Below are 576,716 nucleotides of genomic sequence, written 5' to 3' on the forward strand. Positions count from 1 at the left end.
TCTGCTCTGGGCTTCGGCAAGTCTGGCTGCTCCGATCTCGTCACCACCGCGTGTGTTTGCTTAAGGCAATACCGGTAATATTTATACCTGTAAGGTGCCGAGATTGACGTAAGGATGGACATAGATACGTCAATAAGGATGTCATACGAGCTGGTCGTTAGCACATTCTTTTGCTGAAGTTCTCGGTGAAATCAAAACAATGGCCGCAGGGTTTTTCCCAGGTTGTCATAGGTTTGATTTGTTTTGAGAACTCCGTATGCCTTATCAGGGGCTGGAGGAATATTGCTTGTCTAATTAGATGGCAAGCGTTATGACCTAATCAGATAACACGTTCCTGTGCCGTGGTGTGGCTTAATCAGATAACAGTTTCTGCATCATGGGATGGCTGCTAGTTAACTTGTTAACCAGAACAGGTTCAGGAATAGGGGGATCGATACAGAACCTATAGGAATACATCATACCCACTCCACGCTAACTATGGCCATATTTACGAATCTAGGCATAGTAAAACATACTGTAGAGCATCGTGTATACCTTACCACCCCAAAATACATATAATGCATTTCGAAATAATCTAATATACGGAAAAAGCAGTCACATGTATAATATGCACTCACGCTGTAGAATAATGCTAAAGTAATCACGCATATGTATACACTATTGCTAAGTTGTATATGAGAATTTACACATGAAATGGCTCTTAATACAGAAAAGAAATTCGAGACCACTTCATCACAGAATAAAAATAATTATGAACATACCAGCGGGCAGCTAATGTCTATAAAGTTTCTGAAAATAGAAATTTTAGTTCTCTAAGAATAGTTCTTACTTTAAGCAGATGATTAGTGTCCCGAAAAAAATCGTAAAAATATTTTGGGGCTGCTGAAAAATTGCTGTCCGTGAACTGGAGGGGAAATTGTTCATGTAATTTTATCATTAAAGTTGAAGGCCAAATTCAGGGTGTTGGGAACGCCGTGTGCTAGCTTGCTCAAAAGTCTCTATTTCTGCTCTGGTGAGAACATCATATCATTTAGACTGTCGAAAAAGCTGTCAACAGCTTCCTGGGAGAGTTCCACTAACTCGGAAAAAGGTGTAACCATGCATTCGTGCGCATGATTGTCTCCATTGACGTTTTGATTAGTATTGCTGACAGAAGGTCGTACCTGATCGATGCTGCTTTCATCTTGAACTTCACTACCCCTTAATCGTAGTGGTGAAGTTTCCACGAATGCCGTCATCAGGATTGGTAGCCGTTGAGGGCAGCACAAAGCATGAGCCGTTATTGGACTCAACAATGTTTCTGCATCCATTGGCGCATCTGATTGTAGCGTCAGACATGTGTCCAACACGCATTCTTCTCCGCACAGCAAGCACCTTAATACAGGTAAAACACATCGATGCCACATTGGTCGAAATGTAAGAAACCAAGTCATGTTCAGGTCTCTAAGCCGGGAAAGTCCCAGGATTTTTGATATCCGGTCCCGGTATCCAATGGCTCGGATTGTTTCTTCCCTTGTCGCAGGTGTTTTGTCTGTGACATGGTTTGCCATAACGAAATATAAGGACTAAGAATAGGATTCCTGCAATTAGTCCCAAAATGAGGGGAAGTCCGCCAAAAATCGAATGGACGAAATCTGGAAAAATACCCAGTATGGCTTTGAATGGTGTTAATGCCATTGAAAATACTGTCTTAAATACTTTTGAGACTCCACTGGTATCAGAAATATTTAAGATTTCATTCAGGATTTCTGCGAAATGTATGGGGGAATTAGTTGATAACAATGAGTGAATCTCTGCAGTCGTCCTTGCGACTAGGAGATCATACGTTTCTTTTGATGACGTGAGCCTGGTCGGCGTCTGAAGAAGCACTGTTTTCATTCTGCTTAAAGTATCTATTCGAATAGAAGTAATTTTCAAGTTATGCCATTCCGTTGCCTCCCTGTCTGGAAAGGAGCTGGGGAACAATAAGCGTCCACAGCACTTGACCTTCGCAGTCGTAGTTACGAGATAAGGAGTCCCGGGCATAAGACTACAACATCTGCGGTCCACAATTAGAATGTAACTCCCATTATAGAGTCTTTGAAAAAATGGTTCTATCTCTGTTGCAGGTGTGCCTAGCTGGTGACATGAAAGGTTATTTGAGTTCCCTTCACAGGCTCCATGCAAACTAATTCCATTACACAGAAGTGTACCGCTTAGTGACATCGCACAATTATTGCCACTAAGAAACACTTTCTGTCCTTTATTACTGACACATGCATGTGAATAGGGCAAATTCCATGTTGTCTTAATGTACCCTTTTCCCAATTTTTCATACATGCCAACCTGTATATATTTTTGGCAGTATTGAAACCTGAAGGTTGATATTGGAATATTAATTATCCCATGTATTATCCATTCACTGACAGGTCGTTCTGACATTGTCACTGGTAATCTCTCGAGTTTCTCAATGCTCAGGATTGTATAATCAGCACCCTTCTGTGCCATACTGACTTGTTTATCAGTAAGGTTAAAGATATTGAATAGTGACGTTGTGTTGATTAAACGCCAAGGCACATAGCCTGAACGCAGATTTTGTAACGTCCAGCCAAGCTGTACAATAGAACGCAATTGAGACTGACCGTGTTGTAACAACAGTAAGTCTTGCGATATTATGTCGATTGCTGAAGACACAATGCTGTCCAAAGAAAAAATTCTGGAGGACAGAGTCATTAACCCATTGTCCACTACAGAAAGTGATTTTTCCAAATTAATACGGTCAATTTCCCGTATACTTTCTGCTGTCTCAATTTGAGTTACCTTCCAGGCCTCGTTGTAAGCTGCATATACAGAGGCTGCTATGAAGCGTTTTTGACGCTGTTTGCGCGGTCCCATAATGAAATCACGCAAGTCAGCACCATCAGTAAGTAAAGTTAGGTGTTGCTTAATTTCTGCCAGTGTGGAAGTTTGTAGCCACTGAAGGCAGAGTTTGCCCACACTGTAGGTGGTGATTATCCCTGGGTGTTGTCTTTGGGAATATCTAGGGTCTGGCCTGGTCAATGTGAACCCCTGTGTTTTGTTCAGGAATCTATCTTGACAGTTATTAGTATCTGTGGGCCAGATCAACCATTGTTTCCAATCAGGATGTGTTCTGTTTTGGTTTAGTACATAGTTTACGTCTATCTCTTCATCTGTAGAGCTATTGCTGTTCATTGTTGGCTTTGGAATAGACGGTTTATTTAAGTCTTTGATTTTGGCTAAGCCAAGACAGATGGTTTGTTGAACGGTGTCATTCAAAAATATAATTTGTTCTGGGATCATGCAGGCTCTAAACAATGATTCTATACCTTGTACTTGCCATTCTTTTGTACCCCAAACACTTTTTACTTCAACATTTTTGTCCCAATAATCAAAACCAAAAGTATTCATTTGATCAAAAAATGAGTCTGAATATATCAATTTCGTGTTTGTTAGCATGGTCTTTGTCCCTGTCTTATTTGACAATTTGAAATAAAATGTTTCAGCATTACTTGTGTTGAACCCTGAAAAGTATGAATATTTGTCATAAAAGGTTCTAGAGCTTCCTTTTGGAGGGGTTGCACAATGTTCCCATTGATTATAATTCAAAATATTTCTAGGTTGTGCCGATTTATGTAAAAAATGGTTACCATAGTGGTTGTAACAGTACATACTATCATAATTAGTCGAACCCTGCAAATAATCATGTTTGGTAAATTTAGCAGACATCACTAGGTCAGACATCATATTATTTATACTTTCAAAGTCCCAATCATCAGCAAATGAGCTTGGTTTTACAAAGTCACTCAATGAGATCTTGATTTGGTGTGGATATTTCAGGATTTCGACCGGACCATAAATTTCGTAGTCAGTATTGTCCCATGCTACCCCACCCGGTATAGGATTGGCTGTGAAGTTGACTGAAGAAAGTTCTCTTTTCTCGACGTGTGAAGATGTGTGTGGTTTGAGGATCAAGTTGATTTTCTGACTTGCTGTGTCCATTTTAGCATATCTTCCCTCAATGAAGCGTCCCAAAGTTAGTACCATGATGAGCCAAAGTATGAGGATAAATGCACCAAAGCCCACCCAAAATTCAATCCATGGAGAAATCAGATAGGTTTCTTTCAGTTGTTTCAAAAGTTCTTTAGCTTTATCTTTAAAGGTTTTTGTTGATGGCTGTGTCTTTGATTCACTGAGGTCTTCAGAGGAATCATCGAGAAGTAGCCGGATGCAGTTCTGTCAATTGTTCCAATTGCTTCAGGATTACTGTTTCTTGCATATTCGTTTGTTACTTCATTGTAGGTTGGTGTGTCTTTACTAAATGTTTTTATTTGGGTTGTCAGAGGTTTAAGTTCCATTGCATTGTTGCACAGTCCTTGTTGTTCTTCTGTAGGCGTTTCGAATGTGATTAGCCTCTTAGTTAGGACCTCTGTATTGGTAGCAAACCTTGGTGTTCTACTACTTATCGGGAGTCCACTTGGCCTACTGTTTGTTATCGGCCACATGATTGTGGTTTTACCAGGTCGATGGATACAACTCGGTTCTCCTTTTTACCAGCAAGCGGCGGTAGTACAACTGATCTTGTCCCGTTGATAGACAAGACAGGAACTGCTTTTCTGTAAGAAGGCCCAAATTCCTTCTTTACCGCGATCTTTTCTCTGACTAGATCCCCGACTTTTGGAATCCAGACAGGTCTTGCTGGGACAGGTGGTGGTTCTTCAGTGGTTGTTGGCTGCTGTTTCAACTTTATGTTGCTCAGGTCTTTTCTTGTTTTGTTTAAGTCCTGCAAAATAGCCAAACGATCTTTGATATCAAAGCATTTTTCCTTCACCACTGAAGTCTGACTGTCAAGATCTAAGACTAACATCCTAGTTCCAAACAATAATTCGTACGGACTGAATCCCTTCAGAGAATTTCTTGGCAGGTTGTTTAGACTACGTTGGACACTTATTAGATGTTTGACCCACCCAGCTCCCGAACCTAATATCCTTTCCGTTATAGATAGCTTTATGCCTTGGTTTTTTCTTTACACCATCCCGTATCCCTCAGGAAGGAAGTGAGAAGAATCCCGCTGTGCTATGCTCATTTAGCCATGTTTCCCCACAGGATTGAGGACTAAAGTGAAAACATTGGTCAAACGTAGCATGCTCCTAGCATATATGCCATTTAGACTCGCAAATCTTTGTATAACAGTCCAGACGTCAGCCGAGTGCTGGGGATCTACATTATAAGTGGAAACTAGCCTGTATATGTTAATCGGACGCTTTGCTTTTTACTGTTGATCCTTTCTGGAGTGAAACGCCATGGTAGTATACCGTTTCTCTCGCCACTGCGATCTCTGTTGCAGTTCGGGCAATTTTTTACAAAAATGTGATGCTGCAGGCTCATGCCTGGCCACCAGTACACTGATTGTAATTCTTCCAGAGAATCTTTTAGTTTGAGGTGTCTGAGACCCTCGCCCATATGTGCGTCTGATATTAACAACGTTCTCCTGTCCTTGTTTGGAATTACCCTATCCCCCACTCCAGGGATTCGAGCAAAAGGGACGGAGTTTGCATCGATTATGTATGTATAATTGAGTGGATAGTTGTTCGTTAGCGCTGAGGAGTCGCCTTTTGATGACGTTTTCACCACCAGCACTGTTTCACCGTCAATGTATTTCACTGTACGCGTTTTTCTAGCTACGGAAGCCGATTTAGTTGCTACCGCTGTGGCTGTCTCAGCCAATGAATTCCCTGCAACGTGAACGACATCACGTTGATGACTCAGTGTATGTATCACGTGAGTCTTTGGTAGTTCTTTTTGTAACAGAACTATTTGTTCCCAAAGCAGTTTTTGCTTTATTGTTGCACCTGTGTCATCTTTGTAACCGTTTTGAATCCATGTCTGCAAATCGTTGTTATATGATTTGACGCAGTAATATGAATCGGACACTATAAGTGTCGGGAATTCGCGATCTGCATTATCTAGCGCCATTTTCAATGCTATTATTTCAGTCTGTTGTTCTGAATTAGTTTCTACTGAGTGTGTTTTTGTTAATAGAGGTCTTAGTTTACCTCCGCGCCACACTTCTTTTGTAATCTCACATGTGGGGTTGTATGCTTGTTCTCCCCAAACGGAGGGTTGAGCATGTCCGTCTGTATAGATTACACAGGCATATTGTCGTAAGGGCAGAATGTCGATTGGCAGAGGGTATGTTTTTTCATATTCTAGATTTTTCAATTCTTTTAATTCTGGATCAAAGTAGTATTTTACTTTGTCCGTTGTAATTGAATTCACCCATTGTATCCATTTCGGATTCAATGCTGTTGTTGGTAAATTACACGGTGTTGTTAATGCCTCAAAGGCTGATTCTGCTGTTCTGACTGTAATACGTCTACCGTCAGCTTTATCTTTTTCTCTAGCTATTGCGGTTTGAACTGCATGAACAATGTTTTCTTTAATGTTGAACTTCTTTTCAGCTTCTGTGTAGAATTGTGAGTTGAATGCAATTGGTACCTTTTCTCCCTCATTAGAGGTCAGGTATGTGAATCCGCATCTTCCTGGGATGACTCGAATCACAAGATTGCGTGTGTTATCACGTGTTTCTAATTTTGTTTTTATTAACATGTCTGTTTGTAAGGAACTCAGAATTTCTGTGTGTATTTGAGTCCAATTGGTTCTTTTAAAATCTGGTTTTATTAGATCATAAAGGGGCTTCACCCTTTCTGCGTAATTTGCAATGTATGTTCTTCCGAAATTTAGGAAGCCTAGAATTGACTGTAAGTTTTTTAGTGTTCTAGGTGCTTGGAGTACGGCACATTTCTCTAGGAAATTGTCAGCCAGGCTTTTGCCTTCACTTGATAATTCATATCCTAAGAACAGGACTGTTAGATGGGCAATTCTAGATTTTTTAAAGTTGAATTTGTAACCCTCTGCTGCGAACCCAAGTATTATGGTGTTCACTCTCTTCAAGTGAGTATCCAAGTCATCATCTGTTAGGTATATGTCGTCGACATAAGATAATGCTTCGTCATCATATGTTTGTAGTAACTCTGTTACTCTCGCTGAGAATAATCCTGGGCTGTTCTTAAACCCCTGGGGTAACCGACAGAATTGTTTTTGAGCGCCATTTATTGAGAACGCGGACAAATATCTGCTCTCTGGTGCTATTTTTTGACAAAAGAATCCATTAGAGATGTCTAATGTTGTTTTGTATTTTTTGCGTACTATGTTATTCATTAGTGCCGCACTATGCGAGTTTTGCACTGCAAAAGTTTTGCAACATGAGTTAAGGTGTCTGTAATCCAAAACTAGACGATATGTATTGTCTGGTTTGGAAACCGGAAACAAAGGGTTGTTCATTTGTGAGGTGCAAGTTTCAATCACCCCCTGGTATTCTAGTTGATCTAGGATTTCTTTTACCTGTTTTTTAGCTTCTTGCTTAATTGGGTACTGTCTTTGTGCAGTAGGTTGTGTTTTTAACTGGATTTTGTGAGGAGGAGAGTCCTCATCCCATCCTACGTGATTTTTATATAAAGCAGGAGCTTGAGCTACTGCCCACTTTCTGGCAAGTGTGTATTTTTTATGAATTGGGATATGATTTGAGAAGGCAGGCATAATTATTTCTTCGCCATGAGGGCAGTCCCTGACAAACTCTGGTGGCCAGTCTTTTTCAGCTAGAAGGATGTCATAGCCCTTGGAGAGATTATCCCAAAATAGTCCCCTTATTTTTCTAGTCTTATCCCCTTCTATACGTAAAGTTATTTCATATATTTTGTGAGGTTTGCTAACTCTGGTGTCTGCAGTTTCCACTTGAAGATATTCATTCGTGTCCACTGTCTCCAGATGATTCATAAGGACTTTGCCAGCTATGCTCACTTCTGCTGCGCTGTCTAGCACTGTCTGAGCCCATTCTCCGTTTTTCAGTTGTGTCCTCAGTATTCTCGGCATTGTTAACTACTTTAATACTGGCTACCTTCTTTTTTGGAAATTGTAATTTCTTTTTTAGATGAGCAGGTTCCTTGTCTTTGGACTTGGCGTGCTCTTCTCTTTGTTCTGATCGTCCTCTTCTTTCCGATTTCTGCGAGGAAGTCTGAAAAGATTGAGAGGGGCGTGTATCAATTTCTTGATATCTATCAGGCTTCTTAATATTATCCCTATTTCTAAGGTTATATCTTTTCCCAGAGGGCTCACTTTGGGGAGACCTGTGTCCTTGGTTTGGAGATCTTTCTCTCCGCCGAGGAGACCTTCCTCTGGACTGGAATTTCTTTTCTTTAGGATTGGATTGTTTGTTTCCATCCCAGCTCTTTTTTTGTGATGTTAAATTATTATTAAAAAATACTTTTTCAGGACTTTCAATCAGTCGGGGTTTTACTGGTATTCCACCTAAACTATCTCTACCTAGTTCCTCATAGGATTTTTCTATAATTCTGGCAATTTCAGCTGGTTGGTCTGCTATATCTGTTTCTTTTAACCTTTGGCGGATCGCCACGTTTGCTGCTTCTCCCTTTATGTTGGCTAATAGTATTGCCGAGACCTGCTTGAAGTCTTTTAGTAATTTCATACCAAGAGTTAAAGCGGGTTCTGGACCGTATTCATCTTGAATTTGTTTTAGCACATCTGGTATTACCGAGATGGATGGAACACCATGCGTTTTTGTGTATATGGAAGCAAAGACTGTACCCCAAGTGTCACAGTCCTCCACGTGTGGTGCGATTCCCATTGGAAGAAGATAGTCAGAATCCTGTGTTTTTCCAATGGGGTGGTGTCTGGAAACACCGCCTCTATTTGGGTGATTTTTTGTGCTAACCAGAATGGTATTTGTTCCCGTTTAGCTGGTACTTTACCTAGGCAGGACTGTATGTTCTGTGGTGTAATTTTATTTGTGTTCCCCTGATGAGGGGTCAGCTGTGGAATTTTAATTGCTGGTTGAATTGTTGAAGTCCGCATTACATATTGGACTAATTGTCTATGTACTTTTATTAATTGTTTTAGTTGTATTAAAAGATCTGCTGCAGACATTCTTTCGATGTCTGGATGTGGTGTGTATCCGGCTAGGACCGGCCACGTTGCTCCTGGTCTACCTAGTGGACCGAGCCTGGTGATGTGATTATTATGTTTTAGGGCGCCATTAAACAAGAGCAGGTGCTCTTGAAATTTGAGTGGTACTTCCACCTCCTCGAAAGGAGTGTACTCATTAGGAGGTTCCTCTGTTTTGTAATAGTGGAAGTGCTTTGTTACAGCGTTTGCTGCTGGAAAGTGTATCCATGAATAGAATACCTCTGTCTGCCGATATTCGTGTGCCTCTATTACGAATATGACTGTGCCACCTCTAGGTGTCAGTCCATTTTCTATAAGTTTTAAAGTTATAGATTTTCTTATGTTGACCGGGATGAGTATTATATCCGGGTCTGCTTCTTGCATAGTAGTTTCAGCTGCTGCGAGTTCAGCTGCTATTCTAACTGTTTCTCTTTCTTCATCACTGTCTACCATTTTACCGTCAGGAAGGTTATTCCGTTTGTTTGCAGATCAGGTTTCTTATGGAAACAAAGATTAGATGCACAATATTGTGGAACAGTGTATCCTTCAACGTTGACTAAACCAAGAACCATACATAGGAGTTTCCTCCTGCGAGGTTTGGCGGATATGACCTTTCACCCACTCCAGACGTCTTTGGAGTATTATGGGAAAAAAGGGGTCTGAGTGAAAAAGCACGACTGAGTTACTCTAATGTCTTGCGTTAGTTTTATCGCCTTTCCAAACGTTTGGGCGCCATGTAGTGTAGTTCCTATTATCCCAATAGGCTCTGCGCATTGGAATAATACCTTCAATAGTATAGGCCTAGACCAGACGTTAACTAGGTCTTCTATTGTCGATATTAGACTTAAAGTTTTGGGTTTGCCAGCTAGCTCAGAGTTCACTAGAAACTTTCTCGAATAGGCAAGGAGGAGTTGAACCTCCCTGGATAGACAAGAAGGGATTTAGTTTCTGACAACCATAGAACATGACAACTTTGCTCTCCCCTAATCAAGAGTGTATCTCTAGAGTAGTGTGAAAACAAAAGACAACTTATTTTACTCAGTCAGTACGTGCATTCTTAGTTTCATCAGATTGTAGAGAAAAGGAAGAGACGGGCGTGTTCAATAAAAGATGGTATTTATTGATCAGTCTCTTTTCTCATACAAGAGAAATGGATCGATATTATCGCAATACTTATGGTTAAGTAAAGTGCATACAATAAAAGCAGAAGTATAAAATAATACTGTAAAAACATTTATATGGTTTCTAAGCCATAAGGTGGTTAAAAATGGATAAAATAGATACAAACACATATATATTTGACTAATCGTACTCAACTGGTGTTTCTAACTACGCCTACCCCAGTGTACCTGACCTAAGCCTAATACGTGGGCGGGAATAGAAAGTAGCAGTTTAAGTTAAGTTTGTTTTGCCAAGTGACTGACTCAAGAATTCTCTGCAAGGGGTTATTCAGTTCTGTACCTGGAATTTAGGATGAATGAGGGATGGTATCTCTCGTCTCTGGTCTCGATATTCCAAGCTGCCTGCGAGGGCTGCTCGGAAGCGCCGGAGCTGGATTTCTCGGCAGGAGAAAGCAGCGTCTCGTTCTCAGCGCGTCAGGAAGGCAGGGCTGCGGCAGCGGGGTCTGCTCTGCTCTGGGCTTCGGCAAGTCTGGCTGCTCCGATCTCGTCACCACCGCGTGTGTTTGCTTAAGGCAATACCGGTAATATTTATACCTGTAAGGTGCCGGGATTGACGTAAGGATGGACATAGATACGTCAATAAGGATGTCATACGAGCTGGTCGTTAGCACATTCTTTTGCTGAAGTTCTCGGTGAAATCAAAACAATGGCCGCAGGGTTTTTCCCAGGTTGTCATAGGTTTGATTTGTTTTGAGAACTCCGTATGCCTTATCAGGGGCTGGAGGAATATTGCTTGTCTAATTAGATGGCAAGCGTTATGATCTAATCAGATAACACGTTCCTGTGCCGTGGTGTGGCTTAATCAGATAACGGTTTCTGCATCATGGGATGGCTGCTAGTTAACTTGTTAACCAGAACAGGGTCAGGAATAGGGGGATCGATACAGAACCTATAGGAATACATCACAGGCTGATCAGGTGGGACTTCAATCCCCAGCTCCCTCAGCGGCCGGAAGCCGCGCACCGCAAGTTCGCGCCAGGTGGCGCATAAAGCCCAGCGCTACTCCCGGCAGAGCGGGGGAGTTTGCCAGAGTCTACGGGGGTGTTGCCGCGCACTTACCAGTTGACCCAGACTGCTAAGGGACCACGCAGGACCGACGCTGCAGCCAGCCTCCCGCCGCCGCATTTCCTGTCACCGGAGTGCCGCCGCGGTAGAGTGGAGGGCTGATCAGGTGGGACTTCAATCCCCAGCACCCTCAGCGGCCGGAAGCCGCGCACCGCAAGTTCGCGCCAGGTGGCGAATAAAGCCCAGCGCTACTCCCGGCAGAGCGGGGGAGTTTGCCAGAGTCTACGGGGGTGTTGCCGCGCACTTACCAGTTGACCCAGACTGCTAAGGGACCACGCAGGACTGACGCTGCAGCCAGCCTCCCGCCGCTGCATTTCCTGTCACCGGAGTGCCGCCGCGGTAGAGTGGAGGGCTGATCAGGTGGGACTTCAATCCCTAGCACCCTCAGCGGCCGGAAGCCGCGCACCGCAAGTTCGCGCCAGGTGGCGCATAAAGCCCAGCGCTACTCCCGGCAGAGCGGGGGAGTTTGCCAGAGTCTACGGGGGTATAGCCGTGCACTTACCAGTTGACCCAGACTGCTAAGGGACCATGCAGGACCGACGCTGCAGCCAGCCTCCCGCCGCCGCATTTCCTGTCACCGGAGTGCCGCCGCGGTAGAGTGGAGGGCTGATCAGGTGGGACTTCAATCCCCAGCACCCTCAGCGGCCGGAAGCCGCGCACCGCAAGTTCGCGCCAGGTGGTGCATAAAGCCCAGCACTACTCCTGGCAGAGCGGGGGAGTTTGCCAGAGTCTACGGGGGTGTTGCCGCGCACTTACCAGTTGACCCAGACTGCTAAGGGACCACGCAGGACCGACGCTGCAGCCAGCCTCCCGCCGCCGCATTTCCTGTCACCGGAGTGCCGCCGCGGTAGAGTGGAGGGCTGATCAGGTGGGACTTCAATCCCCAGCACCCTCAGCGGCCGGAAGCGGCTCACCGCAAGTTCGTGCCAGGTGGCGCATAAAGCCCAGCGCTACTCCCTGCGTAGCAGGAGCAGCGCGGGAGAAGCCCGGGACAAGGGCGGGGCCGTCTGCGGCCGTCAGAGGCCATAGGAGGCCGGGCTGGGCCACGGACCTTGGTTCTTCCTTCCAGAGACTGTATAGAATCGTGAGTGCTAACTGTTGAGTGGGATTACTGACTGCTATATTGAGCTATAATAAGCCGGTCAGCCATGGCTAAATTGCTCTCTTGCAAAACTCCATCTTTGTCCGGACCAATAGATAGTTACATGGAAAAAGTGGTGAATAAGATTAACACAGCACGCCGTATGTCACTGGGCCGAGTCAGCCCGCCAGTTTCACCCACTAATGGTTCTGTGCCTGTAGAGTTTTGTGAGGCAGCTACAGGAGGCTCCCCTAGTCTTCAAATAGATGCAGATACGGATATTCTTGTTAGTCCCGTTCATGAAGTGTCTCTATTAGATAGTTCTCTGACTTCCTCTATTCAACCGTTGTCTTTAGTGTCTCTGGAGTCTCCCCCAGCTCCACCGTTGGCACAGAGGAAAGTGAGATCTTGTAGAGGTGCACAAAGCAAACGCGGAGGGCACAAGAGAGGTAAGAAGGTGGCTACTATTCCGGATGACGATGGGGGAGTTTTGCCGGATAGCCTAAATGAGGAGGGTACGCTAAAATTGAATAGTGAACAAATGAACTCCTTGATTAACATGCTCGCAGAGAAAATGGAGACTATGCTTAGACCCCTGGTAGACAAAGTTGAAAAAGTCACAAAAGAGGTGTCCAAATTGGGCAATCTTTTATCTTCCCACCTAGCCACTATAGAGTTAAACCCCCCAAAACCTAATGCTAGTCTGAAAGAAACTAAGGGCCCTGCAGTTTCTAGTAAAGGGCTTGGGGATAAAATGGATCAGGTGTCAAAGGAGGTTTCGGGGTTGGGTGTCCTGCTGTCTACACACTTGTCTTCATCTAAAGCAGACAGGAATACTAACATGGGCACCGCTGTAAATGCTGCTATTGTAAATGAGGGGGCTTCAAGTTCTTCTAGTGGGAGTAATAATGTCACAAATATCGCCCCAGTCGTAGCACCTGCGCAGCCCTCGAGTAACCAATCTATTTCTCCTCCTGTCCCGAAAGCCAACCCTGTTCCTATTGCTGCAGTGAATAACCCAGTTAATACCACAGGGTCGAGGGAGTACAGGCAAAGACAACTAGTCAACTTACCACCAGAATGTGCTCCTTACATAGTAGTGCTAACAAATGTTCCTGGCATAGATTCACGGGTGAACGATGTAAGGGGGGAAACGGTGGACTCTTTGAATCATAAAGTACTGGGCATGGCTGGGTAAATACTGTGGCTTTCCTCTTATGTTTCGAAATGACATTTTATCAACACGCAGAGTGGGCTGGATTGGCAACTCTAGGAAAACAACCAAGGGAGACTGTTTCATTATACATTTTAGGCACCCTCAGCATGTAGCTACTGTTCTCCTGAGGGCTGCCTCTTTATCAACTACAGAAGATTTTATTGCTGCACGCCCCCTTGGGTTTTTCTATAACCACCTCAGTAACATCTCTAAATCTCATGTTACTCACCAGAACCCACCACCATCCCCTTTTATACAATGTGCCGGATTGGGTGCTTATCCTCGTCATCAAACTCCAATGGCAATGGACCCCTATTGTTATGCTCTGTGTAGGCCAAACTTCCAAGCCGAACAAATTCTCCCACTTTGTAATCGGTTTGCGCCTTTGGCATCCTTGGAGGAAAATGATTGACTGGCTGACAACCCAAGGCCTAACCCACAGTTCTGCAGAATCATGACCTGGAACATTGCGGGGATCAGGGCCAAATGTGAAAACGAATTATGGATTGACTTTTTGAAAACTTTTGACATTTTGGCATTTCAGGAGACTTGGGACACAATTAATAGCTTCTCCTTGGATGGTTATAGTCATTTTTCTATTCCGGCAACAAGTGGTGTGGTAGGTCGAGCAAAAGGAGGATTACTGAGTTTGTTTAAACTCGACTTAAAAGGTGTTTTAACCCAGCTTGATTCAGGCTGTGAAAACTGCTTAATCGTTGAATTGAACTCCCCTGACTCATCAATCATTTTGTTCATTAATTTTTATAATGCTAATGCTACGGAAAGTACCAGACATAATCTGGATTACATTGATAATTTTCTGTCAGTCTATAGAACTAAGGTAAACTGTTTCGAGATAATTCTTTTAGGAGACTTCAATATCCACCCCTGTAACCAGCCGTGCGTTAACTCAGTGGAAGAGGGCCCCCCCTGTTCTACTGTTACGGACTTTGAACACTCAAAAAGAGGGGAGGCACTTGAGGATTTCTTGGCGGTATGGAATCTTTATGAATCTGGATGCGGTGAGAGTGAAGTTAGAGTCCCTACTTTTAAAGGATTCGGTGATGGCACAATTATTGATTTTATTTTCATGTCCTGTTTTATATTAGGTAAAGTGTTAAGATATAATACAGTGGTCTCAGCCTTCAGTGATCATAATCCAGTTGTGATGGAGGTATCGTCCAGGGATTTTTTAACCATGAAATTATTGTCTAAAAAGGGTGGCCGAAATGTGACTCCTATAGATCAAGGGCCTTAGGTTAAAGTGGACGAATATAAATCTCGGAAATATAGTCGAGGAAGTTCTGGTTAGGGCGGAGGGCGATGTAGCTATCTGCCTTGACTCAGGGGCATTAGACACTCAAGTAATTGTGGCGTTTGACAATATATGTAAACAAATCAATCAACGTTTAACTGGGGCAAAAGGGCCTTCCAAACCTCATGTGAAGAGATGGTTCGATCATGCATGTACTAAGGCTCATGCCGATTTACTTGGGGCTTTAAAGACCAGTCCTAAAGATCGCGCCTTAATAGCTAAGTCAAGAGTATACTATAAGAACACAATTTTAACTAGGAAGAACGAGTTAAAAGAAATTGCCTGGTCTAAACTACTTGATCCCATGACATTAAAAAATAGCAGCCAGTTCTGGGAAGTTGTTAACCAGCCACTTTTCTCCAATGAGGATACCCGTCCTCTTGAGTCTAACATACCCAACGAGGCATGGATCAAACACTTTGGAAGCATATATGCTAAGACTGCACAACATGACTGTTTAAATTAGTTTATTTACTTAAAGGAGGGTTCTTGTGTTACATTTGATGTGAAAGAAGTTTAAAGGGCGATAGAACAAACATCGATAAATAAGGCTCCTGGCCCCGATGGTGTCCCCGCCGATATTTTTAAACATGCCCCAAAATTATGGTCGAAGATCTTATGCAAGGTTTTTAATGCGTTAAAGCATGACAATATCCCAGCATCCTGGAAAGAATCCATTATTGTTCCAGTCTTCAAAAAAGGTAACAGGGCAGATCCTGCTTGTTACCGACCAATATCCTTGATAGATTCTTCTGTTAAGGTCTTGGGTCGGGTCATCCTGTATAAATTACAGGAGTGGCTGGACGATAAAGGTATACTGTCAAATGCCCAATATGGATTCAGATCCAAAAGAGGTACTTTAGATCAGTGCCTTAATTTACAATTGCTGGTCGATAAATATACCACGGCTAAGAATGGGTCCCTATACTTAGGATTCATGGACCTGTCCTCAGCATTCGATCTTGTAAATCGCACAAAACTTTGGTTGATTTTAATTGACCTAGGTCTTGACCCTGTTTTGGTTAATTTCCTAGCCGATTTGCATTCTGATCTTTTAACTTCAGTTAGGGTGACTACAGAGGGGCGTTGTTCTAGTCATTTCAAATCCGAAAGGGGGGTCAGGCAGGGATGCATTATGGCCCCACTTTTGTTTACAGTTTATATAAATGCCCTTGAGCTGGTTCTTAGGGAGGCAGCGTCTGATATTCCGCATATAGGGGAACTTGGTATTCCTGTTCTCCTGTATGCGGATGACGCTGTCCTTCTGGCACGGACCGGTGTTGGCTTGCAACGTTTGCTGGATGCCTTCGACCTTTTCATGAAGTCCCTGGATCTTAAAATTAACGTTAAGAAATCCCAAATTATGATTAAGGGAAGAGGTAAAAGAAAGACAAACTTGAAAACGTTTTTTTGTGGCCAGGAGGAAATCTGTAGAGTCCCCACATTCCCATATCTGGGGATTACTTTTGAGGAGAACGGGAACTGGGGACCACAGATTAAAAATAGAAATGTGGCTTTTGCTGGAACCTCCACAGCAATTATGGGTTTCAGCAAAAAACTGGGGGCTAGGCCCATAAAGGCTTTGTTGAACATCTACAAAGCTAAATGCCTGACTGTAGCCACATATGGATCTTCAATTTGCGGATACAGTGCAATAGACTGTCTACAGGTCACTGAAAATAAATTCTTGAGAACAATTTTATCAGTGCCACAGTGCACCTCATCTTATACGATCCACTCAGAACTAGGGGTCGGTTTTATTACAGATGCGATTAGAGTGGCCCCCTTAATATCCTGGCTGAAGACGTGGCTGAATGAAGAACTCTCTTTGAACCACGTTATCATCAAAGATTGCCTCTTATTAGACAATGTAAATAAAATTAAGTGGTTATCTTATGTTAAACATTGGTTTCATAAATTAGGGAGACCTGAGCTCTTTCTCTCTCCCGACAAAATAACTCGTAAAGACATAGCATTAATAAAGGGGGCTATGCTACAAATACTGATGTTAGATAGAGAAGAAATTGAGCTCACAAAACCCACGGTAAGGAGTAACCACATTGTTGGTAATCCCCCTGGACCTGAACTTTACCTTATTTTAGTTAACCGTCCTTTCCATAGGTTTCTTTTGACACGTTTTCATTTTAATATGATTCATTTGAACTTAGGTCACTTTCCCGAATGGTGTAAACCTGAAAAGGCACCACCATGTTCCTGCGATAATTTTCCAATGCAAGATACAATGCATTTTTTGATGTTTTGTGGTAACTATACAGCACTAAGGACCAAGTTCCTTGTTCCTATCCTTAAGGATAAGAGGAAGGGGTTCCAGCTTAATAGGACAGTGTATAAACGATTTTCAATTATTAAATTGCACAGAGACTGAATCCGTCCGCATTGTTTTAATCACAATGAGGAAAAAATGATACATATCATCTGGTAAACATTCAATAATTATATTGAACAGTGCCCCGGTTAGGGAAGGGGAGTGAGTGATAGCAAGTGAGGAAAAGGTGATGGGGAGTGAATATCGTGACAGAATAATCAATCAATTGAGAATGAGCCATTGAACAGTCCACCGTCATTTGCGCCAGATTGAGTCGGCACCGGTACTTGACAGACATTGCAGTACGTCCTCCTACCAATTAAATTACCTCCGAGGTAGGCGTCTTGAACGCATTATCCTGAAACAGCGTAAAGAGTTTCCTTACCAAGATACCGTATCCACCCATGATACAGGTTACCTGCCCCACCACCCGTCCTGATGAAGACCCTACCGCAAGGATAATAAGAATTACCTGCATCTCTTTGAGGGTCGAAACGTCGACAACTTTTTCGTTTTCTATGACAACTCCATGCCCTAACTTTTCATTTATTGGAACTCATGTGGAGTATGTTATTTGTATATACAGCAGTTTTGAACTTTTAAGTCTTCTTTGTACAGAATATGTAACTGTTCAATGGCTCATTCTCAATTGATTGATTATTCTGTCACGATATTCACTCGTGACAGACGTCCAGGGAGATACTAATAAACACATTTTTTCTACCTTGACCGCCATTTTAATCACATACTTTTTCTTGAGCACTGCACCCTATCAGTACCACTCGCAGTGAGGACTCATCTTCTTTCAGCATGGGAACTGTTGGCACCAAGCTAATACATTGGAGCTTGGCTACATAAGCACCTGCTGATAAGGTCCTAGATGACGAGGTTCCGCCAAATGGGTGGGCTGATAGGATTCTTTCATCATTGATGGACCCTCACCGTCAGTCGTGATAGAGGTGTGAGTTAGTTTCTCGTGGTCACTTCTTCTTCATTCATAGACCTCCTAGTTTTTCTCTGTTGTTATTACTGTTTCAGGTGGGGGTGTGGACTTGAGAGGTCGGTAAATATTATCCCCTTGACCCTTATACTATAGTTGTTTTTCTAGTGATTTGAGCAGCCTCGGCTGCGGGTCTTTTAGTATCTTCAGCTTCTGTAGATCGAGTCAAGCTGAATTTGTCGCTCACCTGGTTTATTTGTTTTCAATTGACTCCTCTTGTCCTTAAGCTGTGATGGCCGACTTTGGTGGGTTAGCATTCGATGATGAGGATCTCAATAACATCATCAATGACAATCCTAGCATTCTTGATGACTTACCCACGACATCCACTACCACCGAGGATGACTGGGTTACCATGCTCAATCTGAAAAAGAATCACTCCCGTATCTCCCTACACAGAGTGATAATGAACGAATACTTGCAGGGCAAGTGTGCCCCGTCAGGTTTGATTGTGACAAACACACCGAGACTTTTTCTCACTGACAAAGAATTCCTACGGAATTGGTCACTAATAGCCTGGCGGTGCACGCGAGACTGGTTGATCTTGATAATTAAGACGGCCAAAAAAGCAGCCGATGCAGTACTGATTGAAATCCAAGTTCTTGAAGGACAGATCAATGCCGCAATTAGACCTGTGATTTTCAAGAAGCATATGGATGAGACTAATAAAACTAATAAGGATTACAGAGATAACATCTTAATGAGCAAAATTGATAAATTCAAAAAGGATTTGGCTCGTTTTTCTATGGAGGCAGCCTATCCTTACACTAGTGACTCTTATGTGGCTCCAGATTTCAACCCAAGAGGCAAAAGATATGGCTCTAATTATTCCTCCTCTGGTACAGACTCAGATTCGAGTGATGCAAATAACACTAATAGAGGGGCTACTGGTAGAGGGAGAGGGAGAAGTAACCAACGGAGATCCAACAGAGGAAGAGGGATGAACTCGTTTGTCCCCAATGCCGGCCAATGGTGGCCACCTGCCCCCTGGGGATACCAGCAACCCCCTATGGGTCCACCCCCAATGGGTTACCCCATGCTCAATTTCCCCCAATTTTATCCAGATCAATCTTTTTTGTGGCAGGGCCGTGGCAGGACCCGAGGAAAGAGGCGAGGACAACAGGGAGTACATTGGGCACCAGAACCAAACCCAGCACACACAGGGCAACCACAGACCAACACATTATGAACAGGGACAGCAATTTAGTGGTCAACCTAAGCACTCGCATCCTAACAACAGATGAGACATCTGTCCTCAACAAAGGGTTAGGTTTTGTTGCTACTAATAAGTGTGATCCGTTTACATTGAGACAAGAATTGGAATACTTCTATCGGAAGATTCGTCTCCACTTCTTTTTCAACACCGGTCAAGAGGTGGAGACCATAGAACCCGTGGATCGTAATACTGGCCTTAGGCCTAAATCTACATACACACCGATGAGTCATCAGGTTCCAGCACGAGTGATTGCTTTTGAGCAAGCAGTAACTCACAACATCAACAACCTCAATCAACAAAAGCGGAATAGCTATCAGAATGTTACGACAGCTGAAAAAATAGCCTTGACGGATTTGGCCAAAGATGCATCCTTGACAGTAAAACCTGCCGACAAGGGTGGGGCGATTGTACTGATGGACACTGATGCCTATCGAACTGAGTGTCGCAGACAGCTTAACAACACCAGATCTTACCGCCGACTCACAGAGGATCCCACACCAAGGTTATCCAACGAGATCAAATGTCTCATTGAAGAAGCATTGAGTGAAGGTTGGGTCACACCCTTAGAGGCGAGATTCTTGAATACTCTACATCCTGTAACTCCTTATTTTTATTGTCTGCCGAAAATACATAAAGACAAGCGGCCACCCCCAGGACGACCAATTATATCAGGAATAGGCTCCCTTTTAGAGCCTTTATCCACCTTTGTGGATTTCTTTTTGAAACCGATCGTCGCAGAGACTCCAACCTATTTGAAGGACACAAGTGACGTTCTGAGATTACTGTCAGAAGTGGAATTCGACATGGAGACTGACCTCTTGGTCAGTTTCGATGTCGAATCTCTATACACATGCATCCCGCAGCAGGAGACACTGGACTGCGTAAGGGCACTTCTTGAATCGAGAGAACTGGACACAATTACACCAGTAGGTTTTATTATGGAATGTGCCAGGCTGGCAATGACGGAATTTTTTTTCCAATTTGAGGAAGAACTTTTTTTACAGGTCTCTGGGACCTCGATGGGGAGTGTATTTGCCCCCAGTTTAGCCAACCTCTATATGCACCAGTTCGAGCAAGATCATGTTCTCCACCAGAGCAACCCTTTTCGACATCATGTATTGCTCTGGAGGAGATACATTGATGACGTTTTAGTCATCTGGAGAGGCTCAACCGAAGAAGCAGTACAGTTCCATACGTGGCTCAACTCACGGAATCAATTTCTAAAATTCACAATGGATTCAAGCAGTACTAAACTCCCCTTTTTGGATATTCTGATCCAGACAGGACCAGGAGGCCTGCACAGTGAACTGTACCGTAAACCCATGTCACGGAACTCGTTGTTGTCCTACCAAAGTTTCCATCCTCAGGCACTCAGAGACAACCTCCCAGTAGGTCAGTTTCTGAGAGTAAGGAGGAATTGTTCCTCAAAGACCCTGTATGAACAACATGCTAAAGACCTGACGGCACAGCTTAGAGAACGACACTATCCCAACCATCTTGTCCGACGTGCCTGTAAAAGAGCTGCCAATAATAACCGAGAAGCGCTGTTAGAACCGAAGACCATACAGGCACCTACTGATCGTATAACCATGGTACATACGTTCAACACCTGTTCCAATGATGTAAAGAAAATTATTCTTAAACATTGGAAGATACTGAATACAGCAACGGGGAATATCCCGCGCCCTCTCTTTGCCTTTAAACGAGGCTCTAACATTCGGGACAAACTCGTACATACAAGGCCCAGGTATTACCAGAAAAAAGATACTAATACCCTGTGGAATGTCGAACCTGTACGAGGTCACTACCCATGTGGAGGATGCGCAGTCTGTCCCCAAACCTGTAAAACCTTGACAGTAGACATAGGGACAGGAAGACCGTGGCGACTGAATACCCACACAAACTGTAATTCAGACAAACTGATCTACATGATAACCTGCCCCTGCAAATTGACCTACATCGGACATACTACCAGGAAGATAAAGCTCCGTATAAGCGAGCACAAGAGCACCATCAGGTGCAATAAACAATCTACCCGCCTAACGAATCATTTCCTGGCTCAAAAACATAAGGCTGATGAAATGAAGTGGGTTGTCCTGGAGCGACCATTTATTCCACCACATGTGACGGATGTGTCGCGTTTCCTATTCTTCAGAGAGCAACGTTGGATTTACAAGCTCAAGACAGATGCCCTAGGTCTGAACGATAACATACCTTGGATCTCACTTTGAAATACACTGATCCAACTACATTAGATGATGATGCCGATACTCCATATTGAACCAGTATGAGTCCAATGAGAGATGAACCATAATTACCAGCTGGGTGTTCCCCATACACTTTGTCTATGCTTTTATAAACTCATACATATAAACAGTGAGCCCCCGGGCATTGTTTATGACTCAGACAATTATATGTCAACACTAAAGTTTTGAATTAACTAAATATAGGTACACACTCAAGTCACTTGCACTGACATCACTTCAGAACATACTATCTCGGACAGTCGTTCTGAGGCGCATTATGCCCATCAACATCACTGGTGGCTATAATATAATACCCACAGACGAATGAAGTCGATATACCCCTGATTGGTATTCATAGTAGGCAGCTCGTATGCTTGGGTAAAGTATTCACCAATACCTATGGCCATATTAGCCATTTTCCTTTGCACATACTTGATCAGTTACATTTGTACATAGGAATACATTAGAGCTATTGCCATTACGCCTCATTTTCCCTTTGAGCAGCCACATCAGACTCTTTATGTAAAGGGGATTATCGTATTTGCATTTATTTTCCGGGACACACAGCTCGTGCTGTAGTGTCTCTATGTCTGCACAGGCGCGGCTTCCTCCATCTCAGCAGAGATCCGGAGTTTTGGAATACATTTCCTTCGCGCATGCGTCGAGATGTGTACACTTCCCGAAACACTGACGCATGCGCGTGGCAACGCTCGCAAAGTGTCTCGGTCATGCGTGCTCGGAGTCCCGTTGCCATCACGCGTGCGTGAGTCAGGAGCACTATTCCCACGTCATGCGAGGTGACGGTAGAAGCGCACTTTGCAGACGCCCCCATGGCTTTGCAGGTGAGGTTGATCATCGACTAATTACCCAGTTAACGCGGGTATTTAAGCTTCCGGCTTCCTGTCCGTCGGCGCCTCCCCTTCGGTTTCGGTCACACTTGGAGGTACCGACGGACAGGTAAGGTCATCCAACTGGAGCTCTGGCCCTTGTTTATTTGCTTTCCTATATGTGGGCAAATTTTCTTTAAACACATTGGGTCGCTAGTTATAGCTGACTGAGAGCAGGATACTCCCTATATCATCTAACTAGCACTGAATGTAGGGAGATGCTGGGCACTGCATGTCCCTCCCCTTGACTAATATCAAAACCTAGCCAGTGGCATCTTCTTGCTCAAAAACGAGCTTGACAAGTTTATCTTAAATTGTTATTCAGCAGTATTGTAGATGCAAGGTAATGATCTTCATATACCATAGTTGAGGGCGATCCCACCGTCTTCACGCTGTCGCTGAGTGGGGACTAGGAGCCAGTAGAATTAGAAAACCAGGTTTTATGATTGTCTTTTGACAACATTACATACACAGGGTCTGACATTTATCAATGGTGAAATTGTCTTTCTTCGTATGTTTCTTAGAGCGGGGCCTCTCTATCCGAGCCGTTGCCGGGTGAGGTGAGGCTTGACTCCCACACAATGCTGGGTGAGTTGTTTTCCCCTTTTTTCCATAATATTACAGCATTTCTCAGATTATCTGACTTTGACTTTGCCTAAGTCATGTGTTTGACCGGCTCCCATTGAGCTGTCATTAGAAGTGTATTAATACCACGAGAATTGATCTCCACACCTGTTTGCTACAGAAGTTTTCTCAATGTATGCAACATTAGTCATTTTTTGTCTTTCTCTTTTCAATTTTGCACAGGAAAGGATTGAATTCTACATGGTTGTTGTACCAGATACGGTAGGGTGGCCGATCTAGCCACATAATTCAACTTACCTTAACAACCATGCCATAAAGTTCGTTTTTGATTTTTCTAATTTCTTAATATAGTGAACTCATAGATGTTGCAGTAGCCGTTTTCACAGCTTGGCCCTGACGAATGCCTGTAAATCATACACCATAGGCAGAAACATGTTGGCCTAATTCCTAGATGCTTACCTGACAGTGATATTGTCACACTGTTGCCACATCTGTTTTAATCTGACGTCCAGGGAGATACTAATAAACACATTTTTTCTACCTTGACCGCCATTTTAATCACATACTTTTTCTTGAGCACTACACCCTATCAGTACCACTCGCAGTGAGGACTCATCTTCTTTCAGCAGGGGAACTGTTGGCACCAAGCTAATACATTGGAGCTTGGCTACATAAGCACCTGCTGATAAGGTCCTAGATGACGAGGTTCCGCCAAATGGGTGGGCTGATAGGATTCTTTCATCATTGATGGACCCTCACCGTCAGTCGTGATAGAGGTGTGAGTTAGTTTCTCGTGGTCACTTCTTCATTCATAGACCTCCTAGTTTTTCTCTGTTGTTATTACTGTTTCAGGTGGGGGTGTGGACTTGAGAGGTCGGTAAATATTATCCCCTTGACCCTTATACTATAGTTGTTTTTCTAACGATATTCACTCCCCATCACCTTTTCCTCACTTGCTATCACTCACTCCCCTTCCCTAACCGGGGCACTGTTCAATATAATTATTGAATGTTTACCAGATGATATGTATCATTTTTTCCTCATTGTGATTAAAACAATGCGGACGGATTCAGTCTCTGTGCAATTTAATAATTGAAAATCGTTTATACACTGTCCTATTAAGCTGGAACCCCTTCCTCTTATCACTTAGCTTACCCAGGTTCCAGGAACTATTGTTGGGTACAACCCGTACATTCATACACCTATCCTTAAGGAGGCAGGGTTCCTACAAGTCAAACCCGCTCTCCTATATTTGCAATTACTTAACAGCCCCCAAATTATTTTTCACGTTGCCAGTTATCTGACAGGTGCTGTTAGGGTTAGGAACAAGAAAATGAGAAAATGATAAATTGAAAAATGATAAATTGTAACTGATTAAGTTTTTAGTACTGTATATATAGGTTTTTTATCTTTTTAGAGAGCAATGTAATATGGTAGTCATATTTATGGTAAATGACTTTTTAGTGATTTTATGAATTCTGTGGGATATTTTTAAAATATGAATTGTAACTGTTTTTAATGTGTATTTTGAATATTTTGGATGTATTGTATGATTTCACCTTCTTTTTATGATATTGAATTATCGAAATAAAGTACTTTGACTGACTGACAACGGAACACTGCATTCTGGGACTTGTAGTTTAATGCGTTGTAATTGAGTGCTCAAAAACCCCAGAAGACCAAATAAAATAAGTTTTTAAAAACTTAGGACATCCTGACACCATCACAGGGACACTAGGCAGCTATGGAGCTGTGTTTGTGATAGTCGGCCACATAAACCAACAGGTCCATCTGCATATTTTCCTATAGCTAAATTTAAGAATATTTCTGAGCTGTCATACAAACTTTTTTTAACTTGTTGCCTAAATAGCTCTTGAGTTTTCGCACCAGTGTCTCTTTTCCCCCAGCATGTTGCACGACGTACTACTTTCTGCCCTACTACCTCATCTATAATGTAAATACCTTCAGAAATTCACTGACATTTGAGATAATTTCCTGCCATTTAATGTGTAACACCTGCTACTGCTTGTTTGTCCTTTGTTAGTCCTAGCAGGACCTTTGCTAGTCTTGGTCTCCTGCATTAAGAAGGCATTGGCATGAACATAATGTAGCAGCTACATTCTAGCCAGGGTTCTAAAAGGCATGTTTTAATTCTTTAGTTTTGACTCCTGGTCCCTCAGTAGGACATGCAAGGCAGTTGAAGGCTAAGGGTGGCAAAAGGGGTCTAACTTGTGAAATCATCAGTGTCATAGGAAGTACCCCTGATAAATCAATATTCATGCCCGGAGGCAAAGTGACATTTTATTGTATTGTAATTGCATTTATATAGCGCTTACTACCCCTGACGGGGCCTGCAGACAAGTTATGCTTGATCACTTGTCACTACTCTAGAGCCACGACTCCCCAAAACACAGAGCAATGCACCCTGGCACGTACCTTGCCCACGAGGAGCTACGCCCTTGAGTTACAGAGAATAAATCCCCTGAGATGTTATTTGCGATTTCTAAATCCACTTTGAGTAGTTAGTGGCTATCACTGTAAGCTTCGAAAGCACAGGCCTAGACTGGGAACCAAATCCGGCCCTGGCAAAGTGCTCAACCCACCCCCCGCCCGGGGGGATTGTGGGGATGGCGGTGCTGTTTGCCAGGACCGGTTTTGGCTGATTTTGTTACAGGGGCCAATATTGCAGCTATGCTGCAAAACTGGCTGTGTAACAAAACCCAAACCGCCCCCCACCCTTGCAGCCCACTGGGGAAATGTGCGGTGCCTGCTATGGCCACTCCGAGACCTAATTAACCAGAGTTAAACATTCCTCGTCCTGCTGAACGTCGGAGGTAACTTTTCTTCTATGAGTAAGTGTCGTACTCCTACGATGCAGTCTTTGTCGATTCACTGGCTCTCTTTGAGTGCTTCATGAATGTAGCACTTATGTTACTGTAAAACTGATGAACACCAAAAACTGAAACCCTAAACAGTGCTCGATTATAGATCGGCACAAGGAGGCAGAGAAAGAGTGCTGACACTGCTAAAACACCTAATATGCTGTGTGCATGACATGACTGTACAAGGAAAGAACTAATGTCCAGGAAGTGCCTGCAGCATTCCAAACACGTTGTGCCTCTAATAGATGTGATACATATAGTTTTCGCAGCCACTAGCATCGCACTGAATGTGTATTTAGTGATTATTAAGCTGGACAGAGCGCTAAGGCTTCCATTAGCATCCAGAGGCTAAATGTCCCTCATCACTAGATTATGAGTCTGTGTCCAGCAATGTAGGGCTGCATCCCAAACCCAAGCAGTCAGTGAACGTGCCCATGTCAGAGGTCAATGCTTCCCTCATGACTATATATAAAAAAAGTTAAGGAGTTCCTAAAATGTAACGACTATCGAGAGGTCTAGGTTGAGCGTTTAACGCCAATGAGAAGCATAAGAACAAAAATAATGTGATACAAAAATGTTTATATCTTAGGTTTTTAAATTGAAATTGTGTGTTTTAGAACATTTTTAAATGCTAGTTTTAATGTTTTCTTCCTTCTGAGGATGTGAGGATTGTCGGTTTTAAGAAGTGTATAGATGATTTTTAGAAGCTGTACATACTGGATTTTACTATGCGGTGTGTTGTTTATTTGTATACTTTGATGGTTGTAATAGACCGAATAAAGTCTTACTGAATAAAAACCAAAAATAAAAAACCACCCTCATGACTAGGCCTCGAGTCAGGCTCCAAGGCAGCTGCAACTGGAATTAAAGTCACAATTGATGAACACGAACCAAGCACCCTATAGCGGAGAGTTCCTAGATGCAAACACATGAGGGCGAAGAGTTAGAAAACTATTATTATTATTAATATTGTTTTGCAACAGACTGAGTTTGTGTAACTGAGACCTTAACTGCCACCTGTGCATTTTACGTAACAGCGTGGATGCTCGCAGATGATATTAGAGGGTTAGATGCATCACGCGGGCCCTCCCAGTGTCTGGTTCAGTCAAGGGATGCAGCCACGCAGGCAAATCTAATGACCAAAGTCCATTCGGCAGCAGGTCTTAAGGCCAAAACGCAATTAGCTTAATCAAAAGCGGTGTCAACCGCGGCTAGAGTGGAGTACAACTTAAAAAAGCAAGCTGGTATAAACTCTAGCTTTGAGAGTTTGAAAGAAAAGCCACCAGAATTCCATCAGGCAGTGGTAATAAGAGATCCTGGGGTAGAGAAGGAAATAGAAGGACTACCAGAAGAGGGGAAAAGATCTGAGGAAGAGCAGGCAGTCAACTTAACTGCTGGGGGAAGCAAGGAGGGAATGAAAAACTATAAGGACTTCCCGCTATTTCTAAAAGGAAAGGCATCGCAGGCTGCTCAGTCTACACTGGTAAAACCGCCAGCAAAACCACAAATACCTGTTGAGGGGTCCTCTGAGGAGATGCTAGTTAGCCCTTCACCAAATGTGCAATTATGTTCACGACAAGTAGCCATCTTAGGGGAAAAAGCTCTAAACAAATTCCCTTCAAAAGATCAATACTACCTCAATGGATCTCCTACCTCATGGTCGGGTATTGCCACTATTCCCAGAGGCTCAGGCCCAGGCCCAGGCTCAGTCGAAGGCACTGCCACAAGTTTCAATATTATCGCTGCAGCCAACGCAACATCAGTTTCACCCTCAGCCTCCGTCACCTAGCAATGGAGGATCTGGAATATATGACAAAATATCGAAACAAATAATATCGACATACAAAATTATCGTGTAGTAAATATCGATGACAAATAAATTGACTCTCAATATTTATCTAGGAAACAACATAAATATTGAGTAAACAATATCGTAAAACAAAAACATCGACCACACAAAAATCGTAAGCACACATATCGAAATCAAAAATATCGACAATCTTAAATAAACATAGCACATATCAAAAATATCGTAAACAAAAATATAGACATCAATATTATCGACAATACCTGTATATCGACAGCTAAAAAAATATATATATTAGTTTACACACTATAATTTAAATATTTAAAATATACACTCATAAAACACATAGGGACCGATTCTGATCCTGGATTTTTATTTTCCATACAAATAGGATTTGTATTTTTTTCCATACAAATTGTGAAAGTCCCTTCCACCCCATGTAGTACGATTCGTACGGGAAAAATACATACAGATCGGCCCGATCCTTACAAATCGGATCGGGAAAAGCTGTACGACACGGACTTGTAAAAAAGACCATACAATTTGTAAAAAGGCTGTCCAACCCGTCAAGTACGATTCGTACCGGGTTGTCAGCATACGATTTGTATGGAAAATGGCCTGTATACCGGGAATGACTCGTACTGGGAAACAAAGTGAACCCCTATACGCCTCGTACCCTGGTATGACTCGTTCCGGGGGTTACGGGTCGTATAGGGTTATGAAGCATACAGGGGTCCCCCCACATGCGAGGCGTGTGTATGGTGCATACCCCAACATCGCGCATGTACCCACCGTACGTACGTGATTTTGGGGTACGGTGCGTATGTACGTGATTTTGGGGTTCGGTGCATACGTACGCGATTTTGGGGTACAGTGCGTACACACGCGATTTTGGGGTATGATGCGTACATATGCGATTTTGGGGTATGGTGCGTACACAGGCGATTTTGGGGTACGGTACGTACATACGCGATTTTGAGGTATGGTGCGTACACAGGCGATTTTGGGGTACGGTGCGTACATACGCGATTTTGGGGTACGGTGTGTACACAGGCGATTTTGGGGTACGGTGCTTGTACGGTGCCTACACGACCAGTACCCCTTCATCGCGTATGTACGCACCGTACCCCACTTTCCGTGTCATCCGTACGCACCGTACATACGCACCGTACCCCTGTATTCATGGGGTGTACGAGGCGTCCATGGGGGGTCTGTCTCGTACTGTTTTCGGGGCGTACAAGGTTTTTCTGGCACTTTTTGGCTCTTGTAAAAAAAGAGCCGTACGGAGTGCCGTTTGTACGAATCGTAGTTGCCGGGTTGTAAACTGCTGCCGGGAATACATGGGAACGTCGCGTACAGAGCAATCCGAATCGGAATCGCTTGTATATACAAGTTGTATGGTCTTTTTTACAATTTGTATGGAGTGCGTCTATTTGTACGGATCGTACTTCCTAGGTTGTAGGGGCCTCCTTCCAAGTAGGAGTTGTATGGGGAAAATGCTCCATACCACGATTTGTACAGCGTTTTTCCAGGATCAGAATCGGCCCCTTAATATACATAACAAACACAACTAAAACGATACATTCTAAATGAAATTAATTAACCACACTAAATAAACAAAAACATTTTAAACAAACACACTTAATATATAAAAAATAAATAAAAACAATATTATACCTTTTAGAAAACAATATACCTTCAAAATACCCTTCATAAAAAGAGAAAAATACAGCAAAGGTCGACATTAGAATTTCACATACAGGTGCCATAATTAACTAACTTAAAAAAATTCTAACTAACCAATAGAAACACATTTAAATATATCTGACCAATAACAAACAACAACTAATTAAATACTCACTATATAAAGTACTAAACTGAAAACTCTCACACCTTCAAGGAAAAATCAGCAACTAGAAACTCTGCCAAATTCACTACAACATTAAAGACTAATCTGAAAAAAAGACAACTACAAATAACAAAAAATAAGTAAATAAAACTTTTTACTGTCAAATTAAATGTAACCTGCATTTTATCATCAAAACATAAATACAAATGATATTTCTATCTCCTTTTATAGCCACAACAGATCAAACTATAAGAAAAAGAAGAACATTTTCTACCTACAAAAATAACAAACCAAAAAAGTAAGTATACTATTCAATTTTTTTAACACTAATAAAAAGACAACAAAACCAATAAAATGTCCTAACAATCAAAAAAACTCCATTATGACTTGTAATATTTTCTAAAATTGTTAACACATTTTTAAAACACAGATAATATAAACCTAGTCTTAAAAAAAGGCCAACTTCACATATAAATAAAATTCATAGCATAAAATATACTTTACTTTCTTTCCACAGACAACTGAAAAAAGAAAAGCAGCAAAATGTAGAAAGAACATCAACATTGAACTGCAAATAAACAACACTTGTATAAAATAAAAAAAATAAGTACTATTATTAATGCTTACTATTTAAAAATGTCAAAAGTTAACTTCTTTAAATAACTTTTCTATTTTTTAAATACTTGTATTAAATGCTTATAAAATAAATGTAATATGTTATTCATAAAACATTGTATCCTATAAAATGCTAACACCAAATATACATTTAAACATGCACTAAAATGTAATTAACTTAATTTCCACAGACCACTAAAATACAAAACAGCATCAACCAAACAAGACCAAAGCTACATCCAAAATCTACTAAATTATAATTGGTAATTATATATTAAAAATGCATATATTATTACTAATGCCTAAATTATAAAAACATTTTCTTATAATGTTTTATATATTTTTTCTAGAATTAAGAAATCCACAATGACTAAAGATGCAAAATGTATTATATCTCAAAAAGGGAAATTTCTGTTGTGCTATATGGGGTATATTTATACTCAAGAGAAACAAAAAGACCTTAAAGTAAACTGGAAATGTTCAAAGTATTACTCTAACAAATGCTCTCTGCACCGCCCGCCACAATGCTAAAAATGCATGTATGCATTTGCATACACTAAGCGGCAGGCACTGCGTAGTGCCTGCTGCTTCGTGTATGCAAATGCTGGGGGGTACCATAGGTACCCCCCATGTGCACCCCTTCACCTCTCCTTCACACTGGGGGCCCGCAGGGGCCCCCCAGAGTGAAGACCGCATGCCTTTCCGTGGCGACATCGATGCCACAGAAAGGCATCTGAAACAGCCCATTATAATATGGCTGGCGGTGTCTAATAGACACCACCACCATATTAATTATTTTCCGCCCCGGCCGCAAGGCGACCGGGGTGGAATAGCGGCGGACGGTCTTTCCATCCGCCTCGGTCCCCCGGCCATACTAATATGGCGGGGGGGAATTTAGGTGCGGATGGCGGGTGGATTGCCCCCGCAGGCCGGCGGTGGCTACCGCCAGCCTGGCGGGGGCAATCCGCCGTCCATCCTAATGGGCCCCTAAGTGTTGATTATGCAACCAGCATCACATTTGCATACCAAATAAAACACCTAATAGCCCTAGCATACGTGCCAGTCACAGACGTAGCGGAACACTACAACATTTTAATAGAAAGTCCATTCTACACCATAAATGAATAAAAACTAGCTCCCCTTTTAGATTATTTCGAGGACACTTGGGTGGGGAGACTACACAGATCAGGCCGAAGACGACAACCAAAATTCCAAATCCCTTGGTGGAATGTATATCTATCAACCCTAAACCAAGAAGCAAAAACAAACAACGTAGTTGAGGGTTGGCATAATGCCTTCCTATCTTCAACTGGACGATTCAAAAGAACAAAGTTTTCAAAAATTAAGAATGGACCAATCTATCTTACAATTAAAACCTAAACTATAATGACAAACTGCCCAAATGTACCAATATTTACAACAACAAGTACAACTGTATCCAACAAAAAAAGGACTAGAATACTTAAAAATGATTGCCAAAACCCTAATCTAAAACTAAAAACTATATAAACTAAAAACAAGCAAAAATATCTCTAAAATATAAACATACACTTTTCCTTTAAAAAAATAATTAATTATTTTGTCTAATATATATAATATTTTTTTTAAATATATAGACAAAATAATTATATAACAAAACAACAACAATCTAAAAATAACACATTTCCCCACCCACAATTAAAAAAAATTAAAATCACTTACCTTTCGCAGAGGTGTAAATCAACAATCCAACTTCTCCAAAATAATCCAGGTAGTTATAAATCCATATTAAATAAAATTTAAGCCCAACAAAATGCAAAAATACAACTGTGCCAAATTCATCGAAAATCCAGAAAAATCGATAATCCACAATCCATCCAAAACCCGAAAACGTAAAAAAAGAATAAAAACCGCTCCAGGAAACCCGAAAAATATAAGAAGTGTACAAAAAACATTAGTTGAAACAACTAAAATACACTTGCTTTTAGAAAAAAAACGCAAAACTTCCAGAAACAAAAACGCTTTCTCAAAAAACCTAGAATAGAAAAACAAACATTACCACCCACATAAAACTTAAAACTACACATTTTCAAACACCATTACATACATCATTAACACAAAAATTAACTAAATACATACAAACACAATGATTCTAACTTGGCCGTGAATCCCCAAAACGCCGATAAAAATGTACACCTAAATAAACGACTACAAACATCACAACTTTTAATACATAACACCACACACCCTAAATATAAAACTACTACCTTCCAAACACACTTAATAGTTAAAATATAAAGAAAATAACTCTTACCTTCTCAGACGCGAAGCAGCTTCCAACCGCGAGCTTGAATCTTCCCAAATGACCCAAAAAGACAAAGAGCGGTTACAAAATAAAAGACCCAAATAATAATATCAACCCAAAAATAGTTAAATAAATGACTAAAAAATGTATTTAACATAAAGTAATAATTTTAAAATTATAAAAACATTTTTCCAATTTTTTTCAAATTGTACATGATGTATTAAAACATTTATTATTATCTTCATATATTGTAAAATTATAAAATTAAATATTATTACATTATATTTACTATTATAATTGTAAAACAAAATATGTATGTAAAAAAATGAGAAAAACAATGAATTAATTTGATTTATTTAAAAAAAATGAATGTGCAAACATTTAAAAATTATTAATATTAATAAAGCAATATTAATATTAATAATATTTAAACATGTAATTCATATTAAAATACTAAAATGTTACTATATAAAAACTGTATAGTATAATATTAACAGTATATGATGTAATTCATTTTCTTTAAATGCATATTAACACGTATACCATAATTTCAAGAAAAAAGTAATATGTAAAACATATCAAAAAATATATACTAATAACAATTTTGAAAATAAAAAATAAAAATGCATCCAACTATATGTACAAAATATATTCAAATGTAAAATGTATTTGCATTGACTATACTGTTTCTATGTTCCTATAATGTACTTGTCTCAACAACTATACAAATGAAAAATAATTTGTATAAAATAAAAAAATACAAATACTTATACATTTGTTAAACATTTATACTATTATTTATAATAAATATTTACTTTGATTTATGTACTCTCTGAATTATATAATAAAAATGTTTCCCAAAAAATGTATAATTTATTTCGACTACCTTAAAATAACTATTACTACCATTGTACAAAAATGTGTATCTTTTTACAATGTATATATATATATACATTACAACATTTTAAATAAAAAAAATAAAAAAATTGAATAAACATAAAAGTATGTTTACAATAATAATTATTTTAACACATATAATATAACATTTTAAAATTATTTTATTAAATATGATTTTGAAAATATTTTAAATTAAACATTAAACACTGTACACACTTAAATATAACAATTTGTTTTAAAAAACATAACTAAAACACGACTCCCACTATAATATAAATGTATTTTACAGTAAAATCTACACAATAAAAATAATAAATTTAGTATTCCCACTCCAATCTACATTTAATTGAGGTACATACTAGACACTGAACCTAATTAATTTACTATTCCCACTCCAATCTACTTTTCATTGGGGTAGATGCTGGACACTGAACCTAATTAATTTACTATTCCAACTCCAATCTACTTTTAATTGGGGTAGGTGCTGAACACTGAACCTAATTATTTACTATTCCCACTCCAACCTACAATAAATTGAGGTAGGTGCTGGACACTGAACTTAATTAATTTACTATTCTCACTCCAGTCTACATTTAATTGGGGTAGGTGCTGGACACTGAACCTAATTAATTTACTATTCCCACTCCAGTCTACATTTAATTGGGGTAGGTGCTGGACAGTAGGGCCTCGCTTCCGATCCGGTAAAATATTCCGCCGTACGATTCGCATCCGTAACCGAATCCGTACGAATGGGAACTTTACGTCCGACCTGCGAATTCCGATCCGTTCCCGTCTATTTCCGTACGATTATCACCGAACCGTCCGAATCACAGTCGATGATCCATATGAACATGCATCAGGAATCCTACCGTACGATTCGTGACCATCCCGTACAAACACACAAGTACGATCCTGTACGAGAAGCCTGACAGCGAATCGTACGGAACTAAGTTATCGCACTTGAATAATGATTCGTACGGCAATATGCGTCTCGCATCTAGCAGCGTCAACACATACCACACAAGTACGACACGCACACCCCCCACGCAAACACCCCCACCCGCCAACGGCCCGTACCAGTCAATCGCACGCACAAGTACGACACGCACACACCCCCACGCGAACACCCCCACCCGCCAACGGCCCGTACCAGTCACTCGCACGCCCAAGTACGACACGCACACCCCCCCACGCGAACACCCCCACCCGCCAACGGCCCGTACCAGTCACTCGCACGCCCAAGTACGACACGCACACCCCCCCACGCGAACACCCCCACCCGCCAACGGCCCGTACTAGTCAATCGCACATACAAGTACGACACGCACACACCCTCAACAAGCCTACACGAACACCCCCACCCGCCAACGGCCCGTACCAGTCAATCGCACGCACAAGTAAGACACGCACACCCCCCCAACAAGCCCACGCGAACACCCCCACCCGCCAATGGCCCGTACCAGTCAATCGCACGCACAAGTACGACACGCACACACCCCCACGCGAACACCCCCACCCGCCAACGCCCCATACCAGTCACTCGCACGCCCAAGTACGACACGCACACACCCCCACGTGAACACCCCCACCCGCCAACGGCCCGCACCAGTCACTCGCACACCCAAGTACGACACGCACACATCCCCACGCGAACAACCCCACCCGCCAACGGCCCGTACCAGTCAATCGCACGCACAAGTACGACACGCACACACCCCAACAAGCCTACGCGAACACCCCCACCCGCCAACGGCCCGTACCAGTCACTCGCACGCACAAGTACGACACGCACACCCCCCCACGCGAACACCCCCACTCGCCAACAGCCAGTACCAGTCACTCGCACGCACAAGTACGACACGCACACACCCCCAACAAGCCTATGCGAACACCCCCACCCGCCAACGGCCAGTACCAGTCACTCGCACGCACAAGTACGACACGCACACCCCCCCAACAAGCCCACGCGAACACCCCCACCCGCCAACGGCCCGTACCAGTCAATCGCACGCACAAGTACGACACGCACACACCCCCACGCGAACACCCCCACCCACCAACGGCCTGTACCAGTCACTCGCACGCCCAAGTACGACACGCACACACCCCCACGCGAACACCCCCACCCGCCAACGGCCCGTACCAGTCACTCGCACGCCCAAGTACGACACGCACACCCCCCACGCGAACACCCCCACCCGCCAACGGCCCGTACCAGTCAATCGCACGCACAAGTACGACACGCACACACCCTCAACAAGCCTACGCGAACACCCCCACCCGCCAACGGCCCGTACCAGTCAATCGCACGCACAAGTAAGACACGCACACCCCCCCAACAAGCCCACGTGAACAACCCCACCCGCCAATGGCCCGTACCAGTCAATCGCACGCACAAGTACGACACGCACACACCCCCACGCGAACACCCCCACCCGCCAACGCCCCATACCAGTCACTCGCACGCCCAAGTACGACACGCACACACCCCCACGGGAACACCCCCACCCGCCAACGGCCCGTACCAGTCACTCGCACGCCCAAGTACGACACGCACACACCCCCACGCGAACACCCCCACCCGCCAACGGCCCGTACCAGTCAATCGCATGCACAAGTACGACACGCACACACCCCCAACAAGCCTAAGAGAACACCCCCACCCGCCAACGGCCCGTACCAGTCAATCGCACGCACAAGTATGACACGCACACACCCCCACGCGAACAACCCCACCCGCCAAAGGCCCGTACCAGTCACTCGCACGCACAAGTATGACACGCACACACCCCCAACAAGCCTACGCGAACACCCCCACTCGCCAACTGCCCGTACCAGTCAATCGCACGCACAAGTACGACACGCACACACCCCCACGCGAACACCCCCACCCGCCAACGGCCCGTACCAGTCACTCGCACGCACAAGTACGACACGCACACACCCCCAACAAGCCTACGCGAACACCCCCCCCGCCAACGGCCCGTACCAGTCACTCGCACGCACAAGTACGACACGCACCCCCCCAACAAGCCTACGCGAACACCCCCACCCGCCAACGGCCCGTACCAGTCACTCGCACGCCCAAGTACGACACGCACACATAACGCCAACACCCAAACCAGCACAAGGACTTTGCAAACAAGTGGCACAACAACACTGAACATGTCTCCTGTGTACAGACCATAGAGAATCAATGTCCTGGTCACAGCCAAACAGAGGTCAACACTAACACCCACCCCATATAACACACACACAACCAATTCAAATTAAGCCACACCCACTATTTGACCAATAAAAGGCTCCAAACATACAACCCATCATCCTTTGCAACATACCCATTCTTGCAACGAAACAGAGAGCACACCAACTATAGCAGCCACATACCTTCACACATACACCCTATCACATCTACACCCACACCACCCCCTTCACAATCACAACCACACACCCTCATCCATACACACCATCACCCCCTCAATCACATACACCCCACACCATGACCACACCCAAGAATCCAAAGTTCACTAACCCGGAGATGGAGATACTTACAGATCAAGTCATCAGAGCCGAGCCACAGCTGTTTGGTGCATTGGTCAGACAGACCAGCATGGCAGAAAAAACACGCCTGTGGGAGAGGATCGTAGACCGGGTCAATGCTGTTGCACCCATCCGGCGCACCAAGGGGGAATGCCAGGCCAGGTGGTATGATCTGCGGAGGATGGTCAAGAAGAAAATGGACCAGGAATACGCCTCTGCACACCACACTGGAGGAGGTGGTCCCCGCAGACCTCCTGTATACCAGCCCTGGGAGGAGAAAGTCATGGCCCTGCTGCCACCGGCGGGAGTACATGGAATATTAGGAGCCGTTGAGTCTGGTGAGTGTACAAAAAATACATGTTACATTGGTGGACTTACAACAGTGCCCAGCAGCATGGGGTGGGTGGCCATGAGTCCTAGCAGGACACAACTAAAAGTGGTTTGTTGCAAGTGGGACCCACAAAGGGTGGAAGGTGGAGGGTAGGAGGCTGCTCTCATCCCATATGCCCCATGGCCTCACCCAGGCACCATGCCCAATGTACAGGGATAGGGAAATATCACACAAGATAGTAGACCACAGCTCCTAAACAATATCATGTTGTGGACACACCTTCCGGAGATACAATATTTTGTGACACAGTAAGGCAGTGTAGCAAGTGAACAAGCACAAACAACCTGCCTCCAACCCTGTCTCCCCCTCCCACTGTCGCCCTCTCCCTCTGTCGCCCTCTCCCTCTGTCGCCCTCTCCCACTGTCGCCCTCCCTCCCACTGTCACACTCTCCCACTGTCACACTCTCCCACTGTCACACTCTCCCACTGTCGCCCTCTCCCTCTGTCGCCCTCTCCCTCTGTCGCCCTCTCCCTCTGTCGCCCTCTCCCTCTGTCGCCCTCTCCCACTGTCGCCCTCCCTCCTACTGTCACACTCTCCCACTGTCACACTCTCCCACTGTCACACTCTCCCACTGTCGCCCTCTCCCTCTGTCGCCCTCTCCCTCTGTCGCCCTCTCCCACTGTCGCCCTGTCCCTCTGTCACACTCTCCCACTGTCGCCCTCCCTCCCACTGTCACCTCACCGCATCTCCCTGGGCACACACACAGTTGCACCCAAGCACTGCACAGGCCTTACAAATACCATAGAGCAGAATGTGTAGGGATGTCTCCTAATTACCAGCAGTCATCCACTAAGTGCCTGCAACACACACACCATTTCCAGCCAACACTGTACTGTGTCAGGACACACATATCGTAAACCTCTGTAGTACACAATGGCCACAGGTGTAGGCAGCACAAGTCCCTCCTGTGATCACTGCAAACACAAACACCAGGACAAGGTCACACACCCTGTGCATGAAGACAAAACCACCAATATGCCAGCATGCAACGTCAGGGGGCAGCCAAATCATGAACGATGGAAGCTTGCAAATCACACACAAACTACTACCTTGGCCTATCCTACACCCGCCTTACAGAAACTCATCCCCTGGGGACAGGCTTTGGAGTGCAACACTGTCCCAATTGTCATGTACCACAACAAAACACTCACTCATATGAAAACGCATACTACTCATACATGCACATTGCAGATGCTCAAGTCCATTGTGGCGCTCAAACAATGCACGTGCCCCATCTCATGAACGTTGTGGATGCACTGAAGTACCAACATGGACATGGGTATTGAAAAGGTAATGCGTCTTACAGAAGTGCCAAGTTCTAAATCCATGATCTATAAGTGTGTGTACAGGTCCAGGGGTGTTGGCATTGTTTGGCCATCACGGTACAGCAAAAGACATCCAAAGTAGTAGATGTCATGCAAATTAATGATGCTCTGTCTCTAACATCAACATGCTGTATCTAAACTCTGTGCATGCTTGACGCAGACATAAGGATTTACACCGTATCCTGGATGTTGCCTGAACATGACCAATGCCTTACATGTGTTGTGCCGCCAATACAAGACACAGCAATGGCTGTGTCAGTTATTGTCAAGATAATGGAATAATGAAAATACCCCAGAGTACATGTCAAATTACTACCACTACATACACAACAGAACAATGTCAACAATGTGAAGCTTGTGGAACTGTGATGCTCATAATGGATAACTAAACAAGATGTCACTTGATAGTGCCTTAACAGTGTCTGTCTTTCCCACACACAGGGGAACGTGTGCCCCCCCCCAACCAGGCGGGAGAAGGATCCCAGTCCCAGGCTCAGCAGGACCCAGACCACACCAACAGCGACGCCACTCAACGCACTGTGGATGACCCCAACCAACCTGGCTCCTCTGGATCCCAAACGCCTGCAGCAACTGTACCAGCTACATCTCAGCCAACCACCGGACCCATTCCCACCACATCCCAGCAGACAGGTCACAGCCCTGCCCATGATCCACAATCGAGCCAGTCTGAAAATGAGGGACACCCTTTGTCGGGCGCCCCTGAGGTTGCAGACGACCTCCACCCTGCCAGCACTTGGGGGGCCCGTCGATTGGATGTGCCCACAAGCGCAGGCCGTGTTCGTGTGGGTCAGGGTGGTGGGAGTGGCGGAAGGCGGAGGCGAGATTCTGGCCAGTCAGCTGCAGCATCCGGTATGCCTGAACTCGCTAACATCTTGGAGGCATACCGGCGGGACACCAGGGAGATAGGCCAGCTTGCGGAGACCCTCAACCAGGTGAAAGAACAGCAGGCAGAGCAAATAGCCAGGCAAGACCTACATTATGGACGGGCGGAGGCAAGTCTGGCTCAGCTCTTGACGGTGCATCGGGAAATGAGGCAATCGCTACGTCAGATAGCTGCCAACATGCAGCACCCTCCCTGTGTCACAAGGCCAGCAACATCACGGCAAAGTGTGACACCAGCCGCAGGGAGGGAGGAGGAGGAGGAGGAGGTACTCTCTGACGTAGCATCCCATGCATCGTCCAGGCCTGCACCTGAGGGTCCCCCAAGGAAGGTGGGTCGTCCACGGCTAAGACGTTGAGGGGCAGTGGGCCATGCACATCTCCCAGGACACTGGACCTGGCATATTGCCCCTGAGTGCAACAGCATCCCCTATGAGACTCTCCCACATGGACAGGCTAGTCACAGTCTGCCCAATGATGCCAAGCACTGTGGCCTGGACTCTGCTGACTGAAACTGTAAGGCATCTCATCTCCGGCAGTGAACTTTGGATTCCACCCCTTTCTGTACAGCACTTATTCACGTTCCCTGCACAAGATCTCCCAATAAATATACTAATCCTCATACGCATGTGGTGAGTTATCTTTGAACCACAGCATAAATTGATATGTGTGTGCAAATGTATGAAATGCAAGGGTATCCGACAAACAGCAGCCAACCACACACTTGGATCAGAATCTGAGTGTGGACACACATTGGGGGGAAAATCCTAACAACTAGATACATGGATGGAAAGACACACCTGTGTGGGATAGTAAATGCTGGAGGGGGGTTTGGAGCCCAAAACTGCTATCACAGGCAGGCCCAGGAAAGTCACTTTGAGGTGTACACATCGGTGTGACAAAAGTAGTTGGCCACGTAGGGAGTACCTACAACTGTGTCCCCAGGTATGTGAACTATCGTCTGCATGATGCAGTACTGTGGATGTGATGAATGGCGCACAGGACAAGGTTGGCAGGACAGACTGTGGGCAATGGGCTGTAGCACTCTACACAAGCACACCTGAATTGGTGACCTACCCCTATGTAGCTACAAGTACTATACTACTGTAATGGGAGCAACGCATACAGAACAACTACCCACATCTGACAAATACCTACACCAGAATGGGGAAATCACACCACACCCAAGAGACGTGGTCATGGTTTGTCTCCCCTGTGGCTACTTGACTGACAGTGACAGCTATGTTTTTGCTGCTGTGGCGTTGACAAGGTAACACTGTACAATATTGTGCCTGTGGAAGGTGTGTGTGTGCTGTATTTCAAAAAAGAGAGGGTACCCCACTTTCACCAGGGAACAGGGTAGGAAGACAGTTAGTCAAAGGGGAAATCCCTGGAGTCAACTAGTCTACTAATCACTATAGGCCTTTCTTGTTGTGAAAAGAAAGGTCACAATATGCCATGGGTATTCTGACAAACATAAAAATAGGTTTCCACAAAGAAATAGTCTTGTTTACAATCTAGATTTATTAAAATTACATTTTAAATGAACAATAAAAACAAGCAGGAGGGTGAATGTCTGGGGTAGTCTGTGTGTAGGGTGGCAGGAGCATGCTCTATAAATGGATGGAAGGAGGGTCATCCTGTAGGTCTCTGTGTCCCTGGATAATGTGTGCGGCATGGTGGCTGTATATGCAGCAGCAGCAATGAGTGAAGATATGCTGGCAGGAGGGGTGATACAACTTGCAAAACAAGCACATACCACAAGGGCATTTGCAAGCCACAAAGTGACATGTGTATGTGAAGGCAGGAATGGCACAGTAATCACCAAAGATCACAGCCACTGGATCAGGGCCCTTACGGACAAGTGGGGCACAAGACACACAGCGTCAGCAGGTGTACACTACAGCTAGTGTGTTCAAAGCCAAAGAGCAACTACAAAGCCATCTACCTCACACACAACATAGTATTCTAGCCTCCCCCACACCATGCGTGTGGTCACTTTACAGGTAAACACATAACAAGCATAAGCTAACTTCATGCTAAATAGTATACATGCAAATTAGAAGGACATGTGCGTTGACATCAAGGCGGCACATTTATCTGTAGAAGTCAGACGTCATGCACAACATGAATATTTACATTGGGAGCCCATAGAGCATTATCAAACATACATGAGCATTGGCAAGAACTCCAATTAACACTATTAATGATGTCACCTGTAATGCAGCAGTACTATTGGCTACAAGCCTGTCAAGGACTGGCCGTACCTTACTTCATCAGTGTGGTGTGATGCTCAAAGGGTTCCACCTCCAAATAGCCCCTTGGTCTGAGTACAAACGACAGACACAAAAGGGTGATCAGGCGAGGGAAGGAGAGGATGGGAACTGCTGGGAGGGAGACCTGAAACAGAGGTAAATAACCATTAGGAGTACATTCTCATGTCACTGACACTACAAAAACATCATTAGCTACACTGTACCAGTCACACCTGTGAAGTTTACTGACTGTAGACAATTTTAGTTGAGTAATCATGGTATCACATGAGATCCGATGCTATGACTCAGACACATAAAACCTAGGACAGTCTGTCATACATTCGAGTCATGTGTTACGCTCTCAAGTGAGCTACCATGCAATGAGATCTATGTTGTTACAAATCATTCACTGGCTCAGATGAGGTTGACCGTACAAACTCATGGAAACATATGGCAATGCTACTTACGCTAACTGTAATGTCTGCATGTGATTATGGGTACCCATAAGGGCCATGTACCCCAACTTGACTTGACCCACACAGCTGTAAGTATCACATATGATGACGAAGCTAATGATCTACATGCAATGAAGGCACTCAATAGCCAGTCTTTTGATCTGTCAAGTGTGCATTACTATGCTAAACATGATATGCAGGTTTAAAAGATTTAAAGTGCAAGTGATGTTGATCCAAGCCACGTAATGAGACCCTAGCATTGCCCAGTAATGCTGCACGGGACTAGAGATTCATGGGAATGACCGCACTCCACTGGTGCTACACAATAAGTCACATATGCATCACCCAAACATTGTCATTTCCCATGCTAAACATTAATGGCATCATGTGAATCAAAACAGAACTGCTACTCACTGTGAAGGCTGGTGTAGCTGTATTTTCGAGCTGCACTGCGGTAACGACATGACAGTGACATGATATACTGCAACAAGGGGCAATGCATCCATGTAAACAGAATGACAGGACAGTTATCTCAACATGTGGAACATAGACTGTGCCACACCTACACCACATGGTTTGATGGTAAACAAACGGAACTGGCCAACAAGCTGGAGGAGAGGATCCAGTCACATTCTAATGCACACAGTGAGGCTGCAATCCCCCACAGAGTCCGTGGTTGTGACCTCTGACACAATGTAAAGCCATGGTATATGCAATGTAGCAGTGTCAATGTCTACACACATGGATGATTTCACCAGAGTCTCTAACTACAACAGATGACAGTCAGATGGGGTGACTATCCTGCATTGGAAGTGGGCATACATGTAATAAGTAACATTTTGTAGTTGCATGTATCCATGGTCTCACTACATGCACATGAACATGTACCACACGTTTCAAAATATACCAACGCTAAACAGCCTCATATGAGTCCTTACCCAAATTGACTTCTCCACATGTTCATGCATGCTCCGTTGATTTGGCAGACGTTGCAATCATGATGAGCAATAGCAGGGTGACCACGATGACCCCAACGGACAACAGGCAGGGCGAGCTGTGGGTGAGAGTGGCACACAAGGGGTCAAGTTCTGTTTCATGTCATTTTGACGATGTCCTGTTTATTATCCAGATGTTGTAGTACACCTGTACATTCAAAATGCACACATAGCACGTATGTGTGTTGTATGACATCTGCACCTGTGTGACACTGCACACCAAACATCCAAGTGAGCTTGCATACAGTCTGTTGCATACGCAGCATGCTACCCATGCAACTCTATTGTAGATGTTTCAGATTACAGCTGCTATGACTCACCATCATGAAAAGAAGTTGCGGATGAGGTGACTCCGGATATCATCTTCACCCTCCTCGTCGCTGGCATCCTGAGCAAGGCCTTCATCCTCAACGGGCGGATGTTCCAGCTCATAAGGATCAAGGTAGAGTGGCACGGCCTTCTCCACTGCCATGTTGTGTAGCATGCAGCACACGGTGAAGATGTCACACACCTTGCGTGGGCTGTATTGGAGGACTCCGCCTGTCTTGTCCAGGCACCTGAACCGGCTCTTCAGGAGTCCAAAAGTTCGCTCAATCACCCGCCTGGTCTTCCCATGAGCATTGTTGTACCGCTGGTCTGCAGCTGTCCTGGGGTTGCGTAGTGGAGTCATTAACCACGGCATGTTTGGATATCCAGCGTCTCCTGCAAATTGACATCATGGAAATGAGTGTGTAATATGATGCAGATCATGAAGTTGTGACATACTGACATACAGAGCTGACAGGGTATACTCACCAACAAGACATGCCCGGTGGTTGTGCAGCTGCAGCATCATCTGTGGTACCCTGCTACGCCTCATGATGAAAGCATCGTGGCACGATACTGGAAAACGTGCACAAACATGTGAGATAATCATGTTGGCAAGACACACCACCAGGGCATTTATCGAGTGGTAGTGTTTCCTGTTGCGATACGCTTGCTCCTGAGCCTGTGGTGGCACTAGAGTAACATGTGTACCATCAATTGCACCAATTACATGTGGCATGCGGCCCAGGGCATAGAATTCCCCCTTGACATCTGTCAACTCTTCTGGAGTAGGGAATGTAATGAATTCATCCAGGTGCAGCAACATAGCTGCCAATACATCACCCAATACCCGGCTAAACATAGTCTGAGACATCCCTCCCACATCAGCTATGGTGAATTGGAACGTACCTGTGGCAAAGAAATGGAGGGCTGCCATCACCTTTACCTTGGGTGTCAGCGCAGTTGGATACCTGTGGCGTGGTTGTAGGTGAGCCTCCAGCCTGTCCGTCAGGTCCTTAATCATCTGTCGGTTGAAGCGATACCGACGGATGCAATTGCGCTCCCTCATGGCTTCCAAGTCAGGCAACGGCCTTTCCAGAGGGGGTGCCCTGCAATACACAATTTATAGAAAATGTCTTCAACGGTCTGACTAAGACAATAAAAATGTACATGGCACAAGCAACACTGCTTCAAATAATCTAGACAATTTGGAGTGTGGCGTGGGATACACACTAATGTAACATGTGCAAGCTCCCAGCCACTCCTCCGTGAAAAGTTAAAGACCTGTGGTGTGTGGAATGGATATGACATGCATACAAACGATCTGATGGAAAGGTCTTAGTGGGCATGACAATGTATCATGTCAGTGACACACGTCATGTGAATGTGAGTAGCAGCTTGTCTGCACATCCAGACAGCTGACAGCAATACACACACACACCACATGTGCCATCATTTGCACAGTTCTGACTTAGTAATGTTACAGTGTTTACATTCCTAAAGTATTACATGACCATCATCATACATCATAAATCTTTGATTTGTGACAAATGGTATGTGCTGCCATCACACATATGAGTGGGTAATTAACACACGGGGCATGGTGTGTGTACATTACAAACCAGGTCATCACGCCAAGGACACAACATAGATGCTCCTACAGCACATGTACTGAACTGTATGGACGAGTTACTTACGTTTTGTAACAAGATATCAGTAAGGAACAGTAGTTATTCGCATAATCCCGACTTTGAATACATGACAAGCTTTTGACAAATATGCCTCCCTGGATGCCATCAATCTGCCCAGTGAGTCGGGGCTATCCAGGCAAATTGGAAAAAACACAGTGTGGGTGATTGGCATCCTACAAGGGCGTGGCCAAGTATTGCCCATACCTACAACGCACACTCTGCCAGCAGTTACACAACCATGTCCCACAGAGAGTGTGGGTACCAGACAAACAGGCATGTGATGTAGGAAGAGCCCACTCCCAGACTCAGGGAGGATGAAGACATGTTTCCGTAGTCCTCATACCTCTTGGATGCCCTCTACAGCGGAGCTAACGGGAATGTGGTCTGTGATTTGGGGGCCTGGATGCCCATGCTCTCTGGGGTGGGGTGGGAGGACAGGGAACATGGTCAGTCCGGGGAGGGGAGTGGGCGTCTGACAACGTGCCTATCTACAGCCAAACATGCAGCGTGCCTGTACATGCTGGCCAATATAGATACAGTACATTCCTGAAGATAGGCCTGCAGAGGCACAGCGGAGCGTGGGTGGAGTTGAAGGACCAAAGTGAGGAGGTTGGTCCTCATGGCGGCAACGGGGAGATGAAGGGGCAAGGCTCCGGCCACCCACGTAAACACTACACTGTACGTTGCCCACTCATCCACAAACACGTTTGGAGTAGAGACATCACCAGTGTCAGGCTAGGTGTCCAGACCACTCGCATCCCCCAGTCCACCTGTCCTGTCGTCTTGGGACTGACACTCACGTGCCACTGGGTCTTCATGACCCTACAAATACCCATTCACACCCATTGTAATGAGATGTGGCAGGCTCATTGAAGTTTTACTCCCCATGCAGCAATTATAGCGGTGTTCAGCCGCACAGTCTCCACGCTGGAGCCGTACAGTGTGTGGTATTGGGGACAGCACCACCCAAGAACGGCACCAAGGCTGACACCTGGGGGACTGTTGCCAGTGAGGTTGTGAGGTGAACCAGCGAGGACCAGGGTGACCATTCACATCCTGTCTGTCCCAGCGGTTCCGGGACGTATGCGCCGCCTGCGTCAGGGCCAAAGCAAGTGATGGCGTCAGGGGCAATTCACAAGACGCGCTCGTGCCCCCAGACGGGTCCGCTGGGCCAGGAGCCGACGCGGAGGCCGTTGTTGGGTTGAGGGACATCATGGACATGAGGAAGTGCACTGACTCGCCGGTGTCACCCGGATCACATGCAGCATTGCACGTGCATTGTGGGGATTTGGAAGTGCAATGACATATCTTTGACTCATTGGGGATACGTGACGACTCCGCCCTGGAGGACTGATGTGTAATTCAGGGGCTCTGATGTCTCAACACCCACGCCCAGGCACTCGTCCTACGTCCAGACCATGAGCTATATTGGTGCAGGGCCAACTGCTGGAGTCTGAGCGGCTTGTGGGTCCAATCACACCTGGATTCATAGGTGTGTTCCCAGCAGTTTGAGCAGCTCTTGTTGTTGTGCTTGACGTGAAAACAGTGGAGACACCAACGGTGAGGGTCAGTCACCAATATGAGTCGTTGGCATTCCTAACAGGCTTAGAAACGGACATCCACACTGGCACCATCCGGAGTCAGACAATCCAAGTGAAATGGTCTGAAGTGAACGTACTATGATTTTACTTGAAAAATGACTAAGCTTACACTCATACAGGACCAGCGCTTGTGTGGTGAAATAAAGTTCCTGACGTGTGCACACAGAGGTGACGTCTGAGTACTCAGACAACGTCATCACGGCACACACAACCCCAACATCACATGCTGGGCCGCAGGCCATGGCTACCGACACACAAGTGTAGTGCTGAGCGGTAATTGCCATATCCAGGATGACTCTTGTTCTCAGGGCGGGAAACAAAGTCTATTGCACTATTTCTTCTTCTGTGGCTTTTATAAACTGTATACCTGTCAATATCTAAGGCTGACCCTTTGTAAATATAACCTCAGAGATTTTAATTTTGCTTTAAAATTTCTCCAAATGCTGCATACCGATGAAATTATATATACTGTAAGCTGCTTTATAAAAAGATGTGTGAAATCGAGGTCATGTATGGAGTTTGGATAATTGCTAACAGCACTATGGCATTGTTGCACTTTTTGCATTTAATTATTTTATCCTAATTGCCCATTGATTTAGTTGTATATCTATTTTGATATAAATGATTATTTTGGGAGTACATAACCTGAATCTTATGTCTAAGTTGCTTATAGAATAATGTTTCTCCCTTTACTATCTTTTTTGTACTTTATACTATGCTCTCCGCACTTTATGATATATGCTGCTTAAATACTATCTTGATAAATTAGCTTATTTATATATGTTTTTAAATTGTCTTAATGCATTTTTACCTGTATGTACTTTTATGGATGTATTGATAATCCGAATAAAGATCATTTGACTTGACTTGACTTGACTCTTGGGGATATTGAAAGGTGAGTAATATGATACTGACCTGTAAATGTCATATGCTAACATCATGCACAATGTCGCACATGCTCACCAGTTACGGACCGTACGTACCCGCACACTGACCATTGTCAGGAGATCACGTGTCAGTTGTACCCGACTACACGATATTTTTCTACTTGTTTGAGTCACTTTCCTTGAGTTCGTAGTCCCCGACAAAATACCTGGGACCACGTCATTTATCCTCTCTACACCGCCCAGTCACTCAAGCGCCCTTTGCAGCCCTGATGAGTCACAGACATTGTTCTAGTGACGAAACACGTGTCGGCTGGCGTTAAGATTTACATGCAAAAAGAAAAAGAAGACTTATATGACGTGAAAATATATTGTTCTCAAAACAAAACATTGGTGTCTCTTTTCTGTTGGATTTATTGACTATTTATACTTACTTAAGTTGTTTTACACAGTACATGTGCACAGTACCTGCTATAATTTTATGTGGCGTTCTGGTGTTCCCCACCAGGCCGCTTTTGAGGGGCTTCAGGGTTTCCTCTCTACTGTTAGCACCGTTCTACTCTCTGGACCTCTCATTTATCAATATTCACGTTACGCACTGTTCTAGCGCCAATACTGTACAACCCAAACCCTCAGTAGATTTCCCTAGAATGTCGCACATGGCACCCACATGACGTGGTCACACAGGGTCATGCTGAGCGGCTATTACACCTCTGTGACAGTGGGCATGTTGCTGTCATCATGTGCCAGTTCCCTGTACTGAATGGTGTGGCATTCCAGTGTTGATGTGCATCACAATATGTTGCAGACTTTACTCCGGTGTGAAGTGTTGAATGCATGTGATGCACATGTGAAATATGGTTGATGACATGTCTCGCCAGCTCTTCACACATCAACTGAGTCACAAAGTCACAGTCCCTGTGCTTCTTCTATGTCTGCCACACCTTGGGCATGCTGATGTATGGATGCCATGCTGATGTATGCATCCACATCCTAGACATGAGTGTAGACTACATCCCTGCTATGTGATTTCCTGGACTCACTCTCCCAATGGTGACATGGGGTAGGACAGGGATGCAGCCTACACAATCGTACACTCGAGCATGTCTGACGCACTGTATCCCAATGGTACGTGCGTGTGTACGCCTGGTTTCCCTATTGCATTTCACCCATACACGAGCCAAGCGTAGCCCAATGGTACGTGCGTGTGTACGCCTCGTTTCCCTATTGCATTTCAGCCATACGCGAGCCAAGCGTACTCCAATGGTACGTGCGTGTGTACGCCTCGTTTCCCTATTGCATTTCAGCCATACGCGAGCCAAGCGTACCCCAATGGTACGTGCGTGTGTACGCCTGGTTTCCCTATTGCATTTCAGCCATACGTGAGCCAAGCGTAGCCCAATGGTACGTGCGTGTGCACGCCTGGTTACCCTATTGCATTTCAGCCATACGCGAGCCAAGCGTAGCCCAATGGTACGTGCGTGTGTACGCCTGGTTTCCCTATTGCATTTCAGCCATACGCGAGCCAAGCGTAGCCCAATGGTACGTGCGTGTGTACGCCTCATTTCCCTATTGCATTTCAGCCATACGCGAGCCAAGCGTACCCCAATGGTACATGCGTGTGTACGCCTCGTAACACCATTGGATGGGTTGCATACGCAACGGCAATGTCACCGTACTTGTGTGGGAATTTGAATAAATACATAGCCAACATCTAGGGGAACAGTGTACTGACCAAAATGCAACCAGGTTGTCATGGATACAGAGTTTTTTGAGGCTCCTACAGGTGTTGTAGGAAATTCAGTTGGGCAAAAGTATACAATGTTGCAAATGTTGTTGTTCAGCTCAGGCTCAGTTTTCAAACCATGCATATGTGTGTCATGGCCTTACGTGTGATGTGATTGGATGGAACATAGGATGCTAACTATGGAGGCCTATCACACACTACTCCTTGGACTCACAGACCCTCTGCAGCACAGATATAAGGCAGCATGTGGCTGTGTGAGGGCACTTGCCTGCACAAGATTGGTGTGGTAACCACAGCTGCTGTCTCTGAATCCTCTGGACCCTGATTTGCTGAGCATGGAGAGGGCACCTGCATTCACTGATGCTGAGAACAAGGCCCTGCTGGATGCCCTCCTGCCAAACTACAGCAAGCTGTATGGGAGACCAGGGGATCAGGTGAGTGTTGTGTGCAATACCTTGGAGTGTGCACCTGTTGTGTGTGTGACATAATGGCCACTGTGTATGTATGGTGTTTAGATGCAATGTTGTTGGGAGTGAATGCCATGGTGTACAGTGTTGTGTTAAGAGGGTTATTTCTTGTAGTGGGGTGTGTGACAGCGTGTCAGGGGCTGCAGTGCATCCAGATGTAGCATACATTGCTCTGTGAGTGCCATGCTCTAAGAGCGTTTAGCGCACGTCATGTCATCTGTAGCCTTTCAATGGCATATACTGCAGCAGTGTTTGCTCACAGGCCACATACTCCTGGACAATGATGCAAATGTGTGGAGGCTACGATGCCCTGTCGTCATTAAGTATTTTGTGCACATATGTGTGTCTTTTGGACATGGACCAGGTGTACTGATGCTCTTTTACTTTACATTTGTGACAGGTATCTACCTATGAGAAGGGTGAAATCTGGCTGGACATCGCCAGGGCTGTCAGGAGTGAGGGGGGGGCCTCGCAGGAGGCTCAGAAACATCACGAAGAGGTGGCAGGACATCCGGTGCTGGACCCGCCGCATCGCCAGAGTCCAGCTGCATCTGGAAGCTCCACGCCGGCATGGCGGCACCCGCCACCTCACCCCCCACATGCTCCGGGTCCTGGAAGTGGTGTTCCCAGACCTCCACAGGCAGTTGCAGGAGGGACAGCAGCAAGTAGGGGGTAGGTACATGTCTGTTTGTTGTCATGTGTGTCACATGCTCCCTGCAGTGCTCCAAGGCATGGTAACACTCCCATAGTTTGAGTGATGTGGTCAGACAGGCACTCCATGCATTGGCATTAGAATGTCCCATTTTCTGCAGCAGCTTCTTTAAACTTTTTGCCGTACTCCACATTTGCTCGGCGCTTTGGCTGATGTTTGTTTTTCACATGTACTCCTATGGTGCAATGTCTCCGTATGCATCTTCCTTTGCACATCATCATGTTGGAGGTGGGTCTGTGACACCTGTTGGTACATTACATGTAGCACCACATGTGCACTGTGTCTGCCATTCTTAATACTTTGGCACGTATCCTGAGTGTCAACATGTGTTTTCTGCACGAGTCAGCCTCAGTGGCCTTTGTCCATGGTACTCTTTCGATTTGTCATGTGTGGATACAGGTGCACAATGTACATGTGCAATATTTTGGGCTCATGCATAGTCACACTGGGCAGTGCGTGTGTGCATATTCGCCAAATACTTAGATTGTTGTTTCTAACTAATAATGATGGTCAGCCACACAATGTGGCTTTGGGTGTCAACAGCTGTGATGCCAGTGTGAGGTGATGTAACACTTGATTCATGTCCCAGGATGGCATCAGATTTCAGTTCAGGCAGGACTTTTCCCATGTGGCACAAGGTGTAAGCAATTCAAAAATGTCCAGGTCTGGGTTTGGGTGGCATGGTGGGAAAATGAGCTGGGATGCATGATCAGCTATCCTGTTGTCAGGCTGTGGATCATCATTGTGTCTCTCATACTAGTGTTTTCCTTGCCTGTTGCTTGTATCCTACTATACATTGAGCGTTGTGTCTCTCACAATTGGCCACAACTAGACTTAGCATTGTGCAGAGTTCTGTGTCATGTGACTCATAATGCATGCCATGTTTAGAAATGAGGCAAAATGTATTGTAGCTTATATGTCTGATGTGTACAGGTGACTGATATGTTTTTGTTGTTCTCCTTGCCCACAGCAGCAGCATCTGAATCTGAAGGAGACACAGGCGCGGACCAGGCAGAGGGACCCAGCGACAGTGCCACATGCTATGAGGAGTCAGAGGGAGGCAGTGGCACGGAGGGTGAGGAGAGTCTGCAGGCCGGACAACATGTGACTGACACATCTTACCATGCCGACAACTCCGAGTCAGACTCTCAGGAGGAGGGGGAATATGCAGCAATGGTCACATCTTTTTCTTTGTCTGCCCTCCCCTCCTCCAGTACCATCTCCACCCTCCCAGTCGTTAGTGTCCCTAGGGTCCGTGCTAGACCCCGTGTCTCCTTTGTTCCTGGCACCGCAGCCCCTGCCCCTGTGTCCCCTGCTGCCCTCAGTGCTGAGACTGTGGACCTACTCCGGCAGACTGCAGTAGGTCAGACATCCATGCTGACTGTCCTCCATGGACATACACAACTGCTTACACAGGTGGTGTCGTTCATGGAGGGCATGTCATCGGCCATGTCTGATCTACGTCGGAGTGTGGCTGCCATGGAGTCAACACTGACGGCAGCTCTGTACACCCAGCAGCATCTGTCCCCCCCATCCTTCAGACCCATCCACCTCTGCCTCTCACATACCTACACAGCATACTCGCACACGCCACAGGTCAGACACACCCAGCTCACACACACAGCATAAGAAGCTCAAAGCTCCACGCACCCATTCTCAAGGGGAAGTAGGCACACACCCAGGGAGAGGGGAGACACCTCACACAAGCATCCACACACCCAGTAGAACTGACTCACAGCCCTGTACCTCCACCCCCAATGTGTCCCCGGGTTCAGGTTGGAGTTTTTCTGCACTGGCTGCGGTGTGCAGCCAGGTTTTTGAATCTACTTTCGGCGATGCCCCAACCAGTGTGGAAGAATCCACTACACCTGCACCCACTCCACCTGTCTTTCCCTCTCCTGTCCATGCGGTGCCGGAGGATTCCACAGATGGTGCCCCCATAGTTACCACAGCGGATTAAACGCCATGTGCAGGCAAGTTTGGGTGTGTGCACACCCATGGAGGCACAGACTGTTGCAGAGACATCTTTGGACTGGCCATTGGCCTTTAATGAGCGAGGACTCTTATTTGCTTTTATATTTGGAACCAGCTGAATAAAGCTATTATTTTCCTTTTCTGAACTTGAGTTTGTGTGAAAAAGTCTGTGACTGCTGTGTGCCTGGGAGGTGGTATGATGTTAAAATATAGTTATGTTGACATGTGTCAATCTCCTGGTGGTAATGTGGTTAAGAATGTTAGGTTTTTGTTGTAATGGCTGGCCACTGTTGGGCAGTGGGGGGGTGTTATACACACACACTCTGATGCTGGGCACTGGTGGGCACTGGTGGGCACTGGTGGGGGTCTTAGCCACACACACACTCTGATGCTGGGCACTGGTGGGCACTGGTGGGCACTTGTGGGGGTCTTAGCCACACACACACTGATGCTGGGCACTGGTGGGCACTGGTGGGCACTGGTGGGGGTCTCAGCCACACACACACTCTGATGCTGGGCACTGGTGGGCACTGGTGGGGGTCTTAGCCACACACACACTCTGATGCTGGGCACTGGTGGGCAGTGGTGGGGGTCTTAGCCACACACACACTCTGATGCTGGGCACTGGTGGGCACTGGTGGGGGTCTTAGCCACACACACACTCTGATGCTGGGCACTGGTGGGCAGTGGTGGGGGTCTTAGCCACACACACACTCTGATGCTGGGCACTGGTGGGCACTGGTGGGCACTGGTGGGGGTCTTAGCCACACACACACTCTGATGCTGGGCACTGGTGGGCACTGGTGGGGGTCTTAGCCACACACACACTCTGATGCTGGGCACTGGTCGGCACTGGTGGGGGTCTCAGCCTCCGTATTGCACTGATGTTGTGCGGTGACGTACCGTACCCCGAGGTCGTTGACGTACCGTACCCCAGCTGGATGGCGTACATGCTGCACGTATGACACTGGTGAAGTGCGGTGATGTACTTCGATGACGTAGGTGCGGCACGCCTCTGTATTGCACTGGTGTTGTGCGGTGACGTACCGTACCCCGAGGTCGTTGACGTACCGTACCCCAGCTGGATGGCGTACATGCTGCACATATGACACTGGTGAAGTGCGATGACATACTTCGATGACGTAGGTGCGGCACGCCTCCGTATTGCACTGATGTTGTGCGATGACGTACCGTACCCCGAGGTCGTTGACGTACCGTACCCCAGCTGGATGGCGTACATGCTGCACGTATGACACTGGTGAAGTGCGGTGACGTACTTCGATGACGTAGGTGCGGCACGCCTCCGTATTGCACTGATGTTGTGCGGTGACGTACCGTACCCCGAGGTCGTTGACGTACCGTACCCCAGCTGGATGGCGTACATGCTGCACGTATGACACTGGTGAAGTGCGGTGACGTACTTCGATGACGTAGGTGCGGCATGCCTCCGTATTGCACTGGTGTTGTGCGGTGATGTACCGTACCCCGAGGTCGTTGACGTACCGTACCCCAGCTGGATGGCGTACATGCTGCACGTATGACACTGGTGAAGTGCGGTGACGTACTTCGATGACGTAGGTGCGGCATGCCTCCGTATTGCACTGATGTTGTGCGGTGACGTACCGTCCCCCTGGTCGTTGATGTACCGTACCCCAGCTGGATGGCGTACAAGCTGCACGTATGACACTGGTGAAGTGCGGTGACGTACTTCGATGACGTAGGTGCGGCACGCCTCAGTATTGCACTGATGTTGTGCGGTGACGTACCGTACCCCGAGGTCGTTGACGTACCGTACCCCAGCTGGATAGCGTACATGCTGCACGTATTACACTGATGAAGTGCGGGAGTGTGTGGACCAACGTACCCAGAGATGACAGTCGTGCAATGGAGTTGTGCGCGTGTGGCAACACGTACAGGTATGTTGGATTTTGTTGTACTCACCTTCTGCGCCGTCGTCGGTTTCTAAGTACGAGGTGGTGGCCGTACATGATAGGGATGAGACGGACGATGGCGTTCATGTCCTGCTTGTCGCGTACCGGGGTGCGGTTCGTGCCGGAGTGTGGTTTTATGGTAGTTTAGAGCTCTCGTAGACAAAGAGCCGTACGGAGTGTGTTCTACACGGATCGTACTTCCTGGTTCGGGAGACGCGCTCTTTTTACGTTCGGACGTTGCGTCGAGCGTCAGCCGAATGCAATTCGTATGGACTTTCAATTCGTACGGCGTTTTTTATGAGTCGTACGGAGTGACGCTTTAGTTTGTGATCGTACTTGCTGATTCGTTCGGGGACGCCTACGGGTACGACTCGTACGGGGAAAAACGCTCCGAACCGCTATTCGGAGCGCTTTTTCCCAGATCGGAATCGACCCCTTGGGGACCGATTCCGATCCTGGAAAAAAAACGTCTGTATGATTTTCATCCGGAACCATCGCCGTACGATTCGTACCCGTCCGTCTGAGTCACGCAGGACGATCCGTATTCCGTCAATCCGTCCAAATCGTCACGATCTGTACGTATTGCAAGGCTGAAACAGTGAACCGTACGACTCGTACACATGCCGTACGACCCGACGAGTACGATCCGGACCGGGGTATCAGGACGTGATTCGTACGGTCCACGTCAGGTAAGTGCGATTCGTACGGAAAAGCACACATTCACATACACACCGTACGGTGAGTACCCCCCATGATCGCAGGGGTAGGTACCGTACCCCTGCGATCATGGGGGGTACGCACCGTACACCGCGATCATGGGGTGTACGCACCGTACACACAGCGAACATGGGGTATGGTGCGTACACCCCATGATCGCGGGGTACGGTGCGTACCCCCCATGATCACAGGGGTAAGGTGCATACTCCTGCGATCATGGGGGGTACGCACTGTACCGGGGGGGCCGTTGCGTACCAGTTTCAGCTCGAACTCTGCTTTTACGGCTGTTTTCAGCTGCATAGAAAAAGGGTCGTACGGTGCGTACCCGACACGTAGCTTACTTGCTGGGTCGTAAAAACCAGCCGCGAACCGTACAGATGTCGCGTACAGCGGGTTCCGAGGGAGAATCATACAGAGATTAGAGTTGTACGGTCTCTGTACAATTCGTACGGAGTCCGGCTCCTGGTACGAATCGTACTTCGTCGTACGTACGTTGCAGGGTACGATTCGTATGGGAAAAAACGCTCCGAACGGCTGTTCGGAGTGGTTTTTCCCAAATCGGAATCGACCCCTAAACCTAATTAATTTACTATTCCCACTCCAATATACATTTTATTGGGGTAGGTGCTGGCCATTGAACCTAATTAATTTACTATTCCCACTCCAATCTACATTTAATTGGGGTAGGTGCTGGACATTAAATCTAATTAATTTACTATTCCCACTCCAATATACATTTAATTGGGGTAGGTTCTGGACACTGAACCTAATTAATTTACTATTCCCACTCCAATCTACTTTTAATTTGGGCATATGCTGGACACTGAACCTAATTAATTTACTATTTCCACTCCAACATACAATAAATTGAAGTAGGTGCTGGACACTGAAATTAATTAATTTACTATTCCCATTCCAGTCTACATTTAACTGGGGTAGTTGGACACTAAACCTAATTAATTTACTATTCCCACTCCAATATACATTTTATTGGGGTAGGTGCTGGACACTGAACCTAATTAATTTACAGACTTAAGTTAGGATTTTGTCTTAAGTCTGTCTTAAGTCTGTCTTAAGACAAACTTAAGACAAAATCCTAACTTCTGTGAATACCAAAAGGAGTAAGTTTAGGATTTTGTCTTAAGTTAGTTCTGTGAATCGGCCCCTTAGTCCGCCCGCCATCCTATTGGAATTCGGGACCGCCCGCCATAAGGGCGGGGGTCCCGTGGGGGGTATTAGGATGCGCCCGCCACAGTGGCAGGCGCATCCTGCATTTATAACATTGTGGCGGGTGGTGCTCTCAGCACCGCCCGCCACAATGCTATAAATGCATATATGCATTTGCATACACAAAGGGGCAGGCACCACGCGGTGTCTACCGAATTGTATATGCAAATGCTGGGGGGTACCACAGGTACCCCGCATGTGCACCACCCACCTTGCCTTCACTTCGGGGACCCTCAGGGAGCCCCCCAAATTGAAGACCGCATGCCGCCGCCACCACGGAAAGGCATCTGTTCCGGCCCATTGTATTATGGCTGGCGGTGTCTGATAGACACCGCCACCATATTAAATCTTTTCTGCCCCGGTGGCAATGCAACCGGAGGGGAAAAATGGCGGACGGTCTTTCCATCTGCCGCGGTCCCCCGCCATACTAATATGGTGGGGGGGCATTTAGCTGGGGATGGTGGGTGGACTGCCCCTGCCGCTGCCGCCAGCCATCCGCCCGCCATCCTAATGACCCCCTATATATCAGAAAGTGAATGAAGCAACAAAGAAAAAAGTTACCTTACAGAGTAAACTTGAGGAACTCCAGAACTGCTCATGCCGTGCAAATTTACGAATAGTCGGGGTTCCAGAGGGGAGTGAGGGGCCCCAAACACTCAATGGGTTAGGGCTTTTACTAAGAAGAATCTTTTGCCTGAATTTACTGGAGAATTCACCATAACAAGGGCACATTGGGTTCCCTCCCATCCATTGTCAAATTCAAAATTTGCACATACAATTTTGATTAATTTTGTGGATTACCGTATTAAAGATTTTTTTTTAGATAAGGCAATCCAGCAGAGGCCATTTGCGATGAATGAAGTTTTTAGCTGTAGGATGTTTGCGGACATGTCAGCAGCAGCCGTACGTAGGCGTAAAGAGTTTGTTAAATTGCTATATCTGTTTAAGGCCCAAGGCGCGCAGGCTTCAATAGCTCAGCAATTGAAATTAAGAGTACTTGTGAGAGGCAAGTTCCATATGTTTACAAACATAGAGGAAGCACAGAATTTGCTGAGAGAAATTTCCTTTAGGAAATAGAACAGAATCTATAGATTGTGATGATTGGTCAGTAAGGAAGGGGGTGAGGGGTCACTCAGGGTGCAGCACCAGGGCACCCCATAAGAGAACTAGGGGAGGATGAGATGTGGCTTGTGAGCTTCTGCACATCTCTTGGGGGAGGGGAGGGTTTGAGATAAGGGAGGTAGTGGGGGGTGCATGGCATTAAAAATAAAAAAGAGCAGAAGCATAGTGGAGAGAGGGGAGACAAACAGGGTTTTGAGCTAAGTATTATCATTTTTTTTAAATAAACCATAGGGATGGGTAATAAATGTCGAGTTATTTTGGTTAATCTCAATGGAATTTTAAACAAACAAAAGTATGGAGGTCTAGTAAGATGGCTGGCTTCCTTTGCGGCACAAGTCCTTTTTCTCCAGGAAACTCAATTGAAAACAAAATCACCCAACATCTTTATCCCAAGAGCATTCTCAAAAGCTTTTTTATCTTCAGCTGGGCTGGCAATGAGAGGAGTAGCTATATATTTTGGTAAGGGCCTGGATTGGGAATTCATTCAAGTGCAGAGGGATCCTCATGGACGATGGCCGCCGATAACGGTGAATTTAAATGTGGCCATTAAAGATTTTGTTAACTATTATGGTCCAATTACGGGCGATCCCACATTCATGATAAAGATTAATGAATTACTTAGAGGAGCTCTGGGACAGATTATTTTTGGAGGATTTTAATTACATTCAAGATTTGTTAAAGGATACTTCAAACAAAAATAAAATACAAATAAAGCCAAAGACTAAAAAGTTTTTAGATACAATAATACAAGATCATCAGTTAATTGACCCATGGCACAAAGTACACCTGGAAGCGCTCGAGTATACCTGCTTTCCCCTCATTTCGAAACTGTGTCCTGTATTGATTTTTTTTATAATATCCCGCTCCCTGAAACGTACTGGCTCAGAAATAGGAGTCAACTCATTTTCTGACCATCCTTTGGTTAAGTTAGATCTAGTAATTGAGGAGGGAAGGAGGACAAGAACCAGGTGGCAGATGGATCGACTCGTCTTTCAAATCAACAATGTTTAGTAGGTATAAGGGAACCGATCCAAGATTTTCTTAGGATCAATGAGGGAACAGCTGAACTTTTTTCAGTATGGGGGCTTTTAAGTTGGCAGTGCGCGGGCAAATGATTGCTTTTATGGCCGCTCATTCTAAAAATCGAAGCATGCATATAGTTAAACTCCAGCGGGCCGTCAATGCTGCTTTGATGCAGAAGAACGCCTCCTTACGGGGGGTCGGGTTAGCTGGAAGTCAGCTTGAAAAAGCAACAAAGGAATTAAGTGAATTTTTTCTGTTAGAAGAAATTAATAGACATTCCATCAGCGAACTTATGAAGAAAGTCAAATGATAAACCAAAAAGAATCCACCCTAGTAAACAGAATAATAGTATCTTTCCTAGGTCAGATCAACACTTGCAAGAACTGTGTTTCCCCTTAAGATGTATAGGGAAACAGAATGTTTTGTTAAAATAACCTTCACCCACCAAAAGGTCCCTTGGTGGCATGCTTCATCATCAGGTTCTCCCCGTCCCGCTGCGGAATGGGGCGTGCTACAAGCGATGGAGACGTGGGAGGACTTAGACGTGAAATTACCAAAGTTATAGATCCTAGGGCCAGGGATACGGTGACGGACAAGGATAGGATTGTTCAAGTCAAGCAAGAGTCAATCCAGCATATTTTCGAGGGCGAAAATTCCCGCATGCATTAATTACCCTGGCTGAGAAAATGCTACTTGATATATCAGGAGCAGAAATGTTGGCAGCCGTGGATACAATGGTAGCTGCTAAGGCTTGTGGAAATGGTGGGTTGCCAATAGAATGTCATAAGGTTTTTGTTAAGGAATTAACACCTTTCCTGACAAAGCTTTTTAATTATGTTAAGGCGGGTGACTTTGTTCCCCCAACTTTCAAAGAATCCATCATTGTTAGTTTTGTTAAAAAAGGGAAAAATCCTACCGATAAAAATGCCTATAGACCAATTAGTCTACTTAATTCAGACTACACAATTTTAAGGAAAATCTGGGCACAGCATTTTACCCCTTTGGCACAAGAAGTGATCCACAGAGACCAGACATGGTTTGTCGCAGGGAGGTTAATGTCTGCAAACACAGGGTTTCTAGTGCAGGCACTCAACTTTTTTTAATACTAATCAAATTCCAGCGCTCGACATGATGGTAGGCGCAGAAAAGGCTTTTTCGATTTGGTCAATTGGGATGCTCTTTTTTATAGTCTGGGCAGGTATGGGGTTCCTCCCCAGGTTATGAAAAATGCTATAGAATACTTATCAGGGGGCACAGGCTCAGGTAGTTATCAATGCAAATTTAGTAGGGCTAGTTGATGTGAATCGGGGGACTAGACAGGGGTGTCTGCTTTCACCCGTTCTATTTACCTTCTTTATCGAGCCCTTGGCCACTAAAATTAGTAATAATATGTTAATTAGAGCCCCAGTATTAGGTATGGCAAAATTAAAGTTGTTTGCGAATGATATCATTCTCTATCTGAGTCCAGAGATTCAGAATATGGAGCGAGTATTAGCAGAATTTGTACAGTTTGAATTAATTGGGGGTTATAAAATGAATCAGAAAAAGACTGTGGGACAGATTTACAAGCCCCATGCGCCACATTTACGCTGCTGTTGCGTCACTTCAGTGACGCAGCGGCGGCATAAACCATGTGCCACGTTGTGCCTTATTTACAATGTGACGCATCTAGGGAGATGCATCACGTTGTAAAGCCCTGCGCCACATGAAACCTGTGTTAGGTTTCATGTGGGCGTTCCAGCGCAGGGTGGGTGTTCCGTTGCAGGAACGCCTCATACAAGTGATGCAGTGAAATCTACAAGATTTCACTGAGTCACTTTTATGTCCATGCTACGTCAAAACCCTGCGCCTGCTTGAAGCAGGCGTAAGGAGTGATGCAGCATGTTAGGTATATGGCACCCCTGAGCATTGCTGGAGCCGTGTCACGTTTGTGACACAACTCCAGGAATGCGCTGCCCATACGCCACAGGATGCGACACGCATCACCCTATCCTTGCGCCATGGTGTGCCGCATTGTAAATGCGACGCATTCGTGGTGGCGCATGGAGGTAATTGTGTGTCGCATCTTTTCTGGCGCATCCCTGCTGATTTTACAGAGCTGTGCCAGAACTCGTAAATCTGCCCCTGAGATTTTAAACATCAACACTGAGGGGTCGATTCCGATCCGGTAAAATCCCCGTCCGTACGAATCGTATCCGGAGCCGTTTCCGTACGACTCGTACGGACGCCGTACGACCGGACGATTCCGATCCCGATCGGCCGACCCGGGCGTGATTCGTACGGTACACGTCGATTCGTACGGAAAAGCGCACGATCACCTACACACCGTACGGCGCGTACCCCCCATGATCGCAGGGGTACGCGCCGTACCCCTGCGATCATGCGGGGTACGCGCCGTACACCCAGCGTACATGGGGTACGTGCCGTACACCCACCGTACATGGGGTACGGTGCGTACCCCATGTACGCTGGGTGTACGGCGCGTACCCCGCATGATCGCAGGGGTACGGCACGTACCCCTGCGATCATGGGGGGTACGTCCCGTACCTGGGGGGGGGCCGTTCCGTACCTGTTTTGGCGCGAACTCTGCGTTTACGACTGTTTTCAGCTCCCGTAGGAAAAGGGTCGTACGGTGCGTACCCGACACGAATCGTACTTGCTGGGTCGTAAAAACCAGCCGCGAACCGTAGTGATGTCACGTACAGCAGGTTCCGAGTGAGACTCGTACGGAGATTTGAGTCGTACGGAGTCCTGTACGACTCGTACGGAGTTCGGCTCCTGGTACGAATCATACTTCGTCGTACGTACGGGACGCTTACGGGTACGATTCGTACGGGGGAAAAACGCTCCGTACGACGATTCGGAGCGCATTTTACCGGATCGGAATCGACCCCCGAAAGTTATTTTCTCTCTGAAAATCTTAAGCTACAAGCCCTTAATTCCGATCCAGTACTAATCAATATGGGGAACTTTAAAAATTAAATTATGAAGTTATGCGAAATAAAATTAAATAGATTACTGGCCATTATTACCCCTGACATTGATAGGCGGTGTGGCCCTTATTAAAATGACCATTTTGCCTTTACCTGTGTTTCTTTTTACAAACATCCCTATAAAAATGAATACTATCTCTTTTAAGGAGCATGAAACAATGTTTAGGATTGTTTATCTGGAGTAAGAAGGCACGTAGGGTTAAGCTCTTGGTGCTCCAATTAGATATTAACCATAGGGGGCTTGCACTTCTTCAAATTTGTATATAATATGAAGCCACCACTCTCGATCGGACAGCCCGCTTAGTGGACTGCCTTTCGGGAATGCTACTAGGAAATGCATGGTCAGTAAATGGAATCTTGTTAAATAAAATTGTGTCTGGATATTTGTAGTCAATCAATCAATCAATCAGAGTATTTGTAAAGCGCGCTACGTAGCGAGGGTGTTCCAGGTCATTTGTTGGATGCGGGGGACAGAGGCGAGGAGAGGCTTGCGGATCGGAGCGGAGCTGGCGGGTGGGGGTGTAGAAGCTGAGTTTGCTGTTCAGGTAGGCTCGTCTGGCATTGTGGATTGCTTTGTGTGCGTGGGTGAGGAGCTTGAAAGTGATCCTCTTGTCGACGGGGAGCCAGTGTAGGTCTCTCAGGTGGGGGTGATGTGGCTGCGGTGGGTGACGTTGACGATCAGTCGGGCGGTTGAACGTTAAGTAAAATTGTTGTTGAGCGGGGAATAAGCAAAGAGGGCATGCTACCTGAGGTTGAGAGCGGCAAGTGTTTGCACCTGTGGAATGCACCTCTTTTATGATCTGTTTCACATTCTCATGAATACTGGCTGGACAATCAAAATAATGTCCCAGGTCTAACTTATAAAGGCTATACCTGACAAATCAACGCCAGGGAATAGTTAGTGCGCCATCGAGGTTTAGACAATCTTTTATAATCTTTCTGGAGAATGCCAGCTCTTCTGACAGCCACATTTTGGCCCATAAAAGTAAGGGGACAATGTTTATAAAATCTTCTACAAAGTAAAGCCTCAACTCATAATGACATAATCTTGTGGGGGCACTATTTGGAATCATCAGTAGCCCTTTAAAAAATGTATTTTCCATCATTTGCAACTGGTAAACTGTTATGATACCCCATACGCCTGCACCATGTGTTACCACAGGTACGCATTTGCCTTTTTAGAGTGTAACTAGCTCGGTCAACGGTTTATGTCTCAGTTTGGAGGCAAAACGGAAAAGTTCCTCAACAACCCTACCTTTGGCCTATAGCAGGAAGGGTCACGTCTGTTACCTTTCATAAACATAGGGACCACTATCGCCGCCTTCAAGGATGCCAGGATAGGGCCGGTCACCACTTCTTTAAACACGTTGGTCAATAATGGGGCCCATATATTAGGATTGCTTTTAAAAAGATCTAGTGACACTCCATCAGGGCCGGGGGCTTTCATGCTAATTCCTTTGGCTATGGCTTGCTCAACCTCAACTACTGAGACTGACGCCCTTAGGTGAAGGGCCGAGGTTGGATCTTGGAGCAAATCCTCTGAGAGGGCCTCATGTTGGCAGCCTTTGGGATTAAATATGGCTGGATAGTGGACTTCACAAACACCCCCTAAAATAAGGGAACCCATCCTGCCCATCTCCCCATTGAATAATGCGTGATTTCTAATTTCCCAGAAGCTTTTCGAGTTCTTAAGGGTACTCGCTCATTCAAAATCATCCAAGGCCAAACGCCTCAGCTTCCCTATACTTTTATATGCCTTCCGAGCATGCTTAATTTGAGCCCTATCTCGGGTGTGTGCATGCAATGCCAGCGTAAAGGTTTTGTGTGTTCTTGTGCATTCCACATTAAACCACCTTATCTCCAGGGGGTCCATCACCATAATTGACTTAGTCAAGTTTTTGGCTACATCCGAACAGATCCGTTGAAATTCCTGAATAATCTCACCTGTGGGCACGCCATAGGCTAAGCACTTCAAAATCGAGTCATAATTAGTTCTAACAGTTTTTGCTTCAAGCTCAATAGGATTTCTTTATTCCATTTAAGTCTTACTCCTTTGTTAGGATTAAAAGAAACTTTGTAACCAACAACATTCCCCGGCTGAGCTATTATATTAAGGGATGCTGTAAGGGGATTACGATCGCTCGCATTATTTGTATCCACCTCAAAGTCATCAATGAGTGGCACGAACTTTCGTGAAATGAGCATAAAATCCATTAAACTCTCCCTACCTCCACCAACATAGGTAGGGCACTGTATTGAGGAGTTGCTGGCTAAGTCGTTAATGAGGCCCAGATCATTCTCCACAATAATGGGATTTAGAGCCTCTCCCTGGGGTGTATAGTTAAAATGCGCCAGGGGCTGCCTTTCTATGCTTAACATCCCACAGGCATGACCAGAGCTATGAGGGCAGATTGAATAATTAAAGTCTCCTACCCAAAGAATACATACAGGTTTGCCATTTTTCAGAGATTTTGTTAATTTCTGTCTGTAAAGCCTTGATGACTTGGCAAGTGTTGTGATTAAAAATATTGTAATACCAATTCAACACTAGTAACTTGACTTGTAGCATATTGGAATTCAAGATCAATTGAAACCAGGGGGATGTACCAACAACAGTAACTTTCATGGCCTCGTATTTTACTGAGATTAGCATTGCCAACACTCCTTTAGCCCTACCTGAATATGAGGGGGATATGTTAACTGTGTAAGAGCAGTAGCCATTCAGTGCAATGTCCTTCATGTACCATGTCTCCTGAAGATAGATAATGTCAAAACCTTTAATATAAGTTAACCAAGACTCGTCAGTCAGTTTAGAACAAATACCTGCTATATTCCATAAAATAAGTTTAAGTAAAGACTTTTGATGGCCATACTTTTCCATCCCTATGACTTCATTATTTTTATCTTGGTCAACTATAATCGTGAGACGCCTAGAGCCTCCCTAGTCATAATATCTCTTAAAATGAAATTGTGGGGAGGGGGGACAGTTTTCGCTATTATCCCAGTTCAACTCATTAATGTTGGTGTTTATTTTAGGGGCGGAGATTAAAAGGAGATCAACAGTATCCCTATTAGTGCGCACATCTGTGTAAACTCGTATCCCCTGAGCTCTAAAAGGCAATCCGACTATTGTTGATGCTGCTGGAGGACTAGGACACTCAGTTAATCAATCAATTTCTGACAGCCCAGAAAGGACTATTGTAGTGGCTGAAAGAAGGAGGCTGTTTAAACGTATTTGTACTAGGGACCCACCCATGAAAAATCTTTTCTCAAAAGATGTTCAGATTGCGGAGGGTAGAAAAAACCAAACGAGTAAGCCTCTATAGGGTCGACATGTGAGCTTTGAAAATGCATTAGAACAAAGTGTACACACATAGTATTATTAAAATTGAGCACAATGCAGTCCCTGCCCCCGCGTTTAGTCGTATGACCCAATCAGCTCACTCGCCTGGCCATGATAATGTTATCAGACAAGTTTAGCTGCAATGAGATTTTCTTAGAGCACCAGTGGGCCGATTTATTAATAAGACTTTGACAGGTTTCTTCCCGACCAACTGCCAGACAGGGAACCCACTTCAAGATTAGAGTGTACGGTGTGCATTCTGGGTCAAATTCAGCACACTTTTGGCACCCCTATTTTCTCGACCTGTCCCATTTATATTTGCGGAATTTTGAGGCAATCTTGTCTGTCATGCATAACTTTGGATGGTTATTGTCCCCCTGCCCCAGTCTCATATTCTTCCTAACAATGTTCCTAGCCATGATGGAATCTTTGGTTACTGAGACTGCAGAATTGTTGCCAACATTATTAGGCTGTGGGTCTATGGAAGGAACCTGCTCATTTGCAGTAGATGTTATACTTGTGGAGATCAATCCTCTTGACGGGATGCTAGAAGTAATGGTGATTACGTCAGGGCTTCTTGGGCAAGCAATGTTTTCCATCTGGTTTTTACATTCCGAGTTATTACCTAAACCCATAAGGACTCAGGCAAGCTGTTTTTTAATGCTGGCTGGTCTAACCAAAATGGGTTTCAAGGCCTCTTGTACAATTCGACAGAGTTTGTCTACGTTGTTATCAACATTATTATCTGAATCGGCGGGCGAATGGAAAACATGGCGTCCGGCTAGCTAGCGGGTGGCGGATGTCTGGAGAGGTAGCGGTGCCGAGTCGGGGTGGCTGTTAGCTACTGACCGTATCACGTTGATTCAAGGAGGTGTTTACCTGTCCGAGGTACGGGCTTTGCCCGTGGGAGATCTGCAATGAGTTTCCGGGTAATTTTGGAGGCCGTTTGCCGGCCGACTGTTGGCGTCTCACGGCACATGGCGGAGACCCCAGTCCAGCTGAGAACGGAGAGTGAGGAGGCGGAGTCACGTCTTTCTGCGGGTCCGCTGACCGGGAGCTGGGGAAGGGCGGCTCAGGAAATCGGCAGAGGATGCCGAACAATAGCCAGGATCGGAAGGCTAACGAGCGGAGGTCGGGGGAGAGGTGAAGAAAACCTGACAAAGTCTGCCTCTGTTTTTTCGGAGGTGAAAGGTGCTGAGGGCTCGTTGGAGTCCATACAGACAGTAAATTCGGCGACTATCGATTCGGAGCAAGTAAGGAGTGGGGTGGACACTAAGAAACTGGTGTTGGGGCGTCCCAGGTACCTATTATGGAGTACCAAACCTGACAATAACAAATTTGTTCTGGGTAAACCCAAAGTAGTACAAAAGAACGTCAAAAGGTGTTCTGTAAAAGAGGCCAAGACCAATAAATCAGGAGAGTGCTCTTTAAGAAAAGATGAAAAAAAAGGGAAGTTAAAGGGGTCTGAACATAAGCTAGCAGCGGCCCCATCGCTAAACTCATACTTTAAACCAGTTCCTAAGGTTTTGGTCTTGAAACCACACCCCGCACCTCCAGTTCAAGACCCTATCCTCGCTTCAGCTAAGGGTGGTGAGTTAGTGCAGCCTTTGCTTGAATCTATAGAAGAGCAGGACTGGTCTGTACATTTAACTCCAAACCCCTTTCAGGCATTGGCAACTGAGATGGAAGTAGAGGAGGGAGAAAGCACGCCAATGACCACAGAAATGACTAATGAGGAGGGATCTCAGCAGTTGAATATATTACAAGCCACTGACGGAGTAGCAGGAGCAATATGTGGAGAAAGTGAGGGAGAGACGGAGGAAGAGGCAGAAAAAAAAAACGGGTGATGTTCCACCCCTGGAGATAACAGATAGTACAAGCATTGAGAGTGCGCTGACATCTCAGGAAGGATTGGAGAAGGGGCAGATAGCTCTTCAGCAAAATAACTCTGACACATTAGATATGTCGGTATTGGCGCTGCTAAGGAAACTGGAAAAATATATCCATATGGGTTTTGAAGCCTCTAAAAGAAATCAGGAGCGTATAAGTGCCACATGTAGTTTACTAGAGGACAAACTTGACAAACTAAGTACTCGCACAGAAGTTATTGAGACAGAGGTGAAAGTGAAACAGGGGAGAATTTTGGAGAATCGTAAGGAAATTGAGAATATAAAATGTAAGGATAGAGAGTCTGATGAGAGAGTTAAGAGATTGGAGAATATGCAAAGGCGAAATAATTTAAAGATCCTAAAATTACCAGAAGGAAAGGAGGGGTCAGATATAAAAAGCTACGTAGTTCAATTGTTAAAAAAGGAGCTACAGTTAGTAGAGACAGAAGAAATGCTGCTACGCGACATTCAGAGAGTACATCGGGACCCCTTCCGGTTTAATCCAAATCGCTCTAAACCCAGGAAAATACTGATTAACTTTTTAACGTATAATCTAAAAGAGAAGATTCTGACAGCTGCCCTCAAGAAAAAGAATATAATGGTGGATAGAATTGCAGTGGATATTAGGTCAGATTTATCGCCGGCTACAGCAAATAGACAGTGGGAACTAGGAAAGCGATTGGCACCACTTAGAGCAATGGGGGCAACTGCTCAGTTGAAATTCCCTGCTTCTCTAAAATTAATGTGGAAAAATAAAATGTACACGTTTCGTACAGTTGAAGAGGCGGATGCCTTTCTGGATCAATCCCAAGAAGAATAGTACTAAAGGGTCCGATAGCTGATTTCACCCATAAAAGAAATGAATAAATCACATAGAAAAATAGAGGCACCGCTACTACGACATCCACTGGCCTAGGCCATGGGAGTTTTGGTTGGGTTTTCCAGGGAGGGAAGAGGGGGGGGGATGGTGTAGGAAGGTTTTGGGGTAGGGGTAGGGGTAGGGGTAGGGGTATGGAGGGGGTGGAGAGGGAAGTGGGAGTAAAAAAGAAAACAAATCCTCAGGAGCTCTTTCGCCATCAAATGAAAAGATGGGAGCTATGGGCCAGCTTTTATGAGTGGGACTAGGACTAGGGAGCTAAGGTTCCTTACATGGAATGTTAATGGTCTTCGGGTTAAAGCTAGGAGATTATCGATATTGAAATATTTAGAAGACTCCCTTGCTCAGGTAATTATTTTACAAGAGACCCACCTAACTGAGAAAGAAAGTAAGGGGATTTTTTGTGCTCAAAAATGGATTGCTAATGCTTTCTTTACACCTCAAGAGATAGTCACGAAAGGGGTGGCAATTTTGATCAGGAAAGGGGTTGATATTGGTATTGAAGATAAGTCAGCAGATAAAAGAGGTAGATGGGCGATTGTTAAGCTAAGAACGGCAGGGGAAGTCTTTGTAATAGTGGGGTATTATGGACCGAATGTCGATGATCCAACAATATTAGACAACATAGAGATAGAATTATTGGAATTTTCAGGAAAAATAATTATGGCCGGAGACTTTAACACAGTTTTAGATTGCAAGTTAGACAGGACTGGAAATAGCAGGGCGGTAGTAAACGGCAAAATGGCGGCAAGGTTAAGGTTGATCATGGCTCAGCAAGGCTTATGTGACATTTGGAGATTGAAAGCAGGTCAGCAGTCAGAATTCACCTTTCACAATAAATAATATAATCACAGTTCACGAATAGATTTCTTTTTAGTAGACATTAGGCTGAAAGATTGGGTTACGAAAGTGACACACCTAGGAGCGCATTTGTCAGACCATTCAGCCGTGGGTTTAAATCTAGAATTAAGAACTGATGTTTTGAGCCCTATCTGGAGGCTGGACCGCCATATCCTAGCTGATGAAGATTATTTAGAATCCTTAAAGGTTGAGTTACAAGTCTTTTTGGATGTAAACGAAGGATCAGCCAAAGAAGATATAGTTTGGGATACATGTAAGGCATTCTTGAGAGGGAGATTGGGAGCACAGGGTGCAAAAAAGAGGAGGTTATATTATAGTAAGATTTCAAAATTGGAGAAAGAAATACGAGTCTAGGAAACTAGTCGAACCAGACAAGGGGAAAATGTATCTGAAGAGGAAGTTAAAAATAAGCTTTTGGATTTAAAAATAGAACTCACAGTAGTACTCTCACAAAGAGTTAAAGAAAGATGGGAAGCCAGTCAGTTGGCCCACTTCTCATATGGAGAAGGGTGTGGCAAATTACTAGCGTGGAAAGCAAAGAAAGATCTTGTACGTAACCAAATAAAAGAAATTAAAAAGGTTGATTCAGGAGAAGTTATTACAGAAAGTAAAAGAATTGCAGAAGCTTTTCACGATTATTTTGTAAATGTCTATACAGAAGACCTCTGTCCAAGAAAAACTGAAATGGACATATACTCTGATTGGAATAATAGATATGGCTTCTAGATATGAGTATCCCTTGGTGGTCATCGCTTTAGATGCCACCAAGGCTTTTGATCGAGTTAACTTCACATATTTGAAAACATTATTGCAATATCTCAATTTAGGAGAGAACTTTACACAATCGCTTTTTTCGTTGTATTGTTCACCAATATCGCGTGTTCTAGTTAATGGAATTCTCACCCATCCTATTAAAGTAATGCGTGGCACTAGACAAGGGTGTCCCTTATCACCCGTGCTCTTCAACTTATATATAGAGCCATTGGCTTGTAGAATTAGAGCCTCAGAAGAGATACCCCCTTTTATAGTTGATGACTGGTCAAAAAACCTGGGTTTATATGCAGATGATATTATTATTTATTCTTCTAATCTGCTTCATTCCTTGGAGAATTTGGTTAAAATAGCAAACAAATTTGGAAAGATTTCAGGTTATCAGATAAATCAGGATAAGACTGAGATAATGGCCTGGAATCTAAATACGGAGGGGGTAAACAATAAATCAGAAATTAGATATTTGGGAGTTAGGATAACTCAAAATATTGAAGATCTTGCTAAAACTAACTTTGTTAGGATTAAAAAAGAAGTGGTGGCCACCTTAAAAGGATGGATGAATCTCCCCCTGTCATTATATGGTCGGACTAACCTTGTGAAGATGGTGATTGTGCCAAAAATCACGTTTTTGTTTGAGACTATCCCACTTGGATTTAGAAAGGAATGGCTGGTTAAACTACAGAGCGAGATAATATCATTTATTTAGGCATCAAAGGGCTCACGGATATCGTGGAAAAAGCTAAGGAGGAGAATCAAAAAAGGCGGTCTGGCTGCTCCAGACTTACAAACTTATGCATGGGCTTTTTGTTTAAAAAATTGCAGGATGTTGTTGGGTACCCTATTTAAATCCACGATTGGAGAAATATTTGGTGTGCTGTTGAAAAGTTCTGGATATGATGATTTTGGTTTTCTATATAAGTTTGCAGATCCTAAATTTTTTAAAAAGGTGAGACTTAAGATTTTACGGGACTTGGCGGAGGTATGGTACAAAATAAGAAGACTACTAAAATTGCCTTATTTTAGTTATATGGCCCCAATATGGAACTCTCCGGGTGCTCCACTCTGGACAAAAGATGCGTTGGCTCTGCATTTGAAAAAAGAAGATGCTCTGCAGAGATGGAAAGACTTGTTTCAGGATGGTAAACTCTTGCCTTGGGGCTCTTGCCAACAACTGTGGGGTCAAGTCTTCTCGAGATATAAGTATTTACAGATTCAGAGTTGGGCAAACGATTCGGAAAATTTAATTGGGACTCAGAATGATTTTGAGTTGAAGCTTGGAATAGGGATCTTTAAGAAGGAAGTGGCCACATGGTATTGGATGATACTGGAAATGGAAGATGGACCATTTGTTCTTAAGGAGGCCATGTGGATGGATAGCTTGCCAAAGATCGCGACAGAGAACCAATGGCAAGTAACAATGTCTATGCTTTACAGTATTGTTAAACCTGCAAATTTAAGGCGAAATCTTTTGTTTACTATCCATAGGGCATATTGGTCCCCTCGCAGATTATCCAAATTTAAAGCCGGCGGAGTCCTGGGGTGTCCGAAATGTAAGGCCCCAAATGTGGATGATCTTCATATGTTCGTTTCTTGTCCAAATATAAGACAATTCTGGCTGGATGTAAGTAACTGCCTATCCAAAGCTCTGAATCTGCGTATTGAGGTAAACCCTGAATTAATCATAACAGGAAGATATGATTTAGAAAATAAAAGCATGAATAACAATGTTAGACTTACCTTTTACGCTATGTTGCTAGCTCGTAGAGAGATATGCAAGCTATGGGTCTCACCATGTACTCCTAATTTAATGGAGTCGATTTTAGCCATGAGGTATATGGCTAAGCTTGACACTTCAGACCATACTAAGAGAAATCGAGGATTTTGGGTACCCTTCCTTACTTGTTTTGGTTGAATAATATTGACTATGATTTCCGATAATTAAGCCCGCGCCTATCTCGCTGGTATCTGTCAATTGGGATTCTAGGACGAAAAAAAAAATAACAGAGTAAGAGGAAGACACACTTGATGAGTCAGATGGCCAAGAAGGATCACTTAAAGAATGGCCAGATTCAAAATAGGTGGAGTTTACGCCTCACAACTCTAACCAGCTTATGAGATAAAAAAGCCCAGTGGTGGATTAAGTTAGAAGGTATGGGTGGCGAGACGGCAAATGAGGAAAAAAAAAAAACATTATTATCTGAATCATTTATTACATGAGCCCCTCCTCCCAACTGAGTCCTTGAGGTATTGCCAGCTGAAACGGGTTTCTTAGTTCTTTTGCCCCTTGGCAAATGACCCCTTAATTTACAATTAGCCCCTGCTTCATCCATTCATTTTCATTTCCCTCCTTTTGCGGCTTGAGTTACAGAAGGTTTCTCCACAGGACCGGTGGATGGGTCAGTTCCTTCATTGGGGGCATGTAAAACACCCTCACTTGAAATAATTACGATCAGTGTTAAAGGAGGTTGTGGCCTCTGCTCAACTGCAGTTTCTGAGGTAGAAATTTGAAAGTCAGTTGTGGCAGGTGGGATAGAGCTGAGAGCAAAGGAAAGTCTGTGTTCAGCTACATCAATCTCCTTCAATAAAACCCTCCCACTTTTTGCAAAAGCCATCTAATGTTGTGTCTGTTGTTTTTACTGTGGGGGTAGGCTTCCGTTTCCCCACTGAACAAACTGCGATTAAAATGTAACAAAAAATAATAATAATATATAAAATAATTTACTTATGCATGACCTTCCCACAATTATGTCCTAAACAAGTTGGAGGTCCCAAGGGCAGATAGGAGGGCTAATAATAATGAAGGACCAAGAGGGGTGGACCAGCCCAGCCTCCTCTGGGCTCTGATAGGCCCAGATGGACTCGCCCTTCGCCCGGGCTACGTCCAGGCACGCCCGCGTGTCCCGTGCCGCTGGAGCCCGGAGCAGCTTTAAGCACCTCCTGGCACAAGCCAAACATGTGGGCGGCTCATGCCGCAAATCCCACTGGGGAATGGAGTCCCCACAAAGTGCTGGCTTGCAGTGAAGGGCTCCTGCGCCGTGGGAGCCCAGAGCAGCTTTAAGCACCTCCTGCCACGAACGAAACACGTGGGCAGCTCCTAACGCAAATCTGGGTGGGCAATGAAGTCCCGACAAAGTGCCGGGTGCAGTGAAGGGCTCCCATGCAACGGGAGCCTGGAGCAGCTTTAAGCGCCTCCTGGCGCGAACCAAACGTGTGGGCGGTTCATGCCGCAAATCCTACTGGGGAATGGAGTCCCCACTAAGTGCTGGCTTGCAGTGAAGGGCTCCTGCGCCGTGGGAGCCCATAGCAGCTTTAAGCGCCTCCTGGCGTGAACCAAATGCGTGTGCGGCTCCTGCCGCAATTCCCATTGGGGAATGGAGTTCCCACAGAGTGCTGGGTGCAGTGAAGGGCTCCCATGCAACGGGAGCCCGGAGCAGCTTTAAGCGCCTCCTGGCGGGAACCAAATGTGTGGGCGGCTCCTGCCGCAAGTCCCGCTGGGGAATGGAGTCCCCACAAATTGCTGGCGTGCAGTGAAGCTCTCCAGTGCCGCGGGAGCCCATAGCAGCTTTAAGCACCTCCTGGCGTGAACCAAATGCGTGTGCGGCTCCTGCCGCAATTCCCATTGGGGAATGGAGTTCCCACAAAGTGCTGGGTGCAGTGAAGGGCTCCCATGCAACGGGAGCACCGGAGCAGCTTTAAGCGCTTCCTGGCGCGAACCAACTGTGTGGGTGGCTCCTGCTGCAAGTCCCGCTGGGGAATGGAGTGCCCACAAAGTGCTGGCATGCAATAAAGGGCTCATTATCTACCTACCTCTTCCTCTTTCTATAGCTATAGCCACCTGATATTTCTGTCTTTACCATATGTCTCTCCCCATCACAACTATCTCTACCTGATTTCTAGCTCTACTTCAACTCTCTCATTGTACTGTCTCTTTACCTCTCTTTTCACCTCCTCTTTCCCCCCAGCCCCCAGTTGGTACTACCCAGCGGGACTGAGGATCACTGTCCAATCAGAGTAGTGAACACAAAGAAAGAGGGGAGGTAGGACTGGGTGGCAAAAGGTACTTATTTTTAGGGAAAAGTGCTTAATTTGTGAGGGAGCTTCTTTTCAGTGTTTTGCAAAATGTGTTTATGGTTGATTTGCAAAATGTATGCCTTTATTGTTTGTCATTAGAGGTTCTATTCTCCAATGCGGAGGTTCATAGCTGCTCTTCCTCTTACTTTTGTTATTGAATGTTCTATTCCCAGAGATTCCAGTTTACCTCTTTCCGCTTGACTTTGTATTAGATTTCTGATTTATGTGATGTTAAGTGTCAAGGACATAGCTGGTTGGGAAAGAGCATCTAACTACATTGTGCAGGGTGTTAAGATTGCAAGTAAGTAATCAGTTTTCAGAAGTGCAGCGCTCCTAGTCTTTACCAATGACACTGGCTCTATAATCTTTAAAATGGTTAATTTACCAAACATTTCACTACAAATAAGACATCTGAGAGTAACCAAATGGTGTTCATGAAAGGGCACGCCCTGCCAATGTGGGCCACTTGTTTTGACAGTGTCTTGCCCAAATTGTGATCCCAATCCGACCCTGGTAATACCTGTGTGTAATGAAGTCCAAACCATTCATTACATGTCAGCAAGTCAACACTTTTGGATTTTAACAGGTAAAAAGAATATGGTCATTGCCGTGATGTGGATTTTGGTGTGGTAAGCACTGTGGACACAAGTAATTGAGACCTACGTGTAAATGTAATTTAGCTTGTAAATAGAGAAAGGAAAGCCAGGGACATAAGTAGTCCAATGTGCCCACTTTAAAATGCTGTCTTTTTACTCTTATGACTAAATCTTGAGAAATCAAACAGTTTAATTTCCCATAAAGTTTGTGGTATTGCTAAATCTGTGAAGTGCTTGTAGTAATTTGTGGAAATTCTAGGTCACAATTACTGTGCCAGGTTCAGAAAAATAGGAACCAGGCTTTTGATTCTTGCTTTATTTTCAATTGAATCAGTCTTCCCCATTGCTCTAGAAATAACACATTTGGAGGTAGAATATGCCTTACTAGCCAGTAAAGGTGGAAAGGTGCCTGGTCCTGATGGGGTCCTAGTGGATCTTTTTAAGCATAACTTAGAACTGTGGACCCCCATACTGACCAGAGTCCTTGAGGCATAATGTGCCGTGGGCCTCCTAGATTCCTGGTCGGATTCCATCCTGGTCCCAATCTTTAAAAAAGGGGACCGCCACTGCCCATCTTGCTACCGACCCATATCCCTGTTAGATTCTATTGGGAAAGTAGCGGGTCGTATTATTCTTAACCGCCTTCAACTTTGTGCAGGAGATAACAAGAAACTCTCAGACATCCAATTTGGTTTCAGAGAAGGACTAGGAAACACAGAGCAAGTGCTTAACTTGTCCCTCCTTATCGGCAAGTATGTAAATGCAAGGGGTGGAAATCTTTATATGGCGTATGTTGACTTGACAGCAGCCTTCGACTGCGTAAGTCACTCTAAATTATGGCTCATTTTAACAGATATGGGGGTAGACCCTTTATTGGTAAACTTTCTCCGGGAGTTATACTCTAACGCTACAGCAAGGGTGAGGTTTGGGAACAAGGGGGAGCTCACGGCCCCATTTGATGTCGAGAGGGGCGTCAGGCAGGGATGCGTCCTAGCTCCCTTCCTTTTCACTTTTTAATTAGGCAGTTTACCTTTGGAATAAAATACCTGATTAGGACTAACTGACCTATTTTAATTCACTTCTTTTTTTTTTTCTCATCTACACGCACACTTGGCCTTTCACCCCCACTGCACCCACCGGTAGGAACAAAAGATCCCCGACAAAGAGCCCCGTTTCTGGGTGCCCGCCAGGTATTGCAGCACCGACCTGGCGAGTGACAGGCTCAAATGATGAAGCATGACACCTAGCTTGCTAGGTGTGTGAGAGCCCTAGTTCCAACAAGGAGAATCCCCTCTCCTTACTTCACACACCCCTAGCCTTTCTTGACCACACCTCCCCTACATGCTCTTTCTCTTTGAACACATTATCACTGAGGAACTTTGTACTCCTTTTTGTACCACATCCCTTCCTTTTCACCCTTACACCAATGGGTTGGAACTTGCTATGATGGAAGGGTGCCAGGACCTACCCCTTATTAAAGGTCGTCCTATACGGGCCTTGTTATACGCCAATGATGCCGTGATCCTGGCCCGAACGTGGCCTGAAGAGGTATCATAGCTACATGGCCGACCTTGCTCTTAAAATAAACATTAAAAAAACATTTGTCATGTCCGTAGGTAAAAGAAGTAAGAGAAACAAGGCTATCTTTGTTAAAAATACTAAACATGAGACCTATCCCTATTTAGGCATCCTCATGGACGATAAATGTTCATGGAGGCAGGCAATCGAGGCAAGAAAATAGCTTTTTATGCGGGCAACAATAGCACTGACTAGCTTTGCACAAAGGCTAGGGAGAAGACCACCGGCGGAACTGATACAAATCTATCGGTCAAAGTGTATCAGCGTGGCGATAAATGGGGCAGGGGTGTGGGGTCACGAAAAAGTGGAAACCCTACAAAAAGTTGAGAATAGCTTCCTTCGATTCTTACTCGCTGTCCCTCGGTGTTCCTTCACTTACAACTGCCATTTGGAGCTTGGCCTTTCATATATTACTGACATAGTCAAGCTCCAACCAATACTCTTATGGTACCGCCTCTGGTCTTTTACCACTGCTACTTTTAGCCAAAGGCTTTTAGAGGATTGTCTGTCCCTTGACAACGAGCATAAGATCAAATGGCTCATGTACATCAAAACAATTTTCTATGACCTGGGCCTGGCAAAGTATTATCATTCCCCACAACAATTTCTGAAATACCTAGAAAGGAATTAAAAAAAATATGCCTGACCCATCTAGATCAACTTAGGTTGTCAAACGAGGCAAGTAAACCTTCTGTCCAACACGCATTAACAACACAAACAACTTTGGCGATTCAACCATATCTTACTTTTGACATAAGCGGTTTCGAAAGATTCCTGCTGATACGATTTAGGTGGAATATATTCCACCACCTGGTATCCTTTCCGGAAACAAATGACTGGTCCGTGCATCTAATGACTTGTCCATGTGACAAAGCTTCAATTCAATCCACAGTGCATACGGACTTATTCTGTAAATTTTATGAAGAGCCGAGAACCCGTTGGTTGATTCCGTAACTAAAACAATTGGGGTTAAGGTGATGTTGTCCAGCTTTTCTCGTATTGCAATTTTTTTAGGTCCCTTTTCTGGCAAAAAATATCGTACAATTTTTTAAAGTTTTGTGTCAAGCACAGGGCGAATTTAGGATAGCCATGATTTGTATAGAATTAGTAATAATTAGAATATTGGCCATCCCCGTGTGTATATGAAAAACAGAGCTTTGGCATATACCATTTCCCGCTGAAAGGCAATATTTCTCTCCATGTGTTCCCATACCTGGTGCGTCACGCACTTGGGTGCTTACTTTCCCTCCATGTTAAAGAACAGTAGATGTTTTAGCACCCAGGCTAATGTGCTGCATCGTTAAATACATATATGGTCACAAAGGCGAGACCGATTGCACTGCAAATGCTTGTTCTTTTAGGTTACACTGATTTGGTTCATTTAGTATGGGATTTGACATATACAAAAAATAAAATCTTAAATCGAAATGAAACGGTTGCATTAAAAATTGAAAACGCTTTCAAAAGGGCTGCAAGGTTAAACTATTTAAAATAACCGATGTAGTCCACAGCAGCATAAATCTTCCTATGCCCTGCGCATTGAAGATATTTTTTCAAGGGAAGAAAGAGAGGTCACATCAAATGAATGCGCATGGTCCTTGGCTAAGAGGATGAACGTGTGAAAAAAACCACAGCTGAAACCGTGAGTAATCAATTTGCAGCTGCCAGAGGAAAAAAAGGAAAAAGCACTCAAGAGTTTCAAAACTGGATATATAATGCTATTTTGCACGTCTTGAATGAAGCAGAAGACTATAAAAAAAAACATCTACGGGCAGTCATCTAAAAAGCCAGCAAACAGCAGTCAAGTGCCTTGGGTGTCTGTCTGTTGTGACCGGTATAGCATTAATCTTATTTTAGATACTCTTTTTCTCTTCTGGACAGAGCAGAAATGAACATCCTCTAATTCGACATACACTACTCTTTTACTGTCTTTAGTTCTTGGAAAATCCTGATCCAAGAAGCTTTAGGAAACAGTAATTAGTACAGCACTAAATAAGCACTGGAAAAGTCAATAGGCTTGGCTTTAAAGTAAGAGAAGTAATACGATTTTATGGTAGGTTAATAAAAAAAGTTAGAACTTTAAAATAATATCGAGTTTAAATCATTAAATGTGTGTTTGTATGACCCTTATAGTCAGTCTTTCTGCAGCCAGAAAATAACAACTTTTTGGTGTTCCATAGCAGCAAGGCAAAACATGTTCAACTAAAAGATTCAAAAATAAAACAATGCAAATAATTATGAGAATAGTTTTTAATTTCCACACAATATTTAGCACTTCGAGCATCATAACGTGCTCCACTGTATCTAACGTAGTCTCAAAGAAGATAATACAGGTTCTACATTGTGCTCTCAGTAGGCCATATGAAATTCATGGAAAGTCTCACAGAAAAGCTTATGGGCAAGTCAATCGGATGACAAAAGTGTGTTGGAGTTGTGTGCTGAATGGAAAAATGAAAACCTTAATTCTCACTGTACCACTTCTTACAATTAAAACTGCAAATTTATTGAGGGTGTTAATATAAAGTTCATCAACAAATGTAAAAGTGAACTTAGGGCCAGATGCACTAAGCCATTTAGCTGTCAGTATGTTTGTGATTCACTAAATCAGGGGTTTTTATGACTGCTAAATGGCTTTTACAAATGTACTAGCCCCATTTTGCGATTCGGTCACTGAATTCCAAATAGCATAATGGATTTGGAGATGCGTTACTAATCGCATACACACACTCTCACACATACACACACTCTGCCTACACATACACACACACTCTCTTACATAAACACACTCAAAACTGCAAGCACGCACACAACATGCATACTTTAAAAGTATTTATTTTTACTTACCTCAGCTTCCAGTGAAAGTCATATTCCAGCTATTTGTACTCCATTTTTTAAATTAAACTAATACAGAATAATTTAATATTATTCACTAGTTGTATAATGAAAAATTGACAAAAAGCAAGGAGAGTGAAGCCCCCACCGACGTCTATGAGGGAGCGCTGCTTCTGCTCCTGGCACTGATTTTGCCACTGCGGATGCTAGGGGTCGCATAGGCGGTGCCAGGGGACACACGTGGCATGCTAAAGGTTGCAGCGGCGATCCCTAGTGACCCCTAAATGACATCCATGGCTTCTTGGTCCCCTGGGATGGAGGGACTGAGGCCTGGAATATGCCATTCTGCATGGCAGACATCCTTTGCTTTAAAGGGAGACTTGGTGACAGCTTCCTATAGAGCAGTGTTTCCCAAACTGGGGTCTGCAGACCCCCAGGGGTCCGTGACACATTCCCAGGGGGTCCATAGGCAGAAGATTTAGAAGCACAGCAACATTTCTTGTATAATTAGCAGCTTTCAAGCAACAATAAAAGTGTCAAGATGATGCTACTGGAGAGAGATGAGAGTTTTGTTCAGTGGCATGTTTGACTTGACTATTATAGCACAGAGGGTTAATATGCCTACTGCAAAGAACGTGTAACATGCATTTTAAAAAGCAGTATTTTATGTGCATAGGTCTGTGGTTACTGCTTTTGTCACAGAGATTCTTTTGTTAGTGTGCACTTCATAAGTGACAATCGTACTCTAGCAGAGGGACCTCTAAACTGTCATCAAAGAGCTGCTTGCAAACTGCATGGTACCAGTTATTAACTTATGTTTTTTACCAGTCATTCATTATCCTGATGCTGCTAAAAAATTATTTGGGTGGAAATACATTTTTAATGTTAAAGTCACTGCTAGCCACTGTGTTATGTTCTGAATCCTGAGTTTGTGCTTTTCCAGACCAAGCACTCTTTAAAAATACCTACCAGTATGAATGAAATGTGAATACTACACTTTGTAGTCCCCTTTACCTTATGTAACATTTTCCATACACTGATTTGCATGTATGATTCATTGTCTCTATATGTGTGTGATGTAAAGTGCTGACATCCTACAATGGTATGAGAGATGCTGTACAACAAATGAAATACATGTGACAGAGGGGCTATTCCTTCAATATAACATACTAAGGGCCAGATGTACGACCCGTTTTTATTTGCGCAAAGAGGTTCGCAAACCGGTTTATGCATGCAAAAGTCTATTGGGCCATGTACATAGCGTATTTCTCAAGTCGCAGTTTTTTTGTGACTCGCTAAATAGGTTTTGCAACTTGCTAGTTGGAAGAGGCATTCCCTTCCAAATAGCGAGTCTCCAAACAATGTACAAGTGTTTTGCTACTGCAATTGCGGTCGCATAACACTCGCAATTACAACCTACTTCAAGTAGATGGTAATGCATTTGCAAATGGGAAGGGTTCCCCTGTGCAAATGCATGCAAAATTATTTTTCAAGGGCAGGCAGTGGTCCCAGGGACCACTGCCTGCCCTTAGAAAATGATACAAAAACATTTAATTTTCTTTTTTTTTAAATGCATGGATAACGGTCTGCATTTTTTTTTAAAACTGCTTTCTTTAAAAGCAATTCCAGACATGGTGGTCTGTTGAGCCCAGCAGGCCACCGTCCCTGGGAGGGCTGGCATTCCCAATGGGTTCGCAAATTGCGAGTGGCTCATTATTATTAATGAGCCTCGCAATCCCAAACAGTGTTAAACACACTGTTGTACATTTCATTTAGCGACTTGGAATTTGCCACTCGCAATGTGTCGCCATTTGCGAGCCGCTAAATGAAATGGTCGTACATCTGGCCCCAAAATCCTTTGTACTTTGAGTATTTGTTTTGTGTGCACACGTTTTTTTTCGAATTACTGTTTTAATATTTGAAATTTTAATCATACAACTTGCTTGGGGTTCCAGCAGTGACTCAATGGGGGTCCTCAGGAGCCAAAGGTTTGGGAACCACTGCTTTAGAGCATTACAAGTTTGCTGAGTGTGAGCCATGTTTAAAGTGTCTGCTCAGCAAACGTTTTTGTACAGAAAAAAACAAACTTCCAAAGCAATAATTTCTCTTCCCCTGCACAAATAAAATTGCCTAATGCCAGGGAATTGTTCTCCCTGAGCATGGGGCTGTTCAGCATTTTCCCTTCTTGTGTTGGCCTTGCCTTGTATAGTTGGCAAAAGCAGGGCGAATCAGTAACAATTGTCCTGGTCTCAACTGGGCCGGACAACTCTCACTGTGATCTAGCAGCCCTTTGATGGACAGACTGCCAGCTTAGAGGCTTACACTTGCAGAGCCAACAGAGTTTTTGCCAGTGTAAACCTGGGGGCTTATTTACAAGCCCCTTGTGCCACCCATACGTCACTTTTCCCTTGTTAAAAATGACGCAAAAGTGGCGCAAGGGGCTTGTAAATAAGCCCCCTGGTGCTTCCACAAATTCTAAATATAGCTGGTGAACTACGAGTTTGGTGGGCAAAATCACAGCTGATTTATGGTGGCGCTTTTTCTCCTCCAAACTCTAAACGAGACGTTAAGTTACATCATTTCACCTTTTCTTCTATATTTGACAACAGAACCCATCATACACATTTGTTTCTATGTCTATTAGCGCAGTTAAATGATTATGGCTAGGAAAAATGCCACTACCTTTTTTGTAACTACTACATGATATATTGCATCAAGATGTTGATGATGGTGGATCTCTTCAAAATAGATGATAACAGGATGCAGAGAAATAAAGTTGAATATGAGGGTTCATTTTTTAAAAGCTTAGCAGGCAGGCCGTTTGGCCAGGTGGCCCAGAGCAGAGGCATTCTTGCAACAGATAGGCCAACTGTTTAAAAAGGACATCTAACCTTACTACCTTGTCATTTGGAATAGGGAGTTTACAGAATTATCAACATACTAGCAGCCCGTCCCGACGTTGTCCGGGAACAATTAGGCTTCAGGGCCCCCGCCCGGCCCGACGTTGTCCGTGGTTCCCCCAGAGCCTTCCTCCATATCTGCAGTATTATACCTCTATGTTTACTTTGTACGCTTTTGTAACCTGCACACGTCACTTTTTCCTCCTGTAATGCAGTATTATACCTCTGTTTACTTTGTACGCTTTTGTAATCTGCACACGTCACTTTTTCCTCCTGTAATGCACCGTTTGGCTCACTTTTGTAATGCACCGTTTGCTTCCTCTTGTATTTTGTTGGCTCACAATTGTCATTTTTGCTTGATTTAAAGTAACGTTTGCTTACTTTGTACGCTTTTGTAACCTGCACACGTCACTTTTTCCTCCTGTAATGCACCGTTTGGCTCACTTTTGTAATGCACCGTTTGCTTCCTCTTTTATTTTGTTGGCTCACGATTGTCATTTTTGCTTCATTTAATGTATTGTTTGCTTTCGTATTTTGCCACCGCTCACCGCTCCTAAATAAATAATAAATAAATAAATAACCTACCTCATCCGCCACTCACCGCTCCTTCCCGCCTGTCCGCCGCTCCTCACCGCCTGTCCGACGCTCCTCACCGCCTGTCCGCCGCTACTCACCGCTCCTCCCCGCCTGTGCGCTGCTCCTCCCCGCGCTCATGTTCACCGGTCCTCTTCGCGCTCCTGTACGCCGCTCCTCCCCGCGCTCCTAACGTCAGCACGCACGCGGCCGGCGCTTCTTCCAAGGGACTACTTTTTTTTGGGGTACATTTTTGAAATTACGTATATTTATTAAGTTTATATAGCCTATGTCCATCTGCACACCCTGCCGATTACAACGATGTATCGGGTGTGTGGATTGGCGCTGTGGTTCCCGGGTTTACCCGCCTCAAAGGTTCAAAGTTCTTCCTTTATAATAGTAGTATAGATTGAGCCTATTCACAAAGATAAATGTTCACATGAGCAATTCTACATGTATACATTTACTCTTTCACTTTGGAGTAAATGTACCGCTTTTGGCTATTCTCTATTTCTGAGTGTAAATGTACTCCAAAGTGTAGACTTACGTGACTCCCCCTCTCTCATCCCCCGAAACCAGAGAGTGGATTAAAATTCATAAGTGTATAGTTACTAATTGTAACTTTTCACATGAAGGCGAAGAGTTCCCCCATTGTCGTCGAGATCACCGCATGGGAAAGAATAAAGAAAGTGATTAAAGTGTATTAATTTGTTTAGAAATACTTTATTTCTTTTATTGTAAAACATAAATGTAAAATACATTAATAGAATCTTTTTTAACCTAGAAATAATAACGTTCGAGCCTATTGCCTCTTGAAAAAACATGTCTATTAATTAATTATTTAAGTAATTGACATATGTTAATTTACTCCTTTAATATAAATTCATAAACACCTTAAAATAAAAACACCCTACCAAGAAATTTTATTTTAGGTTAATATGTATTAAATCTAATTAAAGCCAAGTTTAATTAATGTAAACTATATTTTAATTGTATTAAGTGTTTAAATAAAGAATTTATTTTTAATACATTTAATATTAATTTTCAAACCAATAACATTTGTAAATATTAATTTTATGTCATTTTTGAGAAGACAAAAATCTGTGTATGCACATAATTTAAAAGCCTTGATAATTTAATGATTTTAACTTTATTTCATGGGTGTTGTTATAGGAAGTCCGTGCCTCTAAGGTTTTCTGTGGGATTGTGGGTATTTGAGAGTGGCTTTGTATGGTGCTATGCTTACTCCAGAGCTGGGCTGGAGTATATTAACTTCTATGTTATCACTTTTAAGGCACTAATAATGTGCTGCTCCCTAAACTCTTCATTACACTTCCCTAACCCGCTCCTCATCCATTCCTAAACCCCTCTCATTTGGTAGCATATATTCCCCATTGTCCCACCACTCTTCTAAGTCCATCCCCATTTACTATAAAGGGGCTAATTACAATGTTGTCAGGAAAGCGTTTCCATCAGATTGGGTTAGGAATACATTCTGAACCATTCGTATTCGGGAAATCACAGATTACGATGTGTCCCGATGCTTATGGACTCGGTTCAGTCGGACTCCCATTGACTTAAATGGGAGCTTGTGTCCCGAACGAGAAAACAGGCTCCAGTTGAAAAAATGGGTGGGTGGGGAAAACCGTGCACCCAGTGGCAGGCACACCATGGTGCCTGCCACACTCTGCATGGTTGGGAAGGGTGGTACCTTGGGTACCCCATGGGCCCCCTCCGAAGGCCTACAGGCGATGTGCCCCCAAAGTCTGATCCTCATCGCTGTTTTGTCTCGGCCAAACCGATTCGGAAAGGCTGTCCGATTTGGTCATAGTACTCACTTGTTCAGAAACCATCTCCATTGGGCTGTACGATTTTGCTCCGGACGACTCGGGTGCCTGAGTCCTGTTCAGGACCAATTCAGGCTACCCGGACGGCTACTTTGCATCATACTTGGTCGTGAACATAGTTCCCAAATCGGATTTGCAGAATCCGAATCACATTTGGAGCCTTTCCTGACGACATCGTAATCGGGTCCTAATTATTAAACCTACATGTACACAGATCTATCTCAAAAAAAAGATATGAGATTTGGAAGTGGCGATTTCTACCTATAGGTTTCTGAATTGCATTTTTTAGTAAGTAAATACTACTAATAGTGCACTACTACACGTTCAGACATGGCCATATGCAAATCAGTCTGACCCTGTGACTCATGGGAACAGTCCAGCCCGAACTGCCAAGCCATGCCTTCCCTGGACCCGATTCAAGCTTCCTAGGACCGGTTTCTGGCATTACAGCTGTCTTCAGCCAGGTAGGCATTGCTGAGTTGTTCTGTAGTGATGTTATATTATAACTTCAATCAGATACTTGTCTATGGCTGTCACACAGATGTCACTGTTCTCATATGTCATTGCTTCTAGTCCATTGTAGAATGTTATCATTCAATGCTGGGAGTCAACGGATTGTGGGCAGATGTGACCTGCAGGTGATGAGCTGTGTAGTACCATTTCAATGAACCACAAGTCTTATTATTAATCCTGTTTCCCTGGATTACTACAAGTATCTCAACGGATAGCCCTGCCTTCATGATGGAGTGGAATGTGGCCCGACTACTTTCCAGTAACTGGGATTAATTCAAGTGTTCCATCGATCACTTTTAAAAAAACTTTAGTGTGTCACTCTAAGTGGGATCTGTATGCCCAGATGTGGGTCCTAGACACTGTATGACTGGAACCAAGCTATACCCGGCTGATGAGCCCAAAACTAGTGTGAAACTGGTCCTGGATTGCTTGTGACCTGGTTTGGCAGTTCAGACTGGACTGTCCCGATTGGTACAGAATCAAGACAGATTTACATATGGCTTGGGTCCAAACTAAGATAGCATACTGTTCAAAATTATGATGGATTGGGATGCAGCCCATGTAATTACCTGTGGCTAAGACTAATTCAAGCATTCCATTGATCACTTTTTTGCAGACTTTAGTGTGTCACCCTAAGTCAGATGGGTACGCCCAGATGTGGGTCCTTTGCACACTGTGTCACTGGAACCAAGGTGAACCAGGCTGACGAGCCAATAATTAGGGCTCTAGTTCAGGGAGGACGTGGCCTGGCGGTTTTGCTTGGATCTGTCTTAATGTAACTGGGGCAAGGCTGATTTGCATGTGGTCCAAACTGAGGTGACATGGTGTGCAAACAAGCAAGGGATAAGGCTTCGGCCTTGAGTAACTACCATTGGCTGAGATTAATTTAAGCATTCCATCCATCACATGTTTGTATACTTCTTTTAACCCTCTCCATTCAGGACTGACTTCAGGGTTTACCTATAGATCACGTGTGTGTATGCTGGCACAGGAAATGTATTTGTTATTCCTCTGAATGTCAGTGTATTGAGGGCTAATTAGCAGGGCAATCAACACCTGTTGATTACTAGAGCATCATGTTTCCATTGTAATCAAAAGGTTATTCTGAGATGCATATGTATCGGTAATATATCTTAAAAGATAAATAATTAAAAAAAAAAAAATGGATGAGTGCCTTCATTACTGGCAATTTAATTTGTCATCAATTAATGAGTTCACAACACCGAGAATGGTGTGTGACATGATGTGATTTCATTGGTACCCAGTAATCTTTTCCAGCTTTACTATTGTTTTAGAATCAGTGGGCTGACATATGATTGGCTAACATCAGACTGATTCTTCCTTTGCTCAGCTATCCTTACAGAGGCAAGAGCTTATTCTGATATTTTACTGTGTATTTGATGCTAATGATCGTTACTTCATTCTTGTCATAAAATAGAATACAATTTAGGTGCGAGTATTAGGTTCATTTGAAGGACTTTTAGGATAATTTCATATAGATATTAACCTGTAAACTGGACCCTTTGACTCAAAATATTTTCAAATGCATTCGGCAGCCAGAATAAAATTGGGCCTGTTGACTTGGCGCTCGCAGGTCAAATAGGTTGGGCCTCTATTGTAGGCTTGCATAATGTCTCTGTTACCCTTGGTCAACAAATTATGAAAAACTCAGATTTTCACCTTGTCCATGAGATGACCCAACTCTCCACACTCGCTTCTCTTCAGCATGCATCATTCTCTTTGTAGCCCTCTCAGCGCTTAATTTGTAAAACAATGAGGGACGGTGCCCAAAGCTTGCTAAGAAGTTGGTGGAACACCAAAGCTGCATAGTACAGAATCCACGTCATGACCCTTTAATCCACTGGCAGACACTTCCTGTCCCTTTATCTCTCTCTTGAATGTTCCTGTTTTCTACATTTATGATGGTTTTTATGTCATTCTCTTCCTCTTTCTTTCCACTTTCTGTGATTTTCCCTCTCGTGCTCTCTGAACATTTCTGATGAGGAGAAATAAGCCCCGGTCCGTCAAACATGATTGCTGGTGGCTCCTACCGGCAACCAGTGGCTCAAATTATGCGCTGGCCCTCCTTGCTTATACAAATTGTCAAGAAAATCCCTGCATGCGCTTATCAAGAAGGTTTTTTCATATTTCAAGAAGTGATCTTTATTATGCAAAAACTGTGGATTTGGTAGGAACGCAAGAAAGCGACGTAAATTTGATTCAGAATATTGTATTTTTTTGGCATTTAACAATACCATTGCCCAGCACCATGTCATTCATTTTATCATCACAAGAAGAAATACCCTTGAAGGGGCTCAAATTTATGCCACACTCATAGTATGTGGGTGTTTGCAGCATGCGCATAATCCACAAAACTATTTCTCAGACTAGGGATTGGTGATCTGCAGATGACACAAGCAGGGCCTGCTTTAGTGCTGGTAGCACACATTACAACAGTCTTGTTGACTCCCCACCAAAAGCCTTCTTCTCTGTGAATTTCATCACTACCACCCTCCGACAGTGCCACTCATGTCTCCATAGCCCCTCTCTCACAGGTATTTCATTTGTTTTGTAGCACTGTCCATACCAGTATAGAGTGTCAGAGCACTTTTCATCACACAGATATTATACAGTGATAATGAATCATATGGGTGTAAATCAGTGTATAGGAAATGTTACATAAGGCAATGAGGACTACAGGGTCACGTCATTGATACTGGTAGGCAGTATATTTTAAGAGTGCTTGGCAGTCGCGCTTGGTCCATTGGGCTGAGGGGCCACACCCCTCCACTTTTTGCCCCTCGTGAACAGTGTCTGCCAGGCTGAACAAAAGTCAGCCTGACAGACACTGTTCATTTCAGGTCAGGCAGCCAAGGGCCAGACATGCGCTAAATGTGCAGGCTCCTGGCTGCCTGAGCAGAACCTTGCTGGGCTGAGTAAGTCACAGCTCCTGACGGCACAACGTCCTCAGCTCAGCAAAGGTCCCTGAGGCCGTCTCCTCAGTGATGAGGGCTAGAGTCACTGATTGGCTCACACCTGGCCACTTCAGTTTTAAGCCCAGAAGCGCCCAGGGTCGAGTGTCAATCAGTGACACTTCATCACAGGGTGGAGTGGGGTCAGCAGTCTCTCTTAACCCATCCCACTCTGTGATGACATCGGAACTGCTGCCTTCCCTCATTGGCTGACCTTAGGTCAGTCAATGAGGGTCTTTCATTGGCTGACCTTAGGTCAGTCAATGAGGGAAGGCAGCAGTCCCAAGTCTCCTGGAGCCTCCAAGGCAGAGCTGGCTGCAGGTAAGTGTATGTTTCTTTTAAATTAATGTTTGGTGCATGAGTGCTTGTATGTATGAATGTTTGGTAAAGAGTGTTGTGAATGGATGTGTTTATGTGTGTGTGTGCGTGTGTGAATGTATGGTGCGAGTGTTATGTGTATGAGTGGTTGTGTGTGTCCCGCCCTCCCCCCTCCCTCCAAAAATTACCGGCAGTCAATGGTGCTTGGTCTGGAGCAGAAAAAAATTCAGGATTTAAAATGTAACACATTGGTCGGGGTTTGGCTGCATTAATATGAATGTATTTCGACCCAAACCAACCCCTTTTAGCAACATTAGGATAATGAAAGACGGGGAAAAGCATAATGTTCCAACCTAGACCATGCAATCCGTATGCAGTTCTCTGATGACAGTTCATAGCTCAATGTGCTATATTAGGATTGTAATTTATGAACCGCAAGTCACGAAACATTCTCGCTCATAATAGCAGTGACCCACTGAGCAATGTCCATAAAATACAATTTTGTGCTCTGAATGGTAACCCGTTGCACGATTTCATTTGGAGTCAAAACTACCACTGGAAAAAACCCTGACCTTTCTCAAGCAGGTACATTAATACCCAGAGGTATTATGTTAACAATTACATATTTATTGTTGTCTGAATACTGTTGGTGATACAAGGTACTCTCTGCAGGTAATTTTAATCCCAGATGATATTCCAAAACATAGCATCCCCCTTGCTTGGTCCCCCGGTACCACCACCCTAAAGCTTGCCCTGGACACATGGATCTCAATAACAGTTGAGCTATATCATCAGAATCTTAACGTGTGACATGTATGATTACAGGCATTGCTGTGCTTGAGATCAGGGCCGGACTGGAAACCACAACCGGCCCTGGCAAAGTGCTCGGCCGGCCCCCCTCCCCACTCGGGGAGGGGGGAGGGGAAGAGGGGGGGTGGAGGTGCCGCCGACCTCTTTGCCGGGGCTGGTTTTCGGCCGATTTTGGTACAGGGTCGATTTTGCAGCTATGCTGCAAAAACGGCCCTGTAACAAAAACGGCCCCCAGGGGCCCAAAACCGGCCCCCACCCATGCGGCGCACCGGGGGATTGCCCAGTGCCCGCTATAGCCAGTCCGGCCCTGCTTGAGATACATTAATATTGCTACTAAATTGAAAGAATATGGTAACATGTTGAATCTAAAAAACAGATGATGCATTAAAAAACCACAAGCCGTTCCTTTAAAGCCAGACCTAATGGCATTGCCAATGCTTGTAAACGTATTTAGTGCACGCAGCCACTGAATTCATATGCTGGGCTCCAGCTTCCTCGACAGTTAAAAAAGAAACCATTAGAGAGTTGTGCAAAATAGTGGCTCATGACAAGAATCCATGGTTACCTTATTCAACACCTTTTATTTTTATAAACCTTTCCAACATTTAGGTTTCTATGCTTGTTTCGACTTTAGGTTTCAAGCACCATCGTTCTAATGATAGGGGTGCCCACGTCACAATTCCACAATAGACCAACACAGAGTTATCTAACCAGTAAAAAATATATTGACAAATCAATTTACCTCTTCGACTCCACACGAGAATGTTCCCTCTGTACTATCAGTCAGTTTTTAATTATCTCAATATATACATACATTTACTGATGTTCAATGTTATAGAAATGGACGCAAAAATATTATATTTACAAGATCTACAGTCCACTGCCACTTATGATATTCTTACAACCTTTTGAAGACTGCCTTCAATGTATTTCTGTCAGTTTCTCTCAATAATTAAGATAACTATTGATTTCGATGTGCTGTTTTCTTTGCTAAGATTCTGGTCTCTTTTAAAATTTTAATACGTTGATCTTGTATATATATCAATACAACAATTGCAGTTCACAGCTTAACATCACTACTTGTTGAAATGTTTTCACGGCCATCATTATCCTTTATTGCAGGAGTGTTGAGCCTTCCAAAAACACTTCCATTAAAATATCAATATTTTCTTCACTTACCAAAAACTCAGCTGTGAATATATATTCATCGGTTCAATATATTCAGATGCGAGTGAAAACCGGCATTCTTCCCACAATCCAAGCAATCTTAGCACAGACTGAACTGTGGGACACAAACCTCATACAGAAATCTGGGCCATAGCATTATTACTATGGTTCTCTCACCAGTTTGTCGCGCTAGAAGATGACAAACTAAATACACAACGGGCATCAGCTAATATAGGAGCACATTTACACAGTGGCGGCTCCTCCCCTAAGGCAGAGGACTGTCGCCTCACTGCTCATAAGGAAAACATAACATGATAATAACGTATCGTTATTAGCATTTTTGTTTTCCTATTGCAGTCAGTGGCTCTCGGGCAGGGGGCATGGGGGGGACTGGCCAGAGCAGGGGGAGGAGTGGTTTGCAATCCCTAAGTGCGCACAACTGCTTGGCCGATCCTCTTGGGCCGGCCAAACAGGCATGCACACTTTGCATCTTCCCTAAAAGGCTGTACTGCCCAGCCTGAGAGGAACATGCCCTGCATCCCATTCCTCATCTGAGTGCCGCTCCACAGCACTCAGACCAAACACAACACTGCATTGAAATATTCTGATTGGCTCAGGGGAGTCTGGGAGCCCGGGTGCTTCCTGATGCTTCCTGCTGCCGGACCGGAGACAGGAAGAAGAGGACGAAGGAGAGGTGGCGGCCGGACGTTTTCAGGTAAGTGGCTTTTTTTCATCCCCCCACCCGGGTCTGGCAGCTGCCGCTACTATGAATTCAGAAAACTGAGCACAGCAATCAAAGTTGCTGAACTGCGTTACGTCAAAAGGAGAGAGAAATGTGCTAATTTTTCAAAGAAATGGCACAGCTTTGCTCTATTGGTGCATCTTGTGCTGCTTAGTTCCAATGCAGGTGCCCTTGCACCATGGTGCAAGGGTGCCTGTGTTATGGTCAGGATAGTTTTTGTGCAGGAAGGAGTATCCTATTGCACAACATCTATCTTTTGAAACTATGTACGAACAGGAAATAGCCAGGAGAAATTAAGATATTTCTCTTCATTGCACAAACTTTCTGCAGCACACATTGAAAGAGTAAAACACCTCTCAGGATTTTTTTGTCCTGCACAAAAACAAACCTGCCTGCAATGGGGCACCCTTGCACCATGGTGCAAGGGTGGCTACGATGGCACTAGGCAGCAAATTGTGAGCCTGTACAGGGATAAAGGACAGGAATGCACTCTATTTCATAAATACTGTGCTTACCTGCCTATTCACATAGGGGTAGGGCAGCGCGGCAAGTAGACTTGCGGCACTGCCCTACGCCATTTCCTCATAAATGAGGCCCCATGTCTCCATATCTATGTCAATATGGGTTTGCGTCAAAATCCAAGGCTGGATGCACAGGAATGCCTATACACCACTCATGGAATGACTGCCTGACACAACGTATGCTCTACCTTACAATAGATCTTACAAAGCTACGCAAATCAAGATTTGAGTTGGTTTGTAAATACATAAAAGGGGTTTGCTGCTGGCTGTGTCAAAAAAGTGATGCAAACATGTATTTATGTATATATCTATTTATACATTTGATATAATACTGATCGCATTCAAGAGGATGTTATTGCACCTTAAATTTAAGTGTTTAGCATTGGGTATTTGATGCTAATATAATGGTGGGTATGTTTGGGGTTCGGGAGTTACGTGAGAATTGCATCTCAACAGCTAAGTGAAAATATATTTTGTAGAAGATTGCTATGCATCCCCCAGTGTGAGGCCTCATACATAGTCCATCAAGACTTAGCGCTCCATTATTTGTCAGAAGATTGTGGGCCTACGTCCGCTTATGAGGTGGCTTACAATCTGGACCAGACCTGAATGTAAACTAAATGTGTTAGTCCTGAAGATTTTTGCCTCTCTGAATAGACGACAATCGCATCCCATGGCTGAGTTATATTAGCAACTGTTTTTGTAATACCAGGAGGTGGGAACTTTTTGACAATTCTGACCAGATTGTGAAGGCTGCTCTCCTGTAGGGTTTCACGCATTATTTCTTGTGGAGAAAATGTTTACCGGAAGATGAGTTTTTCAAACTAGCAGTGTGTGGCTAAGTCCTTTTCAAGACCACATTTTCTATAGAACCTAATCTTTGATTTGTTTCAAATGCCTATAACCATTTTTTGTTCATACAATTCAGGTTCAGAATGGTGAACCAGCTACTGTTGATTCCCATTCCTAGTATAAATGACTTGTGGGTGCAATCACAAGTCCCCTCAAAGCACACTGCACTTTAATATGTTTTGTAGATTTTATAATAAGCCCCATCAGGATGTTATTGTCCCGCCATAAAGGAGTAAGAATTCTAACCAGGTTTGTCCAGTTTTTATGTAGCGGCAATTATTGTCTGCTGCTTACACTTCCTACTCAGTAGCTAGCTTTTTAGTCATCGCTGTCAACCAAAGAACACTGATGCTAATGTACATTTGAATCAAATGTAATCGTCTTTGTATCTACATCAGACCACGAATTTCAATTATTGTGTGATTTTATGAAATGCTGTTGTCTCATTTTTATCAGTTGTTTTATGTACTTTTTTTGGTTATGCATTTTTTCATCTGAATAAAGAAATTGAAATTGAATTTAATATGTTTTCCCAAATATTATGTATTAAAATCATGTTGAAATGTTGAGAAATATTACCCCATAAATAAAACCGAGGGACAAAATATTGCAGGTAATAATGTTTTTTTACTTAATTGTAGATAGTTTTGTAGGTAATGTTGATTATTTAAATACTGTTGTATATAACATTAAGTTTATCTTTATTCAATATGAATTTGTATTATTTTAGTTTACTTTTTAAATTGTTTTTATTATGTTTGATATTTGTTTCAATTCTTTAGTTTATTTTTCGCATTGGGTTGTAGGATTTTTTAGCGTTGTTTGATGGGTCGTTTTTTTAATAGGTACAACTTTTTAAATTATAAATGGTTAGATTCTGTATTTGATAAATTGTTTTTAAGGTTAAGCTTTTATAAAACTTTGCTTTTTTAATTAAAATGTTACTAGTTACAAATAATATTTCTTTGTATTAAATGATACACATTTGTGTATTATATTTTAAGTGGCATGTTGGGTTTGTAGGAAATGTGGGTGAGATGCTTCTCAGATGACACATAAAATAACTTGACCTGGCAGTTCAAGCTGGACTGTTCCCACTGGAGCATGGTCAAGACCAATGTGCATATTGATGGGTCCAAACTGATGTAGCATGGTGTGCAGAATAATGATGGACTAGGGTGTGGACCAAGTAATTACCAGTGGCTGAGATTAATTCAAGCATTCCATCCATCACTTTTTCGTATATTTTAGTTATTACAAATAGGGGACACTACCCCTGTTTGTGCTACAGTGCACCTTTAAACAGGTGCGCCTGAGGCAAACACCAACAGTGTACCCTATTACAATAAATGAGCTGCCTCGCTGGTTGTGGCAAACTTGTGCTGCCCTGGGGGAAGCACATTCAGTAAAACATGGAGTGACTACTTCAAAGCACTGCTTGTTTTACAGTGCAATCAGCATGCCACCTACACGTTGAAGGGGGGAGAGAGATCTCCTCTAGGTAGGATCAGTGAGTGACTGCACCCACCTGCATGGGGATGTAGGGTGTTCATGAGACCCCCATTACCCCACCAGAGGGCTCCCTTCAGGAGTCACACTGATAGTCTGCCATCTTTTTGTGGCTCAGTGTGAGTGTGCCTCCTAAATGCATGTATGTGTCCATATTATGGCACAGGCACAGAGGCAACAAGATCCCCTCATTTTTATGGGGCTACATTTCACCACATCACCTCAGATTAGACTCAGCTATATGCAAATCGGTCTTTACCCTGCTCCAATACATGCAGTCCAGCCTTCACTGCCAAACCAGGACCTCACCAAACTAAAAAACAATCAACCCAAGATCAGTTTCACTCTGGTTGTGGCTCTTCAGTCATGTGAAACTTGGTTCCAGTGATAAGTGAGCAAGGGACCCACGTCTGGCAAGCTATGACTGTTGATGAACCCTAACTAGTGCAAAACGGGTCCTGGGTACTACGCCGGCCACACGCTTGATCCCGTCTTCTCTTCCAGCAAGTACATCACCTTCAGCCACGCCACCGGACTCCACTGGACCGACCACAGCTGCGTCCACTTCAGCTTCAAAAGATCCACGACCCACCACCACCCGCAACAGGTACCTCACAGGAATTGGAGCAAGAGCACCGCAGACCAGCTCACCACCTCCCTCAGCCAGAGCCCACCCGCCAACACAACGGACCCCAACGAAGCAGCCCGCAACTTCACACAGTGGCTGACCGCCTGCGCCGACGACCTCGCGCCACTAAAGAACCCTCCCAGCAGACCCAGAAGCAAGAAGGCATCCTGGTTCACCGACGACCTCAAGGACTCCAAGAAGACCTGCCGCACCCTCGAGAAAGCCTGGCTCCTCGACCGCACCACCGACAACATGACCGCCCTCAAACACGCTACCGGCAAGCACCACCAGCTCATCCGCACCACCAAGAAGAAATCCCTGAAGGAACGACTGGACAACAACGCCCACGACAGCAAAGAGCTCTTCACTATCGTCAAGGAGTTCTCCAACCCCAGCACCGGCACCAACGACATCACTCCGTCACAAGACCTCTGCGAATCCCTCGCCTCGTTCTTCCACCGCAAGATCGCCGACATCCACAACAGCTTCGGCGCCCCACCCACGTACCCAACTGTCGAACCAACGCCCCCCACCGCCACCCTTCGCACCTGGACCACGGTGACCACCGAAGACACAGCCCGCACGATGAACACCATCTACTCCGGATCACCGACCGACCCCTGCCCACACCACGTCTTCAACAAGGCCGACTCCACCATCGCACCCCAACTCCAGAACATCATCAACGCCTCCTTCAACACCGCCACCTTCCCGGAGAGCTGGAAGCACGCCGAGATCAGCGCCCTCCTGAAGAAACCTACAGCGGACCCCACCGATCTCAAAAACTTCCGCCCCATCTCGCTCCTCCCTTTTCCTGCTAAAGTCATCGAGAAGATCGTCAACAGACAGCTGACCGCCTTCCTCGAGACGAACGGATCCCTCGACCCCTCGCAGTCCGGCTTCAGAGCCAACCACAGCACCGAGACCGCCCTCATCGCAGCCACCGACGACATCCGGACCCTGCTGGACAAGGGGGAAACAGTGGCCCTCATCCTCCTGGACCTCTCCGCTGCGTTCGACACAGTCTGCCACCGCACCCTAGTCCAGCGCCTCAGCAACATCGGTATCCAAGAGAAGGCACTGGAGTGGATCATCTCGTTCCTCGCCGGAAGAACACAAAGAGTCCGCCTCCCCCCGTTTCGCTCCGAGGCCACCGAAGTCATCTGCGGCGTCCCACAAGGATCTTCACTCAGCCCCACCCTCTTCAACATCTACATGAAACCTCTCGCAGCCATCGCACGCCAGCACAACCTCAACATCATCTCTTACGCCGACGACACCCAGCTGATCCTCTCCCTCACCAGAGACCCCGACACCGCCAGAACCTGCCTACACGAAGGGATGAAAGACGTTGCCGAGTGGATGAAGGACAGCCGCCTGAAACTGAACTCGGACAAGACGGAAGTCCTCATCCTGGGATCTTCGCCCTCCGCCTGGGACGACTCCTGGTGGCCCCCAGCCCTGGGCACCGCACCCAAGCCAACCGACCACGCACGCAACCTGGGCTTCATCCTGGACCCCTCCCTCTCGATGACCAGACAAGTCAACGCCGTCTCCTCATCGTGCTTCAACACCCTGCGTAGGCTTCGCAAGATCTTCCGCTGGATCCCGACCGAGACCAGGAAGACTGTCACCCAGGCACTCGTCACCAGCCGACTGGACTACGGAAACGCCCTCTACGCCGGAACCACAGCCAAGCTACAGAAAAGACTCCAGCGCATCCAGAACGCCTCCGCCCGACTCATCCTGGATGTGCCTCGACGCAGCCACATCTCCGGCCACCTGAGGAACCTGCACTGGCTCCCCGTCGACAAGAGGATCACGTTCCGGCTCCTCACCCACGCACACAAGTCTCTCCACGACCTGGGCCCCAAGTACCTCAACGACCGCCTGACCTTCTACACGCCCACCCGCCAGCTACGGTCCACCAGCCTCGCCCTCGCAGCCTTACCACGCATCCGAAGAGCCACCGCTGGAGGAAGATCCTTCTCTTACCTGGCTGCCAAGACTTGGAACTCCCTCCCCATCCACCTTCGGCTGACCCAGGACCATCTCGCCTTCAGGAAACAACTCAAGACCTGGCTGTTCGAGCAGTAGCATACCCCTCCCCCCAAGCGCCTTGAGACCCTCCCGGGTGAGTAGTGCGCTATACAAATGGCATGATTGATTGATTGACTGGGTTGCTTGTGTTCCGGTATCCGGAGGATCTGGCCTGGCAGTTTAGGGTGGACTCTTCCCATTGGAGAAGGATCAAGATTGATTTGCATATCATATGGCTGGGTCCAAAAAGAAGTGGCATGGTGTCAGGGATAACGATGAACTGGGATGTGGCCCAAGCAAATATCATTGGCTTAAATTAATTCAAGAATTCATCCATCACTCTTTTTTGCAATTGGTTTGTATAATTGAGTGTGCTGCTCTAAGAGCGACCGGTATGCCGAGCATGGGTCCCGTGAACACTGCGTCACTGGAACCAAGCTATTCCTGGCTGCTTAGCCCTAACTAGGGCAAGGCTGGTCCAGGGTTTCTTGTGTTCTGGTTCATGGCGGACCTGTCCTGGCAGTTTGGGTTTGGCTGTTCTCATTGGAGCAGGATCAAGACGCATATGCATATGGCTGGATCCAAACTGAGTGGCATGCTGTTAAAAATAACAGGAATGGGATGCAACCTTAAATAATTACCAGTGGTTGAGATTAATTCAAGCATTCCATCCATTACTTTTTAATATACTTTAGTGTGCTGCCCTAAGTGGAACCTGAATGCTCAGATATAGGTATCATGCACACATTGTCACTGGAACCAACCTATGCCTTGCTGATTAGCCCTTACTGTGGGAAAACCGGTCCTGTGTTCCAGTTCAGGGAAAATCTGGCCTGGCAGTTTGGGTTGCTGTGTTCCCATTGGAGCAGAGTCAAGACTAATTTGCATATGGCTAGTTCTAAACTGAGGTGGCATGGTGTGCATAATAACAATGGATTAGAATGCATCTGAGTGATTACCACTGGCTGGGATTAAGTCAAGCATTCCATACGTCACTATTTTGTATATTTTAGTGTGTTGCCCTAAGTGTGACGGGTGTGTACCATGGATACATTTCCCTGAAACCAAGCTATACCTGGCTGTTGAGCCCTAGGTAGGGTGAAACCGGTCTTAGGTTTCTTGTGTTCCGGTTCAAGGAGGACCTGGCCTAGCAGTTTGGGTTGGGCTGTTCCCATTGGAGCAGGGTCAAGACTGATTTGAATATGGCTGGGACAAAACTGAGGTGGCATGGAAGCAAGGCATAGCTAATGTTGGATCATTGACACTCTGTCCATCAGCTGCCATGTTGTGGGAGCAGTCCCAGGTTTCTCCTCCTTCCCTGTGGGTGAGGAAGGTATCAACCTAATGTACCTTCCTGGAAGAAACATGTGCCTACTCATCAGCTATCTCCATGGGGATTGCAATGAAGTCAACATTCAGGAGATGGAAGAATAGCTCCTGGATTATAACCATAGCAGAGTTGCCATGTGTAGCAGTGTCAGGATCATCAGACAGAGGAGAACCAGGACAGCAACAGAAGGGGCAATAGAGGTCTTTGTACCAGCATGGTTAGTGCAGGTGGCAACAGCACCAATGGTGGCTGTTATGGCTGATGTAGGAGCTCAACAAGTGCCAGCAGGAGAGGCTAGATCAGTGGCTGAGAAAGTCATATGAGTGGTGATTGGTGGCCTTCTGTTGGCAACTCTGGTTGGTATTGTGCATGGGTGGTGAATGATCCCTCCTAAATATCTGTATCCTCTGGCACCATATCATCTGCAAAGGAATGTGTTGTTCAGTCTTATGTTATTGTACTTTATTAGTTCAATACAAGACTGATATTTAACATTATGGGTTTGGATACGCACAGATACTAGTGTGACAAGGTGCATTTATATGTTTCACCTTGTGTGTTACTCATGTTCAACACAGAATTTCTCCCACCGCAATGTGGCCTCCAGTTTCTTGAGGGCTGTACCACCTCCATCCCAATGCTGATGCACAACTTTGGGCTGACAATGTGTACACTATTAATGTAACACCATTTCACCTTAAACTGTGTCCCCAGCTATTTCGGGCCCTTGTGACAGATCACATCACTCACCATGACTCCACCTGGCAGTTGCAGATACGGTATGGACCCCCCATTCTGGCTGTGTACAAATTGGGCTTGATTTAATAGATGAAGACAACAGTGGAACCTCTACACTGAACATGGTATTTCCTCTGTGTGACAAATGGCCCTGGTGCAAGACACGTGCACTTTCCATGTCTTACTCCTCTCTAATCCTTTGCAGCAGACACTATATTGTATTATATCATTTGTAAGATGTTTCATACCATGGTTGAGTCTTGGAGGCTTTGTCTTGGGTTATTGGGTAAGAGGCTATATAATTAATGTACACAGTTGGTACAGTACAGCTTTAAAGTGCTACCCATGGTAAAACTATAAGGTGTCATGTGTGAAGCTTGGAAGGGTGCTTCAGTTCTTGCATTCTGTACTCATAGCTGTGTGCTGGCATGGAGTGAGGCAGTAGTTGTGAAACAGGTAAAGTCATGTTTGGGTATAAAAATATAAGTACCATCTAACTGTTGCATGTTATATGCCAGATTGACTGAGGTCTTTACCTGTCTCTATTACTTAAAAGTATTCTTGAGGTTCCCCATTCTTAGTAAAAGTGGGTTGCAGAGCTTGGGCATCTATACAGAGAATAAATTACCACGGATGCAAGGCTTTCTAAATGAAAGGATGGTCAGGATTTGTGGCAGTATAACTCCGAGGATCCCTCTTTGGTGGTACACATGAAGTTTGAATTGCAGGATTGTTTGTCCAGCCCTCTGATTGTCCCGATGGGCAGTGTACTTGACTGTGAACGAGATACAGCCTGAACCAGACAGCTTGTGTAGTGCTTGAAGGACAGGGGTGATGAAATCATGCTTTCAGATGTGCAAGATTGTCTGGCAGATGTATTATGGAGTTGCCAAGAACCTTTGAAAAGGAACAGAGAGTCTGATCCAGTCCATTTGGATGTAATCACATTACAACTGGAACACATTGATTGTGGTCTTCACCCTGTGTAGGAAACTGTGAAGTGGAAAGATATAGCACAAGTTGACAGGGTGTAGAAGGATCATTTGGGCATTTTATATACTTTTGGTAGGAGGGTGAGACCGGAGAGCATATTCCCTTCTAAGTTCCTTATTTCAGACAAGGGGATCAATAATGGTTTGAGTTTCTGAGGCGAGAGAGAAGTGGGATGGTAATTGGTCCTGGTGAGAACCTCAGCTTCAGAAGGGTGGAGCTTAGGCTGAATGTAAGTAATTCACACACAGCCCTGCTTAATGAATATTCATTAGATGGGTCACAATTTGGAGGCCAATTTATAGGACACATCTCCAAACCATAAATTTAAATCTCCCCAGATAATCAATTTACACTTGGGTTAAATCAAAGATAGAAAAGGTCGACAAAGCTCACGTTCAAGATTTACACCAGATCTATGGGGCCAGTGCACCAATAACAGAGTTTATTCTGTATAATTAGATATCCATATATTGTCTTGATGCTATCATTAGCATTATCTATGTGCAATTGTTTATTATACTACCACCAAACTTCCACCAAGGCCCTCCTAACGATCAATCTTCTTAACTGACTGCGAGTCAGGGATAGCCAGAGGCCTGTCCCAATCATGTTTCTGTGATCAGTAGGATATATAAATTATTCTTACATATAGTTGTTTGCATTAATTTTATGAGCAGGCAATAATTATGCATTAATCATGGTATGTTTCTGCCCAGACACACCTAAGCTTTTCTTGAAAGGAAGCGTATTACTTTGAGTAACTTGCATATTCGAGTGACTAAAGCTCCAGGAAGCATTACCCTTTGGGGTGGATGGATTACATAGGTAGCAGCAGCAAAGGCTCTCAAAGGAATATCTGTAGATGAGACCAGTGGGTTTTGATAAACTGGAAACCCACGGAGCTGAGATCTGTCCTGGCTTAAGCCATTCAAGACTATGCTGCATATCATTCTTCATTTTAGCAGCAGTAAACGGTCTATGTAACACATTCTCATCCTCTTTGGCAGCAATAAATGAGGGAGGATGCTTAGGCTTTTAGGGCCATATTCATGGCCACATCACGCAGTGCAGCAATTCACCTTGCTGCACAGCACTGCACAGCGTGACATGGAAATGGTAGGAATGTGGGTATTTAAGTCAATATGGCACACATGCCTTTTCCCCTACACTGGTGCTCTTTTGGCTGCCTAGCCCCAACACAGGCACCCTTTCACCATGGTGCAAGGATGCTTGTGCTTTAAGGAGGATTCTTTTTGTGGAGGAAGAGACACCTTCCAGCACAAAAACAATCCGCTGAGATGATTTCCTCTTACTATGTGTGCTGCATAATGTAGCAAATATAAAATGTGGAACAAACGCTGAGAAATAAAGATATTTTTCCCTGCTCCACCTCACCTGGAGTGGTGTAGGTCTGTGGCGTATTCCTAGGTCTACCATTTCCGGTAAATTTGGGATGCGCCACAATTCAGTGATGTTGTGTGCGAACACCCATGCAACACCCATGGAAATGGCTCCATGGCACAAAGTGATGCAATGCAGCTATTTGCACTGTGTTGAATTACTCAAGATTTATGAAGCCAATCAAGGTGGCCTTGTGTGGCTTTATAAATATCATTTTTAGGTTGTGTCACTCCTGCATCACATTGTGCTATGCAAGAGCGATGCAAAGGAGCTCATAAATAGGCCCCTTAGTGTGTAATGTCCTCAACTTTAGCAGAGGTAGGTGTGTGGAAAACAGAATCTGGCTGTGTTTGCAGCTTTGAGCTTAAGAGCTGTCTTGCTACAGAAAGCAACAGCTTTTGAAGTGAGATGTTCTTTGTTCTAAACAGTACTTCTCCAGATACATTACAAGGAGTGACGGCATCTGAAAGATAACTGTAGGTAGTGTTAAAGTAGAAACTGTGCATAAAAATGATTTAAAGACAATGATAACTTGCATTCGGTATTAACATAAAAAATGCATTTTGAAATGCCACGTAGTCGAAACTTGCAAAATGCATCAGGCATTCATTTTCCTTGTTAGGCTTCAATTATACGTCTCTTTTCATTTAGAAGCCTTTAGGAAATACTTATTCATGCACAAATGTATTTGATAGCTTGACCTTAATGTGACTTGCATTTTGTCATAACTGCAGTGCTTGAACTTCCTATCTATCTCATAATCATTTAATACAGAATAGAGATTCACATTTTTAACAATAAACATATACATATAAAAAATATGAAAAGCCATTACTTAATTAGAGTCTGGTAAGCAAATGTTTCTCCCCCAGATTCATCAATGTCCCGATTTGCGAGTCCTTAATAGCGATTATTAAGGAATCGCTATTAAAGACTCGCAAAACGGGATTCATGTAGAAATCGCACAATTAAATGCGATTTCTACTGCTTCCTTATTTGCGAATCGCTAATTGCTAATCGCAAATAAGGAATGACTCCCCATTCCTTTGGCCCATAGGAATGAATGGGGAGTCATTCCTTATTTGCGATTAGCAATTAGCGAATCACAAATAAGGAAGCGATTTCAAGGGTGCCAGGGTGTCCAAAGGACACCCTGTAGCACCCCTGAAATGCAAATGTACACAGGTGTTGCGCACACACATGTCCAAAGGACATGTGTGTGTGCAACATACAACTAAGAAAAATGCACTAAAGTTCATTTTTCTAAGTTTTCGCTATTTACCACGAAGTTACACTTCGCGGTAAATAGCGGCCCCATATTGCGAATTCGCAATTTTAAAAAGGTTCATGAATAGCATTTAAGGAATCTCTAATTGAGATTCGTTAAATGCAATTCTTCGCAATTAGGCGATTTCTGTAATTGCGAATTTTGCATTTGGGATGATGAATCCCAAATGCAAAAATAGCGCTCGCAAAGGGCCGGATTCTCAGAATCTGGCCCTTTGCGAGCCGATTTTACAATGATGAATCTGGCCGTCTGTCTTTAGTGTAGTTCATTGTTCCTCAGTGAAACATTGAATAAAGTATAGAATAGACACTGTCATAGACTTTCCTGGGAACCAAGGTTAGACATTCTCAGTTATATAAATGTTAGTAATGACTGATACATATTTGATAGTGGACGTGAACTCCATGTATTTGCTGTGGGAAAGGAAGACTGAAGCTGCTCACCGGAGCAACATTGTTATTAACATGTTGCCATGTCTTTCATATTAGTGCATGTTTCTAGTTAGTCAGCACAGCATTGCATTGCATTTGCCACTTCTTCATTGAGATCCTCACTTTCTCTGGAGCCCAGAGCTATTTTCTGCAAACTACTGCTGCCTGCGATTGCTGTTGCATGACATTTTTGTAGGTAACATTTCTTACCCTTATATCCTGACGGGTGTAGCTACTGCTGGTTCTGTTTCCCTATTTTTCTGATTGAGACACATTTTTGTACAGTTTGCTACTGCAGCTGTAGGCTGAATTGAGAGTAAGGGGCAGATTTATGAGTTCTGGCGCATCTCTGCAAATCAGCAGGGATGCGCCAGAACTGATGCGTCACGCAATTCCCTCCTTGCGGCACCACAGATGCGCCGCATTTACAATGCGGCGCACCATGGTGCAAGGAAGGGCAGATGCGTGACGCATCTTGTGGTTTACGGGCGGCGCATTGCTGGAGAAGCGTCGCAAGTGCGACGCAACTCCTGCAATGTACAGAGGCCACCCATACATAACCTGGTGCGTCACTCCTTACACCTGCTTCAAGCAGGCGTAAGGATTTGACCCAGCAGCGTCGTAAAACTGACTCAGTGAATCTTGTAGATTTCACTGCGTCAGTTTTACGGGGCTTTCCTACGGGGGAACGCCCACCCTGCGACAGAACGCCCACATGAAACCTGACGCAGGTTTCATGTGGCGCAGGGCTTTACAACGTGATGCATCTGCCTAGATGAGTCACGTTGTAAATAGGTCACAGGGATGCGCCTCGTTTCCGCGCCGTTTCGTGACGCAACGGCAGCATAAACGTGGCGCAAGTCCGACATAATTCTGCCCCTAAATCTCAATGGGGAGTTCAACTATTTAATTTGAATTTCACATTGATGCTCCGTTAATCTCACTGTTTTCCTGAACTCATTATGGGTTCTATAAGGCTAGCTTCCTTTTTAGGTAGAATACCGATTATTTTCCTTCATGGGACAAGCGTATTAATTTGCATTATTTATGTCACTAACCATAATTTCTTGATAATTTCTGTATACAAATTATTTGACTTACTAATTAAACAAAAAGTAATACAAATAACTTACTAATCTCTTAAAGAGAATAAAGTTGTGAAAATCTACCTAAAACTCTCATCACTGACTGAACTGTAAATTGCGATGATGATTGACGTGATTTGATTTAGCTTCCATTTAAAAAAGGTGGCAAAGATCTGTCACCAAGCAGATGATTTCATGGGGAGTTAGAACCCATTCTTGTAAGTTACAGGTTGAACGTAGTGGAGAGTACAATTTGGACTCTTCCAATGTTATCAGTAGTGTGGATTCACCACCTAGCTTGCTGGTGTTCCTTATACCAAAGTCCTGCTCTGCTAATGCCATACATTTGTTTAATATACATCTGGATGCATATGACCCCTCCATAATTAAAAAGTCTCTTTATACTTGTCAGAGGAGATAAGCTTAATTTTGGGAGGCACTCTTTAAGATGACAGACAGAGCATTCTTCAAATATACATACCTCCAAAGTCGGGCAATAGTGCATAAAACGTCATAAAACTATACGTTTTCCAACAGCCCTCTATTGCCATAGAGTGAAGGATGTCAGTGAACCGCTTTGTAGTGACTTCTCCAAAAATGGCACCACGCAACACGCCATAGGGCACGGCTTCTTGAGTTCATTATTGTTGATTCTCGAGTAGATTTTCTACTCAAGCACAAGCTTTCTGATGCGCTGGAGAATTCTCACTGGGTGCCCTCCTAGCAATGGAAAATTGCATGAGGGAATGCCAAATCTCACTCACGCACACTAACTTACCATTATCATGCTGCATGTGGCAGTTGGCGGAAATTGGCTGGAACTCACATTACAAGCGTAAACCCGGAGTGGCCACAGCTCCACCAACTCTACCGGGGGAGATGACTATATCGCTACCCCTACTTGTGACCCATGGCTCCTCCAGCACTTGAAGATGCTCAAACAGGGCTGAACAGTTTCTTTATTGATAGCGTCCCATTTAGATGATACATACAGCATCCTCGCATCAGGTGCTATGCATTGCAGAATGAGAAATGAACTCCCCAACCACATGCAAGGACCAAGCCAGGCTCATTGTATTTCTCTTTGCTGGATTTTCCCATATCAACTCTTGACTCTCCCTACCTGAAGTGTTAATACAAATTGTGGTAAATTAAACAGAAAATATGTAATCCAGCAAATACATCCCAAGAATAAAAAAATCTTTAACAGATCTGAGACTGTTGACAATTTGAAGTGCTTTAAAATGCAAACCTTTGGTCGCTTTTTTGTGCTGAAAGTCCAAAGAGGCCAAAGGTATAATTAGTCTGGTCTTAGTTAACGTACGACTAAAAAATGCCCTCATTATCTTTGCCACCTCTATTGACACTATGCACCCCCAAGGTGGGCCTCCCGGAGAAATGTTGTCTGTCTTTAGGAGTTTGGGGTGGCAGAGGTAAGCAGTGGGATAACGTGGACAGCAGCTTAGATGCCACAGCTCATCATTATGCTATGCCTCCCAGATAAAGCAGTTTCCCTTCTTTGCTGCAGAAAGAAAAGTGAGGAGTTGTGGTAACATCCAGGTGACTGAGAATAAGACCAGGCAATTTAATTAAATAAGGCAGCAACATATGTGCGTGTCGGCACCCTCCAACACTGAGGTTGATAGGGACTATGGCAGTACTCTGGGAGGTGGGCCACTTGCTACCCCCCCATATCCCACATGCCCGGCCCCCTTGCTGAGGCAGAGGGGAGGATGCACCTGTGTAGAGTGGCGTCTGCAGAGGCTTTGATGCTCATAATAGCCTGCAGCTACCCCACCAGATGGATGGGGAGCACAGAGGACAAGACCAACAGCCAGCTACCTCTGGACCATGGGGGGCTGCTAGTACTTCAATTGGAATGAAGGAGTTTCCAAGAGACAGCAGCACACACCCCAGGAGGGGGTCAGAGGAGACAGAATAGAACATTTCTCCATTAACGCTGGCTCAGTACAGGCACAAGCCACGCTATGGGAAGCATTTAAAGCCATGATTTGGGGGAAATGCATCTCGAGGCAGGCAGACAAACATTAAAGCTGGAGACAAATATTAAAGATCTGGAGACACAATACTATAGCACTGGGGATATACAAAGGTTGGGAGACATAAGAACCAACATTTCAGAATATGACGATGAAGCTGCTAGAAAAGTTAAATTCCTGGGGTAATATGCTAAAGCACGCAGATACGGCGAGGTCAGTAGACCGTGTAGAATGCTGGCCAATACCCTATGCACACACAACTCTGATAATTTTGAGTTGGTTATAGGACCACAGGGTATACTGGAACGATTTACTAAACATTACGCCGCACTCTACAAATTCTCCTCTCAGACAACTCCTGAGGAATTTCAGTCATGTTTAGATTCCCTTGAACTGCTGTGGTTGGGCAGAGGCCACAGACCCTACTTGGACGAGCCCTTCACGGTGGAGGTTATTACCCAGGTAATAAATAGCCTTCCCTCATTCAAGGCGCAGGACTCAGACAGGCTAACAGCGGCATTCTATAAGACATTCGCTAACTTGCTAGCACCTCAGCACTTGACATTATATGAGGAGGTACAGGAGCTGGGGATTTTGCCGCCCACAATGAGAGAAGCTATAATATTATCACTGCTAAAACTTGTGAAACCTCCCAATGACAGAGATTCATATCATCCTCATTCATTGTTAAATATTGACACAAAAATGTTTGCTAAACTGTTGGATAACAGGTTACAACCATTGTTGCCCTTGATTGCTAGGCCAGACCAATATGGCTTTATTCCGGGCAGGGCTACATCACATAATCTATGCACATTTTTCGCGATACTCCATTATTTAAATCCTCAATTCCCAGCATTAGCGGCACTCCTTGACGTCACAAAGGCCTTCAATTCACTCGAATGGGAGTATCTTTTCACTATACTTAGAAGACTGGGATTCAGCCCAACTTTCATAAGTCAGATAAAACTACTCTATTCCTCACCTATGGCAAGATTTAGGTTAAACAGTCTAATGTCACCCCCATTGCCCATCACCCAAGGCACGAGACAGGACTGTTCCCTGTCCTCTTTACTTTTCGCAATTGCCATGGAACCGCTAGCTGCGGCACTCTGACAACATCATGCGGCAAGAGGTCTAGGATTTACCACTTGCGCCATCATTGTCTTGCTATATGCGGATAACAGTACCCTATATATTAACAACCAGTGGAAAAACTCAATCCAGTAATGCGCGAGATCCTAAAGTTTGGGGGGCTGTCTGGCATTCAGATCAATTGGACTAAGTCTGTTCCCATTAACTGCAAGCACCTTTCCCTATCCATTAGATTATCCTCTCTAATCGGCTACCGGTCTGGTCCACTATTTAGGGATTCGGCTTTGCCAGACTACACAGGAACTCTGGAATGAAACTATGGCAGGGCAGTGACTTGGCTAGAAAACAAAATTAAGATCTGGTCCTGTCTCCTGCTTTCTCTGGCTGGGTGTATAGCTATCGCAAAAATGATTGTCCTCCCAAGGTTCTATATTTATTCATAAATCTCCCCCTCCCGCTCACGAAAGCTTTCTTTAGAACTATGCAATCTTTGATGGTATCCCTGGTGTGGGCAGGCAAGCAAGCCAGAGTATCATGGGAACTTCTGACCCTCCCTGTGGCTCAAGGCGGACTGGGCATGCCAGACATCCCGCTTTATGCATATTGTGCACAAGCCCAAGTCTTACATCATTGGATACACCCCACACTCTTTCAACGGCACATGCGGTCAAGACAGATAGAACAGCTTCAATTCCACTCGAGGTTGCACTATTTGAGCCATACAAGTGTCCCCGGGATTAAATTGACCGCGTCGAGACACTAAGGTGGAGTTGGGAAGGGCTACGAAAAAGAGCAAATTTGGAGGTCCTATATGCCCCTTCGATTTTGCTGGCGCAGAGTCCCCAGATGCAAGATAAAGGGAATGTAATGTTGGTCACTACGTTGGGTATGAACAAATTCGCAGCGCTCTACTCAGAGGGCACATTCCGACATCGCCTCGATGCAAAACACGGTGTGGCATTCACTTTCTTTGGGTTGTTTTTGTATTACCGAATAAGGGCAACCCACCACCAACTGCACGCTTCTTTTCCCAATCAGCCACCTACACTGCATGCCTTAGAGCAAATGTTGACTAACCTGCTACCCCGCAGGCTGATCATGAGCCTGTATAGTAATATGCAAACTATGGCTGCAGTGGTTGAGTCCAAAGCACTACTGCTCTGGAATACTGAATTAAATCCCCAAATCTCAGTAGAGCACTGGAAATATTGCTATCCTGTAAGTGGCATATTTTTTGAAAATGAAAATAAATAAAATATCCACAAAAAAAGAATGAATATGTGTTGTGCCCACTGAGAAAGCTAGTAATGATGTATTTGAAATCCAACATTTTGTTCAGAACCAGGCATTACATCTCATTTGCAGTGGATGAAATTTTGTGGTTTAGCCCTGGAGAAGATGTGAGAGCCTGAGAGATCCAGAGGATTTGTGGAATATTGGAATGTGAGAGTGATGCATCCAATGAAACACTTTTTGGCTGATTTGACGAGGAAAACATACAGGATGGGATGGATGGAGTGTTTACAGTTAGAAACTTTGTGATGGCAGAAGGGGTAGGAGGCTTGGGAAACAGAAAGAACAACATGATCAATGTTCCAGTGGGGGTTGGGGGAAGATGGCGGGCATTCCATTCTGCAGAAAGTTGTTGTGGGTTTATGATCCTTGTGGGGGAGAGCTGGAAAGGAATATTCTGGAGGGATGGTCTAGATAAGAGGTTAGGGTAGTGTGGTTGAGCTCACTGTTGATGACTGAGGTGCTTAAAAGTCTGCTGGTCAGGTGAGTCGCATGCTTATCCATGTGGGAGGGACTGCTGTATGAGGAGTATTTCACTAACATGGGTTTGGAGGGGGAATGTTGTGAGGAAAAGAAAAGGATTGAGCCTTCAGTTAAGAGGAGCAAGACGGACCAGAAGTTTAGGGATAGTGTGGTATGGCTGGGGAGGTCAAGGAAGGGAAGGGTGTGACAGTCTCCTCTTTTTGCCCAGTGTTTGGGGGTTTGGAGTTTGGTAGAAGGACCAGTAATACGAATCAGAAATGAAGACAGGTCAAGAGCTAGAAGCAGACACATGCTGGGGTATTGAGACGCTGTCTTAGGCAGGCTGTGAATAAAGAAGAGCAATTTGGAATGTATTCCTTATGCATAGAACCAGTAATAGAAGGTTGTTAATTGGGGATAAGCAGTGGCATCTTAAGGAATATTGTTACCAGAGGCAAGACATATTTTGGAGCCCTCTGTTCAGAACAATGTTCAATTTTATTACCTATTTTCTGATAAATTAGTGTAGCACAACACCAAACAATGTTCCAGATGTGCAAAGATTTTTGTTTGCGATTTAAGAATTGTGTGTAACTGAAAAACATTTCTGTTGCAGATTACACTGTGTCAATATACAGTTTTTTAATTGACTCCAGTCCTGAAGATGGTCTCAATAAGCACCCTCTAAAGAGACAGAAACGTCGACCTCCACCTCATCCTTCTGTATTATTTATTGTACTTTTTGGATAGGTGTCTCTAGGTTCTGTTGAGTTGTATATTTATATATTATTTATAGACCTGCAGACCTATTGTTTTCACTGTATATATTGAATGAATCATTTTTCGATAAATTCTTTTTTCTATACACCTTGTTTGTGTTTGTGTTTATCGTTTGTGTAGATATTCATGGTTCTGTGATGTTTTGTGAGTTCGATTCATTTACAGAGTGGGATTAAATTCACATAGGGATTATTAATTTATCCCTCCAATTCGAATTTGAAATTAATTCAAGTTTTTTTAAGCGAATTCCCTTGAAGGCACCTTTACCCTTCTATCTAAATTACCCAAGCCCTCAAGGGTATCCTGGGTTGCTCACTGTTTGAATTTCTGTATTCTACAGCACACATAGAAAAACCAAAACACCATTAATAATTTTTTTTGTGCAGGAAGACGTCCCTTCCTGCGCATAAACAATCATTAAATAATGTTGATTTGCTACTTCGATGTGTGCTGTAGAATCGTCATTATTGATTGTTTATGTGCAGAAAGGGACGCCTTCCTGCACATAAGCAATATTACACTGCAATGCAGGCACCCTTGAACTGTGGTGCAAGGGTGCTTGCATTGGTGCTAGGCAGCTGATTTTGGCACCAGTGCTTGGGAAAACACAGGGGTGCACCATTTTGCTGTAAATACAGCTCATCCCTGCATTTTGGACATTTCAGATCGTGGAGCTGATACATTTGAGCAGCTCTACGCTCTGACATTTCCTTGTAAATATTCTCCATAGTGAGGATTTAGGGGGCAAAAATAGCAGGGTTTTTTATGTTGGCGGTTTAAGGGGACAAAGACAGAAAGATGGTTAAATGGGAGAAAAGGGGGTTGAGAAAATAGGGGAAGAGAGAAGAGGAAAGAGGTGGGCCCTGATCCTTAGGCAGGCAGGTGACACAAAGAATGAAATGGATGGGCAGAAAGAAGAACACTATATGACTGTAAGTCTGTAAGTGGGTGCATGAGTATCTGAGTGGGCCTGTGGGTGGGCGCATGTGTTACAGACTCACTTGGAAAGTCACATACTCATGTACAGACTCACTCAGAGACTCACACCCCCACATACAGATATACTCACACACTCACATGTGTATGCGCAGGCCCACTGACACCCCCACACCAACTGACAACTCCAATAAGATACTCAAATGCCCACTCACCAATCCACTCAGACACTCATACACCCACACACACTCAGTCACAGACCCTCTTAGAGACTTATGCACTCAGTTATACACACACCCACTCACTCACCCACTCAAAGGCTCACGTATACACTCACAGACCCACCCAGACACTCCTTTCCCCATCACAGACACACTCAGACACTCATCCATGGACCCATTCACTCACCCACTCAGAGACTTATGCTCTCATTCATAGACCCATTCACACACTCATATACCCACTCACAGACCCAATCAGATACTCACACACCCAAAAGAGTCACTTACGCACCCACTCACAGTCCCACTCAGAGACCAACTTACCCACTTACAGAACCACACAGAAACTCACACTTCCATTCATAAGCCCTCTCAGAGACACACTTATACACTTATGTATCCACTCACAGATCCAGTCAGACAGTCATATACTTACTTGCAAATGCACAAAGGCACTCATGCACCTACTCACAGATTGACTGACAGGCTCGTGCAACTAATCACAGACTCATTGAGACACTGATACACCCAAACTTAGATGCACTGAGATAGGCACACAGTTCGTCACAGAACCATTGACTGATTCACCGTATCATAGATCTACTGAAATGCTTATACAGTGAATGAGATACTTACTGATACAGTGATGCATGCAGTCACAGATTCCACTGAAAGAGTTATGTACTAAGTTATAGAGATATGAAGGGAGTTCTACATGCTATTATAGAGTAACTTAGATAGTAATGTGTTTAGTGTGCTGGTTATAATCCATTTTGCAGTTGTAAGTTTTGAATGTGGTACTCATGCACACATTTCCACTCCCACTCGCTTACCTACACACAAACTCACACAGCCACTATCTTATGTATGTAGTCTCTTATATACTCAGTTACTCTTATATACACCACTTACACATCCACTCAGTTATCCATATAGACACTTCCATAGCACGTTACTTTAGTATATGTGTTTAACACTCACTAACCTTTAGAAAACACTCAAAATTACTGATTGATGTTTTCAGCGATGGCATTTCAGATGTCACCAGTGATGTCATTGTAGGTGTCAGCAGTGATGTTATTTCAGATGTCACCAGTGATGCCATCAGTGATATCACTGACCATGTCATGAGTGATGTAATATATGAGGTTAGAAGCAAAGCATTGGGGGGGTGTAAGTTATAGTTAGCTAAGCTAACTATAACTGCTAAATTTCTCTGGTTTTGTACGAGTAAAATGTCATCCTAACTATAACGTCTCTGTAACCACTGGATTGTCAGTGAATATATAAACATAATCAGGCCCTGGCCAAAACATAGTCCTATATCTATTTCTGCATCCTGACTTTTCATTCTGACAATCCGGTCAACCCACTCACACTGTACACTCAAGGGCACTTTGCCCTGCATTCAAACATACACACTGCTCACCTGGCACTCATACAAGCACTGTGCTCACTGTACACTCATACTAGCATGATTTTAAGACTATTCTAAAGGAACACCCTCCTTCAATTGCACTTGCACTACACACTGCTTACCCAGCACTCACCCAGACAGACTGCTGATCCTGCACTCACACAAGAACTCCTGTCACCCTCCATTTACAAAAGCACACCCCGTATCCTGTACTAACACAGGCACTCACAGGTAGGCCGCTCACCTTGCACGCACACAGGCACACCGCTTATCCACTACTAACTCAGAGACTCTGCTCTTACTGCACTCACATGGGCACCCTTCTCACCGTGTAGTCACTAATTGTCCAGATGAATGGTCATGAAATATTCTTGATTTGCATAAAAATGGACTACGACCATTTCTTGAACTAGGGAAGGATGAAAGTGATTGACACATAGATGCATCCATACAATTAATGCTTATAAAAGGAATAATTTTGGTTTTATATCATTGAAGCCTTCAGTATTTGCTGTTTCACAGCTCTCTAATAACAGGTGATAATGTCACTCAATTTGGCAGTACTCAGTAAATTAAAGATGGAAGGCTAGTTCTGCAGGTTCAAGTTCCAAAACTGTGACCTATTGGTCACGTACATACCTCAGAAGGATTTAACTCACTGAACACTTGCTGAGATTTGTCACACAGTAGCAGGACAATTAACCAAATTACTATAAAGTGGATGGAATTTATGACAATACACGTCACAAAGATCTCAGGAGCATTAACACACTGAGTGATCACAGTGTGCTTAGAGCTTGGGATCTGTGCGCTTCGCATACACTGATCCCTTCAGCAGGCCTAAGAAGCCACTAAAGTGTGACTGGAAATCGTGACCTGCATAATACACATGCATATCTCTTCGTCAGGATAACTGAAAGCAAATCAATGACAAAATATGGAATAAAAAAAATACCGAGGGAAAAATATAGAATAGAAAAATATCGAATAGCTATACTTAAAAAAGTAAGTTAAAAAATGTCGAGAAAAAAATAGTTTACAATTACATAGTTCTATTAAATATAAATTTTTAAATATATATAATTTAAAATATTCAAATAAACATAAGTTAAGTACTAACTTTAATTTATACAAATAAAATATATTTCAATGTATATTTTAACAAATATAACAAATAAACCTACTTTTAAAATTGTAAAAACACACACACATATATAAATATAAATGAACATACATATATAGATAAACTAATATTTTAAATAATAGAATAATTTAAAAAGTCATAAATAATAGAATATTATCAAAAATATATGTATGCATATTTAAATATACTCAAAAAATAAAATCCATACTAATATTATAAAGAGAAAGCCCAAACCTTTGAGGCGCGTAATCTCAGTAACCACAGCACCAATCACAACACCCAATACAGCGTTGGAAAGGGCAGTTGCAGCAGAAGGACATAGGCTATGCAGACGGCCACCATATATGTATATTTTTTTCTTTTGCAGAGTTTTATATAGCGCGAACTTGACCCGAACTGAATCAGGTATCAGAGTGCGTTACATAGCACCAGTTAGGTTACATGAGGACACACATTCATTTTTGTTAGGCACAGGGAGATTAAGTGATTTGCCCAGAATCACAGGATGTTTGGTGTCGTTACCAAGACTCGAACCCAGATCCCCAGGTCCGAGGTCGAGCGCCTTAGCCATTAGGCCAACTCCTCTATACATTTAAAAAGTAAAAGAACCGTGACAGCAAAGTAGTCCCTTGTGGGCGTGTCTGCGTTGTGCTGTGGGCGTGGGCTGGGGGCGTGAGTAACGCTGGCGGCGTGTGGTACGGCCATCACATCGTGGGCTGTGGGTGAGTGCTGGGGGCGTGACAAACGCTGGGGGCGTGTGTCCGCCCTTCATGCCATGTGAGTCGTACATACAAGCGCCAATTATGTTGCTGCGCAGCATCAAGGGGCACGCTGGGGGTGTGAGAAACGCTGGGGCGTGTGTCTGGCCTTCATGCCATGTGAACGCAATTGCGCCGCATCAAGGGGCACGCTGGGGGCGTGAGAAACGCTGGGGGCGTGTGCTACGTTCCTCCCTTCATGCCATGTGGGTCGTACATTAATCAGAAGATCGTCTGCTGTGGCCGTGAGCTGGGGGCGTGACAAACGCGTTCACCTGGAGGCCTGGTAAGTAACGTTACTGCAGCCTCTCATGCGCGCTGGTACAGAACTCTCGAAATTACACGCTCCTGCTACCATCAACCAGGGCTCTTGCCAGGCTCAGGCGGTGGATCAGTACACTAATTACATGTGCCTGATAACATCAACCAGGGCTGCAGCTGGGCCTCAAGTGGGGGAACACGCTCCTGCTAACATCAAACAGGCCTGCATCTGGGCCTCAAGCGGGGGAACATGCAAATGAGCGTGTCTGCAGGGACAATTACTGCAGCCTCTCCTACTCGCTGTCACTCAACTCTCTCATTAAACGGATTTACCCGCGGCTGATAACTCTATCATTCAACGACATTACACGCGCCTGCTAACATCAACCAGGGCTGTAGCCGGGCTCAGGCGGCGGATCACTACACCAATTACACGCACCTGCTAACATCAACCAGGGCTGCAGCTGCGCCTTCTCCGTCCCTATTCTAATGAAACAAAAAATGTTGTCTACCGCGAGATTTTAAAATAAATTGCCCTTGCCAAATACACACATTACACACATTCTATTTCATTCCGGGATGGGCTGCTAGTATTGAGTAAAATATAAAAAAAGAATATCAATTAAATTTAAAATAGAATGTAAACACATATTTTTTATTCAATTATAAATAGTTTACAAACAAAAATATTATCATTTTTAAATATAATAATAAATCAAACACATAATTATCTAAATTACAACATAAAATAAATGATTAAATATTAAAATAAATACATAATAATTTCCCACTGCAATAAATAAAAAAATATTGATACTAAATAAATATAAAAACAAGTACTCCCACCTAAAGCAACACCACAATACCAAAGGGCCTCATTAGGATAGAGGACTGACTTACGTCCATCTGCCATCCTTTCGGAATGGGGACCACCCGCCTACATCGCATAATTACGATGTGACCACCAACACGGTGGCCGCAATGTCTATTCTTTGTATTGTAGCGGGTGCAGCGGTCTGCAGCACCCGCCGCAGTACAAAGAATAGACATGTAACATATCCCTGCACTATGTGGCAGGCACCATGGGTTATGTAGGGGGCAACATGGGTTCCCCCCAGGGCCCATGTCTGAGCCTGCCTGGTCACAGCGGGTTAACCGCCGCTGATAGACAGGCGGAAAGGGATATAATTATCCCTACGGCAGTGCCTTCCAGGCACCGTCGCCATTCTACACATTGCTGGAGGTCCGATGGGCAGTCGGAATGATTCCGACTGTCGGACCCCTGGTGGTCGGTCTTTACGACTGCCACACATACGCCCGCCATCCAAATGTGGCAGGCAGAAAACATGATTGCGATGGAGGTGGAACCGCAACCGACGTCATCTTAATCGGGCCTAAAATTCTTTACATTACACAAAAATAAGATTTACTGCTCCAACTACTGAGGGGAAATATTTTATATTCCCACTTCAGTCAGTGCAACTTTAGAAAAGTGTTGGATTACGGATGGGTAAAATTACTATTCCCACCCCAGTCAGTGCAACAGTAGGGAAAGTGTTGGATTGCGGAGGGGAAATTTTAAAATAGTCCCACTCCAATCAGTGCAACTGTAGGGAAAGTGTTGGATTGCCAAGGGGCACATTTTTATATTCCCACTCCAGTCAGTGCAACAGTCGGAGAAGTGTTGGATTGCAGAGGGCTGGAATTTACTAATCCTACTCTAGTCAGTGCAACAGTAGGGAAAGTGTTGGATTGTGGAGGGGTACCATTTACTATTCCCACACTAGTCAATACAACAGTAGGGGAAGTGTTGAATTGCAGATGGTTAAAATGTACTATTCCCTCTCCAGCCACTGCAACAGTGGGAAAAGTGTTCAATTGCGGAGGGGTAAAATGTATTATTCCCACTCCAGTCAGTGCAACAGTAGGGAAAGTGGAGGATTGCGGAGGGATAACATTTTCTATTCCCATTCCAGTCAGTGCAACAGTAGGGAAAGTGTTGGGTTGTGGAGGGGTAAAATGTACTACTCCCACTCCAGCCAGTGCAACATTAAAAACAAGTCAAATATCTTAAACAAAGTTAAAATAATTTAAAAACAGTAAATGAATTAAAAAAATAAGTTGAATACAAAATAGAATATATATTTAATATAAAAAAATTAAAAGGAATTAACTTCCCACCCCATAACCCTACAAAACCCACAACCCACATCTAAATTTTAAAACATTTACTTGCACAAGTAACATCATTATTTATCAATTAAACAAATATTATTTATGAAAATCTTATTCTCAATTACATTAAAAGAAATTACTTCCCACCCTTTACCCCTATAGCCCCACAACCCACACCTAAACAAAATAATTAAACAAAAAACATGATTAATTATCAATTAATTAATTATTATTAATTAACAACTAATGATAAATTAATTAAACATAAATTACTTTCCACCCTTTACCCCTATAACCCACACCTAAAACAATTATTTACACAATTAACAGAATTAATTATGAAGTGAATAATTGTTATTAATTAACAACAAAACCCTCAAAAAGTATTTATGTAAAAAAATCACAATGAACAAAATTAATTAATATTCAAATAGATAATAATAATTAAAAAAGAATCATTATTTATAATGAAATTACTTCCTACCCTATACTCCTATAAACCCACAACCTGCTACAGAACTAAAAAACTGAAAATAAAATGAATAACAAAATAATCATTAATTTATTATAACTAATTTACATCCCAACCTATACCCTATAAATTCACACCCTATTGCTATATACATTTAAAATATATGCTAAAAACATAACAATAAATTAAAAACGATATTTTAAACAACTATATTTTTACAAATTATATGAATGACTTCTATATTTTAAAATCTAACAGCCAGATTCATCAAGCCAAAATCGGCTCACAAAGGGCCAGATTCTGAGAATCTGGCCCTTTGCGAGCGCTATTTTTGCATTTGGGATTCATCATCCCAAATGCAAAAATCGCAATTCTAGAAATCGCTAAATTGCGAATATTTGCATTTAAGGAATTTGAGATTCCTTAAATGCAATTCATGAACCATTTTAAAATTGCGAATTCGCAATCTGGGGCCGCTATTTACCGCGAAGTCTAACTACGTGGTAAATAGCGAAAACTTAGAAAAATGCACTTTAATGCATTTTTCTAAGTTGTATGTTACACGCACACATGTCCTTTGGACATGTGTGTGCGCAACACCAGTGTACATTACCATTTCAGGGGTGCTACAGGGTGTCCTTTGGACACCCTGGCACCCTTGAAATCGCTTCCTTATTTGCGATTCGCTAATTGCTAATCGCAAATAAGGAATGAATGGGAAAGCCATTCCTTATTTGCGATTCGCAATTAGCGATTCGCAAATAAGGAAGCAGTAGAAATCGCAAAAAATATTGCGATTTCTACATGCATACCGTTTTGCGAGTCCTTAAAAGGGATTCCTTAAAAATCGCTATTAAGGACTCGCAAAACAGGACTTTGATGAATCTGGGGGTATATTTCCTACCTTCAAATCGATATTCTTCACAACAATATTCTTGAACCCAATATTTTCACTCCACGATATTTGTCACTCAATATTATTGTAGTTCAAAATGATTTCCTTGGTATTCTGTCTTATTACCTCTTTATCAGGCTGATATATCTTATTGTGATTAGAATGCATCAAGCTCTAATTTATAAGATTTTGTAATCCCTGTATAAACAGCAGTATCTAATTTCTTTATAATCTGTGACTTGTGATGCACCCACTTATTACAGTTAAGTTCCAACATCACAATGCCTGCTAACCGAGCCAGCAGTCAGGGTGAAAGGCAGGTCAGTTCACAAGGCATAAATGAAGGTTGCTTTTCTCTCTTCTGCCATATTTTAATATCTTACAATGACAAGCAGAGAGAATATGTTTTTTGCATCTTTAGATATTGAAAAGCTACAATCTTTCTGCATATTTCTAAAATTCAAAGCTACTGCAGCATTTTTTAAATTTGAAACTGACTTGTATTGAGCTGTTTCTAATATCTGTTTACAACAAATGCGCAACAGGTTGTTAATGTGTTTAATTTTGCATTAGAGATTTTATTTTATTCTTCATTTTTGCAATCATGCTCGCTGTTTCATATGAAAGAGCTACGCATCAAAGTTTTAAGCGGTTTGTAGGTAAGGTGATGGAATGACCATCTATTATATGGGATAAAGTGCCCCCTGGCGTACACCATAATGATATTTCATGTCACCTTGGTGTGCCAAATCTTATAAAGGAACTCGGCCTTTGGTCTTGTTTGTCTGTTTAGTTATGGAACTCCTCAGTGACCTGCGATATCCTTATAATGTACTGCAAAAGGTACTTAATCCCTTGTGTAGAAAAGTAGGATCTGCTTTTATGGTTACCCCAATTTTCGCCTGGTGCTATTCTGTTTCTGGGATCCTGCTAATCAGGACTTCAGTCACTCTGCTTTCTCCCCTAAATTGGTATGGTAAGTACTTAGGTACAGATTGGACACTGGTGTACCCTTATCATTCCCTAGTATATGGTACTTAAGGTACCCAGGGCATAGGTATACCGGGGTCCCCCTTGGGCTGAAGAATGCATTATGCCACCCATGATGGACCACTAAAACTGTAACTACAGACCTGCCTTTGCAGTCTGTGTAAGCTGGTGCTAGCACCACTTACGAAAGATATATGTTTTCCTATATCTAAGGTCACTGCACTTAAAACCCCCTAAAACAGGCCTTTCAATCCTGAAGGCAGGTTGCTCTGTTCTAAGTGCGAGGGTGCCCCTGCATGAGCAGGACACCCGAACAGCCTTCAGAGTCCATTCTCCCTGGTTGTAAGTACAACAGCCATATAACATATAGAGGGACACCGCGTCATTACACGATGACCATCTCGATACTGGCTGTAATGAAACCTATTATGTTTGGTATCAAACATGTTGAAATCATACCTCCACACCATAAACAGTGTGGAAGGTATGATTCCATGCACTGTAAAGCTCCTCCAGGAGGCCTTCAGTGCTCCTGATACCAGTCTTCTAGACCTGGACAGCACAACATGCCTGCTATCGACCAGAGACACAATTCTGCCCTCCTGCTGCTGAGTCAAGCTTGAGCAGGGGAAGGCAGACAATAGGTATTCTGTCACAGGGAGGTGTGACCACCTCCCAGACAGGATATAGTGTATTCGTCTATGTGGGAGCACTTGCCAGCGCCACTCAGTCTGCTTGATGGGCACATTTGGTGTCCTCCTCGCATAGACCAGTTCAAATCAACTCAGGGAGCCGTTGGCGCCCGCTCTGCCAGAAAACTGGACAAAGGACATGTGAATAGCCTCCTCACTGTTTGATCCATCCACTGGGAGGAAACCATGATTCATCCCAAACCTTTCCTCAGGGTACTTAAGTGCTTACCTGAGGGTAGGTCTCTAGATTCGTTGTGGGACAAGTTTAATTTCGAGACACCACTTCTACTTCAACCGTCTGGGCACTCTGGACTTCGCTGGACTTCACTCTGGGGATCAAGGGCGCAACCGGGAAGACTCTTGCTGCTCCTGTTCTCATCTCCCTGCTCGTCTGCTGCAACGTCCATGCCTGTGCTCCATACAGGACCCGTCCAATCCTGTGGGCATCCAAGACACCTAAAGGAATCTCCCTTGAAGTGAAGGAGTCACTTCCATGCATCTGCAGGCATTGCAACTAAGCTGACCAGTCTGCTGATCCTGGGCTCCCATGGACTCCAAAGTCTCTTCAAGACAGGTGGTGGTACTTCACATCCTTCGAGGCTTGACCTGTCCTCTTACCAAGTTTGAGGCCAGTATCCTTTGTTGGAGCTGCAGGAACCCAATCCGTGCACGGCGTCAACTTGCCCTTGCAAAGGCTTGTTGGCTTCCTTCCATAAAGAACTTCAGGCTCCCAATAGCCCTTTGTTGTCACTGCATCACTTGTACCATGGGCCTGCATATTTAATGTGCTGTTCGAGGTCCTCTTGTGACTCCAGTGTCTTCGGCCTGTGGGTCCTGTTGAGAATCCCCTTTGATTTCTGTGGGCTCCCCTGATTGCTTGGGGCCAGCCCTGACTCCCCTGCTTGCTGGTCCCAATACTGCAGCTTCTTCGCTTGCCACATTGTTTGCAGTTGCCAAGGTTTGTTGGTGCTCCGGACACCGACCTCTCAACTCTCGACATCCGACGTGGGACAGCTCATGAACGGCTTCTGGTCTTCCCTGGTCCTCACAGATGCAGCTCCAAGGTCACTGTCATCTCTCCTGCAGCACGGACATCGGTGGGCACTCGTCTTCCATGCCCCCTGCTCGCTATTGAGTGGCTTAGACTGTCCCCTCTGCTTGCAGATACTCTTCACCTCTAATCCACCTTGGGATTCAACCGGAAACTTTCACCTTCTCCAGCAGCGCCATCTTCCTGAAGTCTTCCATTCGGTTCGACAACGGTTTCCGATGCCGCTTAACACGTATGCACTTGGCTTCCTTGGTGTAGGTATCCTTGTTCCTAGGGTATCCATGGGTGGAGTGGCTGTCCAACCTCTTGTTTTCCATGGGGTTTCATCAGGGTCCACTGGGAAGGGTTGTTCTTCTTTAAAATTGCAACCATGACTTACCCGTGGTTTTGTACTGATAATGCAGTCTTTTTCCCAAACTGCAAAAGACATCCGCGGGGCTCCTAGATACTCTCCTTGGGTCGTTCCTTGGGTCCCCAGCACTTCTATGTCCTCTGGTATTGTCTTGACTTGAGTCGTGGTTCGCATACCACTATTTTAGTATATGGTTTGGTCCCCCCGTTGTGCATTGTGTATATCTCTGGCTATGGGATATCTGTATGCGTTAGTGAGTGTCCTATAGTAAATACATATATTTATAAATACACTGTGAGGCTCTTTTTCTCTTAATCTATACCAAAAAGATTATGTTCTGGCAAAACAAGCTGCTTTACACTCCTTCTGGACTTAGCCTGAAGGCTGCTCTCCACCACTACCACTTAGAGGGCATTCTAAGGTTGTCTAAGACCACTAAAATCACCATAAGGGTTGTCTGGATTTGTGCAGGGTGCCCACTTACATATGGTTGCATCATATACTAAGCCAATTTCTCACACCTTATATATATACATGCACCTCTCAATAGCTGTAACATTGACCCATTGACTCATCTTTGCATCTCTCCAAATGCACATTCACCCATTGAGCACACACAGATGAGGTTGGTATTTACAGGTAATTACAGCAAGCATGGCAGCATGGCAACAGGGCGTGGCATAGCTCGTCACGTAGGACATTCTTCCAGCAGCCTTGACATATGTGAAGGCATTACGTAAGTTTCAAAGCTCAAAGTCATCAAGTGAACACATGAACATTCCTATCAAACTTAGCTACAATGTAAGTTGCACTCTGAGTCACTGTATTACTCAACAGAGTAGAAAATGCTCAATATAGATAAACCACAAGGCATGGGTGTATTCAGAGTGTGAATAGATATTTATAAAGGGGCGTGATTGAGAACTCTTTAGTTGAGGTCTACAGCAGTGGGATTTCTGACAGTCTCTGTCACAGTGTTGTAAAGATGATCAAACTACATGCTCATATAATATTCACAGCACCACGGTAAATAAAATGCTGTGTGTGTGTGTGTGGGCACAGCTGTGTGTGTGTGTCTGTGTTTTAAAAGAGAGTCCTAAAGTGAACACTTAGCTGTAGAGAGGAAGAAGGAGGAAGAGTAACATCCTGTTTAATTGAGATATGTATGGTAACTCCAATTACAACGCACAGCACATATCACAATAACTACATATGTGATAAGCATTGCACAGTTTGGTTTTCCTCCAAGCACATTTCAGCATTTAAAACTCACTGAAATTCACCAGAGAGAAAATACCTAGTAGAAAATGTGATGTGCAGATTTTGGTACAGTACACATCAAAATCCAAGTCCTGTGCTATGTTTGGGCAAAGTTAGTAATTAGGTGGCATTTATTGTACTCATTGAAACGCGGTATCGAAATATACCCCCTTTTGCAAGCCAGTGGTAATTAGGGTCTCAGGTGCCTATTTCGTTCTCGGTCAGAAAGCCTCTGACCTTTGGTCGGAGGGTTTCCAACCGAGATCATCGATTTCAATTCTAACTGGCTGATTACAATACAGCCGGTCCTAATTGAAACTGGCTGGTCAAATCAAATCAACAAACTTTATTCTGTTTTTCAGTTAAAACGATAACATTCATTCGAACATTGCTAAAACTCTGCATGTGTGTAAAGTAGCAATACAGTACGCACATTGTAATCTAATTACAGGATAGAAAAATTGAATCCCACTATCGAGGGTAATCACAATTTGACCTAAGCCTGATGGTGGCCCTTAAAAAGCTAAGCATGTACAGTACAGTGTCATTTGAGAGGAGTTGTAAAAGATAAAAGCAAGAGTCACCCTCCTAAAAGAAGCCTTTTATAAGAACAGGAGCAATAAAAGACTTTCTAGGGGCCTCATAAAAACTGCAAAACATTAAAAAGTGCATCATGACCTGAGGAGACTGGTCGTCACAGCCACTGCCCTCTATAAACACCACGTGGTTGGGCCAAGAGGTAGTGGAAAAGGTCAAGCTGAAATCAAGTCAAAAGTAAGCGATCATGATTACTTTTAATTCCTAAGAGGTATGGTTCAATAGTTGGTACAGTTTTTGATTTGATATACCTATGCACACTGGGCTTACTTAGCTCTGTTTCCTCTCTATTACAACGGTGCCTTCTGAAAAACACTCTTTTACCCAGGTAAAATCCCTCATACATATGCCTTCTGGGAATCAAATGTCTGCCCTTCCCAGGCTACAAAGGCCTTCTCTTACATACTTTAGCCAGCAGAGGCAATTAACATGGTTAAGGAAGAGACGGTTCTTTAAAATATCCTTGCTGAGGGCATTTTCTTTCTTTGCTCAAATCTTTAGCCACAAAGCTAATGGGCGAAAAGCCAATTCATCAAAAAGAAAAGCCATCCTAACACTTCATGCACAACATAAGATGGGATACTCCGTGGTGGAGAGAGTACCCATCTCAAGAATGTGTTTTCAGCGATTTGCAAGTCCTCCAACCCAGTGTGACCACATATATCACTCCCATAACTGGCCTTCGCAATATATTTGGCTCTATAGATCTTCAGAAGGGCCTCTATTAGCCCCCCCCCCTCTGGAGGCAAAGTTAAAGACAGCTGCAGTCCCTCTTACCAGGTCCCTTTTCATATGTGTAATCAAGGGGCACCAGCTCAGGGCGTCGTCAAACACCACTCCCAAATAAGAAAAGACGGTTGGAGATTGATGAGTTTCCTAGCTTAAAAGTGAACTGCTTAGCTGTACGAGGTCCCACCTGCATAATAAATGATTTGCTTTGATTGACCAACAGGTCCAAGTCCTCCATGAAGTGAACAAAGGAGTTCAACAATAGTTGTAATCCCCTAGCTATCCTCGCCATGAGGAACGGATCAGCTGCATGTAGGAGAACTGGCAGGCTGTGCTTATCCACTTGTGGTCAATCAGCTTTTGCATCCAGGAGGACCTTCTCTAGAGAGTTAATATATAGGTTAAAAAGGAAGGGGGCCAGGATACACCCCTGACGCATCCATCTCCTAATGTCAAACTTGGGGGTCACTTTAAGATCTTTTGAATAACAACCGCTTCTGAGTCTCTATGGAGGTCCCTTAAAAACAAAATAATGTCCCTGTCAATGCCAATGGAGAGTATCATCTGCCAAAGCTTCGATCTATTTACTCAATCGAACGTTGAGGACAGATCCATAAAGGCTAGGTGCATAGGGCCGGTAGGGGCCACAGTATACATGTTCAAAACCATATACAGGTTTGAACATTGTTGCACTGTGGATCTGACTGGGCGGAAAGCATATTGTACCTCAGCTAAGATTCTATTGTCATCTGCCCATGTTACATGTCTACCTAAAACCATACGACCCACCACCTTCACCACAGAGTCCAGAAGGGAAATAGGCCTATAGCAGAGAGTCATATCCCGATCACCTTTTTTGAAGACTGGGACTATGGTTGATAGGGCCCAGGAATCTTGGCGGCCGTCCTGAACTGATGCATTAATAACTGCTGTAAGTGCAGGCACCCATGTTTCTACATTCACAATATAAAGGTCTGGCAGAATTCCATCAGGGCCTGGGGCCTTGTTTTAATCAGACACAAAATGCTGGCTCTTACCTCTTGTGCTGAGAAAATGCCCCCTGGAGGCACGAGATCACTCTGAGTCAAACCATCTTGCTCCTAAGTTCAGTGAACACCTACCCTGGACCCGTAGTAGCTTCAATATAGCACTGGACATATTTTCAAAGGCCTCATTAATGTCCGATGGGGTAGCCTCACTATCTAAACAGGTGGCAAACTCCCCATTACACTGGGTTAGAAGGGACTCATGGAGCTGTTTCGGGACAATTTGACCCTACTTCTATCTACTCCCCCCTTCCACTGCTTTAAGAGTGGCCCGACGCCTCCGTATTGTGCTTATTTACTCAAAGCCATCCTGTTAAAACGCACACATGATTATGTTCAGTGTGTGCGCATGCCTGAACTGAAAAATCCTTGATCAAAAAATGTATTGGTGTGGAGGCGAAGATAAAATCAATAATGGTCTCACACCCTCTCCCGATGTAGGTAGGGACAATGTCAGTTTCCTCCAGAGGCAACTTATTCATGGCAGATGTTAAGTCAAATTCTGGAACGATAGCACTTAATGTAGTTCCCTGAGTGGTGCGTTCCATGAGCAAACCAACTTGTCACACGCAACCCATACCTTTCACCCCCTTGCCCAATATCTCCACACATGTGAATGTTAAAATCCCCTTCTATAAGGATGTTGTGGCAACTTTGCCCTCTCAGGGTAATGCTTCGTAATACGGACCCCAGCTGTGTAATGTTACTTTCTTCCATATGAGCAACTCCCGCATTATTGAAGTTTAGGAGCAGGAGCTTGCTCTTTCCTCTGGATAATATAATTGCGTGTAGAGTAGGGGCAATATGGGGCAATGCGATTAGGCTACCTCGGACTGCTACTGAGACATAAGATACAAGGCTCCCCTTTTCTTGTCCCAGCATAGAGGGGGTAGCTGGCACAAAATAATTTCTTTAACCCTCCAGATGAAATCTATTCTCTACAGCTCATGTTTCCTGGGGACAGATCAGATCTAAGCATTTACCAAAGAGTAACCAGTCATGGTCCTCGATCTTGCTCGTGAGCCCTGCGATATTCCAGGAGATGAACTTACACCCTTTGCACTCATGGGGTCCCAGACCCAGAGGCCGTGCCTTCCCCTGTGGTAGAAGAACGTCTGAATCCTGGAAGCCAACACACCATCAATTACATCCATCTAGTGAGCTCAGGGGCCTGAACCTATTTGCCAAACTTACTCCCATTATAGCCTCATGTTGATTACTGTAGCCCGTATCTTTGGGCCATCACTATGGGTTATCAAGCAAGGGAAAAAGGTGACTCCGGAGCCTATAAATTTGCCCAACTAGAGTGCCACAATTGCCGGGTTCCAACTCCTGTACTTAGATTGCGCAACTGAACATAAAAGTCTAATTACTATAAAACTATTTTTAAAATTAATAATACCACAGTCCCCGGCCCAAACTTCCTTTGCTCTGCCCACCCAGGATACCCCACGTGCCATGAAAATCTGATCTTCCACCCTCGGCCCGGGAGCAATGTTCAAATTTAACCAATGCACCACTTCATTCTTCTATTGATCAAAGTCTTCCTTGATCCCCGGGTCAAGGTGGGGGATATTGGCTAAGACCACAACAAGCGGGGTAGACTCTGCCTGCAGGTGGAGATGCAAACTCTGAGAAGGGTTGCTAGGCTCCCCTAGGATCAACCCTTCCCTGCCTTCCAACTGGAAAGCTGTTAGACCCACCAGCTCCAGGACCATGAGGCTGATGATACTCTGGGTTCAAAATGCACCCCCGTTATGGTTGACTTGACCAGCTGGATGTACTTTACTATTCACAGATGGTACTGTCATAGCGAGGCAAGCTTCAGGCACTAAGTGACTTGTTAGTTTTGTAACAACCTCTGCCACAGACCTGGGAGAGAGCCAGGGACCAGGCTCCATACCGTTACCACAGGGATTATTGTCCATGGCCCTTGGATATGGGGGGCTCAGGTGTGGTGGAACACAGTCCCTTTGTAGTGAGGCGGTTAGTTTGGTTATGTTGTTTTCCAGCACAGATAGATGGAGTAAAATTGGATCTAGTTTAATGTTCAGCACTGATAACAAAGCTGCTTTAAATGTGTTGAACAAGGGAGTACTATTCGTGTTAGGTCCTATGTTGGGCCCTGTTGTTTTCGACTGTGAACAAAGATTCTTCCTACCTTTTGCAGTTTCCTCATCGAGGGTCATTTCCCCTACGACCTCCCCCACTCCAGGGGTCACACCAAGGCATGCCCTAGGTGCTATTAACTGAGTGCTGTCCTGTATGGGAGTGAGTGGTGTGACAGGTAGGAAACCCCAGCATGAGCTTGTGCCATATCTGTCTGCCCTACCCTTGGGTCCTGTGCCAGTACAAGTGGCCCTTCTTGTAAGGGGGCTAAGGATCTCTATGTGGAGGGGGATATGTGATCAGGACATTCGCCGGGTAGCCAATTCAATTTCCTTATCCAAGATCCCAACGGCTCGCTACAGGAAAACTTTCATGGTGCTCACTATATTCAAGGGATCTGTTGGAGTAGATCCCACCACCAAGCGCCCAGCAAGTTGGCCACCAACGCCCAAATTGTCTTAATAAAGTATATGAGTCTTAGAAGAGTCTCTTCCAGTATGAGCAGTGTTGCAATGGAGAAATGGCCAACAGGTTAACATAGGCCCACACATCAGTTAGATAGAGTTCTGTGGAAAGTGGGGGCTTTTGGCTCTTATCTGCTTATCCCACCAAATGCATATCCAAATCCATGTACAATCCGATATCCTGGCTAGCTTCTATTGTGGCAGGATCCACAGTCCAAATCCAAGGCTCCAGAGGCTCCAAAGGCAATGAAAAAAGAGACTGTCAAAAGGGCCCAGCCTCCTCTCGGTTCGGACGAGCACCGACGGGTCTGCCCTTTGCCGAGACTTCACCCGGGCGCAGCCCGTGTGCGTCCCCCGCTGCAGAGATATCCAGCACCTTTACGGTGTCCTCTCAGGTAGGCAGGCGTTCAGACAAGCAGAAAGGCTGGTTATTCTGGCTGGATTCCAAAGTGCTCAAGGAGCCCGTTGGCCTGTCGAATCCGGATCGTAATCCATATGGATGGCATTTTACGCCATCTGGATTATGAACCACGGTTTCCGACAGGCTTTCTATGCTGGGCTTTCCAACATGGAAAGCCTGTCATAAAGCGTGTTTGGGAGCCCCAAGCAGGGCCTCCTTCTGTTTGTGGCCTCAGGGTCAGGTTGAGGTAGGTACCCCCTTGTTGATCCCAGCATCTTGTGGCAGGCATTTTGAGGTCCCTTCCAGGGGGGGAAGGGATTAACTCCATCTCCCATTTCTCTGGGAGCTTGTGTTACTACTGGTTTACGGTTGTAACACAAATTCACACAGAGAAATAGGATTATTTTTTTCCAATAGGATTATGTGACTGCATCATGGGCCTCATCACGATGTCAGTCGTAAAGCATTCTGACCGACTCCTTGGAGTCGTTTATGACCGACTCGGGTTCGGCGGGTCCGACTGACCGATTACGATGTTTCTGAACACCATTCAGTCGGACTCCCATTGACTTCAATTGAAACCTGTGTTCCGACTGACAACACAGGCTCCTACTCGGAAAGGGGTGGTTTGTGAAAATCTTGTACACTGTGGCAGGCACCCGGTGGTGCCTTCCACATTGTGCGTGGTTGTAAAGAGGGGTCCTATGGGTACCCCCACAGGCCTCAACTGGAGGCCTCCGGGTGAAGGGGGGCCTGCTACGGGTCCCAAAGTCAGTTTCCAACAGTTATCCATGTCCGACAAACTGATTTGGAAAGGTTGTTTGAATCCTACATCGTAATGCGTCAGTCGGAAACAAGGACCATAGACCTGTATGATTCGGCTCCGATCGACTCAGAGTCTCTGAATGCCGTTAGGAACAGAGTTGGAAAGACCGAATGGTTACCTTCCATCGTAATGGGTCAGTCGGAAATGTTTCAGAGTCAGTACGAAACAAGGCTTCTGAAACGGGTTAGGTGAATCCAAATGCCGTTCGGAGCCTTTCCGGCCGACATCGTAATGAGGGCCCAACTGCGGTTGCATCGTAATAGCAGTGTCGGGGCCACTGACCCGAGGTCCGTCGGTCCCAAGTCTGTGACAGTGTTGGGCGGGCATCCTAATTTAGCACTAAGTGTCACACATGCAGTTGAAGGAATTTCAGAAAGCAAGGTGGTTGGAGAAATCGGTAGAGGTGGGCAAGCCAACAAATTAACAGTGAGAGCTGAGAGAGAGCCAAGCATGGTAATGAGTTGGACTTATTAAAAGTGATAGTTTTGTACAACTGGTAGATGGACTCACATACTGGAAAGTGCTTTCATATGAGATAATGGAGAAAAAAGAGTTTATATTAAATAAAATATTTGCCTAGGATCACACAATTTAGGCAGGGAAGAAGCAATTTATCCAGGTGATCTGGTTTCACTCAAAACAAATCAGTAAGTACATGGGTATCCATTTTGCAGTGTTTAAAATATAGCACAAACTTGACCCAAAGGTTTTGGAGCACTTTATATGAGCACCAGTTACATTACAAAAGGTCACATGCATTGTTTATAAGCATGGGGGCATTAAGTGGTTTGCTCAGAATCACATGATATTGAGCAGACACCAAGACTCCAACCTGGTTTCCGAGTTCTATAGTCACAAGCCCTGGCCATAATACCCAATCCTGGGTAGAGGGAGGAAGGCAGATGCCATTTGAAAGCTCCGCTCGTTATGGCCTTGAGATTTCAACAGGACTTTGAGCTGAGCCAGGATTCAGCCTCGAGTCTGGCTTGAGCTATCAGTGGCTCACCCACCTCTAGAAAAGAGGCATATGTGATTAATATTAGATTAACATTAGGAGAGAGGAGTTGGCCTAACTGCTAGGGCGGTCGACCTCAAATCTGGGGAACTGGGTTCGAGTCTCAGCAATGACACTGAACATCCTGTGATTCTGGGCAAATCACTTTGGGCCATATGTATAAACAAACTATTTTGCATTTCCTAAATAGCGATTTTTAAGGAATCGCTATTTAGGAATATCAAAATGGTATGTATGATTAAAATCGCTATTTTTTAGCGATTCCTTAATCTTCGAATTCGCAATTAAGGAATAATTTCCAATGCATTCCTATGGGCCAGGAGGCCCATAGGAATGATTGCGAATTCGCAATTTGCTAATCGCAATTTGAGAATTATTTCAAGGGGGCAGGGGTGTCTCAAAGACACCCTGCTGCACCCCTGAAATGTACATGTGTGTGCATATGGCGCACATACATGCCCTATGCATTTTTTGAAGAATTCGCAAGTTACCATCAACTTAATGTTGGTGGTAATTTGCCAATTCTTAACCATAATTCGCTAGCCATAAATGCTACATACATAGCATTTAAGGAAACGCAAAATTGCGATTCCCTTAATGCTATGGCAAAATAAGGAATCGCACAACTTTGCAATTCCTTATTTTGGGAATGTTTCATACATCCCAAAACATGCTAAACGGCCGTTTGCGAGTCGCAAAGGCCGAAATTCTGCGAATTTCGGCCTTTGCGATTCAAAAACGGCTTGATACATATGGCCCCAAATCTCCTCGTGCCAAACAAAAATGAATGTGTCCTCATGTAACACAACTGGTGTTATGTAAAGCGCTCTGATACCCAATACCTTATGGTCAAGTTTGCGCTATATACAACTCTGTAAAAAAACACTGAGAAAAAAAGATTTCTAAAGAAAGTGTTATGAAGGGACGATTAGGAAATATTACTCATTTTTCTGCTATTGAATAAAAATCAGTGCTAAGAAGCACTGATAAAGCCAACAGTTCTTGTGTGCTTTATATGTATGTGTTCCCTGTCGTGATATATTTGGTTGCACTAACAAAAATCAAAGTTAGAGGCATCCACATACTGGTGTGAAGCACAGTAGCCTAGCTATAGGCCACTGGTCTAATTACAGTAGCCACTTGTAGTTATGCTTCTTTGGCCATGCCCCTTTTAAAGCACCCCAACTTTTGTATCCCACGTGATAAACTGTCAAATGATACTGCTGTTTAATTTGCCTCTCCTGCTGTGAGAATGAAACCTTCTGTGCTCTTCTAGAGAGAAGTTTGTGTCAGCGACCACAAGACACTTCTCGGTAGGCAGGTATTTAAGAAGGGTAACGTGGGTTGGAACGACAGGGTAATGAAGCGCTTACCGCCAATTTGCACAAGGTAATGTTGAAGGCAAAAAAAAAATGGTAATTTACTCAAATGGAAAGTAAATGAAAATAGTGATTGTACGAAGAGTAGATTAACAGCAAATCACCGGAGATAATTTACATCAATTGGAAAAATCATTAGCTTGAATGATTTTTAGCTTACCTAAAGCACAACATTTACATAGCTTTCAATCCCAGAATAGATTAAACCAGTGCTCTCCATGCATTTCTTGAAACTGAAATTGAATTTGAATATGATGAAACCCGGGCTGCTTTGCCAGCCTGCTTACATTACCCTGGACCACATTCATAGCAGATAGAACCCTCCTTCCAGTTGGTTGCCTTATCATGGCAATGCAGGTGAGTTGAAATTAGCAACTTCATTTCTTCCCGTAGTGCGCCCAGGAGGATTTCTGCTGGATGCAGATAGCACTTTACTAATTAAGATTTTTTCCTTATCCCCTCAGCTTTGACAACAGCTTTCTTGGGTCACCCATGCCCTCGCTCAGGTGACAATACGTCACTCAAGTGTGAATTACCGACAGCATGAAAAAGCCATCACAGTAAAATGTCCCTTGGCCTGTCAGAAGGATTCCATATTGGAGACTCACTGTAGAACTGTTTAACCAGCGAAAGGCTTGCATACTAATGATTGTGGTTTCCATTCACAAAACGTTCGGGGCCTCTTTTATGAAAAGCTGGTTGAAAACAGCGATGCAACACTTGTCATTGCTCTTTCCTTGCAACACCTTCGATGCACCGTATTGACAGCATGGCACTCTGTGCCTCAAGGATAGACCAGATACGAGATTAACTACATGAGCTTTCGTAAAGCTTTAAAAACTTGGCTATTTAACATCTAGATACTCCTCCTGACTTAGCCCTACTTATACAACTCCATAAATTCGCCCCGGGAAACCCTTTGTGGGTAGCTGTTGCGCGCTAGAAATGCAATAATAATAATAATACGTCAAGAACCCTGACACATCTGGTGGTGCAGTAATGACTCATTGCTGGAGTGTGTCGCAAAACAGACTCAACTCCAGCAATGTGCCATTACACATGGGCGAGTCCCATGAAAAAGGGCCTGTGTCATTCCTTATGCCTGCTGTGAAGCTGGTGTAAGAATTTGACACAGCAAACTTATACAAGTGGCGCAGTGAAATCTCATAGATGTTACTGCAACACTCCTAAGAGCATTTTTTTTTTACGGTGGAACACACACCCTGCATACATTATACCTAACACAGGTATAATGTGGCGCAGAGGTCTACAAAGTGACACATTTGCCTAGATATGTCACTTTAAATATATGGCGCAGTGTGGAGCATTTTGTACGCCGCCGCAGTGTCACAGAAAGTGACACAACGGCAGCGTAAGCCCTTCATAAATAAGGGCCTTGAGCATTTAAGGTCCACTGGTTATTGCAAAACCTGCCATCTATGAGTGTCAATGGGCTTCTGAGGATATCTATGATCTCATATGAAATATACTATTATGGGCCAATCTGCATGTTGGGTTTTTCACTACAGCGAAGTGGGCAGGAGAGGGGTATAACCATTAATTTAAACAGTGATTTATTGATGTAGTAGCAAGAACACTACTATTGATAACACTGCTGTTGGTCCTTAGACACAGTACAGCACTTTATCAAGCAAGCAGGACTTATTGTGAAGCAAATGATGAAAAAAACTAGATTTGATAGTGATTTCATTCGATTTTTTATGGAAGAACTAAAGCAACGTCACTGACAAATTGGTTAGGAGCAATATTATTCTACATGAGAAGAGGCACAGAGCAGAAGTGTCCCTTGTCGTTCAACATATTTACTATTAAAAGAAATCCATGGCCTTGGTGTTAATGCAGAATAGTAATGTAAAGAGCACTGGACCTTCTAAATCAATATTAATGATTATTATGGAGTTCGCATTTTGTGCATTGCTAGAAAATCGATCATCTTCTTCAACTTTAGTCAGTACGAATATAGAGTAAAAAGTCCAAGAGCTTCTCATCACATCACAAGCCATCTAATTTGTATGACCACACCCTCCTGAGAAAAGCTAACTCAGGCATTGACCAATCAAAGTAGTAATTGAAAAGACACTGTCACATGAATGCCATAACCACGCACATACACAAACACTTGCAAAATATAAAAAGCACTAAAGCATGCCTCACACACCCTTCTGCTAAAAACCAAGTACCCACTGAGATAAATCCGAATTCCTTATTTTTTTACTATACGAGGCTGGCTGAAAAGGCTTCTGTCATTGTATGTTCTGTATCAAATGACATTACCTTCACATCTTCAGTGCATCCCAGCTACTCTAGGACTGTCCTGTCCCGAATCAGAACACTAGCAGGGTGCTGGAATGTGCATCAATGTAATTACTACGTTAATGTAAGTTAAGAGTAGTAGGTCATGTGGCATATGGAATCAAAAAATAGAATTAAAATGCTTACTCATGATAATGTCAGATAGAATGCATTATCTCCATAGTTCTGAAATATGACTCTAGCTAAGACAGTCCATTGAAAGGACATACTCTGCAGCCCTGTGTCTCTAAAAATGTGAACATTTTGTGTTATTTGTGAAGTTAAATCTGGAGGAATTGACCAATAAGGATACTTATCCCTGAAATGCAAATTCAGATTTTGGTTTGTTCCTTATATTGAACATCAAGCAAATATGAGAGATTGATGTTTAACAGTAATCACAGTTATGATATAATGATTGTTCGGTGCATGACTTGACTGCCACCAAAGTTGGCCACCTAGTGTGCGAGCTCTGTGCGGTATCGCACATGCAGTAACACCAGCGTTGCCACAAAAGCTCTAGGAGGACTAAAACAAAATAGTTGTGTCTTTCTGAACCTGCTGCAGTGAGTGCTGAAGACTCCATAACACGATGCCGCCCCCTCTTGGGGGCATTGTCACAATGAAATGGCGCAGCATGGCACTGTAATCAATTTAGTAGCCCTGCACTGCATCAAAAAGCGCAGGGATGCTCTACATTCACATAAAGTAGCTTAATTCAGCTTTGTAAATATGGAGCTGGGCATTGTGCCACTGGAACATCCGAAAAAGTGACGTTCCAGTTGCACAATGCCCTTGTAAGTATGCCCCTTGGTTCTTAATGTGACTTTGGCTCTTGCTCCTGACTCAGGAACGGGGCGCACTGGCACTGTTGTCTCCTGTGAGTGTGACGCAGCTACTTCCTATTCACTTGTTGTGCTCCAAAGCTGCCTATCCCTTTCCCTTTCTTTGTAAGGTTTTTTTTTTTTTGCTTGATTTACCTGCTGAGGAAGCACAACATATTCTTCCTATGACAAAAAATGGTGAGGATCATCATTTTCTTTCATCATTGGTGCAGACCTTTTCATTACTCTCTTGTTGCCCAATATGTACATTATGGCTCTGGTCTCATTCCCTATTCACTCTGATTCTGTGTACACTGGCACATTCCCTGAATTTTACATGCAACAAAACCATGTGACATTTTCAATTGGAACTACCTCTGTTTGAAATTTAATTTAAATAACCTTGCATATGTAAGAGAAGGAAGCTGAAGACTAATTCTTCTTATGATATCACAACTTCATGGAATTTTACACCCTGTCTGACTGCAATAAAGGCTAGTTAAGCTTCTAGTGAGTTGCTACTCTCTGCCTTTCCAAAACCTGTCCCATCTTCTTACTCAGAATCACATACAGTCTCTTCTGCTACCAAGAGGCTTAAACCTGGCCCTCCTTTGCCACTTATTGTAGGAGATTACAGCGTACAGAGCCTGGATGATGAATGGTCACTCACTGTAAGGAGGGCCTTTGAAGTGGAACAGAAAGTTAGTGATATTTAGGATAATTTGCACATGGTTACTTTCTTGGGAAAGGAAATAGGGTTATTGACAAGACAATCGGAAGATTTTGAAAATAGGAACAGATGGAACAAGCAAGGAATTTATGGTCTTCCAGAAAACATAAAGGGATTAGAACCTGTCTAATTCTAGAATTTCTTTATGCCTCAACTTGTTGATTTGCCTCCTTTGACGATCTTATATATGAGTTCTACTCCTTCTTGCTCTAAGTCCAGAGGTGTTATTCTCCTATTTTTAGAATGTATGGGTCTTCTCAAAGTACCTAATGTTAAAAAAGCCAAGAAGCAATCACTCCGGTGTGGAAAAAAGATTTTCCTCAGTCAGGACGTTGTCAGGATCACAGCTATTCGATAAAAATATTCTACACCCATCTCTTCAATCTCTAGCAGTTTGCTATGGTTTATTCCATCCATGTATATTTAAGGTCACCTAAAATGACAAGACTTCAACCTATGAAGATTACCTACAAAGCTTCGGAAGTTTATCTTAGATCACATGAGTGTAGTTAAGGACACATCAATATATTCTATGTATTAATGGTATTTTTATAGTTCTTCTCTTTGGCAGATAAATCTTTGTATTTCTTGTTATTTTCTTGTACTTCTAATTTATCTGTATTGTGCAAGGTGTACTCTTTTGGTGTCTTAACCTCTTCTTTTTGTTCCCTTTACAAATGTTTTTCATTATGTGCCCTCCTTGTCCATACCTATCTCTTCACCCATCTCATCAGCGTGTGTTGCTCCCAAGTTGTGCCACCTTCACTTGGTGTTGTCTCCACTCGACCCCCTTTTTCTCATTCCAGTCAGGTACGTTCTTTTCAGTATTACTGTTTCCTGCTACTTATTGTGTTTGTTCGCTCTTTCTTATGACGTTTTTCCTTTGCTGTCAGTGAAGACCAAGTACCTCTCATTGTTTTACAATTCATATAGTTCAGAATTATTTCATGGAATATGAAAGATTTTAATAATACCATTAAGAGGAAGATAGCTCTTTCTCATCTAATTAACCTTATTCCAGATATGGTTCTTATATAGGAGTCTCCCCTTCCTGAACTTTAACACTCAGCACAAACTTGATTAGGAACGGTTCTTATATCCACAGCCCTCAATAAGAAAAAATGAGTTATTATTCTTTGTAGCAAAAAATTACGTTTTACTATTGTATCCCATGAGATTGATGTTGATAGTAGGGAGATAATTGTAAATCTTTTGGTTAATAACATTCCTTTATCAATATTTACTGTAAATCGTCCCACACAGATTGATTATAATTTCTGGACTGATGTGGAGAAAAAGCGCTTTCTACATGCAGATGATTTTTTCCGATTGTGGTACGATTGTAATCAAATAATTGACCCTTTTCTAGACCTTCAATCCTCAGTCAGATTTCTACCAACCACATAAGATGCATAAACAATTTCATGGTACTGTTTTGCATACACAGACTGGTAGAGACATTGGGCCAGGTGTAGGTCACCAAATACCGGTCGGTAATGGCCGATTTCGGCCGTTACCGACCGGTATTTGGTTTTTGACATGTAGGGGGCTCACAATTTACCGATTCGGTAAATTTACCGATTCGGTACAATACCGAATCGGTAAATTTACCGAATCGGTAAATCTAGATGTAGGTGGCACTGAATTCAGTGCCACAGGCCCTTAATAATTTATTATTTACCATGAAATACTATTTCATGGTAAATACCGAATTCCTGTCTACATGCACATCTGTGCATGTACACCTGTGCCATGTGACACACATACATGCCCTTAGGCCACACAAGCCAGAATCAGGGGTGCAACAGGGTGTCAAAGTGACACCCTGTCCACCTTGACAATTTGGTAATTTTACTGAATCGGAAATACCGATTCGGTAATTACTGAATCATACCGATTCGGTAAAAATTACCGAATTTTTTCCTACATCTGATTTACCGAATCTAGAATACCGAATCGGTAAAATTCGGTATTCTAGAGTCGGTAAATCAGATTTACCTACATCGGGATCTATGGATCACTGAATGGATTAGATCATATCTTTTTAAGAAAACATCTATCTCAAAACATTATATCCGCTGAAATTCGGTTCATTCTGATTCAGATTATGCCCCAATCATTACTGATCTGGACATAATCCTGGCTCCAAGCCATAGGGGTAGATAAAGGTTTAATAACTCTTTATTGGAGGACACTGCATTTTTTCATCCTTTACCTTATTTGCTCTGGACTTTTTTGTATTCATAAAGATCCTACTCTATAGTCTCAATTGTTATTGGGCTGGCTACTGATGTGGGTTAACCATTGATGATGTAGCTAGGAAAAATAAGCAATTTGATAAAGAGCATTAAGCATTGCTAGTATCTACCAAACACCTTGAACACCAGCCTAGTCTCATCTAAACCCACTGTCATTTTAAGTGATTTAATTCAAACCAAAATGAGATGTATTGAAATAACTATGAGTGCTGCTTCCACCATGCTGCTCACAAGTAGTGCTCACTACTATGGTGGTTGTAATAATGTTGGAAAGTTATTGGGTAATTATCTGAAGGCTAAGAAACAACTTACCAGGATAGATCATTTGCTGAATTCTCAAGGCTCTCAGATTTTCAAAAGATAATTAAATTCTTGTTGAATTTGAACATTACTATAAATATTTATTTTCTCTGGATGTTGATCCCCAGCAAGCTGCAATTGATAATTACTTGAGAGACATTGAGCACCCTGTAACTACAGACCTAGATTCCTCCCCTCTGGAAACAGATACCTCTTTACAGGAAATTATTCAGGTCATCTCCTCACTTAAAAAAAGGAAAGTCACCTAGCTCTGATATTCTTTCTGTGGATTTTGTACTTCATTTCTCTGATCTTTTAACCTCAAAATGGTCACAGTTATTCAATTTCTTTGCCTTTGACAGATTCAGCTACAGGAACCTTTCAAGAAGCCACTACCTAGCCTATACATAAGGATGGTAAAGATAGTGCCTACTGTAAAAATTATTGCCCCATCTCTCTTCGGTAGACTGGGACATTATACTTCAGCTTTAAATTGTCATGGTTTTGTACTGAAAATTAAATCAATTATCTTTTTTTTATATAAATCTCCTAGTGCTTCAGTGGTAGTGAATGGCATGTCATCTCACTGCTTCCCACTGCAGAGAGGTGTCCATCAAGGCTATCTCTTTTCTCCACTTGTATTTCTTCTTGCGTTGGAACCTTTCCTTTCTTGGATCAGGAATAATTGGATGAACTCAGGTTTTTACTATGGTGGTAATCACTTGAAGTTAGCATCTTGTGCAGGTGATATTCTCCTTTTTGTCTGTAATCCTTATACCTCACTGCCCGCTTTACTGAATGAATTTTCATTGTTCTCATCCATCTCTGGGTATAAAATTAACCCTGATAAAACTAAAATGCTCCCAGTAAATACATTCTGTACTAATCCCTCTTTCGATTCTTCAGGCTATATTTGGACTTCTACCAAAATCAATGACTTGCATCGTCAGTTCACTAACTCCAGCTCTCAGACAGTACATATTAATGTCAACAACGTTCTGTCCAGATCTTACTCCTTACTTTGAGTTGGAATTTTTTATTCTTATCCTGGTCGGTCCGCTTAGACGCAATTCATTTAATGATCCCACCTATTTCCATTTTAGACCATCGCAATGTTACCAGTTAGGATCCCCCTCTTTCACTTTAAAGAAATTGATTCAGTTCTCTCGACTTTTTTATGGAAGAAGAATTGTCCTCAAAAACCTTTGACCTTGCAAAACAGAAAACAACAAGAGGGAGGGGTTGATCTTCCAGATTTTCATCAATATCATAGGGCATTTCACCTTTTTCAAGCTACAAAAGAAAACCTCTCCTTTTCCCCTACTAATGCTCAAAGTTGAGGAATCCCTACTTACCCGTTTTAAGATATTATTTTCCTTTTCCTCAATCCCCTTGTTGGCAATCATCAGTATTTAAACAGAAGTACTTGTTATCCCCACCAAAAGCACCCCCTGGAATTACCTTTTTTGGTCCCAAGAGCTAGGTGCCACCCCCCTACCTGTGCCAGTCGTGAAAAGCCTTGGCATAAAAGTAGACTCGGAGCTCTCCAGGGCCAAACAGGTCACCTCAGTGGTTGGTATCTGTACTGGCCTGATGCAGCAGTTGCGGAAACTCGTCCCCCTTCTTTCCTCTACCTCACTACAGATGATAGTGTCAGCTACTATCATCTCAAGGCTAGACTATGGTAATGCCTTTTATATGGGCCTTCCGCAGAAACTCACTAACAGACTACAGGTGGTATTGAATGACGTGGCCAGGTTGATCTTCAGGCTTCCAAGAAGGTCTCATGCCACCCCTCTGCTGTGCAAGCTGCACTGGCTCCCATCAGGCCTGAGAGCACAATTTAAGGGCCTTTGCATTGCCCATAAAGCAATCTATGGCCAAGTTCCAACCTAAATTAAAGAACGCCTCGAGACCTATGTCCCAGGCTGCATGCTGCGGTCCTCTGAGGCCTGTTGTCTGTCCCTCCCACGGTACAATACCAAATCTAAAGGGGGCAGAGCCTTCTCAGTCCTGGTCCCACAGCTATGGAACCAGTTACCTGAACATCTCTGAAAGGAACCAACTCTCCTTTTGTTCAGGAAGCAGCTCAAAATGCTTCATTTCAGAGAGGCCCTGAATACGGTCTAGACCGTTGATGTCACCTAAATCAAGTTTCGGCCCACTCTCCGCTAAGCGCTAAGAGACCTGCCGGTGAGTAGGCGCTATATAAATACCAGTTAACATTAACATTAACATTAAACATACATGTTCACCGTTGTACTTATATTTTCCTGTGGAACCTCTTCTAGCAAGGTTGTCTTTAAGGTGCCCTCATGATATAATACATTAATTAAACCTCATAATAGACCTCTTTCTGGAGATCATGGAGAGAATGTGGTATTATATGGGTTTGGATCTCTTTCAGGACAAAGATCCTATTTCCTTCCCTCAATTTCAGTCTTTTTTTCCAATGCCCCACCTCATTTCAAAGAAAGTTCTCCCTTCTATCGAATTTAGTGTTGGAAGTTCTTTATTCTTTAAATGATACTCACAATTCATCTATTCCTAAAATGGGGTTGCCCCAGATTTTAAATTCTCTCTATGAAGTATATTTTACATAAAAACTTCTTTCCTCCTCTACTATTTTAAAACCAAAATCTGAACGCTGATGGAAGAATGATTTGGATCTTATTTAGCCAACCGCTCTTTGGGACAAACTATAGTCATAACACTTCTAGGATAGCCAGCACTATATCAACACTGTTCCTCCAGTAAAGTGGGCTGTATATTACTTCCTTAGTAGCTGCCAAATTCTCTCAAGATAAGTCTAGCAATTATGGGTCATGTGCTCAGTCCAATGGTGATTTATTCCACATGTTATTTTTGTCTCTGCATACATTGTCATTCTGGCATAGGGTATGGAAAAAACTTTAGTTGATTTACCACACCCTATCCTGCTTCAATATCACTACCATATTTCTTGGTAGTTTAGCAGATCCCAATAATAAGATATCTTACTCTTACTAGAGATTGCTTTCTAACAAATAGCGATTAATTGGACGTGTTCCTCAAATATTTCTTTTAAGCATGGTGGTAGGCAGTTTGTTATCGCAATAGATTAGACAGAGCATTTGTGAGATCCTCTGTTGCTGCTATTAACAGAGAAATATTGTGGCTTCCACTAACATCTTATTTGAATGCAGTTTTAAGGTTTTTTTTTTTGATCCACTGTTATACCAGACAATTTTCAACCTGATTGAATATCTCTTGCCTCTTTCTTTCAATATTAATTGAATTATTATGCACTTACCTTACTATAATTTCTTGTGAATCCTTCATACTGTGTATACTTCTTTATTCTTTGTCTTCACGCTCTTACTCATGCTCTATTAATATTCTCTTAATATTCTTTTCCTTCTCTTTTTCCCTATGCCACTTTATCCTTATGAAAGTTACAAAAAGCTTTAGTTTCAGTTGGACAATAATATGAATATTATTATTTCTGAATTACATTGCTTTTTGTCTTTTGATATATTCTCATATGTCACACGTTATATCACTTCCTCTGTATCTTGTTGTATTTTTCTTGCATTCATTCTGGATGCTCTGATGGTATAAGCTCCTAAACAAGGGTTGCTGTTAATGTTATTTCCGAGTCATTTTTTGTTTGTGGCTACTTTTTGTGGCTAGATGTGGTTGTGCCTAGGTTCCTGTAGAATTGAGTGATGACCACTGTACAAAATCAGGACCCCCCTATGTCTGAATAATGGGTCCACGGGCAGGGAAAAGACAATCAATGCAAAAACAACTCTTTGGCAACCAATTAAAAAATAAGAGTATAATATAAAGATTTAGGCCAAAAGAACATGTGAAAGAATATATATATATGCTCTATTTAATCTTTAAAAAAAATAAATCAAAAACCTTTATTGAAGCTTAGCACATAGTATTTGTGTTTGTTACAATTCGTTAATCACATTTTGCAATCTTTCAACATTAATTCTGATCAAAGCCGCTACAAGTAACAACCCAAACTCCCTCCTCCCTCCTCCCCTCCCTGCAAAGTTGTAAAGTTTGCGACAAAGCAAGCACTATACATTCTGGAACGCTGTAGTTTCATGGACATGTACCTTCCCCACCCATTCCGGGGTGAGATCTATAATGCAATGCCATAAGGAAACGTGCATGACCCATACCTGCATCATGATATCAGACAAGTGCTGTTCATCTTAGTATCCTCTCTCTCCATGCTGCCCCGCAGCCGATCAGTTAGAGCATCTGATGGTTGTGGCTTCTTTCTTAGTTCCCCGTTCTGTCCAATCCCTCCTCTTCTGCCCTTTGTTGCTCTTCGTTGTCTATATTCTGTGCCAGGAGAAATGTCACCAAGGGTCACCAGATATCTCTGGGATGGATTTTAATAGGAAGTAAATCTGCATAGTTATGTAATTGTTCCTGCCAAGTGGATAAATCTTGTATCCACTCCTTAAATTTAGGTGACCGTCCTCGCCCCCAACTGCATGCCACCCTCCGTTTTGCTATCATAACTCCCATTGCGATGAATTTCTTATGTACTGTCTGTACCGTGTTTGTTAGACCTAGAAGGCCTATAAGTGGGGACATTGTAATCTGCACACCCAACATCTCGGACATACCTTCAAAGACCTCTGTCCAGTAAGCTTCCACTCTAGGACATCGCCATGCCAAGTGCATGGAATCTGCACCTTCCCTACCACACCGTTTGCATATATCATCCTCCCTTAGTTGGAATCGATGCAGTTTAACAGGGGTATGATACAGGCGTTGTAGAAACTTGAAGTGTATGAGTGACAACCGACTGCTGCCAGTGACCGCTTCAGTCTGTATACCGCTCTGTTCCCACTGGTCATCAGTTAGTGGCTCTTCCAAATCTTTGTCCCACTCTGCCCTAGCTCGCAAGGGCCCCAGAGGGGGGCCACTCCTGACCTGTCTGTATAGTAGGGAGATAACGTGTGTGGGGGCATCAGCCTGCAGTAGTGCATGCAGTGGCGCAAATGTATCAGGTTCTGTTAGGAATGCTTGGGTAACTGCTCCAATATTCTGCCTAAGTCGGGTGTACAGGAACATGTCCATACTAGTGGGCGTGTGGTTTCCAAAGAACTGCTCTACAGTGCGGAATTGACCCCCCGTGTATAGGTCGCCCCAAATGTTGTACTTCAGTGCTCGCAACATTCTGCAGCCCAACCCCTCACATGTGACTTGCAACAGTGGATTGCGCAGCAGTGCTAATCGGGGGGAATACATTAGGGGGGCCTCCATCTTGAGCGCCATCCATCTCCAAGCCATCACAGTACAGTCCACCGTGGATGGGTCCCGACCCCGTTCCTTCACCTGTGTGAACAAGTACCCCTCAGGGGGGGTGGGAGCCATATAACCGTCCTCCACAGCCATGAACGGAGGCAGATGCAGCGAATACACAGCAAAATGTGCCTGTGCGCAGTAATAATATTGCTCAAAATTGGGGACATCATATCAGCCCTGATGGTATGGCAACATTAGAGTTGCTAAATTCAGCCTTGCCTGCTTCCCTCCCCATATGAGCCAAAGCAACTGCGTTTTGAGGGTGCGGAAAAAGAAACTGCCCGGATAGTATGGTATGTTGATAAATAAACATAAAAATGTTGGTAAAATCGTCATTTTAATAAGGGATATCCGTCCTGCCATAGAGAGGAGCAGCTTTATCCATTTGGAAATGCTGTCCGTAACCTTGTCAATAGCCTTGCCATAGTTTGTGCGCATTAGCTCGTCTTTGTTTCTGGTGACATGTATACCTAAGTATTTAAAATCCTCCATCTCCCACTGCAACGGGTAGTCTAGCTGATGTTGCTCTGTCCTACTGGTCAATGGGAATACTGCTGATTTGGCCCAATTAATCTGAACCCCCAATATAGCTCCAAAGTTCGTGACTTCCCTCAGTACCTGGTTTAAGTTTTCTTGGGGTTTGTGTATATATAGCATTATATCGTCCGCGTAGAGGGAAATTAACAATTGCCTAGCAGGGTATATCAGGGCCCTGTGCTTATGGTGTTGCCTTGGTTTCGCCACTAGGGGTTCAATTGCCAGTACGTAGAGGACTGGGGACAGTGGGCACCCCTGTCTCGTGCCCCTTGAAATGGGGAATCGGTCTGATCTAGTTCCGTTCAGTAACACCGAGGCCAGCGGAGTGCAATATAGCAGTTTCACCCAATTAAGGAAGGTATGCGGCAATCCCATATGACTTAGTGTTCCAATTAGGTAATCCCACTCTACAGAGTCGAAGGCTTTGGTGGCATCTAGAAAGACTGCCACCGCAGCACTGGTAGGTTCAATATCTTGCATCACTGCCAGCAAGGTTCTGAGGTTATCACCCACATGCATCAAACTGAATTGCATTCGCAAACGGTGCGAATCGCAAAATTCGGCCGTTTGCAATGCAATTTCCATTTTTGAGATGCAACATGTTAAAATCAGTTTTTCGCAAAATTAGAAATCGCAAATGGTTTTGCGATTACTTAAAAAACCGCAAATTTAAGGAATCACAATTTTTTTTCATAAAAAAGTGCATGCATCAAAAATCGCAAATTGCGAATCTCTAAAAAATCGCAATTAAGAATTCTTAAAGTTAGAAGTACTGAGAGCAGGTGATATATATTTTTTTTTGGAAAACATGTGAAATCAATTGGGAGTGTATTTAAGGGGTTCCACAGTTGATCTTGCACTCTTTGAGGATGGCAGCAGTCATTGTCCTGGCACGTAGGTGGAGGTTGAGAGCAGCAGGAAGGAGGTGAAGGATGCTCAATGAAAGAATATTCAGATTGCTCATCACTTTGTTTGGTCAGACACAGGCTGAAATTTATGATAAGTATAGGCTTAATGCAGACTCCATTTTAGATCTCATAGCTGAACTAGACCCCATTTTGCACATACAAACCCGTAGGACCCTAGCCATACCCACCCATGTGCAGGTGTTATGTTCTCTTCACCTTCTAGCCTCGGGGTCTTCCAGGGAGTCATAGCTGTTGCTGGGGGAGTTTCACAGAGTGCACTATCTAGATTTTGTAATGATTTTCTCAATGCAATGCTGTAAAGGATAAGGCATCACATTTTTTTCCAAAAACACAGCAGGAATTGTTAGAAACAGAGTTAGACTTCTACAACATGGCTAATTTTCCCCATGTAATAGGCTGTGTAGATGGCACACATGTTCCCATTTGTCCCCCATCTGTGAATGAGTCCATTATTCGCAACAGAAAAAGTTACCATTCCTTAAACATTCAAGTAATTTGTAATTCAAAAACAATCATCACAGATTTAGTTGCGAGTTACCCTGAGAGTGCCCATGACTCCTACATATTTAAACATAGTGCCATCCATGCTCGACTGCTGTCTGGAAAATTTGGAGATGGTTATTTGCTTGGTAAATACAGTCAATTTTGCATTTAATTTTTTTTTTACCATGCAGTGGCATGATATTTTAACTTTATGTCTACCATTTCCCCATCCCATAGGTGACAGTGCATATGCTGTGAGGTCGTATATACTCACACCATATCTTACTCCAGCAACCCGCAAAGAACAGCACTACAACCATGCCCACATATCCACTCGCAATGTGATAGAGAGGACTTTTGGTGTCATGAAGTCTAGGTTTCGCATACTGCATAAGACTGGTGGTGCTTTGCAGTATCGTCCTGAGGCGTGTTGTAAAATAGTCGCAACATGTGCCATGCTGCACAACATAGCCACTGGGAGAGGTTTAGAACTTGATTTTGAGGATATACTACCAAACATTGACAACCGGCCACAACAACCCCTGCAAGACTTCATGGACCAGATGCAGCAGAAGGAAGGAGAAGAAGGGCAGAAATTACTGAACATTACTTTTAAAAGAGGTAAGAAGCATGACAGTTTTTTTCATATGTAACTAAAATGTATTTTCAATCATAAAATGAAGTATGAAGCAACTTAGGACACATTCATGCATGTAAAAATGTAAAAAATAAATATATTTTGTTTTGACTTTCTCAAGTCACTGCACAGTATTTTAATGTTGTCAATCCTTCAGAGGGCAGTCAATCATTTTGAAAAAATCTTTATTTTCTTCCTCGCACACCTAAAGCTTTACTTTTTAAATTTCCAACACCCATAGATGTGCTTGTTTTCTGTTCAAGATGTCTTGAGCTGCGGCGTTCGCCAACTTGAGTAGGTTTTGCATTACTACTAGATTTTGCACAGTCATCACTATGGCCCCCTTGTACTGATTGTAGATTACTTATGTCAGGTTGCATGACATCCTCAGCACTTTGTAGGGAAATCAATCCATTGGAAAGCTTTATACAACATTTACTTAACTCCTTTTGCATGCACACTGTATGTTTTATTATTTGAGCATTGCTACTGGTCAAACGATTTAATGCCCTGGTGTAATTGTGCATGCTTGACATTAATCTCAAATGCCTATTGCAATTGGCAATGTTCTGTGCCTGTATTGTTTGACACATGGCTTCCATGGCTGTTGCCATGCGGTCCAGTTTATTACATGACGCCATATGTGCAGTTTCAATCACCTTTGTCAATTGAGTTAGACTGTTACTCATGGCACTGATGTCTTGACTGATATGATTGAGTTTGCCCTTCATTACCCTTATATCTTTCCCTTGCAGCCTTTGAATTTTGAGCAGCTTCATTTACACAACACTAGCATGGCTGTCATCTTGTGAGGATGATCTCTGGTTTGCAGAACGTGGCCTTCATCTATAAAACTGTTGTATTCGAGAACCGCGACTTCTCTGTGTCTTTTAAGTAGCAGTGATTTCAACTGTCTGTTGCTCTTGTACATGTGCATTGGGCTCTTCTTCAGTATCCGAGTCCTGTATTTGCTGCACTCTTTTCCTTGTTTTTTTGGTTTGAACAGTGGGTGAGGATGTCATATAATTTTGTTCTGCAATTCAATATTTAAAGTGTTGTCCAAATCAATTGGTTCAGTTTCCTTTTCATGTTCTATGAATAAAAAAATGTATGTAATGTTTAATTTTCTATAATTAAAGAATTTGGGTGTAATGACACATTGTACATTTGAATTCAAATAAACATGTATCATGCTTGCAGACTACCACTGACAATTGTGATGTTTACATTTGCTTTAGAAAGTTTTATTTTTCAGAATTTCCCTTTTATTATGGTGAAAAAACTACATCGCCCATGATACATTGCTTCATTGCATTACAATGACTATTTGACCACCCTATTTATATGTAGTTAAGGTAACATGTTGGGGATTGTTTAAGTTCTTCTTTGAAGTTTGAAAAGGGCAGCTACACTATAACAAAAATTTAATGGAGACAATGAAAAATCAAACACACTTACCTTGCGAGGTGCCAGCATGCTCAGAGGTGTCTATTTGAATCACTCCAATGACTGCTTCAGTAACAAGGGTCCCCTCAACCATGTCCTCCAGGGGGGTATTTGGTCTATCCATTGGTGTGCCACCACCAGTTTTATTTGCGCTTTTAATCCTGTTTGCAATTTTTTCTTTGGCACGACTGCGTAAATAATACCAGCGTTTCTGGAGATTGGTGATGTCACGGTGGGCAACCCCCACAGCATTAACTTTTGCTTGTATTGCCAGCCACAGTCTTCTCTTCACTCCTTCAGGGACCTTAAGAGAATCTTTTCCAAAAAGCTCGTCATGCCTCAAAGTGACCTCTTCTATTAAAATCTCTAACTCCTGGTCACTGGTCACTAAACTTAATTTTCCTTTTTCCGGCATGCAGGTCTTCAACAGCACTTACAGTAGCCATTTCTCCTTCAAGAGCACACCAAAAACCCTCCACCTCTTGCTGCAAGCAGAGCTCCAACTGCCAAAAGCCACTCCTGCAGTTTGAACTAGGCTTCAGGTGTGTGTTATCAGTCTCCTGGCTTCCTGGGTGTGTCCTCATTGAAATGCATGAATTTGCGAATTTGCAAATTGCGATTTCGCAATTTGCGAATTAGCAAATAAAAAATCGCATATTTCTTGCGATTCGGTAAAAATTGCGATTTTTACCGAATCGCTAAAAAAATGCAAAAAAAATGATGCATTGCATTTTGCGATTCTTTATTTGCGATTCGCAATTTTTCGCAAATAAAGAATCGCAAAAAATAACAATGATGCATGTGGGTGTATATGCCGTTGCTCTGTTGGGAACAAAGCCCGCCTGATCAGGCAACACAAGTCTCTCCATCAGGAGATTGAGACGCGTTGCCAGCACCTTAGCCAAGATTTTAGTATCGCAGTTAAGAAGCGACAGTGGACGGTAGGAGTCACAAGAGATCTAAGGTTTTCCTGGCTTTCGCAATGTTACAATCTGGGCTTCCTTCATTGTCATTGGTAACATCCCCTCCTCCATCGCCTCATAGTAAACTGCCTTCCAAATGGGGGCCAAAATCGTCACATATGTCTTGGAAAATTCCACTAGCAATCCGTCGGACCCCGGCGCCCGCCTGGACTTCATATGCATTATTGCCTAAGTGATCTCGTCAACCTCCAGGTCCAAGCTGAGGAACTTTTGCTGGGTATCGCCCAACCACCCCAGGGCCGTGTCCTAAAAATAGTGCTGCAGGTCTAAAGGTGGGCCCTTCTGGGATGTGTAAAGTGCCGTGTAATAATTCACGAACGTGTGCAGTTGTTCCGGCAGGTTTCTGTGTGTCTGACCTTTCTCATCTCGTATTTCTACAATGTAGTTCACAAATTTGGGGGGGCGCACTGCATTCGCTAATGCCTTCCCTGGTTGGTCACCTTCTCCAAACATCCGCGCCATATGAACCTTCCCTCTAAACCTGCATTCCCTATCGGCTGCTTCTTCATATTCAGACATTTTAGTGCGTAGTGCAGCTCTAGTGGCTCCCACCTCACCCCCCTCCGACAATTCTCTCTCGAGGGTTTTAAGTTCCCCTTCCAGTGTATTTAAGCTTCTGCGCAGGTCTTTCCGGATACCTCCCCCCTTGGAAATGCACCAGCCTTGTACCGTTACTTTGAAGGCCTCCCACACTGTAGTCAAGCTGAACACCGAGTTCACATTGCGTTCAAAGAATTCCTGTATTTTTTGTTCTATTTCGGCCCTAAACACTGAGCCTTGGAGGTGTTGGGGATTGAGTCGCCAGTGAATAAATGGGGATTGGTCGACCGGGGATTGCAATGTAATCATGACTGGTGAGTGGTCTGAATATGTACAGGCTAGATGGGATGCCTTCTCTATCCAATGCGCCATGCCCACCGACACCAGCACATAGTCAAGCTTGGTCCAGGACCCATGCACCGCGGAGTAGTGTGTCCCCTCTTTCAGTGCGGGGTGTTTGTACCTCCATGTGTCTAGCAGACAATTAGTAGATACAATATCTTGAAGTGTCCTTTGCTTGTTGGTGTAGTGTATGGGGCCGGGGTGGGATCTGTCGGTCATAGGTCTATTACAGTATTAAAGTGACCTTCCCAGATCACTTACGTAGTGCCTATCGTCTGAATCCTGCTCCACATTTCAAGTAGGGTATGTGAGTCATCCGTGTTGGGCAATAGTAGTTGGCGAACATTACGCCATGAGAAATCAGCCTCCCCCAGAGCAGACAGTATCATCCATTCACATCCACTTCCATTCCTCCCTGCACAAAATGTACCCCACGTTTAACCAGAACAGCCACCCCTCTTGAATAGCTCGAGTATGAGGCAAAACATCGATGGGAAGCCCACCGGGCCACAAATTGGGGCTGGCTTCTCGGGTCTACGTGGGTTTCTTGTATCATGGCCACCTGAACATGGTGTCTATCCATGTACCCCAGCACTTGCCTCCTTTTCTTTGGGTCATTCAGCCCACGCACATTCCACGATAAAACAGTAGTTCCTCTTACAGCCATTGCTCCTTCAACCATTATCCCAATTTGTGCTCACCTCCAGTATATGCCTGTCGTGTCCATTGTCCATCCCTGTAACTAAGAACATCCCCATACCCCAACCCCCCTCCTCCACCCACACCGGCTTCCCCAACTCGCCGGGCATGTGACCCTCCCCCAACACAAACTCGGTTGTCTGATAAGTTCCCCCTCTCTCTAGAGGGAAGTCCGGGGGTATGCCCTCATATAGGGGACACTAGTGGCCCACGGTGTGCCCTCTCTCCTCTTTTATTTCACCCACCCGCAGCCCCGCTCAGTAAAGCAGGCTGCATTTCTGGGATGGAGGTGAGTGTCCGGGCGGAACATGAAAGTTAATAATAACACTGTTAATACATCACCAACATGGAGATATTCGCATGGCTCTTATCTGACTTGTCAGCCTGCTGTACATTGTCCAAGTCCCAACTCTCAGTCCGGGTTCGACGTGGGCGAATGGGATCTGGAGCGTCTGCGTTCCTCTGCCTCCCGGGATGCTGCTCTACGGTTCCTCCTGTGGTAGTCTTCTGCTTGTTGGGGGGTGGTGAAGAAATGTTGTTTCCCTAAATGCGTGATTCTGAGTTTCGCCGAGTATAGCATTGCATACTGGATGTTTTGTGCCAGTAGTTTTTTCTTTACTGCTGCGTACTTGCGCCTCGCTTCTTGGACAGCCTGCGTGAAATCCAGGAAAAATGCCAAGGTAGTGTTCTCATAGCGCACTTGTTTAATTTCCCTGGGCAGCCTCAGTACAGTGTCCCGATCTTAATAATTTAAGAAGCGGACAATTACTGGTCGGGGTGGTGCTCCCGGTGGTGGATGCATGGCTAACGATCGGTGCACCCTTTCCACCGTTAGGTGGGCCGAAAAGGCTTCCCTGCCGAACAGGTCGACAACCAGTTTTTCCATGAAGTCCTCCATCCGGCCGAGTTGGTGGACTCCGCCAGGCCCAGGACTCAAATATTATTACGGTGGAAGCGCACCTCTAAATCTTCATTCTTATCTGCTATCACTTTCAGCAGTTTATCCAGTTGAAGCACATGAGCACTTGTCGCCGCGGCGCCATCCTCAAGTTCCGACACCCTGGTTTCAGCTTCCTTGAGTCTGTGATCATGCTGCTCGAGTTTGTTGACCACAGAGTCCGTTCTAAAATTTATGGTATCTATCTTGAGGTCAATAGATGTGAGGCTTTGCTTCATACCCATCAGGATCGCTTTCCAGTCGTCATCTTGCTGTTCTGCTGGGCCCGTGTCTCTGTGCTCAGCCGAGCTCGATCTCTGCCCTCGCCGGGGATAGAACAAGAGCTTGGCCTGTTTAGCTTCTGTGCGACCCATACTGATTGTGCTTTGCCCCACTATACTCCGGGGGGGGGGCTGTAGGCGGTCTCACTCACTGCCCAGGTCACTGTATTTTCGGTCACTTTGCAGGTTATGGCGTTGTTGAATCTCCCCGCTCCGTCTGGGGTTGTACGGGCTTACTGCTTATCCAGGCCTGGAGTCTTCCCTGCGCAGTGCTCTCCCAGCCGACCGGTTTGTGCAGCTTAGGTCTGGGGGCGACTGCCAAACGTTGGAGGGCCTTCCTACACCAACCCCCTCTCGTCGCACAAGTCTCTGTCTGTGGGCTCCCAGTGGGTGGGTGGGTGCTCTTTCACAAAATGGCAGCGTCGCTGTTGAGATAGCGGCTCCTGGTTATGGCGTCCGTATCTGGGTACTGTTATCTCTGTCCCGTAGTTTATAGCAGACAGGCCATGTCAGGGTCCCTCATGGATAGCCTCCGTGTGTAATTGCTGCCTGTTTCCCCATCGGGTGTGCGTGAACATAAAATGGCGGCTGCTGCTCCCTTTAGCCTTGCCGGTATCAGCGCTCATGGGTAGGGATTGTCTTGAATTGAGTGTGGTCGTCTATTCAGCAGCGGATCCAGTCAGTCTTAAGGACGCTCGTGGCTCCACATCCACAGATATTGTGCCCCCCACTGCATCTATCACATTAATGACTCACTGACAACCGGGGCTCCGCACTGTGCTCCGCTCACTCTTCACCCGGTTCCCCCCTTTGCCGGGTAGTTTGGGACTCGGGCGCGGGTCTCGCAGTGTCAACTCACTCACTCCGCAGCATCTTTCGACAGGCTTTCCATGTCGGACTTTCCGATATGGAAAGCCTGTCAGAAAGCGACATTGGGGGCCCCTAGCAGGGCCACATTCTCCCTGCTGCCTCTGGTTGGGGACCGAGGGGGCACCTATGGTGACCCCTTGTAGATCCCTGACAGTGTGGCAGGCACCCTGAGGTGCCTGCCACATGGCGCTGGGATGGACAGATTCTCCCATTTGTCTATGGGAGCTTGTGCTACGGCTGGTTTACGGCCGCAGCACAAGCTTCCATAGACAAATGGGAGCATATGCGACAGCACTATGTGCGGTCGAATTGTAATCGCGGTCTCTAGACCGCCTACCGACATCATAATGAGGCTCTCTAAATATGCAATATAAAAACAGGAGCAGCTTGATTCATCATTTGAGAAGTTAATCATGATATTTTAACACAAGTGACTAGAAGTTATTTCCTCAATGTTGTAATAAATGCATTTTCTATGCCCGTTTCCGTGAACTGACACGCCTTTTTCAGGAAAAACCCCTCATGAAGTGAAATGAGTACTTGCAATATTTCACATGTTCAGTTAGGCCAATGCAAAAAATTACTTGTTGATATTTGTTAAGTGAGTGCTAGCTCAGCAAATTAGATCAAAACAGAGAAGAGTGTAATCAGAAAAGCTCAATCAAAGATAGAACCATAGAGAACCCATGCTCAATAAAAATGTGCAGAAGTCTTAGACGTGATGAATAAATATGTTTTAAAATGAAATAACTCTAGAACTACAGAATCAAAGCTAGATGATAAAGGAGGTTCTCATCAATTTGGACAAATAGGAAACCGCTATCCTTTCAATTCAAATTAAACAGGAGCACAGCCTTTTTTATATGCCTAATATGTTTCGTATGTCGTTGCTATATGGTATTTGTACACTGTTATTGTTAATATCGTTTTCAATTTTTGTGCATTAGCTTGATGTTATACTCTTATTTTTGAATTGGTTGACAAGGGGTTGTTTTATTGTATGAATTGAGTGATGACAACATACTGGTGAAATGTAATGTTTTTGTTCCCCCAGAATACTCTGAGGCTTCATTTCGAAAAAAAATTCAAGACATGGCTGTTTAGATAATCTTAACCAGGTCTCTGTTTCTGGGCTACTATGGTTTTGAAATTCGAGCACTGGGGCACTCCGAATGAAGTAACCAGGCACTTTAGAAAATTCCTAATTCTTATTATTCTTATCTTTAATATTTATATATTTAAGATCACAGTGGAACTGACTGATGCTGGTATTATCACATTTCTGTGCGGATGATACCAACTACTGTAATACTATGAGCCCACAAGGCCTTCAGTAATGGGGTAAAGGCTGGCAGTAGAATCAGAGCATTAACGCAGCTTTGTGAAAGTCATCACCTCTGTGGAGTGTGCACTGCACATATGCAACTGAACGCAAATATAGAAAACTGACGGACATATTTACAAGTAATTGGCATAGGGCAGCAGCGCAAATCATGTTGCATTGCTGCTCTATGGCAATTTGAAAAGACAGGAATGCACCGTTTTTCGAAGATTCAGTGCATTCCTTTTTTTATGTTTCAAAAGATTTATTTGAAATAAATATAGTTACAGAGATCAGCCATACAAATTATCTTAAAATTAATATAACCAGAAATGAGAAGGCAAATATTAAACAAAGTAGAAAGCATTTTACATTTTGACAATTTCATACGGAGGGAAGGGAAATAGGATAGAATACATTTCTACAACTGAAGATCGTGTATCATTAATAATAATAAAGAACAAAATTGTTGATCTACCTAAAAAAATATTGTATTAAGAAATACCATAATGTAAATAAGCAGAAAACAATTACAACTTATGGCGGTTTGAAATTTTCAGAACATTTAGAAGACACATGCTGTTTTGCAACATTATTTAAATAATTAGATAACAGTAGCCAAAATAAGCTTCTATTGGTAAGTAGATTGTAGGAGGAGGCAAAAGCAATATCCCATCTAATATAATAACAAACATTATTCCACCAAGCTTTAACCATAAGATTAGTTGAGCATTTCCAATTTAGTGTGATTTGTTGAAAAGCTAAAGCCATCATAAGGTCAAATAAACCTCGTTCATGGACAGGTAAACCCAAGGATTCTATCAAACTTCCTGCAAAAAGGATGTCATTGGATAGAGGGATATTTAACTTAAACGTTTTGGATATAGTAGACCATATGTTCACCCAGAAGGAAGTTATATTGGGGCAGGAGAATAAAAGATGGTACAAATCAGCTAGAGGGCATTTACAGGACCGACAGGAGTTGTCGTTAGTGTGTGAAAATGTTGCTATTGATAGGGGTGTAAAATACAACCTATGATAGAGAAAAAAACATAGATTGAGTAGTAGAAGCAGACCTAGAAATTTTGAATGATCTTGCCTAGATTTTGTTCCAGAAAACAACGTTCCACATCCAACCCAGATCTCTCTCCCAAGCCAATTCCAAAGTATAGATAGAACAGGGTCTGGGGTAAATACATTTTTATAGACCAAGGAAGCTTTTGGAGATGAATATAAGATTTTTTAAATTGGATCATCTGTGGACCTAGAAATATCAGAAGGGAGGGAATAGAAAATATCCAAGATGAACTCCATAAGTGTTGAAAATCTCTGTCAAAATGAGCGTAGACACTTAAAAGTAGCATGAAATTGAGGGAAAGAACAAGGAGTCGTGCAGTCAAACATATCACAAACCCAAATTATTCCTCGGAGTCTCCAAGATTTTCAGTATATAGGTTTATTTTTAATGGTAATTAAGTGATCATACTAGAGAGGAGATTGTTGAAAAGATTCTCTAGTAGAAATCTTTGGTTGACAATGATATTTCAATAGAGAGCAAGTGTGACGAAACAGTGGTAGAGATGTGATATTTACTTTTGCAGTAAATGCTAGAACTTAATTTACAGAAAAAGGTTCAAACAGAGAGCTTTCCACCTTAACCCATAAGGGTGTAAAATGGGTGATGTCTGTTATAGGCCACTTAGATGCTTGCTTTAGGCAAAAAGCTTCATGATAAAGTCTGAAATCAGGAAATTTTACTCCACCAATAGGTTTCAGTTTCTTGAGATGATTCAAGTTTCATCTAGGTTTCCTGTCATGCCATAAAAACTTACAAAGAAGGGAGTCAAATTCTTTTAAATACATGGAAGGAATGCAAATAGGAAGCATTGGAAAAATGTATAGCAAGATTGGGGTAATCATCATCCTAATGGAATCAAGACAACCCCACCAAGAAAGAAAAAGAGGGTTCCAAGTGGAAAGGAGTTTAGATATGCAATCAAAAGCTTCCTTCATATTGATTTTAACAGAATCCGATATGGAATTATTGAACCAAATTTCTAAGTATTTAATTTTAGATTTATTCCATCGGAAGCCAGTCAAATTGAAATGTTGTTTAAAACAAAATTTGGTAATGGACACCGAATTTCTGTCTTATCAGGATTCATTTTGTAGCCAGAAACCAAAGAGAAATCTGAGAATTCTTGTAATAAAGAGGGAATAGAGGTTTAAGGATTGGAAATGAAAAGCAAAATGTCATCTGCATAGGCTGAAATTTTTCAGTGAGAGTCCACATAAAGAAACCCAGATATAGAAGCATTCTGACAGATACAAGATAAAAAGGATTCATTGGATAGAACAAATAAGAGAGGAGTTAAGAGACAACCCTGACATACACCTCGTTGCAATGGAAAGAATTGCGAAATAAGGCCGTTAACTAAGACAGAAGCAGAGGGATTTGTATAAAGTAAGGAAATGAAAAAAATTAATTTGGGACTAAAACGTGCCATTGAAGAGATTTAAGTAAAAAGAACCAGTCCACTCTATCAAATGCATTCTCCGCATTGATAGAGACTGTAGCTAAGGAATAGGAAAGAGTGGAAGCTTTATTATGAACATGAAGTTACAACCGAGAATTATCAGATGTTAGTCTTCCTTTAATGAAGCCGCATTATTCTGGTCCTATTAGAGTAGGCAGAAGAGGCTCAAGATGCAAAGCAAGTAGTTTGGTAAAAATGCTGTAGTCAACATTAACCAGGGATATAGGATGGTAATTTTTACAAATTTTGAGGTCATGGCCTTCTTTATGAATTAAGCATATTGTGGCTTCCAAAAATGTATCCTCTTTGGGAGTAGTAAATTTGAAAAATGTAAATAAAATTCTACCGTAAAACCATCTGGACCTGAAGTTTTCTCTTTTTAAAAAAAATTCAAAGATTTAGATATTTCTGTAACTGATATGCCTCACTCAAGAGCATCGAAGTTCAAGTTTTCACGTGAGGATGGAGTAGATTGAACAAGATAACTATTGAATAAAGAAGTAGAAATAGGAGATTCCGGTGTATATAAAGTTTTATAAAATGTCACAAATGCTTCTAGAATATCTTGTTCCTTAAATAGATGTTTCCCTTCCGTCGACTAAATGGAATCTATTGATACCCATTCTTTTCGAGCCTTAAGATAATTAGCCAAAAGTTTACCGACTTTATTATGTCCAACATAATAACGTGCACTACTACGTAACAGAATAGAAGAAGCATTGTCTGTGGTTAACTTATTGAAATCTAGCTTTGCACGGATAAGTTCCTCTGGGGTGAACTACAGGAGGAAAAAAACAATTGATGCTCGAGACGTTTATTGTTTGTTAATAAACTATTATATTGACTGAGTGTTTTTTTCTTTTTCCTGGATACAAAATGTATGATGAAGCCATGAGCAGCAGCTTTAAATATATCCCAAATCAATGAGGGGGAGGAATTTGGATCAGTATTCAGGGAGAAAAATTAATCAGCAAAAGAAATAAAAGAAGAAGAAAAATGGGGATCTTGTGAAAGGAAATTATTAAATCTCCATATAGAAGATCTTGGCTGTGGTGGGAATAAGTCAAAATCAACAACAACCGTGGCATGATCAGAAATGACAATAGGTTCATTTGAGGAGGAAAGAAGATTTTGGGATAGAGGTTTGGAAAGGAAAATGTCATAAGAGAGCCATGAGGAGGAGAGCAAAAGGAAAAATCTGTTACCTCTGGGTTACATAAATTCCAAGCATCAACAAGGTGTGCATGAGTAATTTTATTACGAAATTTGTTTTGGCTTTATGAGGGATGAAATGAACATGGGACTGGGGATCAATCAAAGGGTCTATAATCTGAATAAAAAGTCATCCTTATACTGAATACAATATTTTTGTAATATTGGGCCAGAATGAGTGATCTGGTTGGGTAGGACCATGAACATTAAATACTGTCAAAGATATATTGTTAACATGTAATTTAACTACTATCCATCTACCTTCCAAATCTGTTTCTTGTTGAATAATAGAGCATTTAAAATTTTTGTGAACTAGAAAGTTAACACCAGTTTTTATTATTAGAGGTAGGAGAAACAAGGACCGAGCCATCCCAACCTCGTTTGAGCTTCAGAGCCTCTGTTTCCGTCAAATGGGTTTCTTGTAAAAGAACTTAAGTCTGGATTATAGGAGGCTAAGTGAGATAATATTCTTTGCCTTTTTATAGGGTTAATAAAACCTTTCACATTCCAAGTTATGTCTCCGGACATATATACATTGAAAAATATATGATGTAACACAATCAACCATAATAACCATCAGAAGATTACACAATGAAAAAAGGGAGAGAGCTGTAGAAAGAAACGAGATATAGAAAAAGAGAGGAAAATAGATAAGGCAGTAAGAAATGACACTACATGTCATTAATTGATACAAATAAGAGTGTAAATGGAGAAAATAAGAATTGACGACTGTAATACATGCCTTTTGGGGAAAAGCAAGAAGGAATATGTGAGGAGTAGCAACACACAGAAGAATATGACACAACCAACCAGGGAGGAAGCACCACAATGGGAAATTGTACAAGATGAGTAGGAAACAAATAGAAAGCTATCTCAAAAGAATACCTGCAGATGTTTGAAGGGAAATAAAAGAAAAGTAAAAATAAGATTAACATGTTATAAAACAAATGTTAACTATTACCTGCAAAGAAAAACAATATGTGAGTCAAAGCAAGTCCAACATTTCTATGATGAGAAAGGAGAAAGTCACGGTATGGATGACAAAGAAGAAGAAGGACCAGAAGTTTCCATAGATGTCGTGGAGTGCACTGAATACATTTCCTCAAGTCTGCCGGTTTGTCAAAGGTAGAAGTTTTGTTTTGGAAAGTAACCTTGAATATGCATGGGTGAGATAGTCAATAACGAGCACCAAGCGCATGTAAAGTGGGCGGAGATCCAGGAATTCTTTACGACGTTTAGCTGTTGCTGAAGAAACATTCTGAGAAATAAATAACTTAAAGCCCAACCAAACAAGCAATGTTTTATGTTTAGCTGCATTTAAAACTTGTAGAAGGTCTGTGAACTTCAAAAATAAAAGAATCACACCCCTTTCTTTCGAAGCAGCAGATGAAGAGAACAAACAAGGACCCAGCTTTTGAGCCAGCTGAAGATTCAAATTTGTAGTTGAAGGAAGGTCAAGAAGCTTTATGAGAAACGTGCTGAAGAAATGGACAGGATCACTTTCCTCCTTTTCCCCAGAAAGACCATATAAATGGAGATTTTTGCATCTATTTCTATTTTCAAGATCTGCTGCTGATTTCTTCAGCAAGAGGACCTCCCTGTCCAAGGTAATCAATTTAGTGGATACATTTTGTAGGTCATCAACATGTTGCTCCACTGTGGTAATACGAGATTCCATAGATGACCATTTAGTATCCAAAACTTGTACGTGGAAATTAGTTTCCTCAATTAATGGAAGCAGAGTGCCAATTTCCTTGAGAACCATGTCCAAAGATATCGGAGAAACAGACTTTTGTGGAGAGGGAGAGTCTTGTTTAAGACTTTTTTGGCAGAGGCATGAGTCTGCAATTTGAGTGGAGAAGTGGCGAAACTGACAATTTTGAAGAGCCAAATTGCGTATTTTGTCATTTTTGTGAAACGTAGATTCAGTATGAGAGGAATCAGACGCAGGGGCGTGAGCGGTAGATCTCTTATTAATTTTTAGCAAATTCTTACTGTTACCAATATAGCAAAGGAAGGAGAAACTCAGTTGAAGCAAAAAAGATCAGCAACAAACCGCCCACAGTCTATGAAAAAGGATCCAGAAAGTTTTTGCGCAAGAGACTCTATTAAAATTAGGCCTGGGCGGTAAATTCCGTTCCGCTCGCGGAATTTGGGAAATTTTGGGTTCCCTGGAGAACGCGGGATTGCGGAATTGTTTGCCTGCTTGCGCTTTCAAAATGCGTGTTCGCGAGATATTCCTCCCTGAACCCGCAAACACCATTAGCGAACAGGAAAAAAGCATCGCGAATGGGCGGATCAAGCAATTCCACGTGTACGCTGAACTTTTGCATGATCGCGGAGATTTATTACCATTTCGCGGAGCTTTGCGTAGCGCGACTACCCAAATTCCACCCACCAGTAATTAAAATAGTAATCCTCTCCTGGTCCGGAGAAATACTAGTAATGCAGGAAAGAGCAGGAACTGCATAAATTATAATGTACGTTAGTTTATGCGCATTATACCTGAAGAGAAAGGAAACTTCATCACTGAAGGATTCAAAATGGCGGCCGTAGAAGAGCAACAGAGGTTTTGGAATAATTTTCACTGAAGAAAATGAGGGAAAACTAGAATAATGGAAGAGAACCACTCATGGGGATTACCGAAATGTGAAACGCTCCATTTCTAAAAGAAAATATTGCTGGAGCCACGAAAAATTACCCCAGCACTTCCCGCCATGATGCGGAGCTCCGGGTAAGCGGTCATCTTGTTTGGCGCTCCCCCGGTACGGTGCATTCCTGTTCTTTCAGCCAGAGCCGGCACCAATTTTGCATCTTCCTACACCTTCCTGCACAACAACAATCACAAGAGACATTTTCCTCTATCTATGTGTGCTGTAGAATGCAGCATACGTGGAAAGTGGAAAAAATAAAGAGAAATATAACCTTGTTACACCTTCTCTAGGGAGGCGCAAGGTTTTAGCGCTGTGCCAGGTTTACCTGATGTTGTAAATCAGGGGCAGTGCCAAATTCCCTGGGTGTTGAGTGGGACACCCACGACGACACCCATGGAACACCTCTTTCACTCAGAGTAAGGCAAGGCAGCGACTTGCGCTGTTTCCCCTTACTTCATATCTACAAGACCATCGCAGGGTGGATTTACGTGGCCTTGTAGATATGGCTAAGCCTTGTGCACCACCGGAACATCACAAAAAGTGACATTTCGGCAGTGCACAGGGCTTGTAAATGTACTCCTATATTTCCATTAAAGTCATTTGAAGTCACAAAAGTCTCATGATGTTAGGAAATGGCAGGAGCTATCTTGAGTGCATTGAGTATGAATTTCCACATGGTCTAGAGTGCATTTGCCTGGCAATTGAGATACTTGATGCTGCAGACAGAACCTCATTACCAGAATGTGTGAAAACCTTGGTGATTGCTTTCTTTTGGAACCATGATTAGAAGTCATATGTGAATACAGAGAAGTGATCTAAAACATTTAATCGGAAACAAACTGTTTCAAAATAAACCCTGAAGGAGTATTGAACTCACATTTTTCTCGTATCTTTAGATTTTGAATATGCATAAGGACATGGAACAGATAGACATCACCTTTAAAGGCTGTTGATATTTCATGATGTACATATTGTGCTTAAGTTTATGTTATGCGCACACTTACAGAATAAAAGGTAGACGTCTTAATCAAAAAAGGGAATGAGGTTTATGTAAAGCTTCTGTAATACCAATGACCTAAACATTGTTTATGCCTCAGTTCCAGAAATGTGGGAATGCCAGCAATACCCAAGGCAGTGGAGCCTTAGGAATAATTTGGAGGTATACCCTTTGCCCTAGTAAGTGTTTAATGTTCTTTACAGAGATAAGGTAATAGAGATGTGAATCTTGTTGTTAGATATCCACCAAGATCCACTAGATGTCAGTGCCCAACAGAGTGACAATCAGAGTTGTGATATCCAGAGTCCCTATTTTCATTCTTATCCTATTCCCCTTAACTTGGATCTACTGCATACCATTACAATTATTATTGTTCATGATTGGCTGTGGATACAGAGAAATGTTGGAGAGTTTGTTGGTCCCCTTGGAAACAGCAATCGGGTTACTGCATTCTGACCGATGTTTGTGGTAAGCAACTACACTTTGCTCACACCTGGAGGTATTTCATTGGACCAATTTGGACCTCTGAAAGAGATAGGAGAAACATGATCAGAGTAATATACTGTTTTTTTTATTTATCAATACCAGATAGTTAGCAGTGCTGAACCTTGCAACGGAAGACAGGGATGAGAAGCACTTTAACCACACCCTAAATGGATGCTGCCTCTGAACTGAGTTATGAGTAATCTTGATTAGTGCTTGCAGTTGCATGGTGATTACTATTTCAATTACCATTCTGTGGGACAGTAGGTGTAATGGACTGAGGGTTAGCAACTTTGTCAAGGTCAAGGTTTGTTTTATTCAATAAACTCTAGTAACAAATGAGGCATTGACTGCTGAGGATGGGCATGAGGATTTCATGATTGAGGATGGGAGGATAATATCTTTATTAATTGTGCCTTTATTTGCATAAGGGTATCAAGAAGATCAGAGAGTGTACGTAGATTAAAAACTGTCCATTCATGAATGTTCAGGGAGGTATGGGGGATATAGGGGCAGTACCATAGTATTGTCATTGCGATATTTGATTTTCCCAATTTTCTAGTTAAAGAAATGATTCATGGTATTGCATGTAGTGGTTGAGTATGGTATGGATGAGTTTGAGTTGGACTGAAGCAACATTTGTCAGCCTTGAAGATGGCACTGCTGTTTGTAGCTTCATGGAAAATCACTAAATTTAGTGATGATAAATTATGCATAGTTATGGATTCATTTTTTGGGGGAGGGGTATTTATAATAGGCATATAAATAATTAAACACAATTTTAAAAATATCTAAACATAATTAAACTAATTAAATGGATTCCTTTAAATCAATGCTGTTACATGTTAACCACAAATAAAACTGTTTGTGAGGGTGAATAGTTTTATGTTTAATATATTGTTAAAAATGTATATTCATGCATTCCATTAATATACTGAAATGATTTTATAATTTAAAAATATATATATTTTGTGAAGTTAATGTGATGTGACTTATGTTATAAACTTTTATTAATATTGGGCTAATAATAATATTTTAAAATTATGTTACATTTATATTTTATGTTAAAATATATTGAAAAATTGTGATTACAACATAGTAGACATTTGGCTGATTTGCAGCAGTGAGTGATTTATGAATCAAAGGATTGAAAAAGATTGAAAATCTGAAAAATTACTGCCAGTGGAGGCACTACGTAAGAAATAAAGGATGCTTCCTGTATGGTGCTCAGATAACTCAAGAATATAGTCAGATGGCTTTCCTACTCACTGAAAATGACACTGTCAAGAAAAAATACCAGGTCCTGTCTCTTTTGATGTAAGTTTCTCATTGTGCAGTGGCATGGAGCATGCACAATGAGTGTAGCTGGGAATACACACTTGTAATTCAGGGATGAAAATAATTGCTGCAGTATTAGTTCAAAGAGTTTTTGATCCAGTGGGACTGGCAGACTGTGCTCAAGAGGGGGGGGCAGAATTCAGGGAAAACAGGGGCTACTACTGGGTCCCAACCATTGGGGTTGATGTAAAGTCATTGTCACTGCTATTCTTGGGTACATCCTATTATGGATTACCAAACAGGGACAGGTATAAAGTTTACACAATTGACTCAGAGTAGTGACGGAGAGCAGTCAAAGGTTTCTCAGGGAGCCAACAGCTAAAGAAGGACAAAATAAGGTAGGCCCACCATATTCCTTAACCTTTAGTTAATATAGTTTAATCACACAGAAGAATAAAATACTACATAACGCCATTAAGGTTCCCAGCTACAGGGTTCTAAAATCCTGTTTGCAGTCTTCCTTTGGCCACCACACAACTTCAGTACTTTCTCCCCTCTATCAAACTCTATTAGTGTCTATAAACCCAGGTGTATTGCATTGATTTAGGCATGGATTAGTCGGAGTTGCAACTCACTTGAAAGCATCCAAATGTTAGATGTGCACAACAGTTCAGTTTGCTTTCACTAATTGAAGATCACTTGGTAAAGGTGTTAAGTACATTCAGCAGAATTTATGTGTCTCCTCACTCTATCATTCCATTCAGAATTAGGCCATGTGGTAAGCTACGTTACTGTAGGTGCAACTATATTGGCTCAGGCAGGCTCGATCAGTGGCCCTGCTCCAAGTGATCTGTGTACTTTGGGGGGCCACAAGAGCAACCTAATTTGGAATTTGACTACTGCACAGATCAGTGGGGCAGGCTCACGCAGTGACCCTCATATTTAGCATTAGCTAGTTGGGCACCTATAGGGTGATTGGATGGACAGGTGTGGCCTCGGGCCGGTTGTCAGCTGATTGGTTTCTTAGGTGTTTGCAAGCTCAGGGCCAATGAGGATTCAGAAGTCGAAAGTGAGTAATGGTGATATCCTAGATAGAATCTTTTAAACATGGCAGTAAATCCTGTACCTTTTAGTCAATTTGCTGCCACCTTGTGCATGCAAATATCAGGAGGTTCCATGGGTACCCCCCAAGTGCAGCCACCCACCCCAACCCCCTGGGGGCCCGCAACGGGGCCCCCAAAGAAAAGACTGCATGCCTTTCCATGGCAGAGTCTCCGCCATGGAAAGGCAAGATACCGCCATCGTCATAATATGGATGGCTGTGCCTGCAAGGTACCGCCACCATATTGCAGGCATTTTCTGCCTGGTAGACAAGCGGGCGGATTGCCTACTGGCAGAAAACTGCAGGACATCTAACCTGGGCTTCTATAGGAATTCTATAACGCATATTAGCAAGCCCATTATCGCCGTTTTAGCTGCAGTTTCCTGCTGCTAAAACGGTGATAATTTTAATGAGGTTCCTTGCTAATATGCCCCTATGTTTTAATGGCCACAAATATTGCTACAGTGTTTTCTAATTGCCATAGTCCCCAGTATCAAAACTATTGGCCAGTGTGGCGAAGAGCCATCATTTCTCGACAGTGACCTTTGTTCTGGGTTAAAGAATTTCCAGAAACTTTACCACCCTGATAGTAAGACATGTGAATTCTGGGTTAAGTGCAGCGGTAAGGGCTTGCCTTCATGTTCGAATGGCTGCCTGGTTGTAGGTGCCTTACAGCTTTATTCTGTGGTCTATTAACATAGCAGGACAGATGCAAAGGAAAAATATTAAGGTCTCTTTTTTCTCCTCATATGCTTTGCAATTTGTCTTGAATGGTTTTAGCCAGTGGGGTAATTATCCCAAAGTTGTCTGGATTCCTAGGCAAAGATCTATGAACTTGAGTTTAATATGGTGTGGAAACCCAAGGTTGGAATATTGCTGTGGTTTTGGTGACTCATAAGAGTCGATGAATTGCCAGGCATGAGCATGCTTTGCCAAGGTCACTCTATCTTCTTGAATGGAAAGAAGTCTAGTTGATTTGTTGAGGGTTTTTACAACTCAGCAGATAAAACCCTGGTAATGCTTAGGGCAAAAAGGCTTGCAGCAACTGCAGGGCATCGCAAAAACAGCATCTGAATATTGATTTTGAATTTGGCTTATGTATTTCAAGCCAGTCATTTGCAGCTAATGTGTTGTCCTCTGCAATCTGAATATATGGCACATTTGTGGCAAGTGATTGTTTTCTCAAGCCTAGCTGGAGGCACATTTGGGACTGCGATGAGTGGTTTGGGAGCCTATAACATGTCCAGTAAGAATTTGCAATTAGCAAATCCAACAGCCTTACCACCTTCTTGCTTGGCATTATTTCACAACCATATGAGATGGATCTATGCAGCTTCACTGCATGGCCTTTTGAAGAGGCCCTAAAATTGGGCTTGCAGTGATTTGAAAGGGTCTGAAAGCCTGTACTTAGAGAGCCGGCTTTAGATTGCATAGTATCCATGTGTGTGACAAAAGTGCCTCTTTAGTTGAATATTGTCCCAAGATATTTGTATTTTGGTTTGACTGATAATTTGATCCCTTCTATAAACCATGATCCAGGTGTGTTTATTTTCTTGCTGAATTTCACCACTTTTGTTTTTCTATAATTAATTTGAAGTTTGCGTCGCATAGTGAATCTTGAAAGGGCATCCAGATGCTGTTGTCTATTAATCGGGGTCATACTCATCAGGAGCAGGTCATCAACATATAATATTTGGGGGATGTGCATAAGATCCAGTTCTGTGGACAGGCTTGAAAGTGAGACATTAAAAAGTAAGGGGGCCAAGTAACACCAGTGATGATATACATTTTCTGAGAAAACTTGGTGCCGTCACCCAATTTGACATGTTTTTGGTATAAAGAAGTTGGAGGGCTTCCATAATTTCCATTTCTATTCCAATTCTGTTACGTTTTTCTCACAGAGGATCTTGGGGAACCCCATAAATTAATCTTGAGGAAACAGGTGTATAGAGTTGATCTTGCAATGAAAGCCTTTGCAAAACAGAGTGTCAGAGCAGCTAGATTGGGTTAAGCTCCCTGGCCAGCATGGAATCCTGTTTTGTTCACTGGGAGAAGTGCCAAGTTATCCATTCATTCTTGCAAATCTCGCAGCACTAGAGTTGCATAGTCCTTGAAGTCGATGTCAAGCAGGGCTATTAATCAGTAGTGTACTGGGTCACCACTGTCTCCCCCTTTACAATTTGGGAGCATTACGAATCCACGCCAAGAGTCAGGAAAAACCTGGTGGAGATTCACAGCACTAAATAGGACACAGACATTTTGCCCATGACACTGGGTTAGCTTTATTCAGGGCAGAGGGGAGTCCATTAGGACCTGGGACACCTTCGATTCTACTCTTCCTTATTATGATTTCTATTTGTTTGGGTTTCATTTGACTAGTTCTTGTTGCCTATTAGGTAGCTCGTCCCTCGTATTGCCGCGGCTGACCGAATGTCCTGGGGTAGTGACCCTCCTTGCTTAATTCCTGATGATACACTTCGTGTAAGGTTGGTTTACTAAAAGTGTCTGGACCAGAAGGCTGCCGCAACCTTGGCGAGTTCCTTCGGTTGTATTTGCCTATGGCTCTTCTAGCCTTATTGAGTAATGTTTTTGCAGGTGTTAAGTCCTGACTCCTGACCTCCTGCGTATGTTTGCACCAAAGTACGATCTTTATTTAGTTTATGGATTATTTTCCAAAAAGCTCTGGAGTATCTACAATTTCATGTCTGGGGCATTGTTGCCCAAAACTTCTTAAATGCTGTTTCTTAGTCCGCCACACACCCCTCTTGTACTCTTGATACAGTTTCCTTACTTTGTCTTGTTGTCCCTTTGTCAGATGGTTGCATTTCAACTATCGACACTCCCAATTTAGAGCTCTTCTTTGCTGAGATGAGATTTTTTTTGACAACCACGGTGTGTCTCTCCGTTGGAAGATGATTGGGGAGGGTTCTCATTGCCATGCTTTCTTATCAGGATCCTACAGTGATGCTCCCATCGCAAATTGCGCTGGATTGTGTGATAAGGGGCCATATGTATCAACAACCCGATTTGCGATTCTGTATTTTTCCATTTTTTGCGAATCGCAGATTCAGAATCGCAAATCGGTATGTTTGTAACAAATCACAAAAAAAAGAGCGATTCGGTAAAAATCGCTATTTATTTGAGAGATCCCCAAATGCAATTCCTTAACCTTAAGAAATCGCAAATTTGCGATTTCTTAATGGAAAAAATTGCAATTTTGCGAATTTCGCAAATCAGCCAACCGGAAACTCAGGTGCAGCATGATGACATCACAACCAGGAAGTGACTCACTACCCATGCTGCACCTGAGTTGCTGAGTCAGAGTCAGAGTGAAGGAGTGTTGGAGAGTGAACTGTGCTTCTGAATCAACATGGCTGAAAGTGGAGACATGCCCAGGCAGGAAACCCAGCAGCAGCAACAGGAGGGAGAAAGTGCATGGAAGAGGAAGCAGAAATTCTCTGAGGCTGAACTGGAGGCATTAAACCAGGAAATGGTGCCAAATCATGAATTAATGTTTGGCAAGAAATCTCTGAAGGTGCCAGAGACCCGTAAAAGGTGCTTTTGGGCTGACATACAGCATAAAGTTAATGCACTGGGGGTGACACACCGGAGTGTGGATGAACTACGAAAGTGCTGGTATGACCTGCGCCAGCGCTCCAAAGAGAAGTTAGCTACCAGGTTGGAGCAGTCCAGGCACACCGGTGGAGGGACCTCAACAGTGTCGGACTCAACACCTCTGGAGGAACTGGTGGAGGGGACCCTGCAACCAGAAAGCATGAGGGGCGTGGCTGATCTGGACAGCCCTGATCAACCAGCATCTGGACCAGGTAAGAAGCATGCCAGCACACCCCTAACATCCCCCAAACACCCCCCAGCAGCGGCCTAGGGGCAGGAAAAAAGATTTGTACTCCAGAGCAGGTACACAGGCAGACACAGCAATGCATTATGGGAGATGTAGTCACATGAAATTCAAAGTTGTGCATATTCTGCCAAGCAATTCAGAAATAGCATGTGCAGGTCAGGAAAGGGAAATAATTAACAAATGTAATCCCAAACTGTGAAATTAATTCATTTACACAGTGCAAGTGAGTACAGTTAATATTTGTGTGCTGTTCTGTCCACAGCACCATCAACAACACAGCCTACAGGCAGTGGAACTGTGAATGAACGTCCAAACTCAGGAGACGCAGGGCATGAGGAACACACAGATGGGGAGGACAGCCCTGTCAACCCTCAAAAGAAAAGAAGGAGACACATAGTGAGACCACTACCACCAATGGAGGACGAGGCAGAGGATAGTGATGAAAATTTGCACTCTGATAACACACAGCCACAGCAAGAGGTCCATGCACAAGACCACCAAGTCCCTCAAGGCACAGGCAGGCACAGAGATATTGCACAACCAGCAATAATGAACGTCGGGGTGAGGAATCTGTGTTTGCCGGCCTGGAACTGAATATGTTGCAGGTGCAGCGCCTGCAAGCGAAAAACATAAAAGCATTACAAAGAGAGGTGAGGACAGGCTTCAGGGGAATAACAAGTGAACTGAGGGGTGCCATGCAGGCGCTTTGTGAAGAACTGCGCGCAGACCGTGCTGCTAGGTCCCGAGAGCTGCAGCGCCTGTATCGATATACACGGGCCATTAACCGCTTGGCCTCTGCCACAAACCTCCAGTCCAGGCGCAGCATAGACATGCAGTTTGCACTTGGTAGCCAGGATATAGCTACTGCACTTGTGCAGGTAACATTTGCTGTTGACGAGCTGCGGGCAGTTCGTACTAAAGGGCCTGGAGTACTAACTCCCAGTGAAGAGGACGCACAGTCAGGGCAGAGCAGCAACACCCCACCACCCATCATGGAGAGGTGCCGTAGTGGCAGGAACAACAGGCCTACAACGTCCAATTAGAATAACGCTGTGCATCATCCAACAGAGGCCTCAGCTAGGCTGTGCCGCACATGAGGTGTTTACTTTGATAAGACTGGGAGAGGTGATCTACAGACTTGACTGTACACTCACTCCTGTTTTCTATATAGCACTGTGAGTAAAACATGTGAATGAGAAATGGAGCGTGACTAGTTGGCATTAAGGATGTGTGACATTATTTCTCCTGCAATTAAGGAATAAAAACCCAGTCACACACATAAGATATGGCATTGTGTCATTTTTTCTTACCTAGAAATAGTTGTGCGTAATCTCATCACGCCTCTGGTGCCCAGCTGCTGCACCAGCTACACCAGCTACCATACGTCCTGGTCCAGTCCCCTCCACGTCAGAGGCTTCGGATTCACTCAGCTCCACTGGTGTGCCTTTCCTGGTGGCAATGTTATGCAGCACGGCACATGCTACCACTATCTTGCAACATGTTTGTGGGCTGTATTGGATTGCACCTCCACTTTTATGGAGGCAGCGGAATCTGCTCTTCAGTATCCTGAATGTCTGTTTGATGGTGCCTCTGGTTGCTATGTGGGCCCTGTTGTATCTGCGCTCCCTAGCATTGGCAGGATTGAGGTAGGGCGTCATGATGAAATCCCGGACTGCATATGCACTGTCACCTGTGAGTTGAAATGTTAATGGCTAGTCACTGAACTGCATATGGTAGTCAGTACAAATGTGCCCTATGTTTAAATGCATTTACCTAGTAGATATCCCTCTCCAAACTCCCCTCTTGAGAGTCTACGGTATAGCCCACTGTGACGGAAGATGAATGCGTCATGTGTGCTGCCTGGATACTTTGCTACTATGTCCGTTAGGATGTGTTTGGCATCACCCACCACCTGTATGTTTGGTAAATGGTAGCATTTCCGGTTCCTGAAGACGTACTCATTGTTTGGGGGGGGGGGGGATATTACAACATGTGTCCCATCTATGCATCCTATCACGTGGGGGAATTGGGCAATTTGGTAAAAGTCCTGCTTGGTCTGGTCTAGTGCCTGTGGGGTGCTGGGGAAGTAAATGTGGTGTTGCATCCTCTGTACCATGGCATCAAGGAACGCATTGAAAAAGCGCGAAAGTGCACTTTCTGACACCCCTCCTGCTGAGGCTATCACCCCCTGAAAACTACCTGAGGCCAACAGGTGTAGTGAACACAGGACCTGGATGTGAGTGGGGATGGCTTGTGTCCTGCGTGTGGGGTGTTCTAGGAAGGTTCTGAGTTCTTCAATTAAATCATGAATACTGTCTTCATCCAGTCTGTAGTGGGTGTAGATGTCCACCTCAGTGCGCTGGTAGATGGTGATGTGCGCACGGAATATCCTCTCCTGGCGTCTCCTCCTCTGTGCAGCAGCTCTCAGTCGCATCCTCCTGGCTACCAGGTAAAGCCCCGCCATTGTGGAAAAAAGTCTGTTGAATTCTGGTACTGTTTAAATAGGTTGCACCTGGTTACCACCTGCTCCTACTTGGTGGTAATTGCGATTCTGTAAATTGCGAAATTCCGAAAATCGCTATTTGCGATTTTTTCATACATACCATTGCGATTTCTTGTTTTGCGATTTTCCGTTTGCGAATTTTGCAAACTAAGAAATCGCAAAAATAGGTAATCGCTGGAAATCCACACATTTTTCATTCTCTCAGATTAAGGAATCGCATTTTATGCGATTCCTTGTTTTGTGCAACATTTTCCTACGTACATTTTTATTTAAATTTGTTTATTGGGTTTTGTTTGCATTTTACAACCAACATAGCAGTGATTATACGGTACAGTAATACATGACCATAGGTACATTGTTCCAAAGAAAGCGCTCAGTGTTCTACTCCCTTCGGCGGTCTTGTGTCCATCAACCACACCTAACCGTGTGATCTATTAGCGTTTACCTCATGATCCCCTATAGGGTCGGTTGTTCACCCCTGAGCAGAGCGTAGACTGTCCGTGGCGAGTGTTCAACTATTCTCGGCATGGTAGTGACCTCATGGTGTAGCAACTGGTATGTGGTTGTCGCAGGGAGCGCCGACAGAGTCAACGCGATCCACAGCTGCATGTGTTGTCATGACATCGTCATCTATAGGTCTGCGAATTTGCTTGTTACATATGTTCACATAGTAAATTAATTCAATCTGTAGGATTTCTTCTTGCCGTTGTGCTTGCTAGTTCAGCTGCTTCAAGTTTTCTGAGTATGAATCAGAATTTAAAATATTGGCCCGAGCATGGAACACAGGTTGAAGATTTACCGCTGTTATCTGCGTGTCATGGTCACTATTCTCACGCTCTTCAATTTTAAAATCTGTCATATATTTAAAAATAGCCAATGAAGCTACCGTTTTTCCATTTTTGATGTATGCATCCAAGCTGGGGGTATGTCCCCTGTAAATCTTCCATTTAGAATTCGTAGCCCTGATGCTGTTAGGCATGAAGGAAGCCATGTGCCCTTAGAGTCACTTCGTCTTCATATTGACACTGTCTGTTGTAGGACATTCCATATAGCTTCTTGTACTTGGAAGTTACCATCAAATTCTTGTACATTAAATAAAAGTTAGAGCTAAATTAAAGGTCTTTTCTAGAACTGGAATCGCTGCCAGCTTTAACTGGTGTTCTGGGTTGAGACAGATATGCAGTAATATTAAAGGATGTTTTACTCTTTGTGCCCAGCTCTCAATTTTAAGTGCCTGGAGCCAGTCCTCAGGGCAGGGTATTGATTTGACCAGAAGGTTTAGTTGCAGCGAGATGAATATTGCCAAACCCCCTTTTGGGCGTCCTTTGCTATTCATGCTGGTTGCAGAATTCCATATTTCTCACCAGGGGCATCAAATATTAAGCCTATGTCCTACTCGCATGTGAAAGTATGGCTTGGGATCTGCCTAAGTTACTCAACCACTTCAGGGTTATTGTGGAATCCAGATATATATGAGCAGATGAAAAATAAAGATACAGTAGGGCCATTGTTGTCAATTGTCTGCTTCCTGGTGGTGATAGCACGCGGAGTTACCTGACCAATTACCATACTCACCTGGGCCCATAAACATACACACATTGAACAGGTAATCCGGACTTTTACCATTTGCCTATCAGGATTTTATTTATACTTTAGGACTTATACCTATACACATTGACTTACCAATCCTTGTCACCTGTATTTAAAGTCCTAAGGGATCGAAAAGGGAGTTAGCATAATAGGTAGATAATAACATGTACCTTTATAAATAACCACAGACTCAGGAAAGTTTAAACTCTTTATCTATGTAAATTCTTATATGTCAAAGTCCATACAGAAGCAATTAAAGCCTTTTCAATTAGAAAGATAATGATTAAAGCAATGATATGTAGAAATATTTAGAGACTTCTTTTAGGCATTGAAACATATGGAAGGCGGAAAAAGGAAACAGTACAATGACGTACCCACACAGAGTTATATTTACCTAGAATGGTGTGAAGGACAACCCTGGCCACGGGCTGGGACATAGAAACAGGATTCCCGTTATTCAGGTGCCAACAGGACAAGACAGGTGCAGATCGGGACAGGTGAGGACCAGGAAAGGACAGATGCAGGTCAGGACAGGTAACCTCTGCTAAGTGCAACGCTAGCGTCACACCCCTCTCTGCGGGTAACTGTCGGACCCCAATTGGGTTATCAATTCTTCTCCCTCAGCAATTTATCGATTCTTCTGACAGAGTGCTCCACCAGCACCTCTGCTACCGATTCTTCTGACAGAATGCTCCACCAGCACCTCTACTCTCGATCTCCTATAGACGGCATTGGGTCAGTGACAGGTCAGCTATTCAGACAAGTCGGACAAACTAACTAGCTAAGCCTACCTTAGTTATACCCTTTTCCAGAGCAATGTACCACCCCCAATGTTGCAAATTTGTGTATTCCCTTGATTTAATTGGTCAAAAGGAGAGGAGAGGTCATCGCATCATACCAGTATGAGATCATTTTCATTCAATAATTCATATTATCGTTCCCGCCCATAATTTTATTTTCCCATGCACTTTTATTCTACCCAGCATTATTGTAGCAAAAGATATACAATGTATTAACGTTTTATATTATTCTCTTCCTCCGGAGAGTTCATGGGGTAAGGTTCCCAGGTGCATCGCAGGCAAGACTGTCATTGGCATGGTTTCAGTGTCACTGCTTGAGAATTCTTGAACTTCCGGCACATGCGTATTCAGGGTTTCAATATGGAGTTACATTCACTCTCCAGGCCCAAACACGAGCTAGTAGCAAAGTCAAAGAGAAACAATTTTAGAACAAAGAATAAATGAATGCTCTGTATACCACTTATCTCTACACTATTCCCAATACTTTAATTTTAACTATAGCATTAATATTTAAGCAAAACAAACACTGTTTAGTTAAAGCAGTAGCAGGTGCATTAGTATGTAAAACATGAAGCAGCCATCTTTAATACTAGTGCGCAGCTGCAAAGAATTCCCACCAAGTGAAAGATACGTCACACCACGCGAGTGTGGCAGACGCATGCGCAAAAAGAGTTCTCGCGTTTTTGTCAACCATTTTAAGTCACTCGAGTTACTGTTAGTAAAAGCACATAGGTAAGGTTCCCCTAAATCCTAGAAATGCCGAATCGGGTAGGGCAATTATTAGTTTGACGAAACACGTTTATTAATAGGTTACATATTATTTCGAGAGGATTGAATCCGAGCAAGTCTCTTTACGTATGAAACCTTGCTCCACCTGTGGCATGTACTGAGCTACGTTCCTCATTCATAATTCTCTCTTTTCTGCCACTACCAAGGGGAGTCAAGACTAAACGAGTTTTACTAATCTGCTTGCATGCTTGAATACTTACGAAGTCGGATGGGTGTATTTTAAAAATGTCCAAGTTTGAACCTGTTAAGTAAAACCTGCAGTGCCAATCGGACTTCTGATAATGGAAAAAAGGATTGTTTTTTTTTTTTAAAACCTTTATTGGCATCAAAAGGATATACAAGTCTAGGCCTACAACCAAATCGGCCGGCCGCAATGTGTAAAGCAATCAGAGGTTCCAAGGCAAACATTACAGAATCAATCAGCAAGAAGCATATGCAGTACAATCGTAAAAAGGGGAGAAGAGACTTAGGAACCAGAGGGCCAAGACACAGGAACAAAAAAGGTTAATTTTATAATATGGGGATAAGGCATACGACAGGCTCACTTTCAATATAGAGACGTCCGAAGTCCCAGAACCAGCCTCAGCGTCAATAAGGGGGTAAGGGGCCGCAGTACAGGAGAGACAACACAATGCACACAGGAAGATCAGGATAATTGAGACATAATCGACACCTGAGCATTATCATCGTCACATGCCCACCACCCAAACCACAGCTAAGCCAGAACAGAGGGATTGGAGAAACCTCACATCAAAACTAGCCCGTCGTAGTGACCTCTAGGAAAAAGGAGGGGGGGGGGCGGGGACGAGGAAAAGAGCGGGAAGAGGGGGGGAAGGAGGGGGAGGGGAGGAGGACAAGGTGGAACAATGAATAAAGGAAAAAAGAAATGAAATATAAAAACGAAAGAAAGAAGACACGTCGACACAGGCGTCCCGTGGCGGGAATACAGGAGACAACAGGAGTATCAGCACCAGTGAGGGTACAGCGATCGAAAAGAAAAGCAACCGAACCGTAAAAGGAGGGTTAACGACGCCACACACCCCACCCCGAACACACCACGGGAGGCAGGGACAGACGCGGCATTACGAAAAGGAGATACAAAAGGGCCATAGAACCATAAAAACAAACAACAAATAGAACCCAACCCACCCATCCCACCCTGCACCCCTGTAGAAGGCTATGGCCTACCCTTCAGACAGCGTGCCTGTCGCCCTAAACCAGAACCCGAAATATAGCGAGAAGGAAAGAGAGAAGAACGAGACAAAAAGAAACAGAAACTGAAATAAGAAAACAGGAGGGAGGAGCATAAGAACAGAAATCAATATGGTCGGCCGCCGCCCTCCGCCCAACCAGACAATCGCAGCAAAAACAGACCAGGACGACACCCCATCAAGCGCCATAAAACGTACAGAGGAGGGGACCTCCCACCGCTCCATGCGTACAAACAACTGCGCCACTAAGTCGTATACCAAGAATCAACCAAGAGTCGTGCATATCACCCCCATCCCTTCCGAACCACAAATCCCACCCACCACATGACAGTGTAAAATGAGATACTAAATACAAGACCAGCATACAATCGAAAAAAGTGGTGACTACCATAACAACATGGGGGGTAAATCGGTCCGCAAGGGAGCAGAAGTCCAAACAGAGAGTTTAAATGCATCAGCAATCGCAGCACGGATGATGAAAAACAGGAGTTCAGTTTCGCCGCTGGGGAAGGCGAGGGGGTCTCTGTGATAGACAAAGGCAAATCCATCGGAGCAGGTGCAGGCGGCAGTCCACCAATAGTTCCAGGCATCCGTGCCGGACAGGGCCGCGGCACAATGTCCAAGTCCCCGGGGTCAGAACCTCTAAAAACAGGGAGCACCAAAGTCACCGACACACAAAACGGTCTTCGATCAGCGGCAGCAACACTTGCAGCAATCGAGGGGGGCGAGGCAATGGAGCCACTGAAACAAGAGGGCGGCAAGAAGAAACGGCTGCCCAAAATGGCGGCAGATCGCGGCGGACCCACAGGGACATCGGGGGCCAGGGATGCGCGCAGGGATCTCAGAGCTTCCAGGATATCTCTGACCATAAGCTCACGCTCACCAGACCAGACCCCCGCGCAATTAGGCAACCCAAGCCCGCCGCCACAGGGCGATTCTTGTTTCAGAGGGTCGGCCGCCATTTCGTGAAGTCAGCCCAGTCGCCGCCCTCCACGACCCCCGAAAAAACAGTTAAAAAATGTAGGACTTTACAGAGCTCCGGGGGTCCCAGCAATGGCAGCCTTGGTGCCGAAAGGATGTCCGCCCAATACGGGTCCCCGCCTACACCAGCACCGGCGCCCCCAACAAGCAGAGTCCGGGTGCAGAGGACCAGGGCCGCCGGACAAAGCAGCGGCGGGGGGAGGACCCCTTCACAGAATCAGTCCCCGGTGCATCTCACCCACCTCAGCCGCGCGGTCACCAGGGCAGGCCCGGATCAGGATCGCCGGGAGTTTCGCACAACGGCTCTCATCATTGGTTCACGCTCTCGGCCGGGGCCGAGAGCCGTCGGATCCCACAGGCTAGGTCCCGGTCTAGGTTCCACGGAGGCCCCGATCTTGCGGAGGGCACAACTTCGGAGCCGCTACACGTTGAAATCTCCGGGCCAAATGGTAAGTACAAACAAGGTGTTCCGTTTCCAATTCCCCGATAATGTGTCGTCTCCGGACAGGATATTAGACAGGATACACGATCAGGCCGGAGGGCTGCGGGAGCCGAGCTAAAAGGCGACCATTACGCTCGCTTGGCTCCTCCCCCGGAAAAAAGGATTTTTAAGCAACTGCTTCTTTCCAATCCGCATGCCATGAACAATTATTCTCCATGATAATGGGCTTCCCAAAATGGGGTTTCGTGCAGCTGGCACAGACCGGTGTGACATTGTCTCTGGGTGCATTGCTTCCAAAGGCTCTTGCATATTTACTGAAGGGCATGGAAAGCGGTTATCAAGGTAGGGGATATCTTAATGCCCAATTCCCAAAAGGTTTATTTTTCTCCTATCACTTTAAGGCTAGGTCTGATTCTGCCATGTTGTTCTATGTGGGTCTGTCACTCATGATCTTTTAGGTTTTATGATTGCTAGGAAGGAGATGTCTGGTGAATTTAGGTTTTCAAGGGATGTAATGTCCTTAATGAGTTTCATCAAGTTGCCACAGCTTAACGTTGGGGCACCTGCAGGACTTTATTGCCAATTGTTTTGGGCTATTGCCCATAAGTGCCAGTAGCCGTCTTATTGGATGCTTGATTGGGGCCGGTTTGTACCATTTTTGCTTCAAATGCTCTGCACTCCGGTGAACACTTGCCCTCTTTTACAATGAAGGTGAGTGCGCTGTTTCTGAGGGGATGCTTGCCTGAGGTGGACTGGTTCGGGCCCGACTGGGGATTAATGTGGCATCTTCACCTTCACAGAGATTGGCCTAAATTTGACTGGACCAGTAAATGGTTTCCCCATCGGCAGCTGGTTTTCCCATCTGAGCTAGATTTTTGGTGAAGATTGAAGATAGTTTCCCTTTGACCCCTTTGTTGTCTGAACAACTGTTTTGGAATTGTGTTTCATTTATTTACTTAGCCTTTTGTGCTTTCTGTTTGACAGTGGACCCTGCTGACTTGCAGTCTTTTTGACTTGACTAGATACCTCCTCTCCCTCAGCTGCATTCTTTTGATATCCCTGGGATTCACTTGCCAGAGATGTGTTAGTTCCTAGCTGCCCTGGTGCCTAAGAAATGGCACTGGGGTGGCAAATGTCATGCAAATTCACTTGTAGAGGAGCTGCTGGGGATGCCAGTTGGGTTATTGGTTTTGAAGTGACCTCCTGCACATCCTTGGCATTGTCAATCAAAGGATCTGATCACTGGTCAGATATTGCACCACGTAAAAGTGGATTTAGCAGTAGGTGTGGTGTTTTAGGAGGAAGGTTTTGGGATGCCCCTGCCCCCAATAGGATTGCTTCAGTGCAGATCAATGGGTTCACTGGCCAGTTGTCATGGGGAGGAGGATGATGAATCTGCATCCACTGAGTTCCAAGAAAAGCTGCCTTGGCTGATGGTTGGGTTCATTCTTTTTAATTGATTAATCAGTGTGCCCAGCTTGTGTTTTTCTTTAGTTCCTCAACAAGGCTGTGTAGGAAATGTGTAAGTGTGCACAACATTTCCAATATGGATGCTCAATGACACAAAGCAAATGTGACTTCTGGATCACACTGAACTCTGGAGGCTCTGCCACAATATGCATCAGGTCTAATGTAGTGGAACCCTCATCTACAGACCCCCCCGGGCCGAGAGCACAGTTCAGCGACTCGATCACCGACCTCATCAGCACACATGCCGTCGCCTCCACGGACTACATCCTCCTCGGGGGCTTGAACTTCCACCCCGAGAACAACAGCGACAACAACCCCACCACCCTCGCCAACCTCAGACTCAGACAACTCGTCACTACACCCACCCACGCCGCCGGCCACACACTTGACCCCATCGTCTCCGCAAGCTCCCATGTCTCCTTCAACCACACCACCAAGCTCCACTGGACCGATCACCGCTGCATCCACTTCACCTTCTAGAAACCAACCACGTACCACCGCACCCTACAGATGCCGCACTGCTGCTGGACCAAATTCACCGAAGACCAGCTTTCCACCACCCTCGCCTGGAACCCACCCGCAGACGTAACCGACTCCGCCACCGCTGCCCGCAACCTCAGACAGTGGATCAACAACTGTGCCAACACCCTTGCCCCGCTCAAGAAGCCCTCCAACACCCACACCAGCAAGAAAGCAAGCTGGTTCACCAAAGACCGCCAGGCCTCCAAGAGTACAGACCGAAAACTAGAAAAAAAACTGGATCCGTGAATGAACTCCGGAAAACTACACAAATCACAAGAACACCACCCGCAAACACCACCACCTCATCAGATCCGCCAAAAGGACCTCCTTCAAAGACTGCCTAGACAACAATGCACACAACAGCAAAGAGCTCTTCAACGTCGTGAAGGTACTCACCAACCCCATCTCCAACACCAACGACATCCCACCTTCACAAGACCTGTGCGACTCGCTGGCCACCTTCTTCCACCGCAAGATCACAGACATCCATGACAGCTTCAACACTGTCACAACCCCGACAACCACTGAGACCCCCGCTCCCACAACCACCACCCTCACCAACCACCACCTGCTCGCCTGGGCCAACATCAACAATGAAGAAACCACCAAGATCATAAACACCGTCCACTCCGGATCCCAGAAGACCCCTGCCTATACCACATCTTTAACAAGGCCAGCAGCACCATCGCACCCAATCTCCGTAAAACCATCAACATCTCATTCGAAACAGCGACCTTCCCAGAGAGCTGGAAGCACGCAGAGATCAACACCTTACTCAGGAAACCCAAGGCTGACCCTAAGGACCTCAAGAACTTCCGACACATCTCCCTGCTCCCGTTCCCGGCAAAGGTCATCGAAAAGCCCATCAACAAACAACTGACCAGCTTCCTCGAGGAGAAAAGCATCCTAGATCCATCCCAGTCTGGGTTATGCAGGAACCACAGCACCGAAACTGCCCTCCTCGCCGCCACCGATGACATTAGGACCCTACTAGACAACAGAGAAACCGCAGCCCACATCCTCCTGGACCTGTCAGCCGCCTTCAACACAGTCTGCCACCGCACACTACGAACACGCCTCTACAATGCTGGGATCAAAGAGAAGGCCCTGGACTGGACCTCCTCCTTCCTCTCCGGCAGAACACAGAGCGTCCGCCTCCCCCCTTCCGCTCCAAAGCCACTGGGATCATCTGTTGTGTACCCCAAGGCACTTCCCTCAGCCCAATGTTGTTCAACTTCTACATGGCACCACTCGCCTACGTCGCACGACAGCACGACCTCAACATCATCTCCTATGCCGACGACACCCAGCTGATCCTCTCCCTCACCAAGGACCCCCACACTGCCAAAACCAACCTCCACAAAGTAATGAAGGCCGTAGCCGACTGGATGAGGAACAGCCGACTGAAGCTGAACTTGGACAAGACGGAGGTCCCCATCCTCAGATCCACCCCCTCGGCCTGGGACGACTCCTGGTGACCAACTGCACTGGGAACACCCCCAACACCCACTGACCATGCACGCAACCTAGGGGTCATCTTCGACTCTACCCTCTCCATGATGAAGCAGGTCAATGCCGTCTCCTGCTCCTGCTTCAACACCCACCGCATGCTTCACAGAATCTTCAAGTGGATCTCCACCAAAACGACGGCGGTCACCCAGGCCCTCATCAGCAGTAGACTGGACTACGGGAACGCATTCTACGCAGGAGCTCTGACCAAACTCCAGAAATATCTCCAACGCCTCCAGAATGCCTCCACACGATTGATCCTCAACATCCCTCGCCACAGCCGCATAACACCCCACCTGAGAGACCTGCACTGGCTAGCTTTCAACAAGAGGATAACCTTCAAACTCCTCACCCACGCACACAAGGCACTCCACAACACCGGACCACCGTACCTCAACAGCCGAATCAGCCTCTACACTCCCATCCGCCAGCTCCGCCCTGCAGACCGCACCCTCGCCACCTTCCCCCACATCTGAACAATCATCGCTGGCGGCAGATCATTCTCCCACCTCGCCGCCAAGACATGGAACACCCTCCCCATCTGCCTACGGCAAACTGAAGACCTTCTGACCTTCAGGAAACTTCTCAAGACCTGGCTTTTCGACCAGTAGCAGCCCCCCCCCCCCCACTAGCACCTTGAGACCCTCATGGGCATGTAGTGCCCTTTACAAATGCTACGATTGATTGGAAGAGACACCAGTGCCCTGGTATAGACTACAACGTCAGAGGCCCAACATATAGCTACTACTATCAGGACCTTAACTGTAGCCACTGTTGCCATCACCTTACATGCTCCTATTACTCAAACTGCAGTAAATGTCATTATGCAGGGGAGGAGGATTTGGGAAGAAGAGGGTGTACTAATGCTAGAGAAAGGGATAACCACAGTGGCAAGATGTATTTATGGCACAAGTTCTTCATACGGACTCTCTGTGTGCTTTGGTCTAAGCTCTTCACGCTCTCTGCTTCTTTCCATATAACATAATTGGTTACATGTACCTAAGCTCCTCATACAATCAGACTATGTGCTCTAAGTTCCTGATGCTCTCTTTTAATTTGCCATCGACTTGTTGTGTAGCAGGCATTCAGGCCTCAGAACCTTCACTATCTGTTCATGTGCACCAAGATCCTCTCTATCTGTTCACACACCCTAGGTCTGCTACAATTTCACATGTTGCCAAGATATTAAAGTCCCCATTATTGGTTTTACAGTAAATGGTGTGTCAATATCATACCTGGATCTACCTTTATCTGCTGGTAATTCTATCCACAATACAGAAATTATAAGTTTTACTGGGTGTTGTAGTGTTGAAATTACATGGCTTAGTATTGCATCCAGTACTACCTGCTGCAAAATGGACTTGATAATTTCAGTCTGGAAATATCAGGCCTGGAAATATTGGGGCTGGTATTAGGTGGCCAAGTATGAGGTTGCATGCATAGAAAAGTGCAAGAAAAAGAAATCAGAAAAGTACAAGAAAAAGAAATCACATCATCAAGAAAACACACAAAGACTTCATTGAGCCTATTCATATGACAGGCATATCTCTTTACAGACTCACTCTTTCTCTTCAGAGCAGAAAACAGCATTTGTGGCAGCCACCTTGTAAAATTTGGAAATGGTTTGCACTGACAAAGTGAGAGCTCCAGATCCTTGCTGAAAAAAGGGTTAGAGAGGATTCACACGTTACGGCTACCTACGTGCCAAATTTTGGCAGGCAAATACAGACAGCAATGATGTGGTGACTTCTACCACTAAAACAGCAGATGAGTAGAAATAATGGTTCAGAGATCTGAAGTGCCAGTTCTAGGAATTAATGACAAAGCTGCCTTTAATTCCCTTGTACAGGTAGCACATCTCCCCCAGATTTGCAATTGGAAATGTGGCAGGAGAGATTCAGAAGTATTAATCCCAGCAGCATTAAGGGACTAGCAAGTGGCATGGAAGCAGGAGGGGGTACTCAATTTGAAAATTTCCTAAAAGCACTCACCACTCTTACTCTGAAGGTACACCATCAAAATTGTTGCCAATGGCATTTATTAGCTAGTTCTTACTGAAAAATTAGTAAAAATATTTTTGGTTAAATATTGATATAGAGTATTTGCATACATTTATTCAAAAAGCCAAACTAAATAAATTAAAACACAACATCACTGTTAACTTATTTTTCAATTAAATAGTAAATTAATTAAAATAAGTTCAGTGAAATTAAAACTACTTTTCAGTTTAAATGAAAAAGTAAAGTTAAAAAATGAACATTATTTCATTAACAATTACTAACTACTAAAAGTGATGTATAGAATGTATTAAACGTAATTTAATTATATTTTAATAAACATATTCTTACAACATGTTATAAATTCGAAATCAGTTGTTAAAACTGTTTAGAATTAAATAACTAATATGTATTATTTTTAGATTTTTGTAACATTAAATTATATTTAACTCTATTTTTAGCTATTTTAAATAATTTAATTTATTTTAACCTTATTTCGTCTGAGGTTTTATTTAAGTCATCATCTCCATAATTTTCCATCGGAGGGTGTTGCAGTTACAGTGGTTGGCCATGTGTGGTGTTGGACTTAAACTTGTTTTTTTTCGTTTTGTTTGTAGTAACTTACTTAAACTCTTAGGGCATGATTAAAAAAAGTAAACTTACGCTTTTGTGTACATTTACGGCCTATCGGTATTCACAAACCGTGATTTAATAGTAACTTTACGACTTCCGAGACTCCACAGTCGGGCGAAGAACTTGCATATAAAAAGAAAGCCTGCTACTCTTTTTCGGTATTCACATACTATGGTTTAATAGTAACTTTATGACTGCAGAGACTCTCCAGTCAGGGCTGAGAATTCTGCACAAAAAAGATAGAATTGTCCCCTCTTTTTACATGCGGAGCTCGACTCAAAATCTGTGCAGTTGTAAAGTTGATATTAAATCATATTTTGTGAATACCGAAAAAGAGTAAAATTATATAAAAGTGTAAGTTTACCTTTGTGAATAAGGCATCAAGTTTGTGAAAGCTGAAAAGTTGTAAACTTACTCAAAAGTGTAAATTACGTTTCTGAATCATGCCCGGTTACTCCACAATCAGTATTTTGAGATCCTTCTCGCTCAATGCTTGCATACTATTTTTCCAGTTGTTAGAATGGAAAATTATGCTTTTGCGTTGTTTTACATAAATTAGCATTCATGGCGCTATTTTGTGTAAGGGCGCCATTTTGTATCATAATCAAACCTAATCCTTTGCCATATCCGTGAAACAGCCTTCTCTAGGTCATGTTTCTTTGGAGCTGAGTTTTGCTACACTAATTAATGCACTGTTCTTATTAGCGCATACCTTTCCTGTTAGATATAGGCCTTCTTCCACTTGTCTAGTGGTGGGCACAAGCGGAGTGAACTTGAATAGTAGATAATGTGTGCCCGGTCTCAGAATTGAAACTTACTCCTTTGTAATTTACTGTCCAGCTGCATCTCCCTGGAAAATTCCATGGTGGGTATGCTTTCATTGGTTTTGAAGTGTACATAATGTATCATTATGCTTACTGATGCCAGTCCCTCTGCAGCGCTCCTAGCGACTGGGCAGACAGAGCTCCGCTCTGAGTATCCTCTGAATAAACTGTTGGGGTCTCATTTATGAAAAGTGACGCATCGCTGCGTGAAAACAGCGATGCGTCACTTTTCATTGCGCCCTCCTTGCGACACCAATGATGCGTCATATTTACACTATGACGCATCATGGCGCAAGGAGTTACAGATACGTCAGTATTTCTGACGTATCTGAAAGCGCAAAAGTCACGCATTGCTGGAGTGTGTCACAAAAGTGACGCAACTCCAGCAATGCATCCTTTCAGATGGGAAAGCCCCATGTGAAAGGGCTTGCGTCAGTCTTACGCCTGCTGTGAGGCAGGCGCAAGATTTTGACGCAACAGCGTCCTAAAAGTGACGCAGTGAAATCTCATAGATTTCACTGCGTCACTATTACGAGGCTTTTTGCGGGGGAACGCCCCCTCTGCATACATTATAACTGACGCAGGTATAATGTAGCGCAGGGGTTTACAAAGTGACGCATCTGCTTAGATGCGTCACTTTGTAAATGTGGTGCAACAAGGCACATTTTTTACTCCACTGGTGCGTCACTAAAAGTGACGCACCAGCGGCGTAAAAGTGACGCAAGGGCTCATAAATGAGGCCCTTGGTTTGTATTCTCTACTGTCTGACCAACTCTTCATTTTGTATGTAAGGCGGAGAGGTGGTCTTGAGTGACCCTGGTGACCCTAATCGGGCCACTTCCTTCACAGTTGCATAGCATGAAAATCCTAAAAGCATTTGACTCACATGCTTGCTTCATATGCTATATATTATGATTTCACTGCTGTCTGTGGGCTGCCAAATTTCTATTTAAAGTTTATTTTGTTGACCAACAAATTCCACTTCTACATATTCACTTCTTTAGTCTATGATATACCTATTCAAATATCAAATGTATTTTTAGCTACACATTTTAGTTTTTCTCTCGTTGCGCCCACTTTCACAATTTAATTTGTTTTGTCAACTGTGGAAAACGAACTTCGTATCTTCAGTAATGGAAAATTCCTTTGGGAATGAGTAGTCCTTGCTGAAGTACTGTACTGAGGCAAACAGTCTGTTTGTTGACCCTACCATGCTTGTTCTAGAGTTTTATGAATTTTTAATTGGTTTGAGGATTATGTAAATAAAGCTGACATGTAATCCCTTTTTTCCTTTGCATTCAAAGCATTTATTCCGCTGGTTTGAAGTGAACCTGGCTTGAGATGCAAACATCTGTCTGCTGAAAACATTTCATTGTATCTGCAGATTTAGTTTCTCAAACTGATTGTGGCACAAATCTTTCCATTGCTAAAAGCACTGTAGCACAGCCTTCCGTTGTCTGCTGCACGAAAATACTGGGAACATGAATAATTTCAGTAAATACAGCCTTCCTTGATATGTGTGTGCACATGGAGCCACATTTACAAAGTGTTCACGCAACACAACGCAGTGTAGAAAGTAAAGTTGCTTTCCTGTGGTGTGTGAATGGTAGAGAGCAGGACTTCGCCATATCTACTGAGACGTGGCACAGTTCTGCTCTCTCCATGAGACGGCTCAAATTTGGCAGCCATGAGCCAATGCAAGCATCCTTGTGCCATAGTGCAGAGGTGTCTGTGTTATTGGTTAGGACAGTTTTTGTGCAGGAAGATGTCCCTTCCTGTACGAAAACTATGCTTTAAGGCATTTTTCTCTTTGTGTATGTTGTTGAATGCAGCACACATGCAAAGAGGAAAAAATGAGCCAAAATGAAATGATTTCTCCTTGTTACGTCAGGGAGCGGAGGATTGTTATGCAAATCCCTGTCTACATTTCTTTGTAGATAGGGATTTGCCTCAAAACCCATAGTTTGTTGCATGAGAACACCCATTCACCACCCTCGGAAACACCCATTGCTACAAAGTAACACAAGGTAGCACATTGTACTGCAAAGTATAACTTTGGGTTGCAATCCAAGCAAATCAACATTTGATTGGTTTGTAAATCACCAGAAGACTTTGCGTTGGGTCTGTGTTAAAAAAGTAACACCTACCTGATGCAAAGGCTTTCTAAATTTGGGCCTAGATGTTTTGTGAGTTAGGGCCTGCTTTAGAGTTGTGCGGTAACATGTTATCTGCCAAACAGTGTAGACATATTTTCGGTCCTCCTCTGTGCTCCTCCACTCAATGTAATGTACAGCAGAACTCCAATAGGTTCTGCTTTTGAAAATGCGATGTGATGGTGCAGGAACATTTTTAAGAGTGGACAGGCTGGTGAGGGGTGCCCGATGAGAATTTCTCAATAAGGGGCTGATCTAAAAAGATTATTTTTAAACGTGATCATCTAATTAATGTAAGTTTCCTTCCAAGAATTGAAAAGATTTCAAACTTAAACGAGAATTAGAGATTCCCAAGAATATATAGGGAAGTCTGTTTTTTGTATATGTTTCACTAAGACATAATTCTTAACATTTTTTTAGGACTGGCCACATGGCAATATCTTAACTAGTAAATATTGTAGAAAAGTGGATATTTAACTTTTCACTTTCATGAAAAATATATTGTCACTTGGAGGAAACATTTCTGCTACAACTCAGGAAATATGAGGCGTTAGGAGGCTTTACTCTTAGCTTTAGCAATCACACCAGACTGTTTTAAAAGCACAGAGGTCGTCTAGAATTTAACAGTAATGCCACCATTTTGCAGGTGTTGTGGAGAAAACACATCCACCGAAATGACAGATAGGGGTCGGATGCGCTCAAAGAGTCCTGCTGTACAAGTGAAGCTTTTTTCTGCAAGACGGTTCATGCTGGTATGTTAGAATTGTCATCATCATTGCGGGTAATGGAAACATGGTTTCAAACTTGGAGTACATATTCAGGACTCACACTGGAAGTACTTCTTGGGTTACATCAGTGTCTGTCATAGGGCATACCATGGAAAATGATGAGAAAACCTTCATTTGGCAGTAGTTTTACCACTATCATTCTCTTGGCCAATCTGGTCTTGGTTCCCCTGAAGGTCCTGTAGCAGATGTTCCTGGTCATGCCTGTAGAACTAGTCCTCCTCTTACTACTCCTGATTCTCCACCTTCTAATGTTGTCCCTTGATCTGCTCTTCCTCTTCATACTCCTGTTCCTGCCCCTGTTCCTTCTCATATGGGTCCCCCTCCGCCTGGTCCTAATGTTTGTGCTTCTGGCTCAGCCATGGTACGTGTACTAGTATTGCCCCTCCTGGTGATCTTAGCCTAGTGTTTGTATTTCTTTTGGTGTTCCTGGTTATCCTCTTATTCTTCCTGGAACTCATATTCTTTGGTATTTTGGTTGTCGGGTCTTCTTCCTGATAATTTCCATTCTCCCTCCATGCCCCCCTTCTACTCTGGGTCCTCCTCTATATATTCCTAGACTCTGTGGTCCCTTTTGTCCTGATCCTTCAGACCTTTCTAGTGGTATTGGTATTGAAAGTCGTCCCAGTCTGTCCATAAATGGTTCTGTCATCCTGGTACTTCTAGCTTAACTGCTTTACTTCCACCTTGTCCTAGTCTTCCTGGTCAATCTCCTGGCCCTGCTTGCCCTTTTGGTCATGTTCATCATGGTCCTCCTAGCTTTTAGTCTTAGTGTGCATGGTCCAACTTGTGGCACTGTTTCCTTATTCAGCTCCTACTCCCATACCTCCTCTTCCTGCATCTGTCCCGCCTGGATGTGGTTCACTTGGTGTTGTGTTTCTCTTCGTCCACCTCATGTTGTTCCTGGTACTCATCTGCAGTCTATTTCCTATTAGTATCCACCTTGTTATCCTAGTTAAGTGGTCCTCTGTTTCATCCTCTTTTCTTTCCTTATATGGCTTCCATGCTTGCTTCCACAAAAGTGAGAGGGTATGCTGCCACAGAAAGAAGGAGCAAACCTGACCTGGCTTTCAGCTAGGGTAGTGGGAGCCTATTTGAAGAGCCATGTCTTCACCTTCTTGCAGAATTTGAGAATTTAGGATCTGACTCTGATGTGCAGCAGCAGGCTGTTCCAGGCTTCAGGGGTGATGTAAGAGAACATACAACCACCAGTTCCGGTTTTGCATATGTGTGGGATGTGCACAAGTTGGAGTCTGGCTGAGCAGAGCTGTCTGGAGGGTTTGTGGAATGTGATGTGGTTGTTAGGGTAATCTGGACTTGTGTTTTGTAGGGCTTTGAAGGTGTGCTTTAGTAGTTTGAACAAAGTTTGTTTTTGTATTTTTGTATGGGAAGCCAGTGGAGCTACTTGAGGTGTGTAATGATATGCATGTGTTGTGGTAAGTTTAGTGTGATCTTGGCTCTGGAGTTCTGTATGGCCAGGGTCATCTTGTCAGGTGTGTGCTGATATAGGTGTAGAGGGTGTTCCCAAAGTCCAGTTTGCTTGTGATGAAGGCTTGGGCGATAGTTCTGCATGTGTATGTGTGGGGAGCCACTTGAAGATCTTCCTCAACACTTTCAGGATGTGGAAGCAGGAGGTGGTGATTGAAATGACTAGGGTTGTCAAGGTGAGCTGACAGTCAATGACAACTTCAAGATTCTCTCGTCATGGGAGGTGGGTGTTGGTCTGATTTCTGATGGCCACCAGATGGAATTTCATGCTGAGGAATTGTTACTGAAGAACACAATTTTTGCCTTGTAACTGTTCAGATTGAGAAAGTTGCTGTTCATCCAGTTGGTGACTTCACTCATGCAAGTGGCAACCTTGGTGGGGGAGTAAGGTATTTTTTCTGCGTCATTGACACTGGTTAAGACATTACTTCCGTGGGTAAGGATGATGCTGCTGAGCAGGATTGGGTAGGTGTTGAAGAGGCTTGGGCGGAGGGATGTTCCTTGTGATACTTAACATATGAAGATGTAAGTGTCTGAAAAGTAGGAGGCCAAGTTCACTGCCTGGCTCCATTCAAACAAGAAGGAGGATGCCAGTTTCATGCAGTTGTTGGAAGAGGATGGGGTGGAATACGGTGTCAAAGGCCGGGGAGAGGTCCAGGAGGATGAGGGATGTGGTGTCTCCTCTGTGCATGATCATACAGAGATCATCGTTGGTAGCAAAGAGGGCTGTTTCCATGCTGTGGTTTCATCTGCAGCCGGAACGAGTTGGTGTTGTCATTTGAGATGTCATTAGTGATGTCATCAGTGATGTTACTGACCATGTCCTGAGTGATGTAATATGTGACATCATCAGCAGTGCATTGCGGGCGCGCAAGTTATAGTTAGCTCAACTAACTATAACAGGTGGTTTTATATGAGTCAAATGTTCAACTAACTATAACGTCCCTGTAACCTATGTTTTTTTTGTGAATTTCAAAGGTTTTTTAAATGCTAATTCCTAACTATAATGTCTGTAAAACCTATGGTTTTTTCAGTGAATTTCAAAGATTTTTGAAATGTTAATTTCATATTTTAATGTTTCTAAAACCTATATTTTTTCTATTACATTTTTAAATATTTTGGAACTCTATTATACTTCTTTTTTTTTATTTAAAAATTATGTAATGTTTTATATATTCCCCCAAAAATATGTATATATTTTTTCGGTGGGGGGGAAACTGCACTCCCTTACCGGTAGCGTACCAAGCTCCATCACCACATGAATCCTATCCGCCATATTGCTAAACTCGTAAATAATGTGCATTTCGTATCCGACGAGTTTGTGGCACCGCATCCCGCGTAACATCATATACGCATTAAGTCACCCCAGGTGCTACTTTGGTATCCGACGGGTATGCTGTACCAAGCCACTCATTACATCATGAACGTATGGGTTGTGCACGCTGTGCGTTGCGTATTCGACGAGTACATACTGCCAGGCCCTGTGTTACGTCACAGACATATAGTATCGTGCCGGCTACGCCATTCCCTTATTTTTTGGTCTCAAAAGTATATCTAACTAACTTAAAAACGTATATGAAAGCACGCGAAAATCTAAATTATTTTAAACATTTATATATTTCTAACTGTAATAAACATATATTATGATAAATACATTTTGTCACAATCGCGTTGGGTGCGGCCTCCATGCGCGCTCGGTGCGCGAATGCCATGTGACCTTAAAAAAATCATTTGATTGGTTCCATAACATTTCCCATTGGAACAGTTGGACGACCCCACCCATTTTACCGAGCTCATGGTTACGCACCTGCACGCCGCGAGATGTATCAAGACCTGAGAACACTTTTGGCAGCCTACGCAGCAGCCCCATACACACGCCTATTCCCTGCTGATGAGAGGTAACGACCTCGAAACACATGTCCAGGGATGGCCAGCACAACGGTGGATACACACGACATTTTTTCAGAAGCGCACACGCTGGAACGAACTGCATTTACCATAATGTACAGGGGGTGAACCCGCTGGTAGGAGGAGCAGTGTGCGACCATATGGATTTTCATTAGTATTTTAGGGTGATAGCTCAGTGAGTTGTTTTATCACAAAGATCCTTTTCGAGTTTGTAAATACCAGTCCTTCTAATAAAGCAAACTAAGGTACGAACTAGCATCAAAGTGCTGCATTCAAGTTGAAAATCATGGGTTTATAACCTTATTGCTTTTCCTCTCAAAGCTTTTGTTATTCTAAGGTTGCTAAAAAGGGTTCCTTCAGGTAGCAATGCAATTTTATTAGGATGACACCCCAATCATTGTGTTACAGTTATGGGGCAGCTTTAGTAACACTCCACCCCTAGTTTGCATCAACAAAGTAATGGAAACCTGGTGCAAAGAGTGGTTTTGGGCTTACTTTCAAGCGCAAATCCTGAATGGCATTGGACAGTTACCCAAATGTAACACAAGTAGCACTATGCTCTACTTTATGTCAATGCAGCATACCATGGGTGGTTAATGAATAGTTCCACTCTCTCACCCAAGAAGTTTGATGCTAATCCTTAACAACTAACTTTGGTAAAAATAGGATTGACAGTTAAAAAGAAAAACCTCCTCGAGGTAGGCGTAAAGTTGGAGAAAATATGTATTTTCTCTAAACCTTTTCACCTTTGCATCTGTGCTGCATCATACAATACACATACAAACGTGGTAAAGTATTAAACTTGTTCAAAGCCTAGAATGTTGTGTTAGAAGGGTACCTTTCCAGTATAAAACCTAAACTTGACATCATGCACAAACCCTTGCACTCTGGTGCACAGATGTGTGCATTGCAATGGGCAGCCCAAGTAACACAAGCAGTAGAGTAGGGATCAACAGCAACACATCTTAGTAGATATTCAGATGTTATACTCTCCTTTTCAAGCAACGCAGCACAGCAACTCTGGTTACTGCACCTCATAAAAAGTACTTAACGTGCCCTTTTTTTTCTCTAGACCGAGCACTCTTAAAATATAATGCCTACCAGTATGGTTGACATGTGACTCCTACACCTTGTAATCCACAATGTGGTAAGTAACATTTCCAATACATTTATTTAGACACTTGTATGACTCATTGTCTCTGTATAATATGTTTGTGATGTTTGACGGTCTACATTGGGATGGGTAGCTCTATAAATAAAATAAATGTGAGAGAGGGGCTAAGTAGAGATTATGGGCACCATTGGAGGGTGGTAGTGAGGGAATCGATGAAGGTAGTGATGGGGAGGGCACCAACAAAGATGGTAGCACTAGATGTGACCAACACTAAACCCTGTCGTGGTTTAGGGCTCTAAATAGGGCATGGACACTCAGTACAAGTGGAGTAATGTTTCAAATAGTGTGAGGGTTCTTCTGAACACGAGAATGAGTGCTCAGTAAAGGCAGAATTATACTTCACCCAAGGGTGTGGCACCAGAATACCACCATCAGAATATTCATTCCCATAAATGTTATGTCCTAAAATTCTGTACAAAAATATTGCCCCATTGTAATAAATAATAGAAAATCTATAGCCAGTAGGATCATGTTTGTGTAAATTATGTATAGGACACAACATTTATGTCAGATGCGATTTCTACATATAGTATTCTGGCATCCACCACATTGTGTGACATACTCCTAGAAAGCTAATGTTTTTTACTAATTCATAGGTGATCCTTGTAAACGGTGGGAGAGCCCTGCCAAGTGCCAAATGGCTGACGTTTGATTTAACCGGTATAGAGTCAAAATATCTAGTTTTTTATTTCGACTAGACAGAATATCGAGTCAAAAATATAGAATAGACTTAATATCGACCAGACAGAATATATTCTACCAAAATATCGACTAGAAAATTTTAATATCGAATAGAATAGCAAACATATAGATTCCAAAATATAGAATGGACATAATATCGACTAGACAGAATATAGACAACAAAAATATCGAAATTAAGGTAAGTTAATATTATTTTTAATTTTTCGCAGGTGCAGAGGCAAGGGGAGCGAGAGGGATTTTTCCACTGGCGGATGGAAGGTGTGTTGAAAATGAAATGCGAGGAGAACAGTTGTACTTTTTACAGGTTTAAAATTGAACTTTCATCTACACACTGTTTTCATTTTAAACAACAAAGCAGCAACTGTGTGAGTGTGAGTATCGATAAAGGTCACCATGCTGCTGTTTACTTTGGAAAAAAAAGGAACTCACCTGTGTGCAGTTGAACTCTGGGAGAAGGCTTAAATGCAGTGTAATTCACGCAGGCAGCCATATGCAGAGACTTTTCCACCCGTGATCAAGCCTCGCAGGAGGAGAAACGCGTTGGGTGCTCTTTACCTGTCATCTTCTCGCAAGGAACATAAACCATTTTCTCAACCCCCATCAGAGGTCGGTGTGCTTTTCTGGAAGTAAGGAAGGCGTCAGGTGGATGTATTTGCGGGTGGCTCCGTTCCGCTACACCGACCCACCCTGCAGGGTCTGTGGCTCATTTATCGGAGCACTTCTGTGGTATATATATATATATATATATATATTACATTTTAAAATTTTTTTTATTTTAAAATTACATTAATTATTTATTAATTTAACATTTATTCAATTATTTTAAGTATGTTTAAATTAGTTATATTTATAATTATATTAGTTTTAAATTAATTTTAAGACATTTAAAAAATTCGATATTTTGACAGTCTATATTTTTTCCAATCAATATTTTGGAGTCGATATTTTTGTAATTACCTGTTTGTATATAGGCAGTCGATATTCTGGCATTCTATATTTTTACCTCAATATTTTGGTAGGTCGAAATTTTGTCTGTCGATATTCTGTCAGGGATCCATTTAACCATTATAGACATCCCCCACTATACTTGAAGACTGTCACACAAATGGCAGGGCAGCAATCACCATAGTAAATAAACCTGGCAAGGGTTGTTGCATGATACCATGAAGACTACCTATGCCTGCACTGTGGTTGTGGTGACACAAATAGCCCCCTCTTTTTCCTTCAACTGTAGCGACTGGTGCCGCATGCAACATGTCCATAGTGGGATGCTGATCAGAAACGAAACCCGGGAGCCCACCATATACTGAAGTTAAGCCTCTGCCATGTCAAGGAGAATTGTGAGTTACCTTAGATCTTGGCTCTGGTGGCAGGAGAGCAGGAGAGGAAGAAATGGTGGTTAGACAGAGTACCCATCAATGCCTCACCGCCCTCTTATTTGTGGAACTGTTGTGTCTTACCAAAGCTCATACTGAATTTCAGTCACAATATATCAGACTTATTGTGCTAGTTAATTTTCTGCTATTACTTGGTGGAAGTCTGCATGTGTTAAATGGGAGCCATACTGTATATTCTATTAATATATCACAAAAAATTAAATCTGACCTATATTGGTTATCTTTCACCAATTTTTCATCCCTCTACACTCATAACCTTATTAATGTTTTGCTTTTTCTCTTCTTCCCTCTCTTCTGCTCTTTGTTTCCTTATCCTTTCCTTTCTATGTCCTTTGTTCCCTTTCCTCTTTCTCTTTAAATGTGTATCAGCTTAAATGGTGACAATTCTGTTTATCAATTGCCTTCTGATATTGCAAATAAAAATCATTTAACAAACAAAATAAAAGCTGTATTGCACTGGCAGAATTGTAGAAGGCATTGTTTCCAAATGTAAACTCGCCAGGCATTAGTAGTGTAGAGAGAGTCCCATGGGCACCAATGCAAAGAGAGGAATGGGCCCACCTAAGCCAAGTTTGGTTGTTATGTTATGTTATGTTATATTATGTTAAATGTACTTGCAAAGCACACTATCACCCGATAAGAGGAATTGTGGCACTGAGTAGGAATTTACACTAGCAAACACATGGAGATAATGGACGGAGCGCTGAAACTTTTCAGATACTCACCCCCTGTCACAGATCTGGGTGACACTAGCCTCACCAGGGACCGGCGGCAGGAATTAATTGAAAAGCCAGGTCTACAGCTTTTTGACACACTCAACAGGCGAGGGAGAGGCTCTGATGTGCAATGGTAGGATGCTCCATGCTTTAGAAGTGATGTGGGAGGAAGCCTGACCTCCGGATCAGGTTCTGCATCTGCAAGGGATGTGGTGCAAGAAGGAGTCCGGCCAAGCGGAGGTCTCTAGATGGTTTGTGAAAGGTCATTAAAAGAGAACCTTAACTGGAGTACGGAGGGTCCCTCATTTTGTACCCCATTGCCACTACACCATTGCCAGCTGTGCCTCTGCAGGGCACACAGATTGTTACCTCCCAGGCAGCACCAGTCCTGAGAGCATGCAGCTTCTGGATGCAAACATAGGCTCCAAAGTTCAAGGGGCAAACATATACAGTGCCTTATTTCCTAACACCCCTATCACCGATGCCACATTGTATTCTTCCAAAGGTCTTATTGTTCAACTCAACAATTAAAAGCCACAAAAGACTATCCATTCATAAACATGTACATCACTAATGATCTTCCCTTTACTTTGTCCAATTTAAAAGTCGTTCTGTGTTTCATTCACCTCAAATGTAGCTTAATTCTACAGGTATAGTGTTTTCATGAAAAGTGGTAGTTTTCTTTTGCGAGATTTTTTCCCACTGTTCGTGTGGGAACTGTAACTTGCAGACTTCTCATCCTACAAATTCATAGGCAGAGTCCAGCATTTTTAAGTGACGTGTATCAAGATTGCTTTTCCAGAGTGATTGTGACGCAATGTCTCTGTCCACCATTATCTGTCAGCACCCTTTACACTTTCCCTCATTCCACATACGTTGTGTGGAGATATCTCAGTAACTGTGGGGCATATGTATCAACCGAGTTTTTAGTCGCAAACGCTGCGAATCGCAAAAAACTGCGTTTGCGATTACACATTTGCAATTCCAGATGTATGAGGCACAATCGCATCACAAAGTAAGAAATTTGCGATTTTCTCAGTTAGCAAAAGTCGCAAAAAGGAAATCGCAATTCAAGAAATCGCAAGGAAATGTTACAAAAATTTGCAAATTGCGATTTGGTCAAAATTGCAAACTAGGAAATCTCAATTACCACCAAGTGCGTGCAGGTGGTAACCAGGTGCAAGGTATTTAAAGCAGCCCACAATGCAACTGAAACTTCCACAATGGCAGCACTATATGTGATTGCCAGGAGGCTGCATAATCGGGCTCTTGCACAGAGAAGAATGAGACAGGAACGTATCTTCAGGCTGCAAATTATTCTGTTCCAGCAGACTGAAGAGGACATCCATGACAAGTACAGGCTGCACCCACAGACCATCTTGGACCTGATTGAGGAGCTGAAACCCTTTTTGGAACACCCAACACGCAGGACCCAAACAATTCCCACCCATGTGCAGGTCTTGGGTTCACTGCACCTCCTGGCCTCAGGGAGTTTTCAAGGAGTCATAGCAGAGGTTGGCAGGGTGTCACAGAGTGCCCTTTCATGCTTTTTCCATGGCTTTCCAGGTGCAATGCTACAGAGGCTATCACATCATATATACTTCCCCAGCACCCAACCGGCATTACAGCAAACCAAACTTGACTTTTACCAGATTGAACGTTTCCCCCACGTCATTGGCTGCATTGATGGGGCCCATGTGGCCATCACACTCACAGCAGCAACTGAATATGTCTACAGAAACGGTAAATGCTACCATTCACTAGATGTACAGAGTGTTTGCAATGCTAAGTATATCATCAATGACATTGTACCAAAATGCCCTGGCAGTACACATGACTCTTTCATCTTTAGACATAGTGGGATACACAGACGTCTGAGTGCTGGAGAGTTTGGAGAGGGATACCTGCTAGGTAAATGAATGGCACACATCCATCCATCCGCTACATCTCATGGGGGGATACATTGACTTACCTATTGTTTCTATCCCTGCAGGTGACAGTGCCTATGCAGTGCGGGACTTCATCCTGACCCCGTACCTGGATCCAGCCAATGCAAGGGAGAGGAGATACAACAGGGCACACAGATCTACGTGATGTGTCATGGAGCGTACGTTTGGAATCCTAAAGAGCCGGTTCAGGTGCCTGCATAAAAGTGGAGGAGCACTGCAATACAGCCCTGAGACATGCTGTAAAATCATGGCAAGCTGCACAATGCTCCATAACATGGCTATGAGGAAAGGCACCACAATTGATGTGACCGACACAGACACATCGGATTACGATTGCCCACCTCCCCCTGGCAGGGCAGCACAGTAGTTGGGGCAGCTGCCGGACGTCAGAGACGGACTGAGATCACACAACACTATTTCTAGGTAAGAAATGATGATAATGAGCCAAAATGATGATTTAAATCTGTGATGTGTTTATTCACACTTCACAAATATTAACTGTTGCTGTACCCAGCACATGTTATGCACGCAGTGCAGGTACTACCCAAGAAAGTGTACAATCTGTATTGTTTGGTTGCATCACCCATTGCCACAAATGTATCAATGTCCAATCCGTAACCAATCCTCCAGTGACGGATTGGTGCTGGTCTGTCCCCAGCCTGAGTGCCCTCCGTTGGGTGCCTAGGTACTGCACCCTGTCTGCCATTGCGACATTGTGCTTCAGGCAATGTAGGTCTGTTGCTACTACTACTTGATGTCTCTTCACTCTCCCCAGAGACCACGAGTGTGCTGCCACCTGAGTTGGTGGTTTGCATTTGCTCCACTGCGCTGGTGACCTGTTCCAGCCCTCTTGCAATGTACTGGCAGAAGTGTGACATTTGCAGCTGCATTGTAATGCTGCGACAGGTGAAGGCAGTGGGGGAAAATGAGTGCGCTTCCTGCGCATGATGGTTGTGTGCGGGGAACATCACTTACAACGAATTTTTTACAACGCACTACCATTACATCGCAACCATTACAACGCAAACCATTACAACGCAATGCGCTGGGGGGCGCTCTAGGATAGGGAATGTATTTAATATACTATCCAACACCTTCCCTGCTATCCACGGGGACTGGAGTTGGAATAGTAAATTAAATAATTCACTATCCAGCGCCTAAAAGCATTATGCGTTGTAATGATATGCGATGTAAAAACCGCGTTGTAAAGGCATGCGATGTAAAAGCATGCGTTGTAGTGACACCAATCCGTTGTGTGCTGTGACTCTTCACTGGAGTCACCATCATCAGACTGGTCCAAAGGAATTTGTAAATCATCTTCCTCTGCACTGTCATCAAGTGCCCTGGATTGTGCTGTGGAGGTAAAGGGGGACACATGAGTTTCTGTCATTGTCTGCATTTTGGACTCAATAAAGTTTCTACGCTTTGTGTTGTCTAACTTCTAACACTGTCTTATTCCCTTACCACTAACCCACATTTTGCAAACAATTTCCTATGTGTTATGGACACACTATCCTACATCCAACTCCAACTCACATGATGCATTGCTGTGTGTGCTGTAAGAAGTGGACCGGAGTGAAATGTGTTGTTTCTATTTTACACATTCTAGACAGTGTGCATGGTATCGGGATGTGTGCAGATATATTTGCCATGCATCTTACCTTTACTGCTGGATACAGAGTTGGAGCTGTCGATGTCAGCCACACCACTTACACTCTCAGGCAGGTAAGTGGACTCCATAAGCTCTTCATGGGGTGTGGCTGCGCTGCTGTGGATTTTCCTCCCTCTGTCTTGTTTGACTCCTTTAGTCTGGCTACCACCCTCTCCTTAGACCTTTGCCGCATATCCTACCACCTCTTGTGCACTTCTTCAACAGTGCGATGAGTCACACCCACAGCATTGACTTTCTCTTGTATTTCCAACCAAATTTTCCTTTTTCTTGCTTCTGGGACTTTCAATTCCTTTTTCCCAAAGAGGAGCTCATGGCTGCAGACCCTCTCCTCTATCAGCACCTCCTGCTCTTTGTCAGAGAATTTATGCTTTCTCTTCCTCTTTTCGCCCTCCTTGACCTCATGTGGCCTCTGGGACTCCATTGGGGTTCTTTATGTGCTGTGCTGCCTCCTCACACTCTCCAAACTGCCTCTAACTGTGGCTCAGGCATCCAGGTGCAGCAACTCACTCCCAATTCCTGGTTGTGATGTCATCAAGCTGCACCTGTATTGCAGATTCCCGATTTTGCGATTTCTTAATTTGAGAATTTCGCAATTAAGGAATCGCAAATCAAGATTCTGAGAATTTTTCGCGATATTTAAGAAATCGCTAAATATTAGCGATTTTTAAAATACATCCCATTTTGCGAATTTTAAACTGCAAATCGCAAATGCTCGCAATTTGAGATTCGCAAAACGGGATATTGATACATATACCCCTGTGTGTTTTATTTTAAGAGAGTAGTGTGCGTGTGTGTATAGATTGTTAACCTAATTGTTTTACAATAAAACTGGAAACAAATCTACTTGGTTTTTTAGAATGAATACATATCACCACCCAGTAGCAAATCTGGCTAGTCAGTCATTATCACTCGTATAGCATAGTTGGGAAGTCCATGGTGTCACACTGGATATGGGGTAACGTGGGAGCTGTTCTTTAACACCAGGCCAAAAAAAGGAGACTGATTTGTTTCTACATTTCATACACTTCAAGGTTTATTGCTAATTCCACAAAGAACAAGAAATTTAATCACATGTACATCACATTTTGTATTCCTCTGTTTCACTGTCTGAGTCTCTTGGTGAATTATGCCATGTTAGACCTGGCCCTTTTGGCAGGTTCACCCCGAAACTTTTTGCTTTTTCCTAGCCTATTTCTGTAACCTGGTGTTGGTGATTTTAGGTCTCTGCACACTTTTTCACTGTGGTACAGTGTAAAGTGTGTGAACTCTCTGTGTATGTGTGGTGAGTGACCTGCCCTCCCATAGGAATGCATGGGGAATATGTGTGACCATGGTAGTTCCTGATGTGTGGGGAGTGCAGGGTCGAGTTTGGTATGTGCGAACTCGTGAGATTGAATGCTGCGCAATGATGTATGCGGCATGATTGTGTCTAGTGTGGAAGTGCCACTTCTAGAAGTTGGCATGTTTGTGTAATTTGTGTCTGGCGTGTGATTGGCTGAAGCTGGCTGGTGAGCCTGGCTCCAGGAGTCAGGATGGGTCTGCCCTGGTGGTGAATGGAGAGATTAGCATGCTGATGTGAGGGAGGGGTACACCTGGGACCTGAATAGGGCTGGGTTTTCCCTCCACAATGCTGGCTCCACCCCCTGTGGTGCGTCTGATGTCCCTAGCCTGGCCAGTGAAAGGGATATCCCCATAACCAGTTGCAGCTGGTTTTCACATTGCCTACACCCTGCTAGACAAATGATTTTCCTGTATAAATGAGGGGCTGTGACCCCATGTCAGTGTTCTTGTTTTTCTAACCTGAAACTACAAGGGGCGTGCTGCTGCTGGTGCCCAGGAGAAGGCTTGCCTCCCTGGGCCCTGCCCCGCCCCTGGATGCCTAGAGGATTTTCCTTGTGGGGGAGCTGTTTTGCCCCACCTTTGCTGCCCAGGACTCTTTTGGACCCTTTGCCTTGCTTTCATTGCCTTTGCCCAGGCTTTTTGTGGCTTAAGCGCCCTGGGAGCGCTTTTTGACGGAGAAGGCTGGTGACTTTGCTCTGGCGCTTGGAGAGGACTTCTATGTGTGCCATTGCAGATCGGGGCTGCTGTCTGGGGATTCCCCCGTCATGGCTGCCTATTTTTGGCGGTGTGGAGCTGCAGGTGCCCACCCTGCATTGTGCCCGATTCTCGCCATTTTTAATTTAAGGGTGCCACCCCATTTATTTAATTATTTAACGGGTGCCCACCCCGTTTCTATGTTTATTTCACGCACCGAGGGTGCCCACCCCTCGGTACAGCCCTGCAAAGAGAGTGCCGCCGCAGCAGGGGCGAAAACGGAAGCCAGGCCCGCGCCCACCTGACTGTGGGCGGGGCCTGGAGTGCATTCCTTCCGCTTCCCCCTGCCTAGGGGAAGCCATTGCCCATTTTTCCGGTCTCCCGTGTTGAGAGGGAGACCGGAGATGCTGCCCACCGTCGCTGCGAGACCGGGCGGCAAGAGAGAGCCCCGCCCGTCCAGTGTGGAAGCCCCAGGCCCCAGTAGGGGGCCCGGGTGAAGAGGAGGCGGCCGGAGCAGGCCGTGACCCAGGAATGTGACCTACGGGACTCCCGTATGGAAGAGGGAGTCCCGCGGGCAGCCCCACTGCAGCAAGAAGTCCCCCTGCGCCGGAGCCCGGTAAGTGAGGGCTGCGCAGGGGGCAGGGCGGCATCCTCTCCAGAGCGGCCCCCGCCTGCAAGGGGGTCGCTCTAACATCGGGGGCAGTAGTTGAGTTAGAGCGACCCCGGATAGCAGTGGGCCGCTCCCACGTTGTTCAGCCCCAGTCAGTCAGAGCCCCAGGGGGCTCCACCATTGTTGTGGGGGCATTTCTGTGCCTAGAGCCACGAAGGGACCAACGATGGGCATATTTGTTTAAAAGTCCCTGCGAGGGGCATGGGGGGGCCATGTTATTTGAAAAGCCCGGGAGGGGCCCAAGAAGCCCGTGCTGAGCCCTGTGGCTCCCACCTGTTGCACAGCCTGTGTAGTTGAGGAGCCCAAGGGCTCCTGGGGGCACATTGTTTTAGAGCCTAGAGGGCTCCACCGATGGGCAAGAGTTGGCTCAGAGCCTAGAGGGCTCCCCTGTGCGCTACATGATTTCTAGAGCCTGTGTGGCCATTGGAGAGAGAGTCCCTGAGAGGGACAGAAGTGGCACAGAGGTGCCAGGCCTTTCACAGCTGCGCAGCACTTAGTGCCAGCTGCAGCGTGTAGGCCCTTGTGATTGTCCTCAGCTGCCCAGCAAGTAGTGGGCAGCTGCAACGTTTAGGTTTGCGCCGGTGGCGCACCCCTGACTGGCGCTGCAAAAGCAGCGCGCCCTGACATTCTGGACACGGGGCATTTGAGCCCCTTCTTGAGATGGCCAGTTGGCCAGGGGGTCTGGTATGTGGATAGGGCGCAAGGCCCTAATGTGATTTTTCCACAATGTGATTTCCCACTATGTTTGTGATGATAATTGCCTAATGTGATTTTTGCACAATGTGATTTTCCACTATGTTTATGATCATAATTGCCTAATGGGATTTATGGGCTAGAGTGGTGTGGTGCTAGGAAATGTATTGTTTATAGTATGTTTGGCGCACCCTGTCTCTGATACCTCTAAAACTTTGGTTTATGATTGAGGTTGTTTTACCTATGTAGGTTTATGCTATTGAGATGTTTTCACTCTGTGAGTTACGCCCCTAAATGTGATTTATTCTTAGGAGGCAGAGTCTAGTGTGTTTAGACAAATATGAGATTGCCTACTGTAGTTTTACTGGTTAGGCCTAAATGTGATTGTTGCGTAATGCGCTTTGCCGTTATGCTTGTGGTATACTTCTAAAGATGCTCATGCTTAGAAGTTTGCTTTGCCTAGTATGTTATACTAGAGAGGTTATGTGTCCATGCGTGATCTAGGCCTATGGTTATTAGTATTGCGTAGTGTGTACCTACCTGTTGCCAGTGGTTACTGGTTGTGGTCTATAATTGTTATTTTGTGCTACACTTATTCTATGTTCTAGAAGTGCTATTTCTGCTAAGTGTTGATTCTGACAGTGGCCCACATGGACCTGTCCTGGTGTAAATAATCCATTGTGAATATTGCCCGTGCCAGTTGGCACAATGTATGTTGTGTGATTACTATCTGATGTGTTTTGACAATACAAAAGTTATTTTTATATAACCTTGGGTGGAGTTCCTTTTGTGGTGTGTCTAGGATGTTGTTGCTGTTGTGTGCGTGCGCAAATGCTTTACACATTGCCTCCGGGATAAGCCTGTCTGCTCGTGCCAAGCTACCAAGGAGGTGAGCAGGGGTTATCTTGGCGTGTGACCCCCTTGCCCTGACTAGAATGGTGGTTTCTGCCTGGCTTTGGCGCAATCCTTAGCCAACCAGAAATCCCAGTTCTAACATGCCATAATTCCTGTTATTTAAGTGACATTTTTTGGTGATGGCATTCTGTCTGAGATTGAATGCCATGACATCCATTTATTGTAAAGTAGCTCTGTATTATGAACCCATACTCCCAAAAGCATTTTATAATCGGGAGGTTAAACGTTAAATGTTCTGACAGAGGATACTCCTCCTTTCGTTCATCTAGCTGAAAAGAATTACATCTATTGATATTGGGGTCCCAAATGGTATCACTGTAAACCTCATGGACCAGGTAGTTTAAAAACACATTTAGGCTGATTCAGGACCACTTGTAAAGCATCGTATTACACAAAGTGGGTAATTTCTGTTATTTATCATATTTCTTGAACAAAACTTGAACTGCTTTGTTCATGATTAAGTGTCCTTCAGAGTGTCACAAGTAAGGCAGCTCTAGGCAGGGCCCAGTGCACACTGTCGGAAAGAAGACACACCCCTCTTTGGTGCAGGCAGAGTAAATTTGCTCTTCAAATGTGAGAGCAACGCACATGAGGTATTCACTCATGAACTTGCGAAGCATGCTTTCCTGGGTTATGAAACAATGAACTTCTCATAGCTGAAGAGGTCTGACTTTGGCTCACTCCTTGGCCTTTTATTGGAAGACACAGCAAGAACATCCTTGACGCATTTTCCAGCCAATCGGAGCACAGCTGCTCAGGTCTATTAAAGGAACTGCCAAATGGCTTACCTAATGGTGGCCTCACACCAATCAGCTTTTGGGACAGTCTTTCGTTAGTTTTACTCTGTTTATTATACTGGGGCTGCCCACGCCGGGGGGCCCATAGGAGGGTGGCCACCTTAGTGCCACATGATGGCACATAAATTATGTGACATAATCCTCTGGTCTAGTGTTTGGACCCTTTTTGGGTCCGGCGCGTTACACGTCATTTCCGGTGCGACTGTGGGCAGGGAGCCAGGTATAGTTACCTCTCCCGCCCACCTGGCGACCCTTTTTCGCCGAGTCATCACGCCGTCTGGTCCTACCGGGTCGGGTTCAAGCTGCAGGCTTTAACAGGTAAGTTCAGTCCCTTACCCCTCCCAGAGTCCCCTCCTGCCTAGCAAACATGCCCCCCCACCTCATACCAGGCTCCCCTCAAGGAAGGTTGGCCTGCAATGCCGGGGCTCTATTCATAGCCCATCTCAATGGAGTGGCCCCCGGCCGAACCTTGCGCCTGCCAAAGGTTCCTGGGGGCATTGCAGCCCTGTGCTGGGGGCGGGTATGTGGTCGTCCCACCATGTTGGCATATTGCACTGCTCCGGGGCTGTGACCACTGGTGGTGTGGTAAGTGTGCGGTCTGGGCTTCCGGGATTGACTGGAGGCCCTGGGGGCAATGTGCAGCATGATAGAGAGGGACACGGAATTCTGCTGGCTCCCGGCGCTTTTAGGCTGCCCCCACCCCAGCATTGCGTGCCTCGGCCTGAGCAGGGATTGCCACGGTCTGCCGGCACGTGAAGAGTCAGGCTACCCCCACCACAGTAAACAGACAGCCCATGAGTAGTACAGATGTATTTATTTATTTATTTATGCATTTTTATATAGCGCGGACTTTACCCGAAGGTGTCAGAGCGCTTCACAATAGGAACAGAACTGATACATGAGAACATTACAAGTGAACAAAATACAAAAGCAAACGTTACATTAAATGAAGTAAACAATGACATTTTTGAGCCAAGAAAATACAAAAGGTGGCAAACGGTGCATTACAAAAGTGACAATCGTGAACCAACAAAATAAAAGAGGTAGCAAACGGTGCACTACAGTAGGAAAAAGTGACGTGTGCAGGTTACAAAAGCGTACAACGTAAACATAGAGGTATAATACTGCAATATATGGAGGACACTCAAGCACAAGAACAAACGTTACGTAGGCACTGGTGGCACTTGTGCAGATATCGAAAATAAACAAATGTAAGAGGTAGAAAACAGTGTGTTGCTAGAGAAAGTGACGGATGCATGTTACACACGAGTACCAAACACAGGTAGAAAGATAATACTGCACTAAATGGCAGACTCTCAGACCACAAGAACACACTGGGAAGACACTTCCATAGTCATGTAAAGTAGATTATTCTATAATGGAAGGGCTTCCTTCAGATAATAGAGAGGGCATGGATTACATTTGGAAGTGTCTTTGAAGGAGGAGAACTTTGAGGTTAGTTTTGAAGGCCTGGGAGGAGGTGGTGGTCCGGAGCTGCGGCGGAAGGGAGTTCCAGGTTTCTCACCGCGTTGCCTGAAAAGGATTGTGCCATCGTTCGTTCCTTCTTGAAAGTGGGAGGTTCAAGCAGAAGATTTTCAGCATTTCGTGATGGTCTAGAGCCTCCAGAGAGTTTCAGTTTCTTCACCAGGTAGCAAGGAGAGGAGGAGTGCAAGGCTTTGTGGGTGATACAAGCAGTCTTGTAGAAAGCTCTAGCCTCAATTGGAGCCAGCGGAGGGCGGATAACATCGGTGTGATGTGGTCGCTTCTTTTGGCCCCATAAATGAAACGAGCTGCTGAATGGAGAACAGATTTAAGGGGGGACAGGTGGGATTTGGGGAGGCCAGTAAGAAGAGAATTGCAGTAGTATGTCTGGAGAGGACCAGCGATTGCACTAGGGTTATAAGGTCCTGCTCCGGGAAGAAGTGACGGATTCCCCAAACAAGGCGCTGATAGTATCAAGCCGACTTAGCAATCGAATTGATGTGGGGGTTAGATTGAGTTTTTTGTCGAGAATGACACCCAGGGATTTTGCGCTGTCGGCAATGATGGGTTTAATGTTAAGTAGATTCAACTGATCCATCCATGATTGCACCGGGGGAGGAGAAATTGAAGAGGAGAAGAGGAAGAATTCTGTTTTGGAGGGATTCAAAATCCGTTGATGAGTAAACATCCAGTTATGAATAGAGTCGAGAGTAGAGCTTAGGATAGAGAGATCGTGAGTGGAGGCAACCTTGAGGTAGATTTGAGTGTCGTCAGCATAAAGATGATAGTGGATCCCGGATTTACTTAGGAGATTTCCTAGTGGTTCTAAATAGAGATTGAACAATGTGGGTGCAAGTATAGAGCCTTGAGGAACACCTTGACCTACCGCCACAGGAGATGAAAGATTGTTCGCTATTTTGATCATTTGGGATCTATCAGAGAGGAAGGAGGCAAACCATTTAAGCACAGTGCCCTCCATGCCCATTCTCTGTTTAAGAATGTTGAGGAGGGTGTTGTGATTGACAGTGTCAAAGGCTGCAGAAAGGTGAAGGAGAATTAGAAGACAGGCCCCCCCCCGAGTCGAGGATCCTCAGCGCGTCATCAACCACTTGCAATAGGGCTGTTTCAGTGCTTCAGTTTTGAATGAAGCCAGACTGGAAATTGTCAAGGAGCTCATTGTCCTTGATATGACGAGAAAGTTGTTTCGCTACACATCTTTCTGTAACCATCGCAAGAAAGTGTAAGTTAGTGATGGGGTGGAAGTTGTTGAGGTCGGACGCATCAGCAGTTGGTTTTTTAAGAAGCGGTGTGACCTGCCCAGTTTTGAAGGAGACAGGAAGGGAGCCTTGATAGAGGGAGACGTTGCCCAAAGTGGTCCAGTAGGTGAGGGAAAGGGTATAAAAGTCAATGGCAATGGCACTGGGGATGGGGTCCAGGTGATGGTTGGAGGGCCTTTGTTTGGCGGATGCACTTGAGAAAGGCATCTTCAGATATGGGGTCAAAGTTTTGCCAAATGGATAAGGATTTGGATTCCTCTGGAGGGGTAGGATGAGCGACCTGATCCACAAGTGATTTCACTTTTTCGTCGAAGAATATAGCGAAATCCGCTGCTCTCTTTGCAGAATCTTCCAACTTGGAGGATGGGGGAGAGTAGTCAGGAATCTTGATGAGATCGAATAGTTTTTTGGGTCTGTTTTTGGCTGAGTCGAGGAGGGTTTTGAAGTGCGCCGCTTTCCCAAGGAAGATGTGTTTGTGGTACTTGGATCTTGCGGAGCGAAGCGTGGACAAGTTATCGGTGGAGGGATTTGTTGAACCAAGGTGCTGAGGGGGTGGGCCTTAACCTCTACTTAACCGGTTGCACTACAGAGGTAGTGCAACCGGTTGCATGAGGTACCATGCAATTGCTTAGGCGTGGGGAGGGTGCCACAAGAGCACACAGGCCCTCCCCAAAGAGACAAGAGTAAGGCCACCCGCCACCCCAGCAAATAGCATGCTGTGGTGGCATTTTAATCATTGCAGGCACTGAGTCTTGGACATTTTCGAGTGGGGAGGATCCTAGCTGCCCCCGTCCCAGCTGTAAGCATGCTGGGGCAGTGAATTTGACAGACGAGGTTGTGCGATACTGCGGACCCTGGTTAGCGGGACAGCAAGTGCAGGGAGGGTGTCACAAGAGCTCTCGGGCCCTCCCCGGTGGATCATGGGTCAGGTTTCTTGTGCCCCCGCTGTAGCATGCAAGGGCAGCAACGGGTGGCCATAGAGGTCGAATGGGCAGGGCATAATGAGGCACGTGTCCCCACCTGTGCAGCAGGTGACTGGGCTGCCTCCGCCCCAGGTAAGAACTGCTGGGGCGACAAGGGATAATACATTGATGCTGATATGCAAGGCATCCTCTAACCCCACGTCCCATCCCCTATTGGTCATGCAACAGGCGTGGGGGAGGGCATCACAAAGACCGAACGCCTGAGCAAGGTTCAACTGGGTAGGGCAAAGGGTCTTGAAGGAAGTTAGTAATGAGATAATTTATTACAGGAGCAGCACATATCTAGGAGCGAGCCAGGATTAGGCGGATGTCCTGCAGGAGAGACGAATCAAGAGGGCTTCTCCAGGTATGCGTACCGAGGCGCGCAAGGCTGAGGGGGGCACCGTGCGAGCACCTATACGGGAACACCTACGGGGAGGATAGTAGTGGGGCAGCGGGTGAGAGCAATCAGGAAGTTGGCAACCCTGTTAAACTAACACAGAGTGGCTGCATATGAGTAGGAATACAGTGGCTAATGTGTTGTTTTTTCCATCTTTGCATTCAGAATAATCGTCGATCTTTCCGTAGGGCGAACGCCAGCATCAGGTTATAACAAGGTCAATACACGGAATTAGTAAGCACGTGGAAACAGGGTGAGGAGTGAGGATGTGGTGGAGACATGGAGCTCATTTTGGGCCAGTCTTAAGAAGTTGTGCAGATGTGGGGTCTTGTCTTACACTTAGTTTTTTCTCCCTCAGATCGGTCGCGTGGTGGCCTTCGTCCCAAAGAGCGGCATGGATAGCCAGGGCTCCCTTACTCTGTTTTCCCAGATGTCCCTGGTGAAAAATTCTCTGCCAGGCACATCACAGGATGCACAATGGGCTGCTTTAATGCAGATGGTGAAGACCAAGGGGATGGCTTGGGCAAAGGAAATCTTGGACTTGCAGGAGCCGGAAGATTCGGGGGTCGTCTTTAACTGTCCCATCCCTGAGCAGCAGAAGAACACAGATGCGGGACATTCTAGGTCAAATTGGGCATTCAGACCGACCAACAAAGACTTCCCTGCCGAACCACCTGCACCCAGAGGTAGAGCACAGTCGAACCCTCAGGAAGACGTCAACCCTCCCATGCTCAGGGCCGGGACCAGGATATTCAGCAAATACCGATTGTATGGAAAAAATGAGTAAACTCATGGAAACGATCAGTTTCATGTCAGAATTTAAATCTGGTATTGCGGACACGTTCCCCTGCTGTCCCACAGCAGCCCTATCAGCAGGGTGAGCAGTGGGGAGGTGGGATAAGCAATTGCAAAACTGTGGGGGACACAACCAAGCAAAACTCAAACACCCAGCATGGCCCCCGCAGTGGCAACCATGAGAAAGTGAACTGAATCAAAGGTTTGCGTTACCAACACGAAGAAGGGGGGACCCAGGGAGAGCCGTGCGCGAGCCGGTCTCTCCCTGGGAAGGTTCGCGCGGACGGATTGGCCACAGGTGAGGTTAATTAGGGAGAGAGTCTATATAGAGGGCCAGGGCAGGGTTTAGAGAGGGCTTTTCGGCGGGAGGCGGACGGCGGAGTTTGTTTTGCGGAGGTGGGGTGGGCTCGCATAATCCATTCCGGGGGTGCCCCCCCCCCCCTTGTGGCCGGAGCTTCTGGTGGCACTGGTTGGACGCGCGCGTCCTTTCAGGATGGCGGCTGGAGGCGTGGCTTCGGCGGTTCTGCCTGCCTGTCTACACCGTCGACTCGACGGACGGCGCTGCTGCCATGCCCCATGAGCTGGTAAGTGGGGGGGTCGGACGCAAGTTGGTTGGTGCTGCCCCCGCGCCGCCGGGCGCTCCTCCAGGGGTCTTTTCTGCCCCTCTCTGGGGCGGGGGGCCCGCTGGGGGGCAGCTGGTGGTGGCGGGGGGCGGTCCTTTGGGCGGGCTGCTCCTTGGGTGGGTGTGGGTGGGGGCGTTTTTTTTTTTCCATGTGCTTGTGTTTGGTGCCCTTGTGTGGCTTGCATGCACCGCTTTGCCCATGTGGCACGCGGTTTGCTACCTCTCACATGTTTTTGCCTTTGATGCTGGCACGGGTGCCACCTTTGTCTGCATGGCGCTTGTTCTTGTGCCTGAGTGTCTAGCACCTTTTGCAGTGTTGTACCTCAAATGATGCTTTGTTTTCTCTTGTGGCTGCGCACTTGTCACTTTTTCCTCCTGTGCACTTTTTGCTGCCTCGTGTATTTTTGGCTGCTCACGGTTTTTACTGCCTCATGTGTTCTGTTTGCTCACAGTTGTCACTATTGCCTTTGTTGCCTCCTGTATTTTTGGTTGCTCACAATTTTTGCTGCCTCATGTATTTTGTTTGATCACGGGTGTCGCTGTTGCCTTGGGTAACGTAACGTATGCTTTTGTAATGTTTCTCATTGTGTTTAATTTCTGTTCCTTTTGTGGGGCGCTCTGACGCCTTCGGGTGGAGTCCGCGCTATATAAAAATGCATAGGTAAATACATAAAATAAAAGTGGTGGGGGGAGCGAGCCCTGTCGTGGTGAGCAGCTTTCCTTAGCTGTTTCGCACCCCCCAATGCCCCTGCTTCACGGTCTGTCTGGGTCGTGGATGGGTTTTTTGCATGGAGGGGTGGTAGGGGCTGCCTTTTTTACCGCCTGCAGTGACGTTGTCATTTTTCTTTGTGAAGACATTGCGGACTGCGCATGAGGCGGTTCGGCCTGGGGAGGTGGCTCAGGAGAGGGATCTGGAGCGGATTCCTCTTCTGGGGTGTGAGGCGCAGTGCGCCATGACGATTTTATGGCATTTTTTCGGACATTGCTGCAGTTGCCTACAGGTACGGGGGGTTGGTGGTGGGTGTGGCAATATGGGGAGAGTCTCCCCGTCAGAGCTTTTGATCTATTGATTGGGGATGGGGCTGTTGGTGAGCAAGTTGCTCTTGGGACGCTGCCGGTGCGGCAAGCTGATGGGCATGCTGAGTCTGGAGGGGACGCCACCGCCGTCCAGGAGGGGCAGACAGGTGATGCTACTACACCTATGGTTCATGACGAAGGGGACAAGACCATGTACTTCAAATTACCCTATACAGGCCTTGTTTCAGTCTGGGGGGGGGGCGCAGGAGGGGGATCTGGAGCGGATTTCCCTTCTGGGGGTGAGGCGCAGTGCGCCATGACAACATTTTTCATGGCACTTTCACGATGGTGAATGATGGCAACTGGCCCAGTGGCAGGGGTTTATGCTGGGCATGCAGATGAGCTGATTCTGGAGGTTTATGATGATGATCTGGAGGTGGGTGCATTCCGAGATGTGGAAGTTCCACTTGTGACAGTCATGACTCGGAGGGGAGTTTTTTGGGGCATTCTGGTTCACTTAGTCTTTTGCAGGAGTCTTGTGCGGACCATGCAAAAGCACATTTTTTGCAGGAGTCTCGTGCGGACCACGCAAAGGCACGTTTTTGCAGGAGTCTCGTGCGGACCACACAAAGGCACGTTTTTTGCAGGAGTCTAGTGCGGACCACGCAAACGCACGTGTTTCATCGTTTTCTCTTCGTCCAGCTAAGCCGCGACAGGGGGACCCTGTGGTGTTTCGACGGAAATTGGTTGAAAAGGGGAGAGTCTCCCAGTTACGTGTACTTGTTGGGATTGGGGATGAGCATGTTGGGGAGCAAGTTGCTATTGAACCGCTGCCTGTGCGGCACGCTGGTGTGAACGATAAGTCTCGAGGGGACGATGCCGCCATTTCACATGTGCGGACAGGGGACTCTGATCGACACAAGGCCCAGGAGGAAGAGGATACGCTCCACCGTATGACATGGCCTTATTCAGGTATTGGTATGCCACTGGTTTCTCACTTGTCAGGCAAAACAAAAATCCTGGATTTGATATAATGCCGTTGTTGCTGTGTCACCTGACAGTACGGTAGGTATAAACATGTGTTCCCAATGTGGGGGCAGGCACCCTTTCACATACTGCTTCCTGGGGCAGTTTTTTGGATTTCAGGGGGGGGGGACAAGGGGGCAGAGGCCAATTCTTTCGGTTTGTCCCACAGTGCTCCTACTCCTTTCAAGGTGACGGGCTTGGAACTGTGGTTGAGGGATTTCTCTGGACTTTGATGCAGCAGTGCGCTTGTTATGGGGCTTCGCGGTGGGTTTCACGATTGGTTACAGGGGACCCGGCAGGGTCGGGGTCGGATGACTTGCACTCCGCGAACATGAGTCCCCAGGTTGTTGGGAATGACTTGGAACTTGACCTTGTTGGCATTTGCATCTTCTGGGTGGGGCGCTGGTGCGCTGCAAGCTGGCCTGTTCACTGCAGTGTCAGGGTCGCAGTGTTGCATTTTTAGAGTTGTTCCGTTTGCTGGTGGCCCTGTACATCTGAGGCGCAGAATTCCAGTACAGGACTGGGTTCTTCCAGGTTGATAATTTGGCATTTGTGGACTTGGTTCCCGGGCGAAGAGCAAGGGATTTGTGTGTGCTGCAGCTGTAGTGTGCTTTCCGTTGCGGTGCCTGCAGCTGCATATTGTTTTCAAAGCGCGACATATTCCGGGGACCTCTCATTACACTTGGTGGACACCGGTTTTTGGCACGCCACTATCCTGGTTACATGGCTGGGATTTCTTTTTATGGGCAGCTCAGGTGGGGGAGGGATCCGGTGGGGGGTGTTTTAGGTTGAACAGGTTTTTGGACTGTTTTGGGTAGCCTACAGGCTTGTTCTGGGCGGCTGCGGCAGCCTGTCCTTTTGCCTTCCTTCGGCACATGTTGTCCTAGTTGCCTTCTTGCTGTTCTGATGATTTTGAGTGCGTTATGTTTCGGTTCTGTTTTGTGTGGTTATTTTTGGGGCGTTTTGGGGCTTCCGAACTCTTGGGTTTGCGTACCGGGTCGGGCATGTCCAGTACGGAGGTATTTGTGGAGGGATATAGATTGCGCCTTTGGCTAAGTGTCTGAGATGGATCAGTTGGGTGGGATACGCGGATTTTACTGGGGAGGAGTGGTTTGGTTTCTTGTTGCCCGGTTTAGGAATGGGAGGTTGTTCTGGATTCCTCTGTTTTAGGCCGGGAGTTCATTTTGCTGTGAGGATGCCAGCCCAATTTTTGTTGCCCAGTTGTTGACCGTTTTCAGGAAGGTACTTTTGGGTTTGGGGTTGACTCCTTTACCATTTAGCACTCATTTCTTTTAGGCTTGGGGCGGTCCTGAGGCTGCACGTTTGGGGGGGGATTGGTCTCAGATACGCAGAATTGGGAGATGGAGGTCGAGATGCTATGAGAAATTTGTCAGACGGTACTGCACCTTCTTTTGTTGATATGTGTTTTTTCTCCTAGGTCCTTTTGCGCAGGATGGTCACAGTTATACGGAGGGTTTGGTTTGTTTGTCACTCCTTCTTGCAATGGGCCGCAATCCCTGCAGCATGCCATAATTGGTGGGAGGTCTCTTGGTCTCAGCAGTTCACGCCTGACGTGTATTGGCATGGTACTTGGGGACTGTGTTGGGGGGATTTGTTTCATTTTTGTCTCCGCTCTGTGAGGGTAGGGGGGGGGTCCGCCAGTCTTGCTAGACCTTCAACTGGGTGAAAATGATCTAGTTTTCTCTATCTGGTCTGTCTTTGTTAAGAATGCTGCAGATGGGGAGGAGGAGCCAAGCCGGCAACCGCAATGGCTGCTTAGTCCCTCGGCTCCGATCACCATCTCATCCTGAGACCACATCCTGTATGCACTACCGCAGCAAGACGGTGTGCGCGGGGACATGAAAGCGTCCGCTTCCCGATGGTGAAGCCCCGAGGTCCGTGCCTGCTTCTGGAGGCGAGTTAGGGTCGGCGAAGTTTGCGGCCCGCGACGGCCCTGAGACCGGGGCCTCGGCTGGACTGAAGCGGGTCCCTGAGTGCATAACAGCGGCCGCCGGTGACCTGGAGGGACCGGTCAGCTCCGTGGTGGTGTGTAGCGGCAGTTTTTCTGGCGGGCCCATATTGGCGGACTGTGCGCAAGTGTGAGGACCGTGCATATCGTTCTGCCTCCATGTGGACGGATGGTGCGACACGGTCTTCGATAGTTCTCCGCCGAGAAGTGTTTTGTCCCGCTCATGGCGGGAGGCTCCCGAATTTCCAACGAGCCGCCGCTCAGCTGAACTAACCCCGGCGGTGCCTTTTAATTGCTCTTGGTTACACCGCTTGCCGCCTTGCTGCCTGTGCCACGGCCCCGCTCCGGCCCTGCTCGGCCCCGTGCAACTATGGAGAAGGGGTACATGATACACGGGGGGCACGGACCGGATCTACATCTTGGCGATTTGATGGCTTCCCTAGCTGCCCTCCGTGACACCTTGGTTCAGGGCGCCCGATTACTGGGGGGCAAGTTGGACGGGGTGGCCCTCGCGGTGGAACGAATGAGATCGGCTGACCCGTCAGCACATGGCGAGACGCCGTCTTCGGCACCCAGAAGCTTCAAGATGGCGCCCATTACTGCGGCTGGAGGATCAGAACCACCGTGCCTCGTAACATTCCATGATCGTGCCCTTGGATGCACTGGACAGTTCAGCGGCGCTGGACTGCATTTGACTTATGGACCCTTTTCCTGCGACCTGCTGCCGGAGATCCTGGTGCTGCTCCTGTCGTTTTCGGACATTGCCATGTTGTTCTCCTGTGTTACCTCGTTGCATGATGTGTGGGAGGTCTGTTTTCAAGCTGGGTCTTGCCCGTCGCACTTGCTGGAGTTTGGTAATGTTGCTGGATCTGGTGATATACGTAAGACTGGACAGGGATGACTAACTCTCCTTCGGGTCCTCGTCTTTTGGGCTGGGGGCTGTGAGGGTTACGAGACACGTTGCCTTCCTTATGCTGCGCTGGGTTGATTTTGTCCCTTGCGACTAGTATACTCTGATCTGACTTTTGCTGCTTTGGTTCCCATCCTGTGTGACTATAATGATTATGTGAGGAGAGGCCGAGGGTCTGCTGTAACTTTGCTTTTTATTTTTGTTTTTGGTTTATGCTGCATGGGGTACTGTTTTCATAACGTGGATGTTGCTGATATGGGGGGCGGAATGTGCTGTTTTTTAGCCAATCCTGTTCCATGCTTATTACTGCTTCCGCTCCGCTCGCAATAGTCCCGTCTGTCTACATTTTGCTCAATGATGACCCCTTGTACGTTTAGGTTTTGATTGCCGGCTGGGGGCGCTGAATGCCCAGGAGCGAGTCTGTCTCTCTCCTCCTCCACTCTTTATATTTTTCCCTACTGTGGGGCAGTTCCGGGGCGACAGGCACACTGTTAGTGGGTTTGGCCATAGCCATTACAGGGGTGCGGGGTGGAGGGTGCGGGGGGGTTGTTATTTTAGTTTGTTTTGTTCTATGGTCTCTATCGCTCTTTTCCGGCTTTGGGAGGGTTCTTTCCTCTTTACTAGGGTTGGCTGTCTCTGGGTCGCACACCTTCTTCTTTTCTGTGTCTTCACAAGCGTTTCTTTCCTGTTCTTGGGGGTGAGCTCTCTGGGTTTACACCCAGAAATGTTGATTCTGTAAAACTGCTTGTTGTCCAGTCTTACCGCAGCGGCTGCTCAAATTCTATACTTGCCGAACTCATAGCCTATCTCTGATGGTAAATGGGGTGGTTCCCCCTTGTTTCTACTGTATCCCCTTATGTATAGTGTGTAGTCCTTGTTGTTGCAGCCCCCTCTCTTCTTCTAAATTTAAAATGAAACCCTCATATCCTGTGTAGCGCACCCCGCAATCACGTCTGGTGTATTTTGTACTATCCTGAGTGTAGATTCATCTACGGTTATCCTGTTTTTATTGACTGTCTTTGTGGCCGGCCACGATGGTTGTAGGCTTACGCATGTATCTCCTACTTTTCACAATAAAGGTTTTTAAAAAAATAAAATAAAAAAAAAGAATGCTGCAGATGGTTCCGGACGTCATCGCGGACGCCTGGGAGAGCACCATGGTGATCTGGACGACATTTGTGACACGTCTCCGCTGGAATGGAGCTCTACGTCGCACAGCTATGGGCAGAGCGGGGACACTGGACAACTCTATGCAACTGTTTTGTAATGGCATGATGTTTTCATTTTGGCTCATCCTCACTTACAGGTTTCTGAGCGTCACTTGTTTCATGAGGATGGGGTTCACCTTTCTCAGATGGGTCAGTCCTTCTATCGATTGGAATTGCGTTTTCCTTTTAATCTAAAACATGGTCAGGAGGGGGGAAGTAAAAATCCAAGAGCTATTCTTATAAGTTTACAGAATTACTTACTTCGTGAGATTCTATATGACTTGGCAAGGCCATCCAAAACTAGAAAGGGTCTGGGGCATGAATTTTTTGTCCGACCAGATTTTTGTTTTGCAACAGTCCAACAACGCTGGAAACTCAAACAGTTAATGGCACCAATACAAGCTAAGGGGGGACAAGCCTTTCTATTAAATCCGGCTAAGCTTAAGGTTGTGCATAAGGGGAGAACTATTTACTTTGTATCGGAGATCAAAGCACAACAATTTCTAGAAACTATGCAATAGGGATTTACAGGATAGAGATGAAGGATAATATCTGAATGTGGCTTGAGTGGGCGACCCTTTTAGCTTTGTTTGTTTTCAAGTTTTTTTTGGGCTTTTGTGGTGCTAGAGGTATATTATTTACAGGTCGGGCTGGCCCGGGCGGAACAAACAGCCCATACTCACTTACCATCAATGAGGGCATTAGTCCTTACGCTTCTGGTGGGGGGTGTTGGGGAAAGGGTGGGTTGGGAGGGCTTAGCTGGGGGGGTTGTGGGTGGGAAAATGTTTTTTTTTTGGGTGCAAGGACATACAGCTGAAAAAATGTTTTCATTTAAATGCTATGATTTATCTATGGCAGGTGTCGAATTTTGTAATTTTCTGTTATCATATGCTCTATTGTCCTAAATTACTAAAAGAATATAATGGCTAAGCTGACGATATGCTCTATTAATGTCTGTGGGCTAAACGACAAAAGAAAAAGGGGAATAATGTCTCAGATGCTAAAAACTATGCGGCTGGACGTAGTTTGTATACAGGAGACTCACATTGCCTGGTCTAACAGAGGGTGGCTAAAAGATCTTGGATTGGAAGTTGTAGGGTGCTCTCGGCAGAGCTCTACAATAAGAGAAGTCGCAATTCTTGAAAGATTTGGATTAGGGGAAATTAAAAAAGTCAAAGAAGATTTATTAGGTCGATGGGTTATTGCCGAACTTAAATTTGGAGGATTGACTATCACTATCTGCTCACTATATGCATCAGTAATTGACGATCCCACTGCCCTCAATCATCTAAGTGTGGAGTTAGCTCAATGGTCATCCAACATTGTACTATGTGGAGATTTTAATTTACACATGGAGGAAACGTTTGACATCTATGCTAGTACCCCATATAATGGTAGGAAGAAAAAGGTATTTGGGGCACTTAAAGAGATAATTCTAGAATATAGAATGCTAGATGTAGGGTATGAGAAAAGGGGGGGAATGTTTGGTTATACTTTTTTCTCTGCCCCGCACCAAAAATCTTTCAGATTGGATTATTTTTTTGTATCTAAGTGCCTATACAATGAACTTACTCAAGTGGAATATGGGGTGTTACCAAAAATTATTTCGGATCATAATCCTATTACTTTTAAATTCAAATTAATTACCTCATTTACCCCTCGAGCATGGTCATTTGACCGCAAACTATTGTATGACTCATCCTATGTTGATCACATGAATATCTGGATCCCCGAATTTTTCTCTAATAATAAAGGTTCTGCATCTTCTGAAATAGTTTGGGATGCTTTTAAATGTGGGGTTCGGGGAGAAACATTGAGCTACTCAATAAGAAAACAAAAGGAGGTTAGAATGCGAGAAGAACTAGAAATGAAAAATTTAAGATTGCTAGAGATTCAGCTTATGCAGGCGTGCAATAGAGGATTAGTTACTGAAAGCATTATAAAGGAGTTATTGACTCTCAAAGTTAAGATTCATCAGGGGTATGCGACAAAGTTTGCTCAGCAAGTTTCTGCCTTTAGGACAGAGGTTTATGAAGTTGGTGAGAATTCTGGCAGACATTTGGCTAAGAGGGCCAGGCAGAAAGCGGCATTTGCTAGCATTGATAAAAGAAATAATTTGACAGGGATAACTGTTAATAAAATAGAGGATATCCTTAAAGTATTTAGTGACTTTTACTTTAAACTGTATACTGAGGATGTGAGGTCAGATTGTTTAGATCAAACTACTCAGTTTATTGAATCAACTTTAAATGTCACTTTATCTAGCGAAGAGAAGGAGAAGTTAGATCTACCATTTACTTGGGAGGAAATTGAACTCTCTTTAATGTCTCTAGCCTCAGGAAAAGCAGCTGGTCCTGATGCTATCCCTTTAGAGTTCTTTAAACAGTTTCGGAATGCGTTAAAATTAGAATTAGTAGATCTATGTCTGAGAGCTCAACAAGGTAGTGCCCCTCAATCATGGCATGATTCAATAATAACTGTGTTTCTTAAAAAAGGGAAGCCTCCTTTATCACCCTCATCTTTTCGTCCCATATCACTCATAAATGCCGATAGTGAAATTTTCTCTAAAATTTTAGCTCTAAGATTATCTAATATTATTTCTCCCTTAGTTTCTATCTATCAACATGGCTTTATCCCTGCTAGAGACACTGCTGACCACATTCGACGGGTGATTTCGTTCCTGGATTGGTCCCAGGCAACTCGGTCTAATGTTGGACTAATATTTTTAGATGCTGAAAAAGCTTTTGACCGGGTTGCCTGGGACTATCTGTGGGAAATTCTATCTAGGAAGGGATTAGGCCCTGGAATCATAAAAGCTTTAAAAACTATGTATATCGCTCCTAATGCGTGTATTCGAATTAATGGACAAATCTCCCCTCTTTTTTCAGTGACCAGGGGCACTCGACAAGGATGTCCCTGTTATCCCTTACTTTTTGCTTTTTATATTGACCCCTTAATTAACCGCTTTTTTTTGGAACAAAAAATCAAACCTATCTATTTAGCCAATATTAACTATCGAGTCTTAGCTTACGCTGACGATATAGTGATAACCACTACTGATGTTCAGACAGCTTTACCAGCGATAGATGACCTTGCTAAACAATTTGGGCTTTTCTCCGGTTACAAACTCAACCTGGAGAAAACACAAATTTTATGCTCAGGAGATAATCCACCTTCAAACATTTCTACTACTTTAGAGGTCACATATTTAGGAATAAAGTTTTCTCTCCCCATAGAAAAGATACCAGAACGTAATATAAACCCTATAATAACTCAAATCAATGCTTCACTGCAGCGCTTGGATCATCTACACTTATCATTATATGGCAGACTCAACATTTTAAAAATGATGATCTTACCAAAAGTACTGTATATCTACCGTACAATACCATTAGAATTTCAGCCGCTTTGCTTTAAAAATTTAGAAAGAAGTACTTTTCGTTTTTTATGGGGTTATAAACGTCACAGGAAAGCATCAAAGAAAATGATACTAAGTAATGAACAAGGTGGATGGAATGTTCCTTATTTTCTTTTTTATTATTTATCTGCTGCATTGCAATACATAAGTCCTTTAATTATGGGAGATAGGGTAGAAATTATGAAATGTCAAACTCCTTCAATTTACGAAATGATTTTGGGCGAACAAGCTAAAGGTAGTTTTTTGAGGATTGTAGAGCCCAGCTATCATAAAAAAACAAAATATAAGATACTTAAGGCAGCTTTCGGAGTTTGGCAAAAAATCCGTAAACATATAAAACTACATAAATTAAACGCCTATACTCCCCTTATATCAAAGGGCCTTTTACCTGAAATTTTTTGTGATTTAATTATGTATAGATGGCAGCAAAAAGGAATACGGTATCTGGGAGACTTATTTAGTGATGATCAATTTGTTTCATTTCAGGATTTAATGAATACATTTTCTGTTGGAAGAAATGATTTTTTTAAATTTCTCCAACTTCGAAGCTACCTACAGAACCAATTTTCAATTTCCCCAGTAAAAATGACGAAAATTATATTGTTAGAACTCTTGCAAAAAAAAACCCGTATAGGTGCTATCTATTTAAGTTTAATTCAGGAATTTGGGGATGATTTAGGACAATATCAGCGGAAATGGGCTAATAGCTTAGGTGTATCTGATGTGGATATTTTGTTATCGATTAAAATTGCTTCAGATTGCTTAATGACAGGGATGAGGAAATCCCAACATTTTATGTGCATTCATAATCTATATTACACCCCAAACAAAGTTGCTAAGTGGAGTACAACGACAGGTACGAATTGTAGCCGCTGTGGGCTATATGCAGCTGATGAACTGCATATGTTTTTTTCATGCCCCAAACTTTCTATTTTGTATCAACATGTGGAACATTTTCTAGCTATTATTCTTAAGAGTGAGATTAAGATAACGGCGGAATTAGTGTTGTTGGGTATCGACCATACTGTTGTTAGGTCAATACCAACTTCTTATTTTTTATTTTTGTGTAAGGCTGCAGTTAGATCCTGTATTACTAAGGAATGGATTAGTTCGGACCCGCCGTCTTTTTTTATGTGGCGGGAAAAATTATTGTTTATGTACAATATTGAATCTGCTATATATAAGTTGAAAGGGGTTAAAAAGAGAATATTGGGGGAGAAAATTTGGGCACCAATTGCCGAATGGATTTAAACTTTTTATGTTGATTGAATCAGATTTATGTTATAAATTGTTATGTATTTTAAGAGGATACTGACTTATTCTGGTAACTTTGTATTGCTGTATTTCCTTGCAATAAAACAATAAAATAAAAAAATAAAAAAAAAGGAATTGCAGGATTTGATCGCAAAAGTTCTGGATGTGCAGTTTGTGGTGTTCCCGGGCTTTGTTTAATTTACTGTTTTGGTGGGGCAGGAAAACTCTAAAGGTTTTCCTGGGTGGCGGTTTTTAGTGGGGGGTGGGCAGCCTGGAGCGGGTTGGTCCATCCTCAAAGGGCAGGTAAAGGACAGGAGGGGATAGTACAGGATTCAGTTGCCTGGGTTTGTTAGGTTTTATTTGGTGGGGGGTTGACTTCTTATCAGGGTTGCTCAGTGAGCTGAAGGATTTGAGTATTAATAAATAAATAATCGAAATATGTTGAGAGATGTTTTGCCTACACCTGTCTTAATAAAGTGGCCTTTCTTGCTTACCAAGAAGTTGTGGACAATAAGTTATTGCGCGATAGGTACTAGGGCGCAACGTATGTAACAGGGCGGGGCCTTACAGATTCATTCTCCGAGGGATGTGGCGTAGGCCTGTCACATTTTTATTGCCAGTCTGTTCGGCAGTTATAAGGTTAGTTACTGGCATGTTATAGCGAGGTGAGCAAATTAATTCAAACAGTTTCCAGATCTTAGCACAAAAAGATTTCTCTGCTGTTTTGTTTATGATTCAGCTCTTTAATAACGAATTATCATTTCCTCAAACATTTTTAATTCCCACCGACCCCAAATTAGCAAACAGTCCTTTCATATTTATTTCATAAGGGATTAAACTCTGCTGTCTGCGTGCCGTCATCTGAAACAGAACATTCAGTTAAAAAGATTACTTAAAAAAGGTCACTTTATATGGGCCACAGGGGAAATAATTGATTCAACTTTGAAAATGTGTTTCCAGCCTTATCGTAGATGCCACAGTTCCTTTTGGGGAAATAATTTGAACTATCGAATTATTTCATACGAGGAATGCAGCAAGGGGCAGCTGCTGCATAATTATTTTGCTCTATGTATCCTCGCAGGAAAGTGTTGTGCGCAACATTATGTTTGTGTATAATGAGCAAAAACTTTCATGCAGAACATGAAACAAAATTGAAGAATCAAGATGGAGGCTTTCAGTGCGCATTGTTAGTCAGTGGCAATGGCAGTGACTTGTATATGGCAGTAATGGTCTCTGTAATGCATTCTAGACATGTACAGTCTCTCGTATCCATTACTTGAATGTATTTGCAAGATTAGAGACAGATGTGTTCAAGATAAGCTGTGAAATGTTCTCGATACATTTATGCCTTTCAACGTATACATTTGATACATACTTCACCATGCTAACAGTAAAAAGGAGTTTCCAGAAAAACTCTGTCATCATGGAGCTGTGAGGAGGATGAGGGTAAAATGACCACAAGGGGCAGGATCAGCAATACACTTATAAGCAGACAATCACCCCAGCTTCTTCTCAAGCATTATAAGATTTGTATTTGTACAGTGTGGGTTCACCCAAGGGTATCTTGGCACTAAATATCAGATGTTCATTGTTTCCCAACTTAATGGTACTAATTTTATCGACCTCAGAAGGGTGAAAGACTGAGTGGACCCACCTGGATTTGAACCTGTGACCATGAAGTCAAACAAAGGTCCCTACAGTGGGTGCATTAGTCCACAAAGCCATTAGACAAGGCCGAAAGCATCCTATGCACTTGGCACTCATGCTCTTTGACAAATGCTTAACCCATATTTATTATTTTCCCAGGCACACCAGATTAACCAGTTCTTGACTAATCCAGGCACCCCTGTCTCTAGTCATGCTAGCCCCTCTCCCACGAGTCCTCTTCAATCCAACATGTAAAGCTGTAGGCAAATCAAACATACTCACTATTCTTATATTTTCTGAGCACAAACAAATAGAGCTCTTTCTCCAGCAACTCATTACCCATACCTTACCCTTAAATCATTCTACTGCTGCTTCAGTCTGCAATCTCCGCGGTCTACTTAATGACGAAGGAGGCGTTATCTACCTTGGCAAGGAACAATGAAAGGTCACAATATGTCTGCTCAGTCGTATCTAGCCATGTGGCTGAAGTAACTCCTTCCCTCACTAGAAACATACCTTATATAGGAGATCAATGCCTACCTCATAAAGTGAATCTTTACAGGGTTTAGGAAAGCACACAGTCTCTCTTTTGAAAAATAATGATGGACCTTGGAGATCTGGCAGTCTACCATTTGATCTTCAAATTCCTCTTTCCGTCAAGGAAAGGTCAAAAGGCAATTTCAAGAATATTTGGAACGGGCGCGGGGGGCATGGCTTGACGCTGTTAGAAGATGGCCGCTGACTGACGGAGCTCCGAAGCGGCTCGGATGGAATGACAGCCTTTTCGGCGGATCCCTGTTGTTTCTCCACATGACAATGGATGGCTTCGTGTGATGAAGGGATCTGGCTGCTTTCCTGGCCACTTTCGTTCTCTGGGTGAGCGTCTCTCCCCTTTTACAACAGCCGGAACGTCTCCGTCACGGGAGTCGCAACCACCATTTTGTTTTCCTCAGAGAGGCAGCCCGCGTTTTATTCACGTTCATTACTGAGCAATATAATTTTTTTTTCCATTGTTTATCCCACAGCCCATCATGTCGAATTAATCACAATGAATGTCTTGTTGGGCATAGACTCCTGGGGTCGCTCTATCCCTATTAGCATTTGCGGAAAGTAGACTCTGAATTTAAATTGGGTATTTATTCATCATTAATGCCTCTAGGCAGGGAATACCAACTGTGCTTCTCACCGTTTAGAGCACAAACAAAGTCCTGGTGTAAAGAACAGCGGTTATATTAACCAGAGGATTATCAAGTGAAGAAATTACCACAGTGGGGAGAGTTCTCTGAGCAAGTTGCACTGATTGGGAAATTATTTTGCCACTGCTTTTGGAGGATTATATTTGTCCCCATTCTCAAATGTCATTTGGTGTCGTTTTGACTTTGATGGACCTCATACATTTTGCTGCAGTCCTTGGTCAAATGGAGTTGGACTATAGTGGAGTTCAATTTTTATAGAGTTCACAAATTTTATTTATTTTGCTGGACTTAATTGGTCTTTTCTCCAGAAAATGTTATTGTCACTGCAACAGAGATTTTCTCCTTTGGCTGCTACAACTATATCCCCTCGTGTTTTTGCTTACGGTTCTGTTTGCTGTTCTGGTGTTTCAATATCCTTACACCCTGCTCAGTATTTTACGGGGAGAACAAAATCTACTCGTCAACTCACTGGTTCTTCCTTACTGTTCTTATCCTTGGTGGAATACAATCCTTACTCTGTTCTTTCCACAAATATGGAGAATTCAGAGTACGTCATCTCTTCTCAACAAAGAAACATTGGGATCAACATCTAATATTCCGCTCTCCACCAACAAACTGACTCCTAAAACATCCACTTCACCTATATTGACTTCTGGAAAGCGTATTAAAAAGGACCCTTCCTCTCCTACTACATCTCCTCCACCAAATAATATGGTTGTACTGCTTGAGGAGATATGAGCCCTTCTGCCTTACATGGAAGAAACAAATAAAAAGCTCCAGGCTCTAGATGAAAAATGGTCTACTATGGAGAGTAGGGTTACCCAGATTGAACATCTATCACAATCTGTTCAGGCTGTAATAAACCAAGTTCCTTCAATGAAATCTGAGATCTTACTTCTCAAAAAGCATGTGGAAAATGTGGAAAATCATAACGGGCATAATATTTTACGCATTTATGGTCTGGCAGAGGGCTTGGAAGGCTCAAACACCATTTCATTTTTCCAATCTTTTCTTCCACAATTGCCTGGTCTTCCTAATTTTCCTGCCCTAAACATCCAAAGCAAACACAAGGAGATGACGGACGGAGTGCTGAAACATTTCAAACACTCACCCCCATCCACATATCTGGGTTAAATCCATCATCATTCTTTAGCTCACTTTGCCACCACAGTTCAGACATAGCTATTTGCAAATCAGTCTTGACCCTGTGCCTCATGGGAACAGTCCAGCCCGAACTGCCAAGCCATGTCCTCCCTGGACCGGAAACAAACATCCTGGGACCGGTTTCTGTCTAACAGACCTCATCAGCCAGGCTAGCTTGAACCCAGTGGCAAAGGGGACGATTCACAGAAGTAAATTAAGACAAAATCCTAAACTTACTTCTTTTGGTATTCACAGAAGGCATTTAGTAGTAGTAAAGTTAGAATTTTGTCTTAAGGTTGACTTAAGACAGACTTAAGACAGACTTAAGACAGACTTAAGACAGACTTAAGACAAACTTAAGACAAACTTAAGACAAACTTAAGACAAACTTAAGACAGTCTTAAGTTAGTTCTGTGAATCAGGCCCTAAGTGAGCAAGGGACCCACGTCTGGGCATACCCTTCCAACTTAGGGCGAACAAAGCAAACACAAGGAGAGGATGGACAGATTGCTGAAACTTTTCAAACACTCACCCCCAGCCACAGATCTGGGGTGGCATGGTGAGCAAAAGAATGATGGATTTAACCCAGATCTCTTGACTGGGGGATGAATGTTTTGTTTTATTCTGCATTCCGTCCATCAATTATGTGTCTTTTTTTTTCTCGCCCTAAGTGTGCCAGGTATGCCCAGACATGTGTCCTGGGCTCACTGTGCCACTGGAATCATGCTATCCTGGCTGAAGAGGGGTGAAACCCCAAAACCCGTCCTAGGATGCTTGTTTCTGGTCTAGGAAGGACCTGGCTTGGCAGTTCGGCTGGACTCTTTCCATGAGGCACAGGATCAAGACTTATTTGCATATGTCCTGGTCTAAACTGGGGTGGCATGGTGACCAAAAGAATGATGGATTTAACCCAGATCTCTTGACTGGGGGTGAATGCTTTGATTTGTTCTGCATTCCATCCATCAATTGTGTGTCTTTTTCTAAACATCTAAAGAGCACACTGTTTAGGCCGCATTCCAACCATGGCGGCCTCTTCAGCCAAACCTAGAGGAGTAATCATATACTTTTTAGAGTACACCAATTTATTGAAGGTTTGGAAGAGGTGTGGCGCAGCAGAAAGGGTGCCTGACTCCGGGGTTCATGGTTTGATTCCCGGTGCCGGCAGCAGGTTAGCCCAGCACCATGTGACTCTGGGCAATGGCTCGCTTAATCTTCCCGACACCCCCCAGCGCTGGGACACCTCTTGGGAGGTAGCTGTGCGCTTTACAAATACTTGTATTATATATATTTAATTTTACAGGCAGCTAAGCTTAAAGCCCGCATTTCATGGCAAGGCTCAAATCTCTTTTTTGCTCAAGATTACGCTAAGGAAATGGAAGATCGAAGGAAGAAGTTCCTGGATATGACAACAGCACTCAGTATCTCAATGACAGATTAGGTCTCTTTCACCCATGTCTTTTTAAAGTAACATATAAGAACAAGACCACAAACTTGGAAGATCCTGCATTGCTACAATGGTTCTTGGAACAATGTGGAGACGAGGAGATGGAACTGTCCCCACAAGCTAATGTTTGATCTTATGTTGTCATTCATTTGATATGCTCTGTTGTTTCAAACAATGTTGTTATGTACTCGTCTACTGAAGTTTCTTGTTTCCCCATATGTTGTACTCACCTGTTGTGTTTTCCTCCTCTATTAGGTGTGGTATTTCCTGTTTACATATTCTTTGTTTATCCCTGGTCCTTTTCAATGATGTCCTCCCTCCCTAGTCCGCCCTAAGTTGCCCTGTTAGTTGTGCCATTTTCCTTGTGTGACTTCACCACCCTCATCTTGTTCATGTTTTCTGTCAATGGTCATTATGTTGACGGATTTTATAGTATATGTTTTTTATTTGTTGTCTTCTTTTCCTTTCTCCACTTTCCTTATTTTGTTTCAGATTATCTCTCTTTCTCAATTGTAAGCTCCTTTTCCTACTCTATACTATTTCCCTTCTTCCAGATTATGTCACTTTCTCTTATTCTCTTGATTTTCACAATTATTTATCTCTTGCTCTATATTTTCATCTTTTTACCTGGTTAGTTCTACCATTTTTCTTAAGTGACTTCTTCACCTTGCTCATTTTTTGCAATAGTTTCTTATATTTCTAAAATAAATGTATGATGTATGTTTTTTATTTATTATATTTCTTTTCTCTCTCTCTTATTATCTTACCTATACGTTATCAGTCACCTCTTCATCTTCGCCAATGTTTTTTTCTATCCTATTCTCATCTTTATATATCTCCTCCTTATCAACTACTTATATCTATTTTTCTCATTCTTTCTTTTTTCATAACCACTCATTCCCTCCTTTATGCTTCTCATTTTGGTCAGTGTGATATTGCAACTTTTATGCTGATCATTATCATATATAGCTTATTGTTAAATTGTAATAGATCTATCATTTTTGCATTTAATTTATATTCTATTGTTTATTGTCGATGACGTTAAGAGTTGTTTCATGGAATGTTAAAGGTTTGGGTTCTCCAATAAAAAGTCAACGGGTACTCTCTCATTTATCTCATTTAAAGTGTGATATAGCGTTCTTACAAGAAATTCACGTTTTTAGATAAAGAAATAGCTAAACTTAAAGGACAATGGGTTGGCCATATCTTTGCTTCTCCAGGTACAGGTAAAATGGTGTCTTTTACTCATTGTCCTCTCTCTCTTTCTCTTCCTATTTTCAATAATAGTTGCAAAATCCTTCAACCTTTATTTACTGATCACCTCTACCCTAGATATCGTTTTCTGCAATCTTCATTATGGTATAATAAGCTTCTTAAAATTAGTCATAGAATCATTTTTTGGAGATATTGGCTCATTAGAGGACTGCACTGGGTTCATCAACTTTTCCAGAATGATACATGTATATCATTTTCAGTTGCTCAAGCACGTTTTTCTTTGCCTAGTTCATGCCTAAATATTTCTCCCCGATTATGCTGATCCAGTCAACGTACAATAATTTATCACTCAATACTCCTTCCTCATGTTCCCCTCCCACCATTCTTTCAGTGTTGTCTCTTTCTCCATCTGCATCCCAAGTCTACAAACATCTCTCCTCTTCTCCAGTTATTCCAGATAAAACAGAGGTAGAAATGTTATGAGAGGCTGATCTCAAATTGTCCCTATCTATTTTACCTGGAACAAGATCTGGATTAAGATTAGGAAATCCTCTTGGGCTGCTAATACTTCCCAAACCTTTTTTTATATGTATAAAAGATTATTTCTAACTCCTATTTCTTTGCACAAAATAAATCTTACTCTCTCTCCATCTTGTTGGTCCTGTGGTCCTCTTATTCATCCTCCGCTGATTTACATCACATGCTATTCACTCTCTTGTTCATAGCTTCTGGATGCTAGTTTTGAATAAAATTAACAATATTTTTCATACACAGATACCCTCCACTTTTGTTAACATATTTTTAGGTAGTGTATCTTCTGCTTGGGAATCATATCCAAACACGTTTCATATTATTGATCTACTTCTTGCGGTTGCTTTTCAACAAATTACTAGGGCATGGAAAAACATCAATAACATCTCCTATACAGCATAGTGGTATGGGGTCTGTTACAACCATAGGTTAGATAGAGCACATGTCCATCCCATATCCCTTGCTACAAAACGAGAATGCTTATGGTCACCTATTGCTCATTTTCAAGATACTTCTGCAAATATAACACGAACCAACAATCCCCGCATTGAAGAAGTTCCTAAACCTCCATGACATGTTTTTACTGTTACTTATTTTGTCTTGCTCAATTTCTATTTTTCTTAATTATGTATTTTAACAGTTACTACTATTTATATAAGTGGTTATGCTAAGAGGAGCAATATTTTATAAGTACCATTACCCTTCCCCCCATCCCCCTTCTTCTTTTCCCATCTTTTTTCAAATTATTTAACAGATTATACAGTTAAGATTGTATCCCATATTTCTGTATCTATTGTAATATTTCATATTACTTCAATAAAAAAAAAAATTTCAACTCAAAAAAGAATATTTGGTTCTAAACCACACCCTTCATGGTCATAAACCAAGTTTATTACTTTGTGAGCACTGATTCAGTCATGACTTGCATCAAAGATGAGCTCTTGAACTTTTTGGGCAAAAACACGAACTCAGCTCTTACGCTGCAGGTCCATTCAAGACCTCATGATTCAGTGCTTCTCAAAGTATTGGGCAAGGCCATGGCAAAGTATAGGGAAAAATAAAAACGTCTATTTAACTCAAAGTCAAAGATGCAATATATTTGCTATTATATGTTTATTTTGAATGTATGGCAAAAATAACTAAAAATATTTAGCAATATTGATTTACTTTTGAAATAAATCTCTATTAAATGGAAATATATTAAATTGAATTACAATCATTTTTCTGAAGTTTAAATTAAAAAATTAATTCCCACCTGAGAAAAGAAAATGTTATGTTTTTTTAGGCATCAATAAATATTAAATGTGAATAATGAAAGTAGTCAAAATTCATATAATTATTTGAATACAAATTATTGTTTCAGTCATTTTTAAATTTAAGTATAAAAATATTTTATAATTAACTAATAAATACCACCTTTTTTATATATTTCATTTATATTTTACCTATTTGATATCATTTTATTTAATTTAACTTTTAATTCCCTACCTACATTATTTTCTATTATTGGGTGTTGCAGTACCAGTGGTTGACAGTGTTTGTTCCTTGACTTACTTCTTTTCATTAATAACACACTCGCAGATTTTGCGAAAGAGCAAAAAGTAGGAAACCTACTCAAAAGTGTAAATTATTACAAATTGTATGTTACTGTGAGAAATCAGGTAACTAGTTGTCAGATTGAGGCACAGCCCAACCCTAAATTAACCTGTGCTCAACACTCCGGTAGCTTGGCAAAGAGCAGTCAGAATGAACTTAGAGGCAATGTATAAAGTATTTGTGCAAAACCCCAAACAGTATTCAAGTGTAAACATCACACAAAAAGGATCCCAAACCAAGTAGATAAATAGAACTTTATTAATTAAATAAAACAAGACCAAAATGACAAAAATCCAATCTGTAGAACCAGAGAGATTACATTTGAACGATTTTAGAGAAAATAGCTAACAAAGTGCCAACTGTGGAGATCTGGTCGTGCCGGACCAGGACAAAACCACAAGTTTAGGCTGACTCCCAAGGTGCATGGGCCAGCTACAGGTACCAAGTTAGGCCTGCTGAACAAAGTAACTTAAATCCTGGTTTGTGGAGTGTTGCGAGGATCCGCATCAAAGATGTGTTGCGCAGCCAATGCGATGCATCAGTTCTGAGATGCGGCGAGGCTGCAATATGAGAGCCTGCATCGTCATCAAGGATCCCGTCAACAGGGCTTGTGATGCAAAGTCTGCCGACAAGGATGTGGCACCCAGTTGGGGAGAATGCTTTGGGTTTCAAAGACATGCAAAGCTGCAATGCGGAGTCCTGTGTCATTGTCCAGGCTGCCATCGAGGAGGGATGTGAAGGCATGCGCTGAGGATGGATTGCACAGTTGCAGCGATGCAGGGATTACGAAGAGTGGTAATGTGATGCAGGTCTTTCCAATGGGTCCAGTCCACACCACAGTGGTGGTGAGTAGGTTCTGCTCAGGTTTGCTCCATGTAAAAAACAACAAGTGATGGACTGAATGTGGATCAATGTCACACACTCCCCCAGTCAAAAGATCTGGGCCCAAATCCATCGTTTTTTTGCACTCCACACCACCCTGGGTCAGATAATGGCTTTATGCAAATCAGCTCTGACCCTGTTGCCCCATGGGAACAGTCCAGTCCGAACTACAACAGCCATATCTTTCCCATACCGGAATCAAGCATCCGAGGACCGGACCGGTTTCGAGGTAACACCTCTCTTCAGCCCGGCTAGCTTGACTCCAAGTGGTGTGGAGTGCCTGGGACCCACGGCTGGGCATCCCCAGCGCACTTAGGGCGGCAATTGCAAAAAACAACAAGTGATGGACTGAATGTGGATCAATGTCACACACTCCCCCAGTCAAAAGATCTGGGCCCAAATCCATCGTTTTTTTGCACTCCACACCACCCTGGGTCAGATAATGGCTTTATGCAAATCAGCTCTGACCCTGTTGCCCCATGGGAACAGTCCAGTCCGAACTACAACAGCCATATCTTTCCCAGACCGGAATCAAGCATCCGAGGACCGGACCGGTTTCGAGGTAACACCTCTCTTCAGCCCGGCTAGCTTGACTCCAAGTGGTGTGGAGTGCCTGGGACCCACGTCTGGGCATCCCCAGCGCACTTAGGGCGGCAATTGCAAAAAACAACAAGTGATGGACTGAATGTGGATCAATGTCACACACTCCCCCAGTCAAAAGATCTGGGCCCAAATCCATCGTTTTTTTGCACTCCACACCACCCTGGGTCAGATAATGGCTTTATGCAAATCAGCTCTGACCCTGTTGCCCCATGGGAACAGTCCAGTCCGAACTACAACAGCCATATCTTTCCCAGACCGGAATCAAGCATCCGAGGACCGGACCGGTTTCGAGGTAACACCTCTCTTCAGCCCGGCTAGCTTGACTCCAAGTGGTGTGGAGTGCCTGGGACCCACGTCTGGGCATCCCCAGCGCACTTAGGGCGGCAATTGCAAAAAAACAACAAGTGATGGACTGAATGTGGATCAATGTCACACACTCCCCCAGTCAAAAGATCTGGGCCCAAATCCATCGTTTTTTTGCACTCCACACCACCCTGGGTCAGATAATGGCTTTATGCAAATCAGCTCTGACCCTGTTGCCCCATGGGAACAGTCCAGTCCGAACTACAACAGCCATATCTTTCCCAGACCGGAATCAAGCATCCGAGGACCGGACCGGTTTCGAGGTAACACCTCTCTTCAGCCCGGCTAGCTTGACTCCAAGTGGTGTGGAGTGCCTGGGACCCACGTCTGGGCATCCCCAGCGCACTTAGGGCGGCAATTGCAAAAAACAACAAGTGATGGACTGAATGTGGATCAATGTCACACACTCCCCCAGTCAAAAGATCTGGGCCCAAATCCATCGTTTTTTTGCACTCCACACCACCCTGGGTCAGATAATGGCTTTATGCAAATCAGCTCTGACCCTGTTGCCCCATGGGAACAGTCCAGTCCGAACTACAACAGCCATATCTTTCCCAGACCGGAATCAAGCATCCGAGGACCGGACCGGTTTCGAGGTAACACCTCTCTTCAGCCCGGCTAGCTTGACTCCAAGTGGTGTGGAGTGCCTGGGACCCACGTCTGGGCATCCCCAGCGCACTTAGGGCGGCAATTGCAAAAAACAACAAGTGATGGACTGAATGTGGATCAATGTCACACACTCCCCCAGTCAAAAGATCTGGGCCCAAATCCATCGTTTTTTTGCACTCCACACCACCCTGGGTCAGATAATGGCTTTATGCAAATCAGCTCTGACCCTGTTGCCCCATGGGAACAGTCCAGTCCGAACTACAACAGCCATATCTTTCCCAGACCGGAATCAAGCATCCGAGGACCGGACCGGTTTCGAGGTAACACCTCTCTTCAGCCCGGCTAGCTTGACTCCAAGTGGTGTGGAGTGCCTGGGACCCACGTCTGGGCATCCCCAGCGCACTTAGGGCGGCAATTGCAAAAAACAACAAGTGATGGACTGAATGTGGATCAATGTCACACACTCCCCCAGTCAAAAGATCTGGGCCCAAATCCATCGTTTTTTTGCACTCCACACCACCCTGGGTCAGATAATGGCTTTATGCAAATCAGCTCTGACCCTGTTGCCCCATGGGAACAGTCCAGTCCGAACTACAACAGCCATATCTTTCCCAGACCGGAATCAAGCATCCGAGGACCGGACCGGTTTCGAGGTAACACCTCTCTTCAGCCCGGCTAGCTTGACTCCAAGTGGTGTGGAGTGCCTGGGACCCACGTCTGGGCATCCCCAGCGCACTTAGGGCGGCAATTGCAAAAAAACAACAAGTGATGGACTGAATGTGGATCAATGTCACACACTCCCCCAGTCAAAAGATCTGGGCCCAAATCCATCGTTTTTTTGCACTCCACACCACCCTGGGTCAGATAATGGCTTTATGCAAATCAGCTCTGACCCTGTTGCCCCATGGGAACAGTCCAGTCCGAACTACAACAGCCATATCTTTCCCAGACCGGAATCAAGCATCCGAGGACCGGACCGGTTTCGAGGTAACACCTCTCTTCAGCCCGGCTAGCTTGACTCCAAGTGGTGTGGAGTGCCTGGGACCCACGTCTGGGCATCCCCAGCGCACTTAGGGCGGCAATTGCAAAAAACAACAAGTGATGGACTGAATGTGGATCAATGTCACACACTCCCCCAGTCAAAAGATCTGGGCCCAAATCCATCGTTTTTTTGCACTCCACACCACCCTGGGTCAGATAATGGCTTTATGCAAATCAGCTCTGACCCTGTTGCCCCATGGGAACAGTCCAGTCCGAACTACAACAGCCATATCTTTCCCAGACCGGAATCAAGCATCCGAGGACCGGACCGGTTTCGAGGTAACACCTCTCTTCAGCCCGGCTAGCTTGACTCCAAGTGGTGTGGAGTGCCTGGGACCCACGTCTGGGCATCCCCAGCGCACTTAGGGCGGCAATTGCAAAAAACAACAAGTGATGGACTGAATGTGGATCAATGTCACACACTCCCCCAGTCAAAAGATCTGGGCCCAAATCCATCGTTTTTTTGCACTCCACACCACCCTGGGTCAGATAATGGCTTTATGCAAATCAGCTCTGACCCTGTTGCCCCATGGGAACAGTCCAGTCCGAACTACAACAGCCATATCTTTCCCAGACCGGAATCAAGCATCCGAGGACCGGACCGGTTTCGAGGTAACACCTCTCTTCAGCCCGGCTAGCTTGACTCCAAGTGGTGTGGAGTGCCTGGGACCCACGTCTGGGCATCCCCAGCGCACTTAGGGCGGCAATTGCAAAAAACAACAAGTGATGGACTGAATGTGGATCAATGTCACACACTCCCCCAGTCAAAAGATCTGGGCCCAAATCCATCGTTTTTTTGCACTCCACACCACCCTGGGTCAGATAATGGCTTTATGCAAATCAGCTCTGACCCTGTTGCCCCATGGGAACAGTCCAGTCCGAACTACAACAGCCATATCTTTCCCAGACCGGAAGGACTGGGGGAGTGTGTGACATTGATCCACATTCAGTCCATCACTTGTTGTTTTTTGCAATTGCCGCCCTAAGTGCGCTGGGGATGCCCAGACGTGGGTCCCAGGCACTCCACACCACTTGGAGTCAAGCTAGCCGGGCTGAAGAGAGGTGTTACCTCGAAACCGGTCCGGTCCTCGGATGCTTGATTCCGGTCTGGGAAAGATATGGCTGTTGTAGTTCGGACTGGACTGTTCCCATGGGGCAACAGGGTCAGAGCTGATTTGCATAAAGTCATTATCTGACCCAGGGTGGTGTGGAGTGCAAAAAAAACGATGGATTTGGGCCCAGATCTTTTGACTGGGGGAGTGTGTGACATTGATCCACATTCAGTCCATCACTTGTTGTTTTTTGCAATTGCCGCCCTAAGTGCGCTGGGGATGCCCAGACGTGGGTCCCAGGCACTCCACACCACTTGGAGTCAAGCTAGCCGGGCTGAAGAGAGGTGTTACCTCGAAACCGGTCCGGTCCTCGGATGCTTGATTCCGGTCTGGGAAAGATATGGCTGTTGTAGTTCGGACTGGACTGTTCCCATGGGGCAACAGGGTCAGAGCTGATTTGCATAAAGTCATTATCTGACCCAGGGTGGTGTGGAGTGCAAAAAAACGATGGATTTGGGCCCAGATCTTTTGACTGGGGGAGTGTGTGACATTGATCCACATTCAGTCCATCACTTGTTGTTTTTTGCAATTGCCGCCCTAAGTGCGCTGGGGATGCCCAGACGTGGGTCCCAGGCACTCCACACCACTTGGAGTCAAGCTAGCCGGGCTGAAGAGAGGTGTTACCTCGAAACCGGTCCGGTCCTCGGATGCTTGATTCCGGTCTGGGAAAGATATGGCTGTTGTAGTTCGGACTGGACTGTTCCCATGGGGCAACAGGGTCAGAGCTGATTTGCATAAAGTCATTATCTGACCCAGGGTGGTGTGGAGTGCAAAAAAACGATGGATTTGGGCCCAGATCTTTTGACTGGGGGAGTGTGTGACATTGATCCACATTCAGTCCATCACTTGTTGTTTTTTGCAATTGCCGCCCTAAGTGCGCTGGGGAAGCCCAGACGTGGGTCCCAGGCACTCCACACCACTTGGAGTCAAGCTAGCCGGGCTGAAGAGAGGTGTTACCTCGAAACCGGTCCGGTCCTCGGATGCTTGATTCCGGTCTGGGAAAGATATGGCTGTTGTAGTTCGGACTGGACTGTTCCCATGGGGCAACAGGGTCAGAGCTGATTTGCATAAAGTCATTATCTGACCCAGGGTGGTGTGGAGTGCAAAAAAACGATGGATTTGGGCACAGATCTTTTGACTGGGGGAGTGTGTGACATTGATCCACATTCAGTCCATCACTTGTTGTTTTTTGCAGGTTTGCTCCATGTAGCAGATGAGAGGACTCAGTTCCGCAGGATCCACAGGAGCTGGAAGAAACTTAGGCCCACTTCTAAGGGTCCGGGCTTGGGTGGCACCACTTGGCAGGTTAGACTCACAGATGATAGAATCCAGATTCACATGCACGGCTGTTCGAAGCCTGTTGTGTCCCTGAGTCTTCAGATTAGGAGGCTAGTCAACTAGTTCATGTAGTCACTCTGAGTTCTGGTTTCAAGAGATGCATGTACAATACCTCTCCCCTAGGAAAAAGGGCAGCAGGCAGCAGATCAGCACAGTACTGCAGCAGTTCCTTCAGAGCAGCAGTCCAGCAGAGTGGCAGTCCTTCCTGCAGCACAACAGTCCTTCTTCCTTGCTGAGCATCTACAGGTCCAGAAGTGTACTGAAGTGGTGGTGTCTGACGTCCAGTATTTACACACAGTTGTACCTTTGAAGTGGGAAGAAGTTTATAGAGGCTTGCCTTTAAAGTGCACAGGTGCCCGGCCTTCCTGGCTCCAGACTAACTACAGGGGATGTGCTGCCAGGTGCGGCTGGCATAGGTAAGACCAGTGGGGCAGTGAACAATGCAGAGTGCAAGGTAAGTGGTTTTATTTATGTTTTATTTAATTTTACCTATCCCGTTGTCTTTCGATTTGTGCCCACCACTCTCACCTGTGCTGGCCACGCCTGTGTGCTGCCCTTTGTGTGGCGACAGGACACAGCCTTTTCAAGTGTAAGTGGGGCAGGCCCAGCTTTTCCCTCCCATCCTGCCAGTAATGGCCCATCCAGTCACACCTATTCTTCCCATTGTGTGTGATTGTTTGAGAGGAATACAACAATCCCAACTACCACCCACACCCAGACATGTGACCCAGAGACAGGCAAGAAAATGCAAACTTTCTAAAAGTGGCATTTTTAGAATTGCAAGTTAAATTGCGACTTCACTATGTTAGAATTTTAAATTATGATTTCAGAGACACCAAACATAAGGGGTTACCTATTCCCATTTGGACATTATACCAATAACATTTAATAAGGTAATTCCAATGTTATCCCATGAAAGTGGTAGGCCTTGCAGTAGTGAAGAACAAAATTGAGTGTTTCCGGCTACTAGGACATGCATAACTTAAACATCCATGTCTGAAATGCACTTCACCCTGCCCTTGGGCTGTCTAGGGCCTACCATAGGTGTGATTTATATGAATTAAAAAATGAGGCCTTGGTCTGGCAAAGTGTTTACTTTGCCAGGTCGAAGTGGCAGTTTGAAACTGTACACACAGGCTCTGCAATGGCAGGTCTGAGACATGTTTAGAGTGCTACTTAAATAGGTGGCACAATCAGTGCTGCAGGTCCTCGGGAGCTTGTTTCCGGTCCAGGGAAGTCATGGCTTGGCAGTTCGGGCTGGACTGTTCCCATGAGGCGCAGGGTCAGACTGATTTGCATATAGCCATGTCTGAACTGGGGTGGCAGAGTGGGCTAAAGAACGGTGATGGGTCAAACCCAGATCTTTTGACTGGGTGTGAGTGTTTGATTGGTTCAGATGCTCCGTCCATCACCACCCCCTTTTGTACCGCTTTTGGCCGCCATAAGTGTGGCAGGGTATGCTCAGACGTGAGTCCCTTGCTCACTTTGCCACTGGATTCAAGCAAGCCGGGCTGAAGACGGCTGTAATGCCAGAAACCGGTCCTCGGAAGCTTGTTTCCGGTCCAGGGAAGTCATGGCTTAGCAGTTCGGGCTAGACTGTTCCCATGAGGCACAGGGTCAGACTGATTTGCATATAGCCATGTCTGAACTGGGGTGGCAGAGTGGGCTAAAGAACGGGGATGGGTCAAACCCAGATCTTTTGACTGGGTGTGAGTGTTTGATTGGTTCAGATGCTCCGTCCATCACCACCCCCTTTTGTACCGCAGGTCCACTAGTAGCATTCAATTTATAGGGCCTGGGCACAGGCAGTGCCAATTTACTAGGGACTTACAAGTAAATTAAAGATGCCAATTGGGAATAAGTCAATGTTGTCATATTCTAGAGAAGGAGAATAAGTATTTCAGCACAGGTTAGAAGTGGCACAGTGTGCAGAGGCCAAAGGTTCAGCAAGAATAAAGTCAGCAAAAATAGGAGGTCTGAAGGCAAAAAGTTAGGGGAAAACCACACAGAGGACATGAGTTTTTCAAAATTGGTAGGACTACCTGTCTTTAAAAATGAACATGTGCAGTGATGGTTGGAGATGCATGCTGCAGCTCAAATAAAGAGGTAGTATATAGCCCAATATAATACATTGCCTTAGGTACATACATTGGAATAAGCATATATTGTCTAATACCATAGGTCAGAGTAGAACCCTGAATGAAATCAGTTTTGATCCCAAAGGTTGTGAATTGAAGACCAAGCAGAGGAAACTAATGCTGACGTATTACAGTGGGAATAGCTTGTATTAGTGCAGGTAATGGCGCAAGGGTGCCTGCATTATGAGCTGGATTGCTTTTGTTCCGGAAGGGATACCTTCATGTACAAAAATAATCTTTAGAGGCATATTTATTTTTCTATGTGTGCTGCAGAATGCAGCACACATGGAAAGGGGTAGTAAAAAGGAGAAATAAGGACATTTGTCCTCCTTACACTTCAAACAGGTAGGCGCCTCATTTTGATGCAAACCCAGATTTACATGTTGCTGTAAATCTGGGTTTGCATCAAAATACATGTGTGGATACATGGGAACGCCCATGCTTCATCCATGTAATGCCGACCCCACTCACAGTAATTTAATGGAGAGGTTTTTTATTTATTTCTTTTTATTTTACAGTCTTATAAAGTGCTACAGCTACCCACAAAGGGTTTCCCAGCCCTATGCACTGCCTTGTGTTACTTTGTATTTACTAAAGTACGTAAAGCCTCAAAAGTGGCTTTGTATGGCTTAGTAAATGCCAAAAATGGTTTTGCATCTGGTCTGCACCACAAAAGTGATGCAACCCTGACGAAAAAACAGTAAATTTTCCCCCTACTACATTGTGTTTATCTTAATTATTATCACACAATTTTGTTTTGCTATTATTTGTTCACTAGTGAACTCATACTATGCAGAATCATATATCTGCATATATCCCCATAACTTTCACATAAATATTGCTGGTAGGGAAAAGGATTTCCCCGCACGTCTATGTAGAGTGCAAACACTTCCTTGAGTTCTACTCAACAAGTTATGCATGTTTTTAACTAGCCAAATTAGCATACCTGACAATCATGCATTTGAGTTGAAGTTTGTATGTGACACAGAATGTGACCCAGGGAAAGGCTGTGTGGTTAAGTGCACCGCATTATGGACACTCTCATTAACTGACCGTTACTACGACGCGCTCACAGGACTGACAGTAGTGGCAACACCACATGATATAATCAGAAAACACCTTTGAACCAGTTAGATGTCTAATAGTGTGCTCAGCCAGCCTCTTTAAATTGCTTTGTAATTCAGTGCCAACCGTATCCTTTGCAGCATCTTGGAAAGACACGGATGATACATTTGTGTTTGTATAGTATGCTGTGCAATGCGTGTGCCATGTGGCTTTTGCCACAAAGGAATCTCTTTTCCTCAAACACCTGAATGTAAATTTAGATTCAGTTTTTAAGAGTACCGCAGGCCTCAATGTCACTGCATGTCTTCTCAACAGTAATTCCACGATCCTTCAACATAGACACAACCTGAGGGTGTGCATGATAGGGGATAGAGCATTCCTTTGTAATGTAGGTAACAACATTGCCCACTTCCTGCTTCACTCTTTATCAGACATGTTACACCCAGCAGGTTAAGTGCTGGTTAGTTGTTATACTCTCTCCACCTTTTATACATTTGTATGGTGTCTACCCTTGCAGGATACTTCCATCTCCAGCCACTTATCCTGATGAAACTGCAAGAGACACTCACTATGGGTGGACCAATCTGTGAGGAATATGCTAATGACATGAACCCACTGAAACCCTTCCCAGACTTAGATGTGTGTAACAGAGGGAGTCTCTGCCTTCAAAATGATTATACGTATGGGCCATGAAGTACCGCTGATTGTAATAGGAGTTTTCAACAGGAATCATGGTGTCACATATTAGTGGCAAGTGGGAACATTGGGGCATATTATCAAGACAGGCAATAAAGTTGTCGCTGTTTTAGCGGCAGAAAACGGCCGCTAAAACGGCGATAATGGGCTTGATAATATGCTCTATGGAATTACAATTGAAGCCCATGTTAGATGTCCTTCGCATTTAACATGGGCTTCAATTGGAATTCCATAGAGCATATTATCAAGCCAATTATCGCTGACGGCGATAATTGTATCGCCTGTCTTGATAATATGCCCTATTACTTTTTGTGTCGCTATTAGGTAATATTACTCCATTCGTTCCTATGTGCAGAAATCCCCACAGGTGCAAATGGTTTTCCTTTAGCTAATTTGCGATTACAAAATGGGTACTCACAACATAGGTAATGTTAAGCCAAGGGTGTCCGGGCCTAATGCCCCCCAGAAGCACCCCCAAAAAAATAAATGTGCACTTGTAAAGGGTGTGCGCTTCATGGCTCTTCGGAAAATGCAGTTTTGTGTATCAATGTTTGCACATGGTTACTATCGAATTGAAGTAGATGGTAATTGCATTTTCCTAAATGTCAGCTTGTATTTGGAAAATTCTTCATACATGTGCTAAGGGAATCGAAAATTACGATTCCCTTTTTGTAGTCGCAATTTTAGCTATTCGCGAATAGACGATTTAACCGAATCACACCATTTGCACACCAGAACATGGGCTTCTATGGGAATTCACAAGGGCATATTATCAAGCCCATTATCGCCGCTTTAGCGTCGTTTCTGCTGCTAAAGCGGCGATAATTTTAACACCGTTTCTTGATAATATGCCCCTTAATTATCTCCACCAACAAACCTTTGTGCCGGAGGAAGTGCTGTAGAAGGTAGGAATGTGACTACCCTGTTGAAGGATTCTTTTGACATTTTGCTGTCACTGCTGATACCCCGAGTGGACTCCCACATGTGTTTGTGGTTTTTTTTTTGTGAGTGTGACTGGGAAAGCTACAATAATGATTATATCCTTTGTGCCACAGAATCACAGCCTGTTGATGCAGTTCAACGACCCATTTTGGCAATGCTGATACTCACCTAACTGTGCAAGTGCAGGAGCACTCACCAGGTACTGCACCGAATATGGCTGTGCCATTGCAGCGTCAAAACAATACACACTTGGTGGGCCTTTCACTGAAACACAAAACAATGAACGGCATTGTATGCCCTGCCCAGTAGCAAAAATAAGTCTCTAAGGGAGGAAACCCATTGAATTTAAATGGGATTTGCAAAACTCATGGACATGGATAATCTAGACCATGGATACTCACAAACTTTCTGTCGGGGGCCAAATTTACAGTGTGGTTTGTGGCCGAGGGCCGCACCGGTAGGATTGGGGTCAGTGGGGTCAGTGGAGGGCGGAGTGGGAGGGGTGGGGCCAAAGTAAAAAAGAAATACGTCAGTCTCTCTCTCTCTCTCTGTCAGTCTCTCTCTGTCAGTCAGTCTCTCTCTCTCTGTCAGTCAGTCTCTCTCAGTCAGTCTCTCCCTCTCTGTCAGTCTCTCTCTGTCAGTCTCTCTCTGTCATTCAGTCTCAGTCAGTCAGTCTCTCTTTCAGTCAGTCATTCAGTCTCTCAGTAAGTCAGCCTCTCTCTTTCTGTCAAGTCAGTCTCTCTCCCAGTCAGTCAGTCAGTCTCTCTCTCTCAGTTAGTCTCTCTCTCAGTTAGTCTCTCTCTCAGTCAGTCTCTCTCTGTCAGTTAGTATCTCTCTGTCAGTCAGTTTCTCTCTCTCTGTCAGTCAGTCTCTCTCTCTCTGTCAGTCAGTCTCTGTCTCTCAGTCGGTAAGGCAGTCAGTCTCTCTCTGTCAGTCTCTCTCTCTCTCAGCCAGTCAGTCTCTCTCTTAGTAACAGCCTCTCTCTCCTAGTCAGTCAGTCTGTCTCTCTTTGTCAGTGTCTCTCTCTCTCTCTCTGTCAGTCTCTCTCTCTGTCAATCTCTCTCTCTGTCAGTCAGTCTCTGTCATATCTCGCTCTTACAGTCAGTCTCTCTCTCTGTCAGTCAGTCTCTCTGTCCGTCAGTCTCTCTGTCCGTCAGTCTCTCTGTCCGTCTCTCTCTTGGTCAGTCTTTCGCTCTGTCAGTCAGTCTCTCTCTCTCTTTCAGCCTCTCTGTCTCTCTCTATCTCTCTGTCAGACAGTCTCTCTACCTCAGTCAGTCTCTAACTCAGTCTCTCTCTTAGTCAGTCTCTCTCCGTCAGTCAGTTTCTCTCTCAGTCAGTCAGTCTCTCTGTCAATCTCTCTCTTAGTCACAGTCTCTCGCTCTCTCTCTCCTAGTCAATCTCAGTCAGTCTCACTCTCAGTCATTCAGTATCTCTCTTAGTCAGTGAGTCAGTGAGTTAGATATATTAAATATGTACTTACCACTATATTATAAACCCCTCAATATTCTGGGAGTGTATATTTAGGGTGCACAATATTTCTTTTTAATATTCTGGTACTATATCCCTCCCTTAGCTTAATTTGCAAATAAATAAGTGCCAGGACCCAAAAGTTATTTAAGAAGCCCTCGGCCTGCACTATCAGAGGCAGGCGGGCAACTAGAGCCAAATTTCGGGGGGGGGGGGCTGAAAAAGATTTGGGGGTAGCTGTAAGAAGGGGTGAAAACACAACAAAAGCCTCATTTGCAAGAAACGGTCTTTTAAAGACCTGTGAAGTGCTCGGTGCGGCTGCAATTAGACATCGCCAGCCGCAAAGCTGTCTCAGCCCGGGCTGACACACACGACGGGGGGGGGGGGGTGGCTGAAGCCCGGTGAGCCCAATGGGTGTTGCGCGCCTGATCAGAGGTCGGGGTGCACAATGCCAAGGCTGCAAAATTCCACCTCATGTCTCTTTAATCTATCCCATATAGTCCCTGCCTATTTATCTCACTCTTGTTGGTTTTATTTCCATTGCTGCTACTATTTTTCGTCTTTTTCTTCCTCCTCTTTCTCTCCTATTGAGCCTTTGTCTCTTGTTTGCATCAAAATCAGTTAAGGTAAAAGAAGTGGGGGTCCCAAAAATGAATGCTGGTGGGCCCATCCACAACCACCGGCTCAAATTAAGCACTAAATTCCTCCCTAAGGAGCGTCTCATCAATCACCTCCAGGAGCCTCTCTGTTCTTGCCTTTCCTGGGCCAAGGTTTGCGACCCAAAGGTATTGGAGTGCTTTACATCAGCACCGGTTACGTTACACAAGGACACATAAAGAGGGTCACCTGTTTACCCATTCCACGGCATGAAGTCTAAGGATTGTTTCACATGGAACATTTTTTAAAACAAAATGGAAATTAACAAGATTTATTAAAAAATATTTATGTCCCTCCTAATTGCGAGGCGTTGCTTTTCTGAACATGTAATTTACCTAATCTATTTCAAATGCCTCTGAAAATGACAACCAGGAAGTGCCTGGGGGCTGCGGGTTAATCGCAATACAAAAAGAAACGAAGAATAGACCATCTCTGACACCAGCACTGGTGAAGTCCCTGGGTGCTGCGAAGGGTTGATGTTATTTCAGAATCCAAAAGTGCGCGAGTGTAATCCCTTGATGCTGTGTGTGGCGCGTTATCACCTTTCACAGCCCATTTGCTGGTAGGCGGCAGGCACCACAGGGCGGCCCCTCTTTGTTCTGTCACCTTCTGCACACCCCACAGGGGGGCGGGCGACCAGGGGCAGCTTCTGAAAGAGTCCAAATGGGAAGGTGGCAGGGGTCAAAAGAGGGAATTAATTAACAGCTCAGCCTGGATCTGAGTCCGCGCCGCTGCAACCGGCGGTGTTTGCGGACGCACTTTAAAAACAAAAAGAACCACAGGTATGATGTGTGCAAGGTCCGCGGGCTGCCAAGGAAGGCTTTCCCGGCCGCTGGCGGCCCGCGGGCCGTACTATGAGTACCCGTGATCTAGACCCACAAGAACACACAGAAAGATAATAGCCAAAAACTACTGTAAATGGGAATGTATGACGTTACTATGACATACATTACTATGCAGTAGGTTACAACTCAGAAGATTTGAAATCCAAAACATTCCTTGGTGTTGCGTGCTATCTAGCGCAAGTTGGAGAAACGACTTGCGATGTAATGCCATGCGTGGTAACAACGCGGACGATGTAACATCCGCGTTGTTACCTACCCGTGTGGTATTGACAGCATTATAAACGCTGTTTCCCTGTAAACTGACTAATGTCTGCTGTGCAATTAAATATGACATGATATATGTCAAAGTAACCCCATAGTTAATGATTAAGCTTTTGTTGTACCTTTGGAATTGTCCTCTGAGGAACAGAGTTTCATGCCCTTCTAAAGCAACTCTAAAGTTGGCCTCCTTCCTCTGTATTGTCACAGAATTCCTGGGTGACTTGCAATATCCGTATACAGTACGGCAGGGATAATTTTATCATATATATGATCCTCATTTTGAAAATCGGTGATGTAAAAATAACATTTTTTAGTCTCATTTTATATTTATTTTCATAGCATTGCAAATTGCATCCTACAGGTTTATAATTTAAAAGTATAGTAATAGATGATAGACAATAGTGAGAAACAAAATAATGTTAAGCTAGATATCAACACAAAATCACACCTGTTTGATATATCCATAATCTTTCACAAAAACGCACCTTTTACAGATGAAAAGGCCACTTTGTAACGTAAAATTATGTTGCCTATGACAAGGACATAGAAACTGTATGTACTTGTGAAATGTATCATTCATATTTATGACTGTGTGATTACCTTACTTACAGGCCCTCGTATTTTCGTTCCAAAGTTATGCAAAAGGCAACGTTCTGGTAGCCACATTGGCCAAATGGTGATGAACTTGCTTAGTGGTTGGTATATGTATTCTTTCTTTATTCGGGTGCAAACGCGTCCATAAAAGATACAAAAATACAATCATACCATACAACAAAATACACAGCATAATAAAAACAGACATTGCAACTTTTAAAATAGTGTAGATTGATAAAACTCTGAAAATAGAAGGCTATTGTCATAGTCACACTAAACATAGCCTCATAGATGCAGGCTAGTCAGACATCAATCAATTCTGGAGAGTCTAGACCTATAGGCTGCCTGCAAAAAGCTTATCACTGCGCAAAGGGTATTTTGATTTGGTAACAACTGTAAGTGAAAAAGTGGCACTCTAGCCTGCCTAAACTTCAAGCTCTTTAACAGGGGGCAGAGAAATCGTTTTCTTGCCCATGAGATTAACATACTTATCAATTATATCATTGTTATACAAAAATAACATATTAATAATTAATTGACAAAAAAAGTATTAATAAATAAAGATTAATATTTACTTAAATAACATAAAATTACATCCCACACTATTACCCCTTTAACATACAACACACTACACATACAAAAAAACACAATTAATGGAACTATCAATTAATCAATTAACAATGAATAATAAATTAATATAATTATAAATTAACTGATTAATAGATATTAATTATCAATTAATAATTAATCGCACATTTATAATTAATTAACCATAAATTGATTAACACTAACAATAAAAAAAGTATTAATACATTAGTTATAATTAATATAAATCACGAATTAATACAAATTAATTATCAATTAATAATTAATTAACAATTAATTAATAATAAATACCAATAAATAAAAACAATCTCATTAATTAATTTAATTTATTTACTTCCCACCCTATTCCCCTATAAACCCACAACCCACTCTGATACTAATATGCAACATTTAGTTTAACAAAATTACTAATTTCTAAACATTTTTTTTTAATTTATAAAAATACATAAAAAAAATGTTTAACATACATATACAATACATACTAAAATACATAAAACAAAAAAAACGGATCATACCCCCAGATCTAACTGCCATATAAAACTTTTGCAATGACTTTAGATTTATACAGTTTAAAATGACCTCCCTTGCCCATGAGCTCAGTCTACTAGTGAAGCTGGTAAAAGCACCCACAGATTTTTTCAGCTCACTCAGCTTCTCCTCTAAAGAGAACTCTCCACTGTAGTCAGTCGTCAAACAACACTCCTAGGGGGTGCAGATGTTACTTTGATATGCCAGGATCTACGGAACGCCGTAGCGCGGATTACCGAAGCAGAATCCAGAATCTCGGTGGTGGAGGACGATGTGGGCTCCCTAAAGAAAAGACTGGCGGTGGTAGAATCTGTGCAAAAGAACCTGGCGCTTAGGGCTGAGGATGCGGAGGGACGTGCACGTCGTAACAACCTCCGGTTCATCGGTTTTCCGGAACGATGTGAGAAGGGGAACATGGAACAGTTTCTTGCTCAGTGGCTGCTGAGCTGGCTGCCCCCGGGGGCTCTGTCCAACTGCTTCGTCGTCGAACGCGCACATCGTGCCTTGACCCAGAGGCCGCTGGAGGGTGAGCGGCCCAGGGCAGTGATAGCTAGACTGTTGAATTATCTCGACCGAGATGTCATCTTAAAGGAAGCAAGAACCAGGGATGCTATCCTGTATGAAAACCGGAAGATCATGATTTTTCCGGACTATACTAAGCTCGTGCAACAAAGGCGACAGTCCTTCATGAATGCAAAGGCGAAGCTGCGAGGTTTGAGTCTCCAATACTCTCTGCTGTACCCGGCTCGTCTGAGGGTGATCTTCCAGTCCAAAACGCTGTTTTTTGACTCTCCGGAGGAACTTTTTAAGTGGACTGATGAAACAGTGGCACTCAGGCCACATGCCCAGCCGGGACTGAATCCGGGATCTTCGAGGGGATCATCGCAGGAACGAGGGGATCGATCGACCAAGAGTAGGAGACACCGGAGGTCCAAATCACGGAAGCGGTCGGCCTCTGTCTCTGGTACACAAGATAGCGGCAGAACGGAAGACTCGGACCAATCTGGGAAGGGACACTGATGGTCTCAGGTACTCTGTGCTCCCTGTTTGGTGGTGAGGCTCCCGGTGATTGGAGAGGTGGCGGCTGTGGCCCGGCGAACTGGATGCTTAATTGATGCCTCGCCATCATTTCGAGACTGTGTTATTGAACTTGAGGGGGGTGGTGGGGAGTGGCTCGGGGACGACTAATTGGGGGCAGTCCCTCTCCTACCTTAGTGGGAGTTGTTGGGGAGGGGGGTTGTGACAACTGGGTTTCGGGGAGTTGGGATCCATTGGCATGGTTGGTCTTAGGCCCTCTGTTTTGGGCTTGGGATCGCCCATGCCGCGACAGATGCTTCATAGTTTAGTGAGGTATGGGGGGGTTGGGGGGTGTGGGTAGTAGGTGAGGGGACAGTTAAGGAGGGGGGGTTCGGGGGATGTGGGAGGGAACAGCTGTTGTTTTTCTTGAGGTGTTCGGGTCTTGGGGCGAGAGGGGGGGAATGCACGTGTTCTATACAAAGATACCGATGTTGATGCAAGGTGGGTGGTGTGGGCGCAGAGGGCCTCCGAGGTGGGTCCCACCTGACTATGGCTAATACTGTACACAGACTCCCAGCGGAGTCCCTACGCGTGATTACCTGGAATGTTAGGGGGATGCTGGACAAGGTGAAACGTGGGGCGGTCCTACGCTGGGGAAAGAGAGCAGCTGCTGATGTGCTCTTGCTCCAGGAGACCCATATGATGGGGTCGAGGGTGCTCAGTCTGCAGCGGTTTGGTTATCAACAGGTCTTCCACGCTGGCTTTTCCAGGGGTTCCAGAGGGGTGGCCATATTAATTCATCGTAGGGTGGCCTACGTGCATGAGAAGACGTGGGCGGACCCGCAGGGTCGCTATTTATTTGTCAAGGGCATAGTGGGTATAGAGCCCGTGGTCTTTGGGAGTGTATATGCCCCCCCCCCTCTACAGTGGGCCCTGGCTGAGAAATTGTTCACGATATGGGAGGACATCCCGGAGTCCCTGGCGGTGGTTGGGGGAGGCTGGAATGAGGTGATGGACGTATGTATGGACCGTCAGAGGTGTCAGGAACTGTGTGGGCCAGCCCCCCCCCCCTACTAGGCTACATGCGATGAGCGAAGGAATGGGCTGGATTGATACCTGGCGACATATGCACCCTACAGCGCGCGAATATACGTTTGTATCTGCTGTACATGGTTCCTTTTCATGATTGGATTATGTGTTTGTCCCCAAGGCGTGTATGAGCAGGGTGCGAGTGGCAGAGATCTTACCAAGAGGACTGTCTGATCATTCCCCAGTGTCGATTGGGGTGGAACTCCTTAGGAAACGTCAACCTTTCAGATGGAGGATGTCTTCGTGGCATCTCCAGCAGCCTAGTTATGTCAAGCATCTTCGGGAGGTCATAGACCACTATTGGCGGGAGAACCTAGTGGATGATATTGACGCGGTAGTGGTATGAGAGGCCTTGAAGCCCACTGTGCGAGGGGTGGACATTGCGTGGAGCACTGCGGCCCGTCGTGGGCGTCGCGAAGCAATCACGGCGGCTGCGGCACTAGTAGAAACATTAGAGCGGCAGAGTCGAGGAGGAGGGAATGAAGTTGGAATACGGCTGCTTCTCCAGGCACAGCAATCCTATGCGTCGGTCCTAATGGATGAGGCCAAACAGGCATGGTTGGCCACGCGGAGTAGGATATACCAGTGGGGTGACAAATCAAGCTCCCTGCTCCATAGACTATGTCAATATAGCATTCAACCCGTCACGCTGCCTGGCCTTATGGGCGATGATGGGGTGGTTATCACTGATCCTACCAAATTAGCGGCGAGCTTTGCCAGCTACTTTGCGATACAATATGCTCCGTGTGACCGCTTGTCGGTGGACGAGGTGGCTAAATTTATTGATGACTTGCCCCCTAAAGCAGTGTCAGATGAGACCAGGAAGTCCTTGGATGCTCCCCTTACGGCGGAGGAGCTGGGGGAGGCCCTGGGACAGCTCAATGTAGGTAAGGCCCCCGGGCCGAGCGGCTACCCATGTGAATTCTATAAGAAATTTCATGTGCAACTAGGGTCCCACTATCGTAGTGCGCTTGAGGCGGCACGTGCGCAGGGCAGGCTGCCCCCAGATTGGCGCCATGCCGAGGTAGTGGTTTTTCCGAAGCCAGGTCGGCCCCCAGATAGGCATGACTCGTATCGCCCCATCTCCTTACTCAACATAGAAGCCAAGATACTGGCCAAAGCCCTGGCAAATCGGTTGCTTCCTTATATAACGGATCTAGTACACCCGGACCAATCCGGTTTTATGCCTCGCAGGGCAATGCGTCATAATATTCGGCGTGCATGGGCTGCGGTAGATGCTATGGGGGCCACGGGAGAGCAGGCAGCTTTGTTGCTCGCCGACATCAATAAAGCGTTTGACTCAGTGAGCTGGACATACCTCTTTGCGCTTCTGCCCCGTCTCAATCTGGGCCCGATATTTCTGTCATATATTAAGCTGCTCTATACGGATATCACGGCTGCAGTACGAATCGCGGGGGCGGTGTCGGAGACCTTTCGCATTGGACGAGGAACCCGACAAGGATGTCCTTTGTCCCCGTACTTGTTCGCCCTTGCCATGGAGCCTTTGGCCACCTGGGTACGTATAGATACACAGATGCGAGGATTTGTATGGACCGGGGGCCTCTCTGATAGAATTGCGCTGTACGCAGATGATGTCCTTTTCTTCCTCACCGACCTGCGACGCTCAGGTCCGCGGGTATTGGAAATAATGCGGGTCTTTGGAGAGGTCTCGGGCCTCTACCTGAACTTGCGCAAATCCACCCTGTGGGTCCTTGGAGGTAGTGCTGTGACAGACCCCTGGACATTGGAACTGCAGGTAGCAGTCGGTGGTTTGAAATACCTAGGGGTGTTCCTATCGGAATCGGTGAACCTCACATGGGAACGCACCCTACTGCCGGTTTGGGAGCGGGTTCAAGCAGACGTGAAAACTTGGTCTCGGATGCCCCTTAATATATTTGGCCGGTCCGCAATTTTCAAGATGGTGGCGCTTCCGCGCCTCCTCTATCAGCTACAGAACTATCCCCATCCAGTCCCACCCCAATGGTTTCGGCAGGTAAACTCTGTCTTGGGATGGTTCCTGTGGGCTGGGGGGGGCTGCCAGGGTGGCGCTGCGTACGTGCTTTTTATCTACGTATTGTGGAGGACACGCCACCTCGGACCTTCTGTCCTACTATCAAGCTTCTCAATTGCTCATCCTCAATGACTGGTGGTACAGTGATAGTGGTGATCCGGCCTACGCTTTAGAGCGCGCATTGATGGGTGGAAATACGCTCCACACGCTCCTCTACTCTGCTCGGCTGCGGCGGGAGTGGCCTAGAGTTACAAAAACTGTCTTCGTTGTATGGCGTCAAGCGCTGCGACGTATGGGCTGGTGGGGTAGGCTAACTACAGAAACACCGCTGTGGCATAACGGCCGACTGCCTGATCTTGCGTCACTATCGGGCTTTGATGGATGTGACGCGATTGGGATCTCGTTGCTGGGACATGTGATGTCCGGAGTTGCTCTCAAGTCGTTCCAGGAACTCAGTACAGAGTTCCACATGCCACAGACCCAGTTCTTCCGCTATCTGCAGCTTAGACATGCACTGACACCCAGCATTGCCAATTTAGACTCGCTCCCTGAATATAGCCCCATTGAGGCGAAAGTGTTCATGGGCGATCTCGGAGATAAAAAGGTGTCCCGCATATATCAAACGATGGTCACTCACTGCTCTTCTGCCCTCCTTCCCGGCGGACGGCCTGGGAGGCAGACATTGGTCCCATGGATGAAGATGATTGGCGGGAGGCCCTGGAGTCCCCACGAGGGACCGCCATCGCAATACGGCTCAGGTTTATCCAATTCAAAATTCTCCACAGGGCTTACTACACCCGGGAGCGACTGTGGAAGGCTGGACTGATTGAGTCGCTGGAATGCCTGCGTTCAATCAATCATCAACCATGGGCATTTATATAGCGCACTACTTACCCGGAGGGTCTCAAGGCGCTTGGGGGGGGGGTGCTGCTACTGCTCGAATAGCCAGGTCTTGAGCTTCTTCCTGAAGGAGAGGTGGTCTTGGGTCAGGCGCAGGTCGGTCAGGAGGGAGTTCCAGGTCTTGGCGGCCAGGTGGGAGAAGGACCTTCCTCCTGTTGTCGATCTTCGGATGCGGGGGACGGCGGCAAGGGCGTGACTGGCTGATCGGAGGTGGCGTTTGGGAGCGTAGAAGTTGATGCGGTTGTTGAGGTAGCTCGGGCCTTGGTCGTGTAGGGCTTTGTGTGCGTGGGTGAGGAGACGGAAGGTGATTCTCTTGTTGACGGGGAGCCAGTGCAGGTCTCTCAGATGTCCGGAGATGTGGCTGCGTCGGGGGATGTCGAGGATGAGTCTGGCTGAGGCGTTCTGGATCCGCTGGAGTCTCTTCTGGAGCTTGGCGGTGGTTCCGGCGTAGAGGGCGTTGCCGTAGTCCAGTCGGCTGGTGACAAGGGCCTGGGTGACCGTCTTCCTGGTCTCGGTGGGGATCCACCGGAAGATCTTTCGTAGCATGCGCAGGATGTTGAAGCATGACGAGGAGACGGCGTTGACTTGTCTGGTCATGGAGAGGGAGGAGTCCAGGATGAAGCCCAGGTTGCGTGCGTGGTCTGTCGGTGTGGGTGCGGTGCCCAGGGCCACCAGGAGTCGTCCCAGGCGGAGGGCGAGGAGCCCAGGATGAGGACTTCCGTCTTGTCTGAGTTCAGTTTCAGGCGGCTGGTCGTCATCCATTCGGCTACATCTTTCATCCCTTCGTGAAGGTTGGCTCTGGAAGCGGCGGGGTCGTTGGTCAGTGAGAGGATCAGCTGGGTGTCATCGGCGTAGGAGATGATGTTCAGGTTGTGTTGGCGTGCGATGGCCGCGAGGGGGCTCATGTAGACGTTGAAGAGGGTGGGGCTCAGCGAGGATCCTTGAGGGACGCCGCAGATGACTTCGGTGGCCTCTGACTTGTACGGTGGTAGGCGGACTCTCTGTGTTCTTCCGTCGAGGAAGGAGACGATCCATTCCAGTGCCTTCTCCTGAATTCCGACGTTGCTGAGGCGCTGCACTAGGGTGCGGTGGCAGACAGTGTCGAATGCCGCGGAGAGGTCTAGGAGGATGAGGGCCGCTGTTTCTCCGTTGTCCATCAGGGCTCGGATGTCATCGGTGGCAGCGATCAGGGCGGTCTCGGTGCTGTGGTTGGCTCGGAAGCCAGACTGTGAGGGGTCGAGGGATCCATTCGTCTCGAGGAAGGCGGCCAGCTGTTTGTTGACGGTCTTCTTGATGACTTTGGCTGGAAACGGGAGGAGCGAGATGGGGCGGTAGTTCTTGAGTTCGGTGGGGTCTGCTGTTGGTTTCTTAAGTAGAGCGCTGAGTTCGGCGTGCTTCCAGCTCTCCGGGAAGGTGGCGGTGTCGAAGAAGGTGTTGATGATGTCCCGCAGGTGGGGTGCGATGACAGCGTCGGCCTTGTTGAAGACGTGGTGAGGGCAGGGGTCGGTCGGAGATCCGGAGTGGATGGAGTTCATCATGCGGGCGGTGTCATCGGTGCTGATCGGAGTCCAGGCGCGGAGGGTGGTGGTGGGTGGCGTTGCTGCGGTCGTTGTGTGCGATGGTTGACTACTGAAGCTGTTGTGTATGTCCGCGATCTTGTTGTGGAAGTAGGAGGCGAGGGAGTTGCAGAGGTCTTGCGATGGGGTGATGTCGTTGTTACCGGCGTTGGGGTTGGAGAGCTCTTTCACGATGTTGAAGAGTTCCTTGCAGTTGTGTGCGTTGTTGTCCAGTCGGTCCTTGAATGCAGTTTTCTTGGTGGCGCGGATCAGTTGGTAGTGCTTCCGGGTGGCAAGCTTGAGGGTGGTCATGTTGTCCGGTGTAGGTTCCCTTCTCCAGACTTTCTCGAGGGCTCGGCAGTTCTTCTTGGAGCTCTTGAGTTCGTCGGTGAACCATGGGGCTTTCTTGCTGCCGGGTCTGCTGGGCGGGGTCCTCAGAGGGGCGAGTTGTGGGGTGGAGGTGGGTTCACTGCTCCATACTGTATGGATGTGTCCAAGAATAGCTGGTTTTTGGAGGGGTGTGTGGTGCTGCCTGTCTGAAGTACTGAATTGGGAACTGCCACGCACCCATCGGCTAGGACTGCTTCACATTCTTGAGGGGGTGGGGGGGAATGTCTATAAACGCCATTTGTTGCTATTGGGGCTTGTCCTAGCCAAAAGAGATCTGGCACGTGCTTGGAAGGACGAGAGGGCCCCTCCTCTGTGTGCATGGAAAGCAGGATTGGATTTTTGTATGGGTCTGGAGCGACCAATATTTGAAGCACGAGGGTGCCCCCGCAAGGACTTCAAGATATGGAAGAGGTGGGCTGATTATAGGGAGTTGACACTAGATCCCCCAGTGGAACCCGAGGAAGAGTTCTAGGCATCCACTTTTACATGGGCCTGTGACTTACGCCATACCTGCCGCACTATGCTCGCACAATGAGGCTTCTTCTACACACGTGCACAGGGTTAGGGAGGGATAACCGGGAGGGACGGGACATGGGTGGTGGGAGTTTGGGGGTAGGGGTGGGGGGGGGAAGTTTCTATTGTACATGTTTTGCCATGATTCTTGATCGGACTCGGATCCTGCGATATACCATGTATCAAAATGCCTGGTGGTTTCTCCTGACTGTGGGGTGCCACATTGATTGCCTTGCCTGATTCATTCAATAAAAATATGTTGTGAAAAAAAAAAACAACACTCCTAGGTAGGGAAAGACCGGAACCTTAGCAAGAATATGGTGACCAGCTTTAAAGCTGTTAAAGCTTTTCAAACGGATTCCCCGGGGACCCACATCTAATACATAGCACCTAGTAAAATTAACAGACAAGTCCAGCCTGTCCATAAAGATGACAAAGCCGTCTAATAAAACCTGCAAGCCCTGGGTTGTGCGGGCCATCATGCCTGCATCATTGGCGTAAAGTAAAACTGGTAGGGCTCTCCCACCCACTCTAGGAGAATCCGATTGAAGTGCTAATAGGGCCAACTCAAGACAGATAATATAGACTGAGAATAAAAATGGAGCTAAAATACAACCTTGGTGAACCCTTGTGTACAATTAAAATGACTTGTTAGTGCCCCCTCATGTTAATATCTCACTGCCGCTGTCATCTGGGTGTGTAGTGATGTAAGTGAACAATACAAGGGACCATCAACAATACAATTGAAATACCCCATTACTTTATCCGAATAACTCGATCAACAGCAGACAAAAGGTCCATGAAGGCCAAATACAAGGTGGCCGGTTTGGTCAGTGTGTATTTAGCTGTCAAAAGATAAAGATTGAGACATCGATCGGCGGTTGACATGCCTTCACGGAAACCAAATTGGACATCCAACAAAATCTGGTTGTCTGTGGCCCACAAAGATAATCTAGATAAAAAGACTCACCCCAAGACCTTTACTACCCCATCAATGAGGAAAATCAGGCGATAAGAATGCGGATTATCCTTATCCCCTTTTTGAAAAATTGGTGCTATTGTAGCGGTAGACCAGGAGGGCAACGTCACCTTAGAGGCTGCCGCATTTAAGACTAGGGTAAAAATAGGGGCCCAGATCTCAATGTTATCGCGGAAGAGGTTCAGAGGTATTCCGTTGGGGCCTTATTTAGTGATAGCAACTCGATACTAGAGTGTACTTCTTCCAGCAAGAAGCTAATGAGGGTGGCAACCAGACTGAAGGGTGTATCTACACATGGCTCCACGGGAAAGTCTGCATTATATACCTTTTCAAAATGAGAGACCAACTGGCCAGGCATAATGTGATGGCACACGGTAAGTCGAACTTGATTAGCACAGCAAGGGCTATCAATAATCTTCCAAAATAGGGCTGAATCCCTCAATTCTCCTTCTTTAATTAGATCCTCCCATGCTTGCTTTTGTAACTGATGCATGCGCTCTTTCAAAGTCTCTTTCTAAGGCGCGGGCACAAAGTCACTCTGTCTTTCTCTGGGGGCACCTGTTTCAGGGCTACCTTTATTTAAACTTCCCAATGCCTGCGATTATGATCACTGAATGGATTGTGTTCTAAATTAAAAGAACCAGGAACCATGCCCAAGGGACTTGACACAAAAAATAAAATCTATGATAGTAGCAGAACCCCTACCTTTATAGGACAATGGCAATTGTGAGATAGGCCCAGTGTACTAGTGGTCTAAAGTGTATGCCAAATTATTCCTGTTTAAAGAAATTGTTCAACTCCTCCCCTTCTGTGGTGTGCTTCAAGTGCAGATCCTATAAATGCGGGCAAGGCTGTACAATGGATTGGTTCTTTACAAAAGATGAGCACAGGTGACAGTTAAAATCTCCCACTAAAATAAGGTTTGTTTGCCCAGAACCCTCCTCCTTCAGGGAGTTTATGGCACAACTTAGGGAATTTAAATTGGCTGGCCAACCCTTTACCCTCTTTGCGTTGTAAAAGGTAATTATAGCACTTGGGGGTGCACTCCCAGTGCACAATTTTATACCCTGAAACACCTGGGATTCCCACTTTAAAATCTGTTACTCCTTATATAATTCTAGTTCAACAAACATGATGAGGCCCCCACTAGAACTTCCCTCAATGGAATCTTTCACTGGGCAGAAAATAGTTTTGTACCCTTCCAAAAAAGTTATTCTTTATCTCCCAGGTTTCCTGTAAACATATCATTTTGTATGACCTGATGTACGATAGACATCTGTTATCGGAAAACTTGGAGGACAGACCTGCCACATTCCAGGAGACAAGGCTAAGTTCTCTACCGGGATTGTGGTTGGTCTAGTAAAATCTCATTTGTCCTTGATACTGACGGGACACTGGCTACCTCTACTCCCTGGAGTGAAGAGCCTAGTTGTTGGGGCGACGGAATATGTATCCCTTCAGTCTCATGAAGTCAATAAGGTTTATTTAGGTCTGCTAGGGGGTCATAGGATTTTTTAAGTAGCGAGGGCCGCCCCATACCTCATTCATTAAGCCTGCCCTCCTACAATGTTCCCATCCAGGTTGCTCAAAGGAGTTCTATAAAAAAAAACAGCAGGATTCATTTAATTCATGAACCTGGGGAGAATAATAAAGATGCTCCACAGAGGATTTTCGGTGCGAACTCTGGGTATCGTACTAAGAAGATGATGCAATCTCCCTCAAAGTTTTCCTTTAGGGGCCTATTCAGACCACCCTCCCAGCCATCAATATAGCATGGTAATCCCTGATAGAAAACCCTGATTACTGTGCTAGCCTGTGCAAGGCTTTATTAATCAATTGGGTGGTGGACTCCTCTTTGGAACAGCTAAGCCATGTACCCCCGAAAGGACCACAGTGTGAGGTGCACATGCGGGGGAGGTCAATCACTGGGAGCTGCAAGTACTTGAATGGTTGCACCCCATGATGGGGGGCATCTACTGTACCTATGGGCCAGGTAGAATGGATAATGATGGGCACACTGTCTTCCTCAGAGCATGATCTATTGGGATCCTGAACTGTTTCCTGGTCCTGTACACCCTTTTAGCTTTGGAGGGGCGTTAGCATGCTGAGTGCCACTGCTACTCAGGCCTTACAAAAATGTACAGTATCAACTAACTAGGGGCGCACTAACAATTGATTAGATAGAAGTTTAGCCAAGGCAGTTCAAACAATGTCCACTTTGTATCCAAAGTCCCTGGAAGCTGACTCCAATTTGTCCAGTCTGACCATGAGAGTGGAAAAAAGGTCCGTAAAAGTCGCCAGTAAATCTGGGGCCAGCTGGTTCAGCAATTCCTCCATGTTAAAATGGCTGGCTGCAGCGGTTGCCTGTTCCTGACATGTGGCCGCAGAAGCTTCTTTCATCCACTTAATTTTCCGCTGCCGTTTGGGAGGTGGAGGGCTCATCACATAAGTAGATGGCGTAGATGGGACAGGGCACAGCCCTGGAGGCTAAAGGCTCTGGAGAGGTCGACCCAACTGATGCCACAACCTGAACTTCCTGCATCGACTGAGAGCCACCATGATCTATCTCCTTATTGATAACTCCTACTGCTTTAGCCAGGAATGTGTCAATAGTAAGGCATGGCTGCCCCAAAGAAGTCACTTGCTGGGCTTTCCTTTTTCCCATTGGATTGGATAAATCCGGGCCAAAGGCCATAAATCAAAGTGCACAAGGTGACTCAAGGGCAGCAACGATAATTCGCTCAGATTACGTGAGTGCCCAAGATAACTTGCCAAACAAAAAGGTGCTCACTGATATCCTTATGTCCTAGGTCCACCCCTTAACTTGATGGCATTGATGAAGGCTGTTCAGGGATCAAGCTCTGTCACCCTGAGCCAACTAAGAGGGTAGGCCCACCTCAGCCATGTCCAAGCACGGACGGGAGCAGATGGCCCTGCTTTTGGCCTGGGCACCCACCTGGGCGTGTCCCGCTCCGTATGAGGTGAAGCAGTTTTTTTAGCGACTTTTCACTCCCCCAATTAGCAGGAGCAGCTGTGCAGCAGTCCGGTGATCCCTGGGACAGGTAGTTCCACCAGGGGCAGGAAGCTGAAAGGAGCAGGTGTGGAATACAACAAAGGATCCCGGTAGGTACAATGTACTGACCCTTACCAGTCCAGACTGCACACATTCCCACCTTGCTTTCCTTTCATGCAGGGGGTAACCATGTTCTTCTCCTGCACCAGTGTCAAGGATGCTGGAAACATGGCACCTCTTTGCACCTAAAGCTTTGTGATGCATGCCACTCTCAATTGTTGAAAACATCTTTACTCATGCAAAGAAAATGTGTACAAATATGTCAAATGAAAATGTATGAAATGGTGAAAAATGTACACATAAGACTAGGACATATGAATGAAAATTAATAGTGAATTATTGAATTAGCACAATTAGAATTAAAAGGCACATAAAGATGACCAGGAGGATATCAGACATAGGTATGTTTTGGACACAAAACACACACAAAATCTTTTCAGAAATCATAAAATACATTACCTTGACTTAACTCCAACCACAACAAATATCCTACAACATTCACAGATATAAATGGTTTGCATTCTTCATGATATCTGTATGCATTACGATGTATTACATTTTATGATGCAAAGGTCAATTTAGCATTAGATATTGACACAATGGATCTGAAAAGATCCTTTGAATATTCTAGCATGATTTTTTTATACTTTAATTTAAATTTGAAAATGAATGTTTTTACATTGTTTATTACTCCAGCTTTATTCTGATGGTCAGATACATACTCTGTGATTTCCATGCATATTATGGGGTCGATTCCAATTCGGGAAAAAAAGCATCTGTCCGAATCGTATCCGGAGCCCTCTCCGTACGAATCGTACACATTCGTCCGAATCGCGTAGTATGATCCGTATCTCGTCAATCCGTCCGAATCGTCGCCAACAGTATGAATTGCAAGGCTGAAACCGTACGACACGGACCCTCACAGTGAACCGTACGATTCGTAAACATGCCGTAAGACCCGACGAGTACGATCCGGACTGGGGTATGAGGACGCGATTCGTACGGTCCATGTCAGGTAAGGGTGATTCGGACGAACAACCACACAATCACATACACACCATACAGTGCGTACACCCCATGATCGCAGGGGTACGGTGCGTACCCCTGCGATCATGGGGTGTACGCACTGTACCCCATGATCGCAGGGTGTATGCACCGTACACCCTGCGATCATGGAGGGTGCGTACACCCCATGATCGTGGGGTACGGTGCGTACACCCCATGATCACAGGGGTACGCACCATACCCCTGCTGACATGGGGTGTACGCACTGTATCCGGGGGTGGGGCATTCCGTATGTGTTTCGAGGCATACTCTGCTTCTCTGGACGTTTTGGCAACCCGTAAAAAAAGGGACGTACGGTGCGTACCCGACACGAATCGTACTTGCTGGGTCGGGAAAACCTGCTTCGAACCGTACAGATGTCGCGTACAGCGGGTTCCGAGGGAGAATCGTACGGAGATTGGAGTTGTACTTCATCGCACGTACGGGGGAGGCTGCAGGGTACGATTTGTATGGGAAAAACGCTCCGTACGGCCATTCGGAATGGTTTTTTCCGAATCGGAATCGGCCCCTATGTGTGTGATAATTACCATCATATTAGCTTTACAAAATATAGTAATGCAAAAATATTACGTTAAAAAAATATACATGTAATAAAGAAAACAAATAAATATATTTGATTACTTAAAAATGTATATGTAAATGTAAAATACGTGTAAAAATAATAAACAAAATATATAAACAAATCAACGTATTAAATAACCATACGATTAAATAAAATATACTATCTAATAATAATTACAAACAATAAGGAACAGTGCACATTAAAACATATTAGTATTGTTATATTATTATTCTGATTATTCTGATTATTCTGATTATTATTATTATTATTATTATTATTATTATTATTAATAATATTATTATTTTGCTGTTTTTCTTATTGGTGCTGGTGGTGGCAGTGGTGGTGTTGTAATAATGTTATTATTAATGTACTGTTACTACTAATAATAATATTAAAAATATAAGTTACTATTCAAACAGTAAAATAGCACTTATAATTAACTAACAAATAATGTTACAAAAACTAAAAACTAAATTCAATAAACAAATACACAATAAAATGCATAATACTTTACAACTCTTGTTAGTAAATAAATACAACTTTAATGTAAAAAATGATTACAATTCTGACCCAATGAAGTAAAATGAACAAGCTGCATATAAAAAAATTATCATTAATACTCATTTCAAAATGTTATACTTTGAAGGAGCCAGATTTACAATTTCTACTTCTAGCTTAAATAAACCATATTTCAATAAGTGATAGCAACTCGAAACATTTCTTTTCATGGTCTTTGGCTTTAATTTTCATTAATTTCTGTGCCCAGCCAACACGTGTTTCGTCGTCAGGGGAGTACCCCACGACTTCTTCAGTGCTATAAGACTTTAAACCTTGTCCCACCTCCACCCCGGTTCTACTTCCATCCCGGCTGTGTGAGAAAGTATCCCCTGCCACTTGCAGTATTCATAAAAGTATTGAATTCACCAGGGTTGATGATCCATAAATCTTTTAAATATTGAATTTTCTGGTGATATGTGTGTCCATAAAATTATCCTGTTAGCGATAACGCTGAGAGTCTGGCTCACCCTGGCCGTGTTTCTGTGTATGTCGACCTGGAAGTACAACTTCCGGGTCTGGATCATCAACCCTGAGAATGGGTGAATTCAAAAATAATATGAATACTGCACATAGCAGGGGATACTTTTCTTCTCATTGAAATATTGTATAATCAAGCATGCGCTTAGGATTGGATTTATATCTCTCAAGGATCCCACACTCTAGGATAGCTGTGACAGCTCCTGCCAAGCGAGAGCAAACACTAACTCTGCTCCCAGCAAGCAAGAGATGTCAAACTGCTCCCCCTTGCTGGGAAAGGAGTTTTTATCTGTTTCCCTGCCCTCTGTCCACTGTCATGGGTTCAGGGTTTCAGGGAAGTTATTGTTAGGAAATAGAATAAAAAGTACCTTAGAAATTCACTGAAAAATATAAAGGTTACAGGGACTTTATAGTTAGGCTCACATTTAACACCTACAAAACCATAGAAATGTAGCAATTATAGTTACCTCAGCTATCAATAACTTATGCCCCTGCAAAGCACTGCTTATGACTTCACAGATTACATCACTCGTGACTTTGTCAGTGACATCACCTACCTTGTTAAAGTGTTGACAGCCAATTAGAGCTCTGCAGATCTCTACACAAGCTCGTCATTGTTTGCAAAGACATTGCAATCGTAGATATACAATTTTGAATTTCCTTTATCATGTGACAAACTACTGAACAGATTTACATCAAAAAACAAAAAGCACAATCTGCGGACCAAAAGCTAGCTTTCTGCCTAATTTGGTGTAATCCCATCAAGCGGTTCAGTCCGGAGGCTTGTTTAAAGAGGCTATGGGAATTAACATGGGATATACACTTTTTCTGATGCTCCCTTTCTCTCTGCCTTGATTGACGTATTGTCCTGAAACTTTACATGCACAACAAGAATCACCGGCGCACCTTGTTTTGAAAAATTACATGAAGATTCATAAAACTATGCCTAAAATATAGGCAAGGCAACCAAATGCTTTTCCTTTGGAAACATGGTACTAACTATAACTACCTACTGGTACGTATATTCACTTAAAAAAACAAATGTTACAGGGATGTTATAGTTAGGAAACAAGCAAAAACCACACAGGTAGTAGTTTTCCCTCACAGGGAAATATCCGCACATTCACTGAGTACAATGAAGTCTGTAACAATTAAGCGTGAAAAGTCAAATTATTTAGCGTTATTACAGCAACTGGGTGCTTGATCAGCTCCAAACACATACTAAAGGTGTTGTCAGCACAAACCAATATGCAACCAATTGAACAAAAAACGGAAGTTCTTTCAGCACATCATTAGAACAAATGTTAATCCAAACATAGTAATGGTCTATTCTGTAAGACCCTTAGGTATGTACCACTATACTGAGAACGAGAAAGATACAACAAAATTAATCAGAAAACGGAGATCCAGAAAGGTCATTATTCGTGCTGTTTAGCATTCTTTATTCATGTTGTGTCAAAATTAAAATTCCTAACCCACGATTAGCCAACACATGTTTCGTCTTTGCTTAGACTTTTTCAAGGCTGGAATTACAAACATAATGCAATAAATATGCTATATACAATAAAATGAAGTCATACCAGACAACATGAGACAATATACACACATAACAATGTTGTGACGCAAATACAAGAACAAACATATAATAATACTACATAAGAAGATAAACATACATAGAAATATAAATGCCATAATTATTACACTTGTATCAAAGACGTATATGAAATAGATATATACGTGGAGACAAGAACCCAAAACACCAAATAAGTAATGTCAAAAAGAACAAAAAAATAAAATACCAAGAATTAAGTGAGAGTAACAGCAAGAATTGATAATAGTATCCTCCGACACTGCCAAGATACTTGTGAGCATGCCCATAACGAGAGCAAAAAGTGTCCGTGGTTGCAGTGCATACGCCCTAATAATCATATCAATATAGTGGAGGTCAGGACAGTAGCCTGTTGTTGAAAGCATACAGTTGACACCCAAGATTATGGATGACTACCCTTATACTCTTAAACACACACTTAATCATATGCGGGTAGAGTCTATGTACATACAATCTCGTTTGTCCCTTACTACCCACAGCCCGGTTATCTTAAATATCATAACCAGCAGTGACAAGTATCTCATGCATAATATTAATACCAACCAGTCTTACCAATGTTTAATATTAGGTATCCAATGCGCCCTATGATTGTATCAGTGCGTTAACTCACAATCATTCGTATTGTTAAGCTACCCGTCTAAAATATACTACTGCTCCAACCCACTAATCTGTAGCCCATACTCTACAATGCAATTTCTTTAGCACAAGAACAGACTGTGTATCAACACTCACCAAAATTCCCAAAATGCAAGAAAAACCCTGGCACCCAGCACCGTAACTAAAAATCTGCTGTGTGTCAGAGCTGTATACATAGGCAATAATTTGGCCTGAATAAATATAATAGAATACAGATACATGGCCCTTGAATAATATGGCTTAATCGCCATATCCCAAATAACAGCCAATTGCAGTAACCCTAACATATTCACCAATACAATAGGTCACTGCAGTGCCTCTATGGATATCTAAAACCACCTTACACTCCACATCCGAGTATCACAATGGCACAGTAATAGAAAATTATTGCAGGACCGTAATTCAAGCACCTCCCAAAGTATGAGCTGCAACCTAAAACCAAAAGCCACAACTAGCCTTACTAGCATCAGTAACCTGCCCATGTGTTCCAACCCATTTTGGAAATGGCACTCACCTCATAAACAACAAAACCTTCTCCATCTGTCTTCATGTCAACCGCTACGTGAAAATGCAGTGAAAAGAACCGTAGCAGTACTCCTGGCAACATGGAAAGGGTAACACTTTATCCGCGACCCCTATGCCACAACCCTGGTAAGTTGCATCCTAGAACCGCAATGGGTAAAAACAAGCTGTAGTTATAGCGTTACCCAATACAATTTAATCCGAGCTAGCCCTTCAAAATATCTCCCATCTCAACACTCACCTCCAAAGCTTCAGTGTAACCGCCAAACTGTCTCTCTCCGTAATAACGAAAGAAATGAATCGTGCGACAAACCGCAATTTATGTGTAGGACACTCCCCAGAGCAGAGAATCACCTGACCCATGAGCATGTGATCGGAAAAAACGTCTACGGCTGATTTTCACGGCCAGTTAAATGTAAAGAATGCCGCCATCTTAGCCTTCCTGCAGCGGCATTTACTGTCACAATGAACGAACTGTAACATGTCATTACCCCATTTCGCCCCGGCATATAAGGTAAATATAGAAGCACAAATACTGAATTTCCAATTGCAAACGGCTGTGGTGACTTAATTAGCACTAACGCTAGTTAATTTTATCTTTTATTTTGGCCTCCAAATATACATTTGACAAAGTTATAAATAGCAAAAAATACAAGCTGGAGTATATACGAAGTGTTTAGTACATCTGGGGGCCCATTGCTATTACACTGTCAGAACTTGATCAATACTGTTGTGATTGTATTATGTACGTCTACAGACACCGTATCCTTGCCTCTTACGTCACCAGCTGTCATCCCTGGAATGTTGACAGATGACAGCTGGTGGCCGGCTGTGATGGCGTTTGTTGCGCTCCGTCCTCATGGAGCTTGTGTTGGTGCATTACTTAATAAAGGAACTTGTTACCATCATCGGCGTGTATGGAAAATTCTTAACAGAATTTGGCGACGAGCTCGAATATAATTATGTTGTAGAATATGTCCCTGGGGTAAAGAATGTAGATGCAGACTTTTTAAGCCACATGCCATTACCAGAATGAGACAAACGTGATGAGAGTGATGAACTGAGTGTCGCTAGTGTGAGTGAAGAGTTTGAGGGAATCTCTCTAAATGAGTGGATCTCTGAACAAAACAAAGATGAGGTATTATGTGAAGTGATTGAGATGGTAAAAAATGCTGGGAGGTGAAACATGAACTCTCGCATGAAAACGGATTGTTGTTAAGGGGGGGTAAAGTAGTTCCACCCAACACACTAAGAAGGAAAATGCTTGACATATGCCACGAGGGGCATCTGGGCATCGCAAAAACTAAAAATAGGGTAAAGAGCAGTTACTGGTGGCCCGGAGTAAGCCTAGAAGTTGAAAGAGTAGTCAGGGACTGCACCTAATGTCTTAACTCAGACAAATCGCAAGGGACTTTTAGGCCACCATTACAACCCATACCCTGCCCATCCATGCCTTGGGAGAGGGTAGGGGTGGACATTATGCGGCCAATAATGGAAAATGGAGAACATGTATATGTAATTGTCCTTCTCGACCATTTCTCCAAATGGCCCGAAATAAAGTTTGTGACTCAGCCCGATTTCGTCAGCGTGGTGAAATTTCTTGATAAAGTCTTTACACGAGAGGGAATGCCCAAAACCATAGTCAGTGATAACGGACCTCAATTCACTTCAGACACCTTCAAGAGCTACACCCAGAGAAACAAAGTCTGTCACAAAAAGACCTCAGTATACCACCCCGCGGGAAACGGGGCAGTAGAGAGGTTTAACAGAGTCATAAAGGGCATTGTACAACTGGCTAAAAGCAATAATAAGAAATGGAGACAGGAAATACGCAAAACCGTCTGGACGTATCGCATCACACCATGCGTTACCACTGGCAACAGCCCTTTTGAACAGATGTGAGGCAGGACTCCTTTATGTAAGGACAATATAGGTTGGCTCAAGACAGCAAAAACGGTCATTTGGTCAACAGAGCAAGTTAAGGAAAAGTTGAAAGCAGCACAAACTAGCTGCAAGGAAAAATATGATTTGAAACATGGGTGCAAACCAGTCAAGCTTGAGATTGGTGACATCGTAAAGGTAAAAAAAAGTGGTCACAATAGCAAGGGCAGTGACAGATACACAGAGCCACTTTCTGTACTTGAGGTGTGCTGCAATTCAGCCTTGCTCAGTGATGGCAATGTGTGGCACTTCTCAGCCCTTTCACAGTGCAAAAACACCCCAGTTGACCCTGACAGCAGCACCCAAGCACATACACATGGCTTTGGTAGAGCATTTACCGGATTGTCAGATGAGGAAATGGACTGTGAACCCTAAACATGAAACACAGCAGGGCGTTTCACTCAGGAGCTAAGCAATACCTCTTCCAACCACAGTATTCTTCAAGCGCAGGTAGAACTAGTAGAACTTCCACACCCGCTTGCAACACTGCCACAAACCTTGTCACCAGTAGGGCGGGAAGGAGGTTATTGCCACCTGTGAATTTATCAGATTATGTTTGTGAGTAACACACTGTAATGTAACCACATCAGTTATTTCCTTTGTATGCCACACTCTATCCTTGCATTCTCCCTTACTCTATCCTTCCTCTCTCTCTCTCTCTCTCTCTCTCTCTCTCTCTCTCTTCTTCTTTCTCTCCTTAAGAAGGAGGATGTGTTGTGATTGTATTATTTCCGCCTGCGGACACCGTACCCTTGCCTCTTACGTCACCAGCTGTCATCCCTGGAATGTTGACAGATGACAGCTGGTGGCCGGCTGTGAAGGCGTTTGTTGTACTCCGTCCTCACGGAGCTTGTGTTGGTACATTACTTCATAAAGGAACTTGTTACCATCATCGGCGTGTATGGAAAATTCTTAACATATAGTTGCCCCACATGACAGAGCAATGCACAAGGACCGATTACCGGAACTATCTATTCCGTATATGCCATGCCATAGGGAATCCCAGGACAGACATATGATAGGTAAATATCAAGAATGAACAAACAAGAAATGAAACCATAAGCAAGGTAAACGACAACATTATTGTTAAAATCTTGTATTGAACTCCAGTGGTTCAACTGTTACTGGTTAAACTCCACCACTTTGCTCTGCTTGCCAGTACTAGAAATGAGACAGGACAGGCATAGACATAAAAAGTTGATTAAACGAGGAGATGAACTTCACCCGAGATATAGGGGCAAGTGGGTTCCATAATACAACAAAGGATATTTGTACTTTCAGGACCAAAAAAATGTGAACAAACCCATAGCAAAGTAATTTTAGTGATACATACATGTCATCTCCTGTTGTATTGATTTAAACATAACACAGTATATAAACTTGATAGATGTCATGATAACACAAATTTCATACTAGACACTTCCTGTGAGACAATATTCCAGAACATTGGCCATTATTTTACATATTTTGGGCGACATGCATCAAATTAAAAACCAGTCGCAAATGGGCAGATTCTCAGAATCTGTCCCTTTGCGACCGGTATTTTTGCATTTGGGATGCATCATCCCAAATGCAAAAATTGCAATTTAAGTAATCTCTAAATTGCGATTACTTAAATTGCGATTGCATTTAAGGAATCGCAAATTGAGATTCCTTAAATGCAATGCATTATAGTAAAAAAATTGTGATTTCGCTAATAAGAGTCGCAAATGACCATTAATTTGTACTTCATGGTAGTTTGCAAAAACTTTTAAAAAAATGCACTAAAGTACGTTTTTCAAAGTTCCATTTTACACACACATATGCCCTTGGGGCATGTGTGTATGCAACATGTACTCATATGCCGATTTCAGGGGTGCAACAGGGTGTCCTTTTGACACCCTGGCACCATTGAAATTGCATTCTCAATTTGCGATTCTCTAATTGAGAATCGCAAATTGAGAATTTCTTCCCATTCATTCCTATGGGCCTCTAGGCCCATAGGAATGAATGGGGAGGTATTCCTTAATTATGGAATGTTTAGAAATCGCAATTATTTTTGCGATTTCTACATGCATAGGCATTTGCGATTCCTTAATTGTGATTCCTTAATAATCGCAATTAAGGAATCGCAGAAGCCTACCTTGATGCATGTGCCCCTTAATCTCTTAAAACACAAGTAGTTCACGATCAGTGTTGAGCCACTTGTCTACCGCTCGCAATTTGATCAACCATTTAGACCCAAGTTTCCTAAGTAACACAGTTCACTTCTCTCCACGCGGATTTGCTTCAACTACAGCAATCCCATGAAATTTCAAAGCAGTATTTCAGAGTTGGCATGCACAGTATTATTATGTACTTCTAGGGGATAGTTCTTGTTGTGATTGCGAATTGCTCTAATGTGCTCCTGTATTCTCTTTTAGTGGCCTTATCGTACTACCAACGTAAATTAAATTACATTGGCAAATAATACAGTAAACCGTATACTTGGTGTTGCAGTTAATAAACTGCTGTATCACATGTTTTTTGTTTGGTGTTATAACAGAAACTCATCTTTTTGTTTTCTGCAAACACTACACATGGAGCATTTATAGAAACCTTTCGGTTTCTCGGGTAACCACATATTTGTGGCAACATTAGATGGACTTCTGATAAATGAAGGGCTCAGTATATTTCTTAAAGACCTACCTATTCTGTACACAAACAACAAAAAAAACCTTGAAATTTCACTGAAAAAAAACAAAGGTTACAAAGCCAGTATTGTTAGGAAATAGAATTCTAAAAACTTAGAAATTCACTAAAAGAGTCAAAGGTTACAGTTATAGTTACCGGAGCTCACTATAACTTATGCCCCCAAAATGCACTGCTTATGATCAAATGATATCACTGATGACATAATTGATGACATCGCCAAAGAACCATTCCCACACCCCCCCACACAGCCTCTCATATACCCACTGGCCTACTCATACAACCGCTCAGATACCCACTAATTCATTCACAGAGCCACTCACACAGCCACTCACTCACACACAGCCATTCACACAGCCACTCACCTACACATACACTTACTTTCACAGCTACCTACTCACCCATACACTCACTCACAGAGCCACTCACTGACCTATACAGCTACTGCCACTCTCACATATTTACCCATACAGCCACTCACCCACCCAGTCACTCACCCATACAGCCTCCCAAAAGAGCCACTCACACACCCATACAACCACTTACATACCCATTCGCACATCCGTACAAGTACTCACCTATACAGCCACTAATACATACACTGACTGTGCAATACAGCTACTCAGACACCCACTCACATGACAAGTAAGCGCTTGTTATTTAGTATTGCATCTCTTACGATGGCTGCCACTTTGACTATGTATTTTGCAGTCCTTTATTTATGTCTATCCAGGATATGTAAGGATCGGTTTCAGTACTATCCCTGTATGATCAAGACTGGCAACAGTTGAAACGCATTACAGGATTTAATAAACTTCTCTGCACTGCAATCTGAGAGTGAGCTATTATGTGAACTTTCATATTGGGAGTTGTATGACCGCCCGCACCGCCGGTATAGTGCACCACCTTTCTATGGGCTGAATGTTTCCAGAAGGAACAAGCAGTTTATATATATATATATATATATATATATATATATATATATATATATATATATATATATATATATATATATATATATATATATATATATTCACTGAAAAAACCATAGGTTATAGACCATATATAGTTAGGAATTAGCATTTACAAAACCTTGAAAATTCACTGAAAAAACCATAGGTTATAGACCATATATAGTTAGGAATTAGCATTTACAAAACCTTATTTTACTCACACAAAACCATTGAAATTCCATATATAGTTAGTTGCACTAACTATATATCGCGCACCCGCAATCCACTGCTGATGATGTCACATATTACATCATTCATGACATGGTCAGTGACATCATTGATGACATCTCAAATGACATCACTGATGACATCACTGATGACATCTCAAATGACATCACTGATGACATCACTGAAAACAACATCCAGTAATTTTATGTTTCTGTAAAGTTTAAATATGTCTTACATATTGAAGAATGAGTGGATGTATAAGTGTCTGGATGAAGGATTTAGTAGGTGCATGACTGACTGTATGAGTGAGTGATTAAATATGTCTCACTGAGTGCATGGGTTAGTGACTAAACTGTCTTAATTTGTGCATCATTATGTCTGTTGTTCTGTAAACTGCTGCATGTGTTGATCAGTAGCTATATGAGTAACTATATGGGTTATTGATTGATTGCCCAAGTATTTGTATGGGAGACTGAGTGTGTGTGTGGCTGGCTGGGAGGTGTGTGACTCTGTGCAGATCAATGTGTACTTGTATCAGTGATTGTATAAGAGAGTAAGTATGTGTGTAGTATATGTTTGAAAATGTAAGGTGTTCTATGTTTAACTGTATAGATGAGAAAATGGAAGTGTGATTGATTCTTTACAGGACTGACTAGGTGTGTGAGTAACTCCATGGATGAGTGGCAGAGTGTGAGTGTCTGTATAGGTGTATGAGTGCATATGATAGTGTTGTAAAGATGAGTGATTGTATGTATGAATGATTGTATGGGTGAATGAGTGAATGTGTGTGTAGACGTAGGAATCAGTGAGTGCGTATGTAGTAACTAGTATTGGTGTGTCAAAGGTTTCAAAAATTATACTCTGTATTTAACACTGGGTGTAACAGAGGTTATATTAAAGTGTGAGGAGATGCATTGTATTGTCACATGAATGATATCATCAGTGATGTGACCATTGATGTCAAATGAGATGTCATCAGTGATGTCATCAGTGATGTCATTTGAGATGTCATCAGTGATGTCATCAGTTATGTCACTGACCATGTCATGAATGATGTAATATGTGACATCATCAGCAGTGGATTGCGGGTGCGCGATATATAGTTAGTGCAACTAACTATATTAGGAATTTCAATGGTTTTGTGTGAGTAAAATAAGGTTTTGTAAATGCTAATTCCTAACTATATATGGTCTATAACCTATGGTTTTTTCAGTGAATTTTCAAGGTTTTGTAAATGCTAATTCCTAACTATATATGGTCTATAACCTATGGTTTTTTTCAGTGAATTTCAATGTTTTTTTAATAGCAAATATCAAAAGCTTTAAAATGTATTCTTCTTTAAATCGAAAAATATATTTTATATGTTTTTAATACAATTTTTTTATGTATTTTTTTTAATAATTTTTTTTGATTCGCTCCCGGTCCGCGAACCAGGCAGCTTCCCGTTAGCTCACTTTGGTGCCGGGACTCGGTCCGCGAACCGGTAAACGTTCCGTTTGCGCAACTGCCGCGTTAGAAAACAACATCGTGACGTGTAGCGTAAGCGCGACGTATCGCGTTGTCGCGTAATGCGTCATATGACGCGCCGCGTTAGCGCACCCGGAAGTGCTCCGGTGCGCGAAGCGAGGCGCGAAGCGCAGCTTCCCGGAAGCGATCCAGGACGCGGCGCGGATCGCGTAACGTAAGCGTAACAAGTCATGTGACCTGTAAATAACACTTTTCATTGGTTCATTTCACTTTCAGTTTCCTAATGATGTAAGGCTAGGTCATGTGACCTAAAAATAACACTTTTCATTGGTTTAGAACTATTTTTTTCCCAAATGATGAAAACCCATCCTTGTTTCCTCACTCTGACTTTCATCTTTGTGAGAGGAAGACCTTTTTTCATCACTTAGCGATGGCAAGTGTTGTAGCTTCAGCTGGTGCACCCCCAACACCACCACCACCTCATAGGAAGAGAGGACCACCTCCTCAGGTTATGGTTGAGCAAGAGGAGGAAGAAGAGGAACAAGAGGAAGAAGAAGAAGAGGGGCATTTTTTGCCAGAAGAGCCTAGGAGGTCCCGAGTGAAAGAGAATTTTATTTGGCAATTTTTTAAATATCCCCGAGGCCAAAAAAAAGTGAATGCCCGCTGCGTAACTTGCCTTATATGTAAAAATGATCTGTCCAGAGGGACAGATAAAAAATATAGTTATGGCAATTATACGATGCATCGCCATATGGAGAGGTGGCACCCTAACAACTACAGTGCTGCGCAAGTACGTGACCTGCTCGATAACCCCCGTCCTGTGGCCAGTACATCTCATCAACAGGCACTGACGGGACCAGAGGCGAGGGAGACGGTCCCAAATATTCAGTTGAAGTTTGGGGAAGTGACATTTGTATGCATTTATTGCGAAAAATTGATTTGCTACAGAGAGAGTAGCGTAAATTTAATAAATGCTGCAATTGACAATCACAACTGTCCAAAACGCCCCAGAAAATTAATTATCTTTTTTTTTTTGCTCCTGTTGAGCCCTTTATAATGAATCATTTTTGTTCCCCCCCCAAAAAAAACAAAAAAAAATAAAATCGTTCAAAAAATACAAAAAAAGTAAAAAAATGTTGAGAAAAATAATAAAAAAAATATAAAACAACAAAAACAATAAAAAAAAAAGTTATTTGCAGAACTACCTCCCCTTTATAAAAAAATTGCTAGAATGTTTAGCACTCTGGCAACCTCTATTTCTTTTGGTTCGCTTCCCGGTTCGCTCGCCGGTACGCGAACCGGAAGCGAACCAAAAAAAAAATTTAAAAAAAAGAAGAGTAAGTATAGGGGAAGGAAACAGAGAGTAATGTTAAAAGAAAGACAGCTATAGGGAGTAAACCAGAGATACTGTTTAATAGATCTATTTACCGAAGAAAAGATGGAAGAGGGTATAATTGTGAAAAACAAAATAGATAAGGAAGTGAAAGAAAAAAAGGAGAGTAGAAGAATATTAAACAAGAGTTTCTTAGAGAATGTGAGTGAATGTTCAAAATAAGATTAAAACATGTGGAATAACAGAGAGAAAAAACAGAAAGCAGAAAAGAAGAAGTAACAGAAAAGGAATGATTGAAACAGCAAAGAAATGTAAATAACATAGGGGCATATTATCAACATAGGCGATAAAATTATCGCTGCTTTTATCGGCAGAAATCTGCCGCTAAAGCCGCTTTTGCGGCAGTTTTCTGCCGATAAAAGCAGCGATAATTTTATTGCCTGTGTTGATAATATGCCCCTTAGTGTGCTTGAACTACAGGGAGAAAGCATAATGAACAAGTAGTGAAAGAGTGATCAGTCAGAGACAGTGACAGTAATAGAGACGGAGTGAGTGAAGAAGAGTGAGGAACTATGAGAACAGAGGGACTGAGAAAAGGAGTGGAAGGAGTAGAGTAAGTAAGTAATAGAGAAAGGAATGAGGGAAGTAGCAAAGGCAGGAAACTGAGGGTTAAAGAAATGAAGCAGTGGAACTAATAGAAGTTAAATGTGATAGAAATGTAACGAAAAGAGTACAAAACACTTACCTTATAATTGTCGTTAACTTAGTCACTTGTTATTTTTATACTTTCAATCTGTGAAAGAAACAACAAAAATTTGAAAAATATTAAAACATGTATTTAAAAATTAGAAAAGACAAGGGAAAAGATTGACAATCATCCAATTTTATAAAGAAATAAAGTTAGAGATAAACATGCAGAAAAAAGAGAAAGAAACGGTGATAGACAGTCAGAGACAAAAAGAAATTTAAATAGAGTAAATTACTTAGAAAGAAAAAAAGAAGATACTTTCAGTGACAGAAAAGAAGGATAGAAGAGTAAACTAAATTGAAGTTGTGTAAGCTACTAAAAGAAAGTGAGTAAGGTAAACTATATAAGGAAAGGGTGAATAATGAAAAGAGAGTGAGAGAGAGAGGAGACATCTTAACATCTACATGGCCCCACTGGAGGCGGTGGTTTCACCCTTCGGGGTGAAAATCGCAACCTATGCAGACGACACTCAACTGATCGTCTCGCTGTCCCTCTCGGAAAGCCAGGGGGAAAAGTTCGCATCGTGTTTAGTCAACATCATGTCATGGATGTCGGACTCCCGGCTCAAACTAAATGGGACGAAAACGGAGCTGATGCTTCTTGGCAATCTATGTTCAACACTCCCCAAATCCATGTGGCCGGATAGTCTAGGTGCTCCCCCAGTTCCCAAAGAAGCAATAAAAAGTCTGGGGGTCTGGCTAGAACCCGAACTGTCAATGACCACTCAAGCTAAACGAGTGGCAGGGACTTGCTATGGTCTGCTCAGGTCAGTACGGAAGATCCTCCCGCTACTCCCTGAAAACTCCCGGAAACTACTGGTGCAAGGATTAGTCATGTCAAGGCTGGATTATAGCAACGCCTTATTCCTTGGTTCACCAGAATCCACTCTGAATGTGCTCCAAAGAGCTCAGAATGCGGCTGCACGAATGCTCACTGGTACTGCCAAAAGATCATCAGCTAAGCCTGCTCTCAAGGCCTTGCATTGGCTTCCAATTCGAGCTCGCATAAAATTTAAATCCCTTTGCATCGTGTTTAAAGCTTTGCAAGGATTAGGCCCTCCAATCCTTAGAGACCTGGTGCGCCCTTACAAACCTACGCGAGCCCTTCGCTCGGATGATGGTAATTTTGTGGTGATACCCAGAGCCAAAAAGGTGAAGTCCGGCGGTCGCCGGTTCTCTATTAATGCAGGCCAATTATGGAATGCTCTGCCGATGGCCCTGCGGAAAGAATCCAATTTAGTGCGTTTCCGCAAGGCTTTGAAAACTTATCTTTTCCCCCTTTAGGCTTTCGCTTCTGTTGTATTTGGGTGGTGGTCCTGTGTTTGGTTTCAGCGCTGGGACGCTCAAGGGCAGCCATGCGCTTTATAAATTTCTTTTCATTTCATTTCATTTCATTTCAGACAGAGGAAGTGAAGGAAAGAGTGTCAGATACAGACTGAGTGAGGCATCTACACAATGTGATTCGTAATGTTAGGAAACACAGGTAATGTATTTGAAAAACGTGCAATTTTTTTTGCTCAATCCACAATCACATCACTTGTGTTTCCTTTGCTTAGGTATCTCATTGTGCAGAAGTAGTCTAGCATATGAAAGAGTACGCAGAAGGTGAGCACTGTATGCAACAACTTTGACACTTACAGAAGCCTCAGCTTCTCCATGCCCCCTACACAGTCCTAAATATATACATTTTAAACTGACGGTATCTTGTTGCAGATGAAGTGAGGCCAATCTTGCAACATGGTGCATCTTTTGCACCGCCGCTGCGTCACAAAAGTGACGCACAGCGGCGCAAAAGAGACACACGGCTATCATAAATCTGTCCCTAACATTTTAAATGATTGATTCAGGATGACGATAAGGTGTGGACTATCCAGAGGTTTGTTTGAGGTGAGGCCTACTCAGGGTTGCAGATGAAATTTACGTTTGTTGAAGAGTACAGAGGAGATAATAAATGTGCAGGCCTACCAATGAAGTGAGTCATGTCCACTGCACTCTTGAACAAAGGCCAGACCTCTTCTGTGTCCCTGGACAGGCCTAAACCTCATCTGCACAATGTGATTCATAAAGTTAGGAAACACAGGTGATGTAATTGAAAAATGTGGAATTATTTTCCTCATTTCACAATCACATCACCTGTGTTTCCTTTGCTTAGGTATCTCATTGTGCATATGGAGTCTAGCATATCAAAGACTACGCAGAAGGTGAGCACTGTATGGAACAATTTTGACATTTACACAAGATTCAGCTTCTCCATGCCCCCTACACAGTCCTAAATGTTTACAGTTTAAACTGACAGCATCTTGTTGGAGATGAAGTGAGGCCTATCTTGCAACATGGTGCATCTTTTGCATCACTGCTGCATCGGTTTCATGTTTAACAAGAGTAACATTTCTCAAAACAGAGTATGATGTGTTATTTGGTGGCAAACACATCATTGTTTTCGGTGATCTTCTGCAGCTGACACCAGTGAAAGGACAACCTGTGTTCAAAATGCTCACGCATGAAGATACCAGGAAGTGCCTAGGGAGCATTGGCAACGTCAATATATGGTTAAACTTCAATTATGCTGAACTGCGTGAAAATATGCGTCAGGCGAAGGATGAAGATTACAAGAATATTCTACAAGATGTTAGAATCGGAAAAGTGACCGAGCATGGGAAAGAAGCTTTACATGCACGATTACTGTCAAATTTGTATCCAGAACAAGACGTTGTGCCTGAGAATATTTTTCGGAAAATTACTGAGAAGAAATCTGGAATATGCTTGATGCCAACTCTTGCAGAATGTGCCATCTTCAACAACAAAATGTTGCATTTAGAAAACCAAGAGATTGTGAAACTGGAAGCTATTGACAGAGTAGAGCATATGGGATCAACAATTATTTTGTCTGAGAATTTGAAATCAAAATTGGATTCATTAGAGAAGACTATATCTAAAACTGCAGGTTTTGAAAAGACTCTGAATGTGTGCTTAAATTGCCGTATAATTTTAAGAAGGAATTTACATGTTGAAAGAGGTCTGGTAAATGGATCAATGGGTAATGTTGTTGATTTTGTGAAATACAGAAATAGAGATGGAATTGAATTTTTAAAAATTAAATTTGATGGCATTGAGGAAGTACAGCTAATTGGTTGTTGCTCTGCTAGGTTTTTGCTTGTAAAACACTTATATGTTCGCCGTAAGCAGTTTCCTGTTTGCTTGGCATATGCGGTGACAATCCATAAATCACAAGGTTTAAGTGTAGACAGTGCATTGGTGAATATTGGCAGTTCTGTGTTCAAGGAGGGTATGGCATATGTGGCATTGTCACGAGTCAGAACTTTATCGGGATTGTACTTGATTGAGTGTGATGTCACAAACATTTGTGCAGATCTAGATTGTGTTAAGGAATACAATAGGTTAAGAAGAGAGTATGCGCCACATTTGCCTCAATATCCTTTGTTTGAGAAACGTGTGGTAGGCCGGAAACGAAGAAATGTGACCAATAGTAGGGAGGTTGAAGCAAAAAGACGAAAAGTCGATGAACCTGAAATTATAAGCAGAAAGAAAAAGGATTCTGTTGAAGATGTTGTTGGTTTTCAATTTGAAAATAGTTCTGGTGTCAACTGCTATGCTAATGTAGTGGTTAATGTTGTCTTTTCTCTAGAAACTTTAAAACAACAGATTGTGATCAATTCGGATCAAAGTTTTTGCTGCTTGCTGAATTCTGTGTTAGAGAAATGTAGCACTGATAGAACAAAAATAGAAAGTGTGTCTGAAATTCGAAATCTGTTAGACAAATGTTCAGGTCAAACGCAATTCTCTCAAAATATTCAGCAAGATTGTCAGAAGTTTTTAATGTATATTCTTGATGTATTGCAAGATGAAGGTGTAGATGTAGATCATCTGTTTGGCCTTTCTTATCAATGGCAGCATGACTGCGAGAACTGTAGGGTATCAAGTACTACTAGTGTAGACTCAGAAAGATTTATATATTTAACTTTGCCAGACAGTAAATCAGTGTCCTTTAATAAGCTAGTAAAATCAGCCGATCACAACATGGAGTGTAGCCAATGTAAGTCAGCAATGCTGTCCACATTATTTATACGAACATATGGCCAGTATGTCATTTTAATGTTCCAACGATGTAGGCCTGATGGAACAAAATTGACAACTTTAATTAAAAATTTTGTGGATTCGCAGTTGTCAATATCAGGAAGGACGTTTGTAACTGCAGCAATTATATATCATGACGGTCCTTCAACAACATCAGGACATTACACAGCTTATTTAAAGTCTAGAAACGGCTGGTCATTCTGCAATGATTCTGTTTTAACTTTAAAAAAAAAATTGCCTTTTGACCTTAAAAATTCTTACCTGGTGTTTTTAAAACCAAAATTTTAGGGAAAGAATCTCGGGATCTGCTCTGAGGAATTTCAAGAGGTTCTAATGGCTCCTACACTATTTGGCCTTGAGGATAAGTGTAGTACAGAGTAAAAAGTTAAATGTGGAAATGTGGAACATGAGTGAGCAAGAAGGATGAGATATTACTAGTACAGGATTGTGAAAGTGATCTTGAACGTTTTCTTTCTAAAAGTTGCAGAAAAAGAAAATGACGGGATTTGCTTAGAAGAATTCCAAGAGTTATAAATGGCTCTTACACGATTTGGCCTTGAGGAAATGTGCGGTAGAGAGCGAGAAGTTATTTATTGTATGTAACATATTTGTCAAAACGATGGAGCTTTTCTTTCAGAAAGTGGCGGGCTGAAAATAATAGCAGCACAACAGAGTATAAGCTGTTCATAGAAAGTAAGTTACTTTTAAGGAGTTCTGATTTCTGATTGGTTATGTTATATGAGTTTTTTAAACACAATCATTTTGATTGTGTTGTTTTTTTCCCCGCTGTTATATGATGAATGAATGATGAATACCTTCAACTCACTGTTTTTAGTGAAATTTGATACATTCTGAGAACAGCAAAAATAGCACAAAAGTGACGCACAGCGGCGCAAAAGAGGCACACGGCTATCATAAATCTGTCCCTAACATTTTAAATGATTGATTCAGGATGACGATAAGGTGTGGCCTATCCAGAGGTTTGTTTGAGGTGAGGCCTACTCAGGGTTGCAGATGAAATTTAGGCTTGTTGAAGAGTACAGAGGAGATAATACATGTGCAGGCCTACCAATGAAGTGAGTCATGTCCACTTCACTCTTGAACAAAGGCCAGACCTCTTCTGTGTCCGTGGACAGGCCTAAACCTCATCTGCACAATGTGATTCGTAAAGTTAGGAAACACAGGTGATGTAATTGAAAAATGTGGAATTTCTTTTCCTCATTTCACAATCACATCACCTGTGTTTCCTTTGCTTAGGTATCTCATAGTGCAGATGGAGTCTAGCATATCAAAGAGTACACAGAAGTTGAGCACTGTATACAACAATTTTGACATTTACAGAAGATTCAGCTTCTCCATGCCCCCTACACAGTCCTAAATGTTTACAGTTTAAACTGACGGTATCTTGTTGGAGATGAAGTGAGGCCTGTCTTGCAACATGGTGCATCTTTTGCATCACTGCTGCATCGGTTTCATGTGGCACAGGACTTTACAGCATGACACATCTGCCTAGATGCATCAAGTTGTAAATATGTCGCAACATAGCAAATCTTTTGCACCGCCGCTGCGTCACAAAAGTGACGCACAGTGGCACAAAAGAGGAACACGGCCATCATAAATCTGCCCCTAACATTTTAAATGATTGATTCAGGATGACGATCAGGTGTGGCCTATCCAGAGGTTTGTTTGAGGTGAGGCCTACTCAGGGTTGCAGATGAAATTTAGGCTTGTTGAAGAGTACAGAGGAGATAATACATGTGCAGGCCTACCAATGAAGTGAGTCATGTCCACTTCACTCTTGAACAAAGGCCAGACCTCTTCTGTGTCCGTGGACAGGCCTAAACCTCATCTGCACAATGTGATTCGTAAAGTTAGGAAACACAGGTGATGTAATTGAAAAATGTGGAATTTCTATTCCTCATTTCAGAATCACATAACCTGTGTTTCCTTTGCTTAGGTATCTCATTGTGCAGATGGAGTCTAGCATATCAAAGAGTACACAGAAGTTGAGCACTGTATACAAAATGTTTGACATTTACAGAAGATTCAGCTTCTCCATGCCCCCTACACAGTCCTAAATGTTTACAGTTTAAACTGACGGTATCTTGTTGGAGATTAAGTGAGGCCTGTCTTGCAACATGGTGCATCTTTTGCATCACTGCTGCATCGGTTTCATGTGGCACAGGACTTTACAGCATGACACATCTGCCTAGATGCATCAAGTTGTAAATATGTCGCAACATAGCAAATCTTTTGCACCGCCGCTGCGTCACAAAAGTGACGCACAGTGGCGCAAAAGAGGCACACGGCCATCATAAATCTGCCCCTAACATTTTAAATGATTGATTCAGGATGACGATAAGGTGTGGCCTATCCTGAGGTTTGTTTGAGGTGAGGCCTACTCAGGGTTGCAGATGAAATTTAGGCTTGTTGAAGAGTACAGAGGAGATAATACATGTGCAGGCCTACCAATGAAGTGAGTCATGTCCACTTCACTCTTGAACAAAGGCCAGACCTCTTCTGTGTCCGTGGACAGGCCTAAATCTCATCTGCACAATGTGATTCGTAAAGTTAGGAAACACAGGTGATGTAATTGAAAAAGGTGGAATTTCTTTTCCTCATTTCACAATCACATCACCTGTGTTTCCTTTGCTTAGGTATCTCATAGTGCAGATGGAGTCTAGCATATCAAAGAGTACACAGAAGTTGAGCACTGTATACAACAATTTTGACATTTACAGAAGATTCAGCTTCTCCATGGCCCCTACACAGTCCTAAATGTTTACAGTTTAAACTGACGGTATCTTGTTGGAGATGAAGTGAGGCCTGTCTTGCAACATGGTGCATCTTTTGCATCACTGCTGCATCGGTTTCATGTGGCACAGGACTTTACAGCATGACACATCTGCCTAGATGCATCAAGTTGTAAATATGTCGCAACATAGCAAATCTTTTGCACCGCCGCTGCGTCACAAAAGTGACGCACAGTGGCGCAAAAGAGGCACACGGCCATCATAAATCTTCCCCTAACATTTTAAATGATTGATTCAGGATGACGATAAGGTGTGGCCTATCCAGAGGTTTGTTTGAGGTGAGGCCTACTCAGGGTTGCAGATGAAATTTAGGCTTGTTGAAGAGTACAGAGGAGATAATACATGTGCAGGCCTACCAATGAAGTGAGTCATGTCCACTTCACTCTTGAACAAAGGCCAGACCTCTTCTGTGTCCGTGGACAGGCATAAACCTCATCTGCACAATGTGATTCGTAAAGTTAGGAAACACAGGTGATGTAATTGAAAAATTTGGAATTTCTTTTCCTCATTTCACAATCACATCACCTGTGTTTCCTTTGCTTATATATCTCATTGTGCAGATGGAGTCTAGCATATCAAAGAGTACACAGAAGTTGAGCACTGTATACAACAATTTTGACATTTACAGAAGATTCAGCTTCTCCATGCCCCCTACACAGTCCTAAATGTTTACAGTTTAAACTGACGGTATCTTGTTGGAGATGAAGTGAGGCCTGTCTTGCAACATGGTGGATCTTTTGCATCACTGCTGCATCGGTTTCATGTGGCACAGGACTTTACAGCATGACACATCTGCCTAGATGCATCAAGTTGTAAACATGTCGCAACATAGCAAATCTTTTGCACCGCCGCAGCGTCACAAAAGTGACGCACAGTGGCGCAAAAGAGGCACACGGCCATCATAAATCTGCCCCTAACATTTTAAATGATTGATTCAGGATGACGATAAGGTGTGGCCTATCCAGAGGTTTGTTTGAGGTGAGGCCTACTCAGGGTTGCAGATAAAAATTTAGGCTTGTTGAAGAGTACAGAGGAGATAATACATGTGCAGGCCTACCAATGAAGTGAGTCATGTCCACTTCACTCTTGAACAAGGGCCAGACCTCTTCTGTGTCCGTGGAGAGGCCTAAACCTCATCTGCACAATGTGATTCATAAAGTTAGGAAACACAGGTGATGTAATTGAAAAATGTGGAATTTCTTTTCCTCATTTCAGAATCACATAACCTGTGTTTCCTCAGCTTAGTTATCTCATTGAGCAGATTTAGTCTAGCATATCCAAGAGTACGCAGAGGATGAGGACTGTATCCAACAGAGCAATGTACATTACTCACCTCCTTTGACACTTACAGAAGCCTCAGTTTAATATTTCTCAGTTCAATATTTATTTAAAGAAGCACACAAAATATGACCGTCTCATAAATGTGAAAAGCGTTTTTTTTTTTTAAAAAAACGATTTTCTGGTCATAATTTGAAAACACAACACAGGTCCTATGTAGAAGCACATCCTATCAGTACTTAAATTAGCCAAGCACACATGGGGGCATATTTACAAGGACCTTACACCACAGGGAAATAACTTAAATTAAAATGGGGAAAATAACATCAAAGGGACTCAAAGGCCTTTTAAATATGCCCCAAGCAGCCTATGAAACTCTAGCAGTACATATCAAGAAACTTAAATGACTTCAATAAACGTTTTTAAACACATCAACTAAAGCAGTTATTCAACTACATTCAAGGGGAAGTGACTTAAAATGCCCTAACACACATGAAAGCGTATTTTGAAGGCCCTTGCACCATTTTTCCATCACTTTTAACATGGCTATGTAACTCAAAGAAACAAAATCTAAATTTGCCAAGCACACATTGGGGCGTATTTACAAGGACCTTGCACCACGGGGAAATGACTTAAATTAAAATTGGGAAAATAACATCAAAGGGACTCAAAGGCCTTGTAAATATGCCCCAAGCAGCCTATGAAACGTTAGCAGTACATATCAAGAAACTTAAATGACTTCAATAAACGTTTTTAAACACATCAACTAAAGCAGTTATTCAACTACATTCAAGGGGAAGTGACTTAAAATGCCCTAACACACATGAAAGCGTATTTTGAAGGCCCTTGCACCATTTTTCCATCACTTTTAACATGGCTATGTAACTCAAAGAAACAAAATCTAAATTTGCCAAGCACACATGGGGGCGTATTTACAAGGACCTTGCACCACGGGGAAATGAATTAAATTAAAATGGGGAAAATAACATCAAAGGGACTCAAAGGCCTTGTAAATATGCCCCAAGCAACCTATGAAACAAAGCAACATTTTAAATACACAACTTTCTTCATAATTTCCTCCTTAAAGCATACTATTCTCTATCTAAATTAAATGAATTTTTTCTCACCTTAGCAAATACTTTTTGAGTTTCAAAACAGTCTCAGACACACACCAATTTGTCTTCAGCAGAGCAAAAGGTATGCACTCCAGAGGCTGCAACCAACAATGGCACAGAAATGCTGTAATTCATCACACATATCTCTCATGTCACCCAATCAAAACTCTTCCCTCACTTTTTTCAAATCAACACCCTTCCCCCCTCTGCCCTTTCTGCCTTTTTTGCATAGCAACCACCTCCTGAAAGACCTCTCATGTTTGCAAGTTCACACAACAATGTTTCAATTGAACTCTGAACTCTCAGTACACCTGCTTATCCAGTGCAATCTTTCATAAAATGATTTTTTCTTGACCATTCAAATTACATCTTTCAAAGAACTCATCCATGCACCCTAACTTTCTGTTTTCAGCAATCAAAATCCACCAATCACTGCTACTGATTAATTACCACAGAAACTCCACAGTTTTTTTCATTACATACTCCTACTGTTTCAACTGCCATTTCATTACCACACTTCATCTGACTGCAGCAGAACCTCCTCTCACCATGTTTTCTGTCTGGATTGTTGGACATAGTTATATCCACTGGGCTCAAAGGTATGCTGATAACAGAAATTTACACAACCTCAATTTACAAAATGTGGAAATCAACTGGATTGGCCACAGAGGATTAAGATGTAACCAATTGATACCATTGGTGAAAACCATTTTGCATTTGCCAAAACCTGACCTGTTAATTGTGCACTGTGGAGGAAATGACTTAGGCACTTTGACTGGGGTAGGTCTGGAAATGCTTTTAAAGGACACCTTTGAGCAATTGATGGCACTATTTCCTCAAACTGCCTTGGTATATTCAAATATATGCCAAAGACAGAAATGGAAGTGGTCCAACCAATTTTGTCCACAAATTGAGAAATCGAGGAAGCATGTAAATAAGTCTGTTTCAGCTTACATGAGAGACCATGCAATGGGCTCCATCTACAACAATAACTTGCGTTACTACATGCAAGATATCTACAGAGCAGATGGAGTTCACTTCTCATATGAGGGGAACAGAATTTTCATCCTCAATTTAAGACTGTGCATTGGTACCTACTTGTAGGTACCTATATCAGCCACAGGACCCAAAAGCTCTTTTCAGAGCTACCCTACATCTGATCACTCACAATTATTATTTGACTCTAACTTTTTTCACTAATTTTCACCAAAGTACGCTCCCCGGAGCGCTACCCGGTACGCGCACCGGACGCTAACCGCGCGAAAATTTGAAAAAAATGGGGTTTTTTCGCACATATGGGCCTCCTCAGCCACCCTCAGAAAACCTAGGGGGTCAGGATACGTCTACCGTGCCCCCTTCTACCCATTCTGAACACTATTTGCCCTCCATCTTGTATCTCAATTCTACCGAAACACAAAATGGAGGACTCCCGTAACGCTGCCGGTTCGCGTACCGGGGCGCGCACCGGGAAGCGCTCGCTAAAAAAAGGTGGGAAAGTAATATACAGAAAAACCACTGGAGACACTTTCACCAAATATAGATTAGCTCATACTACATACCAATCCCTACCATTTTCACAAATTTGATTGGAATTCCATGTAGCCATTTAGCCTGTAGAAATCTCTAAATACCATGAGGTAAATTACTTCACAAAACACATCTGAAGTGTTGGAATTGACAACCAATTAAAATGTTACTTTCATTTTCTACTTTTTTTACCTGACATTTGATTGGTTATGTACCTGAATATATATAAAGAAAGAGAGAGAAACACAGCCATTTTGACTACTACTTCCTGAACTACATTGCAAGATCATTTTCACTGACAACTTAAACTTGTTTTTAAAAGGTAAGATGTTATTTTATAAATTTGAAAACATTTTCAGATAGTTATATACTATCCCTCTGTAAGAGTTAGACATTGAGAAAGGCTTGTTTATTATAATTATGGATTGATTTAGGCTTCTGTGGTATAATTATGAATTTACTTTTTCACAGGCACTTTTTAATAGTACTACTTCACGCCTGAAAAGTACCTGTCTGAACTTAAACCCAACAGTGCCTTATCTCTACTGATATATTTATTTTTTATGCAAATTTCTGCACAAAAATGGAAGGAGAACAGAACGTTTCCTTTGAAATTGTCCTAGAGATGAACAATGAGGAAATCATTGAACCCATTGACTTGGAATTCATGGATGAATCACGAGACCATGAATTTCTACAATGTGTAGAATCTGTGGATTTCTTACTTCAATATGAGGACGGTCAAATGTGGGAAGTTATGTTCAGTCAAAAAGAAGACATATCGGACAGTCAAATGTTAGACGTTCTATTAAATTTTGAAAAAGAATCAGAAAAATAAAATTATATTTAATAATAAAAAATTGTTTGAGTCTTTAATCATTTTTATATGTAATTCATAAACTAGTACCAAATTGATTATAATGTAAAGTCAGACTTATAGTATACTGTGCACAATCACAAAAATAAATGTATATTTAATAATCATAAATACTGCTACTTAAATAAAAAAACAAAAAAAAACAACAAAAAGAACAATCAATAAACATACAATATTTCAAAATATCATAGTCTATCATTCTTTTTTCCTTATAGTACGCTCCCTAGACCGCTTCCCGGTGCGCGTACCGGGCGCTCCCCAAGCAAAAAAAAAACAAAAACATATTTTTTTTTTTTGCCCCGCCGGGCCCTTTTAAAGCCTCCACATCAAACCTAGGGGGTCAGGGAGGATCTACTATGCCCCCTTATGGTCATTTCCCCCTTTGTTTTGGCCTCCTCTTGTCTCTCGATCCTACCGAGAGACAAGATGGCGGCCGCTCCGGACTGTTTAGAATGTTGACAGACACCGGAGAGCCAATCAGCTTCGCTTCGCGAAGTTCCGTTACGCGTCAGGTACGCGAACCGGGGCGCTGCCCGGAGCGCGCTTACAGATATATATATTTTTTTGAACGTTAATTTCTCAAAATCCACTGGAGCACATATATTGAGACCTAGCAAAGGCACATCGGGCTACCGGTCCCTACAATTTTGCCAAGTTTCGTGAAAATCCATTCAGCCGTTCGGGCTAAAAGTGAGGCCAACCGCCCTATGGAAATTAACATGGGAAAAACGCGTTTTGGGACCCCCCTTTTTTCTCGGCCCCCCCTTGACGAACCCCCCCCCCAAATTTTCAGGGGCTGCTCAGAAACAAAATGTTCCATTTTCCTGAAAATTTCAGCCAATTCCGTCCACAAACTCCAAAGTTATTAGACATAGAATTTTCAAAAATCCCATAGAAAAAAAATCCTAACTATATATATATTCACTGAAAAAAACATAGGTTATAGACCATATATAGTTAGGAATTAGCATTTAAAAAACCTTATTTTACTCACACAAAACCATTGAAATTCCATATATAGTTAGTTGTACTAACTATATATCGCGCACCCGCAATCCACTGCTGATGATGTCACATATAACATCATTCATGACATGGTCAGTGACATCACTGATGACATCACTGATGACATCTCAAATGACATCACTGATGACATCACTGATGACATCTCAAATGACATCACTGATGACATCACTGATGACTACATCCAGTGACTGTATAATTCTGTAAAGTTAAAATATGTCTTACATATTGAAGAATGAGTGGATGTATAAGTGTCTTGATGAAGGATTTAGTAGGGGCATGACTGACTGTATGAGTGACTGATTAAATGTGTCTCACTGAGTGCATGGGTTAGTGACTAAACTGTCTTAATTTGTGCATCATTATGTCTGTTGTTCTGTAAACTGCTGCATGTGTTGATCAGTAGCTATATGATTAACTGTATGGGTTATTGATTGGTTGCCCAAGCATTTGTATGGGAGACTGAGTGTGTGTGTGGGTGGCTGGGAGGTGTATGACTCTCTGCATAGATGTGTGAGCAGTTGATTGACTAGATGTATGGGTTCAAAAGTGCATGTGGAAACAGCTGTATGGGCAGTTGACTGTGTGCATGAGTGTATTGGTGAGTGAATGGATATCTCAGTGCTACATGTTAAAGTAAGTACATACGTAAAATACAGTACATGTGAGAGTTGACATATATAAATAACTGTGCATATGAGCCAGTGAATGTGTGAGTGGCTGTATGGATCATTGTGAACTTGTATCCAGGATTGTATAAGTGAGTAAATATGTTTTAGTATATGTTTGAATAAGTAAGGTGTGTATAACTGTATAGTTGAGGAAATGGAGGTGTGATTGATTCTTTGCATGACTGACTAAGTGTCTGAGTAACTCCATGGATGAGTGACAGTCTATGAGTGTCTGTTTACACTGAGTGTATCTAAGGTTATATTAGAGTCTGAAGAGGTTCATCGTATTATCACATGAATGATGTCATCAGTGATGTGATCAGTAATGTCAAATGAGATGTCATCAGTGATGTTATCAGTGATGTCATTTGAGATGTCATCAGTGATGTCATCAGTGATGTCATTTGAGATGTCATCAGTGATGTCATCAGTGATGTCACTGACCATGTCATGAATGATGTAATATGTGACATCATCAGCAGTGGATTGCGGGTGCGCGATATATAGTTAGTACAACTAACTATATATGGAATTTCAATGGTTTTGTGTGAGTAAAATAAGGTTTTTTAAATGCTAATTCCTAACTATATATGGTCTATAACCTATGGTTTTTTCAGTGAATTTTCAAGGTTTTGTAAATGCTAATTCCTAACTATATATGGTCTATAACCTATGGTTTTTTCAGTGAATTTCATTGGTTTTTTAAAAGCTAATATCTGTAGCTGTAAAATGTATTCTTCTTTAAATCCAAAAATATATTTTATATGTTTATTAATAATTTTTTTTTTAATACTTTTTTTTTGTTCGCTCCCGGTTCGCGAACCGGGAAGCTTCCCGTTAGCTCATCTTGATGCCGCGACCCAGTCCGTGAACCGGTAAACGTTCCGTTAGCGCAACTGCCGCGTTAGAAATCAACATCGTGACGCGTCGCGGAAGCGCGACGTATCACGTTGTCGCGTAATGCGTCTTATGACGCGCCGCGTTAGCGCACCCGGAAAAGCTCCGGAGCGCGACCCGAGGCGCGAAGCGCAGCGACCCGGAAGCGATCCGGGGCGCGTTCCGCAGCGCGTAACTTAAGCGTAAGAGGTCATGTGACTTGTTAATAAAACTTTTCATTGGTTCATTTCACTTTTGGTTTCATAATGATGTAAGGCTAGGTCAGGTGACCTAAATATAACAATTTTCATTGGTTTAGAACTATTGTTTTTCCCAAATGATGAAAACCCCTCCTTCTTTCCTCACTCTGACTTTCATCTTTGTGAGAGGAAGACCTTTTTGGATAGTTGAGCAATGGCTTCATTAGTTGCTTCAGCTGGTGCACCCCCACCACCACCTCCACCTCCTCATGGGAAGAGAGGACCACCTCCCCAGTTCATCAGCAACACAGAGGAGGAAGAGGATGAACTAGAGGAAGAGGAGACAGAAGGACCACAGTTCTTACAAGAGGTGCCCCGGGTTTCCCATCGGAAAGCCAGTTTCATTTGGCAGTTTTTTAAAATCCCTCGAGGGCAGAAGAAAGTAAATGCTAGGTATGTCACCTGCCTCATTTGTAAAGACCGATTATCTAGAGGCACTGACAAAAAGTATAGCTACGGTAACTATACAATGCATCGTCACATGACCAGATGGCATCCATTGAACTACAGCCAGGCGGAGATACGTGACATGCAAGATAACCCAACAACAACTCCTGTGGCCAGGTCAACATCACTGATATCGTTGACAGGAGCAGAAGCACGGGAAACCGTGCCAAACATACAGGAGAACTTTTCTCATATGAAATTTACTTGTATGTATTGCGGTGCATTGCTGTCATGTGGTAACATGAGCATTACGTTAATCAACTTAGCTTATGTAAATCACAATTGCCCTAACCGCCCCAGACAGTAATTTTTTTTTGTTGCTCCTGTTGAGCCCTTTTCAATGCCTGTTTTTTGTTGTTTCCCCTCCATCAAAAACAAAAAAAAACATAAAACTGTTCAAAAAATACAAAAAAACAAAAAATGTTCAAAAAATAAAAAAATATATAAAACAACAAAAACATTTAAAAAAAGTTCTTTTCAGAACTACCTCCCCTTTCAAAAAAAATTTGCTAGAATGTTTAGCACTCTGGCAAGCTCTATTTCTTTTAGTTCGCTTCCCCGTTCGCTTCCCGGTTCGCGAACCGGGAGCGAACCAAAAAAAAAAAAAAAAAAGAAGAGTAAGTATAAGGGAAGTAAACAGAGAGTAATGTTAAAAGAAAGACAGCTATAGGGAGTAAACCAGAGATACTGTTTAATAGATCTATTTACCGAAGAAAAGATGGAAGAGGGTATAATTGTGAAAAACAAAATAGATAAGGAAGTGAAAGAAAAAAAAGAGAGTAGAACAATAACAAAGAAGAGTTTCTTGGAGAATGTGAGTGAATGTTCAAAATCAGATTAAAACATGTGGAATAACAGAGAGAAAAAACAGAAAACAGAAAAGAAAAAATAACAGAAAAAGATTAATTGAAACAGCAAAGAAATGTAAATAACATAGAGCCATATCATCAACATAGGCAATAAAAGTTTTGCAGCTTTTATCGGCAGAAATGTGTCGCTAAAGCCGCTTTTACGGCGGAAAACTGCCGCTAAAACCACTTTTGCAACAGTTTTCTGCCAATAATAACAGCAATAATTTTATTGGCTGTGTTCATAATATGCCCCTTAGTGTGCTTCAACTACACAGAAGAAGCATAATGAACAAGTAGTGAAAGAGTGATCAGTCAAAGACACTAAGAGTAATAGAGACGGAGTGAGTGAACAAGAGTGAGGAACTATGAGAAGAGAGGGACTGAGAAAAGGAGTGGAAGGAGTAGAGTAAGTAGGTAATAGAGAAAAGAATGAGGGAAGTAGAAAAGGCAGGAAACTGAGGGTTAAAGAAATGAAGCTGTCGAACTACTAGTAGGTGAATCTGATAGAAATGTAACGAAAAGAGTACAAAACATTTACCTTATAATTGTCGTTAACTTACTCACTTTTTGTTTTTATACTTTCAATCTGTGAAAGAGATAACAAACATTTGAAAAATATTAAAACATGTATTTAAAAATTAGAAAAGACAAGGGAAAAGATTGAAGGAGAAACAGTTTTTCAACAACTTTGACACTTACAGAAGCTTCTGCTTCTCCAGGCCCCCTACACAGTCCTAAAGATATACATTTTAAACTAACAGTATCTTGATGCAGATGAAGTGAGGCCTATCTTGGAACATGGTGCATCTTTTGCACTGCTGTTGTCTCACAAAAGTGACGCAATGGCAGCGCAAAAGAGGTGCACAATCATCATAAAACTGTTCCTAACATTTTAAATGATTGTTTCAGGATGGCAATAAGGTGTGTCCTATCCAGACGTTTGTTTGAGGTGAGGCCTACTCAGGGTTCCAAATGAAATTTCGAGTTGTTGAAGAGAACAGAGGACATAATACATGTGAAGGCCTACCAATGAAGTAAGTCATGTCCACTTCACTCTTGAACAAAGGCCAGACCTCTTCTGTGTCCGTGGACAGACCTAAACTTCATCTGCACAATGTCATTCGTAAACTTAGGAAACACAGGTGATGTTATTGAAAAATGTGGAGTTTCTTTTCCTCATTTCACAATCACATCACCTGTGTTGCCTTTGGTTAGGTATCTCATAGTGCAGATGGAGTCTAGCATATCAAAGAGTACATAGAAGTTGAGCAGTATATACAACAATTTTGACATTTACAGAAGACTTAGCTTCTTATCTTGTTGGAGATGAAATGAGGCCTGTCTTGCAACATGGTGCATCTTTTGCATCACTGCTGCATCGGTTTCATGTGGCACGGGTTTTTTACAGCATGACACATCTGCCTAGATGCATCAATTTGTAATTTTCTTGCCTCATAGCAAATCTTTTGCACTGCCGCTGCATCACAAAAGTGACGCACAGTGGCGCAAAAGAGGCATACACCTATCATAAATCTGTCCCTAACATTTGAAATGATTGATTCAGGATGACGATAAGGTGTGGCCTCTCCAGAGGTTTGTTTAAGGTGAGGCCTACTCAGGATTGCATATCAAATTTATGCTTGTTGAAGAATACAGAGGAGATAATACATGTGAAGGCCTACCAATGAAGTAAGTCATGTCCACTTCACTCTTGAACAAAGGCCAGACCTCTTCTGTGTCCCTGGACAGACCTAAAATTCATCTGCACAATGTCATTCGTAAACTTAGGAAACACAGGTGATGTAATTGAAAAATGTGGAGTTTCTTTTCCTCATTTCACAATCACATCACCTGTGTTGCCTAGGCTTAGGTATCTCATAGTGCAGATGTAGTGCAGCATATTAAACAGTACCCAGAAGTGCAGCACTGCATGCAACAACTTTGACACTTACAAAAGCTTCAGCTTCTGCATGCCCCCTACACAGTGCTAATTATATACATTTTAAACTGATGGTATCTTGCTGGAGATGAACTGAAACCTATCTTGCAACATGGTGCATCTTTTACACAAAAGTGACCCACAATGGAGCAAAAGAGGCGCACGGCCACCATAAATCTGACCCTAACATTTTAAATGATTGTTTCAAGATGCCAATAAGGTGTAACCTATCCACAGATTTGTTTCAGGTAAGTCCTACTCAGGCTTGCAGATGGAATTTAGGTTTGTTGAAGAATACAGAGGAGATAATACATGTGGAGGCCTACCAACGAAGTGAGTCATGTCCACTGCACTCTTGAACAAATGTTAGACCTCCTCTGTCTCCAGGAACAGGCCTAAACCTCATCTACACAATGTGATGTGTAATGTTAGGAAACACAGGTAATATAATTGAAAAACGTGCAATTTTTTTTGCTCATTCCACAATCATATCACCTGTGTTTCCTTTGCTTAGGTATCTCATTGTGGAAATGTAGTCTATCATATGAAAGACTACGTAGAATATGAGCACTGTATGCAACAACTTTGACACTTACAGAAGCCTCTCCTTCTCCATGCCTCCTACACAGTTCTAAATGTACATCATAAATGCAAACAGTACAGAATTAATTATACATGTTAAATGGTTTATTTTTGCTGTTCTCAGAATGTATCAAATTTCACTAAAAACAGTGACTTGAAGGTATTCATCATATAACAGCGGGGAAAAAAAAACACAATCAAAATGATTGTGTTTAAAAAACCCATACAACATAACAAATCAGAATTCCGAACTCCTTAAAGTTAACTTACTTTCCATGACGTCGAAGGATGTCCTATGAACAGCTTACACTCTGTTGTGCTGTTATTACTTTCAGACCGCCACTTTCTGAAAGAAAACCTCCATCGTTTTGAAAAACATGTTACATACAATAAATGACTTCTTGCTCTCTACCACACGTTTCCACAAGGCCAAATCATGTCAGAGCCATTTATAACTCTTAGAATTCTTGTAAGCCAATCCCGTCATGTTGTATTTCCGCAACTTTCACAATTAAAATGTTGAAGATCATTTTCACAATCCTGGACTAGTAAGATCTTCCCCTTCTTGCTCAGTCATGTTCTACATTTCCTATGACACTGATACTGCTTACTATGAAGCAGACTTACACTATCTCTATGACTACTACAATTATTTAATTCTCTACATCACTTTTAATCACAAAGCAATATAAAACAGTAGACAGCATTGCAGACTTACATTCCCTCTACTCCATGTTTTGATTGGCTGCTTCAATTTGCTTATAAAAAGAAACAGTTTTTCTGAATTCATTCAAAGAGCAATTATTTCTCCATGACGTCCAGTGTTATGGTAAGAAGTTATGTCTCTGTACTACACTTATCCTCAAGGCCAAATCGTGTAGGAGCCATTAGAACTTCTTGAAATTCCTCAGAGCACATCCCAAGATTCTTTCCCTAAAATTTTGGTTTTAAAAACACCAGGTAAGAGTTTTTAAGGTCATACGGCAATTTTTTTTTGAAAATTAAAACAGAATCATTGCAGAATGACCAGCCATTTCTAGACTTTAAATAAGCTGTGTAATGTCCTGATGTTATTGAAGGACCGTCATGATATATAATTGCTGCAGTTACAAAAGTCCTTCCTGATATTGACAACTGTGAAGCCACAAAAATTTTAATTAAAGTTGTCAATTTTGTTCCATCAGGCCTACATCGTTGGAACATTAAAATAACATACTGGCCATATGTTCGTATAAATAATGTGGACATCATTTCAGATTTACATTGGCTACACTCCATGTTGTGATCAGCTGCTTTTACTAGTTTATTAAAAGAGACTGATTTACTGTCTGGCAAAGTTAAATATATAAATCTTTCTGAGTCTACACTAGTAGTACTTGATACCCTACAGTTCTCACAGTCATGCTGCCATTGATAAGAAAGCCCAAACAGGTGATCTACATCTACACCTTCAGCATGCAATACATCAAGCATATACATTAAAAACTCCTGACAATCTTGCTGAATATTTTGAGAGAATTGTGTTTGGCCTGAACATCTGTCTAACAGATTTCGAATTTCAGACACACTTTCTATTTTTGTTCTATCAGTGCTACATTTCTCTAACACAGAATTTAACAAACTGCAAAATCTTTGATCAGAATTGACCACAATCTCTTCTTTTACATTTTCTAGAGAAAACAAAACATTAACCACTACATTAGCATAGCAGTTGACACCAGAACTGTTTTCAAATTGAAAACCAACAACATCTTCAACAGAATCCTTTTTGTTTCTGCTTATAATTTCAGGTTCATCGACTTTTCGTCTTTTTGCTACAACCTCCCCAGTATTGGTCACATTTCTTCGTTTCCGGCCTACCACACGTTTCTCAAACAAAGGATATTGAGGCAAATGTGGCGCATACTCTCTTCTTAACCTATTGTATTCCTTAACACAATCTAGATCCGCACAAATATTTGTGACATCACACTCAATCAAGTACAATCCCGATAAAGTTCTAACTCGTGACAATGCCACATATGCCATACCCTCCTTGAACACAGAACTGCCAATATTCACCAATGCACTGTCTACACTTAAACCTTGCGATTTATGGATTGTCACCGCATATGCCAAGCAAACAGGAAACTGCTTACGGCGAACATATAAGTCTTTTACAAGCAAAAATCTAGCAGAACAACGACCAATTAGCTGTACTTCCTCAATGCCATCAAATTTAATTTTTAAAAATTCAATTCCATCTCTATTTCTGTATTTTACAAAATCAACAACATTACCCATTGATCCATTTACCGGACCTCTTTCAACATGTAAATTCCTTCTTAAAATTATACGGCAGTTCAAGCACACATTCAGAGTCTTTTCAAAACCTGCAGTTTTAGATATAGTCTTCTCTAATGAATCCAATTTTGTTTTCAAATTCTCAGACAAAATAATTGTTGATCCCATATGCTCTACTCTGTCAATAGCTTCCAGTTTCACAATCTCTTGCTTTTCTAAATGCAACATTTTGTTGTTGAATTTGGCACATTCTGCAAGAGTTGGCATCAAACATATTCCAGATTTCTTCTCAGTAATTTTCTGAAAAATATTCTCAGGCACAACATCTTGTTCTGGATATAAATTTGACAGTAATCGTGCATGTAAAGCTTCTTTCCCATGCTCGGTCACTTTTCCAATTCTAACATCTTGTAGAATAGTCTTGTAAACTTCATCCTTCGCCTGACGCATATTTTCATGCAGTTCAGCATAATTGAAGTTTAACCATATATTGACGTTGCCAATGCTCCCTAGGCACTTCCTGGTATCTTCATGCGTGAGCATTTTGAACACAGGTTGCCCTTTCACTGGTGTCAGCTGCAGAAGATCTCCGAAAACAATGATGTGTTTGCCACCAAATAACACATCATACTCTGTTTTGAGAACTTCTTGCATTCTCAAATGCACAAAGGCAAGCATGACATTGGAAACCATGCTTACTTCGTCAATGATAAGAAGTTTCATTTTCCTCAAGATTCTTGAAACTTCACAACAGGCATCTCCAGATAGCTTGTGATATTGTAATTTGTTGTCATGCTCCACTGGCAGCATCAGTAAACGATGTAAAGTAATCCCTTTAATGTTATGTGCTGCCAGTCCAGTTGGAGCGGTGACAACACAAGACAGCGATGACTCTGTCCTTTCCTGCAAATAACATGAAATTGCTTTAATAAGGAAACTTTTTCCAGTTCCCGCTTCTCCACTCACATACAGTCGGACAGGCTTCAACGACGTACATGAGCACTCTTTCTTCTCATGACTTAATCCATGATCAATTTGCATGGTAACTTCGTCATATATTTTCCTCTGCTCAACGTTGAGTTGTCTTTCCAACTCTTCTAAGTTAACCGCATCCTCCTGAGCATGTGCCATGGCTCTTTCCACTTCATTCATAGCAGTGGCAGCTTCGTTTTCGATAACAGGTCCTCCTAGTGGATCCTGACTCAATGAAGCAGAACTCTGACTGTCCTGAGAACTGTCTCTGGCAATCTCGGCTGCAATCGTTGCTTCCTGCTCAATTTCCGCATTCAACATTTCTACATATTTGGGAAAAGCAGGACATTCTATGGTCTCCTTGGCAGCATTGAAAGAGTCTTCGTAACAGAGGAAATCTCCAAGCAGTTCCTCTTCTGCACGCCAAGGCTTGAAAAGTTGCAAAAGTGCTAAATAGAAAAACTCCTTTTTTTCAGGAGATTCGCCACTCAATTTTCGATGGTTTACCAAATGGCATTTTCTTTGCTTGACCAGACATCCCTCACTTCCTATTACAGCATACACTCCTTTCTCAGTATCTTCTTTGATGTTCCTCTTGAATATGTAATTTTGAAGAACCTCATACAGACAAACATTCTCGAGGTGACTGCTTCGATTTGGATAATATGTATCCAACATGTTGGTCTTCAAAATGTCGGTACTGTTTGGCTCCTTTTCCGCCAAATACTCAATTTCCCGCACAGGTTTCAGAACTCGATTACGCGTTGCAGCAAGACCAAGACTCGCCCAAACGATACTCCTGGACTTGGCATAGAGACTTGCTGAAGACAACCGGTCAGAACATTCGTAAGCTCCGATTTCTCGATGCGACAACATCTTCAGACTGAAACTGTACAACTTCTTACTGAGGCTCTTTTCATGGGAAATGTCCTCCCACATATCCTTCAATTCTGTCTTCTCTTTTTTGGTGATGTAAGATGTCACATACCGAGCCACAGCCATACAGTTATCAGCCACAAACTGTATATCCATGTTAGCATTCCACATGGACAAAATCACCGGGTTGTAGTCGTTGATGTACTTGGACTCTTCGTTCCTCTTCAAATTGTATGTGTTTTTAGGTGATTTCTTCATCACATTATGTCGCAGCGAAGACATCAAACTGTTTACTCTTCCTTTAGAAATCACCGGTCGTGGAAAGCCGAAACGACATTTGGTGTAGAACTTGTCCTTGTTTCGGAATTTACGACGACAGTACTTTCCAAATCGATGGCTTTGGAAACGTAGAACTTTTTCTCTTAGGCTTTTCTTCTCCTTTGCGTTTGGAACAGCACACGTAGAATACTGTTGTATGAAACTCATCACTGAGTCTTCTGGATCCGTTCCAAATTTAGGTGCATCCTTGATCCACAGCAGCATATGTATATGAGGAGCACCTCTTGCTTGGTACTCCTTTCTCCAGAAGAAATCCAACACCTCTCCAAGAGGTGGATTCTTCTTATTCATGATGAAAGACATCATAGCTTCAAATCTATGATTGAAGTACCGGCATACATTGACTGGATCCAAAGAGCACAGTTCTCCGGGTGTCTTGAATTCGATGTTTTCGATGTTTCCATTTGCCTCTCGTAGAAATTTAAGTAAGTCTTCCCAGCCATACTCGGCACAGCTCAGAGTGAGGAACCATGTGGGAGTTCCTAAGTTCCTCAGCATACATTTTAAATCACCATGACGACGGTACCAGTACTCATTAGTACCACGCTGACACGCCATGAGATTAATCAGGTGAGAATCCAAAATACTGTCTTGGACATTGACTTTATCCATAAAGTCACTTGCCGAGATGTTTTGCATGTGTATACCACTTTTCAAGATGTGGTTCACTGCATATGACAGTCCAGACAGATCGCTTTCAAACAGGAGATGAAACAAATAGGGAATGCATTGTCGAAACCTAGCATCTCCTGCATACAATCGCAAAGTCCGGTATTCAGAAGCAGGAATTTGATGAGGTCGCTCATCATATCTTCCTCCCTGACCTGTTGGAAAAAGCTGTGGGAAACACCGAGCTTCCAAACTTTCCTCCCAAACACTAATGGGACTCCCTTTGGCTTGTTTCATTTGAAACAACTCAATAGCATTCCCCATGACTTCCTTGGAATGCAAAGGATGAACACTATAATGTTCATATATTTCTTCACTAGTACAGGGTTCTACTTTCTCAATTTGACCAGCACACAAATCGCTATCCTCTTCCTCACTTACTTCCTCTTCTGCAACATATACATTCTTATAGTATTTATTATTTTTTTTCAAATACAATGTTGCCTTTTTAACTTTCCTAACATCCACTAAATCTTGCCATATTTTCTTATTCTTTGTCGGAACCCCATTAACTAAGATAACCAGAGGTTCCTCTTCTACTTTTTCTACTCCAATTGTGTTAATGGTTTTCTTCAAATCTAGAGGCAAATAAACAACTCTTCCCTTTAATCCTCTCTGTAAATCTGACGGAGGCAATTTCCCTGTCTTTGGCTCCATTCTTACAATAGCCTGAAAGGGATGGATACTTTGAATCAAAATAGATTCATAAGTATTTAAATCCTTCAATTCAGAAGGAATCTCAACCAATTCCAGATTATTATGAACTGCTCTAGCAGGCATCTGGTTTTGATTTAATTTGTTACAACAATAAGTACACACACGTTGATCCAATCCCAAATCAAAACAATTTTCTACCATCAAGTATGTTGTGAAATCCTTCCATTCACTATTATTTTCCCTTTCACTTTTTGCATATAAATCCACTAACTTAGTCTGATTCTTATAATAAGTGTGTCGACAACACACACAAGTGAAATTTGGCCTCTCACTTGATTTCACCTCAAACGTCGCAATTTCCCTCTGGAAATTATCTGTACTGGAAACCTGTACACTATCTTCCACATTACCCGCTTCTTCTTAGTCAATTTCAACATTCTCCTCTTTACTTCCAAAGTAACAAAACTCAATTTCTTCACACATATTCTTCACATCTATTTCAGAACCATGCAAAAGAGCAGCGCATAATTGTTTAAGCATAACTGCTGGACTCTTAGCATAATACAACATTCTAACTAATTTCCTCACTTTATTATGATGCACTGCTAGCATCCTGAAATGATGAAAAACACTCTGGCATACTCTCCTGGAAAGACAAGCCAGTGAATGACCATGCAAACCTGTCACTTCTCTCACTCTGCAAGGATCTAATTCTTGCAACAACTTCATTTTCTGCTTCAAACTTTTCTTATTAAATGACCGTACAAAATCACAAAGCAAATTGATGGAATCCTGTCGCACACTGCAAATACTACTACACTTCCAGGTGTACACAGGATTCTTAGGACGTCTTCCTAAAACCTCATTACCTAACACCTCTTCTATCTCTGTTGTCACAAGTTTTTCTTTTTCAACTGGACAACCATCTTTTACTTCATAAGCCCGACCACTGGTGTCAACTGCATGCACCAAATCATTATCCTGGAAATAACTCTCCTCATTAAAAAATGCCTCACAGCTTGAACTATGCATCCATTCTCCAGAAAAAACTTCACAAAAATTACTACGATTAACTATTCTCTTCCATCTACTATTTCTTTTGAAATCATAAATTGTCTTGTGTAGCTTTCTAATTCTATTGATTATCAAAATAAATAACTTACGTTTAATTTCAAATGCCTGATCAATAACTTTCTCAACTATTTTTTTTCTCTTATAAAAAAACACTTTCTGTTGACCTTTCTTAATATTTTGTAACAAATTGCCAATTATCCTGTTGCGGAACATTCGTTTACGAATGTCCCTAAACTGTTGTTTCCTTCTACTATAATGCACAGAGTTATCTCTTGCTCTAGCAGTAACATTTTTCATTGGCCTTTCCTTTCCGTTTGAATTGCTTCTCTTTTTCTGGACTGAAACATTTTCTGTAGTAATATTTTTTTTACTACAGATATTTCTTATGAATGTTTTTGTACTCTTACCCGGTGCTTTCTTGGTGACTTGACAAATCTTTTTGTTAGAGGACTGCTGCTTTTTTTCATTGACCTGCTGTCTTTGACGTTTTGCAGCCTTTCTCAGTCTTTCTTTGGTTGGCATGCTGAAATCTTGAAATGATCTGCAGTTGAATCTGTGGTAAAATATAATAAAAAATGTTATTAACCACTATTACCCAACAGTAAATCAATAGCAGTAATCAAAAACTTAAAACACTACTTGACATGTTTACATAGAAGATTTTTTAGTGCTTGGCAAATTTAGAATACAGAAATAGCAGAAAAGAAATGGAATTTATATTCATTTTACCTGTGCTGTTTTATATGTGAATCTAATCTAATTTTATGAGCATATTTTAATATTTTATTGAAGACACTACACATAACCTGTTTTTGAAGGTGTCTTTATTTTTAAATTAAACGGTTTACATTTTTACTTTTTATTTATTATAAATTTTTAAAATAAATGTTTATAGTTCCATAGGCTCAAGCACGTCAGCTTCCCATCCTATGTCATACAATTCTGACAAATCTGCATCCTCATCACGTTCTTCTTCATCCTCAGGATTTAAATCATCCAAGGGATCAACATCCACTGATGTTTCAATTACGAGTTCAATGATGAGGTCGAAATCAACTGATTGCTGATTGTCGCTCATGTTGATGTTGTCTTTATCTTTAAAGAAAGATAACAACAATGAGATGTTGCAGAGTAAGAGACAAATCTCAGAGATTATAATAGTAAAATTGTTTAACAAGAGTAACATTTTGCAGCTATTATTTAGCCATGTCCAGCGATGCTGAGGAGGTGAAGCCTATGTCCAATTTATCAGTGAACAGGACTCATCTCTTCTTAACCTTGGATAAGCCTCACCGACTCTGTGTCCCCTGCACATACTTAAATATAAAGGGGCAGATTTATGTTAACTGGCACATCCCCAGGGATGCACCAGTTAACGTGCACCGCTGCTCTGCCACCCATGGTGTGCCGCATTTACAATCAGATAGGACAAAGCTGCGTCAAAACCCTGCACCTGCTTGAAGCAGGCATAGGTCTTGACGCAGCATTGTGGGGATAGGGCACCCCTGAGCCTTGCTGGAGCTGCATCGCACTTGCGATACAACCCCAGCAATGCGCCACCTTTACGGCACAGATGCGTCACGCATCTGTGCCGTTTTTGCCCCATGGTGCGCCGCATTGTAAATGCAGTACACCATGGGTGGCGGAACAGCGGCGCAGGATGACTGGCACATCCCTGGTGATGCGCCAGTCATCATAAATCTATCCCTAAGCTTCTTATCTTGTTAGAGATGAACTGCCATATGTATCATCAAACTATTTTGCATTTCCTAAATAGCGAATTTTAAGGAATAAATAGCGATTCTTTACCATTCCTAATTTGCGATGAGCAAATTGCTAATTGCAAATTACCCATTCATTTCCATGGGCCAGGAGGCCCATAGGAATGAAGGTGCAATTTGCGATTAGCAATTAGCTCATCGCAAATTAGGAATTTTTCCAAGGGTGCAGGGGTGTCTCAAGAACACCCTGCTGCACCCCTGAAAAAGAAATTTGGGGGCATATGGCGCACATACATGCCCTAATGGCATGTATGGGCGTCATATGGCACCTTTTGTTTTTTGGAAAAAAAGCTTTTTGAAAAGAATTCGCAAATTACCACCAACTAGAAGTTGGTGGTAATTTGCAAATCCTTAATGGCATTTTTTGCATATTTTTTGTTTGATACATTGCATTTAAGGAATCGCAAAATTTGCAAATCCTTAAGTGCAATCGCAAAATAAGGAATAGCAAATTTTGCTATTCCTTATTTTGCATCAAACTTGTTTGATACATACCATTTGTCTGATTAGCATTCGCAAAGGCCGAAATTCGCAGAATTTCGGCCTTTGCGAATGCTAATTAGCTTGATACATATGGCCCCAAGTGAGGCCTGTCTTGCAACATGGTGCATCTTTTGCATCACTGCTGCATCGGTTTCATGTGGCACGTTTTTTTTACAGCATGACACATCTGCCTAAATGCATCAATTTGTAATTTTGTCGCCTCATAGCAAATCTTTTGCACCGCCGCTGCATCACAAAAGTGACGCACAGTGGCGCAAAAGAGGCATACACCTATCATAAATCTGTCCCTAGCATTTTAAATGATTAATTCAGGATGACGATAAGGTGTGGCCTATCCAGAGGTTTGTTTAAGGTGAGGCCTACTCAGGATTGCAGATCAAAGTTACGCTTGATGAAGAATACAGAGGAGATAATACATGTAAAGGCCTACCAATGAAGTAAGTGATGTCCACTTCATTGCGCCAGTCATCATAAATCTATCCCTAAGCTTCTTATCTTGTTAGAGATGAACCGCCATATGTATCATCAAACTATTTTGCATTTCCTAAATAGCGAATTTTAAGGAATAAATAGCGATTCTTTACCATTCCTAATTTGCGATGAGCAAATTGCTAATTGCAAATTACCCATTCATTTCCATGGGCCAGGAGGCCCATAGGAATGAAGGTGCAATTTGCGATTAGCAATTAGCTCATCGCAAATTAGGAATTTTTCCAAGGGTGCAGGGGTGTCTCAAGAACACCCTGCTGCACCCCATAAAAAGAAATTTGGGGGCATATGGTGCACATAAATTTTAAAAACATTCCTTTACCTCAAAAACGATTTTCAAGTCATAATTTGAAAACACTGCCCACGGGGAAATGACTCAAAATGTCCTTAAGACACATGAAAGTGTTTTTTTAAAGCCTTTGCAACTTTTTTGGGTCACTTTTAACATGGCTATGTAACTCAAACAGTCAAAATCTAAATTTACCATGCACAGGTGGGAGCATATTTACAAGGAATTTGCTCCACGGGGAAAGGTCTTTTAATTTAATATGAGAAAAATAACATCAGAGACACTGAAATGCCTTATAAAGAAGCATACACCATTATGTCCTTGTCATAAATTTTAAAACCATTCCTTTTCCCCAAAAACGATTTTCATGTCATAATTTGAAAACACTCCACATGGGGAAATGACTTAAAATGTCCTTAAGACACATGAAAGCGTTTTTTGATTGCCTTTGCAGCATGTTTGGGTCACTTTTAACATGGCTATGTAACGCAAACATTCAAAATCTAAATTTGCCATGCACAGGTGGGAGCATATTTACAAGCAATTTGCTCCACAGGGAAAGGTCTTACATTAAAATGGAAAAATAACATCAGAGACACTCAATTGCCTTATAAAGAAGCATACACCATTATGTCCTTGTCATAAATTTTAAAACCATTCCTTTTCCTCAAAAACGATTTTCAAGTCATAAATTGAAAACACTCCACAGCTCCTATGCACAAAAAAACCCTGTCAGTACTAATACTTCACATTTTCTCCAATTACAATTTCTCAAAGAAACAAAATCTATTTGTAAAACACTTGAGACAAAGCAACATTTGAAAAACACAACTTTCTTCATAATTTTCTCCTTAAAGCACACTATTCTCTATCTAAATTAAAGAAATCTTTTCTCACCTTAGCAAATACTTTATGAGTTTCAAAACAGTCTCAGAAACACACCAATTTGTCTTCAGCAGAGCAAAAGGTATGCACTCCAGAGTCTGCAGCTATCAAAAGCACAGAAATGCTGTAATTCTTCACACATATCTCTCATGTCACCCAATCAAAACTCTTCCCTCACTTTTTTCAAATCAAAACCCTTCCCCCCTCTGCCCTCTCTGCCTTTTTTGCATAGCAACCACCTCTTGGAAGACCTCTGGTGTTTGCAAGTTCACACAACAATGTTTCAATTGAACTCTGAACTCTCAGTGCACCTGCATATCCAGTGCATTCTTTCATTTAATGATTTTTTCTTGACCACTCAAAATACATCTTTCAAAGAACTCATCCATGCACCCTAACTTTCTGTTTTCAGCAATCAAAATCCACCAATCACTGTTACTGCTTCATTAACACAGAAACTCCACAGTTTTTTTTCATTTTAAACTCTTATTTTTTCAAGTGCCATTTCATTGCCACACTTCATCTGACTGCAGCAGAACCTCCTCTCACCATGTTTTCTGTCTGGATTGTTGGACATAGTTACATCTATTGGGCTCAGAGGTAGGCTGAGAACAGAAATTTACCTAACCTCAATTTACAAGATGTGGAAATTAAGTGGTTTGGCCACAGAGGATTAAAATGTCACCAATTGATACCATTGGTGAAAACCTTTATGCATTTGCCAAAACCTGACCTGTTAATTGTGCACTGTGGAGGTAATGATTTGGGCACTTTGACTGGGGTAGGTCTGGAAATGCTTTTAAAGGACACCTTTGAGCAATTGATGGCACTTTTTCCTCAAACTGCCTTGGTATATTCAAATATATGCCAAAGACAGAAATGGAGGTGGTCAAACCAATTTTGTCCACAAATTGAGAAGTCGAGGAAGCATGTAAACAAATCTGTTTCAGCTTACATGAGAGACCATGGAATGGGCTCCATGTACAACAATAACTTGCGTTACTACATGCAAGATATCTACAGAGGAGATGGAGTTCACTTCTCAGATGAGGGCAACAGAGTTTTCATTCTGAATTTAAGACTGTGCATTGGTACCTACTTATAAGTACCTAAATGTACCATAAACCCAAAAGCTCTTCTCAGAGCTACCCTACATCTGATCACTCACAATTATTATTTTTCTCTAACTTTTTTCACTAATTTTCAACAAAGTACGCTCCCCGGGGCGCTACCCGGTACGCGAACCGGAAGCTAACCTCGCGAAATTTAAAAAAAAAAAAAAAATTTTCGCACATATAAGCCTCCTCAGCCACCCTCAGAAAACCTAGGGGGTCAAGATAAGTCTACCGTGCCCCCTTCTACCCATTCTGAACATTATTTGCCCTCCATCTTGTATCTTAAGTCGACCGAAACACAAAATGGTGGACTCCCGTAACGCTTCAGGTTCGCGTACCGGGGCGCTCGCCAGTTCGCGTACCGGGGCGCTCCCCGGGAAGCGCACCATCAAAAAAGGTGGGAAAGTAATTTACAGAAAAACGACTGGAGACACTCTCACCAAATATAGATTAGCTCATACTACATACCAATCCCTATCATTTTCACAAATTTGATTGAAATTCCATTTAGCCATTTAGCCTGTAGACCTCTCTAAATACCGTGAGGTAAATTACTTCTCAAAACACATCTGAAGTGTTGGAATTGACAACCAATGAAAATGTTACTTTCATTTTCTACTTTTATTACCTGACATTTGATTGGTTATATACCTGAATATATATAAAGGAAGAGAAGGAAACACAGCCATTTTGACTACTACTTCCTGGTGTACATTTCAATTGGATTTTCACTAATCACTTCAACTTCTTTGTAAAGGTATGTTGTTATTTTTAAAACTGAAGTATATTGTGCACCAAAAGTTAATATGGTAAACTTTTTCTGATAGTTATATACTATTCCTCTGTAGTAGTTATAGATTTAGATAGACTTCTCTGTTATAGTTATGGATGGAGTTAGGTTTCTCTTGTATAATTATGAAATTACTTACGTTAAATCACATACACTTTTTTATATTCCTACTTCCACTCTGATACTATACACTGCCCAAAGATAAATTCACTGATAAAAACTGCCTATCTAAAATTAATCCCAACACTGCCCTATCTCTACTAATATATATTTTTTTAATCCAAATTTCAGGCAACATGGAAGGCGAACAGAAAGTTTCATTTCAAATTGTCCTGCAAGAGAGCAGCCAAGAATTAATTGATCCAAATTATATAGAATTTATGGATGAAACTTGGGACCAAGAACTACTGCAATGTGTGCAAGCAGTAGATAACCTCCTTCAAAATGAGGACATTTTACACCCTCAGAGATTACAAACTATGTTCAATGAAAATGACGACATTTCAGACAGTGAAATGTTAGAAATGTTATTAAATTTTGAAACACAATCACAATAATAAATAATTGCTTAAAAAATAAAGAAATTAAAAAATAATCAACAAAACCAACAATCAATTAACATACAGTATTTGAAAAGTCTATCATTCTTTTTTCCTTATAGTACGCTCCCCAGAACGCTTCCCGGTTCGCAAACCGGGCGCTCCCCACGCAAAAAAAAAAAATATTTTTTTTTTTTGGCCCTGCGGGGCCCTTTTAAAGCCTCCACATCAAACCCAGGGGGTCAGGGAGGATCTACTATGCCCCCTTATGGTCATTTCCCCCTTTGTTTTGGCCTCCTCTTGTCTCTCGATCCTACCGAGAGACAAGATGGCGGCCGCTCCGGACTGTTTAGAATGTTGACAGACACCGGAGAGCCAATCAGCTTCGCTTCGCGAAGTTCCGTTACGCGTAAAGTACGCGAACCGGAGCGCTGCCCAGAGCGCGCTTACAGATATATATCTTTTTTTGAACGTTAATTTCTCAAAATCCACTGGAGCACATATATTGAGACCTAGCAAAGGCACATCGGGCTAACAGTCCCTACAATTTTGCCAAGTTTCGTGCAAATCCATTCAGCCGTTCGGGCTAAAAGTGAGGCCAACCGCCCTATGGAAATTAACATTGGAAAAACACGTTTTGGGACCCCCTTTTTTCTCGGCCCCCCCTTGACGAACCCCCCCCAAATTTTCAGGGGCTGCTCAGAAACAAAATGTCCAATTTTCCTGAAAATTTCAGCCAATTCCGTCCACAAACGCCAACGTTATTAGACATAGAATTTTCAAAAATCCCATAGGGAAAAAATCCTAACTATATATACCTACTGGCGACCGCCAGTAGGTAATATATATATATATATATATATATATATATATATATACATATATATATATATGGCGGAAATAAGCACTAAATAAAACATTTGCAGCACATATTGAAGCGGAGTCTTTTTTATTTCCTTTTTGAAGAATCAAAGGAAAGTTTTTTCGAAATATATATATATATGGATTCAACAAAGTGCCCTTTTCATTGAAAGAGCACACAACAATGCTCTGCCATCCGGCCTGATTATGCAGCCTGCCTTCATGCTGCGCGTTATTTTTTTCATGCCGACGTGTTTCAAGGCTATGCGGCCCCTTCTTCCTGGGCATAAACATCACATCTGAGGCCTGTATTCATCATTTCCGGCTTTATTTAATTGACATACTGCCTCCCGTGGGCATGTGGTTGTTGCACTTTCCCTCGGTGCATTATGGGGCATGTTGTCCTTTATACAGGTAAAGTATTTGCTTTAAGAAAGTTCAGGCGTGCGTTTAAAAATTAATTGTCCATTTGCAACTCTAAGTGAGTCGCGGGGTATGAATGCCTGCTTCATGAGCATCTGGAGCATTGTGCCGTTACAGTCTCGATCAGTTCAGATCTGCAGCTTCTCCCAGCCGATGACTTCAGTCTTCATCAGCTGACGATAGTGCTCTTTCCACGGCGGGGCCGCCGTGCAAAGATAAGGATTCAACAAAGTGCCCTTTGCTTTGAAAGAGCACACGACAATGCTCTGCCATCGGCCTGATTATGCAGCCTGCCTTCATGCTTCAAGTTATTTTCTTCCTGCCGACGAGTTTCAAAGCCATGCGGCCCCTTCTTCCTCAGCATAAACATCACATCTGAGGCCTGTATTCATCATTTCCGGCTTTATTTAATTGACATACCTCCTCCCGTGGGCGTGTGGTTCTTGCGCTTTCCTTCGGTGCATTATGGGGCATGTTGTCATTAAACCCTTGGGTGCTGGGGCTATTCCCCTGCTGTGCTGGGGGGCGGGGGGCACCCCCATGCTCATGACAAGCTCAGCTCGTCATGAGCCACAGTGCTCCGGTGCTCATGACGCGCTGAGCTCGTCACGACCACGCCCGTTTAATGGAACGCTCAGCACAGCAGGGGAATTAGCCCTGCGTGCGAGCGTTCCACGGGCCATGACGAGCTCAGCTCGTCATGAGCACCGGAGCACCGTGGCTCATGACGAGCTGAGCTCGTCATGGGCATGGGAGGGGTTAATACAGGTAAAGTATTTGGTTTAAGTAAGTTCAGGCGTGCGTTTGAAAATTAATTGTCCACTTACAACTCTAAGTGAGTCGCGGGGTATGAAGGCCTGCCTTATGAGCATATGGAGCATTGTGCCATTACATATATATATATATATATTTCTCACCAAAGTCATCCGAGCACGGAGGGTGCACTTTGCACAGCTGGTGCATGCGGCGGGGACGGACTTTCCCGAGCACAATCCACTACCAACAGTAATGCGCTTGCGCTCGCCCTGTTCAATAGATTAAAGGTTTATTCAGAAGGCTATTGCCATTGTCAGCACTCCCCACACCTACGCGTTTCGATCGGCAGGTCTTGGTCACAGTGTCAAACAGTTGTCCTGCTTCAGTTTCTACATTTTATACCAGAAAAGCCTGTTAGCACATTATGATGCATTTGGGGTCTGGTAGTTCAAAAAACATTTCATTAACATTTTTTCTCTCTCTCTTGCATTACGTTTCATGGCAAATCAAGGCACATTATACTTTGGTATATGAAAGTAATCACATTGTGCACATATATATACCACATCGTATATACCCAATGGTTTGCAACAAAGTTCTTTATATGTGTCCCCTCGGTCAGAGAAAATGAAAAGCAGGAATACCGGTTTTGTATAAAACTTTTCTTTATTACTATATATATATATTTTATTCACATAATTGCAGCAGCATTAGCACGTAGTATATCTGGTCCTGAAGAAAGCCGCTGATACTATGGTTTAGATCATCAGGCTGAAACATGTTGACCTTCAAGTGACAGTGGTTCTACATCCATACCACTGTGCTGTTTCATTTTAACCCTGTCAAGTTGAACACATTAATAAAGTTATTCAGTGATTCCACTTAGGCAGTTTTAATTTCACCTATCCACTCTTTCACACAGCGCTGCATACCTCACTACACCTATCATCTCACATATGGGATTATCATCCTGTCCCTTACCTGATAAAACATCTCTGAGCTCCTTCTTTAAACACCGAAGTAATAGCTCCCAGTGGTGACTAGGTTTTCCACACTGGTAAGGAGGACCCATATGATGAAGCATGTCACCCTCGGGCGAGTGAGGGTTCTTATCCTTAAGGGATGTCTCCCCCAGCCATTTTACGCTTGTAGCAGTACGTTTGAGAGAGGCACTCAACATTGGCTTACATACACATGTTCCAGACTTCAGGTGTTCCATGTGTGTAGTTAGTTTGCATGAGGGAACGGACACCTATTAGTCTATAACCTATCATCCCTCTAGACCCCCAATCTACGGTAGTGTTATATAACTTAGTACGACCTTCTGGCCGTGGGTCTCTTTACCGTTTAGTCATTTTTGACTAAATTCTTCTTACCCTTTTTCTGCTTAGTTCAGACGAGGTGACCTTTTGTCCTTTTGGGTAGCACAAGTGCTGAGCCCTGAGGCACTAAAAATGGCAGAGAGACTAGGTTTGACCTTTGATGAAGAAATGACACGTGAGATACTCAGTACCCCTAGTATTTTAGACATTACTCATAACACAGTTTCTAATCCAAATGATGACTGGGCAAAACTCACTACATTAAAGAAATCACACTCAAGAACAGAAGTACACGGACTCGTGATGACAGAATACTTTAGGGCTAACTGTGCACCATCTGGATTAATAGTTACAAATGCGCCACGCCTTTTCCTTAATGACAAAAACTTCCTACGTGACTGGTCTCTTATTGCATGGAAATGCACTAGAGATTGGTTAATACTCATCATTACAACTGCAAAAAAGGCAGCAGATCTACTCCTTGTGGAAATACAAACATTGGAGGCTAGCATCAAACTAGCCATTGTGAGCCTAGTATATAAAAAACAATCAGACAAAAAACAAGCTCAGGAATCCTTCAAAAAACAAGTTGAAGACACAAACAAAAATAACACAGAATTCAAGGATTCCATTCTATCTACAAAAATTACCAAATTTAAGAAGGACCTAGACAAGTTCGCTATGGATAAAATATATCCTTATACAAGTGATGACTATGTCCCAACCCAATTTAACCGGAGAGGTGGTAGATATGGGTCAAATTACTCAACATCATCAAGCGAAGATGAATCTAATATGGATGACAATACGAACTATGGTGGTCAGACCGGTAGACCATCTAACCGAAGAGGAAGAGGTAGAGGCCCCAGAAGAGGTTTCCCCTTTGGGCAAGGATATAATCCATGGTGGCAACCTTCACCATTTGGATTTCCGCCTGGAAATCAGCAGCAAACACAGTTTTTTCCGTACCCTCCTTACAACCAGATGATGCCACCACAGCCTTTTTTAGGGTTTGCCCCATCAATCAAAGAGGCAGAAGAAGGGGACCGAAAACAAGGGTGAACTGGAACTCACCAGTGGCGACAACAATGACGGTCCAACCCCCAGGAACAGCGACAACGAGTGGCCCCAACAAATAATAATTAATCTGAGCTCCTATGTTCCTTCTGAGTCTGAGTTACAAGTTTTGAAGAAAGGGCTCGGTTTTGTACCAACTTACAAAGGAGACGCGTTCCAAACACGTCAAGAGCTAGCGCACTTCTTTAGAAAAATTTGTCTCAATGCCTTTTTTAAGGACAAAGAACTGGGAGATACAAACACAACAAACACTGGATTACGCTCGAAATCAACTTTCAATCCACGAACATATATGGTTCCAGCACGCATTATCGCTTTCGAAGAAGCTGTGCTTCACGATTTTGAGAACATCACGAGCAGTAATCAAAGTCAATATCAAAACCTTACCAGAATGGAGAAAACCTCTTTACTAAATCTGGCTAACAATTCGGATTTAGTCATAAATCCCGCTGATAAGGGGGGAGCGGTAGTTCTTCTAAATAAAGAAACTTACGGGGGGGCGAAGCTTGCCAGCGTCGATGGTGGACGCATAAGCGTGAGGCTCCGCACCATCACCGGAGAATATCCTGTTAATTATCCTCCTTCTAACGTGGCCAAGCAGTGAAAGTAGCGGGAGTCGCCTCAGGAAGCCCCGCTGCTGCATCGGTGAAGACCGCGGGAAGCGGTAACACCCACAGCCGACAAGACAAGGTGATCCCGTCAGACGGCGGACCAGGCCGCAGTCCCCGGCCTTTCCTACGAAGAGATCCGCCGTGCGTCAGTCTGCGTGCGGACAGGGTTAGAGCCCGTGACCGGGTCACCGCGAAGGCCTGACGGAGTGGCGCCGGAACAGCGCGATTTTGCTGTGCACAGACCCGACTGAGAGGCGAAGACGCTAGCTACTGCCAGAGGGACCAAAACACTCCGAAATTGGCTGGAAACGCCCGAGAGAGGGGGCGCGGGCTCAGCAACCGGGTGTGCGCCCAAGGACCGGAGCGACGCCAGAGATCCCCCGCTGTCTCTCAAGAACGGTGTGCAGATTGGTAAGCGGGTCGGACCCTGGGTGCGGGACTTTTGCTCAAGTCTGAACTGCGCCCACGCTGCTGTGGTGGGGGGGGCAGGAGTCTCGAAGACCGACCTGCTGTGTGATGGGCCCTGTATATTAATAACGGTCACATAGCGCGCGGCGCACAGGACCGGTGAGGCAGAGAGGAACCGGTGACATCTGCCGCCAGGTGGCTGTGTGGGGAGACGTGCACCCTTAGACGGAGTGGCAGCGGCACCTGAGGGCCCCCCCTCTCCAATTGAATCTGGAGTTGTGGCCCGGACTCGCGGCCCAGCGGGAAGCAGCCTGACAGATCTGCGAGTAAGAAGCCATAGCGGGAAGAGGAGTCGGCTCCTTGCCGGAAACCCCCGGGGGAATTCAAGGCACAACGTAACCCTGTATTGGAGGTGAGGGGGAATCTTGGAGCGAGGGTACCGCAACTAGAACGCCTGAACCCTCGGGCCTGGCCCGTCGTCACGGCAGCACACCATCAAGGCCTGCTCACGCCTGGAGCTCATCGGTTGTGACTGCCAGTGTTTGGGGACACCAGCCAAAATTGTAACGCACGGGCCAACGGCGAGATCAGGTGAGCCCCGACCTACACTCGATACTAACACCCTGGCGACCCTTGTAAGAACTGAAGGAGGGAGCGCCACGTGCGGGCTGCTCCCGGAGCGCGGGGTATTGCAAGGTGGCACACTGCACTCCCTGAAGTAGGCGCTGGGTGGAGGATTGTGGTTTGCCCTCGGAGTGCGGCGGAGTGTGGGGGGGTACACTGCCTCGGGCGAGTGATTCTACAATACCGAACGCCAGACGAGCAGAGGCAACACTGAGGCTGTACCCTCCTGTGGAGATACCGGGGGACAGGGCACCCCTACTAAGACTGTGCAATCATGGGCAAGGGGGACAGAACCCAAACAAAGTTAATGTTTGACCAACGCCGACAGAAGACGCCAGAGACACCAGCGGAAGCTGCCTCGTCGCGAGGCGGTGGACTAGAGGGTTCACTGTGCTCGGAGATTAAAGACATGCTGACGACGATGGAGAAAGGGCTACAGGAAAGCATGACGGCGATTGGTTCCAAAATAGATGCACTTACATATCGCATGGACCGCATGTCTGAAAGAGTGGACAAGCAGGCCGAAAGACTGGACATGTCAGAGAGGCGATTGACCGAAGTAGAGGAAGCCCAAACAGTATGGGATAAGGATCGTAAACAATTCAGCAGGCTGCTCCAGGTTATCCAGTCTGAGGACTTGGAAGCGCGCTCGAGGCGCTCGAACATTCGAATCACAGGGGTGGCAGAAACGACTCAAACTGGGAAGATGGAGCTGTTTGTCGAGAAACTGCTAGTCGCCCTACTGGGGGAAGGCGTCTTTTCACCGATGTTCATTGTGGAACGAGCGCACCGCACGCTGGGCCCATGCCCGCGCACGGGGGCACCCCCAAGGCCGATAATTGCAAAATTGTTAAACTACAGGGACAGGGACGCGGCACTGAGAACGGCCCGGGAGAAGAGGAGGCTGCAGTACGAGGGCATGGACATCTCGCTGTACCCAGACTTCACGGTGAAAGTGCAAGAGGAGAGAAGACACTTCGCCCCGTACAAAAAACAGCTCCGGGATCTTGGTCTGGACTACGCAATGATGTACCCGGCGAGGCTGCGTATAAACAGACAGGGGCACTCGCATTTCTTCACAGACCCCAAATAACTTCAGAAATCCCTGAAGGTATGGGCCAAGGAGCAGAGGAACAGCCCAAGGAGTCAGGCCGAGGAGCCTGAGAACACCAACAACGACCTTGACGTCCAGGACTAGGAGGGAGATACGAATCAGCATGATACAGAGGGGGGGAGGCATCTCTAATGTCCGATTGTTGGCGACTAACTGGAGGATGGCCTGTGTCGCATTACTTACAAGCCAGGGATCGAGGGGCAAGCAACAGTGACTGTGCGGAGTGAGACTTTTCCGTGTTGTTGCAGCATTATTGAAGGGGCGCAACATCAGACAATTGGAGACTGCGAGGCACTTGCCGTACACTGTGTTTCTTGCAATGGAATAGAACTATTATACGCTTGTGTGCAGGGGTGGGGCAAGAGATGGTTCTGTTTTTCAAGTTACTAAGGAACATACATGGCCTACGTTAGTACGGATGGGAAAGGTGATGGTGCAGGGGTAAGAGTATAAGTTTCCTTCGGAGGGCCATACTGACGGAGCACGACTCCAGGACATGTTTGGCGACCTCTGCCCTAGCGCTATTAGCACTTGTGGTCCATTATGGGCCCTATTTGGGGATTGGTTATGGGTGCTTCATGGGGAGGAGGGGGGGGGGAGGTAGAGGTCTCGGTCTGACCAGGTTGGGGGAGGTCGGCTGTGGGAGGAGGGGGGAACTGGGTGTTCTGTTGCTGTTTGTTCTTGGTGAGGGGAAGTCAGCGGGAGGGTGGGAGACTCAGGAACTGTTGGCTGTCATTCTATTGTTGGGTGCTTTGAGACAATTGACTGCTGGAGTGCGAGTACCTACTAATCGAAAACGACTTAACATGAATGCGAGCCCGTATAGTGCTGCCCTGTTTGCAACTTTACCTATCGTGGAAATAGTCTTGTCTAACTTGTATACACAATTGCGACCTTGGATATGGCTGGTTGTTGTAGTGGAGTCGGAGGCTGATCGGGTCCGCACTGTAACACTGCAGAGCAATGGGAACTCTAAGGGGTTACTGACGAAAGGCTTGTTGAAGACTATACCTGTGGTTGTGCTCCCCACCTCTGTGGTTATGGGCCCTATAGAATTGAGTGAAATCCTGACCACACCGCAAACACCAGCACCTACTAGCAGTGATTCCGGGGGAACTGTACCTATTGAGATGTCATGGTTGCACGTTATAATGGTGGCGGATGCTCCATCGCTCCCCATTACACAGTACCACGGTGAATATGGCTGAAGAGCACCAAGGGGGCGCGGTTGATGCAGTAGAGTCCTTCACAGCTATGACATGGAATCTTAGGGGGCTCAATGATTATCGCAAGCTCCGCAAAGTGCTACAATACTTACAGAGACACCACGTAGACTTGGCTCTTCTTCAGGAGACGCATCTGCCCCCTACGAGCAAGATGCTCTCTGCCAGGGGACTGGTGGGTAATATCACACAGGCAGGCTTCACGACACACTCCAGGGGCGTTCTTACGTGGGTGAACCCTAGGTCCAAATTGCACCTCTCGCTACTTAGTGCTGACCCAGAGGGGCGGTAAGTGCTCTCCAGGTGTGTGGGTAAAGGACATGACTTCATAGTGATGAATGTGTATGGCCCCAACTACGATTCCCCTGGCTTTTACTCGGCGGTGGCCAGACACTGCAGCGCGAGTAACTATTCTAGGATGCTCTGGGGGGGGGGGGGATTTTAACCTGGTCTTCAACCCGGAACTGGACAGATCAGCGGGGGCCCCCCGACGACCGGCAGCGGCGGCCATACAAATGCAGGCAGAAATGGTAACGCTAGATCTGGTGGACATCTGGAGGGATAAACACCAAGGCAGAGGGGGATACACTCACTACTCAGCTTACCACAATATACACACGAGAATAGATTACTGGCTGGCAACGCGCTCTCTCCTGAGACACGTGCGGACCTGCAAGATATTACCACGCACCCTATCGGACCACTCCCCGATATTACTGATACTTGACTCCCCGAGAAGGAGAATTCCTCCATTCACATGGCGCTTCCCCCCTTACTCACTGCTGGATGAGGTGTTTAGAGGGGAACTGGGAGAGGAGATAGATATGTTCTTTGATGCTAATGTAGGCATGGTAGACAGTTTCCAAACTATCTGGGAAGCATTTACGGTTTGCATTAGGGGAGTGGCAATGGCAAAACACTCCAGTTTCCTGAAATCTATACGACAGAGACTGAGGCACTTAGAATGACAGATAGCCGACTTGGAGAGGCAACAACTGGAGAGCATCGTTGCAGTTGACACTTGGGAACTCCAAGAGCTGCTCAAAGAATTTAATGAAGAGGCAGACAGAGAAGTGTGCCACATGGGCAAGTACACCACTGCATGCACATATGGGAAGGGGGAGCGCCCAGGCTCTGTTTTGGCCAAGATAGTGAAAGGCAGCAGGCGACGGCACACGATTGAGGAATTAGAGTCGGAAGCAGGTTTGCGACTTACAGAGGAAGACGAGATACTAGCAGAGTTCAAAACCTTTTACTCAGGTCTATACAGAACTAAGCTCACAAGGGTGGAGGAGCAGATAGATAACTACTTGAGTTATATCAAGATGCCGTTTCTATCGAATTGGGTCCCAGACAGAGAACTGATAATTACAATTTTAAACAATTATTTCCAAAAAAGGCAAATAAATGAATGCAAAAGGATTTATTTCAAATTTGCATTGTTACCATTCATTGGTTGGATTTCATCAACATCACAATACAAAATTCTTATATATGTGCCCACATACACAACAGGGAGGGGAGTGAAGTGAGGGAGAGTGCCAAGGTTAAAGACGGAATAGGGGAATAGTCAGATTCGCTCGTGATAAGTATTCATCAAAACTCAAAAACAATAGTTCATGTGATTCCTTGATCCAAGGTCCACGATATTATGCTCTTATAGAGTCCACGATAAAATGGGTGTAGACCACCTAACTCGCCTTCAGCTGCTTAAGTCTAGCTTGGGGGTAGGAGTTGGTGGAGATATTGGCGTCTACGTTTCGACCCACAAGACGCGTAGGATGTTAGTCCTTACAACGGGGTCTTCTTCAGGACGGGATGGTTGTGGGTGGGCAACCTCCTAAAAAACAGTTGAAAGATTATTTAGTACACAGCTACCTTGTTGATACATACAAGGCAGGTGGATAATTAAAAAAGGGGAGGGGGGGAAGGACATGTTGTCTTCTATCCACTGAACATATCGAGTGTGGAACACTGCGATTGGAGGAGCCCTCCAAGGTCATTAAAGTGTATTGAGAAATCACCTATCATACACAGGAAGATGAACCACATTAGATTCTTGATCCTGATGGTTCACAGAACTTTAGGTTGTATTCCTAAACGGAGATCATAAGAGAAATCATAAACATTACCGGGTCATGCACAGATGCCCCAGAGCTATCTCAGTCACCTCTCTTAGGTTTACTTTAACGTAAAGGCTACCACTAAGGTTGTGCCAGCTAGAATTGACAACCTACCCATTAGTAAATTGGTGCCGGTGGCGAGGGAATAGGCCTAACAGGAGCGTTTCTCAAAAAGGAGTATAATTCAGCCGCGGGGGCTTCGGCGTGTTGTTCAACAACCTATTGTGAAGTATGATTCAGAGAAAATTAAAAACATCATACTGCATCTGCATACACAGTAAAGTCAATATGCCTGTATTACCGCGGTGTTGTTGTGACCATACACACCGAGATAATCATACCTTAAGTATACAATTCAAATTGTAAGCTGTCTGGGCTTTACTGGAAAGGTGGCCTATATAGCTCAGGATTAGGGTAGGATCGTGTTCGGCGGCTCACTCAGGTGCCTGCTAGTCCAAAGAAAATATATACTGGTGTTGTTATCGTAGTTACTAAAGGAAACATCTTAAATGCATTTTGCTTCAAAAAACAAAAACACATACCGCACCTTGAGTTCAAAAGATTGTGATTGTTTTATATCTCCCTCTATGTCCTTAACAGAGCCCTGCTAAAAACGGAGACATAGTCAAATATAGGCTAACTTTACTATTTGTTGACATACATTGTGATCATTAGTGATCCTGGGAAACCTAAAAGTCTCACCTGAAAAACAAGTCAAAAAATTATTTGTCGTTTAGCGCATAGGCTGCATTGTCAATGGATCCCCATGTGATATACTTCTGAAAAAATAAGGGATCGAGATAGCAGAAATGCAGGTAAACTATTGATGCAAAAAAGCAGTTTGCTAAGCATAGCGTGTTCAAAGCGCATTAGGATTGCAGCTCACCTTAAATTAATCGCCACCAGTATAGAGGGTATCGGCGGTGACCAACTGCAAAAAAACACAGATGACCCCCGTGTTATAATCAGGCTCCTACTACCCGGTGTCATAGTCATTAGCATACTTTTTTCCCGCCTCTCACCTGACACCGCCGCCGTAGGATTCAAAACGATTCTACTTCCAGACTAAGTCGCACAGTCACTAGCGTTCGCTCGGTGTAGAGGGAAACTTCCTGGTTGGAACGGGGTGGGCGGGGCCTTCTCCCGAGTTTTTTTAAAAAGAAATGGAAAAAAGATTGCTCTAAGCTCACGCGGCAATTCAAAAAGCAGTGGCTTGGTATTTGGACTCAAAACCAAAAGCATTATTTCATCGGTCAGAAATAATTGCAGGGAAACTAGAAATTAGTTTACCGAAAGGTTGCACAAATTATCACGCTTGTTATTACATTAACCAAGATTCTTATAGATATATATAGAGATGTTGGACATTGACAATCATGGCAATATATGTAAACAAAATTTATAGTAGCGCCATTGGCAAACATCATCCAAAAGCAATACAATGAATCATTTTCACAGCCGTAGATGCGAGGGGGATGCAAATCGCACAATATTCAAAATACATAGACAACATCCAAACGCAATACACTGCATTTTTTCAGCAATTGATGCACAGGGTTGACCATTGGGTATTTTAAGTATTACCAATAGTGTCCATCAGGTGTTTGTACATATTCACAAGAGCTGGACGTTTGGAAAAATAGCCCCAAATGCTTGGAATTCTCATAACCTGAAACACATGTATTCATAATGTAGAGACATCACAGTGTCAGTGTCACAACAGTTTTGACAAAGAGGCAACCATCGGGTAATGCGCACAATGCTCGCAGGTTAGTGAAAGGCACTACCCTACATGGTTGCGGAAAACCCATGCTTTAAATAGGAACAACAAAGAGCTCTTCAATTCATAGGTTCGCCAACTGCGCGAAGCTGCTTTCAGATTCATTTAGACCCTCAGATACAGAATTAAAAATATGAATCCACTTCAGTTCTCTGGCATTCAATACACTAGATATATCACCACCCCTGGGGCCTTATGTCACATGCTCAAGGACTGCCCATTTCAGTGTTTCAGGGAGATGACTTTCTTTTTGACAATGTTCTACTAGTGGTGCTCCCAGTGTCTTGCATCTTATGCGGCTGCAATGTGTAAGAAACCTAACTTTCACCCGTTGTTGGGTTTGACCTACGTATATTAAATTGCACGGGCAGATTATCCCATAAATAACATTAGTGGTGTTACAATTTGTGTGGGTCTTGTAAGTGTGATGGTGGTTCTTGAATGTGAAGTCCTTTGATTTGGTGGCTGAACCATGCCCGGAAAAGGGCATGGTTCAGCCACCGTGACACACTTCTCGAACCCTCTTCACGCATGGACCAAAAAAGAAAACGCATGATATGTGTCACCACATTCTCCACAAAAAGTCAAGAAATAAAAAAAACAATCAACAAACACTGGGGCATAGTCGGCAAGGAGTTGGAAATCCCCGAGGTACCCATGCATGCTTTCAAAAAAGCTAGATGCCTGAGGGACTATGTAGTTTCATCCTTTTTGGAATGTCCCAAAGCTCCTACCCTGGCCTCCTGTTGGAAACAATCACCTATAGTTGGACATTTTAGATGCGGTAGCTGTAAAGCCTGTCCCTCAACCATCCAATCAAAGGACTTCACATTCAAGAACCACCATCACACTTACAAGACCCACACAAATTGTAACACCACTAATGTTATTTATGGGATAATCTGCCCGTGCAATTTAATATACGTAGGTCAAACCCAACAACGGGTGAAAGTTAGGTTTCTTACACATTGCAGCCGCATAAGATGCAAGACACTGGGAGCACCACTAGTAGAACATTGTCAAAAAGAAAGTCATCTCCCTGAAACACTGAAATGGGCAGTCCTTGAGCATGTGACATTAGGCCCCAGGGGTGGTGATATATCTAGTGTATTGAATGCCAGAGAACTGAAGTGGATTCATATTTTTAATTCTGTATCTGAGGGTCTAAATGAATCTGAAAGCAGCTTCGCGCAGTTGGCGAACCTATGAATTGAAGAGCTCTTTGTTGTTCCTATTTAAAGCATGGGTTTTCCGCAACCATGTAGGGTAGTGCCTTTCACTAACCTGCGAGCATTGTGCGCATTACCCGATGGTTGCCTCTTTGTCAAAACTGTTGTGACACTGACACTGTGATGTCTCTACATTATGAATACATGTGTTTCAGGTTATGAGAATTCCAAGCATTTGGGGCTATTTTTCCAAACGTCCAGCTCTTGTGAATATGTACAAACACCTGATGGACACTATTGGTAATACTTAAAATACCCAATGGTCAACCCTGTGCATCAATTGCTGAAAAAATGCAGTGTATTGCGTTTGGATGTTGTCTATGTATTTTGAATATTGTGCGATTTGCATCCCCCTCGCATCTACGGCTGTGAAAATGATTCATTGTATTGCTTTTGGATGATGTTTGCCAATGGCGCTACTATAAATTTTGTTTACATATATTGCCATGATTGTCAATGTCCAACATCTCTATATATATCTATAAGAATCTTGGTTAATGTAATAACAAGCGTGATAATTTGTGCAACCTTTCGGTAAACTAATTTCTAGTTTCCCTGCAATTATTTCTGACCGATGAAATAATGCTTTTGGTTTTGAGTCCAAATACCAAGCCACTGCTTTTTCAATTGCCGCGTGAGCTTAGAGCAATCTTTTTTCCATTTCTTTTTAAAAAAACTCGGGAGAAGGCCCCGCCCACCCCGTTCCAACCAGGAAGTTTCCCTCTACACCGAGCGAACGCTAGTGACTGTGCGACTTAGTCTGGAAGTAGAATCGTTTTGAATCCTACGGCGGCGGTGTCAGGTGAGAGGCGGGAAAAAAGTATGCTAATGACTATGACACCGGGTAGTAGGAGCCTGATTATAACACGGGGGTCATCTGTGTTTTTTTGCAGTTGGTCACCGCCGATACCCTCTATACTGGTGGCGATTAATTTAAGGTGAGCTGCAATCCTAATGCGCTTTGAACACGCTATGCTTAGCAAACTGCTTTTTTGCATCAATAGTTTACCTGCATTTCTGCTATCTCGATCCCTTATTTTTTCAGAAGTATATCACATGGGGATCCATTGACAATGCAGCCCATGCGCTAAACGACAAATAATTTTTTGACTTGTTTTTCAGGTGAGACTTTTAGGTTTCCCAGGATCACTAATGATCACAATGTATGTCAACAAATAGTAAAGTTAGCCTATATTTGACTATGTCTCCGTTTTTAGCAGGGCTCTGTTAAGGACATAGAGGGAGATATAAAACAATCACAATCTTTTGAACTCAAGGTGCGGTATGTGTTTTTGTTTTTTGAAGCAAAATGCATTTAAGATGTTTCCTTTAGTAACTACGATAACAACACCAGTATATATTTTCTTTGGACTAGCAGGCACCTGAGTGAGCCGCCGAACACGATCCTACCCTAATCGTGAGCTATATAGGCCACCTTTCCAGTAAAGCCCAGACAGCTTACAATTTGAATTGTATACTTAAGGTACGATTATCTCGGTGTGTATGGTCACAACAACACCGCGGTAATACAGGCATATTGACTTTACTGTGTATGCAGATGCAGTATGATGTTTTTAATTTTCTCTGAATCATACTTCACAATAGGTTGTTGAACAACACGCCGAAGCCCCCGCGGCTGAATTATACTCCTTTTTGAGAAACGCTCCTGTTAGGCCTATTCCCTCGCCACCGGCACCAATTTACTAATGGGTAGGTTGTCAATTCTAGCTGGCACAACCTTAGTGGTAGCCTTTACGTTAAAGTAAACCTAAGAGAGGTGACTGAGATAGCTCTGGGGCGTCTGTGCATGACCCGGTAATGTTTATGATTTCTCTTATGATCTCCGTTTAGGAATACAACCTAAAGTTCTGTGAACCATCAGGATCAAGAATCTAATGTGGTTCATCTTCCTGTGTATGATAGGTGATTTCTCAATACACTTTAATGACCTTGGAGGACTCCTCCAATCGCAGTGTTCCACACTCGATATGTTCAGTGGATAGAAGACAACATGTCCTTCCCCCCCTCCCCTTTTTTAATTATCCACCTGCCTTGTATGTATCAACAAGGTAGCTGTGTACTAAATAATCTTTCAACTGTTTTTTAGGAGGTTGCCCACCCACAATCATCCCGTCCTGAAGAAGACCCCGTTGTAAGGACTAACATCCTACGCGTCTTGTGGGTCGAAACGTAGACGCCAATATCTCCACCAACTCCTACCCCCAAGCTAGACTTAAGCAGCTGAAGGTGAGTTAGGTGGTCTACACCCATTTTATCGTGGACTCTATAAGAGCATAATATCGTGGACCTTGGATCAAGGAATCACATGAACTATTGTTTTTGAGTTTTGATGAATACTTATCACAAGCGAATCTGACTATTCCCCTATTCCGTCTTTAACCTTGGCACTCTCCCTCACTTCACTCCCCTCCCTGTTGTGTATGTGGGCACATATATAAGAATTTTGTATTGTGATGTTGATGAAATCCAACCAATGAATGGTAACAATGCAAATTTGAAATAAATCCTTTTGCATTCATTTATTTGCCTTTTTTGGAAATAATTGTTTAAAATTGTAATTATCAGTTCTCTGTCTGGGACCCCTCTCTTATATAACACTTAATCACCCAGGTCCCTTGACTTTACTGGGTCTAACCCTTTGTGTATACCGTTTCTATCGAATTGGCAGAGGGAGTTCATGATGTCACCCATACAGAGGGAGGAGATCTCAGACGCTCTGGAGAGTATGAGACCCGGAAGTGCGCCTGGCGCGGACGGACTGACGGTGAGCTTTTACAAAGCATTCAAAGACAAGCTTCTCCCGCACCTATCCACACTATTCGATGACATATGTGAGGTGGGTTCCATGCCGCCATCCATGCGGGAGGCACTACTGGTTGCCATACTTAAACCAGGAAATCCCCTCACCCTCTGCGGTTCATACAGGCCACTGTCACTGTTGAACGTGGACGCCAAAATATACGCTAAGGTGCTGGCCACACGGTTAGCGTTGGTTGCCCTGGAACTGGTAGCCCCAGAACAAGCGGGGTTTATCCCTGCGTGCAACCTCACTTATAATATACGCACGGTAATGGGGACCATATAACATACGCACCAGGATACCAAGGCAATAGCGGTTTTCCTAGACATGGAGAAAGCTTTTGATTCCGTAGACTGGCCCTTTATGCTGAGAGTCCTCCAGAAATTGGGTCTGGGAGAACCGTATATACAAATGCTAGGAGCACTATACCACAGACCTACAGCACGGGTTCGGCTGGGAGATAGGGTCTCGGAACCGTTTGACATTAGCAGAGGCACTAGACAGGGATGCCCACTCTCGCCCCTGCTATACGCACTGATAGCTGAACCTCTGGCCTGTGCGTTCAGAGAATAACATAGATACGAAGCCATCAGCTACCCAACGTATAAGATCGGAATATCCACCTACGCCGACGACACGCTGCTTTATGTCAGGGATCAGGTTAACAACCTTTCTTCGGTACTGAGTGAAGTGGTGCACTTTGGTGCGCTATCAGGGCTGAAAGTGAACTGGTCAAAATCGGTGGCATTCCCTCTGACCCCTGTTACCGAGCGTTTTGAAATGGAGTACCCTCTGCAGTGGTCTACCGAGCCGGTGCGTTACCTAGGCATCATGCTGCACACCGACCCCGAAATTATGGTCAGAGAGAATTATGGGGTGGCTTACAGCAAACTGGCTGACGATGTAGAGACCTGGTGCAAACTACCATTGTCCCTAATGGGACGAATAGCCATAATGAAAATGGTAGTGCTTCCCCGCTTGCTATTTCTCTTCAATAACATCCCGATAGTGTTATCTAAAACCTTTTTCAACACATTGACCACACTGCTCATTCGCTTAGCCTGGGGCGGCAAACAACCCAGAGTGAAGTGGAACGTACTAAAGTTGCCGTATGAGCAGGGGGGACTGGGAGCCCCGGACATGGAGAGGTATTACAGAATAGCGCAGGCAGCTCACCTACACACCTGGATACATGGGAACCCAGATATCCCGCATGTGATAATGGAGCGGCTCTTTGCAGACCCCACTCCTCTCCCAGCCATGATATGTGGCCCCATGGATCGCAGAGTAGGGACACTTGACTCTATAATGACCACTAACCATGCCTGGCATTCCCTACTGCGGATGCAGGATAAAGAACTGCTGTACTCTCCGCACATGCCTATAAACTGGGTGACCTGGCTGCCTACCTTGGTGGAAACAGGGGTCTCCGGAGCCCTCCGCAAGCTGGGTATACACAATATGGGAGATTTGTTTGAACAAGGATGTGTTAAGACCTGGGAACAAGTCAAGCAGGGGGGGGCGCATCCCACATTGCTGCAGCAATTCCAATTCCACAGGGTACGTAGTGCATTACTGGAACTATTAGGGACGGACCTGGTGGAGCCGCCAGAGATCCCGGAACTGACGTATGTCATTAAAACAGCCACGCCCCAAAAACTTATCACGAATCTATACAAAATAGGTCATAGTCATACTGCACTACGATACACCAAGGCACGATTGGCATGGCAAAGTGACTTAAATACACACATAGACGATAGCATGTGGGCATACTGCTGTGCTAACTCTAGAAAAATATCGCTGAACGGGAGACATCGTCTGGTACACTTTAAATATCTACAGCGTGTATACTATACGCCGGTGAGACTGCACAGATATGGTCTCCATGTAAGCCCGGAGTGTGAGAGGTGCCATGCCCCAGTAGCAGACTTTATGCATATGGCCTGGGAGTGCCCAGGCATACAGAAATTCTGGCGCTTGGTATTCACAGAACTGAGCACTATAGTAGATACTGAGCTGACCGCGGACCCGGCGCTGGCCTTACTGGGATACTCGAAAAGGGTGCCAGCAGCACTGCGCAGGCTGGTGGACATGGGCCTGCGTATAGCAAAAAGGGTGGTAGCGATGTGCTGGATGAGGGGTCCCTTGCCCACTCTGAAAAGATGGTCCAGTGACATGTTATTTTGCAACACGCAATCTGAAGCATTCGGTGAGCTGCTGCCACCCCGGAGCCGACCTAAGAACTTCTGGGGTCTGTACCAAACCTACATACACACAAAGGATTCGGGGGAGGAGGCTCCAGAACAGGTACAGGAAGAGCAGTCGGACCAGGAAGACATAGATCAACATGCAGTGCAGGAGTAGTGGGGCAGGGCTGTAGTGTCTACTTGGTATGGGACATGGTGGGTGGTCATGAGGGTAGCGCTACACACACAGAGGTGCAGGATAGGGGCAGCTTCGGGGGAGGAAGCGACAGAGGGTAGGTTTGGGTTGGGGAAACACACGAATAGACATCTGGTATGCTCAGTCAAAGGTTAGGTGCAACGCGCAAGATTGATAGACAGCCACAATGAATGAACCCCAGTAGGGACAGCAGGGTGTTGGGGCAGGGAGTTGTTGTGGGGGGGAGGGGAGGGGGCGAAAAAGTTAAAATAAAATAATATATGCTTTCAACCATATGATGGTACGGTGGCTTCCGCCGGCAGAGTCTAATTGAATGTGTATCAGGGATGCTTTTCGCCTTTTTGTTGTGTACTTTACAGTCCAGTTTTGATGTAATGCCGGCCTGAGAAGGGTTGTAGGCGTGCGGCTCTGTACACATTGTATCCTGTGAATAAAATAAAAAAAAATAAAAAAAAAAAAATAAAGAAACTTACAGAGATGAGTGCTTACGCCAACTCAATGATCCAAAATCTTGCCAAAAGTTGCAACTGGATCCTACAAGACGACTGACTAATGAAATCAGCAGCAAAGTGGAAGAAGCCCAGGATAAGAAATGGATCACTGATCATGAGGCACTGTACTTGGTGGTCACGGCCGCAGTAACACCCTACTTTTATGTATTGCCCAAAATACATAAAGCCACTAGACCACCCCCAGGAAGACCAATTGTTTCGGGGATTGGTTCCCTACTCGAACCATTATCTACTTTCGTGGACTCGTTTCTTCGTCCTATGGTATCACAAATGCCCACCTTTATCCAAGATACTAAGCACCTTCTTTCTGATATCCAAGAGTTACCTTTTGATACAGATAAGGATTGGCTGGTATCCTTTGATGTGGAATCGCTTTATACTTGTATTCCACAGGAAGAGACACTAACCACCATCAAATTGATGCTTGAAAACCAGGTTTGGGAGAGTATAACACCTATTGAGTTCGTGATGTTCTGTGCTAGGAAAGTACTCAAAGAGAACTTTTTTAAGTTCGAGGATCAATTGTACCTTCAAATCTCAGGTACTTGTATGGGCAGTGTTTGTGCCCCCAGCTTGGCCAACCTTTATGTCCACAAAGTTGAACAGGAGACTATACTAACATCTAGCAACCCATTCTTCAGCCATCTATGTACTTGGAAAAGGTACATAGATGATATCTTTGTCATCTGGCGAGCTGATGAGGATACATTAACAATGTTCCATTAATGGTTAAATCAGCAAGATGATTTCTTAAGGTTCACCCTAGAATTCTCCAGAACGAGTCTACCATTTCTGGACTTACTAATAAAACCTAGCAATGGAGTTCTGGTGACAGAGCTTTATAGAAAACCCACCGCATGCAATTCCCTCTTGCCTTTTGAAAGCTACCATCCACGAGCCCTCCGTGAAAACTTGCAGTTCGGGCAGATTCTACGTATAAGACGCAATTGTAGCGAACTGGAACATTATGAGAAACATGCTAAGGCACTGTCACTAGACCTTAAAGAAAAGAAATACCCTACACGGCTCATCCGTAATTCTAAGAAAAGGGCAGGAAAAGGGCAGCCAACAATAATAGAGAAGCACTATTGGAAAAAAGTACAATTAAAGAAACCAACCAGAGAATAACGTTTGTCAACACTTTCTCAAGCTTCTCAAACTCTGTGAAAAAGAGTATTAACAAACACTGGGGGGTTCTGAACCTAGCAAACAACACTCTCCAGCGCCCTTTGTTTGCGTACAAACGAAGTGCTAATCTTCGAGACAAATTGGTCCATACCCGACCATATGGTATCAAGAACACTGCGTCACAGACCACACTATGGAACATGCCCCAGGTAGTTGGCCATTTTCCATGTGGGACGTGCACAGTCTGTCTTCAAACTGAGAAAACCCTTGAAATAGACATAGGCGCGTCACGCCCATGGAAAATTGGGAAACATACAAATTGTAACAGCGATCGGCTGATTTATTTGATCTGGTGTCCCTGTCAACTTCGCTATGTGGGAATGACCACCAGAAAAATAAAGATCCGCATCCAAGAACACAAGAGCACAATAAGATGTGGGAAACGGTCAACCAAATTGACCAATCATTTTCTTGACAAAGGCCATGCTGACACTGATTTACGTTGGGTGGTGTTGGAAAAACCCTGGATTCCACCACATTTGGCAGATCCCACGAAATTCCTTTTCCGTAAAGAACAACAGTGGATATATAAGCTCAGAACAGATAACGTAGGGTTAAACAAGGACATACCCTGGGTTGCTATCTGAAAGGCTTACTGCATTGCTGGTAATCGATACATATAAATACCATCAGGTTGCAAAATGATATTTTATTTCATTACCAACCAATTGAAATACATAAGCATACTCTGCACTACTGGTTATTTTACAATTTAGTTACTACGCAAGGTAATAGGTTTCTTATCTGGTGTGCGACTCGGGGGCTGAAGTATAAGAATAAAGCCTTTTCCCACCATACATACATGATGAATCACTAACCAGTTAGCTCACGAGTTTAGTACATCTTACCATGCCCATTAATCATTAAGTAGAACGCAAGCGCAAGCGCAGATAGTGCTATTCCTATTAAGAGTGATAGTGTTACCATCCTTATCACCATACGATTTGGGAGTAGCAGAATGAGAAGAAAGTGTACCTCCTCTCTCCGTCTTAAACCCTTGATAAGTCACCCATCTATTGATTTACAAAGATAACACAATTGATCACTGCCTAATATCAATGCCTTTCATTGTTCATTTTTTTCATTTTTTAATGACATGTAAGCGCATGCATAAAGGAAGTGCTATCTTAGCTCCGTTTTACTAACGATAATTGTGGTGTTATTACTCTCATTATTTTCTTCATTATATGAACTGTGATATAATTTAGTTCCCTTTGTTATGGCTATGTCAAGAGACCTGATGCACAATCAGCATCGGCGCATTACACGGATGGTTTTTACGCATATGCACGAGTGTAGAATCCTTTTTTCATACTAACACGCATGAGCGGTGTTGTATCACTCTTTCGGATACAGGCAACACGTACACGCATGCGTGGGGTTGAATCACTGTCCCCGAAGCATGCGCAGCGTAAACACAGGCATGCATCAAGCCAGCTACAACATCAGGCCCCCGTGTTGCGCACGGCTGGAATCAATCAGACGTCCTCTATTGAAACGCGAGTCTGCCTGCCGTTCGGTACCTCCCGGGGCGAGCTCTCCTGAGTATCGAGGTACGGACGGACAGGTAAGACAAGCAGCATTTACCTTATTCTCTTTGTTTAAAACTAAGTTGGGTGCTTTAAAACGGATCACTTTTCCCTGTGATGAATACCTTTCTCTGTGGGAACAGTTTACATTAAGCATTCTTACTTAAGTATGCCAAAGTTTATCCTCAGTTGTTTCCTGTCTAATTCCAAGGGGAAGCATTGTGTTGCACCTTTGGGCAATTTGGTCTTTCTGTTTGACAGAGCAAAAGAGTTTTTAGAAGCTAAAATGGTGTACCTATTCAGACACCTGTATTCCTTTCCTGCAGAGCGGGGCCTCCTTCCAGAGCAGCCAGCCAGGTAGAGGTGAGGCAGGACTATCCTACAGTTGAGGGTAAGTCCTTGCAACTTATGACTAGTACTAGCATTAATATATTTGCAATACAGTGACAAATGCATATATTATATAACATGTTACATGTGATAACTTAGCACATGTGTTTTTGTGTCTCTCTCTCTCCTTTTCTTGCTACTTGTGTTTATACATAGATACCTGGGTATGACCTGACAGAGAAAATGAAAAGCAGGAATACCGGTTTTGTATAAAACTTTTCTTTATTACTATATATATATATTTTCTTCACATAATTGCAGCAGCATTAGCACGTAGTATATCTGGTCCTGAAGAATGCCGCTGATACTATGGTTTAGATCATCAGCCTGAAACATGTTGACCTTCAAGTGACAGTGGTTCTACATCCATACCACTGTGCTGTTTCTTTTTAACCCTGTCAAGTTGAACACATTAATAAAGTTATTCAGTGATTCCACTTAGGCAGTTTTAATTCCACCTATCCACTCTTTCACACAGAGCTGCATACCCCACTACACCTATCATCTCACATATGGGATTATCATCCTGTCCCTTACCTGATAAAACATCTCTGAGCTCCTTCTTTAAACACCGAAGTAGTAGCTCCCAGTGGTGACTAGGTTTTCCACACTGGTAAGGAGGACCCATATGATGAAGCATGTCACCCTCGGGTGAGTGAGGGTTCTAATCCTTAAGGGATGTCTCCCCCAGCCATTTTACGCTTGTAGCAGTACGTTTGAGAGAGGCACTCAACATTGGCTTACATACGCATGTTCCAGACTTCAGGTGTTCTATGTGTTTAGTTAGTTTGCATGAGGGAACGCACACCTATTAGTCTATAAGATATCATCCCCCTAGACCCCCAATCTACGGTGGTGTTATACAGTTTGAAATGTTGACAGTCGACTGCCAGCCAATCAGAAACTTGCTCGCGCATGTAAGGGTATGCGCACGTATGCGTACGGTGCGCGTACGGTGAGCGCATATAGATATATAATTTGCTCAAATTCAATTTTCTCAACAACTACTGGAGGGACTTTCACCAAATATAGAAAAGGCACTACTGCATACCTGTCCCTACCATTTTGCCAAGTTTGGTGTAATTCCGTTCAGCCGTTCAGGCTGTAGCCGTGTCTAAAGGTCCCATAGAAAATGCCATTTGAAAAATGTCAAATTCAATTTTCTCAAGAACTACTGGAGGGATTATCGTCAAACATAGCAAAGGCACATCTGCATACCAGGCCCTACCATTTCGCCAAGTTTAGTGTAATTCCATTCAGCCGTTCGGGCTGTAGCCGTGTTTAAAGGTCCTTATGGAAATTAACATGGGGAAAACATGTTTTGGGACCCCCCTTTCGGCCCCCGCTTGACGAATCCCCCCGAAACTTTCAGGGAAGGAGCGGAGCGAAGCTGGCCTAAACTCTTGAAAATTACACACAGATTCCTCAATCGGCGCCAAAGTTATTCCCAATAGAATGTTGAGCACATATAGATATATAATTTGCTCAAATTCAAATTCTCAACAACTATTCGAGGGGTTTTCACCAAATATAGAAAAGGCACTACTGCATACCTGTCCCTACCATTTTGCCAAGTTTGGTGTAATTCCGTTCAGCCGTTTAGGCTGTAGCCGTGTCTAAAGGTCCCATAGAAAATGCCATTTGAAAAATTCAAATTCAATTTTCTCAAGAACTACTGGAGGAATTTACACCAAACATACAAAAGGCACTGCTGCATACCAGTCCCTACCATTTTGCCAAATCTGGTGTAATTCCGTTCATCAGTTCGAGCTGTAGCCTTGTCAGAATGTCCCTATAGAAATTAACATGGGGAAAACACGTTATGGGACCCCCCTTTTTTCTCAGCCCCCGCTTGACGAATCCCCCTGAAACTTTCAGGAAAGGAGCGGAGCGGAGCGAGGCAAATTTAAGGAAAATTACAGGCAGATCCCTCAATCGGCGCCAAAGTTATTCCCAATAGAATGTTTGGAATTTCCTATGGTAACTAGGTCCTCACTATATTTACCTCCTGGCGACCGCCAGTAGGTAATATATATATATATCTACCTACATGCGTCACTTTTTAAATATGGCGGAACAAGGCACATGTTTTATGCCGCCAATGCGTCACAAAAAGTGACGCATCAGTAGCGCAAAACTGACGCAGGGCTTTATAAATGAGGCTCATCTTTTTTTTGCACACTACTCCACTTTAGTCCTGTCCACTGCACTCTTGGACACAAGCCTCAACTTTTGTGCTCCCCTGGACAGGCTTCATCACATCTGCACTCCTGCTTAGGCCTCATAATCTTTTTTTAGAATAAAATTTGAAAAACAGAGAAAATGTCATATGTATAAGCTTTTCATTACACTACTGAAACATTTTTGGGGCAAATTAATGTCTTTTACATTTTTGAGAAATAATAAATTGTGTGTGCATGATTACATAAAAAAATGTGACCTTTTCACAATCATGTCACCTGTGTTACCTGAGATTAGGAAGTAGATTGTGCAGATGAGGTGAGGCATGTCCAGAGGGACAGAGGAGGTGAGGTCTATGTTCAAGACTGTAGTGGGAGAGAGGCCTTTCCTGGGAAGCATAGGTGGTAAAGCCTGTGTATAAGAGTGCAGTGGACTAGACTTCATGAAGCCTATCCCCTACTGGACTCTTAGACACAGGTCTGATCTTCTTTGTACCTGTGGACAGAGCTGTCTTCCACTACACTCTTCAATACAGGCCTCACCTCTTCTGCACCCTTGGAGAATCCTCACCTGATCTGTAACCCTGAATAGACCGTTTGCTTTTTGTCATTGCTTTGTTGTTTGGTAATAGTGGTCTATAATGTGCTATTTTTTTCTTTAACACAGATTGAGATCAAGATTTCAAGAGTAAGGAAAGATGCCCTCAAGGGAAAGGAGAAGAAAACAAGATAACCGCCAAAAAACAAAAACAGCAACGGAATTACAGCACTCTTCCACAACAAATACTTCAAAAAAAAGGAACAAAGCTCCTGGTAAGACAACTAAGTCTTTCTTACGGAACATATGTAGATAAAAAAAAACATGTTGGACAGCATGTAGAAAAAGAGAATGAGAGAGTAAATTTGAAAAGGAAGGAGAGAACCTCAAAGAATCCTACAACTGGAGCAGGAGAGAATAATATGTATAGGAATAGAAGGCAGAATCAGTTTAGAGACATTCGTAAACGAATGTTTCGCAATAGGGTGGTTTTAAATTTGCTGAAAAACATTAGGAAAGGTAAACAGAGAGCTGCTTTTTATAAGAAAAAGAAAAGTGTAGAGAAGATTGTTGATCATGCTTTTAAAGTTAAGAAAACATTATTTATTTTAATATTCAATAGAATTAGGACACTTAACAAGACAATTGATGTTTTTAAATCAAACAGTAGATGGAAAAGAGTAATTAATCGGACTAATTTTTGTAAAGTTTTTTCAGGAGAATGGATGCACAGTTCAAGTTGTGAGCCATTTTTTAATGAGGAGTGTTACTTCCAGGAGAATGATTTAGTGCATGCAGTTGACACCAGTGGTCGAGCGTATGAAGTGAAAGACGGTTGTCCGATTGAAAAAGAGAAACTTGTGCCTAGAGAACCAGAAGAGGTGTTAACTGATGAAGTTTTAGGGAGACGTACTAAGGGTCCAGTGTACACTTCGAAGTGTAGTCGTATTTGTAGTGTGCGACAGGAATCAATTGATTTGTTTTGTAATTTCTTACGTACATATAGTAAGAAAAGTCTAAAGCAGAAAGTGAAGTTGTTGCAAGACTTAGATCCTTGCAGAGTGAGAGAAAACACAGGTTTGCAAGGGCATTCACTGGCTTGTCTTTCTAGAAAAGTCTGTCAGAGTGGTTTTCATCATTTTAGGATGTTAGCAGTGCATCATACCAAAATGAGGAAATTAGTGAGAATGTTGTATTATGCAAAAAGTCCAGCACTTAAGCTTAAACAATTAAACAGTGCTCTTTTGCATGGAACTGAATTAGATGTGAAGAAGATTTGTGAAGAAATTGAGATTTGTTATTTTGGTGAAAAAGAGGACAGTGTAGAAATTGACACAGCAATTCAAGGTAATGTGGAAGACAATGTACAGATTTCAAGTACAGAAAAGTTTGAGCAGGAAATTACCAGGTTTAAGGTGAAATCAAGTGAAAGGCCGAATTTTACTTGTGTGTGTTGTCGACAAAGTCATTATAAACATCAAACTAGATTAGTTGATTTATACGTAAAAATTGAAAAGATGAATAATTATGGGTGGAAGGATTTTGCAACTTATTTGTGGGTGGAGAATTGTTTTGATTTGAGTTCTGATCAGCGTATTTGTAAATATTGTTATGATAAATTAAATCAAAACAGAATGCCTGCTAGAGCTGTTCATAATAATCTGGAGTTGGTAGACATTCCCCGTGAATTGATGGATTTAAATACATATGAGTCTATTTTGATTCAATGTGTCCATCCTTTCCAGGCAATTGTTCGCATGGAGCCTAAGATAGGGAAATTGCCTCCTACAGATTTGCAGAGAGGATTAAAGGGAAGAGTTGTTTATTTGCCTCTAGATTTAAAAAAAAATATTGATACAATTGGTATAGAAAAAGTAGAAGAGGAACCTTTAGTTATTCTAGTTAATGGGGTTCCGACAAAGAGTAAGAAAATCTGGCAAGATTTAGTGGATGTTAGGAAAGTCAAAAAGGCAACGTTGTATTTAGTCAAAAACAATGAGTATTACAAAGATGTATGTGTTGCAGCAGAGGAAACAGCTGCAGATGAAGACAGTGATTGTTCAGACGGCCAAATTGAAAAAGTTGATGTGTCTAGAAGTGAAGAAATATATGAACATTATACTGTTCATCCTTTGCATTCCAAAGAAGTAATGGGGAATGCAATTGAATTGTTTCAAATGAAAGCAGCAACAGGAAGTCCCATTAGTGTATGGGAAGAAAGTTTGGAAGCTCGTTGTTTTCCACAGCTATTTCCAACAGGTCGAGGTGGACGATATGACGATCGACCACTTCAAATTCCTGCATCTGAATATCGAACTGTAAGATTATATGCTGAAGATCCAAGGTTTCGTCAATGCATTCCCTATTTGTTTCATTTACTGTATGAAAGTGACTTGTCTGGGCTTTCTTATGCAGTAAACCATATACCGAAAAGTGGAGCACATCTGCAAAAGGTTTCGGCGAGGGACTTTATGGAGAAAGTGAATCTGCAAGATAATATTTTGGAATCTCATTTAATCAATCTCATGGCATGTCAGCGTGGTACAAACGAGTATTGGTACCGTCGTCATGGGGAATTGAAATGTATGCTAAGAAACTTAGGAACTCCTACATGGTTCCTCACTCTTAGCTGTGCCGAGTATGCATGGGACGACTTACTTCAATTTCTACGAGAGGCAAATGCAAATATACAAAATACAGAATTCAAAACACCTGGAGAACTGTGTTCCTTGGATCCTGTGAATGTATGCAGATATTTCAACCATAGATTTGAAGCTATGATGTCTTTTATTACCAACAAAAAAATCCTCCCCTTGGAGAGGTTTTGGATTTCTTTTGGAGAAAGGAGTATCAAGCGAGAGGTGCTCCTCACATACATATGTTGTTGTGGAATAAAGATGCACCCAAATTTGGAACAGATTCGGATGAGACAGTGATGAGCTTCATTGAAGAGTATTCAACATGTGCTGTTCCGAAAACTACCGAAGAAAACAGTTTAAGGCAACAAGTTTTACGCTTTCAATCCCATCGTTGTGGAAAGTACTGTCGTCGAAAATTCTGAAACAAGGACAAGTTCTACACAAAATGTCGTTTCGGCTTTCCACGACCAGTGATTTCTAAAGGAAGAGTAAATAATTTGATGTCTTCTCTGCGACATACTGTGACGAGGAAATCACCAAAAAATACATACAATTTAAAAAGAAACGAAGAGTCCAAGTACATCAACGACTACAACCCAGTGATTTTGTCCATGTGGAATGCTAACATGGATATTCAATTCGTTGCTGACAACTCTATTGCTGTGGCTCGATATGTGACGTCTTACATCACAAAAAAAGAAAAGACAGAACTGAAGGAAATGTGGGAGGACATTTTACATGAAAAGAGTCTAAGCAAGAAATTATACAGTTACAGTCTGAAGATGTTGTCGCATCGAGAAATTGGAGCATATGAATGTTCTGATCGATTGTCGTCAGCAAGTCTCTATGCCAAATCTAGAACCATCATTTGGGTGAGTCTAGGTCTTGCTGCAACACGAAATCGAGTTTTGAAATCTGTACAAGAAATAGAGTATTTGGCGGAGAAAGAACCAGAAAGTACAGATATTTTGAAGACAAACATGTTGGATACATACTATCCAAATAGAAGTAGTCATCTTGAGAACAGTTGTTTGTATGAAGTTCTGAAAAACTATATTTATAAGAGAAACATCAGAGAAGATATTAACAATGGAATATATGCTATCATTGGGTGTGAAGGATGTCTAGTGAGACAGAAAGAAGGCCATTTGATTAATCATCGAAAATTGAGTTGCGAAAATCCAGAGAAAAGGGAATTTTACTATTTAGCTCTTTTGCAACTCTTTAAGCCATGGCGTACAGAAGAGGAACTACTTGGAGATTTTCTCTGTTACGAAGATTCTTTTAATGCAACCAAGGATACCATAGAATGTCCTGTTTTTCCAAATTATCTGCAAATGTTGAACGAAGAAATAGAGCAAGAAGTCACAATTGCTGCAGAGATTGCTAGAGACAGTTCTCAAGACAGTCAGAGTTCTGCTTCATTGAGTCAGGATCCACTTGGAGGACCAATTACTCAAAATGAACTGACACTGCCATGGATGAGGTGGAAAGAGCTATGGAACAAGCTCAAGATGATGTAGTTAACTTAGAAGATTTGGTGAAACAACTAAACCTTGAGCAGAAACAGATATATGACGAAGTCACAGATCAGGTTGAACATGGATTCACTCATGAGAAAATAGAGTGCTCATGTACAGCTTTTAAACCAGTCCAACTGTACGTGAGTGGAGAAGCGGAAACTGGAAAAAGTTTTCTGATTAAAGCAATTGCAACTTATCTGCAGAAAAGGACTGAATCACCACTGTCTTGTGTTGTTACCGCTCCAACTGGGCTGGCTGCACATAACATTAAAGGGATTACTTTACATTGTTTACTGATGCTGCCAGTGGAGCATGATAACAAATTGCAATATCACAAGCTATCTGGAGATGCGTGTTCCGAAGTTTCGAGAGTCCTGAAGAAAATGAAACTTCTTATCATTGATGAAGTAAGCATGGTGTCAAATATAATGCTTGCTTTTGTGCATTTGAGAATGCAAGAAATTCTTAGAACGGACTATGATGTCTTATTTGGAGGAAAACATATTATTGTTTTTGGAGATCTTCTGCAGTTGACTCCAGTGAAAGGACAACCTGTGTTCAAAATGCTCACGCATGAAGATACCAGGAAGTGCCTAGGAAGCATTGGAAACGTTAATATATGGTTAAACTTCAAATATGCAGAACTGCTTCAAAATATGCGGCAGGCAAAGGATGAAGATTATAAAAATATTTTACAAGATGTAAGAATCGGAAAAGTAAGTCAGCAAGGGAAAGAAGCTTTACATGGACGGTTAATTTCAAATTTGTACCCAAATGAAAGCATTCTTCCAGAGAATATTTTTAAGAAAATTAACGAGAAGAAATCTGGCATATGTTTGATGCCAACTCTGAAAGAATGTTCCATGTTCAACAACAAAATGTTAAAGTTAGAAAATGAAGAGATAGTGAAACTGGAAGCTATAGATAAAATAGAGCATATGGGAGCAACAATTATTTTGTCTGAAAATTTGAAATCAAAATTGGATTCATTAGAGAAGACTATATCTAAAACTGCTGGTTTTGAAAAGACTCTGAATGTGTGTTTGAATTGTCGTATAATTTTGAGAAGGAATTTAAATGTTGAAAGAGGTCTGGTAAATGGAGCAATGGGTCATGTTGTTGGTTTTGTGAATTACAAAAATAGAGATGGAATTGAAATTTTAAAAATTTAATTTGATGGCATTGATGAAATAGAACAAATTTGTCGTTGTTCAGCTAGATTTTTGCTCGTGAAAGACTTATATGTTCGCCGAAAACAGTTTCCTATTTGTTTGGCATATGCAGTGACAATTCATAAATCTCAAGGTTTAAGTGTAGATAGCGCTTTGGTGAACATTGGAAGTTCTGTGTTTAAAGAGGGTATGGCATATGTGGCATTATCACGAGTCAGAACTTTATCAGGATTGTACTTGATTGAGTGTGATGAAACAAAGATTTGTGCAGATCTACATTGTGTTAAAGAATACAATAGGTTAAGAAGAGAGTATGCTCCACATTTGCCTCAATATCCTCTGATTGAAAAACGTGTGGTAGGCCGAAAAAGAAGAAATTAGAGTAATTGCAGTGAGGTAGTAGCAAAAAGACAAAAAGTAGATGAAACTGTAATTGTAAGCAGAAGGAAAAAGGATTCTGTTGAAGATGTTGTTGGATTTCAGTTTGAAAACAGTTCTGGTTTCAACTGCTATGCTAATGTAGTGGTTAATGTTGTTTTTTTTCTTCAAAATATACAAGAACAGATTGTTGAAAATCGGGATCAAAGATTCTGTTGTTTGTTGAATTCCGTGTTTGAGAAATGTACCAGTGATATAGCAAAAATAGAAAGTGTTTCAGAAATTCGAAATCTTCTAGACGTATGTTCTGGTGAAAATCAATTTTCACAGAATATTCAGCAGGATTGTCAGGAATTTTTAATGTATATGTTTGATGTATTGGAAGATGAAGGTGTAGATATAAAAAATCTTTTTAGCCTTTCTTATCAATGGCAGCATGACTGCGACAACTGTACTTTATCAAGTACTACTAGAATAGACACTAAAAGATTTATATATTTGACTTTACCAGACTGCAAATCAGTGCCTTTTAATAATCTAGTTAAAGCAGCGGATCACAATATGGTGTGTACCCAATGTAAGTCTACAATGCTGTCCACATTATTTCTTCAAAATTATGGTCAGTATGTAATTTTAATGTTCCAACGATGTAGACCTGATGGAACTAAATTGACAACTTCTATTAAAAATTTCGTGGCTTCTCAGTTATCGATATCAGGAAGAACCTTTGCAACTGTAGCTATTATTTTTCATGACGGTCCTTCTACAACATCAGGGCATTACACATGCTATTTAAAAAGTTGTAAAGGTTGGACCCAATGTAACGACACTCATTTGACTTTCAAACAACGTTTGCCTTTTGGCTTAAAAAATTCATACCTAGTGTTTTTACAACCAAAATTTAGGTAAAGGTAATTGGCCTATGAAGACGGGAGCAGTTAATAAATGTTATTTTGCTGTTTAAAAATATATTCTGAGTAAAAGTCATCCAGGTAATATAAAAAATTGACTTGTCATATAGGTACTTTAAGTGGATCTCATAGTAAGTGATATTAGTATTATACAAAATGATGAACATGAGTGAGTCAGAGATGGTTTTACAAATACTGAAATATTGTGAAAATGTTGTAGAGCCTTTCTTTCAGAACGTCGGAAAAAAGGTCATTTCATTGTTTCTTAGAATTAATTTGAAAATATACTCATACATCTGACACTATTTAGCCAAAAGGAAAGGTACAGGAATGAGTAAAGAGTCATGACAGAAAAAAAGGAGTATATGAAAATAATGAAAATATTTCAGATGTTCTTGGAGCTTTTCTTCTGGAAGGTCGATGAAATGGATTTTTTAGTGAACAGCAGAGTACTTTGCAACGAGAAAAGGACCTCCATGATATACTATTTGGCCTCAAGGAAAAGTAATTCAATCAAAGATTAGTGTACATTTGTCATTTATCAGTATCTAAGGTTTTATTTAAAACACAATCTTTTAGATTGTGTTTTTTTTCCCGCTGTCATATGATGAGTAATTTGAACTCACTGTTTTAAGTGAAATTCAATATATTCTGAGAACAGCAAAAATAAACTATGTAACATGTTGTACAAGTTATTCTATACTTTGGATTGTGTAAATTAAATTGTATTCCCATTCTCTGACACTCACTTTCCTTTTTCCTCTCTCTTTCAGCTCTCTTTACTCACTTACATTGCCTTTCTCTCACTCAGTTTCACACCCATTCGTTTACTCCACTTCTTTCACAACCCCTCATTCTCATTTCAACTGTCTGCATCCCCTCTCTCCCTTCCATAACTATTCAGCATTCAGTCTCTCTGCTTTACTTCCCTTTTCCGTCTTTTCCTCCTTTGCTCTTTTAGTAATTTCTCTTTACTCACTGAGCAGTATTGTCGCACTCTATCACTATAACTCACCCACTCTCCCTCGCTTATCTTTGTTTGCTCCTTTCTTTTGACCTCTTCTCTCTATTTTTCGTTCACTACCTCTATGTCCTCAGTGCCTCACTCTCCTTGTGTTATGTTCACTTGTGTTTATCTACCTTGTATCATTTATTTTACAACAACTTCGATTCTCCTCTCTCATCGTTCTTCATCCCATTTCTTTTACTCTGGTTCCATTACTAGCCCTCATTTCCTTTCTTTCAATGTCCTTCTCTCTACTTTCATCACCAAATTATTTTCTCTCAGTACCACTGTTTTAGTCGTCTTCTCCTCTCTTTCCTTTTTTTGCTCCCTTACTCATTTCCTTTTCTCACTCATTGTACTCCACCTCACTCAGTTTTTCTCTTAGTGTGTCTGTCTACTAACTTCCTCACTCCATTTCCCTCAATCGTTGTATATTATCCTCTCTCCCTTCATCCCTTCACTTTGACTGTTCTTCACTTACTCTCAGTTATCTTCTATTTCTCAATCTTCTAAATGCATCCTTATTAGACTCTTTTCCGTCTCTGTTACTTACTAATGTTTCCTGACTTAGTTTTGCTAACTCACATTGTTTTAGTATCTTTCTTACCTTCAGTTCATTTCTCTGTTCTTCTCTTTCTCTGTGTCAGTGAATCTATATGCCTTACTCTTAGTAATTTGCTCTCATTCTATTTCTTTTTTCTCTTTTTATCCTTCTACCTTACTTTATTTCCCTTTCTGTGTCCTTCACTCTTACTTTATTTCTAAATACACTGTTATGATTTTAACCTCTTCATTTGTATCTTTTAATTTAAAATACACATTTTACTATTTATAACTTATTTTTTCTTCTCTCTTTCACAGATACAAAGTGTAGTAAAAAAATGTAATTAAAGTTACATTTATTATATGGTAAGTATGACTATAAAAATGTAGTTTGTCATCACCCTTTGCTTTAAGCTTACTAATATTTTCTCAACCAACCTCACTCCTGTGTCTTTATTCTGCTTCCCTCACTTATTCTTATTCTCCATGTTTACTCCAATTTCCCTATTTCCCCTCTCATATTCAACTTCTTTCAATCCCTATTCTTTACTTCACTTACCCTCTGTTCCCTTCCTTTGCTTCTTCACTCATTTTGTTTTTCTTAATCATTTACCTTACTCCTACACACACACCTCATCCCCCTCTCAACACATACACACACCTCTAACATACACCCCACACACACACCACACACACACCTCATACACACAAAAAATCCCCCCACACACACTCTTCACATACACACACACATTCCATACACACACATACATCGCACACATATACACCCCACACCCATACACTGCTCACACATACTTCACACACCCTCACCTTCACGCACACCAAAACACCCCACACAGCCACACCCACAGACACACCTTACACACCCACACCCCGACCTACACCCACTGACTCCCTATAAGTCACACACACTGCATTACTTATCTTTCTTTGCTGTTTCACTCAAACCCATTCAGGTACTGTTTCCTTTACTCTCTTTGTCCTTTCTCTTTGTCACTCCCCATGTCTTATCCTAATTCAATTTTTCACCCTCTTTCACCCCTCTTTACTTATACTAACTGGTCTTTTCTTACCCTCCCTCACCGTTCTTCATTTATCCCAGTTACGCCACTACCCTTCATTCTCAATTTTTTTCTGTCCTTTCTTTTTCTTTCAACACCCACTCACATTCTCCCACTATCTCTACTTTAGTCTTCTTCCTCTCTCTTCCCTTCTTTCGCTCCTTTAGTCATTTTACTTTTCTCACTTTCACCCTATTACACCTTCTCTGTTTTTTACTATGTAATAAACAATCCCTCTGTGTTCATCCTGTAGCTCTCTTTATCTTAACATTACTCTCTTTGTGTTCTTCCCTCATGCTAACTCCTTCATTAATTTTTTTTTTCTATTTTTTGGGGGGGCGCGCCCCGGTATGCGTACCCTAAAAAAACAAATTGACAGAGATTCATTAAAAATATAGGTTTATTTTTATAAATTAAAGGTAGTTCTAAAAAGAACAGTTTTTTTCTTCTTTTTGTTGTTTTATATTTTTTTAATGTTTTTTTGAACATTTTGTACTTTTTTTGGCTTTTCAAAACAGTTTTATATTTGTTTGTATTTTTTATGGGGAGAAACAAAAAACAGGGAATTGTAAATGGCTCAACAGGAGCAAAAAACAAAAAACGGAAAAAATTACTGTTTTTTGGGGCATTTGTGATTGTCACCAGCAAGGACGACGAGCTTCATGCTCTTTTCACCATAGGCGATGAGCTTGCCACATTCAATACATGTGATTCTAAAATCTGCAAATCGTGATTGTTTACAAGGCATCATCTCCGTTGTTTCTGGTCCCGATGGAGTGGGTTGCTTTCTTTTGGAGGTGGTCCTTGAATACTGGGAGAGGTTACTGGCCAGTTCCCTGACCTCTGCACGAGAATAGTTATTTGGATGCTTCCGGGTCATATGTCAAATCATGGTATTATTACCAAAGGAATATTTTTTGTTTGGATTGCCCCTTGAGAGTTCCATGCCACAGATTCGACAAGTTACCTTGGCCGCATTAACTTTTTTCTTGCCCTCTGGGAGTGAAAAAAACTCCCATACAATGTGTGACCTGGGCTTGTATGGGTTATTTTGTTCAGGCAGCCATGTTCTCCCCTCCTCCTCTTCCTCTTCCTCCTCCTCGTCTTCCTGACCACCAATGTACTGTTGTGGTGGTCCTCTTGGTGGTGGTTGTGGTGGTGGCGGTGCAGATGCTCCAGCTGTTGCTGCTACAGTAGCCATTTCAAAGTACAAAATATAACACAAAGATATCCAAACAGGCCTTCCTCAGTCAAAGGACAAAGTCAGAATAAGGAAAAAAGGTGGGGTCTTTCATCATTTGGAAAAACAAAACTGTCCTGAACCAATGAGAAGTGTTATTTTCAGGTCACATGATGGCTTTACTCATTTGGAAAACAAAACTGTTCTGCACCAATAGAAAGTGTCATTTTCAGGTCACATGACCCGACACGCTTACGCTACGCGCCCCGGGGCGCTCCTGTAGTCGCGCTCCGGGGCGCGCCCGCGGGTGCGTAGCGTAAGCGCGTCAAGACGTTGCGCGATCGTATGCGCCCGCGTGCTTCCGGGTGCGCTTACGCAGTGCGTCATATGACGCATCGCGCGTCTACGCGATATGTCACGATGTTGTTTTCGTTCGCGAGAATAGCGCTAACGGGACGCTCCCCGGTACACGCCCTGGGGCGCGCTGTAACATTGCGCTTACCCGTGCGTTCACCGGTACGCGCCCCGGGAGCGCCCCGGGGTTAAAAAAAATTTTTTTTTTTTAAATTGACATAATTATACAATATAAAATTCGTTTTAAAATTTATTATTTTTTATACTTATAAAGATTTGCTATTAAAAAACCATTGAAATTCACTGAAAAAACCATAGGTTTCACACCAGTTATAGTTAGGAATTAGCATTAAAAAAACCTATTAAATTCACTGAAAAAAACATAGGTTTTACACCAGTTATAGTTAGCTGGAAGTTTTACTCGCATAAAACCATTGAAATTCCCACGTTATAGTTAGTTGGACTCACTATAACTTGCGCGTGCAATCCACTGCTGATGACGTCACATATTACATCACTCATGACATGGTCAGTGACATCACTCATGACATCACTGATGACACCATCCTTGTGACAGAGTGAGAGACCTCCTTTCACTGTAATGTAACCCTTGAAACACATATTCAAAAATAGAAACTAAAATGTTCAAAAAAATGGAGATACCCATACCACTTACAACAACCAATTCAATAATTCCACCATCTATATACACATCCACTCATTCACCAACAGATCTATATAGTCACTCATACATATACTCACTCATCATATGTAGTGATACACCTATACATCCTGTTACACACTGACAGGCATCCAAACGTTACTCACACACATACTCACACATGCAAATAAACTATTGAACATCCATTTATTTGCATATACAGCTATACACACACTACCACTTTACTTCTAAGGAAACTTACACATACTTACTCTCTTAAACAATCACTTATAGAAACACATACTAATTTAAACAGGAACTCTTACAATCCCTCACTCTCACATATACTCACTTATATACATCAATATTCACATATACTAGATTAAAACATATGTAGTTACTGATAAAGACACTAGTGAGACAGGCATTCACTCACTAACACACACATATACACACTAATCCACCCATACAGTCCTGCACATATGCTGTCTTCAAAACACATACAAAGAGAGAGTCAGTCATTCATGCATCTATGTGCTAATTAATACCCCCACCAAACCATACAAACACTTATACTGATACTAAAAAAAACATCTAATAACCCATATACATACACATGTAGCTACTCACCAACCCATGCAGTCACTTATACACAAAGTGAAACACTAATACATATATTTAAATATTTAAACATTACTCACTAATATTTAGTTTTCAGTAAGACACACATTCACTGGATGGTGTCATCAGTGATGTCATGAGTGATGTCACTGACCATGTCATGAGTGATGTAATATGTGACGTCATCAGCAGTGCATTGCACGCGCAAGTTATAGTGAGTCCAACTAACTATAACGTGGGAATTTCAATGGTTTTATGCGAGTAAAACTTCCAGCTAACTATAACTGGTGTAAAACCTATGGTTTTTTCAGTGAATTTAATAGTTTTTTTTAATGCCAATTCCTAACTATAACTGGTGTGAAACCTATGGTTTTTTCAGTGAATATATATATATATATATATATATATATATATTGCCACAGCTTCTTCTCTCCACTTCTTACGGATCAAAGGACACGGCACAGCAGCAGTAGTTTTTAGCGTTTTTATTATTTACACACCAGTGCAAACATAACGTGCAACAAAAAAGGACGGTCTACGCGTTTCGGCTCCTGCCTTCAACTGGACCATAGAGTCCCTAGGTCTAGACCTGATTTAAATAGTGTATAGTAAGTGTAAGTACCCTCTACCATTTCCATGGTCATCTTGACCAACCCACCCAGCAGTATACACATGGCTAATACATGTTCAGGGTATATACACAAAACTATGTACAATCAATGTAAAGTACTCTACTGCATGTTCATTTCTAGTCATTTTTTGGAAAATAAAGTATTTACAACATCTCTCTTTTGTACATGTTTGTGTTACACATTTATAAAATTAACGTGAAGTACCCCTGAAAATAAAAGTATTTACAATATCTCTCTTTTGTACATGTTTATATTACAAAATTAACGTAAAGTACCACTGAAAGTAAATAAAGAGTTGAACCGGTAATTTAGATGAAGTATTAGCAGTTATTTACAATATGGTCCTTCTAGTGGCATGTAGTATTTGTTCATACACTGCGCAATATCAGTTGAGAGAGTAAGGGTTATTTAACCTAATGGGTGGGGCAGAGATTGTAAGGTGGTAATATATCGGGATGATAATGTGGGGATCTAGGAGAAGATTGAGTGAAATTTTTATATTAAATAAGATCAGGTTTCTAAGTGCCTCTTTCAAATCCATTTAACCTCAAAATCATTTTTATGAACTTTAGACAGATTCCTATGGTAAAGTACCAAAGTCATTACATCTCATTCTCATAATACCCTACAATCTCAGTTTTACAAACAGCCACAATATCCTTCTCCTCAGTGGGAGCATTGTGTATTTCGGACCATCAATATTAACCGATTCAATAGATTACAACATGTACAGTTTCCAGCATCCATTAGGTGAAAGACATCATTCTTTGGAGATCAGTCTAATCAATTGACTACATTATCATTGGTTCATCAGGAAGTCACAAATGTACATGTAGTTCAGCATCCAAATTATGGCCGAACGGTGCCTCCGTTCCCATACTCAATATCATTCGGGATTCTAGACGTCTTAGAAGTTGCAATTGATCTCCACCTCGTTCTGGTGTTTTACATAGTCTGATTCCCGAATATTTCAAAAGAGAGGTGTCACTTTGATGGTGTTCAGTGAAGTGGGAGGCCATTGGGTAGCATGGGTCTTTGTTTTTGATCGATTAATATTTAGTTTTCAGTAAGACACACATTCACTGGATGGTGTCATCAGTGATGTCATGAGTGATGTCACTGACCATGTCATGAGTGATGTAATATGTGACGTCATCAGCAGTGCATTGCACGCGCAAGTTATAGTGAGTCCAACTAACTATAACGTGGGAATTTCAATGGTTTTATGCGAGTAAAACTTCCAGCTAACTATAACTGGTGTAAAACCTATGGTTTTTTCAGTGAATTTAATAGTTTTTTTTAATGCCAATTCCTAACTATAACTGGTGTGAAACCTATGGTTTTTTCAGTGAATATATATATATATATATATATATATATTCACTGAAAAAACCATAGGTTATAGACCATATATAGTTAGGAATTAGCATTTAAAAAACCTTATTTTACTCACACAAAACCATTGAAATTCCATATATAGTTAGTTGCACTAACTATATATCGCGCACCCGCAATCCACTGCTGATGATATCACATATTACATCATTCATGACATGGTCAGTGACATCACTGATGACATCACTGATGACATCTCAAATGACATCACTGATGACATCATCCAGTGACTGTGTGTTTCTGTAAAGTTTAAATATGTTTTACATATTGAAGAATGAGTAGATGTATAACTGTCTGGACGAAGGATTTAGTAGGTGCATGACTGAATGTATGAGTGAGTGATTAAATGTGTCTCACTGAGTGCATGGGTTAGTGACTAAACTGTCTTAATTTGTGCATCATTATGTCTGTTGTTCTGTAAACTGCTGCATGTGTTGATCAGTAGCTATATGATGAACTATATGGGTTATTGATTGATTGTCCAAGTATTTGTATGGGAGACTGAGTGTGTGTGTGGCTGGCTGGGAGGTGTGTGACTCTGTGCAGATCAATGTGTACTTGTATCAATGATTGTATAAGAAAGTAAGTATGTGTTAGTATATGTTTGAAAATGTAAGGTGCTCTATGTTTAACTGTATAGACAAGAAAATGGAAGTGTGATTGATTCTTTACAGGACTGACTAGGTGTGTGAGTAACTCCATGGATGAGTGGCAGAGTGTGAGTGTCTGTATAGGTGTATGAGTGCATATGATAGTGTTGTAAAGATGAGTGATTGTATGTATGAATGATTGTATGGGTGAATGAGTGAATGTGTATGTAGACGTAGGAATCAGTGAGTACGTATGTAGTAACTAGTATTGGTGTGTCAATGGTTTCAAAAATTATACTCTGTATTTAACACTGGGTGAAACAGAGGTTATATTAAAATGTGAGGAGATGCATTGTATTGTCACATGAATGATATCATCAGTGATGTAGTCATTGATGTCAAATGAGATGTCATCAGTGATGTCATCAGTGATGTCATTTGAGATGTCATCAGTGATGTCATCAGTGATGTCACTGACCATGTCATGAATGATGTAATATGTGACATCATCAGCAGTGGATTGCGGGTGCGCGATATATAGTTAGTGCAACTAACTATATATGGAATTTCAATGGTTTTGTGTGAGTAAAATAAGGTTTTTTAAATGCTAATTCCTAACTATATATGGTCTATAACCTATGGTTTTTTCAGTGAATTTTCAAGGTTTTGTAAATGCTAATTCCTAACTATATATGGTCTATAACCTATGGTTTTTTCAGTGAATTTCAATGGTTTTTTAATAGCAAATATCAAAAGCTGTCGAATGTCAAGTACGTGGTAAGTGAAAACATTTTCGTGTTTATGCACACTGATCTGCTTTGAATGGTGCCCCCCCCCTCATTTCTATTAGGAGTACTCTCTCTTTGCACATAGTGAAGGGTAGTTAACGCAGGCCTTTGCCCCCATTGTAATACGTCGTGCCTGCTTCTCTCTCCATTTGATTGATTGTTATCCAAGTATTTACTGTTTTAGAATTGGTTCTCTTTGGTTCATTCTCTATTTACAAACAAACACAGAGTCGCAATACTCTGTTTAGTCTTTGCAGATAACGAAAAATCGTGTAAAAAAAAAAGAAAAGGAATCGAGCAAAATCAGTAGGCCACTAATGGGATCTCTTTTTGACCTCGCTAAAATAGAAACATTAGGAACAACCCCTCATGACAAATACAAAACTAGTGAAATGAACTGAACTCCACACAATGATGGCTGCAAAACAGCTCGGCTCCGCCACCCACCCCGCCCAAAATAACGATAAAGAGCGGCTGCCATGATTGGTTGCGGAATGGCCACGACGGAGCTACGAAATGGTGCTGCTCTCATGCTAACCCCAGCTTCAGTCTGAAACATCCAGAAACACTGTAGACTACCAATTCGATCCGTTCCGGTAGCGCCCCAATGTAACCCGGTAGAGAAGAACTAGCCCTCCCCTCTTTGACTAATGGTTCTTGTTGCCTGTCCCTTCTGTTGTCATTTAACAGAACTATTTAGCCTGCTGAAAGGGGTTGTGTTCCGACCGCTGGTTGGTGGAGACATTTTGACTATATTCTGGACCTGCGTTGTCGCGTAATGCGTCATATGACGCGCCGCGTTAGCGCATCCGGAAGTCATCCGGGGCGCGCAGCACGTAACGTAAGCATAACAAGTCATGTGACTTGTTAATAAAACTTTTCATTGGTTCATTTTACTTTTCTTATTCTAATGATGAAAGGCTTGGTCATATGACCTAAAAATTACGCTTTTTATTACTTCCGAACATTATTTTTTCTTAAATATATGTTATAATGTTCCAGGCTAATGTACTTTCCCGGAAAATTTACAACTGTCCTGCAAGTAAAATATATTCTTTTTTCGAGAAAAAGAGCGTTTCTTCTTCCCATGACGGAGCCGTTGAGCAAAAGAGGGTCGACCTGCTGTCTTAGTCGCCGATACGCCTGAATATGAGATTCTTATCGATCACTTTATGTTGCAGGAATAGAAAACACAACAGCCCTTGACCATTTATCTTTACTGCGTTCCTTCGTATTATACCTTTTACCCTTCATGTAATTGGTCTGCTTTATTTCACTTGCCTTTTAATGATTCTAAAACAGTGACTATTATTAAAAACTTTACCAATGTATATACTACTACCATGTTTTCTTTTAAAAACCTTTATTGTGAAAATTTCATTATACAAATACGAGCCTATAACCACGTGGGCCGGCCACGGAGCAAACTGTAATCGTATATGATGAGTAGACATTTACACTGTAGAGGAACGTAACGGGCGGGCCATTAGGTTGCAAGAACTAAGGTGTCTAACAGTTACGGAATCGGTGGACGTACATTTTATAATTAAAATACGACAGGGCCAGTTACAATAAAATTATCTAGATATACATTTGCGGGCAAGTACCATGGGTGACGTTAATTCGAACTTTCAATAGTACAGTAATCAATAACACATCAGAACTTAATATCAATAGGGATGTCGAAATATTCAATCAATTCTCGTCCCCGCCCGCCATGTGCTTCAAAACTGCATACGTGTCTCGTGATTTCAAGGTTCTGCAACCAGTACACAACAAGGAGTTACGAGTCCCATTTATTCCGGCGCCATTTTGGGCGAGGACGGGCAGGTCCAGGATATAGTCAAAATGTCTCTACCAACCATCGACTATGATGATGTTCATATGCTGTATTTATTAGAGTAACACTCATCTGTCCACATGAAATTAATTTGCCACAATCTTAACATGTCATTTTAATCTTTCCAAAGTTCTTCTAAATATTTGGGACCGTTTCCCTTGCCTCTGATGCTGTCAGTGCCACTTCTTTGATGAATGTACTAGCAGGTCAGGGGTTCTCCTCCAAATCTCTCTTTTATGCAGCACTATAATTAATTGGTGCCACCTCTCCATATGACGATGCATGGTATAGTTACCATAACTATATTTTTTTTCGGTTCCTCTGGAGAGTTCATCGTGGCAGATGAAGCGTGTAACGTACCGGACATTTACCTTTTTTTGCATGTACAGGAAAGGAAAAAAAAAATCGAGCGTCCGAGTTCTAAGGTGTCCCAGGGCCATTTTAGTGGACCAGGCCCAAATCCAAAGAACAGGCCGCCATTTTGAGAGTCCTGTTGCAGCCGCCTGTCGCTGTAGCATCAAGAGCAGCCGAAACTCAGCTGAATGGCAACTGAAACGGTAAAGGGGCGCCCCACTACAGCAGACGAGCCTCCACCTGGGAAGGCCCGTTCACGCCGCCTCCCCCTCCCCCCCCTTCGGGCACCCCACGCCGTTATTCGGAGCAGTATTGTAGGATGGCCACACCAGTGCGGCAACTTGCTAGACATCACCTCGGTGGTAACCGAATCTCAGCCCCTTGTAGTGTCTCCTCTTCAGAAAATATTCTTGCGCTACCTTTGCCCCATTCACACATCGGTCCGCTACTGACGCCATCTCACAGGCTAATGGGGCGCCCCACGCCGAGTTTCAGCATTGTAGGATGACCACACCAGTACAGCAACTTGCTAGACATCACCTCGGTGCCATCCGGATCTCGGTGCCCCACTGCAGATGAAGTGCCTCTCAACTATGAAACCACCACGGTGACATCCGGATCTTGGCGCCTTGTGCTGGTTCCGGCCTATTCACACATCGGTCCGCTACTGACGCCATCTCACAGGCTAATGGGGCGCCCCACGCCGAGTTTCAGCATTGTAGGATGACCACACCAGTACAGCAACTTGCTAGACATCACCTCGGTGCCATCCGGATCTTGGCATCTCAACGCCTAGTGGTATCTTCCATACAGAAAATATTGTTGCGCTGCCTTTGGCCCCATTCGCACATCGGTCCGCAACTGACACCATCTCACAGGCCAACAGGGCGCCCCACGCCGACTTTTACCATTGTAGGATGGCCACACCAGTACAGCAACTTGCTAGACATCACCTCGGTGCCATCCGGATCTTGGCATCTCAGCGCCTTGTGGTGTCAGTCAGAAAATATTGTTGCGCTGCCTTTGGCCCCATTTGCACATCAGTCCGCTACTGACACCATCTCACAGGCCAACAGGGCGCCCCACGCCGACTTTTACCATTGTAGGATGGCCACACCAGTGCCACAACTTGCTAGACACCACCTCGGTGCCATCCGGATCTTGGCATCTCAGCGCCTTGTGGTGTCTTCTATTCCGAAAATATTGTTGCGCTGCCTTTGGCCCCATTCGCACATCGGTCCACTACTGACGCCATCTCACAGGCCAACGGGGCGCCCCACGCCGACTTTCAACATTGTAGGATGGCCACACCAGTGCGGCAACTTACTAGACACCACCTCGGTGCCATCCGGATCTTGGCGCGTTGTGCTGCCTTCGGCCTATTCGCACATCGGTCCGCTACTGACGCAAACTCACAGGCCAACGGGGCGCCCCACGCCGACTTTCAGCATTGTAGGATGGCCACACCAGTGCTGCAACTTGCTGGACACCACCTCGGTGCCATCCGGATCTTGGCGCGTTGTGTTGCCTTCGGCCTATTCGCACATCGGTCCGCTACTGACGCCGCCTCACGTGCCAACGTATTTTCTCCGCATTTTATACCCTATGCCGCATAACAGGTCATGTGACTTGTTTATAAAACTTTTCATTGGTTCATTTTACTTTTGGTTTCCTAATGATGGAAGGCTTGATCATATGACCTAAAAACAACACTTTTCATTGGATGAAAACTTTTTTTTTTTCCCAAACGATGAAAGCCCCACCTTGTTTCTGGATGTTTCAGACTGAAGCTGGCGTCAGCATGAGAGCACCACCATCTCGTAGCTCCGTCGTGGTCATTCCGCGAGCAATCATGGCAGCCGCTCCCCACCAGAAGCCTACAGGAGTCGGGGGCCCCCAAAACTTTTGATGAATCCTCAAGGCGGAGGGGACGCTTTCGAGAATGGGGTCCAAGACCTAGCAGACAAGCGTCCGATTTCCAAGGTGTCCCAGGGCCATTTCAGTGGACCAGGCCCAAAAAGGAAACAGCCTGCCGCCATTTTGAGAGTCCTGTGACAGCCGCCTATCGCTGCACCGCAAGAGTGGGCGCAACTCAGCTGAATTGCGGCTTTTGACACAGTGGACCAAAAACGGACGGAATGGCAATTGAAACGGTAAAGGGGCGCCCCACTACAACAGATGAGACTCCACCTGGAGAGGCCCGTTCACGCCGCCTCCCCCGGGGCGCCCCACGCCGTTATTCGGAGCAGCATTGTAGGATACCAAAACCAGTGCGGCAACTTACTGGACATCACCTTGGTGCCATCGTTCTGCTGCCTTGGAACTATTCGCACAACAGTTTGCTACTGATAACCCACCCCCCGCGACGCCCCACGCCAGAAATCTGGACGTTGTGCTGCGTTGGGACTATTCGCACAGCCGACCGCTACTTCGTTGTTTTTCCCTAAAAATGTTTATATGTTATTACTGTTTTTGTTTTCTTGTATATATTTATAAGTTATTAAAGTTTTATAATCTTACTACTTTGTCGGAGTGCTATATATTTTTAATGTGACACATAATTGTAAAAACTTTGATGTACAAAGAGTCATCCCTGGAATCTTCCGCTTCAGGCTCGGTCCCCTCCCCAATCACAATACAGGATGGTTTTCAGATAATAGGAACGCGTCTGCTGTGACGGATCTCATCGAGTGTGGGCCTTGATCTACTATAACTCCTTTGAAGAGGGGTGATTCTTTACAGCTGGGGCCATAAACTACATCTGCAGGGCTAGCTGATACCCTAGGACCGGCCTGGACAATCGGACACAGAGGAAAAGGAGTGTCAGAGGGTGCGGTAGTGAATAGGGCGAAAGGGAGGTGTCGGGCGGGCACAGGGTGTGATTCTCAGGGAAGAGCAGCGCAGATGGGGGGAGATTTATTACCCATGCATAAGACAGAGAGCGGGGGTGACCACTGCCTGGGGGAGATGCTTGCGAGGGTGGGGAGCCATGCTAAGGATCGACAGCGTGCACAGAGTGGGTCTGGTCAAGGCATCTAAAATGACTGCCGTGCACGACAAAAGTGTGGCATTTGAAAAAAGACAAGATGGCGCAGACAATGTTTTTCAACACTTCCTGATTTCCTTCGAATCGAACGTTAACAGACGTTGGGGCATATTACCAAAGTTAAGCGATATTTATCCCTAACGATGCTTAGCAACGATTTTTTTACCGCTAAGCATCGTCAGAAATTATCGCAGATAAACCTTGCTATTATCAAGGTTTATCGCAAATACGATAAAAAACGACCGCAATGCATTAATATCGCTGAAAACTCAGCGATATTCATGCATTACCGAGCTAATGCTCTTAGCCATGTTATCCACCTCCCATTGGATAACATGGCTAAGAACTGCTCAGGGCAGGTGCTAGCTTTTGGAGATATTCGCGCTTATCGCGAATATTTCCAAAAGTTGATAATAGGAGATAGCGATGTTAGCGACTGTTTCCAGTCGCTAACATCTTGGCATGCCCACTTTGCATGTCATTAGTGATAAATATCACTCACATGCAAAGTGGGGCCCAAGATGGTCGCTATCTCCTACTAGCCGTCGCTAACTGGTGTTAGCAACAACTAGGTAATACAGATATAATTTTATCTCCGCGAAGCGGAGCGCTGTTACAGATATATATCTTGTTTTTGAACGTTAATTTCTCAAAATCCACTGAAGCACATATATTGAGACCTAGCAAAGGCACATCGAGCTACCAGTCCCTACAATTTTGCCAAGTTTCGTGCAAATCCATTCAGCCGTTCGATTATTATTATTATTATTTTTTTTGCCCCGCGGGGCCCTTTTAAAACCTCCACATCAAGCCTAAGAGGTCAAGGAGGATCTACTATGCCCCCTTATGGTCATTTGCCCCTTCGCTTTGGCCTCCTCTTGTCTCTCGATCCTACCGAGAGACAAGATGGCGGCCGCTACGGACTGTTTGCAATGTTTACAGACGCCGGAGAACCAATCAGCTTCGCAAACCTCCGTTACGCGAAGCGGAGCGCTGTTACAGATATATATCTTTTTTTGAACGTTAATTTCTCAAAATCCACTGGAGCACATATATTGAGACCTAGCAAAGGCACATCGGGCTACCAGTCCCTAATATTTTACCAAGTTTCGTGCAAATCCATTCAGCCGTTCGATTATTATTATTATTTATTTTTTTTGCCCCGCGGGGCCCTTTTAAAACCTCCACATCAAACCTAGGGGGTCAGCGAGGATCTACTATGCCCCCTTATGGTCATTTGCCCCTTCGCTTTGGCCTCCTCTTGTCTCTCGATCCTACCGAGAGACAAGATGGCGGCCGCTACGGACTGTTTGGAATGTTCACAGATGCCGGAGAACCAATCAGCTTCGCTTCACAAAGCTCCGTACCGCGAAAAGTCCGCGAACCGGAGCGCTGCCCGGTCCGCTGTTACAGATATATATCTTTTTTTGAACGTTAATTTCTCAAAATCCACTGGAGCACATATATTGAGACCTAGCAAAGGCACATCGGGCTACCAGTCCCTACAATTTTGCCAAGTTTCGTTCAAATCCATTCAGCCGTTCGGGCTAAAAGTGAGGCCAACCGCCCTATGGAAAACTCAATGTTAAAAACACGTTTTGGGACCCCCCTTTTTTCTCGGCCCCCCCTTGACGAACCCCCCCCAAATTTTCAAGGGCTGCTCAGAAACAAAATGTGCCATTTTCCTGAAAATTTCAGCCAATTCCGTCCACAAACGCCAAAGTTATTAGACATAGAATTTTCAAAAATCCCATAGAGAAAAAATCCTAACTATATATACCTACTGGCGACCGCCAGTAGGTAATATACATGTTTATGGGAGAGGTAGTCCTGGTGTGTAAAACACATAAGGGCAGTGAATTTACAAAGTGACATTGTATTTCCAAGCATGGCGGCGGAGTGGGAAAGGGAACGGGTAGAGGCAGCACTGGACATCTTCAATGATGTGGACACAGGCACAATGGCAAACAATAAACCCACAAACCAGAATGCTGAGCTGGCAACAGATGCAGTACAAGGCCCAGATCCTTGTACTGGGGTGAATGTATGACATTGTTCTACATTCTGTCCATCAACTGTGTTTTTTGCAATTTTCACCCCGAGTGTGCTGGGTATGCTCAGACGTGAGTCCCAGGCTCTCCACACCACTGGAGTCAAGCTATCCAGGCTAATGAAGGCTGATAGCTAGAAACCGGTCCTTGGATGCTTGATTCCGGTCTGGGAAAAACATGGCTTGGTAGTTCGGACTGGACTGTTCCCATGAGGCACAGGGTCAGAGCTGATTTGCATATAGCCAGTGTCTAACCCAGGGTGGTGTGGAGTGCAAAAAAACGATGGATTTAGGCCCAGATCCTTGTACTGGGGTGAATGTATGACATTGTTCTACATTCTGTCCATCAACTGTGTTTTTTGCAATTTTCACCCCGAGTGTGCTGGGTATGCTCAGACGTGAGTCCCAGGCTCTCCACACCACTGGAGTCAAGCTATCCAGGCTGATGAAGGCTGATAGCCAGAAACCGGTCCTTGGATGCTTGATTGCGGTCTGGGAAAGACATGGCTTGGTAGTTCGGACTGGACTGTTCCCATGAGGCACAGGGTCAGAGCTGATTTGCATATAGCCAGTGTCTAACCCAGGGTGGTGTGGAGTGCAAAAAAACGATGGATTTAGGCCCAGATCCTTGTACTGGGGTGAATGTATGACATTGTTCTACATTCTGTCCATCAACTGTGTTTTTTGCAATTTTCACCCCGAGTGTGCTGGGTATGCTCAGACGTGAGTCCCAGGCTCTCCACACCACTGGAGTCAAGCTATCCAGGCTGATGAAGGCTGATAGCCAGAAACCGGTCCTTGGATGCTTGATTCCGGTCTGGGAAAGGCACGGCTTGGTAGTTCGGACTGGACTGTTCCCATGAGGCACAGGGTCAGAGCTGATTTGCATATAGCCAGTGTCTAACCCAGGGGGGTGTGGAGTGCAACAAAAACGATGGATTGAGGCCCAGATCCTTGTAGTGGGGTGAATGTATGACATTGTTCTACATTTTGTCCATCAACTGTATTTTTTGCAATTTTCGCCCACATAGCGTAGGCCACAAATGCAAATCAAAACATAAACAACAAATCAGTGTTGCAGTTTATAAAACCATTAATCCTCCCTGTTTTCCCATTAGGAAGGTTGAAAGTTTTCACATTCTGTTTTCAGTGGTTTATTATGGCAAAATATAAATTCACCTTTTTTGCCAGATAACAGTGATCCCAAAATAGAAGTCCTTGTTACACCATCTGTCTGGATTAACCACTTTGTAGGTATTTTCAATCCTTGTACAGATTGTCTTGCAGTAGCGTAGAATGGCATCAGTGGCCCACTTCTAATCCCATTAAAACAGATTACAGCCGAGGGGGAGGCTGTAGCAATAGAAATATCTGCAGCCTTAAAATCCCCTGGCCCGGAAGGGGTACCTGGTGACATCTTTAAAGCTGATATTGATCTTTGGGCACCTATTCTAGCCATTGCTTTTAACGCAGCAGGTAGTGAGAATATCACTGCACTTGGACTGAATCCATTATCGTTTCTATATTCAAAAAGGGAGATGGGGGGACCCTAGGTGCCATCGCCTAATATCCTTCCTAGTCTCCTCTGGTAAACCCCTCTGGTAAAATTGTTCTAGAACGACTAGATGATTGGATAGTCGATAATCACTAATAAACAAAACCATCCTCTGGAAAACTTTGTCGGAGATGGGTGCACCTAAGGATATTGTCTCTTATCTCTCTCAGATGTCCTCCCCTATGACCTTATGTGTTACATTTGGGCTGGAGGGAGAATGCACACCGAGATTCCCAATTAAAAGAGGGATAAGACAAGATTGCGTCATCGCTCCTGCTCTCTCTTAATGTAAATGGGATATACAAGGAGCTACAGTTGATATTTGCTGACGCTCCTAAAATTGGGTCATGTTTCACTCCTGTGCTCCTGTATGCCGATGACACGGTGTTAATGTCCAGAACCACAAATGGGCTACAAAAATTAATTTCTGGCTTCGTAGGCTATATTGAGCAAAAAGACCTCAAAATAAATCTGCCCAAGATTTACACTATGTTGTGTTGAAGAGGCAGACCTAAAAAGAAAATAATCTGTTAGAGAATACAAATAAACAGAGGTAACACCATTTTTTTATTTAGGTGTACAGGTTACAAGTACTTGGACCTTGCATTTAGAATTAGCAAAGTCCCACTATGGTAGATCGCTTGTGGCCTGGTTAGGTTTTCCAACAAAGTTGGAAACAAATGATTCAGAGAGATGTTACATTTCTTTTTATTTCTTTTTTATTAAAAAAAGGTTTTATATAGCACGAACATGACCAGTGAGGGTATCCGAGTGCTTTACAGTTTATACATCAAGAAAGGGTACAAGCAAACGAAAACATAGCCAACTAAGCAAAAGTTTGAAGTCTTATAGAGTCCGAAATTCTTGTGAACCAGGCACCTGGGCTACAAGTCCACTGTAAATTCCCCATGTCATATGGTGTAGCCTCACTGAGGCAGAAATTTCTTCATCAGGAGCCCTTTGACTTCTTTTTTGAAGAGGACAGTTGAAGGTTTCACCCTAATTTTGGGGGGAAGGGAGTCCCAGATACTCAGAGCCCTCCCTGAGAAGGCTCGATTATAGGTCTTTTGTTTCTTGAATTTTTGTGATTTGAGCAATAGAGTGCTGGCACTTCTGGAGGCCCTCAAACCACATGATTGCTCCAGTCTCTGAGCAAGGTATAGCAAGGTATTGAAGAGGATGGCTTTGTGTGCCATGCATGCGATTTTTAGCTGTATCCGAGCTTCATATGGAAGCCAGTTCAGGGCCTCCAAGTCTGGAGAATATGGTTGAATTTTTTAGTGACAGTTATGAGCCTAGCAGCAGAATTGAGGGCAACCCAAAGAGGAGCCATTTGCACTCTAGGCAAGCCACAAAGCGTTGCACTACCATAGTCCAGCTTTAAGATCACTAATGCTAGGGTTTCATTTTCCTTAGGATGCTGAGTTGGAAGTTCACTCCTTTGGTGAGGGTACTGATGTGCTTCTGCATGTTCAAACCTTTGTCTAACACAATACCCAGAGAGGTTGCTGAATCAACGAGGTGAGGTCTACAGTTGAGAGCAGTAAGCTGATTCAACCATTGTTCGATGACCGGATTCTGCTTGTGAGGTGAGATTAGGAGGAATTCCATTCTGAGAGCATTTAGCTTCAGGTGGTTACGTGTCAGCCAGCTTTGTGTTTCAAGAAGGACTGAGTTGAGGGACTGAATGTCCTTGGGGGAGGCGATCTTCAGGTATAGTTGGGTATCATCCGCATACATTTAGAAGTGAATGCTGGGTGATTTCAGCATTTCTGTCAGTGGCTCCATGAACAGGTTGAAGAGTGTGGGAAAAAGTGCTAAGTCCTGGGGATTCCCGAGTGTCCGGCGTAGGATGGGACAGGGATTGGATTACCTTGAAGCTTTGGGATCTGCTATGCAGGAATGAAGAGAACCAGCTTAGTACAGGCCCAGACAACCTCATCTTGTGTTCTAGGAGGTCAATTAGGTTATTGTGTTTAACAGCATTGAATGCTGATGAAAGGTCAAGTAGGATCAGTAGACACGACTCATTATGGTCCGACATTATTAGCGCATCATCCACAATGTGCGTTAGAGCAGACACTGTACTATGGCCCGGGCGGAAACCAGATTGGCAATGGTCCAGGAGTTGGAAATGGTCGATGTGACTACGGAGTTGGGTGAGCACATATTTCTCCAGGAGGTTTGCTAAGGTGGGGATGTTAGAGATAGGGCGAAAGTTGTGAAGGTCAGTGTGGATCAGAAGATGGTTTCTTTAGAATCGGGGTAACTTGCCCTGATTTAAGGCAATCCGTAATAGCACCTTGCAGAAGTGATGCATTGGCAATCGTTGTCCAAAGTGATAGTAAGGAGGTTCTAACTTCCAGGGAAAGGTTTGATGGCAGGGGGCCGTTGTAGTGATTGGAAGGTTTCAGAGTCAACAGTATTTTGCGTATAGTGCATTCATCCAAAGTTTGGAAAAGACCCCAGGATGCGTTGTTTTTGGGGAGGTGCTGTTGCGCAGGGACAGTGATATCAAACCCTGGGGGAAGGAGGGTGCTCACTGGACTGATCGACGGGTGATCAGGGACAGAGTGTAAATCAGTTTCAATCTTAGTAGACTTATCAGTGAAGAAATCAGCGGATTCTTCGCAGTTCAGTGATCCTTGACCCAGTGACGAAAGATTAGGATGACTGTTAGCTTGGGACATGAGTTCAACCTGTTTTTTTTTGGATGGTTTTTTGCTTGCTCTAGCTGATTTCTGAAAAAGGTGGCTTTCGAGCATCTGCTGCGTTTATTGTATATGCTACTGAGGGATCTCAGACGGTAGAGATGTTCAAGGGAGGCATAGGATCGCCACAACCTTTCTGCAAGTCTTAAATTTCTTCTTTCGGAATTAAGACTATCATTAAACCACGGTTTGGAGATTTTGGAGGATATTCTTTTAAGCTGTAGTGGTGCAACCGACTCTAGAACATTGAGCATTGAGTGGTTGTAGTGGGCCGTAAGGTCGTGGACGACCGACTTATCCAAGGGAGGGGGCAGGATGTTCTTGCAGAGCAGTCAGATCTTGTGAGTTGATGTTCCGTAGACATCTTTTCAACTGTTTTGGGTTCTTAGGCTGGGCTCTAATTGCTCTTACCGACTCCAGGATGAGGAAGGTGATGCCATAGTGGTCTGACCAATCACACGGTAGAATTGAATCCAGAAGTATGAAGTTGGGCTTGCCAATGACAAGATCTAAGGTAGCACCTTTGGTATGAGTAGGGCTGTCACAGATTTGGATTAGGTGGAGGTCTAGTAGGAAGAATTTAAGGCTATTGACCACCAGATCATTCCCATTGTTGCAGTGGAGATTGAAATCTCCCAGGAAGATCCGAGGGCCAGGGAAATCAGCAGTAGCCGAGATAATGTCCATGATCTGTTCTGTGAAGGAAAGGTTGTCGCGATGGGGGTGGTAGAACATGTAAAGTTTGCTTGACTAATTTTTGCTACTAGTCACTTCAATGCATAGGTATTCACAAAACGGCAGAAGGTCGGATTGAAGTACTTTCACGGTTAGATTGCAACGATGCAAACATGCGATGTCGCCACCTTGTCCACTTGTTCTGTCCAACCTAATGATATCGTATTTGGGAGGCACTAAAATGACCAGGATGGGAGCAGCTGAGTCATTTTGCCAGGTTTCAGTCAGCATTACGAGGTCAAGGTCCGGTGCAAGGATGAGGTTGGCAATGTCCGCAGCATGTTTAACTGCCAATCTACAGTTTAGGAGCACGCATTTGAGACTTATGTTGTTGTCTGTTGGCGTAGGTAGTGTGGGGGTGACTCTTGTGAGGTTGTTCTCATTTAATGTTCTGGTGTTTGGCCTAGGTTCCCTGAAGGGATCCGTTGGGAAAGATTCAATTTGGTGGAGGTTTCTTAAGGTGTGGGGATGTGCCGGATCATATGAAAGTAGGAGAGAATGAATGGCACTATCTGACAAGGAGGCACTACAACTGGAGGAGCAAGAAGGGTCGTTAGGGTGTGGAGTGGAGGCCCAGCTATGGGGAGTGTGGTTGACGTGGGATGGTGACCGCAGAATTGAGGGGGGAAGGGATCCAGGTACATCCGTTAGCTGGGAACACGCAGAGATGGTGATTGTTCCTAGTGGAGCACCTCCGCTTAGAGTTAGCTGGTAGTTTCTTGGAGATATGTAATAGGCTACAGACCTCTGCCTTAAGTTGTTGTAGGCAGAGTGCTATCTCGTTCAGTCTGCCTTCCACTGGAGTGTGGGGATGGGATTGGGAGGCTAGGTTCAGGGGACCCGGCAGAGGTAGAGAGCCAGTAGAAGCAGGGCGTAGTCGGGGAGGTGGTGTATGTATGTGCCCAGACGAAAGGGATTCTGGGAAATTGTGTTGCCTGCTCATAGGGATGGGTAGGATAGGGGAGGAGGGTCAGACGGATAGAGACGTCTGGAGGCCTGTGGGAGCAGGTCGGGATAGTGGGTTGGGCAGGGGGTAGGGATCCTGGATAGAGTCGAGGCAGTGCTGTGAACAGTGGAGCTGGGGAGCTAGAGCTATCTAACAGTAAGAGGGTAGAGCAGGAAGACCAGAATGATGGTTTTGCTACACTGCTCGTTCATAATGGGCAAAGAGGTGGAATTGTTAATATGAGTAAAGGCAGCTGGAAGGGGGCCCTGCGGAACAGATATAGGGTCTGAGGCAGTTGGTGGAGAGGTAAGGGATATCCTTTGCGGAGACTGGGGGACAGTTGGAGGGCTGGCCCCTCTGCAGGGGGTGAATTTGATGTTAGCCACGGTATTCATGATGGTGGGAAAAAAATTGTCAAATAACACTAGATTGCGATCTGAAGCTTGTATAAGGATGGTTCAGTTTTTGTAAGGGGAGATGGTGGCTTCAGCTCTGTAGCCCGAGGAGGGTGCAACCATCAATCTGAGGCCATGTGGAGTCTTCAGAGAAGTGGTGATCCTGAGCAGAGAGTATATAGCCTTCCGCCATTGAGCATGCCGTTTGGTGTAAAAGATGAGATCATTTATGGTATGACACTTTCTGGTGCAGAAGAAGGGGTCTGAGATAAGGGTTTCTGGATGGGTTTTTAGTAGTCTGTGTTTGAAGTTTTTTGCCACTTTTTTGATTGGTTAGGGAGGTATATGATTCGGAAAGCATTATGGCCAGCCAGCCCCAGGTTAGGAGAGATGAAGTTCGAAGATTTAGGATCCATAGCAGCTCACGTCTAGCCACCTACCATAGGAAGCATAGGTAAGCCAAGAGACTGGGCAGGGGTCGCCTCCAATGAGTCCAGGCAGGGGTCGGACCTATCATAGGAGTCGTAGATAGGCCAAGAGTCTGGGCAGAGATCGGGACGTGTCAAAGAGTTCAGTGTGACAGCAAATGGAGAGTTTCCTAGGAATAAGGTGGAGTGAGCAGATGATTCCCACTTGCTAGCAACGCACCTTCGGGGTCCTTAGGCTAGACCAAGACCCAAGTGAGCCAGACTATCTAGGGGTAAAAAGACAGGAAGCTGGACCATGATATCATGAAGGCAAATTACGGGATGGAAATAAATCCTCATCTGGTAGGCAGTTCAGGCAAGGCATTGCATGCTCGACCTTAAGGAGATAGCTACCTCTAACAGTTCAGAGGCCAAGAGTGTTTGAAATAAAGGGTGGTCCAGATAAAAGGATGTCTTTAGCCTAATAGCCGAAGGGAATATCTGACCAATAGAGCATGTATGATGTAAGAAGGAGAGCTCATAGACCAGGCGTGTGGGATATAGGTAGAATGACCACTACAAGAGGGCCACTGCATGATGCGATTGGAGCAGGCCTCTTTCATTCCCAAAGTAAATGCATATCCTTAGCCACATATGGAGCAATTCTCTGGGGATGAGGGAACAAAATACCCTGCAAACACATGAGAATTTATTTTCACTAGGCTCCTTGCAGTACCCCTCTCAACCCCTAGTTTAATCACTCACAGGGATAAGGTGTAATATACGTCGGGGATAAAATTGATATGTCTGTAATTACTGGATGGTATAATATCTGGAGCAAAACTGGTATGAAGTTCACAAGAGATGTAATAAACAACTGCTCAGCCCTCGTACACCGTAAAAAAATCCCCAGGCTAAGTATATAAACAGGCTCATAAAGGAACTTGACACAGACTTGCACATTAAAAACCCAGCAAACATTTTACAATTTGGCAAGAAAGATTTAAAAGCTATTTTTATCAGTAAATGCTCCAGTGAGAGGGAAATTAAAGAAAAGCTGAAAACCTCAGTAAACAACTGCTCGGAAGGGCCCTTACAAAGTGGATTGCAGGGCGACCTAGTTATGGTCACATATATACAGAAAAGATTTTAACTTGCTAGGTTCTATTTAGGCATTGTACAATGTTTGGTAGCAATCCCAAAAAGAGAAGCATAATCTAATAAACTTCATAGATGTCCTTGTGATGGAATCTCAGTCTTCATTGCACTTTATATTATTTTGTGGTTGTTATTGCCAAACTAGGAAATGCTTTTTTACGCCCTGAGGAATTTTAAAATGTATCAGGAAGCCTATAATTTCCTATGCAGTCTCAAGACAGGCTATATTGGTCATGCTGTCAGTCTGTTTATCAATCATGCTATTAGAATAAGGAAGACCATTTCTAAGTTGACAAACTGGTGTATGAATATGATTAGTTATGTGTTAGACCTGGCATCTTTGGCGTGGTTTCCCCCTATCTTTTTGCCTCTACCTCCTGTATTTTTGATGATGTGCTGGATTTCGTTTTTGCTGGTTTAAATGCTTTGGATACTCTGACACTGCTGATCAGTGTTAGAGTGTAAGTGCTCCCTGTGTAAATTGTTATTATGATTGGATCTACATGATTGGCATATTTGTATCACCAAGAAGTCCCTAGTAAAGTGCACTTGGTGTGCCAGGGCTGGTGATGACAAATGCTACTAGTGGGCCTGCAGCACTGATTGTGCCACCCACATGATTAGCCCTAAAATGGTGTCGCAGGCCTGCCACCACAGTGCCTGAGTGCAGTCTGTGAACTGCCATGTCCTCCTGGTCAGTGTCCCCACTGACCAGGCCTAACCCTTCCCTTTCTGTGCACATTGGTCACCCCTATGGAAGGCCCAAGGTACCCCCTTGGGCAGGGTGTAGTGTATGTGAAAGGTAGAGCACTTGTGCAGGTGACATGCTCTGGTAGTGAATTACAGCCATTTTCGTTTTTCACTGCTGCAAGGCTATCTTGCTCCATAGGCTATCATGGGGGATGCTGGCTACAGTGGCTACCAGCATATCTTCCCATACGAACAAGATAGGACACAAAAGTCTGGTATCCCTGAAATCAGAATTTAATAACACATCTTTTAGGAAAGATGGGTTTTAACTCCTGTGTTTGAGAACAGCACTTTAAGAACGTTGCTGTTCTCTTGTCTGACCCTTCTGTGTGCCTTGGCCTGTTTGTTAATTGACTTTCTGGTTTGAGAGTGACAGAGGCTGGGGATTCCCCAGGAGGCTGGCTGAGTAAGCCCTAGGCTGAATGACTGCATTTGCAACTTGAGTGGTGGGAGGGGATAGCACCTGGGCCTGAATAGGGCTGTGACTGTCTTCCACAATGCTGGCTCCACCTCCTGCTGGGTGGCTGACGACCCTGCCCCTCACTCTGAAAGGAAAGGAGAAGCCAGGAAAACAAAGTGCTAAAGGAACACCCAGAACTGGTTCAGATCAGGCTCGAAGCCCTCCTTCACAAAGGGAACAAAGACTTTTAGGGCTATAAGTACAGGACCCCTGACAACAGAAAATTAGATCATCCTGGAATCAAGAAGGAACCTCTACCAAGGAGAAAGCTGAAACTGAAGAAGGAAGACTGTCCTGCTGTTGCTCTGCTCGACTGACCTGCTGTTGCTTTGCTGCCAAGGAGAGGGGAAGGACTTTGCTTTGTGCTGTGTCCCCTTGCTTGAAGGAATCTCAAAGGACCTTAGAAGAGCTGTCTCACTGTTCTGAAGTCCCAGGAACAAAAGGACTTCACCCCCAGCTTCCCTGAACTCTACTGAGAGAGTTCTGTCCTTCCTGGAGTGTGTGGCCCATGTGTGTTGCCCCTAGAAGTTGTACCTGTGTTGGGAAGCTGGAAACCAAGCTTTTAAAGACTTTCTGCAAGTTTTGTCGCATTGCTAGCTTGCAGAGCGCATCCCCGACAGTGCAAGGAAATTCCCGCCGTTATGAAGGCCGATACCGTCGCAGCGCCTGTTGCCGCTGCCAGAGCCGTTGCATCCTTCGTTTGTGGGACGCACCAGACCGGTGTGGGAAGACTACCATCGCTGCGAGTGTCGTCGCAGAGCCTGACGTCGCTGGGTGAGATCAACACACTGCTTGCTTGCGGACCGAATCACGTCGCTGCATGTGTCATCACAGAAGCCATCACATTGAGGAGCTGCGAGAGAGAGATCACACCGCTGGTCCACGCATCGTTGCCCCGAAGATCGTCGCAACTCCAAAGATCATCGCATCGTGCCTTTGCGAGAGAAAACTTCCTACGAAACATACGCACCGGAATCCATACAAGTTCCCCTTCCTCCCCATACAGACCGGATTCGTCGCAACACGCCCGCTGCTGCAGCGGGGTTGTCGCATTGCCTCCCCATGGTCTCAGGAGCAAGGCATCGCTTGTTTTCCACCGCACCAGCTTCTGCTTTGGAACTTTGTCGCATTTAAAAGGTACTGTTGGCTAAACGTGACGCAACTGTGAACTTTTCACGCAACTGTGGATTATTTTATTGCAACCTTAAGAACTCTTTTGCAACCATATTTTTGAACTGTGTATGTTGGATTTTTGTTGTTTTGGTATTGTGTAGTTTATATTAAATACCTTTATTTTTCTAAACTGTTGTGGAGTCAGTTTGTGGTGTTTTCACTGTGTTACAGTGAGTGTTGGTACAAATACTTTACACATTGGTTTTGGATAAGCCCGACTGCTTGTGCCAAGCTACCAAGGGGGTGAGCAGGGGTTATCTAAAGAGTGTTTCCTCCTTACCCTGACTAGAAGTAAGGGTCCCTATTTGGACAACGGTACCTACCTCTGCCAACTAGAGACCCCCAGTTCTAACACAAAGCAGTTGAAGAATTAGATACTGCAGAGGTAGGATCTTGAGTGGCATTTGTAGAATTAGACATTGTAGAGGAAGGAACTTGAGTAGGATGTATAACAACACTGCTTCCCTCTAAGTAAACTAAACATTGTTTTGCCCTCCTCCTGCTTAATGCCATTGTGTGTCAGAATTGTGCACACTTGCTCAGGTGTGATCCTCACAAGGGCACTTTTGCTCCACCAACCCCTTCCATCCACCAGAACTGAACCACTTGCAACTCTGATAATCTGTACAGGATCAGAGAAAACTTAAAGCTGTTTTTTACTCTGGTAGGGCATATGATCAACACCCAATCAGAAACCTTAAAGTCAACAGTTTAACAGCATGAGTTTTATCACAGTGCCCTTTGAGAGCTGACAGGGCTGCTGCCACTCTTTCTTTAATCATTTCTGATATCCTACACTGACAATCTTTGTTTTTGGGAATAAGATCTTTAACCCAATCAGGACAAACTTGAGATCTGGGTTTCCTCTTTCTCAATAAATAAAAAGGAGAAAACCCAGTGGTAGAGTGTGGAGTAAGAGAATAAGCCCATATCTTTTTCTTTAAGAAATTCCTCCACAGGGACCCTCTTGGACAAGGCGGATTGAATACCTTCTTCAGGAAATGTGTTCATGCTCTCAACCAGACCGGTGAGTTTAGGGCCACCCTCAAATGTCTGATATGGTGACTATGAACAAACCCCTTCATCTGTGAAGAAACAAAATGTGTTCCGTTATCAGTTACCAAATCCTTTAGTGGCCCCTCTGTTTCAACACTTTTACTTAAACATTTTATAATGATGGAGGTACTGGTGTTTGAAACAAATGTAAAAAAATATTTGCAGAAATAATCAATTAGAACAATTAAAAATTGTTAGTCTGAAAGCACAATTTCAAATGGACCAGCAAAGTCCTTGGACCAAACCTCATCAGGAAGGGTGCCTGGTGAGTACTCCATTGTTTGTCGGAAAGTAAACAGGTGCTACATGCAGATACCCAATTAGCCATCTGTGAGTCTAATGAAGGTCACCAAAAGAATTGTTTCAAATTCTTACTGGTGGTTCCCACTTCAAAATGTCCTTGATGGGCAGCTTCAATGAGTTTGATTCAGATGGGGGAATTGATACATATTTGTGTAAAGGAATACCATCCACAATAGACAGTTCAATTTCTACTTGTGCAAAGAATCTGAGTGGAACTGGCAACATTTCTCATGTTTGAGAGCTATGCCTACATGTTTAAAGACTTCCAATACTTTATTAAACATGAGCTTGTGTTCTGTAACTGTACATAAACAATCATTCCCCCTAACACAGGCACCCTTGCACTATGGTGCAAGGGTGCCTGCATTGGTGCTAGACAGCTGAGATTAGCACCAGCATACGGGTAAATGTATGGATGCACCGTATTGTTGTAAATACGGTGCAGTCCTGCATTTCAGAAGCAGCAGAGCGAGGCGTTAAGCCAAGAAGGCTAATGCTGAGCTCCTTCACTTCTTTGTAAATATGCCCCTTAGTTTCTTGGAAGATGCCTAACACAAATGTGATAGGTGCCCCTGAGTCAGCTATCAAGTTGAGTTTTATAGGGCCAATATGTACGTCACATAATGGACCCTTTACCAGTTTCACATCTAGAAAATCAACATCAAGTGTGAGAACAACCCTTGACAGATCTTGTGAACATTCATACATCACTGTAGAAATATCCACAAAGCTCACTCTAGAAATGTTCCCAGCACTTCTGCATACCCCTTGAAAATGTCCTATTTAATTACATTTATTGCATTTTTTAATCTGAAGCTGGACACTAGGGGGTCCATTATGATGTAGGGCGGATGGCTCCACCACCATGCGGGCGGTGGTGATCCGCCCTACATCACACCCCTCCCGCCACCCATTTCCCCCGCCATATTAGTATGGGGGGGGACCCCGGCGGACCGAAAGACCGCCAACAGTTTTCCGACGGTCACACAGGTGACCGGGTGGAAAAGGGGCCTGATATGATGGCGGTGTCTGATAGACACCGCCATGCATAAAAGGAAGGCAGCAGGAAGTAGCCTTTCCATGGCGGCTTTGACGCCACGGAAAGGCATGCGGTTGACTGATTTGGGGGCCCGTTGCTGGCCCCTGGGATGTTGGGGGTGTGAGGGGGGCACATGGGGGTACCTATGGTTCCCCCTGCATTGTCATGGATGACCTGGCAGGCACCGTGCAGTGCCTACCACTTTGTGCATGCAAATCCACACATGCCTTTTTTGTATTGTGGCGAGTACTGCTGACAGCACCGCCCGTCGCAATACAAAAAATGCAAAATGCGCCTGCCAGTGTGGCGGGCGCATGCTAATTGTAAATGCTGGACCACCACATGCATTGCGGGCGGTCCCATTTCCCGGGGCTATGGCGGGCGGACTTTCCGCCCACCATGCTAATCAGCCCCTTGGTATCATTGCTAAGATGTGTTTTGGAACCACATCTAAAACAATATGTCCTAGGCTCTTTTAAATTGTTGTGAATCTTATCTCTATATCACAAGGCATTAACCACTTCAGAATTTTTACAGAGTTCAAAGCATGCACAACAGGTTCAGGTACAATGCATTTGCTGGAAATGACTTAGCTTTATGGCTTTAGCCATATCCAGAACTTCAATTAAGGTGGGATCATGGAAACTGAGCAAACGTTCCGGAATTGCTCTTGAATTACAACCAAACACAAATTGATCCCTGATGACTGTGTATAAAGTAGCTACAAATTGCACTTGGAAGCTATCATCCTAAGGGCAGAGACAAATTCCTCAATAGACCTTTCTTGGAATTGCTTCCTATTTTTTAAATTAAATCTTTCAAGCAGAACACTGGGTTGTTCAGTGAATTTGTTCTTTAGTCTAGTAGTCGCCTCCAAATACTCATTCTAACCATCACCATCTCCAGGTGGTATTAAAGCATGAAGATTATCAAATACCTGTTGCCCTTCAGACCCCAAATTGCTGTAAAGGATGGCTATTTTTCTTTTTGCAGAACATATTTCTGCACCAATAGCAACCAAAAAATGTTCAAACAGTTGAACCATTTCCCCCATATAGTAGCAGTTTCAGTGACATAACAAAAGCCAGAATAGCCCACTCGGTGCAGGGTCCCTGGCCTGAGAGCTCTGGACTGGGTCTGGAGCTTTGTGGGCCCCCTGCATGTACTTTGCAGGGGGGCCCTCTCAACTTTCATTACCCCACTAAGGAGGTTTCCCAAGTGTCTAAAGATAAGACTGTAAAAATATGGAGGAATCCCAGCGGTATATTAAAGCTATAGAAATTCGTTTTGCAGGTAAAAAAAGAAATACTTCGAGTAAAGCACAAATACCTTGTACATTTACCACATGTCCTGCCTCCAAGGAATCCAAGCTGTAAGGGGTTTAACCAGGTGGATACCATGGAGAAGAAATGCAGAGCGTGAGCCATTATGGGAGTAAACAAGTACAACTATAAGCAACAGAGCGTGACAAGTTGCTTAACAGAGTTGTTATGTGGACATCAAAGAGGGATAAAGTGTAACACTACACCAGTGTTTGTAAGACCTTCATGTGTTGAAATTCTATATATCTTCCAGGGGGGAGGTACCTCTAAGGTCCCATGTATGTAATCATGTTACCCAGACACATGCCCTGCCCCAAGAGTGTCTCACATATCTGTGCCCTCTCAGTCAACACAGTTTTTATTGTTTACACTAGCACTTGAAAGTGCCTTTACTGGATGTCAGAATCCACTAACCTGAATTCCCAACCCAGCGATTAACTTTGTTGTTCTTCTCCATATCCACAGCCAACCATACCACAGCACATGCACTGGCTAGTTTAACCTCTTTTATCATTAAAGATGTTTGTGATGCTAAACTGAATGCCTGGAAGAAGCTATATTATAAGTCATGAAACACTTGTTGGCATAGAATGTGAAAATATCTGTGCCAGATCAAAAGTCATGACTCTTATTTAACGAATAAGTAAAAATCAAATCAAAAAGGACAAGGATGACGAGTCTGATACAGTTCGTTTTTGAAAGAGACACAAATATGGGCAGAGGAACGCAAATCAGGACCGCACAATTGTTCCAGCCTTAAACACTTCTAGCCGGAACTGACCCTCAGGGGCAGAACAGAAGCCCCTTTAGCCCCTGCGGAACAGAGGGGGTCCAATCCTTCAGGGCACCCCAACTCTTCCCAAGACCAGTGAATATCTGTGAGATGGGGAGATTTGGAGATTCCCTCGACACATTCTTCAGTAAGGGGAATTTTTTGTGTCACACCACTGCTGATCCTTGAAATTGGTTTGCATTGTACTGTGTTTGGAATAACATGATAATGGCTACGGAATGCTGATATTGCAAATATTAAGATGTCTTTGAGGGAAAGCAATGGAAAGGCTCATTAGCACTGTCTCATCAACCAGTTTCAATGAAATAATTTTGCCATCATAAAGAAATAAAAAAATATAAAAATAAAGGAAAATCTCAAGCTGGTAGCCAAAGCATAAAAGCCCAAAGATATGATTTCTCACAATGCTTAGGATATGTTTTAAGAAATAAAAGGACAGCTGCAGAAAAGAGGGACTTTTTGCATTTCTTTTATTTGATTGATAAATTATACAAAAATACCATACGCCTGCAAATCTTCCAAATTATTCAAATGCTTAAATTTGGGCTACATGCTAATTTTTTAAACAACATTTCCTGCTTGTTGGTTCTTGTTCTGGAAGCTGTTCTGGGCTCCTACTCTCCTGGTCCCAGATCTTCAGTTTCCTGTCAGTTTTCTGTTTCTGCTTGTTACAGAGTTATTTTCAAGTTTTGGTTTCTTCTTCCAGACGTTATTACTGTACGTCTGTGATGAATTTTAGAATATATGATGGTGGGGTGGACCTCTCACATTTATCTTATGTTCAAGATCTCATGGCACCTAGGGGCATATTACCAACAAATAGCGATATTTATCGCTAAGTAGGGTTAGCAGCAATATTTTTCTCGCCGCGCATCACCGGTTTTTATCGCTGAGATAACTTGCTATTAGCAAGGTTTATCTCAAAAGCGATAAAAATCAGGCGAAATGCGTGAATATCGCTGAGAATACAGCGATATTCATGCATTAGCGACAAAATGCTCTTAGCCATGTTATCCACCTCCCATTGGATAACATGGCTAAGAACTGGTCTGAGCAGGTGTTAGTTTTTGGCGATAGCGGGAATATTTCCATCGCTACGCCTGCCTTGCTAATAGGCGATAGCGACGTTAGCGACTGCTTGCAGTCGCTAACAGGTTGGGTACGCCCACTTTGCATGTCATTAGCGATAAATATCGCTGCCATGCAAAGCGGGCCCCAAACCGCTCGCTATCGCCTAAAAACTGTCTCTAACATCAGTTAGCGACAGCTTGCTAATAGAGCGATAGAATTATCGCCGCTTAGCGGCCAAAAACAGCCGCTAAACCGGCTATAATTGCCTATCGCCACCCTTGGTAATATGCCCCGTAGTTTGCTGACCATATGGAATTCCTGCTAAGGCTTTTTGTCTCTTCACCGTGCATGGCAGACAAACGTAAATGGTGCGTCCCGGCACTATTTATTTCTATCTTTTTCACAACTTCCAGACTCATGGAGAACCCGGGCAAGTGGTAATATATGGCATGGTAATGTAGCAATCTTAGTGCTTCACATGATGCAGTGCCAAATTACTAAACCTTGCTTGAAATAATGTTCCTTGTCAGTGTATATCGCTCCATTTTTTCAGATAGCGGTGGGCATACCTTATGTAATTTGCTGTAGCATAATTATGAGAAATTGAAGTAAAATTATGCAAGATTATGGGAGGTGCATAATCCAACATTTAGCACTATTTTCTTATGTCAAAATGCACTTGTACATCCAAAATGAAAATAGCAATACATGCATCTGAACACGAACAGCATCTAGCAGCCGCTCACAGTCGCTAAATTCATTGGACATGTGCTCCTGTGGTAGACATTTTGTGACAAATTATTCATAATTATTCAAATAGGCGTAATTGCATCATTTTCTTCAAAACACTGATAGGGAATTACCAAAATTATCCTGATTGCTCAGGCATAGTTAAAATCTCACCCAGGCCTACTTTCAAACTGATATATTGCAATCTTTTGAACTGTTTAAGCAGTTATTACACCAGTTCTCCATGTCTATTTATGGTGAATATTTATGTAGTGATCAACTTTATATCTTTATATAGCGACCGCTCGAGCCTGTTCCAGGTGAGGTTGCCCCACCTCCGCTGCTCCTGCCCGCCGTGGCAAGGACCCTGCCCTGCTGAGTGCCGCGCACTGCCTTCGCACACCCCCGCTTTCACCGCTGCTTGTCTGCTGCGGCGTGCCTGATTCCCCCCTGTGTTTTCTGTGCGCCTGCTGCTTTGTACTGTCCACTAGCCCCCCCTGGTATTTTCTCCCGTTTTCCGCCCGTTTTTGCCTCCACTCGTATCTTCACCTATTCCCCCCGCTGTGTATCTTGCCTCCTCTTGTTATTTCTCCTGTCTCCCCCCGGTTCCTAACCTGTCCCCCCTCGCCTTTGCTCACTTGCCTCCCCCCTTTTTGCCTTCTGTACCCCTTGCCCCCTTACCTCCTGTCCGCTCCCTCGAGCCGCCCTCCTTCCCGCCACTGCCCCCCGGCGTCTCCACCCCCCCCCTGCCCATTGGCCGCCCCGCTCCCGCCACCCAGCTGACCCGCCCTCCCGGCTCCTCACTTATGACGCCCCAGAGCGACCGCGCAGCGGGAGCACCGATTGAGCGTCGAAGGTGCGCCAAAGGTAAGCCCGTCTGCGCCCGTTCGCACCTGGACCGCGCCCAGTGCCAGGACCCCTGCCCTCCACCGCCGGAAGCCGACCCGATGGACCTACGACGCCACCGACCTCAACGCACTCAACACCGGCCGAACCCCGGGCTGTTACCGAGTCACACCGAGACGCACCCACGAACCCTTCAGCTGCCACTCCTGCAAGTTCACCTGCAACCGGACCCACACCACACCAGCACCCACCAAACCGACCTCCAGCAGCACCCACCTGAAGTGCATCCTGCTCAACACCCGCTCCGTCCACAGACACGCCGTCGAGCTCTGGAACCTGCTCGACACCACAGACCCAGACGTCGCCTTCTTCGCGGAAACCTGGATGAACGCCTCCTCAGCGCCCGGCATCGCCATCGCCATCCCAGAGGGCTACAAGATCACCCGGAGAGACCGCGCCAACCAGACCGGAGGAGGCATTGCCATCATCCACAGGAACACCATCCGCATCACGACCAACACCGACGACACCCTCGCACCCGCCGAACACCTGCACTTCCAGATCCACGTCAACCCCAAGACCACCCTCAGAGGCACCCTCATCTACAGGCCCCCGGGACGACGCACACAATTCAGCGAGGACATCGCCGACTTCATCAGCCCGCACGCCATCCTCTCCGCCGACTACATCCTCCTCGGGGACCTCAACTTCCACCTGGAGAACAACAACGACCGCAACACCACCACCCTGCTAGACAACCTCGCCAACCTCGGACTCAAGCAACTGGTGACCACTCCCACCCACTACGCCGGACACACTCTCGACCCGATCTTCTCTTCCAGCAAGGACACCGCCTTCAGCCACGCCACGGGACTCCACTGGACGGACCACAGCTGCGTCCACTTCAGCTTCAGGAGGACCACGCTCCACCATCACCAGCAACAGGCTCCCCGCAGACGCTGGAACAAGATCACTGCAGACCAGCTCGCTACTTCCCTGAACAAGAACCCTCCCACCAGCACAACAAACCCCAGCCAAGCAGCCACCAACCTCACGAAATGGATCAGCGACTGCGCAGACGACCTCGCCCCGCTGAAGACCCCGCCGAACAGACCCGGCAGCAAGAAAGCCCCATGGTTTAACGACGAACTCAAGAGCTCCAAGAAGAACTGCAGAGCACTCGAGAAAACCTGGCGCAGAGACCCAACACCGGACAACATGACTGCCCTCAAGCTCACCACCCGAAAACACCACCAGCTGATCCACGCCACCAAGAAAACCGCATTCAAGGAACGACTGGACAACAACGCACACAACAGCAAGGAACTCTTCAACATCGTGAAAGAGCTTTCCAACCCCAACGCCGGAAACAACGACATCAGCCCTTCGCAAGACCTCTGCAACTCCCTCGCCTCCTACTTCCACAACAAGATCGCGGACATACACAACAGCTTCAGCACTCAACCGACGCACGCCACGACCGAACCACCTCCCCCCACCACCACCCTCTGCACCTGGACCCCGATCAGCACCGAAGACACCATCCGCACGATGAACTCCATCCACTCCGGATCTCCGACAGACCCCTGCCCTCACCACGTCTTCAACAAGGCCGACGCTGTCATCGCACCCCACCTGCGGGACATCATCAACACCTCCTTCGACATCGCCACCTTCCCGGAGAGCTGGAAGCACGCCAAACTCAGTGCCCTACTCAAGAAACCATCAGCAGACCCAACCGACCTCAAGAACTACCGCCCCATCTCGCTGCTCCCGTTTCCGGCCAAAGTCATCGAGAAGACCGTCAACAAGCAACTGGCCGCCTTCCTCGAGATGAACGGTTCCCTCGACCCCTCGCAGTCTGGCTTCCGGGCCAACCACAGCACCGAGACCGCCCTGATCACAGCCACCGATGACATCCGAGCCCTGTTCGACAGCGGCCCTCATCCTGCTGGACCTCTCCGCGGCCTTCGACACTGTCTGCCACCGTACCCTAGTACAGCGCCTCAGCAACGTCAGCATCCAGGAGAAGGCACTGGAGTGGATCACCTCCTTCCTCGCCGGAAGGACACAGAGAGTCCGCCTCCCCCCGTTCAGATCGGAACCCACCGAAGTCATCTGCGGCGTTCCCCAAGGCTCCTCGCTCAGCCCAACACTCTTCAACGTCTACATGAGCCCCCTCGCAGCCATCGCACGCCAGCACAACCTGAACATCATCTCCTACGCCGACGACACCCAGCTGATCCTCTCCCTCACTAACGACCCCGCCACCGCCAGAGCCAACCTGCACGAAGGGATGACAGACGTAGCCAAATGGATGTCAAACAGCCGCCTGAAACTGAACTCGGACAAGACGGAAGTCCTCATCTTGGGATCCTCACCCTCTGCCTGGGACGACTCCTGGTGGCCCCCCGCCCTGGGCAGCGCACCCAAACCAACAGACCACGCACGCAACCTGGGCTTCATCCTGGACTCCTCCCTCTCCATGACCAGACAAGTCAACGCCGTCTCCTCGTCATGCTTCAACATCCTGCGCATGCTACGTAAGATCTTCCGATGGATCCCCACCGAGACCAGGAAGACGGTCACCCAGGCCCTCGTCACCAGCCGTCTGGACTACGGCAACTCCCTCTACGCCGGAACCACCGCCAAACTCCAGAAGAGACTCCAGCGGATCCAGAACACCTCAGCACGACTCATCCTGGACCTCCCCCGCCGCAGCCACATCTCTGGACACCTGAGAGACCTGCACTGGCTCCCGGTCAACAAGTGAATCACCTTCCGGCTCCTCACCCACGCACACAAAGCCCTACACAACCAAGGACCAATATAACTCAACAGCCGCCTCAACTTCTACGCTCCCAAACGCCAGCTTCGTTCGACCAGCCACGCCCTCGCCGCCGTCCCCCGCATCCGAAGAGCCACCACAGGAGGAAGGTCCTTCTCCTACCTGGCTGCCAAGACTTGGAACTCCCTTCCGACCCACCTCCGCCTGACCCAGGACCACCTCGCCTTCAGGAAGCAGCTCAAGACCTGGCTGTTCGAGCAGTAGCGGACCCCCCCCCCCCCCCCAGCGCCTTGAGACCCTCCGGGTGAGTAGTGCGCTATATAAATGCTCTGATTGATTGATTGATTGATATATACCTCCTGGATCTCAAAGGAACTATCTACTATTAATTTTATTTTTTTTGTTTTTGTTTGTAAATAGAGGATATAGCTGTCCAATCAATTTCTTAACAAACTCTTTTATCTGTTTTCAAGGATGATATTTTATGTATCGCTTTTACTTTATTTTATATTGTATTATCATGCTCTATAGAGGTTGCATTTTATGTAATTTTGTATCCGTTATATGCTTTTATGCAGGCCTTTAATTGGGATGAAAAAACTGGAGGGTCTCTCAATGGGGCGTGGCCAATGTAATTAGGGGCGTGGCTTAAAACATGTAAGCTAAAAATCTGTGCTGGGGTTAGTGTGCTGCCTGACTTGTATTTTGCTGTTTCTGTCATTGCATCTAGACATATGTTACAACAAGTAACATCATACCTACAACAAGTCAGGACTATTGGCTTTGTCAATGATTGTTAGTTGCAGAAAATAAATAAGCAGCAACTATGGCTTGTATATAATATTGAAAAAGCTTCCACTTACAGCCCTGGTGACAACACAACAATGTTGCTGCTCCTGAGTTTCAAAAAGAGAAGAGAAATCCAGACAGAAAATGACTCTCTTTAAAGGATTTCCCTTCCTCTACAAGGCTCACCTGGCATGACGTCATGCTGTAACTTTTCCACTATGAGAAGTGAGCAGTGTGAGGAGAGCATATCGGTTTGCCTGCTGTCACTGCAGTCAGGGAAAAAACACGGATCGCCTGTGCCAGGGCACAAAACAGAGCCCGATAGAGACCTGTTTTGAGGTCCTCTTTAAATAACTGCTGGTGCTCAGACCCGGTAAGACCTGGCCCACTTAAAGCCCTGCTTTTATGACTTGTTTTGCCGAATTAAGCTGTAATTGATTGATTGATATATTGCCTGTGGAGCTGCAAATCCTTGCACTGTTCTTTTAGAACATGTACTCTACACTGTCTTGTGCACAGCCATCCTTCGGAAGTCTGAGTGTTTATTAGCCGAGTACAGTGAAATATAACATTGATACAAAGACTCCCAAAAAGATGTGCAGGGCTAAAGCAAAACTTGCATGTTTATAAATCACCGCAGTTTTTACTTCATGCGACACGCATTTGTATTTACGACTCTATCACTCAACCGCCCATATATTCAAAACCAGTCACTTTTGTCATCGCTTCAGTAATTTACACTGCACTTTTCATTTCCTTAGCCTTACCGTCGTGTTTGGAAGCCTGCTTGTTTGCCTTTGACAGCATGTCTGTAAGTAATGCTTTTAATACCTACCTACCAGATGCTTCTCTCAGCTCTGCAGGTTTCTGTGTGTCACTTGCCAGAAACAGAAGTGCTAAAAGAGCCTGTCATTGTACAGGTAAGGGCACTTTATTTCTCCTGAGGGCTGAAAACAGTAAAGGCTGTATAAACAAATCAACAGTCAGCTGTCTTGCTTTCATTTTGAGTGTCATTCATTGCAGCCTTTCATCAATGCAGTATTTAAAATATGTTATGAGCACGGTGTTTCTTCTATTAGACTTTACAGTTATTGCATCGAAAGTTAACTATACATGCAACTTATGCCAAGGAGTCAGACATGTTATAGCAAAATGTTCAAACATGTAAACAAGAGGCACCTGCTGGATCATTCCTTGCACTTGGAGCTGTTACTTAGTTGTGCAGAAATGCTCGCCTGGTATGAGGGGTGTCAGAATTTGGGTTATATGCTGCTAAGGGTGGGAACCTTTTACTAGTAATAAGTCTGTAGTTGTCTTTTTATTGTGGCACAAGTACCCCATTGTAGCAGATCATTCTCTCTAGGTAGTGAAGCAGATCAGTACAAATCGATACTCAGTGTATGTGGTGTAGGTTAGTAACATCAACTGGTTAGTATACACCAACTCTCAATACATGATTTTCACGTCAGTGCATTTTCTTTAAAAAGGAAAAGTATTTTTGATTCACACATTAGATACTATGCATCAAATTAGAAATGTATAGATTAAGGAGGGCAAAAACACCTTAGGTGATAACCGCATATCCCGTTACACCCATAGCAGGGCCTGAACCCCAAAATCACAATACCCCCCCATCTACCCCACCTACAGCTGATTCCACATCGCAATGTATGGCAGTGCCATTATCAATAAGGAAGCCCAACTTCCTTTGTCGGGATGTCCCCACATCATTAATAGTAACCACGTCATAATTCCACATTGCAGCAGCATTATAATGCATCGGGACAGTGACCATATTCAAAGGCATCCATTATAATGTCAAACATTGCATTGTTAAGACTCACATTTTAAATACAACACTTCAAGGCTAAACATGGGTCTCAGTCCCTTTCTTTCACTAGTACACTGCCGAAAGAGTCCCAGGACCGACCACAAGGGGCACCTGCATTCCAAGGTTCAAGAGCAAAAGCTCCAGCTTTGGGAGTGCTTGAAATCAATGGAAAAGTGTTAAGGGGTCAAGGATACAATTCCCCAGGACACTTAGGGTAGGTTTAAAAAACATTAATGTGGGGGATTCTGCCTATCTGCAGCCCCTAAACATGCTGAACCATTATTGGTAGTGCCAGTGCCCCTTCTTGAGGCATCACAGCAGAGGAAAGACATTTCAGTCCCTCTGTGGTTCATTATGAGGCACTCCAGGGCAGAATCATACACACGTATTGAGCTGTTTGCCCACTCTCTACTTTGAAGCAGACTCACACCATAATCTTTTTCTTCTGCTGCTTTTCTTTTTTTAATCTCAGATGCCCTACCCACTGGGCAAGTGCTATAAGAGGCGGGGTCAGCATGGAGAACCTACTCCTGTGCTTCTCCACTGGCTCCCTACACATCTTCTGCCCATGGTGTGACGGGCAATGTGGTGTTGAGCAAGCCAGAACCTCCAAGACCTGGGAACAGGGGATAATGCATGCACCCAGCAGATAGGTCCCTGTACGGGGGATGGGGTACCCGCTACAGTATCTTTTTCTGCACTTATGTCTAGGGGTTGGGAGCCACTGAGGGCATATAATGAGCATGGAGAGTGGGATCCATGCAAGCCCCCTACCCAGGAGAGTTAAATAAACCATTAATATGCTGACGTGTCCCCCCCACCCCCACCGTCCTTGACCCGTCCCAGGGGTATTTTAGATAAATTCTGGCTGTGCACACATTTGCTTGTGTTTTTCCTCCTGTGGGTTTGACCTGTCAGGCACATTTAACATGACGTTCATACTTTTTGGCTTGTTTTGCTCCTGTTGGTCATCCTTAGCCACCAGGACATTTTCATGAGGCCACTGACCTCTAAAGAGGGTGCTTCCACATGGGGGTTCTGTATTTTCTTGCTCCCTGCACCAGATCTGTCCTCTGCTTAGTTCCTGGTGCTCTTCTCCTGGTTTTGGTGGCATCTTGCACAGCAACACCACAGAAAACCAGCCAAATAACCGCCCTGCTGCACTCCCACAGTGATAGAGCCCCCTAGGGGAACCATCCAGAGAACCACCAAAGGTCCATTCCGCACACTCTTCCTCAGGGCCAAAAAGGTGCCAAAGCCACTGGCCCTGGAGAGACCCTTCCTAGTCCTGGGGTTCAGCTGGATCTTTGTAGGTCATCAGGTGGATTCTCCTTCTACCTGGTCATTCTTTCACTGTTGTTGCTCCCAGGTCAAACGGTCTTCTCAACTGTCTCTCCATTGTGCAGTGGCTTTGAAGTGGAGGTGAAATGTTCTATGAGCCTGGCACCCCTGCCCAATCCTAGGCTGCCACATCATCACGCCAACCCTGTCCCAAACCTCTTGCACAGCATTCTGGGGCAATAGAATATGGTAACTTTATGTTGTCCCCTGAGAGCGTAAGTTCCTCCTCTAGCTGACATAGCTGCCTGATCCCATCTCACCAAATCTTCAAAGACAAGGCACCCCTGTCTTGGGTCATGAAGTCTGGCCCTCCTTCTTTGTTCCAGAAGGACTTGGCTCTACCAACCCAGGTGCAGTATGACCAACTAATTATGGGATTCAGATTTCCTCCATACTCCTTCCTTTCCCAGTGACAAGGTCATCCCTGTTAATTGTTCTATTGTGTGCGAAGGCCTTTGATCCACCTCCTGGGTGGCAAAGTAATTTATTTGGCTGAGTATGTGGGACCAAATTTTGGAATCTGATTATAAGCTGAGCCGGGAAAATAGGCAGACTCTTAAAGTGCCTAAAGATGTGTACGTGGGATGTTTGGGACTGTAAATTCAAACTCAGGTGCAGGTTAGTTGCCAGATTAGTAAGTTGTTTATAGTTGTAGGTCTAAGTAGCACAAAATTGTACTTAAGGGCAGATTTCACCTATATTGTGAACACAATGTAAGACCACAGAACTTCAGTGAATACTTCAGACTTACACTATGAATGCCAACTCACATTATAAGGCTTCCTCTAGACCAGTACCAATACTTGAAGAGTATCTTCTTCGACAGGCTACCTGTGCGCTGATACAAGACTGCCACCATGATGGCAGTCCCAAGCATACAACCCACACATGGGCACACAAATATGTACACACTTATATATGTTTAGCCAGCTCAGAAGCTCTTTCCTTCAGTTCGTACGAGCAAACTTATTTGAAAGTCAGACACTGATAATTAGCACACTCAGTCTAGTTACAGTGGATTTACTGTGAGCAAAACCCATGTAGTGAGACTCGCTCACAGTAAAAATCCCCAAATGCTGGGGACTAAATGGGTGGAACCCATTTGCTAGAAGTGATCAAACCATGCAAAAATAATTTGTCTTATAAATAATTTCCAAATTCTGTGAACAAAAACAGTTCGGATTTTTCAGGTTTCCAAACCATTAATAAGCATACTGATAATATCATCAGAAAAGGCATTAAGGCCTCAATTACAAGTCTGACGTTCCATGGACCACCAGACTCGCCCTAGTTTGAGTTGAGGAGTGGAACCGCCACAACCCCGCAGCAGCCTAGTGGTGTTGCAACGGTCAGGAGACCACAATATGTTTGGATGGACTGCAGCAGTCCCGCCAAGCATATTACGACTTTCCTCTCTGCCAGCAGTGTCATGGACGTTCCTCCTCCATGAACACTGTGGAGGAGAGGAAACAAAGGGATCCCTGCAGTGCCCCCTGTGCCTTCTCCGCATGGGGATGCATGCAGGGGGGCACAACATGTGCTCCCTGTGTGTATGCACCCAAGTTCCTGCATGGCATCGGCTTTTCAGTCCATGCTGTGCAGGAACTGTTTTTGACATTCCCATTGCGGTGCCCATTTTTAGAGGCACTGCCATTGGAACACCAAAAAAAAGCCTGCAAGACAGGAGGAAGTACCTCAGCTTTGGGGTACGACGGCTAGGCAGACCTAGCACCGCGCCGCCAAAGTGGTAATCGGGCTCTTAATGATCATAGTATAGAATTGTTTTTTCAGAAAATCACATGACATGACATGCTACATATCAGAGGAAATTACAATATGTCTTCTTACCCAGATGAGGTCATGAAAAAAAATTACACAACCTCAGAGTGACCCTTGAGTACTACAGACAACCTTTAGCTTAGCAATATATCTCACATCTTTTCACCAGATAACATATCAATGCATTGCAGAGCTTCCAGTTCACAGCGGCAACTGGCGATAAATGCAAGTGGCGGGGCGTAAATTTAGACCTCAAAATAAACCAGGTGAGTGAGCCTAGCAAGTAATCCAAACATACTTGAGGGATATTTGTCTTGCTTCTACTCTGACAAAAAGTAGTTCTAATGGGGGCATTTTCCCACACATATTTTCCTAAAAAGCTCAAAAGTTCTTTTCAGGAGATGAAACTTGACATAGCCTATCATTTTCCATAGCATCTCTACTCCAATTCTGCTTTTTTCAGCATTTATATGCTATGACCAAGACTCTCCTTCGAGGGGAAGGGTAAATAAATAAATATATAGGCAATCTCAGCCCACAGACAGTAGAGTTCCAGATTCTGCAGACTCATACACACACACACACACACACACACACCCACACACACACACGCACACCCACCCACATACACACACATATAAAGTGAAGTTATAATCAGCTTTGGTTGTAACCGGTAGTAACCAGTAGTATAAACAAATATATAGGCAATGTAAGCTCACAGACAGCAGAGGTCCAGATTCAGCAGACTCATACACACACACACACAGACTTACACAAATTATACATAGAGAATAAATCATGCTCATGTGTAAATCAATATAAAGGTAATGGTATACGGTGTAGGAGTCACATATCATCTATACTAGTCTGGTATTATATGTTAAGAGTGCATGGTAAGGAGAAACACAAAGTTAGGATTTAAAATGTAGCACAGTGGTTGGGGGTTATCTGTACTAATAAGACTGGGTTGCTACCCAAAGATTGTGTTCCTACCTAAAGTTGTATTAGCAACCTGAATAATGACAGACTGAGAAAGAAACAGGTTCTGAACTCATGCCTTGCAATTTTCATACAGCTTCAGGATGCTGGTTCATAGTTAAATGTGCTATATTAGAAGAACTGTAACATATGACCTGCATGTTACAAAAGGATCTCTTTGTCCAAAGCAGTAGCCCACATACCAATCTACATAAAATACAAATCTGTGATCTGCATGTTATATGATGTGCGTTGCATCAGGTACATAACCCTCAATGCTACATTAAGTTAAGTCTATGACCAGACAGACCATTGTATACGCCGCAAAGGGCATTAACCCAAAGAGTGTATATGATTGATTATATTAACCCCTGAAAACTGCTGTGTACAGAAAGATCTCTGACGCTGATTCCTAAAAATATATTTTAATATGCAGCCTCTTTGTGACCAAATAATTAAGCCAGAACAGATTTACTGTCAAATCTATTTTTGTTACCAATTTATTTGTGGCAGAGTTTTAAAAAAAAGAAATGTGTAAGATGACTGTCAGATTCTGCTTTTTATTACTCCACTCCTCGTGACTCCACACCCTTTCACCTGACACACCTTGACCTTAGATTTAGGTGTTCCCAAAGTAAATGTTTTCCATTTCCGACTGAAAATTAAATGTATATATTTTCATAGATAAGTTTAGGGTATTTTTTTCAGTCCTAGTCATTGCTTGACATCATAGAAACTCACAAAAACTGCTGGATCATTCATGTCTGAGCTTTGAATACAGAGGTATGGAGTACAAAGATTCTGAGGCAGAGTTTCAGGAATTTGGAACGTACTTCACCTTCACCCGCACACAGCAACTCACAAAGCTTTTAAGATGTGCAAGGGATGCATTTCACTATATCTAGTGACACAATTTAATTCATGCTTTAATACTGGTTCCTACACACCACAGTATCCTAATAGTAAGCAGATATAGGTAAGTAGATATTTACTAATCTTAACTCCACCTTAAAATAAACTTATGGTTAACCATACTTATTTAGCTTCCAGATATTGTGGTAGGCAATATTTTGAATACAATATGATGTCAGGACAATATTTAAAACTTGATACTGTGGTAGAGTACTGGGTAGGTGTGAATCGAGTGTATAAAAAATTGTAAAACAGACATGTATAGTTTAACTGCAAATTTAACCTCCCAATGGTATACATTGCAGGGATGCCATCGATGTAACGGAACACAGGCCAGGTATGTGTGATTTCTCCAATTCCTCAGATATAACGGCACCTGGATGGGCAGAAAGTGTAACTGGGGTTCATAAGTCTACGAAAGTACAACGATGCTCACCACTCTAATGATGGGTTGTAGAGTGTTCCCCAATCTGATGATGGGTTGTGCGATGTAGGCAAGAAAATCTTTTCACATGCCGTATTTTCCTGGAAATGAAAAAGGAAATGAAAAGCTATTTTTAGAATTTCAACAATTTCCTAGACATATGCATGTGAGATGTTGGCAATGCAAACTATGCACATAAAGAGTAATGTGAAATATCGTGCTTGGCTGACAAGTAGCTCATGTTGCAGACCTCAGGTTCTTTTGGAGTACCCGGAAGCTTTAGGGAAGGGATAATCTGATGTAAATCTCTACAACCCATATTCTCAAAGCTCACATTCAGAGATTAATGGTTGTCTTTGTAAATAAGGTCACTGATGTAGTATGAACACAAACTTTCCTATGTTTCCCTCCTTAACACTGGTTTCCTTGTTAAGATGTATAAAGTTGGAGGTTGTGGCCAACAAGATGGCCAAGCGGCAGCACTAAACGCTCGCTTCTACCCCAGAAATGGAATCCGTCAGCATCCTGCTGCCCCGAGCCCCCAATTACATCTGTAAGGGTGCCTGCCAGACCAGACACCTGAGTGGAGAAGAGATTGCTGATCCCCCATAGCTGTGGAGCACTGTGGGCCTCACTGGGATAGAGTGGGGAGACCGGGCCCTCTCCGACCACTGGTGCTCTCGCGGAAGAGCAGAGACCTGACCCGAGTGTTGTGGCCGCTCTGGTGCATGACAAACCTGCAGGTCTGGAAGGAGTGGCGGCTGATGCGGAACCGCCCTATTGAGGTGGTGATGCGGTGTATGGACGTCTTTAGATGGCTGGAGGTCGACGTACTCTCCTCGGGTGTGGCTGGCTTCGCAGCCGTGGGAATTGAGGCCTGGAGGGCGGCTCTGCTAGCGTAGCCCATTGCAGCCTTGTGCTGTGCTGCTGGGGAGGAGCGGCTGCAACCAGGGACGGCTGGAGTGGGGATGATAGGAGGCTCCATCATCTTAGCCCCTCCCACCTAGGATGAAGCAGTGGTGTGTGCGGTCCTGCAGCCTAATGGGGCACCATGATAGATGGGTGCTGAACGCCTGATAGGCCCGCACTCCACTGTGCCTTTAATATACACTGAGGTGGTGCTGAGGGCGGCAGATTGCTGTATATGCCCCTGGGTATGGACTTTGTATTTTTAAGACCCCTTGGAAGCTTTCGTCATGAACTCTTGGTGCCAGTGCCTCTTGAGTTGAAGATCTGAGGCCTGATCTATTTATGGGTCGGGAACTGGACACACTTTCCCACCCGCCACTGCCTCTTAAAGACCCTGCCTCGGGTGCACATTGAACACCTCCTTCCCCCTCCCCGATGCTGCCACAGTGGGGCCCAACCGACCCAAAGTGTTTACTTTAACTGGCCCCCCAACGAAGTGATGTCTTGGAAGCCACCTGGCCCCAACAGCCTATAGATTCTGGGGTGGAAGTGGAGTGGTGTGAGGCTCGATGGCAGCCAGCTGTCTTTATCTTCCAGGATGGTGCACCCCTGCAGGTTCATGGGACCTTGTAACTTCACCTGGCACCATCAGAGTGTCACCTGCTGATGTGGGAGGAGCTGAGTAAATAATTTTACGATCTGCAGAGCCCCGTCCATTATATATACTTCACCTCCCCCTGTGACTTTGCTAGAACTGTGGGTTGCTGGCTGTTTCGTCACCTAGCCAGTGTTTCTGCATCCGGGGTGCCCTCTATGACAACGCAAACTGCAGCTTGCTACTTTGTTGTGCTTTGGTGCGAGAGGTGTATGCTTTAAGTACTGCCCCATAGACACTGAGAGTGGGATGATGCAGGTAACCCAAGGGCCAACGATTTCATTCACACAGAAGGGCGGAATCGTGGAACCCAGCATATGCCTATAGGTTGAACGTTGATACAGGGGTATCTATTTGCTGTAAGATTTAGCCGCTGTGCTGCTTGAAAAGTGCCTAGATGGCTCACACCATGGGTGAGGATAAGACGGCCCAGACCATGCAGCAAACAAAAATGGATCACTACACAGCCCTGAACATAAACAATGGACAACAATCAGTGAAAAGTGCTATACCCATGAATACGGCTGAACCAACTGGAACTCAGATATTGGTGGCCATTGAAGCTTCTGGACCGGCAGTGAAGGCAACAATTGAGGCAATAGCCAGCTATGTGAATTTGTTGAGAGCTGACCTGCATAAGGTGGCAGAGAGCTCTGTAGAGACGGACATCCAGGTCACCAAATTGAGGGAAGAAGTTAATGAGTTTAAGAAAACAGTAACTGTTCTCAAATCTCTCTCTAGTAAAAATGGAAGCCAGATTCGAGGATGCAGAAAGGAGCTCATGTAGATGCAACCTCTCTTTCATGAAGTTTCCGGAGGGCATCGAGAAAGGCAAACCAGAAGCCTTTCTGGAGGAATGGATTAGGTTGATGCTTCCAACTGCATAGTTATCCAACTTCTTTGCAGTGGAGAGAGTGCATAGAGTATTGGCCTCAGCCCCAAAACCTGGTGCTGCTCCAAGGACAGTTATTGCCAAATTCCTGAATTGCAGGGATCGGGATGAAATCCTTCAGGTGGTTCAAAAACAAGACCTGAAATGTGACAAATAGCGTTATCTGCATCTTTTTGGATTACACCAGAACTGTGCAACCTGCAGAGGCGTTAAGCAAAAAGTGGCCACTATGCGATTACAATATATGTTGCTGTATCCTGCTAAGCTGAAGGTGATCCACTATTTCTTTATGACACCAGATGAAGCATCAGACTGGCTGGAGGTCAGGAGCGGTGACCCCATGCAGGATGCATCATCCGGATGCAGATGTGATTCGTCCCAGAGACAGGTGGAAACAAGTGCACAGCCATGGAAAAGAAGCAGGCACAAACGAAGAACATGGTTGAGTGTGAGAGTGGTGGTGAGGATGGATGGCACCATCACTCTGGAATCACAGCAACAGGAGAGAGCAGAGACCAAGGCACTGGTGGAGACCATGACGTCAGTGGCATCCTCCAGTGTCAACTCAGAGCTACAAGATGAGTGGAGTGACTCACTGGCGAACACTGCCAAAATAAGAGAGGATTGGGGCTGTCCTGTTTGAGTCATGTGAATGAAAGTTCACATACATAGCATATGGTAAGCAATATCAGCCCACTTTGATTCAGAAGAACACTGCGGGTGACCATATGTGGCTGCTGCAGACGTAAGTCAAGGGTCTGGGAGAGGGAGGACCTCCAGAGACATGCTGTAGTTCTACTTCAATGGAGACATAGGGATGCCACCTGGACTGGGGCAGAATGGGGCAATTGGGCAGAAGAACGGGGCTGGCCTCTTACATGTGGCAAGGACACAGTTTATCTCAACATACTTCCCTTCATCCCCTCCGTCATCTTTTTAGGATTACTTTTGTTTTTTAGTGTTTGCTTTTGCTCCAACTGCTTGTTGTCTTCTCTTTTCTAAGTATCTTGATTGTGCTCTACATCAGAAGTACACACGTAGTTGTAGGTGGAAGAAGTGGGGCCCTTGGGACACACAGGTGCGAAGTGGTGGACGATCCACTAACACAGGGAATGCACTTATCCAGCAAGCCCCTTGGTGATATACGTAGGATTGACGTCCACTAAGGGTTCCCAACACACTCCAACATTCATTTTGCATTGTTCTGTTGTTTGGGGGGGTTAGTTGTGATGTATGGACAGACACAGTGAAAATTGGGATGCTTACCCGGGGTGGGTGGGACTATGATGTTCGGATGTTAAATTTCACATTCTTTTGTTTTGTACAGCAGCTACATTGCATCATACAGTGTGGGGTTTGAGGGGGGTGGAGCAAATTGGGGGGATGTTGAATAGGGACGGCAAGTCTATTCAAAGCTGGAGAGGTATGGCTGACATAATACAAATATTACCATGGAATGTGCGGGGCATCTCCTCTTTTATGAAAAGCTATAGGACACACACCTTCCTCAAACGGCTGATAGTGCATCTCCTGGAGGCTGAAGCTCAGAAACCCAGTAAAAAATGTTGAGAACATTTGTACTCTTCTACTTATTCTTCCTATGCCTGGGGGGTATGTATATGGGTGGCCCCGGGAGTTCCCGGAAGGGAGTTCCCTTCCAGGTAAGAGGGTAGCTAGCGGATTTGGAAGGACGTTGTATATTGTTGCATGGTATGTCGGATGGACGAGATTTATGTATGTTAAATGCCTATGCCGCTAATGTTGATGATGGACAATTTTTGGGACAACTAGAGACTGAGCTGATCCCTTATTCGTGCTTGCCAATTGTTTTGGTGGTATACTTTAATTGTATTCTGGATAGGCAACTAGCTAGACACCCACCCAGACTGGACATGAAGTCTTACATATGATGGCAGGGTTCTGAGAGGTTATGACTCTGCTTCAGTTTGCGGATGTGTGGCAGCAGCTTCACCCTGTGGCACAGGAATATTCATGTTACTCTCCCACACATGATACACCTAGTAGATTTGATCACTTTCTCCTCACTAACGATGGGGTCCTTGATGTTGTGAATGCATCTCATCTAGTACGATTCCTTTCTGAACAAGCCTCTCTGATTTTGGACTGTGGGGTGAGAAGTCATCCACCTTGTATCCCCTGTGGAAGTTCAGGCCCGAGACCCTAGGGGACCCGGAATACGCTATTGATATGCAGGACACACTCTATCCTTTCTTTAGCACAAACTGGACCTCTGCGGCTTCTCGAGGCGAATATTTGGAGGCATTAAAGTAGTCATTAGAGGGACGAGCATCGGTAAGACATATGGTATTAGGAAGAATTTAGAACAAGATCAGAGAGAAAAGGAGGAACAGCAAGCAAAACTGCAGCATCAGATGGAGGGGCGGGAGCGGGAAGAGATGTTGCTGACAGAGGTTTATAGGGCTGTGGCAAATGTCTGGAACAGGCTGGATTGCCACGTACGGGAAGACTGCCAGCAACATCCCCATAGAGACAGAGACAGGAATGGATGAATGTTGGCTTGGCTACTTAAGAGAGAAGGTCCCTTCTTATCTCTGCGAACGAATATGTACTTAACCGACTGCAGGTGGCCCAAAACACCGTGGCCAGACTAGTTCTCAATGCCCCCTCGAGAAAACCATCAAGGCCGCTCTTGAAAGAGCTCCACTGGCTGCCTGTACGCCGGAGGATCAAGTTCAAGATCTGTTGCATCATACACAAGAGTCTCTTCGGATCAGGCCCCCATTACCTAACTCAGAAATTTCCAATCTATGTACCAGAACGCCTTCTGCGCTCTGGCAGTCAATTCCTTTTAAAAATACCCCTCATCAAAAAGGCCAGGCAGGGTGGCCGAGCACTCTCTTATGTAGGACCCTCCCTTTGGAACAAGCTCCCTATCGACATGCAACATAATACCAACCTTCTTTCCTTTAGGAAAGCACTTAAAATGCACCTTTTTCGGGAGGTTTAGCCTCTCTCCTGCATGTCCTAAAGGCACTGTTTGACATCTACAATGAGCAAAGCGCGGAGATACCCCTTCGGGAGTTGAGTCCTGTGCTATAGAAGTAAATAAAATAAAATAAATAAATAAAATAAACCAACAATTCTTACCTTACGAGGACCCAGCGGAGCACTGGTTATGGGTCAAACAGCTATTACCCAGCTCCTGCGTAATCATCTTGCTGGGGTATATAACCCAGGGTGGAAGAGTTCCTGGAGCAGGTGGCTGTCCCTCAGCTGATGTCAGCCAAGGCGGTCGGACTAGGCGAGGCCATAATCGTAGAGGAACTGAGGGAAGCTATCTGCGTCATGGAAAGGGAAAAATATCTGGGCCCCAACGGACTTCCGGTCAATATTATAAGGCCCATTCTGCCACTTTGCTCCCAACACTGCTGGAGACTCTTTTGGAGGCACATGGACTGGGAGTCTTCCTGAGGCACATGATGGAGGCAGTTATACTTAGACTTCCAAAATCAGGTAAGAACCCCGTAGACCTGAGTTCATACAGACTGCTCTCTATGTTGAATGTAGTCAAAACTAAAAGGGGGAGTGTAGAGGTATCAAGCCGGGGACCTGTACTCCTCTGCACTTAGTTAGCACTCAAATGAGGTACCTGCAATGCAGGGAAAGATTTCATATGTTTGCAGGAAAATTAAATAGAAAAGACATGTTTTTATTCTTTTCATAATACCCTCACCCACCCGGGTATCCCCTGGGTGGTGAGAGAGCGCAAACTGATTTAAATATATGAGTACATCACACTTACCTATAGTAAGCACAAGTCATGATGAGAAATGCCATGAGTGCTAATAGTATCTGAAATTATATTCTAAATGTATAGCTAATATAGAGATTTAAGTAGAAGTGGAACTAATACAGAAATGTGTGACATTATATGATTTTATTAGATGTGATTATTTTTGAATCCATGTCGTGAAGCTGCTAAAACATAAGGTGGTATGTGGATAAGAGCAGAACGTGGTAGGCCTCAGGGCCAGAGCTGGAGGGAAAGGGAAGGTGGTTCTTTTCACGACACAGATTGTTTAACGTTTTTGGTCATTGCATTAATGGGCCATGATTTATAGTAATGTTTTCTTAATAATAGAATAAGAGTATTAACATGTTTTAATTAAATGAAGAAGTTGAATGCTATAATCATAATGAGAAATATTGTAGGCCTGAAATGTTTTAGCATTATTTTACACGTACATGTCTGGGCTGAGAAATGTTGCAAGCCTTTTTAGAAGTCTATGAGAGTTGGGTTCTTGGCGGCAGATATCTGTCTGCAACAGGAAAGGGGGGATCCAATTATAAGTGAATGAATAGAGGTCTGTTCAGTAGACGGCCCAGACATGGAGGAGGGTTTTGGAATGTTTAAGGGGTATCAGCGGGCCGGAGAAGAATCTGAGAAGCAAGGTCAACTCTAACGTCTGAGGCCCAAGACAAAGCATCATGGAAAAAGCCTGAAGTTGCACCACGTGAGAGGCGTTTCGCAAGGGGCGTCTCAAATGTTGTTGACTGTTTTGTATTAGGGACAGCACCCCTGGGTGGAGTTAGAGCAGAGACCTGAGGACCCTTTAGAGAGCGGATGGGTAGGCAGTGAGGGGTCATGACTGGAGAACTTTAGGTTTTCACCAAGAGACTTAGAGTGGGTGACTTCCCTTGGGGGTCATTCACTGCTGACACCTTTGTTAGGTTGGGATTTGGTTAAGTAGGGATACCATCTAGAACAGGGTAGGGACGCCTAACCTGTGTTTGTTTTCCTCCAACCTAAATGAAGGAGAGATATGCGTCTATGCTGATAGCTTTATTATTTTTAGAACTTGTGTTAGTGATTTCTGTTGCTCGTCTGAGGGCTTTCCGAGAGCACATGTATGTAATTGGACCTGTGTATCTCGTGAATCTCATTCTGAGATGTCTGTATTTGCAGCTCATTATATCTTTACAATAAACTTTTGAAAACTAGAAGTTGTCCGTGATCTTTGAGAGTAGAGTCCTTTCTTGGGTGAACTAGCTTGGAAATAGGTGCACTTTCTTTCCTTACAGACAGGCAATAAAGGTTCAGTCGACCAGATCGAGGTTTGGATCAATAGATATAAGGTATCGATCAAAATCTCGCCCTTTCAGTTGGTAGCTATAGAGGATGGTTGCCTTCTTGAGGACGGTGACCTAGGCCAGGTTAGCTTACCCCAAGGCCCCTAGAGATCGATGATCGGAAGAACAGCCCGCAGATGAAGATCCGGATGACGTGAGACAGAAAAAGCAGCAGTATCGGTCGAGAGTGAGTATAAAGGGTTATGCGTGTTAGATTGCGGTGTTTTGTATTGTATCTATGTTGTAATGTCTGGCGGAGTTGAATGTCTGTAGAGTGACTGTGGAACAGGTTGTGAGCGCGCGCAACCGGTGGAAATCTTAAGTTCAAGGAGAGCTTAAGTGGTTCGGGTGTATCGGACACCCAGAGTAATTGTCAACTAGAGTGAAGGGGGTCATGAGGTACCATTGATCACCCGAGAGACCGAGATAGGGGGAACGTAAGAGTGAGTGCGTGAGTAACGGACGCTGGTCGGAAGTTACTGTGTGTGTAAGCAACCTATCAGAGAGACGATAGACATCTCGTCAGTTGTGTTGACAATTACAGATAGACTGTGGACGTACAGTCGAGAGAAGTGACCGCTTGGTCGGAAGTAGTCATTTTTCAGTGTATGAATGGGACGCATGCATAACCGGGAGACGAGTTGAGAAAGGAGGGGTGCTGCTGCGAAGCGGAGAAAAGAGACGTCAGGTGGTGTCGCGCAGTGATTGGCTGACCGGAGAAAGACCGCGCTGTGATAGGCCAGCTAGCGAACACGTCACACAGGGTCGCGACGTGATTGGCCGACAGGAGAAAAACCGCGCTGTGATAGGCCAAGCTAGCAAAGCCGCGACAGGATTGGTGGAGTGTCATCAGGAAGTAAACAGAGTAGCGAGGCTGGATTTTGTGCGCATAATTATGAAGTGTTTTAAATGGTTGAAAGCGCTGTTTAAGAAAGAGAAGCGGGGATCGTATGAAGGGGAAGAAGCCCCGCCGGAGGGTACGCCAGCTCGTTACATGGCAGTAAACGTTGGGTTGCATACGATCCTTTGGATATCAGAGTGGAGTAAGATTACTGAAGGAAATGAGGAACTGACGTTCCCGAAGTACGGGACGTTCAGATTAGAGGTGTTACATCGATTGAAATCAGTCATGACCTCAAAGAGACCCTTGCCTAGACCAACCCAGTTCGAAGCCCTTGATGCCTGGCTTAGGGCAGCGCATGAAAGGAATATGAACAGACGACAAGAAAGGGTGAAACGCTCGGTAAGGGCAGTGCAGGATGCCAGGTGGGATGCGGATGCTAAAAGATGGAGAGTGCATAATTTGGAAATAAATAAACTGTACCCAGTGTTAGAGGCGCCAGTAAATAAAAGTCCCCTAGAAGAAGATGATGAGAGCGAAACAGAGGATAGCTTGATAAACAGATTACTGACAGACAGGCCACCCCCGTATAATAGAGCAGGGGGAGAGGTCGAGAATACTGAAGGAGCAAAGGGGGGCAATGCAGGAGAGCATAGACCGCTTCCCAGTTCAGAGTGGGATCCTGAGCCAAAGAAAGAGTTGCTCCAGCCTAGTCAGGTGCAACAGGTAGTCGGTAGGTTTGTGGTACAAAGAGCGCCGGAAACGGAAAGCGCCACATCCTACCCATTACCAGATGCACTACAGGTACCTGTTACCATAGGTCCTATAATATCGATATATGACCAAGAGAGAGCAAAAGGGGAAGAACGGAAACGGAAAGACAGAGAAAGAGCAGAGCAGGCAAGGAGGAACGATACCACTAATTCCCCAAGTCAGATGCCGATACCCAGAGAGTGGAGCACCCCGATGCACACAGTAGGGGACCCAGGAGGAGATCCTGGGGGCCCCAGATGGCCAATGGATCTGAGGGGATCTGGACGAAAATCCTTCCAAGAGCTAAATGAGTACATGAAGCAGTGGGACGAGGCAGTGAAGGCTCAAAAGTGCATCAATGCTGCAGAAGCAGAAAGGGAAAGTCAGGACAGCCGAGCACGGACTCACTGCGGGGCTGGGGAGAGTAGCCCGGAGTGGGACTGTAGAGGGAGTAGGGGAGTCACCCATTGGGCCCGGAATGGAGGTAGAACAGACCTGGAAAACGGGGGCCCCGGGAGTGGAGGGGTGGCGTGCCCAATACTCAGTGAAGGGGAGAGGAGGGCGCAAGAGTACAGGAATAGCTTTAAGTGTCCACACTGTGTGCCTGGCACCAGAGAACTGAATGGGAGTTGTGAGAGGTCGCACCATAGTCCCTGTGATGACAGAAATGAGCGCAGCCCAGGGAATATGGGGAACCAGGAAGGATCGTATCGGATACTGAGCGATACGAGGCAAAGGGAGTGTAGCGACCAGAGGGAAAATAACAGAGAGATGTGCGGTGAGAGGAGAGAAGAAGATGAGAGTGGGCAGAGAGAGAGTAGGGATAACAGGCCCGTGTTCCATCACCTTCCAAGATCGGATGGCCGAGCATGGGACCTGGAGAGATGGGAGCAAGGGAGGCCACCCATTAATTCTCCTGAGCCCAAACGCAGAGCTCGAAGTTGGGATGGTAGGGAGACCAGTGAGCCCCCTTCAAAAGACATATTGCGAGCTGAGATAAAAGCCAAGAGACTTGATGTCTCCAGCTTAAGGTCAGATCTGGATGACATGGTAGATGGTACCCTGCCTTTAGAAAGAATGGAAATGTATGAACAGGATGAAATACTGTATATGGCAAAGGACATCACACGAAAGGCGAGAGCAGTCCATGAGAAGTTAGTCGAACTAGCAGGCAAATATATGGTGGACTTGTCAAGAACCAAAGCATTACAGGGTAACCACAGGCTACATTACTCAGATCGAGATCTAGATGAGAGGAGAACGATTGGGCTGAAAACACACATAAGGGAACTGATTACTGGAATAAGGACATGGAGGGCACTAGATAAATGGGAAGAGAGGTGGTCCAAGAAAGGGACCGGCAGAAGAAGCATGATTGGTATAACACCAGGACAGCAGGGAATAGAAGCTTACCCTTTGCGTGAAGTTGCCAATGGGAGCTATGTACATGTCCCTTGGAGTAGGGGAGATTTAGCTGCTTTTACCACATCTTTCCCCAAGTTACGAGAGAGCCCCGTGGAGTGGTACAAGCAAGTCGAGAGGTTTGTAAAGATCTCAAAAGTCCTATGGATAGATCTGAACACGCTGTTTGACATTGTAGTACCAGGAGATCTGTGGACAGCATGCAAGGTTAGCGCTGAGTGGCCCACAACGGAGCCAGAGAGAGATGCTAGGACTAATGGGCCGTCCGAGATCGTGATGGCAAAATTCGAGAGAGTGATGACTTGGCTGAAAGAAAAAGTGCCAATGCAAGACATAGATTGGGTCAGAATAGACAGAACGAGACAGGAACCCAAAGAGACAGTTCACGAATATTACGAGAGATTGCTGAAAGCGTTTAAACAGTATAGCGGCTTGGATGTAATGGATCCAAAAGATATAGGGCAATTTGTGTCCAAGTTCGTCCTGGGACTGAGACCGGATATTAGTTTAATGATTCAGCAACACTCGATTTGTTGGCAAAGTAAACCCCTAGATGAAATACTGAGATATGCCAGGTACTGCTGTGATGAGGTAGACTCCAAGGCTAAGAAACTAAAAGAAAAGCTGATGGTGGTACAATTGCAGACAGCAGGAAAGGGGGGACAACAACAACAGCAGCAAGGGACAGGTACAGGAGGTAAGAAGCAGTACAGTCAGAACAAGGGTAATGAGGAGAGTACTACCTTTAGACCCAGAGTAGACATAGCTACCTTGAAGAAAACGACTAGGTGCCACCAGTGCAACGAGCTGGGGCATTGGAAACGCGAGTGCCCTTACAATGTAGAGATAGGAGAGCAAGAGATAGAGGAGGAAGAGGTCCAGAGCGCACCTATGAGAGGGGCGACGCCATACCAAGGAAAGGTGCTCAAAGGGGGGGGGGCTCCTCCCCGAGCCCAGTTCCCGCAACCTCCTCGAGTAGGGAGTATGGGTAAGACCTATAGACAAATGCCCCTGTTTGTGGAAGGTGAAGAGTGCTATTATGTAGACCCATTAACCGGACAGAGAGTGGAAAGAGAAGACTGCACCCTTGGGGCAGCCTTAGAGGTAGATCAGAGGGGACCCTATGTGGAAGCAGAAGTAGCAGGGTGCCCTACGACATTTCTGGTGGACACAGGAGCCACTAGATCCACGATCAGATCAGCTGCAGTTCCAGACCTGCCCATGTCTGGAGAGACCATACAGGTGGTAGGGGTCGCAAATAGGAGAATAACCAGCCAATTGACAGAACCGGTACAGGTGAAAATAGGGAAGTACAGCGATGAGCACCAATTTGTGGTTTGCGATTCAAGCCCTGTGTGTCTGCTAGGAAGAGACCTGTTGTGTAAATTGAATTGTACTATATACTGTACACCCCAGGGAGTGGAGGTATTGACTAATGATGATGATGCAGATTTCAAAGTTGCAAACTCAAGAATATGTGTGGAGCTGTACCCTACTTTGACAGTAGACGAGCTTCCCTGGGATTTGAGAGAGACAGTGGCATCAGAGGTATGGGATTTCACTGGGGAAGAGATTGGATTGGTCAAAGGGGTGGACCCAGTGAAAATTGTAGTGAAACCGCATGCTGAGTTCCCAAGAACACCCCAATATAAATTGACTCCAGAAACGATTGCGGGCATAAAACCCGTGATCGAGTCCATGATTAAACAGGGAATTCTGAAAGAAATCGTGGGTAGTCCATGCAACTCCCCGATTATGGGTCTACAGAAACCAAATGGGAAATTTCGGATAGTGCAGGACCTTCGAAAGATTAATAACATAGTCGTTTCATGTTGTCCAGTGGTACCGAATCCATCAGTGATACTGTTTCAGATTCCATTCCAAGCAGAGTGGTTCACTGTGATCGATCTTTGCCAGGCTTTCTTTTCGATCCCTTTGGACGAAGATAGCCATTTTCTTTTCGCATTTAAGCTGGAAAATCGCGTCCTAACATGGTGTCGTATCCCTCAGGGGTATACAGAGAGCCCATCGATCTTTAACCAGCTTTTGAAGAAAAATCTTGAAAGTCTAGTGCTGCCCCAGAAGTCAGTTCTGGTCCAGTACATAGACGACCTCCTTGTGGCGTCAGAAACAGAAGAAGCTTGCAGGGAAGATTCCATTGCTTTGTTAAATCACCTAGCTGCCAATGGGCATAAGGTATCCCCGGGAAAATTGCAGTACTGCCTGACAGAAGTGCAGTACTTGGGACACAGAATTGAGAAAGGCAAACGAAAAGTGTCACCAGACAGGATAGAGGCGATCATGAAAATGAATGCGCCTCAGACCCAGAGAGAGGTCAGGATGTTCCTAGGGATGGTGGGTTATTGCCGACAGTGGATCGTGAACTTTTCACTGAAAGCAAAACCTTTGCAAAAACTGACGCACAAAGAGGTGAGTGATCCGGTACCATGGGACAAAGACTGTTTGATGGCGTTCCTACAGTTGCGAGAGGACCTGTGTCGTGCTCCGGCATTGGGAATGCCTGATTACAATAAACAATTTTTTCTTTACTGTTGTGAGAGAGAAGGTTGCGCGTTGTCTGTGTTGGTCCAAATCCATGGGAATGCCCGTAGACCAGTTGCTTATTTCTCGGCTACTTTAGACCCAGTAGCCGCAGCGTTGCCCGGATGTCTCAAATCCGTTGCTGCAACGGGTGTCAGCATTGAGAGATGTGAAAATATCGTCATGGGGCACCCGTTAGAGGTGTGCGTGCCACATTCTGTTGAACTATTGATGACCAGGACCAAAACACAGCATCTGACCAATAGCAGGCTCACGCGCTATGAGCAAGTTATTCTTGCTGCAGAGAACGTGACCCTCAAGAGATGCTCTGTTTTGAACCCTGCTACCTTAATGCCACTTCCAAATGATATTGATGATGATGATGAATATACAGACCATGACTGTCTCGATGTGACTGAACTATGCACCAAACCCAGACCCGACATCGTAGATGAGCCACTGACCGACCCAGACGAAGTTTTCTTTGTCGATGGCTCATGTGTAAGAGACGAAGTTGGGCAATTGAGAGCAGCGTATGCTGTTTGTACAATTGAAGGAGTTGTGGAAGCAGGGTGCCTGGAAGGAGTAAACTCCGCTCAGGTAGCCGAGATTATTGCCCTGACACGTGCTTGCTTAGCAGGCAATCAAATTCGAGTCACCATCTACACCGACAGCCAATACGGGTTTGGGGTAGTTCATGATTACGGGCAGTTATGGTCTCAAAGAGGGTTCATGACTTCCTCAGGCTCTCCCATTCGCAATGGAGAGTTTGTGCGCCTGTTGTTAGAAGCATTGCAATGTCCAGCAAGTATCGCAGTTGTAAAGTGCATCGCACATACCAGAAATGAGGACTTTGTTTCGAAAGGCAATAGATATGCTGATGAAGTTGCGCGGTATTGCGCAGAACAAGGTTACTCTTTCACAGAGGTGGATGTGGGTGGAATAAATGTAAGAACTGAATTAGCCATGATTCTGGAAACTGTTGATACTTGGGATGAACTGTCAACCATGCAAGAAAATGCTCCTGATTCTGAGAAAGAAACATGGGAAAAGGCAGGATGTGTAATGGGTGAGACCCATTTTTGGGTCTCAGCAGACGGCAGAGCAGTGTTGCCCAATGAGATGGTGAGTCCAATGGCTAGACTCATACATGGTCCAGTACACCTAGGGAGAGATGCTATGCTGAGAGTGTTTAGACAGACTTGGTACAACCCTAAGTTTAGAATAGCAGCAGAAGCAGTGTGTCAGCGTTGTGTGACCTGCCAGCAGCTGAACGTAGGAAAAAGAACACCAGTTGCACTAAGTCACATAGGAAGGTCTGGAGGTCCATTCAACAGAATGCAGATAGATTTCATTGAAATGCCAAGATGCAACCGCCTCCGCTATGTCCTGGTGGTTGTTTGTGTGTTCTCCAGATGGGTTGAGGCATACCCTACACGTAGGTGCGACACCCTCACAGTGGCTAAGTTACTGCTTAGAGAACTTATCCCTCGTTTCGGGGTGCCGGCCTTTTTGGAATCAGATAGGGGAACACATTTTAACAGCGAGCTTGTGAAGATGATTTGTGTTGCGCTAAATATTGACCAAAAGCTCCATTGCAGTTACCGACCAGAAGCCTCAGGAATTGTGGAACAGATCAATGGAACGATCAAGTCCAGAATAGCTAAAGTCTGTTCCTCAACGACCCTGAGTTGGCCTGATGCCCTGCCATTAGTCCTCATGAGCCTTCGTAGTACCCCAGACAGAAGAACAGGGTTGTCACCACATGAGGTGTTAATGGGGAGAGCAATGAGGCTGCCATCTATTCCAGCTACTGCACTGTTAAATATCACAGATGATATGATCTTGGACTATTGTAAGGGGCTGTCTGACGCCATGCGTTCTGTGTCCCTTCAGGTGCAGGCTGCAGAGGTTCCAGCGTGCCAGGGCCCTTGCCATGACCTGTATCCTGGGGACTGGGTCCTGGTGAAGAAACATGTGAGAAGAAACTGTTTGGATATTCGTTGGCGTGGGCCCTACCAGGTCATCCTGATCACAAGTACAGCTGTAAAGGTGGGAGGCCTGCCCAATTGGATACACGCGTCACATACGAAAAGGGTTCCAGCACCTCTGGAAACAGCTCCTCTCTCGGATGGACGTCCAGCTGAAGACCAAGAAGCTATAGAGGGGGCTAGTCCAGCTGTAGAGGTGCCCGCGGAAGCAGGGAACGAGTCTGACCAAGCTGAGGACGGTCAGTACAACAGCGAAACAGAAGACGCTACAGAAGGAGAAGACAGCTGGGAGTACGAGTCTGACCCTGACAGGTCTGAAAGAGAGCGAGAACAGACCAGAAGGAGAAGGAGTAGAAGGGCACGTGGAGAAGCAATTTGGCCGCAAAGAAGAAGTTCTAGCCTGAGGTCAACTCCAGAAGCAACCCTTCCTCCGATATCAGAAGACTCAGACCCAGAAGAAGGTGCTCAGGGCGCTGAAGCACCAGACCGAAGGAGGTCAAGAAGAGTGCGTGTGCCTAACAGAAGATACTCCACACCTGAGTGGACATATCTGGCGACAAATGTCTGTGAAACCGGAGACAGGGAGGATCCGAGCGGTGGTGGTGTCCAGTTCTGAGCCCATTATCACCGTGGAAATACAACTGTTGGTACCCGGTGTCGAACAAGAAGGGTCACTAACATTCGTGCTCCCCAGACCTCCCCGCCTCAGTAAGTTAAAACACATGTTTCTTACAGAATTGCAATTCCCCGACTTTGGTACAACGATAACAGCACATGAAGAGCACACTCTTCGCTTGGAAATATTGAACTATGCTATTGAAGCTGCAACCACAAATCTGATAGTCGATTGTTAAAGGATTTTGTAAATAAAGCAAGCAGAAAAAGAAGATTACCTAGCGCCCAGGAAGCAGAGAATTTTAGGGAATCCCTTGAGTTGATGGAGAAGGGCTAGGGTTGTCTTTTTGAACTGTTAAAGGACTTTTGCGAAAAAGGCTGTCAGCCTCCAGCTGTGTGGATTCTAAAGACTGTAAAGGAACGAGAGGAAAAGAACTTTTTGCAAAGAGAAAGGGAAAGCTAGATTGTCTGACGAAATGGAGGCCGGCACCCCGAACCGCAGAGCTAAATGTATAATAGGTACACTAATAGTAGGAGTGATAATATTAATAGCTTTAGTGGTAACAATTTCTTATGTAAAGGGACATGAGGAAGAGGTGAAGGTAACTGATGTGAATTCTGTAGTAACGCTTACACCCACTGTTGCAGGTGAGAAAAGGGAAAACACTCAAGAGAAAGCGTTATTGGCTGCAGAAGCCCGCAGGTTACATGTAGACGAGTCCCAAGGAGACTTTAGGTCAAATGCTTATGCTAAACTTTTGTATGAATACGTGGATGCCATGGAGGTTAAGGATTGCTACGTCTGCATGCAGTTGCCTGCGTCTGTAGATGAAGGAATTCGCTATCATCACCTCCCTCTGACATATGGCATTACATGTAGCTTATTGCTTAGTATATTTTATGAGAGAGATAGTTTTGAATACTATTTCTCTAATTATGATTCAGTGTTGCCAGAAGTCCCGAATTATAAGCAGATGAATAAATGGGATTACTGGAAGAGTGAAGACAGGTTGGCCAAATTCTTCATTCCTTGGATTACCTTAGATACTTCACATGCCCGTAGAAATAATCTGACATGCAAGGTGTCAGAAGTCGAGAAAAAGTTCATAGGGCAGGTGGATGATCGTTACAGGAGACAAAAGATTTTGAAAAAATCAGGACAAGGGAAATTAGATTGGACCGAGGAAGAGAAGTCACATAAGAGAAAGGGTAGTAGTGGTCCAATAGCTTTAGATAAAGCGCAGAGAGGAAAGTTATGTCTTCACCGAGCCAAAACGTATTATGAAAATGTATACGTGGGTGAAGTTGACTGTGAACATGCTTTTAATTTAGAGTACTACACTAAGGATTTCCTGAAGGGAATGCAAGTGATTCCAAATGTGTATTTTGTATGTGGAAGAAATGCTTACGTGAGACTACCTGACAACTGGTATGGATCATGTTATTTGGCAATTGTCTTCCCCAAAATATATCATGCACAAGACTTATTGATCATTGAGGGCCAGACATCATCGAGGGGAAGGAGAGATTTGGGCGATGCAGAAATGGTTGGAGATGTTTTTGGAGCTATGTTCCCTCTTTTGGGAATAATCCTTAATGATGTTAAAATTAGACGATTGGCAACAGTTGTCGACAGGTTGTCTGCCAGCACTGCTCAGTCCTTAATGCTGGTAGAAGGAGAGATGCAATCGATAAGGGCTATGGTTCTTCAAAATCGTCTTGCCTTAGATGTCCTATTAGCAAAAGAGGGCGGAGTCTGTAAGGCTTTGAAGGTTCAGGAATGTTGCACTTATATTCCAGACCTTTCAAAACCCCTTGAGAAAGTTATTAAGAACATAACTAATATTCACAAGGAGATTGAAGACTTGAGTAGAGAAAATGTCTGGGAAAAGGTGGGCCACGGAATGAGTACAGTTGGAGGGTGGTTTTCCACCTTAGGCAAAAGCTTTATATGGTATATCCTAAAGCCTATCATCATAATATTGATCTGTGGGATAGTATTGTGGGGATTGGTGAGGGTATTCAAATGGTACAGAGCAAGAAGGTCAGAAAGGGCCCAAAGAGAACAGTTGCAGAGATTGGCTGCCATACAAGATAATCAGTACAGGAGTCTGAGAGCTCTGGAAGCGCAGAGAATGCCAGCAATAACTGCAGTTTAAATGTTAGTGATGACCCCGAGAGGTCATCAAAGGGGGGAACTGAGAGAGCGCAAACTGATTTAAATATATGAGTACATCACACTTACCTATAGTAAGCACAAGTCATGATGAGAAATGCCATGAGTGCTAATAGTATCTGAAATTATATTCTAAATGTATAGCTAATATAGAGATTTAAGTAGAAGTGGAACTAATACAGAAATGTGTGACATTATATGATTTTATTAGATGTGATTATTTTTGAATCCATGTCGTGAAGCTGCTAAAACATAAGGTGGTATGTGGATAAGAGCAGAACGTGGTAGGCCTCAGGGCCAGAGCTGGAGGGAAAGGGAAGGTGGTTCTTTTCACGACACAGATTGTTTAACGTTTTTGGTCATTGCATTAATGGGCCATGATTTATAGTAATGTTTTCTTAATAATAGAATAAGAGTATTACCATGTTTTAATTAAATGAAGAAGTTGAATGCTATAATCATAATGAGAAATATTGTAGGCCTGAAATGTTTTAGCATTATTTTACACGTACATGTCTGGGCTGAGAAATGTTGCAAGCCTTTTTAGAAGTCTATGAGAGTTGGGTTCTTGGCGGCAGATATCTGTCTGCAACAGGAAAGGGGGGATCCAATTATAAGTGAATGAATAGAGGTCTGTTCAGTAGACGGCCCAGACATGGAGGAGGGTTTTGGAATGTTTAAGGGGTATCAGCGGGCCGGAGAAGAATCTGAGAAGCAAGGTCAACTCTAACGTCTGAGGCCCAAGACAAAGCATCATGGAAAAAGCCTGAAGTTGCACCACGTGAGAGGCGTTTCGCAAGGGGCGTCTCAAATGTTGTTGACTGTTTTGTATTAGGGACAGCACCCCTGGGTGGAGTTAGAGCAGAGACCTGAGGACCCTTTAGAGAGCGGATGGGTAGGCAGTGAGGGGTCATGACTGGAGAACTTTAGGTTTTCACCAAGAGACTTAGAGTGGGTGACTTCCCTTGGGGGTCATTCACTGCTGACACCTTTGTTAGGTTGGGATTTGGTTAAGTAGGGATACCATCTAGAACAGGGTAGGGACGCCTAACCTGTGTTTGTTTTCCTCCAACCTAAATGAAGGAGAGATATGCGTCTATGCTGATAGCTTTATTATTTTTAGAACTTGTGTTAGTGATTTCTGTTGCTCGTCTGAGGGCTTTCCGAGAGCACATGTATGTAATTGGACCTGTGTATCTCGTGAATCTCATTCTGAGATGTCTGTATTTGCAGCTCATTATATCTTTACAATAAACTTTTGAAAACTAGAAGTTGTCCGTGATCTTTGAGAGTAGAGTCCTTTCTTGGGTGAACTAGCTTGGAAATAGGTGCACTTTCTTTCCTTACAGACAGGCAATAAAGGTTCAGTCGACCAGATCGAGGTTTGGATCAATAGATATAAGGTATCGATCAAAATCTCGCCCTTTCAGTGGCATGCTTCAATATTGTGCCCATAGTTGTCCTCTATGGACAAGGACGTGCTACTAGCTATGAATACGTGGGAGCACTCGTTAGTAAAAACATTGGGTGTCCCTATACACCTAACCACTAATGATGAATTTTATAAAGGGAGTGGGTTTTACTGCAAAGGTAAAGAAAAAATGGTTAAAAATACCTGATTGGTGGGTCTAAAAAACTATTTCTTACCCCCAAAATGGGATGCTAAAATCTGGGGATGTGTGGGGGAACCTTAGGCACCTGTTGTTTTCTTTATTTTGGTCGACTAGTTTCATGCCTTTCCCCGAGGAATTTCATCAGAATCTACAAAGGAGAAATGATGTTCCCACTCCTAGAGTCACACTGTACACATGAATAATCAAAAAAACTAAAATATACATACAGTACTAAATTGGCCTGCGTTTAAATATCAAAAAGACCTGCAATGATACAAAAAAAAACAAAGATAAAAAATACATGACAGTGAGGTTAATATTGCATCTCATGTGTCGTGTTAAATCTGTGATTAAGCGTGACAGACGTTTTTGCCCAAAGCGTGCAGTAGCCTGTGGAGAAAGAAAGACTCGCTGGACATACTAACATAAAGAACATGAACATATAAAACAGTATTACCCGTATAAAGTAGGTGTAGGGTGGTTACATACTTAGAATGCGACCATCATTCGGCCCCATGTGTCCATCCGGGAGATGGACCCTGCGTACGTTTTGTAAGTAGGGAAAATGAAAAATATGAGTGAGCAGGCTGAATTGTTACAAAAAACTTGGCTTCTGTCCTGATTATGGGCTGGGCGGCTTCACTCACTCCATCAAGGCTACTCCCTCTCTGTGCATCTGACCGCACTCTTCCGTGGCTCCGATGTTACTGGAGCCGCTGGCGGTGGCCATGTTAAGACACGTGTGGAACAAACATGTCACAGGTTTTTGTAATGTGGCACACGCTACAATTGCAACAAGGGTGGTGGCCATTGATAGGTGTTAAAAAACCTTGGTTAATGGTGTTAATTCATGGTTCGCGTTGCCGAGTGTGGACCAACATGCTCTTCAAGTTACGATTCCTCCTATGTGAGAACATGGGTTTAGGGAGTATCATTGTACTCAATATATGCCAATGTTTATTTATTATTTTGTGATGGGGTTTTATGCACTGTTGTATGTGGTGATACAGATGGAACGTGTCACATCAGGTTCCTTGATCCTGGGTTCTAGGAGGGCTTGTCTGTCATTATTTCTAGCTCTCTTTAAAGTATGGAATATTATTCTATCCGGATAGTTACGTGCTTAAAGTTTTGTACTTAGGTCATTTGCTTGTAGCTTGAAGTCCTTAACCTCCGAACATTTCCGTTGGAGCTGTAAGAACTGGCCGAACGGTAGGTTCTCCCTGAGGTGTCTTGAGTGATAGGCTGTTGAAATTCAAGAGAACGTTTTTTGCTGTTTGCCTTCAAATGGGTTGTCTCTTTAGACCTCCACCATTGGCACTGATATTTAAATAAAAAAAAACATAGTAGTTCTTGAAATCGTGTAGGTTAATTTAAGGTATTGATTCTGTTTGTTGAGCCAGAAAATAAAAGACTCAGCTGTTTTCTCATCTCCATTCCTGATGACCAGTACATCATCTATATACCTCTTCCACAACCCAATGTTGTCTCTATATGGGTTGTGTGATGGCAGCCTCTTTTGTTGTTCACTGAGGTGGACATATAGTCCCGCCACACTTGGAGCAAATGTGCTGCCCATGCTGGTCCCTTGTTTTTGTAAGAAGAGTAGATCTTCAAAGGCAAAGAAATTCTCTGTTAGTGCTAGATGGCAACATTCCATCACCAGAGTGCGGGATGTCTGGTACTTCCAACCTGTATTAAATAGGACCGCCTCCAGTATTTCGACACTTTCTGGGTGTGGGAGGCTTGTATACAAGCTCTCAATGTCAAGTACAATAAGGCACTTTGCATTACCATCAAATGGTAGCGTATTCAAGATATGTAGAATGTCCTTAGTATCTTTTAAGTATGTCTCAGTTCCTTGGATAATGGTCACAGGAAGGTGTCTGCAAACTTAGAAAGGGGTTCCAGGACAGGGCCTATACCTGAAACTATGGGGCAACCCGGAGGTTTTACAATAGCCTTATGTATTTTTGGTAAGGTGTAGAAATAGTGCGAGCGTTTTTTTGCTTGTGACGGAATCCCCCTCTCTTCTTGATAGCCAATCATGAGCTAAAGCTTCTTCCACAATACTGCCCACCTGTGTTCTAATGTTTTTAGTGGGGTCTGTAGTCAAGGGTTCGTAGTTACTTTGGTCTTGTAATAGGCGGAGACACTCAGTCCTGTAAGCCTCCCTAGTCTGGCTCACTATCAAGTTTGGGTCAAGTTGGGTCGCACTTGGTTTGCAAGGATCAATGTGGTTTTGTGCCAGGAGGGGCTCCCACATGAACCTAAGGAGTCTACCACATGTAATGCATGAAACTCAGGCATCTAAATTTGAGGCAGCTGTAGTGGCCTTTAACATAGAAAAGGCTTTCGACACCCTGTCTTGGCCATACCTCTGGGAAGTTCTGCATTGTATGGGAGTGGGAAGCGGATTTCTCTCATGGGTCCAACTATTGTATACTTCACCCATAGCGAGAGAGCGGTTGGCTACAGAGATATCCGAGACATTTACAAGTGAGAGGGGTACAGGACAGGGCTGTTTGCAATGGCAATGGAGCCACTAACAATATACCTGAGGGACCAACTGCGAGATAAGGGTTTCCTGGTAGGAATAATTACCATGTTGTGTCATTTTCGGCGGAGGACAAATTGATCAATCTTAGAGGTCCTAAACGCTCAATACCTCTTCTCATGCACCGACTGGAACATTTAGGCAGGTTGTCAGGAATCTGCGTCAACTGTAACAAGACAGTGCTCTACTCCTTGGCTGCCTTCGTGAACAGAGATGAGGCAGATCTCACAGTAGTGGGGATGTGTGGGAGAACCTTAGGCACTAATACCTGTTGTTTTCCTTATTTTGGTTGACTAGTTTCATGCCATTCCCCAAGGAATTTCATCAGGATCTAGAAAGGAGAAATGATGTTCCCACTCCTAGTGTCACACTGTACACATCAATAATCAAAAAAACAAAAATATACATACAGTACTAAATTAGCCTGCGTTTAAATATCAAAAAGACCTGCAATGATACAAAGAAAACCAAGGATAAAAAAATACATGACAGCGAGGTTAATATTGCATCTCGTGAGTCGTGATAAATCTGTGATTAAGCGTGACAGACGTTTTTGCCCAAAGCGTGCAGTAGCCTGTGGAGAAAGAAAGAGTTACTGGACATACTAACATTAAGAACATAAACATATAAAACAGTATTACCCGTATAAAGTAGGTGTAGGGTGGTTACATACTTAGAATGCGACCATCATTGGGCCCCATGAATCCATCCGGGAGATGGACCCTGTGTACGTTTTGTAAGTAGGGAAAATGAAAAATATGAGTGAGCAGGCTGAATTGTTACAAAAAATTTGGCTTCTGTCCTGATTATGGGCTGGGCGGCTTCACTCACTCCATCAAGGCTACTCCCTCTCTGTGTATCTGACCGCACTCTTTCGTGGCTCCGATGTTACTGGAGCCGCTGGCGGTGGCCATGTTAAGACATGTGTGGAACAAACATGTCACAGGAAAGAAAAAGACTAGACCTTGTAGCGTGGTTGGGAAATTGAATGTGATTCTTCTGGTTATTGCACAATAAGCCGCGTGAACATCATTCCATTAGAACTACTTATTAAAAATGATGGCCTGTCGGAAAAATTATGGATGTAACAACACTGTTCATATTAAACTCTGGCAGAGTTTGTTATGGTCCTGTTTACAGAGGCCATATGAAGAAAGACTCCCATGAATCAGATAGGGAAAATAGAAAAAAGTGTGATCTAAAATTTAGATGTTGAAGGCAAAGCCGGTGTATTTTAGAAGAGGCTTAGATGCCCCTAAATAAAACGGGTGGTTCTGTCTCTATAGAAACAGGGATGTTAACGAGGTCTAGGGGAAACTTTCCAAGTAGGAAACGTTATTGACATCAATGGGGATGAACAAAAAGCACAAAAGTGTCCTCAATCGTTTGCCCAGTAAAAGTTTGTGGTCAGGGTTTGACTCTATTTGTTAGATAGCTAAACAGATATCATAAGGGTATAGCAAAAGCTGTAGGCAGGCAAAAGTCATATGACTTGCCCCCAGGGTATATTTCAATTTAATGCATTTTCATGTGACTTAAGTCTATATACCCATCTATGTTCTTGTTCATGGAGACGAGCTTTGTTGCTGATAAGTTCAATTACAGTCCATTACAGATCTTTTAGGCTATGTTTCTTTTCCAAATAATGAGAGGACATTTTGGTTGCGGCCCTATGGCACCTCAGATTACTTTGATGTTTGAATATGTGTGTCTTTAGTTTACTTGATGTCATGACCACGTAATGAAGGTCGCACGGGCATGTAATCAGGTATACAACATTCTTGGATTCACAGTTTGTGAACTTTCATTGTTCCCATATGGTACCATCATTGAAAATGACTGCCTTGCTGGTTTTTGTAATGTGGCACACGCTACAATTGCAACAAGGGTGGTGGCCATTGATAGGTGTTAAAAAACCTTGGTTAATGGTGTTAATTCATGGTTCGCGTTGCCGAGTGTGGACCAACATGCTCTTCAAGTTACGATTCCTCCTATGTGAGAACATGGGTTTAGGGAGTATCATTGTACTCAATATGTGCCAATGTTTATTTATTATCTTCATGATGGGGTTTTATGCACTATTGTATGTGGTGATACAGATGGGACGTGTCACATCAGGTTCCTTGATCCTGGATTCTAGGAGGGCTTGTCTGTCATTATTTCTAGCTCTCTTTAAAGCACAGAATATTATTCTATCTGGATAGTTACGTGCTTAAAGTTTTGTACTTAGGTCATTTGCTTGTAGCTTGAAGTCCTTAACCTCCGAACATTTCCATTGGAGCTGTAAGAACTGGCCGAACGGTAGTTTCTCCCTGAGGTGTCTTGAGTGATGGCTGTTGAAACTCACGAGAACGTTTTTTGCTGTTGCCTTCAAATGGGTTGTCTCTTTAGACCTCCTCCATTGGCACTGATATTTAAATCCCCAAAAAAACATAGTAGTTCTTGAAATCGTGTAGGTTAATTTAAGGTATTGATTCTATTTGTTGAGCCAGAAAATAAAAGACTCGGCTGTTTTCTCATCTCCATTCCAGATGACCAGTACATCATCTATATACCTCTTCCACAACCTAATGTTGTCTCTATATGGGTTGTGTGATGACAGCCTCTTTTGTTGTTCAAGGAGGTGGACATATAGTCCCGCCACACTTGGAGCAAATGTACTGCCCATGCTGGTCCCTTGTTTTTGTAAGAAGAGTATATCTTCGAAGGCAAAGAAATTCTCTGTTAGTGCTAGATGGCAACATTCCATCACCAGAGTGCGGAATGTCTGGTACTTCCAACCTGTATTAAAGAGGACCGCCTCCAGTATTTCTACATTTTCTGGGTGTGGGAGGCTTGTATACAAGCTCTCAATGTCAAGTCCAATAAGGCACTGTGTATTACCATCAAATGGTAGCGTATTCAAGATATGTAGAATGTCCTTAGTATCTTTTAAGTATGTCTCAGTTCCTTGGATAATGGGTCACAGGAAGGCGTCTGCAAACTTAGAAAGAGGTTTCAGGACAGGGCCTATACCTGAAACTATGGGGCAACCCAGAGGTTTTACCATAGCCTTATGTATTTTCGGTAAGGTGTAGAAATTGTGCGAGCGATTTGTTGCTAGTGACGGAATCCCCCTCTCTCCTTGATAGCCAATCATGAGCTAAAGCTTCTCCCACCATTCTGCCCACCGGTGTTCTGATGTTTTTAGTGGGGTCTGTAGTCAAGGGTTCGTAGTTACGTTGGTCTTGTAATAGGCGGAGACACTCAGTCCGGTAAGCCTCCCTAGTCTGGCTCACTATCAAGTTTGGGTCAAGTTGGGTCGCACTTGTATTGTATACTTCAACCACAGTGAGAGAGCGGTTGGCTACAGAGATATGTGAGACATTTACAATTGAGAGGGGTACAGGACAGGGCTGTTTGCAATGGCAATGGAGCCACTAACAATATACCTGAGGGACCAACTGCGAGATAAGGGTTTCCTGGTAGGAATAATTACCATGTTGTGTCATTATCGGCGTAGGACAAATTGATCTATCTTAGAGACCCTAAACGCTCAATACCTCTTCTCATGCACCGACTGGAACATTTAGGAAGGTTGTCAGGAATCTGCGTCAACTGTAACAAGACAGTGCTCTACTCCTTGGCTGCCTTCGTGAACAGAGATGAGGCAGATCTCACAGTAGTGGGGATGATATTGGAAACACATAGCTTCCGATATCTTGGTTTCCAGATCACCAATGGCCGGAATCTGCAGAATCAATTAAACATTGGTAGGATTCTAGATGGTCTCACAAATTCTGCCTTCTTCTGGACCACATTACCTCTGTCAGTGATTGGCAGAGTAGTTTCGAGTAAAATGATCCTCTGACCCCATTGCCTTTATATGATGCAAAATTCATTTTGTGTCCTGCCGGCTGGAACATTCCAACAAATAGATAAGCTGTTGGTTGACCTAATATCTTTGGGCAAATGGTGTAGGGTTAAACTAGAGATCCTGAAGCTGGACCTCGATAGGGGAGGACTCAAACGCCCTGATCTACAACTATATTACTTAGCTGGTCTATTACAGTACTCTGCAATGTGGTGTGACACTGAGCCTATTCGGGAAAAGAGATTGCTTTCGGGATCCACTGAGACAATTCAGCTCCTCACTTGCTAATGCGTGGTCTAAGACTCCCACTGGGAAGCCCATTCAGTGTTGCTATAGTGCTGTGAGCGTGGCAAAAAGCAGTGAAGGAAGTAATAAAAAAGGGCACCATATGCCCCACTCCTTCCGCTACGGTGGTTTTGCCCCTTTCTGCATATCTGGGAGTCTATGAATGTTTTAAGCAGGATTGAAGGGGGATGTGAGTATACAGGAGATTTGTATTTGAATGGTAACTTCACCATGGCATGGACAACCGACAGTTTCTCCAATATGCGAGTATATTGCGCAAGGTACATGAGATCTTGCCCACTTTCCTGGAAGAATCTGAGTAGTTGCAGGACCTTTAGGAACTTCAGGAAATTCTGGATCCTGGCTCCTTTAAGGGTGTTATATACAGACTAAATGCACCCCTAAAATTTGATAGAAGGACAATTGTTGCTCTGAAACAGGCAGCTTGGCATATGGCGTAGGGCACAAGCACAGGCGCGCAAAGTAGCTAGTAATACCTGCTTTAAGCTGGTGCACTTCTTTTTTCTTTACCAAGCCTATATGACACCATCTCGTTTACACAGTGTATACTCAGCAAGATCAGTGAGATGAGCCAGATGCCAGTCGGCACCAGCAGATTTTCACCACGTAGCATGGACCTTAGTGCAACTCCACACATCCTGACAGGATGTACTCAGGGAGTTGCAGAAGGTAACCAGAGTAGCCATGGAACTCTTGGTGCGTCATTGTTTGTTGGGGCTGACACCACATCCCAAGAAGGGAAAAAAATGTGATATAAATTTGTCCAACTGGGCCTTCTACTGGCACAAAGCTGTCTAGCAATACACTGGGCCAGTCCCGTCCCCCAGCAGTCACAAAGTGGAGATTGGACCTGTTGGAGTGGGCGGTGGCTGAGGAGGGTAAGCTTAGGAGGGTGCACACAATGAACATGTGGAAAGAGACTTTTTTTTGCTTTAAAATCAATAAAAGCTTCATATAACTTTTCGCAATAAATGCCTGACCCATGAATTGAATTTTGTTACAAAATTGAACAAAACTATTTTACGCTGTTTCTGTTATGACTAATAGGAAAAGGAACAAGCTGATTTTCCTTTACTGATGATGCTTTCATAAAAAAGAAAATAATATAAATAGTAAAGCTTCGTAATAAGAAATTAAACAAACAGTTTTCATATGTGTGCCATTCGTTAAACTATTTTTTAAAACTTTTATTTATTGCCATTTTTCCAGCATTGTGGAAACATAAGATTATCAAACAGGGATATCATCAATTACACAGGAGAGCCAATGAATGAATGGAGCAAAGTGAATAATATGGAGCACTTCTCAAGTAAAAAAAACATTGCATCAAATTCCGCTTTCCATGGTACTGGCCTAGATTCAATTCAAATCTGTCACATATCACTTCTGTAACCCCGTGTTCTGACAAAGACCCGTAGTTAGTCCAACGAGGGACAAGCATAGGTGTCAAATCAGCCCCTCCCTGCAATGCCTTTCTGATGTTTTTGGCATACAGTCTGCTTGTAGAGGCACATATCTTCTTGACCAGTCAACCGTCCCACACCCGGCATAACAGATGTCACCAGCAGCTCCCCACAAAACTCCCAAGGTACATCTAAGGAGTGGCACCCGGGAGGGCATATAAGCATATACTTTAATCAACCTCTACTGGATGCGCCATCAAAAAGTCCCTTAATGCTGCCATATATTTTTTGGGCGTGAGGTGAGTGGCTGTAATGTGGAATACTTATTGCTAGTGATGTCGCAGTAGGTTAAATCACAAATCCAGGATTTCACAGTTGGGACCTGAGTTCCTCCCCAATGAAATGAAACGTGTCTTTTGACAATAATCAGGGTGATGGCAGCAAATCGCCACACTCCAGCATGCAGAGGTTTGACATAGCCCAGCAAGTCCGTCAGTGGTGAGGGTTGTATCATATGGTCTATCATCAGGGATAAATGGTGTTAAATCTCCCCCAGTATGCCAATATAGTTCCACAATTCCAGGCCAAGTCTGCCTGATCCATGGCACATCTGGCACAAGTGTGTGATTTGATTGGATCTATCTTGGCTAATAGGTACGGTGTTATATATGCTCTATGTAAGTATTTGGGGGCAGATTTATGATGACTGGCGCATCCCCAGGGATGCGTCAGTTATCATGCGCCGCTGCTCCGCCACCCATGGTGCGCCGCATTTACAATGCGGCGCACCATGGTGCAAGGCATGGAAGATGCGTCATGCATCTCTCGGCGTACGGGCGGCGCATTGCTGGAGTCATGTCGCAAGTGCGACATGACTCCTGCAATGCACAGGAGCCAGCCCTACAATGCCTGGTGCGTCACCCTTACGCCTGCTTCAAGCAGGCGTAAGGTATTGACGTAGAAAGTGACTGAGTGAAATCTCATAGATTTCACTCAGCCACTTTCAGGAGGCGTTCCTGTGCAGGAACGCCCCCCCCCCTGCGCAGGAACGCCTCCTTATGGCGCAGGGCTTTCCAACGTGACGCATCTCCTAGATGCGTCACGTTGTAAATATGGCGCATTGTTTGCGCCGCCGTTGCATCAAATTAAGTGACGCAATTGCGGCGCAAGGTCCTCATAAATCTGCCCCATGAAGTGTAACAGTTTGTGCCGTTTATTATTTTACACACAGTGTGTTTGTTCACAGCAATATAGTCATGTTTGGTCCGGCATGGAATATCCCAGATCCCTTTCCCTTTCTCGATTTGTTGTGAACTCATCAACGGTGTGCAACTGTGCGTCCTCAAAAAATAAATCACCCATGGTCTGCAGCCGATATCGGGCCAAGGTTCGCTTAGTAAGTGTTTCATTTGTAGTATGTGTGGTGAATATGAGAAATATGCATGTAGATATCTTTGTAATTTGGATCATGCCCACTACGTAGTTGGAAAAGTTTGGATTTCAGCTGGGTTTCTTGGCAATCCCCAGGGCAGAATAGCAGAGAGCGGATACTGGCGAGCCTGGGAGTACTCCAGTTTTAGGTACTGCAATCGAGCATCCGGATGGTACCAATAATATGTAAAATGCATTTGAGCTATCAAATAATATAAGTAGAAATCTGGGACCCCAAACCCCATTCACTGATCTGACATAGTTAACAGACTCGATCCAATGCATGGCTGTTTACCGGTCCGTAGAAGTCAAATAAGCAGTCCCGTAATGTGTCAGAAACCATGGTTGTAGGGGCGATGGTGATATTAAGAATTATGTATAAAAAACGGGAGAGGACCACCATTTTAATGATGGCGATCCTGCCAGCTATTGGAAGTGAGAACCTGATCCCTCATTCTACTTGCGTTGTGAGCTTATCTATCGCATGTCCATAATTGAGGCGGATCACCTCTGGCACAGTCCAATGCAGGAAAATGCCCAAATATCTGGGAGGTTCAGTGCACCAACATAGTGGGAAGTCTGTATCAAAATGAGAGGTAACTGACATAAGTGGAAAGACCTCTGACTTACTCTAGTTGATGGCTAGACTTTAGAAAATTCCAAAGCGCACCACCTCCCGCAGCAGAGGGGGCAGGTTAGTGGCAGACTCCCATAACATTACATTGTCCGCATAAAAAGATGCCAACAGTGGCCCCTGATGAAACCGCAACAATCCACGTTATCGGTGCCGCTTCTGGGAATGGCATGCCAGAGGATCCATAGCAATAATAAGCAGCAGGGGTGATAATGGACACCCCTGCCGGGTGCTGTGTGTCAGCCGGAATTGCGGTTTGTCCATTATTCTCTCTTAGGCGGGCCTCTGGGCTAGTGTAAAGAAGACAATTTAGGCCAGAGAAGCCATACGGGATTCCCAGCTTCCGAAGGGCGGCATGCAGGAAGGACCACTGCAATAAATCAAATGCTTTTTTGGCTTCCATGAAAATAGCTGCTGCTGGAAGTGTAGGATCCAGCTGATTAAGAACCACGAACACTGCACGTACATCCACCGAAATGGAACGATTGGGGAAAAATCTGGCCTCGACTGGGCATATTATCTTATCTACCAGTAAAGATAAATGGGTGGCCACAATCATTGCCAAGATCTTATAATCCTGGTTTAACAACGATATGGGTCTATAAGACGTGCAGTTCTGAGATGTTTGTAAGGCTTAAGTAAGAGTGTCATTATTGCTTCCCACATAGTGGGGGGAGCGATCCCCCTCCAAAGCCTCTGCGTATATCTCTTGCATCCGGGGAGCCTATAGGACCATATAGGCTTTATAGAACTCTCCCATCAGTCAGTACGAGCCCGGGGCTCAGCTTCCGGCTACATCATCTATCACTTGAAAGATTTCACCCACATCATTCTGTGCCGCTAAATATTGGTGCTGCCCTTCGTCTATCTAGACCATTGCTACCTCTTTAAGGTAATTCACAAGGGCCTCTCCCACAGGGGGTTCGCATGAGGTGCACAGATGGGTATAAGTGAGAAATGCAGTAGCAATCTCGTCCCCTCTCATGGGAGTTGTTCCATCCTCTTGCTCAAGTTGTGTCACATAGGAAGACTGAAACCGGGGGTGGAGTAATTGGGCCGGCGTACTTCCCGGCCACTCAGCCTCACCATATATGCGTGTTCTAGCGTGCTTGTCCATGTCATTTACCTCCTGCACTGCTACTTCCTGAAACTCCGTAAGAAGTGCAGCTCGTTCATGTAATGTTGGGGTGATCTGCTGTCCTAGCATGGCTGTCTATATCCTAGAGTTTCCCCTCTACCGTCTTGAGCTCCCTAAGTATGAACCGCAGCACCCCAGCCTGTTTAGTAATACACACCACCCTAATGTATACTTTGAACACCCCTCACTTTTCCTGTGTTGAATTGGAAATACTCAATTATGGCTTCCCTGACCTCACTACAAAAGACCTGATCCAGAAGGGCCTCTGAGGGAAATCGCCAAGACACACAGGGAAATGTAACATTGGATATGGTTAATGTCAGTAGTACAAGTGAGTGATCTGATAGTGTACACAGCTGATAATCAACTGTGGTAATAGCTAGCAGAAAGTGGGGAGAGAGATACCGATGGTCTATTTGAGCCAATAGGGATATATAGTTACCCAGCTACCAAGGGACATAATACCCCTTAAAAAAACACCATACACTTTGTTTTAATAATGACAGAGGGATCACCTTAATAAAAAGTAATCACTCTCCCTCCAGCTATTTTTTAATACAACTTCTAGGACTTCACAGCCACTTACACCCACGCACCCATACTGCTTCATCAAAAGATCTCCGAAAAAGAGACCCTTTGGGGGACCCGTAAGGCATTGCAGCTCCGGCCCGACGAGGAGCAAAAGCCCAAAGATAAAGCATGACATCCTTTGGGGTATGTGAGGGCATCAAGATGAGGACACACTGTCTCCCACAATTAGAATAGCACACGACGAGAGTGCCTCTTACTTCCCTTCTTTCTCTCACTTCTTAGGAACGGTGACTCCCTTCTGGTATAAGTATAATAAAGAGGTGTCTTCAATGCGTGGGGTTTACTGGTCTGTCCTGTGCTCATCGTGTCCAATGCAGGGTCCAGGGTAAGATTGAAGTTCCCCTTCATTAGTATATTGTCAGTATCTAATTGTGCGATGTGTGCGTCTATGCTAGGAAATAATTCTGCCGAGTCTACATTCGGGCATATACATTAACCAAAAGGAGCAGGTCATTTCCCATCATACCCACCACCAGGAAGTAGTGTCCATCTTCATCAGCCATCACTTCCTGGACTCAGAAAGTAAGTGACTTATGGGCCAAAATGCACACTGCCCTGGAATAGGTGTTATGCTTGCCAAAAAACGATTGTCCCAATGTAATTGCAAAGCAATGTGTGGGAAGTGGGGCATAATGAGTCTCTTGCAGAAAAGCCACCTGTATGGCGTGTCTGGCCAAATACGCCAGAACCTAGTACCCTTTTCAGGGTTTGGAGAGCCCTGTTATGTTCCACTTCAGGCACTTGAGTAGTAATCCCTCTTGTTTCGTGTCAGGTGGGGACATTTGTGTGATAATGCAATCCATGGATATCTGAACGGGTGTGCAACATGCTCATGTCTGTACAGCCATGCTAGCTCTGCCCTGTGCCATAAAACTTGTAAACATGCAATTTCTAAACAATCAAAAACCCTTCCCCCCACCCACAACAGATACTAATAAACCAGCACCCAGTAAATCCTTTCATTTTCCCCTAACAGAAACTTCAAATGCACAATGTAGGAAAATTCCTATGGGGTAGGCAACACTCTTGGGAGCCCGCCAATGGGAACCGTATGTCCACAGTGTTCAGTATGCCTTACAAACATGACATGAACAGGGTATGTCCACCTCAACCACACATTGTTATATCAAGCAATCAATATAAGCTTTATCTCGAAAACGCATGTCATAAAAGCTAGAAAAACACACAGATGAAGATACAGTTTAAAGACATTAAGATTAACGGTTCGTACAGCACATGACACAGTGAGCATGCAGATTTTTTTCTTGCACTAAAACATGCTGAGGTGCCCGGTACTAATACTGACTTCAGTTGGGAATGAATACAGTCCAATTTGAAAAATTAAGAAAAACTACCATGCCCATCCAGTGTGAACCAATTAAAAATAATTCATCATACAAGCTAATTTTTACAATATAAATAAAATCTGTTAAGTTTAAAATGACACCTATAAAAAAGTGGGATAATTTGAAAGGGGAATAATAAAAAGGACTATCAAGATATTTTGGTGAATAAAATATACTAAAACAATCTGCATACCCCAGAATCAAGTTATGTACATTTTGAAACTTTCTCATTTTGAAACGGATGGGATAGTTATTTTTAAATAAAGTGCGTGAGCTGTCCATCTAGGGAATCAGAGATTTTCATGAATGGGGATGTTAGAAACCCTAAAACAGCTGGGTCTAAAGGCTGGCCTACTGCTTACTGTAGACCTCTCGCTCAAGGCTTCCTCCTAATTCGCCACATGTGGCTTAAAAGATTGTGCTCTTAACAGGCAAAAAGGGTCCTAGTATCCGATTTAATGATACACAGGGCTTCCGATGGCTCTGTGTGCCCAGGTGCTGGCAAATCTGTTTTAACCATCTAGACCTGGGCTGCGCATAGGCAGGACTTGCGAACAGCACATGGGCAAGGGACTCCACTGGTGCCCTAAAAAGAAGCATGAGGCAAAATACCTGGTCGATAGTCCCCATCTTTTCCCTAAAGCCGGCTTTATATTGAGATAAAATTGCATTATCCTCCACCGATGTCTGAATCATTAACAAAAGGGCTCTACAGAAAACCTTTTGAAGGTGATCCATCAGGCTGATAGGCCTGTAGTTGGAAGGCTCTTCTCTGTCCCTTTTTTATAAATGGGGACCCCCTCTGCCCCCTTCCACAACCCTGGGACTGGGGCTCCGCTTGCTATAACGTTTGATAAAAGTATGATGTATCGAGCCCAGCTTGTGATATCAGGAAACTATAAATCCCCCGGAATGCCATCCAGCCCTGCAGCTTTTGACTGTACTATCTGACCAAGGGAGACCTTGATCTTGCCCAGGGTAAAAGATTTATCATTCATGGGCTGCCTGGTAAAAACAGCATTCTTTATTCGAAGCGTATCTGCAAGCTCTGGGTAAAGCTTCCCAAAATGATCGTACCACACTTGGCCTGTGATGTGATGGGGGGGTGGGGTGGATTGGGCCCCTGATTTATCCTTCCAAGTGAATAAGGACCAAAAGGATTTGGAGTCTTTCTCAGCACATGCTTCGTTTAGTTGCTGCCAGCGGGATTTATCACATGCTCTTTGCATGTGGTGCAAAATTGCCTGATAGCGCTTCCTAGAGGCTTTAATTAGACGACTGTCTTTTGCTTTGATGGCTGAGGCTAAAATAGGGTGCTCAGATGTACAGTCCCTTGTGTACCAAGAGGATGTTCCCCCTTTGGAATTGTTGGGTCTCGTCTGTCCTCGGGACAGAAAAATAAGAACTTAATCGGTCAAAGATACGAGAGTGGCCGATAACTATTTCAGCCGCTCCACCAGTACTTGTAGCCAGGGACTGAAACTCAAGAATGCCTGCCACCAGATTGTGCTGCATGCCTTGATCTTGTCTTCATGCAACACTATCTTCCACAATTTTAACATTCGCCTGTCATTAGATGGAAAGGCCTCCTTAGTACTGGGCAGATGTAAGCTTCCCGTGGTATTAGGAAAAACATCCCATAGCGACTTCATGGTTAGGCAGAGAGGATTATGGTCACTATCAGTTGTGGCACCCAAATTCATATCAACTACTCCTCTCCAGAGCCTCCCGCCGAGTAGGATGTAGTCAATGTGGGATGGGCCACTATTCCTATTAAACTTGTGGGACACCCCCGCGCCGCACGGCCACCAGCTGCTGCGTGTGCCCCCTCGCTCTGCCTAGCTGCCTGCCTCGCCGACGGCCTCGCGGCCGCTCTGCTTCTCCCCGTGTGCTAGTTCGTCAGTTTCCTTTTGTTTTGACCGTCACTTGTGCTTGTCTGGAATTGTCAGGATTTCTGTTTTGCTGTTTTTTCCGCCATTTGTGCTTGCTTTTTGTCTAGGTTTCTGTCTCTCCGCCTCCTGTGATCGTTTATGACCCTCGTTCCCTGCCTCCTTTCCCGCCTTCCTCGCCGCGCTCCCTCCCCGCTTCCCGCCACCGCCATCAGCCCCGCCCCTTTCTCTTCTGTACCCTCCCCGCTCCCGCCTCCCAGCTGCTCCGCCCACCCGCGCACTTCGCCTTAAATGGCGACCGTGCGAACGCGCAGCGGTCACGCGCAGCGGGCGCGCCGATTGTGCGCCGGTCCGCGACCGGATCGCGACCAGCGCCAGGACCCCTGGCCCACGAAGACCCCGACCGTCCCGCCGGACGTACTCCGTCGCCACCCTCACCGCTCTCAACACCGGCCGACTCCCAGAATGCCACCAAGCAACTCCACGACGCACCCACGGACCTTTCAGCTGCCACGCCTGCAAGTTCGCCTGCATCCGGACCTGCCTCACACCAGCACCCGCCAAGTCGAACACCAGCAGCACCCACCTCAAGTGCACCTTGCTCAACACCCGCTCCGTCCACAGACACGCCGTAGAACTCTGGAACCTCCTAGACGCCACAGCCCCTGACGTTGCCTTCCTCACGGAGACCTGGATGAACGCCTCTTCAGCTCCCGACATCGCCATCGCCATCCCAGAGGGCTACAAGATCGTCCGCAGGGACCGCAACGCCAACCAGATGGGAGGAGGCATCGCCATCATCCACAGGAACACCATCCGTCTCACGACCAGCACCGACAACACCCTGACCAGCGCCGAACACCTGCATTTCCAGATCCACACCAACCCGAACACCACCCTCAGAGGCACCCTGATCTACCGACCCCCTGGACCACGCACACATTTCAGCGAGGACATCGCCGACTTCGTCAGCCCGCATTCCCTCCCCTCCGCTGACTACATCCTCCTGGGAGACCTCAACTTCCATCTGGAAAACAACAACGACCGCAACTCCAGCACCCTGCTCGACAACCTCGCCAACCTGGGACTCAAGCAACTGGTGTCCACCCCCACCCACCGCGCCGGACACACACTCGACGCAGTCTTCTCCTCCAGCAAAGACGTCAGCTTCAGCCACGCCACAGAGCTTCAATGGACGGACAACAGCTGCGTCCACTTCACCTTCAAGAGAACGACGACCCACCACCACCAGCAACAGACCGCCCGCAGAAGCTGGAACAAGATCACAGCAGACCAGCTCGCCACGTCCCTGAGCCAGCACCCTCCTGCCAGCTCAGCAGACCCCAGCCAGGCCGCCGACAACCTCACGAAGTGGATCAGCATCTGCGCGGACGAGCTCGCCCCTCTGAGGACCCCGCCTAGCAGACCCGGCAGCAAGAAGGCCCCATGGTTCACCGACGAACTCAAGAGCTCCAAGAAGAACTGCCGAGCCCTCGAGAAAGTCTGGAAAAGGGAACCGACACCGGACAACAGGACCTCCTTCAAACTCGCCACCCGGAAACACCACCAGCTGATCCGCGCCGCCAAGAAAACAGCATTCAAGGACCGGCTGGACAACAACGCACACAACTGCAAGGAACTCTTCAACATCGTGGAAGAGCTTTCCAACCCCAGCGCAGGAAACAACGACATCACCCCATCGCAAGACCTCTGCAACTCCCTCGCTTCATACTTCCACAACAAGATCGCGGACATACACAACAGCTTCAACAACCAACCAACGCACACCATGACAGAACAACCACCCCCCACCACCACCCTCCACGCCTGGACCCCGATCAGCACCGAAGACACCATCCGCACGATGAACTCCATCCACTCCGGATCACCAACCGACCCCTGCACTCACCACGTCTTCAACAAGGCCGACGCTGTCATCGCACCCCACCTGCGAGACATCATCAACACATCCTTCGACACCGCCACCTTCCCTGAGAGCTGGAAGCACGCCGAACTCAGCGCTCTACTCAAGAAACCAACAGCGGACCCCACCGACCTCAAGAATTACCGCCCCATCTCGCTCCTCCCGTTTCCAGCCAAAGTCATTGAGAAGAACATCAACACGCAGATGGCCGCCTTCCTCGAGACGAACGGATCCCTCGACCCCTCACAGTCCGGCTTCCGAGCCAATCACAGCACCGAGACCGCCCTCATCGCCGCCACCGACGACATCCGAACCCTGATGGACAATGGAGAAACAGCGGCCCTCATCCTCCTAGACCTCTCCGCGGCCTTCGACACGGTCTGCCACCGCACCCTAGTGCAGCGCCTCGACAACGCCGGAATCCAGGGGAAGGCACTGGAATGGATCATCTCCTTCCTCGACGGAAGAACACAGAGAGTCCGCCTACCACCGTACAAGTCAGAGGCCACCGAAGTCATCTGCGGCGTCCCCCAAGGATCCTCTCTGAGCCCCACCCTCTTCAACGTCTACATGAGCCCCCTCGCGGCCATCGTACGCAAACACAACCTCAGCATAATCTCCTACGCCGACGACACCCAGCTGATCCTCTCCCTGACCAACAACCCCGCCGCCGCCAGAGCCAACCTGCACGAAGGGATGAAAGAGGTAGCCGAGTGGATGACGACCAGCCGCCTGAAACTGAACTCGGACAAGACGGAGGTCCTCATCCTGGGCTCCTCGCCCTCCGCCTGGGACGACTCCTGGTGGCCCCCCGCCCTGGGCACCGCACCCAAACCGACGGACCACGCACGCAACCTGGGCTTCATCCTGGACTCCTCCCTCTCCATGACCAGGCAAGTCAACAACGTCTCCTCGACGTGCTTCAACATCCTACGCATGCTACGGAAGATCTTCTGGTGGATCCCCACCGAGACCAGGAAGACCGTCACCCAGGCCCTCGTCACCAGCCGGCTGGACTACGGCAACGCCCTCTACGCCGGGACCACCGCCAAGCTCCAGAAGAGACTCCAGCGGATCCAGAACGCCTCAGCCAGACTCATCCTCGACCTCCCACGAACCAGCCACATCTCCGGACATCTGAGAGACCTTCACTGGCTCCCCGTCAACAAAAGAATCACGTTCCGCCTCCTCACCCACGCACACAAAGCCCTACACGACCAAGGCCCGAGCTACCTCAACAGCCGAGTCAACTTCTACGCTCCCAAACGCCACCTCCGATCAGCCAACCACGCCCTCGCCGCCGTCCCCCGCATCCGAAGAGCGACATCAGGAGGAAGGTCCTTCTCCTACCTGGCCGCCAAGACCTGGAACTCCCTCCCGACCGACCTGCGCCTGACCCAAGACCACCTCTCCTTCAGGAAGAAGCTGAAGACCTGGCTGTTCGAGCAGTAGCGGCACCCCCCCCCCCCCAGCGCCTTGAGACCCTTCGGGTAGGTAGCGCGCTTTATAAGTGTCACTGATTGATTGATTGATTAAAGGTATTCGCACCCAGTCTATCAGTGGTAGTTCTTCCATTTGCAGCCTTTAACCCATATTCAATATTTAAGGCGTTCACTTGGAGCACCAGCCGCTTCCATTTTTTAACTGGGGTGAGAACTGAAGAAGGGAGAGCCCACTTGAGGTTGCCTTCATTCATGCCCGTTATATCTTCTTTGTCGAGAGGCTCGAAGGTAGTATTCAAATCGCCTGCTACTATTAGCCTCGATTTGTGTTGGACACCTGGCCAGAATCTCCTCCAATTGCATGAGTACTGGCGAAGGTCGCCCCACTTTGGTCCCCCTCACATATTTATTAAACAAGTCAATTTAGTCTCTGCCCGAGGGGCCCTTGATGCGGATCCCCAGAATATCTGGGTTAGCGCTTGGGAGAAGGGTGATCTGGCATCCCAGTACGATCCCAACCCAGATTATCAATCCCCCTGCCAGGCACCCTCTACCCTTAGTGGCTGCAGGTGACCATTAACACGCATACCCAGATTTGAATAAGAGAACCAAGCTCCAGGCCTCTTGAAAATTGCGAATGTCATATCCTTCTATCAAGTTATTGCAGTGGGGAGTGGCATTTTGCTGTTTAGCCTTGCCACATTCCAAGATAATATTCTGAGCTGGTGGTTGGATTCTTGGCTAGAGTGCAGTACGATGCTTGGACTGGCAATGGGTAATTGGAACCTGGATCGATGCTTGGGGCCTGATGTTTGTACTAAAGTCAGACCCTCTGGGTTTGGTCCATGGACTGCCCCAGCCACTTCTTGCTGCTTACCATCCTCCCTCGTGAGAATCAGTCTCTGTGATCCCGCTGAGCTGGCACTGGCAGTTGTGTTCATAAAATGTGTAAAGAAAAGCCTAATGTGCTGATAAACCTCAAAAGTCAATCATTGATCTCTAGTTGAGAGCCTCTGGGTGGCCCACTGAGGAGGGTGGGATTAGAATGTATCTGTATTTGGGGAATGTAGCATTTGAATTGAACTAAAGAACTATCAGGGGAGCAAGTTCGATATTCTAGGGCAAGGAGTTTTCAGCCAGCTGTTCTCCTATGAGCGATAGTTAGATACGATCAAAGGGATGGTCAAGTAATAGGCATCTTCTTGCCCTTACGATGTCATCGTGAATCACAGAATTGCATCCCCTAACATGACGAATCCAGTGGATCGCTTTGTTAATCAATGCAACTTCCCCGGATAGCCCTCCAAGTTTAGAGACATTAACCATATAAATATTCTGGACAGACAACAAACGGGGGTGCTTTGCTCTGCCATTTTGTAGAGAGGTGGTTTATTTGAATGACGTTAGGATCGAAGAGTGCTTGAGTACATGGAGTGACGGTGGATTGAGATTGAGGGCATCTGTGGGAGGAGAGATCCCTTTTTGGATTACTGGGCGGATATGTAGTAGATCTGGCATAAATGAGTTGGAAAACTGTGCCCAGGGCAGACTCTAGGGGCAAAAGGGGGCATAGTCCATTCAGCAAAAGTTGGCTGACTAACATTGTAAGGCCAACGGTCATAGATCTCATAGTCCCAACTTCTGTCCTCAAATCGTTAATAAGCTGGTAAGTGCACTGGTTCTGACAATGGTGATTAGGTGCAGGTGTTAATTCGCCTGACACATCAGGAGACTGATACGTGGTATCGCCCTTCTGGTCTTCAGTTAAGTCTGAAAGGGGTGTAAACCGGTTGGTGGTGCTTTGGAGAACAGGATCTGGCTAGCTTGGGGGGCAGCTATTGGTGTTTGTGGGGGGGTGAATGAATCCTCACAATGTGAGGTACCACCCCCCGGATCTCTCAAAAGAGCCCACTTGTTTAGCGGTCTTCTAAACATATCCAGAATAACTGGTGGGCCGCTGGGGCTAGTGATGCTAGTGGGATGTTGTCTAGCAGCAGGGCATGAGGTGGTTACAAACTCTGTATCTAAAATGCCTTCACATTCATGTAGCAGGCAATCAATGTGATCTAAAGCGCAATTGTTGCCTGAATGTTTTGACATTTTTTTTGCTTTTTTTTCCCTTCTTTGCTGCCCCACCTCCAGTACCCTCCACAGCCTTCCTTTTGCCCATCCCTTGATGGGGCTCAAACCCCATCAGAAAATAATCAGGGGTCAAAGCCTAATCTACACATTACCATGTGATTACAAAACCAGACTGATTATAGGCTTTTTAAACTAGCTGGAAATGTGCCATCAAAATACCTTGACCCTCCCAATAAGGCAAGTCGAGTGCAATAAACAGTATTCCCTTCAATAGTCACAAAATATAATGGACCAAGGTTAAATCTCTCCCAGTAAACGATTGCGGTGCTTGGAAGAATAATTAGTGGCAATAACCTGAAGTGGCCGGAGGAAAATCGGCAAACCGGGCACAGCGTCAAATAGTCAGTGCTGAACACGGCCAGAAAAAATAGTTGGGCTGGGAGGAAAACGGACCCAAAACGTATTTGTAACCCAGCAAAGCAAACAAAAGAGTTGCAGTGCCTCATGAAGCAGCAATTGATCCTCAAAAACTGTCAGGAGACCAGACGCAAGAGGGGTTGCCCTGCCCTGCCTCTTCCTGGCACTGACAGGCATCAGACTCTTGGTATCCCATAATTTCAAGAAGGGCAGGTAGCACCAGCTAGATCGGGCACAGGCCAGTAGCCCGGGGAATATCTATGTACAAACCAGTTCCAATTGGGATCCCATCACCTCTTCACCACATGCTCTGGAATTCCGCTTGACTTGGTGTTGTTTCCAGAATTTGGTGGCTTCCTCCGGAGATTCAAAAATGTGCAACTTGCCATTGACCTGAATTTGTAGCTGTGCTGGGTAGAGCATGGCATAGCATACATTTTCCTTCTGTAATATAGCTTGATGTCCCCAAATTTGCAGCGCACCTCTTGCAGCATTGGTGTGAAGTCCGGGAAGAACGCCAGGTCTGAGCCCTGTTATATAACTGTTCCACGTTCTCGATCAAGCCGGAGCGCCACATTCCTATCATGGTAATTGAGGAGTTTCGCATTCATTAATTTCCAATGTCCCATGTGCTGGGCGCGGCCCAAGTGACCTGTGTACACTCTCCAAATCAAATGTCATGGAAAAGACTTCTCTGCCAAAAATATCAACCAGGACCTTCTCGACAACACTGGCCATAGGGTCAGTGTTTGTGGATTGAGCCGTACTGCTATGCACATGTTGTTATAGCGTGATCATGCCTCCAAGACTTCATCCTTAGAGGGCATCATTTTAAGAAGTCGTTCTGCTCTCTCCAATATTTTACTAGTAGAGGGCTGCAAATCCTCTAGGTCCGACACACACTGTTCCACTTCATCTATACCGGTCCCCTGCTGCTCGATTCAGCCATGCAAATCTTCCAGCTGGGATGAAAGTGTGTCCAGTCTTGCATCAATGGACTTAAATCCTGCCCCCAGCTCCACAATGACAGCTGCTGCCATAGCTAGCGATGTTTTGGATCCGTGCATCCCATCGCTGGGAAACGCAGTGTGTAGCAGTATCAGGCACAGGAACATCCCGCTGTGTTGCAGTGCCCTCAGAAAACCTCATGTTCAAGAATTCAATTTCACTCACGGGGGGGGCTGATTAGGTCTGATCAGCTAGTTTGGCTCATGGTTTTTCAGTAGTGCCCACCAGTGTTAGACTATGTGGGCACAGTTCCCTGGTCTCATTTCACACCTGGGGGGCATGACAGGCCAGCAGCCCCCCAAAGCACCACATGCAGGATATGTGTGTTAGCAGTATTTTTTTTTTCGGGGGCTTTATATACCGCTAACTTGACCCAGAGGTATCGGAATGCTTTACATGAGCACCAGTTATGGTACATATGGACACACATTAATTTTTTTTGTTAGGCACAGGGAGATGAAGTGATTTGCCCAGAATCACAGAATGTTGAGCGTCACTGCCGAGACTCGAACCCTCGGACTCGGTTCCCCAGCTCCGAGGTCTCACACACCCAACCCCCACACAAACTGGGGAGACGTAGGAGTGCCCCCTTTCAGCCAGCTTCCAGGGATTGGCATGGGTTTAGTGCGATGCAACGCCTCCCAGCGATTATTATGCCAGAGATATCATTGCTCTGCCAGACTCACAGGCCTCCACTGCCACGGCCCGTCGATGAGCACATTCGGTCTCTTCTTTGTAGTAGGTGGCCCTAGCAGTGGTGGAATGACCGCACTCAGGCTCAGCAGCTCGCAGCCACCACGGAGTCAGAGGCCTGTGCCACTGCAGCTCCTCATGCCTTAGTCTCCGCCCTCAGGCTCACCCGAGACCCCGATCATCTTGGGGTCGCTGAGGGCCACGGCAGAGCAAGTCACGGCGGCACCACTCTTAGGTCGATCGTACTTGTTTGCAGCTCAATCCGCTCCCCCATCAATGCGGCTTCCCCGCTGCTAGTGATCCTGGAGACCAGTGGATAGGTTAGTAGTTGCAGCTATCTGTGGTAGCTCCTGAGCATCAGAGTCAGTTGGCCATCATGGTCGTTGGCTCGGCCACGCCCCCATGTGGAAAGAGATCTTAAAAGCTGGAAGCTCTGGGAGAGTACAGTGAGATGCAGAGCGATGAAGGGGACCCGGACGGGGGAGAGAGAAGACAACAGATGACAACCGTCCACCGCTGGAGCCTGCTCCCGATCGGCGGAGTCACATTTAAAGAGCGGTGAGGCAGCGGAGCTACTGTCGGAACCTGTGTAGCACGCCGTAATGCCCGCGGGATGCGCAGGACCAGAGACTGCCCAGGGCCGGACTGGGATCTAAAAGCAGCCCTGGCAAATTTTGCCAGGCCCACCCGCGCCTAGCGCGCGAGAGCAGCGTGCGCGCCCAACCGCTACTAAGGGGGTTGGGGTGGGTTCTTCCTCCAAGAATATTTTGGAAAACAACAGACCAAAATTGTGAATTTTACAGCACATTTTTCATTACATATTTAATTGTATCAACTTTCAAAGCACAGTAAATAGCAGATGGTGACCTTAAAGAACACCAGGTTATCCACCCAGTAATGTGTACCCATAGAAATTCTTTCACAGAGCACCAAAAATAAACAGAAGTAGTGAATCGGAGAGAACAAAGTAAAAGTGAGACCAGCCCCCACATGGTGTGTAGCGCTGCTCTCCCTGCTGGTGGAGGGCGCCCTGGTGCTCTTCCTGATTCTGGCCTGGAAGAAGAGGGACCCCAACCTACCCCCGTGCCACCGCCCTGGCCCTTCATTGGCAACCTGCACCAGCTGGACAAGAACGAGCCACATGCCACACTGATGTAGGTGGATGAGCGCCAGACGGCTTATAAGGCTGTAATAGGGATATTCAGACCAGACGCTGCTTTTAACAGGTCAGAGGAGCCGGGGTCGAGTCGGTGACATGTCACCTGCGCCTATTGCAGTTACCCTCCTCCAGTGCTTAATATGTGCCAGTGCTTTCCTGTGCTCAGCACCTGCACTTATTTTAGAGGACCGGGACTATAAATCTCTTCTCCTGCACTCAGAATTCCTTATAACTTTTCGAAATGACTATGCCTGCTGAATGACTGCCTGATATGTCTTTACAGCCTGGCCCTCGATGATTCAGGCAAGATGCATGTGAATTGTGCAGGCATGATGCATGTGTTACTTTTCAGGACTGTGGTCCTTTCTTAACGCACACAGTCCCTTAAAGTGTCTGCCTCTACTGAGCATAAGCATCTGTGCAAGTTCTGCATCATGCAGTCTCAAAGAGCGCAGAATGGGATGGATCGGTCTGTGTGATGCTGAAGAGATCGAACTATGGAAAATGTTACGTTTGACATTTCCACTTTACCGATTAGGGATAAAGCAACCTATGACCTCCAACCATCCTAGTCCACTAAATCAAGGGAGAGCCCGCTAAAGGGGTGCAGCCTTCCTCCTTGTCAAAGATGGGTTTGTGTGCTGCCTCAGTCAGAATTCTGTTCGTGTCTGTCTTCCGCCCTCGTCACATAAAGAAGTTTAAAGTTCCAGGGTTGTCAAGTTTGTAGTGAGTGCACAGTGCTTCGTTTTGGTCATTAACGGTTTTCTAAGCACTCCTTTAGCACTTGAGAGGCTAGCTCATGGTTATGATCACACCATAAAGGCAAGTTAGGGAACTGGAATTAAAACTCAGGTGAAAATTTCAGCTTCGCTTCTGCTTCCGGCCTGTGCCCAGAGGCATTAAAGTCTGTGGCTGGTGCTGGACGCACTCACTTTAAAGTGGACTACTCTTGCAAACTAATACATCTAAAGAATTTAAAGCTCTTGCACCAAAAGGTGTATGCCTACCAAGTGGCATTGCACCATGCCCACCTTGTGTGTGTGTTGTCCTCGCTGTATCAGGGCATTTTAGTGCTCGGAAGCAACCTTGCTGGAAAATTGCTCTTTATTAAACACACAAACTTTTAAGAGGATTACCTAAATTTGTCAACAACACGGCAATGTGTGCATATGTAGGGCTTCTGTGGATTGCAGAACGAAAAAGGAAGGCAGACAAAACGTACGTCCTGGGAGCAAAATAATAGTGTCCATGTGCTACACAAACTCTCATAAATTCACTACAAAATAAACAAAAAAGTCGTTAGGTGGACTGTTTAATCTCCACTGGACAGTCCAGTGCCTGGATATCTTGAATGTTTGAAAGCCATACGTTCACACAAAAACATTATAAAGTAAAATGCTTCTATGCACTGAACTGAATGGTCTGCTTTTGTTACATATAGCACTTAACAGTCTACCCATCTTTGTTTCTAAAAACACCTCTTCATTGTAGCAGATCATAAAGCTACGCACATGAAAACAATTTGCCCAGGAACACACATTTTTGTTAACAGAGAAAGCCGGGATTGGAAGTTGAGTTTGCTTGATAACCTGCTTACACAATTATTGTTTTACTGCTTTACAATTATTGTCAGCATGACATGAACCATTTTTTGTCAATAACAACATAAGTAGAATGGAAAAAGTAATTTGTGTGAGCCCGCAAATGAGAGATCAGAGGTTTATTCCTGAGTTAGAAAGAGGCCATACACATAGTTTTAAAACGCACTTCTACCTCATTTTAGTGAAATGTGGGTGTTCTACGCCCTCCACATCGAGCCAGCACCTCCATAAAACATTGCACACTTTCACACTTACTTGATTCTATCCAGAAAAAGTTTGTTGAACTCAGAGGTGTTCTTTCATCTGTTTCCTCGTACCACCCCCTAACTCAATGTTTATGTATTAATGGATACCTCTCTCCATAGCGCTCCCTGCAGAACTTAAGCGCCTGTAGGCGCTTCACAGAGATTACCATACAGATTTGATGCATAGTGAAGTTGATAGAACACAACACTTCAATTCATAGTAAAGGCACTGAGTTTCTGCTCTGGCATTGTCATTTTTGATAGATATAATAATTTCCCTCATTCAAATGCATTTTGTTTAAATTAATGCTATGGTGAAATAAGTGGACTGTTATAATCATTGTCGTAATTCTCAGGGAGTATTTTATTTTTGATTTTGGCTGCTCTCGAGTTGTCAATGTAGGCAGTGTGCATAACAATGGTACATTTGGGTGGCGCAAGTAATGCAGCCGGGGAAATAACTGGAGTAGACATTTAAACTACTTCAGTGCGCCTCCTTTCCCTAATAATTGCGTTTGAAAGCGCCTACAAAACTCAGTTCTGGATGCGCGCCCTACATAAACCTTTCTTGGATATGCCTAAATAAGACTAGAATGTTGCTCCGTTTACAAATACTCGGTGGAGCCTGATCAGGAAGTAAGGAAGGGAATCTGAGTCCCATGTGCAGAGTGACCCGATGGGAGAGAGAAAGGGGGGTCAGGTTAGCGCCATAAGTGGAAGCGAGAGGGAGCTTTGTTCAGTCTGGGCGCTGCTGCTGCTCCATGTTGTGTTTGTGCTTTAATGGTGGCTCAATATATGATAAAGCAATCACGTCCCTCACTACCACAGTGCCTTCTCCAGAACCGAAGGCGTAGCTACAACGCAATCACAATGATTCTCTAAATCAAAGTGGGTGACTAGGGCCCAAAACCTTCATTTTGCCCTCATTGCATGAACATCAGAAGGGGCCCAACACCGTCGCTCGTGTTCATTATGTCGGTATGTTGTGGTCCTAACGTGCAGGGACACTGTCTTCCAAGTATTGGGTAACGTAGTGTGAAGGAGAGGTCCCACTGAGAGTAGCTTTGATGAGGAAATTCTCCTTAGTTATTAACAAAGTAGATTCATTTTCTAGCTAATTGTTTGGCTTTTCATGTGAGGATGGTCTTCTAGTTGAGACACACCCATTTCAAGTATGTCCAGAAACGAATTTTGGAATAGAGGGAGTGGTAAGAGTAGGAGGGAGACAACACCTACCTGGCATTTCATCAAAGCAATTCAATCAGCCAATGATTGCGCTCAACAGAACAGTTTTCTTTGGACAAGCTATTGAAGAAAAAACACACACAAACACTCTCCGCTTCTCTTTACTGGACCCAAAAATCTTCCCCAACACAGTGACAACAAACCACCTGGCTCCAGTCAATAAGAATCCGAGAACCTTGGACGATGCTTATACATACTCCGAAAGCACTACAGGTTCACACAGCTGGTTGAAATGCGCTATCCTGGTGCCGGTGTGATGATACAGCATACCATTACGGACTAGAGTCGGCATGTAGGTTGCATTCTGGTAGGTCTATAAAACGGATTATTCGGGTAACTCTCCCTGAAGTAAACAAGGGTCTTGGGCAGTGTTGCTAATGAGTTGTCGTGAGGAGAGAGGGTGCTTTGGTTTGTGCATTAAGTGTGGTGCTCCAAAACGTAGAGTGGTCTCTGGGTCTAGTTGTAGAAACTACCTTCTAATGTGACAGTCACGTATATTGCCTTTTTTGAGGTCTCGTAACGCGCACAGTTTATAAATAGTTATTACTGTACTCAATCAGGTGACGGGAAGGAGGGGTGATTGCCTTTCTAGTTGGTGCTGAATCTGCTGACACTGTGCTTCTTCTGTGGATGACATTTAAATACACAACTCTCTGTGCTATACCCAGTCTGGGGGGGGGGGTCAAGGAGTAGTGCACCAGTACACGAGGTGGGAGCACTGCATGGCTCTGCAGCTATCGAACCAATGCAGTGTCCCATGCTCGAAGTCACCTGGGGATTGTTTGGGTCCTGTTTTTCAAAGGCATGCTGTGTGACCTTGAGCGCAGGTGTCTTCCCGTTGTGCCTAAATATATATAGAGAGAGACCAGACGTTACAGTAAAAATCCCGTCCAATGACGTTGATGAGAGGGTTCTTTCTTTTTTAAGATGTTATATATACTCGACCTGAGAACAGAAGAGACCGAGAAGGGGGCAGAGAGGCCTCTGCGATTCATTAGGAAGCTGCTTGTCCATCCAAAAGTAAAGCGCCCCAGCATTTTTGAAAGACTGGGATCTGGACTGGTACTGAGTTCACAGATCGGATCTTCATTATTTACAATCACACCCTGCTCCTTTACCCAGTGCTGTTCATATTGCCGATCATCATGGGTAGGCCCGGGCCTAATGGCTTTTGCATTAAATTGCAACCCGGGCCCTGGCCCGGTCGCAATTATCACGCTCAGCCTAACTAACCCCCCCCCCTGGCCAGGAAACTCATGCATGATGCAGGGGACGCCGACGGCCTCTCGCTCACTTTCGGCTGCGGGCGCGCCGCACCGGGCGGCAGACACGGGGACAGGCTCCGCTCCATGCCAGCCTGTCTGTATTGTGCAGCGCTACCCCCAATGAGCTTGCGCTGTCTATCTTCAGACTCCACCCTAAAGGTGATTGACTGTAGCGTGGCGCGCAGACTTAGAGTAGACGTCACTGCGCGCCGCGCATCACGGTGCACCCACCCAACCCAGGTCAGAGGTCACAGGTGCATTTTTTATTAATAAAATAAAATCGGGGGAGTGACATGTCGGAAACGGTCCCGGACGGTGTGTGCAACTCCAGCAGCTGCATGTTGTTTGCTCGGTGACGTCTCAGGCTCCAAATCGGCCCCAGCAACACAAAACCGCCCCCCTGTCACCAAACCGGCCCCCACCCCGTCCAGCCGACCGGGGGATTGCCCAGTGCCCGGCATTGCCAATTCGGGCCTGAGACTGCCCCCTTCTCCTGCCTAAGCGACGTTGATGCCGTTAAGGATCCGTACACGCACTGGCCGAAGACGCAGAAGTGAGGAGTGACCCGCCACCTCCCACCTGAGGTCAGCGGGCGAGAGGCTCTCGTACTATGGCCCCAACCTGAATCCCGGTAACACTAGTCCTTCGGGGATGCCTGGTTCTAAAATGGAGCCTGTCCGACTTAGCGGCTGACTCTGGTAGAGAGAAGAGTTGTGGCCCAACACCGGAGCACTCTGTCCACTGTGGAGAGGTAGGCTGCCGTCCCCCGAGACGACCGCTGTCCCTGTGGGGGGTGGGGGGCATCGCACCCCTACATGTGCCAAGTTGCTGCATTAACTCTGGTACATGCCTGGCCATAAAATGGCAGCCGCACGCCTGAGTTGGATTTGTGAACTTGAAGCCTCCCCCTCCCAGAAGCAAATGGCCCGGATATTATCTAAAACAGCAGGGATCGGAGGGGGAGAGTATCGGCTGCCCCCTTGTTCACCTTTGCGGAATCTGCCTACTTGGTGTGGCCCAGCACAACCTGTATCCAGCATGCTGCTTCCCTCCGCACCATCCGTCCTTCGGCCCCTATGGACATCTCCAACTCGGTGGATCCCTCCAGACCCAAGACCACCACCCTTGAGTGCAACACCACCTGAACACCTGGCTGAACGATGGCAAGAACTTCCTGCTCTGTAAATATGTAAAATATAATTGTCCAAGCCTAATCACTGTTAAAATGTAATCCTGAATGAATTTGCAATTTGTATATATTTATATCTCTAACCACTAGTATATGTAGTAGACCTTTGTACTTACTACCATTCCTATGTGATTTTAGAGTTTATCAGTTTTTATCTCTTCCTTGAGTGAATTTACAACTTGTACATTTGCAATTTTTCCCTCCTTTCACTCCACTTGTATATATAACTCTAACCACTAGTATATGTAGTAGACCTTTGTACCTACTAATCCTGGGCAAAGCACTACGCTACGCTTGCGTAGTTTGCGAAGTTTGCGCAACTTTGCACTACGCAAACTGCACGTACCACAGTGCAAACATGCGTAGCGTAGAGTAGCGTAGTGCAGCGATCATTTTTGCTTGCTCGCGGTCCTCAACGTCAAGTTGGCGAACGCGAGCAAGCAAAATGACATCCTCGCGAGACTTTTTTCTTGTTCGCGATCAGCAACATCAAGTTACTGATCGCCAGCATGGAAAATAAACCTCCCGTCGAGATTCTCAACGTGGGGAGATCAGGTTTCTCATTGCGAGTGGTCGTGCATGCTCCCGACCGCTCGCGATGAGAAACTACCAGTCCGCGTTGAGAAAGCTGCAGCTCGAGTAAAAATCTAATCGAGCGGCAGAAAAGTACAGCTCGCACTGTGCAAGATGCCGTTTTCAATGAGTGCACAGTGCCGGATCCATGTCCGCACTGTGCAATCATTGAAAACGACATCTTGCACAGTGCGAACATGCTACTACGCAGTTCGCGTAGTGGTACGCGTAGCTCGCGTAGTGCGAAGTGCACTTTGCGGAGCTACGCGTAGCGATACTTCCCCCACCCCTAGTACTTACTACCATTCCTATGTGATTTTAGAGTTTATCTGTTTCTATCTCCTCCTTGAGTGACTCTAGAACTTGTACATTTGCAATTTTGCCACCTTTCCCTCCACTTGTACATTTGCAATTTTTTTTTTTCCTGTGTATATCTCTTATGTAACTCATGTAACCCAAAGTCCTTATGTAACGCAACTGGTTCTTTTGTAAAGCGCTCTGACACCTTCGGGTAATGTACACGCACTATATAAAATCACTTTAAATAAATAAATAAAACAGGGAGGCGCTGGGGGCGCACAGCGGAATGGCTGCTTAAGCGAGCAGCTCCGCCGGGAAGGTCAAGTACCGCGATTTACGGTTGTGTACACGGCAGATACACGTCTTCGAGGCTCATGGAAGGGAGTAAGAACACCAAGTGAACCCCCGACGCAGCTCCTGGAGTAGTGGCGAGCCCCCATCTGGATAATATCGGCACCGGTAGGAGAAGGGTGCCCAGCACTGACATGGCGCCAGCCCACCTCTGCGAGAACTGACGGCGGAGCCGAGCACCGATCACAGACCTCTCCCCGCGCCCAGCGTTTCAAACTTTGCTCGACACCGGGAGAACGCGCAGTGTGCTCTGCAGGAAACCCGACCGGCGCTGACTGGTGTCAAAATCGAGGGAACCTCATATCTATTAGAGGGCACCTCCATCACTGTTCCAACACGCAAAATGGCGGCGCCGGAGGACTCATTGCGGTGATTGCGGGGAGATACCGCCGAAGACCCAGAGCCCCGCAGGTGCAGGTACAGCCTTTAAACTTAGCGAATTTTAACAGCGCGGGAGGGCACGACCTAATCCCACAATTACGACGTGACTGCAGCATACTGAAGAATACTGGCAGAATGTCGTTATGGGATCTCAAAATGGCGGCGCCCGTTGCACAATCACAAACGGGCGGCCAGAAATGACTTCACGCGCCATCTCTCTCATGCTGCCCATATAGGTCCTGCACAATCTGCGCGCTTACACGCATGGGCTTAAGACACTCAACGCTTGGAACTGCCCGACCTGCTGACAACGCACATCGTAACCTCCCCGCGTGACAACTTTGGGAGTTAACCACCGCAAGCTCCATTGGATGAATAGCGACAACGCCAACGCCAGCATGCGACCTCAACCGCCTGCCCAGCTTCCTTGACCGCATGAACACCCAGACACCGCACTACTGTTCGTAGGTACCCACGGGGGTCCCGGTAAGCCCGAACCAAATCTGTGGCTGCTCACGCCTGAAAGCACGACGTGCGAGGGTGCAAGACAATCAGCACTGACCAACTGCGCGTGAGAAACGCCGGGGGATCCTATACACACCACAGCGCATGAAACACTGCTGTACGTGTGATAGACCCGGCACCACCAGCATAGCGGAGAGGGATCGACCTGGCCATCCGACCTGAGCCCCACCCAAACGCCAGCACGCCATCGAGTGGAATATCGCATCGCACCGTCCACAGACAGACTAGAGTGGAGGAAGCTCGACCACCGCTCGCGCTGACTGAGCCTACATACCACACGCAATACCATAAGCGACCCTTTGTACCGCCATCACTGCTACCCGCGTAGGTGGCATCTCCAACAAAACCAATCATGGGCAAACCCGACAGACAGCAACCAAAAATCACATTTGAGGCACGCAAGGCCCCAAAAGGCCCAGCGGAGACGGTGGAAGACGACGCTGCGGGTAGCGCCTCGGAAGAAAGGAACATGGTGGACATTCTAAAGGCCATTCAAACCAACCTCCAAGATATAAACAGCAAACTTGACAGCCTCACAGGTCGCATGGACAAAATGAATGCTATGATGGAGCAACATGGGGAGAGACTGGACGACGCGGAGAAGCGAATATCCACGGTGGAAGATGATACACACACTGCCAACACCAAATGCACGGGCATGGAGAAAGTCCTGGAAGTGATCAAAGCAAAGGCGGAGGAATTGGAAGCGCGTTCGCGTCGAAACAACGTACGCATCGCAGGCCTTCCCGAGACGACCAACACAGGACGCATGGAACCCTATATCGAACAGTTATGCAAAGACATCTTTGGTAAGAGTTCTTTATCCTCTGTATTTATCGTAGAAAGGGCGCACAGATCGCTAGCGCCGAAACCACCAACTGGCGCGAATCCCAGGCCCATAATCGCCAGGGTACTAAATTACAGAGATAGAGATACCATCCTACGTCTAGCAAGGAAGAAGGGCTCCATCACCCATCAAGATAACAAATTGGACTTCTACCCGGATCACACCTACACAGTTCAACAGGCGAGAAAGGAGTTCAACACCGCCAAGGCCAAACTACGGGAATTGCAGATACCGTATGCCATGCTATATCCAGCACGCCTTAAAGTAACTTGGGAGGAGAAGCCACTTTTCCTAACTACCCCCAGGGCAGCCATGGACTTCATTAAAAAGGTGACGTCTAAGAACAAAAAGGTGAACCGCAGAGAGACCCTGCCAGAATCAGAGTACGGTAAGGTATCGAACTGCTACAGTAGATAATATGAACTATGCTATACCTGTCGCCAGGTACCTTACAACACAGCCCCTCGGATCAGGTTCACCGGACCTACAGACCATGGCATATTCAGAAACTGTGTCCGTATGGGCAATACTGAGCAGGTTACACCTGGGGGACACATCATCGTACTGCCCTGCACTAAGAGCCTAATTCATGTCGACAGACTCACATTTGAATTGACACGAGAGCTACGACCAAGGTGCCTAAGCGCAATGTGTATAAAGTGGTACAGGGAGCATGGGCCAAGACACTCTGCATGTGCCTACTGTTGTATGCCATATAAGCGGCATGCTACAGACAACACCCTATCCATCTGTTGGTGAAAGCTATGCTGCCTTTACAACCTAAACTCTACATTTCTAGATTATGACCTGACCCCGTCCTTTTGATAGGATGGTGTAAGTGTACCCCCGGCGGACCTCCTAATGGGAGATCCCCAAGAAGTTATGGTTATCAATGATGTTACACAGGGGATATGGCTTCTGCAAAATTGGGTTGCTGATGTGGGTGGGTGTGGGACCAGTTGGGGTTTAGTTACATTGACAATACCAGTATGTTTGAGATGCATTGCTGACTCCCGGAGTACCTTTAAACCATGTGACGTCAATACCCATCAATATCTGGTAACGAATTGTGCACTTTCTGTTTTACATTTAAACTGTACATGGTTATGTGTCATTTCACTGTTGGATAATGGCTAAGAATAATGAGTTGAACCTGTTAACATGGAACGTGCGGGGCATTGTCAACCCGAAAAAGACTAGACAAATATTTGCGAGTCTGGATAGACATCACATAGACATTGTATTATTGCAAGAAACACATATAGCTCCGACCATGTGCAGAAAGATTGGGTCCAGATGGGCTGAGTCATGCCACTCGTCCTCATACTCATCATACTCAAGGGGAGTGATGACGCTGGTCAGAAAGGGTGTTAACTATAGAATAAACAAATCCATTTCAGACCCCAATGGTAGATATGTAATAGTGTCAGGGCTTTTACGTGGTCAACTCCTAACGCTTGTAAATGTGTACGGACCAAATGTAGACTCCCCCGACTTTTTTCAGGAACTATGGAATAGGTTGATAGAATTCACTAACACGACCATACTCTGGGGCGGGGATCTCAATGTCGCACTGAATGACATCCTGGACCGTTCAGGAGCTACTACAGAGCCACATAAGCAAGCCAGAGGCAAGATACACGACATGATGTGCACTTTCCCATTACATGATATCTGGAGAGCTAGGAATCCTGATATGACTGCTGCCACACACATTAACGCAATGTATAGTAGCTGGTCCAGAATAGACTACTGGTTGGGATCTGATAAGGCACTGCTATGGACAGACAACATTTCTGTACTCCCCAGGACCGTTTCGGATCACAATCCGATCAGGTTACAGGTCAGAATTCCATACTACACGCCCCCGCCGTTCAGCTGGCGCTTTAATGCCAAAGCACTTCTGGATCCCCTCTACGCGGACAAAATAGCGACGGCAGTCACAGAATTCTTCCAATTCAATGTAGCGTCAGTCGAAGATCCAGGCATTCTTTGGGAGGCTTTTAAAGTGACACTGAGAGGGGTTTGTATTAGCACCAAAGTGGGAATACTGCGTGACATTAGAGATCAAATAAAGAAATGTGAAGAAACGATAAGAACGTTGGAAATGGAATATGATAGGACGCAAGATGTTACTGTACTTGGGGAATTGAGGAAGGCATTTACCGAACACCAAACATATGCAACTGATGAACTAAAATATATTACTAAACAACCACTGGCCAAACGGTATGGCGAGGGTGGGAGACCTGGCAGAATACTTGCTTCTAAAATATGTGAAGGGAAATCTCCGCAATACATAACACAAATTAGAGATTCCACTGGCGTCCCTCTGACACGACCCGACAACATACTACACAGCTTTGTAGATAATTACAGAGAACTGTACGAATCCAAATCCACACCACCCCGGGTAGAAACGTTGGAATATCTGAATGATATCGCCATTGCCTGGTTATCAGACAGGCAACGTGAATACCTAGCAATGCCGATCACAATAGACGAGGTAAAGGACGTAATTCGCTCCTTACCCAACGGCAAAGCACCAGGCTCAGACGGATTCACCTGCGAATTTTATAAAACCTACGCTGACGCCTTAGCACCACACCTAGTTGCGATGTACGGAAATGCATTTGATCAGGCCACACTCCCACCATCACTACGGGAAGCGGTACTAATAACACTACTAAAGCCCAACAAAAGCCCTGACTGCTGTGACTCCTATCGTCCCCTATCGCTACTAAACGTAGACTCGAAGATACTGGCAAAATTACTAGCAGTCAGATTACAGCCCCTGATGACTAATTTGATATTACCGGACCAAGCGGGGTTTATACCCACTAGAGCAACCTCCCACAACACAAGGACGTTGTTCGCACTGTCCCACTACTTAACCCCTGACACTAAAGCAATTGCGGTCATGCTTGATGCGGCCAAGGCATTCGATTCCATTGAATGGCCGTACCTACTCACGATACTCCAGCGAATGGGCTTTCCACCACGGTTTCTAACATGGGTACAACTCCTATATACCAAACCAGTAACCAGGGTCCGGGTAAACGGTTATATTTCAAACCCCTTTCACATTGGCCGAGGCACAAGGCAGGGTTGCCCTCTGTCACCACTGTTGTTTGCGCTCGCGCTGGAGCCGCTAGCATGCATTATAAGACAATCATATAATCACTCGGCCCTACATTTCCCAGGCCGGCCGCTGCATATTTCCATGTATGCGGATGACATGCTGTTATACATTAGAGACCCAGAACAACATTTAAACCCGATCTTACGCGAATATATCAAATTTGGCAGACACTCCGGACTGCAGATTAATTGGGACAAATCGGTAATAATCCCCCTAACAGACTCCACCGCACGACACACCATAGATTTCCCGCTAGATTGGCAAACGGACCCGGTCAGATATTTAGGGATCTGGTACAGCAGAAACCCTGAAGAAGTTATCCGCACAAACTATGGCAGAGTACTGGACAAACTGAAGGGACAGGTTGACCGATGGATACAGATGCCATTGTCACTAGCTGACCGGATTGCCATAGTCAAAATGAATGTCCTCCCCAAACTTCTATACCTATTCAACAATATCCCAATCACACCCCCGAAGGCGGTGTTCAAAAATATAACCACGATGATTCTAAGACTCATCTGGGCGGGCAAACAGGCACGCGTAGACCTGCGCACATTAACTTTGCCCTACGAAAGGGGTGGCTTCTGTGTCCCTGACTTTTATTTATACTACCTCTGTGCCCAGGCGCAATTTATCACATATTGGTATCACACAGTTCCTTACCTAACACACACAGCGGTGGAGGAAAGGGACGCCTTTCCGACACCCCTCACTGCAGTGATTACGCATAAACGCCCACCGTTACACGCGGCGGATATTAATATAGTGGACGCTACAGTGGCCGCTTGGAACTCCATTAGCCGCCTAACGCACAAAACGCCTCTCTATGCTCCCGCGATGCCGTTACACCATCACCCCCGGATATCTGTCACTAATGAACAAGTAGGTATGGGTCTTCTTGCACAGGCGGGTATTGACAAGTTTGGAGATCTCTATCACGATGGCACATTCAGGAACATAGATGAATTATCTTATATCAGCAATCAAACGGTCATGTTCCGCTTCACGTATTATAGGCTGCAAAGGGCAATTTGCGTCGTATACCCAAACTACCCGACTGAACCCCCCTGTTTGGACGCACTGCAATGCGTCATCACCTCTTCCAATTCAACGCACCTAGTCTCCCGACTATACAAACAGACCCAAAGCGAAATCCCATTCACATCCACTAAAGCATGGACGCGTTGGAATGAGTCCTTAACTGACCCACTGACTGAAAAAGAATGGTACACTGCATGCGCACTGATCAAACTACTCACTTCTAATGGAAATTTACGCATTCTGCACCTGAAGTACCTCCACCAATCATATCACACCCCATCACGACTACACAGGTTTGGGTTGCGGGAAGATGCCAAATGTAAAAGATGTGGGGCACAGGGCGCAGACTTTATTCACTTAGCCTGGTCATGCCCGAAGATACAAGACTATTGGGGGCAAGTGATCACAATTCTCCGGAAAATGGTGGGAGTGGAGATTGAATGCTCCATAAAGTTGTGCCTCCTGGGCTTGCTGCAAGGGGTGAAAGCGGGGAAGCGTAAATATTGTGCAATCTCCCTGTTGTTAGCCAAACGACAAATATCGCAATGTTGGGGCGGCACAAGAGTACCGAACACGAAACAGTGGCTAAAAGACATAGCGCACTGTAAGTCCCAATTGCAAACTTATGAAGAAGAGCTGCCGGCAAGGTCCAGACCAAAAGACTATTGGGTTTATTTAACGGACTATTTGCACAATGTGGAAAACCCGGACTCTCCGTGAATCTTAATGTCCTTTGCACAAGTTATCTCAGGTTTAAGATGTGACAATTGTGCACTACTTCAATATTGCCAGGTATACTAAACAGTTGATTATGATGTCTCATTGTAAACATGCATGTTGGGATGACGGATGCGGGAATGTACTGGTAGTTGTCGTATTGCCATTTCTGATGGTTGTACTTTATTGTTTTGAAAATCAATAAAACAGATTTAAAAAATAAAAATAAAAAAATAAAACAGAGCTTCACCTGAGATACACACATTAAGGACTACGGGGCATATTACCAACCTACAGCGATATTTATCGCTAAATAGGGTTAGCGGTAATATTTTTATCGCCGCCCTTCACCTGTTTTTATCGCTGAGATAACTTGCTATTAGCAAGGTTTATCTCAAAAGCGATAAAAATCAGGCGAAATGCGTGAATATCGCTGTCAATACAGCGATATTCACGCATTAGCGTGACAATGCTCTTAGCCATGTTATCCACCTCCCATTGGATAACATGGCTAAGAACTGGTCAGAGCAGGCGTAGGCTTTTGGAGATATTCACGCTTAGCGTGAATATTTCCAAAACTACGCCTGTGTTGATCATAGGCGATAGCGATGTTAGCGACTGTTTTCAGTCGCTAACATTTTGGCACGACCACTTTGCATGTCATTAGCGATAAATATCGCAGACATGCAAAGTGGGCCCCAAAATGCTCGCTATCGCCTACAAGCTGTCGCTAACTGGTGTTAGCGACAGCTTGGTAATTGGGCGAGAACATTATCGCCGCTTTAGCTGGAAAAAGTCCCACTAAAGCGGCGATAAGGGCCCTTGGTAATATGCCCCTACATTAGCTGCGCATGACTCGTTAGATAGTGAACACTCATTGAACGTGTACGAATGGAGATTAGGCTATCGAGTAGATATTGTGCCGACTTTTGTACACTTTGTGGAGAGCCTTCCCTGTTGGTGACTTCCAAGACTCCGCATGTATGGTGGCATGAATGTCTGATGGATCTGTTTCTCTGTTCCTTGGTGCCTGTTTGGCGCTCCTGCTGTATCCTGACACCTATCACACACTGGAAAATGTATATGTATGTACTTAATGTGCTCTCCTGCAATTTTGGCTGTATTTGTTCTAAAAGAAAACTGAATAAACAAATTTGAAGATCCAGGAAAGGCAGATGCTTAGTAAAGAATGAATGGAACTGTAATGAACGGATGTTTTGATGAGAAGAAAACGGAAGTAGTTTGGCCCCATGCTTCATTTCTAAAGAGCAGAAATGAATTGAAGTGCCATTGAAAATTAGCTGCGCCGAAGCTTTTGCTTTAGCCGAAAGAAAATTCATTCTGGAAATTAAAAGCACTTGAAGAAAATAAAACAAACATAATTCCATACAAAGATTAAGAATGCACCTGCGTTTTCTGAATGGTGCTAAATGTTGCTGTGGTAAGTAAACCACATATCTAACAAACTCAAGGGATTTCATATTGTCGTGCAATTTGCTTAAAACCATTCCAGGCGACACGCGAAAAGTCCCTGACAATTAAATAAAATAGTACTAACTAAAAGCATGCTCTCCAATTAAATATGAACATGATAATGAAATTAAAAGCCATTCAAACCTGTTGGGAACTTGATGTGCTATTGTGGTTCCCTCTGTGCGCATTGTTAGTTTGGTTACATTAAAAGAAGCTTTCATGTGGATCAGATCCCAGCTTTCTGGAAGTTTTTCCTGATACCGTATATACAAGGTACAATATGATGTAGATTTTCAAAACGTAATTTTGTTGAAAAGACCTGATTTGTGTTATTTTTATTAAGGATATTCTGCTCTCTTATTATCTATTTAGGTCTGGCTTGAGACAGCATCAGCTGTAGCTCGGGGCTTATACAATCAATTCACAAAATGCTAAGAGAGAGGCAATTGGTCAACTCCCTTCAGCCGTGGCTTGTTGGAAGTGCCATTTACAATTTGGATCAGCCAGACTACATCGATTGGGAGTTCTAACTATTAGTCATGGCATATGAAGTTGTACCTCTTTATGACACCCAATTCCATTAGTATTGCAGATAAGTGCTTACACGCAGAGGAGTTCTGCAAAGGCAGAGGAGACTGTTTCTTACACCTCCATAGCATCCTTAGGTCAGTGCTCCTTGGAGAAGTGAGGCCCATGCCATCAGGCTGGGCCTCCAATGAACACATCCCTTTCCGGCAGCACCATTGCTAAGGCCTCCAAACATGCTGTTATCACATTAGCAGTTCAGAATCCCACTGCTGACTAAAATGACACAGAAAACAACAGTCCTGCCTAATTCCTTCCCTGTGTTGCCTAGGGGCACAAAACTATTGTCACACGCCAACTGTCCTCCCACCTGAAATGTAATGACTTGCTGCATATGACCACAGTTATCCTTACACAGTTATTCTGATAGACCACCCAGATTTTGAAACCTTGACTTTGTAGTGCTAATTGAAGTACTGTTGATATTGCGTGCCATCACAAGAACAACACTATCAGGGGCAGATTTACAAGCAACTGACGCATCTGCATAGATGCGTCAGTTTCCTTGCATCACCTCCAAATGTCCTTGCGCCACCATGGATGCGCTGTATTTACAATACAGTGCACAGTGGCGCAAGTAATTACAGATGTGTCAGAAATTCTGACTCATCTGTTGGAGGAAAAGTGACGCATTGTTTGAGTTTGTCACAAAAGTGCCAGAAAACATAGATAGGTCCCATGTCAAATGCCCTGCGTCAATCCTTACGCCTGTCTAAGCAGGCGTAGGGATTTTGACGCAGTGAAGGCGTAGAGTGATGCAGTAAAATCTTGTAAATTTCACTGCGTCAGTTCTACGTGGCTTTTTGCATGGGAACGCCTACCCTGCATACATTATACCTGGCGCAGGTATAATGTGATACAGGGCTTTACAACGTGACGCATCTCCCTATATGCTTCACGTTGTAAATGGGCCTCAACTTTTACGCTGCCTCTGCATCCCAAAAGGGATGCAATGGCAGCGCAAAAGTGACGCAAGTGCCCCTCAGTGTTCATCTCTTTAATGCAAGACTTGAGTCATCAGGTCATGAAAGGAAATATAGACCCTTTTCACTTTAATACAGTCAACATGAAATGCAGTATGCCACAGATTCTGCTCCAGCTCCATTGCTGTTCAATGTTTACAGGCCCGCTTTAAACTCCCACAAATTACATTATCAGATGTTCACATATGACACACAGTTCAACCTTAAGCTTGCTGAAAATGTGGTATGACAACATTTCAAATCTGTCTCCTTTTTTCAGGTTCAAAGGTAGGTGAAGTTCAATTAGCTCTGTCTAAATGGTGACACATCTGAATTCCAGCAAGTGGGCTAGAACAGTTGATCCTCCGAAGCGGAGTGCTTCACAGTCCCTGTAGAAAAGCACACAGTTTTAGTGTGCTATCATTTACCCAACCACTCAGACAAATATGCTGTTTTATATATATACAACAAAAGCAAATATGGGGAAGCTCCATTTTTCACAGAAAAAACACGTAATTCACTCTGTGGTCATTTCACACATAAATTCAAACAAAGTTCAAAACCAAGCAGCATGCTTACCAGGTACTGTAATTCCAAAGGGTTTATAGTCAGGGAAAAAGGGAGAAGGGTGCACTGTCAAATGTGAACGCAAATAAGTCTGTAAATCTCAGGTAGGATTGTGGTGCAAAAAAGGGTGAGGGGATAAGCCCTATAACCCCCCAATGTTGTGTCAGCCGAGGCCAGCACACTTAGAAATTCGCAACAGGATACCCTTGCACACAACAGTTACATATAACAAGATTTGTCTGTGTAGACACTAGCAAAATTAGGAACAAAGCCTGTGGATAAACAAAAAATAAATCATTTGGTTCATCAGAAATACAATGTTTTAATGTTCTTCAAAGCAATCCAGCCGACACGTGTTTCGTCGCATGTGGGATTGTGCTCCCGCAACTCCTCAAGGCTAATGTGACTGATCAGTCTCTAGGGAAGTCGCTCCGCGGGTGATAATTCCAACCCGGCAGGGCCCAGTACTCAATAGCGAATCGTGCGTGCTGTATGAAAAAGGACCAGATCAGGGGTTGATTCAATAAGTATTCCTGGGTTTTGCCAAAGTGGGAGCCGGTGAAACCGTGTTCACCCTCAGTAGGTAATGTCGAAGTATAGTAAGGTTGCCAAAACGTAACATCAGGTCAAACCATATTAGTTCACCTTCAGAAGGTATTGTAATCGGAATCTGTTGAAATAAACGTCCAAGGGAGTTGTCAAGAACGTCTGTGAAAACAGCATATATCAGAGCGGGGTACCCCTCATGTTCAAGGCGCCGTTTGATAGTCGAAGACAAGCTCAATTTCAAGCTGCAGTCTTTCCGTGTTCCGGTTGTCCACAACACCGGCTCCCACATAGCAAATTTTGCTAGTGTCTACACAGACAAATCTTGTTATATGTAACTATTGTGTGCAAGGGTATCCTGTTGCCAAGCAGCATTCTTACTTTTCAGACTGAAAAGCTGTGACCATATTATTGCAGCCCTGAAATCCCTCCACTGGCTATCTGTAAAAGAAACAGTTAACTTCAAAGCACTTTCCCGTGGACACAAGTCACCCAGCTGTCTTGCAAAAGTCTTTGTCCTCGAACAACTAACCATGAGCCCTAGGTCTGCCAAACAATGTCTATTGTTGACTTGACCATACGAATGTAAGAGATACGGCGGGCATTCTTCCACTCAACGGCCTTCTCCTCGTGAGCTTGTTTACCTCTTCATTATAGATTGGAAAGAGGTGATATAACATTTAGGAGATCTTTAAAGGCACCTCTCCAACCACACTTTTACTTAATCACTCCATAACCATGTCAGCCATCCAATGAAGAAACCTATGCTCTGCCTTGTCTTCCAAGCCATGATAAGTCGTTAAAGATTTGTAATCTTATTGGAACTCATTCAGTGATAGGTGATGTAATCTCTGCTCCGACTGCTGATGATCTACTGGGGCCCTCTTCATCTCATGACTTACATAACCATTTGCAAACAGCTGGATACAAAGTTCCCCAGGGGAAGTGTGACAGAGTGGAGAAAGGAGTAGATATCACTAGTAAGGTGACTGGAAGGGATCCCTTGTCGGAATTTAGAGAGCCTCACACACCCAGAGTATTAGGTGTGAAACACACCCTGACTGGAGGGTGTCCAGTGTCATCATCGACTCACTGCCCCTCGACAGACCGGCGCTGCAATGTCTGACGGAGCAACCAAAGGCACTCTTTTGGCGGGGTTCTTTTGTTCCTTGCCGATGGTGGGTGTGAGTGAGGATGAAAGAAAGTGTAGTCGGTGCAAACGTGAGTGAAAGTTAAAAAGGGTAGTCAGTCCACACTGACTTTTATTAACGTGGCTGATACCCTGGTTAAAAAGGGGTGAGAGGGGAGCTAGAGACCGTATAGGTATACAGAAGACTAACTCAACCCCCTGGTGTGGTCAACATGTTTCTCGCCAACCGGCGATTCGTCAGGACCTCAACAAAGTACTACACAAAGAAACATGCTTATTCACTTTGAAGAAAGCAGATACAACCTCTCTGGGTCGAAGGAAAAAGAGGGCCAGGGGGTCCTGCTCTATTTAGGCGACCCTAAGGGAAATGATTAGGGCCTCACAGCATACTCCTGTGGGGCCAGCGCTGTTAGGTTAGATGAACCTTAAGTCAGGCGCTGGATCGGCGGGACACCTACCCCTCACGGCACCTGGTCAGAAAAGAAAAATTACATAACCATTTACCCGCTTTCGCATTGTGCCCCAAGGTCATCATGGGTTGAGCAGTAATGCTTTACAAAAGTAAAAAAATAAATGGTGTATGTGGGCCCATGATACTGTAAGGCCAGAGACTTAATGTGACATATGAACAAAACAGGTCATGTAAACAGAAACCATGACCTTCTATGACACTCTGGTCTTAATTTGGATGTTGGTCGGAAAGCCTCCGACCATACGTATGAGGCTTTCCAAGCGACGTCCTTGGTTTCAATTCTGACCACCACATTACATTTAGGGCGGACGGAATTCAAACTGGCCGCTCAATTCTGCTGGCTTCAAGGAGCCCGTCGGCCAGTTGGAACCGCAACAGAATCCCTTAAGGAAAGTGTTTCTGCCATCAAGATTATGATGTGGGGTTTCAAAAGGCTTCCCATGTCGGAGTTCTGTCATGGAAAGCCTGTCGGAAAGTGACTTTGGGGCTTGAAGCAGGGCCCTCCTTCTTCTGAATAATCCAGTTGGGGGCCGAGGGGGCACCTATGGTGCCCCCTAGAAAATTCCTGCACTGTGCTGCAGGCACCATGAGGTGCCTGCTGCACAATGCAGGGATTTACAGTGACTTCTGTTTATCAATGGGAAGTTGCGCTATGGCTTGTTTCCAACCGCTGCTCAATCTCCTATAGGGAAATGGGAGTCTGCGACCGTACCATGTGTGGTGGCATCATTATTGCGGTTATGGACCACTGACCCGAGGTCATTCGGTCCTTACATTTCAGGGATGTTGGTTGGAGGCAACTTTGAATGCCGAAAGTCTTAAAATTAGGATTTTTCTCAATGTAGTAGTAGTTAAGTTAGGACTCCTAACTTTTGGACTCCTAAATGCCTTCTGTGAATACCGAAAGTCTTAAAATTAGGAGTCCGAAAGTTAGGAGTCCTAACTTTACTACTACTAAACTGAGAAAAACCCTAATTTTGAGACTTTCGGTATTCACAGAAGGCATTTAGGAGTCAAAAAGTTAGGAGTCCTAACTTTACTACTACTAAATTTAGAAAAATCCTAATTTTAAGACTTTCGGCATTCACAGAAGGCATTTAGAAGTCCTAAAGTTAGGAGTCCTAACTTTACTACTACTAAATTGAGAAAAATCCTAACTTTAAGACTTTCGGTATTCACAGAAGGCATTTAAGAGTCCTAAAGTTAGGACTCCTAACTTCTGTGAATACCGAAATGAGTAAGTGCCTTCTGTGAATACCAAAATGAGTAAGTGCCTTCTGTGAATACCAAAATGGTAGTAAGTTTAGGATTTTGTCTTAAGTTAGTTCTGTGAATCGGGCCCTTCCTGTTTTTTGCAATTTTTTTCCGTACTGTCACTCGGGCACCACTCAAGGGCACTTAGCCACTACACGTTTTCGTTTTAGCAACTAATGTATATAAAGTTGTCTTTATATGTGTATATGAGGTAAAACACTGACGACTTACTGAGCACGAGTACAGTGCAGCACCACAGACAGGGTTTATTAATATGTAATTCATTGCGATGCTGTAAGTGCGATAGGTATGCCCAGAGAACGGTTCCATGCTCACTGTCCCACTAAAACCAAGATGTACCAAAGAGACAACAAATGGCCAAAACTAGTCTTGGGTTGCTTGTATTCTGGTTCGTAAAGGGCCTGACTCAGCAGTTTTTACTGGACTATTCCTTCAAGGCTGATTTGCATATGGCTGGGTCCAATCTGAGTTGGTATGTTGGGTGTAAGGAATTTTTATGCTGTTGTCTCAAAGGGTGCACTGAGGTCTGCTAACCAAATATCAGTGCCTTTTCTTTGACCATTTGATAGGCTTATGCTCAACTGGCATAAGTTACCGAAATAATAAGTCCTTAGTATGTGGTGCCAGGGGTACCCCGGGCCTGTAAGTTAAACTGTCCCTCATGGGCTGCAGCACTTATTATGCCATCCTTTTTAAGTTCAGAAGTAAATTTAGTGAAGGAAATTAAAAAAAAACAATACATAATACAATAAGATAATAAACAGTCGCATGAGTCAGATTAAAAACAGGTAAGCAGAATAGTTGGATGTATAGCTCAAGTTAACATGACTTAAAGAAAAAAGTAAAAGAAGGTAAATTAAATTGGTGTATACCTAAAAAGATTACATTTCATACAAGGAATACATTAATAAAATAGTAATAATTAAATTAATATATTACTAATGAAAGGAAGGTCACGGAGGTTGAGAAACCTCTTGTTGAAAAGGAGTTAGGGAAAAGGAATGTCCAGCACTAGCATCTATAAACAGTGTAACAGGTAACAATAATTTTAATAGTTTAGGAGCCATATGTATAGGGTGCACAAAGGCTGTGTCTAGTCTGTGATTATGACAAACGGCGTACCACCATATTGGCAAGATAGTTTGGAGAAATCTTTCCAGTTTTTGGTTATTTGTTGGAAGGAATCCGTTAACAATAGATCTATAATCTTTGTGTTAGAATTGCAATTGGTCCAAACATGAGATTGGCATACCAAAAACACATGAGTAATGGAGAAGGGAAATCTAAAATCAAAGATTAAGTTAATTTGAGAGCAAACCATGTTCCAGAAGTTATGAACCAGTGGGCAAGTGAAGAGTAGATGACATAAATCTGCACAAGGGGAAGAACATGTCCAACAATTGTCTGGAAGATGAGAGTGCCTTTTGTTTAAAGTAACGGGACACAGTAGAAGTATATTGTATATAAAAATTAGTGTTGTTGACCATGATACCTCAAAGTGCTGCTCCCAGGAAAGCTCTACTTTGGTTTTGCCTCTTACATTGTATGAGGTTTGCAAATAATTGTAAATAGAAGAGACTTAGGGATTGGTGCGAAGAAAAGTGTAAAACTTATTAACCGACGAGGGTGTGTGAGCGCTAGGGGAAATAAATTGGGCATATGAATTATGAAGGACTGGTTTTAGAAGATTAAACTTAGATTGAAATGAGTTAGGAAGGTCAAAAAGTTTGCTAACTTGTGAAAAAGGCATGATCTAATCTTTTATGAAAAGTTGATGCAGCCATATTAAACCTTTCTGTCTCCAAGATCTCCAATACAAAGGTTTACCGCATATCAAAATCAACTTATTATGCCATAATGTAGATCTTAAGAAGGAATCCAAATCTGTAGGAAGTGACGAAGAATTGGATTCTAAGATTTTTCATGTGTATTTGAGTATAGGGGTAGACAAAGATTGAGGTTTGCGGGTGAAGGGTACATATTCTTGAAATGAAAAGCGAGAGAGAAAAGAAAGCTCAAGTTCAAGCCATAAGGGACAATACACCAAAGATTTAAAGAGGATTGGGTGGAGTAAAAAAGATTTTTGATAGGTAGGAAAATCAGGAAAGTTAACACCACCTTCTGATTTTGGCTGTGTCAGTTTTGATAGTGACATATGGGATTTTCCATTGTTTCATAAGAATGAGGATAATACAGAATGTATCTTCTTACATATTTTTAAGGGGATGGGTATTGGAATGTTTGAAATTGTGTAACGTGTTTTGGGGGTTAGCATCATTTGTATGGTGTCTAACAACCCCACCATGATAAATATAAGGGGTGCCATTTAGTAGTCAATGTATTGATTTTTTTAATACAATAATCCATATATGGGGAAAGTCTTTCTGGGATACAGGGAGGAGTAAATTGTAAACCCAAATATTTAATGTGATGAGGGCTCCTTGCAAAATTTAAAGCAGCAAAATAATTTTTTTAAGTAAATGTAGTTGGGGGCGTGGCTAGCAGCCAACCGTGATGGCTGCTTAGCGAGAGGGCTCCGTGGTGAAAACAGCCCTTTAATTAATCCGACCACTGATCCGTCATGAATCCAGGCCCCGGAGGCTGCGCCCAGAGTACAGGACCGAGGTGCCGAGACTGGTAAAGCTCCGGAGCTGAAACTCGGCTGCAATCTGGTGAGAATGATGCCGATGACCTGCGGCCTGCGCCAGCGCCCGGACGCCAACCTGAGGTACTGAAAGAGCCCGACCGGAAGTGGCAGCGGGACGGCAGAGATCCGCAGGAAGTACCGCCAAGCCATCTTGGATCCCAGAGCCCTGGAAGTTCAGGTCATAGCGCCGGACCTGCGGTGACCAGCGGAGGAGCGGGTACCCTTGACACCGCATCGGCCCCTCAGCGCGAGTGAGACAACTGCCGGCGGGTGGAGGCATTGGAATACGGCGCTACAGCAGGACTGGCAGCGCCCGCTTGACAGACTCGCACCACCGTGGCCCTGCGACGATCCCGGAGGTGAGGGGGCCCGGTTTGAGGACTGATTTCCCCCCTGGCCGTGCAAGCGGCACCAACAAAGCGTAGCCGCCCGGCGTTGGGCAGGAGTGGGGGCGGCTCGCGGTGGTCATTGCGGCAGAGTCGCACATCGGACCCCTGCAGCGCTTGTAGCGCATATTACTGGAGCGCTTTAGGGGACACGTGTGGCAGTGGCAGGTGCGCGGCTAAGGTGAGAAGTGAGCGAGCAGGGGGTGCACCGGAGCAACGGCGCAAAAATACTCGAATTGGGAAGTGGCCCTTCATATACATAACTGACTAGCGCTATCCAGGAGACAATAAGACACGCACTGCCTGGGGACACGTGGCTTTGGCGGTGGACACCATCATGACTCCCTCTTCCTCTACAGTGGATACACCAAGTGAGCTCGAAGCACTACTGCGTTGGGGACCACCTCTTACTACCAGAAGGCGTAGGACTTGCTCATACCATAACTGCAGCAGCGACAGTGGCCACACAGTACTTCACGCGCAGACCGGAGCAGCGGCACAAGGTGTGGGCCGCGACAACGAAGCGCCGGAAACAAGGCATCAGTGCCAAAGAAACATCTCTGCGACAGGGGACCCCAAGCGGCGACATATTGGCGGGCAGAGGTTCAAAGACCCACTTGCGCAGCTGAAATTGGACAAATATGCCTACGAGAAAAATACCACGCCAACACCGGAGGGACGCACGCCCTCTGGGAAATCGCAAGAGGGTGACGGGGCCAAGAAAGTGACCCTTGAAGATGTTATGAAAGCCCTGGCGCAAGTACAAACCACTGTTGACACGATCTCCACTGATGTCACACTGCTGCGGGCAGATTTTCATAAAATGCCAGAGCGAATAAAAGAAGTTGAGGTAGTCACGAAATCTCTAGTAGAGGATGTATCGGAGTTACAGACGACTGTGGCTCGCCTCGAGAACGAAAACAAACTTATTAAGGAAAAGCTGGATGACCAGGAAGGATGCTCCAGAAGGAATAACGTAAGAATTTTGGGAATTCCGGAATCTGAAGGCTTGCCTGCAATGGATCTCTACGTAGAGTACATGATCAAGAACAGGTTTTAGCCCAAGGGTTTATCTCACTTCTTCTCTGTGGAAAGGGCGCACAGAGTCCCTGGCAGAAAGCCGAAGCTGGGGGCACCTCCGAGACCAGTTCTGGCTAGACTATTTACTTTTAGGGACAGGGACGTGATCCTCCAAGCTGCGAGAATCGCACCGCCAATACATATACAGAACTCCACAATTCCATTTTTTCCGGACTACAACGCGGAGGTCGCCCGCAGATGTAAAAGCTTCTTGGAAGTTAAGAAGGCATTGAGGGCGAAAGAACTACCGTATTCTATGCTATTCCCAGCGAGACTGAGAGTGGTGGATAACAACAGGACGTGGTTTTTTGATACACCGGAAGCAGCACACGACTGGTTGGAGGGATGGAGGCGGGTGGATGCACCCCGCCGGACGAACAGGAATAATCGAAACCAACAGCAGGGGGACCACATTGGCCCCTCGGCGTCAAGATGCACAACTCCTGAAAGATCGCCGGGGGCGGCATCAATCGACAACGAACAATGACAGGGCGCAGGATTTATCAGTAATTGCAGAAACGACAGCTGCTATGAATAAAAATGGTCAGGCTGTTGTCAGACACTGGATCGGGGCGGGCTGAGGAGGGCATGGCGGGCCGATGCCACCACGGGACTCTTACCTCAGCAAGCAAGTACTATGGGTTTGAACGGGGATAAGCACTCTGCTAAGTTGGGGGGGCGGGCAGTTCAAAGTCCGTTATGCAGGGAGGCAGGGAGGTGGGAGGAATGGGGGGGTATTGGTTTTTGTTTTGTTGAATTTAAGTATAGAGGCAGGATACGATGGCAGGAACACGCTGGTAACGTCACAGAGAGGTAAACAACGTACACTACGATTCAGGAGACACTCATACACTCACAGACTAATTCGACATGGCACAAAGCTCAGGACCTGACAACGGCACCGGGGAAACACGGGAAACACGGGTGACGCCCCTAAAATCATTGACGTGGAATGTGTGGGGACTACGCGATAAGATTAAGAGAGGTCTAGTGCTGCAGGCCATAAAGCGACTTGGACTGGCACTGGTCTTATTACAAGAAACACATCTTGCCGGGAAAGCAAGTCAGGCGCTAGATAGGCGAGGGTATAAAATGGTGGTACACTCCGACTTTACATCAGGCTCGAGGGGGACGGGCATTCTGATGCGGAAGACATTCCCTTTCATAGTTTTAAACACCAAAACAGATGATCAGGGCCATTTTGCGGCTGTCCAAGGACAATGGGAAGGTAGACCGCTGACTGTGGTGTCCGTCTACATACCTCCACCACTCCACTCCATTGCACTACCAGCACTGGGGAAATTTCCCTTAGAATTACCAGCAGGAGATCTTATTATAGGGGGCGATTTTAACGCGACGGCACATGAAGCAATAGACAGACTCCCTGCTTGGACACAGACGCAGGGGCCCTCTTGCCTCACCAGTTTCTTGGAGGTGCTAGGACTGAAAGACGTGTGGAGACACTTACACCCCACCTTACAACAATACACTTATTATTCAGCAACACATAATAGCTTATCACGCATTGACTACTTCCTAACGCAGAATACTGGAGCTCTGACCATTGGCAATATAAGCATACACCCTAGGGGAATCTCAGATCATTCCCCAATGACCTTAACGCTGTCCTGCCAGGAAAAGACCTGCAAAAGAATTTACCCGATCTATCCAGGGTATTTTAAAATCCCCACAATTCGAAAAGACTTATGGACAGCAACGAAGTGCTACTTTGCTGAAAATACCACATCAGTTTCCTCTCCCTCAGTTCTTTGGGAGGCATACAAGACAGTCTTGAGGGGACAAGCCATAGCGTCATTACGGGGTATAAACGGTCGCAACAGCAGGAATTGGCGGACTTAGAACTTGCACTGCACATAGCAAATACAAATCACATGGCAGACCCTACACTGGAATCTCTGCACACACTACAGTTATGTCAGCAATGCCATGGGGACCATCTGAAGAGATGGACCATTGAAAATAATGCGGCGACCACACATAGAGTTTATGACATAGGGGACAAGGCGGGGAAAATGTTAGCCTGGTTGGACAAGAAAGGGAAAGGTGCTGGAGGTATTTTACAAATGCACGCCTCCGACGGCACACTACGATCCCGCCCAGAGGATATCATCGGCACCCTGGCAGACTATTTCCAAAAAGTGTACACCCCGAGTAGAGAAGTAACGAGAGAGGAAGACGCGGACTACCTCAGCCGCCTACCAACCCCAACACTTACACCGGAAGCGACAGAGGAACTAGAAGCCGACCTTACGTCGGACGAAATACAATTGGCCATTAAGGCAGTGCAATCAGGGAAAGCGATGGGCCCCAATGGAATCCCCATTGAATGGTATAAGTTAATGTCTGAGGCGTTGAGCGCGCCACTGTTGGCCATGTACACGGACAGTCTGGCACTTACTGAGCTCCCACTTCACCAGAGGACCGCGACAATCGTAGCGATCCCGAAACCCGGCAAACCCCCAACAGAATGCAGCTCCTATCGCCCTATCTCACTCCTAATTGCAGAAGCGAAAATCCTGGCGAAACTGTTGGCTACTAGGCTGATGGCCCACCTTCCACAACTGATCCACCCAGACCAATCGGGCTTTATGCCACACAGAAGTACGGCTCTGAACCTTCGGCAAGTCCATGGGGCGTTGGCTCAAGCACCACAACTGTCGGCAGCTGCAGTGATATTGTCCTTGGACGCAAGGATGGCATTCGACATGGTCGAATGGCAATACCTCTTTGCGGTGCTCTCGCATATGGTATTCGGTCCTAAATTTATATCTTGGATCCGACTCCTTTACGCACATCCAATGGCGCACGTAGCGGCGAACGGCCACATCTCACACTCGATCCCGCTTGCGAGGGGGACTCGCCAGGGGTGTCCCCTGTCCCCATTACTATTTGCCCTGGTTCTGGAGCCGCTGGCAACTTTGATTAGAACTACGCCGCTGTTGAAGGGCGTCAGCTGGGAGGAAGGGTGGGAAGATAGTCTCCCTCTACGCAGATGACATGTTGGTCTATCTGATGGAACCAGAACGTGGAATACCAGAACTCCTAGTCCTTTGCGATACCCATGGGGCGGCATCGGAATATACGATAAATTGGACAAAGTCTGTGATTTATATACTACGAGGGCCGGAGCTAGTCCTGTCTGCAGAGTGCCAGCTGGAGGTGGCAGCGGATTCCTTTAAATATCTTGGGATACATGTTACCAAGACCTCGTCTGAGTTTTACGACAAAAATCTGAGGCCGCCGCTCAATCGTCTACGGTGAGACGTGCAATGTTGGGCAAGTCTGCCTCTGACACTGTTGGGGAGAGCAGCATTATATAAAATGATGGCGTTGCCCCGCTTTCTCTGTGCACCTGAAAACACCCCATGTCAGGTGTCGCCGCGCTACTTTTAACAAGTAGCCGCGCTACTTTTAACAAGTAACGGCCTTAGTTTCCAGCCTACTATGGGGAAATTGCCCAGCACATATAGCACATGCAAAACTGAATCGAAGCTGGTATGGGGGAGGAATTGTGTTACCAAACCTACAGATGTATTACTGGGCGGCGCAGCTCAAGGTCATTAATAACTGAATACATATACCCCAAAATGACCCAGCATACAAGGCAGATAGGACACAACTAGGCACACACAGCTTATTGGCGGCACTCTATTCCAAGGGGATGGCGGCAAGACTTATAGGTCCCACGAAACACACAGTGAAACTCTGGTACGCAGCGCAGGCAAAACTTGGGTGGAACGGTGTAATCACTAAACTAACTCCATTATGGGATACCAAAGCACTGGGACACTTGAGACGGAGCAAGGGCTTTACACAATGGGATAATATTGGTATATCAACAGTGGGAGACTTATGGGCAGATGGGACAGTAATCCCATTCCCCCAGCTCCAGCAACAGTATGGTCTAGGCCCGAACGAACTCTACATATACGTACAAATTAAGCATGCCTTGTTGACTGCGCTACATACAGACACTGACGTCCCTGAAGCCTCTCCGTTGGAGGATCGACTGCTTACAGATTTTATGCAGCACAGCGCCACTTCCCTCACATACCACAAACTGACGAACAATCTACCTGACCCTACAGGTAAACTGCGAGAGACGTGATACAGCCCGGGTACACATAGCCGTACGCAAAGGCTGAATACAAATTTAGATATTATACATGAAGTCAGCTTCCTAGTTAATGTTTGGTTACTGTTCATAATAACTACTTAGTAATGTATTGCAATGTATACACTATAAAAGAAGTAAGACGTTACTTTATTCACAGCATGTACCGCCTGAAATACTTAAAGGTCCTTCAATACGCCGCCGGACCCAGGGTTGTCGGCTGACGGGCTGTGTTAATCCGACAATACAAAGTGACCACTGAATAGCATCGCGGCCGGCCCCCTGCGTTGTAGGCCTAGAGCTGTGTATTGATGATATTTAGCAATAAAAGTCTTTACCAAAAAAAAAAAAAGTAAATGTAGTTAAGCGTAATATTTCACATTTGTCCTTATTCAGCTTATATCCGGAGACAGAAGCAAATGATTCAACTTCCTGTAGGAATGCAGGAATGCAGGTTTGGGGTTGGGAGATAAATATTAGTACACCATCAGCATATGCTGCCAATTTAGTTTGTGTATTTCTGAAATCAAATCCATGTATATCTTGATTTTGACGTATTCTGGATTAAAAAAGTTCTGAGGCTAAATTAAAGAGAAATGGTGATAAGGGACATCCTTGGTGAACATCTATACGTAAATCAAAGTATGCTGATGTGTTGCCATTTGCACTTACTGCTGCTCCTCGTGGACATGAATAGAGGATTAGTATTAAAGAATTAATTTTTTGGACCAAAACCTAACCATTTAAGTGTGTGAAAAAGATAGGGCCATTCAACTCTGTCAAATGCTTATTCTGTGACTAAAGCCACTGCTGTTAGGGATTGAGACAGGTGAGGGGATTTGGACAAGATGTTATAGAAAACGAGTAGAATATGTAATGAGGTGATTTTTAACAAATCCAAGTTGTTCCTTGCCTAAAAATTGGTGTAAGTAGTACTCCACACGTAAAGCCAAGGCCTTTGAAAAACTTTTATAGTCAATATTGACTAGTGAGATAGGTCGATAGTTTTTACAGTATCTTAAGTCCTTCCCTTCCTTAGGGATAATGCAAATTAGGGCATCTGAAAAAGAGCCAGAGGATCTGTTAGAGTGTAAAAAAAAATCTAAGAGATTATGTCATTTGGGGAGTAGCATCTGTGCAAAGTCCAAGAAAAACTGAACAGTGATTCCATCTGGACCTGGGCTTTATCTTTCTTAAGTGACTGTAAGGCAATAAGAAGTTCCTTTTGTGATATATCAGACTCCAACACTGTGAAATCTAGCCGAGTTTCAGAGGTTTTCTGTTATCGGAAGAAACTGAGAAATTTGTAGCTCCGAGGGACGATTTTCTGACGCGTAGAGTGCTTTGTAAAAGAGAAAAAAGTAATTTAAAATTTCGGAGTCCTTAAACTTCAATGTTTATCCTTAATAGATTCTATATTAAGTTTATTCTGTTTAACTTTGAAGTAATTAGCTAATATTTTCCCGGCTTTGTTTTGGTCACCATAATACTTTGCACTAGACTTTAATAAATATGTTGAGGCATTATCTGTTGATTCCTTATTGAATTGAAATTTGGCTTTCACAAGTTCAGGCAAACAATCTTTTGGTTTTGAAGAGTACTAAGAATGCTCCAATTTCTTTATCTCAGATAGAAAGTCTCTGGTTAGTTCACACAAATTTTGCATTTTTAGGAACAAAACCAATACAAGTATTGGTGTGTTGCTTTAAAAGCATCCCAAACAATTGAGAAAGGCAAAGTATTGGTTTGATTGAACAAAAAATATTAATTAACGAAAGGAAACAAAAGAGGAGGTGAAATTCGGATCCAAAAGGAGAGCATTATTAAAATGTCTTCTCCTAGGAGTGTTAGGTTTCTGCAAAATATTAAGTTGGATAGAGGTAGGCCATGATCGGATTTTAGAATAGAGCCAATATCCCCAACTCTTAGGGATTGGGAGATATTGTGGGATATAAAGAATTAATCTATTGGTGATTGTGTTTGATGAACCAGGGAATAGTAGGTATATTCTCTTGTGGTGGGATTACAAAGCCTCCAAGCATCAATCAGTTTGTACTATTTAATAGTTTGACCAAGTAATTTATGTGCCTTATGTGAGATAAAGGAGATAATCGAATTACGTACATTAAAGGGGTCAATGACTTGGTTACAATCACCTGCAAGGATAAAGCTGTCATCAATGCAATTTGTAATTTGTTGAGACAGGAGTGTCCAAATAGAGGAATCCCCAGCAGTGGGAGCATAGATATTAAGTAAAGAAATTGGTGCATTCCCAACCAACAATTTGGTGTATAACCATCTACCATCATTATCCGAGCTTTGGGAGAGAAATTTAACAGAAAGCTTTTTATGGCAGAGAATCAAAACTCCACTTCATTTTCCATCTCCTGGTAAAAAACAGACTTCCCCTCCCAATCCTTTAGTTTTTAAGATTCATCTGCCATAAGAAGAGATTCTTGTATATAAGCTATATCGGCCTCTAATTTGGCCAGATGTGTTAAAACCCATGTCTTTTTATAGGAGAATTCAAACCTCTGATGTTCCAAGAAACAAATTTCAAAGACATGGAGAAAGTATAAAAATGTGAAAAATACACCAATCTAGAAATATCATCAGGCAACAGAAAACATTACAAAGAACAATCCAACCATATAAAAAATTACCAAAACAGTACATAAGAAATACTAATGATGAATATAGATGCAAAGTGAAAAATTAAGTAGATGAGAGAAAAATAAATTAAATAAGAACATAGGAATGAAATATGAGAAAGACAGGAGAAAAAAGGACAGAAGAGAGAAGAGAGAAGAATATAGAGGTTAAAAAGGTGAAACATACCTAAAAATACCAAATAAGGGTGAGGGGGAAATCACATGGAACAAATGGCACGCCCAAGCTCAACAGAACGGAGGGTGAGGAGGAAGGACCACACTACATGTGACGATGTAACAACACATGTGAGGAAGGAGAGAACAAAAAAGCAATTATTATAAATAGAAGTTGCAGTAACATGCTGGAATATAACAGTACAAAAACTGTAAACTATTCAATCCTAATTGATGTTCCAGCATAATAATAAGGAAAAAGACAAGGATATTATATTAAAAGTTTGTTGATGTTAGGTGGTTTGAGACGGTGAGGCTCCGGATAAGCCTATAGATTATCTTTTGCATGAATTGATGAAGCTCTGCAGCTTGATGAGGTCCTCAAAAATTGTTGTTTTATTCTTATAGGTGACCTTAGAAAGGCAAGGATTGTAGTGTGTTTATCTAGGTACCTGAATCGATATTCCTATTCTTTGCCCTTGTCCGGTTATAAATCAATAATATCCCTACAACGGCATAGAAACCCTTTTCATAATTCAGTCATAGCGCATGCTGTCACATTAAGCAAGCCTACTCCTTCAGCCCCCTAGAAAGCACACCGAGTTCTTAAACAAATCCAAGCCTCCAGCAACCTGGGAAATCCCCGCTGCTTTGTTTTGATTTCGTCCGAGAACTCCTGTAAAGCACTGTAAGAACGACCAGTTCTTAGTGACATCTTTATTGACGTCTTATGTCTTATGCAACAAAAACCTTTCTGCTAGTAAAAATGACAGAAAGTGAAGAAGAAAGGGAGACAGCTAGAATAGCAGCTCGTCTCCTTGAGGATGACACAAGTCTCCTACAGACTGACCCGGATGCAATACTCATCCCGGTCAACATAAGAAAAACTATAACTATTAAACTTATAGAAAATGGACTAACATTGAGAGGTGGTACAGTCATATTCGTAATTGAGGCACATGAATATCGGCAGACAGAGGTATTCTTGTCTTTCCAGGGAGGTTAAACTCCTCCTTGCTTATTCGAGAAAGTTTCTAGTGAACTCTGAGCTAGCTGGCAAAAAACTTAAGTCTAATATAGTCAGTAGAGACCTAGTTAACCTCAGTCCTACGTCTACACTACTGAAGATATTATTCCAATGCGCATAGCCTATTGGGACTATAGGAACTACACTACAGGATGAAAAAGTCCATAACGGGCCCCTAAAGAACGTCGATCAGGTCTCATGTTGAGGATTTCCTTGCGTCTATTTGCTGTAGCTTTCGCGTTGTCTTGTGAAAAGAATGAGGATGAAGCTGACCAAGAGATGCATTGGATTGATTTAGCAGCTGTGAGAACTTTTAACAAGTGTGTGTATTTGAGGAAATAAAGTATGACACCTCTTAGTCTTCGTGCATTTGATGTCTCAGTCTGATGACACCCAAGTCTATGAGCACAGTTCCTTCTGGTAATTGTAATAACTTGGGAAGGAATGACTTGAAGAAAACAAGTGGATCAGCACCTTCTATTCCTTCTAGCACACCATAGATACATAGGTTATTCCTCCTGTTTCGGGTTTCAAGGTCCTCAACCTGTCATTGGAGTGAGGAAACCTGTGCCTGAATTGCAGCAAAGTTGGCATCAGTGAAGCCAAGAGAAGCTACATTTTGTTCCTCCAGTGCAAGCCTGTCATCCATCTGGGACCAATTATCTGTGAGGAATTGCAGTATGGTATTTGTTTCCTCCATAAAAGGACAAAGAACGCATATTTCTTCCAACAGTAAGTCAGGAGATGTGGATTTTGGAGGAGAAGGAGGATTTATTTTCAATCATTTTTTAGTAGCTTTCCCTGCTGTTACGGGGTTAGAAATGGACGTAGTAGGCCCTTTGGATAAAGATAGCAAAGAGTCTTCCATTTTGGAAAATTAAGAAACAATCTTTTTAATAAAGGACTGTGAAGAACGTGAGGCAGGTGGGCCCAGCTTTTACAATCTTCTCATAGGAGAAGCTAAAAGAGGAAGGAATAGTGCTCAATTATACAATATTGCTGTCAAGATAGGGTATTGCAATGGACCATAACGGAACTGAAAGCAACCGTTTTATAGAAAGGTGCACAATTTTCTCTTAAGGCAAAGAAGCAGCAATCATTAATGTATGTACATCTCTGTGAAGTCATGAAAATAAGATGACTTATCTCGAACTAGAATCTAAAATGGCGGCTGCTGTTTTCAGCATTATTCTGAAGGACGGTTCTGACCTGGAAGGAAAGTGCACGACCATACAGATAAAATGGGTATGAAGCTCCCCACAACATCAGGAAAATGATTTAGAGTACCCCACTGTGTGTGTTATTATAGAGCTCAGGCAGCCGTGAAAAAATAAATATCTTTGAGGCAGCAGTTCAATGAGGAGAATCTGCAGTCAAAATGGTGGCCATTCCGGGGTCAAGGCTCAGAGTAACTGGTGGGCTATTCTCGCCCCTGAATTGTTCTTTTTATGTGTGGCCCGTGATTCCTTAGTAGACACTGGCATTTGTGATGTTGGGCTCTGGTGTCGATTGCTGGCAGCTTAGGATAGTAATATGTTGTTCCGGGATCTGTAGACATGCGCTGGGGGGGGTTGGGGAGGGCGGTGTGGTAATTGGTGGGTTGCAATTTTTGATTTAATTTGTATTGTCTTTCATATTCTCCTGTCTTTACTAATGTAAAATGGTCAAAGTCTGCAATCTGTCTCTTATATGTGGCAGTTGTCTCTGGGTCCATTATACGTGCTATTTTTACGAATAAAATCTGTTTTCAAAAAAGAAAAATGGTGGCCATTATTATCACTGCTGAAGCCAAAACTTCCCTCAGCTAGTACAAGCTTCAGGAGCCAAGAAAGTTGCTGCAAATAATACCACCCAGATCAGAGCGACTTCCATAGTCCAGGACACCCCATCCGTCTCGCATGCACGACGGTCTGTTGCGGCCCGTCTGAGCCGCTCCGAAGCCTCTCACTCAGGTGCCGACATCTTCCTCAGGTGTCAAGCCACGCCCACTTTTATTATGCCATCCTGAGTGTGACCAATTAAAACATGTCTCCCAGCCTGCCACTGCAGACTGATAGAGCAACTTAAAACTGCTAACGTGACTTTGCCATTTAAACTAATGACAAGGTCCTGCCCTACCTTTAATATATATATATAAGTCACTCCTAGGGTAGGCCTATCCAGAATTAAGGCAGGGTGCTGTATATTAAAAGGTAAGGCATGAATGTTTGTATATATCCTAACAGTAAAAAATCAAAATTCTCATTTTCATTATTGAAAGGCTAGTAATTCCATTGACTAGTAAAGAGTCATACACTGACAACTGACCTAGGCTAACTTCAGAATGGGACTTCTAACGCTGGCAAAGGAACTGTTACATTAAACCTAGCTTGATGTTCAAGTCGAATTTAATGTAACTTTTGGGTAAAAGGCAACTTTAGAAAGTTAACAAAGTTGCATCTCCTCAAGAGGAGATGCTCCCCTGTGCACAGCTCAAAATCCCACTACTTGGGTAATCATTCAATCATAATATGGTCCCAACATTTATATGAGTTGTAGTATTGACATTTTATTCACATCATATCACTGATATATTTTCATGTCTTTTCATGAAGACTTCTCAGTATACAGCTTTCATGAGAATCTGTATACCGAGAAGTCTTCATGAAAAGACATGAAAATATATCAGTTTTGATGTGAATAAAACATCAATACTACAACTCATATAAATGTTGGGACCATATTATGATTGAATGATTACCCACGTAGTGGGATTTTGAGCTGTGCACAGGGGGACATCTCCTCTTTAGGAGATGCAACTTTCTTTACTGTTACACATCGACAATATGGGGAAGTGAAGCCCCAGGAGCACGCCACACACAGCAATCTTTGATTAATTGGTAGTGCGTGTCCTTACTACATGTTAACTTTAGAAAGTTGCCACTCTGTTGACCAAATTTATTTTTGCCTCAATACAGTATCCTGCCCTTCTGAGGAGAGGTGTGAAAGACTCCTGGGAAAGGACACAATAAAGGGTAGGCCTTTTCCTGGGAAGACGCCACACAGGGTGGGAGCACAAAGGTAACCAATAGACCTCTCAGCCTTAGGGTGGTCTTTCCCCAAACGTTTCGCCTTCCTCCTTAATTTTTGCTGATCTTGTTTTGCTGGCCTTAGGGTTTTGTGCACTTTACCAATGCTAACCAATGTTAAAGTGTGTGTGCTCACTCCTTAACATATGTTCAGATTGGCTTAGCACAATTGTCATATTTAATTTGCTTATAAATTTCTAGTAAAGTGGTACTACATGTACCCAGGGAACGTGCATTATTAGTAGTGGCCCTTCAGTACCTATTGTGCCACCCGCTTTTTAAACATGCCTCAGTCCTGCCATTGCAGGTTGTGTGTGCTGTTTTCAACTGCCTTATCGGCCTACCAAAATAAACATTTTGCTAGGCCAAAGTCTTCCTTTTTAATACATATAAGTTACCCCTTAGGGTAAGGTCTGGACAGACTAGATGGCAGGGTGCAATGTATTTAAAAAGTTTGATGTTCATTTAAGTTTTGTATGTCCTGCTAGTGAAAAATGCCTAAAATCGTTTTTGCCTGCTGCAAGACCTACCTCTCTGATAGGATAATTTTGAAGTTACCTTATTACATTTAATAAGCTGTAACTTCCAAATAGGAAGAGTCACCAATTCATGTTTGGTGTCTTTGAAATTTTAATAAAAAATCCTCACTTATGGTAAAATCGGATTTTAAATCCCAATTTTGAAAATGCCACGTTTAGAAAGTTGTGTTTTAACTTGAGAGGTTGGGTCTATAGTTGAGCATAAGTTTGGGCCACTTATATTGTGCAAACTGAAATGTACCTAGGCTGAACCTATTCACCACACAACTTTCTTTTTAGGTTCAGGTTTATGATTTTCTGATACTTTTGGTTTTTATTTTACAGCAATTATTTTTTATAACTTTTACTCCATTTATTTTATGTCAAACTCATTTAGGTCACATGCATCCCAGGGTATATAAGCCCACTTGGGCTTTTTACAAAATACTATTACAATTGTACTTTCAAATTTAGGCTTTGTTTAAAACACAATTACAGTTGTACTTTCAAAAGAGTTTCACATTGCACAAAACATGAACACAATATTTTCCTGTTATAACACCTAATACATATAGAACAGAAAAAATCATAAATGAGATGAAGGATTTTTTAAAGAATATATATAATAAACCAATCTTGAATTTTACAAAGAAGAACCCACACTGTTTTTCTTTTGAAAGTTGGTATGTCCCCTCCTTTGCCATTAAGAAGCTGATTACCAGTCTGGCAGTCCACGGACTGCCAGACTGGTGGGGGTGCAGTGGTGGCAGTCTCCTGACTACCCTATTATGATCACGGAGATCGAACCGCCATTGGCCTGCCGCGGACACCAGGGAATGGTCATTCCATGGCTGTATTGTGACATTCAGGAGGCATCAATATGTTTGACGGGAGTGACTTGGTCCCACCTAGCACATTAGGATTTTTCTCTGTGCCATGGTTTTCATAGTGGATCCACCTCCATGAAAACCCTGGCAGAGAGAAAACATGTAGGGCTCCCAGTGCCTCTGCACCTTGGGTTGGGTGCAGGGTGAACGGACCCCAGTTCCTGCATGGCATGGAATTTTCAGTCCATGCCCTGCAGGAACTGTTTTTGGCTTTCCCATTACTGTGCCCATTTCTAGAGGCGCCACTGTGGTAATGCCAAAAAAGCCCACCAGACAGGGTAAAACTGCTAATTGGGTGGGCAACCCGACCATGGCTTTGGCAGTCGGACTCGGCGCCTCAGCGCCAAAGTTGTAGTCAGGTGTTTAGCATCTGAAGCCTGTCTCTAGGTCACATGACTGGATGTAGCTAAAAGTTGGGCTCTCTGTATTATTCCTAGAAAACCACACACAATAGAAATCCTAGGTGTACCTGGATGGGCCACTGGCAGGATGGGAAGGCGGAGTAATTCACATCTCTACTTACACTTGAATATTGCTTTATCTTGCCTCCACACAAAGGGCTGCATAGCCCTGTAGTTAGTCTGGAGCCAGGGCAGGGGAGGCAGGAAATCTGGGCACTTCTTTTTTTAATTTTTTTTATTTTTATTGAAGATTTTCCCCCTTTTATAAGTACAGGGCACAGCACGCCGAAATATAACATAAGAAAAGATAAGCAAAACATAATCATAAACAATACATTAGAATTTACATTTGTGTTTCTACACAGGTAGTTCTACTACATAATATGCCATATGAGTTGAGTAATTTAAATTAAAGTCTAGACATTATTAATAATCTATTCCTTCCATCTAGTTATTTGTTCCCAAATTTTTAATCCCAATTTCCTTCCATTCTTTCCTTTTCTTGCTTAATTGCCTTTTCCAAATTATATATCTTCAATATCCTAGATATCCATTGATGATATGTCGGTGGTAATGGGTCAAGCCATGCTGTAGCAATACTTTACCTTAATACTGCCATTGCTACGAAGATAAAATATCCACCTTCCACCGTCAGCATTCACTCCAAGCATTATTATTGAAGGCACTAAGGTAGTTTGTATTGCCAGTGATCTTTGTAAAAATATTTCAATATCCTTTAGTATTGTACTAAGGTGGCCACATGTTGCAAATATATGCACAATATCTGCCTGTAAACTTCCACATCTTGGGCAGTTAATGCCCGTTAGACCCCCCCATTGTGCAATTCTTGCCGGAGTATAGTACAACTGATAAAGTGTTTTATAATGCGGCGCCTGAAGGGGTGCAGAGCACAAAATATTCTGACCCATCTCTAACGACAATTTAAAACAATCCTTTCCTACCTCTAACTTGTGAGCCCACATGTCTCCCCACTTCTCCAAGTCGTCCTGTTTACTTTGAATTAGTTCGGAATAAAATCTCTTAATTGTACAATCTACCCCTCCCTGAATGATCTCCATTATTGAGTTTTTTCCAAAACCAACAGGCCCACCTATTTTATTTGCTAGGAAACTTCTAACTTGCAAGTATTTAAAGAATTGTCTTGATTCTATTCCATATTTTAGCTGAATCTCTGAGAATTGTATCATTCCCTGTGTGCCCATGACATCCCCAATCTTCGTAATTCCCTTTCTACCCCACTCTTTAAACACTGAATCAGCAAAAATATCTTGAGGAAATATGGGATTATTAATCGTTCTTGTGTATAGATTGTATCTCAATGGGCCAAATGTCTTACTGACAGCCTTCCAGATGTTATGCGCTGCCATAATCGTGTTGAATCGGGTTCTCTTGTAATAGCTTGAGTCAAAGTGTTTAAGAAGTACATATTCCACCTCGTCCCCCAACAACAGAGCATATATAGGTATAGTTCCCAACTCGTCCGCCCCTTCAGCCTCTGCCCCCCTAACAGACCCGTCATGTACTGAAGGGCTGCTGCCCAATAGTATAATTTTAAGTCTGGTAGCGCCCAACCTCCCCTATCCCTTGGGAGTGCCATGAATCGTAATGCCCTTCTAGTTTTTCCCTTAGCCCAGATAAATCTATTAATCATGGAATCTAAAATCTAGAACCATTTGTTTTAAAAAAACAACGGGACTGCCCTAAAAATATACAAAAACTTTGGCAATATCAACATTTTTACAATATTAGTTCGACCAATTATCGATAAATGCAGGTTGTGAAGTCTGTCTAAGTCTTTTCTTACTTTAGCGATTAAAGGGGTTATATTTGCTTCTACCAAATTATCTAAATTTGAGGTAATTGTAATTCCTAAATATGTACCCGACTGTACCACCCGCTGGTCATGACATACCACATTTTGATTCTTTATTATTTGCGTCTTGGAGGTGTTTAACGAGTAACCTGATACTTTTCCAAAATTGCGCACCTCCAACTCCACATGTGGTATAGCCTCCGTGGGGTTTGGTGTAAGGACCGTCACATCATCGGCATATGCTAATATCTTACACTGGCCCCTATGTGTAGTTAATGGGGCAATGTTCTCATTCATCCCCATTCTGCGGATCAGCGGGTCTAAGTACATAGCAAAGAGCAATGGGGAGCACGGGCACCCCTGCCTTGTTCCCCTCTTAATTTGTAACGGCAAAGTTAGTCCTGCGTTCACCCTTATACAAGCTGTTGGGGCTTTATACAGTGTTCTTATTGCCCTAACAAAACCGTCCCCAAACCCGGCTATAGTTAAAATATACCATAAATAGTCTCAGGAGACCCAATCGAACGCTTTCTCAGCATCTAACAGCATTACCGCCATTGGGTCCCCTGTGACTTCCATGGTATCAAATAAGGTGATCAGTTTCCGAGTGTGATGGGTAGTGCCTCTCCCTGGGCTGAAGCCGTGCTGCTTAGTACTGACTAATGTATCTATAATGCTTGCGAACCTTATTGCAAGTGCCTTAGAATAAACCTTTGTGTCAGAGTTCATTAAAGTTATTGGCCTGTATGAGCCGGGATCACTTGGTGGCTTCCCCTTCTTTAAAATAATTACAATGTCAGCCCCAGCCCAAGAACCCGGTATAGATACCCCCTATCTGTGCTTGTTGTATCGTATTTATCATATCCTTGCCCAATAAGTTCCAAAACACCTTATAGAATTCCAATGGTATTTGATCTGGTCCCGCTGACTTTCCAGATGGAAGGCTCATCATAGCTGCTTTTATCTCATCTGTTTCTAAAGGGGCATCTAATCTCTCACGTTCCTCTTCTTCTAAATTCACCAGCGGAATATCTTGCAGGTATACTCTTATTTCCTCAAGATCCTTTCCTTGCTGCTCATCATATAACGTTGCATAAAATTGCCTGAATACTTCCCTGACCCCTTGTGGATCTGTAATTAACTTTCCTGAGCTATCTTTAACTTCCCTTACCTCTCCTATTGCCGCTTTTTGCCTTGCCCGTACCGCTAACGTACGGCCCACTGTTTCACTAGCCTCATAGCATTTTTCCCTATCAGCAATATATATCTTAGCAGCCTTGGTTGCTATATCCTCTTCAGCGTCCATCTTTGCCTTTGCCACTTTCATGAGAGCCTGCTCCAGCAGTATACCTGTTATGCCTGCTAATACACCTTTACTTAATTCTTCCTCCGCCTCCAGTAGTGCATTATTTAATCTCAGAATCCTCAGATGCTCTTGCTTTCGTGTATTGGTGCTGTAGCTTAGGGTCTCCCCCCGCACTCCCGCCTTAAAACTGTCCCAAACAATACCCGCTGATGCACTATCCCTATTTATCTCAAGAAATACTTCCATCCAGTGTGCCATGTGCTGCACATAAATGTCATCCTCCAGCAGGCCTCTCTCAAAAGTCCATACACTCTTCCTTCTAGTAGTTGCCACCAAGGATAAGTCTAAAATCAGGGGATTGTGGTCAGAGAGTATACGAAGTAACCTCTCAATTTGTGATACAGAAAGTAGGGCACTAGAAATAAAAAAGTAATCTAATCGTACACACACCCTGTGCCGTGCCCCAAAAAAAGTAAATCCCTTCTCTCCCGGCTTCAAACTGCCCCAAACGTCTACTAGCGCGTTGTTTCTTGCAAGGCTGAGAACTGCTTGGCAGACCCTCTTTTTTTCTACCTTGATAGCTAATTTGTAATCCTAACCCTAAACCATCCGCCCCATTGATATTCAATTCCCCAGCCAGGACAATACGAGGGCCCAGGTAGCTAAGTCCACATCTAGGAATTCAAAAATGTCAGGATCATCCTGAGTTGATCCGTAAATTGATCCAAGGGTAGTCCATTCCCCATTAATAAGGCACTCCACTAGGGCCCATCTACCCCATTTATCCTCCAACTTTTTCCTAATTACAGTATCCCTACGTCTTGATAATATAGCCACTCCCCTGTTTCTCGAGCCCTGCCTTGAATATGCCAATACATAAAACACTAGCTGATCCAAAAGGTACCATTGTGTCGCCATAATGTGTGTTTCCTGCAGAAGCAAAAAATCCACCTTCATCGTTTTTAATAGTATAGAGACTTTTTGCCTCTTCTGTCTCTCATTTAACCCACAGACATTCCATGTCACAATTCGGGTACCCATTAAAATACATCCGGTACTTGTCCTAACCACATAAGTCTAGAATATGCAGTCATATCATTTCCACTCTTAGATGTCTTGCTCAATTCTCTCCTTTGTACTTTCTTGCTTTTTATATTCATCCATCTTACACCAACTCCCAAGAACCCCCTGTGTTGTGCCCATGTACCCCCCACTTCCCCCCCTTCCCTGAGAACCCCCTTGACGAGCCCCCCCTTACCGGCAAATAGGTCAATCCTGACCTATATGTGACAGCTGTGACCCTGGATTGTCGCTCCTCCCCCCTCCCTCTCCCTCTCCTGCTTTCCCATCATTATGATGCTGCCACTGCTTATTTCTGCTGCTGACGTCTCCAATCCCAAAAACAAACGTCTCCTAAGAAACTCCAACTCCTACTGTTGTTGAAAAGTTCATGGGTCGCACACTACCGACCTCACCAGCGAGTGTAACCCAAGAGCATCACGGTAGATGCAGTCCTTCTAGGCATGTGCGCCTTTCGTAGCTCTGGAAGTGTAGAAAGCAAAGTTGCAGCACCAACTCTGTACACCGGTGTTTCGGAATTATTGCTCCTCATCAGCAGAGTGTAGGTTTCTTCAGGGTTTGCTGGGCAGGCTGCCAAAGTATTAACAGGTCCGGTACCACTCATGGCGCGTAGGTGCGTTGTCCGAGCTCGTCAGCTCAATGGTTCGAGGGAACCATTTATAAGTGAAAAGTTCATGGGTCGCACACTACTGACCTCACCAGCGAGTGCAACCCAAGAGCATCACGGTAGATGCAGTCCTTCTAGGCGTGTGCGCCTTTCGTAGAACTGGAAGTGTAGAAAGCAAAGTTGCAGCACCAACTCTGTACACCGGTGTTTCGGAATTATTGTTCCTCATCAGCAGAGTGTAGGTTTCTTCAGGGTGTGCTGTGCAGGCTGCCAAAGTATTAACACGTCTGGTACCAGTTATGGCGCGTAGGTGCATTGTCCGAGCTCGTCAGCTCAATGGTTCGAGGGAACCATTTATAAGTGAAAAGTTCATGGGTCGCACACTACTGACCTCACCAGCGAGTGTAACCCAAGAGCATCACGGTAGATGCAGTCCTTCTAGGCGTGTGCACCTTTCGTAGCTCTGGAAGTGTAGAAAGCAAAGTTGCAGCACCAACTCTGTACACCGGTGTTTCGGAATTATTGTTCCTCATCAGCAGAGTGTAGGTTTCTTCAGGATTTGCTGGGCAGGCTGCCAAAGTATTAACAGGCCTGGTACCACTCATGGCGCGTAGGTGCGTTGTCCGAGCTCGTCTGCTCAATGGTTCGAGGGAACCATTTATAAGTGAAAAGTTCATGGGTCGCACACTACTGACCTCACCAGCGAGTGTAACCCAAGAGCATCATGGTAGATGCAGTCCTTCTAGGCGTGTGCGACCTCATTAGGACATCCTTCTGTTGTGGAGACGTTCGATTCATTTGCATCACCACGCCCGTCATGTCAGTCTGACCTTTATTTTCTTTTAACCATGTCAGATATTCTTGGGCCTTAATTTCTGAGTAGAATAATCTGAACTGCCCATTTGTCCCTATTTTGAGGCGACTGGGAAACATTAAATAGGCCTCACACCCCAGATTATGGAATGGGGTTATTAATTGCCTTATCCGCCATCTTCTTTCCACCGTGGTGTGGCAGAAGTCAGGCCTTTGCAAAGAAAGTTGTATCTTTATAATGACGTTTAGCCTCAGGCTTAGCTTTACTCATGATTTCTTCTCTCAGCAAGTAATTCCCTATATAAACCAAAATCGCTCTTGGTTTATCTGTAGTATTGCCCTTCCTCTGAAACAAAGGGAATCTATGAGCGCGTTGGACTTCATTCTCCCAAACCCAGCCAGTTATCTCCGGAAGCACCCCTCTAAGTAACTCAATAACATAGGCCCGCACATCTTGCCCTTCTTTCCCTTCTGCCACACCCAAGAGTCTTATATTGTTTCTTCTTTGACGCTTCTCAAAATCTTCGAGCTTCCACAAAACGTCTGTTGTAGTCTTCTCTTGATCTTGCTTAAACTCTTGCCATTTCACAGCTTCATCCTCCAATTTCCCCGTTCGTTCTTCTACTGCTATGACCCTGCCCACTAGATCTGAATACAGTTTATTTACTTTTCGCAGGGACCCCTGTATTTTTTTGTTTGCCTGTCTGGCTCTCCGGCTCTCTGACCTGGCCTCCCCCTGCATCTGTTTCAGTTTTTTTTTATACAAGATCAAAACCAGAAGCCTGCGCTTGGCTCTGCTGATGTGCCTGTGGGGGATTGGTCCCTGCACCCTCCTGGTATAGCTGAGAGGTAGCCGAGTAGTCCCAATCCAATCTCTTTACTACTTCTGGGTGTGAAGGGCTTAATACGTTTTTTGGTCTATTTCGCAGTCTATTCATGGTAGATCTAGTTTTTCGTCGTGGGGAGGGCTTGCTTATTGTGTCGCCTTCTACCTCCGAAGTGTCTAACTCTAGTCCTGAGGCCGCTGTGCTGCTCTCTGCATCTGAGGAGAGTGAGCCTATTTCGGAGCCTTCATCCTCGTCCCCCCCCCCCTCTTCGTCGTTCAGAGAGAAAAAGCAATCGTCGCTTGGCGAACCCGGAATTAAAGAGGCGGTATCAAGACCTTCTAGTATGGCCCCAGCATTGACAGGCAGCTTCAGAGGGTCTAATATCTGCTCCCCTGCACCCTTTTCGTTTCTATTCAGGGCATCAATTAATGATAGAGTCAAAGTCTGTGCCCCAGGACCAGTCCTAGACAATCCCTCAGGCCTGCTTGTATTGTCAATAAGGATCACAGGAGGTAAATCAGGTGAAACTCCCAAATTGTCCCCCCCTGCCTGCCGACCCAACGCAGATTCTACTGCTTTTATTGTTTGTGTCATCTGTGCAGGTAGTACACGCGATAGTACAAGCCCCTGACACTGACGCTGCTCTGCCACTGCCTCTGCCTCTGCCTCTTGACTCTGCATGCCGAGCGCCTCAGACCCTGCCGCTGGAGCCTCCACCAGAGCCACTACAATCCGTTGCTCGGCATCTCCTTCTGTAACCTGCGCCCCCGCATCACGATCAGCCACGCCTCGATGACAGACACCGGTGCTCACCTCTTGCTGTGCGCATAGTCCCCTGCTCACAATACTGCTGACAAGGCCTTACCAGGGAATGCTTGGGTTAGGACAGAAGTAGAGAGCAGTTCACTGGCGAGTTCTACTATTAGAGAATGCCAGGATTCAGGCGGCAGAGCAGCCCTGATCTTATTGGACCTCTCTGCTGCCTTCGATACGGTGCCTCAATGCCAACTTTTGGCCCGTCTTTCCAACATCGGAATCTCAGGTTTGGCGAGGAATTGGATTGAAAATTTTCTTCAGAATAGAACCCAGCAGCTTTAGCTGCCCAATTTTCTTCAGCACCAAGAAAAGCGACCACAGGAGTTCCTCAAGGGTCTACCTTCTCTTCAACGTTTATATCACACCGCTAATCTAACTGGCAGAGGAGCTGGGTGCTAAGATCATAGCTTACGCTGATGACACCCAGCTCCTCTTTACGCGGAAGGAAAAAGATCTGTCTCCTGACTCAGCCAAAAACTGCCTTGCAGCAGTCTTTAAATGGCTCACAGAGGCTCAGCTTAAATGCAATATGGACAAGTCTGAGGTATTCCTTTATGGGTCCTTCCTCCGCACTTTAGGGGGGACCTTTGACCTGCAGGTTACACCATGCCTAACTCAATGGGGAGTCCAGTGAAGAATATGGGCGTCTGGTTCAGTGAGGACCTCAGATTTTCCTCACAGATAAAAAAGCTGGCCGGAGTATGCTTCGGCACATTGAAGCTACTCAGGAAATTTCTGCCATTACTGCCCAAACCAGCGAAGGAAATGGTGACTCGTGCCCTCATCCTGTCGCGCATCGATTACGCCAATGTGTTATATATTGGTCTTCCCGGTTAACTGCTGAAAAAGGTACAGACTATTCAGAATGCGGCAGCGAGAGTGCTGTTGGGCATTTCTGGCAGGTCTAGTACAATGCAACATCTCCGGGATTTGCATTGGCTCCCGATGGGGCAGCATGTTCAGATTAAGGCCATCACTCTTGCCCATAGTGCCTTATTTAAAGCTGGGCCCCCCTATCTTAGGAGGAGTTTCAACTTCTATGTGCCTCAAAGACATCTGTGCTCCACAGCACTATGCCTTGCCATTATCCCGCGCTACCGCCTTGCTAGAACAGGGTGTAGCTCCCTTTCATTCAGGGCAGTCAAAACCTGACATGCTCTCCCTTACGACCTGAGAAACAACCAGGGCCTCAGGCTGTTTAAAAAGCAATTAAAAACCTTGCTTTTTAATTAACGTCCAGCCGCATCCCACACCCCTCTGTCTTCTTCTAACTGGCTTCTGCACCGGGACACTACTGAGTATCCGTGCGCGCTATAAATGTCGTATAACATAACATAACATAACAATGAGGCTCTTCATAGTTTGGGATTTAAAGATGGGTTAGCAAGACAGTGAACAGTGAATGAGAATTGCGGATCAAAGATTGAGTGGCACAATAAAAAATAAATAGATTAGCAAATTCAACATCCAATACAGTTTCATTCATGAGTGGTGAACAGGACATTTCACACTTGTGAATGAAGCCAGAAATTGAGAGATGAGAATAGAAGTTTAAAAGCATCACAGTGAAGAGAGATCATCCATCTGGCTTAACTTGCCTGGTACATTGATCCACTCAAGCAAACAGAGAAAAGGCAACTCATCTGTGTTATCATTCAAGGTTTTGGGGCCTGTTGATAATTGTGGCATTCCACATTGGCCCTGGTTAGAATTTTGGGGAATAATTCTGATTCCTGTACAAATTTGAGTTTTAATACTGTGCTGCACCATCGGGAGACACAGTTCGAGTACATTGGATATAAATCAGGTAAAAGATTATTTTACTTCTCTGATTTTAACCGGCAAACACAACACAGATTACTATTGGTGACATTTCCGCACTTTTGGCAAGGGTTCTATTTTTATCGTTAACGCCACCTGTAAAATATATTCACTTTAATAAAAAAAGTCTCTAATTTCTATATTATTTTTTAACCTTTCTTGTTTCTTCTGTCCATTCTTCTCACCTAACTGTATTTTTCTTACCAAATAGCATGTATATATTATTAATAGTTGTATCTTACACTAGAGATTAGCATTACAAATTTCAGCCATTATATAAAGATCTTTGTCAAATTTTTATCACAGCGCCCGCACTCTGGCTGCCACGTGCAAAATTTGATTCTCTTCTACATGCATATATGCTGTTTTTATAGACGTTATTCGAAAGAACCATTCAAATGCAGTATTTCTTTCACAGATATAATTGTAGAAGCTTGGTGGCCCTCTTTTGCTTACGAAAGCACGCCCCTGTGCTGAAACGCACGTAGAAGACCACTGTCAAACTCAAATTGCGCCACACTTTTTTGTCTACGGAGATCACAACCAAATATCAGAGCTTAGATTGAATGACATTGTATGAATGTAGACATAAATGGATCAGTATGATTGAGCTGTTTCATTTTATTTTTGTCAAATGATTATCAATAACATCATTTTTGTACTTTTCTAAGAAAAATAGCTATGTTGGTTCTTTCTTCTTTTTATCTGTTATTTTCACTATATTGACTGTAATATGATTATTATATATGTATTGCCTTAAATATTTACATTCAAATTTGAGTTTTCACAGGTATTGGAACTACGAGTTTCGTGGTAAATATCACACTCTCATAGCTTTCCCTTTATACATTCTGGAAGGTCAATTGTGAAGAAAATTAAAGCAGGTAAATGCCCAGATAAAAAGGTCAAAAATGCAAAACTGTGTTTTAGATACTGATTATTTGTATTATGCCTAAGTTAGAAATTTAAAACCAGAATATGAGGTATTTATTATACCCTAAAAATACCTCACCCTTCGGTAATTGTAGTTATTAGGTGTTTCATATAACCCACCTCATGCAATCTAACTTATGATACGGTCCTTAGAAATAGTAGGAGGAAAAAAGTTGAGTCTTCAAAATTCTGCCATAGACTTGTGTTTGGGGTAGACTAATGAGTGAATGAAACATTATCCCTCACGCTTGCATGGAAACTGGAGATGACATTGATATAAACTTCCAAGTGTTTATGGAGGGAAAAAGCTTCTCCAATGCACAATAGGTAATGTTACGGCATGTTATTTGAAGAAATTGGGTTGTAGGTTGACTAGGGAGTGAGCGCTAGTCAAGCAGCAGGGTAAGGTACAAGCCAACCCTAAATTATCCTATGCTCATCTCTCTGGTAATTAGGCACAGTGCAGTCAAACGTAACCTAGAGGCAATGTGTGAAGTATTTGTGCAATACTTCAAACAGTAGCAAATGCAAACACCAAACAAAAAGTATTCCACGCTAGATTAAAAAAAATAGAACTTTCTTTGATAAATACAACAAGATCAAGATGACAAAATCCAATCAGTAGAACTGGAGCCATTCAAGTTTAAAGATTTTAGTGAAAACAGTAACAAAAAGCAAAAAGCACCATCTGTGGAATCTGGTCACGCCGGGACAAAATCACAGGTTTATGACAACCATGATGGAACGCGGGCTGACAACAAGCACCCAGTTAGTATCACTTTACAGAGTATTTTAAAACCTTTTTCTGGAGGGTTGTGAGGGTCTGAGACGTAGCTGCATTGACCAGCAAAAGTGATGCATTGGTTCCTGCAAGTGGGCTTCTATGTGAGGGTCTGCATCATTGTCGAGGATCCCAACGATGGGGCTTGCGATGCAAAGTCCGGCGGTGACATTGGGGGGCGCAGTCGGGACGATGTGTTTGTTCTGAAGAGCTTCAAGGCTGCGATGCAGAGCCCAGTGTCATAGCCGAGACTGATGTCGGCAAGGGATGCAAGGGCCTTTACAGAGGATGCAACGCGCAGTGGGGTCCAATGGGGCTGCGGCAGTGATCCAGGTATTTGCAACAACTTCAATCTATGCAGTAGCAGTGATGCTGTTCTGCTTGGGTTTGTGTTGTGCAGCAGAGAAGATGCATCATTTCTGATGGTTCCACAGAGGCTGAAAGAGCACCTAAGGCCCACTTCCAAGGGTTCCGGACTGGGGTAGTACACCTTGTAAGGGTAGACTATTAGATGGCAGAGTCCAAGTGCAAGGTTGTAGGAAACCTGTTGTGTCCCTGAGGCTTCAAATCAGGAGGACAATCAATTAGCCCATTCGGTCACTCTGGGTTCTGTGTTAAAAAGAAGCAGGCCCATTCCTTTTCACCCAGGCAAGAGGGCATCAGGTCAACATTTCTTCAGATAGCTCCCCCTCCCTTGTTAACTCAGTGTGGCCCATCCTGCCAACACCTATCTTACCTTTGTCTCATTGTCTGGGAGCAATATACAAAGACCAACTGCCACCCATACCCAGTCAAGTGTCCCAGAGACAGGTGCCGAGCACCAAATGGCTAAGGCAGGAAAATCCCAACTTTCTAAAAAGTGGCATTTTCAAATTCGAATATCAAAAATCCGACTTCACCATGTTAGGATTCTTGATTATAATTTCAAAGACACAAAACATTAACTGGTTACCTGTTCCCATTTGGAAATTCTAGCGTATTAAATGTAATAAGTTAACTCCAATGTTATCCTATTGTAGTGGTAGGCCATGAAGTAGTGAAAATCGAATTTACGAAATGTTCACTACTAAAACATGTGAAACGTAAATATCCATGTCTTACTTTTTAAATACATTGCACCCTGCCCTCTGAACTGTCCAGGGCTTACCCTAGGGGTGGCTTATATGTATTAAAAATGAAGGTTTGGTCCTAGTTGATGTTGTATTTTGTCAGGTCAGAATGGCAATTTAAAACAACACACACAGAGGCTGTATTGTCAGGCTTGAGACATGTTTAAAGGACTACTTAAGTGGGTGGCACAACCAGTGCTGCAGGCCCACTTATAGCATTTAATGTACGGGCCCTGGCCATGGGTAGTGTCAGTTTAATAGGGACTTACAAGTAAATTAAATATGCCGATTGGGTATAAGTCAATTCTAGCATGTTTTAAGATGAGATCATAAGCACGTTAACACTGGTTAGCAGTGGTGAAGTGCACAAAGTCCTATGACCAACAGAAACGTATTCAGCAAAAATAGGTAGAGTTAAGACAAAATGTCTGGGGATGACCCAGCAGAAAAGGTCCAAGACTAAATGTTATGTTACGTTATGTGCATTTGTAAAGCGCACTAATCAGGCAAGAGTATCCTGGCCTTTGGAACCTACTAGACACCATCTCTCCTGACGTCGCCTTCCTAACGGAAACATGGATGAACGCTTCCTCCGCCCCTGACATCGCCATCGCTATCCCTGATGAATATAAGATCACACGCAAGGACCGCACCGACCATACAGGAGGAGGAATCGCTATCGTCCATAAGAAAACAATCCGCATCTCAACCAGCTCTGATGCCAACCTCGCCAACTCCGAACACCTTCACTTCCAGATCCACACCGACCCCAAGACCACACTCAGAGGCACCCTCCTCTACAGACCACCAGGACCACGCGCAAAATTCAGTGAAGACATCACGGACTTCATCACCCCACACGCGCTCCCCTCCAAAGACTACATCCTTCTGGGAGACCTCAACTTCCACCTTGAAAAGAACAACGACCGCAACACCGCCACCCTCTTGGACAACCTCGCCAACCTCGGACTTAATCAACTGGTCACTTCCCCCACCCACATCGCAGGTCACACTCTCGACCCCATCTTCACCTCCAGCAACCATGTCTCCTTCAGCCACACTACGGATCTCCTCTGGACTGACCACAGCTGCGTTCACTTCACCTACAACAAGCCGAAACCCATCATCCACCTCCAACCAACTCTACAAAGAAACTGGAACAAAATCACCACAGAGCAGATCTCCACATCGCTCCTTCAAACCTCCCCAGCCCTCTCTTCTAACGCCAACGAAGCCGCCTCCAACCTCACCCTTTGGTTATCCAACACCGCCGACACCTTAGCACCACTGAAAAAACGTCAACACAAACTTGGCATCAAGAAGGCCTCATGGTTCAACGACGACCTCAAGAAGTCCAAGAAACTGTGCCGCTCCCTTGAAAAGGCCTGGAAAAAAGACCCATCCACCAGCAACAAGGACGCCTTCAAAAGCGCCATCCGTACTCACCACCAACTGATCCGAAAAGCCAAGAAAACAGCATTCAAAGATCGACTTGACAACAACGCCCACAACAGCAAGGAACTTTTCAACATCGTCAAGGAATTTTCCAACCCCTCGGCCAACTCCAACGACATCACCCCCTCTCAAACCCTCTGCGATTCCCTAGCCTCTTTTTTCCACAACAAGATTGCTGACATCCACAACAGCTTTGACAACCAACCCGGAAGCCAACCCACCCTACCATCAGCTGACCATCTTCCCCCCGTTAATACCCTTAACGCCTGGAACCCAATCTCCACTGAGGAAACCATCCGCCTGATGAATTCCATCCACTCTGGATCCCCCACAGACCCATGCCCTCACCACATCTTCAACAAAGCAGACTCCATCATAGCTCCGCACCTCCGAGACGTCATCAACTGCTCCTTCAACTCCGCTACCTTCCCAGAAGACTGGAAACACGCTGAACTCACCGCCCTTCTGAAAAAACCAACAGCAGACCCCACCGAACTCAAAAACTACCGCCCCATCTCGCTTCTTCCATTCCCGGCCAAAGTCATCGAGAAAGCTGTCAACAACCAGCTCGCCGCCTTCCTCGAAGCCAACAAATCACTCGACCCCTCACAATCTGGCTTCCGAGCCAAACACAGCACTGAGACCGCCCTCATCGCAGCAACAGACGACATTCGAACTCTGCTGGACAATGGAGACACAGTCGCCCTCATCCTCCTCGACCTCTCTGCAGCCTTCGACACAGTCTGCCACAGCACCCTATTACAACGCCTCAGAAACATCGGAATCCAAGGAAAGGCACTGGAATGGATCACCTCGTTCCTCACCGGAAGAACCCAGAGAGTCCGCCTCCAACCATTCAAGTCCGAGGCCTCTGAAATCATCTGCGGCGTACCACAAGGATCCTCACTCAGTCCCACCCTCTTCAACGTATACATGAGCCCCCTCGCGGCCATAGCCCGCCAACACAACCTCAACATCATCTCTTACGCAGATGACACTCAACTGATCCTATCTCTCACCAAGGACCCCAGCACCGCCAAAACTAACCTACACGAAGGAATGAAAGAAGTCGCCGAATGGATGAAACAAAGCCGTCTGAAACTGAACTCAGACAAAACAGAAGTCCTCATCTTAGGTAAATCCCCCTCTGCATGGGACGACTCCTGGTGGCCGGAAGCCCTCGGAAATGCACCCATCCCGACAGACCACGCACGGAACCTTGGCGTCATCCTGGATTCTTCACTCTCAATGAACAGACAAGTCAGCGCCGTATCCTCTTCCTGCTTTAACATTCTTCGCATGCTCAGAAAAACATTTCGCTGGATCCCCTCCGAAACAAGGAAAACAGTCACCCACGCTCTAGTCACGAGCCGACTGGACTACGGAAACACCCTCTACGCAGGCACCACCGCTAAACTCCAGAAGAAACTACAACGAATCCAAAACGCCTCAGCCAGGCTCATATTAGACATCCCACGCAACGAACACATCTCTGGTCACCTTAAAGACCTCCACTGGCTACCCGTCAATAAGAGGATTACTTTCCGACTGCTTACCCACGCACACAAATCACTCTACGACATCGGACCAGATTGCCTCAACTCTCGACTGTCCTTCTACACCCCCTTCCGCCAACTTCGCTCTTCCAGCCAAGCCTTCGCCACTGTACCTCGCATCAACAAGACCACCATGGGAGGCAGATCCTTCTCATACCTGGCTGCCAAAACATGGAACTCACTCCCCGCTTACCTTCGCCTCACCCAGAATCACCTAGCGTTCAGAAAGCAGCTTAAAACGTGGATATTTGACAAATAATCCTCCTCCCCTTCCTAAGCGCCTTGAAACCCTCTGGGTATGTAGTGCGCTATATAAATGTTTTGACTTGACTTGACTTGGCGTTGTGATGATAGAGAGGTTAAAATAGCACCAAAAATACCACGACAAAGGAACTCATTCCAAAGACGGTGGTAATATCAACTGTAACAAAACAAGTATTTGCACCTGAATTGGGATTGCAACACATTTTCAAATAACACATTTGGATGATGGTCAGCAGCTATAGTACTGTAAGGGTGCACAGTCCCACTCTGCTGCATGATGCACTGTTTATGAGGTGCACCAGGCAAAAAGAGGGACAGTGCTCCCTATTACTGATATTGCTCTGCTCCTTGGGCAGCTGCAAACTCATGCTGCTCTAGGCACAGTACTTTAAAGAAAGATGGACCAGCTGAATGAAGCAGTCAGCCTTTCACTGTGCAGGTGATGCCCAACCTGAGCTTTCATAGGGGACAGAGATCCCTCTGCAGGGTAAAGCTGTGATTGGCTTCACCTGCGTGCCACTGGATGTATGGGCAAGGAGGTCCATGGGACAACATTTCCCGTCTGGAGTGCTGACGTCAAGAAAGTACTGACTGCACCACCCCTTTGTGAAGCACAGTCAGAGTACCACAAAGATTGTGCCGGTACAGATCCAGCGTCTCACTCACTTGCATGGAGCCCTCGTCCATGCAAATTATGGAATTAATCCTGTGTGACATCACCAGCACTATGTGTAGTAAAGATGGGTTGTGCAAAAGTCTGCAGCATCTTCTGTAATATCAATGTGCCAAATGTTTTGAGTTTTTCAGATCAGATATGGTGGAAAACATGCAGTTGCACTGTGGTAATGCTTGATTCCCACTTGCAGAACTCTGAATAGTACTGTACCATGGCAACAGGTAAAAACCGAAACCCCCAATACTGATACTTTCCGTTGTGATATTAGCACATCATTTTTCAGGAGCCTTTAGAATGATGTTAAAAATGTGCAATACAAATAGAATATGTCTTCCCAGTTCTTGATCTTGTCCCTTGCTGACATTTTTGACATGCAAAACACCCATGCTTATTTTGTATTTAAGCAGTAGTGCATAAAAGAGACTAACGCATTGCAAAATATGTCAACCCAACTAAAAGAAAATAAACTGGCCAAATCAGTAGTTGTGGCTTGCCTATTTCGTTATAAACTGTTTGATCATAAAGAGATCTAAATGTAACCTTCAATAAAAGTTGCAACGCAAACTGCAACATTCTCTCACGACTACTATTCTGTAGTTAGTGCTACAAAGCAACAATAATCCAGCTTTAGCTGTGTTGTTGATATTGAAATATATAGCTGCCAGGAAGGTAAAAATGATAAATGCATTAAATTGCCATGGTGTAGCATAAGATGCTAGGTTTTCTTTGAAATTCTTCTCAATTATGCCTCGAAGACAGTAAAAAGATTGAGAAGTAAATTGTGCTGCGCCAAGGCCAGGTGATGGTTATTAACTTTGCTTAGATGTGTACACATTTAATGTCTTTTCTTAGTTGGATTTTTAAAGCTTTGTTAGAACAGAAAAGCTTCGCAGGCCTTTCATTACAAAATATAAACACAGCCCTGGTTCTTTGTTTTACAAATTGCCCGTGATTTTCTGTACTGCTTTGAAGGCACAGTGAAACCAATGTAATTGCCATGAAGAACCACTTTGATTCATTCAGTTTTTGACCGCAATTTGAATATAGAACACTAAAGATGTATTGGATTTAAGTGACTAAGAATACATAAGCTGCAAATAAATCTACGTGGTAGGAAGTCCTCAGCTACAAACACGTTATACACAGTGTAATAATGTTCATAGTAGCTACTGGACTGAATTTGAAATTTGTTAGAAATACATTGGGACCCATACTTTTTAATTTGCTCTTACATGCCTTTGGGAATTGGCTCTAAATGGGCAAACTTCTGATAAGTGAAAGTGGAAAGAGAGCACAGTAATTTCTAGTTTTATGAAGTCCGTATGAATACTCCATGAAAATTCCCATTTTATTCTAATTTTAAAGTTTGGGGCTAATTCACTATGGCACGCAAGAGTATTACTGAAGTACTAGTATGCGTGCTCAAAAATGCCTTTGTGAATTGATCATGGCATGTTAATCAAATGTGGATGAATATAAGGTAGATTTGCTTACTTTGGACACGCTGGCGAAGGAACCAAGTGGCAGATTTACAAGCACCTTGAGACACTTTTGTGTCGCCGTTGCGTAACTTTTGTGACGCAGTGGTGGGGTAAAAAATGGGGCCAATTTATTAGGTGACGCATCTAGGGAGATGCGTCATGTTATAAAGCCCTGCATCACATTATACCTGTGTCAGGTACAATGTATGCAGTGTGGGCGTTCCCACGCAAGAAAGCCTCGTAAAAGTGACGCAGTGAAATCTACAAGATTTCACTGCATTACTTCTAGGACGCCACTGCGTCAAAACCTTACGCTAGCTTGAAGCAGGCATAAGGAGTGATGAAGTGCAGTGGGAATAGGCCTCAAAATGCATTGCTGGAGTTGCGTTGTGCTTGCGACATGACTTAAGCAATGCAGTACTTTTGCCCCAACAGATCCTTGCGCCATAAATACAGTGCATCCATGGTGGCGCAAGGGTTTCTCAGGGTGGCAGAGGGAAAGTGATGCATCTCTACAGATGCGTCACTTTCTTGTATAATCAAACATTGCCCGAACGTCTGGCAAAATCACTACCAGTCTTTATACGCCCCGGAGGCTGGAAGGATGGAATCCCCACCCCATATTACTCAAACTCACCAGGCATCGGCGCCTTTTACCGAAAAAGAGGTAAGGGTGGCGATTGCAGGGTTATCCTCTGGAAAGGCACCAGGCCTGGATGGGGTGCCGGGAGATTTATTTAAACAGGAACCAGGCATCTGGGCACCTTACCTTCTGCTGATATTTAATGCAGTTCTTGAGGGGATGGAATTACCCGATACTTGGCTGGGGGCGGAGGTAGTCCCGATTTTCAAAAAGGGATCTCCTCTGCTTCCAGCCAACTATCGCCCAATAAGCCTCATTGATGTATCGCAGAAGCTTTTCGGCAGGCTAATACTGGATAGGTTACAAACCTGGCTGGACGAGACAGACACCCTTAGTCCACTACAAGCAGGATTCAGAAAAGGAGTCTCCACAGTCGACCAAATACTATGATTAAATATCATTTATTGGAAGACAGCATTGATCGAGGGCGGCACTCTTTATGCGGTCTTTGTGGACCTACGTGCCGCCTTCGATTTGGTCCCCAGGGCAAAATTGTGGGAGGTAATGGTCGAGCTGGGTGTCCCGGGAGATATCCTAGAAATCCTAATTAGACTCCATAAAGACAACTTTGCCCGAGTTAGATGCGGGAAAGGTGGCAAGCTGACGGACAGGTTCCCCGTTCGCAGAGGGGTACGGCAGGGTTGCGTACTAGCCCCGACCCTGTTTTGCCTCTTTGTGAACGGGGTGATAGATCATTTGAGGAGGATTCCCAACATTGACGCACCAAAATTGAACGGCAGCAGGGTGCCCGCGATCATGTTTGCGGACGACACCCTGCTGCTGTCCAAATCGCCAATGGGGTTACAGAGGGTCTTAGATGGCTTCTTAGGCTTCTGTAATGAAAGGGGGCTTGAAATCAACCCTCTAAAGACAAAATTTATGATTCTTAACCCTAAGGCCAATAATCGCTCAAATCCCCGCCTGGGAACGACATCTCTGGAAAGTGTTTACACAATAGAATATCTTGGAATAACCTTCAACCAGAACTTAACGTGGTCGGCCCACATAACAAAAGCTAGCACGAAATTAGCTCAGAGGGCGGGAGGCATTATGAGAATTGCTAGGAAATCCCCACTACGCCCGCTGGCACCTGCCATCCACATCTACAAAGCTCAGGCTCGGGGGGGCATCACCTATGGTAGCGAGCTGTAGGGCCACACCTCGACACACACTATCCAGACCATAGAGAACAAATTTATTAGACAGCTGGTTTCGCTCCCCCTAAGTACTCCACTCCTCCCATTAAGATTAGACCTGGCTCTGAGACCTATCACGGAAGAACTGGGCCTCAAACCTCTGACCTACTGGCGCCGCCTGTGGAGCAGCCAGGATCTCGTCAATTACAGAGAGGAGCTCCAGGAATTTCTTAAGTTACCTAATGCCACTAAAATTCCTTGGCTAAAATATATAAGGAGAACGTGTGAGACTCTGGGAGTCCCTGATCTATGGTTAGATCCGGAATGTGCGTCTGTAAGGATCTCCAGGAAAGCATTGTCCACTCTGTTCTACAACTTCATGCTGCAAAAAACACTGAATACCACTCGGGAAGGGTCCCTAACCGACCTTTTTACCAAAATTAAAGACTCATGTAGCCATGAATGTGTACTAGATGGCATGACCCCGGTGTTTACACGGAAGATCTTTTTGCAATGGAGGTACGGGTCCCGCCCTCTAAGGTCCTTCACAAAGGACTGGGGTGGCGGAACAGAGACTGGGGCGTGCCCGGCTTGTGCGTACAAACTGGAGAGCGACTTGCATGTGGTTCTGTTCTGTGGAGCCTACACCAGAATTAGGAGACCCTGGCTGGTCCCTCAATTAAAAAACTTGGGCTTCAGAACATACGCCCCGGCTTATAGAGTCTTAAAGACGGATCTATCTGCGCCAACAGTGTTCACTATGGCCAAATTTCTGACTGCAATGTGGCGTGCGCGAGCACGAATAATTAAGGATACTACAACCTCGTGAAATACCTCTTCCACCTCCCTTGCTTTGGCATACCTGTCTTTTTTTAAATTGTATTATACATAGTATTCGGCACATCTATTTTTCTATAGAACTGTATTTTAAAACAGTATATTTGTATAATGCTTTTAACGTGTTCCACTCACTTTTTATTGTTTAAATGGCTTGTATATATCTTTTATGATCTTTCATGATCGAAATAAAGATTTTTGAATTGATAATCTGACACCAAGTTTTTCTTTTGTAACATTCCCACAGTTTTCGATAAGTTTACACTTATTACCCATAGGTAGTATATTTCTCATGTGCATTTTCATGTTAAAATCAGGACTTTTTCGATCAAATTTCAAAGTCTTAAATAAAAATTTCAGTTCCAACTGTCACTTGATAGGACATGTTTCCAGTTTTCTGGAAAGAACTTCGTCGAGGTGTCAATATGGAAAAAAGGAACACCTCAAACTCTGAATGGGACAATAATCAGGGAAGCTTCAGTGTCCCACACAGGAGTAGAAAGTGCTTTATAAAATGTTATAATACCAATGCTAATAATCGTGCACTTTCCGTTGGTCTATAAAGCACACCCATAAATTGTAATGGAATCTAATGACCTTTGAAAGTTGTGGTGCATAAACACCTGCTCCTAACTAAACTGAGCAAGTAAATCATACTTCCTTCATCGATGGGACTTGGTAAAATTTCCCCTGATGGCATTTTGGGAACATTTAGCCAAGGAGGGCTTTGTAAAGTGCAAATCACACATGCATTTGTTAAAAAGCTAGAGGTTCTGAAGGGCCACTCATTAAATCTTTCAATACTTTTTTGTTTGCTAATCAAGCTTGGCCTTCCTCGCGAGTGTTATGGGTTCATTCACCGCACAAAAATATTGAAAGCATAGTCGCCAAATGTATATTTTGTAATCACAGTTCAGAAAATATAATTTAGAGGATCTACCATTGTTCCATAGTGTTTTTATTACTTCTACATGTCACTTCCATTTATATTATCAGTTTTACCCCTTTCAAAAACATTCAATGCCATTCATTACAAAAGAGAGCCTCCTTGGGAGTTGCAGGGTGGAAAAGTAAAGAGATTACAAAAGTCTCACAATCTCAGACAGCAGACAGCAGAATTAGAATACATTTGTACTTATCCACAGCAGTGTTATTGCTCAGGTTATAGATTGGGACAACAGTCTCATGGGTAGGGTATGATACTAAAGCTCGTGACTATCACCAATAGATCAGCTTTAAACATATGTATTCGTAGATGTAGTAATTTAGACCCCAAACATCAGCTTTTCAGTTTATGAAAATACTTACATTTCACAATCAAATACAGGCTTTTCATTATGGAAAAAAACAACTCAATTCTGGAAACAAAACTTTTCATTTAAAAAATACTGTGCTTGTCCTGCAGTCCCAATTTTTCAATTTCTTTTAAATATGTGTTTGGTGCTTAAACATCTGCTTGCCACTCTCATCAAGTACTGACATAAAATTGCTGCACATTGATAGATTCAGCCTAGCATTGGGAGTGGGCGGAGTTTGCGGATTGAACTACGCTGAATTCCGCAGAGTTGCATAAAACCTCTGTGGAACTGTGGGGAGTGCCACTCCCACCTATTTTATGTGAAGTCAAGTAAGTCAGGCAGTCGTGCGCTCATCGCTGACTCCTGTTGTGACCCGAAGGAGACCAGTAACAACTCCAGTTACCAATAGTGCGAAGAAAAGGCAAACCTGTACTAATAATTATCACAAGGCAAGTTACAGTAATTAATTTTACGACCGGGCAGGGCAGGCACTGTAGTACCAGGTACTGTTTCATATAAAAGAGTTCCACATGGCATTTACCGCCTTTCAAAAGACAGTGTAACATTTCCTCTCAGCCCCGCTTCTAAGTGTCGGCTGCTGCGCATAACCTCTGGTCTTTGAGCAAGAATCAATGAGGTGCAGTAATTGCTAATTAATCTGACAGCTTTCTTTTATTTTTTGGAAAAAGTAAGCTAGAAATTGAGGTTGGAAACATGATCTTACCTTTTTGTAGGTCTTGCTAGATCAGCACATACGCTGCTCTGGCGAGAAATTTAGTAGCTGTTTTTAAAAGTGCTACCAGCTTGCTATTACACGCACAAGCACGCGCGACGTGCACAGCTGCCATCTGGCTTACTGTAATGGCTCATTAAGCCTTACAGCGCGCGCGTGAATCCTCTCCCCTGTTGTAATTTGGCAGCAATTAGGTTAAGCATTAGCAGAAGACATCCGTTATTTAGAGACTATCTTGTCCGTTTTGTGGAATCCATTTTATATTTCTGTAAGCCATTTTGTTTGCCATGTGCTCGCCATGTGCTCTGTCCTACCTTTCTGTTAACTGATCTTGAAATCTGCCTAGAGACGAGATATATTTAGCATCTTCCACCTTTGCACATGCTCAGTTGAGCTTGCAGCTGCTGTAGTCTGTAACTGTCAGGATGTGTCCACCAGAATTAGCAAACTGTTATCTCCTCCCACTTGTTGCCTGTACACTTTCTGTATGACCTTATATGAACCTAAAACCAGCATTTTGTACTTGTAACGCCTTCATTTGAGCCCCTGTGTGGGTATAAAATGACCAAGCTCCTTCCATTCAGTGTGCTACTTCATACATTACCGAAGGGTGCTGTGTGAATGTAGTTCCACCTCATGAGGTTTAGTAAACTCTGTCTTTTCTATTCCAGTTTCTGTGCCAACTTCTTCCTATTCGTCTGAGGACTCTGTGCAGAGAATGGCGAATCCCTTGCACTGGTAGGTCTTGCTGAGGCTCACCACCACAAATTGGCGCTTCCAACGCGGGGCTCATCGGCGACTCGGATGCACGAAGAACTGGTCGAGATGAAGGACTGGAATCTCGCTTTGGACGCAATCGCTGCCTGAGGAGACCCGAGTCTTGGTACCAACGGCATTTTTCCTTTCTTTCTGATCTGACCATCCAGGTGCTGCCGGTCCTCGACTGAGATCTCTTCTGTTGATTCACGGTGCAGTGACCATTTGGTCGATTTGAGAACTTGGTCGTTGGAACCTGGACACCATTTGATTGGTAAGAGTCGTTCTGGGCACTTGCTGTATGCCTTGGATTGGTAAGGTAGTTTAGTAACACTTACTGTGGCTTAGATTTGCGTTGGCCAACTTTTGAATAGTATGTATGAATGAATATATAAATTGCAATTTATATAGGCAGGTAATGAGGAGATTTTTCTCTGTCTGAATTTGTTTGAACGGCGCAACGTACGAAGAGTACCTTAAGCGCTACTTTGATTATAATACTGCATATTTTTCACTATTTTTGGCATGCCTGTTTTCAGCACACTTCGTAGGATGTGTTGCTTTTGTAGTGGTACCAATTTGAGACTCGACGAAGCACAACCACGCCAAATAGGGACATGTATATTAAGTATGGTATTTCTTCCATAATGTACAGCACGTTATGGAACAAATACACTCGTAAAGATCCTGAGTTGCATTGGCCTATGCATAGGTCATTTGACTTACAAAAGATTCAGTATGTAGAGCAACGAATGTTTAAGCGAAAGGCTAGGCAAGACATGTTTGACTGTGTGCGAATGTGGGAGAAAGAAGTGCGTGAGCAAGCCTTGATTGAGAAAGAACAGTGAAAGAGCATTCATGCGAAAGCCTTGGAAATGAAAAATAGGGAAATTAAAGAAATTAAAGAGAGGGAAAATAGGGAGCATCATTTACAGGTAAATGGCCAATACGCTGTTTGTAGACCTCTTTATCCTATTCTTAATAAACCCCAAGATGATTCTCTTTTATTAGATTGTTGTCCACCTCCATATACTCTTCCTTCTGCTCCTTATGAGTCGGATGAGGACTCTCCTACAGACCAGGACAAAGCTCGAGAAACTCGTTCGATGTTATCTGCCGGGCGTGCGTCTGACATTAGATCTGCTGCGCGTAAAGCCGTTCGTAGTACTACTACTACTTCTGAACTTCTAGATAGTATAAAACGTTGGCAGGAAAGGGAGCAGATATATTTTACTGAGGTATTTGCTGTAGAGGTTATTGAACGGTTTAGGAAATATTCGATAGAAATGGAGCCCGATGATGTAGCAAATGATTGTAAGGAACGGTGTGAAGGTCTTTTTGTCTTCTCCCAGGTGGCTGACACAATCAGACGTTTGGTTAAACTGCGTGTTGAAGCAGCCCGTTTGCGACAGGAGAAAAAGGCAGCAGACGCAGCTGCACAAACATCCCAGATCAGCATGGCATGAACTTCTACTCCTGACACAGATAAGAATGTTTTAATTAATGTGAAACCCATGCGGGAAGCCACGCCTTTATATGTTCCTCCTAAGGGAACGGGTACAAGTGATGATAAGACTTCTACAGATGCTAAAGGATATTTTATTTATAATTGGGTTTACACTCCTTGGAATAGAGCAGATGTTATGGCCCTTAAAAATGCATTGCCTGATCCGCGAAAGAATCCAGCAGCCTTTTATGAGGAAGTTGAGGGTGTCAGTAGCTCTTGTACTATGACTTTGCCTGATATTGATTTGTTTTTTGGACTAAATTACCGCCTGATATGTGGAGAACTGTGCGTAAAATTGATGATCATGCAACATTTGGAGCATTGTGCACAGATTTAGAGCAGTCAGATGAAGATAGAGGACCTCCACAGAAACCGTGTCAGTTATTTCTAGATCTCCCTACAGCTATATTAGTTAAGTTAAAAATGATTATCCCCCTAAAAAGATAGATTGGACTGTATTAGCGTAGCGTAAGCAAAAGGCAGACAAATCGGTTTCAGATTTCTTTACACGCTTTGAGGAGGCATTCCACGATTTTAGTGGCCAGTCATTGACAGATGACACGGGTAGGCATCTGTTTGTCGATAAATATGTCGCAAACCTTTTGCCAGGAATAGCTATGAAGGCCAGTGAGAGTTCATGGACTACCTCTTCTCCGGTTTGTCTACTGACTATGCTCAGTATTGTGAACAACAAGAATTAGAAGCTAAAAGTAATGAGGATAAAAAGACTAAAGAGTTGAAAACGAAGGTTATGTTGGCCCAAGCTTATGGCCCCCCTTCTAGAGGTAATGATAGAAGTGGACGTGGATCGTATGGTTCGTCCTTTCCTACCTATACTTGTTCGAATTTGTCTGTTGATCAGTGTCCGTACTGCAAGAAATTTGGACATTGACTTTCTGATTGTCCAGGGCTGCGTGCTCAGCAGTGTCCATGTGGTCGGGGATCAATGAGAAATCTCTCAGGATATTCAGGGCATAGAGGAAGCACAAATGATCACGCTAGGTTTGATGCTAATACACGTGGGCAGGATGGGTTTAACACTTTTGATAGAAGGAACCAAAATCAAATGACTGACTATGTTCCGTCTGATTTACAAGATTCTGCTAATCCATAGGATTGCCTAGGATGGGGTAAGGAATCAGTTGAAGTTCCAGTAGATCAGAGGGGTCCCTATGTTAAAGCACACGTTTTGGGTTCTACTGATCATTTTCTGGTTGATGCAGGAGCTACTCGTATCGCCTTGTCTAAACAACTGGTTCCTAGGGCTCCCCTGTCTGGCTTAACGATTACATCGATACGTTTCGATGGAACACCTTCCCTTAGCCCACTGTCGCAACCACTTGCATTCCATGTTGATAAGTTTATTGCTCCATGTCCGTTTTTGCTCTCTCCAAATACACCAGATAATATTGTGGGTCTTGATATGCTCAAATATTTCAGGGCTACGATACGATGTTCTCCGGAAGGAGTACGGGTTATTTTGAACGACAACTATGCTGTGATTGAGAGATCCTGTATTGTTAAAGAGGACATTGCATTAGCTTTACTCCCTAGTACTTTGTGGGCTTCTTCAGACACCGATGTAGGGCAAATGGTTATTCCGCCAGTGCATATTAGTGTCAAGGATGGTGCTTCTTTGCCAAGACTGCCTCAGTATAAAATGTCTAAAGAAGGAGAAGAAGCACTTGCACGCATTATTCATGATTTGATTAAAGTGGGGGTTGTAGAAGAAGTTCCTTACAATGTTTGCAAAAGTCCGATTATTCCCATTTTGAATAAAGATACTGACTCCAGGATTTATAGATTCATCATTGATTTAAGAGAAGTCAACAAGATTGTTGTACCGCAGTAGCCTGTGGTTTCTGACATATCAACATTACATACCCTGGTCCCTCCGACAGCAACTACATTTTCTGTAATCAATTTGAAGAATGCTTTCTTCTAGATTCCTATTCATCCTGATAGCCGATATTTGTTCGGTTTCACACTGAATAATCGATCATACAGATTTTGTAGAATTCCTCAAGGGTAAACTGAGAGCCTGAGTATTTATAGTCAAGCCTTAAAACGACAACTCGATTCCTTTACTTTGTCTGAAGGAGTGGCTCTCATACAATATGTCGATGACATCTTGTTGGCAGCTGATACGCCTGAGCAGTGTGAAAAATGTACTTTGTCTTTGCTTTCTTTTCTTGCTACACACCATCATAAAGTATTACGAAAGAAATTGCAATATTGTAGACCGAATGTAACCTACTAGGTCACCTTCTGTCTAAGGAGGGCCGTGCATTGACACAAGATCGCAATCAAGCAATTTTAGACACCCCAGTACCTTCCACATAGAAAGATGTCCGTGCGTTCATTAGTTTGATTTAGTTTTGTAGGCAATGGATATTGGGCTTTTCACACATTGTTAAACCCCTGCTAGCGCTTTTGACTAAAAACACTCCGATCCCCCTTCCTTGAACAGATGAATGCCAAAACGCTTTTCATCAGTTAAGACAAGCTCTTTGCCCTGCACCAGAGTTAGGCACACCAGATTACACGAAGGCTTTTATACTCTATGTACACGAGAAAGATGGTTATGCATTGTCAGTTTTAGTACAGACACACGGGACAAGCAGCGTCCCTGCACATACTTTTCAGCTGTCCTTGATCCTGCTGCTCGTGCATTGCCTGGGTGCTTCCGTTCAGTTGCAGTGACAGCTGTGTCCATACGTCAGAGTGAAGGGATAGTTTTGTCACACAAACTGGTGGTACTAGTACCCCATGAAGTAGATGCCCTTTTGAATCAGACTAGGACACAACACTTAACTAGTGCTCGTCTGACAGGATACGAATTGACATTGTTAGCACCTCATATTACCTTGAAGAGATGTGCAACACTAAACCCAGCCACTTTGTTGCCATATCCTGTGACTCAGTCTCAGGCAAAGGAGCCTCACGATTGTATATTCCTTAATGAGGAACAGACAAAGGGTTGCATCGATTTGCAAGATACGCCCCTTTCAGATGTGGATGGGGATCTGTGGGTTGATGGGTCCTGTTTGAAGTTACCAGATGGCACGACCTCAGCTGCATACGCAATCACAACACTAGAGACAGTAGTGGAAACAGCTCGCATACCACATAAGTCGGCTCAAGCAGCTGAACTAATATCTTTGACACAAGCGTGTGAACTTAGCACTGACTTGTGTGTGAACATCTACATGGATAGCCGCTATGCTTTTGGAGAGGTTCATGATTTTGGCCTGCTTTGGAAGGAAAGAGGCTTTCTTATATCCCACGGGATGCAGATAATGCACGGAGAATTAGTGCATAATCTCTTGACTGTACTTACATATCCAAAGAAATTTGCTATTATGAAGTGTAGCGCACACAAGAAAGTGACTGATAAGATAGGACAAGGTAATGCCTTTGCAGATTGCGTAGATCGAGAGACTGCGATGCAACGGAGCACTACTTACATGTACGTAGTGAAGACACAAGCTGAGCGATGGCATGATGCTAGAGAGGAAGTACTAGATGTACAGAGATCAACTTCTGTAACAGAACTTGGGCAATGGGCCAAGGAAGGAATATTGGACGATGAGGGTTGTTGGTGCAACAAAGACATGGATAGATGGAAACTGCCTGCAGCCTATTTACAACCTATGGTTCAAATGGCACATGGGCTGGCACATGTTGGAGCTCTAGCAATAACTAAATTGCTGCTTACACAAGTTTGTGAGCATCCTGAAATTGCCAGCACAGTTAAAAGAGTAGTACAGTCCTGTTTGATCAGTTGGCAGTATAATCCTGGAAAAGGGACAAGGACTCCTACAGAGGGGTTTGCTACACCAAGCGCACCTTTTGAAGTTTTGCCGATGGATCACATCCAACTTGAACGCTGCAATAATTTGAAATATGTCCTAGTGGTGGTATTGTTTTCCATAAGATCAGTGCCACATTCACGATCCGGCCTTACGCCCTATGAGGTGGTATTTGGGAGACCGATTAACATTTGGGGAGTTCCTAAGCCACGCCCCATACATGATGACTCTGACCTGGTGACCAGGTTATGATAAAGGTCTTCAACAGATCGAACAGTTTTGGGACGAGGTGGTGAGGACCAGAGCAAGTGCTCCTTGCGACGAGGACTGCAGTTCGAGGGACAAACAGAAAGAACTGGATCCACAGCACACACTGCAAACGTGTGTCACCTACCTTGGTGGAACCTGCTGTGTTGACCGACCATCGAGATATTCTGGAAACGGAGAAAGGCCAAGCCATTTCACTTGATGAATCTGAAGGAGTCCTCCCGGACCACACGATCGCTGGAGAATCCCGATATCAACTGAGACCAAGGAAAGAATCTGATTTGCCGAAAAAGACTGGTTGAGCTACCGCCCTGGGTTAGTGAAACGGAACGCCGATATGGCAAGGGGGGGATCAGTCCTGCGTAGTGTAGTGACATCCATCTTGACCCTTGGTGTAGAAATCAGCGGCTGCCCAGGGATAAGAGCTCCAACGATTGTTTCAACAATTTTGTAGAAAGATCAATTATCACTGTTGCTAAAATGCATAACAAAAGATCATTTGTGCTGTAGGGTTTGTTGTTGCTCTGGTGGTCATGGGAATAATCACCTGGTTTGTTGAGAAAGTGGTTCCTGCTTGGTAGCTTTTTGTTGCAACTTCTCCAGTACCAATGGACATCACTACTTCACGCTTCCATACCATGAGCAGAAGCATCAACAATTCTACTTAAATAATACCTTTATCCAGATGTTGCATCATACTCATAATGCCACAAATACTACCTACTGTTGGGTGTGTGGGGTGATACCTGCACATCAAATGAAAGGAGGAACACCTTTTATCCCTCATAATGGTTCTTGTCAAGCTTGGTATGCGCTTTTGTTTGCATCTGGAAGACGTACAGTAGGCGGGCTTCATTTTCGCCTCAATAAAGTATGCTACCAAGATAAAGATGGTTAGCCTCAAGCCAAAGGGACCAAATGGGAATGGGAAGAGTATCAACCGGACAATATTTCAACACCATATGTCTTCACAAATATGAACAATTTGTGATTTCTGTTACCAGAGCTAAAGCAGACCTATGTATAAGTAGTATTGGGAGAATTCCTTTTTTTATTTTTTTATTGAAGAAGATTTGCAAACAATGTTTCATCATAATTTCATACATGTACATCTTGTAATATCTAACATATTTCAGCAATTAAGGCTAATATAGCATTTAGTGTGCATCTTAGATCACAAAAACAATATTGTATAATCTCAGCACAGAAGAGAATAAAGAGAAAACCAAAAAAAAACAGGCTGTGTTATTGTTATTGGTCCGATCCCCCGACCAACTGTATCTTAGTAGTAGTTAGCTCTGTGGTGGTTGGATCAGCGATCCATCTTTTGAGCGGAGCCCAAATTACTCGACCCCCTTTCCGGGCAGCCCGACCTTTGCATTTATAGAGTTCCTTTTCCATATGATATATAGCCAACAAACGGCCGATCCATGCTTGAAAGCGTGGGGGTTCTGCATCTTTCCAATGTGTTGAAATAAAAAGTCTCATTACCGCAATTGCGATAAAAATAAATTTACTCGCTTGGTAGCCGCATTGCAAGTTTTCATCGCATACTAATAACATTAAGGTGGCAGATATTTTAATGGGATTTTCTACTGCCGTTGTCAAAAAAGATTCCAGTTGTTTCATCACTCTATTCAGTTGATCGCAGCTATAAAACATGTGTATCATATCTGCAGGTCCTTGCTTGCATCTAGGGCATTTATTGTCGTCTCTTTTCCCCCAGCGATGTCGTTTTTCAGGAGTAAAATAAAGATCATATAGTGTATATTAATGTTGGGCTTTTAAATTGGCCACTATAGAAATCTCCCTAGATAAGTTCAAGGATCTGCATATATCGATATCACGATTCCCGGTCTTCATAGCCCATTTAGCTTCAACCGCTATCAAGTCATCCGGGAGTGTATCGATTAAGACTTTATATATATTCTTAATTCTACTCAGGGGATTGGAGATTATTTCAAATAAGGGTATTTTATGAAGCAGTAATCTCTTTTTTGTCACTTTATTCAGATAACTTGTAATCTGATTATATTTAAAGAGCGAATTATCCGATAGGCAGTACTTTTGTTGAAGCTCCAAAAATAGCAATCTTTGTTCGGCAGTATATAGATCACCCACCATGATTACTACCCTTTCCTCCCATTGCCTAGCTGTTCTATCGTACATCAATGGAGAGGAATTAAAGGATTGCCATAGCAGAGTATATCTGTTATATATAGGAATATTAAATAAAATCTTTCCAAATCTTGCAGATTGCAAACATATTCTTGAATTTTGTTTTTTTATAGTAACTGGGCTCAATTTGTCTGGAGAGTATCCCTTGAGCAGTATTACCTACGGCTAATTCATAAATTGAGGGTAGATCATTATTTAAACTGTGTTGCCTGCCCCTGCTGCCTGGCATAATTACATATGCCATTTGCTACAGATAACACGCATAATAATAAAATGTAATATTTGGGGCAGACCATCCTCCTTGTTCCTGCGGTAATGTTAAAAATGTAAGAGATCGGCAAATTTTAGAGTATTTCCAAACAAAAGAGCTGAAGATGCTATCTATTCTTCTTAGCAATTGTTCTTCTATAGCGATTGGTATTGATCTAAACAAATATAAGATTTTCGGAAACATAATAATTTTTTAGATGTTACATCGTCCTATAAGAGATAGGTGGAGTCTATTCAACCGTTGAAGATCTATACTGATCTGATCACAAACAGGTTGCATGTTTATTTTCCAGATGGTATCTATACCTCTAGTGATCTTGATGCCTAAATAGGTTATTTCAGCCAATTTCCGAAGATCATTACACCCGGTGTTAATGTTGCATAAAATCTGTGTTTTGCCTGCATTTAAAAGGTAACCTGATTTCCGGCCATACTCTACTGCTAATTCCTTGATTCGGACTATCGCCTTATCTGGCTCTGTTGTTATTACCGCCAGGTCATCGGCATATGCCAATATTTTTGTCTCACAGATGTTACACTGGACTGGGGTAATAGTCTGGTCCTAGAGAATTTGCTCAATGAAAATATCAATATAGATTGCAAAGAGTATTGGCGAGCAGGGACACCCCTGCCTTGTCTCTCTCGCAATTGTTATTGAAGCGGACTCTTCCCCCATAATATTCAATTTGGCATATGGCCGATGGTACATTGCCTGTATAGCTGTTACAAAAACAGGGCCGAAGCCCCTTTGTGCCATGGTTGTCCATTAATATTGCCATGCAACACGGTCGAAAGCTTTCTCCGTGTCTAGAAGGATCATAGCCACCTTCTCCCCAGCTGCCTCAGTGATGCCCAACAAAGCTATCACACGTCTAATATGATCAGTAGTGCCTTTTTTTGGCATACAACTGTGTTGCCAAGGAGAAACAAGATGGGCTATGATCCTCCCTAGGCGGGTAGCTAAGATTTTTGAGTATAGCTTCGTATCTGTGTTCATTAGAGATATAGGCCTGTATGAGGCAGGATTATTTCCGGATTTCCCCTTCTTTAAAAACACGACTATATCTGCCCTTTCCCAGGACTCTGGTGGAACCCCATTATATTGTATACCTAGAAATAGATCTAATAATATAGGCGTTATTTCTTTTTGTATCGCTTTATATAACTCCAGGGGAATCCTGTCTGGACCTGTCGCCTTCCCGATCGCCATTACTTGCAACGCAGCGTGTATCTCAGCTGCAATTCTTTCCTTATCCAGCTCTTCACGCATTTCTGCAGTAAGTCTACGGTAGCTTCCTAGGATACTCTCAGTGTCGCTGTCTAGCATAGGCTCGGTATCCCCTTGTTTATACAGGTCTTGATAACATTTCTCAAATACTCTTATAATATCCTTGGTTGCTGTATGAGACACCCCATCGCTGCTCTTAATCTCTGTCATGTTATTTTTAGCAGATTTCTGTTTTGTGCGCAGAGCCAAGACTTTACCAATAGATTCCCCATACTCGTATCCTTCTGATTTATATGCCTGATACATAGCTGCTCCCTTCTTAATATAGTAGTTGTTAATTTCAGCTTTTGTGATTGCAATATTATAGCGAATTGTATTTTCAACACTCTCTTGTTTACGCCTGACTTCCCCAGTATATTCGTTTTCTAGTTCTGCCAATTTAGACATCAATGTATTAATGTCCTGTTTTTCTTGTTTCCTGGTCTTCCCTACAAAGCTAATTGTCTCACCCTGAAGCCCAGCTTTATAACTGTCCCAAACTATATTACGTGAAGAGCTATATTGATTATCTTCATAGTAATTGTAAGTCCATTTTTTGATATGCTCTATGTACTCTTCATTATGCAATAATGACCTATCGAATGTCCATCTCACATTTGGATATTGTACATTTGGAAGTGTTAGACCTAAGATTAAAGGGTTATGGTCCGAAAGTATTTTCGGTAGTTTTTTTATTTCAACACATGAGACAAGGGGAGAAGATACACAAAAATAATGAAGCCTACATTTTTTATGGGGGTTTGAATAGTATGTATACCCAGGATCTGTTGGATGTTGAGCTCCCCACACATCATATAGATCATAGCTGATTTGTAAAGCAGCGAGAGCACAGTGGACTCAGGGTTTTCTACCTTGACATCTTCGGGTATTGTCAAACCTTTTTTCATAATGAATGTTAAAGTCCCCGCAGAATATAAACGGGCCTGGCCATGATGCTGCCTCGACTTCTAGGTTGTTTAAAGTCTGGGGATCATCCTCATTTGACCCATAAACGGTACAAATAGTAACCCCTATAGAGAGCTGGGCCATCGCCCACCTTCCGGATTTATCCCCCAGTGTCCGAATGTTTCCCCAGCCTATTTTTGATAGGAATCGCTGTTCCTCTCATAGTTGAGGACTGGGTAGAGCATATCGCGAGGTTGTAGCCTCTTATAGCCAGTACGTCCCGACTCCCCCATGGGATATGTGTTTCCTGTTGGCATATAACATCAGGATTAAAATTTCTTAGCATCTCTGCAACATTTCTGCATTTGGATCTATCGTTGAGACCCCCTACATTTAATGAACATATAGTAATTTTAGCCATTTAATGTATTGGAATTTCAACACTTTAATTGCCGCTGTTTTACTGATACACACTATTTTATATTCATGTATGCAAACATCCTCTTCTTTCTTTTTTCCTTTTTCTCCCAAACCCCCACCCCCATTTCCCATCCCCCGCCCTTCACCAGTGCCCCTTCCCTGCCCCTCACACCACCCTGAAACTCTCCCTCCCCCCCACCCTTCCCTTACAAAAAGGCTTAAGACTAGTTGTAGTCTCCTGCGATGGTCGCTCCTCCCTGACCAAGATAGAGTAAGCTGAAGGACAGCGAGAAAGTAAAAAAAAATGAATAAGGTAAAGTTGAAGGGCAAGGGCTAATGCTGTATATATTCGGGATAATAACAAGACACCTTTAGAAAGATATGGGCATAACCTCTTTGTTAATCTTGTCAATGATCCTACAATATGTCCTTAGTCCAGGTGTTTTAGCTCCATTTTTCCAAATACTCCTGTGCTTTTATTTCAGAAGTGAAGAAGCGGACATGTTCCCCCTTGATTACTTTCAGCCGAGCAGGATGCAGAAGGAATGCCTGCCCCCGCGATCCTGTACTGGTTGATCATTTGTCAGAGACACCAGCGTCTTTCAACAGTATAGTGGCAATAGTCAGGTTGCATAAAAAAGGAATAATCCCCACTACGTTTAGTTGTAGGTTTTACCTTGTCATACACTGCCTGGTGAAGTAAATAGTTGCCAAAATATATGAGTAGTGCTTGGGCTTGGTATCGGGTTTTGGAGGTGCTCTAAGGTTAAAGGGAACACGGTGCGCCCTTTGAATTTCCAGTTCCCAATTCCACTCGCTGAGTTCTGGGAATGATTTAGACAAGACTTCAACCATATATTTGCGAGTGTCCCCCTCTTCTTTTCCCTCCGGAACCCTCAAAACGCGCAAGTTGTTGCGGCATGACCTATTTTCAAAGTCCTCGATCTTCCACTGTATGTCGACAAGCTGCGCCACATGCGCTTCTGTGGCTGTACGTGTAGTAGTAACATCCGTTTCCAAAGTTTCAGTCCGAGCCTCGAGGGCTGCAAGTCGCTCATTAATTACTACACAAGATTTAGCAACTCTTCTAACTGCCCCTTGAATTTTACGCATTGTTGTTTGCGCCCGCTTACTGTTTTGCCGTGTCTCTTCTCGATGAGAAAGAATACATTGGATAACGGTATCCAACGTTGGGGGGGTAGCAGAGGATTGATCCGCTGCTGTTGGTATCTTTGTATTCGCGTTGGTTGTGCTGAATAGCACAGCTCCCAGGTAATCCCACACTAGGTCTTTCTTCTGTGGGCTTGGGTGTGATATTCGCTTTGTTGTTTTACGGATTGTAGCAGTCATGTCTTTTTTCTCAGTGCCAGAGCCTGAACTCTCATCGCTAAACTCTTCCTGAGACTCAGAAGGAGAGCCGGATACTGACCAGATACCGTCTGACAATGAGTAGAAATCCTGCTCGCTGTGATTGGAAGATGCAGCATAGTTTTCTATCCCTGCTGGTGAGCCTCCTTATACCTCGGCTGGATTATTGAGTGTTTGTCTCACAGGTATTTCAGGAGTTTTTGCGTCTTCTGTAGGGTCTACAGGCTGAGTAGTAGCTACTGTTCCCCCATTGCTACAGGCTTGTACCTCTGGCTGCAAAGAGGGAGGAGTTTTATCATGAGCGACAGTCTGTATATTTTGTTTTAGCTGCGACAATGCAGTCAATGTGTTATCAGTGGCCGCGCTTTGTTTAGGGGTCAGTTCTATAGCTGGTAGATTAAAAACATATTTCCCCCGAATAACTTTTCCATTATCCACACTCCCCCCTGAAGCTAATCACCTTCTGTTATGCCTACACCCACACCTTCATTCAGTGTCTTATGCTGCAGGGTTGCTCGCAGCATCTCCAGAACAGTGGGCTCAGTGCTCAGCGGTGCTCCATGCCGGGTTTTCCTTTCCTCCGATTTGTGCTGCAGATTTCCTATCTGTCTCTTAGGACCTGACTTACTCGGAGGATCCACAAGCACATTGGTAGTCAGGTTTGGTGTAATATTAATCTTTGGAGAAGCTCTGACACCCAAGCCCGGGCGCGCCTTTGTTTTTGCCCCCACAGCCACAGGGATTTTCAGAGCCATGGTCACCAGATGCTCAGAGCAGGAGCGGGAGCGTTGAAGACGGTAATCTTTTCCCATGCTGGGGGACGCCGAAGTCACCAGGTAAGCCCAGAGTGTTTGTGTCAATTCAGCACGGCAGAGTAACAGGGCGGGTCCGTGCTTTGGGGAAATCTTTGAAGTTATTAATATCGGGACGCCGACATCCATCCCCTGTAGCCAGGATTCTCAGGATACTCTGTTCAGAACACTGTTGATGCAGCTCGGGTTACTGTAGTTCGCCGCTCATGACTTTCGCCATCTACAAGTGCTGCAACGCTACGCCGATCACCAGCTTCCTCGCTACCATTTCTCCATATACAGCGGCGGTCAGAGAGCGGTCAGAGAGGAGCGAATCGGCAGCTCTAGTCAGCCGCCATCTTGCCTCTCAAAAAGGTATTGGGAGAATTCCAGTGGGGAAAAGTGAATGTACTGTAATTCTGACTAATGAAGGTGTTAATAACAGTAGTTTTATAGCCTCACATAATACTTATTTTATCTGTGGTAGCCAAGTATATTATCAACTACCTGCTGGGTGGTCAGGTGTATGCTATGTGTCCTTTCTATTGCCCTCTGTGTTTCTGGCACCTGCATCATATCATCGGGGCCTTAAATTGTTCGACGATATCTCTAGAAATAGATACAAAAGGACAATAAGTGCTGACGAAGTAGACCAAACTGACACTACTCTGCAACAATATGTCGATTTTAATTTAGGTTTGTTCTTCTTTGCGGGTGCTGCATTAAACAGTAGGAAAATAAGACGATTTACTGGAGTTGTGGAAGCTGTTACCAATCAGACTGCTATGGCACTTGGGAACATTACAGAGGAGCTGCAAATTGCAAGAATTGTAGCTCTCCAGAACTGAATGGTGCTTGATGTGATTTTGGCTGATCGAGGTGGGGCATGTTGCATCATCGGTAGCAGTTGTTGTGTATTTATCCCAGATCACTCACCTTCATTATATGATGAAATCTCAAAACTGCATAAGATTGCTGCAGACATTCACACAGAGACTGGTACAGGAACATTTTCAAACTGGATATGGACACTCTTCATTACTTGGGGCTGGAAGCTACTGACTATACTTTGTATATCACTGGTGATACTATGTACATGCTGTACTTGTATACAATGTGGTCCTATGCTTTGCTCCACGTGTATCACTGCTTGTACACCTGCCAAAAGAAATAGTGCAGAAATAAAAGTACAACAAATGTTAAATAAAGAAATCACTGAGATGATGAGCATCAATATACAGGATGCATATCTAGATTTCCCCAGATAAACGAATGTCTTCAGCTAATGCTGAAAGGGTCGTCTTTTGTAATTTGGCAGCAATTAGGTCAAGCATTAGCAGAAGACATCCTGTATTTAGAGACTATCTTGTCTGTTTTTTGGAAGCATTTTGTATTTTTGTCAGCCATTTTGTTTGCCATGTGCTCGCTATGTGCTCTGTCCTACCTTTCTGTTAACTGCTCTTGAAATCTGCAGAGACGAGATATATTTAGCATCTTCCACCTTCGCACATGCTCAGTTGAGCTTGCAGCTGCTGTAGTCTGTAACTGTCAGGATGTGTCCACCAGAATTAGCAAACTGTTAGCTCCTCCCACTTGTTGCCTGTACACTTTCTGTATGACCTTATATGACCCTAAAACCAGCATTTTGTACTTGTACCGCCTTCATTTGAGCCCCTGTGTGGGTATAAAAGGACCAAGCTCCTTCCATTCAGTGTGCTACTTCATACATTACCGAAGAGTGCTGTGTGAATGTAGTTCCACTCATGAGGTTTAATAAACTCTGTCTTTTCTATTCCAGTTTCTGTGCCAACTTCCTCCTATTGGTCTGAGGACTCTGTGCAGAGTAGGGCGAATCTCTTGCACTGGTAGGCCTTGCTGAGGCTCACTACCACATCCCCTACCCCCTCCCTTCTCCCACTCCCTCCTCATCAGCTTTTTTTTCTGTTACATTCACTCTCTTGTTGTATCTTTCTTTCCCTCTTTCTGTTTCACTCTCACGTTTTCCCACATACTACCTTTCACTCTTTCTCTTGCTCTCTTTCTCATGTTTCCTCTCAAAATCCTGCTTTATCCCTCTCTCTCTCTCTCTCTTTTTCTTTCTTTATTTCCCCCTTTCTCTCCCTCGGTTCCCCGTTCTCTAATTCTGCTTCATGTTTTTCTATTCTGTCTTTCTCAACATCACACTTTTTTCTACACGCTCTCATTCTCTAGCACCATTTCTTATGCATAAAGCAATTAATCAGCATTTCCGAAAGTCTTTGCGTCACCTACAAATCACTGAATTAAATCCGGGCAGGACAACTCCCCCTTTTACCCTTCTGAGCTCGATAAAATGAGTGTCATTAACTAAGCACATGCTTATTTTACCAATGTCCCTCGTCTTTCTTTTAATCAATATTTATATCTTTCATTTCTAAATAACTCTGCAGTATTCCCTCTGTCATTCCTTCCAGCATCTCCTCTGATTTAAAAAAAATATATTCCGGAAGTAAAGGGACGAACAAACAGAACAAGATACACGTGATACAAAATAATAATAATAAATCGTCCTAATTCTCTCCCTCCATTACTCCGTTAACTGTTCACCACCCCTCAGCCAACGGATGCAATTTTTTATAGCCCCAAACTTGTGGACATCTCCTCTTATGTTTCATAAAATGTGTTTACATTTAACAATTGCAGATCTCGCGTACTAATTGTGCCTACAATTTCACAGCCGGCTGTATAGGGAGCGCGTGTTTCCTGCTTCTCCAGCTCCTTCCTCTCTGCTGGAAACAGACAAGAGGCACCACTGGGTTACAACATAGACAAAACCATCCTGCTTAATGAATGGTTTGGAATTCCACGTGTTAAAAGTAAACAGACTCGAGGCGCCGGAGCGCACAAGCCACACAGAGTTTCACCCCCCTCTCGCCTTAGGCGATGTCTAGGCAGTCAAACGAGATGTTTGTAACCAAGGCCGCATCTTCTTTGGTGCGTTTATAATGCACATGGGCTGCTTGGTTGACGCTGGGTAGCGCTGCAGCCATTGACTCTCCCCCAGCCCTACCCTCCATTGGCTTCTATAGCGCATCGTTATAGTACGGTTAAGATGGGCTAAAATACAGGCACTTTCTTCTAAAATAAACACACGTTTGTTGTAATCTCTTTGTTTTAAAGTGCAAAAAATGTTTTAACATATTGCAGCTGTTAGTTACACGAGGTGTTTGTAACTGAGGACGCGTCTCCATGTGAGAGAGCCTGTCTCTCACATGCATGTGAGTGCATTTCAACTATGTTTTATTAGTACTGTGTTGTGTGTTGGCTTTTTCATATGTTGTCATGGGTCTATATTTTATAATATTGGCCATCTTTCTAACACAAATCAAGTTGCCCTATGGTACAGTAGTTATTTATTCATTATTAAAAAAATATCTACATTACGAAGGAAAGATACAAAAATAAAAACAGCACTCCTGGCATTGCCCCTATAGCCATTAAGGGGCTTAATTTGAACAGGTGTTTAATGGAACGCTTATCCGCAAAAGGTATTTAAACATGAAAATTTACAGGTAAAATGTATACCATCAGATAAGGCTTTTCATAAATAGAGCTTGGAAGTCGAAGCATTTGATCTGTTTGCTGTTTGGATTGTGAATTACTGCTGTCTCCCGCCGCTCACTTCAGATGTTATCAGCGCACATGTAACTTCCCGATCTATCTAGAAGGAATGCTTTACAGGGTCTTAATTTTAACAGGTGTTTAGCGGAACGCTTATTATGAAAAGGTATGTAAACAAGCAATTTTACTTGTAAAAAATATACCATGCGATAGGGCGGGTAAGCTATTGGTTTGAAAAAGCAATAAAGCAGTAACATTGTGTAAACTGCATAGAAGTAAAAATATTTCCTCCGGAATTATAAACATTTTCCGATAAAAGAATTGCCTTTACAAATGTTTCTGCCTTAGCTCCTACTACAATGATGTTACTAATGTTTTTACAGTTTCCGTTGCTTGACCATATAACACTAGGGCTCTATGTCCCAGTCTTGTGCTTTTTTTAAAATAACATAATGCATTCTTGGATCTGTAGTCTTTTCTCAATACAATTGAGCCATTGCTTGCCATTGCATTTCTCTAAGGGAAAGAATGTAAGGCTTATTTTAGGAGGTGCATCCCTAACTCTTTGCTCTACGGCAGATTAGCTGCCCCTTGGACTAGGATGAAAGTACTTCAGTTCAGGTCACCAAGGATCAAAAGGGTCCACAATCTTAGCTTTGGGTTACTGATCATCAGAACAATATCCACAGATATCCACAGGCCTACATCTGTGTCTTGTGGAATTATACATGTTAATTTCTTCTTGCCTGGGCACAATCGTTGTACTTTGGGAGTCATTACAAATGGGGACCCAGCCATGAGGGCTTGGATGGCACTTGGATGTCACGGTGTTGGGTTCTAGTCAGCCGAGCTCTATTGAGGGGAGGCTCATGTCCCTTTTCAAGGCGATATTTCTATAATATGGACCCTACATCCATTTTCACCTCCTTGCCTATCTCTTTGGTTTAAAGACAACTATCCCCTAGGAACGCACAAACTATTGCTCTCTTTCACATTCTGTCTCACTGCCTTTCTATTACATTCACTCTCTTGTTGTATCTTTCTTTCCCTCTTTCTGTCCCCTCTTTCTGTCTCACTCCCACGTTTTCCCACATACTCCCTTTCACTCTTTCTCTTGCTCTCTTTCTCACATTTCCTCTCAAAATCCTGCTCTCTCTCTCTCTCTTTTTCTTTCTTTCTTTCCCCCTTTCTATCCCTTGGTTACCCGTTCTCTAATTCTGCTTCATGTTTTTCTATTCTGTCTTTCTCAACATCACACTCTTTTCTACGCGCCCTCATTCTCTCGCACCGTTCCTTTTGCATAAAACAATTTATCAGCATTCCCCGAAAGTCTGTGCTTCACCTACAAATCACTGAATTAAATCCGGGCTGGACAACTCCCCCTTTTAACCTTCTGAGCTCGATAAAATGAGTGTCATTAATTAAGCACATGCTTATTTTACCAATGTCTTTCTATTAATCAATATTTATATCTTTCTTTTCTAAACAACTCTCTGCAGTATTCCCTCTGTCATTCTTTCCAGCATATCCTCTGATTAAAAAATATATATATTCCGGAAGTAAAGAGAAGAACAAACAAAACAACCACAGCACCGAAACTGCCCTCATTGCCGCCACCGATGACATCAGAACCCTGCTAGACAATGGAGAAACTGCAGCCCTCATCCTCCTGGACTTATCAGCCGCCTTTGACACGGTCTGCCACCACACACTACGCACACGCCTCCAGAACGCCGGAATCCAAGAGAAGGCACTGGGCTGGACGACCTCCTTCTTCGCCGGCAGAATCCAGAGCGTCCGCCCCCCCTTCTGACCCAAAGCCACCAAGATCATCTGCGGCATACCGCAGGGCTCACCCTCATCCCAACGCTGCTCAACATCTACATGGCACCACTCGCCCATGTCGCCCAACTGCACGACCTTAACATCATCTCCTACGCCAATGACACCCAGCTGATTCTCTCCCTCACCGAGGACCCCCACACCTCCAAAGCCAACCTCCATGAAGGAATGAACGCCGTCGCCGACTGGATGAAGAACAGAAGACTTAAACTGAACTCGGACAAGACAGAGGTCCTCATCCTCGGATCCACACCCTCGGGCTGGGACAACTCCTGGAGGCCGACTCCACTAGGAACAGCTCCAACACCCACCGACCACGCACACAACCTAGGGGTCATTCTCGACTCCTCCCTCTCCATAACCAAACAAGTCAACGCCGTCCCCATCTCCTGTTTCAAAACCCTCTGCATGCTCCACAGGATCTACAAGTGGATCCCCACTGAAACAAGAAGGACGGTCACCCAGGCCCTCGTCAGCAGTAGTCTGGACTACGGAAATGCCCTCTACGCAGGAGCCTCGGCCAAACTCCTGAAATGGCTCCAACACATTCAGAATGCCTCAGCACGCCTGATCCTCGACATCCCCCACCGCAACCACATCACACCCCACCTGAGAGACCTGCACTGGCTCCCTGTCGACAAGAAGATAACCTTCAAGCTCCTCACCCACACACACAAGGCACTCCACAACACCTGACCAGCGTACCTCAACAGCCGACTCAACTTCTACACCCCCACCCTCCAGCTCCGCTCTGCCGACCGTGTTCTTCCAGCTGTCCCCCGCATCCGAAGAGTGACCGCCGGAAGCAGATCATTCTCCCACCTTGCCGCCACGACATGGAACACCCTCCCAATCCTCCTACAGCAGACCCAAGACATGCTGACCTTCAGAAGACTCCTCAAGACCTGCCTCTTCGAACAGTAGCAGCCCCCCCAACCCCTAGAGCCTTGAGACCCTCACGGGTAGGTAGTGTGCTTTACAAATGCCATGATTGATTGATTGATTGATTGATTGATTGATTGAACAAGGTACCCACGGTACAAAATAATAATAATAAATCGTCCTCATTCCCACACCATTACTCCGTTTACTGTTCACCTCCCCTCAGCCAACTGATGCATTTTTTTATAGCCCCAAACTTGTGGACATCTCCTCTTACGTTTCATAAAATGTGTTTACATTTGGCAATTGCAGATTTTGTGTACTAACTGTGCCTACAATTTAACAATCATGTCGGGCCTTTGCAGAAACTTAAAATGTAAACCACAGGCCAGTTTTTCTCCGGGTAGGATGGCGACCCTCGCTGAAATAGAAAGGGTAGTGATAATAAAGCGGCGCTCCTGTGCTTGCATACAGAACCTAAAATAAGAATATTTTTATCAGAAGTAGACTAGGACACTTGTAACTACGTTACACAAGATAGTATAAATAACCCTCATAAACGCTATGTTATTTGAGGAGTGTGGTGTATCTTGGTTCTCCGCCCCACATAGGCGTTCGTGGCATTTATCATCGGGTGATCTATTGTGCTACATGCCAGCCTCAAGCCTGAGGTCCACTCTGGAGTAGCGTAGCAGTGTCCAGAGATGTCTTTAGGTATCACCACACAGAAGGTTTAGGTATTTTTTAAAAGGACAAACCTTCACACAAATTACTATTTTATTCCAAATGGGGTGCGATTTGTTATTAAAAGGTAATATTTTGGTGTACTGTTGGATCAAGCATCTGGATCTTCGTATATCACTTAAAACATACAGTCAACATGTTTCAGCTCCTTGTGGCCCAGCCGGGTCTATGGAGCATTCGTCAGGACAAAAACAGATTAAAATATACTCACACCTCTTGTGCAGTATGTCAGTGGTTGTAATTATACCCACCGTTTTGTAAATTCAAGGTTTAATTTACCTGTAATGGAAATCACAAAATCAACTTTTGATACTATTCCGTATGATTACCTCGGCATGTATATATTCTGCATTAATATTTGTAACAGTTTTCCGTTATAAGTATTCCTTTCAGGGCAGTAGTTGCCCATGGCTTATTCTTAACAGTAATAGCATTGATAGGAAAACAAAATGGCGAATCACACTTAGAATCTTAACAGTGCAAAAAGAGAGAGCTCTGCACATTAATATGGTCGGCAGTGAATATGGATAATCTTTGATCTCATGATAATAAATCTATTATTATTCAAGAAGTAATGATGTTTCTGATATTCGACATTTTTGGTGACAAAACACGTGAACTATACTCGTGCTTGTACTGTTATTAAAACATTTGCGCAATGGTGTAGATGGCAAAGGTGCTCTCAATGCGTGACAAATGACGATATTACCTTGTTTTTAACGATACTTTGTATCAACAGGGGATTTAGCCCATTGGGTCTCAGGCTAAAGTGGAAAGGAAAAGAGTGGAAGGAGTTTTAACCATTTTCAACAGACTAAGGTAGCAATATGAAGACATGTTAGAATTTCGTATCCACTTAGCAATTCTTACCCGCAATGTGAAGCGTATTCCGCGTCTGGTGCTGGCGCTGCCCCCGGACACGGAAACGCGTCAGTTTCTCGTTTTTCTATTCTTCCGATCTCACAACAATCGAAAACGGACCACACGTGGTATTGCTTTTGTTAATCGACATAGAGAACAGACAATGTTATTAGTGTTCGGAATTCACATCACTAATTCTAACAGTCTCCAAATGCCCGATTTTCGCTTCAAAGCCTTATGTTATTATCTTGCTGAAAGGCTCGAATGCAATACAGGATTTTAGTTTGTATTAGGGTAATATGCACATCAGTTTTTTGATAGCAAACTAGTGGCAGTTTATCATTTTTCTTAATGGTAATTGAAAACGGACCATATGTGATATTATTTAAGTGGAAAGACATTGGAAAACAAACCTTGGTTATAGAATTATGCTATATATTCATTCACCTTGGTTATAGAGTTTTGCTTATATTCAATCATTTAGGTGTTATATTGCTAAATCATGATTGTAAAGGACTCTAAATGCACAGAAACTCGATTGAAAAAACTCTTGGTTATTTTCTAAGAAAAATGATCAAGATTTTTGTATGTAATCAAGCAAGTGTTTAGGTAACATGTGCATATATTTAAGCAAATTGGTGCCAAGGGACATTATCATTAAGTCCGGTTTGGTGAGTTTTGAGACGGTTGACCCACCTCTGTTCTCTTTCACATAGAATTTTCTCGGCATTTCCAGTCTTATCCTTCAACATTTCAATGACAGTCCATTTCATATCTTCTACTTCATGGCCTGATTCAACAAAGTGCGTGCAAAGTTTTGTGTTATTTTTCTTCAGTCTGATGTTGCTTTTATGTTCCCCAATTCTTAACTTCACCTTTCTGCAAGTCATCCCTATGTATCGTTTGCCACAGGGACATGTAATCATATAGATCACATGAGACGAGTTACAGTTTGTATGTTGTCTCTGGGTCCAAAGTAATGTCTCTGTCAATTGTAATGTTTAGTTGGAGTTGTTAAGTTACAGGCGAGACATGTTCCGCATGGATAGTGTCCTGTTACAATTGTCATATCGATGTTCCTTATCCGTCCACTTGGCAACTGTTTTTTAGGACGCGTGTGGACAAGTAGATCCTTCAGGTTACGCGTCCGACGATTAGCAAATCTGGGTTTTGGTCAGTTCAGGTTCCCTGAAGTCAATATTCGCCAGTTCTTGTTTATTATTTTTTGGACCATGTAAGTCGCCGGACAGTATGTTGTAACACATGTTACCAAATTTGGAGCTGGTTCTTTACTGTTGGTTTCGAGTAAGGATAACCTTGGTTGGTTGTTAGCTCTTTTTCGGCATTTTGAAATTGTGGTTTGTTTGTAATCCCGACTTAGAAGTTTGAGGCTTAGTTCCTGGGCTTGTTTCTTATAGTCATTCTTTTGGCTACAGTTTCTTTTGAGTCTTAGAAATTGACTATAAGGCAGATTGTCTCTGAGAGGTTTTGGGTGGAAGCTTTTGTATGACAGCAAGCTGTTTTTTGCGGTAGGTTTCGTAAAGGTTTTTATTTGGATCTGTCCATGTTTAACAAAGATTGTCAGGTCTAAAAAATCTATGCTGGTATCATCTGATGTAAACGTGAACTTTAGACACTCATCTCTTGTGTTCAACCAGTCTATGAACAGGCTCAGATCTTTTTCTTTCTTACATATCATCAGGACATCATCTATATATCGTTTCCAGTAAAGGATACTGGTAGCGAAGGGATTGGTGTCAGCAAATACATTGTTAGTTTCAAAATGGCTGACATACAGTCCTGCCACCGAGGGAGCAAACACACTTCCCATGGAAGTTCCATGTCGCTGTAGGTACAGGTTTCCATCAAATTTGAAGTAATTTTCAGTTAATGCCAGCCGGCAACATTCAAGGACAAAGTGGCGAGGTGCGTGGTAGTCCCAGTGTTCATTAAATAGTGTGTCTTCAAGCATTTGTAATGTCTCTTTCTGAGGTAAACTTGTGTACAACGATTCAACGTCTAGTCCTACCAATAGCATGCTCGTTTGGTCAAATGGCATCTCCAGTATTTGATTAAGAAGATCCCTTGTATCTTTCAAATACGTTGGAGTATTTTGGACTAGGGGTTTCAAGAATTGGTCCGCAAATTGAGATAAAGGCTCTAATACTGAGCCTATCCCCGATACTATCGGGCGTCCTGGTGGAGGGAATTTGTTCTTATGCGTGTTTGGCAAAGAGTAGAAGAAAGGGATCTTAGGTTCCTTTATGATTAAATAGTCTGCCTCTTTTCTTGATATCCAAGCATTTGTCTCTGCCTCATAGACCATCATCGCGATTGAATTCTGCAGTCTCGGTGTTGGGTCCGAGATTATTTTCGTGTAGAATCTTTCATCTGCCAGTAGAGTTAGACATTGTTGTTTATAGCCTTCTTTTTCCAAAATGACGATCCCCCCACCCTTATCTGCGGGCTTAATTACAATTTTGTCATTACTACGTAGTGCTTCCAGAGCTTGACGTTCCTTCTTTGTCAGGTTTTGAAAAGTCTGATTCTTGTCAATTTTTATTTCATCAATGCCCTTCATGATGGCTTGTTCGAAGGTTTGGATCTCCACAGGTATCAGAGCGTTGGGAGGATTGAAGGTGGATTTCCTCCTCAGGTTGGTATCTCCATCCTCTGTTCTCTGTTCAGTTCCCGAAAAATATGCTTTCAATTTTAAAGTCCGACAGAATTCAGCCAGCTCGCAATTAAGTTTGAAAGTATCTTGGGTTGGAATGGGCACAAATCCGAGTCCTTTATTCAAGACTTTAGATTGATCTTCAGAAAGGACTAAGTCTGTCAAGTTTACAATTAATGACTGTTCTTGCTTGTCCCTGGTTTTTCTGTTGTCATGCTGCGAGTCATCATGTTCCTCTGTTGGTCTTGCCAGGTTAAGGTTTTTCGGCGCCCTCTTTGTTGTTGGCCCCTTCCTAAAAAAGGCTGTTGGTTTGAATTTTCAGCTCCCGACATTTGTAGGGTCATCATGTGGGGCATTTGGGACATGTCTTGATTGAAAGGGTTCATCCAGGCTCCATAAGGTGGCATATATGGTTGAAAAAAAGGAATTTGGTTACCAACAAAACCTCTACCTGTGAAGTTCCTTCTTGGCCACCTGTTTCCTCTCTTGTTGTTAAACTGCCGAAAGTTGTTTCTCCCTCTTTTTGAGGTTGAATCCTCAGATCCCTCTTCGGACCCATCTGTGGAGTTTCTTCCTTCTGAATCATTATCAGAGTTGTGATCGGGCGGTGTATATTCCTCTTTTATATATGGATGCATCTTTTCTTGGCTGATTTTTTTCAGGTCCTTGCCCAGTTTTTGTAGCTTGCTTTGCATGAGATATTCTTTCGTCTCGTTCGTCTCCTTATTGAATTCATGAAGTCTTTTTTTATAGGCTGTGGGAGATATGCCTTTTCTCAATTCATTTTCGCACGTTTGTATTTAATTAAGGAGTGCTTCTGATAACCTCTTTGCGGTTTTCACTATGAGGACCAAATAATCCAAGGTACCGTTCCAAGATATTGAAGACCAATCTCGTCTGAATGCCAAGTCATGCAGGAAAATCCTAGGTGCATTGTTAACCCACAAACCTCTGGGTGTGGATTTCGATCTTAAATATTCGGTCATTATAATGCTGTCCTGATTTGATCCCGTTTCTTCTCAGAAAGGCATTCCCAGTCATCTGTCTGAGCTAATGCCTGGGTTAAGTCTTGATTTTGTAATAGTGGTTGTGCCGCCAATATCTCACTGATATCATCTTCCGTGTAACTCAAGCCGAGGTTGTCTTCCATAACGCCTCTGTAATGAATGCTTATGAACGCTACTTATTAAGTAGCTAATATTTTCTCCCGCAGCTGTGCGCTGCTTTATACAGTATTGATCAAAATTAGGGAGGAGGAAAAGGTGTCTAGTCAGTTCCCCACGTGAGATATTTTTATCAAAAGTAGACTAGGACACTTGTAACTACGTTACACAAGATAGTATAGATAACCCTCATAAACGCTATGTTTTTTGAGGAGTGCGGTGTATCTTGGTTCTCCGCCCCACATAGACGTTCGTGGCATTTATCATCGGGTGATCTATTGTGCTACATGCCAGCCTCAAGCCTGAGGTCCACTCTGGAGTAGCGTATCAGTGTCCAGAGATGTCCATAGGTATCAAAACACAGAAGGTTTAGTTATTTTTTAAAAGGACAAACCTTCACCCAAATTACTATTTTATTCCAAATGGGGTGTGATTTGTTATTAAAAGGTAATATTTGGGTATACTGTTAGATCAAGCAACTGGATCTTCGTATATCACTTAAAACATACAGTCAACATGTTTCAGCTCCTTGTGGCCCAGCCGGGTCAGTGGTTGTAATTATACCCACGACGGGCCTTTGCAGAAACTTAAAATGTAAACCACAGGCCAGTTTTTCTCCGGGTTGGATGGCGACCCTCGCTGAAATAGAAAGGGTAGTGATAATAAAGCGGCGCTCCTGTGCTTGCATACAGAACCTAAAATAAGAATGGCTGGAAAAGAGAGCAGAAAGAAAACGCAGCAGACAATGTTCACAGCGATGGCCCCCACAGCATCACACAGCACCACCACAGCATCACGCAGCACCACCAGAGCATCACTCAGGGCCACCACAGTACCACTCAGCACCACCACAGCACCACCACAGCATCACTTAGCACCACCACAGACAATGTTCACAGCGATGGCCAGCACAGCATCACTCAGGGCCAGCACAGCATCACTCAGCACCACCGCAGCATCACTCAGGGCCACCACAGCAACACTCAGCGCCACCACAGCATCACTCAGCAACACAACAGCATCACTCAGCACCACCAAAGCATCACTCACGGCCAACACAGCATCACTCAACACCGACACAGCATCACTCAGCACCACCACAGCATCACTCAGCAACACCACAGCATCACTCAGGGACACAACTATATCACTCGGCGCCACCACAGCATCACTGAGCGCCACCACAGCATCACTCAGCACAAACACAGCATCACTCAGCACCACATCAGTATCACTCAGCATCGCCTTTGCAATAGTACACCACCAAATCATCATCACTCAGCAAAACCTATGTATCATTCAGCATCCCCTCAGTATCGTCTCAGCACCAGACACCACCACCACCACCACTTCCAACTCAACATCACTCAACACCATTCTCCCCTATAGCGTCGAGCCGCTGCTAGTATTATAATACAGGTACTACTTCACAACCTTCAACCTCCAATTGTTTATGCCCCCTCCAAAAAATCCTTAACAAACAACTATTGGAATAGACAAAAATAAGTTGCCAACATTGCAAGAACAAAATAAAAAAGAGGACATTTTTTAATGTCCTTACATTTTTTAATTTGGTCGTTCTGTTTGACATAATGCCTTCTTGGTCATATAAAAAGTACAAAAATGCTTCTGGCACTTTTTTATTACAACTTTTAAGCATACAGCACAGCTTAAACACATGGACAAAGTCAATAGCTCTGCCTAAACACTTATAAAGATATTGTGCTGCATAACTATATAGTTATAAAGTCCGAAAAGCAAGACCTACTGGCTATGCCAATGCTTGTAATTAGGGATGACAAGTGTGACAAGGTGACTAAGCAACTTCAATAAATGGAGAAGAAAGCTGGTTTCAAAAGGGTTGGTACGAGCAGGGTGTTGTCCTTCTCAGCACATCCATTGATTGGTTAGAAGAATGCACTGCCCCACAAAAGACGGCACACCCACTCAATAAGGAGCTGGTTGTGCTCCTGCACGGGAAAAAGAGATGCTCGTTGGTCTAGAAGACGTTGGTTATCTGGCCGAAATCTCGGGGTTCCGCCGAGGAGCCACATAATTCATTCCCCGCTGCAGAGGCTTTGATCCGGGTGAGTGGTCAGAGCCGCTCTAGCTCCAGTCATCCATCTCTTTGCTAGAGTACAGCAGATCGACAGCTGCTCAGCGAAATGTCAAAGGTGCTGTAATGGCTGCGAGGTCTGCGCATGCCCATTCTGGAGAAGCCCAATAAAATTTGGTTGTTAGCACTACAATAAAATGTGATTGTGATTAACGAAGCAGTGCCACCTAATGAAGGAAGCTGACTGGCACTTCCCTCTGGTAGGCATTCTAAGGGCCAGATGTAGGAAGCACTTTACCGGTCGGTAACGGCCGAAAATCGGTATTTTCGGCCGTTACCGACCGGTATTGAGCTTTCAGGATGTAGGAGACGAAAATCGTCCGAATCGGTAAATTTACCGAATCGGTAAATTTACCGAATCGGTAAAATACCGAATCGGAAATATGACCGAATCGGTAAAATACCGAATCGGAAATATTACCGAATCGGTAAATTTACCGAATCGCAACGGTTTGCGATTCGGTAAATTTACCGAATTAGTACATTTAACGAATCGGTAAAGTTACCGATTCGGTAAAATACCGAATCGGTAAATAAGAAGTGGTAAAAATGGATATTGAGATGTAGGGAAGCTCAGAAATACCGAATTTGCTTGAAATTCGGTATTTAAGAGTCGGTATTTACCATGGATTGGAATCAGGTGGTTAACAGGTGCAACCTATAAAAATGGACCCAAAATGCAATTCTTCTTGCACAATGGCGGCATTTTATGTCATTGCAAGACGGCTACGGCTACAGGAGGAAGGAGAGGGGGAATGGCAGAGAGAGGAGCAGGTGTACAGACAGAGGATAACCCTGTTCATGCTCACAGAGGCAGAGATACTCCAGAGGTACAGGTTGGCCCCAGACACCATCACGGAACTCATCAGGGACCTACACCCACTGTCGGAGCACACTACCCCAAGGGCACACGCTATTCCTCCCCATGTGCAGGTGCTGTGCAGCCTACACCAGCTTGCCTCTGGGAGCTACCAGAGTGGGGTTGCTGCGGTAGGTGAGGTGACCCAGAGCAGCCTGTCAAGGTTTTTCCACAAATTCCTTGACGCCATGTTACAGAGGATGGAGCATTATATATCTTTTCCTGCAACCCATGCTGAACTGGTCCAAACAAAATCTGACTTCTACCAGATGGCACGTTTCCCCAATATAATTGGCTGCATTGATGGCACGCACATTCCCATTTGTCCCCCTGCAGCCACCGAATATATATACAGGAATAGGAAGTCCACCCACACCATCAATGTGCAGGTGATCTGCAATGCTAAGTTCACCATTACTGACCTTGTGGCAAAATTCCCTGGGAGTACCCACGACTCCTATATATTTCAAAACAGTGGCATCTATGCACGGCTGACTGCAGGGGAATTTGGTGAAGGATACCTCCTAGGTAAGACACAGTGTGTGACCCCTATAACACCTATTGCAGTAAGAAGTACATGAATGAATGTGAGTAATGTATTCCCATTACCTTTTAGGAGACAGTGCATATGCCCTCCGCTCCTTCATACTCACCCCCTACCTCAACCCCTCAACACCCAGCCAAAGGAGATATAACCGGGCACACAAGAGCACACGTAATGTGGTTGAGCAAACATTTGGTATCTGGAAAAGCAGGTTCAGATGCTTGCACAAGAGCAGAGGTGCAAGGCAGTATACCCCCATCACCTGCTGTAAGATCATTGCTGCCTGTGCCATGTTGCACAATCTTGCTGTGAAGAGGGGGACTGAGGTGGAGTTGTCAGACTATGAGGATCATGACGACGACATTGCTGTGCCTGAAACACAACCTGCTGGAGTGTCAACACCAAGTGATGGCAGATACAGACGGGAGGAAATAACACGCAACTATTTCTGAGTAAGTGATGACACTGAAACCTATATTGAAAGCACAAGCTTTTGTTTTATTTAGTATATTTCCAGGTATGTTAAAGAACAAAAGTGCAACAGTAAGCATTTCACAGCAATGCTCACAGTGAGCAAACACACACAGACAGGTGTTGAATCCACCCACCGTAGTTGTATATTGTCACTAGGCAGGTTTAAATGGCACAAATGTGCAACTAAAACTTTTTTATCTATGATTTTAATGTCCAATGGCTGTAGGCCATATTCTCAACAGTTTATTTGCGGCCACGCTTTGCACTAGCAGGTGTATGTGGCTCAACCTGTTCACTGGGCGTTTGGCCTGTAGCCTCACCCTGTCGCCTGCTGCTCCTCCTTGTCTCTACGACATGGGGGCTTGCCGTGCTGCTCCTACTGGTGCTACCTTCAGTGTCCGGCACGTCAATCGCAGCAGTTTGTGCACTTTGGGCATTGAGTAGAGCCTCCAGCGCACCGGTCATTCCGGCTATGCCCCTTGTCAGCTGATTGCTGTTATGAGTCAGGACTTCCTGACTATTCATGCTATGCCTGCATAGCAGGGATGTGACTGTTGCCAGGCGGTGGATAGATTTCTCAGTTCTCTCTGCACGCTGCTTCTCCCTGCGCCTTGATGTAATTTCAGAGTCCAGTTTTGTGCACAGTTGCTGCATGGATTGGGACATATCATGTATGCCTGTTGCCATGCTCTTGTTAACTTCCACCAGCTCCCTGAAGCCCTTACCAATTTCCTGCATGGTGATGTTGAGGTTTCGCATTTGTCTTTGACAGGACATGATGCCCTTGCCCTGCATCCTCTGAATCCTGACCATGGATCCCTCCAGGCCTTGGAAGACACTGGACCCCTCCCCACGTGCACCTACACTCCTTCCTTGTACTGTGCGGCGTCTACCGGTACTTGGTACAGGCTCTGTGCTGGGCTGCAGAGTGGCAGAGATGGCAGCTTCAGTCAAGTTGTGTGAGTCTTCACCCACCATTTCACCAGCAGCTGTCTCCATTTCCAGCAGTGGGGAAACAACATGCCTCCTGCTAGGGTGTGCAGCAGGTGTTTCTATTTCAAAGGATGCTGGCATTTCGGGTGACGAAACCAATAGTGGGGACTGTGTAGGTATTGGGGAGGCCTGCATTTCTTCACTGATGTCAGGTTCTTGGGAAGGTGGCTGCCCACTCGGAACACCTGTATCCTGTGATGCACTGGGACCTGGCTCATGACTGTCATCCCTCTCGGGTGCCGTGCCTTCTACCTCCTCAGACTGCCTTCTGGATGTGTGACCTGTGGACATATGAGCACATATCAGCTAGGTGCAAATGTCTCACAGCCACTACAATTAAACATATGAAATAGCACTTAGTACATGCTGCCTGCCCTTCATTATGTCTGCATTCATTTGACTGACTTGGTGATTACAGTGCTGTGTGACATGCTCTTTCATTAACTGACTACGTGTACCATGATGCATTGCTACAGTTTTTCACAGAGACCCTGGGACTGGGGTAACTTAGCTGCAAGGGGTGAGGGATGGATGAGGGTGTGAGGGGGATTGCTGTGCATGCATCTTACCTTTTTTAGTTGCAGCTTTCGCCGAGCTGTCCACTTCTCCCAGTCCATGGACGCTTTCAGGCTCCAAGGTTGTGGCTACCATCTCCTCCAGGTCGGTGAGGGGAGGTGCAGTGTTCTTTCCGCCACCTGTTTGAGAGGCCTGTTTGTGGTGGTGGTCAGCCAATTTTTTTTGTGACTCCTTAGGTCATAGAACCTCTTTTTTAAATCTTCAGTGACTCTGGTGGTCACTCCCACTGCATTTACTTTCTCTAGGATGTCCAGCCAAATCTTCCTTTTTGCTGATTCTGGCACAGTAAGGGACTGCTTTCCAAAAAGTCTGTGGTGAACCTTTACCACCTCCTCAACAAGGACCTGTAGCTCCATGTTGCTGAATTTGAGCTTTCTTTTCCTTTCAGTCTGCTCTGTGTCCTTGCTGCTTGCCATGTTTAAATTCGAAAAGAGCACAAACTCTGTCTGCTGCTGCTCCCAGTCTCTCTGCTCCAACTGCCTCTCCAGAACCTTCTAATTACTTGCAGCTGCCTGTGTAGCCACTTCCTGGCAGGAAGGGGGAGGGTGTTTGCACCTGATTGGCTGTTGTGTTAAGTTTCACTTTTGCTTGCTGTACGATTCGGTATTTACCGATTCGGTATTTACCGAATCGGTATTTCCAATGCATTCCTATGGGCCTTTTGGCCCATAGGGATGAATGGGAAATACCGATTTGGTAAATACCGATTTGGTAAATACCGATTCGGTAATTTCCGAAAGTCCGATACCGAATTTTACCGAATCGGTAAAAAATACAGATTTTTCCCCTACATCTCATTTACCGATTTTTGAATACCGAATCGGTAAAATTCGGTATTTAAGAATCGGTAAAATCAGATTACCTACATCTAGCCCTAAATGTCTACTAAATAGACAGATATAAATAGATATTTTTACCAACCAGCGGGGATGCATAAAAAGCTAATCACCATCTATAGGCCATTAGAGAAGTTGCCTGCACTTTTTATGGGTGGGCAGCAGTGGAAAACTCCGCCATGTGGCGGAGTCTGAGATTTTTGCCGAACTCCACACTTCCAGCCGAGCGCAGAGTTGAAAAAACTCAGCTGGCAGAGCAGAGTTCACAACCCATTCCTAACTAGCATCTTACATGTCACCTTCTAATGTCATGAATGACCACAACATGCTACTTATATTCGTCATTATGCAGACTTATCCATCCTCATCTCTAAAAGAAGTGCTTGGAAAAAAGTGTCTTTAAAACAACCCTGTATTAGAAAAGCCAGGGGTCAGATATCGTGATTGTAATGTTTTTGGAGGAGCATTAAGATGCCGACAAGACAGTTGGGTCATGTTTGGAGACAATCCTATTCAAGGTCAGACAAACTAAAATAAAAGATGCAACTGAGAACATGTAAAAATGTATTGTTGCATTCCAAAGCTAATTATCTCAGCAATAAATAGGCACAAACTCTCCATGTTGATTGCTTTCTGCTATACGCCACCTTTCAGGATTTGATCTGACCTTCAGTGGGGATTTTGTTTTCCTCCCAACCACGGAAGACATTCAGAGTTGCTCCTCAAAATGCTAAGTCTGGCTCATGGCCGATTACTTCATGCCTGCCTCAGGGTGCTGAATACTAAAACACTGGTAACTGGGAGTGGTCTAACTTATTTGATGGGCTGACCAGCCTTGGCCCAGTGAACATTAGCAACTATTTCCCTTTCATATTATCAATGGCATTTGGCAAACTGCAGAAGACGTTAGTTGTGATGCAACTGAATGATTTTATTGTGGAGTCAGTGTTTCTCCTTGATTGATGATCCCTGTCTGCTGTGCTTCAGGCCAGACTGTGGCAATGAATGTGCAAATGGGTATTGTCTGTAAAGGCATTGAGTCCCATCTTGCTGGATCTCTCCACTGCTTTTGATATCATGGGCCACAGGTATTGATTCAGCATCAAGCTAACATCAATATTAGAGACACATTGGTTAAACGGTTTCAGGCTCTTTTCAGAAGGATGTTTCTAGCTATCTTCTTATATACTCAGTATTTATTGGTCTGTTTGGATAGATCATTGTATCACATCTAGACTTCTAATCCTACAGAATTATAGATGTTGTCAGTAACCTAGAACATGACTCTCAGCTTCCCAAGGAAGTTGTGGAAACAGAGCTGACCCTTTTATTTGTCACGCTTGCAAGCCCAAAGCATCCCAAAGAAAACATACAATATTGCATTGTTGAACATTTATTGAAAAGCTGTAAATAAAACATGACCTACAATTATTAGAAAGGTGAGACACATCATTGTTAAAAGGTGTATTAGAATGGTAAAAAACACAAACGATTGAACCATGTTAATTGTTAATAATATTACTATGCATGTTCCTATCTATCACTATTGTGTCTATGCTAAAGAGAGCATATTGGGAGTACCCATCTGCCAGGCCTATTGGAATGACCGAACCTCATACTTTAGTACTGGATGGTAAGAAGCCGGCCCCCATGCAATAAGGAATGCACCTGTCTGAGTGTGCAGGCCTGCACTCTTCTCTTGTGTGGCTAGCTTCCTTCTCATGATGAAGGTCAGTTACAGCAGGACTGCATCTCAGTCACAGCTCATTACTGTAGCAGCGTTTCAGGATGATTCCGGCAGATGAATCTCTCACCGACTTCAGCATAGATGCTGATTTTGTAATAAAATGGCAAGCTTATCGCACTGTGCCAGAGGAGCAGAACATTGTTTTAATTAGACGAAAGCAGAAGAGTAGTCTCTTCCAAGCGCAAAAACAAAACAATGCATCGTGTTAAGTATTGTGCGACCCTGGAACTAAATGTGCAGACTACAGGGCAACAATGTCTATCAAAAATAAATGTGTGCATATCACATTCTCGCAATAGGGAACAGGTGCCAAATCACCATTAGAAAAATATGCTAATTTAAAATGAGAATCTATAATGGAGGATATATGTGAACCCTACAACACTCTCCGCTTGGTCGAAGAGACAACATAAAAAAATAAGCTATACAATTGAATATATGTAAAATGCTGTGCGTTATGGATATACGAAGCCTTGTGTTTCAAATAAAAACTTATCAACAGAAGCAGATTCTAAAAACTATAAAAATGCCAAATTTAAAAACCACACAAACTATTAAAAATGAAGAAAAGATTTTAATAAAATCAAAAAAGCCAATCAAAGAGTATAGGAGGCATTCAAAATGAAATGCAGCAGGCCAACATGTCCATATCCAAAATGTCTTCAGGACCCAGAATGGAACCCGCATCAGTAAAGAACGCATCAACAGAAGCCGACCGAACAAGCCCCAAAGGATAAATAGGGTAATCTCCAGCCCACTTTACAGAAGTCGAAGGCTCAATTTATGAAAGTTAATTTGTGAAGAAGGGACCTTTGGCAGCAATGCTACTTCCCCAAGAATATGTGTAGGAGCGTACAAGATAATTATACAGCAAATCACAAATTTGGAAGCAGTAACTATATATTGGCACCTGGTTTCATCCAACAGCATCTCTGTCCTTTAAAATCAAGTAGCTGCCATTTGGAAGTAAAAAAAATACAGGCTTTATCAAAGGTGCCGCAACACTATTTAAAAAACAAGCAAGGATAGGCATGGATGCCTTACAGACCCTCGAAATTACCCTTTCTGCAACAACACCAGCAAACATTTCGCCTTCCTCCTCCCTTTTTGCTGAATTCGTTTTTGTTTGCTTTTGGACTAAGGGCACGTTACCACTGCTAACCAGTGCTGAAGTGCATGTGCTTTCCTTAAAACATGTTAGCATTGGCTTATCCACAATTGGCATATTTAATTTACTTATAAGTCCCAGTAAAGTGCACTACATGTTCCCAGGACAGTAAAATAAATGTTACCAGTTGGCCTGCAGCACTGATTGTGCCCTCCCCCCCTTAGGTAGCCCTCTAAACATCTCTCAGGCCTGCTATAGCAGAACCTGTGTAGGCAGCTTTAAACTGCAATGTCGACCTGGCAAGTTAACTCTCCTACCAGGCCCATACCTTCCATCTAAATAAATATGAGTCACCGCTAAGGTAGGCCCTGGACAGCCCAAAGGCATGGTGCAGTGTACTCAAAAAGTAGGACATGCACTTTTTAGTTTTACATGTCCTAGTAGTGAAAAACTCTTTTTTTTCAGTACTGCAAGGCCTATCTGTCTCATAGGTTAACACTGGGATTACCATATTTCATCTTATGAGGGTAATTTCCAATTGGGACGGGATGGGACCCCCACGTTTAGTGTCTTTGGAATCACAATTTAAAATCACAATTTATAGGGAATTTTTTATTGTAATTCTGAAAGCGCTACTTTTAGAAAGTTAGCATTTTCTTACTTTAGTCATTTGCAGGCACGTGCATCAAGCTAAAATGTGCTCGCAAAAAATAGTGAATTGCTATTTGCGAGCGCTTTTTAGCATTTCCAAATGCATCAACCAAAAATAACAAAATCGCAAATATAAAGAATTGCTAAAATATAGAAACAAGGTATTGCGATTCCTTATTAACATATTTAACAAAAATGCGATAGCAAATAAAGAATCACTAAAATATTTCACAATACTATGCATGTAAAATCGCAAATAGCGATTTCCGTGAAAATCGCTATTTAGCAAGTGCAGATTAAGGGGAATCACAATCAGGTGGTAAAACAAATATATATATTTCAGCTGCAAACCATCAGAAGGCTATTTAAACTGACCCATGAGGTCACAGAGACTTTTCACAATGGCAGCACTCTAGGTGTTTGCGAGGAGGATGAGGATCCATGCAGCAGGCCAGGCCAGATGTAGAATACAGGAGAGGATCTTCCGACTGCACATCACTTTGTTGGGACAAACAGCAGAGGAAATATATGATAAGTACAGGCTGAACGCTGCAATGATACTTGACTTAATAGCCAATTTGGAACCACTAATGCAGCGCCAGACACTTAGGACCCATGCCATCCCAACACATGTCCAGGTGCTATGTTGCCGGCACCTACTTGAGTCAGGCAGTTTCCAGGGGGTAGTGGCAGTAGCTGGAGCGGCATCGCAAAGCTCCCTTTCGCGGTTCTTCAAATCCTTCCTGGCCGCCATGATGACTATGATCCACAACAATAGGCCCCATGAGTCTGTCACAGAGCGTACGCTTTGTGACAGACTCATGGGGCCTACCAAGAGTGACAGAGCACTTTCCGTGCTCAAACTGTAGCGTTTGCCACCTCACCACACCATCCAAATCCTTACCACTGGAAGATGGGAAAATATTCAAGCAAAAGGGACATACTAACTGTAATTCGTCCAATGTCATATATCTCATAACCTGCCCTTGCGACCTCCGCTATGTAGGTATGACTACTAGGAAGGTCATGCAGAGAATCTGCGAACATAGGAGTAACATCAGGTGTAAAAAAGCTACCACGAAAATGAGCAGGCACTTCCTTGAGAACAACCACACCACCAACGACAAGCGGTGGACTGTGATATGTAAATGTAAATGTAAATGTACAGGAATTTATATAGCGCAAATCACCAAGCGGTTTCTAAGCGCTTGCTTAGGGAACCCATCCTGGTATTCCCCTGTGAGATAACCCCGGCAGGGTATCCGCAAGGTGAAAGCCAGGCATCCCGCCGCGAGGGGCCGTTGTGGAGATTAAGCAAGCTATTGCCCAGAGTCGCAGAGTGTGAACCCGTGAATCGAGTAGGCACCGGAGCGAGAATTGTCAAGTCCATGGACATTTTAGGACTCAAGACCCCGCCGAGCCGGGAGTTGAACCCTGGTCCCGGGCTGACCTCTGCTTCCAGGTCTGCCTCCTCTAACCAGTGAGCCACACTTCTCCACATTGATATAACAATTGAACACTGGTAACAATATTACTAACCGTCTGTTTGAAAAAGAGCAGAGGTGGGTGTATAGACTAGGGACACACCTCGCTGGACTTAATGACGAAATCCTGTGGAACTCCGTTTTGACCCTCCTAATCACGGTATCAGTGCAGTAGGCAGTCTGATATAGACTCACAATCACTACACCTATATTTATCAACTGACTGTCCAGCTAATGTGTATTGTACAGTGACCACCATCAGAACTTTTTTGTGCCAACAAGAAAACATCTTTGTTATCACAACTGACATACATCTCCGGGCGAGTTTAATCTTTGTGCAAGTATGAATTACATACTTTATCTTGAAGATATATTGCGGTCTGGGCTGCGCCCTTTGTTATTGCGCTTATTTCTCGAGCCTATTACTTCGCTTTTATGTGAATGCGCTCACACCTCTAGCCAAATAAAGTTAAGCGTTTTGAATCTTGCACTCTAACCCCAAGGCAGCAAGAAGACGCTTTACGCTTGTGAGCGTCTCTGTACCACATGACCTTGGTCGTCATGACATCGCCGTCTAAACATCAGGTTTGACGCGCTGGTCCGGCCCCCTTCTGACATGGGCTACAGGTGATCACAGGCGTCATGATCCGCCTAGCGCTCCGATTGGTTCAACACTCCGTGACTCCACCTACCTACCACGCAGACACACCCCCCGGAAGCGAGCCGCGTTACTTGCCAAAGCACTTTTAAACAGCAACGCCGGCCTTGCTCGTTGTCTTCGGGGGTCCGGTTGAGGGTGCCACAGGTTTACTGAGGGTGCCTGGCGTTGAGGGCGTAAGTGAGCAATCGGCTTTTTTGGGTGGATCACATCCTGGCGGCAGCATCGCTAAGCTAAGTAACATTCTGTCTATTCCTGACTCCACTATTTTCTTTTCCCTCGCTAAGGGTGTGCCAATTACGCTACCACCCCCCTCCCGTGACCCATGGTGTACACTGATTACACCGAACAAGTGAGACATTTTAATTTTTAATTTTCTGAGCACAGGATCACAGACCTTTGGTCCATTGATCCTGACAAGGAACACGCGCTTCCCTTTTAATCCACGACTACCGCTTTTCATTAGTTCACTTGTAGCCCACAACACTCCCTTAAAATAGTGTTTATCTGCCCAGAGACAGAGGTTGGTGTTAAACATACTGTTAAAGCGCCGCCCACTCTCCGCCCACAACAATGTAGCACCATGGATTTACCTATGCGAATAGGACCAATTACTAATTGTTTGTCCTGTCCTATGTGTATGTCTATGTCCGTTTCTCTCCACAGGTGCTGAAACCTAATTTGGTAAGCCTCCTAAACCAGGAGTAAATGGGAAGAAATTCCTCTTCCTTTTTTGCACTTTTTTGTCACCCTTTTTTTCACTATTCACGTCCCTAGGTCAGGGTGGGCCTTAGCGCGCTCATACCGCCAGGGTTTAGTACACTTTATTAGTCCTGACGAATGCCTGGTAAATTAACACCGTTTTGAAGGCAGAAACATGTTGACTGACAGTAAATAATTTTGGAAACAACCACACAACTAATTGTGGACTAATTTCCCATACTAACTTTTAAATCTATGTCCCAGTAATCAAATAATAAAAAGTTTTTGGGGATACACTGAAGACATTTTTAATCCCTCACCACCATTTAATTTATCTTCACTGCACGCGTGAACTCACAAGAAAACCCGCTCCGCAGTAGACCTGGCGTCGAAGCACACTAAAGAGTCACTCGGCCTCTTTAGTGGGGCCCGATGATGAAGCATGTCACCACCAGGTTGGTGAGTGAGGGCTTTCCTAACTGACCTAAGTGAGGCCAGTTTCCTTTTTTCTGCTGCTCCTTTTTGTGGCCTTTTGAATACCATAGGACACTCTTTTCTTGTTTGATAGACTTAACCGGGGAATAAGAGTGTTCCATAACTCACCCTATCTCTCTTTTTGTTGTCATATGATCCACAACCCCATCACCTTCCCCACAACCCAACAGGAATTGAACCAAACAAAACTCGACTACTACCAAGTAGCGCAGTTTCCACATGTGATCGGATGCATAGATTGCACCCACGTAGCCATATGTCCCCCAGCAGGAAATGAGTATATCTTCTGGAACAGGAAATCATATCACTCTATCAATGTTCAAGCAGTGTGCAATGCGAAAAACATAACCGACATTGTAGCGCAATACCCTGGGAGCACCCATGATTCATACATCTTTCGACATAGTGGCATTCACACACGTCTGCTCACTGGAGAATTTGGCGAAGGACACCTGCTAGGTAAATAAATATACTTATTCACATGACTAAAGTATGAAATGGCAATGCATAGCTGACACTAACACTTTGCTTACTACCCTGTAGATGACAGTGCACACGCGGTGAGGAACTATATCATGACTCCATACTTGAACCCAGCCTCCCCACAAGAGCAGAGGTACAACGCAGCACACATCAGGACACGTAAGTGATCGAACGGACATTTGGATTGCCCAAGAGTCGCTTTTGTATCCTGCACAAAACTGGAGGAGCAATGCTATACCAGCCGGAAACCTGCTGTAGGATTATGTACAATATAGCAACAAGGAGAGGCATACCCATAGAGGTGTCCGACACTGAGGACAACCACCCCCCGGCACACCCAAGACAGGCGCATTTGGCAAGCTCAGTGGAAGGGCAAAGGAAACGTGCAGACATCACCCAACATTATTTCTAAGGTATGTAATGATGAGACACAGCACTGAATATTTTGAACTGAAATGATTTTACTTGCAAGTGTACAGGTAGTGATGGCCAAACATAGATGATGCCTAATAGCACAATTACTGCATGCACCAAAGGACAAATGAAATGCCTATTGGTCTTCATAATCAGTTACTAAGAATGTCTTGGACATGGTTACGTCACCATGGAACAAGTCCAGAAGTATCATTCTGTTTAGCGCTTCCTCCCACGCACACCCAAATGTCTTTCGCCAGCATCTGCATCATCACTCCTGGCTGCAACGGTAGGTGTTGACCTATGGGTACTGCACCTCCTGCTAGTGCTGACTGGCACAGACATGCTGCTAAGGCTGAATGCCTCCTCACTGCCCTCATCCCCTGTAACATTGCTGAGCCCACCAGTACCAGCCTGCATCTGTTCAACGGCAGTGGTTATTTGGCAAAGTGCCTTGGCCACATCCCCACAACAATGCCCCATATCTATTTGCATTGCCACGGACCTACATGACAGCAGTGCAGTGGTGTTGCATAACTTGTTGTTTGACCTGGTATTGCCAGCCAAGGGTATCATGAACTGGCGATGCCTCCTCCTCTGTGTGTTGTGTCCCTCCTGCATCACACGTCCAAGCTCCTGCAGAGTGGCGTTTGAATGTCTGTTGCCTTCCACAACTGCTGTAGTCAGTTCCCTCACGCAATTGGCCATGACTGATATGTTCTTATTAATTTTTGTCATTTGCAGATTTATAGCTCTCATATGTCTTGCTTACAGGCGATGCACCCTCATCATCTGGGACTCCACGCTACCCCACACATTTGTAGTTAGTGCCTCCTGTGCTTCTATGAGGGCCCTTGACTTGTATCTTCGTCTCATCCGGACCTGTGCCTGAGGTGTAGTTGTGGGGCTCACACTAGGCTGGCTTGTCTCAGGAGCTGTATCAGGATCCTGATCTGTCTCCATTGGCTGCAGAGTTGTGACTCTGGCCCTGTGTCTTGGGGGTGCCTGGGATATGCTTGGTGGTATCACAGGTGTCGACACGGCAGCCTTTGCAGTCGCCTGTGTGCTGTCTCCAAATTCACTGTCATCAGTGTCTACTTCTTCAGCATCTGTGGTGTGAAACAATGCAATATTATTTTGTGTTGGTGCTAATGTTGTGATTAACAACCACAGGGGCTGTCCACAAACCCCGAACCCGGGACAAATAATTATTATATCAAACAAAAAGGCTCAGGGATAGAAGGTGAAATTAGAAATAATAAAAAATTGGAAAAATATCCAATATGTGAGATAGAGAAGCCCTTCACAACAGCCTCATGGTATCAAAAATACATTTATTTACTTCAACAATTCCGAAAATTTTTATGACAACATATAAATAATCTCAAGCAAAAAAAGGGGAAGCCGGTATACAAAAAACAATACATATAAATCAGACAAGTAGCGACAACAATACACATCACAGAGGAAAAAGGAACACCCTATACATAAATGCTGTGTCCTTATAACAATTCAAGCCACAGAGAAGCGTCGACGGCGTTTCGACCGATATATTACTCAACGGTCATCTTCAGGACTGGAGATTGTTCTTATGCAAGAGATCTTCAGCCTTTAAATTCAAGGAAATCGCTCAGTTAAAAAATCCAGGTGCTCGAAAATCAATGTTCGGACACGCAAAAAAACAATTAATTGCACGATAAGTTCTAGCTACTCAATTGTATAATGTGGACGTCATCAACACATTCGTATGGACACCAAATCCGCTTGATGCACGCTGAAATGAGTTGGCGGACTTGATTTTTACAAGATGACAATGAATTGGTGAACTAATTTCAAATTCACCACTGGGATCATTTGGTGTCCATACAAATGTGTTGATGACGTCCACATTATACAATTGAGTAGCCAGAACTTATCGTGCAATTAATTGTTTTTTTGCGTGTCCGAACATTGATTTTCAAGCACCTGGATTTTTTAACTGAGCGATTTCCTTGAATTTAAAGGCTGAAGAGCTCTTGCATAAGAACAATCTCCAGTCCTGAAGATGACCGTTGAGTAATATATCGGTCGAAACGCCGTCGACGCTTCTCTGTGGCTTGAATTATTATAAGGACACAGCATTTATATATAGGGTGTTCCTTTTTCCTCTGTGATGTGTATTGTTGTCGCCACTTGTCTGGTTTATATGTATTGTTTTTTGTATACCGGCTTCCCCTTTTTTTGCTTGAGATTATTTATATGTTGTCATAAAAAATTTCTGAATTGTTGAAGTAAATAAATGTATTTTTGATACCATGAGGCTGTTGTGAAGGGCTTCTCTATCTCACATATTGGATATTTTCCCAATTTTATATTATTTCTAATTTCGCCTTCTACCCCTGGTGCTAATGTTCTGCCACATTAAAATTTACTTTACTCTTAAGATCTCACTGTCTGTAATCACTGACTGTAATGCAGTTTTGAGAAATATTGGCTTACAAAGTTGATTTAGACTACCAATTTGGCTAAGCAGCCTACAACTCCCGTAATGCATTTGGGTCTCTATGTAAAATGTGGACTGTAGTCAATTACTGTAATTTTGGCTATTACTAACAGAATGTGCACAATTACTATGTACATTGATTTGTATATTTGAATGCAACTTATCTTGTGTACTACTGGCTGCCCAGGATGTATCCAGCTGCATTATTCCCACCACTGCTTCTGGCTGTATAGTCCCCTCAACCAGATCCTCCAGGGCTGTGTTGTCTGGGACTGTTGAAGTTCCTCCTCCAGTACACTTAGCCTCCTTCAGCCTTTGTGCTATTCGTTCCTTGGCGCGGCTACGCAGGTCGTACCATCTCTTCTTTAAATCTACTATACTGCGGTGTGTCACCCCCACAGCATTTACTTTGTTCTTAATCCTGTTCCATATTCTTCTTTTTTCAGCCTCAGGTACTTTCAGTGAGAACTTCCCAAAGAGCTTATCATGGCTCTTTGCCACCTCCTCAATGAGGTACTCTAGTTCCCTCTCGCTGAATTTTAACTTTCTCTACTTGGTCACTGCACCCTCTTCTGATGTTGTTTGGTCCATTTTTGCCCTCTGCCGGTGTCAGCTGAACAAAGCTTGTATTTTTGGAGCTCTCCCCCAGCACTCTGCTTCTTGCTCTCACTTCCTCTGGGAACAGAATGCAGCATGGGCTGATTGACTTCCTGGTTGTTAGGTCATCAGCCTGCTCCCAAAGCGACTCAGTAAAATTGCGAACTTGCAAATAGCGATTTCGCTAATTGCGAGATCGCTAAATGCGATATCGCTGTTTGCGAGATCGCTATTAGTAGGTTTTCTAAATTAGCGATTCTTTATTTTGAAATCGCTAATTTATTTAGCGATTTTTACAGAATCTTTATTTTTTCGCTATCTTCATCATGCATAGGTAATAGCGATTCCTTATTTGCGAGTCCCTAAAATTTGCAAATAAGGATTCTCTATTTCTTTGCTTGATGCATGTGCCTGTTGGTGTCTTCACCCCGTCTCTGAAAACACATTCAATCGATCAATCAAGTGGGATTTGAAGAGTGCTGCTTGTCACCCACGAGGGTATCCAGCCGCCGGAGGTTTCTGCTTCTGGGTGGAGTCAGTCGAACAGCCACGTTTTTAGGTCCATTCTGAATTCCTGCTGGGAAAGTGAGGTCTGGAGGTATAGGGGGGGCTATTTCAGGTTCTGGTGGCCAGGTAGGAGAAAGAGCAGCCACTGCTCTTACTTCAGCTGAATCGGGGGTCTAGGCGAGGGAGAAGAATGCAGTGCATAGTTGTCTGGGGGGCTGGTGGAAGTTCAGACTGTGGTTGATGTAGACTGGTCCCTGGTTATACAGGGCCTCGTAGACGTAGGTTAGCATCTTGAACTGCCACCTTTTACAGATGGGGAGCCAGTCGACTTTCCTGAGGTGTGTGGTGATGTTGGCCTTTCTAGGGACATCACAGACAAGTCTGGTGGCTGATCTCTGAATGGTCTGTAATCTCTTCAGTAGGCACAAGCAATTTCCTAGGTAGAGAGTGTTGCCGTAGTCCAGGAGGCTGGTGATGAGGGCTTGGGTGACAGTGCGTCTGATGCTAGCTGGGATCCACTTGAAGATTTTGGAAATCATGCGGGGAGTGAGGAAGCAGGCTGAGGATGCAGCACTGATTTGTTTTTTCATGGTGACTTTGCTATCCAGCATGATGCCGAGGTGCTGGTGTGTTCTGTAGGTGTGACTGAGGGACATAGGCCTGCTGGCCACCAGGAGTCGTGTTGTGGGGAAGTGTTGCTCCCAAAGATAAGTACCTCTGTCTTATCAATGTTAAGTTTGAAGCAATTGTACTGCATCCAGAGAGCGACGTTGGTCATGCACCGGTGGAGGTTGGCCTTGGTGGTTGTTAGAAATGGGATTTCTGGTTGGCTAAGGCTTACACCAAAACCAGGCAGAAACCACCACTCTAGTCAGGGCAAGGGAGTTACACACCAAAGATAACCCTTGCTCACCCCCTTGGTAGCTTGGCAGGAGCAGTCAGGCTTATCCAGGAGGCAATGTATAAAGCGTTTGGGCAAAACACACACAGCAACAACATACTAGGCACACCACAACGGAACACCACACAATGTTATTCAAAAATAGCCTTTGTATTATCATAAAACACATTAGAATAGCAATCACACAAGATACACTGTGCCAACTGGCACTGGGCAATATTTACAGGGAATTATATACACATGTCATGGCCACTTGGACCACTGTCAGAACCATCACAAAGTGAACATAGTAAATGTAGAACATGTAATAATTGTAGAACACAACCAGCACTTACTGGTAAACACTGTACTCAGCATTATCCTGCAACATAAAACATTGTATCGTATCAGGCGTGAAATATATTCTGCGCCAACCTCATAAGCCTTAACACATTAGACCATAACCTCCTAAGCATAACTCACAGTAGAGAATAATCTCACAAGCATAAAACACAGTACGCAACACACCTCATAACCATAAACCCATTATGCAATCACCTCATAAACAGAAATCACATTAGGCATAAATCAGGGCGTATAAATAACATTAGGGGATAAGCATCACCAGCATAAACCCAGTATACCCCAATCTCACCCTAACATGACCCCCAGGTCAACCGGCCTTTTCTAGGGCTCCAATGCCCTATGTCCAGCAAAGTCAGGGCTCAGCTGCCAATGCAGCAATAATGAAAAGTGCGCAATGCACGGCCTAAATGTTGCAGCTGCCACTAATTGCAGTGCAGCTGTGCAGCAGGATGTGGGCATTGACACTCCTGTGCCCATAGTCCCCACTGGGACTTGGCAAAACAAATGTGCCCCCACAAGAAATATGGCGCTGGCACAACTGTGCCCTGAATCCTCCACTGGGACTCTTCCAAAAATGGCTCTGGCATAAATGGTGCAGCTGCCGCTAATTGCGGTGCAGCTGGGAAGGAAAATGTGGGCCCTGGCACTCACGATGCCCTCCAGACCCCCACTGGGGCCCTGACAACAATGTGCCCCACGTTGCAGCTGCCCACAACGACGGCACAGCTGTGAAGCCCAAACAAGACAGGTCAAATGAGCACTGGCACTCTTTGTGCCTGAGGAGCTATGTTTCACTGGGCTCCTCCTGGTGACTCTTTAGCAAATCAGGACACCGGCACCCACCGTGCCCGAGGGGCACCAACAAGGCTCCACACTTTGGCCCCAACATTACAGCTGACCGTGCTGGTGCAGCTGTGTCAAAAAGAAATTAGCACTGGCACTAAACGTGCGTCGGGCTCCCTCACCAGTCTCCACGCATCACCGGTGATCTCTGTGGCCTTCCTCTCCCTCTGCCAGGTGGGGGAAGGATGAAGACGCAGCCACTGGAGCCCGTGAGGCTCCGTCGTATCTCACCGGCTCGTTCAGGTCTCCGGCATCTCTCCTCGCTTCATCCGAGCCACCTCCTGGGACCCGGGGCTCGAGGTGGGACCCGTGAGGCTCCGGACTTCCTCCCTTTGCTTCCAACTGGCTTCTGTACCCTGCCCACAGTCAGGCGGAGGTGCTGGATTTCTGGTTTCTCCTCTTCGGGTCTCGGTGGCTCCTCAATTCGGCGTGGGCTACCGCTAGTAAGAGCACGCAAATGCAGGGTGGGCACCCGAATACTTCCTCTCAATGTGGGTGGCACCCATGGTAATTAGCAGAAATGTGGGTTGGGCTCCCAAAAGAAGCCAGCAATGCGGGGAAATCCCTATATCGGGATTCACCCAAAATCGATCACAGCTCAGCACTGCAGGCCAAAACGGCAGCGCTCCTCTCAGCAACCAAGAGCAGAGCGCTCTTCAAAATAAAAGCAAAGTGCTTACAAGGCGCTAGAGTCCAAAGCAAAGGTCATGCGGCCTAAGGCTGGGCTCAGGCAGTCCAGCACACAGGGCCCTCCAGCAGGAAGGCTGTCCCTTGTGGCAGTTCCTCCTGAGGCCCAGCAGCAGTGAGCCCCCCAAGCACAGGAACAACACAGCACCGCCATTTATACCATATTCTCCTTTGTTTGTAGTACAGGGCACGAGGGAACCAGATGCATCTGGTCCTAGGGGGATGGAGCACTTCGTTTTCCAAGCTCCTCTTCCCCTTTGTTAGGTGGAGGCTCGTCATCAGACACACCACAGGGGGCGGAGCCAGCATTGTACAGGGCAGGCAGAATCCTATTCAGGGACCAGGGACTTCTCCTCCCACTACTCCAATTGCAGATGCCCTATTCAGCCTAGCTCTGACTCACCCTGCCCCACCTGGAGCCACACACACCTCACAGCCCTTGTCACGCACAAGCCAGACATGTAATTCACATCAGGCAGGCAGACACATAGCACACAGAAATGCCAACTTCTAAAAGTGGCACTTCGCAAATAGTCACAATATATCTGCGCACACCATTGCGCAGTATTTATTATTCCAATTTCATACATACCAAACTCGACCACTCTGCTCCTCCCATACCATTAATTACCACTGACACGCACTGATCAGGGAATCCCCAATGCAATCCTATGGGAGGGCAGGCCAATCTCACCAAATGTAACACAGAGCGCGCACGCACTTTACACTGGACAGCAGTGCTAAAGTGCCAGAGTCCTAAGATCACTACCACCATGTTGGAAAAAAAGGCTAGGAGAAAAGCAAAAAGGTTAGGGATGACCCCGCAGAAAGGGCCAAGTACAAAAGTGGTGGAGGGTTCTGCATAGAGAGGGGATCAGCTGGGTGTCATCTGCACATGATATGATACTCAGCCGACGGGTCCTGAACAAGATGGCTAGTGGGGTCATGTAGGCATTGAACAGGGAGGGGCTGAGGTAAGGCCCTTGTGTTTAATGGGGGCGATTTTGACGGCCCTATTAATGATCCATGCCTTGAAATATTTGACGTGGTACAAAAGGGGGTGGTGATGGACGGAGCATCTGAACCAATCAAATACTCACACCCAGTCCACAGATCTGGGTTTAATCCATCACCGTTCTTCAGCCCACTCTGCCACCCCAGTTCAGACATGGCCATATGCAAATCAGTCTGACCCTGTGCCTCATGGGAACAGTCCAGCCCGAACTGCCAAGCCATGCCTTCCCTGGACCGGAAACAAGCTTCCGAGGACCGGTTTCTGGCATTTCAGCCGTCTTCAGCCCGGCTTGCTTGAATCCAGTGGCAAAGTGAGCAAGGGACTCACGTCTGAGCATACCCTGCCAACTTATGGCGAACAAAGTGGTACAAAAGGGGGTGGTGATGGACGGAGCATCTGAACCAATCAAACACTCACACCCAGTCCACAGATCTGGGTTTAATCCATCACCGTTCTTCAGCCCACTCTGCCTCCCCAGTTCAGACATGGCCATATGCAAATCAGTCTGACCCTGTGCCTCATGGGAACAGTCCAGCCCGAACTGCCAAGCCATGCCTTCCCTGGACCGGAAACAAGCTTCCGAGGACCGGTTTCTGGCATTTCAGCCATCTTCAGCCTGGCTTGCTTAAATCCAGTGGCAAAGTGAGCAAGGGACTCACGTCTGAGCATACTCTGCCAACTTATGGCGAACAAAGTTGTTCAAAAGGGGGTGGTGTTGGACGGAGCATCTGAACCAATCAAACACTCACACCCAGTCAACAGATCTGGGTTTATTCCATCACCGTTTTTTAGCCCACTCTGCCAACCCAGTTCAGACATGGCCATATGCAAATCAGTCTGACCCTGTGCCTCATGGGAACAGTCCAGCCCGAACTGCCAAACCATGCCTTCCCTGGACCGGAAACAAGTTTCCGAGGACTGGTTTCTGACATTTCAGCCGTCTTTAGCCCGCCTTGCTTGAATCCAGTGGCAAAGTGAGCAAGGGACTCACGTCTCAGCATTCCCTGCCAACTTACGGCAAACAAAGTGGTACAAAAGGGGGTGGTGATGGACGGAGCTCAATCAAACACTCACACCCAGTCAACAGATCTGGGTTTAATCCATCACAGTTCTTTAGCCCACTCTGCCACCCCAGTTCAGACATGGCCATATGCAAATCAGTGTGACCCTGTGCCTCATGGGAACAGTCCAGCCCGAACTGCAAAGCCATGCCTTTCCTGGACCGGAAACAAGCTTCCGAGGACCGGTTTCTGGCATTTAGGCCGTCTTCAGCCCGGCTTGCTTGAATCCAGTGGCAAAGTGAGCAAGGGATTCACGTCTCAGCATACCCTGCCAACTTATGGCGAACAAAGTGGTACAAAAGGGGGTGGTGATGGACGGAGCATCTGAACCAATCACACACTCACACCCAGTCAACAGATCTGGGTTTAATCGATCACCATTCTTTAGCCCACTCTGCCACCCCAGTTCAGACATGGCCATATGCAAATCAGTCTGACCCTGTGCCTCATGGGAACAGTCCAGCTCGAACTGAAAAGTCATCTCTTCCCTGGACCGGAACCAAGCTTCCGAGGACCGGTTTCTGGCATTTCAGCCGTCTTCAGCCCGGCTTGCTTGAATCCAGTGGCAAAGTGAGCAAGGGACTCACGCCTGAGCATACCCTGCCAGCTTATGGCGAACAAAGCGGTACAAAAGGGGGTGGTGATGGACGGAGCATCTGAACCAATCAAACACTCACACCCAGTCAACAGATCTGGGTTTAATCCATCACCGTTCTTTAGCCCACTCTGCCACCCCAGTTCAGACATGGCCATATGCAAATCAGTCTGACCCTGTGCCTCATGGGAACAGTCCAGCCCGAACTGCCAAGCCATGGTATGGCATGGATGCTCCGTCCATTACCACCACCTTTTGTACCACTTTGTTTGCCGTAAGTTGGCAGGGTATGCTCAGACGTGAGTCCCTTGCTCACTTTGCCACTGGTGGGGCTGAGGTAAGGCCCTTGTGTTTAATGGGGGCGATTTTGACGGCCCAGTTAATGATCCATGCCTTGAAATATTTGACGTGGTACAAATGGGGGTGGTGATGGACGGAGCATCTGAACCAATCAAACATTCACACCCAGTCCACAGTGGTTCCAATCCAGTCCTGGGCCCCTGGAAGTGGGTGTTCTGTGCTGAAAATTCCAAAATCCCCCAATTTCTGTCATTGCACTGGTAAGAACTGACACATCTCCCCTTGATGCCAATGCTTCGCCGCTGCTGCCGAGGACAAAGATATAGCACTGCCTGCTGTATGGCTCAATAACAATGCATCAACTACATCTAAAGGAGCCGACAACAACGCATCTCGATTTGGCTGCTCGGAACAGATGCATTGCGTACATCCAGAGGAATTGTCAGAGATGTATCGCCTCCTCTCCTCCACGTATCCAATTGTGCAGCAAGGCACTTTTGCTGGTCTCTGTGCTCAACCTGTGCTCCATCGCTATCAGCCTAAAATGTTGGATTTGACCCGATCAAGCGCAACCAGATAGCCCCGGTTGGCACGTTATGCTTCTAAGCATTATGGGGCATATTTACAAGGCCCCTGTACCACCAGAGTGTTGTTGACTATCCGATGGCGGACAATGCTGGGCCATATTTACAAGACCATGCAAAGCCACCGTGCATGGCTTTTCATGGCCTTGTAAATATGGCACCCTTCCACACATTACTCTGCCTGAAAGGGGCTGCGTGAAATGGGAGTTCCATGGGTGTTGCTGTTGGTATTCCAATGCAACACCTATGGATTATGATGTATTCCCAGATCGTAAACTTGGGTATGTGTCAGATTCTAACGCCTCAACAGGGGAGGTGTTCAGATGGTGCAACGGGGAGAAATATCTTTATTTCTCCTCGTTTTTTGCTTTTTCTGTATGTGCTGCATTTTGCAGCACAAATAGGAGGAAAATGCAATCAATTATTGTTTTTATCCAGGAAGGTGTGCCTTCCTGCACAAAAACAATCATCCCTGCAACGCAAGCATTCATGTTCCTGATGTGGATTATTTTTGTTTGGTGTTTTCACTTCTTTATTGTATTAAATGCTGCTCAAATACTTTACACATTGCCTCTTTAGTTAAGCCTGCCTGCTCTGTGCTAAACTACCAGAGGGTGAGCACAGGTTAATTTAGGGTGTGCATCTGACTTACCGTGACTAGGATGGTGGTCCCTACTTGGACAGGGTCCATTCCACTGCCAACTAGAGACCCATTTTCTAACAGGGCTGAATCTAGTAAGCTAGGAAACCCAAATATAGGCTGTTCGCATAGTCCAACTTAGCGCTCACCAAAGAATGTACAATGATCCTACGAGTATCTTCTGGAACCAAATGCAGCATCCTTTTTGAAGATTTAAGTATTGCAAAACAGCTAGAAGAAATAGCCTTGATTTGAGGTTCAAAATAAAGATTAGAATCACATTTTATAGCCAAATTCCTTACTGTTGGAGTGGGAGTAGGAGGAGCCCCAAGATCCAATTGCAAGAGTCAGGGGAACATTTGGTTCCCAAAAAAAGAATCTCAGTTTTGTCAGAGTTGAGCTTGAGACAAGTACTATTCATCCATTCAATAACTGATTTAAAGCACTGTTTAAATCAACTCAACGCTTCCACATCATTTCCCTCAAAAGACAGGAGAAGTTAAGGAGAAATTATTTTTGTCCATCAAACATACCCAAAAAGAAACATGTTGCATAACATGTTGCATATCATTGACCGAAATATTTTGCTTATAATTGACGAACGGACTGAAGTGATGCTGGCTTAAGAATGACCCTACTGAGGAACTTTGGGGCATATTACCAAGATTAAGCGATATATATCGCTTAACACGGTTAGCGGTAATATTATTATCGCCGAGCTCCGCCGATTTTTATCGCAGATAAACCTTGCTAATATCAAGGTTTATCTCAAAAGCGATAAAAATCGGCCGTAATGCATGAATATCGCTGAAAAGTCAGCAATATTCATGCCTTACCGAACTAATGCTCTTAGCCATGTTATCCACCTACCATTGGATAACATGGCTAAGAACTGCTCTGGGCAGGCGTTAGCTTTTGGAGATATTCGCGCTTAGCGCGAATATTTCCAAAAATACGCCTTTGTAGGTAATAGGAGATAGCGATGTTAGCGACTAACATCTTGCCACGTCACTTTGCATGTCATTAGCGATAAATATCGCTGACATGCTAAGTGGGCCCCAAGATGATCGCTATCTCCTACTAGCTGTCGCTAACTGGTGTTAGCGACAGCTAGGTAATAGGGCGATAAAATTATCACCGCTTTAGCGGGAAAAATTCCCGCTAAAGCGGCGATAAGGCCCTTGGTAATATGCCCCCTTATTTCTTAGAGCAGATCTTTGGGATCATCTGCTTACCTTCTTGGGTAATGCTAAAATAATGGATTGACCATCTTCTTTTTGGGAATGTCAAGGTGAACACCAGAGTAAGTTCCTAAATGTATATGAGCCTAGGCGCTCAGGGCATGACTAACACCCTATAGAGTAACAGCTACCATGAACACAGAATGCATCAGGAAGTGCTGAACATGCTACAGATAAGCAGTATTTAAGAGTCCTCCAGCAATGAAAACTGTACTACAGTACTAAGTCTGCAACATGATGGCTCCTTTCTTTTCTACATTGAGTTGTGGAAACTTAAAGAATTGTCGTAGTTGGATGTTTATCCTATGCCCATCGAAGATAATCTATTGATTGCTTGTGGAGAATCACAATGCATTTGCAGTTCTTCTTGAAGAATTACAGAGAAAGCCTTCTTCTTCAGACCAGTAGAGAAGAAAGGAATGCATTCTCAATTCCATAGGGCATTTTTCAATTTTCAAGCAAGACCTTTTATTTACATGACGCCCCTCCCACGTTTCAAGATCTTATGAATTCATTGTCAAATCACCCCGAATGTTATGCAGGTTTCTTAGTGGACATTATAGCTCTAAGTAGCTATTTTTTTCTGAACATCCATCCTCTATTAGTTGAATGGCTTCTCAGAAGGGATCTATAGTTTTTTGGGGAGGGTTGCACACAACAGACACCCACCATCTCACCCCCAGACACCACAGAGACAACCATACCCACCTGCACTCTCACATCCAAAGACACCCCCACAGTCACCAACACATCAGTAATCCCTACACCCATTCCTAACACTTCCATTGCAGCAACATCCCCAGATACACCTGCAGGTACATAATGTCCTAATAAACTTAGACTCAGGACTCAAACAAGCACCCAACAGACACCAGTGGTACAAGACACACCCACACTTGCACCACATACGCCTGACCCCTATGCACCTCTACCCACACCAGTATGAAGGTCAACAGCTACACATACTCCCTCTACCACACAGTCCCCACTCCTTACCATACCCCAGCCAAGTCCTCTGCAGAAGACCCTTCCTTTGCTCTTGCCATCAAACCTCCCCAACCTGAATCCACCTGTTCCAATGCAGTTTCTTCCCCTTCTACAGCCATGCCCACCCCTGCCGGCTCAGAATTCACCCCTAAGCCTTCCACTCACACTTCCAAGCCTGCTACTTCCAAACATCGCTATACCCCTTTCACCTCCCAAACCATCCCTCCTAAAGGTAACTCGTCCTCTTCCTCTCACCAAACCCCCACTCACCACAAGAAGGACCCCTTCATCAAGCTCAACCGCCACCTCCCAAATCATAAGATGGAGGTGCCTGGCATGCCCTTTGGATGCCCCTTTATGAGGATGTTCACTAGCAGTGTCATATGGGCAAGTTTGGTGGAACAGCATTTAGCTGGACCACAATCAGCAAACTTTGGACTGGCCATTGGCCTTTGTTAGTATATTCCTTTGTTGAATGAATAAAATCCTTTGGTTTTGTACTCAATGGTCCTATCATTACTTTTACTACTATTATATGTTATTGTAAACTTTGAGACAAATGATAGCAATTCTGTCTTGATCACCGTGATTGGTGAGCCATTTGAGGGGGTTTGTGTAATCTTAGCATGGAATCAGTGCTGGAATTACACAAGAGAAAGTTACCTGTTCAATGGATGCATATGTGGGGAGCATTCAAATTAGGGCTTCGGATTGATATGGGTGTGATATCATATGGTCAGTATTTCAACTTGTTTTGTGTAATCTGTTTATCATTTAGCTTACTCTTATCCCTAGCTCCACGGGTAGGTTGGATGTGTGTGTGTGTGTGCAAGGTAGTTATCTGTTACTTTCACACATGGAAAGTGTTGAATTAGCATGTCTTTGTACACTGTTGGAGATGTGCCCTTTATAGTGTAATACCTTACACATACTTGATGTGTATGTGAGTCAAATCCTGTTTGTGATGTGTTTTCCTTTATGACTTGCATTTTCACATTGCCACATATCCATGGCACTTGGTGATGGTATCAGTTGTCCCTGATATACTTCATGCCACAAGTCCAGGACACATATAGGTTTTGAGGAATGTGCAAGGTTTTATGCGAGCTAGAGTCACAGACTTTCAGCACTCCCCTCCACCACCCCTTGTTGAGGTAAAAATATTCAGCAGGGAGTGTCTACAATATGACCTTGTAATGGTTCCCACACTGATAGCTATCCGATGTAGCTGTCATGACCTTTTACTATGGGTGATGTGTATGGTATATTACAGATATTGTGCAGGGGGTGTATTTCAGTTTCTTGACACATACCTTCAACAATCTCTGTGATGTGACAACAGGACCTTGCAAGTGTGAAATGTAAGGGTGTGATGGAAAAAAATGTAGTGTACTGATGGGGTACTCCTGTTTTCCTACACCAATAAATGGACAATACATAATCCATGAATCTGAGTTTTGTACACATGACCAATATAGCAAGGTGTGCATGTATAGTGTCCATAACCTGGCCATAGTGGGCATGATGGTGCAGTGCTTGGCGCAATGATCACCTACTCAATGGGGGCAGGGGCACACATGAAATGTTTGGGCTAGGCCCCAAAATACCTTTGCCGGTCCATGCCGTGCCTTCTATCTGCTGAAGAATCAACAGTGACGAGTAGGCGTATGGCTTACTGTCGGTTGTGGCAAAGATGGCATTGGTGGACATCAAGCAGGATAAGTCGTGGGAGGACATGAAGAGCCCCCTCCATGATCTTATGGGATGTGTTGAGGTGTTTAGAGGAGAGTTTGTGCCTTTTACCTTTCTGCCAGCTCAGGTGTGGTGGTTTCACCGCCAGATTCACGTTGGAGGTACGCTGTAGTAAGTGGATGGGCAGGGAAACAGGCTGTCCACCCTCCAACAGATCCTTGGCCTATTAAGCTGCCAACAGTGGACGGGAATTCCTGTCACTGGTGGCAGTGTCGGTGGTGTGGCGCCCGCGCCAGTCTTTCTTCTATGAGACCACATACCTCATAATTGGGCAGTCGGACCGCCACGTCAGCAGTGATGTTGCATCCACTGCTGTCCTGCAGTTGATGAACCGCAAAGTCATAATCAAGACTTTAATTAATGGAGATGTATTACATTAAGGTATGTTAATAATTAATAAAGGTGATGTATATAATTAATGAAAATTAATTTAATTATTTTTAATAAACGTTATTGTTACATTATTTTTAATTCAAGATAGGTTATTAGCATATTTCATAATGAAATAATACATCTGTACAGTTTTATGTATTTTTTAATATTACTATTTATATTCTTAACTATAAAAATAATGTAATTGTTTTCAATATTATTTCCTTTGCTGTTCTATTTTATGTACCTGGCTCCTTTGTTTTCTATGGGGGAATGCTGAAGAACCAGTGACTAGCCATGTGCGGTGTTGACCTACTTCTTTTTTTAGAATTAACTTACACTTACACTTACAGTTTATGAAAAAGTGTAAATGTACTGAAAAGTGTAAAATACCTTGATGAATCAGGCCCTCAATGTAGAGGCACTTTCCAGAACCTCAGGGCACCCCTAAAGTTGAAGCAAAGGCTGTGTAAGAAAATTCTCACACATAAGTTATTGTTGCAATTGCTTATGAATGGACCATAAAAAAAACAAAATTATTAAGATAGGGAAAATGATGTGGGCCTACCTCACCAATGAAGTGATCCTGAGGGATGAAAACTCAAGATACTCATAACATGGTGCCACACAACAACTCAAAATGGAGGGCTGCCTCCAAACAGAGCAAATGTCTTTCTCAGCAACAGCTGGGAGTATAATGGATAGGTAAGGATGGAGAAATTAAACACTGATTGGGAAAACGGGAAAATGTCCCCTTCAAAACAAAACTGGAACGGGTCACAGTAAACAACAACAAAAACACGCCTTGTTGACATGTCACATGATATATAGAGCGAGAGCATCCCATCATCACATGATGCAGGTCACAAGAACACAGTAGAAGATCATGTAATGTGTTACCTCTATTCATCATAGCATCACGTAAGGGTTGAAAAAAAACTCAAGTTGTGATAAAGGGCCCAAATCTGTGAGTAAGTCAGATAGGAGTATGATGAGGTAATGCTCTTTTCCATTTTTGCAGTAAAACATAGCCCAATAAATTATTCATAATGATTGAAAAAGACTATACAAGAATGACATTGAGACAAATGACAGAAAAACTAAAACATGAATAGTATGACCTACCTTCTTAATACAGAAAAAATCAATTGTTAAATAACAAGCATAAGATCTTATAACTGTCAACAGAATTAAGACGATTTAATATCAACAAATTCAGTAAATGATGTAAATCACTCCAATCCTCATAAATAATAAAAACATATTAAATAAATTTAGGGAAAATGCAATGCGTTCAATAGCAAAAAATCTTAAAACAGCCACCATTTATAATGTGTTGATCAATCTAGACAGTACTTCATACCCAATTACCCATTTGATAAGGGCGTCGGCCATTGGCCGACATCCACACACCCTTCAGAGTCGGCCATTGGCCAACACCAGGAGGGTTAGTTTTGAAAGCAAAAAGACGAGGAAGGGGTGGAATCGCTGAGAGGCACGTTGACATCACAAACACCCACAGAGTGCAAAAGCAGGCAGGTAAGTGCGATGCTGACACGTCCGGTGAGGTGGCCTTCCATTAGGATTCCTCCCCATGATTGTGGGAGGGATAGTTGGAAAGGGGAGAGACTCCCTATTTCAGTGATACCTCTCACAAACCTGTTCCTGTGTGTGGATCATGCTTGTGGTGCGATCCACACACAGGAATGCAACTAGGCCACCAGGGACCAGAGTTTGGGGGGTCGGCCCACATGGTAATTTGCATACTTTGTTTAAAAAATATGTTTTACCCCTGGGAATGCCGTCATGCCCCCAGGGAAGCATAAAAATAATGAAAGAAAACAAAGTAATGGTGGTGTGTGTGGACTAGCGCTTGGCTGGCGGTGAATGTGGACTGGTGCTTGCAAGACAGTGTGTGTGGACTGATGCTTGCCTGGCAGTGTGCATGGACTGACCGTTGAATGACCGTGTCTGGACTGGCTCTTCCTTGCTATGTGCGTGGACTCAACTTTGGCTGGCGGTGTGTGTGGACTAGCGCTTGGCTGGCAGTCTGTGTGGGCTGATGCTTACCTGGTGGTGTGTGTGGACTAGCGCTTGTCTAGTGGTGTGTGTGGACTGGTGCTTGGCTGGCAGAGTGAGTGGATTGGCACTTGGCTGGCGGTGTGCGTGGATTGGTGCTTCACTGGAGGTGCACATTGACTGGCATTTAGCTGTTGGTGTGTGTGGACTAGGACTTAGCTGGCGGTCTATGCGGACTGATGCTTGCCTGATAGTGTGCGTGGACTGACGCTTGGCTGATGTGTTAGTGGATTGGCACTTTGCTGGCAGTGTGCAAAGACTAGCATTTGACTGGTAGTGTGCATGGACTAGCACTTGGCTGGTGGTGTGTGTAGACAGGCACTTGGCTGGTGGAGTGCATGCACTGGTACTTGGCTGGCAGTGCATGTGGACTGGTCGGTGGCTGGTAGCCAGTATGTGTATTGACTTGCTTGAGGTGTTTTTACTTAGCAATGACTTTCCAAAATAAAATCTGGAAAACTAATTGTTCATAATTTCAACATCATATCAGAGAACCACTGACTTGCAGCTCATGAGTTGTAAAGCCAAGGCAAGGCACCACGCATTTTACAGTCCATTCACATGCGTTTCATGTGTTACACACAGAAAACCATTCACATTGTCAGCTGTGGGCCCAAGACAATACAAACCTACATTTATAAACATCACGATTCAAGGGCCCATCCCTTTCATACGCCAATAGGACTACCACACCGATCACACTCCCAAGCACCCAAATATCAGACAACTCCCACATGTGGAGGCCGTTGGGCTGGCAAACATCTTTAAATGTGGTTGGCAGGTACTCTGTCAGGGCTATTGAGTACTTCCCCCCATTTCTCTGACAGAGTAAATTCTGTCTGGCTGAGTCAAAATCAGGCCATTTGTCTGTTAACGCAAATCTTTTTAGAATTGGAAACGGTTTTGTCAAGATGCACTTACACAATTATTACAAGAAAATCAGTCAGTACCTGAAAGGGGATAGGATGAGTATTAAGGACTTGAGAGATCACCCTGATACCATCTCTTTGGTGAATATTAGTACAAAGTGATTGTATATCAAGAATTTCGTTTGTCAAGTCACAACGTTTAACAGTGGTAATGAAATCTGTGTTGTCATGAATATAAAACCTTAGTAGTGAAGGAAGTGGCCCTTAAGGACCACCCGGGTTACTTACAACCACCTGCTATGCCTCCCCAAGAATGATGAGTCGGTCAGACAGTAGAGAATACAAATATACAGTTTATTAGCAATGCTCTGTAGAGGAATCCATCCTGACCTGCATCCTAAGATGTCTGCTGAGGGACTGACCCCCCAACGGTCCACAGTGAGTAATCATTTCTCCCGAGCAGCCTCCAACCATGCCCACATTGGAAAACTACCTGCATGGGCTGAACATGAACAAAGATGCACAGTAGGATGAGCTACCACCTGCCAGATGAGTACATGTTATCTGTGATTCAAGGCTATGGCGCTGGATCTCAGCGTTTCCTAACGTGGGAGCTGAAACTAGACACTCGGATAGGTATGCGAGGGCAGAATGGCCTATTCATTAGTGAGTCAAAAAGCAACCTTGAACAGGAGAGAAAATAATAACAAAGCACAGTGTTCTGCTGAGACAAGCAATACTGAATAATAAGGCCTTGTTCGGGCATAACCTAAGCAGTCTAAATAGGGATTCCAAATACAACATGTAGTCAAACTTGCTAACTGAAGCTTTGCACTTCACAGGGATAATTCAGTGGGTTGCAAAACATGAATACAAATAGCGTACATTTAGCCACACACTGCTAACCTAATATAGTATGAAACAAGTGCGTTGCAGGAATGGGAATTTCAAACCTAACAGTAGGTTAGACAATCAGTTTAAGAAATACATTAATGTATTGACTAATGGGCTCTAGGATACAGCCACAAATGACAACATCTAACTTGAGGGTTTTTTACATTTTTATGCACTTTTATGATAAGATTTAGATAACCTGAATCATGGATATGCATTTGCTGAGGATAATGTATTTATTATGGCTCAAGTACGTGTTCTTTGAGCCCTCTTTGGAATGGCTTTAACGTTGAGAGAAATGTCATTGGTCGGGTCACCACTAATTTTATTATAATGTTGGAGGACAGATAATTGACAAAAAACTCATTATTTTAGTAAGAAGAATTCGAAATAATGATCTTTCCACCTTTGTCTTTTGCTGTGATAGTGGGATCAGACATAAGGCTCAGGTTTTTAAATGCTTCTCTTTCAGTTTTACTGGCATTGAACTGAGTGTACTTATATTCTGAAAAGTAGCTCTCCCGCCTAGGGAGAGGACGCCCCTGTGCACAACTGCGGGTGGACCAAAAGGTCTGATTCAATAAATCCAATGTTCAATAAATAGTGTTCATAACGAAAATATTTTCATCTTTCCAGTTTTATTGGAATATCTTTTTTTTGATGCGTTCATGTATATGATGCAAATCAAACTTGGTAATCCAAAACAACGTGCATGATTCAAGGTGTGTTCATTATCACACAACCCAATGCATTTCGGGCGGAGCCCATCGTCAGGGGGTTACTCTACAACAAAAAACAGAATGGCTAGCTATAATCACACTGTAAAAACAATGACAGTTTGCAAAAAGAAAGAAAACTCAGTGCATGCAGCATGGTATATACAGAGACACTGTGGTCATGCAGGGAGAGACAGGTCGGGGTGTAAGTATTCCAATCAGAAAAAAGAAGTGCCTAAAGCTGGTGAACAAAGTAAAAAACAAACTCTGTGCCTTGAAGAGTAAAAGCCTTCACCAAGAAGCGGTCATGTTTCAAAACGGAGATACACCGTGTCTAAAACCGAGCGGGTTGCCCCACGTTAGTGAAAGTCTAAAGAAATCATAACCATGATAGAGCATAATAGCAAGCGTCCCGAGGGAGGGTACTTACTCGTGTGATAATTACAAGCGGACTCAGCGGAGTTCCGTGGAGTTGACAGAGAGGCGTGCAAAGATAGGAGATCAAGTAGCATGTGCTGAACAGTGAGAAGGGACTTGAGAGAGGCTAAACGACCCGAAGGTTCAGAAAAGGAGGATAGCGTGAGCGCCATGTTGTAAAGGACAGTGTCACAGACGGAAGACATGGAAAAATAAATACAATCGGAGTCACATCCGAGTATGCAAGCATGAAAACGAAAACATAAGGTTATAGGTAGCACAAGAATTCAATACGATCATTAAGCCCCAAGGGCGCCATCGTGGACAAATAACGAATCCAGAAATTCTCCCTTTTAAGTAGAAAGTTCTTATTGTTCAAGGTGATGGGTACTTGTTCGAGTATCTGAAATTTTAGTTGGGCCACTGAATGTCTATTTTCCAGAAAGTGGGTAGCTACCGTGGATTTCAAATTCCCAGTGCGAATATTGCTCTTATGTTCTAAGATCCTAGTGCGGATCTTGCGCTCCGTGTGTCCCACATAGCATTTGCCGCAAGGGCATTTCAATACATATATGACATTCTTGCTATTACATGTGGCATTGACTCTCAATTTTATGGAATTGCCTTTCATAGGATGGTTAATCAGGTTCCCTGGGATACAGTTATTGCAATTGCTGCAATTGTGACAAGGTTTGAGACCGGTATATGTGACATTAGACTTAGGTCCACTGGTGTTATTCAAAAACTCTTTGAGATTCTTGCCCCTGGTAAATGCGAAGATAGGAGTTTCTGTGAATAGACCTTTGAAATCTGCTTCCATTGTCAAAATGGGCCAATGTTTTCGGATGATTTTTTGAAATTGTGCCGATGCTTTAGAGTACTTGGAGATGACCACTAGCCGGTCGGAAGGTGTCTTCTGTTTAGGAAGAAGCAAAGAGGCTCTGGAGCATTTATCACTTCTCTTCATAGCCAAGTCTAGTATCGGGGTAGGATATCCACGAGCTCTCAATCGTTCCAAGACTGTTTGGATTTGGACTTTGCTTTCATCAGGTTTAGAAACTATTCTTTTGACCAGCAGAATCTGGGCATACGGTAGATTGTTTTTTAATCCCATGCGGTGAAAGCTCTGGTAGTGTAGTGTCGAGTTTCTATCCGTCGGTTTTCTGAAGATGGAGGTGGACCAATCACCCGGTTCTCTTAATATTTTCACGTCCAAATAATGGACGCAGGATGTGCTGTAATCCCATGTAAATTGTATCCGTGGTGTAACATGATTCCAGGTATTGAGAAAGGTGACAAGGGTTTCAGCGGTGCCAACCCATAAGAGAAAAATGTCATCAATATACCGGAGATATAACCGGCCGTGTTCTCGCCAATTTGTTTTGCTTAGAATGTGGGTTTCTTCAAATATTCGCATGAAAATATTGGCGTAGCAAGGAGCCGCCGAATTTCCCATGGCCGTGCCGTTGAGCTGTAAATACCATTTGTCAAAGATCGTAAAGTAGCTATGGTACAATGTGAATAAGGTGAGTTCCATCAGGAATATTTTTAGATCATGGTCAATGTCCGATTGAGCCAATGTTTTTTCGATGGCTTCTATCCCTTCGTCATGAGGGATTGAAGTGTATAGGGCACTGACATCCATCGTACACATGATGAGGTTGGAGTCTTTAAGTTGGTTCATGACTGGTTCCAATTTAAGTAAAAAATCGGTGGTGTCTTTTACGAAAGAGTCTGATGTTGAAACAAATGGTTGGAAATATTTATCCAAAAATTTCCCAACGTTCTCATGGATGCTTGTTCTTGTCGACACGATGGGTCGAAAGGGAGGATTAGTTGGGTGTTTATGAAGTTTTGGCAACATGTACAGTATCGGTGGTTTGGGATTGATGGGTGTGAGGTACCTCTTCGTTCTCTCATTGATGGTCCCATTGTCGAAGGCTTTATTGATGATGGTAATCAAATCGTTGGTGTATTCCCGGGTGGGATCCCCCGAGAGTATACCATAGGTATTGGTGTCTCCAATGTGTTCAGTGACCTTTTGTTCATAGAAGGAGGTGTCCATGATCACCAGGGCACCTCCTTTGTCGGCATTATGACAAATGATGTTGGGATTGTCCGCGATTTTTTGCAAAATGTTTCTCTCCTTGCGAGTGAGGTTACCACGTGTAGCTGGTTGTAAAAAAGGAAGGTTCAATATGTCTTGCTTAACCAGGTTCTCAAAGGCATCGATGATTTTGTGGCTTTGCGGGGCCAAAAAGGTGCTGTGGGGTCGTAGGCCTCTGAGCATATCTTCCTCCTGGATGGTATTGGGACAGATGTTTTGGAAGTAATGTTTCAAGCGGATGTTGCGGATCAATTTGAATGTGCTCACTTTAAAAAATATGTTTTACCCCTGGGAATGCCGTCATGCCCCCAGGGAAGCATAAAAATAATGAAAGAAAACAAAGTAATGGTGGTGTGTGTGGACTAGCGCTTGGCTGGCGGTGAATGTGGACTGGTGCTTGCAAGACAGTGTGTGTGGACTGATGCTTGCCTGGCAGTGTGCATGGACTGACCGTTGAATGACCGTGTCTGGACTGGCTCTTCCTTGCTATGTGCGTGGACTCAACTTTGGCTGGCGGTGTGTGTGGACTAGCGCTTGGCTGGCAGTCTGTGTGGGCTGATGCTTACCTGGTGGTGTGTGTGGACTAGCGCTTGTCTAGTGGTGTGTGTGGACTGGTGCTTGGCTGGCAGAGTGAGTGGATTGGCACTTGGCTGGCGGTGTGCGTGGATTGGTGCTTCACTGGAGGTGCACATTGACTGGCATTTAGCTGTTGGTGTGTGTGGACTAGGACTTAGCTGGCGGTCTATGCGGACTGATGCTTGCCTGATAGTGTGCGTGGACTGACGCTTGGCTGATGTGTTAGTGGATTGTGAAACAGTAAAGGTATTGGACCCTACATCTGACCAACCCGGATCTCAACAATAGGAAAAACAGAACAGGGTGGCTGGACAGGATTATTCGTGAAACAATTCACCAGACACACAGTCAATCTGTACCGTGTGACCACTGGATTTAATTTTCCAAACAAGTTTATTTTTCTTTTTTACATTTATCAGCAATTTTTTGAAACACAAGCACAAACAAAACCACTGTCAATTCAAAAGGTTCATATATACAGTATCTACAAATGCACACATTTACAAATTTACAACAAAGAATCAAACAAAAGATTGGTTAGACACACCAAAAGACAATCACAAATGTATAATAATTCAAATAAATTGCAATTATATACAGTGCAGAGATTAATCCATAAGCGAACAAACGGGAACCAGTCCTAGAGATTGAAAAAACCAAGTGACAGGCGGGGTTGAGATCAAAAACAAGCCTGCCTGTCAACGAAAGCCTGTGGTGTAATGTTAAATAGGGTTGCAAGGCTAGGATACAGAGTGGTGGTATGATTTACATCCTAGCGGCACCCTTTGTTGTAGCCACAGGGTGGTATTGTCGACGGGTTTCGAACCTAAGTATTCAAGGTTCTCTTCAGGACAGGGACTGGGGAACAGATTCTGCACGCGGGCACAAAGGTTGCCGTGGCGTAGGTATGTCGTGTTCACACCTGCAATAGGCGCAGAGCAGGACTTAAGGCATGGTGTCAGGCTTCAGAAGCTTGCAGGTATCAGGGCGGCTCACATTATTTTGCGCGTGTAGGTCTGGCTATGCAGACCACAGGGAGGGAAGCGGCCGGTCACTGGCCTCAGTTCAGGCCGGCAGTTAAAGTTGGCCCGTTTTCTGAATTAAGTAATCAAGCCACAGAAGGTCCGTGTTGCTCACTCTCTCCCAGGAACAAGCTGTCTGTAGACCAACTTTAACTGCCGGCCTGAACTGAGGCCAGTGACCGGCCGCTTCCCTCCCTGTGGTCTGCATAGCCAGACCTACACGCGCAAAATAATGTGAGCCGCCCTGATACCTGCAAGCTTCTGAAGCCTGACACCATGCCTTAAGTCCTGCTCTGCGCCTATTGCAGGTGTGAACACGACATACCTACGCCACGGCAACCTTTGTGCCCGCGTGCAGAATCTGTTCCCCAGTCCCTGTCCTGAAGAGAACCTTGAATACTTAGGTTCGAAACCCGTCGACAATACCACCCTGTGGCTACAACAAAGGGTGCCGCTAGGATGTAAATCATACCACCACTCTGTATCCTAGCCTTGCAACCCTATTTAACATTACACCACAGGCTTTCGTTGACAGGCAGGCTTGTTTTTGATCTCAACCCCGCCTGTCACTTGGTTTTTTCAATCTCTAGGACTGGTTCCCGTTTGTTCGCTTATGGATTAATCTCTGCACTGTATATAATTGCAATTTATTTGAATTATTATACATTTGTGATTGTCTTTTGGTGTGTCTAACCAATCTTTTGTTTGATTCTTTGTTGTAAATTTGTAAATGTGTGCATTTGTAGATACTGTATATATGAACCTTTTGAATTGACAGTGGTTTTGTTTGTGCTTGTGTTTCAAAAAATTGCTGATAAATGTAAAAAAGAAAAATAAACTTGTTTGGAAAATTAAATCCAGTGGTCACACGGTACAGATTGACTGTGTGTCTGGTGAATTGTTTCACGAATAATCCTGTCCAGCCACCCTGTTCTGTTTTTCCTAGTGTTAGTGGATTGGCACTTTGCTGGCAGTGTGCAAAGACTAGCATTTGACTGGTAGTGTGCATGGACTAGCACTTGGCTGGTGGTGTGTGTAGACAGGCACTTGGCTGGTGGAGTGCATGCACTGGTACTTGGCTGGCAGTGCATGTGGACTGGTCGGTGGCTGGTAGCCAGTATGTGTATTGACTTGCTTGAGGTGTTTTTACTTAGCAATGACTTTCCAAAATAAAATCTGGAAAACTAATTGTTCATAATTTCAACATCATATCAGAGAACCACTGACTTGCAGCTCATGAGTTGTAAAGCCAAGGCAAGGCACCACGCATTTTACAGTCCATTCACATGCGTTTCATGTGTTACACACAGAAAACCATTCACATTGTCAGCTGTGGGCCCAAGACAATACAAACCTACATTTATAAACATCACGATTCAAGGGCCCATCCCTTTCATACGCCAATAGGACTACCACACCGATCACACTCCCAAGCACCCAAATATCAGACAACTCCCACATGTGGAGGCCGTTGGGCTGGCAAACATCTTTAAATGTGGTTGGCAGGTACTCTGTCAGGGCTATTGAGTACTTCCCCCCATTTCTCTGACAGAGTAAATTCTGTCTGGCTGAGTCAAAATCAGGCCATTTGTCTGTTAACGCAAATCTTTTTAGAATTGGAAACGGTTTTGTCAAGATGCACTTACACAATTATTACAAGAAAATCAGTCAGTACCTGAAAGGGGATAGGATGAGTATTAAGGACTTGAGAGATCACCCTGATACCATCTCTTTGGTGAATATTAGTACAAAGTGATTGTATATCAAGAATTTCGTTTGTCAAGTCACAACGTTTAACAGTGGTAATGAAATCTGTGTTGTCATGAATATAAAACCTTAGTAGTGAAGGAAGTGGCCCTTAAGGACCACCCGGGTTACTTACAACCACCTGCTATGCCTCCCCAAGAATGATGAGTCGGTCAGACAGTAGAGAATACAAATATACAGTTTATTAGCAATGCTCTGTAGAGGAATCCATCCTGACCTGCATCCTAAGATGTCTGCTGAGGGACTGACCCCCCAACGGTCCACAGTGAGTAATCATTTCTCCCGAGCAGCCTCCAACCATGCCCACATTGGAAAACTACCTGCATGGGCTGAACATGAACAAAGATGCACAGTAGGATGAGCTACCACCTGCCAGATGAGTACATGTTATCTGTGATTCAAGGCTATGGCGCTGGATCTCAGCGTTTCCTAACGTGGGAGCTGAAACTAGACACTCGGATAGGTATGCGAGGGCAGAATGGCCTATTCATTAGTGAGTCAAAAAGCAACCTTGAACAGGAGAGAAAATAATAACAAAGCACAGTGTTCTGCTGAGACAAGCAATACTGAATAATAAGGCCTTGTTCGGGCATAACCTAAGCAGTCTAAATAGGGATTCCAAATACAACATGTAGTCAAACTTGCTAACTGAAGCTTTGCACTTCACAGGGATAATTCAGTGGGTTGCAAAACATGAATACAAATAGCGTACATTTAGCCACACACTGCTAACCTAATATAGTATGAAACAAGTGCGTTGCAGGAATGGGAATTTCAAACCTAACAGTAGGTTAGACAATCAGTTTAAGAAATACATTAATGTATTGACTAATGGGCTCTAGGATACAGCCACAAATGACAACATCTAACTTGAGGGTTTTTTACATTTTTATGCACTTTTATGATAAGATTTAGATAACCTGAATCATGGATATGCATTTGCTGAGGATAATGTATTTATTATGGCTCAAGTACGTGTTCTTTGAGCCCTCTTTGGAATGGCTTTAACGTTGAGAGAAATGTCATTGGTCGGGTCACCACTAATTTTATTATAATGTTGGAGGACAGATAATTGACAAAAAACTCATTATTTTAGTAAGAAGAATTCGAAATAATGATCTTTCCACCTTTGTCTTTTGCTGTGATAGTGGGATCAGACATAAGGCTCAGGTTTTTAAATGCTTCTCTTTCAGTTTTACTGGCATTGAACTGAGTGTACTTATATTCTGAAAAGTAGCTCTCCCGCCTAGGGAGAGGACGCCCCTGTGCACAACTGCGGGTGGACCAAAAGGTCTGATTCAATAAATCCAATGTTCAATAAATAGTGTTCATAACGAAAATATTTTCATCTTTCCAGTTTTATTGGAATATCTTTTTTTTGATGCGTTCATGTATATGATGCAAATCAAACTTGGTAATCCAAAACAACGTGCATGATTCAAGGTGTGTTCATTATCACACAACCCAATGCATTTCGGGCGGAGCCCATCGTCAGGGGGTTACTCTACAACAAAAAACAGAATGGCTAGCTATAATCACACTGTAAAAACAATGACAGTTTGCAAAAAGAAAGAAAACTCAGTGCATGCAGCATGGTATATACAGAGACACTGTGGTCATGCAGGGAGAGACAGGTCGGGGTGTAAGTATTCCAATCAGCAAAAAGAAGTGCCTAAAGCTGGTGAACAAAGTAAAAAACAAACTCTGTGCCTTGAAGAGTAAAAGCCTTCACCAAGAAGCGGTCATGTTTCAAAACGGAGATACACCGTGTCTAAAACCGAGCGGGTTGCCCCACGTTAGTGAAAGTCTAAAGAAATCATAACCATGATAGAGCATAATAGCAAGCGTCCCGAGGGAGGGTACTTACTCGTGTGATAATTACAAGCGGACTCAGCGGAGTTCCGTGGAGTTGACAGAGAGGCGTGCAAAGATAGGAGATCAAGTAGCATGTGCTGAACAGTGAGAAGGGACTTGAGAGAGGCTAAACGACCCGAAGGTTCAGAAAAGGAGGATAGCGTGAGCGCCATGTTGTAAAGGACAGTGTCACAGACGGAAGACATGGAAAAATAAATACAATCGGAGTCACATCCGAGTATGCAAGCATGAAAACGAAAACATAAGGTTATAGGTAGCACAAGAATTCAATACGATCATTAAGCCCCAAGGGCGCCATCGTGGACAAATAACGAATCCAGAAATTCTCCCTTTTAAGTAGAAAGTTCTTATTGTTCAAGGTGATGGGTACTTGTTCGAGTATCTGAAATTTTAGTTGGGCCACTGAATGTCTATTTTCCAGAAAGTGGGTAGCTACCGTGGATTTCAAATTCCCAGTGCGAATATTGCTCTTATGTTCTAAGATCCTAGTGCGGATCTTGCGCTCCGTGTGTCCCACATAGCATTTGCCGCAAGGGCATTTCAATACATATATGACATTCTTGCTATTACATGTGGCATTGACTCTCAATTTTATGGAATTGCCTTTCATAGGATGGTTAATCAGGTTCCCTGGGATACAGTTATTGCAATTGCTGCAATTGTGACAAGGTTTGAGACCGGTATATGTGACATTAGACTTAGGTCCACTGGTGTTATTCAAAAACTCTTTGAGATTCTTGCCCCTGGTAAATGCGAAGATAGGAGTTTCTGTGAATAGACCTTTGAAATCTGCTTCCATTGTCAAAATGGGCCAATGTTTTCGGATGATTTTTTGAAATTGTGCCGATGCTTTAGAGTACTTGGAGATGACCACTAGCCGGTCGGAAGGTGTCTTCTGTTTAGGAAGAAGCAAAGAGGCTCTGGAGCATTTATCACTTCTCTTCATAGCCAAGTCTAGTATCGGGGTAGGATATCCACGAGCTCTCAATCGTTCCAAGACTGTTTGGATTTGGACTTTGCTTTCATCAGGTTTAGAAACTATTCTTTTGACCAGCAGAATCTGGGCATACGGTAGATTGTTTTTTAATCCCATGCGGTGAAAGCTCTGGTAGTGTAGTGTCGAGTTTCTATCCGTCGGTTTTCTGAAGATGGAGGTGGACCAATCACCCGGTTCTCTTAATATTTTCACGTCCAAATAATGGACGCAGGATGTGCTGTAATCCCATGTAAATTGTATCCGTGGTGTAACATGATTCCAGGTATTGAGAAAGGTGACAAGGGTTTCAGCGGTGCCAACCCATAAGAGAAAAATGTCATCAATATACCGGAGATATAACCGGCCGTGTTCTCGCCAATTTGTTTTGCTTAGAATGTGGGTTTCTTCAAATATTCGCATGAAAATATTGGCGTAGCAAGGAGCCGCCGAATTTCCCATGGCCGTGCCGTTGAGCTGTAAATACCATTTGTCAAAGATCGTAAAGTAGCTATGGTACAATGTGAATAAGGTGAGTTCCATCAGGAATATTTTTAGATCATGGTCAATGTCCGATTGAGCCAATGTTTTTTCGATGGCTTCTATCCCTTCGTCATGAGGGATTGAAGTGTATAGGGCACTGACATCCATCGTACACATGATGAGGTTGGAGTCTTTAAGTTGGTTCATGACTGGTTCCAATTTAAGTAAAAAATCGGTGGTGTCTTTTACGAAAGAGTCTGATGTTGAAACAAATGGTTGGAAATATTTATCCAAAAATTTCCCAACGTTCTCATGGATGCTTGTTCTTGTCGACACGATGGGTCGAAAGGGAGGATTAGTTGGGTGTTTATGAAGTTTTGGCAACATGTACAGTATCGGTGGTTTGGGATTGATGGGTGTGAGGTACCTCTTCGTTCTCTCATTGATGGTCCCATTGTCGAAGGCTTTATTGATGATGGTAATCAAATCGTTGGTGTATTCCCGGGTGGGATCCCCCGAGAGTATACCATAGGTATTGGTGTCTCCAATGTGTTCAGTGACCTTTTGTTCATAGAAGGAGGTGTCCATGATCACCAGGGCACCTCCTTTGTCGGCATTATGACAAATGATGTTGGGATTGTCCGCGATTTTTTGCAAAATGTTTCTCTCCTTGCGAGTGAGGTTACCACGTGTAGCTGGTTGTAAAAAAGGAAGGTTCAATATGTCTTGCTTAACCAGGTTCTCAAAGGCATCGATGATTTTGTGGCTTTGCGGGGCCAAAAAGGTGCTGTGGGGTCGTAGGCCTCTGAGCATATCTTCCTCCTGGATGGTATTGGGACAGATGTTTTGGAAGTAATGTTTCAAGCGGATGTTGCGGATCAATTTGAATGTGCTCACTTCGAGTTCCAGTGTATTGGTGCCCGTGGTGGGGACGAATGATTGACCTTTCTGTAGTATGTTAATTTCTTCTTTTGACATGGTTATAGAAGAGATATTGATGACAAGATTCTCGTCGGTGGTCAGCGTCTTCCTTTCGGTTTCTTGTTTTTTGGAGGTGGAGTTTTTTCTTGTTCCTCAGCGGGTTTTGCCCCCCCGGGATCTTTTTGTAGGTTGGTACCTGACTCTAAAAAAGGAACCGCAGGGTCGGTGGAGGTACTTGGAATCTGAGCGTCAGTGTCTGGTCTTGCCGTTGTAGATCATGTTCTTTGATCATCTTCAGAGGAGGAGGTTTCGTTGGCAGAGTAAGGGTTGTAAGGTTTATTGGTGCGACGGCGGGCGTACACCTCGGCCCAGGTGTATACCTCGCCGAGTTTATAATCGATGGTGTCTCTTTTAAACTTTCTCAATTTTCTCTCCTGTGTTTCCCGTACATGTTTATCTAATTGTGTATTTACATCCTCTAGCATTTTCTTGAGGTCTTCTTCGGTCAGGGCATCGTCTAGTTCCTTCCTCACGCAGGTGATTTCTTGGGTAAGTTCATCTAAGGTTTTTGCCAATTCTTCCACGATCAATAAAATCAGATCAAGGGAGCATTTATTCAGAATAGAGTACCAACGTTCTACAAATTTGGTGTTGTTCTTGCATAGGAGTGGTTTTAAGGGGACCCGTAGGCCACGAGGGATCCGTTGAACACGATGGTACCGGATGAGGGTACTCGCGTGCAGTTTTTGGTTTGATTGTTTTTTGAGTAGGTAGAGTAACTGGCGGAGATTGCTCTCTACGCTGCGGGTGTTGCCTGTGGAGGTGATATCGTCCTGTATCATGCCATAAATCTTATCAGCGTCGTCTGAGGTATAAGCGAAAGTGCTGGCTTTTTGGTCGGTCATGCCAGAGACCGATTCGAAGTTCATCATGAGAGCGTGCCGAGGTCCGTGGACAGACGAAGAGAAATGTACTAATGAAAGGGATCTCGCACAGCTGATCTGAACCCAATGGTAGTATTTTCTAAGGGATTGTAGTGTGCAGTCGGGGAAACACTGTCTGGCCAGGCAGTGTTGAAGAAACAAATTGGCGAGAACACGGCCGGTTATATCTCCGGTATATTGATGACATTTTTCTCTTATGGGTTGGCACCGCTGAAACCCTTGTCACCTTTCTCAATACCTGGAATCATGTTACACCACGGATACAATTTACATGGGATTACAGCACATCCTGCGTCCATTATTTGGACGTGAAAATATTAAGAGAACCGGGTGATTGGTCCACCTCCATCTTCAGAAAACCGACGGATAGAAACTCGACACTACACTACCAGAGCTTTCACCGCATGGGATTAAAAAACAATCTACCGTATGCCCAGATTCTGCGGGTCAAAAGAATAGTTTCTAAACCTGATGAAAGCAAAGTCCAAATCCAAACAGTCTTGGAACGATTGAGAGCTCGTGGATATCCTACCCCGATACTAGACTTGGCTATGAAGAGAAGTGATAAATGCTCCAGAGCCTCTTTGCTTCTTCCTAAACAGAAGACACCTTCCGACCGGCTAGTGGTCGTCTCCAAGTACTCTAAAGCATCGGCACAATTTCAAAAAATCATCCGAAAACATTGGCCCATTTTGACAATGGAAGCAGATTTCAAAGGTCTATTCACAGAAACTCCTATCTTCGCATTTACCAGGGGCAAGAATCTCAAAGAGTTTTTGAATAACACCAGTGGACCTAAGTCTAATATCACATATACCGGTCTCAAACCTTGTCACAATTGCAGCAATTGCAATAACTGTATCCCAGGGAACCTGATTAACCATCCTATGAAAGGCAATTCCATAAAATTGAGAGTCAATGCCACATGTAATAGCAAGAATGTCATATATGTATTGAAATGCCCTTGCGGCAAATGCTATGTGGGACACACGGAGCGCAAGATCCGCACTAGGATCTTAGAACATAAGAGCAATATTCGCACTGGGAATTTGAAATCCACGGTAGCTACCCACTTTCTGGAAAATAGACATTCAGTGGCCCAACTAAAATTTCAGATACTCGAACAAGTACCCATCACCTTGAACAATAAGAACTTTCTACTTAAAAGGGAGAATTTCTGGATTCGTTATTTGTCCACGATGGCGCCCTTTGGGCTTAATGATCGTATTGAATTCTTGTGCTACCTATAACCCTATGTTTTCGTTTTCATGCTTGCATACTCGGATGTGACTCCGATTGTATTTATTTTTCCATGTCTTCCGTCTGTGACACTGTCCTTTACAACATGGCGCTCACGCTATCCTCCTTTTCTGAACCTTCGGGTCGTTTAGCCTCTCTCAAGTCCCTTCTCACTGTTCAGCACATGCTACTTGATCTCCTATCTTTGCACGCCTCTCTGTCAACTCCACGGAACTCCGCTGAGTCCGCTTGTAATTATCACACGAGTAAGTACCCTCCCTCGGGACGCTTGCTATTATGCTCTATCATGGTTATGATTTCTTTAGACTTTCACTAACGTGGGGCAACCCGCTCGGTTTTAGACACGGTGTATCTCCGTTTTGAAACATGACCGCTTCTTGGTGAAGGCTTTTACTCTTCAAGGCACAGAGTTTGTTTTTTACTTTGTTCACCAGCTTTAGGCACTTCTTTTTGCTGATTGGAATACTTACACCCCGACCTGTCTCTCCCTGCATGACCACAGTGTCTCTGTATATACCATGCTGCATGCACTGAGTTTTCTTTCTTTTTGCAAACTGCCATTGTTTTTACAGTGTGATTATAGCTAGCCATTCTGTTTTTTGTTGTAGAGTAACCCCCTGACGATGGGCTCCGCCCGAAATGCATTGGGTTGTGTGATAATGAACACACCTTGAATCATGCACGTTGTTTTGGATTACCAAGTTTGATTTGCATCATATACATGAACGCATCAAAAAAAAGATATTCCAATAAAACTGGAAAGATGAAAATATTTTCGTTATGAACACTATTTATTGAACATTGGATTTATTGAACCAGACCTTTTGGTCCACCCGCAGTTGTGCACAGGGGCGTCCTCTCCCTAGGCGGGAGAGCTACTTTTCAGTGCTCACTCTTCAACACTGCCTGGCCAGACAGTGTTTCCCCGACTGCACACTACAATCCCTTAGAAAATACGACCATTGGGTTCAGATCAGCTGTGCAAGATCCCTTTCATTTGTACTTATATTCTGCAATAACAGTCAACTTCCTCTCAGGATACATTTTTCAAAAGATTTAACTTTATCTGTTCTGACATGTGGACAAAGTGTCAACAGAGGTCGAGGCCTGTCACATCAGTAAGACCTTGATAGGGATGATCTTTGAAAAATAATGCAGATCGAGTTTCCTGAAAAAAAATTGATGATCTTTCTTCAATGAGACAAAAATAAGGGTGTGTGGTATGGACAAACAAAGGCCGTAATTAAGATTGAAATCTATCAGTAAATCAGCTTATACTTAAAAGGTTGAGAATAGGAATCCCATTCTCTAATTTGTGGGAGGGACATGAGTCATCACCATTTGTATGTTAAATGGTGTGCCTGTCTGTCTTTCGTAGGGTATGGTCGTTTGCATCAGCTTTTTCATCTGCCTTTCTGTCTTCCCCTTCAACTGCTTTTGTCTGTTCCTTAAAAAGCAGTAACATTTCCTTGTATCACAAGCATGGTCAGATGAGGCCCTCGGTTGTTGTTGAGATTCAGGATCTATGTCAAATGAGCCAGTCGCCTTAGAAAACATTATCTATCTTCTCCTCTGTTTGCGCTGTGGAGTTTGATGGTAAAACTCCACAAATAGCTATGAGTAAGTGCCTTTGTTGTCATTGACCTTTCTGTCTTTATCAGGTTTAAAAAGTTTTGTTATTTAAGGTAAACTGTCGCCACTCAGATTTCAGAAACTTTCTAAAGGATCTTGGCATGTCTAACCGATCATCAACCAGCATTTGTTGTTCGAGTTCAGCAATCTCTTTCGAAAAATGTTCAATGTGTCAAATGCCATATCTATGCCTAACACCATCTAATGGCAAGGGCATTATTGTGAAACACAATTCTTCTGTATATTTGTGATCATCTGTAAATATTGTAGGTATATTTTTTACCTGTTTAACCTGAAGGTCCAGAGGACTGGTGTTAAACTTTAGACATTCAGTCATCATATGGTCAATCAACTGGGTCCTAATTAGTTTTTTCATTTCATTTCTCCATTTCCTTCATTTTCAACCTGTAAAATAATATTTTGTTTTGTGATAGCAGGTTCTAAAAATAAAGGGGTTCTTAAACGCTCTCAATGTAGTTATCTGTATAGGACAAAGTATCCTTTTCTGAAGTAGTACAAAAATGGACAAGGGCTGCTCTGTTGTGTGAGGATAGGACATCCTCGTCTGGAACTTATCATATGTTATGTTATATTAAATTTGTACAGCGCACGGCTACTCAAAGTGTCCCGGCGCTTGCTCCAGAAGTTTAGTCCACACTCAGATCAAAAGCTAAAAAAGCAGCATTTGTAATTTTTTTTTGAAGAGCAAAGGATCATGGATACTCCGAAGAGCCAGCGGTAGCATATTCCAAGCCAAGCCAGCTTTACGAACAAAAGAGCTCCCACCCAGCCTATGGCGATTAAACCGGGGGTCTGAATTAGTAGCTGATCAGACGATCGAAGTTGTCTAGTGGGTTTGTAGAAGACAATTCTCTTCTTTAGAAAGATAGGGCCTAGCCCTTAGAGGGCCCGATGAACAATGGTCAACATTTTGAATTTTAGTTGAGACTCGACAGGGAGCCAGTGCAAGTTACCTAGATGGTTACGGACACTCTGTCTGGATGAGCGTCCCATTAGCAGTCTGGCTGCCACATTTTGGACTACTTGCAGTTTTCTAGTCAAGTATTCTAGACTGCTCACCAAGAGAGCATTGGCGTTGTCTAATCGGGACAAGATCAGAGCCCGGACCACAGTCTCTTTGGCGCTAGCTGGCAAAAGGGGAAGACATTTTCTCAAGATTTTCAGGGTGCCAAAGCAGGTCCCTGTCAGCTTCTTCACCTGCGTTGAGAAGTTCAAGTTTTCATCGAACCAGACCCCAAGGTTTTTGGCGGTGCCCTTACCTGCAGTGGGGCGGGGGAAATCAGGAGGCCACAGCCTATCTCTGAAGTCCTTTGGAAACGACCATACAGGAGCAGTTCAGATTTTTCTTCACTGCACTTCACCTGTGCATTCAACTGTGCATTCGCCAGCCAATGGAACACAGAGGATAAACAGTGCTGCGCAGCACCGACCGAGTAATCACCCCTCCTCTAAGAAAACAGGAGCTGTGTATCATCCGCATAGGCCATCACCTTAGCCCCCAGTGACTCCGCAAGATAAACCAGCGGAGTCAAGTAGATGTTAAAAAGGAGAGGGCTAAGCGATGACCCCTGCTGAACGCCAGTTGACAACTGCATGGGCGCAGAAGCACCGGGGGAAAGCCAAACCTGCTGGGACCTATCCTCCAAGAATGACCTAATCCATCTCAGTGCAGAGCCCGATATAGCAATTTCCGTTAGGCGATCAAGGAGTCGAGAGTGAGGCACCGTGTTGAATACCGCCGAGAGATCAAGCATGACCAAAGTTGCTCTCCCGCCAGAATCCAGGCATTCCCGGATCGCCTCTGCCACCTCCAATAGTGCTGACAGATTGCGCTGGGTGCAGCAAACCAGACATCTCCACAAAGTTAGTAAGCTGAGTCATCACAAACTTTAGCCAAACTTGGCAAGAGCGAGATGGGCCGGTAATTGGCAGGGAGTAAAGGATCAAGAGACGGCTTCTTAAGGATAGGCAGGATCAATGCCTGCTTACATGGCAGCGGGACATAAGCCTCGCAAAGTGACCGATTGACTACTTGATTTGCTTCAATATTAATGGTGTCAGCCACTTCCGCTAAAAGCCTATCAGCACATGGGTCCTTAGGCGAACCAGAGTCAAGTGCTTTAAGAATTCTAAGCGAAGTAGGAGGGTCCACCGGGCTAAATGCAGAGAGGGAACAACCCATTACTTTCTCCTGTATCCCCAACGGGGCGGCCATGGCCCGCCTGGATACATTCGAAAAAGAGTCCTGTCTACTGACAATTTTATCCCTAAAGAATTTTGCCAAGGTATTACACCAGGTATCTGAGAAGGGTATCACCGCAGCCTGGGCTCTGGGAGCCACGAAACTCTGCACAATAGCGAATATTTCTTTAGAATTATTGTTAGCCTGGTCAATGCGAGCAGAGAAATATCGGCCCTTGGCTATCCCAATGGCTGAATAATAAAGTTTCTGTTTGGCTCTAAGGGCCTGTTTAACAGTGGAACAATAACCACTGGAACGCCAAGCTCTCTCAAAAACCTTACAGGCATGTTTCAGCAGCTTCGGCTCTAAAGTAAACCATGGCTTAGAAGGAGACTCTCTCTTAAGCTTATAGTGACCTGGAGCAGAAAGGGCACTGACCGAATCAGTGATCCAATCGGCAAACCTAGACACATTATCCTCCAGGTCCCCGAGAAGGAGAGGATGCGATACTGCCAGATGACCACTAAGTTGCCCGGCATCCACTTTCGTGGAGGTGGCAGAACGATGGCCACTAACTGATCAGGGTGGACGCTTAACAACCCAAGAGAAGAATATGGGGAAGTGGTCCGACCAAGCGACAGGTAGTGGCTTCACCACTGATATAGGGAAATTGGCACAGATATGGTCAAGAGTGTGTCCCCCTTGATGGGTCGAATCCTTGACCCATTGAGATAGCTAGGCCAGCTGGAGAATATCCAGAAAGGCAGCTGTGTCCGCCGACTCTATAAGATCAAGGTGGATATTAAGGTCCCCAAGAAGCAAATAGTTTGAGAAACGTAATGATCTGTCTGCCAGGGCGTCTCCACAGGATTAAAAAAATGCACCAACTGGGCCCGGTGGTCGATATAATAAAGATCCGCTCAGTGTAAAATGTGCCAATAGCTGTAGACTGAAGTCCAGAGCCTCTTGAGGTGTCTATCAACACCTGGCTTTCACTGGTGAAAGCAACCAGAAACTTAAGACCAGCACATCTTGCATTGGACAATAAGCACTTTGCAGGAATAAAATCTTGCATGAATGAGAAGACTCTCAAGGGCCAACTTTCCTGTGAGTCTTGCCTGAGGGATAGCACGAGACAAATTAATGCTCCCAAGGTATCAGGGTGGAGATGCTGAACACTTAGCATAGGGCGCATTAAGGGTGTAGTAGCCTGCTGTATCCCCCTTTACCAACCCAAAGAACAAATATTCAGCCCAAAGAGACAGCAGGGCAATACATATTTCCCTGTTCTATAGAGATATATGGTTTTATCAAGGTATAGCAGGAATGCCAAACTCACCAATGAAGGCAGGCTAATGGGAAACCACTCAAAACCTCACCTTAAGTCAAGCAAAATGTTGACTTTTCCCACTTTGTTGAATGGAGGTCTAAGAAATGAAAGTGCCTCAAGATGCAACAGTTACGCCCTTTTTCCTCTAAACCAAAGAACAGAGACCACAGCAAAGACCATGCAAGTACACCTCCCCATGATCAAGGCAAAACTAATACCTACCTGAAAATCAAAATTAATAAAGAAAATACAATATCCCAACAGGTGAAATTCTAAAGACAATTATTCTTGCATGCATAGAGCATTACACAGACATGAAAAAGGGAGACACTTATTCAAATAACTTAGATATAGTTATTACTCTTGTATTTTTAAAGGAGGATAAGGTTATATTCAAACAATTTAAACAGCACAAAATTGAAAGATTCATATGACAACCGAAGGAACTTGATGCTCAGTATGTACAAGTGGTATTTGGCGACGCAAGTGAAGGGGTGAAAAGCGTGAACGGCGCAATGTGAACAAGGTGAAATAATTGTACAGTAAGTGGCTCAGTGCGTGACAAAGTTATAGTGACTTTATATCACAATTCACAATTTCAATAGAGCCACGATGAAGGATGCGCCTAGAGTAGCGCTGTGGAGTCGACGACGTTTCGGTCCTTGTTCAATTGGGACCATCTTCAGGACATGGTTATCTCATTTTCAGTGCTGTAAAGGTGAAATGTCTCAGTCCGGTTAGCAGGAGCCGGCGAGGAAGGCCAATTGCCGCAGGAAAGCTGACAATGGCTAGAGACCAGAGCGATATGTTGCAGGCATCGTTCGGATTCACTTCGATCCCTGACCTCGTCTTATACAGGTCCAACCTGCCCAATTTACTTGATTGCTGCGATCTATCCAGATGTCTGCAACCTAAGGGCATGTGTGTGCGCAACATATGTGCACATATCAATTTCAGGGGTGCAACAGGGTGTCCTTTGAACACCCCTGCACCCTTGAAATCGCAATCTCAATTTGCGAATCGCTAATTGCGATTCGCAAATTGAGATTGTCTTCCCATTCATTCCTATGGGCCTCTAGGCCCATAGGAATGAATGGGGAGGTATTCCTTAATTGCGACTTGCAATTTGCGAGTCGCAATTAAGGAATTCCAAGAAATCGCTATTTTTAAAGTGATTTCTTGATGCATTCCATTTTGCTATTCCTTAATAGCGAATCTGTATTTTTCGCTATTAAGGAATCGCAAATTGGGTTGTTTATGCATCTGGGGGCAAGTTCCTTCGGTTGCCATATGAATCTTTCAATTTTGTGCTGTTTAAATTGTTTGAATATGACCTTATCCTCCTTTAATATGAAAATACAAGAGTAATAACTATATCTAAGTTATTTGAATAAGTGTCTCCTTTTTTCATGTCTGTGTAATGCTCCATGCATGCAAGAATAATTGTCTTTAGAATTTCACCTGTTGGGATATTGTACTTTCTTTATACCTTTGAACCCTAATCCCGACTAGGTATATGGGTCACACTCCTGTTATCTCTTACAACAATGAAAAAAAATTAAACTACTATTTTAAGAAGCAAATCTGTCGGCTATGTAATTTCTAACTTCTATCCCAACCTTGAGATAGATGCCGCATGCATCAGAAAGGAGGGGCAGTCACAAGTATCCAGAGGGGTTTTTGTTTCAGAAAGAGAACAACCACCCTATTATCAGGTAAACACATAAAACATATCCTTTCCACCCAGCGTAGATGGCAAATGGAATCTTAAGAGTGCTAACAGCGATTGTCAGCATTTCCAAATCAAAGAACAAATGTGCATGATATATAGTTCAGAAGGCTGCAAATGGAGCATTGCTTTTAGGGCAGGAGATTCTATCCATCCCCTGTCCCCATATAATAAACTGGAAGTGTTTCTTCGATTGTAAACATTAGCAGCCAGCACTTCATGCACACTGTTCCAGAATTGGAAAAGGCTCGTTAAGCACAATCACAAAACAGGTAAATCAACAAAACACCACATTTTAATGGGCCAATATGAGAATCATGGGTTTTTTAGCTCACCAGGGGGACAATAAAAATAGCAGTTGACCAGATGAGCTATGAATGCTGGGGATACTTTATTTTCAAAGCCCCCTCGGGCTTCTCAGAATCATACCAGGCAGACAATGCACTACTCTTCATGCTTTAATTATTTTTGATCTAAAAATGTATCATAACCAGATCATAATTTCTTTTCCTAATATTCATAGATATATGTATTTTTTGTAAAAAGAAAATTATTCTGTTGTGTATGGAACAAAATGAACTCAAAATACATTGCTGCAAGTTTAAATAACCTGATTGTTTTAGTTTTTAGGGAAATTATTTAAAAGGATTCACATTTTATGTCAGAGAAGGAGAAACCGATTCACTGTTATTTCTTCTGCTTGTCAAGATGAATGTGGCATCACATTTATACATTTGTCTCTAAATTGGAACAGAGATAGGCATGTGCGGTTTATTATAACTACGTTAAAACGGATAACAAAATATAGGCACAAATAAAAAAATAATTTGGGACTGAATTTAGGCCGTAGCTGCTTTTGTTATAGGTCAATTTGGGCCGCAATGAAAGGTTATGAAGCTTGAAATTACCAGCATACATTTGGAAGTCATGCGTGCTTGATTCCCCTTATAGGACAAACATAAAAAAGAGGATGGCAATGTAGCTCAGCTTTCTGTGGCACCAGATGCATGAGATTTAGGATCCCTCGGGCCATCAATTGCCAAACTGGTGATTGAGCGCATATAGCACTCTACATGTAGTAGTGCATCATACTCATATTTTAATGCACCAACGTATATTTTCAGTATCATTCTGTAGTATGTTAAAATGCATGTATTCCTCACGCTGTCAAAGAAGAGCAATGTGTATATTATGTATATGTAATTCACATGTAATAGCATATCATTATTCTATGTGCACCTGTGTATGAATACACTGTACTCATAGTAATGTAATTGGGTGCTTTAAGTTGTCTGTAGTCTAGGCCCGAAACTGCAAGTTGTTTACAAGTTGCTTTTACTCTCAGCTAATGAAGAAATAATCAGATGTATTTTTGCATGTGCAGAGACAGTGTGCTTCCCTTCCATTGCAGGTATAAAGAATATCATCATTATTTTCAACTAGGGAGATACTTGGAATGCCTTTGAACAAGCCTGAGAAGCGATGGGGAGTATATCTTCTGTGCCTGGCCTATCTACACTCCACGGTCATAAGAAGCAAGACGATTTAATTAAAGAAGTCACGGAAAAGTACTGAACCTTTGCAAACTTTGGAGAAATGAAACAAAATTGTCATGTGATACTCACAGGAGGGGGCTAAATTATCCTCTTTTGTATTTTGCACAGGGACAGAAACGGCAGACTTCTAGATTTTGGAGAAGAGAGAGCATCTTAGAACGAGCTCTATAGCTTCAAGCTATTTGACACATTTTAACGTGAGTATTTCTTAGGAAGTCTACACGTGCTGACACCTTTGAAAGCTGAGACAGGGAAGCCACCTAAAATCATCATTCATGAGAGTAGTGTATGGAGAGATATTTCATGCTTTCTTTCCTGATGAAGAGGGACTTGGACTCTGCCTCTGTCTTGGGTTGCGTGCTGATTTTGGAGTTCATCATTTTGTGCCTCTTTTGCCGAATTATTTATATGCGCGGATTTGGCTCTGTATTGATTTTCCTGTATCTATATTCATTGATATTATGGTGTGTTTATATACAATTATTTGTGGCCTTATAATAAAATCCATAATTGGAATTCGGAGTTTGTGGTCCTTAAAGCATAACGAAATTGTAAGTATAATTTTAATGTGTTGTGTTTCCCCTCGACAAACATTAGTAGGCAAATAAAAGACCACCCGAGCCAAACTCGAGTAATAAGACAAGGTCTAAGCTTGGCTCTATCACTGGCATGGGCAATGGAGCTACCCGTGGCCCTAAAACAGCGGGTATTGGAACCGCGTCTGGATCGGCACGCATCTATGTTTTATCCTTAGTGTGATGATTAGAAGCCAGCAACATAACTAAATATGTTTCCCTGCCACTGTATTTGTTTCTACACACTATGAGAGCAATTTGGCTGATTCAGTTGTCACTGGCTGTGGCTAATACTAAGACGAAAAAAGTCAATGGAACTATAGGCCGTCAGTCATTCAGTAAATGCAATGCCTTCTCAGTAACAGTTGAACCACTTAGAAACCATTATTGTTAAATACAAGTGGGGGTGCATGTCAAAGTATGAATTAATGAATTATGTACACAGAATGGAAAGTGTGCTGAAGACTGCATGTTCACCATTGTAATATCAGCACTGCACCTTCAATTTCCATACAAAAGAAGGTTCCCTCTATCTGGAGCCAAAAAAAAACCTCCTAGGTCAGAATCAGTTGTGTTGAAACTTTCTAATACCACGCCCCCCTAACCACCCCCCCTCCCCCGGGGAAAAATTCATCAGCCCTCACTCGGAATTATTCACAATTAATGTGTTAATGTGTTAAATTGGCTATGTTTAAATATGTCTAGACTTATCAAACCATTGCAGTTAAGTTCTGTTACAGTTTTAAAAATGCATTCAAGGACTAAAATCGGGGGCGTGTCCAAAATGGCGGCGTGATCGGACGCAGGTCTCCGAGGCTCCCTGCCTGATCCCGCCTAGACGCCGCTAACATCGCATAATCTCCCCGGAGAAGCAGAGAAAATCACAGGGAGAGGTGCTGCAGCACAGCCGCAGCCCCGAAATTGAGCCACTGACCTGCGTGCTTGGTGGGAGGCTCGGGCGCGGGAAGACGCCACACCGCGGCCTGCTGTAGCGGCCGCGCCGGGGACCTGCCCGGCCTGAACACCCGCGGCCCGAGGTCTCTGGAGGCAGGACTTGCAAGCCTGACGAGCTGGGCGCGGGGCCTTACAAACTGAATCCCCGCCGCTGGCCCCGAAGCTGCGGACCCGGAGAGGCAGCGCATCGCCATCCCCGCGACCTGGCCGGTGATCAGGTGAGATCCGGCCGGCGGTCGCGAAAATCGAGGCCCCGGCTTCGGGCCTACTGCTCTGACACCTGCGGTTTTCGGCGCGGCTGATCGGGGCACCTCCATGGGGAGGGGGCGGGCCTACCGGCGGCGGACCACACAGCGCTGCCCCCTCTACGGTGAATCAAACCTGGGAAGTGCCCCACGAGGTCCGGCGCGGCCCCGACGCGGTGACCCTGCAGCCCCCCACGGAACCAGGGACCCTCAGGAGGAGTGCGGGGCGACGCAGCAAAGCCAGACCACTGGGCACAAAGGTGAGGAGCCCCCAGACCACTGGGCACAAAGGTGAGGAGAGAGGGGATGGGCACCTTAAAAGGCTCGGGGGGCACAATCGAGCCCCCAGTGTGGGGCTGCGAGGAGAGGCCCGGGCCGCATCGCACCTGAACCGGTGAGACCGGGCTAGGCACGCTATCACTGGGACGTCGGAAGTTGCGATTCACAAACCCCTATCACACGGTGCTGAGCAGCGACCCGGCTGGGTGGTGTGTACCTGACTGGAGTAGGGGCTGACTTCGCGGCACTCCTAGCCGGCTGGAGGGCGAGTGGCCGCATCTGCCTTCTTGACCCCCGGGTGGTGCCTGGAGGGAGCTGACCTACGCTGAGACTGCCCCACTGGGCTTTTGGTCGTCCGCGAGGCGGTCGGCCCACGTTTGCCACCTGGACATCGGCGGCGCCGAGGGAGGGCTGACCTGGGGTGGCGCGACTCCCCCCTGATTCTACAACGCCGGAATACCGCACTTGCCACGGGCCCCCAGAACCCAGCATTTGTCCACCTCCGGGGCAGCTCACAACATGGCGGGACAGAGGGGCAAGAAAGGGTCCCAGACGCTCCCTGAACTACTGGCTAAATCCCAGCCTAAACCTAGCAAAGACCCACCCTCGCCGGCGACCATGAAACCCCTGCCAGTACCGGCGGACGACCAGGTACCTATCACCGGATCTTTCTTAGAGACGCTGTTTAACTCACTCAGAGAAGACTTCATATCCTGGAAGCAAAAAGTGGCGGGCGAGGTCCGAGAACTCCGACGCGACGTGGAGGGCCTTGGAGAACGGGTGGTCGCCATTGAAGAGGCAGACCAAACCAGAAGTAATGAAATCGAACAGCTCCAACAAGAGGTCCTGCGACTCACAGACCAGCAGCTGGACCTTCAGGCCCACACAGAGGACCTTGAAAACCGTTCCTGTCGAAACAACATACGGGTCCGGGGGGTCCCTCAGAAAGCGGAGGGGACTGACGTCACCGGGTACCTGCAGGCCCTCTTCAGGAGTGTTCTAGGGGAACCAGCAGATTTCGCCATTCGCATTGACAGGGCGCACAGAGTTGGACTGCCCCGACTCACCTCGGCCCCGCCACCGGACATTTTGGCCTTTCTCCCAGACTTCCCGCTGAAAGAGCGGATTATCCGCGAAGCCCGGCGGGCACAGCCCCTCCAGTTTCAGGGTCATTCCATCGCCCTATACCAAGACCTATCCAACATCACCCTGCAAAAACGTAAGGACTTCAAGAAGGCAACGGACTTCTTGCGATAGCAGGAAGTCCCCTACTCGTGGGGCCACCCATTCAGACTTATATTCAAATGGAACGGACGGCTACACCAACTACGTTCGCTTAAAGATTCCTGCACCCTCCTGGGACTTGATCAGGAAGAGGATGAACCCATGCCGAGAGACTCACAAGGACCGTCCAGAGGGGGCTGGCAGATGGTGCGCCATAGACGATCCTCATCACACCGCCTGAAACCGGATGCCCCCGTTATCACACAGGAACGAGCAACGGCGGTGGCAGAGGTAGCCAGGGAAACCTCTCCCTCCGAGTAATCTGGACCTTTGTTAGGGAGATTACCTTCAGCACATGCACTACCCGCGCGGCGGGGGGAGGCGGGCGGGGGGCCGGAGAGGCCGCCATCGGATATGACCCGCACAAGTAACATTACCACAGCCCTGTGGGGACCAACAGGACTGGGACTATGTTTTCTACTGGTTTGGGGATTGGGGGACGGGGGAGGGGAGGGTGGAGAGAGTTACTCAGTTCGGGAGCACTGGATTCCGAACCTGAGTATGCAGTTTAGCAATTGGACCGTTTGTGGGGTGTTTGGGGACAGGGAGGGGGGATGCCATCCTGACGTACAGGTAGGGGCCTGGAGCAGAGGATGCAAAGCTGACGTTTGGGGTGCTGGGAACGGGTGGGGGGAGGCGGGTTCGCGGAAGGGGAGAGGGCTGTTGTTTGTTCCGGGGGTGTTTGCGGCAGGGAGGAGGGAGTTCGGATCGGGTTTGGGGAGGTGGGTGGGACCAGTGTGCCAGGGATCTGTTTGGGGCTACCTCGCCCATCGCTTCCTCATGGGCCACACCAGGGGAGAAGGCCTCGCATACATCAGGATCTTTGTGCTCTCTGATCATGGAGTCTAGTTTGAAGGTACTCACCCTTAATGTCAAGGGCCTAAACAACCCGATCAAACGCAGGGCCGTGATCTCATACCTAGAGAATTCCGGGGCCGACATATGCTTATTGCAAGAAACACACCTCCTACCCAAAGATTGGCATAGGATGCGTTCACACGCCTTCCCTCAACAGTTCTTCTCCTCGCTGCCGACAAAGAAAGCAGGGGTGGCTATTCTGGTCTCTAGAGGCTTCCGTGGCAGTGTGGGAGACAGGGTGGGGGAGATTAAGGGCAGATTACTGGCACACACCTTCCTGGTCGGGGGACAGCGCTTCACTATTGCTTCACTATATGCACCAAATTCCGGCCAGGAACCCTTCTTGAAACAGGCAGCCTCCGAGTCTCTTCAACCCCTCAATTCGCCTCTGCTTATCGGGGGGGACCTCAACCTGGTGATGGACTCACACATGGACAGATCGGGCCACCGATATGGGGACACGGGTGCCATAACGCCCACTGGTAGAGCCTGGCTATATGACGAGGGCTTGGTGGACCTCTGGAGGTCCTTTCATCCCACCGCATCTCATTACACATTCTACTCCCACGTTCACCGCACTTACGCCCAACTGGACCACTTCCTGGGCTACTCTGAACTGCTCCCCATCCTTAAAGATATAACCATCACACCTGCGGCGCTCTCTGACCACGACGCTGTGGAGCTAAGCCTAAAGGTCCCTAGGTCCACCCGCCCGCCTGGCTCATGGCGGTTGCGCGAGACCCTCTTACACCGACCGGAGGTCACCAAACAGCTGCACACATGCGTCACCGACTACATAGCCACTAACGACATCCCTGGGACTCGTGTGACTGCCCTGTGGGGTGCCTTGAAAGCGGTGGCCAGGGGCGAACTCATAGCCATCGCGGCAGCGGAGGCCAAAGACCGCAAAGAAAAGAGGACCGAGCTCACAGCTCAGGTCTCCGAACTTGAGAGGGTCCACAGCCGCACCGGCGCCCCACGAGTTTGGAGACAATTGAAGTCTGCCAGGGCCCAGTTGGCTAGCCTGGATAATGACTGGGCCTAGTTCGCCGCCCTGCGCCTCCGTCACTCTTACTATGTCGGGGGTAATAAAACGGGCCGCTTGCTCGCCAGCGCCCTGAGAGCGAAAACCCAGCGATCCCAGATCTCTACTTTAACTGATGACTCCGGTCGGGACATCTCCGGCGAGTCCCAAATTGCGGAAGCATTTAGAAAGATCTATGCCACTTTGTACAGGGCGGACTCCGTCTCGCCGGACGAGGTTGGTGATTACCTTGAGACCAGAAGATCACGGAGCTGTCACAAGCCAACGCAGACTCCCTGGATGCCCCTATCCGCCTGGATGAAGTCCTGGCTGCCATCTCTCGCTTACGCCCTCTTAAATCCCCGGGACCAGATGGCTTTTCATCCGGGTTCTATAAAACCTTTAGCCACTTGTTAGCCCCAATCCTTACCCGACTTTTCAATTCTTTCGAGGGGCCGAGCTCCATTCCCCCAGACATGCTGGCAGCCGAGATCGTTGTGCTGCCTAAACCGGGCAAAAAACCTACGAGCTGCTACGCGTTTCGCCCCATATCCCTGCTTAACCTCGATCTGAAGATCTTCACAGGGATCTTAGCCGCGTGCCTGGGCCCTTGCCTACCAGGCATTCTGGAGCCGGACCAGTCCGGCTTTGTCCCTAATCGCCAATGCAGCGACAACACTAAACGCTTTCTACACCTCATCGATAAGGCCCACTACCAGAACTCGGACTCCGTATTATTGGCCATAGATGCGGAGAAAGCGTTTGATCGTGTAGACTGGTCCTACCTACAACAAGTCCTGCTGCGATACCGGGTGGGAGACCGCTTCCAGGCCTGGATTGCAAGCTGTTATCACCGCCCACAAGCCCGTGTCCGCATCGGAGGTCTACGCTCAGACCCCTTTGAGATTCAGCGGGGCACGAGGCAGGGGTGCCCCCTTTCGCCCCTCCTATTTGCCCTCTACGTAGAACCTCTAGCGCAAAAAATTTGTGACAACCCCAACATACACGGAATGTCCTTTGGTCGGGAGCCCCACACAATATGTTTATACGCAGATGACATCATTGCTGCCCTAGAGAGCCCGGACCGCTCTGTCCCTGCCTTTCTGATGGAATTGGACGCCTTTGGAGCCGTCTCTGGCTTCAAAATCAATAGAGGGAAGTCCCTCATATTGCCATTAGGTAGGAATGCCCAGGCGCACGCCACTCCGCCTGCGTACGGCGGGGGAATTCAGTCAACGACACAGCTTCCCTACCTAGGCATCACCCTCACAGCTTCCACGACCTCAACGCTGGCCCTCAACTACACAACTTTGTCCTCTCGGATTCGATCCGACCTTGCACGCTGGGCCAAACAACCCCTTTCCCTACTGGGCCGTGTCGCAGCTATTAAGATGACGACCTTGCCTAAAATCTTATACCTTTTTCAGACACTCCCGGTATTTCCCCCTGCTAGCACCATTCAGGCTCTGCAGTCCAATATCCACCATTTCATCTGGGGGGGCAAACGGGCGCGCATACACAAACACCTAGCATACAGAAGCCCGGATGAGGGAGGTTTGGGCATCCCCAATCTCTTGCAGTATTTTCAGGCAGCCCAGCTCCGCTATCTGGTGGAGTGGTTCAGGCCAGAATCCGAAAAGCGCTGGCTGTTCCAGGACAGAGCCATGGCAGGTACCTCTCTTTGGAAAGTCCCATTTCTTCTTAGACAACACCGGCCACGCAACCTCCTGAAGTCTCCTATTACCCGTACTGTCCTGCAGGTCTGGAACATGGTGGCGGTCAGGAGAGGACTCACCACTTTCCCATCCCCTTTAACGCCTGTCCTGGACAACCCGGAGTTCCCGCCGGGCAACACCCCAGGGGCATTTCCACAATGGCGCAACATCAGTAACTACTCAACCGGTCATCTCTTCGACTTGAAGGTCTTTCTCACCCTCACAGACATTACTCGGGGCTATGATGTCGTTTCCCCCCACTTATTTCAATATTTTCAGCTCCGTCACTGGCTCACCCACGCGGAGGCCGCACCCTTGGTCGGTAGACCCATGACTACTTTTGAGAAGTGGCTGGTGACAAAAGACACTGACAAACACCTCATATCAGACCTCTACAAGATGCTCACTCCGTCCTTCCCCCAAGGCAAATCGGGGGGCCAAAGGAGGTGGGAGGAAGAACTGGGAAGGGCCCTGTTGCCTCAGGAATGGTGATCTGTATATAATAGGGCTGCCCACACCACACGCAACACGGCCTCTAGGGAGGCAGCGACGAAACTGGCCATATACTGGCATCTCACGCCGGCCCGGCTCCATAAGGGTAACCCAGCGCGTAGCGCGCTGTGCTGGAGGGGGTGCGGAGAACGGGGCACACTGACACACCTTCTCTGGGATTGTCGTGAGGTCCAGGACTACTGGAAAACTGTCTTAGATGAAATTGACTCCACATTCGACACAGAAATCCCCAGGTTCCCAGCATACACCCTCCTGGGCCTACCCAACGCAATCACTTTTCCCCTGAAATCCCAGAGGGGCCGTCAGATGGGGGTCGCTATGCAAGCCGCTAACCAACACGTCCTATCCCTGTGGGGTTCCACCACCAAACCCTCCCATACAGGTTGGCTACATAAACTCGGGTTTGTCCTGGGCATGGAGCGCATTCACGCTACACTCACACATTCTACGGCTGCTTATCAGAAAGTGTGGCTTCCGCTGCTCTCCCTTCTGTCCAAAGAATTCAATGAGATCACGTGCCCCAAGTACCTGCGCATTCTGCGACTCACTGAGACTGTGAAGGTCCCTGCACACCCACCTTTACTGATATTATCGTTCTACACAGGCCTATGACATTACACGTCCCTTTGGTTCGGCACACTGGGCGGGATGGGGGTGGGAAGGGGAGTTGGGGGGAGGGGAGGGGGCTATCTTTGGGGTGTTTTCTCACCATGACTTCCTTTTCAGGCCGATCGGAATGTATTAACTTCCTGCACTGTATAACGGACTCACTGCATGCAGGCAATCACACAAAGGACTGCAGCACACCGCATAATTCATTGCCTGCTTGCTGCATGTGCCTGATACGTATTTCATGCAATGTTTTGTATATTGTTGCTACTGAAACCAATAAAACAAATTTAAAATTAAATTAAAAATGCAATCAAGTTCTTGTTCTGAAAAAAAAAAAATGCAATCAAGTACATGATTGCTAAACAATCTATTTTGGTCAGGCAAACCTTACTAACGTGTAAAAGTATCCACAGTGTGATTATTTGAAATGGGGGTTTCGAAGAATATTTGAAGTCCCTTCCCTTTTGACACATACTCACAGCTAGGGTATAAATGACAAAATAAGCTAGTGATGGCCCATTACAGAGCAGCTTAACACATTTTTTTTTCACTTAAAACAAATACTATTTGTGTGCATGTTATAAAGGCATTGCCAATCAAAATATTTTATGAAGCACCTGGAGCACTTTGCAAGAACAGATCCATCTGCTCATTCCTGCCATGCTTCTGCTATGCCTAACCATGAACTTGATAAGAGAGAAGGCTGCCATGGCAGTACACGCTGCTGGTTCTGTTTCTACTGGTCTTGTCCTCCATGGCCTATTAGTGGTGGTCTTGAAAAAAAACGCTAGTACGTCTAGGCACACTCCTTTGCTTGGGGCATACTGCTTGTGTTGATGCTCCACCTGTAATCACCTACTACATTTCAGTCTGCTTGTGAGACTTGTTAGGAGAAGCTTGACAAGAACTCATGCTGTGAAACCTGCCCTCAGCAAGAGTGTGCTCTTGATTGACTGCAGCAAAACCCAGGGCTATGAGTATCTTGACTGTCGAAGCCCAAAGGAGCCAGGTCTGGAGCACCTTTTAAAGATCACTGCTTGTGACCTGGTGGGGCACTTTGTCTGAGAGTTGAAGATTTATGTTGCGTAACAATAATGTTAAGATTAAGGCCTAAAGAGGCTGACTTTTATCACTGGCTGCCTTAAATATATTAAGTTCCAGGCGAGACAGTTGCATATACAAGCATCTCACACTATTTGAACAGGGGTAGAGAATTTCAAGATGCAAAGTCCATAATAATTAAACTCCCATATAATAGGCAATGGAAACTGTAAACTTACTCTGAAAAGCAGTGATTCCAGTGTTTGAGGCATAGAGCAGGAGCAGAGGAGAATAGAGTGTACTGTTAAGCCAAGATCAATTCACTGGGAGTTAAAAATATGGACATATTTCTCTAAAGAAGTCATCTGGCTAACAACAAGAGGACAGAACTTTCCTTCCATTAGTCAATAATATGGTCAGTGCGTCTCTTGATGTTTCAGTCACCAATAGATTGTGTGAGTTTCTGAAGACATTCTTCACGCAGGAAATTTCTGCGCATTTTTAAACCGGACATCGGAAAAACATCCCAGACAGTTTTCAGACCACGCTTAGGAGCATACCCACCACAGCAGATTCTGTAAACAAAGATTAATAATCCTCTTCAGTGACCTAGAATACCTATGAGGTCCTTAGTGAAATCTTCTTTGACCTTACACTGCCATTGTGTTTGGATGGCTTGGATGAGTAGGGGCTGAAAAAAAATTGCTTATACTAAAGATGGTGCATTTGACTTAATAGACGTTGTTCCCTGCGGCATACTTTCTCCTTGGTCTCCTGATTTTCTATATCATTAGAGGTCATCAACAATCTTGCTGCTAAATCCATTTCTGTGGCAATATGACCTAGTATATGATATGCTGAATGGATGACCTGAAAAATACACTCACCTATTTTCCCAGTATTTTCATGCTGGCAGCAAGGAAAAGATTAAATATGTCCATGCTGTCTGGGGATCCCAATGTCCTTTTTAAGTTATGGAAAATATGCTAGTGGTCGGAGTAGTGTGACATAACTGTAGCTGCAGCATTTACTTTGTGGCCAAAGATTCTCACATATATTTAGGTGACCTTTTTAAAAAAAAAATTTTTTATTTAGGTGTTCACAGCAAAATTGCAATTCAAGATTGACAAATTCAGATATAAATAAAAATAAATTACAATACATTGTAACATTTTCATATACCAAGAGAAAAGAAAAACATAAACAGGCCAGTTTCTAATATTACAGCAAGATTCCATCACAATTCATAAACATCTCATCTTGTCTTACATTCTTAATTCTCATAATAGTCTCGAAAAGCTCCCCATATTTTTATAACTAGTCTTTTCTTCCTAACGCCCTTAATAGAAAAAACTCCCCACTCCAAGTTATACAAACTAAGCATTTTTACACGCCATTGGTGAAACACAGGTGGGTGTTCCTGAAGCCACCCCGTAGCTATGCAGAGACGTGCTACAGTCATTGCAAAGAAAATAAAATACTGATGTTGATATAAAGGATCAACTGCTCTGTCCTTTGGTATTTTCCCCAACAACATCATAGCCGGAGTGATAACTAACGGCATTCCAATTGCAAAAGATAAGAACTTCTCTAAATCAGTAATGAAACCTTGAAGTTTGGGACCGCTATAGAAGATATGAACACTTTCAGCGTCATCAGCGCAACATCTAAAGCACTTGCCATCATTCCCTCCACCCCATTTCGCCATTCGGATCGGAGTGTAGTATAAATCAAACAAAGTTTTAAAAAATTGTGCTTTTAGATTAGCCGACATTAGTGCCTCCTTGGATAATAATAATAAATCGTTTATATCTAATTCTTGATCTTCTAATGTATCCACCCATTTTTTGGTTACTTTTTCTAAATCGTCACTCCGATCACTAAGTAAGAGTTGATAAAGTGTTCCAATTTTTACTAGCCTCCTAATTGTTTCCACAACTTGATTTGGCTGAAACACAGCCTTTCGATGGGATAAATAATCTCGTATTTGCAGAAATTTAAAAAAATAACTACTAGGAAACAGAAATTGATCTTTTAACTCCTCGAAAGATTTACAAATCCCTTCCTCCTTATACATATCTCCTAGCCATCTGACCCCTTTCCACTGCCATCTTAATGCCATTTCATCAAGAAATATACCCAGTAGTGGTCTATGAGTGTTCAAAGCCGTGTAATAAGATATTTTCCCTATCGCTATAGTCTTAAGTGCCGACTTCCAGACCTTAAACGCGCCCATCACTACCTTGAAGCGAGTCCGCTTATAATAGCTCCCATCAATCTCTTTAAATAATAATTGTTTTGCTACAGGCACTAACTGTATTTCAAAAATAAAAGGGGCAAGAGCCTTATCCTGCTCTATCTCCCCGGTTATCAAAAGCCTCATCTTCAATAAAAAACAAGTTATATAATACAAAAAGAAATCTGGCACCCCAATCCATCCGCTAGCAGTTGGTAGAGTCATATACTTCATTGCCCGTCTGGGTTTCCCTGGACTCCAAATAAATTTACCACATCTTGACTGCAGAGCCTGTATCTTATCCTTTGCAATCTCTAGGGGTATAGACCTAAATAAATATAAGACCTTTGGTAGCACATTCATTTTTATGACATTCGACCTATATTAAGTTACAGGCGAGGCAGTTGCAAATACAAGCATCTCACACTATTTGAACAGGGGTAGAGAATTTCAAAATGCAAAGTCCATAATAATTAAACTCCCATGAAATGGGCAATGGAAACTGGAAACTTACTCTCAAAAGCGGTGATTCCAGTGTTTGAGGCATAGAGCAGGAGCAGAGGAGAATAGAGTATACTGTCAAGCCAAGATCAATTCACTGGCAGTTAAAAATATGGACATATTTCTCTAAAGTGGTCATCTGGCTAACGACAAGAGGAGAGAACGTTCCTTAAATTAGTCAATAATATGGGTAGTGTGGCTTTCAATCTTGATGTTTCAGTCACCAGAAGATTGTGTGAGTTGCTAAAGACATCCTTCACTCGGGAAATTGCGCATGTGCCAACCGGACATTGGAAAAGCCTGGTTTCAGACCATGCTGAGGAGCATGCCCACCACAGCAGATTTTGTAAACAAAGATTAATAATACTCTTCAGTGACCTAGAATACATATGAGGTCCTTAGTGAAATCTTCTTTGGACCATACACTGCCATGTGTTTGGATGGCTTGGCCTGGCCGAGTAGGGGCTGAAAAACAATTGCTTATACTAAAGATGGTGCATTTGACTTTATAGATTTTGTTCCCTGCAGCATCGCTTTCTCCCTTGGTCTCCAGATTTTTTATATCATTAGAGGTCATCAACAATCTTGTGGCTGAAAACATTTCTGTGGTGATATGACCTAGTATATGATATGCTGAATGGATGACCTGAAAAATACACTCACCTATTTTCCCAGTATTTGCATGCTGGCAGCAAGGAAAAGAGAAAATATGTCCATGCAGTCTGGTGCTCCCAATGTACTATTTAAGTTATGGAAAATATGCTAGTGGTCGGGGTAGTGTGACATAACTGCATCTGCAGCTTTTTCTTGGTGGGCAAGGATTCTCACATATATTTAGTTGACTGTATGTTGACTTCCTTTAGTTGAAAGGTAAAGGCACAGAGACCTTACCACCTAATTGAGAAGAAGGACCAATATGTATTTTGATGAATCTTTCTCAATTTTTCCTTAGATTCCCTGTCAACATATAACAGAATATGGTAATCTGACTAAACTTCAATGGTGGAGGGTTCTGCTGCCTCTCGGGCTGATTAGCAGCAGAACTCCAATGGGTGCAAAAGCAGGGAGTCAGGTGTGGTTCTTTGTTCTTAGTGAGATGGGGCATATTTAGTTATATTTCACAGCAAAGGCGAAAGGACCAATTCAGCTGGATTGCCCAGCGTGGAACCCCATCTGTGAGTTCAGTACAAATGACTGTGTGTAGTGAGCCTAAGATTCAAAGGATAGGACGGATATGAGAAACTCCTATATGGCTATTCTTGATTCCTTTGAAATGTTATTAGAACAAATGCAATGTTGTGCTAATCATTAATGGAGTGGATTTTGGGCACTTGATTTTTGGTGCAGGAAAACAGTACTTTTATCCCAAATGAAATTATGTGATGCATAGAAATGGCTTTGTAAATGAGGAATATTGTACACACAATTAAACCTTCCCACACTAACTAGAAGGAAGGCAATATGTCCTCTTAGTTGATCAAACTAGTAGAGAATACAAGGAAAGTGTTTCCAGGGACAAGTGAGAAACAGCTAAGGCAGGAGCGAATGTCATAAAGAAAGATACACATGCCTTAGACTACAGGGTGTTTTGGACATCATTTGCATTTGAACCAGGCTACGATGGGTTATATATGTGGCTGTTGGAACACTTCAATTCCAATCCATTGGAAACTTGTTTTATGCCCTTTACACTATGCCACATGGCAGTCAACTTTTGGGAACCTTGGAGCCTTCACATGATAATGAAATGGCTTGCACACGGTTCCAGTACAGTTCTGCCTTGAAGAGATAAGGCTGGCAATTGAGTCCAAGAGGTGTAGCAAGGCCCAAGGGCTGATACAATTCCTTTTGATCTATATTGAGAAGATGCAGGAGGCCCTGATGTAGCATTCAAGAACAAATGTCATGTAAAGGGTTAAAAGGCTCTACAGTTATATAAAAAGACTCTGGTCATCACCATGTTCAACTAATGAGACAATAGTACCCAAGGAATGATGAGCTTAAATCCTTAGCGGATGCAGTAGCTATAGTTTTTGGGAGGGTCATCCAAAATAGGTTACAGAGTTGAATGTGTTCGTTAGACATTCCCTTTTGATCTGACCTAGGAAAGCTTTGAAGGCAGCCTGTGCACAGTTATGCACTGTTTGCTCCTCATCGTATCAAGCATTAATTTATAGATACTCATTGTGATTTTGCTCAACTTTAAAACATGTTTTAATTGGAAACTATGTCTCTGGCTTTGCTTGGGACACTTTAGCAGTGACAGGCTTTAACCTCCTCACAGTACTAGTTGAAATTGTAAATCATCTTTGGGAACACAATTACAAGTGAGAGATTGTAAGAATTTGGGTTGTTGGTTCGGGGGGGGGGGGGCTTAGGAAGCCCCACTAAGGCAACAACCAGAATCCTTGTCAGAGTAAATCCCAAAAGTCACTAAATTAACCTGCGCTTAAACCTCCGGTATGGGGCACACCAGCAGTCAGATTTAACTTAGAGGAAATGATGAATTTAGAAAAATAGAATACAATATAATAAATAAAATGATGTCAGAACAAGAACACTCCAAATAAGAAGAACAGCAGATATTACATTTTAGTCAAACAAAGTGCCCAAAGCACCACTTCCGGTCATCTGCTCATTCTAGACCTGAGGAAAGTCATAAGTTCAAACCGACCACCATAGAGCATGGGTCGGATATAGGGACCTGGTTAGTCCTGCTGAAAGAGTTACCTTCTCAAAGTCTGGTGCAAAAAAACCAATTATGGTGTGGGAGTTCACGAAGATCAGGGAGAGTGTTGCAATATTCATCGCTGTATCATGAAGAGCAGGCTGGGTAGCACAGGCTGTCGTCACTGGAGCGTGAAGAGCCAGCCAGGCATCACTGATGTTATGTTAGGTGTTCTTATATAGCGCTCGAATCACCGTGGGGCATCTCGGCGCTTACTCAGAGTAACACCTAAGGAGAAGATAGCTGAGATAAGGGAGCAATTAATACAGAAATGCCTTGAGTTGTTTCCTGAACGTTCGATAAGATGGAATCTCTCGTAATGATTTTGGAAGGCTATTCCAGTATTTAGGGGCCAGATAGGAAAAGGCCATGCCCCCTGTCCTATGGAGCCTGATACGGGGTACATACAGTAGCAGCTGCGAGGTTGACCTCAATGGGCGGCTGGGGATATATTTTTTCAGTTTAGTTTGCAGATACATTGGACCCAGGCCCTGGAGCGCATTAAATGTCAGACAGCGGACTTTAAAAAAAGATCTTTGTTTTATGGGTAGCCAGTGTAATTTTCTCAACAGAGGCCGCGAGGAAGAGCCCGCCGGCATGTTCAGGGTCAACCTGGCTGCCGTATTCTGAATCACCTGCAGTTTGTTTAAAGATGTTACTCCAACTTCTGCTAATAGGGCGTTCCTGTAATCCATACGGCTTACTACCATAGCTTGAGTCAGTGTTCTGCGATGCTCCACAGGAATGAAAGGGAAAATTTTACGCAAAAGTCTTAGCCTATGGTAGCAAGCCCCTGAGACGGCGGCTACATGGTCCGACATTGACAGAGAATGATTTAATTTCACGCCGAGATTGTTGACACACTGTTCCGGCATAGGAGGGGAGCCCAGCTGCATAGGCCACCAGTCCATGGACCAGGCAGCAGCAGCCTTCCCGAGAAGCAAGACTTCCGTCTTACCAGGATTCAACTGTAAAAAGTTGTTAGTCATCCAGTTGGAGATTTCAAGAATTCCTGTGGTAAAGCGGAGTCTATCTGCCTCCGGGTTTGGGCCTATGTTAAACAGCAACTGGGTGTCATCGGCGTACGAAATAATTTTGAACCCCAGGGCTTCCACCGCCTTAGCCAGAGGAGCCATATAGATGTTAAAAAGGGTAGGGCTAAGGCAGAAGCCCTGGGGAACGCCCTTGTCTAATGATGTTTTCTCTGACTGGTAGGGGCCCAGGACAATAGTTTGATATCTGTTGTCAGGAAATTTTGCAGCCATTTAAGGGCCAGACCATGGATCCCAAAAGAACTTAACCTCGCCGCCAGCTTAGCATGTGAGATGGTATCAAAGGCTGCGGAGAGGTCAAGAAGGATCAGAATAGCTGATCCTCCGGCATCCATTGTCATCCTCAGGGAGTCAGTTACCGCTAAGAGGGCCGTTTCCGTGCTGAAACCTCGACGGAACCCGGACTGCGAGGGGTCCAATAGACAGTTCGATTCAAGATAGCTGTTCAGTTGTTGGTTGATAATGCTTCCCAGCATTTTTCCTAAAAGGGGAAGTAACGAGATAGGGCGATAAAGGCTTGTGGATTGGCCGAAGGTTTCTTTAAAATGGGATGAAAAAAGGCTTCTTTCCAGGGGGCCGGGATTACGCCTTCTAGGATAGAGAGGTTGAACATTTTTGGGATGGTGGGAGCTAGGATATGGGACAGGAGTGACATGACCTTTGGGGGGCAGGGATCTGCGGTAGAGCCTGATTTAGCGGTCTCTAATACTTTTTGGGTCTCTACTATTGAGACCGGCGTAAAGCATCCAAGGGAACAGTCTGTTCGTGTCCAGGAGCTGCTTGGATTAAGTGCAGTGGAAGAATTTTCCCAAACGAATGATGGAAAGTTGGAATACATTTTATCTATTTTCTCCTGGAAGAACCTGGACAATGAGTCACATAACTTTTGGGATTCTATGGGTGATTGATTACATGCGACGGGGGCCACAACATTTTTAACGATGTCGAATAGTGCCTTTGATGAGTTGTTTGCACTCTCAATCTGGTTCACTATCTACAGGCATCTTGCTGCCTTTAGATTGCGATGATAGGTTGCCAGTGGCGATTTAAACAACTGTTTTGACTGGGGGGATTTACTCCGCTGCCAGAGTCGCTCCAGTCTTTTACAAGATTTTTGCTGCCTAAGTTCGGTGGTATACCATTGGGCTGAGGGTCTATGTAGGGTGAGTCTGGATTTTTTATTAGATGGAATGATTACGTCCTTGACTTTCACCAGCCTTTCCTTAAATATTGCCAATAAGTTGGATACATCTTGATCCTCTGACACTGGAAGTGCCAGGAACACTTCCTCAAATATCTGAGGAGTTAGCTTGCTCCAAGGCCGCTGCACAGTTTGAGATCTACCGGCAGACTGAGCAATGGGTATCTGGGTGCTAGGTGGCGTCGTGAACTTAATCATCGCATGATCTGTCCACGTCAAAGGCCAGGACGAATCATACATGACCAGGTCAATGTTTGTAAAAATTAGGTCAAGTGTGTGTCCCCCATTATGAGTGGGGCCTTCTACTCTTTGGAAGAGCCCCAGTTGCTCCATATCCATAAGAAGTTTATTCACCTCGGGTGATGAGTGCAATTCCCCGTGGAAATTAAAGGAAACAGAAACTGATCTTTTAACTCCTCGAAAGATTTACAAATCCCTTCCTCCTTATACATATCTCCTAGCCATCTGACCCCTTTCCACTGCCATCTTAATGCCATTTCATCAAGAAATATACCCAGTAGTGGTCTATGAGTGTTCAAAGCCATGTAATAAGATATTTTCCCTATCGCTATAGTCTTAAGTGCCGACTTCCAGACCTTAAACGCGCCCATCACTACCTTGAAGCGAGTCCGCTTATAATAGCTCCCATCAATCTCTTTAAATAATAATTGTTTTGCTACAGGCACTAACTGTATTTCAAAAATAGAAGGGGCAAGAGCCTTATCCTGCTCTATCTCCCCGGTTATCAAAAGCCTCATCTTCAATAAAAAACAAGTTATATAATACAAAAAGAAATCTGGCACCCCAATCCATCCGCTAGCAGTTGGTAGAGTCATATACTTCATTGCCCGTCTGGGTTTCCCTGGACTCCAAATAAATTTACCACATCTTGACTGCAGAGCCTGTATCTTATCCTTTGCAATCTCTAGGGGTATAGACCTAAATAAATATAAGACCTTTGGTAGCACATTCATTTTTATGACATTCGACCTATATTAAGTTCCAGGCGAGGCAGTTGCAAATACAAGCATCTCACACTATTTGAACAGGGGTAGAGAATTTCAAAATGCAAAGTCCATAATAATTAAACTCCCATGAAATGGGCAATGGAAACTGGAAACTTACTCTCAAAAGCGGTGATTCCAGTGTTTGAGGCATAGAGCAGGAGCAGAGGAGAATAGAGTATACTGTCAAGCCAAGATCAATTCACTGGCAGTTAAAAATATGGACATATTTCTCTAAAGTGGTCATCTGGCTAACGACAAGAGGAGAGAACGTTCCTTAAATTAGTCAATAATATGGGTAGTGTGGCTTTCAATCTTGATGTTTCAGTCACCAGAAGATTGTGTGAGTTGCTAAAGACATCCTTCACTCGGGAAATTGCGCATGTGCCAACCGGACATTGGAAAAGCCCGGTTTCAGACCATGCTGAGGAGCATGCCCACCACAGCAGATTTTGTAAATAAAGATTAATAATACTCTTCAGTGACCTAGAATACATATGAGGTCCTTAGTGAAATCTTCTTTGGACCATACACTGCCATGTGTTTGGATGGCTTGGCCTGGCCGAGTAGGGGCTGAAAAACAATTGCTTATACTAAAGATGGTGCATTTGACTTTATAGACTTTGTTCCCTGCAGCATCGCTTTCTCCCTTGGTCTCCAGATTTTCTATATCATTAGAGGTCATCAACAATCTTGTGGCTGAAAACATTTCTGTGGTGATATGACCTAGTATATGATATGCTGAATGGATGACCTGAAAAATACACTCACCTATTTTCCCAGTATTTGCATGCTGGCAGCAAGGAAAAGAGAAAATATGTCCATGCAGTCTGGTGCTCCCAATGTACTATTTAAGTTATGGAAAATATGCTAGTGGTCGGGGTAGTGTGACATAACTGCATCTGCAGCTTTTTCTTGGTGGGCAAGGATTCTCACATATATTTAGTTGACTGTATGTTGACTTCCTTTAGTTGAAAGGTAAAGGCACAGAGACCTTACCACCTAATTGAGAAGAAGGACCAATATGTATTTTGATGAATCTTTCTCAATTTTTCCTTAGATTCCCTGTCAACATATAACAGAATATGGTAATCTGACTAAACTTCAATGGTGGAGGGTTCTGCTGCCTCTCGGGCTGATTAGCAGCAGAACTCCAATGGGTGCAAAAGCAGGGAGTCAGGTGTGGTTCTTTGTTCT

The sequence above is a fragment of the Lissotriton helveticus genome, chromosome 6, assembly GCF_964261635.1.
Source record: "Lissotriton helveticus chromosome 6, aLisHel1.1, whole genome shotgun sequence".
In the NCBI taxonomy this organism is placed as follows: Eukaryota; Metazoa; Chordata; class Amphibia; order Caudata; family Salamandridae; genus Lissotriton; species Lissotriton helveticus.